Source organism: Polypterus senegalus, chromosome 6 (assembly GCF_016835505.1).
Source record: "Polypterus senegalus isolate Bchr_013 chromosome 6, ASM1683550v1, whole genome shotgun sequence".
NCBI lineage: Eukaryota > Metazoa > Chordata > Cladistia > Polypteriformes > Polypteridae > Polypterus > Polypterus senegalus.
In genome coordinates this window covers 98,203,993-98,780,708 of record NC_053159.1, presented here as the reverse complement: position 1 = coordinate 98,780,708, position 576,716 = coordinate 98,203,993, and the positions used below count along the sequence as shown (strand labels likewise).

The following is a 576,716-nucleotide window of genomic DNA, read 5'->3' as shown; positions in this document are numbered from 1 at the left end:
AATCTTATTTTTGGCTTTAATATATATTTAAAACCAGCTTCATATTTTCTCCTGATTGAATGCTCCATCATAGATAAGGGATGCTCTTACGATAAAGGTGTATGAGGGTGTGAGATACAAAAAACACAAAACAGTACAGACGTTATTTTGGAATAATTCGGGTATTGCCATGTGGTCACATAGGCACAATAGAGAGAGAGAGAGAGAGGTTAGGAGCATACGCTGATACATCGCATTGCCGCATCCACATAGAAAAAAAATGCAGTGTGCTCTGTGGTTACTCTCTCAGGTGGGCGTTAGCATATCATAATCTCTTGGACCAATAGCGTGAGTTTTCTGCATTCGACTTATACAACTGACATTATAAAATACCAGAAATTATACAGTAAAATCAAGTCCCGACTTATCTGTGGGAGAACTTATCCGCGAGTATATACGATAACTATATTTTATTTATTTTTTGGAGTCTATGTAAAATGTTTATTTCCCCCTGGCAACATATAAAGTTCTATCTATCTATCTGTCTATCTATCTATCTATTGTGAAATAATCAGCCTCGACGGACACAAAAAGTGTATATATCGTATATTAGCGTATATTATCCCTGGCTGCAAAAGGGCATGAATAGTCACACTGAAGTGTATTATTTGGAGACCAAGATTAAACTGAAGTATACTGATGGTGTCCGGTCTTTTAAAACAGGGAATAGGAAGTGATGTCATTGAGTTCCAGTATGGAAGCGAGGTTACTCTTGGGGTCGGAACTGGAAGTGACATTTTCTTTGGAGCCGGAACTGGAAGTGATGTCATTTTTGGGCCCAGAACCAGAAATGATATCATTCTTGGGGCTAGAACCGGAAGTAGTGTCATCAGGGTTGCCTCTGGCAGAATTTCCCATATTTGGTCTGCAGAAACAACAGATGAAGGCTTAGTGCACCCAACCACCCCCTGGCCTGGTGTGGAATTACCTTCATTTGGTCCATTCACCTTCCTCCTTTGCACACATGAGTGACACTATCTATCTATCTATCTATCTATCTATCTATCTATCTATCTATCTATCTATCTATCTATCTATCTATCTATCTATCTATCTATCTATCTATCTATAGGACAGATAACCCTGTAGGGTGGTTGGACCACTTTCCCACTAATTTATATCAATCCCAGAGCATTGTCCTGTGTTAAATCACTCACTTTATTTCTTTTTTCTGTCCTTTCTTCCTCCTGCCAGTTTTCGTCCACAATTATGTTCCATTTACAAGTTCTTTGGTCCTTTGGTTGATAAGGACTTTTCTTTTTGAGCCTACTGTCACTCTTATGTATGTCTATGTCGCAGGTAATTTCATGTCATCTCTTGAACATATTAACTCTTGGTTCTGTATGGTTTGGGCTCTGCCTAGCATCCTCAGCTCATTATTTACAGACGTTTACTGGTGAGAACACAGATTGTCTTTCCTCCGTTATGTCCTTGAGAGCTCCCACATGTTGCCCTTTAGTAGCCTGGGAACATCAATGCAATGAATAAAACTTTTTTTCTTCTTGGGTCTTGCTTTACCCAGGTATGTGCTGCTGATACCTTCTGCTGGTTATGACAGGCGTTACTGCTTCTGTTTATTTTTTGCACAGTCTAGAAGCAACATACATTTCAATCTTGCCTGTACTAAATAAGACTAAGCGCAAACACTGGTTGCTGGAGAATAGGAAAAAATTGTAGCTATATCTTGATATGATGAATCCTGGTTTGTGTTTATTCCTGTTGACAGGAGAAGTAAAATATAATGAAAATCTCATGAGTCCATCCTGCTGAGTGTTGAGAGTGTAGACTGGAGGTGTTGGTGAGTATTTTACAGCACACGTTGGCTCCTTTCAAATGGGTAGAGTGATGTTTGAATATCATAATGTAATTGGAAACTGCTGATGATTAGGTAGACCCTTTAAGGAAGTAGTGCATCCATCTCCAGACAAGTGTTTTCAGCAGGATAGTGTTCTATGACACAAAGTAGGAAGTTCTGGAATCATTCCTGGAAAGTAGCAGAGAATTCAGCTTAATGCAACTGTCCCCCCTGTTCTTAGACATGAAACCAATCTAGCATGTGCAGGATGAGATGGAATGAGCTATACAAGGCAGAGAGACCTGTAGACACTCCACAGAATGATAGGTAGAAAAATCTACTAATAATACCCTGACATAATGAGAATTCTATTACAAAATATTTGGAAGGCAGTTGAAAAACCATTAAGTAAAAGTGAAAAATGAAAGAACATTATCAAAAACAAAATTACAGAAAATGCAAGGAAAAATAATATACCAGAAATTTTACATAACATGAGAGCTTCTGCACACTCTCATAATCCCATGAAGAAAATCGTGAGTGCAATGGGCCATTGACGGGCTCACAGATTCATCTTGTGTAAAACCACAGACATTGAGGTCTAGTAAAGGCAGACGCTGTAGATATCCTAGGAGATGACTGGCTCAGATTCAAAAGAAAAGTGGAGAGAAACTGGAGAGTATAAGATATCGGTCTAAAGTATAGTATGGATATCTACATTTATTTTATTAATAATGAAAGGGCTTTTGTTGGAGCTGAATGGAAAAACTGATGTGAGCTCCATAAAGAGCTAGAGTAGACATCAGGAATAAAAGATTAATAGCAAAAAGTCTGCATGGATATAAAAGGACTCAGATTCTTTGAAGATGGGGACAAGGGCACTGCCTATTGTCAGCATTTTTCAGTCTATTATATACCAAGGATCTAAACAGAGAGCAAATAAAGGAATGAAGTAGAATAAAAAAAAAACTAGGACTGTAAAGTTCAGTCAAACCTTTCTGGCCTTCAGCTTAACGGCATTCTAAAACTGGCCAATAAATGCTGCATTGAAAGAGTAATAAGTGAAAATACATACAATGTATGAAAAGTAAATGATATACAGTATATACACAGTAACAAACTGAAACTGAACAAGCAAAAACAACGCATGTTAAAGAAGCCTGCACTTTGTGCATCTATGTAACAGAAAACCCAAAGAATTGTGTTTCCAAACCCACACCATCTAGCTTATGGTCAAGGGGCACTGTGACTCAGTTTGCAGCAGGAGTTTGGAGAATTTACACAGAATCAATACCTGGAAGTGACCGTGTTTTAAAAGGTAGTGTAGCCTGAGGTAGGCTGTAAGTTAGACAGAGAGAAAAGAAATTGATTATTAAATGCTAAAATGCAAACCACGAAAACAAGCAAGAAGTCCTAACACAAATCTTCTTGGAAGCACCACTTAGCTACCTCCAACACTAATTATGAAGTAGAAACAGGTATGAGAGTGAAATTAGGACAAAAACGTCATATCCATCTATTGGGGGGATCTAGACAATCCTGGCTGCATGGGCACAAAGCATAAAACAGACCACCATATAGTTCCCTTCTGTCACTAACAAGACACTAAAGCCCATAGAGGAGAATAGTCATGAAGAAAAAAACAGCCTTTCAAGCTTTAAGTAATTTCTTCAAAATGGTATGAGTGTTAGATATATAACATGGCATATGAGATTTCACGGATCGAAGAGATGGATCAGGAAAAGCTGGCTGGACCTCTTTGACAAACACTGTAGAGATGATGTCCGCTGCACAGAACAAATAAAGAAGGACAACAAATGATAGGAGAGAACAGATTAGAGTAGAAAAAGACAAGACCATTTTAGAAGCTGTGCATAAATGACTAACCAAGTGCATCCCTCGCACTAAAGGGCTTGTTGTCTTCTTTAATAGACAAACTGGACCTCTTTAGTCTTGAGCCAAGAAGGTGGTTTGAGGATATAATCCAAGTCTTTAAATGTTCAAAGATAAAAAGTTCATTCAGACAAAGCTGCCTCAATTAAACAGTGAATTAAATACTGGAGGACACTTACTTTATACAAGGGGTCAGGGAAATCTGAAGCAAACAACCAAGTCTTCTACTTGAAATGGAAACCCTGGCAACTATGAAAAAGTATTGCGATAAGATATTGGGACATTTTAGATATAAGCTACTGTAACTAAACAACCTCGATGCAGTTAATGGTCTCCTTTCATTTGTCAAACTCCTTATTAATGATTGATTGACACAGTACAGTAGCAATAAAGAAGAGCATGATGTTTAACATATGAAGAGATAAAGCAGGGGAGAGTGGTATTAATGGAGAATGAGACCTGACCCTGGACAAAGCTCTGGATTCATGTGAATGTGTACTGCTGCTAAATTTCTCTTGTTGTGTTTGTCGTGTGATGCCAATTAGAGTGAGATTTTATATTTCACCAACTACTTGCAACACAGACATTGTCTTAACTGTTACTCCAAACAGAATAATGTGGGCATGAAAATGAATGAATCAATGAATAAGAACAGGACCACTAGTCACTGCAGTGAGATAAACAGCTTCAAATGAATAATCAAACTCTGTAGTGCTTGAACTTTAAAGCTCATAGGCATACTAGTACTGTATTTGTGGGTGCCCTCTGGTGTAGCGCCTTCATTGATTATGCCATGAACATAACCATGTCATACATGTCAGCTGTCAGGAAGTTGAACGCCAACATGCCTAAGAGGAACAGCAGTAAAGAAAATCATGAGGTGCAGGTACTTACGTACTTACGTAGGTGTTATCAAAGGTAACGGAAAACAAGCTCCCAGCAAAAACCCACGCCATACACAAATGCATAAACAGCAAACAAAAGAAAATAAAAGCTGAGTTTTGTTCAGCTCCTTTACTGTCTGTGCTGCATTATCAATGTATTGATATTATATAAATAGATATAGAAATACTTTACAGAAGCTAAAGAGAATATATATATATATATATATACACATATTTATATACAGTATTTATATATATTAATTATAATAAACAAACAACAACCCCCAAACACACATAAGAGCTTCTGGCTTGTTTAATGAAGAGCCTGTGCTGTCAATAACAAGCTTGTAGGTGGCAGTAAGGTGGTGACCCCTGCACAGATGTACCACAGGGTTACATTTAAAGCCTTAACGTTTGAATGCAGCAGGTCTAGCTTGCTGTGTTCGTAAAAGTCCAAAGCTGCCTGGTTGATGGCACCAGCATTCAGAGTGGCTGAACTTTAGTGTGTTCACAAGGGAGTGAATCATTTGTGTTGCCAAGTTTAAAAACAGGCTTCAACAGGACTCCATATATTGATGAATGTCTTGTAATTAGATTGATTTTTCACTCAATCACTTGGATTAACAAACATGCCTAATAATTATTTTAAAACTGTCATAGTTGTGGAGTTCATTTCAGGGATAGTTTCTGACATACTCCATCTAAAATAAACTGCAACAATGTGGCTGAAAATGCCTGATTACAAAATGGATGGGATTGTCCTTCATAAGCCTGCTATACTATCCAGGGTTGATTTCCCACCTAGATGTCTAGAAAGGTTCCACCTTTCTGTGGAACCTCTAGTTCCATCTTAACATGGCCCATCCTGTGCTCCCTCTTATTAATGCATTATCTATATCGTCATTTTTTTTAAATTTACTGTTAATAATATCTGGCCATAAGCTAAATTGGAATGAGGTGACCTCACCTAGACAAAACAAAATAGGAACACAACTGAACTTTTACAAAAACAGTTGTGTCTTTAAAAAGTGAAACTTGTGCTGTACAGCCCACCCATGGCCACCATCTCATGCAACAGCATATTCTGATTTAATTCCCAATAAGGTCCTGTATAACACTCGGGGGTTTCCAACCAGAATCCCGAGCTGTTTTGTCGTGTGGTTAGTGCGACAACGCACTGTATCAGTGCATGCTCCCCAACCTGACTTGACCTGACAGCACCCGTTGGAAGCTTTCAAATATTGCTTTTTCATAACATTGAATCACAGTGGATTTAATTTGGCTTTTTTGAGATAGATCAAGAGAAACAAAAAGATGCTTTAATGCCAACGTGGAAACAGATCTCTAGAAAGTGGTGTAAATTAATTACACATATTAAACATAAAATAACTTATTACATCATCCTCTACAAGTCAGCACCTTTTGGAAGCCATGACAGTTTTGAATGTTTGTGCAGGTCTCTATTAGCTTTGTGATTCTGAACGCTGTCATTTTTCCCCTTTTGTCTTTGCAAAACTGCTCAAGTTCTGTCAAAATGAATAGGAGTCATTAGTAAACAGACACAAATTATTAACTGAACTGAGATATGTGCCCATATTTGTCAAGCATCTCAAAGTAGGTTTTAACTGGCTCAAAAATCTTAGAGTGATGTGAATTTGGTCCTTCACTTAGCAGTAAGAATAATAGCTCTTTATTGATATTCCTAATTTAGGAAATTACTCCTATCTTCACCGGGGTTTAGAAGAGCTTGTGAGCTGGACCTACCAGAAGATGGCATTCAGGCAGACATTGAGACACACATTCTGGCAAAGCAAAATATTTTGGAAATGCTGTACTTCAATGAACTCATATAAAGATACAGATTAGTCAGAGGTGGAATAATATTCCCAACAAATCTGGTGCGTCACATGATTATTTAGTCTACAATGGAGAAGCCGTGTGCTGTCTGCCAAAATGAAAGTGTTATTAACTTTATGTTTTTTTGGCCACAGGGAAAATGAAGAATTGCACTAACAATGAGCTGCTTTCATGTAAATTACTGTTTTTCCTGAAGATATTGATATGATTGACAGCACACACATTAAGCTCATTGGCCGAAGTTTGGATGAGCACACATATACATACAGTATGTATATATATATATATATATATATATATATATATATATATATATATATATATATATATATATATATATATAATTACAAGCGATATCACAGTGTCAACACACAATTCGTCATGGATATGAACTGTATTGTAGTAGTCAGCATCATACCCTGAAGACTGTCACTGCTGGATGGCTGATTAAATAAGTACATTGAGCTTTGCATTCCATGAACCCCTGTGAACTTCGTGTTGCACTTTACAAGCCCAGGAACGTTCAAGAAGGTTTGCAAAGACTCCCAAGGCACTGGATATATACAGCCTCACAGAAGATATGGAAAGAGGCATGGTATATAACTCTGGAAGATGATTGGGAACACTGGCAGAGTGTAAGCGACTTCAGAAATAGCATCAGAATAACCCTGGCTAGTTTCAGTGACTGTTACTTTATGAGGTGTTTCCCATAGAAATAAAAGTGAGAAGGTAATTCTTCTGAAAGCAAGTCTGGGAATCATTTATTGTTAAATAAACGTACCTGTGTTCAGGCTTTACTCTCATTCGATGTGTGTGTCTCAGTCTTTCCATCTCGATGCTCATTACAAAGCAGCAACAATTACATGCAGCTTAGAACAATATACTTCTTCTTCTTCTTATCATTATAACTTTTGCGCTGAAGCCTTAGCGTTAGTATCAAAAAAACTACAATGCATCATCATGATTTTCAAGGAAGCTACAAAATGCCTTGATGAGTGCCATTTTGCAGGTTGGGGTGCATTAAAATTGTGAGTTGATTTATTCTGAAATGATCACTCCTACTCCTCGCTGGGAGTAAGGTAGGAGGCTTCATAACTGCTTCTAATGCCCTATAATTCTAGAGTAGGACAAATTTACTGTAATTCCTAGGAGTTGCTTAATAAATATGGGCACTAGACTCTGGCTCAGCCTGTCCAGGACAGTGATTTTGTTATTTGTAAGACATTCTTATGCAGCTTTGGCATTATTTTAGGGGTTGTTGTCTTGCTAGAAAACAAATCTTCCACCAAGGTGCAGGTTTGCTGCAGACAGCATCAGGTTTTCCACCAGGATTTCCCTGTATTTGATGCATTCATGTTCCCTTGTAGTCTTGCAAGCCTGCCAGGGTCTGCTGCAGAAAAGAATTCCAATACCATGATTTTGCCACCACCATCCTTCACAGTAGGGGCAGTGTGTTGTTGATAGTGTGCAGCGTTCAAACAATATGTTTAGTATGATGGCCAAAAAAGCTCAGTTTTGGTCTCATCAGACCACAGAATCTTTTTCTGGCCGACTCCAGATTCATCCCCGTGCCTTCTGAAAAACTCTAGCCAAAAAGTCATGTACGTATTTTTTAACAGTGGCTTTTGCCACCCTCCCAGAAAGCTATGACTGGAGGCCCGCTCTAAGCCGTTTCAGACCTCTCCCATTCTCTTTCTGTTTCTTCATGATTGTTTCAACTGTACTCGAAGGGATATACAGTGACTTTTCTTGTCTCCATCCCCTGACTTGTGCTTTTCCATCACCTTTTCATGCAGTTGCTTGGCATGTTCTTTCATCTTCATTGCATAGGTTAGGTTGACTCACAACAAGCTGGATCTTCCAGATAAGGTGAATTTAGCCTGACTTCTAAAAACAATTGGCTGCACCAGTGATGCTTTAGAGATGTTTTATTCAAGGGGCAAATACTCATGAGGTCAATTATTTTGTGTAACAATTTTAGACTACTTTGCAGAGGTCTGTCTTCACTTAGACTTTAAAAATGTTTTTCTGTTGATCAACAAAAGACAAAGCCAAATTGTATCCACTGTGACTCAAAGTTGTATAACAATAAAATGTAAAAACTTCCAATGGAGGAATACTTTTTATAGATACTGTAATTTAAATTAGTGATGTATCCTGTTTACACAATAAAACATCAAGGACTCCATCCTTTTTCTGGCGAATAAGCTTTAATAATATGCCTTTGGTAGTTGAAAATAAGTAAACTGGAATTGTATCTAAATAGGCCTTAGTACATTAGAAATCAGAACAATTTAGACGTGAAAAGGTCATTCAGCCCAACAAAGCTTGCCAGTCCTAACCACTTAATTCTTCCAAAATAACATCAAGTCTGGTCTTTAAAGTCCTTAAAGCCCTACTGTCTACCACCAGGTCTTGTTGAGATTTAAAAAGAAAAATTACTTCAGTCTGTGAAAGAGTTGGCCTGTCTTTACCTCCTCATACTTGGGACAGGTGGACATGAATTAGCAATTGCTGACAAGTATCAATGGACACATTTCTTTTAATCTGTACTGTGTAATCACGTTTCCTGCTTATGACATAATGGTGAACTGGTCAAGGGTTCTCATATGCACAAAAAAATTTCTTTCTAATATTCTTCATTTATGTTATGTCAAGACAAACAGCTATTTTCATTGATTGAACTTAGTATCTTTTCTGGTGTCAGGCAAAATTTGAAATTTTGCCCAACTAAATGAACAGCGTCAGTGCATAAGAAATCTTACAATGGAAATACAACTGTAATCAAGGGGCCTTATGCAGTATTCATGCTGACACAACTTGGTCCCCCTTAACGTAGTCCTTACCCTCTGTCAAAATCCTACATTGGGCTGCTGCTGAGTGAAGAGGAAAATGAACACAGACGGCACCAACACCGAAATTAGGTGAGCCATACTCTGCCAAATTGTATAAGTAACGTTAATAATGAAAAAAATCAGCAATACCCCTCAAGTATCTGTCCATCAACTAGCATTCCTGAATCCACACTTTCAATTACCTGCACAAAAGCGGTTACATCTTTAGAACTTACAGTTGATTTTAATCTAGAGAGGGAAAGAGTCTGGTGCTCTCTTAATGTTACCCAGCATTTTCAACAAATGGAAGATCACTAAAGATTAAAAACAACATGCACACATTTAAAAAATAGGAAGGCTGCGTAGGAGTTTCTTTTCTTTTTCTTTATTTGTTTAAAAGCCAGTCGTGCACAAAGCTGAACAAAGCTATTGAAGAGATGCACGATACTCTGGCCTTGTCCTTTGCAGCGAAACAATGAACACATAGGCTCTCAAATTTAGTTCCTGCATCCCTTTACATTTACTGCAGGCGTCTCCTGGAGACAGAGAGCTAAAGACGGAAAGGCAACAAAAGGAGACCGTTAAAGCCTGCAATCCCAAAAACAGCAGATGAGTCTGATTGGCGGATCTTTTCTTAGTTCTTGTTTTCAGAAACTGCTTTCCCTTCAATACATGCAGAAAAAGCTGGGCCTGAGGAAGGGGATGATGTTTGAGAATGGGGTGGGTGGCTAGAGTTTAAGTATTTACTTTCCAAAGTTGGCAAAAAATGTATAAAAGAGTTTAGACTCAGCATGCGTCAAGTGGAGAAACCAGCTCCTGCAGTGCATCCTCATGTGAAACACAGCATTGTCTTTTTTGTTGCTTCTCTGGCAATTCTGCCCATAGTTTTCTCTTTGCTACTTGCTTCAGGACTTATTTGCTTCTTATATGTTATCTTTAAATGGAATCTGACATTCTCCCCGCTCTGAGAACTGACCAGTTCTATACACATACCATGCACCTAACAAGGTGGTTGTTGAAGTAAGTTCCTAGAAATTCTGAGAAACCTCAAGTATCATGTATACTGTCTTCTTGACATTAGTTATTTAAGTAGTGGACATAACATCATTTTACAAAACCCACTTGTGCACTTGAGGTGCCCCTGAACTGGAGAGCTGAATCTCCAATAGTATGGAGAAATATGCGAAGTAGAAAAGCCACCACTTTTTATGCAAGACTTTGTAGCTTACCCTTACCACCTTACCCCTACTGTGATTTTTTGGTTGACAAGTAGAATCATTCAATCAGTTTCTAAAATAAGGTTTTGTGGTCTTAAAGTCGTAGATCAGCAGTTCTCAAACTCAGTCTGGACAACTCCATGTAGCTGCAGGTTTTTATTACAATTAACCTCTGTCTTAAATTTGACTTCTAGCTTAGAACAGAAAGACTTAAGAAATCTGACAAACATTTAGTTAACTGATAGCTAAGCTGTACCATTATTTCATCCAGATACTTCTTAAAAGTTGTCAAGGTTTCTGCTTCACAACATAATTGTAGTTCAGATTGCCACAAGTCTTCAAGTAAAGAAATGCTTCCTGGCTTGATTCCTAAATGGAAGGCAGGTTTAGAAGGTGGTGCACTGTTCTCCTCTGCGGCAATACTTACATGGAAATGGCCACCATGAAAGAGCCACCAGAAGAAAACCTTACCTGCAATATCATCATAAAGAGTAGTGCTTTGGGCAGAGATGAAGTTAAAGTCAAACTCTTTGGCCACAGTCATGAAAGGTTTGTTTGGAGGGAAAGGGAGCAGAAAAGAATACTTTGCAAAATGGTGAGTATGGATCTATTATGTTCAGGGTTAGGTGGCAGCTAGTTGCACAAGCAAGGAAAAATAGATTTCAGTAAGCATCAACAAATCCCTAAAGAGAATGTCAGTCGCTCCGGAAACTGAAGGTGGACTCTACAACAAGACAACGATCCAAAAGAGATTTCAAAATCTACTCAAGAAGCACAAGGATGAAGGTTTTAGAATGGCCCTCGCAGTCTACAGACTTGAGCAGCATATCTGTGGGTGGATCTGAAATGTGCTGTGCACGCAAAACAGCCTAAGGATATCTCACAACTAGAACTGATCTGCAAGGAAGAGTGAGGAAAACCTTTCCAGATCAAAAATTCAAAGACTCACAACTGGCTACAAAAAACGTGATTTTTATCAAAGGGGGTTTTACTAAGGACTGACTTAACGTCTGAAAATGTCACATCTATTCCATAGTTTTAATTTGTTTTCTGTCGAAGTTGTATGAACTATTTTTACTTCAAATGTCAACAAAAATATAATTTGGCTAGGAGTACCCAAATTTTTGCATTGAACAGTATGTTACATGAGAATAATTTAGAGTTTTGTTAAACTTGGTTGTTAAGATTTTCATTGTTACATAGTGATTTTCATTTTACTTTTCAATGTGTTCTGGTTATTTGTTGCATTATTTATTAATAAGGTTTAATAAGTGTTTTACTGCCTTTTAGCATTCAGTTACTGTACAAACAGGCAAAATGACACCTTTTATTGGCTAACTAAAAAGATTACAATATGCAAGCTTTCTAGGCAACGCAGGCCCCTTCTTCACGCAAGATGTAATCATTAAAACATAACATAATCCAGTTCAGGTTCTTGGGGAGTCAGAGGATATCATGTCACAATAATAGCACAACAACAGCCCACTGTAAAACCCAGTATTCAAAATGCAAATCTATATTGGTAAATTTTATCTAAAATAAGCTCAGAAGTGTCCAAGCAGCTCATCAGTGTCCAGGTAAAACCATGTTCAAACTCAGACCTGAGACATTTTCCAACAGCTTTTAGAATATACTTGATGGTCACTAATTATAGGCAAAAAATGATGATGAATCTTTTATCGCAGACATTGAACTGTCCCTGACCAGGGGCCTCATGCATAACGGCATGCATAGAATTCACACTATAACAGGTAATGCGGACAAAAGTGGAAATGTGCTTACGCACAAAAAAATCCAGATGCATAAATCTGTGTGAACGCCAACTTCCACGTTCTTCCACTACATAAATCCCGGTCAGCGTGAAAAGAAACGCATTTGCACGCGCCTGCTGTCCCGCCCCAACTTCTCCCAGAATTACTCCTCTTTGAATACACAAATCAATATAAATAGCCCTTAAGCTCAGCCTTCTGTGAAAAGACAATGGCAAAAGCAATAGGGAAAATGGAAGAATTTCAGCAAATACCAAATGGAGGCAAAGAAAAACATACTATTTGTTGGTTTAAACAGTGGTATAAAGAACAAAAGAAAGTTGATCGAGTGACATAGCATGTCGGAGAAACTCGAAAGCTTAAGTTCACAAAGCCGTACAATGCCTGAAATAAAAAAGAAGTTGTCAGGTATCAAAGTCACTGTGAAAAGGCGAGTCGTAGCCCACCGTCTGAATGTCATATGAATATTTATTAGGGTACAGAGGAAAAAAAAATAGGCACACAGTGGGAAAAAGCACGAAATGTCAACTTTAATCTCGAAATTTCCACTTTAATCAAGTAGTTTATTTTGTCATTAAAGTAGAACATCATAAAATTCATCTTAAATTGTTTCATTTACTAGTTTCTCAAATCCCATCATAACTAAAGTACGTTAAATTCTTTGTTTTGTATTTGATCTTCTATGTGTTCTATGTGTGTGAATCACTACATGCTTCCGGGCTTTCTCTTCCTCCAACAGGACAAAGAATTCATTACATTCATGATATTACAGCTGTCTGAATAATTAAAATACTGAGATGGATACTTGATATAATTTTCATGATGATAGGAGTTAAAGCATGTTATTAAACATGGGAACATGGTGGCGCAGTGATTGTTCATGTCTCACACAAGATGCTTGCTGCACCATATGTGACCTTCGATGAAATACTTTATTGTAGCAGTACTGTCTCTCTCAAACATAGTAACCCCCAATTCCTGTTTTTATGTTTCTTTCTCCAAATACCCAATCGCCACACAATCAGCTCTGTAAGGCCATCTGTAAGCTTAGAACGCAGATTCTTCAAAACTTTTAAGGAACAATGAAATATCTTCGTATTACATGTTTAATTATTTTATCCATCTATCCTTCCAGTGTCACATCAGCATCAGCAAGAATACAGAGCAAGGTAGGAACAATCCGTGAACAGAGCGCCAGCAGCTTGCTAGCACTGTGGCACTGTGTCCTCACATGTTTAATTATTGACAATATACATTATTTAAATGAAGTTAAAGTTTTATCTGTATAATATAATAAACATATGTTGCCACATTTCATCTTAAAAATGATATCGTCATCATATATAAATACGTGTTTTATAAAGTGGCTCAGGTTGTGCAATATTATAACTGTAGTGCAAGTTTACAGTGAGGTGATTGCACTTATAAGTACAAACAGTTCTACAAGGAGCACTTGATCAACTGATTGAGTGCGTTTAGAATTCTTGGGATGAAACTGTTTCTGAACCGCGAGGTCTTTACAGGAAAGTCTCTGAAGCATTTGCCCTATGAGAGCAGTTCAATAGACAGCATGGCTGAGGCAGTGTGTGCTTGATGCTGTATACTGATAATTCTCTTTCCGATCAGCTGCTGTACAGCTGTGATTCACACTAAGCTAGATAGTACTATGAGTAGTGTAGTGGGAGTAATATGGAAAAAGATGATCAGCTGTGGCAACCCCTAATGGAAGCAGCTGAAAGAAGAAGAAGGTGGTGCAGTGAGAGTAACAACGCAAAAGCAGTTATGGTATTTGGAATAGTCTGACCATTCTGTGGACCATTAAATTGTTACAGGTTAATTACAATCAGATGAATTAAACCAATAAACAATATGCGGTTAGTTTCAGTGTACTTATAAAGCCACATTAGGGATGTGGATCTAAAAAAGAAAGGGTAACCACACAGGAACAGTAGCACTGCTTTGACGCTGGGTGCCACCTGTCTGCAAAACCGAGCGCAGAACTTGCGTACAACAGGGTATGAGCTACTGTGGAAATGTGCGTGGCTTTATGCCAAGTTTAGGTTTTATACATCGCAATTTGAATGTGGAAGCATTCTTATGTAACATTTTTGTGTGTACGCACCATTTATACATGAGGCCCCAGATCCTCATTGACAACAACCAAATTGGGCAAATTAAGCAGATAGCTAGCTTAACTAATGGAAGCTGATCTCAGGAAATAATTCCCAGTCTCAGACCATACCTGGAGTACCCAGCGTCCCCTCTGTAAAGTATTTCCGACAACAGCAGATATAATTTATACAGTTTTTAACTCGGTACACTTATTTGCAAAACAGATGAAACCGAAGAAGAGCTTATGCTTATTATCTCAGTGGCTAGAAGAAAATCAGATTGTGGAGGATCCCTGAAGAATGTTGGACAAGGATAATGAAAGTGCAAATGACTGAACAAGTTAATGTGTTCATTATTTTGGCTGTACACCCAGCATCATAACCAGAAGTTCTTGAAACAGATTGTAAAAATTAAGACAACAGCTGTCCAAAGAGCAAATCCAAATCATTCCTGCTGTGAAGAAAATGAGTGCTTGTGGAAATACAGTATGTGCTGTGCCGAACCTGCAAGATGACAGTGGACAGCCTCTTTCGTGGGCAGAGGTTTTTAACCATGTCACACCATAGCATGATCAATGATTGCATAGCCACTATTGCTGAAGGAGCTGGGGTACTCTTGAATGGCAAGTGTTGGGTTTAACTGTCAGTCTTCATGGTTCTTCCATTGTTTCACTATACTGTATCTATAACCAATCTATCCACACCCTTTTCAAAATCTCACTTCATTAATGTTGTATGAAATCCACACAAACCGATAAACTGATCCAGACACTCTGGGTGCAATGGGCTTGAGAGCTCAATATTTTTTTAGTTTGAAAGAAAAGTCTGCAAAATTAGTCATTCAGCAGGCAAAAGGCCAAACAAGAAGAAGTAACTCTAGCCACAAGCCAAAAAAAAATGTTCACTAATATCTTAGTTGAACAACAAGCAAATAAGTCCTGGCTAAACTTTTATTCTTTTGCTTAAAATTTGAAATTTGTTGTGAATGTATTCATAAACGTGAATGTGGAGCACAGAGCACCGCCATCTTAAGTATTGATCATACAATGATGTTCACGACATAATGACAGGGGACACAGGGTGGTAACCATTTTCAATGTCTTGTACTGGCTGCATGAGGTGGCAGAAGATGTGAGAGGAACTGGAATCAGGAGATGTTGCTAAGTCAAAACTGTCAAGCCAGATGTCAGAATCAGTAGGGCTAGTAGTTAAGTAAACAGTGCAGAGGACATGTTTCAAGAATTGTAGTCAGGAAAAGCGTAGTAACCTAAAAATAAAAAGGAGCATGTCATGGAAAAATGGGCATGAGGTCTTTAAAATAAGCCAAAAGTATGACTGAGAAGTTCAATTCAATTGGGAAGTAAATCAACAGTTTAATATGAGCCCTGTAGCCCTGAACTCTTGAATGTCAGACACACAAACCTATAGGCATAAACACTTCTATATTTCCTATTATGGTCCTGTGCTTCTCTTTGCTTTTCTGTCAGATGTTGCATTTTAGCTGTGTATTTGAAATTTGGCTTGGAATTTCCACTGAGAAAAGAAAACACTTCATTAACGTTCCCATCTGGCTGCTAAATTACAGTAACCTTCCACTTGGGTTTCCAGTGGGCGTTGGGCAACATGTAGTGTTGTGTAAACCTTATTTTTATCTCAGATTGACTCCCACACAGTATATTCTATGAAGCACCCTCCGGGTTCCTTCCTCCGCCTTGTTCTAATCACTCTGTACATTAGATACCCAGATGTGAGCAGATGTGCTCCATATGTTGTGATGTCCCCCATTCCCCCAAACCATCCTCACTTATTAATTCCATCCGTTATTACCATAAATTTAGTAGCAATCCAATCCTTCACATTACAGCTCCTAGGCAGTTTTGTACAACTCTTAAGCCGTCTCCATTTAAGGAGAGACGTGGTCAGGGAAGCCAATACTTAAAGAACTTTCAATTACTTCAGTTTCTGCTGTTTGCATGCACTTCTATTTTTTCTGTATTTTGTAGTCAAGACTGCTCCCCTCCTCAGGAGGTCAGGCAAGCCTGTCACTGGAGTTTGAAAGCCTGTCGGTCTGCGCAGAACCTTTCACCCGCCAACCGGGAGCTCATCTTGTGCACAGCAGGCACTTCAGTCGCAGAAGAAAAGGACACCTGTCAGTTTGATGGACGGCTCCTCACACAAACAACATTTTCCCCTTTGCTTCTGCTCGAGCGCAGTTTAGTTACACGGATGTTTAACGGAGGCCGCTTTCCAGCTTCAGTGTTGCTGTCAAGCGGCAGGTTGTCTTCACAAATGTACTGTGCAGGGGGCCGAGTGGGAAGTTATGAGCGTGCATTCACGCATGCTGGCGTATGAGTGGCACCTTGGCACACCTTCATTAGTCGCAGCAGACAACAAGTAAAAATCTTTTCTGGTATACTGTGTGCATTTTGGTGTAGCCTGCTATTTTAAAAATAACACATCCATTTTTGTAAAACTCATGCTGATCTCTTGGATATAGCCAGCTTTCTCTTATTTAAATTCCATCATTATTTGAGTATGTAACACTTCAGTTTCACCACAGATGCTGTATTTTTTATTCTTCTATCATTAAAACAGCTAGCCTTCAGGCTGATTTTTTTTCTTCCCTTACTTTGTTAATACTTCCTCAATGATATTTACTTTCAACATATTTTGTAGGGCCCAGTAGGTAATTTAATAAAGAGCAGGACAAGAGTCATGCCGGGCGATAGCCTGGTGAATTGTTCACTGACAAAGGTAACATTGCTGAATGTCGGTAGACCACCACCAACTGGGGCTTCTATGCCCTGAAGTAATGGATGGAGGCAAGGTTTTAAATACTCTTGGGTTAGGGAGTCTGAAAGTAGAATGACAAAAGTGCAAAGGAATAAAGAGAACCAACAAAAGGGTTTTGACAAATAAGTGGAAGAAAAATGCATGCAGAGAAAAATGAATGTAGCTAGTAAATGGTGACATACGGTGCAACTCATAACTTCGCAAATAAATCTTCCAAAACAAAATATATGGCACACAATTTTGTTTGTACTCTGGCCTGGTTGTTTAAGGGAGAATTGAGCTCTGGGATCCAATAGGAAGATCCTACTGCTCAAAGGCTGATCTTTGATGGCTCAAGAGACTTAATAGAGATTCTCATTAACGTTTCATTTAAGAATCCACTTTGTCACAGACGTTTCTCCTAAAATTCCATAGAAGTAGCTTTAGACAAAGGTAAAATGAGACAAAATTGGGAATTTGGTTTGAAAGTCATGTTATATTTTGTGAGAACTCTTTCTAGTCTTGTTTTAATCTTTTTCAAAACTTCATATTTTTATTGGACTAATGCCTTTACCTAAGGTGGCTTACAACATTTGAGATACAATCGGTTACATTTCTTTTGTTTTTTTAATTTGAGCGCAAGTAGATGAGGTGACTTTCTCATGGTCACACAGCGTCAGTAGTTGGATTTGAACCTTGAACATTTAACAGAAATTGAAGCCCAAAGTCTTAACCACTTTACCCCACTACCTGCGTTTTCTTCTAGAAGGAGCACAGTTTTGTAATTGTAGTAAAGTATTTTATTACCACAAGCAACTGTCCATACATCTCACCACATTTTACTGGGCACAATGCAAATACTTTCAAATTGCAAAAAAAAATGTCACAACACTACTTGGTAAATCTGAGCTCATTGTGTGACTTTGCTGAGATATCTGCTGAAACTCAGGAGGAGACATTTGTGAAAATACCAGTGTATTTTTTGTCAGGAGCAAATCTGAGAAGCATGAGACAAAGGAAAATGTCTGTATTTTATTTAATTTTGATCTCATTGTTGTCTAGGAGAAACCAAAATGATATTAAGGAGATGTCCTTTCTGACTTTTCATTCGTATGGGATTGCAGTGGCACCTGGTTCCACTAGGGGGGGATCTAAGAGGACAGTCCTAAGATTTCACTAGGCCCTTACTGACTAGAGAAGTGATCTCCAGGTTTTCTCTGGTAGTAGTGGTAGCATGGTGGTACAGGACTAAAGAGTGTTTTCTTTTGAATTCAGCATCGTAGGGTTTGAATCCTGCACCTGGCCATTACCTGTGTGAAGGTTACAGGATCTCCAAGTAGATAGATAGATAGATAGATAGATAGATAGATAGATAGATAGATAGATAGATAGATAGATAGATAGATAGATAGATAGATAGATAGATACTTTATTAATTCCAAAGGGGAAATTCACGTACACCAGCAGCAGCATACTGGTAAAAACAATAAAAACAATTATTAATTAAAGAAGTACTCTCTGAGCACTCTAGGTTTCCTCCATCTTCTCAAAAGTGTGGAGTTTACCTTATCTGGAAATTCTAAAATGGCCCAATGTGAGAGTATGCATAAGTGGACCTTGCAAACTGCTGATGGTCCATCCAAGGTTGGTTCCTTCCTTGCACCAAATGCTACTGGGGCCTCTCACAACCGTAAATTAAATTAACAAGTTTTAGAATGCTGTGTTGGAAATATTATAACCAGCAGGGCACGCAACTGAGCCCCAAACCTCAGACACAGTATTGCCCAACATGATTCTGGGTTTAAATAAAAGATCTTTATTAAACCAAAGCACCCTTATAATAATAACCCTTGCAAAGATCAGTCACAATACAATCAACTTAGTCAATTTCTTCCTCTTTCCATCCTCCAAGAATGTCAACCTCTGCCTCCTGACTCTGACTGCCCGAGGTGAGGCAGAAGGCTCCTTTTCCAGTGGAACCCGGGAATGCTTCTGGTGCCACAGAGTGTCCTCTTGGAAGCACTTCTGGCTCATATGAAAGGCATGGTGGTCCTCTCACAACTGGACACCCTCTACTGGCACCCAGTGACCCTGACAGGGTTGCACTTCCAGATTCCAACCCCCAAGCACCCCAGCAGGTGTCCAAACTGGGACACCATTAGAGGACTACTGTCACCTGCCATGTGGGCATGGGAACTGCGCCTGGCTACGCTAGTCCAACAATTATATTATTCTGACCAGGCATAAAATCTGTTCTTCCATCCTGGCCTCCCACCTGGGCCTGAAATTATCTTCCATTCAGGCTGGGATGCCCATCCATCCTCTTGGGCACTTACAATATATTAAGTTGTATTGTGATGAAATCCCAGGCCACCAACATGTTCCCAGAGGCAAGTTTACTAGCACCTTGGCACATGCCAAAAGAAAGTTACCTGAAGGGTTAGGACACCACAGCGTAAGCTCCATTTAATGACAAGTGGTGTCAGGTCAGGTGGGGGAGCATACACTGGTACAGCTCATTGCCGCAACCACCCCATGATAAAACAGTTCGGGATCCTGGTTAGAAACCCCCCAGACAGATCTGTGGTCCAGTCCCACCCTCCGGAAATGACCATCCATCTGTCACAGCCGGGTGTTACATGGGTATCCCCTTGGCCTGGTCCAACTGCTTAGGTCCTCAACAATGACCCTTGGGGAATCGTGCCACATGCAGGTAATGTGCTTCACTTGGGACTCCATGAGTAACCGCTCATTCAACACAAAGTGGTGCTCGAGGATTCTCCAAAGAGACACCATACCAAAGGAGTCCAGGCCTTGTTTCAGGTCACTGGATAGTGTTAGTGTCCATGTCTCAAAACCATTTAGCAAAACTGGGAGCACCAGGATTCTGTGTTATATGTAACATCATGTAATTTGTATTTATTTATTGTATTTTTGCCAACTCTTTTGAGGAAACATATAAGTAATAATTTCATTGTGCTGTGTACTTATTCCAATAGGGCGGTATGGTGGATCTGGGTGCTCCGGTTCCTTCCCATGGTCCAAAGACATGCAGGTTAGGTGCACTGATGATCCTAAATTGGTGTGTGGGCGTGTGTGTGTGTGTGTGTGTGTGCCCTGCGGTGGGCTGCCACCCTGCCCGGGGTTTGTTCCTGCCTTGTGCCCTGTGCTGGCTGGGATTGGCTCCAGCAGAACCCCGTGACCTTGTGTTAGGATATAGTGGGTTGGAAAATGACTGACTGACTTATTCCAGTATAACTTATTCCAGTCGCGCTTGACATGTTTCAGTTTCAGGACATACAGTGGATGTGGATGACGAATAATGGGGAATAAAGAATACAGCCTGGGATTTCTGAGTCATTAGCTGGCAGCAAGAATACCTCTTAAATAATGCATGTATAGAGGGCTGCTTGAAAGTGGTTAATCACTGTTTCACTTCTTTAATTTTTTTCTTTGAAATCTTTGTTTAATCAAAACAAGCCCTTAATTTTCTAAAATAGATAGTCCATATTCATGTTTTCAAGGTCCTGATTACAGGAATGAATGCTTGCAGTGGTAAAAAGTAGGTAGAACATTAGCTAGAGAAGCTTCTGTTATCAACTGTCTTGTTGATTAGAATTGGCCATTTTTTAAATTGTTAAGCCAGAAATAGCACAGCTAAAAATCACAGCATGCAAATGGCATACAGTCAATTAAACATCTTGAACAGAGCTTCCACTTAAGACTTACAGAAAGTTAAAACACACCGCAACTTTGCATGGTCAATAGGAAGTCTAATGAAAGACAGGAGTCAGTCTCTGATTAGATACTTTGTACTAGGGGATTTACAGTATGCAACCTGTTTTTTCTTGGTAGAGTGATATATTACTCTGCTTTATCCTTTTGTATTATTAAAATGTAGCCTTTGTCAGAATGCCTCAAATCTCACAGACTTATCACTGTTTATAAGGTATTGTACCATATAACTTCTCCCCACCTTCCCTTCTACATCTATAACCTCAGGCAATTAGGTGTATTAAAAGACAAGCAGGAGTTAAGTTACACTTTAAATAACAACAATATGCAAAGTACATTTGAATATTGGCAACCGTACAACCTGATAAATGTTGATGTGTAGTTTCAGTTGGCACACAGACTTGTTAGTTACTTAAAATGTCTCTAGTTAAGGCATCATTTATGGTCAGCTTTCTTCAGAACAGGCCGCATGCCTGCCTCAATATGGCTGCTGAGCTGTGCTCTTCATTGTGTTATCCTTTTCAGTTCATGATGTGCGAGATGGTCTTCCATCAGTATGGTAACAGAGAGAGCGTGAGGTAAAGCAAGCAAATTTATAGGTTTTCTGTCCAATCCCTAGAGCTAATAGGACGTAAAGGTACTTAAAGGCTTATGATACAAGCCAATTCCAAACAACCATACCTCAGACCAGTGGGGCAGAGAACACCTTCACACCTGCCCCCAAAACCATTTGTTGAGCTGAAGTTTGCCAGCTAGGCAGTCTCGCTTTCCTGTGGGGGTTGATTGAGAGAGCCCTGCAAAGAAACATTTGCCAAACTTATCTGAGGCACTTCCCCCAACCCTGTCGTAAAATTCACTATGCTTCTCACTAATGAAATACTAATAATACATTGCTTTGCCTAAGTTACAAATAAAGACATACAAAATAGTTATCAACTTGTATGCAAAATTTCACACCACAGCACAACCAGATTCTGATTTATTTGCAGATATGAACTGGATGGTATAATACACTGCACGTAAAGTGATATGTTTCGTATTTCTCTGAAAGGTAACTGGAAACGAAAACAGATTCTACTTGCTACGTATCTTTTAAATCCCTGTCCTCAGCTGCATGCAGACATTGTCCTGTACATCATTGCAGATTTCCTTAATGCTCAATATGTTTCCCATTTCTAATTTATTAATTTACTACTTTCAATAATGTCTGGGGTGGGCAAAGTTGTAAGCTCAGCACTGCTTCCTGGTATGACCCTTAACAAATGTACTCTAATTATATACATTGTGAAAGTAATCATTTTTGATGTGCTTTCAGATGGCATTCTTTAATAAAGATATTTGTATATATAAAACAGAAAAATGTCTGGTGTCCAGTGTGCATGCCTGGGTGTGATGTTGTCAGGCTTTCACACGATTGCTGCAAAGTTTGATGAATGAAACCAACAAGAAGCACAAAGAAAGATGGATATATGGGCTAAAATGAACAAAGGCAACAAGAAACATAAATAAAAGAGGGACGTAAGGGTCTAGTACTAGGGACGTTCAAGCATTTTCCTCATTTTTATATTTTCGTTGGAAAAGGTGAAAGTGGGAGTAGTAATTTGGCATTAAAAATTTGGTACGACGCTGGGAAAATTGCATCGCAAACGAAGGTGACTATGTAGAAAAGTGATGTAATCTGTTTTTAAAATTCTTAATAAATAGAGTTAAAGTGCAGAAACTTTTTGAAGTTACTTTACCATTGTACTGTTGTGCCTGTTTTACTAGACTGCCATTTTGCTGTATTAGTTACTGCATAAATATTTTCACTGACTAGCTTTCATTATTATACATTAAGTACTTTTATTTTATTCCTTGTTGTTGAATTCTTTTTCAGTTTTTTTTTTTTTTGTTTTTCACACCTTGCCACAGTAGCATGTTGTCCCTCTTAATACTGAACAATTAGAATTTGCATAAAAACCCACACAAATATACAGTATACCATATTGTGTTCCAGGATTCTTTTTGTGAATTAATCTAAAGAGCATTAAAATTCCAATTTAATTGCCCATCAATATGAATGAAAAGACACCTGGATTTCTGTCACAATGAACCCCTCCTTAGTCTTTATTCTACAGGGTGACAACTCACTTTCTTCTTTCATGTTCTTGACATTTATGGATAATGCTTTTCACACCAGCTAATCATTCTGTCTATCTTTTCTCTGTATGCCTTTTCTTTAGCACTAGAAAACGAGTCTTACTACTGATTAGAAGATCATTAAAGAAAGTGTCACCAACCAATTTAAAAGAATTGAACAGATTTGTGCTCCTCCTCTTTTGCAAACAAAAGTATATCCTTTGTTGGCCAGCACCATCAGCTTTTTAATTTAGTGCTTGACTTGCATCTCAACATTCCAGGCTGAAGCATGTAGATAGAACATTGTTGAAAAATATTATTGAAATAGTACTTTAATTGTTGAGTTACATTTCTCTATATCGATACAGCTACTAAGGATCCTGAATATGGATTTAATCTACACCCTGGATAAGGTGGGAGAAGAACAGGGAACTTCCTATATTGCTATCTAAAAGAAGTAGCCCCCTGTTTATCTTTAAGCCAAAGACACATGAATGACGGCTCAAATGTTAGCACTGACTGGCTAGCCCTGATAAAATCTAATAAAAAAGGGGTTTGCTTAGATACTATAAGCAGTGTGGCAAAAATAAAGCAGCAGACAAGAAAAAGGTTTGGGGATGGCCACCCCGTATACTGAAACAATCAGCAAAGCACATCTTTAAAGATCGGAGTTCACAACCAAACTGAACTAACAGGGTCAGTCTGTTCTATAAGTATGGTGGATAGGAGGAAGAGGTAGAGTCAGGGTGGCCAGAACAGGAACTGATGTGGCAGGAAGGTGAATTATGGGTATCGGAATTGATGTCATCAGGGTTGGCCAGAAGTGATGTTAGTGGGTGGACCGGTGGTGATGTCACTGAGAGGCATGGCCTTCAGCTGAACTGCAGAGGAATAAGAGGAAAGAGGATCAGATGAGAGCACCAACTCTCGGTCTGTATGATGAATAGCTCTATGTGAGCCTGTAAACTGTCCCCCATGAGCATGTGTGTGACAGCAACCTCCTTGGTTTATGTTTGACACTTGGCATCAATTTGAACAGATTTGAACTAAATGGTAGTAGTAGAACCTCTGGAGCAACTTCTGATTCCTATCTGGTGATATTAATGTATCAATGAATTAGCATTTGGGTGTGGAATAAATGGTCAATGAAACAGTGCAAGAACCTGTATGGATTGGGCAAGAATCTAGAAAATGTTAATTACTGTCTCACAATAATGTACACATTTTGTTAACCTCTGTTAAGCCTTTAACTCCATGATTGGAACGTCAAGCTTTGGGGAGCTCTTGGCAGCAGGGAGTGAGGAGAGATTCTGGCTACTTACAAAATTAAAGAGATAATTCAATGAGGGAAAGTCTTCGGACAGAAAAAGGCAGAAATCACTTCACAGTTGACCAGGACAGATGACACAATGCTATTCATGAAGTCCAGGACTTTCTCACTTCACATCAGTCTTCTCAAGTGTTGACTCTAAAAACAAACTATTAATATTGATTGAGCAGTGAAAAGGATCAGCTTTCACGGAATGAGGAATATCATACACATATACTGTAGAAACTATAATTAGTTTAAAGGCAAAATGCAAAACAAAGAACTGAATAAATACAACACAAAATGTAGGAGCACTAGCACAGTTCCTACAAATCATTTCAATTTGTTCAGTTCCTTTTATTATGATGATGACTTGTTATGCTGGTGAATAACAGCAGGACCACTGAGATTGTTAGTCCACATTTTGAAGCAGAAGTAGCAGTGGCCTATCATTCTGTAGCAGATGTGGCTCAACACAGATCACAGATCACTGACTCCCTTTCTCCACTGGAATGAATTTGCCTTGTGCTGTTTACCTTCTTCCGTATAACCATGCATCAAACCAGCAGATTGTGTTTTAAAATGAACACTTATTATATTGCGATAATCTGAATGGAAGACAGTTGCATTTCCTAAGATATTCATGATGCCAGTTGTGATTTCTGTAGTCGGTAATTGAATCACAGCTTCCCCCAACAGTTCCAGTTCTGATTGTCAGGGAACTGGGAAAGTGGGGACAACAACACAGTGCAAGACAATACATGATAGAGTAATTGTTAAGAACTTGATTAAACCATTATACATAACTTTTGATGCAAAAATTGTTTTTTATTTCTGTTGCTGTCCTCTATGGGTACGACCATGTTGTTAATTGCAACGGCCCCAACACTAGTCACCTGGCTTGTGACCTGTGATGTGAATGTACTGTCCCTGTGAAATAGAAATTAACCAGGAGAAATTAGAAACCACTTAAAGAGAAAGGAAAATTGACAGTCTGAGGACAGACGAGAAGGTGAGAACACCAGGGGCCTCATGTATAAAGCCATGCGTAGAACTCACACTATAACATGGCATAAGCACAAAAGCAGAGATGTTCGTACGCACAAAAAAATCCAGATGTATAAATCTGTACGAACGCCAACTTCCACGTTCTTCCGCTACATAAATCCCGGTCAGGGTGAAAAGTAACGCACATGCCTCTTTGAATATGCAAATCAATATAAATAGCAATTAAGCTCAGCCTTCTGTGAAAAGACAATGGCAAAAGCACGAGGGAAAAATAGAATTTCAGTGAATACCAAGTGGAGGCAAGGAAAAAGATACTATTTGTTGGTTTAAGCAGTGGTATAAACAACAAAAGGAAGTTGATCGAGTGACATAGCATGTCGGAGAAACTCGAAAGCTCAAGTTCACAAAGTCGCACAGTGCCCAAAATAAAAAAGTTGTCATATATCAAAGTTGCCGTGAAAAGGCAAGTCGTTAGCCCACCGTCTGAGTGTCATATGAAAGCTTATTAGGGTACAGAGAAAAAAAAGGCACACAGTGGGAAAAAAGCAAGAAATGTCAACTTTAATCTCAGAATTTTCAATGTAATCACGTAGTTTATTTTGTCATTAAAGTAGAACATCATAAACTTCATCTTAAAATCGTTTAATTTACTAGTTTCTCAAATCCCATCGTAACTAAAGCAGCACGTTACAAGCTTTGTTTTGTATTTGATCTTCTGTGTGCTCTATGTGTGTGAATCACTACGTGCTTCCGGGCTTTCTCTTCCCATGACAGGAAACAGAATCCATTACATTCATAATATTACAGCTCTCTAAATAATTAAAATACTGAGATATATGCGTGATATCATTTTCATGATGATAGGAGTTAAAGCATGTTATCAAACATTGGAACACGATGGCGCAGTGATTGTTCATGTCTCTTGCAAGATGCTTGCTGTGCAATGCCCGACCTTCGATGAAATACTTTATTGTAGCAGTACTGTCTCTCTCAAACATACTAACCCCCAATTCCTGTTCTTACTTTTCTTTCTCCAAATACCCTTTCGCCACACAATTAGCTCTGTAATAGATGTTAAGCCATCTTTAAGTTTAGAACGCTGATTCTTCAAAATGTTTAAGGAACATTGAAATATCTTCATAGTACATGTTTAATTATTCTATCCATCCAGTGTCGTGCTAGCACCAGCAAGAATACAGCGTGAGGCAGGAACAATCTTGCTAGCGCTGCGGCACCGTGTCCTCACATGTTTAATTATTAACAATACAGATTATTTAAATGGAAGTTAAAGTTTAATCTGTGTAATATAAAAAACATATTTTTCTGCATTTTATCTTAAAAATGATATAATCATCATATGTAAATACGCGCTTTATAAAGTGGTTCAGGTTGTGCAATATTATAACTGTAGTGCACGTTTACAGTGAGGTAATTGTACTTATAAGTACAAACAGTTCTACAAGGAGCACTTGTTGGACTGATTGAGTGCGTTTATACTTCTTGGGATGAAACTGTTTCTGAACTGCAAGGTCCATACAGGAAAGGCTCTGTCGTATGAGAGCAGTTCAGTAGACAACATGGCTGAGACAGCATGTGCTTGATGCTGTATACTGATAATTCTCTTTCCGATCAGCTTCTGTACAGCTGTGATTCCCCACTCAGATACAGTGATATAAATACTATGAGTGGTGCAGAAAGAGTAATATGGAAAAAGATGATCCACTGTGGCACGGGAGCAGCTGAAAGAAGAAGAAGAAGAAGAAGGTGCAGTGAGTGTAACAACACTAAAGCAGCTATGGTATCTAGAATAGTTTGACCATTCTGTGAAGCATTATATTGTTACAGGTTAATTACAATCAGATACATTAAACTAATAAACAATATCCGGTTAACTTCAGGGATGTGGATCTAACAAAGAAAGGGTAACCACACAGGAACAGTAGCACTGCTTTGATGCTGGGTGCCGCCAGTCTGCAAAATCGAGCGCAGAACTTGCATACACCAGGGTATGAGCTACCGTGGAAATGTGCGTGGCTTTATGCCAAGTTTAGGTTTTATACATTGCGATTTGAATGTGGAAACGTTCATACGCAACATTTTTATGCATACGCACCGTTTATACATGAGGCCCCAAGACACTGAGAGTATTAAAGCAACAGTTTAAAAACAAAGAAGATTTCGAGCTAAAAGTACTAATGCTATCTTGAGCTACTTTCCCCTAATTAACTCTGCTGCTAGGATACCAACTTCTGAAAGTCAACATCTTAAGAAGTGGCAATGTGATGACATCACAAGGTCAGGTATCATGTTCCTAGAAACAACATATGTGGTGCCCACAAAACAGCACACACAATGGAGGTCACCACAAGGCAAACCAAGCACAAAATGTCTCAACAATATTATAGTCAAAGAGGGAACATTTTATGAAGGACCAAGAAATGGAAAAGACAAACTCAAGAAGTCAAAGAACTGGAGGATCAAAACAAAGCCAAAACTACCAAGCTCAGTACATTAAATACAAGAAAATTCAAAATAAAACACAAGCATTTTATCCTTAAAATACAAAAACACACTTCTAGCTCCTTAACAGTTTTTAGCAGTGTGCTGCCACTTTAAATACTTCTGGGCAATGACATCATCAGATCAGGGTCACATGATCCAAAACAGAAGTTTGAGCCACAACTGAAAAGAACCGCCAAGGTTAAATGACGTGATCAAAATGGAATCATGAAATCGAATAGAATTTCAGTCAAACTTTATAAATAAAACAATTATTGTAAAAATAAATAAATAAATACATAAATAAAACCTGTACAGCTTTAAATTCTAGAATCATGGGGAAAATACATTTATAAAAATATTATAGGAACTATAAACTTATTTGATATCTGGATTTTATCGTTGTTTTGGCATTCTGGTTAAAACATTTGGTGTATGCTGACACTCTCTCTCTGACTATTCTAAATATCAACACTTTCAACTTCTCTCCTACTTGGAAATTGATATGAATAGCAATACAATACTGTGTCTATACATTACGATCAATTATAATAAACTGGAAATTATACATACAATGTTGTAGACAAAATACTTAACTGAAATTATATTGGTTGGGTGTTGCCCCCCGACTATGCAGCTCTGCTTTATGTGTGTGTTTTTGTCTATTTTGGGGTTTTCATCCTTGAGGATTCTCTGTCTATTATGATTTTCATTATTAAGTTAGTATTGACAAAGTTCATTTCAATTATTTTTTACTTTTATTTATTTATGCAACGTCATTCGGAATAGGTCATGTGACCAGTTTTATCACACACAGGATGTGACGCTGTAAAGGTGACGATCATGCATCACAGTAGCCCTCTGCAAATACAACATCTCCTTAAAAACCTGCAGTGGCTGTTAGTTTACATTCCAAGTAGGCCCTAGCGGTAGGATTGTGTATTTTTGGTTTTGTCTTCATTTTTGACTATAACCTATTATGGTTTAGCCAGGGTTGTAGCCCTAATTCATGTTTCTTCATTGTTTGCTTAATGGTTTTGTTGTTTTACAAATGTTATTTACCTTTTTATGTTTCTGATCATGGTAGTGGTTTTGATTTGTCTTTTTTTCAATTTATGTAATTTCATGATTTTTGTTGATTTATTGTGTTGTTTATTCATTCATTAGTGTTTGCCACTTGCATTGTGAAGAGTGGGGCTGAATGCACCCCATGGAGACGCAGTTGCTCCTCTGCATCTCTTAAACAGTGATACAGTACAATGGGAAACAAATTGGTTTTTTTTACCTCCTCTTTGCTTGATCGGCTGCTGCTGATGCTGCTGCTGCTTCCGTGCTGCATGATCTGCATCTTGTGCAGCGCTTCAAACATTTAAAAGCCTGTACAGCAGCTGTCCTACTCTTTGTGTTTTATTTCCGGCCCGGTGTGGTTTAATCTTTTGGAACAAAGTCCCGTCTTGCGAGACATGAGTTCTTGATATTTTTTAGTTTATAATTTAAAAACGAATAAGAATCTGAAAATCTAACAACATCACATTAAAGTTAGATAAATTCTGAAAAGAATGATACCAAACATACATATGTAGTTTGCTTACATTGCTGGTGTTTTGTGGGTGGGAACCCAAGAGGCGGGGCCACTCTTACATCACTCCTGAAAGCCCGCCCTTAGCCTTTATATTTCAGGTTGGGGAGTAGGTCCTTCAGTGGTTTCTTGACATTCAAAGAGTGCACATTTCTGAGTATTGTATTTTAGGTTTCTGAATCTCCTGTTTCCATTTTTGATTTGCAATTATTGGAGTTTGTCTTGGGATTTATTTGCTTTGGGTTTATTAATTAATACAGCCAGACAACCTCAAATAAACCTCAATGAATGACAGAATGGTTACCATGGTAACAATAAGCAGAGAGAGGTAGACATTATAAGAGCGGGATGTGTGACAGAGGACATGGAGAACAAGAAGCATGACTACTATGACCTTACTAATGTCACTCTCCAGTGTGAAAGCCATCTCTTTTGCATCTCAATTCCTCCAATTTGTGAATTTCAGACTTTTGAATATGAACCCTTACTCGAAAAATGCAAATTTGTATCCCTTGGGCGACATCAAGATATTTTGCAAGGCAATGTTGGTTTCAATGTGTGTACAGCTGGCTCTTGTGGTATGAAAGAGGAAAATGCTCAGTCCTTAAACAATAACTGTCACTTCTGCACCCAGCTGATAAATGGCATGGAGTTACCTGCCTGCCACCTCATAATTAGTGACATTTACCAGGGATGGCCATGAGCAGGATGAATGACGCTTGTTAGTTATGAATAAATCAGTTTATATGATTTTGGTTTGAATGACACTATAAAATATTACTGTAACTCCTGGTGTATTGTAATTAGGGAAATCATTAAAAATTGGTCAGTGCTACAACAGAATGACCTTGCCATAGGTGTAGTGTAGCATGAAAAAATGTATTTCCCAAACCAGAAAAAAATGAAAAACTACACGCTGCTATCCAACTGACCCACTTCACTGGTAGTTGTGATCATGTTTGTCAAGCAATATACAATTGACTGGGTGTGGGAAGGACATTTTGAAGTGCCTTTTACTGAAATGAATTATAAAAGAAATTGAGCTTTGAGAAATTCAGACATACCCACCAGGGCAGCTGGTAATATAAATGAGTGAACTGAACAATTGTGTAACTACAGGGGGTGCACCAGGGCCCATGGGGAAGAGGGGGCTCACAGTGACTGCATGGTCATTGTTTTGAAAATATTAATTATTAACATCAGTGTTATCCCTAAGGTCTTTTTGCTGGGCATAGTGCCCGGCTGTAGAGGCAGTGGTATATTTTAGTTTGAATGGGCACTCTTCATCCTGCTGAATGGACAGTTACTCTGTTCCACACCTCAGCCTGCACAGTATAAGACACACTCCTTATGTTAGATACTGTGATTATGTTAGGAAGAGACCAAGCAAGACATGTTCATTCCTAACATGCAGGTGTGGTTGGGATAAGAACATAACTGGGGAGTGCACTGGAGGTAGTGCTGGCTGGGGTGCTCTGATAAATTAAACAGTAACCTGTGGTCATTGAAGAAGGAATGTGTGAGCCTTAAGAAACAGGAATGAGGACTGCAAATTTAAAAATGAACTGCAAAAAAAAATAAGTGAGTGCTTCCCAGTTTAAGGAAAATTGCCTGTAGGTGAAAGAGTAGGGGAAACAGTTTAGAGACTACAGGGAGGGGGACCAGGGCTGCAAATTTAAAAGCACATTGCAACATTGTACAGAAATGTCTGCACAGAAAGGACTCATCAGGATTGTTAAATCAAAATGTTCCTGGTGAAAAAGGAAGAATAACAAAGAAGTTCAAAATAATTGCTGAAAATTACTGCTAGTGTGAGCAGAGAACTGCTGGGTATTTTTCAGTGATTCTTCTTCTTCTTCGACTGGCTTCTCTTAAAATTAATCTAGTCTAAATCATTGATTTGTTCATATTATAGATTGTATTATATTAAGGTATTGTGTTTTTATTTAAGTGTTCATGAAAGGCACTTTAGCCTCCAAAGGTTCTTTTTTATTTAGGGACAATTTAATATTGGTTTGTTTGTACACCCTGCAAATATTACCATTGGAATCCTTATTAAGGGCTGACTGCCTTTCTAAAGTATTGTACACTAAACCTCTGACATACAGTACCTTAAAAATAGTTCTCAGTTTCCCTGATTGCAAGGGCTGACCCTCTGCGTACACTAACAAAGGCCAGGAGTCTGCTGCTGCTAGGATCACAGAACACAGCCAGTTCACCATCTTTGAAAGCATTTTCAACAGATATGCCTTGCAGGGACCACTAAATACTCTCACTGTGGCCAGGAGCCGTCGCCTTCTGGTTTCAGTTATATTCTTCTGCTTGCAGTTTTGTGAGAGGATTTAACCTAAAGAGCACGGCATGTTACATTGTTTAGTAGAAAACAATGAAAAATACAACCAGAATTCTCTGAAGAGTAAAAATAGGCAAAAAGGAGTTGCCAATCCTAAGCAAATGTTTCCAAATCCACAATACAGAAGATGCAACTAGGGACAGAAGCAAAATAAATCAAGAAAACCAGAAAATCCACCAAATTAGCAAAGCTCCCAAAACGCCTTCACAAAAACAACAATGTTCGCCTGATTTGAGCTTACTCAGATCTGACCTTAAAGAGGCAGAAGGCTCAGAAGGAGTGATGTCATATTGGCCCCGCCTCCTAGGGCTCCATCATAACACAATGAATGTAAGCACAGTTAAATGGACACTACACAATTATGAATATAACACAAAAAAACATAAATTATGAAAAATAACAATTGAAAAACAGCAATAAAACACAAAATACACATAAACACAGACTCTTACAATACACTTTCTAGGCCAGTTGTGATTTCCTTTACAATACTTTTCAAATTTGTTCCTTTACAGAGTGCCTTGTTGGCTAATAGAAAGAATTACATGAACTAAATTGAACAACTCATAATTTCCAATGATTATGTTTCTTGTCACTGAAGTCATTTTTAGTTAAATATGAGAACATGCAAGTGTTCCAACCACCTGTTTCATCCTCTTTTACCATATACATACTGGTTAGTTTATTTGCACTTAAACATATAATAATATGTCATGCCACTTAATCCAGACCAGGGTTATAGTGGGACTGGAGCCTATCAACAACTAACGCAGGGCACAAAGCAGAGGGTACCAGTCCATTCCAGATTGAACACACACACACACACACACACACACACACCAAACAGGCACTAGCTGCAATTTAGCATGCATGTCTTTAGACAGTGAGAGCAAACCGGACCATCTGGAGGAAACACTTACTGGTATGGGGAGAACATGCAAACCCCACATAGGGAGGTCCCAGGACACAAACTCTCATCTTCTTACTGTGAGGCAGCAGCGCTACCAGTGTGCTATGCTTGCCACCCTTTATTTTAATAGTATACTTTAATTTATTTGCAATCATTCTAGAGTTCTCTTGTCTCTAGAAATACACAAACCTTTTTTCCAAAAGACACCTCTGTCTGTCAAACTTTCATTTCAATGCATACTATCAAAAATAATGTTAGCTTTACCATCTTATTTAAATAATCATATAATACTCTTAATATCCATGTCCTATTAAATATTATGAGTCTTATATAAAATTATAAAAAGCACAATTTATTTTTCTCTGATAATGCCATAATGAGTAATAAGTTTAGTCAGAAAATGACACAATTTAATTATTTTAAAATTTCTAAGCATAGTGGTGAACTTACCATATCTATGACAGAATTGGTTTCTAATGTAGACCCTGTGGAGGCAGGCCAGTGTAGTAAATTACTTTCTGCACAGTCACTTTCAAGACATTCATTTGAACACCGCTTCTCAGGTATCAGCAGGGAGTGGTTTAAAAAAATTTATTGGCTAGTGAAAGATAATGGAATGATGTGTGCTATGTGTATGAAATACTCAAAGAGACAACTTGGGCAACTGTGCCATGCAGGAGACTTCAAAACGAAGGTTTGGATGATCATGTACATATAAAAGTAGCAAGTATCGTATAGGCCAAATTGGAAAATCAATTTCATGTTTTTTATAACCTGCAAAGAAATGCTATTCTGGGGCTTCAGATCTGTGTATTATTTAACAAAAATAAGTTACCATGCACCTCAAAAGAATCAAAAAGAATCTCAGCAGCTTCACATGAGGGGGCTTAATTTATTTTTTTTGAGTCCATCAAATTCTAGTTACATCACTTGATTTAACCAACATATAAGGACTGATCAAAGGCACTTACAAGAAATAAAAAAATGTGTGACAAAAACAGAGTGCGAACACACAATGACTAAATCTAATAAACACAAGCTCTGCTGCATTAGTTACGTTCCTCTGCTGAGGACACTCAGGGTGCTGCTCCCATCTCTTGGTCATTATGTTCTTCAGTCTGAAGTGGTGGTTGTAGGAATTACAAGAATCAAGTTCTGCTGCTGTGTTAAACAAAGACTTGTGTAGTTAACAGCTGACCACACTGCTAGATGTGAAGGAGCTTATTGCACAACAGTGAGCTTCTTTGTCTTGCTCTTTCAAATTCGCTGAACACACACCTTTGCCTCTCTCCCTGAGCAAATCCAAATAATGGCAGAATTTGTTTCTGCCCCCACTCCCAGAAGCTATCCTCCCATGCAAACTCAGGATATTTGAGACTACAAAAAAGGTGCTTTACCATTGAGCTAATTATTCCATTTAAACAGCGGTTCACCTGGCTCCTGTCATGTGATGGAGCTTCTTGTGCAACAGAAATGATCTTTCTCGTTCTCACTGCTTGTGTGTGAGTGTGTGTGTGTGCCACTTGTTACTTTAGGTCTATACAAGGTGCAATCATTTATCTATTCCTCTGGTAGCAAACTATGCCAGCTTTCTACAAGTTCCATTATCCCACAAAGTAGAGCAATCCTGGTGTTTTGTCAGAGTTAGAACTTCAATTTACATGTAGTGCTTCATCAAGACTCAACTCTTAATTTATAATCCTGTTTCTGCATTATTCGATGTTGGATGACTTCTTACACCTCTGCCTATAGTTTGGGGGTGTCATGATTCCTGGATTTTTTCTTTATAGATTGTTATTTTTTATCTCATATTATTATTTACCCTGTCTCGATGTTGTGTTCTTATTTTGTTTGCTGGAGACACCATTTTGTGTAGTTGGCCATGAATACTGCCATTTTGTTTACAATTGCTATGGCCATCGGGTGATATGATGATGCATCTACAACAACAACAACAACATTTATTTATATAGCACATTTCAATACAAACAATATAGCTCAAAGTGCTTTACAAGACGACAAAAAGAACGGTTTATTAAACTAAAAACAAATAAAATTAGGCAATAATATTAAAGAATAAGTAATAAAGAAAAGGTAAGGTCAGTTGGCTGGGAGGACAGAAAAAACAAAACAAAAAACAACTCCACTTAGGTTGTAAAAAAAACAACAAAATCTGCAGGGTTTTCAAAGCCAAAAAGACTGAACAGCTCCGACTGGGCATTCTACCTAACATAAGTGGTGTTAAATCAGTCTTCTTTGTTTTCAGGCTTCACATGATAGGAACTGATGATGTTGATCTTGTGGACAGCTGGGACACTTACCTTCATTCCATCATCTCAGGGGGCTGCATAGTGCCTTGATAAAGTGGTAGTGGTGCAGAATGCCACCACAGAAGAAGCAGAAAAGACAGCAGAGAATGGTAGAGATTAGTACAGATTGCATTTCCCTGAAGAATGTAATAATTCTATGGCTATATTGCCTATCAGGAATACAATTAAAATATAGCTATGATAAAGCCATATTAAAATAATGGGATTTTTGCAGTTTTTTAAAAAGTTCCACAGTATTATGCTGGCGAATTTCTATTGGTAAACTATGCAGAACAGCAGAAGGCAGCCTCACCACTTCTTTTAAGTTTGGCTCTTAGAATTATAAGCAGACCTCGATTTGAAGATCTAAGGTTACGACTTGAAGTGTAAGGTGATAGGCATTCCAAAATATAGGACGGAGCGAGATTATTTAAGACTTTGTAAACCATAAGTAGCATTTTAAAGTCAATTCTGAATGATACAGTAAACCAATGTAATGACACTAAAACTGGTGAGATTTGCTCAAATTTTGTTATCCTAGTTAAGATTCCAGCTGCTGCATTCTCGTCTAACTCAACCTAATCAACTAAAAACAAAAGCATAAGGTAATTTTTCAATGTCTTGTAAAGTTATAAGAGTTCTAACCTTTGCTATATTCCTAAAGCGAAAAAATGCAGACCTAGTAATCTGGTTAATATGTGATTTAAAGTCAATAATTACCCCTAAATTATTTCTTATGTCTTGACTTTTAAACCTAAGAGATTAAGCATATTTCTAATACCCTTGTTATATCTATGAATGACGATCATTTAGATTTCAGTTTTCTCCTTATTTATTTTGAGAAGGTTACTACTCATCATATCAGATCAGTCTAGTATATTTTTCAAAAGAAGATGGCAGTGCCTAGGTTCCCGGTGTCCTTGTACTGACTGCAGTAAATGACAACATTTTGAAATGAGAATGGACTCTGCAGACAGGAGTTGGTAATATGAATTAGTCAAGGGAGTTTGAGAGTCAAAGAAACACATTCAGAACAAGGAACCATTAAGCAACAGAGTCAAAAGCCATTAATATACTTCATGAACAGAGCCAAGACATTAACCTGAAGGACAAAGTCAAAAGACACGAAAAGTTTGTAACCAGAAATCAATATAAAACACAAATAATTTCAAACAAGGATTTTTAATTATATCCAGAAATTTGGAAAATGAGGAAGTGCAAGACACTGACCTTTATATCTCCAACCATGTGATGATACGCCGCATTACTTACACTAACAATCACTAAGAGAAAGGTCTCAAAATGGAGGCACCCAAGTGAAAAACAAGATGGCATCACAGCATAACCTATTTAATTTTTGGAACATTAATGAAAACACATCTAAGCAAGAAATACACTTACTCACTGAATTACTTGCCCTCTAACCCTCCACCCAGGGCCATCTGAACAGCATTTTAGGCCCCCGGGCAAAGCAGTGCACTGGGGTCCCTACCTACACAACCACTCAGCAAGTAACAACATACATTGATTAGCATGGGGCCCCGATTCTCATTGGGCCCCCGGGCAACTGCCCAGCATTTCCATGTGTTAAGACGGTCATGCCCCAACCTTTAAATAATGTTTCAAATATTTTTAGAGTTCATCAAAAATTTTGAAAAATTAAAAGCAAAAAGGTAGGTCATGACAGTCCTAGTTTTGGCCTAAAACAATTGTTTTTTTTCTAGTAAAGTTAGAAGTAAGACATTTCGCTTCTCTGGTTCTCTGATTCCCGAGTCTCGACCTTGTCCTTTGACAATTAAAAAACATCTCCAAGATTTTCACAAGTATAACATCTTAAATGTTTAATTCTTTCTAACAATCTTGTCTGGGATGCAATTCACAAATTGCAATAAAAAGGTTGCACAGTATAGTTTTATTACCAGACATTTCTGGTCTATAGCTGCATGTCTTTGGAGACTCGGAGATCTCTCTGACTTCTGCCATTGTGAGTCCTCCAATTCCTGTGTGACTCCCCTTAGTCTCCATTGTGAATAGGGACTCCCCATTGTCTGCTCCACTGGCACAGGTGCATTGACCTTGATCAGCAGGATTCCCTGTCTGCCCAAAGAGAACTCACTCTACCTCTGCAGTTCTCTCCTTCTTCTGCAAAAATCAGATTCGCAAAATGCCCTTTGCAATTGTGTGGCTTACCCTTCAGGCAGTGGTAATAAAAGAAAAGTGTGTGTCTTTTTCCAGAGGTTCTTTGCTAACAAAAATATGTCTTTGATAATTCCAGCTACTGGTACTTTTCATGTCATCTGGGTATTTTTATGATTTACTGTATTCTGCACCAGGGACCAAAGAACTTCATGTTCTGCTGTCTGAGCTTATTAGTTATGAGCTGATTGTTGCTTAATGTTTAATTTGTGCACCAGTGGAGATTCTTATGTTTTAGATGAATATAAAAAAGAAGCATTTATTGCTATAACAATAACATTTCCCAGCATTAGGTTTTCAGTTGAATTATTAAAGCATGTAATTGTGATTTGTCAAGTGATGAAAAATGGCCTCTCTGCATTCCATTCCCATAACTCATGGTGGGCTTAAGTTAATTTGTGTCTGGGGGTGAGTTCTGGCACACCATTTTATCCATGTCATTCTATACGTCTAATCTATCACTAGTAATTTATTCACAAAATATCAACAAGTGTTGACAAGAAATTCCCGGGACAACAAGTCGGTTTTAAATTACTTGTCGGTAGGTGCACTACTGTTGAGAAGGACACCCTTTGATGTTGAATAAAGTACAAAAAATGCAAGAGTGACTGGACATCTGATGTCAGATGTTATCCTTGTTACGTACAGTATGTAATGGGGGGTCTCTAATATGGAACCAGATATACAAGTGTCTTTATAAAAATTAATGAGTAATCATTTTTTGAAAATTGAGGATTTTTGAAACTTGAAAAATAACTATGTCATGATTATGTACACACCTTGATATATTTTCTACAAAATCCTTGTTTCCTGGAACAGATTTTCTCACTGTTCTGGTAGTTTGAAGATACACTTATGGAACAATTCCCTTTCAGCCCCCTGAGGAAACTGATATACAGCTTGATGGATTGCCTCTGTGCCTTTGTAGTGTCAGCCTCACATCAGATCCTTTACTCTGGATGTGCAAACTACATTTGATCGTTTGGTTGATATGTTTTTAATTATGACACAATAAAACTGTCCAAAAATTTTATGTCCCATTTCCATAATTATTGCATTTTAACATAATTTATACATTGGATTGCATCTAATTTTGGCACAAATAATCTTCTGTACTTCACAATTTCAAAAAGATGGTAGTCAGAAAGTGTCAGATCAATATTGTAAGGAGAGTGTGGGGGTGAACTACCCATTTCACTCTCTTAATTTCTTCCAATGTAAAGGGATCAAAGTGGGGGTCAGGAATTGTCGTGGTACAGAATAATCTTCTTTCCAGGGTGTTTATAGTGTAAAACAAAGCCTCTTTAGTTTTTGGACATAAGGAGCAGCATTCATGGTTTCCTCAGGTTGTAGTGGTTCAATTCGAGGATGTCCTTGTGCATCCCATAGCCTTTGTAGTTAATAGCACTTAATTTTGTTGTTGTTGTTTTGTTTTTCTTGGTGAATTCAGATAATGCCATACTATGCTCTTACATTGTGTGTCCGGATAGACATTGGAAAACCAAGTTTCATCACCTGTCATGATGTTGAGGATACAATCTCCTTTTATTTCAATACCACTTAAGAAGCTGTGACATTGTGGCTTTTGTGGTGTTCAGTCAGTAAATGTGAGACCCAGCAGGCACAAATTTTCTTATGTCCAAAGCTTTAAATCCTTTCCTGAACCGCATTGTGTCTTATTTCTAGCTGTACATCTGTTTTTCTCACTGCCATGCGCCTGTCATCTCTAATGAGCACATTAACCCTTTTTTTGTTGGAGGTTGAAACTATGCTAAATGCTTCAATCACCTACTCACCACATTGGTACGCATCTCTGTATACAAGCTGAAGCCACAGGAATTTCCTCTTTAACAAGAAGTTCAGACATAGCACACTGATGGAACAATATGTCACTATTCGGCCATTTTGTCTAACATCTGTGTGGTCACGTGATTTGAGCTAATGACATCATTAGTCACTCAAAAGATGCCACTACCTGTCAAACAGTATTTATTCTTCTATTGGTAAAATGCATATGTTTAATGTAGCTTTGCTCATTAATTTTAGTATGACCCATGTACAAAGAGCAAATTACGCACTTACTTTCAATTGAGTTTATACGATTTATCAAGGCTGATGGCTTTTCTGCTACTGGAGTGTTATTTTAATTACAATTCAGTCTCAGGAAGTGTGCCATAGGGGTCTAGGTGTTAGTGCTAGTTCCTCTAATATCTAGGATGGTGGTCTCATATTCCACGCTGAGCACTGACTAGCTGCAGTTTGCACTTCTCCCTGGGTACTCTAGGTTTTCATCAGAAAGAAATGTGTTTTAGGTTTTTGGACGATTCTGAATAGGACCCTTTATGTAGCTACCTATTCTTTTAAAATTGCACCCCTACTGCATGTAATAAATCTCCTTCTATTCCCACACACCCAGCATAGTAATAATATAAGGCAGAGAAGAAAGGATTCACTTAACTTGTAAGATTGGATTTTACTGCCAAATAAAACAACTGAAGGGACAGGATGCAGGGTGGAAACAAGACTGATGGGGAGTCCCAGCTTCATCTATTTTTCTACTTTAGATGAGAGCAAAGGGCATTTTTCTGGGCACAGCATTATGCTGATCATGTGTTGTCCATTGATAAGTGACATGTACAAGTGATGAGCCTGCCATTTCATAAACTCAGGCCAAGCTCTCAGATCAACCAGTGAAACACAGACACATTATAGAAGCTGCCACTTGAGATAGGGACACTGCAAGGTGGTTGAAAGGGAAAGAAAAACAGAAACAATAACCAGGAAATTAAAGAACAAACAAGCAGGTATGCCATTGGTGACGTCAGAAATTGTAAAGCAGGAAGAGGACTGGAAATAACTAGATGGAGAAGCCGTTTTTAAATTTGAAAACTTTGAATGGACTGGAGGCGAGTGATCCTGGTCCCCCTTGAAGTTTAATACAGCTCGATTTATTCACAATCAATGTAAGGTTCAGAGTGTGGGTCATCTTGGAGGTTAACAGCTCAAATGATTGACAGCTGATGATTAACACAAATCATATTAAAGTATTTGATAAAGTGAAGCCCTGTAGCTTCACCTTGAGGTAAACTGTATTGTCAAGTATTAGGTAAAAACCGAGAATCAGAAAGAACTGACTAGAAGAGATTCCCAAAACAAAAAAACACATCTAATTCTATTTTAAGACAAAATAAGACGAGTTTCTTACTCCACTCCTTTTTAACTATTGTCACAGACGGCTGGGGTGCTTACCCGGTCGGGACGCCTAAAAGGATCGGAAGGGGGCAAGAATAGCTTCCGGGCCACGAGGGGGCAACTGCCCTGGAACAGGAAATGACCATGGGAAAAGAAAGAAAAGATTATAACTCGTTGGGAACCGTGGAAACCGCCAGAGGGCACCTTAAACCTCGTGGGACCTGGAAATAGTTACTTCCGCCACACTCTGCAAGATGGCGGAGGAACCTTCCAGGGACGCCCAGAGTGCGTCCGGTGCAAAGGGCAGCACTTCCGCCACACCAGGAAGTGCTGCCGGATAGACGTCAACAGCCACCTGGAGCACATCCGGGCAGGAATAAAAGGGGCCGTCTTCCAGCAATCGGGGAGCTAGAGTCGGGAGAGGGAGCAGGACAAAGCTCCCAGCAGGAGATTGGCGGCCAAGGACAGAGATTTAAAGTCGAATTCTGGTGATGATTGCTGTGTGCATTGTGTGGTGTTTTGGACTGTGTTTATTTAATGAATAATAAACGTGTGACTTTTATAAAGATGTGGTCTCCGACTGGTGGTGTCCGGGCAAGTCTCACACTATCAATAACATAAGTTTATTTATGTTTTAGGATTCAAAGGGAGCATGCCTAGATGTGAGAGCTGCCATCTTTTTTAGGTGGGTCAAGGTGATTTGATACAACATGTGACTGGTGGGTCATGTGACTGGTCACAGGCATGGTGACAATAAATGATATTGTTTTTCTAATGGGTTGTGTGATGCTTATGTTTTGTATCGAAGTTTTCACTCATATTGTGAACAAATTTCTGTGGAGTTTGCTATGGTTATGGTTTTCTGGGTTGCTGAATTAATTTTTGATGTTAGTTTTTTTGTTTTGGCTTAATTTTGACATAGTTCAAAGTTATTTGTGCCTTTTTGCACTGTTATGTTTTCTGATAGGTGTTGCCATTTTGTATCTTTTGTTATTTGTGGCTAAATTGGTTGCTTCACTGTGTGTCAGAAGTCATGAGGCATAACATATCAGCAGCTTCTCACATCCTGTGTCATTTGAGTGTATGGATAAACTAAAAGGACTTTCACAGTGCTAACCCTTAGTGTATTGTTTTTTTCGGCAGTGAAATGCAGCATTGTTTATAATGGCATTCAGTTTTGTTTTAATTCTCTCCCCCTCTACTACTACCTCAATGGGGTCTAGAATTCATCAAATAACTAAACTTACCCTTTTAATTAGCCTGTTGATTAGGTGGGCCTCTCTTGAAGAGATGTCACCAGCCGTCCAAACCACAGTGGAGAAAATCATACTATTCATCACAGACTTATAAAAGATGTGAAAGATGTCACTTCCCACATTAAAAAAACACAGTTTCCTAAGGAAAAAGAGCCTGCTCTGCCCTTTCTTGTATAGTTCATCTGTGTTACAAGTCTAGTCCAACCTGTCATTAATATGGATCCCCAAGCACTTGTAGGAATGGATCGCCTCTGCATCGACTCCCTGAATAGTGACAAAGCATAGAAACTCTTTGGTGCAGTGGAAATCAATAACGAGTTCCTTGGTTCTGCTGGTATTAAGCTATAGACAATCTTCTTTGCACCAAGAAATAAACTTTTCCACCTGCCTCCTACATTCTGTCTTATCCCATTTAACAATACTCGACATAAGTGCAGAATCATCTGAGAATTTCTGCATATGACATGACCTGGCATTATATTTATAGTCAGAAGTGTAGAGAGTGAAAAGAAAACAAGAGAGTATTGTTCCTTGTGGTGCTCCAGTGTTGCTCACATCCATATCAGAAACACAGTCATTGAATCTCACAAACTGTGGTCTGCCAGACAGATAGTCCATTAACCATTACACAAGAGGCTCATCCACCTGCATATTAAGAAGAAAACAACAAGCATATACAATGGCCTAAAATTTCCAAAATGTAACATCTAAGAGGCAACATTAAAGCAAACAAAATCCATTTTCTGAAAGATAAACAAAAGAAACCGACATCAGAGAAAAATATACAAAAGAAAAGTCCAAATTGAGAGTTTACAAACTTCACAAAGGAATCAACGAATCCCAGAAGTGGTTCATTGAGTTTGATGGAGATTTTATAAGCATCGTGTTCTTTGGATTTTCCATATTTTCTTGATATTTTCACTTCTGCTCTTGGAGTTTGCTCTTGTATCACTTGGTTGGTAAGACTCCCTTTTTAGGCAAGTCATTCTTTCCTAATTTTAGCCATTTTTCCATTTTTGTTGAATTCAAAATACATTTTTAATTTTATAGTGTGGAAGATCAGCCTCAACACAGACAGACAGACACCAATGTTCAAACACCACCACACGTTTATTTACAACTATGTACAAAGTATTCAGTCCCACACACAACCCAGTGCCCCTGCACCAAGCACCCTCAGTCCACACATCTCAACAGTCCTGTACTTTTTTCACCGCCTCCACTTCTCTCCTCTCCTCTCCTCCGAACTTCGCCCTCTTCCACCCGACTCCAGCAGTCGAATGGAGGGAGGTGGCCCCTTTTATGTCTATCCGGACGTGCTCCAGTTGCCTCTGATGAGCTTCCTGTGGCACTTCCTGGTGTGGCGGAAGTGCTGCATGAGCACCTGGAAGCACTCCGGGTGTCCCTAGTAATACCTCCGCCAGCACCTCCAGGTGTGGCGGAAGTGCTGACATCCAGGGCTTCAGAGTCTTCAGGGCACCCCCAGGCGGTGGCCATGGGCCCTTATAGGGTTGAGCTTCCATGCTCAGTTCCTATGGCCCCCACACAAACCAGGGCAGCTGCCCTCTCGTGGTCTGGAGGAGGCATAGTCTCTCTCCTGGTCCTTCTCGGTATCCCGGCTGGGCACAGCCCCCAGCCGCCCTCCACAATAGTGATCCATTGTTTATTCTTGTCTCATTTGGTGAGAGGTCATATGGTTCCTACATCTCGAGGGGCATTTTAGTATTAGTTTGTAATATTTAAAAGTATATTTTGGAGCTTTTGTGCAAGGTCCCTTTTTTAGGCCAGTGCAAGCAGAAGCCTGCCTGTGGTGGTTGGGGACTGTCTGTCTATGGTGAAACCTAACCTGAGCAGTTTGGTGAAAATTCTGGCCTACGTTGTTGGACTCTTAGGAGGCCTCTCATCTTTTGGCCATATTGGGAACTCTGTTATACAACAAACACAAGGAAGAGCTAATGCCTCAATGCTGAGACAACTTAGGCCTCTAAACAGGCCAAGGGCAGCGACAGGTGGCATGTCAGGGAGTATATCAATAACAAGAAAAATAGCAAACTAAATTAATATAGTTAATAACACAATACAAAACCAAAAACACTCTCTATTAAAATGTCAAATAGCAGGACATGATGTGAACATAGAAAAATAACTAAAATAACCAAAAAAAACAACAAAGTAAACAAACTTAATGAAAGAAAACAAAGGCCAGAATTTGAGCCGTGGTTAAACCAATACATGTGGTATAATGATTTGCCAAAAGCAAAAAATAAATAAATAAATAAAGATCAGGAGATTAATTCAAATAAAGCAGTAGACAGAAGTGAAGTCAAACACATGCAAAAGTATAAGAATATCAGTCAGAAGTCAAATTAATAATCATAAAAGCCTAATCCACAACAAGAAGAAACAAAGTCAGAAGGAATAAGTCAAAATAACTTTACACTTCCTGGTATTAGATATCCCTGATTACTGTTAAGAAAAATGATATTTTTATTTTAAGAAAGAACTTCCAAAACTAGGACACAAGGGCACTTTGAAAGCAAAAGTAAATGCCCTGAGGGTTTTACTAAGCATTTCAACCAGGAGATGAAAACACCAAGCTGGATTAAGCAAGATGTCAGTCACGGACCAAGCAAAGGTGAAAACATGGAGTACAACAGAGTTTACAAAAAGCTAATCCAAATTGCAAAACAAGAAACCTGGAGAAGAAAACAAAACAAAAGTCCCAATGATAAATCTTCTTAACTTCCTCCTAACACTAGAAAGAATGAATTAGAGAGTATTTGTAAAGGGTTGTTTTATTCAAAGAGATGAAGTTTAAAAATGCAAATTATGGAGACGTGACGACATCACCTACATGTCTGCATCAGATCACGGTGACCAGCAACCATGGAGGGTCACTACAGCCATCAAAAAACAATACAAAATGATGCTTGGATGACATCAAAGAGTATCTCTCTATTATAAAATGAAATCCTGGAAAGCAAAAGCAAGGCGATGATACATGATCTTCTTGGGAGTTCTCGAAAGACATTTAAAAGACCCGCGAGACAAAAGAGACTTGCCACGGATTGTCTCACTGGGACCGTAAACATGAGACTTGGTGCCAAGAGACTGTGCCAGGACCGCCTCTCAGGAACGTGGAACATGAGATTCTTGCAAGACACGCCCTACTTACAAAAGATATCATATAAGCGCAAAACCATCAAAAAACAGTCAGTCGTGTAAAAGCACGTAGTTCACACAGATCCTATGCTCTCAACACATATAAAGCGTATAAGGACAATACGGAGAATAGAGACCCAAAGGCATTGGAGAGAAAAAAAGATAGATAAGAGATTATGAAAGCAGTAAAATTCGAAAGTATTGCAGCATCCCAGCCAGGTAACGGCCTTTTTGGTTTTAAGTGACTGTTCGGTCCAATTCAGGGAGGGCGGAGTACAGCACGGAAGACTGATAGCAGAGTATTGATTGATGCGGTAAGGGGGGTGGAAGATGCGGGGGATGAAGGGTTGGAGAAGGTGCTAGAAAGTTGTGTTTGGGGTTACGAAGTCAGCGATTGTTCAAGTAAAACTTTTGTGACACTTTATCATGTCAGTCGCTACAATATCAAAGAAAAGATAGAAAAGATCACATTACCACAAAACAAACAGTGATTAATCATCAGAACCAGGTGTAATTGAAAAAAGAGCAGGACAAATCGAGGTCAGAAATAAAAGGCAAAGAGTGGACAACAAAGTCTTTTCGCATTCGCATCATTCAATGCACAAAACGTGGATTTACACAATAATAGACCATACGCTGTAAGAATCTGTGGTCCCGGAACAGTTAAAGCAACGATAAGTTGAATTTCAAAGAATACACAATTCAGTCAGGTGTATATTTATGATCTCGGAGAAGTGATGCAAATTTTAACAGGCAAAAAGAAAGGTAATGTATATACTGTATTCTGCGAATAACATTACACACCAAAGGAGATCGTGATATGCCATTCGTATTAAAATGTTTACAGTTTACTGTGAGAATAGCTTTTGCTATGAAAATCAATAAATCACAGGGACAAACATTAGAAAAAGTCAGATTATTTATTAGAGAAACAGAAACAATATTCACTCACGGGCAGTTATACGTTGCGTTGTCACAATGTGTCTCCAAAAATATTGTTTTTAATGAAGCTTTAAAATAAAAGTGCAAATAATGAAATTGAAACAATTCCAAAGAAAAAAACAACAACAATTAAAATTGTATATCCGATTAACCAAACACAGGGGTCGGCGAGCGAAGTGAGCAGGGGGCGATCATTAAAAATAATGATCTTCATAATAGCAAAAGGAAAATATCATGCTGTTATACCAAAGTCATTACATGCCAACAGGTTTTTTAATATATTTGGCTCCAAGATAAGATTATTATTTTATGGGACAATCGGGAGAAGAGTTAGAGGCCAATCTAAGGTCAGAAACAACGTGGTACATGAAAAATTCAAAGCCATAGTCAGAATCAAGAGTTAAGAAATAATAGCTAGTCTAAAAACCCTTTTACCAAAATAACTCAACATGTTGAAAATTGTTTGATTTTTAATGATCCACATGCTAGGATGGTGCTGTGCATTCCCACATTAGATAGGTTTTGTATGATGATTTCATATGTTTGTGATTACTTGACTGATGACATTATGATGCGCGAGTCACTGTTCTGTACCCGAGAGAAAATTCTGAGTCCAAAAGACTCCAAGAAAACCAACTTTTATTCCAATCAAAACAGGAACAGTCAGGATATTTATTCAAATTGGATCTACCACTTCAATACACACCGGCACAACAAACAAACAGGGATGGGGTCAGGCCACTGGCCAGGTTATAATGTTCCCTGCATCACCCATTGGATGACATGAGTGTTACTTGGGGAGGCCGTGAACTTGTAGTTGCCCCTGTAGTGCTGCAAATCTGTTATTTCATCAACGACAGACAAGCAACCCTCAACAGATGCGTCAAATGCAGCACCATTGGGGAGGATCTCAAACGAGTTAAAAAAATCTCACAATAGACTAAGCAAGTATAAACATTAATGCTGTTTCTTTAAGAAATTCACCAAACATTGTGATATCCATTGAAAAAATAGAAAGAAATGAGTATCAGAAAGGTTTGGGGTGACAAACGAAAATCCTCATTTTTAGCCATTTGGTTAAAACATGGCAGACGTACTGTAAACAAGTAAATGGGACATCGTAATAACTAGGATAGCAGTGAGAGTCAATTCTGTCAGTAGTCTTCAAATTATTATTATTTCCTGCTGTCATGTCATGGAAAAGGAGGAGTTAGAAGTAGAGATTCTGGTCGTCTTCAGGGTTCCGTTTTTCATGGATGTTGATAGAAAGGAAGATGAGGAAGTCACAGTGTCTCCCCCAGTGTTTGCCTGGTGTTCCTTTGAAAGTCTTCTCCATAAGAGACAGACTTAACCTACGTGATTGATGCCCATGAACCAAAAAATATCCAATATGACATCATAATAATATTATAGAATAACATTAAAAATAATAAATAGCATAAGTAAGTATGGAAGAAACTAATCATAACTTCATATGTGCAGTCACACTTGTGACACCAACATGTGGACTAAAGAATATTACAATTGGTAAAATACAATAGCCATGTCACATGTGATGTCACTTGTAATGATGTTAGTCATGTGGCTGCTGACAAGCTTCTATGCTAATAAACAAGAAGGCTTTGTTCATGTGTCCATTCTGCAAACTGGCAACTAAAATAAATTGTGAGATGACATTAGCATAATAGTAATAACAATAATTAGCTTGAAGAAAAAAAACTAAGCAACAATTGCCAAAATTGGAAAAAATAACTCATTGCAGCCAAAGACAGATTCATAACAGCTGGGATGAAAAGAAGTTAAAAAAGAGTGGATAACAAGAAACAGAAGTGTCAGCTAGTAAACTGAGGTAATGTAACTTACAATACGAGTTTAGAGCACAGACTTACAAGTAAAGTACAGACATGTGTATTTTGTTTATGGCAATTCTAAGTGTTAGTAGGCCTGGGACACCATTTAAAAAATGCTACACTGCTGTCATGTTCCATTAAGAGCCGCTGTGTCTGCTTACCAGTTAATAGCTACTTTGGATTTGGAAGCTGTAGTGGGGTTGGTTTAATTTAGATTTTTATTGTTTTGGCTCACTTTGAGGCAGCCACTTTATTAGCAATAAACCAATCTTGCTCATAATGTACATCGGCTATGCTTGTGTATTATTGCAGATTAACTCGCTTTTTGAAATCAGCAACTGTAATTTGAAGCTGTGATTTTATTATACTTACAGTAAGCAAAGAAAGTGTTTATATCTGAGCATTTACCAGTACAGAATAAAGGAGGTGCTGGGATTTATCATGCTGGTATTGGTTGACAATGTTAAAAGGTGTTTGCTGAACATTCCATTGCAAACAATTCAGGGGTAAAACAGGCATCAAAGCACATTCAGTACTGCTGTACCTGTATTCATGTCGTATTCTACCGCAAAATCAAAATGCATATTTATGAAGAAATCAGAATTTTTAGAACATTAGAACAATCTAGACAAGAACAGGATAACAAAGCTCACCATTCTTATCCACTTAATTCTTCCAAAATAACATCAAGTCTGGTTATGAAAGTTCTTAAAGTCTTACTGTCTACCACACTACTTGGTAGCTTATTCCAAGTGTCTATGGAAAAACTTCCTAATGTTTGTGCAAAGTTTACCCTTAACAAGTTTCCAACAGTGTCCCTATGTTCTTGATGATCTCATTTTAAAATAACAGTCTTGATCCACTCTACTAACTCGATTAATAATTTTGAACACTTCGATCATGTCTCCTCAATCTCCTTTTGCTTAAACTGAAAAGGCTCAGCTCTTTTAATATTTCCTCATAATTCATCCCTTGCAGCCCTGGAATCAGCCTGGTCACTCTTCTCCAGAATTTTTCCAACATTGCTATGTCAATTGCATTGACAAAAAATGTGTTTATTATTATATGAAATTTTGGATTATATCTGGACGTGACTTTTTAACGCACACCTTTTGCACAGTTAGTTCATCTGAGGCTTTATCGTTCAAGAATGAGCCATCCAATGTATTATTAAGCCTACTTAACCTAGTTCATAATCACGGGGGCCAGTATGCAGTCACTTATATCTAGAGTTACCAATGCAGACACAGGGAGAACATGCATACTCCTTATAGACAATGAACTGGTCAGGGGTTCAAATGTAGAATCCTGGACATGAATTAATGTTGCTCACGAAGGTCCAGTTGAAATTGGAAGGTTTTTCATAATGATGATCTCATCAACTATAAAACTTCTTTATGTCATCAACAAAGGAAGCCTGCGTGGACTTGACATTCGAGTTCATCTTATTGCAAGGTGTTTTCTTCATTGGGTTAGAAGACCTTGCCATTGGATCTCTGTAGAAAAGGACAATGTTAGAGTCTCAGATGTGATTAGACATTTTAGATATAAATGCATTGAGATTTAGGAAGTAGTTTAGTTCAAGCAATTGACGCAAAGCAATGAAGCCTAAAGAACACACAACCATTTACCAATAAGGACCAATGCATTTTCTCTGAATCCATTCACCCAGAACATTCCCTCTTATTTATATCTAGATACTTTGAAGGATCCTTATCCAAAGCTCTAACTGAGCCTAACAACGTTTGGAGCAGCCCTTAGTAGATTCTTTGGAGATTTTCCTATTCCTAATGAAGCCAGACAATAACAGCAAGGCAGCAATCAACCAATAACACAATGCCAATCCAGAGTGGTGTATTTGCACACACTTATACACTCACCAATTTATAGTCATCACTCTTTCCTTAGAAAGTGGTGAAAGAAGTAAAAACATAGACACACGGAAAAAGTGCAAACTTCACACAGTCAGTGACTAGACTGGCATTAAGCTCAGGTTCTTGACACTGTCTGGTAGCTCTATATGTTTTCTTGTTTTCCTGATGATTCATTTTCTTTTGATCTTTAGAGCATTTTTCAGCTTTATAGCTCAATTTTCCCTGCATCTGTGGGCCTTATTTGCCCTTCTACATTCAATATGTAATTTACTACTTGGCACAACTATCACTTTGTCTTGCTTTTGGATATTTATCTTGGGGTTTCATTTTAACCACGAGAATCAATAATTATATAATGTGTGACGAAATGGCAAAAGATGCTGTACTCTTGCTTTGCTTACATACAAAATTTTCTGTCTACGTTTACTTATACTTCACTACATTTTCATATGGAAATGGCTACTTTTACTCAGATGCAATTTTGTAAGACACATTTGTTATTGCAATATTACACTTGAAAACAAATAGGCTGTTGCCTCCAGTAGGGGGCACTTGCTCCCAGGGAATGAGTTTGTTAGTGATTATAGCATGTTATACTTAACATGAATCTATAAGGATATAACATAAAAGACAATATCCCTCCCTAGTGATACAGCGGTAATCAAGTAGGTAAAATACACTTATCTTTTGTTTAATGTTAGCTTACACTGCAAATAATTACTCGAAGGTAGCTGTTGACAAAACCCGGTACTGGAGTGGAAGCCCAAGAAATGGATTTCATCAATTTCGGCAATATGGAAGGCATTCTTAGAAACAGGCAGCGGTTGTCCATCCATCTGGAGATGAACTTCAAAGTTCAGGGCTTTTTTACACAGTTTCTACAGTTCAAAGGTCTCACACTGAGAAACATGTCATAACCAATGATGGAAACAATCTTTTTCTAGCAGAGCATAACTGAAATAGCACATCAAAAGATGAGCATGCAACCATTAAACATGGAAACAATCGTGAACTGAGCATGAATAAAAAATAGCACCCACTTGGTGTAAGACATAAAGTGACACCAGTTCTCCTTTAATAGCCTGCTCTAAAAATTCCCACTTGTCGTTTTTCATCTCTTTGTTAAGTTGCTTGTATGGCAGCGTCACTGTCTCTGTCTCTGTCAGCTGGCTTGCATAGTTTGGATGGTTTCTGCTATACCAGTGCATAGTTGTTAATTAGAGGAACATTGGGTTTTATGAGACACACTTCACAGTTCACAGTGACATATTTCAAACTTTTTTTGCTACAGCAAATACACATAATGATTTACTCAGTCAATTAGCTAAAACACAGAATAGACCCACTTTAGGAACAGCCGCTTTACAAAAATTCACATATATGAAAAATCTGGGATGATTTGCAAATGTATGCTGATGGTGCTTACACATAATCATTCCAAGTATGCCTCAGTACAGTCTATAGAACAGGATGGGGCTGGATGTTTGGGGCAGGGCTGGATGTTGGAGACACCCAATACCAGTCTCAATCATTTCCACAGCTGAAGCAGCTGTGTGATGCTGTCGTCATCTGCAGCGAGGTGCACTTGTGCATCAACATGCTGTAGGTCCTTCCTTGTCACATTGCTCATACGTCTTCTCATATTTTCCAGGGCATCACGGCTCCGAAGCAGATCCCAAAAAATTGGGAAAGGCCATACCTTTGAATGTGAAACTGCAAGTGCTAAAATCTAGGCAAGCAATTTCTTAAACATTATTTCATAAAGGGCAAAAGCCTTATTAAGTATTTCAGAGTTATTTGAACTAAAACGGAGTGCATTTATGTTGCCAAGTAACTCCTAAAATGTTTTCTATTTAAATTAATTGCAATTAGGTTAAGAAAGTTCACTTTTTGAAAGGGCTTTCAGGAATAGATTCACTATTTCCTAAAGCGGGGGAAGCCTGCACATCTTTCTTATTAACACCATGCCCAGTGAATTAGGATACAATCATTAAGATGTCCGCCCACACTGAACGTTACTGATTCAAGTTGCAGTTACTTTGGTTCATACTTTAGTGATTGCAATACGACTCACACATAAAAAAGGCAACCTGAATTATTATATATTTGTAAGAGCTTTTTTGACTTTTTTGAGAGCCTACGTTTACTTGTACTTTTGATAGCTATGTACACTTAATATCAAATACTTAAAAACTTATACATAAGTACATTTGTCACGGGCAAGTTTTACTTTACTTTCCAGAAATGCACCTCTACTTTTACTCAGGTTTAGTTCTTGCGTACTTTATTAAACACCGATGGAGAACTTTTCATAAGCAATCACTGAGAGTAGGATAAGAAAAAATATAGGTCATCAGAAACATCAGAGAGCAAGACGGGCTTGTGACAAAAATAGTAGCCAGGTACAAAGGTGTTTGGGTCTGTGAGACCTATTTCATTTTCAGCGTTAACTAAAAAAAAAAAAAAAAAAAAGATACAGCAAATTAATTTTTCAACCTGACAATGCAAGTGTGGAAACTGCTTATAAAACAACAATAAAGAAATTGTTCCAAATATCCAAAACCTAATCCTATCAGACCAATGAACACCTCCATCTGTTCCTCCATACCCATCCGACTTCCAACAATCCCTTTCCCTTTCACACACAATGCCTAATCCCATCAGACCAATCATTCCAGTTTCTTTTCAAAATGGAATTGGAGGGGGACATGGCAAATCAATATCTTGGTGTATGTGGCTTCTTTCCAAGAACAAACCAGGATGGCACAGAATTTAGAAAAGAGAAAAGCACTCATTTTGGAAGATGAAGAATTTTCAGAAAACGAGGATCATGTTTCTGTTGATTTGGAGTCTGACAATGAGTTTGCAGAAGAGCATAGGATTGACTCTAAGGCAGGAGTAGAAATATGGATGTCAGAAAGTTATGAAATTCTTGCCCGATGTAATAGAGAGGCAAACAGGTGCAATATGAATGGCAGTTACTCAGGTGGAAGACACCAGATCTCATTTTGAACTTTTTTATTCCAGTCTTTATCCAGAGAAACATTCTGGACTGCACTTATTTGAAGGGGAGGTGTGTTTTTAGATATATGTAGAAGGGAATTGACCAAACCAATTTACATGCATACACTTGCTGGTGTTTTCAGATGCAATGAGGAATCCACTGAATAATATTTCCACGATTAGTCACCAGAGAGACACCAGACACCCAGACCAGATTGACGATAGACAGGCAAGCTAGCTGCAATCAGGTCTATGTGGAACAAGTGGCTGGAACACCTTCTCATGTGCTACAACTCTGGGCCGAATGTTACTGTCAATGTAGAGCTTATGCTGTTCATGCTGTACATGCTGTCTAAACCAGCAAAATATGGAATGAAAATCTGGGCTGCCTGTGATGCTGCTTTATCATATGCATGTAATATGCAGAAACAGCTATATACTGGGAAGCCTGACAGAGGAACACCCTGAGAAAAACCATGTCATGACACAGAGACTCAGTCACAACATCACATGTGACAATTTTTTACTTGGTACAATTTGGGACAGGAATTCCTGAAGAGAAAGCTGACAATGGTTTGAACAATTAGAAAATAAACAAGCTAGAGCTCCCACCTCAACTGATGAGTACAAAGAACAGGCCTATCAATTCAAGAAAGTTTCTATTCAAGACCAAAACATCCCTGTTGAGTTACATCCCAAAAAAAGTGATAAATGTGCTACTCATGAGCAAGCTGTGTTGGGGAGCATCACAAACTGGAAATCACTATGGATTACAGAGCTACAAAGGGAGGAGAAAATAACTTGTATAAGCTGGTGAGCCACTCAAAATATTTTTCAATATCTTGGATGTCTCTGCTTACAAGGCATGTGTTATTTGGATAGCACTGAATCCAAATTAAAGCACAGGAAAGCAACAGCGGAGACAACTCTTTTTTTAAAGAGATGGGTAAAGATTTGGTGAGACCTCAATTCCAAAGGACACAACCCATCCCAACAACCCCTGCCTTTGCAAGCATCTTGAGGAGGATTCAGGAGGAGCATGCTGGAGCTATAGGACCACCAGCTCCAGAAGGAATTCCTCTCTGTGAGAAATAGAGACACTTAGAGATGCTTTAGTGGACTTTTAGAACTAACCCGCATTTTCATTATTGCAAGCTGCTACCAGTAGCAACAAGAGGAAGTGCTACAATGTCTGTGGACCCAGGAAGGAGAGGAAGACACAGTCTGTATGCACAAAATACATTTACAATGCACCCACAATAAAACTCGGTCCTTCATGTGATGTGAAGATACTATAAATTTGTATTCAACATGGCCCATTATATCATTTCAATGTAAAACTGTTTGTAAACTTTCCCCTTTTAATTTGTTCAGTTGAAAACAATAAACATCAATAGCTCTGGAAACCTTGCCTCATTTATATTTGCTCAAGATTAATATGTCTTAATTGTTATTGATTTACGCATAAAAAATCACATTTGATCATGAGACTCAAATTGCACTTTCATTGTTAAATGTGATCTTGCAGAGGTAAACAGTATATATTAAACATCTTTGCTGTCTAATGTTAATGAGATAAAGTCAACATCTGCTAAGTAGTATAACATAAGAATGTGTGTTTTTATTGTTTTAAAAGAACAGTAATGTTACGGGTCTACCAGAACCATAAACACCAGGTGAGTAACAAAAATATGAACAAACACCACACAAGGGTTAGAAACCCTCCAGAAAGTAATTACCTGGGAAGAGAGTGTCTCCTCACTAATAAAATGTCATTGTTAAGTGCCAACATGTTCTGAACATGTAAAGCACCCTTAAATATAATGGCTGCCGTGACGTCACATGCAGACATAAGACATAGCTGCGCCCCCTAGTGACTCACAGCATTTCAAAAGCAAAATGGTTGTACTTGACAACATTAAAAGCATTTGGCAAAAATATGCAAATCCTCAAAAATAAAAGAAAAGATAGAAATCTAAAACTTACTTTTAATTCCTGACACCAGCATTGTGGAATATTTTCGAACCAGTTTAGATCATGACTGAGAAGAGCTTTGACAATCCTATTGTCACGCCTCCTACTCACATGTCTGTTATGCTGCTCTGTACTTAAACCCTACACTGCATGTTCAGTTCATTATAATTTCCACTTAGTAAATGTATATTTATGAATTCATTTCTTTAACTTCACTGGACCATATTTATAGTTTAGTTGACGTTCTTCTCTTCAGGCTGAAAAAAAATCAATGTAGGCAAGTAGCCACCAAAGATGTATGTTTTCCATTCCACCTCCGCAGTGAGTTTTTAATTATTTGCTTGAAGAAAGCGAGACCAAACAAGCACTCTCCATTGCACCTTAATTAGAATACTTCACAGTACATAAGGCTTACACAATACCATTCGGCAAAACCAGCACACCCTGCTGCTTTTGAAACAACATTAGCTTGTCTAATCAGAGTAGGATTGTTCTGAAACTCGACAGTGATCTTTATGGGCAATCCAATAACACTTGGTAGAAATAACTGCCAGCTAAAAAGCAAGAATGGATTGATAGGCTTCATAATAAGAGGATCATTTCATTCCAATTGACTGTCATTCTGACAGCAGACATCAGTCAGTCTAAGCAAAGCTCAGCTTGCATCAGCTCACTCAGTCAACTGTTTACTTGCTAATGGGATAATTCTTCCTTTTTTCATTGCCCTTCTTTACATGTTGTATAGACTCGAGGTCACCAGCTCCCTTTGTAAATCTTTCAATTAACAGAACAGATTTAATTACTTGTCTTTTTGCACTCATATATTTTTTCTCACTCATTTGTGCTGTATACTGTGTTAGGCTAATTAGTTCCATTTCTTTTATGAATGTCTTTTGCTCTTCTTTTTAATGGTGTATATTGGAATTAATACAGCCTTCTTGTGCAAATAATGGTCTACTCATCTGGCCACTGGTGGTCATAAGGGGTTTAATGTTAGGTTGAAATGTCATTTTTGTCATTGGAGGTCTTAGGAGGTACAGCTTCAGGTTGAAATCCTGGCCACTATCTGTGTAGGATTTCTGCAGGTACTGCACTTTGTTCCAATATTCCAAAGTCTTCAGAATTCAGACAATTTGGCTCCCTGTGATTGAGTGTGTGAGAGTGTATCTCATTTCAAGTTAATACCCTCAGCTTTAAGTTAAAAGTTACTGACACCCAAGAGCTGGAAATCATCAGTTAGATTAAGTCAGCCTTTCAGAGAAGAATCAGCTGTTTAAATATAATAAGACAATGCTTAATAAATTTTTTGTTTAGTATCTCATGGTAACTTTAATTGTCATCAGAATCACACAGTACACAAAACAAAAATGCTATACTCCTCTCCCATTAAGATGACTCTAATATCTCCCATCCTTTTCAGATCTTCCAAAGTGCTAAGCAGGGATGCCCTCTTTCTCCTCTGTTTTTACTCTTGCTGTTGAACCCCTAGCTATTACTTTCCCTTTGTATAAGTTAATTTCTCTTATCTGGGTATAAAATCAACTGGAAAAAATCTGCCCTTTTATCATTAAAGGTTTGCTGCAAAAGTTGTGAATTTCCCCCTTTATCACTTTGAGCAGTTCCTTTAAGTATTTAGGTTTTGACGTTTTTCCTCTTTTCCACACTATATCCTTTAACTACTGTCACACTTTTAAAAGCATTAAGGAATTCCTGTTTTCCTGAAACTCCCCTTCCCCAACATTCCATACCAGATTGGCTATAATTAAATTGAAAATAGTTCCTAAAGTTCATTTCATTTCATAAGTGCCATGCTTCCTTTATGACCCCCATTAGTATTTGACTAATGCAAGATCTGCAATTTAAATGTTGCTTTGTAACAGTAAACAATCATTAAGTAAGCATTCTGTTCTGATACAAAATGGATTGGGGTGGTGGTGTCTATGCCAACTTCAAGTTATACTATTGGTTTTATATCTTAGGCCCAATCTGGTGATGATTTATCCCCTCTTTGAATCTCTTGATTTACTACTGAATCTAGTATTGTGGCTTCTCATTTGAGCCTTTCACTTCAGCGAAACTAAAATCCATCTCCTATAGCCCTTTGTTCTTTCATGCCTTGAATATTTGACATAAAGTTGAAAACCCCTTGGGTCTTGGTCTGTCATACTATAGATCTTTTAATAATGCCAATCTTTTAATATTCCTGCCTCATGCACCAATTGTATCCCTATTTCCTTGTCTCTTTGGTTTTCGTGAGACATTCTAACTCTTAGGGTATTTTTCAAAACCTGGGACCCCATGCACTTTTAATCTTTTAGAGAACCTTAAAGACTCTCATTAATTCAGTCTGTTTGACAAAATTAACTGTTTCCTACAAAAAAACTGATTTTTAAAACATTTGTGTCTCTTCCATGCCATAGATCTGAACTCAGGTTCAAACTATCATTACTGTCAGGCCTGGTACATTTTCTACCCCTTTTTTGGGAATGTGAACCAGTTTCTGTATTTTTTTCTTCTGTTTCCAGTTTTCTCTCGGCTGTCCTTTCTACCATTATCTATTTTTTCCCCAAACCTACCTTCTTTTGAAGCCCTCCTCTCTATCTCTTTTTCCCTTTCGCTCTCCCTCTACACCCTAGTGAAGTTGATTTTCCCTGGGCAAGTTGATTCCACCCTCTCTATCTGGAAATAAACTAATACAATTCTTCTTCTTCTTCCTTCATTTGGAAAGCATCTCTACTTAATCAAAACCTTCAGCCAGCAATTTGGATTGATGTGCATTAGTTCTAACATTGCTAAAAGGGGCTATATGTTGAAGTTAATCCAGGGATGGGTATCATGTGATCGTCCACGCTACTCTCATTCTGTCACAGAAAAATTGCGACAAGAACAGGCCATTCAACACAACACAAATTGCCAATCCTATGCACCTAAATAATCCAGAAAACATCAAGTCTAGTTTTGAAGGGCTCTAAAGACCTACTCTCTAACACACTACTTGTCAACTTAATACATGTGTCTATGGATCTTCTTATGAAGGAAACCTTACTAATGTTTGTGCAAAATTTACCCTTAATAAGTTTCCAACTATGTCCAGGTGTTCTTGTACTTATTTTCAAGTAACAGCCTAGATCCACTGTACTAATTTCTTGCAGAATTTCTAAAACTTCAGTCACATCACTCATTTACCTCCTCATCTCCTTCAGTCTCTCACAGCTCATATCTTTCAGTCCCAAAATCAGCCTATTTGCTCTCCACTAGACTTTCTCCATTGCTGCTATGTCTTTTTTTGTAAAACTGCATGCAATACTCCAAGCAAAGCCTTACTAGTTCAATATGTAACTTAAGCATAACCTTCTTGGTCTTGTACTCTACACATTCTACTACATAACCTAACATCATATCACCAATCTTAAGGCTTCTCCTTAATCTTCTCATATTTGGAGTTTGCTGTTTGGGTTGTACTGCTCTTTTTGGTATGTCTAGGATCCATTAGACTATTTATATTCTATGCCCACTTTCAGGGATGCCATAAGGGTGGGTTATACAGTTGGATGGGTAGGCACCTTTTATTTTTTGATAGTTTAATTAGTATAATTTTATATTAATTTCTGAAAATTGTGCATTTTTTGTTACTAAACTTCAACAAGTCAGGTTACAAAATAAAAAGGTCTACTTCTGTGCCAGTGTGCCTTTGTACACTGTATAGTTTTGTTTTTCTACTTTTAAAGATATGTGATTGGAGCAGGTATTTTTTTTTTAGATTTATAAATTAACATTCTCCAGCCTGCCTAATTGAATTCAGGGCAGTGTAGGGCTAGATCCCATGACACAAACATCAGGCACAGGGCTGGAATCGGTTCATTGCTGGCTCCACTAATGAACACACTCATACACTCATACAGGGTCAATTTCAAATTACCATTTACCCTAAGTACATATCTTTGAGGATGTGGGAAGAAAAATGGAGCATTTGGAAAAACATCCAAACAGACAAAGAAAGAGCAAATGCTACACTGACAAAGAGAAAACTGAGGAATCAAATAAAAGTCACAAAAATTGTGTGGCAGCTGCTGAATCAATGCTGGCTCTGTGAGGCAGCAATTCTAACCACTGCACCACCATGTATCCTTCTACAGCATACATATATAATTTCAAAAAGTCTTTTGATGAGCAGTTCTTATTTATGTATTTAGAGCTTTCTTTCTATATTTTTTCTAAATATCTGAACAGACATTCTCCATGTACACTGACTGGATTATCATTTTTATTCAGATCAGAAATAATTGATGCATTAGCTCAGAATTGTTAGTAGGCAGTGACATGCAGTTTTCTCTTTCTTCAGTAAGACCTAGTAGAGGAATTGTCGTAAATGTTTTGCTATGGCATGTGCTCCTGTAATAGGTAACTCCTCGCTATGTTGCATAGAACATCAATTCCCTTTTATGTATAGGCTTTGGTCACTTACATTATAATTTAAAGCAAGCCCATTCACATAGCCAGCCATCTGTAAAGATGTTCCCCTCTTCCATAAAAGATGCTTTTCCAATCTCAGCTGAGCACTACTCTGAGCGGTGTTTTTGATAATACTCTGTTCATATTAGTGAGGTCAGCACCCTCCATAGCAACCAGCATATTTTTCAGTTGTGGTCTTAGCTTTTAAATGAAAGCAGAAGATTCACACTTCTAGTCTGGGGTACCCTTGTTATTTTTCTAAATATGTTGTTGGCTCATTATTTAAAGGATTTACAAACTTAGGACACATTATACATTTTATATCATTTTCTTAATAGATGTAGCAAAGGAAAAACTGAATGCTTTGTTCTGGGTCACATGGTGCTTTAGAGGTCACAAAGGAGCCTGCAGACCTGTGCTTTAAGTCCCGTGCCTTAGCCTCTACGCTGTACTGTCTGATTACAGCCACAATGAACCGCTGATTGGACTGCTGATATTGCATTAAAGTCTGTTTTTTTTCTTCTTAAATAAGTATATCACTCATCACCAAACCCTATCGTATTCTGTTGTATCAGCATTCTACTGTTGCATTTTATATAACTGTTACCCTGACCAGACCACTACACAGCACTCCAAGGAATGAGACATCAATGTGGTTGGAAATCTTAGGCATCAAAAGTCCTTGACAGAGCACCATGAACATTATGGACTTCTTCAAAGTATAATATGACATGTTAGGATGGATGGATGCACCAGTCTTAAATTAATGCTTAAAAGTTAGGTTTCCACGCATACATATTTAAGGGCTGAAGTAACATAAATTAATTTTTAAGGCTTTTGCTTTATGCTGTCCTAGATTAGCTCAGCTCTGATTTTGTTTGTTTTAGAGCCCCGTTACCCTTTACAAAGGTTTATTTTCTCAAAGAAGGCTATGCGTTAGTTTTTTTGTTTTCTTCTCCTTTGCAGAAAACTGGCCAGATCTTTGTTCAGTTGCACTTACTGTTAGCATGACTACAGCTCAGCTCAGTTTACTTCATTCATGTACACAATCCAATGCATTCACAATCCTGTTGACTCCAATTCAGTGTCCTTGAGGCAGAGTCTATCCTGGAAGCAGTGGATGCAAGACAGGAACCAACCCAGGATAAGTTGTCTATTCTTAACAGTTAATTCAACTCAATTCAGTTTACACTTGTCAGAATAATGACCAAAAGACATCAGGAAGGTTTGGGGCAGCCACCTGTATAATATTCCCAGGCTGCAATATAGGTTTAAAGAATTGTGATATGTTCACAAGTCAGAGTCCAAAACAGAACTGAAGTCTTTGAGTTAAGGTGGCACCTTTAAAGGCCGGTTAAGGAAGTGGCATCATCTCTGGGGTCGGAACCGGAATTGATGTCATCTTCTGGGGTCAACACCAAAAGTGATGTCATCTCTGGGTGCAGAAGCTAATGGGCTTTCTTGAGAGTGGTCTGCAAGGAATCAAGAGAGACAGTCAGTGCACCCTGCCTCCCCCTGGTCTCTCATGGCATTACTATTACATAGGCCCTTTAGCTACCTCCTCCTATTCGCATGTGTGTGAGACACTCTTTATGAAGTGCTACTTCTACTGAAAAACCTGACATTCTATGAAATAACAATTCAATTACATTTTGACCAAAGCTGAGGAAGCCCTCTATTGCAGTTCTTTTAAATTCATGCTCACTAGTGATGAGTTAAATGATTCGCATAAAACTGAATTTGTGCAAACCTCAGTATTTTATAGAGCCCTAAACACACATAACACATAACTTTTAATTTCTCATGCGCAGAAGAAAGTTTTGCATGTTCACAAGAATGTTTCTCAAGTGCACTAGAATTTTTAAAATGCCATGAGCATCTGGAAGTTTTCTGTGTGAACACAAAAATACCTTGTGCACACGACAAATAAGAAGTGTTTGTTTTTTTTATTTATGTCACTTCACTGGCTCCGTAGTACTTTGCTTCGCAAAAAAATAAATTGTATTTCACTGTTTGCCATTTACTGTACAGAATAAAAAGCCATTTAGTTCCTGTGTGGTGGCATTTTTATGCATAAACTCCATTATGCAGGTCATTTGCCTGTCATTTAGTATTTAAATCAAGATCTGAAGTAAGTTAAAAAAATCACCCGAAGTATGCATGTCCTCAATGGTGGAAAAAAACCCAGTGATGTTCACAATAGTGTATTTTAGTGTGTCTTCATGTGAAAAATATAGCAGCATGTCACATTTTCATATAAAAGCACTGCATTCCTCTTTGATAATGTGAATGAGGAGCTGGGTTAGAACAGAACTTACCGGTGTGGCGCGGATTGCTTGCCTTATGCAACTGCAGAAAATTACACAGGCAAAAGCAGAAGGTGTGAACAAAACTTTAGGGAGTAGTATTTCTTATTTTCCATTACAAAAAAGCTCTATATGTTTGTTCCAGTGTGGTGCTGAGGTGTCACATGTCTCATGGCTGCTCTCGTGTCTCAATCTTGGTGGTTCGTCATGTAGTGAGTATGGAAAGGTGCTGTAATCAGCACACACTCCCAACCTCCTCCTCATTATGTTTTGCAATTGTGAAACCGCCTGCAAAAAATGAATTAACTTTAGTGTCAGTTTTTTGAAACTGTATGTGAATCAGAACTTGCCTGTTTTGCTCATCTCTAGTTTTCAGATTGCAAAAATGTTAAGGTTATCAATTTTAGTGCTGCTGTATTTTGTAAAAGATCTGAGCCTGTCCTTAGTGAACAGTATGAAATAAAATGAACTAAATTGACCCATCCTTTCATTTAAACATTTTCAGCTTTCTGTAGTTCAGCATAATAGGAAAATTGCATTTCATTGAAATTCATTTCTTTCTTTCTTCACACTTTTTTTTTTTTAAAGAAAGTCAAGCAGCCAAGGCCACTGTCATCTAATTATTCAGTTATTTAACTAAAGGCCTATTGCTAGCTGCTGCTCGGCATAGTTATGTTTGATGTTATCTAAGGTGTGGATTTTATTTCCATAGTTTCATTTGTTAATGAACTGGTATGGAACTGAACTGGTTATGGATTTGAAAAGGGATACCGCTGATAATTGCATGTCATCTTCAAAACAGTTTCCTCTTTATACTTTGTTTTCCACAGGAACTATTTTTACTGATACCTGAGCTCTCATTTGTACATTTTAATTTCCCCTAGAATGAACAGGGTCTGGAGCCCCATTCAGGGTAGGTTGCTGCCTTATGTTCAGTGCTGTTGAGATGGGTAGTGACTCTTGTGACCCTGAACTAGATTGATAATGGATCGCTGATTCTCTTTGATATAAAGTATTTCAATTTTCTTCTTTCTGTATTGTCACTGGAGAAGGATATTACATTCAGTGCTGCTATTCTTTGCTTTCTGAAATGTTTGCTTTAATTTGTGAATGACAGAAGGCACTGCCATATCAGCCTGAACTCTGAAGTGTAAACAAGGAGTGTTCCAAAGAGATGTGTTTATTAAGCAGATCAAACACATATGGGAAAGACAAACACGGGGGCAAGAAAAGGACAAATAAACAAAAGAAAATCAAACCCCAAATGACAAAGCTGCACATCTTCTCTCTGACACACAGTAATGAGTGCTTTTATCCAACAAGTGTTTCAAGAAATGCTACTGGGGCTCCTTCATATCTACAGCAATGCATCTTTATAACGCTTCACTGTGACTGCTCTCTTATCTTTAGCCAGGTCTGAATTTTGAGGGGGTATGTTGGTGTCTGTTTGTTATAATAATAATTCTTGAGTTTCTGAAAAAAATGCAGTATTATCTGTCTGTTTACTGCTTACTTGGGGTTATTTGAACATTCCCTGTCTATAAGGTGGGATAGCTTTCCCACCTGCCCTTCTAGGAGTACCAACACCATAACACTCTCTTTACCTTTGCTTTATCTCTCGCTCCTTCTTTTACCTGGGCTCTGTTTCTACTGCCTGCAAAGTGTCAAACTCCAGAGTCAATGAGCCTGCAGGTGCCTTTCTTCCCTTAATTCCAAGATCACTTCTGACAAGTCCTTGAAATTTCCAATAAGGACATCAGATTAGAGCTCTTTCCAGTGTCCTCTGGTATCCTTGCACCCCTGAGCCATCAGTTTGCTTAAGAGAGCCAAGTCTTTATGACAGCCTTCTCACTTTCCAAATTCACAGAAGGATTTCAGTATGTACTGCCCTCAGTTGTCATGGAAGTCCTTTAAGCCTTCCAAAGCCTTCTATGATCTCACTCTCTTTTTCTAAGACCAAAAGGACTATGTGGAACCATTGCCTATTTTCTCACTGGGTGCACTTGCCTCTTATCCTTTTGTCCTCTGGTGATTCATTTCTTCCTGCACTAGCATGCTGCCTGTTTTTCAAGGCCTTAATGGGCCCCATTCTTTCTTTTCTCAACATGTTCCTGTTTATAATCACCTGCTCCAGCAGGCCACCCATTACAAATGTTATGTAAAAGAACCAGGATCACTTTGATTTTTTAGCTTTTCATTTTCTGGTTTGTCTTAGCTCTGCAGGACCTGGTTTTGAAATACTTTTTAAAAATTCTTCTATCATTTGCTGCCTATCCATACTTACACAGCAGATGACCACCTGATGTGCATTTATCCATTCTTTGCAGCTGCAAATGTAACAATACATTATTACTCCTTTGCTTCTCTTGGGGTCTACACAGATTCAAAAGTGGATCCTTTAGACACTGCGTTAGATTTCCAATTAATAGTCAGTTGCTGATCTGATGGACAAGTTTGGCAGACATAGCCTCTCTAGGACCAATTCATTACAGAGCCTTGCTCGATGACTTTCCACGGGACAGATAATAGGCACCTGACAGCACTTGTGAAAGGGAAATCAAAGCTGTACAGAACAGCATCTGGCAGGTGATCTGAGGAGGTGTGCTGGAAGCGCAAAGCGTGAAGAGCCTTGTTAAGGAGGCCTGATCCATGTGAGAGCGGGCGGAAGGCGGCATGTCTTTGTTTAATGATGAACTCATTAGACACATCTGTGCCCTTTTCTTCTTTCCTACAGAAACTGCACATTTATTAGACAAGCAAACCATAGCAGAATACATTTCTTTCAAAGCAATTTAGAAGGCACCCAGACAGATAGGAGAATGTATTTTCTAGGTTGAGCCCATCACATCTTTTAATGGGCATCCAATGCAACCATCTCTGCAGTTGCGTCTTGCATTTCTGGTACAATGATTGGAAGTGGTAATTGCAAAAGTACTAAGTAGCTGTTTTCATAGTTGTCATTAAAAATCTTTGCCTGTATCAATATATATATAAAATCCAACGTCTGTCTGTATGACTGTCCGCTTTTCACGAGAGAAATGCTTAATGGATTTAGATCAGTTTTTTTTTTTAGAATTTGCTTGAATATTCCAGTTGATTTTCCAACTTCTCTCATTGCGCTTTGTATCAAAGTTTGCTTGCAGTAACTATTTATTTGCGCAAATCCGAGAGACATGCAGTGGGCTGAAGGTAGGAGGGTGAAGCCCTCCTCACTCATGTGCCAGCCTCAGGGCATTCTTGACCTTCGCTTCTCTCATCGCGCTAAGAAGCAAAGTTCGCTTGCAGGAGTGATATATTTGTGCTAATCCAAGACAAAGGCTGCGGCCCAAGGGAAGGGGGAAGCATGACGTCAGGAATAGGGAGTAGGGCAGGGTCTTCCTCGCTGTCCTTTTTCACTACTACACAGTAGAAGGCTAGTACTGTATAAACTGGTGTAAAGAAAGTTTGTGCATAATACTGTCATGTTTGTTGGAAGGGGACCCATGATATCTGTTTACAGATTTTTTTTATTGTATCTGTTAAGTTTTCATAACACTTGGTTTTATGTGACATCTACACAGGAGCTAAACTTGAATGTGTAAGAGATACTTTTTTATGAATTTATATTGTATAATTGAGCAACGCTTGGCAGCAAGAAGGAGAATGCGGAAGCATCTGAGTCAGCAGTAGAAGGTGAAACTGTGAGCTAATTACCTTAATTTAAATTCTCAAGAGTTACAATACAAGACAGAAGAAAATAAATTAGAGGAACTAGGCAAAGAAGATGATTGACATAGTCAAGCAGTTCAAACAGTTCAAGGCAGTGCAAGTGGCTTTCTGGGCTAGAAAGAGCCGAAAGTTTGGCCTAAAGGCAACAGGAAGAATTAATTTACATAGTTACCCATTGACAGGACTTTCAAAATATCCTTGCTCTAAAGACTTATATCCATGGCGAAGTGTAATTGAAGGGGGAAGCATTTATCTCCTTGACAAAGTTCAGTGAACTTCGCTCCATCTCCAGTTTACCTCTTTTATACTGTTGTGGGATAGTGTAACCAGAAGAGGTGCTCCTACTTCTCTTATGAGCTCCCTGGGTGCTGTCAATATGCAGCAAGACTCACATGGAACATGAGTGTTCTTGGCAATAATGAAACCTCTCATATGGTAATCAGGACTGGAGAGTACCAGTAGATCACCTCTGAAGAGTTCATTCAAGGTATAAAGGAGACTCAGTGAATATTCCTAAGACAATTCTAATAACATTAAGTTCCATACAATTGACTGCATGCCTAGTGCCCACGTAGGGGACATCCATAAATATGAAGATAAGCTCCTGGCCAGTTAATCCAATTATTTTTGTTCACTGTGGGTGAAATGATTTAGATGAAAGAATACTGTGCCGTTGCACAAGACACATTTAGAGAGTGAGGTGATAAGCATAGGAGTAGACCAGACAGATGGAAATAATGGTATAATATTGTAGGAAATGCTTTTTACACTAACATTAAACCTTAGGTTCTTCTAGTTGGTTGGGGCTACAGCCTCTAAGGTATATCCTTACCTCAGGTGCTGTTTCACCTAAGACTATACTATGCCCAGGCTATCTATTACAACAACAACATTTATTTATATAGCACATTTTCATACAAAAAATATAGCTCAAAGTGCTTTACAAAATGAAGAATAGAAAAATAAAAGACACAGTAAGAAAATAAAATAAGTCAACATTAAATAACATAGAATAAGTAAGGTCTGATGGCCAGGGTGGACAGAAAAAACAAAAAAAAAACTCCAGACGGCTGCAGAAAAAAAATAAAATCTGCAGGGATTCCAGACCGTGAGACCGCCAAGTCCCCTCTGGGCATTCTACCTAACATAAATGAAACAGTCCTGTTTGTAGTTAGGGTTCTCATGGAAGGATTTGATGATGATGGTCACGTAGACTTCTGGCTTTCAGTCCATCAATGTTGGAGCATCATGATGCTTTGAGTAGAAACTGGAAAAAGACACAGAACAGAGAGCAGGGGTCAGTACGGATTTTAGAGCCACTATGAATAGTTATTATGATGAATTGAACATGCAGAGTATCAGTATTCAGTTAAAGTGAAGTTATGAGAAGGCCATGTTAAAGTAAGGTGTTTTCAGCAGTTTTTTAAAGTGCTCTACCGTATTAGCCTGGCGAATTCCTATTGGCAGGCTATTCCAGATTTTAGGTGCATAACAGCAGAAGGCCGCCTCACCACTTCTTTTAAGTTTAGCTTTTGGAATTGTAAGGAGACATTCATTTGAGGATCTAAGGTTACGATTTGGAATATAGGGTGTCAGACATTCCGATATATAAGATGGGGTGAGATTATTTAAGGCTTTTTAAACCATAAGCAGTATTTTAAAGTCAATTCTGAATGACACTGGTAACCATTAAACCTGTGTCCTCATTTTTCTTCTTTCCAGACTCGAGGATTGTCAGGCATAGGGTTCCCACTATGTGGATGGGGTTTCAGCCACTAAGATATACCTTTGCTCACAGAACCTATAGAAAATGTCTTCTCTTATTCCTGGGGAAGAAACCTTAGGCAAAATAGCAGTGAAGTCAAACTGTTTGCATATTCAATCTAAATGTAATAACATAAGCAGAAGCGTAGGCAAAAGTACTACATAAAGGAAACAACCTGTAGCTGCAAGCACTTTTAAAATGGTCTTCATTTTCTGTTCAGGCTGCACATTTCTTAGTTACAGAGCCTCTCCAGAGGCAGACTCACAGCAGCTTATAACATTTTTAGATGGAAAAGAAGACTTTAGTCTGGTTTATATTTCATGTCTATTAGGTATGCCTGTCCTGCAAGTGCTGAGTAATGCCTCCCTGTCATGCCTAAATACAATTTTAAAAACACTTAATAAATAATTAATATTCAAATACACCATTTGGATGATCAAATGTTTTGTCAAATAGAAAAGCAAACAATCAATTGTTAAAGCATAGCCCAAACAAAGAAGGATGCTAGAGCAAAGACCACTGGTTAAATATTAACTAAGTTAAGCAAGTTAAGACAGTTCAGCATTTCAGTATACTGTATATAACAAAGTCCATGTAATCTCTTCTGTGGGCACACCTCCATCATCAAAATAGCACAGAAGAAATTTAAACATAATTTAGTTAATAAGTATGAACATTTTGAGAGTTCCAACATTTTCATCCACATAATCAAAAGGCAGACATGGAGGTTAATGAAAAAAACTTGGAAAAGTGGACGTGGGAGACCGACATGACCTCAGGCCATAGTTAACAGTTTATATAAAGCATTAGATAATATTGGAGATGTACAAAACTGTAAACCTGAAAATGAAATAAACTATAATTTAAAATTATACAAGCATAAAAACAATCATAGACTAAGATGCTACCCTCTCCACCACCAACTGTCACCTAAAACACCAAACTTCCAGTTTTTTGGTGCTTATCTCTGCAACTCAAAGATACATTTAAGTGTCTGGTCCGCTGAACAAAATTTTACAGCAGTCAGTCAGGTCTTGTGAATATCTCCAAAACTGCTTGGAGCCTTTGCTAAGGGGCAACTCCAACGTAAGACAGAGACCAATCTTGATTGAGAAGTCTGGATTCATTGAGGTTCATCAGGCTACAAGTGAATCCCCCTGGTATTTTTCAGCCTCTAATACAAGTCTCTAGCCCCCGAACCAACATAAAAGGTTATGTTACACATTCGAAAATGCAGTTTCCATTTCCAAGGTCTAGTATACCTGGTTCCATCCCACCCTTGTCTGCCACGCAAATGGCATTGCATTTGACCCTCAACCATCAATTTGGTTATACATTGCAGTAGGTAAAAATGTAAATGTGACAGAAAAACAAATTAAGTGACTCAGAGAGGTGATGAAAATACTGTAGGGAAGAGAGCCCTTTGGGTTTAAAGAATGTACAGGGGTCTATAATGAACAACAGGCAGCTAATTTTGGTTGAGCCCTCCAGGAATACATTGGTCTCCAGACCACCAGGAGCTTACCAGCAAATGCCACCTCTCAGCCTTGGCTCCAGTAGTAGGTCCCAGTATCACTACGTTGGGTTAGGATTTCTATTTAGTTTTAATTAGAGCATTCATTAAGTTCAGTTACAGATTTTGCTTTGGGTAATACTAACAACAGCACATACCTCCAGACTCCATAGATCTAAGGGTTACTAAGGTGCACAAGCCCCTCCATCATTCCAAGGTCACACTCCACTAACATTTTTTGCATCTGAACATCAGAATGTTCATGAATTCAATTCATTTGACAGAAACTAAACTGAACATAATATAAATAGGGAATACGGTCATTTTGACAGCAAATCAGCAATGGAAACATCTGAATAGCTGCAAAGTTTAGCTGTGTCTCATCATTCTAATTAGCCATTAAGATGTTGTTTGGCTTGTTGGATGAGTGTACTATTAATTTAGCTTTGTTAGAGAAAATGTAAACAAGCCACAGCACAATGAGTCACAGTGAATCTTCTCATCCGTGTCACTAGCAGAAGGAAACTGAAATTTAAATTGAGTTTTTTGAGAAATGCTTTTTCATCAGCATAAAGGTAACAGTGTTTATTCTGGTTAAGTGAAAATAAATTGCTCTGGCAACTTAAGCAAAGTGATGAATACACTCTTTTTCTGCTTAAATGTAGAAACTACTGGTATGCTATTATTGTACAAGAAATGTGAAGTATACACTCTTCTTCTGCTTAATTGTAGAAACTACTGGTATGCTATCATTGTGTAAGAAATTTCTGCCTCTAAACTTAAGTTTTTGTCACATTGTGCAAAGGCCAGACCTGAAGCAATGGCTGCTGAGATGAAGGTTGGCAGCTCACACAGATCAGGGAATGGCCTTTATTTACATTAAATTCCAGCTTTTTTCACTGCCTGTTGTTCACTATTGACCTGTACATTCTTTAAACCCAAAGGGCTCTCTTCTCTACAGTATTTTCATCACCTCTCTGAGTCACTTAATTTGTTTTTCTGTCACATTTACATTTTTACCTACTGCAATGTATAACCTGCATTTTATTCTACTCCTTTGCAAAATCAACTCATTTTCTTAAATTTGGTTGTGTGATATTGCTTTTAGTGGCTTTCTTGTAGATGTTATACTTATCCTCCTTTCTTCTAGCACCCCATCCTCCTACCCAAGGTCTGAGTTATTTTTTAACTTCAAATTGTTTGGTAGCATCTCCTCAATTTTTAATCAATTCACTTCTCTATTTAGATTGACCCAGGTGGGTGACTTGAACATTAGTGGGAGAATATACCAGGCATGAAGTGGCATACAAAAAACTCGATTGCAATATTTAATTTTCACATTCAACCAGATGACGTGGGCTCCTTTTCATTGAATTTAGTGATTCATTGACAAAGGGATTCACTTCTTATGAGACTGTTATGAGAGTGCCCAGGGGAGTGAGGACAATCAGCTGTCCTAGGTCATCAGAATCTGGACTTGATCTGCTCTAACAGGGACACTCAGAGACTTATTCTCTGCAGGAATTCTGTTAGCTGGCATTTGTGGTCCAGTCCTCCAATGACTAGCTAAACCTCAATAATAACATTAATGGCCTTTATATTGTCATATTTTTGCGTTGATGCTTATAACTAATTCTGTCTCACTGTGTGTTTAATATAATTTGTATGCTTATGCATATAAATGTTGCATGATGGAATGATATGCTTTTATTGCATTATACTTGTAAATCTAGTATGTACAGTATAAGCATCTGAACCTTTTACTTGTTGAAGAGCGCTATACAAAAACAGTATAAACTTAATGGTGAGTTGAATCCATTGGCAAATATTGGCAGAAGTAGAGACTCAAGATTGAAAATGGTGTTGATTTTAAAATCTGAGATCTGTGTTTGGCCTTTCTATTCAGACATATAGTGTGGTCTAATCAGATCGTTCCTATCCCTTACTAAAAGCATCAACCAGCTTTCGTTAAATGCAGTGTTGTGATGGAGCAACTGCCTGGGTGGAAGAAACGCATTGTAGTAGTAGTAGTAGTAGTAGTAGTAGTAGTAGTAGTAGTATTAGCATTGTCAAATGTGAGAAAGTACAGTCAAATTCTTACTTGCATGTCTAACCAGTCCCATTATAAACACAAATGTGTTAAAATACAGGTAGTCCCCAAGTTACGGACATCTGACATATGACTTACGAACGGGGCCGCAGCTGCTCCTTCATCTGTCTAGGGGACATGACGCAGGCTCCTTGGTAACTGCCACTCCATCATCTCCGGCCTGGGGACGCAGCAAGAAGTGGCTGGAGGGGGGCAATTTCGCTGCTCGCGCAGTGTAGTGTCCCTCAGGCGGCTCTGGTTGATGAATGGGGAAGTGGGGGCCGCACCCCATTCATTCTCAGTGGGTGGCTGGGTGCGCGGCAAGTGCTTGTGTGCAGAATGGAAGCTGGATTGTGCAGAGGGGAATGTTTCACTGCCCACCCACCAAACAGCCTTGCAGTGGCCCACGAAAAGGCTGCCCCATTCGTTCTCAGTGGGTGGCTGGTGATGCTGCAAGCGGTGACCCAGTTGTGGCTGAACAGAGGCCATTGAGGGTGAATGGGGCAGCGGTGGGCAGCATTGTAGTGTGCCTCAGGTGGCTGCCTGTTGAATGGGGGTGGTGGTGGGCAATTCACTACCCCCCTTTGGTCGCACCCTGTTCACTCTCTATGGGCTGAAGCTGCAGGCAGCATACTGTACTGTGTACTATGTGGTGGGTGAATGGTGAATTGCCCATCACCACCCCCATTCATTCTCAATAGAAAGCCTGCGTGTACTGTTGTACGTAGCAGGAAGTTGTCTCTTGTCAGTACATTAGACGTGTTGACGACGGGTGCCTTCCTGCTGTGATAGCATGTACAGTGTTGTGCAGAAGAGATCATCTTAACCTTTTGTCTTCTCCCTTGAAGAATGTCTCTGAAACACAAATCTGATGCAAATGATGGTGATACAGTAAAGAAGAGAAACACCATCACCATGGAAAATAAAGTAGAAATAATAAAAAAGTCAGAGAGAGGTGAAACTCCATCATTCATTGGCAGAACACTTGGTTACAGTCGGTCAACAATAGCATTTATTACAATAATGTACCTGTTCCAACTTACATACAAATTCAACTTAAGTACAAACCTACAGTCCCTATCTCGTATGTAACCCGGGGACTGCCTGTACAGAACTTAATTATGTTTAATAGAAAAGACAAATTGGCTCCTCTGATGTATTCCCTTACTTCTCTTTCCAAACAACTTCTCAAGCATTTATGTTGGCCTGTCATACTAATCGTCTTTACTTTATTATTTTTTTATGTTTCAGATACACTGCCTATAAAAAAGTATTCAGCAGCATGTAGGTTTTCACAAATTATTGTTAAGTAACATTGAATCCCAATGGATTTAATTTGGCTTTTTTGACACTAATCTAGAAAAAAAGACTCTTTAGTGGCAATGTTAAAACAGATCTCTGCAATGTGCTGTAAATGAAATACAAATACAAAACACAAAATAATTGATCAAATCAGTATTCACTCCTTGAATATGACACCCCTAAACCATCACTGGGGCAGCCAATTGGTTTTACAAATCACATAATTAGTTCAATGGCAATTATCCGTCTGGGGTTTTAGCTGATTGTAGTCTAAAGGCACCTTATCTGGAAGGTCCAACTTGTGGTGAATTAGTGTCATTACCTCACCTAAACAATTAAAGCACAAGTCACAGGATAGAGACAAAAAAAAATCCACATCACTGAATATCCCTTGAAGTTCAGTTAAATCAATCATTAAAGAGAGTATGGCAGATCTGTAAATCTGCCCAGAGCAGGCCATCCACAAAAACTATGTGATCATGAAAGGAGAATAGTGAGGGAGACCTGTGATAATTCTGAAGCTGTTACAAGTTACATTTGACAACATTGGACAGACTGTAAAACTGTTGCCTGGGTGCTTCACCAGTCGCAACTTTATGGAGGACTGAGAGAGAGAAAACAACTGTTAAAAAATGTACAGGACATCTTTGGCTAGAGTGTGCCAGAAGGTATATGGGAGATTCTGGAGTCATCTGGAAAATGGTTTTATGGTCTGCTGAGAACAAAATGGAGCTTTTAGGACATCATATGAAACACCATGTTTGGTGTAAGCCACACACTGCAATTATCAAAAACACACTATCCCTACGTAAGCATGTTAGTGGTAACATTAGGATGTGGAGATGCTTCTCTGCAGCAGACTCTTATGAGGCTTATTAGGGTAGAGGGAATGAATAAAGCAAAATACAGGGTGAATCCTAGAGGAAAACCCAATGCAGTCTGCAAGAAATCTGCACCTTGGGAGACGACTTGTTCTCCAGCAAGACAACAAACCAAAGCATAAAGCCAAATCTACAGAGGAATGGCTTAAAAATAACAATGTTAATGTCCTGGAGCGGCCAAACCAGAGTCCAGGTTTCAATCCAATTGAGAATTTGTTCCTGGATTTGAAAAAAGCTGTTCACTCCTGATCTCCAGGCAACCCAAGAAAGCTTGAGCTGTTTAACAAAGAAGAATGGGGGAAAAAGTACGGTGTCCAGATGTGCAAAGCATAAACAGAGCTGTGCACACAGACTCAAGACCGTCATGGTTGTCACATATGCATCTACTAAATACTGACTTGAATGGGGTGAACACTTAAAGCAATCAATTATTTTGCAGAGGTCTGTTTTCACTTTGATATTTAAGAGCCTTTTTCTGTTGATCAGTGTCAAAATAAAAATTATACCCAATGTGATTCAACATTGTATAATAACATCCAAGGGTGTAAAAACTTTTTATAGACATTGTGCTAGTCATAATGCTCCAATATAACAAGATGAATTGTTTTTAAAATAATGTGCTAAATAAGTCAGACATCAAAGGTGAAATTGTGGGTTTATAATGTGAATGAAATGAAACTGAGGTTTAAAGATGTGTGACTTGCTGGGATGTACTGCTATGGCAGGAGACTAACTAACTGAACTTAATTCCATTTTTAAAAGAGTCACTGGTGTTTCACCCTCATCTAATAAACTGTCCTACAGTTGCACTGTGTTCTAATGAAGTTACCACACTTCAAAGCCATGTGAGTGACCAAATTATCATGGATGAACATCTTTCTATATTTTCAGGCACATACTTCATTTTCTGCAAACAAAGGCATTTGCGCAGAGGAATGACACTTTCCATCCTATATACTCTCTTTGAAAGAGTTCAGAAAAACTGTGTAGGAGGAGAGTGAACAAAAAGGCCATAATGGCTTACAGCAGAAATCAGAGTTGAAATGAACTGAAAGAAACAAACAACAATGCCTTCTGTCCTTGAGCGGCATGCCTTCTAAACAGGCTATGCCATTTTCATCTAGCACAAATGAATTTTTCCATCAGTGATTTGCTTCCATGTGCTAATTTGGCCCCAGGACACAGCTCAATCACTTTGCCACATGCCTTTCTTATCGTTTGCGTTATCACCTCACTCTACAATCAAAACTGGTGGTAACCTGACCACAAGATGGTTGATGTAACCTGTTTCAATCTGTATATTGTTCTTACTTATTGGGAACTGGCATAGTGCATTTTCTTGAAAGCAAGCTACTCAACAATTGGAAGCAGGCACTGATACAGTGCATTGCCGCACCCATCACACACGACAGACAACCAGGATCCCCAATCTGTACATGAGTGCAGTCATGCAATGGGTGACACCTCAGCACCAAATTAATTTGAATAGAATGGATTTTTTTTGCAGTGGCTAGAATTCCAATCTTGCCACCAAACCCAGAGTTTTCTTAGCACGTTGGAGGACCTACTTGCAGGGCTGGATGCAGGTTAAAGATATCCCTAGGATGGAACAATTGCAGGTTAAGGGTCTTACTCAAGAGCCCCACAGAGTGTAATCACTTGGTTTGGAAAATGAATGAGTTCAGGTGCACTTTCTTTTTTTTAGGTCAATGTATGTTTAGTTTAGCATTCTTTAGGGACTGATTTCATCTATATATTAAGTATGCAGGCTTGAGGTACACTCTAACCTGACAGCATTACTTTATTTATATTTTATTTAATTTTTCAATTGTCCTGCATTGTTATCAATGCCTTCTGGAACACTCTAGCCAAAGATATCCTGGACAGTTTTTAACAGTTGTTTTCACTTTGCCAATCCCCCATAAAGTTGCGACTGGTCAAGCACCCAGGCAACAGTTGTTACAGTCTGTCCAATGTTATCAACTGTAACTTGTAACAGCTTCAGAATTATCACAGGTCTCTCTGTGAACAAAAGGCCATGATGGCTTACAGCAGAAAACAGAGTTGAAATGAACAGAAAGAAACAATCACATTTTAATGCTTTTGGTAAGGCTTCTTATGACTACTGAGCAGGTGTCAGCCTAAAAGCCTAACCCCAAGAGGGAAGCACCCAATAAAGAAATTAGTGGTCAGAATTGTTATTTTTAGTAAGCATTAGAGGAAAAAATACAGAAGGTGGAATGTACCAAAAGGGGAAAGGCAAGCTTGATGTATGAGAACAGGCAAGAAGTTAAAAACAACAGGAAATCTGAACAAAACCCAAGAATGCAAACAGCTGTAGACAAACTGAGTTTTCAAACCCGAGTACCAAATAATAACTTGGGCTATTTTCCTTGTAACTAGAGCTACTACACTGTATTACTACAATGTACAATACAATGTGCTACAATGTATTTGTTTTTATTTTAACAAGATTCCACTCTGTGATACGGACTACAGTGTGCCTCAATCTTATATGGGTGGAGCATAATGAGGTCATGCATCACATGACCAAATGGTCATATGGCTAGAAATGTGCACTGTTGTTATAAACAGTATGACCACATTCAGTAAACCCCAGAAACCCATCAAAAATGGCAGTGTGGTGACAGCACCATCATAATAATACAGAATAGTACAAATTAGTTACCCTATAAGTCATAACACAGAATTATTACAGCAGTTTGATCTCACCAATCAGAAGAACAAGTGGATCCTGGGAAGGGAACACAGGGCTTGAGATGCCTGTCACTAAAGTAGCAGAGGAAGTGTGGAATATTTTGATGTTTTCATATATGGTTTGGGTTTTGGGGCTTTTGTACAGGGAGATTTAAATTTTGACATTACTTTCATTACTAGCTAACAGTAATTCTAGTAATCACAATAACTCAAGCAAGTCATGCCAAGCTGTCAGCCTGATTTAACAACAGAAGCTCATCACCACACTTAATTACAAAATTGATTCTTCTTTCATCCTCACCCTCCAAACCAACTGGGTACAATATGACACACAATTATTATGCAAACGTTAAAAAATATTTAAAATTGGAAGGTTTGATAATCAGACTGAGACAGGAGACTAAGGGCATGATCAATTATATGAAGAATACAGAGCATTGAATGGCATCTAAGATGAACAAGATGGAGCATAAAGTGACATCTAAAACAAACATGATAATTGATCTGTTGGAAGATGAAAAACGTGTTAACATTTACCGATCAAAGAATTGGAAAAGACTACTTTAGACATAAAAAAGGCTATGTGAAATTGATTAACAGATTTTGAAAGTAGTGCTCTCCTGAAGAGCCTAAGAATAATCAGAAGAGATTGAAGTGGAAACCCCATTAAGTTCATGTTAGAGTTGTTTGCCAAAAAAAACGGCAGTAAGGAAAGATCGTAAACTGAAACAGAACAATGCTTACCTGGTTAACGTTTCCCAGGAGTATTAAATTTATGAAATTTAATGAAAAAAGAATGTGCTTTGCTGCAACAAAGGAAAGATGCATGTTTAATCAAAGACATTTGTATTTTTCCGTACTCTCAATTTAGAATAATGAACACATGTTGATAGCATTAAACATGAATCATGTAAGTCAAAAATGTGCTTTTGTCTTATATATTGCAATAAAAAAAACATCATTTGGAAGAAACATACAATATTACATTTTACAATATATCTCTCAATAGGGCAGAGTGGTGGCTCTGAAGCTAGGGATCTGCACTGGCAATCAGAGGGGTTGCCGGTTTGAATCCTGTAAAATGCCAAAAGGGACTCTGCTCTGTTGGGCCCTTGAGCAAGGCCCTTAACCTGCAATTGCTCAGTTATGGGTATGACATTAATCTGCCTCCAACCTGCATTGAAAACTTGGGGGTTGGTGGCAGAACTGGCACTACAGCCACCATAAAAAAAATCCTCACACTGTTCCACTCCATCTGAACTAATGTGGTGCTGAGGTATCACCCGTTGCATGGCTGCACTCAGGTCCTAATCTGGATCCTGAGTTGGTTTGTCATGTGGTGGGAGCGGCAGTGCACTGTATCAGTGTGTGCTCCTGACCTCTCTTTCTCTCAATATTGTGTAAGCTGTATCAATCCTACTTAAGCCAATCACTTGTTTGGCATGTCATCCCAATCCCCAATCTTTACCATACGGATGGTGAGCACTTTAATTATTCTTTAATTTAAGCACATTGATGAACATCACCATCTGGCCTTGCTCCTGGAATGAGTACTGATTCGGGGCAAGGTCTAACATTAAAAAGCTTTGATGGTGCAACTAACCAGTGAACATCCATATTTTGATGTAAGAAAGAAGTATAACATGCAGAAGTCATATCTACAAGTCCAACTAACTCTCAAGGGAAGATTGTGCACTTTTCCATCATGTATGATTCCCTTTTCATGCCAGTATCTACAATTTGCTGTCAGCAAACAGCAGACCTGTTGGTTCAGCTCTCATGCAAAAATCTTTAGCCATTTGGGGCTACCCAGGATTAAATTTGGGAACAGCTGCTATCCAATATCCTTCACAACAATACAAACCTACCTACTTTACTATGTTGGTAAAATAAGGTTCCATACTGGTTGTGGCAGTAGGGGGCAGTAGCGCACCCTTGAACCCTCAGGTACAACTCCGGAGACCAGGTAACAGTCCAAGACTCTTTATTGTTTCTTCCAGTGCACCAAGCACCTTCCACACTACTCACAAATCTCTACAAATAAACACAATAACCTCTCCTCCTCGCCCAGACACTTTGCTCCTCTCCCACCCAGCACAGCTCAGTGTCTGGACTGAGGCACCGTCCTTTTATAGCCCCTGACCCGGAGGTGTTCCTGTCCCAGCAGTCCACAGTTCCTTATTCCTTCCGGGTCAGGGCAATCAGTCTTTTACATCACCCCGGGAGCACGCCATTCCTTCCCGTCACGTGACTGTGATGTACTCCCGGGTCATAAGGCACAACAGAACCCAGAAGTCCCCCCACAGCGACTCCTGGTGGTCCCCAAGGTATCCAGCAGGGCTGTGTATAAACACTACAGAGTCCATAAGGCCCTGCTGGACCTTGGGGCACGATCCTGCTGTCGGGAGAGCTCCTCCTGTCGGCCTGGGGGTGCGGACCGGCCTGGGAAGCCGGCAGTCTTCCACATGGTATAATAACTTAAGAAAATTAACTTCAATCCCTGAAGATCAATTCAATTGTTTTTCAATATATCAATGCTGTCAGTATAGAACAAATAAAACTTAATTTTTGTTTTATAATTCTTTCACTATTTTCCCCATCAATTCCAGTGACATGATTGTGTTGCAATTTTTTACAATTGTGTGCATTAGGTTTGCATCAGCACTGCAACTACGTGTTTCTAGTGTCATCTTTTTGTGTGCTTGATTGGTAGGAATAAGGCACATGCCTCATGACCCATGACATTATACCTGAGCCATGCCAGGTTCTCAGTCTACATTTGCTCATGTGTGCATTTGTGCAGCCTGATCTTTTCAGTTCCGCCTGTGGGCTTGTTTAATAGAGCCTTTTGAAGTGACCCAATGATTGATTTCTTGTTACCCAATTTAAAGAACACATGAACTTCATCTCACTGTTTTGGTGTAGTTGTCATCATTATCATGATTCATGTTGATTTCTTATATCAAGAATGATTTTACCCTTTGACCACTGAACAAATATTCAAACATTTTCAGTATTAATTTATGTTTCTGATTTCAGTATTGTGTATTTGATGATGATACTGAAATACCGTTTAATACTGTCCTTTGGTGGTCATACTGTATGACAAAACAATATGTCGATAGATCATCTTTTTGTGTAATGTTTTTATAGCATTATTTGGATGAAATTTTATCCTTCCTGGTGCTGCTGGTAGCCTAATACATTATGAAATGCAGTGTCTCACCCATATGCAAACTGGAGGCCATCTCCTTCCTCAGCTGCTCTTTAATGCTTCTGCTGCCACTCAGATTTTCAACAGCTCTCTCCATGCTACTCTAATGATCTTTTTGCTGCCTAAACCACTGCCTGCACATTCACACTGATGGCTATGCCTGACAATGCACACTTTTCGTCAGAGGCAACATCATCTGAAACTCACTTTCCCCAACTCAATGAGCTGATCCAGATAAGGATCATTCTCAAGGTTCACCAGGAGGCATGTATCCAGGTTAAAGTATTTAAGCATTTGGGCAGGTCTTGTAAGTGTTGTTCTTTACTGTTTGTATTTGAACATCTCTCTCCCTCTCACTATCTGTCTCACACAAACACATACACTCACTTAACCTCACACTTGTACACCCTCTGCATGGTCTCCTTTAATAGCCAGATTGTCAGGATGGCTCTGTCCTTTCTGACCATATCTGTCTCCCAGCAATTTCATGCCAAAAACACCACTACCTGTGAGTAAATGTACCTATTTATATGCAGGTGTTTACGTATTAATCTATTGACTAAATATTTTTGGAGCTTGGGAAATGACTGGTTGTGTGGCTCATTCACATGCCAACTTAACTTCAGCAGCTACCTTGAACTTTATAGTTCAACCACTTAACCACTAGGGCACACTATCACATAACTGTTACACAGTTATCTAGAATAGTAATACCAAACCCACCACCATCCATCTAGGGCGTGATGAGTGTATTAAGTTTAACTACTATAATATTTATGAGGCACCATTTAGAAATGTTTATATAATTATTGTTTACATCCATCCATTCATCTGTTAAACCCACATACTCCAAATGAAGTGTGGCACGGAGCCAGAGCATACCCAGTACTTATACTGAAGCGCTCCTATAGGTATTGAATCGCAAAGAAGCATTGTGGTTTGATGGAAAATGCTTACATTTTTCAGTACAACACTATTGATTTCCTGACAAAGCTATTAGTTAAAGTGAGTTATGGTGTATCTTTATTGATCATCATTTATTTTAAATATCCCTTTGCTCATAATGTTATTTATTCCCTGGCATACAGCATACTGTATATTGCTTTTAGTCTTATTTCTCTTTGTTGGTTCATAGCTGTTTTGGTATGCAGGCATGGAACCTTGTTATTTATTTAAACAAGTTCAGTTCAATTTATTCCTGTTGTATTTTACAATGCTTATAATGTAAATAATTTGTTATTACTCTCCCTGATGCAGAAACACGCAGTGGAAATAAAATATGCACAATTTACTAAATAGAGCAATGAAACTTAAAATGAATAAACAAATATTAGACATAAACATACTGTACAAAATATATCATACAGAACAAGCAATAATAAGAAAATAAAAGAGAATCTCAATTGCTAACTGACTGTTAGTGCTGGTGGTTGCATAATTGCGTCTTGGTCACTAGCAGATGACTGCATGGGAGTAAACAGATTAATGGCAAAAGCAGGAACAGTTTGCAAGACTGCCTGTTTTTAAATTCTACAATATTCCATCTTGGTAGATGGCAGGTGCAAAAGGTTTCTGAGGAGAGTTGGGTTTGAGATAATGGAAAGTGCTGTCTTCAGGCATGTTTTCTAATAAATGTCCTACCTTGACGGAAGAGGCTCAAGTGATGAATTGGTCTGTTTTGACCACCTTCTGTTGGTCCTAGCAGTCTGCCACAGTGCAGTTGCCATATCAGATACAGCTCGTTGGTGTGCTCTGCACAGTGCATCAGTATTTATTAGTGAGGATTCTGGGATAGAGATAGATATTCTTTAGCATTTACAGAACTATAATGTTACTGAATCAGAAGCATATATTTAGCCTGTTCTTGGTTCTCTGACATTTTATCAATCCAGTTACAGACTTATTGCCTTCTTTGCATATGTATTGATTTATTCATAGCATTGTTGGACTACTATCAAATATATATGTTAACTTGTTTAAAATTCGCAATGTACTCCATGCACACATTACAATAGATTCATTATAAATATTAGGATTAGGGTGAACCTTCAGATGAAACAATGCATAATTTACTGACGCGCTTTGTTTAGTAATCTATTTCTTGTGTACTTTGTCATTTTATTGTCTCTGCCTTTATAAAGTATCTGTGCTGGGAACGAGCAACAAGTACTGTTTATCTAACTGTGTGGTATAAGGACAATAAATTAAATTGAACTAATATGATATATGTTGTAAAAAAAACACATAAAAGACAATGGAAGTTGGGGTTTCAAGTAGGAAAAATAAAATTAATAAAGGAAAATTGTAGAGAGAATGATTTACTCAAAGCTTAGTTTTCTGTATCCCTTCTTCATTAGTTCAATTGACAAAAATGCAGATGATAGTGCTGGAGACATTAACTACAGTATATTGGCCAAGGAGGACTCTGGGAAGGTCAAAAAATAGAACAAACTGTAAATGGGCAGAGTCATGAAAAACTGAAAAGTGCTGTAGTGGGTTCAAAGATCAATACTCAACAAACCAAAACATCAAATAAAAATCAAAGCTGAAATAAAGCAATCATATGGTCTTATATATCATATATTAACTATAACCTAGTTCCCTAACTGCTATTTTAATATTTAAATGGTTTATACGCTCTGACATAGCAAAGATTCTAAGGTTTAGGGTCAATGTGAAAAGAAAAGCATTTACATATTACAGTTCCTCTCTCCCTTTCTGTGTTTTTGAATTTAGATGTCTTGACCCCTTTTCTGTGAGGCTTGCTCCATCAGTTTGAGGTAACACTCACTTGGTCTCATTGGAGGGCTGAGGCTTAACTTTGGAGGTAATGCTTCATTTTGAAGCAATTCGTAACAAATATAAAAGCAGATTACAGTTAAGAAATTGAAAATGTGTAAGACAACACTCTCCATTTTCAAACATGGTTGATCCAGTTCAGATGTAGTAACCATTGCAACACAGTGTCATGCAGTGCAATAAGGTATATAACATTATTATCTGTAGGCAGAGACAGGATCAGAAGTAAACAATGACCACAAATCTGAAAACAGAGAAGACAGAATAAGTATCCAGGATAACAGGCAAAAAACATACAAAAAGAAAAAAAAATCCAAAACACTAAGACCGATGGTGTACAAACTCGGGTCCTGAGGACCAACTGTGGCTGCAGGTTTTTGTTTCAACAAGATTCACAATCAGTGATAGCAATTGATAATGATCTCATTTAATTAACTGGTGTTTTATCTCTTTTCTTATTCTCCATTCAGAAAAGCACAGCAGTATGATTTGTATACTTACAAGACATTTAGAAATATTTGCTTTTTCCGATATCTTTTAATCCATAGCTCTCTTTTGCCGTTTCATGTGTTTTGCCTTTTTCTGTGTAGTGTGTTTCCTTCATTGATTCCTAATAATGTCAATTAAAAAAACAGCAGAGCAGACACAGAGGCAAATAACACTGAATTATGAAAGCTTGTAACTACTTCAGCAGCAGACCTACTGTTTAGTAAATAATGGACTAAATAACCACAAGACATGGAAAAAAATAAAAATCAGCATGAAAATATTGGTAAAATGCAAGAAAAAACAACATTATCCCCATATAATTGTTTAGTACACTTAAAAACAAATTTACCAAATTTAGTTTTATAATTTCTACATTGACTTTAAAAAATTGAAACTGGGAAATAACAGCTCACTTAAGGCTAGGAGTCCAATTAAAAACAGAAGTTGGCAAAAACATGCAGCCACAATGGGTATCCAGGACCAGGTTTAGGAACCCCTGACTTTAACTAATAATATATAAACATAAGATAATAATAGGGCTGTATTACAGTAAAGCACGATGCTTGATCACATTATGACAGGCAGACTGCACTTTTACATTTCCTCATCTTCCTGTCATGGAATAACTGTCTGACATATGTTGACTAGCAATAGAAAAATATGGGCAGGGCATGTAGCAATTAAAAAGAGGAGCCATGGAAGATGCTCGGGACAGTAGCTGGCTACATATATTTATGATTGTCTACTTTTATAGTTTAAACAGATAGTTGCTGTAAAGAGACACTGGTAGAATACAGTTATTGACAGCACCTTGTTAGAATCAGCGGGTCTGGAATCCTTTGGACATTTGACATTTTGTCTAGATAAATATTATTGCATCTTCTCACAATTCCTTTAAAGGAATTCAAGTCATGCATTTCTAAAGTTTGGTATAGTGGCTGCCTAAAGTTCTAGTGGTCATAGCAAAAACAACCAAATGGGATTGCCATGAAAAATTTACATATTCAAACAGTAACATATTAGATGGCTCACTTTCTACAGTAAAGTAATTAAAAGTCAAGTCAGAACGACTTTATGTAATGTCACTGATGCCCATTAATGATTAGAAAAGCAATTGGATTCTATTGTAATAAGCTGTCAAAGTGCTGAGATGTAAACAAAAGAATCCTAAAAGTAATTGGTCCCACATGAAAAGAAAAGGAAATAAAACATGAGAGTCGGGATGCTCTCAGCCGTACTGGCCATGCTGATCACATTGATAGCTAGCTCCGGTCACTGTCACAGCCTCATCTCCCGCTGCCTTGGTTTCCATGGAAACGTTTTCATTGCATCTGGGTATGCAGTGGTTTGATATCCTGAGGCGTGGGGGGCTGGGAAAATGCACTCCTGGTTAAACAAGACCTGTATCATTACTGGTCAGCGATATCCAGGTAGCGATTAGGTGATGCACTCACTTCATTTCATCTCAAGTTAGGTCAAGTATATTACTTATCTAATGAACAGAATCTTCTGGGTGATGACACTTTATTATGCCCTGTATCATCTAGAGTTCTCCCAAACAGAAATCGAGTTCTCGAAATTTTTGTCTTCTGTCACCTGTATGGAGCTTCTGCCAGATGTTGTATCTCATTAACAAGTGAAGTTACAGCCATATCACTTTGACTTGAATGTCCCATATATATCGATTTCAATGTTACATGTTCGTGTCTAAAGTTAAAGGAACAAAATCTGAAAACCCCTCATTCATTGGTTTTACCAGCCCTTTCTACATCAGTAGTTTGTGAAACTGAACCAGTGAGTTGACCTTCTGCTTGTTATAACATCTCTAATATGCACAACTACAAGACATACTTTCCATCAGTCAATGTTTTTACTTAGTTTTCCGTAACTTGTAATGATTAATTGTACAGCACTTTCAGACCATACTCTGCAATGTTAGCCATGTTAGCCAACGGGTGAGTCATAACTGGGCAGGACTCCTAGCCAATGAATGAGGAGGGAGGTGAGTCTCCAATTTAAAATTTTGATCTTTTTTGAACACAATTTTCCCTATTGTATACAAGATCATTTTCCTTAAATAGTTTTCGGTATTTAACAATATTTTAGCCAAAATACATGTGTTTGGAATGTTGTGAGCATTCTACTGGATACCTTATATTTGGATTATGTGATACAAGTAATCTGAGATTTTTTTTAAGTATCTTTTGATATTATTTAGTGTTGTTCAATCTGATTCTCCATTGAAGTCCACTGTATGATAAATTTTGTGATCTTTTACTCTCCATGAAAGCAAGACAGTAAACGTTCTGCTGTCACTACAAATAACACGGGGTGGAGTATTTAACTGGATAAATGCTAACTGGCAGATCTCTTAGCATCCATTATAAAATGCTATTGTTTATGTCTTGAAATTGGGCTTTACGCTTCACAGTTTGATTTCTTACATTGTTGCTGAGGTTTTCACTCCATGTGAGCCTCTATCATAATAAGAGACTATGGTCTGATTTGAAATAACAAAATCCTTCACAGAGTATTATCAAAGAGTTTTAGCAATGTAAATCCTTGACAAGTTATGTGAGCCATCACTGACAATGTATGTGGCATTGGTATTTATTAACATTTCATTGTATTGTGAGGAAAATTTACTTTACAATTGAGGCCATAAACAGTTAATTGCCTAAAGAAATAAGTCTAGTGTTAGTGCATTGGAGACAACTCTATGTAAAAATGACTTTGGAACCATTATGAACAAGAGAGTCTATCAGTAAGAAAGAACACAATGTTTTTGTTAACCAATGATACTCAATTAAGGCACAGCATAATGATTCTTACAAAATACAGCCACGGCCAGGAAATGCCTCCAGACTAGTCTGAAGGTAAAATGGAATTTACTAAGAAAGATAAAAAAAAGACATACTGTATATCAATTTTAACATTGCCCAAATTGCTAAATCCACTTCCGGGCTGCAGAGTCCTGTTAGCACTGGGCACAATGCTAGAGCCATCCCTGGACAGGGTACTTGTTCAATTTGAGCACAGTCACGCACACAAAACCACTTGGCTATGTTGTAGTTGAATGCAAAATGAGTGATATCTAGCATATACAGTAAGTTGATAAATATTTTGTATATCTTTATTTGTAATGTTAATGAGTCAGAAAGCTGTGAAAACCAAATGTAACATTAGTGTTTCAGGAGGCATATTTTACTTTACTGATAAGAACAGCTGTGTTTTGATGTTTACCTCACCAACCTTAGACTTTTTAGGAGATCGTATTAAATACAAACTCCAGATGTGAAATTTATGGTGGGAGGTATGGGAGGTATGGGAGGAAGCATCAAACTGGTCTGGGCTTTGTTATCACTTTGTTTGGACATTACCTAAACCTAAAGCCATCCCCTAGAGGAAGGCCATAACCTGCCTAACAGGCTACAGCTAAACAAAGCAACCGGGAGATGTGTTGTACCTGAGCACTTTCATTGGCGAGGAAGGGACAAGTAGATTTATTATAGTGGCATGCCAAAATACGCTGTACCAGTATAAAACAAGGGTCACCCTCCCCTTCAGTCTCTTCTCTCTTCTCCTCTCTTTCTCTCACCATCTTACCATTTCTCCATTATAAAGACAGTGTTATCACGGCAGCCATACTGAGGTTGTTTCAGTACTCCATTCCTAGGCCATATGGCAGCAAAGACCAAGCTAGACTGAAGATAAGCTGATAGCCTAAGGATACGAGAGGCACTGATACCTGAGCTGTAATGGTATTTTTGTCACACCCATTTTATTTTGCTTTTTATTTAGGCGGATTACCTATAATACATGATTATTAAATGTGTACCTCTTTCTCTTGCCTGTTCCTTCACTCTATTTGCCTGAGGTTTTAGATAAAAAACGGAAGGAGAAGGAAGTGCCAAAGTACAGTACCTGAGTCCAGAGTTGAAAGTGTATGGGATTTAAGGCATTTTGGACTTGAGTTTTCATGGTCATTCTTATTTCTTTCCCCTGGGATTTCTGATCCTTGCAAGTTTTCTCACTTAAAGTATGTCTGCTATAATTCTTAACATTTAGTCCCCTGGACTTCCTACTCCTGTTTTCCCTTTGGGCACTCATTTATTTCCCTATGTTCATAACAAGAATCACCAATCCACCTAACAAGTCTTTGGGGAGATTGGTGGAAAATGCAGTGCAATGGGCATTGTTAATCAGTCCCCACAATAAACACATCACAGAGAAATAACTGTTTTAGTAGGCGAATGAAAAGGTTAGAAATCTCCATTCGCACAAAATGATAGGACAGTGATTGAATTTAGAAATTGAACTTTAGATTGTGTAGCACCTTCCATGACTTCTAATTGTGCCAATCTAAAAATAAAAAATAGTATTGTTAAATTAAAGTAACATGGAGTGCCACCTTCAATCACGTTTTTATACACGGAATATCGCTAAAACTATTTCCTCCTGTCTATTTTTTTTCAGTATTATAATATATATTTTTCAGTACTGTATTATATATATACTGTATATAATGCCTCGATAGCTTGCTTCGCTTGCTATTGGTCCACAGATATATTCCAACACGGTCAAAACTGTGGCCCTGAGATTTATTTCTAGTTATAGCAAATGCTAAAACTATTGAAAATTGTTGTCTCTGCAAGATGAATGGTAATCTACCTGCTGAGGTATCTCCAGTATCTAACTTAATACGCAGAAGGAATTCAACTTCTCCTGCATGATCAACAGTCATGATTTTGCTGGCAATTGAATGTTTATGCAGTTTTACAATATGTAAGCATGTGCCATTACATAGGCTTTATTTGTCAACTGCTAACATACAACTGAACTACTGCTGTTCTTAGCGGAGTGGATGTATGTAGGATATTTTGTTTGACATGAGAGTATCATTGTTGTATTCTCCTAATAAACACAAAAAGATGGTATGCTGTATAGATGTATACTATATGACATATTGTTTTAAAGAAAAATGAACATTGCACGAAGACATCACATTAAAACACAATTTCAAAAATCTCTTTATATATTATGTATATATATATAAAATTTTATAATATAAGATGTAAACGTTTGATGCTTCTGTCACAATTACAATATTCAAAACAAAAGCAAATTTGCCCCTCATTAAACTTAGCTCCATTAAAATGATATTTAACATCTTGATTTAGCGTCTTGACTAACAACTAGGCTTCATTAAGGGCCAGTCCTGCGAAAAGTAAATTTAAGTTACTTTGGTCCTTACCATCATAGTGAAGTTTTCAACCTCATTAAGCCACAATCTGAAGGAACCTGTCCACTGGCTGCTTGCGCACATGGGACTGCAATCCTCCTCTAGGAAGTCGAGATGCGTGCACGCTGGTAAACTCTACATCAGTAACAGTGTTTATCAGTGAATTCCACCAAAGAGCTATTTGCAGTGAAATTGTTGCGTTCTCCATTGTTCGTCGATTTATTTACAGATAATTTGTTCTGTTTAGGAGAATTTTTTTTTAACCAGCGCCCCATAATGCTTTGCGTGGCCAGAGCGACATCCCCCAAAGCTATACCAGCCAACATTGGATGGAACGGCCCCCAGGAACAGTATATCATGAAGATCATTTGCATTATAGACTGTGTGGGATGAGTTATTTGTGCTTGTAACTAAAAGTGCAGGTCAATCTTCAAGTTCCATGTTAACATAAGAGAAGGAGGCACGTGCCCTATGCATGCATGATAATTAGCCACGTTGTGCGGCAAGAATGAAAACAAACCTTCAAGGAGCCTGACATATTACCCCCAAACAAAGGAGACTCTATGAAATAATGATAACAAAAGATTTATTACTATTTACAAGTCGTTTTCATCTTTTTGAATGAAAAGTGCAAAGCATCAGCACAGACAGTTTGGAGAGCCTTCAGCGCAACTTCACAAAATAGAACGAGCCAGCAGCTTCAATTATGACACACCACTTTGAATTTTCTGCCTTTAAAAGACCTACATGTTTTTTATGACTTTTGACTATGATTTCGGCATTTTCACTTGTTTTGACAAAATATATGATTGCACCTCTGTGACTGCATTCTTTCTTTTCTGATCTCATGGAAGCACAGTGGTCATTTGGTTTGCAATGTTGACACACAGCTCAGGCCACCTTTTATGGCCACAAAAATAAGTCCAGTATACTTGGCAGACATTTCCCATGCCCTCAGAGACACTTTAAAGATGATTGCACCATTATAATCCAGTCAAATCTAGTTCAGTTAGTCCTTGCCCTTTGACTTTAATGCATTTCACTAAGTTCAGCGATATCCGTGTGAGAAATATTCTGTTATTTCTCCATACTTGAGGTGAAGTGAACACGGTGGAATTTGCTCATCACTAATCCGTATGTTGTTTCTGCTTAACGAAGTCTTCCCAGTAGCTTGACCATAAGAAAAGAGAAGCAGTGCATCAGCATTTCAGTACTCCAGATGCTTTAATTCGTAAAAGGTAAGTGATGTTTGTAACCGTTAAAATATAAAATATAAGCACAGAAAACTAAAAAAATCTAAATATGAATAAAGTGCCCTGTGATGTGTAAGCCGCTGTGCACAGAGCAAAAAACATTTACTCTGAATTTACCTTACACTAAGCCAATCTTAGCTCCATTATCTTCAGTTCATAATGACTCCCTATTTCACTGTCAGTATAAATTAGAGTGACTCTGTTGTCAGAGACATTGGTGATTTTAGGATATGAGTCTTGATAAATAATTAAAGAATATCAAAATGTCGTGGTTTTAACAGACTGTCCATTTGCTGACACAAGAATCCTCACAATATATTTAGAAGTGCGCATATGAAACAAAACACAAAACGAATAATACATGAATGAACACACAGTCAAAACTGAGACGGGGAAAGGTTCATTAAAACATGTTAAATTTGAACAGCATCATGAGGACTGCAAGAAGCAGACAAAAACAGACAAAACTGCCATTTATTTGCTTCCACTTCAAGCACTGTGCAGTATTCTATATGTTCATTTGTGAAAGTGTTTTTTTTTTTTCCGTGCCCATCTCCTTCCCTAATGATGATGAAATAAAGTAACCATTAAACAAACAAGGATCGGACTTTGGGTAGCTGTTTGATTTGCCATCAAAATTTACCCTATATACATAATGGTCCGTCGCTGTAATAATATTTGCTTGCCTTTCACTTCTGTTATTCCCTAACATTTCTCATAACTGAATAGCTTTGCTTCGTAAGTCTCATTTTATGAATATTTAAACGGCCAGACATGCTCAACCACAGAAGGAATTAATTAGAAACACTTTTTTTAAGGTTATGTTGCCATTTTTTATGTGCACGTGTGTGTGTGTGTGAGGTCAGGTCAGGGTGGTTCTTGTGATGGACTAGCAGTCCATTGAGGGCTATAGTTCTCAAATGCACTTGAATGTTATGCCATGCATACATTTTCTAACTTGTTACACTTGAAATGTACACTATGAATTTAAGTGCTTGAGACTTCATTGTAATTGTGTAGTTCTACCCTTGTACAGACTTCAAAGTTTATAATTAAATCAGGTGAAATGGAATCTTCAAAACCACTGGATTTCAAATGAATCTGTCAGTGACCTCACCATCCATTTGCTATTAAAATCTCAATTGACTGTATGACTTTTAGTTGGTGTTGCCACCAGTTTACTGAAGTTCTCCCTTGTGATGATGAAAAAGGACTTCAGGGCCTGGGTTGTCCATACTGTAGATGAGAAGCCCACTGATTAAGTCTTATCGCGGGAAGAGTTTTACATGAATGAAGTTTGCATTTTGGAGAACTTTTTAATGTGAACTGGTGATTTTTTTAAATAATACAGAAATAAAATGTTTTTAAAAATTATTTTTATACTTTTGCTATTTTAAAAACATTTAAGTCATTGTACTGTACTTTATGTTTACAGTATCTGCAAATTTCTATTTAGAGTAAGATAAGAGGGGAGGAATGTGAAAAGTGAATATATATAATTTATATATCGTTTGTCTCTTATGCAGTGTTAAAAGGGAACAACAAATGTACCATATTTATAATGAAGCAACATACTGTACAGTTTGATTATTTATCGTTTGGAAAATAATGAAAAACATGATTACGGTGAACTAAATATCACTAATTGTCCACTTAATTTATATTTTTGACCTAAATATCAAAGTGAATACAGTATAATGCTGCCAACAATGATTACAGTCTTATAAATGTTTACAGCTAGCAGATGACAGTTTAAATTTCACAGATTTCAATCCTAAACATATGAATGCAGTGTGTAACACAGAGAAATGAATACAGTGAATAGACAGTGTAACAAAAATGACCATAAGACATAGCGAAGGTTTGTGGAAGCCACCCGTATAATTTTTCTCGACTGCAAAACTGATTCAAAATGACAGACATGTTCACAAGTCTGAGTCCAAAACAGAACTGCTTTAGTATCAACAAGATGACGGCTTTAAAGGCCATTAGGGGAAGTGATGTCATCGGGACCAGTACTGGAAGTGACATCGTTGACTGCCCCAGAGCCAGGTGGGATTTCCCTAGAATGGTCTGCAAGAAATTGAGAGAGAGAATTAGTGCACTTCGCCACCCCTTGGTCAAGCGTGGAATTACATGTATTCAAGCCATTTAGTTGCCTCCTAAACACGCATGTGTGATAACAGATACAGAAATAAACACACATCAGAAACTCCAATTCGGACAAATCGTGTAAAGAAAATAGATTTTAAGGCTGATACAGATGTGTTCATTTATAACCATATTACTCCATTTATTTCTGTACTACATTTCGGCATGCAAGCACATGTGCTCTTTCCTCCACCATCGCTTAGCAAATTTTAGATATTTTTAGCATTTATTTATTAACTCCAGTTTTTATACAACACCAAGAATATGTTACTTGCTCAAGAGCAACCTCAAGAGTAAAAGTTAAAGTTCTTGATAAAGAAAAGCAAGTAAAACTAATTCTCTATTAAGACAAAGCGTTTACTCAAAATATAGTTTATGAAGAAGTATTTTCTGCTTAAATATGTTATTAAATTAAATAAAGTGCTACATAAGCATACAACAGCCATTTAAGCATGTCAGGCTATAATTTAAGCATGTTACTTGCTTCTGCATAGAAGCATCTAAGTGTATAAGTTATTTATCCATTTTCTAACCCTTCTAATACTTTTGCTTCTTACAGCTGTAAGACTTGTGCTACCATCCAATATTACAGCCTACAGCTAGTTTTAAAAATAAATGATAGTTAATGAATCTGTTAACATATGCACTCTCTCTCACAACATCACTGAGTACAGTAATCCCTCGCTATATCGTGCTTCGACTTTCGTGGCTTCACTCTATCGCGGATTTTATATGTAAGCATAACTAAATATATAACGCGGATTTTTCGCTGCTTCGCGGGTTCTGCGGACAATGGGTCTTTTTACTTTCTGTACATGCTTCCTCAGTTGGTTTGCCCAGTTGATTTCATACAAGGGACGCTATTGGCAGATGACTGAGAAGCTAACCAATCAGAGAACGCAGTTAAGTTCTCCTGACTGAGAAGCTAACCAATCAGAGCACGCAGTTAAGTTCCTGTGTGCTGAATGCACTGTTAACCAGGAAGTCTCATCTCGCTCATTCAGCATCAACGTGTTTCGCTGTGTAAAGAGTTAACTTTTGTGCTATTTTGTGTTTATCTTTGTGCATAGTCAAGCCCTTCATTATGGCTCTAAAACGATCTACTCCTGCTGCTGCTTCAAGGGTTATGCCCCAGCGCCAACGGAAGATGTTAACAATTGCTGCAAAGGTAAACTTTTTGGATATGTTGAAGGAAGGGAAAAGCTACACTGCTGTAGGACGCCATTACAGCATCAATGAGGCTACGATTCTTTTTATTTAAAAAGTAGGAAAGGAATATAAGATCTACAGCCGCAGTGTCCTTTTAACCAGGGTGCAAAACGAGTTGTAAGTGGATGTAATAAGGCATTAGTCTGGATGGAATCTGCTTTAGGGATTTGGATTGAAGACTGCCGGAAAAAGAACAACGGCGGTGCTACACAATCGCCTGAAGAGGCTCCTTTAGAAGGGCTGTAACAATCTCCTTTGTTGTGTAGTAAAATTAAATTCATTGTTATCGGACAAGTCATCGTGTCATTGTTGGTGAGTAACCATAATTAATTTTCTACTTACAGTACTTAGTACATGTATGTACGTTTAGTGTCACTGTACACACATTTACTGTATACTATTTTTCTTGTATTGTACGTATTTATTGCTGGTGGCCTGTCTATCGTAATGGCTGTAACATATGTGATATCGGAGACACTCGATATCTTTAAAATAATATTTAGCTTTTTCTGTATATAAACAGTGTGTTTATATACATAATTTCAATGAATCTTACCTAATATCTAAGAGAATACAAAGGGATTATGCTGTATAACTGTGCGGGGAATATTTATAAACAGTGTGAGAGAGTTTATAAGGGCTTAAAATATATAAAAATAACCTGTCAGGGATGCCAGGGGCAACGACCCGGCCAGGACGCTGTGAGGGACCAGAAGAGGGTCAAAGCCCACCCTGGATCACGTGGGGGCCGCCTTCCTGGTTGTTCTGGGGGCCACAGGTTGAGGGCATGGAAGCCCTACCCTGTAGGGGCCGGTGGTCACTGCCAGGAGGCGCCCCAATGCCTTGGGGACCTGTTGCCCCAGCACTTCCACCACACCAGGAAGTGCTGGGGGGAAGACTTTGGGAGACACCCAGGGAGCTGCCGGGAGGACAGCCGGCACTTCCGCCACGCTGGGGCGTGGCCAAGCGAGGAATGCCAGGAACACCTGGTGCTCATCCAGGGACTGTATAAAAGGGGCCGTCTCCATTCATTCAGCGCTGGAGTCGGGAGGAGGCAGGACAAAACACAGTGGAGGTGTGAAGGCGGCCCGAAGAGAGGCATTGTGGCCAGGACTGAGTGTATTGGGGTGTTTTGTGCACTATTGGGTCTTAGTGACCATTATTTGGGTCTGTGTGACCAGTGAACTTATTTGTAAATATTGAAAATAAACGTGTGGTGGTTGAGTAACAACATGTCCGCCTGTCTGTGTCCGGGTTGAGTCCACAAACCATACAAACATATGGTTTCTACTTCGCAGAAAAAAAAAACAGCCAGGCTCGCAAAGGCACTGGACAGGCAATGTACAGAATATGTGTGATGACTTTCTGAGTAGTGAGATTTTCCTGCAAAACTCCTGTCAATCATGAAGAATCCACTGCATCCACTGAACAGTGTCATCTCCAGGCAGAGGAGTAGCTTCAGTGACAGACTTTTGGATTAATAAAGTATCTATCCTATCCTATCCTATCCTATCCCATCCTATCCCATCCCATCCATCCATCCATCTATCTATCCAAAATCAAAGCCAATAGTACTAAACAGTAGTAAAATATCTAAAATCTAATTAGATGCAATGAGAAGTCAAGCAAAATGACACATTTTATTGGCTAACTAAAAAGATTACAATATGCAATGTTTTGAGGCAATTCAGGATATAAGGGACCTGAGTTGCCTCAAAAGGTTGCATACTGTAATCTTTTCAGTTAGCCAATAAAATGTATCATTTTGCTTGACTTCTCACCACATCCATAATGGCTAACATGGTACAACACCCTACTACTAAAAACTAATTAGATAAAAGGGGAACTCTAGATGGGCTGTTGCAAAGATATTAAATACAATTAGTGCTAATGTTTGGTACAGGTCTTAGTTGTTATCAATATGGTGCTACATCTACAGAGGAAGCAAATACCCAGTGCATGTAATATTATTCTTTCAAACCTCATGACAACCAAGTCAGAAAAATGTAGAAATCAAGTAAAATTAAATCTCACTGCTGTAGTGCAGAATAATCTGTCTCCTGCAGGTTATATCATTAAACTTGCTTTCTGATGCATGCAATTTCTTAGGTGCAAATATGATGCAAGAAGTGTGAATATTTAATTCATAGTTGCTATGGTTACTTTGTTTTAATTGCAGAGAGAGCAAAGATCTAGTTTGTTTAACTTTATTTCTTCAAACCTTCTGACCAGTCTAGTAGCTCCATGTATGATTCCTTCTGCCCAATTAAATTAGTAAAGTAAACATGGAAATGAGTAAAATAAGGGAAAATAATCATTAATTCATAATTACGGGGCACTTTGTAATGGTAGCATTCAATTCTAATGAGTGAATCTCATTTTATACTGCAAATGTATACTCCTTAGTTGCTATGGTTACAGAGAATTACAGAGATAACAATCCTGTTGAGTGCCTCAGTTTTTATCTTCTCCAGGTAGTCTTTTTCTCCTCATATCCTTCAAATACGCCTTTCACATTGTCTTGGCGTTTGTGAGTGCTGGTAAACTCTGCAAGACTAACATCCTATCCAAGTTTGGCTCATGTCTGTGCCTGAGGATGCTGTGATGGACTTCACTTCCATATGAATTTCTTTATGGACTAAGCCGGTTCAGAAATTGACAGGATGGATTAAAAGAAAAATTAACATTGCATGTGGGCTTATAAATACATTTTTTCAAAGCAAAGAAATTAGATTTATTAGAAAAAACTCAGGAAGGAAAATAGTTTTTATTTTAATATACACATCTTAAAATAAACATCAACAGCAAAAAATGACATAATATTGCTAGTCTCATTTTAATCATTGTTCTGACTTGCTATGCTTATCATAAAGTGATACACAAACTAATAAATCAGAACATCTAGAAAAATGAAAGAAAGAAATAATATTTTCTGTACTGCATAATACGAGAAAATTATCTTACAAATTTTTCAAATATAATCGGCTACATATACTGATCTATTAATGTGCATAAATTACATCTGTGAATTATATTAAAACTACATACCTTTGAGAATCATTGTGTTAACTGGTGCATTTTGTTGACTATATGAAATGAAGCAAATTAAAAACAGCATTAATTAACGTTTGTCTAGCCCACTCTAATCACATCTTCACAATCCCATTTAGATTGTTGAGAGATTTCTAGTTTGTCCAATTGATCGACAGTGCACTGTTCAATGCCAGGCACATATTATGTTTTACAAAATGCTTTTATGTATTTGCCGCTAGTGATGAGCAAAATGATTTGCACAAAATTGAACTTCACTTTGCAAAACAATTGGCATTTCACTTCAAGTGAATTTTTTTTCCATTAACACAAGAAGAAAAGTGTTCAGTTCCTGTCTGAAACCATTTTAATGCATTAATTTCATGTGTCTACCAGTCATCTTTATATATATAAAATCCAATGTCTGCCTGCCTGTCTGTCTGTCCGTTTTTCACAAGAGAACTGTTTAACCAATTTAGATTGGATTTTTTCTATAATATGCTTGAACATTCCGGTTGATTTTGCGACTTCCCTCATCTTGGTAAGTATCATAGTTTGTTTGCAGGAGCGATTTATTCATGCAAATCAGAGAGAGAGAGAGGGGAGGGGGATGTCAGGAGTAGGGAGCCGGGCAGGGCCCTCCTCATTCACATACCAGTCTCCGTTCGAGTTGGTCTACCTATGGCTATGTTTTGGAGCATAACTTGTTTCTGCTTAGCTAGCGATACCTGTACATCTTTTAATGGGCATCCAATGCAAGTCTCTCTGTAGTTGCATCTTACATTTCTGGCGCAATGATTGGAAGTGGTAGCTGCAAAAGTATTTAGTAGCTGTTTTCATAGTTGTCATCACAAATCGTTGGCCTCTCCCTCTCTCTCTCTCTATCTATCTATCTATATATATATATATATATATATATAAATAATCCACTGTCTGTATGTCTGTCCACTTTTCACGAGAGAACTACTTAACGGATTTAGATCAGGTTTTTTTCTAGAATTTGCTTGAACATTCCGGTTGATTTTGCAACTTCTCTCATTGCGCTATGTATTATAGTTTGCTTGCGGTACTGATTTATTTGTGCAAATCCGAGAGACACATGGTGGGCTGAAGGGAGGGAGGGCAAAGCCCCCCTGACTCATGTGCCACCCTCGGGGTGTTACTTCTGCTTCTCTCATCGCGATGAGTCATAGTTCACTTGCAGGAGCGTTATATTCGCACAAATCCGAAAGAGAAGGGATGGGGACATCAGGAGTAGGGAGCCAGGCAGGGCCTTACTCACTCACACACCAGTCTCCATTCGAGTTGGTCTACCTGTCGCCATGTTTTGGAGCATAACTTGTCTCCACTTAGCTAGCGATACCTATTTTTAAGGTTTGTCCTGTTTCACTACTACGGGACAGCTAGTTTAGTATATAAATACAAATCTTTAGTGAAAAAAATAAAAATCACTGGGCTTATTACCTGCCACTTGTAGACATTTTGTTGAGCCATCAGAGATGTGTCATTGTCGCTCTGTCAGAATGATTCCTACTTTGTTAATTATGATGAAAATCTTGATGACCACAATCCTACAGAAAATAAACTCCATGGTGCTTGGAATCTCCCCTGTATTGTGTCAGCAAGCTGACAAGACTTTAGGAGTGAACCAGGAAAAGAGTGAAAACTGAGAGATAAAATTTGCGGCCAAAAATTCATTAGTGCAAGTTTAGGTCCAGAGTAAAAAAAACCAGAATAGATTAAGCAGAGCATTGTTTTAAATAAAGGTTGTTTGAGCAGGAAATGCACCTTAGTGGACCCTTTAATCTGTCTTGTCAAATAACCTCAAGCTGCAACCTCTAAAGACTTCATGAAAACACTGGCAGTTATCTTAAAGATGGGACACAAACATAGCAGCCACTGCTATGGAAACTAAATGGCAGTCGAAACAGTGTAAAAAGTTAAACAACTTAAAATGTTTCAAGAAATTAAAAATAAACAAAAGAATCAAACTTATGACCTCAAAGAAAGCTCCATAAGAGTGCTTGATCATTGAAAATGCTAGAGAAAAACACATATAAAAGGATTTCATCATATCTACTAATGTATTTATCCCAAATTTCCAATGGATTTTCAAATTTGAAAAGAGTTGCACTGCTAGTATATTATTCTTTATAATTGCGTGTGGATTTCACAGTGCTAAACACCTGAGATGACATTTCCTTTTTTAAACAAACCCAATCACAGCTGAGAAGAGGGTATGAAAGCAGGATGGGGAAAGAGTGAGGTTTAGGCACTTAAGCTGTATATACAGTATAGCATCACTGGTTTACTAAAATATAAATCAAATACATCTAAATGATTATGGAACAATAGTCTCACTAGACTTTGCTCAGAGAATTTTTTGGTATTACTGGCATAAAAAAAAATTAGGGAAATTAATTTTGCAAAAAGACTGCTTGGGTACCCTGTGCTGTGTGGGTGTAAGAGCGCCAACTACATTTCAGAGTTAACATAGCTTATGGTGTTCCCCTGAACAAATGGAGTCATTTTGCACAATTGGGTGGAGCTAGGATAATTAAAGGGTGTGGATTTGCATACTGAAGAAGCAGAAGCAGGGGGATCCTACTGCTGCCAAGTGTGGGGGCTCCAACTAGCATTTGAAATTAAACATAGTGTACATAGTGGTCTTCTTTTGTACCGGTGGCGAATCTGTGCAAAACATGGCAGAGGTTGGTTCAGCAGGGTGTATATTGGACAAAAATGTACACACACTTACATGGCCACATTTTACATCCCTATAAATATTTCCCATTAAACGTTTTCATTTAGGTGATTTCTGTATTATGAGTATTTACAGTAGGTGACTAGAAAGTCCTAGCCTGCTTATAGTTATTTTTTCACTTTTAAAATAAGTTTATAATGTTCCTGCAACCTTGATCTTGAATTATGTGAATTCAATGAGGTGGACTGACTTTTTACATGAAGAAAGGAGAGTCAGTCAATATTTGGTATATCTAGACTGGCTTGGAATGTAAGCATGGGTTTGTTTCCTGGCACAGCCTTGTGTCCTAACCAGAGATTTTTCTTGTATTTTTCCCAAAGCTGTTGAAAGAGTGCCAGTTTTAACTAAGACACTGCCCACTCCCATTCCAAGCCATATTGGAGTATGTGGCTTCAAAGCGTGGATGGATAATTGAAGTATAGTACATTGAATTTTGATTGAATCAGTATAAAGACACAAATGAACAGACATGTCTTTGGGTTGTGGGAGGGAAACAGTAATAGACTGTGAGACAAAGGTAGAACGTGCTGGTTGTGACTGCATTGACATTTGAACCTAGTTTTTTGGACCAGTGAGTCTGCAGCATTGACAATTACTGCACCATTATTCACATTTATTATTGGCATTAATTCTAAAAAATATACTGCAATTTGGAGAAATGAAACATTTTCTATGTACATATCACTTCTAATTCTCTTCTAAATACATTTATCTGTTTATCGTCATAGTAAAACCAAAATGTCCATCTGTTTCCTTAACATGCAGTCAGAATGACAGGATCACTTTAAAATGTAAACTAAAAATAAACTGTAGGCAAGCTGGCTCTTTTTAGAACATAAATAATTTTGATTCACGAGCTGTCTAAAATAAATCAATTAATTGGTAAAGTTTATACAGATGCAGTAAATGATACAGTATAATGCAATTATTGGAAAAACATTATATTCTATAATGGTTTGTCTTTTTATGAGGTAGTTTCTCCTTCAGACAATTATTAATGTAAATAATACTTAAAGCTGCACCAATGATATCATACATACACCACATGTCATCTTCCCTCCACCCTGATTTGCTGATCGCATTGCTGGACCATGTCAGTTTAAATGGCAAGGATGTCTGCTTTACCAGTTGAGTGCTGATCTTCCTGAACAGTCATGCTCACCCCTTTTTTGTGACAGCCAAGAGTGTGCTGCCTGAAGGAACGGTCCTTGTTTGAAAGGTTATTAGCAAAAGGCAAGTTCACCACAAACTTGGCCATTTTTACTTTTTTCCATTCTGTCATGGTATACAAACCATGAGACATCAGACAGACAAGCTTATCTTCCATTTGCAAAGTCTAAAACATCCACGTTTCATTTCCTCATTCCTGCATTAGACCCATTGTACTTTTGGATGAGCATGTTTTTGGTTGTTGGCTGCCTCTATGACTAAATACGAAACCAAACCTGTTTAATTTTATCAAAGCAAGCCACAGACTAGTTGAAGTGAGTCACTGGGCATGTCAGTTTAAGTGACTGTCTTCAGGTGAGCGCACTGCCGACTAGCCTCCAACTGGCTAAGATTACGTAAATGAAGACTACGACTGAAAATCACAGTAATGTGACAAGGCCTTTAGACAGGTTATCCTGTTAGCCTCTGCTTTCATTAAGATTCAGAAAAACCTTTATCTGTAGTTGCCTTAAATTGTTATGATTATGGGTTATTATGTATTTTGGGCCATTTATTTCTTTACTTCACTGTTTTTAATATTTTTGCAAGAAATCTTACTGCATGGTTTATTTTGGATTTTCTGGTTTTCATTACATTTCCTCCTCTATTATTATGAATTTTGTTTATTGGATTTTGGGCTGGCTTCTTGTTCTGTGATACCTTTTTTTATGCACAGCTTTTTTGTTATTTTTGAAAATATATATTTTTTCTATGTAATAAATACATTGTTTTAAAGAGTCAGAATTTGTTGCTTTGTTTCTATTAATGTTTGGTATACTGAAGATTAGTTTAATGCTGATTTTTCCCCTTTATCATAGGCTTCTTAATGTCTGGGGAAAAGTTATATTCAACACTAGGCCTCAGTAAGCCTCAGCCTAGATTTGGGAGGCAAGACATCAGGTTTCAGTATGTTGTAGCAGTAATCGCAATAATGCTGCTCAGTGTGTATTTTATTTAGGAAAGAGGCATGAGCTCAGGTCCTACTTCTACATTGTGCTGAACAGAAGAATTAGCTATTGTAAAATTTGACCCCACGAATGTGTGAATGAGTGGACCCTGCAATGATTTGGTATTTTACCCAGTGATAGTGCTGCCAGAATGGGGTGTGTGACCCTGAATTAGACATTTAAAAAACTTGCCCTGTGGGTGACCTCTGTAAAAGAGCTGGTATTCTGCTTTGGTACTGATGTCACTAGGAGGTGCTTCACATCTGAATCAGATTAAATGAATTTGAGAATGCCATTTAGGGCTGTTTTGTCTTTCTAGAATGATATATTACTCTACTTTCCCCTTTTGTATTATTAATATGTAGCCTTTGTCAGAATGGCTCAAATCTCACAGACTTACCACTGTTTATAAGGTATTGTACCATATAACTTCTCCCCACTTTCCCTTTTACATTTATAACTTCAGGCAATTAGGTGTAGTAAAAGACAAGCAGAAGTTAAGTTACAATTTAAATAATGTATTATTGATAATATTCTTAAATAATAACAATAAGCAAAGTACATTGAATATTGGCAACCATACAACCTGATAAATGCTGATGTATAGTTTCAGGCGGCACACATACTTGTTAGTTACTTAAAATGTCTCTAGTTAAGTCCACATTTTTGGTCAGCTTTCTCCAGAACAGGCCGCATGCCTGTCTCAGTATGGCTACCGAGCTGTGCTCTTCATTGTGTTGTCCTTTCATGTTCCTTTTCAGTTCATGGTATGTGAGATGCTCTTTCATCAGATGTTTGTAAGAGAGAGAGGGAGGGATAAAGCAAGCAAATTTATAGATTGTCTGTCCAAACCCTACAGCCAATAGGGTGTCACAGTACTTCAAGCAACTTTAGACCAATGGGGCACAAAATAACTTTCACACCTGCCCCCAAAACCATTTGTTCAGCTGATGTTTTCCAGCTAGGCAGTCTGGCTTTCCTGTGGGAGTTGACTGAGAGACTTTAGCAGAGAAATATTGGCCAAACTGGTTTGAGGCACTTCCCCCAACCCTGTCATAAAATTACAAAGGACTGGTTCTTAACCATCAAACCATTGCTGTTCTTCGCAATGATAGGTATTAGTGTTATAAGTTACAAATAAACACATATAAAATATTTATCAACTTATATGCAGAACTTCACACCTCAGCAATGATCCAAAACAAAACATATCAAAACTGTAGCCAAACGTCCACCGATCTGATCTCACATATACACAAAATGTTTATATGGCAGGACATGGAACAAGAGGTTAAAACTGCATTACCAATGGAGCACAGCACCCACCATATATTCCTACAGGAATGTCTATAGCAGATTATCTCCGTTAGTGTTTATTAACTGTATCAGATCAGTACACCTTTGAATGCTCTTGCCATCTTTATTCTTATGGCAGTCATCAATCTATCCATTTTTAATGTATATATTGAGAACATGACTGTACACTTTTCACCAGTCCAAATTTTATATGAAGAGGAGGCAAAAATATCTTTGTTCGGTTGATGAGTTGTCTATGTGCCACATTTTTGTGCCCTGCAGCCAAATGCTAACAGAGTGTCGAGTTCTTTTTAATGTATTGAGAGCACAGCTGTCCCATTCGTAAATGAAACAAAACCCAGCACTTGGTATATCTGAGCTGAATTCCCAGTAGCAGTGCCAGCAATATTATAGCAACACATAATCCAGTTGCAGTTCTTGTACGAGTACTGTATATGTATACTTACTGCACAAGAGCAAATCACAAAAATAGACTATTGCGATAAAAACAACAACAACATTTATTTATATAGCACATTTTCATATAAATTATGCAGCTCAAAATGCTTTACATGATGAAGAAAGAGAAAAAAGACAAAATAAATAAAAATTAGAATAAGGGAACACTAATTAACAGAGAAAAAAAGTAAGGTCCGATTGGCCAGGGAGGACAGAAAAAACAAAAAAAAAACTCCAGACAGCTGGAGAGAAAAAATAAAATCTGCAGAGGTTCCAGGCCACGAGACCACTCAGCCCCCTCTAGGCATTCTACCTAACATAAATGACTTCAATCAGTCCTCATGGTATTCAGGGTTCTCATGGAAGAACTTAATGATGACGGTCATGTGGACTTCTGGTCTTTAATCCATCACAGTGCTTTGATCAGGTGGTGGTGGCGCAGGTCGCCAATCCAGAAAACCGGAAAAAGAACAGAAGAGAAAGTAGGGGTTAGTATGGATTTTGGAGCCACCATGAATAATCATGATAATTAATTGAATATACAGAGCATCAGGATTAAACTAAGATGAAGCTATGAGAAAGCCATGTTAAAGTAAAGTGTTTTTAACAGTGTTTTAAAGTGCTCCAATGTATTAGCTTGGCGAATTCCTATTGGCAAGCTATTCCAGATTTTAGGTGCATAACAGCAGAAGGCCACCTCATCACTTCTTTTAAGTTTAGCTCTTGGAATTCTAAGCAAACACTCATTTGAAGTTCTAAGGTTACGATTTGTAGTGTAAGGTGTAAGACATTCCAAAATATAAGATGGAGAGAGATTGTTTAAGGCTTTGTAAACTATAAGCAGGATTTTAAAGTCAATTCTAAATGACACAGGTAACCAAGGTAGTGACATCAAAACTGGAGAGATGTGCTCAGATTTTCTTTTCATAGTTAAGATTCTAGCAGCGGCATTCTGCACTAATTGCAATCGATTTATGTCTTTTTTGGGTAGTCCTGAGAGGAGAGCGTTACAGTAATCTAGTCGACTGAAAACAAAAGCATGGATGAATTTCTCAGCATCTTGCAATGTTATAAGGGGTCTAATTTTTGCTATATTTCTTAAGTGGAAAAATGCTGTCCTAGTAATCTGATTTATATGTGATTTAAAATTCCAGTGAGTCAATAGTTACCCCTAAATTCCTTACCTCTGTTTTGACTTTTAATCCTAATGCATCAAGTTTATTTCTAATAACCTCATTATATCCATTATTGCCAATCACAAAAAATTCTGTTTTCTCTTTATTTAGTTTGAGAAAATTACTACTCATTCATTCAGAAACACAAGTAAGACATTGTGTCAGTTGTGTGTCATCAGCATAGCTGTGGTAGCTCACGTTATGCCCCGAGATAATCTGACCTAACGGAAGCATGTAAATCGAAAGAGCAGCAGACCCAGGATAGAGCCTTGTGGAACACCATATTTGTTGGTATTGAGTCGAGGATGCAGGTGGAGGGTCTCAGTTGAGAAATGATTTTTTATAAATCATGTAAATCTATCCTGGTGAAAGAATTTAATTTGTTTAAAATTAAGTGGTTCAGTATTGTGAAGATGTACTATATCATTTCTAACATCATTAATTTTTTGATTAAAAAATACAACAAAACCCTCACAAGTTCAATCAATTAATAGAACAGCTACTTTCACAATAAAATCTAAAAAAAAATTACATTGTAATTCCCTACCATGCTAAGCAAGTTTCAAAAATTGTTTGAATCAATTAATTTATGCACGCCCCATGATTTTATTTAATCACAAAAACTGTGGTTAAAGAAAATTTTATTTTTTGCTTTTTAGTGCATGCAGATGCAGTTGTGTAAGGCGGGTTCAAGCACGGGTAGAATGCGTGCCGAAAGAAATCTCTCAGTCCAAAAGTTTGCTTTAAAATATTTAGTGAAGACTCAAAGCAAGTAATCCACACAAGTATAAAGAAAAAAGGTTGTTACATACATAGTATATGCATACAAAGGCAAAAAAAAAAATTAGAAAAAAATGCATCTTCTATAAACTTAGCTTTTCTTGTCAAACTTAATTTGTTTCTATACATAAAGATGCTTTACTTATTCTTCTGTACGCTTTAAACTTACTGTGTTGCACATTCAATAAAGCACATTGATTTTCTTGTTACTTGGCATGTAAGGCACGACTTAAAACTGCAATTTTCATATTGTTTGGTCCTCCTGCGTTAGATGGTTTATCTTGGTTATCTTAATAGAAGCACAGCAGCACTGAGCGTAAGAAGGGACAAGCCCTGCACAAAGTGCCTATCAGTGCAAGGTCCATTCACACATATGTGGAGAAAGAAAAACTGAAGATCACTGTTCTTTCATAAGAATGGAAATTTTGCAGGGTGCTGCCTAGAAGAGCCGCGCGTTTAGCAGGCCCCTTTCTTGTATAATTTGCCCTGCACTTCCCCATCTTCCTGTCTTATCATGAGCGTGCAGGCAACATGTAAATGGGATTTGACGGTTGGTAAATGCAAGCGTGCAGCGCTCACTAGCTTGTCAGGCCCATTCATTTCAAGCAACTTGCAATCAGAGAGGTGGCATCTTTGGATCGCATCTGTCAGCCAGGAATTCATTCATTTATTTACAGCAGGCACAGGGGAAGCACCGGGGGTTCAGCATGGCAGGGTTTTACGGTGGAGGCAAGTCTGAAGGCACAAAAATTCTTATGTGGCGCATTAAACTGAAAAATCGATGCCGTTTTTTTAAGATAAACAGAACAGAGCCCATTATACCTTTTTGCCTTAGCCTGCCTTGGGTCTGTCAGTAACTTGTTAGAAATGAGACCCCAAGTGATGTAAATGTCAGAAACAGGCTTCTTTTTCTTAAACACACCTCTTTTGTCACGAATAAAGCCACTTGATTGAACATAAAGATTAAAGGAATAGAAGGCCAATTTGATGGATTGTTCTCTAGAGCACTGAGACTAACTATTATATTTCCATTAACCTCATTACCTTTTAGTAAAAGTCCCTCATTAGCAGCTTTCAAGGGGAAACCAGTGTGATTTGTGTGCGCATCTGACAGAAAGAGCAGCCTCCAGAAGCCTACATAGGACACTCTAGCCTGACTGGTACACTTTAGAGGAGAGCTTAGTTCATTATCTGCAGATTTAATCTCACAAGGCGCATGCAGTCTTGTGTCTGAAAGTAGCACAGTTGACGGCTCTCTGCACTCAGACCTGCAATGGACATTTCATTATGTTGTACCTTTCACAATCTGTCTGCCCATCCATTCACTATACCCACTTAAGATCGTGGGGCGCCCCTTCATAAACCATCCTTCTATTTTCCACACCTGCTATGTCCTATTCATAGTTGTACTGGCAGGAAAACCAGTTATGGATGGGACCTTGGTCCCCTGTGGAGTTCTACAAAGGCACCAAAAATGTTTCAAACAAAAGCCTTCATTAGAAGAATGGAATATCCAGTGTTTGACTCTGTGTTGCTGGGCAAAGTATGCTACAGACTGTAACCCTCCTTCCACAAGAGAATAGAACACATTTTCATTGCTCATTAGTCGTCAGGAAAGCCCAGATGAACTGCCATGTCATTTTTATTTCAATTTGAAGAAGCCACCGTCTGGAATGCTGCCAGTGAGAAAAAAAAATCAGCAAGGGTGATAACACATTTGACAGACACCTGAATGAGCTTTGCAGTGATGACACTGAAGGTGCCAGCCAGGCTTTAAGGACTAATGGACTAACCTCTGGCCTAAGAAAGGGAGGAAATCAGACTCAGGCTAATTGGCGTATTCATAACCAGTATGTGCTCAAAATTGAGAGTCAGACAACACCTTGTAAAATTATGGCTGTAAATATTAGGACACCCAATCAGACCCTTTGATTTTCATCACATTACCTTCTTAGAGTTGTCAGCTGGTCAAGTTAGTTTTGCATTCATGTTACATCTTGTTACTCATCATTGTAATTTTTACAGAAAATAACCGACTTCTTGATTCAGCTGGATAATAAGAGAATATTCTGGAGCTTGCTGTTCGCAGACTAGATGGGCCCAATGTTGCACAGCTGGGTATGCCAGTGGACTGCGTCATGGTCAGTGCCCCCTTCTGGGCACCCAGAGCATTCTTGTCTTCAGTAGATTTCCTGCCACACAACCACTTTAAAGCACCCCATGCTCTCTGTTGGTTTGTTGTTTTCCGAGTAATAAATGGACGGCCGAAGATCTTGCCTGGATGGGACGCTCCTTTGAAGAGAAGGCCGGGGGAATGGACATACTACCAGCAGTACCTCCCCCGGAACATGAGAGGGCAGCCCCCTTGGTTTACATCGGGGCCACAGAATTGGAGCTCAGAAGCTCTACCCGGTGGGTGCCTGGAGAGCTCCAGAGTCTGAGCATGCAGCACTTCTGCCACACCCGGAAGTCCTGCCAGAAGTCAATAGGCAGAACCCTGGAGCACTTCCAGGTGCAGTATAAAGGAGGCCACCTCACTCCATTCGGGAGGCCAGAGTCAGGTGGAAGGTGGACGAAGCTTAGGAGGAAAGAAGTAGAGGCCACAGAAGAAAAGAAACTGAGTTAGTGTGGCTGTTTGGTGCACTGTGTTGTGTGCAGGAGTTAAAGACAAATAAACGTGTGTGCTTTTGGACATTCTGAGCCTGTGTCTGTCTGTTTGTGTCCGGGGCTAATTTTCTACAACTAGAATACTGAAATGTTGTGTTTTGTCAAAAGCGATCTTATGGGGTCAGACGTGATTCTCAAATTAGAATACTGTACATGTCTGGGGACGGCACGTTCAGAAGTGTTTAGTGAGTTGTGGTGAAATTCTGGGCTGCAAAGGCTACACCCACAGGGATTCTTCCTAAAACACTCACCAACCTCCATTTCCTCCAGTATGTGCATTTTAAACCACAACTGGGGTGTCAAAGTGAGAGCAAAAGATACTGAACAAAAGAGTTGACACTGAGAGAAAATACAAATTTAAAATCGCTGTTATCCATTCAGAAGCTCAGTAGCACAAGGAAACTGAAGATTAATAACTTATTTGCACATTGTACTGAAAACTGTGACAGTGGAGACAGACCAACAGACACAATCATAGACCACCCCGGCTACTGGGCTCCACATGTTTGAGAAGTGCCTCTGTCTGCTACGATATCTTTCTGTCATTTTAAATATTGCATCCCTATATGACATAACAGCAAACAGAGTTTGGATAAGCATTTTGGTCTATGAATATACTGTACATATTTAACCACTGCAGCTATTTTGTCATGGCATACTTGCATTTCCAATTAGACAGTAATATTACATTTCTTTAGTTCTTAGTTTAGATGTGAAGTGGATGGGTGTTGTGCAGCCTCATCTGGGTCTCTACTGGTGTTGTTAGGCAGATTTGTTGATTTGGTGTTTTGAGAACTGAAATCTGCATCTGCTGCAGATCTTCACTGTCAGTTCTTAATGACAGTCCTTAGAACAGGTTGTAACACACTGTCTGTTTCAAATGCATATATTGGTGTTCATATTTTCATGAACACCACTGCCAATTCTTTTAAGCTTACATAAACTCCTACACTATTGTTGTAATGCTGCATACACATCACCTGCGGCACACATATCATTTACTTTTACTATTCGTCCATTGATGCTGTTGAATGTCAATATACAATCTGATACTACAGAAAGGTTTTTCCATTGCATCAGATTATGTTTATTTTTAAAACAAGTTATGCTTATTTTTAAAATGTGCAATGTGCTTTCTGCACATGTGACATGCAATTGTATGTGTAAGAGAGTTTTTTAGGAGTCTGTTCGACTGTAGACGGTTCAGTGTAAACAGAAGCTTGCTATATATATGGTTAACAATTCAGGGAAATCTCCACCCCAAGTTTGGGCATCACAGTAATCAGGATTATTATTATTTGGACAGAGGACAACCCTGGGTAAGATGCCAGTTTACTGTAAAGCACACTCACTTACTCAGACTTGGCCAGTTAATCTAGCATTCATGTTATTGAGAACTACCTGGTGGAAAAGCATATAGACACAGGGAGAACATTTAAACTTTACACAGACAGTGATCTGGCTGAGATTTGAACCCAAGACTGTTGAGCTATGGGGCAGCAGAACTAATTGTTAGTCACCCAGCAAGAAAGTACAAATTTAAAAGTAAAATCAAGTTAAAGTTCTAACAAGAAGTAACATGTGTTTTATATGTGCTTAATGGAGGAATGCTATTTTGCAGAAAAAGCAGTAACAGCAGTCTTAGTCAGTGGATGTCTCTGATTTGAATGAAGTCTGTAAGCTATTCACAGTATTCTGATTGTTGAAATGACCTGCAGTGTTTGATGCAAGGAATCATTTTTCCTGGCATTATCCCTGTCTTCCATGTGAGCAGTCTGCATGCTCCCCTTGTATCTATGTACCCCAGATAGCTTGTACATGCATGATAGGTTTATTCTGCTAATTACACAGAGAATTATGAGTGTGAGTGAGCAAGTCCTTTAATGGACTGGCATCCTACCTAAGCCTGGATCCCACTTTGCATACTGCGGAACAAGGATATGTTTGGGACCCTGAATTGGATAAATAGATAGATGGGTGTAGTTTATGTAAATATATCCATCCTTCCATTTTATTATCCCACTCTTTCAACTCTACTGTAGAATCAGAAAAGTTTAACCCAAGGTTACCAGGCATATTTGAGGCCCTGAAGTGGCATGGCAATGGGGTAAAAAGTCTTCAAATTACCCCACTAACATGGTGGTCTGATGCCATGCACTGGATGATTTTAGAACACAGGCTTCTGGGAAACACTATGAGCATTCAACATTCAGGTCTCTTTCCCAGCCTATTTTGGGATATTCCTGTCTCATTCTTCCTCCTTCCATTTTCTATATTTAATTTATATTTCATAATTTCAAAAAAGAATTTATTCTGCTCAGCATTCATTTCAAATCATTTTCTGCCCATTTTTAAATGAAGCTAATCCGTTTATAGGGTGGCTGAATGATAAACGCTGTCTTTGCACAAGCCAAAAATCATCTATGACTAGGGTTCCAGTCCATCACTATTTTAATATAGTTAAAAAGTGTGCCTGAGTATGCCCCATGATGGACTGGCAGCCCATTCAGTGGTGGTTTCTACCTTGTAGTTACTTGTCAGTATGGGTACAGAATGAACAGGATAAGCAGGTTAGGAAATACACAGCTGGACTGATGGTAGAGCATAGATGCTATGGCTTAAATGGGGGAACTGGCCCATTATTGTTTTCTCTCCTTCTGTTTTTTTTTCTTTTCCTTTTACTTTAATCATTTTTGCTTTGCTTCTTCTTTTCTCTCTATTTGGCGAATCATTTCTTGCCAGTCCATATTCCTCATTCTATTTACTTTCTTTTCTGAACCAACTTGATGTCTGTCAGTCTCCCACTCATTCCTTCCGCCTTTTCCTTCAGCCTTTCTTCGCCTTATGACCTTCTCTATTTCTTTGACCTTTCTCTCTGATTGTCCTTTGTTCTCCACTCCCACTCTTTGATCTTTCTCTTAGCTACTCGCTATTTTTTTACTTATCATATCGCATTTGTTGTTCTAAAGCGGCTAATGTGGCTGACTCAGCCTAATCCTGCTTTCTGGAGGAGCCTGGCATGTCTGCCTTTGACATAAACCTGTAATCTGCAGTCAGGTCAGTGTGCCATCTGCTTCCTGCACAGGAGTGCAAAGACAGAGACAACTGGCCACTCGGCACCTCTGAATTGAGGACGTTCAGAGGCAAGAGACACACGTCTTCTACATCTTTTGTTTTCTGACAGCTTGGTCGAATACTATACAAATGTACTCGTCACAACAGAGAGATTCCGCTGGACTGTCTACTGTATTCTGGCTCCTTGGGCTGCCTGAAAAGCTCCTGAGTGAGTTGAGTGCCAACGATTTGACGGCATTCCACCTTGCAACGTGCAGCTGCTACTGATGAGCCCTCCTTTTTTATGGTAACACTGCCTAGTGCTGTTCTGTCATTTGCTGCACATTTGATAGTGGGCACTGATTGGTTTGGGTAGTTGAGGATTGAATAAATGACACTTGAAAGTGCCTGTAAGTGCTGGACAGTCAAAATGGCAAATCCCTCTGAATGTTGGGATAAAACCAGCTCCACCATGCCACACAGTGGCATCTATTTTATTTTTTGTGCTTTAAAATTATACAGCTATCAATCAGAGTTGGGCTATTTTTTTAAAGTGTTGCCCAAGTTAGTGATGATATAGGTCTTTCAATGTGGACATCAGCACCTTCATATTCTTAGATCTGCTGAAAGGTCAGTCCATCCACTTTTTAACTTTCTAAGAGCATAAGGAAGTGGCTGGTGACTTTCTCAAACCAAACAACCACTTTTATTTGTAGAGCCAAGTGGCCGCTACCATTAAAGATATTAGTAATATTTTCTTAGTCAATTTCTACTATTGGCCACACTCTGAATTTTACAAGCATTATTTCTGGCAGAAGGTTTAATTATTAGAGCTGCTACATCACACTTCCAGGTAGCTAGGCTTAATTGTGGGGTTTACATTTATTCTCAATATCCAAGTGGATTTTCTTACGCATATATATATATTTTTCTCTTTCCACATTCCAAAAGTGTAAAATTAAGCTATTGTGGAGCGAGCCCCGGACACAGACAGACGGACAACGGTTTTGCACCCAACACACTCATTTATTTACAACTATTTAGAATTATTTTAGTGCACAACCCAGTGCCTCCAGCACCGATCCCCCAAAGTCCAAGCCTCACAGTCTCTAGTGCCTTCTTTCTGGCCACCTCCATTCCTCTCTCTCTGAGCTCCGCCCTCTTCCACCCGACTCTTGCCCTCGAATGCAGGGAGGCAGCCCCTTATAAACCAGCCCGGATGGGCTCCAGCTGCTTCCTGGCAGTCCTCCGCGAATACACCCCTGTGTGGCAGAAGTGCCAGCTGCGCACCCGGAAGCCCTCCGGGTGTCCCCAGTCTACTTCCACCCCAGCACTTCCTGGTGTGGTGGAAGTGCTGAGGTCCAGGGCTCTTCAGGCACCGGTGCGCCCCCTGTCGGTGGCCACGGGCCCCTACAGGATTGGGCTCCAACACAACCAGGGTGGTCGCCCCCTCGTGGTCTGGAGGAGGCACAAGCCCTCCTCCGGTCTTCCTGGGCGTCCTGGCTGGGTACCACCCTCAGCCGCCCGCCACACTATACAGTAACTTTTTATAGATTTGGTATGCATGAGTGTTAAATTGTGCCCTGTGAATAACTGGCTTCCAGTCCAAGGATGTCTCCTCCCTTGAAAATGATTGTGACAGTCAAAGTCTATGTTACCCTCTGAGGCTAAGGACCTGCGCTGGTATCCCGAAGGTTGCCGGTTCGAATCCCCATCACTGCCAAAAGAGATCCAACTTGAGCAAGGGCCTTAACCTTCAATTGCTCCGGGGGCGCTGTACAATGGCTGACCCTGCGCTCTTACCCCAAGGGGTATGCAAAAACTAACAAATTCCTAATGCAAGAAATTGTGTAAGGCAAAATAAAGACCAAAAAATAACCCAATAACCTTTTATTTGAAGAAATTGATTCATGACTAGACCATACACAGATTACCGAATGTGTGAGCATGGGTGTGTGTATGAGTGTGCCCTGTGATATGCTGGTATTCCATCTATGCTTTTTCCCTGTCCTGCAACCTTTACTGCCAGGAAAGACTACACCTCCCAGGGCAATAAAGTATTGAATGAATGAACAGATGTTAGAGTGAATATTTCTTGGTTAGTGTGTGCCCTGTGATTGGCTGGTATCTCATTTAGAGTTGGATCATGCATTGCACCCAGTGCTGCCAGAACTAGTAATGGCTCTTTACTGGAAGTAGCATAAATGAATGACTGGATAGAGTATTGGTGTGTGGCTGTGTTTTGTGAAAGACTGGTACACTATCATGTGCACATGACACTTCCAGAACAGGCTAGAGCTACAGGTATCCTATATAGGAATAATGGGTGCAGATTAAGGATTGATGGGTGATTCAGTGGATGAATGAATGGATGTACAAATAAATGGATTGGTGAATATATAAAGAGATGCATGTAAGTGTGTGCATGAGTAGGCCTTATGCAGGACCAGCATCCCATTAAAGATAATTTCTTTGTCTTACATTTAGTACTTCCAGGACTGGTTACAGTTCCAAATGATCTATATTTGAATAATCAGTCACAGAAAGCGGATGGCTGGATGAGTGTGGCAGCAATGGATCATGAGATGAAGTGGCATTCCATCTACTGTTAGCTCATAACTTGCACCCAGTACTGCTGAAATAGGTGACAGCTTCCATATGAACCTGAATTGAAAAACAAAAAACAACTTCAAAAATGAATGAATGAAGGGTAGAGTTTGTGGCCAATGTTAAACAGCATTAAATATATACCTTCAGGTCTCCTTTTGAATGTCTGACAGACAAAATCTTCATCTTCTCTGCTGGTTTTCGTGTTCTGCCTCTTTCACTCACAGCCTTTCTCATTGGATTTTTTTACTTTATCTGCCTTCATGTCTGCCTTCTCCAATTTTGTCACATCAATTTTTATAACATCCAGGGCCTATTTCAGCAGCCTCTTGCTCAACTAAAGAACCAACCCTGCATGGAATGACAAAGCATTGCAAATCACCTTTTGCATACAATATGCATGGTCAATTTATATTTAAAATACAAATATACAGATATCCAAAAATCCATACCACATGACCACATTCACATGTACATTATTTAGGCGCCAGAGAATACAATGTACCCTTAGGGCGTATAGGTCTCTAATAGTCTCCCAGTGATTTGGTCCTTAGCTCTGTTTCCAGAGACATTTGTCTCTTCTTCACAAGATGCAAAATTACAATGAAAGGAAAGCAAAAACAAATCAATAGCTTTCAGATGAAATGTAGACACAAACTGGCCAGATGTCCAGAACCTTTTTGCAATTGGTAGGAATCCTAGAATATCCCTGACTGGTGGATTATTGACGTGTTTGAACGACCAAGGGTGCTGATGGAGAGAGGCCAGCTCCATTTCTGAATAACTTCAAAAATTAATGGAGCAGTGCACACTGCCATCAGACTTTTGAAGGTTCTGGCTGTGAATCGATTTCACACAGGAAGTGTTGAGTGAATGCCCCCGCTGGGCCACTAAATGGGTTGGCAAGAAGCTTGTCTCTTCAAATCTGTTTGTTTGTATGTGTTTTATTTCTTCTTTTCTTCAGGCTAAACAAAGCTATCCTCTAGAACGTGGTCAATGTAGCAAGTGTGCTTGGTGTCCTGGGGTTGCAGTATTGATGAGAACAGACCACATATCTTGTTGTCCTGTAAACTTCTTTCTTTCAATCCAAATTAAAAATGGACCAAGATAATTTATGTCTGGAGTCATATGAGTGGGTATACAGAGACTTGGAATATAATCTCCTAAACTCAACTACCACCTCAGCATAGGCTGTAGTTTATCTTTAACCTTCCTATTGGTGTATGTTGCCTACTGGAACCGTGAAAGCATTACACCAGGACAGAGTCCCTGTGCTTTGTGGGCTGACCACTTATGAGAGACATGAAAAGCTGCATGGACACTCCTGGAGGAGATCAGTTTCATCTTATTGATTGTTTTGTCACAATTGCATTTCCATTGAAGAGCAGGGAGGATTGATGTCAAGGATCTGCAGAGAGTCAAAATACCAAAAAAAGGCATCCATCTATCCAATATCACACCTCGTAATCTCATTCTTGGTAGCATATCTAAAGCAGTGGGAGAAAATAAATTTAAAGGTGCAGCAGAACATGGACTGGAAAAACAGATAGAAAGGGACTAAACCTGAGGAGGTCTGATGTAACTATTAACATACATGAAATGTAATGAATTATTATTATTATTATTATTATTAATTACATCTTCTTTGTTTACTTATTTTTTTACATCTTTGATGTAATTTTGCTTAGCAGTGTTTCCATTATTGCCTCCATTTTGTAGTCGTTTTTCATGGTTGTGGTCATATTGTTTCTGGTAATGATGCCCACTGCTAGTCACTTGGCTGGGTTAGGTGATGTGACCTGGGCATGGCCTGTGATGTCACTGACCCACCATTGGTAAACATGGTGACATACGGTGTAAGGCATTCAATAGTTAAGATAATTTAAATCAATCAATGATGGTGTGAATTTTTGTTATACGTACAATTCTGAAATAAGAATTTGGATGCTGGGTCATTTTGACTTTTTGGCACAGATGTATGCTGATCCTTTTGATTATTATTTTTCCTAAATCATTTGTGTTTTTGTCTGTTGGCCTTTGGTTCAAAATTTAGTATATCTGAACTGGCCTTTTTTCACACTTGGGTCACAACAGATGAAGAGACAAAATCAGAAGGCAACAACATAGTCAGTAAACAGTAGCAAAAGCCAAAACTAAATATGTGGTCAAATAAAAAGGACATAAGCAAAATTATTAGAGACTTAGCAGAGACCCAACTGAGATACAGGCAGCTTAATGGCTAAACAAGTAGAGCATTTTGAAATCTTGCTTAATTATTGAGTGATTTCTCAGTAATAACTGTAATTGAGAGGCATAGTGAAACACAAATAGCATCAAGAAGGTGTGGTCAAAGGCAAAAAAACACAGGAAGAGCATGGTCAAAGACAGTCAGCAGGGGCCTCATGCATAACGCCATGCGTAGAATTCACACTATAACATGGCGTACGGACAAAAGCGGAAATGTACTTATGCACAAAAAAATCCAGATGTATAAATCTGTGCGAACACCAACTTCCACATTCATAAACCCCGGTCAGCATGAAAGTAAAGCACGTGCACGTGCCTGCTGCCCCACCCCAACTCCTCCCAGAATTACACCTCTTTGAATATGCAAATCAACATAAATAGCCCTTAAGCTGTGAAAAGGCAATGGCAAAAGCACGGGGGGAAATAGAAGAATACCAAGTGGATGAAAGGAAAAACGTACTATTTGTTGGTTTAAACAGTGGTATAAACAACAAAAGGAAATTGATCGAGTGACATAGACTGTCGGAGAAACTCGAAAGCTCAAGTTCACAAAGTCGCACAGTGCCCGAAATAAAATAGAAGTTGTCACATATCAAAGTCGGCGTGAAAAACAAAGTCGTAGCCTACTGTCTGAGTGTCATATGAAAGCTTAATAGGGTACAGAGAAAAAAAATAGGCACACAGTGGGGAAAAAAGCACAAAATGTCAATTTTAATCTCGAAATTTCCACTTTAATCACGTAGTTTATTTTGTCATTAAAGTAGAACATCATAAACTTCATCTTTAAATCATTTAATTTACTAGTTTCTCAAATCCCATCGTAACTAAAGTAGCGCATTAAATGTTTTGTTTTGTATTTTATCTTCTATGTGCTCTATGTGTGAGAATCAGTACGTGCTTCTTAGACAGGCTTTCTCTTCCTCCAACAGGACACAGAATCCATTACATTCGTGATATTACAGCTCTCTGAATAATTAAAATACTGAGATGTATACTTGATATAATTTTCATTTATTAAACATGGGAACACGGTGGCGCAGTGATTGTTCATGCCTCACGCAAGATGCTTGCTTCGCCGTGCGCGACCTTAGTTGAAATAATTTATTGCAACAGTACTGTCTTTTTCAAACGTACTAACCCACAATTCCTGTCCTTACTTTTCTTTCTCCAAATACCCAATCGCCACATAATCAGGTCTGTAATAGACGTTAAGCCATCTGTAAGTTTAGAATTCCAATTCTTCAAAACTTTTAAGGAACATTGAAATATCTTCGTAGTACATGTTTAATTATTCTATCCATCTATCCTTCCAGTGTCACACCAGTCCCAGCAAGAATACAGCACGAGGCAGAAACAATCCTTGAATGGAGCACCAGCTCCTCACTAGCGGTGCAGCACCATGTCCTCACATGTTTAATTATTAACAATATAGATTATTTAAATGAAGTTAAAGTTTTATCTGTATAATGTAATAGACATATTTTGCTGCATTTCATGTTAAAAATATCGTCATCATATGTAAATACGCACTTTATAAAGTGTCTCAGGTTGTGCAATATTATAACTGTATCGCAAGTTTACAGTGAGGTGATTGTACTAATAAGTACAAACAGTTCTACAAGGAGCACTTGATGGACTGATTGATTGATTCCATTTATAGTTCTTGGGATGAAACTGTTTCTGAACTGCCAGGAAAGGCTCTGAAGCGTTTGCTGTTTGAGAGCAGTTCAATAGACAGCATGGCTGAGGCAGCGTGTGCTTGATGCTGTATACCGATAATTCTCTTTCCAGTCAGCTGCTGTAGAGCTCTGATTCCCCAATCAGATACAGTGATATAAATACTCTGAGTGGTGCAGTGACAGTAATATGGAAAAAGACGTTCTGCTGTGGCAACCTCTAACGGGAGCAGCTGAAAGAAGAAGGTGGTGCAGTGAGAGTAACAACGCTAAAGCAGCTATGGTATTTAGAATAGTTTGACCATTCTGTGGACCATTATATTGTTACAGGTTAATTACAATCAGACGCATTAAACTAATAAACAATATGCGGTTAATTCCAGTGTATTTATAAAGCCGTGTCAGGGATGTGGATCTAAAAAAGAGAGGGAAACCACACTGGAATAGTAGCACTGCTTTGACGCTGGGTGCCGCCAGTTTGCAAAACCAAGCAGAGAACTTGCATACTCCAGGGCTGGAGCTACAATGAAAATATGCATGGCTTTACGCCGTTTAGGTTTTATAAATCGCAATTTCAGTGTGGAAACGTTTGTACGCAACATTTTTGTGCTTACGCACCGTTTATACATCAGGCCCCAGGTGATTAGAATGGGTCAAAGGTGTCAAAAGGAGTGTACAATGAAGATCAGGTGATGGCAAAATTGAGTAGCATGAATGTTCAGCTTGTACGTTCTTTGCAGTTTTTATCACAGCTATTGATATCATAGTGGGTAAAGACCAGTACTCTCCATTTATTTAGAAACAGCATCCTGCATGTCTTATCAAGGGTGTGTGCATCCTGTCGTCAGAATGAATGGATGAGTTGATTCTATACATATTCTCTGTCTATGCATGTTGCAAAAACTGAAGTGTGAAGCATTCATTACAGGAAAATCTCTAGGGGTGGCATGGATTGCACTCTGTTGCTTGGGGAATGTGTGTGAACACTCCAGTCCTGTAGGTGGCACTAAGCTTAAAATCCATCAATAAGAACGGATGGGAATAATGATCAAACCTTGCTACTATTTCTATGACTGGTGACTTGTAGTAAACCTCCACACTCAGAATAAATGGGAAGGAGGTCCAAAACTACAAAAGTGGGGGGTTTATTAAAGAAACACATAAAGATAGGATGAACACATATAGAGCACAAGAGTATATTGTAAAAAAAAAAAAATTGAGCGGTTGCCCTTGGCCTAACTCGTCAAGAGTTTATCTCCGGGAGATGAGGCTTGGCTACTTTGATTAAACTGAATAAATTACAAGTACTGTGAAAGTAACCCCTTCGCTCACCTCCCATCTCTTTCTTTCTTTCTTTCTTTCTTTCTTTCTTTCTTTCTTTCTTTCTTTCTTTTCTTTTTTACCCAATTCTTGACTCAAAGGTGGAGCAGCAGTTTACAACCTCTTTCCTGAGTAGAGCATAATCTGATTTCAGTACAAGTCTATGAAATCCCAGGATCATCAATCCAAATGCTGTCTGGTGGCTCTTGAGATCATTGCAACTTTGTACATTCTATAGCCATTACAAAGCCAGAGGTCCCATTTATAAAACTTTACATGAATTGAAGCATTAAAGTGTGTATGCTGAGAAACAGGAAAATGCATCTGATAAAAAAATCTGATTTAATAATCCTGGCTTATACACATTTCTAGGCAATCTACCTTTTGTAAGTCACAATCATCTTGTAAATGTGCCTCAAACCCTGCCCAGTTGCCCCCCTGAAACAACCATATATGAATCATGCTAATCATCCTCATTCATATGCAGTCATGATGCTGCTCACTTTCATTGGCTGGTAGAGCAGCCTCCCACCTGACACATTGAAGTCCTGCCACTTACATCTGAGGAGTCCCATGGTACACCATACAAATGAGTGCACAGGGACATGTGCAGCATTATAGTGACTCTCCTCTGTATTCTGAGGATCAGGGAAATGAATAATGCATCAGCAGGTAGGACTACTGCTATCAGAATGAATAGTACAGTACCTTACCAACAACCCAGCCATCATGTGCAGCATCATCAGCAAATTGTCTGCCAAAGCTACTTTTCACAAAATAAACTAAGCATGGGTTGACCCTGGCCACCAAGCCATGGTGTTTGTCATTCTCATGTTGGCATCACAGATTACATTTGCATTAACAAAGTGTAACTGCTTACAGTTAACCAAAGCAGTCATTCTAACTAGGTACCCTGATTACTTTATGAATACTGGACACTGCTGCAAAATGCCTTTTTATGTTGACAAAGTCATGTTCTGTTTTATGTATGTACATCTATATCATATGGAAAATTAATATGGGTCCTTGTCATTTAGTTAATGGTGTCCAGCATAGCCATGACAGTGAAGTTTGTCTGAAAGTATTCCTGACCAGTCATCCAGTTTCCTGTGAAGTGACAACAAGTATAAACTGATGAAAAAACAAAACTGTTCTTCAGTGCAAATATGTAGCATTGGCCCTCCTCAAAGGGAACTAAAATACCATCTGTATATCATAATTATCACTTTAGAGGTTTAATATGTTTGACACATCATCACAAATTGTAATAACAGCTCGGTTATAAAAAAATATTGTGTGTGTGAGTCGTCATTTATCTGTTTTGGCCGCATTTCCCTTCTTGATCAAGGGTGTCATCATTTCCCAATTTCATGCAAAGTGTTGTGTGAAAAGTTGCGTACACACATTTTGGGCCTGTTTATGTGCATAAACAAGTTTTATAAATCTGACATCTGGTTTCTTAGGCTGGATTTAGCTAAATGATTACAGGATAATTAGTGATTACTTGCCAACACCTCACCTTTAAAAGAGCAGCATGTCCCTACTTCTAAAATGGATCAGTGGTGCTGTCCCTTGTTGGTCAGCAGACATTTGGCTTGCATACCAACATTGGGCCATCTGCCCTCTAGTATGTTCGGAGAATAATACAAGTTTCTAGTCAGGCCTCAACTATGACCTTTCCTCCCCACAAACCCCACTACCCCAAGGTGGCTCTGCTTATTATTGTTTTTGCAGCACAAATTACATTTTCAGGTTTTAACTGCCCTCTGGAGATTTTCTTTTCCTACTGGCATGGTGAGTCTCTTAGCAATAGGTCACATTTCAGAAAAAATTAAGCAATAAATAAAAACAAAAGAAATGTATTATATAGAGAACCTTTCTCGGCAGTCGCTGGCCAATTACAGAGAACGCTGTTTGGAGCCCACCAGTCCACTCATTTTTTGGCCTACCATATGTATTGTCACATTAATTTATTTTGCAGTAAGTTCAGGTGGCCTTCATGTGCACATCATTCCAAGCAGAACCTGCACACAAAATGGTTCATTATTTCCGCTTGGTGACGTCATTTGTCATTTGATACGAGCAGAGCAGCCATATAATGCTTTGACCACTGTGCTCTTAACTACGAGTAGTAGCGGCAGTACACCATGCCACTTCATCCATTTTCCTTATTTCCATTGCAGAGAGTTATAGTGCACAAGATAGGAACCAATCCTGGGAGAAATGCCTTTGTATCTAAGGGCAAGTACCAGGCAAATTTTGAGTTATCATATTTTTGGGATATTGGAGGAAGACACTGTACTGCTATAATACACACAACATAAAGAGAGTGTACAAACTCCATTTAGAAAGTGACCAGGCCTGGAATAGATCCTCCAGCTAAATTTTAAACAGTTCACTGCTATGATGCCCTGATCAATGTCCACTGGTTAAGCATTGTATGAAGCAGCGCTGGTGTACTGATTGGGAAAAAAAAATCCTTACCATGTAAGGAACTTAAAATAGAAATTGTGAGTGTGTGTGTGCATGTGCAGGAGATTCTAAGTTAGTCTGGTAGTGACAGGTTTACATTTCCATATTTAGTGGGGAAAAAAGATATTGTGATCTTCAAATACTGAGAGCTGTTCAACTGCATGTAAATAAACAGTCATTTAAAAATAAGCCTAGACACGTTTCAAAATTAATATATGGTTCCAGTTCTACTCTCAAGGAGTTAGGTGCTATGCATCAGAATTTTATAAAAAAAAAAAAAAACAATGAAGAATTTGCTTATTAGTTTAGCACTTGTTTGGGGATAAGGTTTGAAAAATGACTTCATCCAGTAATAATAAATGCTACCACAATGCCAGGAGGGAATGTTCCCCACTTTGTAAATTTGCTTTTAGAAAAGGTTCGTGGATTCAATATACTTGTTGCTGATTTTCTCTTTTTCTCAAAAGAAATCCAGAGTCACAGATCAACAAAAAGCCCTCTAAAATGTAGGAAACCAAAGAGTTTGTGTCTGTTCTCGGTTTATTTGTGCTTGAATGTTTGTCTTATATTAGTACCTTTGCTTTCCAGGATAGATCATTGTAGAGAGGACACTAAGTGGCTCCTAGTATTAAGAAGTTACTCCCACCCATCTGTCTCTAGCACCTAGACGATAATCTACACTTGAACATGTAGAGTGGGTTAATAGCTGTTATTCCATTCTCACCCCTCCTCAACCCCCCAATACACACGCATATGCTTGTCTCATCTCAAGTAGTCTCAGAGTGATGGATTGTACGTTCACACATCCACCAGCCCATGCTTCATTAAGCACTCATTCCTTCAGTTCCTGTTTACAGCTTGGTTGCTAAGCAGTGACATCACACCGTCTCCTCCCCTCTTCCTCACACATGTATACACACACACACTCTGCGCGCAAACGCTCATACTCCCTCATCAGGGCTCAGACACAGGAGCTGTTCAGAGCAGCCAGTGCTGAATGCAGGCAGACAGCATGCACAGAGTTTGCCAGGCAGACAGAGCATAGGACTGGCTTTCTCCATGTAGTCCTGCTTGGGCTAGGGGGATTTTTTTTTTTTGAATGGGGGGGTAAAACTTGATGCGCTGGCTGAAACTGGGTTTTTATTGCACTTGGTGAACAAGGAACAGGATAAAGTTTGATAACCACTCTGTGGTGTTGCAGTTGGCTGTATCTCTGGGATTTTTAACTCTTTTTTTTTTTGTTGTTTCTCCTTCCACTCCTCTGGGTTTGGGCTGTCAGACGAAGGGTGCATGCATGACACTCCGCAAAGGAGAAAAGACGACCATTAGCATCCAGGAGCACATGGCGATCGATGTCTGTCCCGGTCCCATTCAGCCAATCAAGCAGATCTCTGACTATTTTCCCCGCTTCCCGCGGGGTCTTCCCCCCACAGTGACCCCTGCCATCAGCCGCACCAGTTCGCTGCGCTCATCAGCCAGTCAACCTTCATCAACAGCCCCTTCGGATGCCTCCCGAGAGGATGAAGATGTGGACAAGGTGTTTGGAGCAGCAGCGGCAGCTGCCATGCCTGGGAAAAAGGAAGAAGAGCCAGAGGTTGAGGGCTACGACTCCGATGACTCCAGTGAGTATTGTGAGCTCCGTCAGAATGGGGGTGAATGGGATGGTGGGGGGCAGGCAGTTGTTTGTAGCAACTGTGGAACTGTCTCAAGTCTTCACACTCAAAGCCACAGTGTATAATAATTCAAAACTCTGCCACAGTCAAGTTTTCGATTATAGTTTCACTCCAAGGCACAACACGCAAATTATCACATAGTTATACATATATATATATATATATATATATATATATATATATATATATATATAAAAGAGAACTTCATTACATCTGCTGTACCACTTTGTACACTTTATACAATGTTTAGCAGCAACACTGCACACTGCTCACAGAATAATCAGCAGTGCTAAATCCCACCTTTAACTGCTACACAACTCCCTCTCACATTCATCAGCAATAAAGCTTTTCACTTCTCGCTAAGGCTTCAAAAATGCTTCTACATGCATTACACAGAGTACTTGGCATTACGGCGACTGATTGCTTACACAATTGTCAACACTACTGCTATGCTCCTCTCTTTCAAAACTCAGCCATGCTTCTTCATGTCTCTCGCTAAATATCCATGAATGTCTCTTCACACCTCAGCAATGTTCACACAGATGTTTGACACATAAGAATACTAACATGCTTCTGCACACAATAATCCACATGATGCTGCACACCTCTCACTGTAATGTTAATCTGGATGGGGTTGGCAATCATCTTTCAAACATTTCTCACTCTGTTTCAAACAATTGTTTCCATACACGTCTCACAGACTAGCAAATGGGAACACTTAACATCTATCAAAAAGCCTCGATAATAATAGGCAAAATATTCCACAGTCCTGCAAGAGTTCCTGTATGTGTTTGTGTTTTACGGCAATGCTGTGTAATGTGGCGACGGAATCGCACTCCAAGATGTCACTTGTCTCGTCTCTTTCCTGTCGTCTGCATACGCTTTGTTATTCCCCAGGTGGGGAAATGTGACTTTCTTCACGACAGGAGCTTTGATTTCACGCTCAGATTCTCGGGCTGCTTTTGTGAGCCTGTGGTAAGGCAGATGCTTACTGCAACACAACCTTTGTTATGCAGCAGAGCAGGGCACTGGACAGAAGCCTTGAGAGGCAGGGCACCTGAGAATACATGAATAGAGAATGCAGACAGCTGAATGGAAGTGCGCCTCCAGATTTTCAACTGTTGCATCAATAAACTTCATCCTTCACGGTCCTTTCACAGTACAGTAAATTTTAATAAACTGTTAGATTGTAATTCTATTCCAGCTCGCAATTCTGGTTGATGAGCCTGAGAGCTGGTGTATATTATGTTGTAAAATGGTGAGATTAAATAATAAAGTTAGCATTAATGGAGCTATAGTATGTTAGGGTACTTCCACACAACACAAAGCACCACCACAAAAAGAGGCTGCTACTGCCCACTGTGACACAACATCAACAGGCAAAAAGGGGCACAAATAAATAGCCACCTCTACATACTATATAGTACCACACACTTGAGAAAGTCCTTTCCACAAAGTGCTATACACTGTTCAGTATCTCTGCAAGTGTAGAGTGGTGGCACAGTGGTTAGTGCTGTTGCACAGTTCAGATCCCAGTATGACCATAGTCTGTGATGGGTTTGCCAAGGTTTTTCTAATACATGCACGTTTGAGTGATTGTGAGTGAGCCCTGTGAGAGACTGTTTCTCTAGTCAAGGTTGGTTCTCAACTACTAGTTGCTGGGGGATATTCACTGACGCACTGCAATCATGATATATTTAAGCAAGTTATAAGATGGGTTGATGTGTTCATTGTCTTTGTCAGGTCTTAAAATGCTGTGCTTATTTTGCAGCATCACAACATTCAACCATTGTAGCCTACCCATAATATCTTGATATTGATACCATTCTTACGAGTGCAAAGCACAAAGACTCTTTGTTCACATCCATTCATAATATGACAACAGCTACAATTTAGCTATCAAAGTGAAGTGCAGCAGTGGGTTACTGCATACAATGACTCTCATAGTATCAGCACAGTGTTGTCACTGCTGTCTACAAATGCTGCCACATGTCTTCCTATTAGTTATCAGCTGAAGTGTGCAGCTTAAGACCCTCTGAAAACTTGCATCCTCATCCATCAGCTCATTTGTGCAGGTTGATCAGAAAGTGTGTGAATGAGTGTTCCATGGGACAAAGCAACATGACTACTGTCGCGAATGGCTCAGTCACCCTTTGACATTGTATTGAAATAAGTGGGTTTAAATAGTCAATGAATGAATGAATGAATATATATATATTTTTTTTTTAATCAGCTGATGCTTTGCAGTCTGATGCTTTGAGACACATAGGTTGATGAGAGTTCTCAAAGTAAATTATCAGACAATATGTAGACCCTGAGTTGAATGGGATGTTTGGAGGGCAAATCAAGATTCACATCTATTGAGGTCATGTGTTGTCCCAGCTTTTTGTTGTGATGATCCCATGCTGGGAATTTTTAGTCTAATGGCAGCGTGATACTAAAGACCAAGGACTGTGAATTAAAGATTGCTGTCTACTGCTATATATTTCCATTTCTGAAATGTGTTACCACACAGGGGATTCCTTTTCAAGATTTAAATTTCAAATGATCCGATTCTGTGGAGGCTCCATATTATAAACTATTGACATTGCTACCCTCTGATTTTATTACAGATTCAGGGATTTGAAGTCTATGTTTTCATCTCCTAAATGGTTTCAGTAGAACACATTTATACTGAGCACCTAGTGATGTGTAAATTTTATTCATCTAGTTTTAAAAAGCATGGTTCTTATGGACTTAAAATCACTTCATAATACAGACCTATAGAGCACTACAGGAAGGAAAGCCAGTTAATGCGCCATCCATTTTTTGAAACCAGCACCTTCTTGCAATTGGTAGGGTAAGAATCACCCTGGGCAGTATACCAGTCCACCACAAGCCACGCATGTTTTCTTTTTCAGTATTTGAGGTATGCCCATGTCACCACAGTGGGAGCATGCAGATCATATCAGGGGTGCCAGGGCTTCAGTTTGGCAAGTCTACATACAACACTACTTAGTATCTCAGTACAAGTAGCCGTCACAGATAAATATAAGCTATGTAGCTCAACCTCAGGGCAGAGTAGAGTGGTTTTGAACTATCATCTGCATTTGTGGGATATGAGAGGTGAAGCAGTGAGAGGCAGCTCTTTGGCCATAATGGAAACTGAGTCTCAAAAGCAGGCATGTGATTGGCTTAACAGATCACCTTAACTACAGCATCCAGACTTAATTTGATAACAGGAGCAGAAAGGCATAATGACCCTTTGTTAATGTTAATAACACGCTTGGCACAGTTCCAAATGGGAAAACACTCGTTAGCGTCTCAACCACAGAGATAAAAAAAAGAACAACTTGATTAGTGTTCATCGCTTGATGAGGGCATGAACGGGTGTGATTTGTTTGCCACTTTAATACATTCTTTGATTAGCTTCCTTTTTCATTTTCCACTCATCTTGCTTTGGACAATGTGTATTTTATATATTGCAGAAGTATTGATGGTAAAAGTTGCTATATAAAGCCAAAGAGAAGTGATTATTTAGCATTTTCTAAATAATAAGATTTCTGGATCTTTTTTAGTTTGAAAGGCGCTGCACAGATTTGGTGTTATTAATAAAAAAAGGCACTACAGAAAAATCTGTTTAATCACATACTTGATAAAAGATAAAATCGTTCAACAAAATTCAGGAATTTCAAAAAATAATCTAAAGAAATATTAATCAGAATTAAAATTATCATGAATGGCAGATCTTGAGGGGTCTCCTTGCACACCCTGTTTAGATCTATAAGCAGTGAAGCTTGTGTTTCAAAAAAGAAACAATCCTCGGTGGAAGGCTAGCACTGCACCATGGGCTCCACGAAATTTTCATTTGGGACATAACAGTTATTTTGTTATCATTTTAAATGTGTCATTGATGTATAGTATTTTGGGTTGATTTTTGCTTGTTCTTTATGGAATCATCATCATACATCTAACTTAAATTACACACATTTGTGAATACCACCATTTCAAATTAAAATGTTTCTAACTATGGAAAAGCTTATGTAGACAATTCTAAGTGTTATAATATCCTCCATTGATCCACTATAATTCCATTTTCTGAAGCCACAATGGTTTCAAAGAGCCAAACCCAATCCTAGTACCATTGGGTGCCAGTCCATCAAGGTGTTTTCACATATCTAATGCAAATATCATTGTTACTGCATATGTTTTAAATTTACCTGTGTCCTTATCATTAACATGGTTACAGTTTAAATAGCACACCCACACCCCAAACACATACACCTTATGTTGAACGTTGTGCAGTGGTAGCGCTGCTGCCTTGCAAGAAAAAGACCAGGGTGCTGCTTGCGTGGAGTTTGCATGTTGACTGTGTGAGTTTCCACCCAAAGTCCAAAGACATGCAGGTTAGGTGGATAGGTGATGCTAAATTGGCAGCTGAAGTGTTGTGTGTGTGTGTGTGTGTGTGTGTGTGTTCACCCTGCAATAGATTGGCAGCCTTGTCAGGGATTGTTCCTGGATTGCATCCAATGCTTGATGGGATAGGCTTCAGTTTCCCCAATACCCTGCTCTAGATAGGCAGGTTTGGATAACAAATGGATGTATTAAATAAAGGAACACAAGAAACAAACTATTAAGAGACATAGCTGAAACAGAAACCTTGACTACTTCCAAACATTATCCAGATGTGATATCAAACCCGACCTCTTAGCTATTAGCTGACTAAACAAGCTTAATGAACAGAATGGTCTCCTCTTGCTTGTCAAATTTCTTATGTTTTAAGTGGACTTGATAATGGTTGGATAGATGAATTTTGCATTAAATTACAGCATTGGCTTTGTTGACTGAGTATGATATCCTGTCTGATTAGTAATAAAAAGCTTTGCAGGGACAGAGACTTTCAGAGGATCCATACACAGCCTTGTCTGATGATTGGATTTTCATGAGATATTGCATACTTGCTGTCACAAATTATTTTAGGAGAAAAATTCCAGAGGAATTGTCTTGAAAAGATACCATATGTAAGATACCAGCCACAGAAAAAAGAAATGTCTGTCTCCAGCCATTTGTCACAATATCATCACTTGTGTTTAAGAAAGTAGTGGGCTCAGAGTTATTGTTGATTTTTTTGTTACTTACTGACTATGTCAGTGCTTTCATATTTGTAGAGATACAAAAATGAATTTGTGATATAATTTAAGGCAGGAACCTGATTCTTTTTTACAGTTTAAACTGACTAGTGGTCCAAGCTGACAGCCAGAAACTACAAATATGTTCTTTATTGATTAAAGAAGTCATATGACAGATTTTTCAGTTGGTCACTCACTGATGCAGCAGAAAACTACAAATTACATAAAGATTTTTAATTATAACATAGCATGTTTAAATGGACTTAATCCAAATCAGAGTACCACCGGGCACAAAGCAGCAAGCAGTTCTGTCAGAATGGGGTCCACTCATAAACATGTCCAGATTACATAAAAGGCACATTGTTGGGGATGAGGGATCAGTCCCAAGTTCCAGGCCAAAATGACAATTGGGACACATGAAGAACTAGAGGGGGTGTGTTCTGATAAAATCCCAGATAATCCAAAAAGTAGCAGAGAGAGTGGGAAGAGCACAACATGATATTTGGGGAGGCATTTTCTGGCTAAATGCCTCCCTGGAGCAAAGCCTGTGTGGAAAGGAAACCAAGGTATACATGAGCACAGCATGCATATTCAACACAGACAATAACTGGGCATGGCATTCACACTCAAGACCTTCGATCCATGAGACAGCAGCACTAACCACAGTGCAGCTGTGGAGGGCCAGCTGCTTTGTAACTACTTCAGTTCACTTCCTCATTAAACCAATGCATCAGACCAAAATACAATACAGCTTCTAATTTGCTTAAATCAGTGCACCCAAAATACAAGATCTTACCCCGTCATATTTAGAGGTACTGCCAGGCTGTCATAACACTCATGAGGTGTTTTTGGGTATTGTTTCAGAAATTCTGACACAGGTGGCTACTCTCTGTTGCCAATGCATTTTGTATGATGATGGCAGACCCAAGCTGCCCAGTCTTTAATTAGGAAAAGAAACCAATGTGCTGGCAGGCTGAAGCCACTGAGGCACACTCAGTATTATACTGAATGTCAGCTGAACTGCCTCTGCCCATAATATAATAAGGACGGTTAATCGCAATAACCATCAGCTTATGCTAATAAAACCAGGATATCAATCAGCAACAGGCTATTTTCAATGCATTGGGCTTTCATTAAAAGCATCTAAACGAAGCACATCAAGTGTTTGTGTGGAGGTGCTGGCTGTTCTGAAGTAGGTTCAGAGACACTGATAGTCTGCCACAAGTCCCACATCCAACAAGTAAAGGTTCACATAAACAGCATCAAATGTTTAGCACAGATGAGAAGTTCCCCAATTTTGTTCAATTAACTTAGCTCAGTTGTGTCAAAATCTGCTGCCAAGCCGTCAAGGTTTTCATTTTGTTTATGTGACAGTTTCATGACAGTCTGTGTGAGGAAGAGCTTCCCGAGTTCCAACTTAAATGCACTTCTCATAGTACACACACAGTTTATCTGTCACACACTCCAGCACACATGGCTATCGCAGGAAATACACTCATTAAAGAGCAGAAGTCTCTTTCATGCATTAATATTCAGAAATGGCTCTGGGACACATATGCAGGTGTCAGGCTGTGTCACACACAAGAAAGCAGATGCATACAGGCACTGTCACAAGTCACAATATGTCTCCTAAAACTGCAAAATATTCAGCATACTTTGGAAAATATTACACTAAAGTTTCTGCTATTTTATCAATATGTTTACTTCCCTTTAAGCAGAGAGGTCTGACATCTGCTTATCCCAATGAAAATCCTTTCACACATGTAGCTTAATGGAGCCATTGCCTCTTAAAACACTATTAAAAAAATTGGGACAAGAACAGGCCATTCGGCCCAGCAAAGTCTGCCAATTCTATCCACCTAATTTCCGTAAAATAACATCAAGTTGACATATGAAGGTCCCTGAGATCCTGCTGTCTACCATACTACTTGTTAAATTATTCTATGTGTCTATATTTCTCTGTGTGAAGAAAAATGTTGTAATGTTTCTGTGAAATTTACCCTCATCAAGATTCCAATCATGTCCCCATTTTCTGGTTAACCTCATTCGAAATGAACAATCTTGATCCACATCTTAATGTCGATTTGTTTAAACTGAAAAATGTTTAATTCTTTAATTCTTTCCTAATAACTCATACCCCTTTGTCCCACAATCAGCCTAACCACACTTCTCTGGACATTTTCAGATATGTCTTCTTTCAATGTGGTGCTGAGGTGTCACCCACTGCAGTTGGGTCCCAATCCAGGTGGCTCAACATGTGGTGGGTGCAGCAACATGCTATCAGTGCCTGCTCCCTATATTGCATACAATATGATTCATTTTGAGTTGCTGTTTGGGAAACTATAATCCTTCTCTCACAGAGCTGCTCTCCTTGGTACTGAAAGTCACACCTAGAAGGACATGGACACAGAAGCAGTGATTGGTCTGCCTAAATGACAAGTGCATGATGTCAACATTATGGAAAGTAAGCAAATTCACTCATGAACCCGTGATCCTCCTTGCAAATAGCTAAAACACCTGGAAAGAAACCAAAATCAGTAGGCTGAACTGTTGAGTGAAGCTAAGACTGAATGTTTGTTTTGGAATGTTTTACTATCGCTTTGGTAATTAAGTGTTGTCTGTCTGTGAAAATGTTTATTTTGTATTAAGTAGAGCCTGATGCAGCCTATTATTTGTCATGTTATTCCAGCCTTGCCTGCACATTTAGCACATTGTTTCCATCCTACCAATAAGAAATACCGTGGATAAAACAGGAAAGTCTTGCAGTTTAGATGTTTTGTAGAATTCTATCTTGTAATCATGTACCCTGCAGGCACTCAGTTGTGGTCTGGAAAGAATCCCACAACACAGACATGCAAGAACACAGCTGGGGGGTGGGATATGTTTTGTAAATACTTCAGTTTAGACAATGGTTAGAAAATCTGATGTAACCGGTAGAGTAACAGCCAAAAGAAGTGCAAAGAAGGTCCATTGTCCTCTTGGTCCATTAAGTCTGTTCAGTGTCATTTTTTAAGACAACTGAGAACATAACTGTCATTGTGTGACCTCACAATCCTCTGAATATTTTAGCCACAAAATAGGCATGGGCATAAATGTGATCCTTATAATAGTACATTAACATGGCCATCTAGAAATAAAAGTACAGATAAACAGAGCTGCGAAGTTAATGCTTGAAAACCTTTTAGGTTAATCAGTAGACATTTGAAGGGCCCCCAAACCCCATTACAAACTGCTGCCATCAAGATCAATAATAACTCCGTTAATGGGGTATAACGGCTTATTTCCTAGCAACGTGTAAACACATTCATCTGTTTTTCTTTTTTTCCACAGATAGCAAAAGAGGTAAAATCCTTTATCATTCATCACATTTAATATCAGTGTGGATTGAGCTCCCAGTCCTCACATTGCGAAAAGCTGGATGCAATAAGATAAGGGGATAGCAAGTGGGGGAGAGATTATAAGTCATATATTTACAGAATTCTTATCTCAGGAAGATCCTTACTTTGTTCATTATTCATGCAATTAGAGTGCAGTGATGGACCTTGCATGTTCTCAAAACTGGGATCCAGCCAAGTGTGTGCAGCTTGACACAGTACATTAACTGAGTCTCCATTAATATGACTTACCCAAGCTTCTCTTCCAAGTATTAGATATCCACTGCTGATTCAGTGTGACTGCATAATGGTCTGTGGTGTCTGAATTTTATTAGGCAGAAATATGTGATGAAGTTATCGGAACAGGATACAAATTTATTCTGATAAGCTGATCAATGACTGAAACATCATTCCTCTTTTTTCTGAGCATTCTTTCTCTCTCTCTTTATATACATATATATCTATATATATATATGTGTATATATATACTTTGTATATATATATATATATATACATATACACAGTACAGTATATACATATAAGTATATACATTTGTTAGTATCATATTCCATTCCTTGATGATCATTCTACTAATCTTCCTTGCAAAAAGATTTTATAGATATAAGGAGCAAAAGGCTTTTTGCAAACTTCAAAATGCAGTTTTAGATTCTGAGAACACATAAAACCCTCTGTGGTATTGGTTATTCAGCAGATCCTCTCTGAACAGCATTATTACACCAGCATTACTTTATATATTCGTCAACTGGATCCCGTCAAAAACAGATTTACCAAATGACGTGCTACTTTCTTATGCTTGCCAGAAATATGAAGGATTATTCCTGGGGTGTGACAGTGGATACCATGTCTGATTCTTTAATATAAGCAACAGATGTAGAACAGATAACTGCTGAAGCACAGACACATATCACAGGGATGTGCCATAGGTTATGATATAACAGTTCTTCAGGTGCCTCCTTTCTTGTGATAGCACAAAAAGTTGAAAACCAAAGGTATGGCTCACTCCTTGGAAAATTAAGCTTGACAAGCCACTATGTATGGGGTCCATTGGGACTAGTCTAAAAAGTCGAGATGCACTGAATTTATTACTAAGTGGCAGAGATTTTAGGGATGTTAAATAAGAATAACTAATTAATTACATGTATTAATGAAGGAAAGTCAAATGTATCCAATGTTGAAACACAAAGATAATTGATCAACCTTTCAGTTTAAAGACAGATTACTAAATTGAAAATAGCTAACTAAACCAGTGTCATATCTAAGACTCCAAATCCAAAAGTGTGCACGAAAAATGTGTTTTTATCATTAAGCCATTCCATTATTTTGCAGCACATTTTACACATTCTGCAAGCTGCACAACTATTTTTTATAGCATGGCTACCACAACATCATATGTTTAGCAATATAAGTTGTAATAGCAACCATCCATCCATTGTCTAACCCTCTGAATCCGAACACAGGGTCACAGGGGTCTGCTGGAGCCAATCCCAGCCAACACAGGGCACAAGGCAGGAACCAATCCTGGGCAGGGTGCCAACCCACCGCAGGACACACACAAACACACCCACACACCAAGGCCAATTTAGAATCACCAATCCACCTAACCTGCATGTCTTTGGATCGTGGGAGGAAACCCATGCAGACACGGGGAGAACATGCAAACTCCACGCAGGGAGGACCCGGGAAGCGAACCCAGGTCTCCTAACTGCGAGGCAGCAGCGCTACCACTGCGCCACCGTGCCGTCCGTAATAGCAACCAATCTCACCCAAATGGTACTAACCATGAAAGATAAATGCACATATTGGTGCCACTTATTAAAACAAAAACATTCAAAATGGCAGCAATGGTGACTTTATGAATGAAACAGGAAAAATGTAATCAAACAAATACAACCAAAATAGAATATTATTTGGATAATTCTTAAACTACTGGGTACATTAGAGAATACACTTGCATGTGCATTGATGTGTGAGGGTGCGGGTCTGTTCCACCCTCCCACTTCTGTATTGGGAGCCTCTTGAACCCGACACCATCAATAACCAGATGAGCCAGGCAGATGAGGACACACACACAACACATTGCAAGGGGCAGGTGCAAAGGTGCTCAGTGCTTTCATTTTAAAACCAAAGCAAATCAACAATGCAGTGTCAGAAATGCAGTGCAAAATTCATAATAAATACATAATTCAATAAAATGAAAGGTGCTGGTGAAGGTTAAAATCCAAATGAATATTCCATTAAATTGAGGTTAACAACATGAAGCAAGAAAGTGTCCTTAAAAGTCAGAGACCTGGTGTCCCTTTATAACCAATGTCTCCTTGACTTGCCCTTTTCAGACCTTGTAGTCAACTTTTTGTCCCCAATGCCAATCCCGCTGTGTTCCACGGGTTGCCACTGAACCCTGCTTGCTCTGCACCAACCCCTACTGAATGGCTCCACCCAGCAAAAGCAAGCTGTCCTCCCACCGCTGCCAACTCAATGGCTCCTCCCGGCAAGAGCGCACTCTTGAGCATTCAAGGATTTAAGGGTGACTCCTCAGCCCCCTTCTGAGTGCTGCCCGCACACGCTCCTCTCTGGGGCTCCATTCCCATCTGCCTGCTTTTTTTCAACATGCACCGAGTCTCGCTCTCTTTATCTGTCACTCTCTTGCTCCTGCCTGCTCGCTCACTCGCTCAATTCCATCCCTTTAACCTCTGTTTCTCCATTCTTTTTTCTTTCTTTTCTTCCTTCCCATCTGTGTCATCTCACTTGTTCTTTTTTTCTAAGATTCTTCCCTTTTCTCGTGCCGGCTCTTTCTTATATGCCTCCATGGGCACAGCATCTCAGTTGCACACCGCAGGAAGCCAATGAAGCAATTGAGACAGACCGCCTCCTCACATGCAGGTGCGTCTTTCCCCAATTACTTTACCAACAGCCAACCCAAGCTGTGTGAGCACACACACCCATGGAGAATGAGACGGCCAATTAATTATTTATTTACTAAAACAGCCACCTTTTCTGAGCCATGGACCCGCTATACCACATGATACAATCAATAGATAGATAGATAGGTGTACACCCACCTGGTGGCATTCCGTTAACCAACTCACCTGGGGCACTTAAAGTAAAGAAAGGGACAGAGAGTGAGAGAAAGAATGAGAACAATACAACAAGTATACTAGGATGTGAAAAGCCAATCAACACAGTATGGACTAAGAGAATTTTTATTATTACTCAGACAGAGAAAGAGAAACCTGACCCAAGGAGAGATGCCTTGGAGACTTGACTTGAGATGATACAAGGTCCAGAGCTGCGAGGGTTCAAGGAACTACAGTATATCCCTTGCAGTCCTAATTAGACAAGAATGTCCCCTCTGACATCTGTCCTTCACACCTCTGAACCTGTGGTCCTTCTTTCCTTCTAGTCAGGACGGCATACACTTTAGCCTCACTCCCACTTACAAACAATACTGACTGAATTTAGGGAAACCCTCATAAACCACCCCTCGGAAACACTTCCAATGTCACCCCTATCAGTTAGTCCAATAGCTGTGTGAAGAGTGCCACAATCACATTTCTTAGGATCAATTATGGCCTCTAGGATTACCTGGGTGCTATTTTAAAAGTTTAGAAAGGCAGACAGGATACTAGAGGCCTAACCTTACTAGTGGAAAAAAAAAACAATGTAATCATTTACCATTACATACAGGCATTGCATTGAACCATGAGACGTGCATTGTTATTGTTATGGTAGTATGATACCTACTTTGCCAATCATAATTTCAGTCACGGAAAAAGCAATGCTAAATATGCTTTGGTGTCAGACAGGATAGTGTGCATTCTTCCATGGAGCTTGTGGCACACATGAGCTGATTTTCAGGAAGCAGTAAATATCCATTACTATAGAAATGGATGGGTTTGCTTTTAGTGTTGTGGATTTTCCTGCCTGAAGAAAATGCACTGATGCAAAAAATGTTATGCTTTCAATAGTGGTGTCATTATGGATCAAACCAGGTGACACCATCAGTGTGAGTAAAGCCTAAATGACTGTTTATACATTTTTTGTGCAGCATTTTGGGCTGATATACAAGATCGAGTCTCTGCATACCATTAATGGAAGGGATTACCACACTGTATTAAATGGCCAGTTTAAAGGATGACCAACTCTCGGATATACAGCTCTATTCATCAAGTCACCCGGGGTTTGTGGGGTTCTTAATCTGACCTTGGTTATCACACCAGGTGACACTAACTCTAGTGACGATGCTGGATTTCTGTGTGAGGAAGATAATCAGCGTGTCACTTTTTTAAAAAGACAGTCTGCTTCTCCAGAGAGATATGAGTGGGCTGATAATACTGGTTCTACTGGTGTGTTGTGGTTTACTTGTGGTGTGTAATACAGCTTCAAAAAATGCAGATTAGTGTAGAAGTGGGAATGAAGCGTTAAGGCTAATAAAAAGTCATGTCTTTCCTGGTTGCGTGTGTAATTAACATAAAGTCGCACTCTTGAATACTTATAAGGAGACAATTCCCAGAGCTGCGAGGGTAAAAAGAGGCCCTTTATTGGTTTAGCGAGACACCCTGCAACTGGGCTTTAATGAAGCTGATGTTAGGAAGATAGTTGGTCAAAAGTTAAGAGAAATCGGGGTCAAACTACAGAAAGAAAAAGAATGCTTACAATAGTTGGGGAGTGGGCAGGTTGTTTAGTCATCCCACTGCAAAGACAGACCATAGACCATAGAAGTAGCATAATTTTCTGTGCATGAACATTATTATTATAATTTAGTCAAAGAGAGAGTTTTTTTACCATTCGCCCTTTACTATTCTCTTCATCACATCAGCCTGTTCTAGTCAAGGACTGGCTAGTATAATACATCTTTTATTTTCTAGCAATCACCTTACCCACAATACACCAGCTCTTGGCTCACAATGAAATGTATTTATAACCCTTTCATGAGACCCATGCTTCCCAATGATTTGATACCTCACTCATTCTAAAATTTCATTGCCTTCATGAAAGGTCTGAATTTACAGATAAGAGAACTAATTGAGACAGATGTATTTATTCTGTAATAAAGTAAGTCACTAAAATTTCACACAGCCCACAGCCTCGGAGCTACTTTTGAGTAAGTGTGACTTTTTTGTCATTTAAATGCATACTGATAAGGTATCTTTGCCAAAGCAAATGGTGTGTATAGTTAAATAATCGAAATAAAAACCTAAAGATGTCAAACCTGCTTAATCCAGGTCATGGTGGTAGGAGGCTGGAGTATGTCAAACCAGTATTGGGTGCAAGGCAGGAAAAAGCCCTGGACGGAGCACCATTCCATCGCTGGGCCCACTTCCACATACACCCGCACTCATAGAGGGCCACTTAAGAATCATAGGGTCATTATTGTGACATGTACTGAGTACAGTGAAATTCTTAACTGACATGTGCTAAACAACGTGCAACATGTCCTCACTCACCAGTGCCACGAACATACCTTGAATCTCTTGTCTTCCTTCTAAGCACTAAACCTATTGTCATAAGAATGAGTCATAGACATCATAAACGTTTGGGGCAGCCACCCGTATATTTTTTTCCTGGCTGCAAAAGTTGACTTGAAATAAGCATGATGTGCACAGAACAGAGTCCAAAACAGAACTGAATGGCATTGAGACAAAATGGCCATTTCTAAGCAAGAGTAGGGGAAGTGACATCACTGGCGCCGGAAGTGGAAGTGACGTCAACATTGGCACAGGAACCGGAAGTGATGTCTTCATGACCGGAAATGGCATCATCGTTGACAGTGGAACTGTAAATGATGTCATCAGTGGTGCCGGAATCAAGTGAGATTTCCTGGGAATGGTGTGCAAGAGACAGAGAGACAGTTAGCACACTCTGCCACCCCCTGGTCTGACGTAGAATTTCTACTGTTTAGACTGTTTAGCTGTTTCCCATATGCATGTGTGTGATACTATAAAATGGTAAAATTATTTACCAATTAACATAGAAAATACATGTTTAGTGATGAGGGAGGGAAGCCCACACAGACACAGGAAAAACCTGCAAACTCTACACAGATGGTAACAAGGTGTGTGTAAAGCCAGGAAGCTGAATCTATACAACAGCAAAACTATCCACTGTTGTTACTATTCTACCTATAACTAAATATGTTTAGGGTTATATATTGATATTTCATAAATATTTCAACCATCATAATAACATCAGTGATTTGCTTCGGCATATACTGCAACATGTCGCTTGCCAGCAACTGAAAACTTGCCTTTATTCTCTCCTCAATCCTGCAGGCTGGTGAGATAAGTGGCCTACCCAGCCGAATTAATGAGTACTGCAGTCTGGCCAGTTTGGCTTGGCTGTGCCATCAATTCAGCATTAACAGGCTTGCTTTGCCAACACTGTTATTTTCTCTCCCACCCAAATTAACCATCCAAGGCAAATGGCATTTCTGCTTTTAACAGTATGGTCAATGAGATCAGCTTGTCACTTGGCATCTGTCACAGCTTGATTCTTCAGAGGGATTGAACTCTGGTACTCCCACTCTGTTAGCCCAGGCACTAAGCATTACAACAATATGGAGGTACAGTGCTGTCATGTAACTGTAGCTGACTGTTCAAAATGTATTTAATTTGAGTTTTAGTTTTGTAGAGCTGCTCAGTCTTAAAAAAATCAATGCATCATGTATAGTTGATTAATATGTGTATAATTTATTATTCAGTAAAATGTGAAATGTATGACAGCGTGATCGATAAGTTTGCAAAGCACTGTATGCACCTGTGTCCCCAAGTGCAGCTCATCTCCAATTTCAAGACCTGCAAAGAAACCCTTCAGCTCCTTTTGAGCCTTGAAACACAAGTAAGCAGTTCACAGAAAATAATCAATATCTTCCCACTAAAACAATATTACATAATTCAGATTCTTGCATCGTCTCCAGATGAGTTTGCTGGTAGAGTTTCGTGCCTGTAATAAATGAGACCTTTGACAGACCAATGGACTAGCATTTCTTGACTCTTATCACAGAGAGACTACATACAGCCTAGTATGCTGTTATGAATAATGTTAATGCTTCTTACAGGTTGGCAGAATCCAAAGTTCATTACCAAAAAATTTCATTTCCAGTTAAAATAAGGATTCTATTTCTGGATTAGAGGATACATATTAAAGCTTCTTGCCAACTTCACACATACAGTTTTAACAGAGAGAGGAACATGTCCAAGGAAGCATGTCCTCTTTCAGTTAAGTGCATTGGACTCCCATCCACTATTGATTAAATTTTTTAGGCTCATTTTTTTCTCATCCATTGCTCATTTTTATAAAATTGCAGCCATCTTTGTGCCAAGCTCACAAAATTCTAAACTAAATAACAAAATGCAGCATAACATTACATTTAAAAACTGTCATCTCATCCTCCCCACTGTCATTTAAACAAGCATTATTCTTAACACTTCAAAAAGGAAGCATTCCTGTTGCCAGGCATAAATCATCAAATAAATACGAAATTGCATACCATAATATAACAAAACCCAAATCATTCACTTCACAGTTGTGGAGGGCTACAGATTTTCCCAACAATGTTGGCAGGGATCACCCTGGATGAGATGCCAGTACATCACAGGTCCCATTCAAGCATACACCCACATGCACATTTTCAGCAGTACATGAAGAAAGAACCACAAGGACATGAAGGAGAACTTGTGAACTCCACCAAATCAGCAAGCAGGGACACTGCTTTTTACAGGATGCAGCACTAAACAGTTCGCCACCTCAGACAATGATAATAGTAGTCCTATGTTCTTGCTCCCCATGACTCTGATGACTTGTATTAATTGGATTTAGCACATCATGCCAAACTAATTACAAGATGAGCTTAAATGAGCTGCCAAGCCAGTGCCCACCACACTGCCATAAAGCCAAGGCTACACTGTAACGTATATCTTATGGTCTCAGACAGCTTTTTACCGTACGGCAGGATGCAGAGGATTTTCATATTACACTTCTTTGTACAGATTGACAAGACCTATCTGGTTTTTGTTCTCACACTGATTATTTGTGAAGGTTTTTGTAGGTTGCTAAGGTCTCCTTTTGTTTTATAGGCAAGTTTGCATCAGTGAAAGCTAAGATGTCATGTAATGCAGCGGCTAGTGCTCCTGTCTCAAGGATTCAGCATTAATATGCCAGCCTGATCACTGTCTGTATGGAAGTGCACATTTTTTCTGTATTTGTGTACATTTTTTCTCAGGTTCTCTTATCTTCTTCCTATATCCCTAAAACACGTGTGTCACAACAATTGGTGACTCTAAATGTACCCTGTGATGACCTGGTGCCCCACCCAGGGCTGCTTCTCTTATTGCACCCAATGCTGTCCAAATAGGCTTTGTAGCAATCCCCCCATCCAATCCTATAGTGGATTAAGTGGTTTTGAGGCTGTTATGTTATGTCGCTGGATTATTCCTAAACCCCAATTAGTATTCTTTACAAAAACATCTATTAACAAAAGGTAAGGCCAATGACGTCTGCTAAAAACAAGTTAGATATTTGCACTAAGCTTAACAATGAAGGCAATGGCCCAGTGGTAAGCACTGCCGCCTGTGTTCAAACCTCAGCCTGAGCAATGTGTGTGCAGAGTTTGCAAGTTTTCACTGAGTCTGTGTGTTTTCCTTCCCACATCACTAAAGCATCTGTAAACCAGTGTGTGTGTGTGAATAATGCATGGGCTTCTTGTCCATGGTTTGGCCCCTACCTTCCACCTGATGCTGCTAAGCTGGAGACCCCCATGACCCAGAAGGTACTTCATAATGGATGAATGGACAGCATTGTAGCAATGCAGGAAAAAAAACCAAATGGAAGACACACAGGATAGGTGATATCAATACAAGTTCAATGTACCTTTAGACAGACTAAATTAACTACAAATGTCCCATCTAACAGTAGTAACCAAGGATGACCCAACCGTAAATTACAACTATGCCTTCTGTTTTTGATTTCCATGGTCACTTGGATACAGAATGAAGGAAAAGATCTGCTGAGAAACAGAAACCAGTCAATAAGATGTATTCGCGAAATAAGCAATTTATATAAAAATGCTTAAAACCCTGGTTAGAAATCATTAGTTATTACACAAGAACATTGATTACTGTCATTAAGAAAAATGCATTTTAGGGGAAGCTGTAATCCAGGGATATGAAATAAAATATGCAGCTGTCACCACTCTATTGCCGTGGGCCTCTCGGAAAGCACATAAGTAATGCAGTTCAGCCTGGGCTATATTGTACTTTTTAGGGATGAAATCTGACATTTATGGCTTTTGAATGTATGCTGGGCCTCGTATGGTCTGACAATCTGTGTAGAGCTGGTTTTGAACTGCCTTGTGCTGAAAGTTGTTGGGACAGACTCCACCCCCCCATGACAATGGGATGAATTAAAGGTTTTTGATAATGGATTTATGCATTTATACTTCAATCCATAGGAGGCAGTCTTGAACAGTCTCCTTGCTAGAGCAATAATAGTATGAGATGAGATATTTATTCATGAAATAATAGGATAAGGTGGAAATATAGAAGCAGGGAAATACAAGAGGTTAATTATATACAACTATATCCCTTGCAGTCCTAATTAAACAAGAATGTCCCCTCTAAAATCTATCCTTCACACCGCTGAACCTGTGGTCCTTCTTTCCTTCTAGTCAGAACAGCTTACACTTTAGCCCCAACTTACAAACAACACTGAGTGAGTTTATGGAAATCCTCATACACCACCCCTCAGAAATACTTCCAATGTCACCACTATCAGTTTGTTCAATATCTGTGCTGCAATCACATTTCTTAGTATCAATTATGGGCTCCTGGATTACCTTGGAACTATTTTAAAAGTTTAGAAAGGCAGACAGGATACTAAAGGCCTCGCCTCACTAGTGGGAAAAAAAACCCAATGGAATCATTTCCCATTACATGCAGACATTATGTTGAACCATGAGATGTGCATTGCTCTTGTTATGGTAGTATGGTACCTGCTTTGCCAAATATGCTGTCTGTCATGGCAAAAGCAATGCTAAATATGCTTTGGAGGCAGACAGGATATAGTGTGCATTCTTCCATGGACCTTGTGGCATACATGAGCTTATTTGCAGGAAGCAATAAATAGGCATTGCTAGGGAAATGGAAGGGTTTACTTTTAGTTTTGTGGTTTTTCCTGCCTTATGAAAATGCACTCATGCAAAAAATCTTATATTTTCATAGTGGTGTCATTGGGGGTTGTGGATCAAACCGGGTGACACCATCAGTGTGAGTACAGCCTAAATGACTGTTTATAAAGTTTTTGTGCAGCATTTTGGGCTGATTTCCAAGATCAAGTCTCCGCAAGCCATTAATAGTGGGGATTACCACACTATATTAAATGCCCGGGGCCTCATGTATAAACAGCGCGTACGCACAAAAATGTTAAGTACGCCCATTTACACACTCACATCACGATGTATAAAAACTAAACTTGGCATAAAGCCACACACATTTTCACGCCAGGTCAAACCATAGCACACGGAAGATTTCGGCTTGGTTTTACAAACTGGTGGCACCCAACATCGAAGCAGTATTCCTGTTCCTGGGTGGGTTCCCTTTATTTTTTAGATTCACATCCCAGATGCGGCTTCATCAAATACGCTAACATTAACCACATATCGTTTTTTAGTTTAAGGCATCTGATTGTAATCAACCCGTAACCATATAATGGTGCACGGAATGGCCAAACTATTCCAAATACTATAGCTGATTTAGCATTGTTACTCTCAGTGCACCACTGAGTATTTTAAACCAACGTATCTGAGTGTGGAATCACAACTCTACAGCAGCTGATCAAAAAACTCTAACGTAGAGAATTCTCGGGGTTCAACATCTAGCACACGCTGCCTCAGCCATGCGCACAGTCTATTTGAACTGCACCCATTCGGAAAACGCTTCAGAGCCTTTCCTGCACGAACCTCGCAGTTCAGAAACAGTTTCATCCCAGAGCTATAAATGTACTCAATCAGTAAATCAAGTTCTCCCAGTAGAACTGTTTGTACTTATTAGTACAATTACTTCACTGTAAACTTGCATTACAGGTGTAATATTGTACAACCTAAGCCACTTATGCTTTCATATTGTATATTTTCATTGTTTTTTATTGTATTGTTATTATTATTTTTTTGTTGTTGTTATTTTACCATTTTATAGGAAAATAAGTTTATGGATATTTGCATATTGAATCTCAATAAAGGAATTCAATTCAATTAAATAAAAGAGTGCACTTATTTACACATGATGATGACTGGCTTATATTTTGATGTCGAGGAGCTATCTTCTTGGTGCTCTTGATATCATTTTTCAGATGTAATACAGTAAAGCATAGATACTAGATTATATAGATAAATGTTTAACTTCATTTAAATAATGTATACTGTTATTAAACGTGTGGACACGGTGGACAGTGGTAGCAATGAACTGGCGCCCTTTTCAGGGATTGTTCCTGCCTCGTACTGTATGCTTGCTGGGATGGCGCAACACTGGGTGGATAGATGGAGGAAATAATTAAACATGTACTGCGAAGATATTTGAAGAATCGATGTTCTAAGTTTACAGATGGCTTGACATTTATTAAAAAGCTGATTGTGTGGCGAATGCTTACTTGGAGAAAAAAAGGAAGGAAAGGAATTTGGGGTTAGTATGTCCAAAAGAGACAGTACTGCCACAATAAATTATTTCATCAAGGGTCATGCACGGCGGAGCAAACATCTTGCAGAAGGCAGGAACAATCTGAATGGGACGCCACCATTGCGCCACTGTGGCCCCATGTTTAATACATGCTTTAATTCATTTCATCATGAAAATTATATCAAGTATACATCTTAGTATTTAATTTGTTCAGAGAACTGTAATATCATGAATGTAATGTATTCTGTGTCCTGCCGGCGTAGGAGAAAGTCTGTTTAAGAAGCATGTAGTGATTCACACACATACTGTAGAGTACATATACAAACACATAAAATACAAAGCATTTAACATGCTACTTTAGCTATGATGGGATTTGAGAAACTAGTAAATTAAAAGAGTTTAAGATTAAGTTTATTACATTCTGCTTTAATGAGAAAATAAACTACATGATTAAAGTGGAGATTTCAAGATTAAAGTTGACATTTCAAGCTTTTTTCCACTGTGTCCCTATTTTTATATCTTTTCTTTGTACCCTAATAAGCTTATATATAACACTCAGACAGTGGCCTACGACTTACCTTTTTATGGCAACTTTGACATCTGACAAATTATTTTTTTATTTCGGACACTTTCTGAACTTGAACTTTCAATCAACCTCCTTTTATTCAACTACTTAAACCAACAAATAGTATGTTTTTCTTTGCCTCCACTTGGCATTCGCTAATATTCTTCTTTTTTCCCCATGCTTTTGCCGTTGTCTTTTCACAGAACGCTGAACTTAAGGGAATATTTATATTTATTTGCATATTCAAAGAGGTGTAATTCTGGGAGGAGTCTGGGAGGGGCAGCAGGAGAATACACGAGCATTACATTTCACGTAGACTGGGATTTATGTAGCGGAAGTGTGTGGAAGTTGACTTACACTCGGTTTTTTGTATCTGAATTTTTTTTGTGCATACACACATTTCGACTTTTGTCTGTATGGCATGTTTTAGTGTGAATTCTACATACGCCGTTATGCATGAGGCCCCAGGTGTTCATGCGCTGCATTGTTTAAAGAATGACCAACTCTCGGCTATGCAGCTCTATTCCTCCAGTCACCTGGGGTTTGTGGGGTTTTTAATCCGGCCTTAGTTATCATACCAGATAACACTAACTCTAGTGACGCCGCCGGATTTCTGTGTGAGGAAAATAATCAGCATGTCACTTTTTTAAAAACACAGTTTGCTTCTCCACAGGCATATGAGTTGATAATACTGGCTCTACTGGTGTGCTGTTGTTTACTTGTGTTGTGCAGTACAGCTGCAAAAATGCAGGTTAGTGCAGTAGTGGGAATGAAGTGTTAAGGCTAATAAAAAGTCATGTCTTTCCTGTTTGCATGTGTAATTAACATAAAGTCACACCCTTGAATGCATAAAAGGAGACAATTTCCATACATTGCCCTGAAAATGAAAGTGTAGTGTTGAATGGACATAGAGTAGTGTTGGATTGGAATAGATAAGACAAGCAAATTGATGATTTTTCCAAATTTTTGACAAACATTGATTTTCCCCTAACACTTTTTCTGTGTATGAGGGTCTGTGTGGTCTTTAGCAATTTGGAATATTTGGAAGCTTAGAAAAATTTCCCTAACGAAAAAGCTGTTGGAATTGGATTTTTCCATATAAATGTTGCTCCACCCAAATTTCTGTTATGTTTAATTGGTAAATGAGACTTCATCTTCTTAGGATGGCAAGTGGTCTTGTCCATCTGTGAGGACTTGTCACACTGCTTTCTGGAGTAATAGAAGAACATGCATTTAAATTCTGTGTATGCAACATTATAACTATGATTGAGACACCATTTTTGTTACACAGATGTGTAAAGTGTTATGCCTTCTCACAAATTCTTTATCTTTTCTTGTGGGTGGTTACAATATAACCTTTTTGATTTTAGAAGGTCAGTAGGTATTTAAGTTTGAAGCATTGCTTTAAATGTTTATTTGAATAAAATTAAACTGCTGCTGTTTTGTCAGAGACTTTTCATCACCTATTTAGATCTTATTTTTGCTTTGAATGAATGAGTATGCAAGTCAGCAGGATGTTAAATTGTTATAGATGTGTATAATCTTAAGGTGATGAGACCTCATGTCTGTTATAGATGAGATTCTTTGTAAGCCTGTAAAGTTTCACCTCTAGAACTGATGACACCCATTACAGACTCACATCTGTTATAGATTAAAGGTTTTGTCTGCCACTAGGATTTTTCCCACTACTATGGATCAAATTTGTCACTTGCTTTTTGGTTCTAATGTTAGTAATAGACGAAATTGCAGCACAGGTCTTGTTAAGTTAATGTGAGGCCACCTGATCACAAAGGCCGTAGAGAACTCTGCTCACCTCTGTCTGGTCGCTATGATAACCAATATTTGAATAACTATGGTACTTCAGGTAGACAGGCTACAGCGTCCTCTTACCTTCACTGCTCCACTCCTGATGACTCGCTGCAGGGTGCCAACTGACCATATTGCCTGAGCAATTAGAGTTTGAAAACGCTAAAGTGGACGGCCATGTTTCAGGGCATATAAAAATGTCCGTTAACTCCTTCAAAACAGTAGAACATTTATGTGAGGAATTTTCCAAGCCTGAATCTTAAGTTGCTACTTCATCCATCCCCTAACAATGAGGATGACAAACTGCAATCTCTGAAAAAGTGGAGCTATGAAAGTAAAACGAGCCACAAAGCAAAGGGAAACAGAATTGACACTCACAACAGTGCGAGCCTCCTACTTACATATTTCTACTTCCTTGCATTACTGTTTAGCATTTTCTCAAAGAAGATGCAGGGTTCTGTTTACCTTTGTGTTTTATTAATTATTCATTGTTTCTGTTATAACACTGAAACTAGCCTGTGGGAGATATACAGGTAAGAATTCAACTTTGTACTGTACATGTGGCAGTAAATTTGAACTTGAACACGTCTCATGCTGTTATTAAAATGATAAATGTAGAGGTATAATTTTAGCAGTATTATGATATCACTGGGACCTGTGAATAAAGATGCTAGATACCCAAGTTTCAGCTGTGCCATAAACCTGACACAAGTACTCCAACCAGCAGGCCATAAGAGCTGTGGTTTCACTCCAGACCAAATTTGGGCACTTAGGGCTACTGTGGTATCAAACACTTCATATTCAAAATATTCTTGCTCTCAGGGACTGACTCTGGATCACTGTTGCCCTAAGTCTGATATAGTAGTTCAAGGCTCGTTTCATTTTTCACAAGTCTTTTTATAAATATTTACTTTACAGGTATGGCAGATCCTGTTTTTTCAGTTAATCAAAAATTAGGTTAGCATCGGGGAAACAGTTAACTGCTAATTTGTACAGGACACATTGCAAAAATTGAGTATCAGCATCCATACAAAAGTTGATAGCTGTTTAACCAATAGGCACAAAGAAAGTGAAACTCTCATAGTGATCAATACCAATCAATGTGAGGTTTCCAACAGATCCAGTCAAGATCGGCATTTGGGGGTGGCAAGCGGGGCGACCACCCCATGCCCAGCGTCTAAGGGGGCCCCGCATTTGAGGTCCGTGTGTCCTGTTCAAGTGGATTTGTCAAGTTATATTCTCCAGCACAGATCAACCACGTCTCAAGACAGGCTTTGTGGTCTGGCGATCCTATCTATAGAAAAAGACATTCCATCCAGATTAGACTACAAAGATACCATCAACGACTTTTCCAATCGGAAGGTAAGAAAAGTGGATTTTCGTCTCTGAACCTGGAAACCGGTAAGAGATTGCATAATGATACCTTTACTTTAACTTCACACATCCTGTTGAAAAACGCTGAAACTCACATTATATTAGTAGATGATAAACGTGTCAGAATATTAATGCACAAATACATGTATCGCTAAAGATAACCGACTGACATAACATCAACGTGAGTTATGACTATGACATCCTGCATATCGAGACTCAGAGTATACTTGCAATTTGGGTACTTTTCACGAAGAGGCCCTGCTAATTTCCGCATGACATTGCATCGCATTTCGCACTTTTGTGGTATTGTCATAAATTATGAATTGCACTTTTTTAATAGATTATAGTATCTTTTATATTTTGATAAAGTCAGCGTGTTATCTTACAAAAATTTAGCTGAATACTGTAATGAGAAAAACCGGTGTATGTTAACATTATTTTTATTAAATTCACGCACAAGTTTATATAGTCCACACATACTGGTAGCAGCGTTTGGCGTCAGCCCTAGGCCCCGCACACCCCTAAGGCCACCTCTGGATCCAGCAGTTACATATTCTCCAGTCATTAAACAATATAAACTGCAGGTTTTGAAAGAAGGCTTTCCTGATTGGAACTAGTTCTCCCATAAATTAAAGGAAAGAGGCCCAAACAAACTAAAAATTGCAAACATTTATCAACCAAAAATAAAGATGACAGAAAATTCCAAGCCAACTCAAAGCATGATAATAAACCTGCTTCCCCTTCTCGACTTAACAAACAAGTCTAAAAGCTTGATGTCTCTGGTCAGGCTGACATGCCACTTATCTACTTCCTGTCTTTCGCTCTCTCTCTGTCTTTCTCCCACTCTTCTACAGTCTCACTTGGTCCCTTCAGCTATGGCCATGCAATAATTCTAAAACCCCATCCAGGCGTAACTTTGAGCCAAGCACTGGAGTCATTGTGTAAGGACAACAGGCTAAAATTCACTCTAGCTGCTTGTAAAGGGCCACGCCTCCAAGGCAACTTTCCAGTTGCCTGCTCTGTTAGATGGACATCACAGTGCCGTCCTCCAGCAGTCATCGGGTGCAGATACCTCTGGCATTTCCTCACTTTTTCCTTAGTCAGAGGTTAGGCATCTTTGCTCACTGCTGGATCATTCTGGGAAAGCATTGCGTTCTGTCACCCAGGCTGCTGTTCTCTGTTACATTGGTGCCCCTTTCAGGACACACAGTATATGCATAGCATACTGTCCTCTGTTTGGCCCTGTGCTTTCACTGTGGCATCTCTTCCTCCAATGTGGCCCTCTCCATCTCTCTCTTACCTGTAGGCTCTCTGCAATGACTTACACTGATGGTGCCCTTGTCTCAGCAGCCTTTTGCCAGCCAGCCACTCCTTTACAAGTTGCTGTGAATAATAGAACATATAGCAGCTTCACTTTTTAGTACATTTTCTTTATTTAATTAGTCATTTATTTATTTTATGTACTGTTTATCTACAATCAATTTGATTTATGTTTGCAGGGGCTTTAGATTCCATTAATTTCACAGAACAGTTGAGAGAAATGAAAAGCTATTTCTCTTTTCTTTCCACTATGATATTTCTTATTAGCTTTTATTACCCTACTTTCCATTTAAAATATTATATCTCATGTTTAAAATCATATTCTTGTGTCCCTTTGAGTCCTAGAGTTCCCTACTATTGGCATTACAGATTTTAAACTACAGACAGCACTTGATAGCACTGTTGATTCACTGCTCCAGGGGTCTGCGTTCAGAGTCTGGCTTGGTCACTCTGTCTGGAGTTTGCATAGTCTCTCTGTCTGCATTTGTTTTCTTCTGGAATGCCAGTTTACATCTCAAATGTGTGCTGGTTATGGTTTTGTGTCACTCTGGTCAGAGCGAGTGGAGACCTGCTTAGGATAGGTTACTGTCATGTACCTGATGCTGGTAATATAGGCTCTTCTTTCCTGTGATACAAACATTATAATAAAATAGGTATGTAAAATTTTCTAAAAAATATGTTTTCTAAAAAAATGTGAAATTTAAATGTATCAACTGGTAAATGATTGTTAGAGCTTAAATGGATAGATGGGTTTCCAACAGAGAGCAAATCACACTGTAAGTCACATTTGCATTTCTTAATTTATTGCTATCAAGGATGAAGTGCGGAGACTAGATTTAACCAAAAAAAAAAATCAAAGGGAAAAAATGAAATTTCTGAATTTTACTGTGAATAGCTTCCTGATTGCTGACTCTGCAATGACTTTCATTCACTGAAATCTTGCAGGTGCCTATTTGTATTGAAATATGAAAGTGTCACAGAGTATCTGTTAATGGCTTGAAACGCATAAAAAAAAACCATAAACATGCTTGGTGGCTGCTGCTGATGAAATTGCTCACTGTCTCACTAAAGGTTTTCATTAAAAAAAGTGTCCCCATGTCAAGAACACGAGATGTGCACATCTCACTTATGAAGCACAGCAGATTTTTTATTAAGTAAGCCTCTGTGCCGAGAGTCACGTTTATGCATTAAAACGTATTCAGGGATCGCGCAATTACTAACAGAATGAACCTTCATTAATATTCAAGCACTCGTGCCTGCAATGCACTTAACCATTGACACAAATGAAAAATTAGTTTTCTCTCTCTAAAACTGGTTTAATCAGTAAAATTAACTGTAACAAATAAAGCTAATTTGAGAGGAACCCTGATGCCAACTTTAAATCCTTATAATGCTCTTTAAAAAGTTATTAATGTGATTTCTGAGCAAAGTCACTACTAAAAGTTATTCTGAATGTCCGCCAGCATTGGGGAGGTATAGACAAGTAAAAAGGCCGGCATTTATCTAAATGGTTGACACTGCTGCCTCATAGTTTCAGAGTTCCAAGTTTAAATCCTGCCATGGCCACCATCCTTGTAGACACTGCATGTTCTCCCTTTCTATGTGTAGAATTAGGTAGGCGTTAGATAAATTGGTATGCAGGAGTGCTGAGTATTGCCTGAATAGATCCTGGTTAGACTTGGATGAAAAAAAAAACAGAAAATTTAAACTAAACTATATAGGAGGAACATTTGTGTGAATATAAGCCTGTTGGGGTGTGTGTACGTGCATGTGCTTAAGGTCAAGTGTCTACATGCGTCTGCATCTGCGACCCTGTGACAGCAGCTGACAAAGCTCCAAGCAGGCTTAAAGGCTGATTGAGGCTAATAGTATTATGAAGGAGCTGGATTTAGAACAGATGTGAAAATTAAACATTGTAAGGGATGGTCCAGTTTAACCCTATTGTCCTCAAACTCAGCTTCACCAGAGCACAATTACTGTAGCAGCTTACTATACATTTACAGTACCTACAAAATGCTTTCACAACACAAAACGAGAATTTTATAAAATGGATTAGTCCAAAGATATGTCATCTAAATTAATCTAAAGTGTTTCCTTTAAAGTTTGCTTCCCGCATTGCACCCAGTGTTGCTCCAGGTAAACTCTATAATGGATAAAACAGATTCAATTAGTAAAGGAGGATGCAGTTAGGTTTTTTTTTTTTTTACTTTTTAGAATATGCCATAATAGCAATTGCGCTGATACATCTATCAATGAAGCATAAGTTATTGTGCCGTATAAAAAAAAAAAATCCAATATGATTGAAATATCTTTTTTACCTAACAGGAATACATAAATAATTATCTGTCATTGTTATTCCATCTTGCTAGGTAATGGCTTTTTGCCCAAAGTCACACCGCTGTGTGATCGACTATAATTATAATTTGCATTAAAATGACATCCTGTCCAGGGCTGCTTCCCATCTATGCCAAGGCACTGTTTAGGGAACGGATACGGAGGTGGTGCACTGCTACAAGTACCTGGGGATCCACTTCAGTGAGAGACTGGACTGGTCTCATAACACAGAAGAATTATATTTTAAAGGGTAGAGCAGACAATTTTTTTAGAGGTGACTGTGGTCTTTTAATGTGTTAGTGACATCCTTTACATGTTCTACAACTCTGTGAGAGCCAGTGTGCTGTGCTAGATGGATAACCTCACATTGAGAGAAGCCCTCCAAAGTAACAAACTGATTAAGAGGACAGACTCATTTTTGGGACACACCTTCAACCCACTAGAGGTAAGGAGCAGATGAAAGTGCCGTTCATTTTCTGTCTTTGACACACTAGGTGAGCCACCCCTTCATTACCAGAGAACATGTACTATGCCTGGGGCCCGTTATCAGAGGACTGGTCGGGAGGAAGGGTGTTGGGAGTTCTTACACCTCCATGGATTCAGGTGCTCTGTTGTTTAGCCAATTAGCTTGCACATTTTTGTTGCTTGTTTTACTTGACCTGAGTCAGATACTGTAACTCCGCTTACGACCCTATTCTTAACCATAGCATAACCAGGCATATCATGTAACATTATTGACGTATAATTCAAAGCAACAAGCTCCTCAAAAGCTCTGGATGTCTGCAGCTAGACTCTATTGGGGTTATTGCTGTTTATTGTCAAATTAACATCATTTACCTGCTCTGGTAATTTTCCATTAACTAGTATAGCCATAGCTTCAAGTCAACACAAGTTAGCAGCACAGAATATAAAAAAGAAAAAACATGGAGCAGCAGCTTGTGCTGTATTTGTAGGTGTCAGTCATCGTCCAACCCGCTATATCCTAATGGGGTCATGGGGGTCTGCTGGAGCCAATCCCAGCCAGCACAGGGTGCAAGGCAGGAACAAATCCCGGGCAGGGCACACACACTGAACAATTTTAGGATCACCAATGCACCTAACATGCATGTCTTTGGACTGTGGGAGGAAACTGGAGCACCCAGAGGAAACCCACACGGACATGGGGAGAAGATGCAAGGGGATGCAGGGACGACTCAGGAAGCGAACCCAGGTCCCCTTACTGCGAGGCAGCAGCGCTACCACTGCGCCACTGTGCTGCCCCTTATTTGTAGGTGTGTTTAAAAATTTAAAGTTGTTTAACTTCCAGTAAGTCAGCTAACATTAAATCAATTGCCAATACACTAAAGCTAGTGGTTTAATGGAGTAAGAATGGTGTAACATTATGTGTAATAGTTTTGATATCAATTGTTTAAGAGATATTTTCTGAAGTTACAGTACCCAGCTGACACATGACTAAGGATTATTTATTACGACATAGAGACCTCAAGACCCATACACATTGTTAAAGGCTGCTAATGTTAGTCAACATATGAAGTGCTCTGAGTGTTGTTGCATTGAGGACATGTTTGTCACTTTCACCAACACACAGGCTCTCTAGCTTACTATCAAGTTATGGATGAATTGTGGAAAAGCGCCAAGCAAGCTAACTTCGACGTACAAAAAAAAATTACCTCAGATTAACTTCAATTGTTGTTTTTTTTTATTGCTAGCTAACATTAATGTGTCATTGCTATATATATGCTGTCACTGGAAGGACAAAATGAAGTTTAGATAAATTTATAAGTCTAGGTGATACATTCATAAGTTCATTTTTTAAATATCTAAATGTTCAACTTTACTTTGACCTTGTATTTACTGCATTAAGTAGGTTTATTAATCACATTCAGTTGTAGTATTAGTAGCTTTTATTTTATTATTATTAGTAGTAGTAGTATCTTATACTGTATATTAGTAATAGTTGTTGTCTTTTATATTATTATCTTTATTATCATTAGTAGTAGTAATAGTAGCATTTTTTTATCATTAGTACCAGTAATAGTATTTGTAGTAGTAGTAGTAGTAGAATTACAATTGTATTTGTTGTTGTTATATCACATCACAAGTGATATTTTTGGCTATAGCAAATAACAAAAAGGGTAATAGAACATTAACACCCTGTACCATTATTATCATTATTATAACTAATTAGGCCTTCATTTATAAAGGAAACAAGTCAATTGATTTATCATTGCCACTGAATACCATTGAAGTCCAAAGCTATGGGTTCCCCTCTGGATTTCAGCAAACCACCCAGTTTTTCAAAACTTAAGCTCATCAAGATATACGTAATTGGGGTCATCCATATCACAACAAATGAGCAGCTTGGCTATCATTAGGTTCAACTCAGACCTGGCACAGAAGAGGCCATATGGTGACCAAATAGTTGACTTTGCCTTCAGAATATGTACATGTGTGCTGTTGTGATATGTAACCAAGAGACAGTAGAAACACCTAATCATTTTCTTTCAAGTTTTGATTATTTTTAAAAAGTATTTATATTTTACATTAACAGTTAAGTTTCTGATGTGTGATTCTTTGTATATTTATTTATATATTTATTGTTCACATTAAAGCTGTTATAAGAAATGATAATGTAGTAGATACTGGGGGCATATAGGGGACACCAAGAAGATTCCACTCAGGGCCTTAGTTTGGTTAGAGGTGGCACTGCACACAAGCATCAAGTACTTTCATCTGATGAATTATTCAGCAGAAGTGTGTAAAGAAATGATACTGAATCAACTTTATTTCAACAGCAATACGGCTGTGTAATGCCTCACTGCCACTGTAACTGCTCTTTTTATTTTTGGCCAAGTCAGACATTTTCTTTTTTTTTTTTTTTTTTAGTAATTCTGGTGTGTGTTGTATAAATATCTATCTATCTATCTATCTATCTATCTATCTATCTATCTATCTATCTATCTATCTATCTATCTATCTATCTATCTTTATTTATTTATTTATTTATTTATTTATTTCATATAAAAAGGTACATTTTCCCCTTGGGACAAATAAAATGTTAATCTATTTATCTAGCCATCTGTGCCCACCCCAAGCTGTGTTAGGACACCATAGAATTCAATGGCTCACCCTTATAAGAACAAATAAGCACATTCCACAAAATTTCCTAATATGTTTACATCTGAGTGGTGTGTGGATCAAATTGGCTTCTGCCTCTTAACCAGAAATGAATATGATGACCCCTGCTTTATTAGTCTTTGTGTCTAATAGACACTCTAAAGTGCACTGAAATGCAGTCATGTATCTACTGAAGTCTAGATAAACAGGAGAGGAATATTCCGGCAGTCGACCCAACTTTTTGTTCTTGCACAGCTATCATTGAACAACGCATTTGTTTCAAAGGTTTTGCTTTGGTAATTATGATGAACAGCTTTGAGGAAAACAAAAATGTAATTTCAGATTGACTATATCACATAGAAATTTGGAGAAACATGACATTAACTTTTATTGAATTTAGCATGCTTAATTGCTTAATGATGCTGACACATTGCTTTAGTTCAATAGAGCTACAGATGTTTTGTGGCTGATTTTTGTTTGTACTTGACATCTGATGCTTCTCGTTTCAGTATCCAACAATAGTTGACCAACACTGAGGGATTCCACTTGCCCTGATATGCTTTGCTCCCAAACATTCTGTTAATAGTCAGCTATGTTATCCTTGTTGCCTCAGATGGTGATCTCTCACACTCACTGGAGCAGGTCACAGCTAAGTGTGAATAAGAATTAGCCCCTTCAAACGTGACATAATGGTCGCCTCTTGGAAAAGAGTGGCATGTTTCCAGCAGATAATGGATGAACAGCTGTCCCACATGAATGAGTACAAGTAATTTTGGGGTCTTGTTAACAAGTGAAAATCAAGGTGCAGGGGCAGTAGTTTGGTGACAGTTATTCTAGACTGTGGGATTGATTAAGGAGCTACGTCTTCAGATGAAGCTGGTAAGTCTATATTCCTGTCTTTACCTATTGTGACAAGCTATTAACAGTGACTGAAAGAATGAGATCAGAAGTACAAGTGGCCAAAATAAAGCTTCTGTGTAGGGTTGCTGGCCTCGCACTCCATGCCAGGGTGAGAAGCCCAGTAATACAGGAGGACCATGGAGTAGAACCGATGCTTCTTTAGATTATGAGAAGGCAGTTGAGTTACTTTGAAAATGTAGTTATGATGCAACTAACCCACCTCCAATAGGTGGTTTACAAGTCACAGTTCATTGGGAGAAGACCCAGGACACAGTGAAGAAATTATATCTGTCGACTGCTTCAGGATCATTTGGGAATTCATCTGAGTATCATCATCAGTGCAGCTTCCTCATCAGAATAAGAGGAGTGAAATGTTGTTTAAGCCTCTATTTGCAAACATTGAATGCATTGTACAGCATGTATTTAAGGGTAGTTAGAGAATTCAATGAAAACCGCCCATCCTTCCTAGTGTAAGGTTGGGTTGCATCAGGGTTCAATCCAGGGGATTGATGTGGAGCTAGTCCACCACAGGGCAACTCAATAATGATAACATCTTTAGAGAAAAATCAACATCTGCCAGTATACTTAATGCTGATTAGGTAAATGTAAAACCTTATAATCTATGCTAATAAGGAAAATCCATAAGAAATTAACATCTTTATTGGTTAATCACTTACATATAGTCCACCATATAAATCATAGCTGATAAATTTTGTGTAAACAATGGAATAACACAGCATCCCCAATCCCCCTACCATTCATTCATCCATTTATTTTACAACCCACATATCAAATTCATGGGTCATGAAAAGCTGGTGGTGATCCCAGCCGCTTTGGGCAGGTTACTAATCTATTATAGAGCACACTAACGTTGGCCTACCTTAACATAACATTCATCTGCCTGTGCTTTGTGTAGTGTACACCTTCATGTAAATATTGACGGTAGAGAGAACATTTAGCAATCCAGTGCAGTGTTATTATAAGTTTCAAATTGGAGCAACTGCCCACTCTGAATTTGCTCTAAAGGGTGTGTGTGGGGTGAGTGGTCTTGTAATGAACTTGCATCCCATCCAGGTTTCTGCTTTGCTCCCAGTGATGCCAGGTGTGATACAAACACTCCCATTACTCTGCACTGGATTTATCAGGCCTGAGAATGTTGTTTTATCAAGAGAATTACACTTTTGTTGGGTTGAAATGTTCCCTCTTGTTTCTTGTTAATGTTCTTGTTAAGGTGTGTTCCCTTTGCAGTGCTATTTTACAAGAAATATTCTGAAAGAAATAGGATCAAGCTAAGAGACAAACACAATTTGTGTGTAACATTTAATGAGAAATACTTTTTTCTTTGGCTTGTCCACAGGGACCTATTTTTAAATCCCTGCCTAATCAATAGCAGTGTAGAGTAAGGTTATTAGTCCTAAACTGGCCTCATGTAAATATTGGCAGCTATGTGTTTCAGTCTACTCTCTGAAAGTCTAGTACTTGACAGAATAAAACTCCAGCCCTCTCCAACCTTGGAATGTGAAATTCAGGTTAAAAACGCAACTGGATAGATGGATCTAAATTAAAAAGTGAAAAGTAAAAGTTATAGGACTAATTGATCAGGCTGAAAGCAAGTGTTGGTGATTACTATTGGCTCAAACTAAATATGTGTGGTTCAGGTTGAAAAAGTGTGGGATGGAAAGTATACAAGATGACAGGAAATAATCTTGCACAATTTTTGCTTTCCTTGCTTTTAGAAAACGGAACCATCCTGTACTCCTCTTGTGATTAGACATTTCGATCATCAGGCTATCATGAGGCACCATTCATTTTGCACCATTTAACTCATAAAACAGAATATCCACATTTGTTTAAAGTTCATTCGTTGGCAATTTATGTTGATTGAATGTTTCTAGGCAGAGCTGTAATTTATAGAAACCTCAGGATAAGTTTGCATATATTTTTGAAGGGCTTTATCGTGACAGATTGGTTTTGTTGGCATCCTCCTAATTTGTTATTCTGTGGATGCTTTACATGTTTTTCAATGCAATTACTACACGTTTATAGAGCTGATTAAATTAAAGTGTTTGCGCTGACCTTCACCACTCACTACTGGCTCACGGCTTTGTGCTTAATGCAGTGTAACTAACAAGGTTTAACCAGCTAAAGGAATTTTTCAGAGAGTTCAACCAGTCCAAATAAAGGTAGCTTAACCATTTAGACAGAGCACTGTGTGGGGGGGATCATATTTGAGACTACTTCTAAGCACAAAGTAATGGCTGGCCTCTTTTGGTGGAGGTGTCCTTAAAATTAGGAACATCCAAATCTGTAACTGGTTTTTGTTGCTTCTTTGGTGATTGAACCCTAAAACTAAGCCATTAAAACTTTAAGATCATTTCCATTTTGAACCCTGCTTTTAACTCTCTGACTGCATACAGTGAGGTAATAGTGCTTTACCTTTGCAGGGGGTCTGAGCCGTCATCCTTACCATTTGGTGTTGCTCACTCAAAGGACCGACTCGAGGGTATATGGCACCCTTGGGCAGTGGTAGGTGGATGTTCCCCCTTTGAGATCAGAGCCTCTTCATATTTGTATACTGTACGACTTAAAAGAGCAGGTCCCCCTATGAGATTGAAGCATGTTCCTATTTGTATTTTACACCACCCTTGTAGATCTGAGCACATTCATATTTGTAAATGAAAATGAAGAATGGGGTGGAGATTCCTCCATGGAGATCGGAGCGCACTGATAATTTATACATGACTTTAATGGGGGAGCGTCTTCCTCTGAGATCAGAGCCCTTTCCTTTTTGTAAATAAAATCCATTCTGGAGATTGGAGTGTGTTTGTTTTTGTAAATAATATCAAAGAGTGGAATCCACTCGGAGATAGGAAGATCAGACCATGTTCATATTTCAAAAGGAAATTAAAGACCAGAGGTGGGGCAGTGGGGATGGGAGAGGGGCACATTCATGTTACTACTCAGCCTTAGACTACAGCCGGCACCCAGAAGAGGAGGATATTAGGTTATCATCCTGCCTTGCTGTGTGCTCTTCATGTTTTCATTTGGGTAAGTGTTTCAGTCTCTCATAGCCAAGGCTAAATCAAAACTATGGACTGGTCTACACTGAATTCAACTGCCGTGCTCACCTGGCAGGCATGTGTGTTACAGAAATAGGCAGCCCTTCAGAGGCCTTGTGTTTGCAAGCTTCAGGATACACATGTACTGTGCATTTACGTGGAGGCAGTAGGTAAAGTGGTGAATAAAACTTCAATCAGCTTAGGTTATTGGTTTCTGTCATAGCTCAGCCATAGGTTTCAGCTGAATTTTTTTACATATTGTTTGCACTTATTTTTGATTTTATATTTGTTTCCATTTTTATGTCATATGCTTTCATTATTATTTAGTATATTGACAATTTTGATCTTATTGACAGTTATGAATAATGCTAGTTTTATTGAGTTATGAAAGATGTTAGTTTCATTGAGCCTTGTCCTTCTAATTGTGTTACTTGCCCTTATTTGTAGGGCTTGTACAGGTAGTAGGCCTGCCATTTGAGTTTAGGGCCAGGCAACCTAGATTGGTAAAGCCTACTCTTTTGAGGTCAGCCATGAGGGTTATACAAGTCTATCTTTTGTTTTTTGCAATCTATAACCTTTTGAGAGTCCCTATGTCAGGATTCATAACAGTTTCTGACAGCACAGACAGGATAGATAGATAGTCATTAGGCCAACTTGAGTCACGAATAAAAGTCAAGATGCAAAGCTATGTTGCTGCCAAACTGAACCTTATTTTTCTTGTTGTTTTCTAACTTTTTTCTGTTTTCCATCTTTTACAATTTGAATTTTAACATTTCAAAATTTGCATGTGAGATGATGCATGCCATTGTCTGCTACATCAACATTGCTATCAGTTTGCAATGGTAGCTGCTGGTGACAACAGCATAATGGTGCCCATTACACAATACAAGAAGAATGTTAAAAAATGATCATTAAAAAATGGCAAACAAATCCAGAAGTTAAATACAATAAATCAAGTTCTCTCAAAACTTGTAACGGTGAATTACAACTAATAACAGCAATATCAATGCAGAAAAAATAATGAATCCGATTTTAACAAAGTTAATGAGTGAGGAGAAGTCAAATGTCAGTTCACACCAAAGCAGTTTTGAAGCAGAGCAGGGGAACAGTCAGCAGTAGTGAAGAAAAAACAAAGAAGTTTTGATCCTAATAAAATTTCATGAAACGTACAGTAAAATTAGTTTGGAAGGCAAATTCATAATTGCATAATTGGGGGGTTTAAAGGCTTTTAGGGTTGGAAAACAAGGATTATTGCTCCCTAAAGCCTTGTTCTTTACCATACCTGTGAAATGCACTACACTAAAATGAAATTTATTAATGCCACTCATTCATTTCACCACAGAGGAGTGCATTGATTTTCTTAAAAATGTGACCTGCTGCATACTTTCTACACAAAAACACCCCAAAACTCCTTATTGTGCACATTACTGTTTTTTTAATCGAAAATTCGCTACACAGGAAGCTGCTGTTACCTAGCAACTGACATTTCCTGTTTCTTGATGCCTGCAGAAGAAGTTGATGACATGTAATCTGGAACCATCATGGTTCCTTGTGTTTTTTTTCTGTCTCCGTTCCATCCTTAGCATTACAATCACCACGATTGCCAGCACATTTGGCCAAGCGGGGATCATACTGCCAGAACAACAGCAACACCCACATGAGTGCTAAACAAAATGTCTACATTTAACAGGAAATGTTTTTAGTGACTTTTTTTCCATTATTTAACTATTAAATGACAGGTAGATGTATGCAGAATTAACGTATGTAAACACTTCGAAAACGGTACAAAATGGCTTCCTTCTTTTGTCAATGGCATAGATTTCGCTGGAAGCAAAATTCCATTTGTTTTGCAAATATTTGTGTATTTCTATGCAAATTAAGTTTTGCATGAATCACTTTGGTCATCACTAGTGAACAGAATTCGGTGTCATCCTTTCATATACTAACTGTGCAAAGTTACACACTGTTGATCATGTCTGGAAGCATTGAGTAGCACTGTTTAGCCTTTCTAGGTGAACCAGACAGTGTGATCTCTGTTTGTTCACAAAGGGACAGAATTAATAATACAACCAATGTAATTACCAGGACAAAAAACACCAAAGAATAGCTAGAAACATAAAATGTCAACATTAATCTTGCCTGCTTAATGTGTTTTGGACTTTTTAATTCCATTTTGACAACCTCATCCATTTTGAATGTTCTGGCTGCAATCTGTGCTTGACTTTATGGATAGGCTGGACTGTGTTCTGGCCTGCTACTGTGGTTCTTGATCATGCGTGTTCAATTTATCAACCTCATTATATCTCTATGTGACCCAGATTTTGTCTCTTATTACTGAATGTATATTTAAACCACCTCCACCTCTACGAATCAGTGATCATTTCATACTTGATAACTCCACACCATCGTTCTATGCCAGCCCATTCAATAAACAGCAAATGACAGGATGAGTTCTGTTGCTTCAGAAGAGGTCTGCTCTACCTTGTGCACTTTGAGCTACACTTTTTTGTATGAAAATGTGCTATATAAATAAATGTTGTTGTTGTTGTGTGTGACTTAAAGAATATGGGTCCCTATTTTTCTATGCACTCTTGAACCCTTCAAACTCGAGTCATCTTCTTTAATCCAAGAGGCAATCATGCACATATCATAGTTATTTGGGTACAGCTTAACTGCCGAAAAAGACAAGCCAAAAGAGTGCAGCACGGCATGCTGCTTTCTAAAGTAGAGCTGGCAGCACAAACCTAGGATACAGACTTGGACAAACGCCATAGTAGACAGTTAAAACCGAAGTACAAGACAGAATTCAAAACACAACAAGGCAAGCACACAGATCAATAAAAAGTATCAAAAGTGCTAGACATGGCAGACTATAAATAAGAAAAAGGTCAAGATCAGCCAAAACATTTAATAAAAAATAAAAAAGAGTAAGGGAAAATAAGTACAATGCTAGAGCAAAGACCTCTAGTTAAGCATCCTCTGTTATTTGCCTGGCTTGCCATCAATTAATACTGCACTTCAGACACTGATAGGAGGAGGCAGGTGCAAATGGGGGCTAAAAGGAGATCAGAGCAGAAGCCACTTCTGACATAACTGTACTCAAGTCCAGTACCTGTAAGAAGTGTAGGGTGATCAATACGTCTTCACTTCATACTGAAAAGCTTTCTGAAGGAACTTTATAACATTAGCATAGTGCCGAAGCTCTATGAGGTTTTTATCATAAGTGTCATGATTTAGTAGAAAATGTTAATGTTTACTTGGCCTTATATTTATTACTTTAGAATTTTGTTTGGCATGATGCTGGTGGCACCGTGGTAGCGCTGCTGCCTCGCAGTAAGGATACCTGGGTTCGCTTCCTGGGTACTCCTTGCATGGAGTTTGCATGTTCTCCCTGTGTCTACTCCGGTTTCCTTCCACAGTCCAAAGATATTCAGGTCAGGTGCATTGACGATCCTAAATTGTCCCTAGTGTGTGCGTGTGCCCTGCAGTGGGCTGGCACCCTGCCCGGGGTTTGTTCCTGCCTTGTGCCCTGTGTTGGCTGGGATTGACTCCAACAGACCCCTGTGATCCTGTGTTAGGATATAGCGGGTTGAATACTGACTGATGCTGCTGTTCTGGCAAACAATTGAGACTTCAACATTTTATAAAGATCTGGAGATAGAACTCAAAAGTCAAAAAGCATGTAAATGTCACAAAACCACGGAGGCAACACAAATCACACACATAGCAAACACATTAATCAAACGACAGAAAGTCTGTTATGCTAAGGATCTTTGAAACATGCTGAACCTTGCTAGGAAGTTGTGTAAATGAAACCCAATCTTGGACATGAGTAATCTCATGGTGTCAGTATATAAATCATTGCATTAATGACTTAATGACATACAACTACAGAGACACAACACCAACAAGAGGTGATAGAGCAACAATATGGTGCCAGAAACCAAAATGATCTCATGGAGATATTCAGAAAATATTACATGAAGTAAGATAAAACACCTTCAAAGCTAAACATAAAATACAAATGAGAATTCCATGAGATTTTTGACATTAAAAAACTTACAGATGGTAAAAGGGAAATCAAAGAAAAATGTAAGCAGTCCAAGGAAAAATCAACAATGATTAACAAATAGTAACAATGCCACATTTCTGTAGAGAGCGCATCTTATGTGCATGTGACATCATGCAGTATGGCAACATGAGATTGATGGCCATCTTATGTATTGATGAGCAATGGTTTGTATTGTCTGAACTTTGTTTCATTGTTTTTTTTTGCCTTGTGGGTTTAACTGTTATTTGTTTGGACTCTGAATTTTTCTGATTTCTATTGCTACCCTGCTCTTCTTGATTTGCCCATAAATCACCTCTGCCACACTGTAGAAACTACACTTACATTTTAAATCTATTTTAATGAATTGTTGTATCCGTTTCAACAATAGTGACAATTTCTTATTGTTGTTTTAAATATTTTGCTAGCTGTTTCTTTGTAATGTTTAATTGTTAAAAAACATGTTTTGCATATTATACAAAATGCACTATACAGCCAAGTGCCATTGAAATTAAACCAAGGCAATAACTCTCTTGTTTAATTCAAAAAGCTGTCATAAAAGATATCATCTGATGGACATTTAAATGCATATTCAAGGTTTATACAATGTCTTGTGCTTTTACATATTTTAATTATTTCTAAAAAATTGTAAAGTGTTTATTTAACTCGAAAAGCACTATGTGTGCTGACAGACATGAAGTAGGCTTGCAAATGTAGGGGCTACATATACAGTATATTCAGCAGCACACCTAGTCATAATACAGCAGCAGTTTGTCTTTTTGCCTTTTTATTTACACAACATACAAGAAAAGAAGGCATAATTGCTAGGTAAGAACCACCAGTCACATTTCATATTCTGAGGTGCGTGTTGGCTTGTACTGTTAATCACAAATTAGCCATGTCTGTCATATTCCAAGGTAACAATGAAAAGGTTCATTCTAAATTAAAGACACGCGGCTTGTTAACGGCTGTGGCCAATTACAGAGAAAGAGCCCGCAGTCTGCATCCTAGAGCAAGAAGGTCAGGATTTGATTGTTTCTAAGTCACCTCATTACTCCGTTGATCAAGTTATACAGTAGGCTGTTTAAATGCAATTTAAGTGAAACAATAACGAATGTAGAAAAACCATTGCAGTAGTTTTCACACAAAATGGATTAGTTGCAATGTGCCATCACAAAAATCCTACTTCACCACATGTAAATATATACATGTGTGTAGGTCTGTTACCACTGGTCTGTTATTCTGCACCTCTCTATCTCCGAATGGATACAGATGTGACAAATATTAAAATATTTCACCATTTATTCTCTGTCCAAGTGTGCAATGCCATGTATATATAAAAGCATGGAACAGAATAGAAATATATATATATATATATATATATATATACTAATAAAAGGCAAAGCCCTCACTCACTCACTCACTCACTCACTGACTCATCACTAATTCTCCAACTTCCCGTGTGGGTGGAAGGCTGAAATTTGGCAGGTTCATTCCTTACAGCTTCCTTACAAAAGTTGGGCAGGTTTTATATCGAAATTCTACGCGTAATGGTCATAACTGGAAGCTGTTTTCTCCATTTACTGTAATGGAGATGAGCTTGAACGCCGGGGCGGAGTTTCGTGTGACATCATCACGCCTCCCACGTAATCACGCAGTACATAGAAAACCAGGAAGACCTCCAAAAGCGCTGAAGAAAACATGCATTATATAATTGAGAAGGCAGCGAAACAATAAGAAGCGGCGAGTGACATATACAACCATATTCATGAGTTCTGCTACTTGAAACAAAGCACGATGTAAACCTACACTTTAAATTAAGTTCATAGACAGGCTGCGCTGGCGTTTGTAATTTAGTGCCTGCCCATATAAGGCCGTCCGTCAGCGGCAATCCAATAGCAAACTCCCACTAAATATTCACGGGTGAAGGACTGTGCTTATGGAGAGGAAGATGAGATGGTCAGGGTGGTGTTTGACACAAACTCAGCGAAACTGCGAGAGAAAGTTTTAAGTGCCAGGACTAAGGTAACATTAAATACAGCCATGGACATAGCACAGATGGCACCAGCACAGCTGGGAACCTTCATGCATGTACACCGAGCGGCTCACGTGAACTGACGCAGTGCACAGATAAAAGCAACAGTTCCAAAGAGCTGAACAAAACCGAATTACACAATTGAAAAGGCAGCAAAAAATATGAAGCGTCTGATAAGCATATTCATAAATCCAGCTACTGCGGAAACAAAGCACACGGTGGAAAAAGTCAATGTCCCGCTAAAGGAAGACAGTGTAAAAAAACCGTGCATGCAGTGTGTCAGGTCTCAGATAAAGAAGAAGACGAGCTGTTTATTGATGCAGTAAGAAACGAATCGATGAATGAAACCTGTCATCTTTACAACGATTGACAAACACGGAATGTAACTTGAACACAACACATCCTACAAATACGAACCTGATTGAAAGAAATAATGATAATCAAATCCTTGATGACAGCAACACTCAGTAACACTCACAAAACAAATACTGTATATTGACAGTCATGTTACGCTATTTTTAAAATGTTCCCTTTTCTTTTCTAGCTTTTTTAACACACTACTTCTCCGCTGCGATACGCGGGTATATATATATATGTATATATATATCCCGATCTACATACTCGAATAATGGATACTTTATTCGCCATCAATGATTGTTTTGGTAAAGCCATACTCAGTGTATTCATTAGATGAACGGTAAAAAGTAAGAGCGAGGGGAGGATGACTTATTGAGGCATGCAGGCTGTAGTGCGCGTCAACTCTATCTGAATTGCGCGATCACATTTGAAAAATATATCTTTTCAAGTTCTATTTAGTCCATATGTGTCAAACTCAAGGGCCACGGGCCACATCCGCCCGCGTGTAATTATATCCGCCCCGAGATCATTTTATATACTGTATTATTGTTAATAATGGCCCAGGTATATGAAGCGCTGGTAACACAATAAACTACAGATCCCATAATGCAGCGCTTCAGCTGCCTTGCCAACACTTACGCGTTAATCAAGTCTAGCTTATGATGCTGCAAGTTATTGCGAAGCTAGCTCACACGATGCTGAGAGAAAAGTTGATTCTGAAAATAGAGCCTTTAAAACCGATGGGAGGCTGAGTATATGTTTACTGAACCCGTGTGTCTCATTTGTGGAGCTAATGTGGCTGTAATTACAGAATTTAATCTAAGACGGCACTATGAGACAAAACATCAGGGTAACCTGAATGCAATGCAGAAGATACAGAAAGCAGAAGAATTAAATAAGAATCTGACACTTCAGCGGACGTTTTACCGTGCACAATCACAAAGTGATTTCAAGTGAAGCTGCTTTTATGGGAGACACAAATGCACCAGTGCAATTTGCCCCACTTTCCCTGTTGCCAAGTAATGTTAAACCAAGTCGTCACTACGGTGTTCCCAAATACGCACTTTGCTGATAAACTGAGCGCACTGAGTTTGCACGGCGCTTTGGTGACTTTGAAGAACAAAAAAAGTCCGTCTACATGCGGCTCGAACCTTGTGCATGTTTGGTAGCACATATCTGTGTGAGAAGCTCTTCTCAGTGATAAAGACTAACAAAACAGCACACAGGAGTCGCCTCACTGATGAGCACCTGCAATCCATCCTGAGAATCTCCACAACACAGAACCTCACACCAAACAGAAACGAACCTGTGCCAAAAAGATGCCAGGCGTCCAGCTCTAAAATGACATATGAGCAAAGACAACTGAATGATTTGATTTGTTATTGCTGAAAGGAACACATTTTATTTATATTTCCAGGTTTTGTTATGCAGCATGTTCATATTTGAATTTGTATAATTTTGACAGGATATATTTTTATGGAGAGCAAAATCTTTTGGGATATTTAAAATCTAAGTTTATTTTTATATAAAATTACATAAGAGTAAAGAAATTTGAATGTTTGTTCTTTTAACGTTTACTTTATTTCTAACTTGTATAATTTTGACAGGATATATTTTTATGGAGAGCAAAATATTATAAGTTGTTTAAGGTTTGAGTTGATTTATTCAGGAATAATATTCCTGTCTGTTTTACCATTCCTACCAAAGATATTTCTGTCGACTAAATAAAAATTCCTTCTATTTAAAATTTAAATAGAACTTGAACAAATACGATAGTTCATAATATCCACGCAGACTTGCACGTAAGAGCGGAGTTATCCGTTTTAACAAGCAGCGTATTGCACTGATCTGAAATAGCTGTGTGTGTATATATGTAGATATGTATGTATATGTATATATATGTTTATATATGTGTGTGTGTATGTATATATATATATGTATTTGTGTGTATATATGTGTGTGTATGTGTGTATGTATATGTATGTGTATATATGTAGATATATATATATATATATATATATATATATATATATATATACAGTGGTGTGAAAAACTATTTGCCCCTTCCTGATTTCTTATTCTTTTGCATGTTTGTCACACAAAATGTTTCTGATCATCAAACACATTTAACCATTAGTCAAATATAACACAAGTAAACACAAAATGCAGTTTTTAAATGATGGTTTTATTATTTAGGGAGAAAAAACCAAACCTACATGGCCCTGTGTGAAAAGTAATTGCCCCTTGTTAAAAAATAACCTAACTGTGGTGTATCACACCTGAGTTCAATTTCCGTAGCCACCCCAGGCCTGATTACTGCCACACCTGTTTCAATCAAGAAATCACTTAAATAGGAGCTGCCTGACACAGAGAAGTAGACCAAAAGCACCTCAAAAGCTAGACATCATGCCAAGATCCAAAGAAATTCAGGAACAAATGAGAACAGAAGTAATTGAGATCTATCAGTCTGGTAAAGGTTATAAAGCCATTTCTAAAGCTTTGGGACTCCAGCGAACCACAGTGAGAGCCATTATCCACAAATGGCAAAAACATGGAACAGTGGTGAACCTTCCCAGGAGTGGCCGGCCGACCAAAATGACCCCAAGAGCGCAGAGACGACTCATCCGAGAGGTCACAAAGACCCCAGGACAACGTCTAAAGAACTGCAGGCCTCACTTGCCTCAATTAAGGTCAGTGTTCACGACTCCACCATAAGAAAGAGACTGGGCAAAACGGCCTGCATGGCAGATTTCCAAGACGCAAACCACTGTTAAGCAAAAGAACATTAGGGCTCGTGTCAATTTTGCTAAGAAACATCTCAATGATTGCCAAGACTTTTGGGAAAATACCTTGTGGACTGATGAGACAAAAGTTGAACTTTTGGAAGGCAAATGTCCCGTTACATCTGGCGTAAAAGGAACACAGCATTTCAGAAAAAGAACATCATACCAACAGTAAAATATGGTGGTGGTAGTGTGATGGTCTGGGGTTGTTTTGCTGCTTCAGGACCTGGAAGGCTTGCTGTGATAGATGGAACCATGAATTCTACTGTCTACCAAAAATCCTGAAGGAGAATGTCCGCCATCTGTTCGTCAACTCAAGCTGAAGCGATCTTGGGTGCTGCAACAGGACAATGACCAAAAACACACCAGCAAATCCACCTCTGAATGGCTGAAGAAAAACAAAATGAAGACTTTGGAGTGGCCTAGTCAAAGTCCTGACCTGAATCCAATTGAGATGCTATGGCATGACCTTAAAAAGGTGGTTCATGCTAGAAAACCCTCAGATAAAGCTGAATTACAACAATTCTGCAAAGATGAGTGGGCCAAAATTCCTCCAGAGCGCTGTAAAAGACTCATTGCAAGTTATCGCAAACGCTTGATTGCAGTTATTGCTGCTAAGGGTGGCCCAACCAGTTATTAGGTTCAGGGGGCAATTACTTTTTCACACAGGGCCATGTAGGTTTGGATTTTTCTCCCTAAATAATAAAAACATCATTTAAAACTGCATTTTGTGTTAACTTGTGTTATATTTGACTAATGGTTAAATGTGTTTGATGATCAGAAACATTTTGTGTGACAAACATGCAAAAGAATAAGAAATCAGGAAGGGGGCAAATAGTTTTTCACACCACTGTATATATATATATATGACAACAACACTCATCACTCACAACAGTGACAAAACAATTACATTGACAATCATGTTACGTTATTTTCAAAATGTTTCCTTTTCTTTTTCATTGCTTCTTTAACACACTACTTCTCCGCTGCGAAGCGCAGGTATTTTGCTAGTATATATATATATATATATACACAGTAGAGAGAGAGAGAGAGACACTTGAGGAAGACTTATGTTGGCCTAAGCTGAGCCTAAGCTATGTCTGTTATTGCACAGTATAGTGGCAGAAGGAGTTGGAACAAATAATACTAAAAGGACCTGAAGATGGATGAGACAATAATTATTGTCAGAAATAATGCAGAGGTCATAACTGAAACTACCAATGCACCAAGTAATTACAGCCCAATATCTAAATCATATTCAAAAATGGAGCACTAATTTCTTTAACCATTCATCACAACCAACACCTTAAACGTTTTGAAGATTCGGCGCTCTAAGCTTACAGATAGCTTAACGTCTATTACAGAGCTGATTGTGTGGCGATCGGATACTTGGAGAAAGAAAAGCAAGGACTGCAGGGGCGGCTACGCCAATATATATTGAATATAAAACAGAAAGAGACAATAACAACACAGCTAAAAACACAGCAACAAATTTCGACAAAAGTTAAATGCTTGTGTCATGAGCACGAGGCGGCTATGCAGTGTCCGCAACGGATGTGGCCATCCACCGTGCATAAACTACCTTACTGACATTGGCGGGTGATTATTCCTCTGCCCAGGGCCGCCACAAGCCTAGAGCCGCCCCTGAGTACTGCTGCAATAAATTATTTCATCGAAGGTCGCACACAATCACTGCGCTGTGAAACCTATGTTTAATAACATGCTTTAACGCCTATCATCATGAAAATGATATCACGTATACATCTCAGTATTTTAGTTATTCAGAGAGCTGTAATATCACGAATGTAATGGATTCTGTGTCCAGTTGGAGGAAGAGAGCCGGTTTAAGAAGCAAGTAGTGATTCACACACATAGAGCACATAGAAGATCACATACAAAACAAAGCATTTAATGTGCTACTTTAATTACGATGTGATTTGAGAAACTAGTTAATTAAACGATTTTAAGATGAAGTTTATGATGTTCTACTTTAATGGCAAAATAAACTACGTGATTAAAGTGGAAATGTCGAGATTGAAGTTGACATTTCGTGCTTTTTCCCCACTGTGTGCCTTTTTTTCTCTGTACCCTAATAAGCTTTCATATGACACTCAGACAGTGGGCTACGACTTGCCTTTTCACTGCGACTTTGATATGTGACTTCTTTTTTATTTCCGGCACTGTGCGATTTTGTGAACGTGAGCTTTCAAGTTTCTCCAACACGCTATGTCACTCGATCAACTTCCTTTTGTTGATTATACCACGGTTTAATTAAACAAATATTATGCTTTTTCTTTGCCTCCACTTGGTATTCGCTGAAATTCTAATATTTTCCCCTGTGCTTTTTTCATTGTTTTTTCACAGAAGGCTGAGCTTAAGGGCGATTTATATTCATTTGTATATTCAAAGAGGCGTAATTCTGGGAGGATTTGGGGCGTTACATAAAGCGCGTGCATGAGCGTTAGTTTTCACGCTGATCGGGATTTATGTAGCGGAAAAACGTGGAAGTTGGAGTACGCACAGATTCCTGCATCTGGATTTTTCTGTGCGTAAGCACATTTCGGCTTTTGTGCTTACGCCATGTTATAGTGCCAATTCTACTCACGGCGTTATACATGAGGCCCCAAGAGAAGAGAACGGTAAAGACTGGAGAGTGAAAGAGCAGAATTGGGGTAGTGCAAAAGAATGGACAAGCCAGCAGGCTGAGAAAAAGGAAGATTAGTGCAGTCAGGGTTCCCGGATAGAGTGAGTGATAGGCGCTCAAGGGGACAGATCATGCCCATTGAATGGGAGAGTGGGTACGATCGAGGAGGAGTCCACCCTAGGGATCTGAGGAACGACCATGTGTGCGAGAAGGAAGACAGGAGGACAACCAAACCCAAGCAGTCTAGCAGACAGCAATGGAGGCAGCTAAGATGGGGGTCGGTAGAGAGAGGACCATGGTGGCTGAAGTCTTGTTGGCTGAGCAAACCTTAGGAGAACTGAAAAGGCTGGGAAGGAGCTGTGTCTGGCTGGTGTAGCCCCAAAGATTGCTGCTGTTTTAGCCTTGTTTTAACCATTTGGATTTTTTTACCTATTTATGGATTATTTATTTAATGAACATTTGACTGCACCAATTTATTTGAACACTTTTGCTTTTTGGTTTTAATAAAAAGCACTTTGCACTTTTTGAACCATCCCCTTGCTTTGTTGTTTCTTCACTGTCCAGCTCATCTGGTGACATTACCGACGGTGTCGGGGTTGAGAGTTCCCCAGAATCCAGATGGGAGCCTGGAGCAGAACCCGCATCATCACATTGGTATCTGCTACTGTTCACAGGTTATAAAAGAATAAATACAATTTGAGGCATCTGTATGTCTTCCCTTCCCAAACTGTAAACCAATTTAGTCCTAGATGCAACAGATGTACTACTGTATGTTTAATAATACAATTCAGGAAAACAGGACACTTTGTTAAAACTGCCCATGCAAGTGTCCTGTATTTAAATCCATCTTGTTTGACATGAGCATAATATAATGGAAATATAAACACAAAAGTGCAGATTTTGCACACCAGAACAGTGACTCGCGTGCACGCATAGGTGGGGAGGATTTGGTAAAGGGACATGAATTCGACAAAACACCTTTGTAAGTTTTTTTCTCACATATACCAGGGTATGCATACAGGCCACCACGATGGTAGATCCATCCATGAGTTACACAGAGACAATTATGATCTGCTCATGTTTACCTTTGGCTGTCATTATTTTCTACATACTTTCTGTAGATTTCAATGCCTTTTCAGACACTCAAAGTAAATAATGTTTACAAAAAAGACACCACTCATTTCTTCATGATATAGTTAACAATTGCAATTATTGTTATTAAGTTTACATAGGACATACTTGTTGCCTGTGCTCTGTCCCTTTAAATCAAGAGGAATGTGTTGCTGCAAGACTTTAATTGAGAGAGTCTAGATGTTAACTAACAGACTATCAGAAGACCAGCTGAGCAAACCAAAGAGAAACATAAAACAAAAACAAAACTAGCTGTGCATTCTTGTTCTGTCACTGCAGCAGCACTTAGACCTGAGGATTGTCTTCTCTTAGTACCGTACTACATAGTTTGGTCTTAATTTGCAGCTAACATGATACCACCCTAGATACACTGCAACTGATCTTCTAACTTTAATGCCTGTGTGACCTTGCACTATTTCCAGTTTATGAATTCAGGCTCTGATGTTTTACTACAATGTAAGATTCAGATTTTGGCTCTGGTTACGTGTGTGGTTATTAGTTTTCAAATTCTAGCAACCCTATATCTGTCACACATATTGAGTCTTGGTTATTTGTTTTTTAACTGGTTACAATGTACTACTTGTTTCTTTAGTTATGATTCATCTCACGATTCCTTTTGTAACTAAATTCTGTTGTTGTCCTCTGCATTCAGCCCATTGATGATTACAGGGAGTGCAGAATTATTAGGCAAGTTGTATTTTTGAGGATTAATTTTAATATGGAACAAACACAGTGCTATCAGTTAATAAACCTGAAACCTGAATGTTTCACAACGGAAATGTGAGTGTGAACATCATCAGGGGAATACATATGTGCGCACAATTATTAGGCAACTATTAGTGTGCAGATTTATTATGCAACTAAAGGAAAAATGAAAATTTTCCCATTTCACTTGTTTATTTTCATCTGTTATAGTGAGAATAATAAACAAACACCTCAAAATTTACAAATAAACATCTCTGACATTTCAAAAAAAATAAATCAATCAATGAATGACCAATATAGCCACCCTTCTTTCCAATAACAGTCATAAGCCTTTCCATTCATGGAGTCTGTCAGTTTCTTGATCTGTTGACGATCAGCTTTTTGTGGAGCAGTGACTACAGCCTCCCAGACACTCTTCAGAGAGGTGTATTGTTTTTCTCCCCCGTAAATCTAGCGTTTAAGAAGTGCCCACAAGTTCTCGATAGGGTTTAGGTCAGATGAGGAAGGGGGGCCATGTCATTATTCCTTCATCTTTAAGGCCTTTACTGGCTGGCCACGCAGTGGAGAACTTCGATGCAAGTGATGGAGCATTGGCCTGCATAAAAATCATGGTCTTTTTCCTGTATCACTGTTTGAAGAAAGTGTCTTCGAAAAACTGGCAGTAGGTTTGGGAGTTGATTTTGAGTTCATCTTCAATGCAAAAAGGTCCAACTAGCTCATCTTTAAAAATACCAGCTCATACCAGTACCCCACCTCCACGTTGGAGTGGAGCTCTGTGCCCATTACTGATCCACAGGTCCATCCATCTGGTCCATCAAGAGTCACTCTCATCTCATCGGTCCATAAAACCTTTGAAAAAAATCTGTCTTCAGATATTTCTTGGCCCAGTTTTGACGTTTCAACTTATGTTTCTTGTTCAGTGGTGGTTGGGTTTCAGCCCTCCTTACCTTGGCCATGTCTTTGAGCACTGAACTCCTTGTACTTCTGGGCACTCCAGGTAGGTTGCAGCTCTGGAATATGAAAGTACTGGAGGATAATGGGTTCCTGGTAGCTTCACGTTTGATTCTTCTCAAATCTTTGGCAGCTAATTTGCGTCTTTTGTTCTCAACACGTTTCTTGCGACCCTGTTGACTATTTGCAACAAAATGTTTGATGGTTCTGTGATCACACACCAATATCTTAGCAATTTCAAAAGTGCTGCATCCCTCTGAAAGACTTTTTACAATTTTTGACTTTTCAGAGTCAGTTAAATCTCTTTTTTGGCCTATTTGCCTGAGGAAAACTAGCTGCCTAATAATTCTGCACACCTTGATATAGGGTGTTGATCTCCTTAGGCCACACCCTCCCTCATTACACAAATACACATCACCTGACGTGCTTAAATCCAATAAGCATTCAAGTTAATACAGCTTGGAGTTGGAGTATACGCATTAAAAATGATGATATGATCAAAATACTCACTTGCCTAATAATTGTGCACACAGTGTAGAGAGAAATTTATGAAAGCAGAAAAAAAATAACAAAGTATTACCAGTCACATCAAAGAACGTCTAGTGAAGGGACAGGCTTTGTATTGCACTGTTGTAGGAACTTAAATTAGGTGAGGTTAGCGCATAGAACAATGTGAAAATCACAGGAGCCAGGATGTACACAGCCGTTCCTGTTAAGACACAAGCTCTCTGGAAAGGGTTTGTCTGTATCACAATTTAATTGATCAATTTTTAATATTTTATTTTTATTAACTTAATTTTAAAAAGAAGAATATATTATAAACTGACATATTTTTGTCACAAAGTTTTGTTTTAGGTTTTCTTTATATTTCTTATGCTATGCTACACAGTAGCTGCTTTTTCAGAAACAGGAATACACTTTGGTTCTAAGATTTACAGGCAAAAATCACACAGACTTATAAGTCAGATCTGGTCAAGTGATTTGGTAATAACATGCATGACAGGACAAACAGAAGGTCCCAGGAGTGTAGTCAGGGGCTTATGATACAGGGTAATTGTTATTATTCTTTCATCATGTTGAAGTGATTACACCAGAATCAAAACCACAAAGCAAACCAAGCCAGTAATTCTTTTTCTTTACGATTTATTTTTTTCGGCTGCTTAAGTGTTCATTCTCTCATTAAGGTCTTACTGTACCTTTATTTGACTCAAACCTTGGATGCCTTGCTATGGGTTCCAACTTCCTTTAAAATGAAATTGTGGTAACATGTTGCCAGGAATCTGTGTTAACTACTGTAAATGGGAACATTCATAGAAAAACTTGAGGAAAAATAAAAAAATGAAAGCAAGACTAAAATATTTTCTCCAGGTTTTCCTTTGAAACAAAAGTAACAATAATACATTGCTGACAGATTCAAATAAATATCACTTGTGGCATTAATATTTCCCTCATATCTTCCAAACAACATTAATACTAAAAGGAAAACACAAAGGCTTGTATTCTAATTTTGGTTTTACAAAACAAACTAAAGTAGCAATCTCTCTGGCACTGTTAACATTGCTCCAGTTAAAATGATGACAGAGGTGTGAAACTTCCAAAAAGCACCACAGACTAGCCCAGACCTTCACAGCAATGGCTTGACCCCAGGTTGCCAGTCTCCCAACATCTACCGGCAGGCTTTAACCTGTCCAGGCCCACAATGTACAGCTGGTTTTAAAGTCCAAAAAATAACTTAAAATTTCAGAAAACTACAAGAATGCCTTTCAAGGGAGAGAGTAATTATAAATCTCTGGCTTACTGAGACAACTCAAAACAAAGTATCCTTATAAATTGAAAATGTATTGAATAAATCAAAAAAGAAACAAAAAGAACAAAGTGAATTTTTCATAAACGGCAGTCCAAAGTGAAGAAGTCCTAGAGCAGAATCCAAAAACACTAGCAATAATAAAAAAAAAAAATTACACATTAAATATCAAAAGACACAGTTATTCACAGTTAACTTCCTAATACACTGCATTCAATATAAAGGTGAAGCAAAGGCCGTGCAGCAGTGATGTCAGTATGGCCCAGCCTCCTGGGGCTTCATGTATAAACAGTGCGTACGCACAGAAATGTTGCGTAAGAACTTTTCCACGTTCAAATCGCGATGTATAAAACCTACACTTGGTGTAAAGCCACGCACTTTTCCACGGTACCTCATACCCTGGCGTTCACAAGTTCTCCGGTCGGTTTTGCAGACTGGCGGCACCCAGTGTCAAAGCAGTGCTACTGTTCCTGTGTGGTTACTCCTTATTTTCCTGACGCAGCTTTATAAATACACTGAAACTAAACGCATATTGTTTATTAGTGTAATGCATCTGATTGTAATTAACTTGTAACAATATAATGGTCCAGGGAATAGCCATAGTATTCCAAATACCATAACTGCTTTAACGTTGTTACTCTCACTGCACCTTCTTCTTCTTCTTTCAGCTGCTCCCATTAGGAGTTGCCACAGCGAATCATCTTTTTCCATATTTCTCTCACTGCACCACTCGGAGTATTTATATCACTATATCTGAGTGTGAATCACAGCAGCAGCTGATTGGAAAGAGAATTATCAGCATACAGCTTCAAGCACACGCTACCTCAGCCACAGCAAAACGTTTCAAAGCCTTTCCTGTACAGATCTCACGGTTCATAATCAGTTTCACCCCAAGAACTTTAAACGCACTCAATCAAGTGCTCCTTGTAGAACTGTTTGTACTTATAAGTACAATCACCTCACTCTAAACTTGCACTACAGTTATAATATTGCACAACCTGCGCCACTTTATAAAGCGCGCATTTACATATGACGATATTTTTAAAATGAAATGCAGAAAAATATGTTGATTATATTATACAGATAAAACTAACTTCATTTAAATAATCTATATTCTTCACTGGGACTAACGTGAAGGATAGAATAATTAAACATGTACTACGAAGATATTTCAATGTTCCTTAAACATTTTGAAGAATCGGCGCTCTAAGCTTACAGATGGCTTAACGTCTATTACAGAGCTGATTGTGTGGCGATCAGTTACTTGGAGAAAGAAAAGCAAGGACTGCAGGGGTGGCCACGCCAATATATATTGAATATAAAACAGAAAGAGAAAATAACGACACAGCTAAAAACGCAGCGGCAAATTTCGACAAAAGTTAAACGCTTGTGTCATGAGCACGAGGTGGCTATGCAGTGTCCGTAACGGACGCAGCCATCCACCGTGCATAAGATACCATATTGACATTGGCGGGCGAAGGGGCCACCGATTCTTTCTCTGCCCAGGGCTGCCACAAGCCTAGAGCCGCCCATGAGTACTGCTGCAATAAATAATTTCATCGAAGTTCGCGCACAATCACTGCGCCGTGAAACCCATGTTTGATAACGTGCTTTAACTCCTATCATCATGAAAATGATATTATGTATACATCTCAGTATGTATATATATAATTTACTAAGGCAAGACAACCATGGAAAGCATGCCGGAAGGGGCATGGATTCACTAAGCCGACGACAAGTGAGACACCTATGGAGCATGCAGGAAGGAGCCACGCCCACCAACTCCAAGACCATTGGATTCGACGACAATTCGCAGGGCCACGCCCACCAACTCGGACGCGGCAACACAGAAAAAATGGCGTCTTTTATATTCGTCTGTTGTAGAGGCCACATGCAGTGCAGGTCAGGTTTATGTTATGCACCTCCGAGCTACGTTGACTGTTCATAGAGGCATGTTTCTCGCGAAGGTGAATCGCCATATGCTGCGTGTGAAACGGTTTGCGAGGGGTATCCCATTGGAATCTTAAAACAATCCTTTACAACTGAGGTTAAAGCACAATGAAGTAAGCAGTCTTTAAAAACCGACTTTTCGGTTACAACGCACGACCGCGTGCATCATAGCAAACTGTTTTACATGCTACACACAGTTAATTGCATCAGCGACAAACATGCGTCTTCTTAGATGCTCCTGCAGGAACACGGAAGACGTTTTCCTGCCCACCAACACTCCTTTTTCACCAGCCGGCATCTACCCTCGCTCTCTAGGTATTCACACTGCCTGCCCATTTGCCCGGACGCAAAGACTCACCGACCACCCAGTTAGTCCCTTTCGTCTGTGGTAAGAGTCCACATGCACGTCTGAGCCACGCGGCGTTTGTTATGCCACAGATTCACTATTGTGTTGTATTTTGCTCTCTCCAGAGTTCCATCTTTTCATTCACTTACTGTTGTATTCTCACACCAAGCCGTTTTAGACATCCGTGTCTTTCCAGAAGTGAGAACACCTTCTGTTATGCGGTTTAAAAGTACAACAGATTGCAGATCTATATGGTGTGTCGGAGAAGACGATCACAAGGCGAATGAGCCAGTTTGATATATGGTAAGCTGCAACGGCTGTATTAGTTTAGGTACTTTGACATGGAATGCCCAAAGCAGCTCTAACTAATATTTTGAACTGAGTATTTGACCCTTGTTTTACGAGTATAAAGTCAGGTGCATATTCGCAGCTACTTTTTCAAACAACTTTGCCACTGATCAGAGCTGTAGAGTTGTTTGAAAAAGAAGCTGTGAATATGCACCTGACTTTATACTCGTAAAACAAGGGTCAAATACTCAGTTCAAAATATTATTTAGAGCTGCTTTGGGCATTCCATGTCAAAGTACCTAAACTAATACATCAAACTGGCTCATTCGCTCATCCGATACACCATATACATCTGCAGTTTGTCGTACTTTTAAACCGCATAACAGAAGGTGTTCTATTGACTCAGCTGGAATGTCAAAGGATGGACGTCCAGAGCAGGGAACTGTGTCACCTGAACTGGAGTATAGTAGAGGCCGTTCCACCTGTTCTCCGATCTACATCGGAGTCTAAAAGGGCAGCCAACATTGTAATTTCTTCCAATAAATCTTCAATTCTCTCTCTGAAATACGTAATATCTTTGGCAGAATTCATTGAATCGGCAGTAGTAAGCATTTTTCTAATTAATTCTTTTGCTATCGATTCACCAATCAGTAACTACAGGGCGTGTTAGAGCCCACCCTCTCAACTTTGACAAATGAAAGTGACAGTTTTATTTCAAGTCGTATTTCATGACGGTTTGCAGGAATGTTACGGACAAAATGAAATAAATAAATAAGCAAAAAAAAACATATTTCGTGACACATTTATTTATTTATGCTCTCATTTCATGACATATTTATTTATTTAGGCTCTCATTTCATGACACATTTATTTATTTATGCTCACATTTCACAGTACTTTTATTTATTTATGCATTTATTTATTTATTTATTTATTTCATTTTGTCCAAAATATTCCTCCATATCCGTCTGGCAGGAGAAGGCACGAGGACGGTCCGCCAGTTTTCAGTCACAGACGATTGTGTGTTGGTTCGTTCTGTAGATTGTTACAATGTTGCTTTTCTTGCTGATTTATTATATTACCGATTTTTCAAATGTTAATTTTCTCCCTGTGCTTAAAAATCATTAAAAAACCGGCCTGATTATGCGGCGTATGGTACGCCGCGGGTTGGCTAGTTTTAGTTATTCAGAGAGCTGTAATATCATGAATGTAATGGATTCTGTGTCCTGTCGGAGGAAGAGAGCCGGTTTAAGAAGCAAGTAGTGATTCACACACATAGAGCACATAGAAGATCACATACAAAACAAAGCATTTAACGTGCTACTTTAATTACGATGTGACTTGAGAAACTGGTTATTTAAATGACTTTAAGATGAAGATGATGTTCTACTTTAATGACAAAATAAACTATGTAATTAAAGTGGAAATTTCGAGATTGAAGTTGACATTTCGTGCTTTTTCCTTACTGTGTGCCTTTTTTTTCTCTGTACCCTAATAAGCTTTCATATGACACTCAGACAGTGAGCTACAACTCGCCTTTTCATGGCGACTTTGATATGTGATTTCTTTTTTATTTCCGGTACTGTGCAAACTTTGTGAACGTGAGCTTTCAAGTTTTTCCAACACGCTATGTCACTCGATCAACTTCCTTTTGTTGATTATACCACGGTTTAATTAAGCAAATAGTATGTTTTTCCTTTGCCTCCACTTGGTATTCGCTGAAATTCTTATATTTTCCACCGTGGTTTTCCCATTGTCTTTTCACAGAAGGCTGAGCTTAAGGGTGATTTATATTGATTTGCATATTCAAAGAGGCGTAATTCTGGGAGGAGATGGGGCGTTACATGAAGCGCGTGCACGAGTATTACTTTTTACGCTGACCGGGGTTTATGTAGCGGAAGAACATGGAAGTTGGAGTACGCACAGATTCCTGCATCTGGATTTTTCTGTGCGTAAGCACATTTCGGCTTTTGTGCTTACGCCATGTTATAGTGTGAGTTCTACGCACGGCGTTATACATGAGGCCGCTGGAGTGCCACCCACAAAACACAAGGAATGATGGAACATTTAAAAACACAAGAGGTGGGGAACATTTAAAGTACAAGTACAACAATACTAACTAATAAACAAACCTAACATAAATTATACAAAAACCTAAAAAATAATTCAAAAATAACAAGTACTACAAGAAAATAGAAAATTCACATAAGCTGGGAAATAAACCTTCACTGAAACATAGCAGCTAGCCGACCATTTTTTAGGAGCCCATAAACTGCCAGCTGAGCCTGCCTACACAAAACACATCTACAGACTGAGTTAAAACCACAGAGGAGTAGGCTAATGCAACTGTGAACCCAGATAACCAGGATATTTTACAAGCAAGAACAGGGGAAAGGACATAAGATACTCTCATTGCTTTTCATTAAGATGATCCACAAAGAGTCCATGGCTCGACTAAAATTCAGCTCTTTTCCATCTGGAAGGAGACTGAGTTTGAATCCCAACCCATTCTCTGAATTTCTGGAGGCTGCAAGAAGTTTTCCTCAGGTTCTCCAAAATCCTCTCACATTCAAAAGGCATGCAAGTCTAATAAGTGACTCTAAGTTGACTTGGTGTGACAGATGATATTTGTATGTTGTCAAATGATGCGAAGGACACCACAAAAAGGTTGGGTGTAACCACCCATATACATGAAGGCTTGATTTGAAATCAAAGAAAAAACTAACAGCATCTCTTTACACAGCTGAGTCCACAGCTGAACTGCCTTGTAACAAACAAAATTGTGCCAAATAGAGGAAGTGATGTCATCAGGCCTGAAACTGGAAGTGATGTCGTCACTGCCAGAAACTTAAATGACATCATTGGGTACAGAACCAGAAGTGATGCCATCTGGCCTATGCGGAATTCCCCATAGTTGGTCTGCAGAAGAAGGAGAGAACGGGTCAGTGCACTCTGCCACCCCCTGCTCTGGCATGGAGTGATTCTCTTTCAAGCCCTTTAGCGGCCTCCCTTGCACACGTGTGTGACAATATATTATAATGGACTCTCCTCCTCTCCACCTCACTACCTGTTCACAGTTGATTCTGCCTTTCACTTAGGTTTGCTCCCCATAACCATGAAAATGAATTGGGTAATTTTGAAAAAAAAATACTGTATGTGGTACATACACAATTCATTCTGCGTGTATTCATTTACGTCATTTTCTAAGTACCTTCACAATCATGGTGTTTATGAGGCAGATAAACCTTTCTAAACTAGATGCAAGTGACCTGCACTCCAGATACAGCTCTGACCTTCTTGTCTTGTTTTCAATCAGTTTATTAATCAGAGCCCCACTGTTTGATTCCATTTCTAGTTTTGCTCTTAAACTAAATATGATGTTTCTCATAGCTGTGCAAGAAAATAGCCCATTTATATTTTCTTTGAATAATGTATTTTGCTATGAATTAATTTTTACACCTTGCATTCATTGTTCAAAAAATAAATTATTGCGGTTTTCTTGAAATACAAGGTCCTGGTCAAGTTGCACCCAACTTTCTTCATGCATATTTCTGGAGTTAACAGAAGGAAAACTAGTGAGCAAGGATTTCAAAGGGCTAAGCTGTTCTCTGTGAAGTGACATAGACGCAACTCACATTATTAATCCACATTAAATTTCTATCAACTGTGAGAAATCAATCTCCATGAAATCCTCTTTTGTAGTCCAGCAGGTTTCTCCTGTTCCCCTATCTTCAACAGCATGTTCAGAAGAGCTCCAAATCCATCCCAAACTCCCACTGCAATGCGTCTCTTAGCAACAGTCAGATCAAGTCTTCCCTTACAAATCCATATACAATTTGTAGCTGGTTTACAGACGTCTAATGCCCATCTCCTGATCGATATTTAACTGGGAGCTGTTGGAGATCAGATAGTCTTCTTAATATGAAGGTTTCTGAGTGCCCCCTCCCCAAGGCAAGGCTGCTTAGCCACCTCTGAATGGACTGGAGGACGAGGAACTTGAAGGGGCCTTTCAAAGTAAGTAGCTATGCTACTGAAGCCATGCCAGGATTCAATTTTTGATATTTTGCTCTGTCAGCCGTGGCAATTACAAATTAAATATAGACTTTTTTTAAGTTAACGAACAAACATAAGATTGCACTGATGAGAGATTTGTCAGTAAAAAAAAAAGCCTTTGATCTTTGTAATTGACACATCTAACTGTCATCTCAGATTTGCCAAATCCCTCAGACTTTATAATTGCCTATGAGATACCATGTTGGCTGAAAGCCTATAATGTTAGGCCTGAAGGGAAAGTTTATTTTGTAACAGTCGTAATACATTCGGTACAAGGGGATGTGTCCCATGTGGAAGCAGGAATGAAAAACGGACAATGCATTAAATCCTTTAGCATCAGAGCAAATAAAGTTTGATATTAAACAATTGTGTTCAGTAGTATAGGTTAAAATTAATTGACTGTACATAAGCTTAGTAGTAATCAAATGCCCATTTGTAAAACAGTGTGCATGACAACATTAACCCCACCTTCTCATAAATACCACTGAGATTATTCAAGAGTAGAATCTACAAATATCATGGCCATCCCAATTTGTACTCTGAAACGTCAAAGGATACCCCATCTGATAAAAAACATTTGATATAAAGTTTCAAGAGAGTATTGCTTCTCTCTGAGGCATGAACACATGAGGCAAATTAAATCTGTTATATACAAACAGAAATATGAACACATATGTAGAGGGGCATCAGCTAAAGAGTAAATACTGTGGCAACTTATTTGTGCCGTTAGCATTCCGATTTACCACAATTCCAAGTTAATGTCTGTTGTCTTGGTACACAGAACAATGAAAAGCTTAACTTGTATGTCTCTTGAGATGCCAGCAGGAATGACCATTGGAAGTACAAATCCTATGCTGCCCCATGGGTGTGCACATTGGGCAAACATGTTACCCCAGGACACAGTCTCCTTTCACCCTTCCATTCTAAAGATCTCCGTTCTGGGTAAGGATGTCAGCATGCCAGCAAACCCATGTCTCTATGATTATATAAATAATATACAGTATTTTCTGCATATGTGTATATATAAGTGCTTCCGAACATAGACAGTACTCTCGATGCCAACTTACGGATCTGCACATGCGAGGGTGGCAGGTAAGCATGTACGTCTGGCACACCAACTTTGTTGTATTTTACCTTCAGAATAGAATCTGATTGCAGTTCAATCAAATCCATTTGGATACTCTCAGGCGCATTCTCATCGTTGTAAGAATATGGTGACGTAATCAGCACAAAGTCCTGTTCGTGTGAACTGAAATCACGAAAACGCTCACTGAATTTTACTTTACTAAGTTTACTTCAAAGTTTATATTGTAAAATAAGCCGATCTGCAAAAAGCCCCCTGACCTACACTTTTACAAACTCAAAATCACAAAAATTTGTTAATAAACAACTGACCAATTTCTCGTGCCCACTTTAGATCGTCAGCTGTTGTCTGCACTAACTGTTCGTTACAATACTAGCACAAAATTAAATAAAACTAGAGCAAAAAAAGTGAAAATATCCATCCATCCATCCATCCGCTTATCCGAGATTGGGTCGCGGGGGCAGCAGCTTGAGCAGAGATGCCCAGACTTCCCTCTCCCTGGCCACTTCTACTAGCTCTTCCGGGGGAATCCTGAGACGTTCCCAGACCAGCTGAGTCCCTCCAGCGTGTCCTGGTTCTTCCCCGGGGCCTCCTCCCGGTTAGACGTGCCTGGAACACCTCACCAGTGAGGCGTCCAGGAGGCATCCTGATCACATGCCCGAGCCACCTCATCTAATTTCTCTCGATGTGGAGGAGCAGTGGCCCTACTCTGAGTTCCTCCTGGATGACTGAGCTTCTCACCCTATCTTTAAGGGAAAGCCCATACACCCTGCGAAGAAACTCATTTTAGCTGTCTATATTCGTGATCTCATTTTTTCGGCCACTACCCACAGCTCACGACCATAGGCGAGGGTAGGAACGTAGATATACCGGTAAATTGAGAGCTTTGCCTTACGGCTCAGCTCCTTTTTCACCAGACAGACCGATGCAGAGCCCCAAGGAGCTGACGCCGCAGCTGCAACTATACTAGCAGATGACGTTTCCGGTACCATAATGCCATGGGAAAACATGCTTTTGTAAGAAGGCAGGAAGTAAGAAAAGTCAATAAGTAACAGCGAAGATGCAGAATGATTAAATCACAAACGATAGTAATCATTTTGTACAAGTTTAGTGCTAACTAGGATCTGTCACGTGGGCCACCTGGTATACTGTATATGTTAGCAAGTATTTGTTTATATATACAGTATATATATATATATATTTATGTGTGTGTGTGTGAGTGTGTTTATATATAAATTAATGTATATACATTTGTATTAATTCATATGATTTTGCTTTTCCATAACCATATGACTAGTGAACAGAAGCTGTTCCTGAATCAACCCACTTACAGAGACGGGCAGAGAGTGTTGCTTGCCATACATGATATCCATATGAGGGTTGCATCCTGCAGAATTGTCCCACATTATATTGGTTCATATGTAATCTAGAGACGTGTAGGTAATATGTTTTACAGTCTAGCATTAGCTGCCCATTTCAAGATTTGTTCAATGTTCCATGAGTCCAGGCTAAAACCTGACAGTCACAATCTTTATTGTGTTCATAAGGGTGCTCCATCTTCGGTCTTGGTGGATGCGTCCGATGAGTATGAAGTTCATTCAGTTCTTGATTCATGCCAACATGGGGCTGGGTCAGAATATCCTATTCGCTGAAAGGAAAATGGCGTCCTCTTCATGCTCACATTCTTTATGAGCCTGATGAATCCTTTTGGAGCCCATGCCCTAGATAAGGTGCCCTATTATGAAGAGTTTTATTCACTAATTTATTATGAGTTTTCTGCATCTTGTGGGAATAAAGTATACATCTTTTTGGGTTTTTTTTTCTTTTTCTTTTTTTACCTCATGGAATCCATTTCTTAGGTTCATTTTATGTTTAAAGCCTCCTAGGAAAAGTTATATTTTTGTATTGCTATTTCGCTATGCATATTGGGTGCTGCCATTTTCTGCAGTTTGCTTGGGGATATTACCCAGAAGATATTTGAAGATGTGCAGCATGTGCCGTCACGAGAATGATCATGTAAACGCCTGTATCCCCTTAATTATCCAAGACCTGGATATTGAGAGTTTTCAGTACAAAGTTCTTTTGTTGTAACTCTGATGATAAAAGTTTTAGCTTTGTTTAGGGATTCTAACTTTTGGATCAGTGTTTAGGATATTTATTTGAAAGACTGTTTTGACTTTTCACTTATGAACTTTGCACTTTTTCTTAACATGATTATTCTCCTGGTACTCATCATTAAAAATAAACTCTGTTTCTCCTGCAGAGAGAGCAATGATACAACATGTGGTGCTGTTCAATGCACGAGTGTATCTAGAAATCATGAAGCATCATAGCTATCATTACTACAAGAAGTCAAGTCACTGATCTCATCAATTATATGAAATATAAGAAAAAAACTTGAGCTTGAACTTTATACCAGGCAAAATATAGAGAAGAAAACATTACGATATAAAATACATAACACCATCACAACATTTTACACAGTAAACTCATCTTGTCTAAGTGTGGAAGTGTGTGTCTGTCTGTCTGTCTGTCCCAAATGTGAGAGGTGGAGTCAGACTAAGGGCTCCACCTCCGAGGATACACAAGCGACGCCAACATGTCAGCAAAACAAAACCTCCGAAGAAAGAGTCACTTGCTTAGCAGCTAATAAAGAAGTGAGGAGAGCATATCGGCAAAACAGTATCCCTTTTACTTTTCCTCCTGTCCCTAATACACAAGCGAGGTGAGCATATCAGCAAAATGAAACTTTTGAAGAAAGACAGTTGCTCAGCCACTAATGCACAAACGATGTGAGCACTTCGGCAAAACAAATCATCCTAGGAGAGAGACGCCGATAGTAGTTCCTTTCAATTACCTGACATCTCTACATTTCACTTTTTTTTCTGACGATTTCTTTAGTTTATAGTTCCCTGTGCTTTTTACACCATGGGCTTACATAGCTACTATAAATATATTGTAATATACCTCCAAATGTGGCACAAACATAAACATAGGTCTTCCTCTTCACAATACTTTCCTTCTTCCTACTGTACTACCCTCCTCCACTCAAGAATTGCTCCACTACTTCCCAGCTCCGACTCGCATGGATAAGTGAGTATGGTCCCTTTTATTACAGACCCGGGAGTACGTCCGGTGCCAGGGTGATTGCCCGATGAAAGCACTTCCAGGTCGCATGGAAGTCCATTACAATAGGGAGCTTGTTTCCCTGCAGAGCCCTCTTGTGGCAACTAGTGACCTCAGCATACCTGCTTAGCCAAACTACATCTCCCAGCATGCTCTGCTGGTTTCATACTGTGCATCGACATCCAAGGCTGCTGCCATCTAGTGTGCTGGGGGAATTAAAAACCTCCAGTGATGTCTTTCTTTTCCAATGGGCTGTCCAACCATCCCTTTTTGTTCTTCCTTCCGGGTCTGATCCCTTCTTTCTCCCCGGAGCATCCCTTATGGGTAAGGAACTATTCCCTCTTCTGGCCGGGATGCCCATGCGGCATCTACAATACAGTATATACCGTTTTACTTGTGTACCACGCACCCTCGTGTAAGACGTGCACCCTAATTTTTTCAAAGAAAATCGTGAAAATCGTTTTGCCCCGTGTACGACGCGCATTGTAATTGTATAGGAAGTGTTTAGAGAGAGAGAGAGAGCGCGAGCAAGAGAGAGAGCGCAAGAGCGCGAGCAAGCGAGTGAGAGAGAAAGCGCGAGCAAGCGAGAGTCCAAGCAGAAGAAGTAATCATTACAGAATTACATTTCCTCATGTATGACGCGCACCTGATTTTCTAATGCTAATTTTCGGGGGAAAATGTGCACATGGTACACGTGTAAATACGGTATATATGTATATATATATATATATATGTTAAACAATATAACAGTAATATATTAGGTAATAAAATGGAGGAAAGTAGAAATCATTATGCTTATATTTCCGTACTTGTTTTCCAGGCCATTGATGCATGAAGGACCTCAGCAGGGTCCAGTTTCAGTTCTATAATCTTTTCTGTTGTCTGAATTACATGCTGCAGTTTATGTTTGAAGTGGATAGATGCATAGCCATACCAAACAATTATCATAAAAGTGAAGATGCTTTTAATGATGGCTTTATGAAACTGTACAAGCGCTAATTATGACAGTTTAAATTTTTTAAGTTGATAGGAAGAAACATTTGCTGCTGAGCTTTTTTTAGAAGACCAGTTATGTTTTCAAGAAATGTAAACGATTATACCCTACTGAAATAGATTAAAAAGATGACAAAATATTACAAAATTAAATTGAAATCCTCATATAAATGATAGAAATTCTTTTTCATTATACAATAACACTCTTGATGTTATTAATAAATAAGTGAACATTCAATGAATGAAGTTCAGTTGAGCTACTAGTGCAGAGCTTGTCCTTACTTAATAAGACCTCTGTGCCTGACAGAGGTCATCTGTTGATGTTTGATAATGATGACTGTATCTCCAGCAAAAGCTGCAGTGAAAAGAAAAACTAATTCATTGTTGCCAAGCATTTAAAGAACAAAACCTAGGGAAACAAAAAATTATAGCTGACACCTGATCAAATAATAACAACACAAACAAGATTTTTGTTGCACCCAACAAAGATTACTGGGAAAAATGGCTTTATGAACTGAAGCTGTTCAATGCTGAGCTACAGACACAGGGTAAGTGAAAATAGAAAAGTCTGATAGGCTATTTTGTGTTTTGAAATCATTACCGTTTTATTGGACAGTCATTTGTAAGGGTTCTCTCAACCCTTTCCTAGTATTTCCTAGTATTAACCAGTTAGTCAACCAACTACTGAAAACTGCAAAAGAAGTGACTGGTGACTAAAATACCACTGTACAATGTAATTTTTAACACTGCAATGGTCTGTCCCTCCTGGTTACATTCAGATATCATTAACTTCTGGCCACAAGGTGTCACGTTAATGTGACAGCCTGCTTGGAGCCTGTGCTTCCCCCTGCGACCCACTCACAAATAAATGTCAGTTCAGCACAGTTCCTATCCTCGCAGGAGTCCCAAGGGAGACGTGTCCAGAAGCCTGCTTTCCTTATTAAGTTTGCTTTTCCTCTGGTGATAAACAGCTTCAATATATATCAAGTGTCGAGCAAGTCTTAACAGTGATTGATTCTGGAGGAGAGAGAGAAGGAGAGATAGAGGGACAGATAGAGAGAAAGAAATAGAGAAAGAGAGCGATACCTCACAGATAAGGTGCAGCCTACTACCAAGATGTGTTGCTAAGATAACAGAAATGTGTGCACATCTGGTCAAGTCAGGGACTGCTCTTGACAGAATATCATTTTGTAGTAATCACTTCCTCTTCCCTTCTACATTTATAATTTCAGACAATTAGACAGAGGAAAGGAACAGGCAGGGGTTAAGTTGCACATTTAAATATGCATTATTGATAAAATGCCCAAAATATTAAGGAAGTAGAATACTGTATGAATATTGGCAAACCATACCCTTACAGCCTAAGTTGCAGTGCATCTTTTGTCCATAGGTGGCACTCGGCTTATCTTCAGTCGAATTTGCTTTGCTACTACATGGGCTTTGAATGGAGTACTGAAATAGGCCACATGCCTGTTTCAATATGGCAGCAACTGTAGAGTTGTATTCATCATGGTCTTCTCTTGTTCATGGCCAGATGGTGAGAGAGAGGAGTAAATGCAAGGTGACCAACTTTATAACATTCTTCGCACAAATCACAAACTAATGCCATGCCAAGCTGGTCTGATATATACTCTATCCCCATCACCATAAATTTCACATCCTGAATCAGTCCCAAAGATTGTGGGGTTGGTTAGGTAAACATCAAAGCACTGCTGTTCTCATCAATGAAGTAAAACATGCTTTGTGAAACACTATCTAATATAACATTTGCTTTGTTTAGCTTACAGATAAAGACATACAAAATATATATTAACTTATATGCTGGAAATCACTCCATCACAACTTTTATGGCGTGGGTTGGAGTGGAGTGGTGGCTCTGAGGCTAAGGATCTGCTCTGGTATCTGAAAGGTTACCGGTTCAAATTCCCGTTACGGCCAAAAGAGATCCTACACTGCTGGGCCCTTGAACAAGGCCCTTAACCTACAATTGCTCCTAGGGTGTCATACAATGGCTGATCCTGCACTCTGACCCTGAGGGGTATGCAAAAACTAACAAATTCCTAATACAAGAAATTGTATAAGGAGAACAAAAAAAAAAATCTTCATCTTTGGCATAACTTCAGACTGAGGATGAGGTGGTTAGTTACCCATGACTGGACCTGAAGAATAGTTTGGGTGTGACATCCTTTAAATCCTGTCTTTTGCAACTCATACACTGTAAGTGGTGGCATTGCAGTGGAGCTGCTTTACCCTAATTGACTACTAAGGATGCCAAAATAATTCAGTGTATCGTTTATCAGTGCAATAAATCAATTTGATATAAGACGATATAAAATTGTACACATGATCTTGCTTGTACTGGCTTGAAGCTATAATTTCCTCATTTTTTTGCTTAAACATTCCGGTTGATTTTGTGCTTCTCTCATTATGCTAAGTATCATAGCTCGTTTGCGGTAAAATGTATTTGCGTGAATCTAAGAGAGAAGCAGCGGGCCGAGGGGAGGGGGGTGTGTCCCTCTTCACTCATGCGCCGGCCTCGGGGCATATCTCACATCCGCATCGCTAGCGAACGACAGAACTACTTAACAGATTTAGTTTGGATTTTTTCCTAGAATTTGCTTGAACATTCCGGTTGATTTTCTCTCATCACGCTAAGAACCATAGTTTGCTAACCTGAGATAGAGGCTGTGGGCCGAGGGGAGGGAGAAGCGTGACATCAGGAGTGGGGATTCGGTCTACCTATGCATGTTGGAGCTTAACTTGCCACAAACTAGCAATACCTTTTTGTTTATTGATTTTTAAAGATTGTCCTGTTTCACTACTACTCAGGCAAAGCTGCGGGGGGGCAGCTAGTATATATATAAAAATGTAACGTCTGTCTGTCTGTATGTCCACTTTTGATGAGAGAACTGCTGAACGGATTTAGATCAGGTTTTTTTCTATAATTTGCTTGAAGATTCCGGTAGATTTTGCGACTTCTCTCATCACGCTAAGTATCATAGTCTGCTTGCAGTACTGATTTATTTACACAAATCTGACACAGCGGCTGCGGGTGGAGTGGTGGGGGGTTGGGCCCTCCTCACTCACACACCAACCTCCGTTCAAGTTGCTCTACCTTTCGCCACATGTTGGAGTGCACCTTGCCTCCAATTAGCTGGCGATGCCTGTTTGTTCAACAGACATTATCATCTACAGATTGTTCAAGAGTAACGTTTGACGTTTTTGAGAGAGAGATCAGAGCTACGTTTGTTTTAGAGGGTAGCTGCTGGTTGCCAGACACATCACGGCCATGTGCTTTCCTCCCCACACGGGGGATGCTCTTCCGTCAGACCTGAACATGATCAGATACAGTGCCAACGTTTGACATTGGTGCATACCTACCTTCCACTTGGCCAGAATTACATTTTTTTTTTTTAAAGTCCCATTTCACTACTATGTGAGCAGAGCTGCAGGGGACAGCTAGTATTTAATAAACAGGAGTTAATTTTTATATACTGTATATATATACAGTATATCACTAATTTGGAGACTTACAAAATCAGTACTGTATACTGTAAAATCCCTTTCTTGGTTCAGACTCAAAATTCTGATTACCTCTCATATGTGTAGATACAATATAGTGCTTTTATGCTGAAGACATCTAAAGGTAAGACATGAAATGAGATACATTTTTTGTATGATATTGTTTTTAGTAAGCCTATTTAAATGGCCATTTGCGGAATTTTAATATAAGATTTCAGTATATATTCTTAAAGCATATTCTTAAGTATAAATAAAAAATAAAATTTAGTGTGCACAAGCATAGTGAGGCTCACTTTCAATAAGTGACCTATAAAAGTAGAGACACCCTGTTTTGTCATAGAGGGTTTCAGAGATGACTCCTCCTTGCTTTAGGACCCTATTCTAGGTAGACCTGAATATCCCAAACTGCTTGACACTAGTTTTTGCATATGAACTTATTAGCCTGACATGGAGACAATTTTACTTTTTTAATTTTAATTTTCAAAGTAAGCCAAGGATCAAATTCAAACTTTTATTTACTTGTGACATTATATAGATTTCAGTTCTAAATGTGCCGAGAGCAAAAGCAAAGTGAGGTGGGCATGGTAAACACCCCATACAACCTGGATGGATAGCAGCTCTTCTTTCTTGAAGCCCAGGTACCCAATGGGCCTAGATATTGTCATGAACTGGGAGTTCCTTAACACAATTAGTCCTAAAAATGTCTTTAAAAAATCACTGAAGGGGGGAACCTTCAAACACCATCTAGTTACAAAAAGGGCGAACATAGAATCTTCATAAATAAAAAGATTTATTTTTACAAAAATGTTCAGGAGGAGCACAAAGGCAAAGGCTATTCAGAGGCAAACAACAAAGTGCAGACAAAAATCCAAGCCAAAGAGCAGATAAATACAGATCACTGTGGTAAAAGAAATCCAATAATTCACACAAGCACAAAAAATAAAAATCACAAAGAAATATCAACACCAGTGCATTCAGTGAACTGCAAAGGACTGTGGGCTTTCCTCAGCCTTTATAGTGCTGAGGGCAGTCCCTTAACAGAGAGGGGTAGGTGGCCCCACCTCTTGGAGAACCACCCACAAAACACACAAAAACAGAACAAGCATAGACACATAGAAATTAAATAATACACAAAAATTAATAGAAAACATAGAATAATAGAAACAACAACAAGTGACACTATTAACATAAAAAGAAGCAAAAACAGACCGAACATAAAGAAGGAATCACAAGACCAGCCAGGGTGGGAATTCTAGCTGCAATGTAACGGATATCAGGTGACTCTTTCTAACTCGCAATGTGCTTCTGAGCTGACAGGTTTTTCATCTGGCACAGTCTCTGGATGGACTTGATGGAAGGAGGAAGAGAAACCCTGAGGTGCTAGTGTACCCTATATTTATGTTGGTCTTGTGTTTTCTTACTAAACCACTATATCATTGGGCAATCTTTGTTTAGGAGCCAACACCTTTTTGCCATTTGTAGGCCTCTTGCCTTTGAGCCAGTCCTAATAATGTACAACCTATGTTCTTGAGCCTGCTACTAACCACTGCCAGGGGCTACAGCAAAATGTGTGTTTTGGCCTTTCCAAACATTATTATGGTGAAATCCCCATGGAGCAATTTATGAGTTCTATTTTGTTTTGGATAGTTGCCACCATTTTGTGACTGTCTTTGCATGGCCATGTGGATCACATGAGATGGAAGTTTGTTTATATATTGAAATGTTGTAGACTTATATCTGCTGTAATTATATACAACCTCCTAGACAGAAAATCTGGTAAATGGTGCCAAATATAAAAAAGTGGTAACCTCAATGTCCTACTGTTTAAACCAAATTACAATCAAAAGAGAGCATATTAGTAGTAGTAGTAGTAGTAGTAGTAATAGTAGTAATATTAATATTGTTGTGTGTACAGAGTAGACTGTTTGATGGTTACGTCTGATAAATATGAGTTGATGGCCGTGTTCTTTCTTGATGAGTTTTAATGTTTACGTTGCAGTCTCTCTGTAAAACCTGCTGACAAACCAAATTTCCCTCTTCAGATGGTGAAATTGAATTGAAATGAATTGAACGCAAAAACAACAAGGAACAGCACATTTGGAGTACAGCTGCTAGTGACAGAGTCACGGTGGCTTATGGTATCGCAATGTCCGATATGACTGTTTTCTAATTTACGGCTTCTGACATGTAGAAAGTGCTTGTGGCATGTTGCACTGGCTGGCCGTGTAGACCATGCCCTTGATTATATAGAATCTGTTAGGGAATTAACTTGGCATGTGTCTGAAAAAGCATCAAAACATATGCAGCTTGCATGTTTAATTAAACTGAGACGTGGCTCGTTTAGCCCCTGGCCAATTGTTTCTTGAGAAAAAGTACAGTGGCTTTCTTTTCTCTTCTTTTGTTTTTAACTTTTGCCTGCTCCCAGTCATTATGATTTCTAATGGCCCCTTTATTTTTGATGACCTCACTGAATTTCTGACCTAGTCTGTCTGACTACTCTTTTGGATTGCCCTAATAATTCAGTGCTCCAAGTGTTTGCATAAGCTCATCATACGTTCGACTGCACAAGTGTGACAGCTGGTATGCAATGTTTCCAGGCAAACATCCATTAGGGTGTAGAAAGTAAAATGAGTCAAACCAAAGTCCTGTTGACTAAACAGGTGGGGCAACTGATATGCTGGCCTAATATGTAACATTTAAAGAACATGTTTGAAGTGATTGGTTGTTTTATTTTTAGTCTTGCTTTAATGGCTCAGTGGAAAAAATATACATTTATATATATTGTTGCAGATGGCTAGGATGCTTACCTAGCCAGGATGTTTTTATAGTGGAAGGACTGGGGGAGAGAGCATGCACAGGGCTTTATCTCCCTCTGTGTTATTCCCCAAGGGGTTGCTACACTGCCACCAATTCAAACAGGGCTTCATGGGAGTTTGAGACAGTCCTGTTGAGGTTCCAGGGATGCTACCAGGAGGTACTGCAGGTGCTGCTTTTTTGGGCTTCCCCCTTACCTGGAAGTGCTACCAGACCACACTGTTGGGACACCAGAAATACTCTCAGGCGTCTGAATAAAAGGAGTCAGCTGCCACTACTTCAGGAGAGCCAGAATCGGGAGGGAGAGAGAGGAGGAGTGGAGGACAAGAGAGAAAGAGAAAAGAGAAGAAAAAGAAAGAAAGAAAGTATTGTGTTTTGTACTGTGCTGCTATGTGGAGCGAGCGAGAGCGCCTCCCCACGAAATAAATGTGTGTAGTGTGCTGAACTTGTGCCTGGTGTCTAGATACATATACATATATAAGCATATTTAACAATATATAAACAAAAGACCTGTATTTCACCTGTAGGTGGAGGCCTTGACGGACGGGAACCCAGACACACAAACTGACTTTTGGAATGTGGAATGTCACTTTTCTTGGAGGGATGGAGCCAGAGTTGGTGTGTGAGGCGGAGAGCTACCAGCTAGATAGAGTTGGGCTTACATTTATCTATTCAATTGGTTCTGGAACCAAATCCCTTGAAAGAGGCTGGGCTCTCCTTTACTCTGGAGTTGCCTGAGGGAAAGGCAGCAAGCGGGAGTGGGCTTCTTATTGAATCCCTGCCTGGTCGATAACATGTTGGAGTTTGTCCTGTAGCTGAAGGTCATGAAGGGGAGGACTCTGACTGCAATGTGTGCCTATGCACCAAATGTCAGTTCAGAGTATCAGGCCTTCTTGGAGTCAGTAGAAGGGGAATCCTGGAAGGGGTCCCAGCTGGGGACTAAATAGTTGTGCTGGGAGACTTTAATGCCCTCATGGGTAATGATGGGGACACCTGGAGAGATGTGATTGTGAGTACAGCTTCCCTGATCTAAATCCGAGCAGTGTTATGTTATTGGACTTCTGTGCTAGGCATAGTTTGGCCATAACAAACACCATGTTTGAACATATGGTGTCTCATAAGTGTACTTGGTACCAGAGCACCTTAGGCCAAAGATTTATGATCGATTTCATAATTGTATCATTAGATTTGCAGCCGTATATTCTGGACACTTGGATGAAGAGAGGGACAGAACTGTCAGCTGATCACCACCTGGTGGTGAGTTGGGTCACAGGGTGGGGGAAGTGCCTGAACAGACACAGACAGTGAGTAGTGAGGGTTGACTGGGAACATCTGGGGGAGGCCCCCGATCAAAAGACTTTCAACTCCAACATCCAAAAGAACTTTTCCCACATTCCGAGGGAAGCTGGGATCAGGCTCAAAGAGGTTCTGGCAAACCATTAGACAACTCAGAAAGGGAAGACAGGGATTCTCCTAGGCTTTTCTCAGCAAGGGCGAAAAAGTGCTGACCTGGACTGATGTTGTCTGGAGGTGGAAGTAACACTTTGAGGAGCTCCTGAATCTGATGGACATGCCCTATGTGGAAGAGGCAGCAACAGAAGTTAATGGGTGATCAATGCACTTTTCCCTGAGGGAGGTCACTGAGGTAGTTAAGCAACTCCACAATGGCAAGGCCGCAGGGGTAGAGGAGATTAACTCAGAAATGCTGAAGGCTCTGGAAATTGTTAGGCTGTCATGGCTGACACATCTTTTCAATGCTGAGTGGTCATCTCGAGCAGTGCTGCTGGAGTGGCAGACCGGGGTAGTGGTCCCCATTTTTAAACAAAGGGGGACAGGAAGGTGTGCTTTCCAGCTAGCCTGGAAAAGCTTATGCCAGGGTACTAGAAAGGAGCCTCTGCCCAGTAGTGGAATATCAGATCCAGGAAGAGCAATGTGGATTCCATTCAGACTGTGGAATGGTGGACCAGCTCTTTACCCAGTGAGGATTTTGGAGGGAGCATGGGAGTACACCCAATCGGTCTACATGTGTATTGTGGACTTAGAGATGGCATATGACCATGTTCATCGAAGGGATTCTGTGAGGTGTTTCTGGAAGAGTATGTGGTTCCGAGGGTCCTAATTGGGCTATTTAGTCCCAGTATATTGACTGTGAGAGTTGTGCCCACATATTCAGAAAAAACATCAGCAGTGTTTCTATTGGGTGTGGGAGTCGGCCCGGGCAGTGCTTTGTCTGTTATCCAGTTTGTGATTTTCATGGACAGGATATCAAGGCATACTGAGGGAGGGAAGAGGATCCTGTTTGGTGGCCTTAGAATCACTTCACTGCTTTTTGAAGATGACATGGTCCTGTTGGCTTTATCAGGCTGCAAACTCCAACACACTTTGGGATGGTTTGCGACTGAGTATGAAGCTGCAAGGATGAGGATCAAAACCTCCAAATCTGAGGCCATGGTCCTCAGTAAGAAAAAGGTGGACTGTCCTCTCTGAGTGAGAGGTGAGTTACTTCCTCAGTAGAAGGACTTTAAGTACCCCAGTGTCTTGCTCACAAGTGAGGGGCAAAGGGATGTTGATGTCAAGAGATGTATTTCAGTGGTGAGCACAACTATGCAGTCGCTATATTGATCTGTAGTAGTGACGAGGGAGAGAGTCAGAAGGCGAAGCTCTCGATTCACCAGTCAATCTACATCCCTACCCTTAGCTATGGTCATGAGCTTTGGGTAATTACCGAAAGAATGAGATCATGGGTACAAGTGGCTGAAATGAGCTTTCTCCGCAGGGTCGTTGGGTTCTCCCTTGGACACAGGGTGAGAAACAGACATACCGGGAGAGGCTTGGAGTAGAGTCGCTGACCCTCCGCATTGAGAGGAGACAATTGAGGTGGTTTGGGCATCTGATACGGGTGCCTCCTGGACATCTCCCTTTGGGAGCTCCAGCTGGGAGTAGACCCAGAGGGAAGACCCAGCACTCATGGCCTGGAAACACCTTAGGATCCCACAGTATGAGTTGGCAAGTGTGGCTGGGGAAAAGGACGTTTGAGCCTCACTGTTAAGACTGTTGCCCCCGTGATCTGCCTTCGGATAAGTGGTGAAAAATGAATGAACGAATGAATAAAACACAGGAAGTCAGAATTATACTGCACTTTTAGATTTAAACATTTTTATAACTCTTTTTATTAACGTGAATGTTTCTTTAATTAGTATTATTCATATAACCCCTATTACTGTAGTTCTGTATGTAAAATTAAGTTACATGCTAGACTAGGTCACTAAGCAGGTGTATTCCTAAGAAGTCATATTGTATTTGTATTTGTTAGATAACACCACTTAGCAATGCACAATTTGGAAATCAATTCCAAGAGTTCAAGTGGTGTAATGGGACATTCTTCTTATTTGCAGTGACATGGAGTGTGTGTATCGTGGGATCAATTAAAAAAAAAAGTAAGGAGGCAATATTTTAGCAAACCAATGTGTGTAAAGATGTTGTCATCTTGCATTTCCATTAATGCTTTAAAACTCCACTCCAGCAAACAAAATTTCTGATTTGATAAATGGAATCTGTCACTTCTCTTGGGTAAAGTGCCCCCACTGCTATAAAAGAGACATTTGTCTGTAGTCATTTTGAGTGACTCCACATGTTCAAAGTCTCAGACAAGCAGACACAATGGCACAAATCTACTGCAAAAACCTTCACCCCTAAACTTGACGGTCATGGGGTGTGTGGGTGATTTAAAGGATTCATTTGGTATTTGTCAAATCTTTTCACAATTATGGTGCACATTAATTTGTCATGAGATGATGTGAGTTAGGGGCAAATAAATCTAGTTTGCGTGAGAGCCTTTGCAATGTTATTTTGACTTACACAAACAATTGGTTCACTCTGTCTCTCATATGGTATTCTGACATTTGCCTGCTTTAGACTAAGATTTGTGTCTGCTCCAAATTGCTTCATATATGGTGATTCCCTCTTTCCCTTTCCCACAAGACACTTTACTTTTGCAAAATGACCATATTGGTGGCTCTGTTCTGGTCTGGGGTGCTTTTTTTGGTCAGTGGTGCATGGATCTTCTTAAAGTTGATGGAATAATGAATGCTGAGAAATAAATAGATTCTCATTGATCATCCCGTTCCTTTAAGAAAACCACTTACTGGCAAAAACATCATCGTTCTGTACGAAAATGACTCCAAACAAACTGCAAACACAATTAAGATCTACTTGGAATGGATATTTAGAGACTAACAGTATTATACTGACCATGTCACAGCCCCAATCTCCACATAACTGAAGCAGTGTGGGGTCACCCAGAGAGACAAAACAACAAAAAGCAGGCAAAGTCAAAAGAATATTTCTATAAATCCTGCAAGACACTTGGAAGTTTTTACCACAGCACTACTTGAAAAAATCATTTTTATTCTTTTCATTCTCAGGGAAGCCATACAAAATAAAGACTTGTTTCATAAACACAAAAATTCTTATCATTATTTTTATTTTATCCATGTTAATTTCTACTTACCCTAACATCATTAGCGCTTTTGCAGTCAAATACTGCCCAGATAACTAACTTTAAAAATAATTTCCATGGATGGTATAAGACTTTGGCACAGTACTGTACTTCTAGCCCACTGCTACTGTGATGAGCTTTCTGTTTCCGACATTTAATATATGAGGATGACATTAAACCACCTTTCACGATTAACACTGGCAAATGACAGATGCTGCCTTACAATTCATGAAGACAAATGACTGACTTTGTTGAACTGTGCCTAACTTTTCAGGTTCTCTTGACCTTCATTTAAATATGGAAGCCATTCTTAATGTTTTTATCTTTGCTTCTCTGCTGGCCCCATTTAAAATGACAGCACACAGTTGTTGTCACATCATTCAGTTGTCACTTCTACACTTCATTATGTTCAGAGCAGAAGTGTCATGGCTGTGTTTTTCATTCTGATAGAGTTAATGGACCCACTACTTCTCCTATACTGACTTATTTTGATCACAATGGTCCCTTTGAGGCATAAGACGTAATACAGTGAGCTCTCATTTCATGATTATAGAATAGAATTCAGAAACCTGTTTATTGAGTTCCACTTAACTGACCAAACTAATTGGAGAGAGGGCAAGACTGGCATGAGCCTTGTCTAGTACCCAGTGAAATATAGGGTGGTCCAAATCTAATTATGCAATTGTCATTACACTATAACTTACTAAGCTTATTACATAGAAAATCACCCAAAAAATCCCGGACCATCGAGAACTGTGCAAACTGACGACATGAAGAATTGTCTTTGCGTCGAACCGGAATCGTCCCCACATAAATCAAAGTCATCCAGACAATTTCGATCTGCATAATTAGATCTGGAACACCCTGTAGCTACCTTGTACGTGAAGTTCTCACAGCTTCCTCCATTGAGTTTGATATTATTTAAAGCTGAGCTTCTCACCAGGATGGGCATAAATAACAGCTGATCTGTGCTAAGGATCAGTTTTTTGCAGCACCTCTCTGCACTGATGTGAATCATCAGGAGGACAAAGTTTATCTCCTGCTCTCTTGTTTTCAACACTCACAGTTGTTACAAGAGCTTACATAAGCATTTCCTTGTGAGGCTCTGTCTTCAGCAATATAATCAGTAGGTCATGAAAGATCCTACTGATGCACCAACTTATGCTTAGTCTTAACAATTAATTCTCATGTTAGATGTCCTGCATATGGAAACCATAGTGTTGTGCACAGCAGCTTAAGACAGCCTATGGTATGCATAGTTCATTATGGCACTGACAAGCTAAAATAATGGAGGTTTGGTATTCACTGCCACATAGAGGATTTAAGGCATGACTGTAACCCTGAACCTACACATCACCATACTGTCCTTCAGCCATTGTTTTGTTTTTATACCTACAGCAGCACATTATGTGCTGTGCAGTATGCAACAGTTCTATTAAGAAGCATTACACATGTTATTTGTCTATTCTAGGATTTTAACAAATCAGAAATTCATGTCTGGTACTGCTTTCATGTTTTGCCTTGAAGTTTAAAAGTTGATTTTTGTTAATCTCTTTGTTTTCTTTAATTACCCAACGCGGTTTTGTAGCCTCTTATTGTCACGCAGATGATCTAGCAGAAGTTACACTATAAATATAGCAGCATATTGAAATATGAATTATCCCTCGGCAGATGCAAAATTCCTGACCTTCAGAGCAATAGTTAGCTTTATTCCAACAAGGCTCTTGTGGTACGATTTTGTGTTTTAGTTATGAACCTTTTCTGAATCTGTTGTTCTATTTTGTCTTTCACCTTTGAATTCTAGCTACTTGTTTTTGCTTTGGCTCCTCTGGTAGTTTGCCCTTCCTCATCTGTTTTTTTGGTGCTCACAATACAATACAATACAATTTATTTTTGCATAGCCCAAAATCACACAAGAAGTGCCGCTATGGGCTTTAACAGGCCCTGACTTTTGACAGCCCCACAGCCTAAGACTCTCTAAGAAGCAGTGGCGTAGCGAGGGGGGTGCCGAGGGGGCCATGGCCCCGGGCGGCGTATCAAAAGGCGGCGGCAATCACCATGATATTTAAATTTAAAAAATATAGGCATATTTGAAACTGCAAATTCCCGCCCGCCCTGATTCAAGCCAAGCAGACAGCGGTGCGGAAAGGGTGGCAGGTGAAGCAGGTGGTGCAATAGAAATTTTCTCAGACGTTTTTACAGCGCATTGTAGAGTCAATCTACGACAGTATCTAGTGACGATAAAACCTACCTAAGTGAATTTTCAATAGACAGAGTATCTGCTGAAATTCGAGAAAGATTCCAACAGTTGCAAAATCTAGCGCAAAAATATGATTTTTTAAGACCTGAAGTGATATTGAGCAGGGACGAGCTTAACTTAGACCAAGCTGCTCAAGACATTAATAAAGAAGAATTTCTACTTGAGCGCGTACGTCTACAAGCTTTTGTAGCTGCAACAGACCCAGACTGTAAAAAAGAACTCATTAGGTCCGGCTCTCTGAGTTTATTAAAATATATTATTGAGTCCAAACTTGAAGATGGTTTACCAAACATTGTCATAATGTTGAGAATTTTTTTAACATCTGCCATCAGTAATGCTAGTTGCGAGAGAAGCTTCTCTAAGCTCAAATTAATCAAAATTATCTCAGATCAACTATGTCCACGTTAAGGCTAACAAATTTAGCTATTCTGGCAATTGAACATGACATACATATTGATATTGACAATTGTATAAAAGATTTTGCTATTAAAAAAATACGAAAAGTAAATTTTTAATCAATAAAAAAATTTAATGCAGCTTTTTTATTTTGTCTATTTTTTAAGAATAACTAAATAGAGGGGCGGCAAATTTCCGGTCGGCCCCAGGCGACGAAAGCCCACGCTACGCCACTGCTAAGAAGACAAGGAAAAACAAGTAGGGAAAAAAATGGAAGAAACCTTGGGAAAGACAGTTCAAAGAGAGACCCCTTTCCAGGAAGGCTGGGCATGCAGTGGGTGACAAAAAGAAGGGGGTCTATACAATACAATACACAAAACAAGCACAAGTTATCCTCACTACAGTATAATAGTAAAATAAAAATATTACAAGTATAGAGCAGAATTTAACAGTAGATGATATCACATAATATGATTTGGATTTGTTTAAAGTCCTGGAGACCTCAGCCATCAAGCTGCTTCCCTCAATTGGTCATTCCACAGCTGAGACAGCTGACAATACTCCTGAAGCACTCTGCGTGTCCACGACAGCTTCAACTCCATACACTTTTTGGTGGTTTCATGTGACATGCAGATATAATAACCTGAGAACGTCATTGTCAATGACTTTTTTTAACTACTCACTGGGGTTTCACAGCTTTGACAGCAGATAATGACTCCAAGGTCACCTTATCTGCTCATCAACCTTGCTCTAGAGAGGAGGTATCAAACATCTTAGAACAGTCTTCTAGAATCTCAAGGCCAAGGTGCTTAGCAGTTTTAATTGTACAGTAATAAATGATCTCAGGGTTAGCCAATGAAATTACCTCTAAATTATGGAACAGTCCAGCATTTATTACTAACAACTTCAGTTCAAAAAATGATCATTTGAAAACTGGAATTGGTCTCACATAAACTGTGCTCCCATATAGCAGGGCTGTCAAACTCAAAGCTAGCAGAGGCCCTCAAAACTTATCAGAGCTGCCCTCTTCTTCCATATTATAAACGTGTTACATATAGCATGCAATGACCATTAGCTTCTCTGAAGACTCCTATATTGATCCCTTTATTGAGTTATATTTGATATTCAGATCCCTTTATCAAATTAGAAGCTTGGAGGTAGGTTTGACAATGGGTGTACAAATCTCCAATTTTATTAATAAAGAGTAAATGTGAAACTACAAAACAGAGAAACAAATAATACTCAGCTCATACAGTAAATCAACAGCATATGAAAGTATGCTGTATATAAACTATAGTCGCAACAACAGCTGAGTGGTAAGTCAACATCAACACACAAATACTTTAAGATAGCTGAATAACTGATGTCAAACTACAAGTAACACTACAGAGTGGTAAATAACTCTCACATATATAACTTAGCAACTGTGCTACCAAAAGCATAAGTAGACAGGATGGGCCTGCTTGTTTAAAGTACATATGTGACTCTAGCAGACATGGTTTCCTAATGCTAAATTACATTGGGAATGTTCCTCTGTAAGGCAGCTCAAGATTGGCAAACATCACGAGTCACACATATTTTCAGAAGTGATTTTGACGGGAAAATTAAACATATATTTAAAGCACTGAATAAAATGGTATACTAAAGAATAATACAAAAGTGAACATTTTAAAATATATTTTGTCCATCTTTGCAAACATGGCAACCCCTTTAACATGTATTTCATATATAGCTTGTACTTGTATATAATTTAGCCAGATTACATTTACACCTGACATTAAAATACAAAACCAGTGTCTGGTCATCCTTATATGTGAAGTACGGCGCTCCACAGCTACTAACTTGTGGTTAGAATGGAAACTGGCTGCTTGTAATGACTGACAAGAAAAAGTGCGAAGAACCTGACACACCACCTTATCATAAAGAAGTTTAGTGTGTGGTAAAAAAATAAGGCAGCAGACAAGAAAAAGGTTTGGGGATGGCCACTCCTTATACTGAAACAATCAGCACAACAAAAGAAATACGTCTTTAAAGTTCACAACTGAACTGGACTAGGAAGGTGAGTATGTTCTATAAATATGGTGGATAGGAGGAAGAGGTGGAATCAGGGCAGCTGAAACAGGAACTGATCTGGCAGGAAAGTGAATTCTGGGTACCAGAAGTGATGTCATCAGGGTTGGCAGGAAGTGATATAAGTGGGTGGACTGGTGGAAGGCAGGGCATTCAGTTGTACTTCAGAGGAACAAGAAGAGAGAGGATCAGGTGAGAAAAAGAAAGAAAGAATCATCAAAAAAACAAAATTTAAAATGTCAAAAATTCAATAATTCACAAAAGAAAGTGTAGCAAAAACACAGAAGCTTACAAAAAAAGTTCCCCAGCACATTCAAAACGAACCACAAGGAACTATGGCAGATCCTCTAGATTTATATGGTGGAGAGCAATTCTTGCCTGTGATTGGAAGGTGACCCCGCCTCTTGGGGAACCACCCACAGAACATAATCCAGACATTTTACTTACATAGGCAAAATCTAAAAGAATAATGCAGGTAATCAAAAAAATTAATATTAACATATATAATAGAATCAAAATTGAACAGAACAGACCTAAACCATGAATTTGAATCCCATCTAGGAGGGGGACCCAGACTGAAACACAATAGTTGATCTTTGTCGGCCCATGCTGTGTATGTAAAGTGTTATTTTTGCCCGTCAATAAGCTTGAGTTTCACACCCCTGCCATATCTATCTATCTATCTATCTATCTATCTATCTATCTATCTATCTATCTATCTATCTATCTATCGTATGCCCAATAGCCAAGTGAACTAAATTCATATTCCACAAGCAATAATGAAAGACTTGCGACAAATACAACAGTAGGAACTTCTCGACATCAAAATGATGGGCTGGATCAGAGTAAGACAAACACATCTCAGACTGTGCCCCTTCATTTCAGGGCCTAATTTAATTTAGATATAAACCTGGCACAGCTACATATAGTTGGAGGATGCCAGCAGGCCAGACTTTTCATGTTGCATTACTATTATCAGTTTTAAAAAAATGCCTTCACTATTCTCCTTCAAGCGTTTGAAACATAAGAACCTCCAACCACCTGCTGTTATTACAGTAACAGTATGTCAGCCAATGAGAGTTTGCTCATGCTCAGCCCACTTCTAAGTCTTCCTGACACCTTTCCATATTTAAAGTTTCCCTAGGGGGTTGGTGGGATGGCTGGTGAACTAAAGGAGTGGGATGTTGTGTTATGATATGTTTGTTAACGCCAAGCTGGCAGCTTCTCCAGAGTTCTGAAACAGACTACAATATTCCACTCTAACTGCAAGAGTTCAAGTGAGGTGTTGAGGAATTTTTTAGCTTTTCAGTGTGTAATAGGATTATTAAGAAACAAGGAAGGAGAATTCTCCAGCCTTTTAATGAAACCTTTTACTTAATATGTATGTGACACCCCATGTAGTGGGAAAGATAGCACCGAACTACACACTGGGCTTCTTGTAATTTGGTACTGATCAGGATCAGAATTGAGAGATGTCACACAGGAAGGCACAGACACAGAAAGATGGTATAGCAAAACAAAAGTGGGTTTTTATTTACAGGAACATGCAAAAATAGTATCAGGTGGGCTTTTTCACACAGTCTTCCCCATAACTGGCACACAAAACACAGAAGCAGCGTCCAAAAAAATTTTGAAATGGTACAATATTCACAACATGAACTGCAAGTTTCCAAATGAAAAAGAAAGAAAAACAATAAATGTATATGCACAAAAAAATGTGGAAGTCTTACTTAATAAAAATGCCGTCAGGAAAATACTACACCAAAAAATGCAGTCCTTCCAATAATGCGATCCACAAAAAATATTTACAAAGAAAAAAAATCAGTGTGTATACAAAAGGTATAAAAACAAAAAGTGCACCACAAACCCTATTCATATAAATACCTCCACCAAAACTATACTATATTTAGGAGATACTTAAACCTCTATGTACAAAAATAAAATATATACTAAATAATGCAGAAACCACTATGTTTAATGTACTTTTTAAGATTAAGCTACACCAAGACACTTACTCACCATCACAATTAGGCCAAAAGATGACCCCTGCAGGCAAGGTGTGCCTTTTATACTGGGGAGTATTACTTGCAACCAATCCTGCGTCACGCGGCTCCCCTCCTCCAGTTGTGGCTTTGCAAGGCCTGCATTAAATCACACGATGGCCTCACGTGCGCAGTCGAGCGTACCCACGACATACTTCAGCTGGACAAGCCACTTCATTCCCCAGACTTGCTATAGTAAGTTGCTTTCTTGTAACTTTGTTTTGGGATCCTCTTCACTAAAAAAATCCATGCATTAAACCACCGCCCACACTTCTTACTTTGCCAGCGGCATGTGGCTATGAAGACGGTTGACCAGGAATACATGAAGTTCAGTAGGCCTTTCCTGAACCCATGTATGCCCAGTCGTCGGCATCACACGGGATGATCCTGCAGGCATAAAATTAAAATATTTGTGAAGGTACGTTCTTGCACTTCGATTGTTTAAAAAGGTAAGTGTCTTTATTGTTCTGAGTATAAACTGTTTAAAACTACCCTTAGAATTTTGTTCCTTTAAATTGGTAGTGCCTGTCAGGCACATTACGACCATGTAATAGTTTTCTCCTCACCTAAGGTGACAGAATTATCTTAAATTCTTATATTGTGGCCAACTAATGGATGCTCATTTGATCACAGTTATCTGCTAAAACCCAACTCAATTATCACCATTACTACTTTGAAAATTGTACTGCCTTTTGCGCCATAAAGTTCTGCAGGCCTCTTTGAAATGGTTCAGCACACCTTTCCTACAGTCAACCTGATGTATCCATCCAAGTGCCACTTATACTCTAACACAATTATAAGCCAATGAGTGTCACCCAATTTTCTGGTTTAGTGCAACACATAGTAAGTAAAATTCCACAGCTGCAAGACAAATGTATTCATTGCTATAGTATCTACTAGATCTGCAAAGTATAAAATGTTACTAAAGCTGTAATGAGTGAGCCATAAAAATGATTAAACACATGTGACATACCAACTTTGTACTGCCACCAGCTCCAGTGTTCATGGAACATTGTTAAATTTTAGCCAAGGTTTATTCCTTAATTTATATGTATTTCTTGTTTTATTGTTTTAGTTAATTGTGAATTATTTTTCTTTTTTATGTAATTTGGTTTTGTTTATCATTTATTTTTTGTGTCCTTTGTTTTTAAATGTTCAGCCATTATTTGAGTTTTGTTGGTGGCCCAGAAGGCAGGGTCACCCTGACATCACTGCTGCTTGGTCCTCCCTTTGCCTTTATATTCAAGTCAGAGAACACACAACACAGCAGTGGATCATTGAGTCTTTTATTGGAGGTCTTTTTAAGTATTGTTTTTCGTTATGTTTCACTGATTTATTGGATTTAAGTTTGTGGTCCTCGCATTCCACTCTTTGGATTAAATTTGTTTGCCTCAGATTGCTCTTTTAGTCACATCCCTTTTTGTGCCTTTTCTGTTATTTTTCTTTTTTGTTAATAAGTCCTCAATTTATAAAGATTCATGTTTGGATAGTCTTTACAAAGCCTGCAGGTAGTAGCTGGGAACTAGCTACTTATGGGCAAAGCTACCTTTTGGACAGGCCAGCGAAGGCCCTGGCCTGCTTTGTGGCTCTTTTTGAAGGCCTCGTGACCCCTTTCACCATATTCATATCCAGTGTTACAATCAGTTGGTTTTATAAACTTTTTGCAGCTTTACCTCTATTATTTAACACACTCCATATGTTTTATAAGGGGTTTTGGCAACCTGAGAATTATGAATACAGTATAATGTTAGTTTTTGCATTTCAAGTAAGTTGGTAAAGTTGAATATTTTTTAGCATCTTGCCATGCCATCATCTTTATTTCCTGGGTGCATTGCAATTTTGTGAACCTATAGTCATGATGCAGGTCCTGGGTGTAAAGGGTGTGTTCACAAGATTCACGATGTCTTTCATCAATTACGTGAAGTAGTTAAATGGATGCCTCTGGAGGCTGTTTCCTGTCTAAGTTTGCAGATTAAAACCTTTCTTTTGTAATTTTCTAAAAGCCTTTTACTTATTGACTTCCCAGTATTGAATTTCTTGCTCTGTTTCCTTTTTGGCTCTGGCAAAACATCTGATTGACTCAAAGTTTGTTTGTATCTTTTTTGTCTAACGTGTATTTCTTTGTCCTTTCCATTTTTCTTTACTGTCTCTTACAAGTCAATAAATCCCAGATGCTTTCATTCTTCTGATTTCCGGTTCTTTCTGTTTTTTTCAATTGATAGGAAGAAGCATTGTTAAATGCAAACTACAAGATTGCTTTAAAAATCTGTTTGTATCCTCTGATTCTTCAACCCACACCCTGCTGGTCCAGGCCCTCTTTCTATGTACTGCTGACATCAATATTCTGTAATTTGGTCTCCTTACTGAGTCCCCTAAGGTGCAACACAAATGTTATAGGTGGACATTGCCAAGCCATTCAGATCCAGTGTGTGAATGAGACCTAACCATCCTCTCTGCTGTCAACAACGAGATGATAATCCCATCAGTCCTCCACCTGTCCTCTCTCTCTGTTTTCTGATCTCATTGGCAATGAAATAAAAATCTGAAGACAGATTATCTGGGGTCGGTAATACTAATAAGCATGGGGACTGGAATTTCCCAGACTGCTGTTTAATTAGGTCTTGCCCATCGTGGCATTGCTAAAGACCAGTAACTCACTTCTCAATGCAATTAAATCTAAATCCCTGCTTTTTTATTAAATGTGCGCCTGTTACAGATGTATCTATGGTCTTTGAGAAAGATTTCTATACAAGTATTATTTTTGTCTGAATGGCTTTGTGGAAGAACATCTGCTGTTTTGCATCTGGACAGGAGCCACCTGTTTATCATCAGTAGGCTTTCAGGAGAAATTAATAGACCCTTCATGTAGTCACAGAAATCGGCTCCATGGGAAGTGAGAACAGAAGCTCAGCTTCTCCTTTTGACTGGCCATGGCATATTCAGCACCATCCCTACAGGAGAGATGGGATCTGGCTTGACATTTTATATCATATTATCTGTAACTCCTGGCACACTCATTTGGAGAAAATGTCTGCTTATGAGTTGGCAGCATAGTGAAAAGCACCACTATTTAGATTCCAGGTCTGCTTGTTATCTATGTGGATGTTGTATATTATCTTCATGTTAGTATAGGTTTTCCTTCAGTACTTCCACAGTTTCCTTTGGTTTTCTCCTATAGTCTCAAATATGTACAAGTTAGGTTAATCTGTGACTCTTAATTGGTTCTGTGTGAGTGCCTGCATGATAATGGATTGAAGCCCAACCATGACTGATTCCTACCTTGTGCCAGACACTCCCAGGATAGGATGTTATACAAGGGACATTCAAAACTTTTTCACACTTTTTTTTAACTCTGTTTATTAAGAATTTCAAAAACAGATTACAGTAATCCCTCCTCGATAGATGAAAATCTGCGAAGTAGAAACCATATGTTTGTATGGTTATTTTTATATATTTTAAGCCCTTATAAACTCTCCCACACTGTTAACATTATTAGAGCCCTCTAGACATGAAATAACACCCTTTAGTCAAAAGTTTAAACTGTGCTCCATGACAAGACAGAGACGACAGTTCTTTCTCACAATTAAAAGAATGCAAATTTATCTTCTCTTCATAGGAATGCGTGTCAGGAGCAGAGAATGTCAGAGAGAGAGAGAGAGAGCGTGCGAGAGAAAAGCAAACAATCAAAAAATCAATACGTGCTTTTGGGCTTTTAATTATGCCTAAGCACCGCGATAAAGCAGCATTTTTTAGAGGAGCGTCCGTATCCTCTAGGCAAACAGCTTCTGTGCAAACAGCCCCTCTGCTCACACCCCCTCCGTCAGGCGCAGAGAATATCAGAGAGAGTGAGAGAGACAGAGAAAAGCAAACAATCAAGCACCGCGCGGGAAGCATATCGTATATCATTGAGGAGTTTTAGTTAATACATAATACATGCTCTGATTGGGTAGCTTCTAAGCCAACCGCCAATAGCGTCCCTTGTATGAAATCAACTGGGCAAACAAACTGAGGAAGCATGTACCATAAATTAAAAGATACATTGTCCGCAGAAATCCGTGAACCAGTGAAAAATCCGTGATATATATTTAGATATGCTTACATTTAAAAGCTCTGAAAGTTGAAGCGCAATATAGCGAGGGATCACTGTACATCACTTTTCTATATCGTAATTTTCCTTTGCGATGCAATTTTCCCAGGATTGTAACAACCTCTTAATGACAAATTACTTCTCCTCCTGCCTTCACTGTTTACAACGAAAATACGAATGTACGAAAACATTTTGAACGTCCCTCATATTATACAATTGTGATGTGTTGCTAGGCACAGAACCAAGTTAGGACCCAGTAAGAAAGAAGAAAGTATGACCTGGGTGGAATCGGACAATATTCCTTCAATGTTCCTCCAGGATGTTAGGAGGCAGGTGACCTAGTAACTGCTTGGAAAGACGTAAAAACTGAGAAAGAGGAATTAAAGGATCAGCAAGAAGATGGCATATATAGTGCAAAATATGATTGTAGGAAGTGTAAAATAGAACTTTGTTGTGCTTTGATTGATGTATTACAGAGTTTTGTCTGATGTTTGGTTATATCTATTCCTGTTAATATTCCACTTTTTTAATGTGTCAGGCTATGTTTATGTGTATATTCTGTTTTATTGTTGTTTTTTAATTATTACTTTTGGTATTTTATCAAATTTCAATATCAAATGTTTGTTATGATGTACTGTTGTGATGTTTCTTGTATTTTGTGGGTTGAACCCCAAGAGGCAGGGCCACCCTGACATCACTGCTGTTTGGTCCTTCGTATGTCCTTATATTCAGGTCAGAGTGAAGGACCCAACCCTATAACATTGAATTTTTTTTTAAGTATTGCTTTTCATTTGTTTTCTCAGATATATTGGATTTATGCTTGTGGTTCTTAGATACTGCTCTTTAGATTGAACTTGTTTGCCTCAGATTGCCTTTTTAGAAACATCTTTTTTCCCTTTCTGTGCCTTGAGCGTTGTTGTTCTTGATGTTCTGGTTTACTGGATTTCTTTTGTTTCTGTCTTAGATTTTTGCTATCACATTTTGGATTGGAACTAGTTTATCTTGTATTGCCTTTCTAGACAAATTCTTTTTGCCATAAGTTTGCCCTATTCCTATTTCTAATCTGTTTTTGATTTATTTTAATAAAGATTCAAGTTCTTAGTTGTCTCCACAAGCCAGAGTTTTTTTGGTTTCTGTCTCTCTTCCTTGTGAGACATTTCGATATATTTTGGGACTTTGTTCATATTGTCTTCTAATACCAGCCATTCCTTTTCAGTTCACAGCTCAGCTTAAAGCCTGTAGGTGGTAGTTGGAGGCTGGCTATCTTGGAATAAGGTTATATCTAGGCAGGTTAGCAAGGGTCCTGACCTACTTTGTGGGTCTTTAGGATGCCTCACAGCCCTTTTGTTTGAGGCTTTATTTCACAACGGTATGTTTGAGTAATTTTTTAGTTATGTTTTGGTTACGTTGATGTTATTTTGTGGGGCAATTTCATTGTCGGGCAGCACGGTGGTGCATTGGGTAGTGCTGCTGTCTCACAGTTAGGAGACCCAGGTTCGCTTTCTAGGTCTTCCCTGCGTGGAGTTTGCATGTTCTCCCCGTGTCTGCGTGGATTTCCTCCGGGTACTCTGGTTTCCTCCCACAGTCCAAAGACATGCAGGTTAGGTGCATTGGCGATCCTAAATTGTCCCTAGTGTGTTCTTGGTGTGTGGGGGTGTGTGTGTGTGGGTGTGCACACCCTCTGGTGGGCTGGCGCCCTGCCCGGGGTTTATTTCCTGCCTTGCGCCCTGTGTTGCCTGGGATTGGTTCCAGCAGACCCCGTGACCCTGTAGTTAGGATACAGCGGGTTGGATAATGGATGGATTCCATTGTCATTGCCATGTTGTTTTTGGGTATGGCTCCTGTTTTTGGTCACATGGGTTGTCGTGTTATGATTGGCATTTTTATTACAATATTTATGTGATTTCCTGTACTTTTTTGACAAAGTATGTGTTTAATACTGGAGATTTTTAGGCGAAGCAATTCAATTCTGTCATTTGTTTTTTTTGTAGATGTCTCAAAAAACATGAAATATTTTAGCATGTTGCAATGATGGTTTTATGACAGTCTAACAGTCACATTGATAAATTTCCATGATAGTCTTTCCACAGAGATGCCTTGATGTGCGCAGGGTGTGACATCATTGGAGTGACTGTATAAAGGTTTAGCGTGTTTACTTCCGCATTAGCCAAGATCAGGATAATTCTCCCTACTGGTGAACTATTCTTTAACATATATTACAGGGGTATTTGACGACTTCTTCTGATTGTTGGTTAGTGCTATGAACTTGATATAAGATAGATTAGACTTCTGGTAATGAATTTTGCAAGTTATTAGACTATAAATCATCTCCTGGTCCTCTTACAAACTCAGTCTCACTCAGAATCAGTACACAGTACTGGCATGCTTGATGTTATCACTGAAAACATATTTAAGATAGAGGCAAGGATATTTTGTTGTCCTACCTTTGGGATAAATAGAAGAAAATTAATCTTATGTCTAGTGATTTTTTCGTGTTTTGTTTGTAAAAAGTAAAAGCATGTATACTGCCAGAAAATGGAAAATACTGTAGGCCACATGGGCAACAAATGCAGAGACCAGTGAAGTCAAAAAGCAAGCTAAAAAATTGTATTCAGGAGATCAAATAATACTGAGCACTATAACCTAAACGGCAGACCAAATTTGTAGTCTACAAGCATTTGCCCTGAATTCAGTAACAAGAAAATCAAACATGAAAAGCACATACAGAGAGCTGAAAGTCTGTCATAATCTAGGAGAACCTCAAAGTGCACAATGATGACCTTTATTTATTCTGTTGCAATGATGGCATCACGTATCACACACTTCCAGTTGTCCAAGCATAGCAATGCCATTGCAACCCTAGACAAAGGTCTTATAATGGTAGTGCCCAAGACAACAAAATGGCATTGTGGGAATAATCTGAAAACATATGAAATTGTTCAAAGCAAACTCTAAAGTAAAAAAAAAAATCAGATCAGAATCAGATTTTTCATAACAAATAAAAAACAAGCAACATTAGGAAATGCACAAAAGGAAACTCATAAAATATTTAAAACAGCGCACTATAGTAACAGTATTTCATCTCTTTTTTTGCCATGAGCGTTTTCTGTTTCCAACAAAAAAAGGCATTAAAGCATGTCAGCCTTTCAAATCAGGCAGACTGAAAGCTGCATTAAAGATTATTATGCCCTTTTTGGGGCATAAAAGGCTCAGGGGAGCAGTGGTCTCATGAGCTGTAGGAGAACACTGTGACTGACCCCCATATTCCTGAAGTGATTTCCCCCAATTAAATTAGCTGGCTAGATGAAGAGAGACCAGGGTCCGAGAGAGAGAAATGGTGTGGCAGGAGAACAAAAATGGAGTGTTGTCTGTGGTATGTTAAGATGAGCAAGTGGTCAACTGACCTAGCCATCAGCCTTTGCTTGATCTTTATTTTTTTTAACATTTTCATACTTTGCCTTCCCTTTTTCATCCAAATTTAAGTGGGCACAGAGGCCAGTAAGAAGACAAGCAAAGGAAAAAGTCATTAGGCATGCTATTTACAGTGGAGATAGCTCTGGGCACATATATTGTACGTGGGAGGACATGGACACATTGTTATATAGCGGGCGATCAATAAAAGTACCAGGGAGCAGGTCAAAAAATGTAATCAAGAATTAGACCATGAGTTGAACCTCAAACCATACCAATGCTCAAGGGGAGAAAAAAGAGAAAATCCAAAATGGAGAAAAGTCATTACCACAAATAACATCAACGCTCAATGCACAAGTAAAATAAAGCAAAGAATGTCATGAATCAGTAATTTTTTTTTTTTGATTTTTGTATTGTTTTAATTTTGATTTTTCTTTATTGATTTGTTTGTCACATTTAGGAATGGGTTGCCATTTAGGGATGGGTTTGCAGTGATGCTAGGGGGCATGACCTGTCTTGATTTAGAGTTCCAAACACGGTAAAAAGACTCTTCCAGCAGCTAGAATCACTGACCTACCCAGAATGCCCTCACTCCAAACCTGCCATCCCCTAACTGCTACCTGTAGGTTTCAGCCTAGGCATGTTTATAATGGGGGACGGACTTTAAACATTCTAAATATAAAGTAAGTCTCAAGAAATATCAGAAAGCCTCACAAGAGAGACCATGCAAACTTTGACATCTAGAGGCAAGTCCTACAATATTCCTGATAATTAATGGAAATTAATTTCAATAATTGTAAAAAGCGCAACAATTCTGAAAATAACAAAAAAGCAATATGCCTACAAGGCAATCTGACCAAGTACAAACACAGAAATCCAAAGGTAAATCCAATAAACAAGCATGAGGATCCATAAACCAGAAAAATCGAGAAAAAGCAAAACAGAACACTTCTAACCACACTCAATGAACCATTGAAGGATCTGCTCTCATGTCACACTATAAAGGCTGAGGGGGATCCTTCAGTAGTGACAGCAGGGTGGCCCCACCCCATTTGGGTCCACCCACAAATGACAAGACACCATAATAGAACAAGATAATATGCATAGAAACGCAATACTTACAAGTTAAATAATTAAAGAAAACACAATCAATGTAAAACATGACCTTGCACAAAGGGAAACCAAAAGATGAAATAACGAAAGATGGAAATATAATTAACAGCAACAAAAATAAATGTTATAGAAATAAACTAAAACCAAGACAAATCCCCTGGCTTTAGCATACAAGGTGGAGTCATGAACATGGCAGCCATGAGCTGTGTGATCAGAAAGGGTCTGCACTGACATCTAAACATTTTAGATCTTTCCACTAGGTTGTTGTACCGTGTTAGCCATTATGAATGTAGAGAAAAGCCAAGCAAAATGACACCTTTTATTGGCTAACTAAAAAGATTACAATATGCAAGCTTTCGAGGCAACTCAGGACCCTTCTTACATCTTGCCTGAAGAAGGGGCCTGAGTTGCCTCAAAAGCTTGCATATTGTAATCTTTTTAGTTAGCCAATAAAAGGTGTCATTTTGCTTGGCTTTTCTCTAGATCTTTAAATAAAAGAATCATCTTATTGGTTTTTGTTGGCAGCACCGCTGGATATATTTGGCACCATGAAAGGATATCATATTTGGCCCCCAACCTAGACCAAACCAAGCAGGATGGTTTTACGCTAAGTGAGTTCCATACTTCCAGGGCTGTCCAATTAGCTAAAAGATAAGGTTTGAATATTCAAATTAAAAAAGTAAATATTCAAAAATATTTGAACTTAGGTTAACAATTCTGTTACTTTTTTATATATGTTTTTTTAATATTTTTATAGTACCAATGGTAACATCAAGAACAAAAGCCACTAGAAAAAAAAATTGTGTTATTTGGACAACTGTTATATTTAAATATAAGAGCCATCAAAATCCTGTGCTGGTACACTATATAAAATAGAAGCATATCTGCACAGCCATCTTGTCTTCAGTCTAGAACTGACAGCTTGCAGGGAGAGCAAAAACTTGTTCAGACAGCAAGCCATTATAAATCAGGCACAAAAATGACCAGATCAAACATTTCTTTTTGGCAAACATTGTGGGAGACACTCTTTATGATTTTCCAGTTAAATGACAATTGATAATGTTAGCTATCTACAAAAACAGATCTGGAAAATCACAGCCCCCTTTAATAGTTTGCAGCACCCATGCCCTTCCTCACCTGAGTGGGCCTGCTCTCAACTACTTTTCATCAGCTCTGCTGTCTTACCATGGATGAGGTGTAGTTTGCAAACCTTGACCTTGTGTTCAACCCAGCAGTACTTTTGGACAGAACGTTACAACCAGTACCCTTTCATCCTGTTGAACCAAACAACAAACAGTTGTTTCTATCAAGAATGGGAGAGTGTTGCAGTCTGCCACTGAAATGAAGAGAGGGGCCGGGGGGACCCCAGACCCTTTAACTTACCCCACCAACTGAGTGACTTCCAGCAACCCAACCAAAGCTTCCTGTAGATTATTATTGACCCCCATCACCTCTGTAAAGTCCATTGCACTGAACATCTGTCTACCCATAGGGCACAGCTGCCATTTACAAATGCTGACACCACGCTTCACTACATTTATTAATAATATATTGACTCTTTTTACTAAGTGTGCGTCTACAAAGAATGAAGCACTTATGACACTGAATGTTGAGTGCATGCTGCAGTCTTCAAATTAAAGGGGAACTTGAAAACACTTTTCTTTTTGTGTACTTCATGGTGGTGATCAAAAAGAAGTAGGTGCACATTTACATTACTGCCTTTAATACATATGTCAAAAAAGCTAAATGCAGTCTTTATTTTATTTTTCCACGTTTAAGTGGCATTTTGCTTCTTGAGGCCATAAGATATATATAAATTGAGGCACTGTGATTCAATTGACTGTGATGATGCCTACATTTGTGTCTCGCAAATGAAGCAACTCATTTTACTAAATGTTGCGCTGTAATGATCTGCAAACGTTTAGTCTTCCTTGTAAGTTTTATTTAGCTGAGATTTTCAAAGAAACTTAAATTGTGTTAAATATGTTTGAATGTGTACCAGAAAACTATAAGTAAGCAAACAATACAAACCAAAATTTAGAAGTAAACTACAAAAAGTGTACGATGTGGTTTTCTATAAGTTTTACTAATGAAGATAATAACCTAACCATTCAAAATCATAAAAAAGGCTAATTGTGGAAGTGACATGCAAAAACAGATCAGTAAAATATCATAACATTGAACAGCATATCTGGAATAACACATTGTCGAAATTAATGTGGGTATAACAAACAACTTTTTTTATAAACTTAAACTTTTTCATTAAAGTCCTTTTTCAAATAAATTTGAATTGTATTTGAATAGTGGCATTCGATCTGACAGCCCTTCTTACTATCAAATATAAGGGCAGAATCACCGGGGCAGAACTGATTTAGTGAAGTGCATGAACAGTGTTAGCTCACTGATACTCTTATTAAAAAGCAGCCTTGTATTAAAGTCATTAGCAAAATAAATGTTGTTTTCTGTTTACTGTGATACAGCATTTCCTTGTGAATTACTTAATAATAAGCTTATGCTTTCCCTGCTTATTCATATTGTCCTCTGGTTAAAATTCTTTTGATCTTTTGGTTCCTGGGATCTATTGACCAATCCTGTAAACTGGTTCATTTGTGCCACGTATGGAGAATTGACTAACACTAATAAATTGACCTTTCCTTGGGAAGAAATTGGGTGACCAACTGTTTCACTCTTTATTCTCTTTCAAGCTTTCCTTGGCATTCTTTGCTTTTCTGGAACCAGGAATGTGGCTTTGATTAAGTAAAATGAAGACACATCTAACGTTGGCTAGCAAGTGCGTGAATTGCCACTTTTATTCAAGCTTATGAGAACTGGCCTGAAACTATTCTTGCTAAAATCAAAGGCTGAAATATGAGTGTGTATTGTTGCTTCAGGCAAAAAAAACCCATTAATTTCTATTAAAAAATAACTGTTAAAATAATGATAATGTTCCAATATTTTTGAGGGCTCCTGTCAGGCAGGTGCCCTTGGAATAGTTCTATACAGTGCCTTTGATTCTTAAGAGTGACCAAGGATAAGAGAACTTGTTAAAGGCAAAAATAAACAGACTGTTAGCAAAAGGGCTATTTGTAATTAAGGACACACGCTGGCATAAGAAACTTGGATTTTTGAGCAATTTCCATATCGGGGTTTTTTGATTGTTTTTTTTTGGTTTGACTTCAAATGCCATCTAGCCATTTTTGATTTAGTGAATAAAAATAGTTCTTTTGAAAATGATCCTTGCCTGGCCCAGACTATTCACTGTCTGTGCTTTCAAGAAGTTTATTCTGCCTCACTCACTCTTAACAAGATCTGAGAAGAGATTTCTTTTATGAGAAGATCTAAACAGTCATGGCACTTACAAGTCAGTTCAGGGGATTGTTTGAACAGTAGTAGCAATGAGCTCTAGTAAGATTCAAGATAAAGACAAAGGTGAGGTGTGACAAACCTAATAACAAATGCATTTGTTATTGACCATTATAAAATACTGATATGACTTTTCCTTATTAATCTTGTTTTATTTTCCCACTGTATATTAATTGTATTGATTGTTTTTCTTGACATTGATATGTATTTCTTTCAGTTTAAACATTCCTTATTTAGTTTTTCATGTGACGAATGCACTCATTTCCGATTCATTACAAGACAATTGGGAAGCAGTATGAGGTTGAAGGCAGGATCTGAATTCTTAAAAATAAAGTTTCCAAAATGGTTCTTCAGAGTGATGTCTTAAGGAACCATTTTTTCTTCCAAAAAGAACCATCCATTTCTTTCCAGAAAGAACCTTAGTCTATTTAGATTATAACAGGCTCCATAAGTAACCATGAATAGATGATAATGGATTTCTGAAAAACCAAAGGGTTTTGTATTTTAAAAGAATTGTTACTGTATATAATTACACAGGCTAATTTCAGATTTTGTTAATGTCCTATTAGATACCTTACTTTACACTGAAGAGTTTAGTTTTGTCCCCTTATTTGGAGCTGGTAGCACTTTAGTTTAGGTACTGCAAAATCTATCAATTATTCATTTACTCTTATGTAACAATACTGTAATAAAGGCTTCTTTTGATCTTCATAACACTTACAAAACAAAAGTAGATGATTTGTAAGTGATATAAAAATCCAAAGAAGTTTATGTTTGCTACATTACAGTTAATGAGAAATAGACACATTTTTGCAGTACCTAACTAAAGTGTTACCTAGGAACCTTTTCAATATCTGAAAAAATCATTTCATATACAAAGAATCCTTCTTAGAATTAAATAGTTCTTCGTCAAGCAGTGTTTATACAATAAATCACAAAACTCAGCAAAGTGCCATTAAGGAACTAATTTTTTTTTAACACCGTGCCTCTGTATGGGATAGCAGCCAGCTATGGGGCACACGTACTTACAGTCACTCGAGCTGCCAGTCAGACTAACCTTACTGTCTTTGAGATGTGGGAAGAAACTGAGTTGAACAGCAGAATGTGCCGCCTTCAAACAAATGGATACCAAGTTGGGATTTAAACTAAGACTCTGGCTCTTGTGCACAAATACTAATGTACTTGACATCATGTGATGTGGAAAATCAAGTGGAACTTTGCCAAACATAATGATACAAAGAACAAACAAAGGATATGTCTCCACTACCTACAAAATGGAACAGAGAAGGAGAATTAATACCTAACAAAATCACATATTGACCGTTTCACATGTCAGGTTGTACATCAACGTATACGTAGTCCATCATTAACTTAGCTTGGCTTCTAGGCAAAAAAAGTGTATTGCTGAAATTATTAAATGGTAAAAAGGGCAGAATCACTTAAACTGAAAGCCAACCCCAAAAAAGTAATTGCAATGAGCCTTAAATAAGTTTTCAGGGCAGTCCTTTCAAAATGATCCTTCTTTGAATTATTATCATTGCTCTCATTAGAAAATCAGTTTACTACACATGTGTGCCTTCAAAATGTCAATGATGATTTAAGTGCACGGAACGACATTATTAAAATCAAATGACAGCTGCCAGTGAAAGAATGAGTCGCTGCTCTCGGTTGTTGTTGAGCCCTTGCCCACCCCAGTGTATTGCTGAATACCAGAGATACGCTCCAGAAAGAAAACAGAGGAGCGCCCTGCTGTCCATGCTGCCGTGGAAACCGCAAATCTGCTGCTTGGACCTGTTGTTTAATTTGCATAAATACCCGCAGAAAATTTGCATTTTAACAAAAGTCACAGACGATGTTGGTATTAATAGAGAAAAGGATGGAGTCAAAAATTCAAGATGGTTTTCATTATATTTCACAATTCATAATAAACCAAAGGAGCCATTCATAGTGTACCCATTTTCACATTCTGCATACACATATGTGGACTGAGCAGGCTTATAGTGAACTGAAGTATCCTGATATGCTATATTTAAAAGATTAAACACATTCCTGTTCTCTTGTGCTGAACGTTTAATTGAATCCGGAAAATAGCACACTGTGTTGCTTTTATAGTTGCTTTGTTTTCTAGTGTATTTGAATGTTAACCTGTTGGACGGTGCATCAGTGGAACATACTACACCGTGTTCCAAATTATTATGCACATGATATTTTTCTCTGATTTTCTTAAATAGTCGATCCAAGTGGCAGTCAGCATAATTTTGAGTCATCAACCATTAAAGTATAATTTGAATGTTACTGAACAAACCTCCTAATGATAACCGTATGTTTTTCTAAAATAAAAAACTTAAAATGCACTGATCCAAATTATTACTCACAACAGTTTCAAAACATTTTATAGGTTGTAAAGAACTGAAAATAGTCATTTGTTGAATTTGCAGCATTAGGAGGTCATATTTACAGTCCACTACAGAAATGTGTACAGAAGTATTGCTGGTCAAGGCTGGTCCATTATACTGTCAGATTGTAATTACTGATGTGGAGACTGGCCCTGACACAGACAGGCAGACACCGAAGGTTCAACCACCATTACACGTTTATTCATATTTACAAGTTCACACAACCCAGTACCCCATACCAAACACCCTCAGTCCAGGCTTCTCTAAATGCCTTTCTCTCTCTTCCTGACCTTCGCCACTCCTCTCCTCCAAGCTCCGTCCTCTTCCACCCGACTCCAGCCACTGAATGGAGAGGCGGCTCGCCACACTGCCCCACCACAAGCTGAGACCCATAGGGGCCAGTGGCCCGTCCCGTGAGGGCAGGTCTCCCACGAAACGGGTCCTACTTTTGCATATCCTGGGTCTGGTCCTGCAAAACAGCAAGCAGAAACAGGGGTGGAGCCGCTGCCTGGACACCACCAGCTGGTGTCCATCTATGTCACACCCAGGCAACGCTCCCCCCTTTTACCGGCACCCTGGTCTTTGCCACTTCGGCAACCCATCCGAGGTTTCCGTGTCCCTCTAGTTGGGACCTCTGACGGGACCGCACCAGTGATGATGTCACCAACAGAATCTGTAATCTCCCCCCTCACCACGCGATCGGACACCGACGTCGCATCCACTGTCCGAGCCCCCGCTACTTGAATCCGGTCTGGAACATCACGGTTCTTTTTTCTGGTGTATCGTTTTTCATTTACAGTGCCAGTATTACTTACCTGCACCGCTGCACCACTCTGGCTGAAGATTCCAGCGTCGCACCATTCCGCCCACTTTCTCAGCATCTTCATGGACGCGGCCACCTTCCCCTCCAGCTCTTTCAATCCATTATGAAGAGCGCACATCACCTGAAAGAGCGACTCTGCGGGTTGAAGGCACCAGAGCCACCAGAAGGCACAGACAGTCAGCCGTGGCCCCAATCGGGTCCTTCCCCGGCTCAGGACGGACATTTGTTGGTCCCGTTTTGGCCAATCATCGGCGAGCACACAACACACACCGTACAGTGCCTTGCCTGCCTCGGGGAGGGACTTTTGGTCCTCAGCCATCTTGCTTCCCATGCACCTGGTGTGTTGACGAGCCTCCGGGCAGCTCCTCAGCTGCCGCAGTCTTTTGAGGTGCAGCAGCTCCTCCTCGTTAGCCCCACGGACCGGAATGCGTCTGCCACCAACGTGGATCCTGGCAGTCCCTGCCTGCAACACAAAACTCAAGTCCGGCCCCCTAGGGCCGACTGTCGTTGGGCAGGGAACTTACCTCCCAGGTCCTGCCTGTTCGAGATGACTTCCTCGGCATTGCCTTAGTAGACGCAATGCCATCCCAGGTGTCCTCAGCGCTGGCGCGCTTGTAAGACCCCGCTGCATTCCAGCTAGGCCCTTTGTTGTCTTCCCGCACTCCCGTGGTGCATGTATGGGCTCACATGCTGCGCCAGGCCGTGCACAAAATAATTTTTAATGATGGGTCCCCGCCTTGTATCAGGAGGAGAGTCCCATCTGGGATGCCATTGTGGAGACTGACCCAGACGTGCTCCAGGTGCCTCACGATGATCTTCCACTGGCACTTCCTGGTGTGGCGGAAGTGCTGATGTCCAGGGCTTCACAGGCTTCCGGGCACCCCCTGGTGGTGACCATGGGCCCCTATAGGGTTGAGCTTCCATGCTCTTTTCCCGTGGTCCCCATACCAACCAGGACGGCTGCCCCCTCGAGGTCCAGAGGAGGCTTAATCCCTCTACTGGTCCTTCTGGGCGTCCCGGCTGGGTACCACCCTCAGCCGCTTGCCACACTGAACAACTGCTTTATGAAACTTTTTCTAAAACTTTTGAAACATTTTCTAAATCATCTAATGGACTTTTTGTTTTACAAATCACAATGAAGTTGAATTTTCATGGTTTGAACAACTTGAGTTTCTAACAGGAAGCACTAGCACTATCACTGGATCATCCTTACAGTTATTCCAAATCTACAAAACAGAGCAGTGGTAAATGTTTGGCCATGGAGGGATGTGTGACACAAACATACTTACAAAATCTGCACAAGCATGAATGCACTCTAATAACATGTGGCATCACAGCAGCAGATGCATAAAATTGCACAAGTGATGACGTCACCAACAGAATCTGTAATAACAGAAAAAATAAGCAAATGATTCTAGCTAGCTTTTTAGCCCAGCTAGTTGGGACATATGCCAGTCAAACACTTGAGTCCCATTTAAAGTTGCAAATTAAGTTAATATGCACATGTTTAGGACAGATTGTGCGTGCCCCAAACAATTTCTGGAGAAAGTGCAAAATCTGCACCATGATGACCTGTCTTGGAATCAGATTTACCAGATCTTTCAGCATTTGAACTGATTGGCAGAATATGCAAGTACAATATAAAGGGGAACCATATTTTTAGTCAAATATGTATGAAGAAATTCAATCAATTCATTGGACTGCATAATAATGCTTTTTACAGAGCATTTGGATATTGACATAATTCCTAATACATTTTATAATGATGGTGCAAGTCAAGAAGGGTGACCTTCTCCTCATTGAACCTATTGACCTCTGATTGTATTGTATGTGTATATTAGGCATGTAAATGACTCATTGATTAATTGATAAGCAGCTGTGAGCATCTGTGTCAGCTGGAGAATCAAGCAATTGAAAATCAGACCCTTCTTCTTCTTCCTCTTGTGTGTATTTTTCATTTAATCAATGACAAAGTAAACATAGCTTCCATTTTTCAAATTCACTGTGAATTAGTACAAACAAGAATTCAAATAGACAAATTAAAACTTGTCCAGTCCATCAGTGTTCATGTTCCTTAGACCCCTGCAAGAAGACCTTTTTGTTTCTTGATGGGAGGAATAGAACTCTTGAGTTGTGGAATGGCTACAAAACCAAATGTGTATCACTGACATCTGTATTTCAGTAGGCCTGTTGCTGCCTTGTCTTATGCCTATTCTCATATGGTTTTGCTGTTTAGCTGTGTAAACACCATGACATCTTTAGCCACAACTCCTCAAGTCATTTCTACCCATTTCTGTTTACATCCCCAGGTCCACTCTAAACTGAATGTTTTCTTGACCAGTGGACCATTGTTAGTATGCTTCTCTTCATTTCATGCTTTGGACACGAGCGGCTTTGATCTTTCTGGTAAGCTTACACTTGTATAACTGGTGACCACTAACATACTTCATTTAATAGCATTTTTATTTGTGTCTATAAACCCACTGTTTACACAAAGCATGTCCGATGATTATTATGATGAAGCAAAAGAGACCAGGGGCCTCATGTATAACGCCGTGCGTAGAACTCGCACTATAACATGGCGTAAGCACAAAAGCCGAAATGTGCTTACACACAGAAAAATCCAGATGCAGGAATCTGTGCGTACTCCAACTTCCACGTTCTTCTGCTACATAAATCCCGATCAGCGTGAAAAGTAACGCTCGTGCACACGCTTTATGTAACGCCCCAACTCCCCCTCCCAGAATTACGCCTCTTTGAATATGCAAATCAATATAAATAGACCTTAAGGTCCATTTTCTGTGAGAAGGCAATGGGAAAAGCAAAAGGAAAAATAGAAGAATTTCAGCGAATACCAAGTGGAGGCAAAGAAAAACGTACTATTTGGTTTATACAGTGGAATAAACAAGAAAAGGAAGTTGATCAAGTGACATAGTGTGTCGGGAGAAACAAGTTCAAGTTCACAATGTTGCACAGTGCCCGACAAAAAAAGAAGCTGACAGATATCAAAGTCGCCGTGAAAAGGCGAGACGTGACCCACCTGAGTGTCATATGGAAGCTTATTAGGGTACAGTGTGAAAAAAATGCAGAGTAGGAAAAAAGCACGAAATGTTAACTTTAATCTCGAAATATCCCCTTTAATCACATAGTTTATTTAGAACATCATAAACTTCATCTTAAATTCATTTAATTTGCTAGTTTCTCAAATCTCATCGTAACTAATGTAGCACGTTAAATGCCTTGTTTTGTATTTGATCTTCTATGTGGTCTGTGTGTGAATCACTATGTGCTTCTTAAACGGGCTTTCTCTTTCTCTGATAGGACACAGAATCCATTAAATTCGTGATATTACAGCTCTCTGAATAATTAAAATACTGAGATGTATACGTGATATCATTTTCATGATGATTGGAATGAAAGCATGTTATTAAGAACACGATGGCGCACTGATTGTTCATGTCTCATGCAAGATGTTGCTGCGCCATGTGCGACCTTCGATGAAATGCTTTACTGTAGCAGTCCTGTCTCATTCAAACATACTAACCTCTAATTCCTGTCCTTACTTTTTTTTCCCCAAATACCCAATCACCATACATACAAAACTTTTAAGGAACATTGAAATATCTTCATAGTGCGTGTTTAATTATTCTATCCGTCTATCCTTACAGTGTCGCGCCAGTCTAATAATACAGATTATTTAAATTAAGTTAAAGTTTTGTCTGTATAATATAATAAACATTTTGTTGCATTTCATCTGACAAATGATATCGACATCATATATAAATGCGCACTTTATAAAGTGGCTCAGGTTGTGCACTATTATAACTCTAGTGCAAGTTTACAGTGGGGTAATTGTACTTATAAGTACAAACAGTTCTACAAGGAGCACTTGATTGAGTGCGTTTATAGTTCTTGGGATGAAACTGTTTCTGAATCGCCAAGTCCGTACAGGAAAGGCTCTGAAGCATTTTGCCGTGGCTTTGGCAGCTTGGGTTTGATGCTGTAATACCGATAATTCTCTTTCTGATCAGCTGCTGCTGTGATTCCCCACTCAGATACAGTGATATAAATACTCCGACTGGTGCAGTGAGAGTAATATGGAAAAAGATGATTCGCTGTGGCAACTCCTAACGGGAGCAGCTGAAAGAAGAAGAAGGTGCAATGAGAGTAACAACGCTAAAGCAGTTATGGTATTTGGAATACTATGGCTATTCCCTGGATCATTATATTGTTACAAGTTAATTACAATCAGATGCGTTACACTAATAAACAATATGCGGTTAGTTTCAGTGTATTTATAAAGCAGGAAAATAAAAGAGTAACCACACAGGAACAGTAGCATTGCTTTGACGCTGGGTGCCGCCAGTCTGCAAAACCGAGCGGAGAACTTGCGTACAACAAGGTATAAGGTACCGTGGAAAAGTGCGTGGCTTTACGCCAAGTGTAGGTTTTATACATCGCGATTTGAACGTGGAAAAGTTCTTACGCAACATTTCTGTGCGTACGCATCATTTATACATGAGGCCCCAGGAGATGGCTAGTCATAAAGGGAAACACAGTCAGACAAGGCAAGGGGTCAAAAATCATAAAATCCAAATAAAGTTAAGAACCAAAAGAAAGGGGTAAGACATGAACCGGAAGTCAGGAAATAAAAAAAGGTTAAAACAAAAAGAAAAAAACCTACCACTAGGGCTTTCTTGAATTAATAGGATAACTATGATATTGAAGAATTTGACAGAAATTGTATGTACTGAGGGATATGTTAGGAAGTGATCTCCATCACATCATTAGTGCGACTATTATGATGTGCTACTTTAACAATGTCAAATAACATTTTTAACACATACAGTAATATCAGTATCTAATCTGTTAGCTAGGTGGAAGGGGCAGTAGTAGTCAATCTTCCAGATGGTATGAATGAAAAATAATTCAGTGCCGCCTTCCCCACAACTGTCGTAAAAATATAACCTCTTTATTTTCATAATAGTATAGCCTGCCCAACCTGGCTGACAAAAAGAGATCTCAAAGCGTGTAGATAACAAGAGATTTAATAGTTTGGCATGCAAAGGTCCACTTAAATCTGTCAGCATCTTACCTTAGATGATAATGTAGAACATTCCTTATACGACTTACACTGCCAAGACAGAAAAAGACTGGTTTCCAGATACATCTCCAGGTATTTAATGATTTAGGTTTTCACTAAACTAACGTGGCTCTCTTGAGAATCTTTATAGTGAAAAACTGAACTCTGCAAATGAAACATTTTTGGTGTTGCCTGTTGTACTTAAGTAAATTATTCAGGAGTAATACATTAAGTGCAGATTATAACAATTATTGCCTCTCCTCTGAGAATTTCAGTAATCAATTCTCCAGCTTAATTCGTATGTATTTTCTAAAAATCAAACCCTAAAAACTAGTCCCATTAAGGATTTATGTAAATAATTAAGAAAACACAGAACTTACTTGGGTAAGAAGAGGAGATAGATAGATAGATAGATAGATAGATAGATAGATAGATAGATAGATAGATAGATAGATAGATAGATAGATAGATAGATAGATAGATAGATAGATAGATAGATCTGTGTACAAATTGCAGTGTTAAAGCAGTCCAAACATATTAACAACAGTTACATACAAAAAGACTAAACAAAAAATACCTAAAGTCTAAATAGTAATGTTATTGTTAATGAGGAGGAGTACAGGAAGCTAATCAAAGACTATGTTAAATGGTGCGACTCAAACCACTTACACCTGAACACCAGCATGACTAAGGAACTGGTGGTGGATTTTAGGAGGCCCAGGCCCCTCGTGGACCCCGTGATCATCAGAGGAGACTGTGTGCTGAGGGTACAGACCTATAAATACCTGGGAGTGCAGCTGGAAGACAAATTGGACTGGACTGCCAATACTGATACTCTGTGTAAGAAAGGTCAGAGCTGACAATACTTTCTTAGAAGGTTGGCGTCCTTCAACATCTGCAGTAAGATGCTGCAGATGTTCTACCAGACGGTTGTGGCGAGTGCCCTCTTCTACGTGGTGGTGTGCTGGAGAGGCAGCTTAAAGATGGACACCTCCTGCCTGGACAAACTTGTTAAGAAGGCATTCTCTATTGTAGGAGTAAAGTTTTTTGTTTAGTCTTTTTGTATGTAACTGTTGTTAATATGTTTGGACTGCTTTAACACTGCAATTTGTACACAGAACTAACTATCTATCTATCTATCTATCTATCTATCTATCTATCTATCTATCTATCTATCTATCTATCTATCTATCTATCTATCTATTATACTAGTTTAGCTTTTACCTTACACTAATCCAAATGTTATCAGAAACTATTTGAAACATTTTAAAGAATAAGGTCAATACTTGAAGTTGAAGTTATTTCTTCGCATTCAGGCTACATACTAATTTGTCACATAAAACTATGTTCTAAAGTACAGCTATTTTTATAAATTTTATATTTAGCCCGTTTTTGAGATTGAAAAATTGAGATTGAGATGGGGTCCAAATGTGAAAACAAAAGTCTTCAAACATACTAAATATGTATCCACTTTGAAGCAGTAAAGATTATGATTTAAGAAAATGTGCCTTCCTTGTTTCAGAGTCATGTTTGTGACAGCAAAAATGAAGGGAAGTATTACATTTTATCACAGATTCTTGGTACCGTTTTCCTGGAGGAAAGAGTACATTTACTGTTTGCTCTTCTGCTTTTCCTTAGCTTTATTTTACATATTATCTTACTTTTGTCTCTGTAGTTCTGTTACTTCAAGGGTTAAATTCTGCCATGGATTGTAACTAATGATGCTCTACACAAAAGTTCACCGGTTTAACTATGCATCTGCCATGAGTCAGAATTTGCACCAGCAGCAAATGTTTGCACAAATTATATTTTTTTTCTTATACCATGTGTACTCATACTGTATTTTCATAGGTAATGCTAGCACACATACTGAGTCACATACAGACACAGTTATTCAACAACAAATATGCATATGATTTTTTTTAACTAAATGGCACCTACTTTTCATCTGTTCCAGCCTGTGTGTTATTTCACATAACCTTTGAAGTGTGATTCATGCTAAGTAGCAGCATGTTGGTGAAGCATGAACATAAGAGTTTTATTACACATACTGTAAAATTAATCTGAACTGTACTGATTACAATGCCTTTGCATTTGTACCAAACATTTTTTGAAATAGCCAAGGTCACCAGCACATTGTTACTAAGTTCACAGGACCATTCAACACTCAGTATTATATATTTTTATTATGTACTTTCTTTTGTATGTCATATGCACGTACAATAAAAATACAAGTAGAATGGAAAATGCACATAATGCAATAGAGCTAAGCCACGAGAAAACAGAATGAATCTCCACAAACCAATTATCAAATTTTATGGAGCTTGCTGAGTCGCTTTTGCTCAGGATGTGGTAATAAAAAGCAGAGGATGTTTTGTGTGAGTAAACATAATTAGAAAGTTTCACTGTTTCTTTCAGGTAGACATTTAGTCATGGCCATAATATGATGAAGTAGTGCTGAGTTGTGATTCATAGCAATTTTAAATCAACTATTATTTTTTCTAATCACACCTCACAAGAAGCTGTAAGTGGTCATACAAGTGACACTTTTTTAGTGATTATTGTCTAGCTGTCTACAGAAAAGAGCCAACAATTCACAGCTGGGCATCAGCATTCAATAGCGTCAATAACAGCACTTAAAGATGATTTTTTAAAATGAAATCACATATCTAAGACCGAAAAGTTATTTTTGAGACAATCAGCTAATTCTCAGCAAAAAAATGTATTTTTTCTTCCCAAAAACACATGAACATTCAGTTTTGCAATATGTATGAAATCGCAGGAGTCACATCAATACTTGATAACACTCTTGGCTTGAAAAATTTACATATTCTGTAAGTTTTAAGCCTTTTGTTTTCACATTTGGACCCCAACCCTATTATCTCCATTTTAAAATACAACAACAGACTAGGTATTTTTAAGATTTATAAATAGTACTTCACTATTATTCATTATTTCAAATGGTAAATAACTATATACCATAATTATAAACAAACTAGCTGTGTAAGCCCATGCTGTAAAAAGCCCGGGCTCATAGAAACTATTGTTATCGTCAGAAAAAAATTCAAAATGCAGAGTCGGCGGTTTCATTTTGCAGATGTGCTCGTCCCCCCTTGTCTATCAGTGGCTAAGCAAGTTTCTCTCTCGTTTGTCCTTCTTCAGAGGTTTCACTTCGGCATCAGAGTCGCTTTCTTTCAGCTTCATGCTGTAGCCTCGTACTTCTTTCTTCTTCCGACTCGTTAACTTGGGGTCGCCTTGCCAGCTCTTTGAGCTTCATGCTATAGCCTCTCACTTTCAGACCGGACAGACAGACACACACTCTTCCGCATGTAGACGTGTACATAAAGGATAACTTTGGCTTGAAAAGTAACAATTTTATACCTTAAGGGAATAAGCGTTAACTTTTTAATATTAAATGTTATAGCATAACATTTTTAAACCCATTTAATCCAATTCCAGGTTGCTAGGGCCAGACCCTAAACTATCAACAATAAGAGCAAGTCAGAAACCACTAGCAGTTCATTGTGTGTTCACTCTTACACACATACACACCTGCACGAGGCCGGCTTCAATTCACCAAATAACCTAACATTGACATCTTTGAGATATGGAGAGGGAAATTCATGCATTCACAGAGAGGATTTATGAACTCCACAAGGACATTAGAAAATTTTGACGCAGGGTCTTAGCTCCATGAGGCAGCAGCAGAACTAATCACTGTGCCATAAAGTTGCAGTTGTAAACATACAGTACATTAAAGAAAAAGTTGAATGTTTCTGATTGTAAAGAACAGCGATCGCATACTTGGCACTCTTTTTGGTTTATATTTCTTTCCTACAGAAAACAGTGTGCTTTACTTACTCAGTGTTGTCTAATTCAGGAGTTCTTGTGCTCTAGATAGTGGAGCATTAATAAGACAATGCATTTCAAATTGGATCCACAGTGTTTACCATCCAAAGTGATACTTGGCTAAACAACTGCACAATGAAGCCTCATTATTGTGATCTAATTTGTCATTCTAAATAAGCATATATTTAAGAAAACATTTAAACACCTGCTAAGTCAGAGTAGTGTACTGTGCATGTTATAATAATAGGATTAAACTGTCCTTCATAACGTGCAGTATAACACTATGAATCTGACCCTGTTTGATGCACAGAATGCCTACATCTGAAGTATTGGTGTGTAAGCAGGTGCAGAAACCAATATCTTCAGGGTTCTGGTGATTTGCTTTGTAAAGGTATCACTGGAGTGTTTACTCTGTTCTGTGTTCAAGCATCCCTAATATTTTTGACCTGACTGTAAACCCCACCCTCAGCAGATGCCGCTAATTTTTTCAGGTATGTGCATGTGTGTGTACACACTTGTGTGCTCAGTAGGCCTCGGTAAAAATATAGATTTTCCGATTAATTGTTATTTTTCATATAAAAGATTCAATATCAATTCTTAAAGTCTCAGGATCAATCACATGAATTTCTTTCCTGCTCTATTACTATATTTAGATTTTTGCCATTTGATCTAGTAGTTGTCACTAATGTGTCTGATCATTTATGTTAGGTAGCATGCCTAGAGGGGGCTGGGTGGTCTCATGGCCTGGAACCCCTGCAGATTTTATATTTCCTCCAGCTGTCTGGAGTTTTTTTTTTGTTTTGCTTTTTCTGTCTTCCCTGGCCATCGGACCTTACTTTTATTCTATTTTAATTAGTGTTCTCTGATTTTAATTCTTACTTTGTCTTTTTTCTCTTTCTTCATCATGTAAAGCACTTTGAGCTACATTATTTGTATGAAAATGTGCTATATAAATAAATGTTGGTGTTGTTGTTAAGGCTTTCTATGGAAAAAGCAATTTACTACATCGCACAAAACAGTGTGTCCTCCTCAACTGAAATCAGCGCCTTCGACACTTAAATTTAAATTTATGTGAATTTCCCTTTGGGATTAATAAAGTATCTATCTATCTATCTATCTATAGTGCAAGAACAACTGGATAAAAAAGTAATTTATAAGCTGTGAAACTCAGAAGTTAAGTATTGTGGTAACGCAATAAAATCATTTATCCTGACGTCACCCAGAAACATTATCTCAGTTGACATCCAAATGAGTAGAACCTAAACAATCTACACTGGAGACAGCTTTTAGCTTCAATCTTCCATTTAATTCACCTCATCCCCAAAAACTAACAGAATCAATAGCAGCTTTTATTTGTAAAGATTTGAGCCTACACCGTTGTTAAAAATGAGGGCTTTTGACAAATGATACAGATTTTGGAACTGCAGTATGCTTTACCGGCCAGAATGCAAATGAGTGAAGTTACTGTACACATACTTTATGAAGTTCTTAAGCAAAGCATTGCCACATCTCCCAACCCTAGCTTGCGACAGCCATGGGCGCCGGCAGGGGGGTGCAAGTAGGTGCACGTGTACCCCCCTAGCTTTTGAAAAAAAAGGAAATGGAGAAAAAAAATAAATCTTTCAATAATAAGAAAAAACGCGAAAAAATAGTTTTATTTTAAATTTTTAAATTACAATTAGACGTTTACATTTTACAACTATACATAAACAATCATTCACTTTGTTTCTAAAAGAGCATCTCAAGCCTTCTTTTTTGTTGTCCAAACTTGTCTACAACTTTGTCGATAAATTTTGGACAATTATTTATTCTTTTTTTGTGTACACTAAGCATACATAATCCACTTAATCTATCGTCACTCATTGTAGATCAGTTCCAAGTTTTGACGCGCCGTAATGTGCTAAAAGATCTTTCAATACTGCAGGTTGTTGCAGGAAGTGTCATGCCAATCTTGAGTGCCTCGGAAACAGCCGGATAAAACTTCGTAGCCTCTTATAGTGTACAGCTAGATCTCTTTTCACGCCGGTGTATAGTTCCGATTTATGGGAGAACAGTACGCTTTAGAGAAAAATATTTATCATAAAAGTTGTAGAACTTATCAATGTCTACAATTTTTATTTGAAATATTTTCTCTAAAGTGTACTGTTCTCCCAGAAATCGGAACTATTAACCGCGTAAAAGGTCTAGCTGTATGTAAGTCTTACAAAATTACATTAAAAACTTAAGGAAAAAGCACTACCTATGCCACTGAATACATCAATAACATTTTAACTATATTCCAGTGATCATATGATAACAAAAAAGTCGATGATTTTTGTCAGAAAATTAAAAATTAGGTCATGCCTTAAGTGGTTAATCTATCTATGCAAAAACTGACTGCTCTGTACTATTCAGAGATAGCGACTGTATTGGCAGGGATTTTAATGGGCACATACATATACAAAAAAAGTTTTTGTTGCGGGGGGGAGCGTAGAAAGAAAAAAATCTCTTTATGCACCCCCCTGAATTAAATCCTGGCGGCGGTAATGGCGACAGCTGAACATCCAGGACAGAAGATTCCTACGTGACAATTAGGGCTGTTCGATATAACGATATATATCGGATGACAATATGAAAACGGCTATCGCTGCACATTACGCTATCGTTTGTTTCGTGGTGTCGCAAAATAAACTGTTTACGGCAATATTTTTTTCATTTTTTGATGGCCACCACGTGGATGCAGACACACTAGCATGGCTGATGAAGGCGAGGCAACACCAGGTAGCTCCACACAGATGGACCTTGTTCCTAAACGAGGGCTACCTCTGTAGTATGGAGATGGTTTGGATTTGAAGAGTCTGACACGGACCAGAAAAGCGGTACTGTGCAAATTATGCTGCAAACCGATCGCTACCACAGACTCCAACACGACAAACCTCTTCTACCACCTCCGCAAAAAGCACGTGAGCGAGCATGCAGAGAGTTTACAACTGAGAGGCAGGCCACGTAGGATATTACAGTTGTAAAGGTACTATTTAAACGAGCATGTTAAAAGCTTGGAAGATTAATTGCTACCAAAACAATTTGCTTAAGGCATAATTTTCCCTGCAGCGTTTGCTGTCAGCGTTAATCTTGTTAAAATTACTGTAGCGTCTTCCAGGCGTAATGACGATCGAGACGGTCACTTGGTTAGTTCCCTCTTTATTAAACATAAACAAAAAAAAAATGGTTGCTGTTGGCCACAACCACGCCGAACAGACAGCAATCCAAAAACAAACTCTCTTAGCTAGGGGCGACAAGATCGTCGTCCACTCCTCCTTTTCACAGCGCTCCACCCCGCCTCGCTCCACCCCCATCCCTCCGGAACCTCCTTTACCTTCCACTCTATTACAGTCCATCAGAAATAACAGGGACAACTGAATAAATAACTGAGAGGGATGTAAATCACAGAACACAAACTGCAGAACAGAACTCTACAATAAAGAACAGAACGCTACATTACGTTTACGCCACAACTGCATTAACGGCAATTCTCCGTTAACGAGTTACGCGGATCGCCCGTGCTTGGGGCTGGGCGGCATCAACACGTTAGCGCCGTCCAGTCCCACGCGCGGCGATCAGCTGTAACTCATTAACGGAGATTTGCCACACTACGATGTGCAAATTAACATTTTACTAGAATGTAGCCTAAAAATATTATATTTAATATTATATATTTAATATATTTTTGTCGTAAGCCTTATTGCTGCTACAGTTTGAAGTACAATGTTTACATTTGGTTTTGACAGTTAATGTTAGACTTGTATTTATTTTGTTTAAAGGGTTTATTGGCCTTATATAGTTTAGTTGTTAGTGCTTTGATCCTTTTATATTTAATATATGTTGTGAGAGTTATTGCTGCTACAGTTCACATTTTGTTTATGTCAGGCATTTTATATAGCAGTATTTTATATTGGGCCTTTAGTAATTTGTTTTTGAAAAGTGTTTTATATTTGATACATTAACATTTTATGTTTACATTCTAAGTCAAACATTTGCTCAAATGTTCTAAATAAAAGAACAGAAATAATTACAAGTTGAGTACTTCTCATTTTTGATTTTTTTAATTTAAATGAAAAAAAAGGAGTGGTGATTATATAAACTATTCACTGAATACAAAGAAAATGTACTATATCGTGATATCGGGATATGAAATGAAATATCGGGATATAAGATTTTGGTCATATCGCACAGCTCTAGTGACAATCACATGTCACTACATTAAAAGTGACTGAGGACCTGTGGTGGTTATGTTGCAGACAAGAGCACTGCATGCCAATCACACCAGGGCAACCTCGCTGCCTGTATGCAAAGCTGCTGAGATGGGTGGCTGTTGTTCCAAAAATCTTTCTAGCATCTCCAACGCACTGTTCCATCGTGTGATTAAATCAGTCACAAGTTTGTCTGTTGGCAAGTCCAAATAACTTTGCTTCTGTTTAAGCATTTGGCTTGCTGTACTGCTACTGTGGAAGAAGTTTGCAACGTGCCTCACTGAGGCAAGCTAGCAGGCAATTGTTGGAATTTTCAGATACCAAATTGAGCAAGTCCTCAATGCAGCCGATGTGAAGTTGCTCCATAAACTGTACCACATTAATGCCATTGTTAGTCCCGATGGCTGGTTCTTTGTCTTTTATGTTCCATTCATCCAATGCCAATTTCAACAAGCATCAGCTCTAGATCCTTATTTTAAAATGCTTGCTTTTTGTCTGGGGTGGAACTGTGAGGATACATTTTCAAAACTGAAGAACGTGACTGCTACACTTGATCAACTGAAGATATGTGTAACTTACGGAATCATAGAAAGACACAAGTGTTCCCGCTGTATTTTTAATTTCATTTAATTCAAGATTAGTTTAAATGACCAATAGGGGAATAAATTTGACTAACAGTTTAGTTGAAGGATGTCTACATGGAGATTCATTACACATGAATAGATAACTGAATAACATTTATTTTTTTAAGAAGCAATATTTGATTATTTTATAACAACTGCGCATTACCAATCAAGTATTTCTTCTTAGATGTCATTCCATGCTTATTCATATGTTATGCAGTCACTATATAGACACTCTACAAATAAAATGTTACTGAAATTTGTCACATTCCTTTATTGTTCTCTATGCATGGTTAAGTAATCTTTAAAGAAGCTAGCACTTCAAATATATCGATGCATGCTGATTAAATTAAGATAAAACTGATATTGAATCAAATCGGAACACTGTGAATCAAAATCAAATCAGGACATCAATGCTAATACCCAGCCGTACTGCTAAGTGGTAAAGACATGCGCAGATAAAGTTTCTGCCTGGCTACTTGTGAGTAACATGTGGCATGTCTGAGATTCTAAGAACTGGATGATTTAAAGGGCCTCAGGTGTGCATCTAAACAAAAAGGAGCCTTCCCACATTTGCTCCTTCTAATACAAAAACTCATTTTGCCTGAAATACACTATCTTATCAGTGTTTGTCAAAGACTGTGAAAAACCAAATGTTCTGTATTAATTTCTGGCTAATGACTTGGTGCTGCATATTTTATTACAGTTGCAGCAATCCATGTTTTGAGAAATAGAAAAAGACTAAAGAAATTTAGGCTGTGGTAGTACTCCTACTACTATTACTAAAGCCCTAAGATGTTTTCATTGATCAGTAAACAGCTCTTCACTATGACAGCTTTCTTGCTCTCTTTTACTTTCCATTTCTCCTGCTTCATCACCATTGCTCCTGTCATGAAGTGTCCCTTTACATATGCAGATATTCCCAGAAAATGACCAGATCAAAGTCATCTGTGAATGAAAGTTGGAATGAACATCCCCGGAAAATCAACTTGTCAATTTCTCAGGTCAAGACCTTGTATGATTTCAGTGAAGTTGACGCCTCGACTTTGAGTGTGAACAAAGCTTTAAAATTATCAGGTCAAGGACACTAAATGTCACAACAGCACTGTTAAAGACACATTAATGTTCATGCAAGAAAGCCAATTATAGGAGACTCAAGCTGTAAAATATGCAAGTCGGTGACTAGCTAGAAATAGTAAAAGGAAAGAAAGAGTTTAAAAATATGTTTGTTTTACAAACGTTGCTATCTGACTAATGTCCAAATTTTGGATACACTCTGAAAACGGAGATACGATTCATCCAATCCAAGAAAAACACAAAATGTGGTAGGTCTGTCCTAGCTGCAGAACTACCAGTATACATAACTTCCCTCAACTTGTGAGCGTTTCACCTTCAAAGTGTACTTTTTGTGCTAATTTAATTTTTAAAGCTGAATGTGTGTTTATGTGTGTTTGTCACATATGCACCATTGAACCTGCCTCCTCTAAATTTTGCACAGAAATTTAAAGAAAGAAATTTCTTTCCATAATTTAGTCGGTGTTCCCACCCTGGGCAGTTCCAGGTACCCCTCTTGCATTTGTCAGATGTAGAAATTCATGCCATTGAACCTCTCTCCACCAAATTAGGCACAAATTCCCCATTTGTATAGGGGAACACCACAGGCTATGTTTTGTTCTGAAATGTATTTGGTGTTCCTAATCTACCAGCATGGGATACCCCTGCTAACAGACTTATAAAAGAGAATCCTAAATTCTTAAGACGTCCCTTCTGGGTTCTAAGTGTGAAAGAACAACAGGCAGTCCAGTGTTGATCTAGTATTTAGAATAAAATAGCAAATACCAAAGGCTGGGATGACAGCAGAGTAAAAGACCTTTTAAAGGAATTATAGAAAGGCCAATGCAAGCGATGAAAAAGAGAAAGAAAAAGGCAGGGTTGGGATGGTCTCTGACTGAAACCGACAAATGGCCATTAAATGAGAGATACTTCTAGCAAAAGAGGCATATCATCAATAATGCTTAGAAGATGTCGTTCACTTTAGAATTTACGAAATAAAGGGATAAGTAATTTTTTTTTGTTGCCAATGCACACAGGCCTCTTTAAATAGCTGAAAACAAATCAATTTAAATGGACACATCAGGGACATTTAAGTGTTATGTTATGACATTTTAGGGCGGCACGGTGGTGCAGTGGGTAGCACTGCTGCCTCACAGTTAGGGGACCCGGGAAGCGTGGAGTTTGCATGTAATCCCCATGTTTGCATGGGTTTCCTCCAGGTGCTCCAGTTTCCTCCCACAGTCCAAAGACATGCAGGTTAGGTGTATTGGCGATTCTAAATCCTAGTGTGTGCTTGGTGTGTGTGTGTGTGTGTGTGTGCCCTGTGGTGGGCTGGCGTCCTGCTCGGGGTTTGTTTCCTGCCTTGTGCCTTGTGTTGGCTGGGATTGGCTCCAGCAGACCCTGTGACCCTGTAGTTAGGATATAGCAAGTTGGATAAGGGATGGATGGCTGCTATGACATTTTTATTAGAATGTGAAAAAGCTCTGTATTCACAGCAGAGAAGGAATCATGAAAGCTTCAAATTCCATTTTGTATATAGAATATAAGACTGTTAAATATGCAAACAGTAAAAATCTATACTTTAAATAATAATATAGGAATTATACATAAACATATTACTTAAATTGTTACTGTTAAAAGCCTTACTATTGTAAAAAAGACACTGACGCAGGGCTGTAAATTACTGCACTGTTCAGCACTTCCTAGTGACAGGCTTGCTTTTTTCAAGGGGTGCTCTGGACCACCCGCTAGTCTCCCGCTAACACGTTTTGCCTGAAAGTTTGTACTTTTTTAATTAAAGTGTTGTAATTCCCATTAATGAAAACAAAAGGAAATTTCTTCTGACACTTAAATTCAAGAAAACCTCAAATGGACATGCAGTGCACCAACCAATACTGTAGACACCCAGGCATTACTGCTCTTTGTTGCTTTCTTTTATTTATTCATTAAAGTCTTTTGTGACTTGACATTTGCTTTTGGGTGTAACAAAAATAATTTATATGTGTAAAAATCGATGTCAGACAGGAAAGATTAAAAGAAAAAGAAATCTAGAATTGACTTTGGTGTGTAAGTAACATAATACCTCTTACTGAAATGGCATTAAGGCTAATAATTTTGGTCATGGGCATTTCTTATTCTGGTCTACATCTTTTCACTTTGGGGTTATTGTGTGTTCACAATAGTTTAAAAATAGATAGACACTGATATCCTTTGGTATTATTTTATGCATATCATGACAAGTAAAGGAAAAATAAAGAATAGCAAGATGAATGCTTTGATTAATTTTTTCCTGCCAGCCCTTCCCGCTGTTTCAGCCACATGAGATGCCAGTAAATTAGAAAAGACACATCCACTTTTGACCTGCTCTTGTCTCTTCTCTCAGTCTCTACATTTTCATCATTCTCCGTCGTGCTTCTTCTCCTTTTCAAGCCTCTTGTTTTTTTGACAAACTTTCCACTCAAGACCAAAGACTGCGCACCACACAATTGTTTTATCCATCTATGGCTGTCAAGTTTTCACAGATCGCTGATGATTAGTCTCTGTGCCTAGTTGTTACATCATAATATAATACTGCATATTGCATTAAGGCCCTCATATAGCATGTGACCTGCTCAGATCAATAGTTATGCACAGCTTTTTATCTCATGCTTGGAATCTCAGTATATTGTTGGAAGCCATATATGTTGTAACAGGGATCATCTCTTCAACCCAGTTTTGACTTGAATGCAACAATAATGCTTGGGAACATAAGATTGTCACAAGCCGTCTACTAAAGCAGATGGCCTGCTAGTAGTTTGGGACCAACCAGGACTGAGGGAGTAACAAGAGAGGCACGAGAGAGGCAGATGTTCAAAACAGAAGGTAATTTATTTATTCCAAGATGGAGTAAAAAAAATTATAGTTATTGATGTAAAAAGAACAAAAAAAAAAAAAAGGATAGACAAAAACGTATAAATAATCCAGTGACAAGACAAAATCAAATTATGAAGAAAAAAAAGACAAAAAATAGAAATTGGGAAACACCAAGGCTCTTACCCTAATATAATCAATTCCCGTCCATGAAAGGTCCAGGGCAGCCTTAAAATAATACAAAACTGGACTCTGTTTCAGTCCAGATCACCAGTACAACTCCTCCAAAAAAAAATCTCAGGAGTCTTTTTTTGGTCCTCAGGAGCTTAACGCACTCCTTTACAGCAACCAACAGCTCAGCCACTAGGCACCTCTTAGGCTGGCGTGCCTCGCACTACCTACTCCTCTTAATTCTCTCCAAGCGATCCTTTCTTTCTCCCTTTTCTTTTTCTTACCTTTCTTGCGGCCACAACAGTACTTATAAAGCCTCTTCCATTGCCAGGATCAGCTTACCTAATCATAGGGAGAAACCATTTAAGTCCTGCCGGGGAAATCGTACACTGCAAGTACAAATCAAAATAGCCGACAACAACGTATACATAATAAAATAAACAACAAAACAACAAAACATTTATACCTAACCTCGAGGTTACTAATAAACAAACTTAAACATTACGATACACATACACTACTAATGCAACTTGGACTCCCCCTATAGATGTCGTTTGATCTTCCCAGGCACCTGTGACTGCATTTAGCGTCTGTGCCCTTGTTAAATGAGAAATACTGTAGTATATTACACGTGAAACATCTAGAAAATAAACTAAACAACTGGAGGGTAAGACCAAAAATCTTAAAAGAAAAAAAAAATCTTTTTTTTCACCCCGTGGTAAACTTGCTGATATATTGTTCACCGTGGTTCACACTTAAAACTTAGATAGTCCTGCCCCATATCCATCTAAACCACCCTGTATCAGCATTATGGTGAGGCTATAGCGTCACAGAGATCACACACAACTAGGCACCTAGCCATGATTATCTACTGAGGTGCTTTCTGTGTGTGGTTGAAGGGATAGCTAGCCTGCTTTTCTTGTATTAAATTCAAATCATTTACCATCCTAAATACAGTATATTTCTAAACTTCTCTTGATTCCCTGCCCAAATCTTGGAAAGGCTGGCTATTTTAACTCACTTAGTGTTCGCTTTCAGGTCATCTTGCCAAAGTGATGTAACCACAAAGAAGCTATTCTATTTGGTACCCACATTTTATCCTGCAACCTTCAGCCCTACTACTATTCTGTTTAAAGGAACATGCAGTAAACATCAAGGCCCAGTAGTCTCCTCTTGGAAGCATCTGCCTTCTAGATACTGTGTGAACATGAAAATTACTTGGTTTTAGCATCATGCCCATAGATTTGAAGAACCTCTGAAAGCCCTTAGCTTTGAGGTATTTACTATAAACAATTGCACCATCACTTCCTAGTGGGGTTCCCATCTGATTGATATTTTCTAGCTTTAGGCTAAACAAACAACAAGGGTGTCATTTTTGACTCCTTAACTAGAAATCTCCATTTATCTGCTGTTCTAGATAAGAAACACAACTCTTAGGTGACAGTTGTCTAAGTTCCCCAGGAAGGTCACTTCCCAAAAACATGCTTGGCACCATTACTTGGAAATGGAAAAGTCGGAGTAAGTTGTTATTATTGGATCCAGCATCATGGTTAGTTGTTATATTGTTTTATAGCAATAAACATAGTAGTATGCTGAAGACATGCCGCCTGACAAAAAGGGGAGCATTTCTGTAAGATGAACAGCTGTTGCCCCTATGCTGATTTGTCTTCTGTTAATGGTTTGAGGCGCTCCATTAATCAGTGATTACAGCATGGTAAAGGGTGTTGATTATGCTGTTTCTGAATTTTCCTTCTCTCAAAATCCAGCCAAGATGTCATGCATGATGGCTTTCTCTTTGCCACTCTCACATGAAACACCCAGACAACAATATATGTATGCACAATATATTTAATATCACCTACTGTAGCTTGGTTACTTCTTCAGAGTCCACATAGGTCTCTTAGTGGCCTGCTTCACTAGTCTTCTTCTTGCATGATCACGCAGTTGTTGTGGGCAGCCTACTCTAGGTAGATTTACAACCGTGCCATACTCTTTCCATTTCTTAATGACTGATTTAACTGGACTCCAAAGTTTATTTAGTGACTTGAATTGAATATTCAAATACCTTTTCATGAAGTTGCCTGTAGTGTTCATTGTGTAATTTAGCCCATGATACTGACTGAACACAAATTGGACCTTCCACATGCAGGTCCATTTATACTACTAACAGTTGAAACCCTTTGACTACAGGGGGTGATGATGATGATGAAATTTCTGAAACTGACTGGCTGCAGCAGTGATGATTTAGGTGTGTCATATTAAAGGGTGAGAATACTTATGAGGTCAATTATTTAGTATTTTATATCTATAATTAGTTTAAACCTGCTTTCATTTTGACATTAATTCATTTTTGTTTTGTCGATTAATGTCAAAAAAGCCAAATTAAATCCACTGTGATTCAATGTTGTATAACGGTAAAATAGGAAAACTTCCAAGGGGTTGGATACTTTTTATAGACATTGTGTGATGGAAACCGGGGGTCAGCAAGCCCCAAACCCCTGAATACGAACACACAGTGAGTCCCGGGTTCAAATAACAGAAGGTTTATTAAATTCACGTCCACAAAGTTACAAATGCACAAAGACAGGTTGTCGCTCTCCACAAACACAATACCTCATCCCAATTCCTGTCCTCCTCCAGTTGAGTGTTGCTTACATCCTCCCAGCTCCGACTCATGTGGACAAGGGATTGCAGTCCCTTTTATTAAGGACCCGGGAGTACTTCCAGTGTCAGGGCCACTGCTTGATTGAAATATTTCCAGGTTATACCGAAGCCCCATTTTAGGGCACACAATCTCCCAACAGTACCCCCTTGTGGCACCCATGGTCCCCAGCAGGGCTGTATTGCTGGACTATATCACCCAACATTCCCTACTGGTTCCCAAATGGGTGCCGATATGGAGGGCTGCTGCCATATCCTGTTCTGGGGGAATAAAAAGACACCAGCAATATCTTCCACTTCTGGTGGGTTGTCCGTCCATCACCTCAGGCCATCACTTCCAGGTCTGGCTTCTTCCTTCTCTTGGTCGGGATGCCCATTTGCCTCACGTCCAGGTAAGGAACCATCTCCTTCTCTAGTTGGGATGCCATCCAGCCTGTGTGGCATTCACACTAGGCATTCTAGTGACCAGTTGCACAAGTGATTGGCTATGCAAATGTCTAAAATTCCAAATCTGTCTGCCTATCTGATTAAGTGAACACCCACTCCTAGTTTAAAATAAATTCTTCAGTGAGAACATGGGGCCACTTAAGGGCAGATTTTGCATAAATGTTAGAAATCTATCTATCTATCTATCTATCTATCTATCTATCTATCTATCTATCTATCTATCTATCTATCTATCTATCTATCTATCTTAGGTGCTGAACTTTGTCTTGTGGTATTTAATAAATGTCTTGTCAAAGAAAACCTTCCAAAGATTCCTTATGGCAAACCCTCACAAAATCTCCAGTTTTCAGTGTTCTTCCAGATTTCCTGTCAGGCTGTTATAGAAGTAAACATTCAGGGCTGCCACAAGTCCAGGAGATTTGTGCTGTGGCAGCAAGCAGGTGCTTGCTGACAAATAAAGTGCACATCTCTTGTGTCCCTGCATCCCAGTGAAATATTGCATTTAAAAAAAAAATGAAATTGATGCTAATCTCTTTTCGCACAGTGTTTTTAATCTAAAGAGGCTGATTTGTAGCTCAGAACAGACAGGAGAGCAATTTAATCAGTGTGACAGGGCTGGAGACGAATCCCATTGAAATGAGACAAAAAGGCACACAATCTCTCTCTCCCACTCTCACACACACACCATCCCATGGATTCGCATCTATAGCTGTATAGAAATGGCTTCGGGCTGAAATTGAAAATCCTCTGGAAAACAGCCCTCCACCATGGCATTTAATACGAAAAAAATTCAATTCTGTTTGTTTTGCTGTGCTCTTCTCATGTTATCTTGTGTTTTGCGGTCTTGCCTTCTTTCCTATTTTATGTAAGCTGGTTTTAAGACACATCATAGATTGGAAGGGGTTGGACTGGGACTAAAGCGTCCTGCTCAGGCTAATTTATGTGAAAAGCTCTCACTCTGCCTGCCAAACTCAATTAAATAAAAATGTTTTGTTTTCAGTTGCTTTTAAAATTCTCATCTGTTAAGCACATTGTTCATACATGGAGTTGGCATCTGCTTAGTATTCTGTATGCTTGCACAAAAACAAATGTTTAGCAGTATGACATATCATTCTCAAACCCACATAATCTGATATTAAAATGTGAGAATGGAGCTTATTATGGCAACATCGGGTGCAAGGCATGAGCCAACACCAGACAGGGTGTCAGTCCATTGTACGTCCCTCTTGTGTACACATAGGCAATTAAGAACTCCCAGCCAACTTTGCACTTGTATTTGGGATGTGGACAGAAGACCGGAGTACCCCATCTATGACCTTAGAAGGTTTCATATTTTACTATTGTACAGTGTAGACCTCTTTTAATTCAACATGCCACCTATTGATGTTAGAAGTCTTGAGAGATCACCTGTGTGTAGTCAGGGAGTGTCACTTGAATGTAGTCTAAATGGAGGTCCCATTTGTGCTGAGTTAGTTTTGTGGCCTAACCTAAACAATAAAGAACAAAAGAACAGTCCAAGCAACTCTGTGAAAAGTTGATTGAAAAGAGAAAAGATTTAAATCTGACTAGAGAATGTAGTCCATAAAATCTGGGTAATCACATAAGAAGAAATAATAAGCCATAGAGTTACCATATGTCCAGATTTCCCTCTTTTTAGGCACTGGTCCAGGCAGATTTTGCAAAACCTCTTGTCCAGGTTTTTCACACTGGGGCCCATCATTCCCAGCCAGGCTTACTTTTTTTCAATTCACATCTTTTTACCTTTTTACCTTTCAGATTATTCTTAACAAACATCAGGTAAACCGCAATGGTCATGCTGTAGGTGAGTGGTTCTGCGCACATTATGGTTCCATGAGTTGTGCACATTTTAGAAGTAATTAAAAATGCTCACACCCATTCTTATATGAAGAAAATTTTCAAAGGGGACACACCCTGCACTTACATGGAGAAAATCTCCAAGGGTGAGCAGTCTGTGAAGTCTGTTTAGTGTTGACACCAGATGTCTGTGGAAATCACACACTGACCCCAAAAGCTGGACAAGAGACATTCAGGTGGCATTTTAGGTACCGCATCATATTAAGTCCACCAAAAACAGACTGGCAGCATGCAGCCATCCTGTGGGCTGCTCTCCCATTCACTAAAGGCAAATGCACCATGTCACATTGCTGTTGCTTTCAGCAACACCAAAATAGCAAAAAATGATGAACAGGATTCAAAATAAACAAAAGGCAGACCAGGGCTCCACTAGACCTGGGCATCAGAATTAGGCCTCACCCTACATAGCCTAGATCCAAATGCAAATGACATGCTTTCCAACCTTCACAGGCCTAGAGTGGGATTCAAACTTTTAAAGTTTAGTAATTTCAGATTAATTAAAAACTGTCCTTCAGGACAACATATAACCGTAAACCTCTGACCTTTTAGTTCATATTTCAATAATTTATTAAATAAAAAGGGAAGAGCAAAGTAGCAAGGCATGGAAAAGGAGGCACAAAATAATCGAAGTCAAACAAGTCTAGTCTGTCATCCAAATGCAAAATCTAGAAACAGAGCAAAAATAACTAAAAAAATCAAATAATACATAGAAATCTATACATTTTCTTAATCTGCTTATACAGGGCGGGGTCAAAGGGCCAAAAAACATACTAAGGCCAATTTAACAACACCAGTTCAACTAACCTGCAAGTCTTTAGACTATGGGAGGAAACCAGACCACCCAGAGGAAATGCACACAGGCAACATGCAAGCTCCACGAAGGGAGCACCCAAGACATGAAACCCAGTCTTCTGGTTGTGAGGCAGCAGTGCTAACACCCTGCCACCCCTACTTAGAAATCCTAAATTCCAACCGATTCTGAAGGACCCAATGCTGCATTCCATTTGAAGTGGGAAGTCGAAATATCCGAGTTTCTAGTCATAATTTTCAACTTGTCTTCAGATCTTGACATCACTCCAAAAAGACAATGTACACTGCACACTTTAGTGAAGGCTATTCATACTGTTTATTAGCACTTCTGTATATTTATGTCTCATTAATTCAGGTGCACAGCAGTACTGTCCAGTTTCTATCTGTGGACATGCTGCTATAGTGTTTGGATCTGCAGAATAACACACAATGTGTTGTTACCAACTGCTATTTATTCTAATGGAACAAGCAAAACTAAGGTTATCCTGGATGTGTCCATATTGGTTTTCCAAATGTTTTACTGGAAGGCAGTCAACTCGGGTGTGACATCATTCCCAGTTCTGACATCTAATTTCCGAGGTAAATGGAATGCAACACAAGGCCTTAGCCAGAAAAAATAGGTGGAGAGAGGTCCTTCAGTAATGAATTCATGGTGGACACCCACAGAATGCAAAGGATATAGTTAGGAATCATATACTGTATGTATTTCGAAGACATAGATTTTTTAACTTTCCTTTTTTATACATTTTCCTTGATGTTATTAAATTGCGAGCCCTATCAATCATGTAGAAAAAAGATTTGCTTTTTGAGTAGCTACGGATTTAAATAGCAAAGGATGTGCTGAAAAAGCAATTACTCTGCGGAAATGGCTTTAAGTTTCTACATCTTAATATAGCCTCAGACAGCCCTTTATCCTTAGACTTGTGTCCCACCTGCATTTCTTTGTTTGAACCATTGCTGTGGATGACCAAAAAGCATGAAGAGTGTTATTAAAAAGAAGAAGATGCTGGGCAGGGGTATCAGGGAGGATCAGGATGTGGCTTACATGTACATGGAGACTCCTTTCTCCCACACCCATCCATCAATTTTGATAACTCCTTTAGAGTTGCTTTACTTTTCCACTGACCATACTATTATACAGACAAGGGCTCAGACAGTAAACTTGGGAGGCATTTGTACCTGTCATCAGGGTAGCAGTATCCTGCTGCTTATCTTCTAGCCCATACTGCACCACAGTCCCTCATTATCATCTATATACAGTACTTCATCCATCCATTATCCAACCCGCTATATCCTAACTACAGGGTCACAGTGTTCTGCTGGAGTCAATCCCAGCCAACAAAGGGTGCAAGGCAGGAAACAAACCCCAGGCAGGGCGACACACCAAGCACATACTAGGAACAATTTAGGATCGGCAATGCACATAAACTGCATGTCTTTGGACTGTGGGAGGAAACCGGAGCACCCGGAGGAAACCCACGCAGACACGGGGAGAACATGCAAACTCCACGCAGAGAGGACCCAGGAAGCGAACCTCCTAACTGCAAGACAGCAGCACCATCCACTGCACCACCGTGCCAGCCTATATACAGTACTTCACCCAGATAATCTATCTGTATTCTATAATTCTATATAGTGTCTTTGATAGTGTGTACTATGGCAAACCTAATTAGATGCTTCCTACTACTTCACTGGCAATACTAACATATATGACTACAGACAGACACAGGGTCAAGTGGTGTGTCCAGCAAGACATTAAGCAAGCATCTGGGCCCCTTCGGATCTGTCATATCAATGACACTATGAAGGATATCAGAGATGAACATTTGAACCTAAAACCTTGTGACTTTAAAGTCCATCAGCCATGTTGTTAATGCAGATTGCACCATTGTGTCCAGGCTCACGGGTACATGAACACCCCTAGGCTATGGTGGGTCGATACTCCACTTTGCAGATTGGAGCATATTCACAGTAATATACAAAATTGAAAAGTTCCCTCTTGGAGATTGGAGCATGTTCATGAAGTTTGAAGAGTGGGGTTTTCAGGTCCTCTTGTATCTTCATAGGGCATGCTATTGTGGCATTTGTTAGAGGATCTGGGGTTTACTTGGATATGCCTTGACCACCCAGCCATGGTATCCATAGGCCAATGCCTAGCTTGTCTGTCTCCATTTCTACAATGTGGCCAAGGTTCTACAATGAACTGTTTTTTTATTTGTGCTAATTAGTTTCTACTTTGTTTTTGATGTACACTAATAAATCTGTCTCCACCTGTGTGATAGTTTTCTTTTTAGTGAGTGGTATAATCTATTTTTGCATTTTGCTTTGAGAGTTGTCTTGGTGTTCTGTGCCTATACTTGGTGAGGAGTGCAGTACTAAAAAAAAGTAGTTTGTACTATATTATTGTATTCCTGAGGTGGCAATGATAGATTGGCTATCTAGCTTTGTGAAGGGATTGCTTGTGTTCTATTTTATGCATTGTAGTTAACTCATTTTTGAACACCCAGTGCATACCCATCCTATATGGAAGGGTGTCTCTCTCTGAATTGCCTTCCTAAGATTTCTTCCATTTTTTTTTCCTACAAAGTTTTTGGGAGCTTTTTTTCTTGTCTTCTTAGAAAGTCAAGGCTGGGGACTGTCAATAATCAGGCCTGGTAAAACCCATTAAGACATTCCCTGTGTGATTTTGAGCTATACAAGAACTACATTGTTGCTGTTGTTGTTATTGTATTTTACTGTATGATTTAATAACTAGTCAAAGCCCACCGTAGCATACGGCGGTGTAAGAATATGAATGGAAAACGGTGAGAAAGGAATTCAGAAATCAAGAAGAAATAAATACTTCTTGAAAGACACAGTTGTGAATAGGTGTTTTGGTGGCGACAACAGATAATGAGTCGAAAGATCTAACCCTAGAAAAAGCCACGTACAACTGACCGTGGCTGAAGACTGGTTGTTAAAATTATTGTGAAGAGTAAACAGCATGTGGGTATGAGGAAGGCCATGCTTCTGATATTCAATTACGTAAATATAATCAATAACAACCTCAAAAAGATGTTGTTGTAGAATGTCTCTAAGTAATTCCTGCAGCTTAATCCAAAAGACTCGTACTACAATATCAGGTCTATGCTCCAGTCTTTGGGTATCCAACAGTGCATGTAGAATTTCCGGCCAAGCAGGATTACATGTGAAAGTGATAAATAAATGAGGCTGTCCAAATTTATGTACTATGGCCATGGCATCCTGATAGTTTTGTTGCATGTATCTTGGACTTCCTGGAAATGTGGATGGTAATATGATCATTTTGCCTACACGTACGTTGTTATTTTCAGCGTTTGCTTGCAGTGCGTCTAACAGTCCTTTGTATTGTTCCATGTGCAGATCTTGTTGATGTAATCTGAGATAGTTGAGACACGCACCCTCTGTTTTAACATACACATCTACAATGTACTATTTGAATAGTTCGCTGCTGGAGTGCAAAATACTACATGTATTCCTCATTGCTAATCTGTACGCAATAAATTGGCATTGAGTAAGCCTTATTCGCTTGCCGGTTCTTTTATCGGGAACATGTTGTAAATCTTTGTGCCAGCCAATGTCTCCATAAGGGAATAAAAGTGGGTAAACCATAGGATCGGAATTCATATTCAGTGTGGAAATCTGTTTACAGGAGTTGCCTATGGGACAGATGCAAATGTCCCTTTTGGCAGGCGGTTCGCCATCTTCTCAGACGAAAATCGCTGCAACATTGGTGTGACATGTCGGGGCATTGTATTGTCGTAAATCCTGCCTTGGGTTTTCCTCGAAAAGCATTCGTACAGATGCTGTTGGATTGGACTGAGCGATTTCATACATGTGTTTGTATGATTTAGCGAAGGTTTTGATGGTTCTGAGCGTGGAATCTAGCTGGAGAAGTAAATTTTCGCTGCATTCAGAGTTTGCTTTATTTTATAAGCGTACTTCAGAAGCTTGGCGAGAAATGCCATGTTGGCTGCGTGTGGGCGGAGCTGGTTTTGAAGAGGAGCCGCTGGCAGCATGGGGAGGGGTTTTGAAGAGGACGAATAGGAATTGAGAAATGCCATGTCGGCTGTGTGTGGGCAGGACCGGGTTGGAGGTGGAAGCAGGACGAACCAGAAAAGAAATATATATAAGAGATATATACAGTATCTCACAAAAGTGAGTACACCCTCACATTTTTGTAAATATTTTATTATATCTTTTCATGGGACAACACTGAAGATATGAAACTTTGACACAATGTAAAGTAGTCCGTGTACAGCTTGTATAACATTGAAAGAACTCAACACACAGCCACAATCCCACAGATTATCTCACTGCTGATTTCCTTGAGCTACTGGATTCTCTCAATCTACAACAACATGTTGATGTCCCCACACATTCCAGGGGTCACACACTTGACCTGCTCATTTCAAATTCTGCCTTAATCAGTAACCTACAGGTATATGATCTTGGTATTTCAGACCACAAAGTAGTGTCAATGGAGCTACCTTTTCTTTCCCCCCATACCAAACTAAAATGACAGATCCATTTCAGAAATCTGAAGAACATCAATGTGGATGCCTTGGCCCTGGACCTTAAACTTCTCTCCTCTGACCCTACCAGCTCCCTCTCTGTTGCTGACCTTGTGGACTTTTACAACCAGTCCCTGAGCAGTCTCCTGGACTTCCACACCCCCATAACATCCAGGTCCATCTCATTCTCGTGCTCAGCACCTTTGTACACCTACGAACTGCGAAAAATGAAGACGGCTGGGCATGTCCTTGTGCGGCAGTTCAAGGCCTCTGGGCTAACTGTCCACAAACAGGCTTACAGGGAACACAAGAGGGTGTATGCAGAAGCTCTGAAGGTTGTACGGTCCAGGTTCTATTCCACCATCATCAGCAACAGTTCCAGGAACCCCAAAAAACTTTTTTCAACTATATATCACCTTTTCAAACCTCCTTCACCTGCCCACTCTGAGGCCACCGATGAGAGGTGCAATATGCACATCAATTTCTTCAAACAAAAAGTTTATAACATCCGCTTACACCTCTCCACCACGGATATCCTGCCCCCACCAACTGTCGACCTACTGTCTGAGACTGTCCAGCCCCTTTGCTCCTTCTCTGTTGCCACATGGGAAGAGGTGGAGGACGTCATCAGGAAAATGAAACTGTCTACCAGTTCCCTGGACCCTTTTCCCTCAGCTTTGCTGAGGGCCAACATCTCTGCCGTCTCTCCACTTATCACCAGGATCATAAACCAGTCCCTTTTGGCTGGCCATATTCCTTCTTCACTAAAAACTGCTGTCATCAAACACCTTCTGAAAAACCCACCCTGGATTCTGAAGTTTTCTCCAATTATAGGCCCATCTCCAATTTTCCATTTCTCTCTAAAGGTCTGGAAAAAATAGTTGCAACACAACTTCATGATCACCTCAAACTGAATAATCAGTTTGGAAAGTTTCAGTCTGGTTTCCAACCTGGCCATAGCACCAAAACAGCCCTGGTCAGGGTCACCAATGATCTTCTGATAACAGCAGATACTGGTTCCCCTTCTTCACTCATCCTCCTTGACCTGACAGCTGCTTTTGACACAATAGACCACAACATTCTCCTTCACCGCCTGAAATACACCATTGGACTCTCTGGAAATGTTCACAATTGGTTCACATCTTACCTGACCAGTAGAACTGAGCATGTCGCCCTGGGCAGCGCAAAATCTCATACCCACAACGTCACCTGTGGTGTCCCACAGGGCTCTGTGCTAGGCCCCATCCTTTTTACCATCTACATGCTCCCCCTTGGAAATGTCATTAGCAGACATGGTTTATCTTTTCACTGCTATGCTGATGACACTCAGCTTTACCTCAGGACTACCCCCACCTCCTCTACTGCTCCCCTGCCAATATCTACATTGACTACCTGCCTGGAGGAGATAGAGGCATGGATGAGGCTCAGTTTTCTTCAGATAAACAGATCCAAAACAGAAGCCATCTTAGTTGGTACATCACACCATCTCTGCTCTTCTACCATCACCAGTATCACTTTCACTGGCCAAAACATTCCCTTTCCACATCTGTCACCAATTTGGGTGTTGAAATGGACCCTGAACTCACCTTGGACGCCCACATCAAACACCTCTGTAAGTCTTCCTTCTACCACCTCAAGAATATCGCTAAACTCCGACCAACTCTCACCCTGGAAGATGCAGAGAAGCTCGTCCATGCCTTTGTCTCCTCCAGGCTGGATTACTGTAATGCGCTCCTCATTGAGATTCCTGACAAGAGTATTCAGAGACTCCAGTATATTCAGAATTGCGCTGCCAGGATCCTGATGAAGGTGCGAAAGCATGACCATATCACCCCAATCCTGAAAACCCTTCACTGGCTCCCTGTTCCAATCAGAATTGAGTTCAAGGTCGTTCTCCTCACCTATCAGTGCATCTATGGACATGCCCCACTTTACTTACAGGAACTCCTTACCCCTCATACCTCCTCAAGCACTCTCCGCTCTGTACACACTAACACTTTCCAAGTCCCTAGAACCAAGCTTCGCAGTATGGGTGATAGGGCTTTTCATCTGTGGCGCCGAGACTGTGGAACGCCCTCCCTGACTACCTGAGAGCCCCACAGTCGACTGATGTTTTTAAACAGAATCTAAAATCTCCCTCCCCGGTGTCATGTGACTTGTTAGTGTTACAAGGTCTCAGGTGTGAATGGGGAGCAGGTGTGTTAAATTTGCTGTTATCGCTCAAACACTCTCTTATACTGGTCACTGGAAGTTCAACATCTTTATATATACATCATTTATACACTCTCTGAGGATCTGAAAACAAGAATTGTTGCTCTACATAAAGATGGGCCTAGGCTATAAGAAGATTGCCAACACCCTGAAACTGAGCTGCAGCACGGTGGCCAAGACCATACAGTGGTTTAACAGGACAGGTTCCACTCAGAACAGGCCTCGCTATAGTTGACCAAAGAAGTTGAGTGCACGTGCTCAGCATCATATCCAGAGGTTGTCTTTTGAAAATAGACATATGAGTGCTGCCAGCATTGCTGCAGAGGTTGAAGGGGTGGGGGGTCACCCTGTCAGTGCTCAGACCATATGCCGCACACTGCATCACATTGGTCTGCATGGCTATCGTCCCAGAAGGAAGCCTCTTCTAAACATGATGCACAAGAAAGCCCACAAACAGTTTGCTGAAGACAAGCAGACTAAGGGCTTGGATTACTGGAACCATGTCATGTGGTCTGATGAGAACAAGATAAACTTATTTGGTTCAGATGGTGTCAAGCGAGTGTGGCGGCAACCAGGTGAGGAGAACAAAGACAAGTGTGTCTTGCTTTACAGTCAAGCATGGTGGTGGGAGTGTCACAGTTTGGGGCTGCATGAGTGCTGCCAGCACTGGGGGGCTACAGTTCATTGAAGGAACCATGAATGCCAACATGTACTGTGACATACTGAAGCAGAGCATGATCCCCTCCCTTCGGAAACTGGGCAGCAGGGCCGTATTCCAACATAACGACCCCAAACACACCTCCAAGACAACCACTGCCTTGGTAAAGAAACTGAGGGTAAAGGTGCTGGACTGGCCAAGCATGTCTCCAGACCTAAACCCTATTGAGCATCTGTGGGGCATCCTCAAACGGAAAGTGGAGGAGCAAAAGGTCTCTAACATCCTCCAGCTTTGTGATGTTGTCATGGAGGAGTGGAAGAGGATTCCAGTGGCAACCTGTGAACCTCTAGTGAACTCCATGCCCAAGAGAGTTAAGGCCGTGCTGGAAAATAATGACACTTTAGACACAATTTGGACATTTTTCACTTAGGAGTGTACTCACTTTTGTTGCCAGCGGTTTAGACATTAATGGCTGTGTGTTGAGTTATTTTGAGGGGGCAGCAAATTTACACTGTTATACAAGCTGTACACGAACTACTTTACATTGTATCAAAGTGTCATATCTTCAGTGTTGTCCCATGAAAAGATATAATACAATATTTACAAAAATGTGAGTGGTGTACTCACTTTTGTGAGATATTGTATGCATGATATGTTAGTCCAAAGCACTTCATTTTAATATAATGCCCAATGCCAGTATTGTGAAGTATAATTTGAAAAGGCTTGTACAAATAAAACATCAATATTAACCTACAACATGACGGCACCAGTTAGAATCTTTCTCCAACAGCCCATTAATAGCCAGTTTAACACAATCATGCTTAGGCATACTGTATCCATCAGGTTAGTGTAGAAGACCCCCACGATCAAGATAAGTTCATATGTGTATGAAAGAGAAAGGCATCTGCACAGTAGACCATCTGGACAGCACTGTAAAGAACCACAAAGCAATTCTAGGTTGTATCAGTAGATGATATGAAGCAATGGAGGAAAACTTAACACACCATAACTCCTTATAGAAGGAGTGAACTGCTTGACACAGGATGGCTACGTTTGAATCTCTACACTTTGTAGCTTCAGGTCTAACATCTTAGCCAACAGGTAATGCCTCTGTAAGAAAAAAATGAAATATCCTTCGCAGCTGTTTCAGTGAAATTATTTCCCAATGGCAGCACTTGATCCTTGCACCTAATGTTGACAAGTAGTTTTTTGAAAAGGTCGTCCTCTGCAGCTTTCCATTAATAAAACATGCCTGCCTTGGATGCCTACAATTAATAAGCTGTCACTCTGACAGCTGGATGGCAAAAAAGAGTATCGCTAACATGCTAAAAACATATCACTTTGAAGCAGCCGCCACCATTTGTGGAGTTATAAAGCATTTTTTATGCTGAACCTTGAGTTTTCACGTGTGAGAGTGGTTTCAATTTCATTTGGCCTATCAAAGTACATACATTCTTAAACCTGTTTAATCCAATTTGGGGGTTTTGGGGGGGGTTGCAAAACCTGAAATGACAAGGTGGGAAATAACACTGGATAGGACATAAGTACATTACAGGGCGATAACCCATACCTGGTCAGATCTGAAGTCACCATTTCACCTAATACACGTACTGTATGTTTTCAGGATGTGAAAGAATAACAAAAACAGGAAAACCAAGTGAACCGGAGGACAGGCTGACTCAGCAGCCCTGCGACTTGAACCCAGGACACTGGATCTGTTAAGCAGCACTGCTAATTGCTTTGGTTCCTTTATGTAGCCAATGTAAAACACCACAAAGTGAGCTGTCTGCCTGCATGGTATTCTCAGTGTGTTCGATTAGCGAGATTAAGGTTGAGCAAAGCAAAAAAGCTGCATACATTTGACACTGATTGCTTGGAGACAACATACTGTGTGTGGTGAGCACGCTTTAAACATGTCTGCATAAATTTCCGGTTTGGCACTCCAGTTCTAGGGTTAGAGATTAGACATGTCCGTGCACTGCAACGACCTGACACCCTATCTAAAGATGTGCCTTCCCTTTTGCCGGGTACCCTGTGACCCTGAATTAGATAAAGTGTAATCCAAAAATGGATGGAAACCATAGCAGGGATGCCTGGAAAAGTGATAGATAGATAGATAGATAGATAGATAGATAGATAGATAGATAGATAGATAGATAGATAGATAGATAGATAGATAGATAGATAGATAGATAGATAGATAGATACTTTATTAAACCCAAGGGGAAATTAACATAAGAAAAGTAGGTCAGGATCCTTCCTTTTCCACTGTTAGATGTGTTTGTATGTGCAGTGTGCAGTGTGCAAAATATCCTGTGGTAATCCATGGGTTATATTGACTGAAAACTGAAATCTTACTCTGTTACTATGGAGAATGTTGTCAGTTAGAATATGCATATTTAACTTCCAGGACGTCTGCACCAAGTTATGTCAGACTAGAGCGAGAAAACTGTCATTGATTTTAGCCATTCCAACAATGACCTCTTTCCTATACTGTGGTCGGCCAAAAGTTACCACTGTCTAAAGTCCAACTCAGAGAAAGTGAAGAGGAGCTTTTTCCACAACCCACATGCATCTTGAATAAGGATTACATATTGTTAATTCTCTTACATCAAATTATTAAGTTATTAATTTATTTATTTATATTTATGACATATTTAAAATTCTATTAATGATTTTGGGTGTTTAAGAAGTCATGTGTAAGAACCATTTGCCAGTTATTTAGGTCATGATAAGTTAATAGAAGTGTTTTCTTAGTTATGTTAAATGTTTGCCTATAAGTTAGTGCATAGTATTCTATATGGGAGGTTCTTAGAACCCCCACAAGCTGAATTCAAATGGAATATCCTATTTCTTGTCCCTTTAATTGCAGATTAGTCTCAGTTAGTGACCTGCCCAGCCAGGTGTAAGGCATGGAGGGTACATGGTTTCAAACTGTGCCTTAACCTGCTCAGTTGTATATGCAGAGCCATACATTTAGAACGTACTGAATGTGAAGTAAAGCATAGAAAAATAACTCAACCTTAATTATAGAGACAATTGAAGTTTAACAAGAAGAAACATTTTTCTCTTTTTGCCATTTATTGTATGCATGTAACAACCTTTCTCTATTCTTATGTGGACTGTTTGCTTTGAAATTTCACTAAACCTTTTTAAAATGAACCTTTTCTGGACTGAGCTCATGCTTGATCCTGCCTTAGTCACCAGCAGCTACATCCTGTATTATTGTTACTGTTCTTTTATATTTTTTTAAAGGCGCAGTCATTGCAATTGAGCAACTAAGCATTTCAGTAAATATTATATTGTATGTATAATTTATATGTGACAAATAGAATTTGATTTGATTTAATTTAATTTGATTTGATCTTAAGTAGACTAATTGCATTATACATGAATACGCATTCTCAAGCAAAATCCACATGAGCATCTTAGAGGAAAAACACTTTTTATGACACATTCACACTTAGAAACCATCTATCAAAGACAATAGTGGCTGCATTCAAACCATTTTCTTCTAAACACCAGTTCCGATAGAAGTACACCAGTACAGATAGATAGATAGATAGATAGATAGATAGATAGATAGATAGATAGATAGATAGATAGATAGATAGATAGATAGATAGATAGATAGATAGATAGATATTTTGCCTAAGCTAAATCATTAAGAAAAAAAAGTCAGGTAATCAGGTAATTCTGTATGTGCAGGCATAAATTTAAGACAGACAGACAGACAGACAGACAGACGAATATTGTATGTTGGACACAGCTTGCTGGTCATGTTTTGACTCATTTTGTATCTCATTATTGTTTGACTGCTAATTAAGGAAGAAGAAACAATTAAGGGGTCAGAGTCTTCAAGAGCAAGTCAATTAAAATGAATTCAAAAGACGTTAGGGAGGAGCAAAAACAGGGCACTAATTAAGAAAAGGGTTAGAATGAAAACCTGCAGCCAATGGGGCCCTCCAGGACCAGAGTTGTGGAACCCTGGTCCAGACACTGGTTTTGTTTACTGTCGGACCCAACTCACTCTGAAACCTTAAGCAGGTCACTTTGCCTTTTAGTAGCTAAATGGTTGGTGATAATTAGGAGGACTTTTGCTCACAGTTAGGACTAGATAGATAGATAGATAGATAGATAGATAGATAGATAGATAGATAGATAGATAGATAGATAGATAGATAGATACAAAATATACAAACTGCACTGGTTAAATGTACAAATTGCACTGGTTGACTTTAGGTCTATATTGTATATTGGGAGAATGCTATGGAGCAGTTTTATTTTGAGTTCAGGGCCATGATTGCTTTTGGATAAAAACTGTTTTTAAAGCGGTTTGTCCTGGTTTTCATTGCTCTGTATCTCTTGCCCGATGGCAAAAGCTGGAAGAGACAATGACCAGGATGTGATGAATCATGTGAAATGTCTATTGCTTTTTTGCGGCATCAGGAGGTGTAGATTTGTTCCAGAGTGGGGAGGGTACAACCACCTCCTTGCCCGAGATGGACTATCCCACACAAACAAAGATATCTGAAAACACTGACAATTACAACAGATGTCTGAAAAAGGTGGCTTCATGGGATGGATGAAAGTGGAAGCTTTTTTGTAATAAGCAGACCTCAGACTTTGACCCACAGTTTTCAAACAAGGCATATGTGAGGTATTAAGTGCATCATGGAGAAAACATTCAAACTTCAAACATGCAGTAGCCAGGCCAGAATTCAAACCGAGTCTGGTGCTGTAAGGCAGCAGAACTAACTGCTCTGCCACCATGTTGTACCCCCAGAAATTACTTTCCAATATGAAAATGGACAATAAGTAATTTTTCTAAGCTTATCTTGGGAATTCAGTGAATGAGTAATGAGTGGCAGAGCACTGGATTGTCAAAGGCGCTTTAAGCCTTTGGCATTAGCCATTGACAGTTAGAAGGATTAGATGAACGTGCGAAATTGGCACCTGCCTGCTTAGTAATTTGGAGATTACAAACGTGTCAATAAAATAAACCGATTTGTAAATAAATAAATAAGTATATAAACATAAAGACAAAAATCAAAAGAACTCTGCAAATATTTTCTGAGATCTCTTTAATGGAGCACCACAATTTGGGCCTGGTAATTGGATCCGTGTGGAATAGCAAGATAATGAAATACAATGAAATGAAGATGAATTGATCTCAGGGACAGGCTCATTACAAAGCACCGCTAAGATAAATAGGAGGGCCGCATCCTCATTGAAAAGGTCAAGTTGCCTCTTCAGCGCGCCGCTAATATCTGAACATAACATGTTTCACATGTAACCATTGAATCGCTCCCACAACAAAGCCCCTGAAAAAAAGTGAAGCTAAGAGCATTGAACCCTTACTTGATCCCTCTGTGTTAACTTTGGGATATCGGGGGAATTTTAACTGGGGACAGTGGGTTTCATTGTAGAGGGTGAGCCTGTTGTTTCAGCATTCCAGTGCATTCTGCCATGTCTCTTCCATTAGGATTTGGCTTTCTAATAGTAATGGCAAGTGTGAAGGGCAGCCATATTCTGCTCACTGTATAGGGTTAAAGGGCAGACATTAAACAGTCTATGCTGCCCACTATGGAATGTAAGCTTACGGTTAGTACAGTACGTTTTTTCACCGCTATGGCTTAAAGTGTCTTTCTTAGTGAACTCTTTGGAAATTTACAAAGAAATATCAGTTGCTCATCTGGCATGGTTCCACACTGTTCTGGTAAGGCCTTCTGCATTTCTGAGTGACTTAAGTCAGATGTTGGCATAGTCTGTTGGGTAATTCAGAGCCGTACCTCTGGAGAGAACTAGAGGCTTTAGGTTAAAGAAATGGACCACTGCTTCTGAATGCTTCTATTCTTTGTCACAAACTGAGTTGTTTGCAACTTCTGTAACTTAGCATAAAGTGATGTTTAGTTTTGCAAAGCAGCATGCTCTGTTGTCTAAGGTTTTGAGCTTGAACCTGTAAAGGGGTAGTCTCAATTCCCACCTCAATGGCTCAACGAGTAACCTTGAGCAATCGCTTCACCCATCTGTGAAATGAAAGAATCAAGGCTTTGATTGAGCTCAGACCCTGGAACTCATTATTAACTTGGCTCTCGTGCTGAGTTAGCAGAGGTGGTCTGAACTTGGCATACAGATGGCTTTGAGTCAGTACAAGTGTGACCAGGTTGGCATGCTGGGTCTATGACTTTCATTTGCTTAAATTGTTTTTGAGGTCGGTGTGGAGATCAAGAAGAGGCAGATGCCTGGAGATTTGTTTCACTTAGTCAGAGCTTTAACCCTTGCCTCCCTCCTGATCCAAAGTCGGACAGGTTTACCCAAGCTCCTTAAGTAAAAACCTTGTCGACTGTTTCCCTCATCCTCAGTCAACCGTTGGATCTCTTCAACTGCTCTCAGCAGTGCACTACTGGACTTATTGATTTTCTCTTAGCTCCCTGGGATGAGACCTCCTCTGTTTGCGGGAAAACATGTGCATACATTGTTTTTTTTATTTTCATTTTCCCCCTTCTGGCCTTTAAATACAGGATTATCTTCAATCTGATAGGATTCCCCTTGTAAATGCAATCTTTCTGACCTCCTGCTGTTAGCTAACACCCTGTAAGATGTGCTGCTACCAGCATGAAGGCAATGGTGTGTTTCCATTTCAATGAAGCCCAACTGTTTCTCCCTTGTTATAACAATCAAGAAAAAATAAATGCAGAGTCACTTGATTACAGATGTGCTATAGTATTTGGAGTTACAGTATGTATGTTTAGTACAATGAGATGGACTAGGGTCCTGTCCAAGGGTAGTATTCCCTGTTTTTCATTAACAGGTTAGAAAATGGAAGGACAGATAGATGGATAATGTGAAGCCATTCGATGACTAGGAGATTTAAGCATTGAGGAAATATCAATAAAATAAATTAATTTGTAATAAATATTATCAACATTAAGGTGAAGATCTAAAAACGTCTAAAATATCCCAGGTACCAGAAAAATCCAAACCTGGTCAAACTCTGTGTTTTTTTCTAGCTTTTTTGCTGCCCTAGGCAAAAGTGAAAATGTTGCACCCAAAACACAGGGTCTTTAACTTTACAAGTAATTTGGATATAACTTCAAAAGCATTATAATATTCACAACCGTGACAACAAAAATGGTTGTCCATAATTGCAGATTATGTTTAAGTAACAGGCAAATTATTACTCCCCCCAATATTATGCATATATTTTAGAAATTGAAATATTAGAACATTAGAATAATTTAGACGAGAAGAGGCCATTCAGCCCAACAAAGCTCGCCAGCCCTACCCACTTACAGTAATTCTTCCAAAATAAAATCAAGTCTAGTTTTGAAAGTCCCTAAAAGTCCTACTGTCTACTACACTACTTGGTAGCTTATTCCAAGTTTCTATGGTCCTCTGTGTAAAGAAAAACTTTCTAATGTTTGTGCAAAATTTACCCTCAACAAGTTTCCAACTGTGTCCCCGTGTTCTTGATGAGCTCATTTTAAAATACAAGTCTCGATCCACTGTAATATTTCCCTTCATAATTTTAAACACTTCAGCCATGTCACCTCTTAATCTTCTTTTGCTTAAACTGAAAAGGCTCAGCTCTTTTAATCTCTCCTCATAATTCATCCCCTCTATCCCTAGGAATCAGCCTTGTCGCTCTTTTCTGGACTTTTTCTAGTTCTGCTATTCCCTTTTTGTAGCCGCCTGGAGACCAAAACTGCACACAGATGAGGCTTCACCAGTGCATTATAAAGGTTGAGCCAAACCTTCATTTGACTTGTACTCCACACATCGTGCTATATAACTAAATTCTGTTATCCTTCTTAATGGCTTGTGAACACTGTTGATAGCGTAGAGTCCACTACAACTCCTAAATAACAACAACAACAACAACATTTATTTATATAGCACATTTTCATACAAACAGTAGGTCAAAGTGCTTTACATATTAAAGAATAGAAAAATGAAAGACACAATTATAAAACAAAATAAATCAACATTAACATCGAATAAGAGTAAGGTTCAATGGCCGGGGGGACAGAAAAAAAAACTCCAGACGGCTGGAGAAAAAAATAAATAAATAAATAAATAAAATCTGTAGGGAAATCCTTCCCATAAGGTGTACTCTCGATTTTCAGACGTCCCATTATGTATTCAAACACAATATGTTTTCTTTTCCTTATATAGCACATCTTTAGATGACTAAAGAGCAAATAAAAGAATACCCATGTAATACCAAATGCAATTTATTTTCATCTTAAAGAGCAAGAGTTCTCATGATAGCACATCAAATCAAAGATTTTTTCTGTTCCCCTAAAAATGTTGATGGTGGACATCATCTGCCATCTGGTACTGATTTCTTTTGTATATCACCATTCTCTCTTGTGCATTAGATTCTCAGCAGGAAAAAGTACAGTTTTTTATGATCCATAGCCTGTGTCTTTACCCATGTATAAAATGCAAAATGAGTTACACATTTCTTCTAATAAAAAGAAATGTAAAACATTAAATACTCATAAACTAATTTTCACTTATTAGAAAACAAAGGTTTATGTGTGTTATGTTAGCCTATTTAATTTAAACTAGATTCAACACATTTTTCTTTGTGACTTTTTGGGGTTACCTCCTATTTTTGGCTCTCTAGATCTGAAAACCTCTCATTTTTTACTGTTATTGGACCATATTTTGCGCAGGAAATGACACCCTTGTGATAAAAATTAAACCAATTGGTGTCTCCAGCAAAAATGATCAGAAGAACTTGAAGTTGTCCATTTCACACCAACCAACCCCAGGTGTTCACCTCCTAATAGGATATGTGGGGGCAAGTCATGTAGGCACTTCACGTTCCAGTCCCATTTTCAAGGGGTCCAAACAGGTAATACTATGATAAATAAATGAGGTGATAAATCAGGTGATAACTGACAAATAAATATGCTGCACTGCAACTGTCACTCCTGAAAATGGCAATTGTACCAATGAGGGCAAAAAGGAGAGCGGCTTGAGCCACGGTGGGCATCTCACTCTGTGCAACCCTTGTTCCCACCATCATCTCCAGTTATGAGCTCTGAATAGTCAGTTAAAGAAGAGGATTACAGATACAAGAGGCCAAAGAGTGTTTCCACTACTGGGTTGCCAGGATCACTACCAATGACAGAGGGAGAAACTAAGGAAGTTGGGACTAGAGCTACTGCTGCTCCAGATCAAGAAGAGTCAGTTTTCAATGAAGGTAACCTACAGGAGCACATGTAGACCTGTAAGCTCTAATTAACAATGACAGTTAGAGATCAGGAGGCATGGTGGCAGCTAAGCTACACCCTGAGCCACCTCGTGTGAGAGGGGGCCGGGAGAAAGACCCAGAACACACTGCAGGTATCAAATCTCATATTGCTGACCTGAGAGTGGATTGATGACCATTACTAGAGCAAGAGAAGCCTGGTCTGACTTGCTCAATTTCTTTTCATCATGACCATTGCCAACACAAGAGGATACAGAACAAAAGATGAGATAAAGTGAATTATCCGGTTAGTTGGAAACTGGAAAGAAACAAAATACGTTTACCAGAATTAGGAGTCAAATGCATCATTCCTGATACATTTGGTTTTTTGTAATGTGTTTACGTGAACAAAGTTATGACTTTATTTTTTTCAGCTATTGAATGTTGGCAAAGCATATTTCGGAAGATATCTCTTTTCCATATATATATCTATTCCCTCAATTCTAATACAGAGTCAATGTCAGCAGCACTGGGAGGAATGCAGCAACCTACCATGCGCTGAATGCCAGATGTACTTCCCAATAACTCATTTTGTGTAAATTATGATTTGCTTTAGGCATCTGCTAAATGATATTATTAATAATAATAATAGGACCAAATCTTTCACACATATATAATATGCTAATTTAGTGCCTCTTCTTTGTGAGGAGACTGGCGTTGCCAACGAAAGTGCATGTGCACACAGGGAGAACATGCATATTTAAATTAGGAGTCAAACACGAAGCAATGAGGCAGCATTTATAAACACTGACCTATCATATCTTCCCTGGAGTCCTCCAGATAACTGATCATTTGATGGAAAACTTTAGCATGAAGTGTAGCTACAATTATTGGGAGGCATTTCATCATGAAATAACAGAGCACCAGTTTTCTTTAGCATGTCATTTTATACATTTACATTTACATGTACAGTTACATTTACATTTATTGTCAAGGCAGACACTTTTATCCAAAGTGGCTTACAAAAGAGGTAAACATAATGGAGTAACATTAGGCTAGTTTGTTCAGAAAGTGTAATAGGACAGCTAAAAAAGAAATGTAATAACTAATAATTTACAATAGTAGATTACAGTCAATACCGCAATTAAACTTAAACAACAAATTAACCGACAATATAAAATATCGCAGTTTTTTTTTTCTCTTTCCAATTCAACAGATATTCACAGAACAGATGGATCTTCAATTACTTCACAGTTCAGGTGGAGGTGGGCAGCTTGTTTCACCGACTAGGAACGACACAGGGAAAGAGTCTGGACTAAACGCTGCTCCCTGGCAGACCTGAGTGGACGAGCAGGTGGATAGCACTTCACCAGTGTCTCCATATGCTCAGATTCTGACCTATTAACTAGCATCAGAGGCAAGCATCAGAGATTTGAACTTAATGCGTACTGCTACAGGGATCCAATGTAGAGACCTGAAGAGAGGGGTGACATGCCCTTCTCAGTTAGTTAAGCAAAAGATGGGCCTCTGCAGATGATCCAGAATCAATTTGGTCTTGATAGCACATGCAGGTACTCCTGCCAGGAGCCAGTTGCAGAAGTCCAGACATGACAAGACCAAAGCCTGGACCAGAAGTTGTTGCATGCTCTGTCAGATAAGGTCTGATCTTACAGATGTTGTACAACATGTACTTGCATGAATGAGAAATGGTAGAAATGTGGTCAGAAAAAGATAGCTGCTCATCGATCATCACACCTTGGCTGCGTACTGATCTAGCAGGTGTTAGTGACAGTGAGCCAGGCTGTACAGAGGTGGCTAGTTGAACAGAGTGGCTGGCTGGGATCACAAGAAGTTCTGTTTTTGTCGGGTTGAGTTATTGATGGTGGTCCTTCATTTAGGTTGAGATATCAGTAAGAAAAACAGAGACTTTAGCCAATACCGTGCTGTCCTCCAGTGGGAACGACAGTTATAGTTGTACATCGTTGGCATAGCACTTATAAGACAACCCATAGGATTGGATGATGGAAGCCAATCAGGTGGTGTACAGAGAAAAAAGTAGAGGACTCAGCACAGATCTTTGGGGCACCCCGTGCATGTATAATGCGCTCATAACAACTCACCTCACCAGGACATACTTTAGGATCTTCCCAAGATGTAGGGCTCAAACCCACTTCCAGTTGTAGAGAGGGTGGCAATAATAATGTCATGGTTGACCATGCCAAAGGCAGAAGAGAGATCTAGCAGAATCAGGACTGATGACATGTTGGTAGCTATAGAAAGCAATAGCTGGTCAACCACAGTCAGTAGAGCCGCCTCAGTCAAGTGGTTCCTCTTGAAGCAAGACTGATTGTTATTGTTGTTAACATTTTCTCTGTTAAGGGAAGAGACCTGGTTTGAAACCACACGATGAAGTGTTTTGGAGAGAAAGGAAGAAGAGACAGGAGACAAAAGAGTGTTAACTTGGGATGGGTCAAGTGTTGGCTTTTTAAGAAGTGGGGTTATAAGAGCATGTTTGAAGATGGTAGGAAATGTGCCTGAGCTGAGTGAGGTGTTAATGATGTATGTAATTGCAAGAATAAGTGAGGGGGAGATGGCCTGAAGGAGATGTGAGGGGATAGGGTCAAGTGGACAGGTAGTGGGGTGATAGGAGAGGAGGTTGGAAACATCAGTGGCAGAGAGTGGCGGGAATGTGGAGAAGGTTGGGTGATGCTTGGAAAGAGACATAATGGGTGAGGGTGAGAACTGCCAAAGTCATCAGCAGACAAGGGGAAGAGATGGAGGAAGGTTAAGAAGGGAAGTGAAAGCAGAAAACAAAGAGCATGTGTTGGTAGTGCAGTTAATTCTAGACCTGATAGAACTTTACCTTCATGTTGATGGTGGCAGAAGGAAAGGATGCGAAAAGAGATTGATACTTGGCCAGGTCTGTCAGAGCCTATGACTTCCCCCATTTCCTTTGGACTGCCCTGAGGTCAGACTGTTTGGAAACTCTTCTACATTTTTGTGTAGGCCTGCAAGAGGAAGGACAGACATTGTCAAAAAAAGGATGACAGAGTTGAGCATAAGGTGTCTGTGGAGGTATTATTGTCAAGAGAGGAGAAGAGATCAGGAGGGGGAAGAGCAGAGGGGATCATGGAAGAGAAATGGGTGGGAGAGTGTTTGTGGAAGGATACAGTGGGTGGAGTAGAAGAGTGAGGAAAAGAAAACTGAATGAAAAAGTGGTCAGAAGTGTGTAGAGTTAGAGTGTACAGTTGCATTTATTTATTATCAGTGTATCACCAGTTTGAACCCCTTGACAATGGGACCGGAACATGAAGTGGCTACTTGACTTGCTACCAACTTTAACACATGTGTTTCTGATGGCACACAAAAACTCAACTAAGTGTTAAAAAAATTGGAGAGGAGATGTAAAAAAATGCCCATTAGACGTTGTGCATTCATGACAGCTAAGACCAACTACAAATCCTGTTTCTGTGAATGTTGTGATAATTGATAATTGAGTTGTACTTAATCCTTTTCCACCATGAAAGTGTTAAAAAAGTTAAAAAAAAAAATAATGTTATGAAATTTTAAAAGAATAGACCCCCCGTGACCCTGTAGTTAGGATATAGCAGGTTGGATGATGGATGGATGGAAAAATATTTAACTAATTTTCTTTATTGCAACTTTAAAATACCTGCAGTAAACTGTCATTTTAAGTTAAGTGATGGCACTGGTAAGATAGTGAATTTGCTCCTCCTTGAGTTCATCAGAAACCTGGGAAATGTTCAGGAAATTCATTGAACTCTGTGAAATGCATTGAAGTCAATGGGGAAGGAGAAACTGAAGTAGTTTTGAGTGAATTATAACAGTGTTTTGGTCTTTTTAGTGCACCTTGGGCTAGGGAAGTGTCTGCCAACTATGCTGGATTGATTATTGTAGCCAAATATGTGACCTGAGCTGTGAGGCAGTGGTGCTAACTACTACACCACTGTTTGCCTTTAGGTAAAACCATACTATTGGTCCTTTATCATTCTCTGTGTTTCCTGGGCTTCTATCATGGCAACTAGTTAACAACACCCATAGAGCATGTGATGCAAGGGATCGGCCTTATTTCCTTAGGGACTGTCCCTGTCACTATTGGATCTGTGCTATATAGCAATAACATGTTTAATCCAGCAGTGAAAACCCAGATATACTGTACAATGAATATATGCAGAACAACAAATTACATGGAAATACTGTTAATTTTTTTTTAATGCATCTTGAGTGCAAGTCCAGCTGGAGTACCAATTGGATTGTGGCAATGCACATATGTATACGCCATAAACTATTCATTTTCAAGCATAAGGTGGCGTATGCTTACAGTACAGATGCATGAAAGTTCTGTACATGTGTGACACAAATCAGTTAGGTAGTGACATTCCCATCAAACATGGATGCTGCAATTCTGTGATATCACCCTGGTCACACAAAGCATCATGGGGTGCTGGGAAAAGAAAGTTTGTCTTAGCCAGCTGCACAGCAATATTTTAGGGAAAACCTCTGGAAACAAGCTCATCAGCAAACCCAGCAAATTTTCTGCAAAAAACACTTCTTCCTATTTCCCCGATCAACACTAATGGGTTCCATTTAAGCAACAAATCTGTGGTTGGGTTGATCTTCCTGCTCCGTTGAAATAAACTAATTTGATATGCTGTTACGTAATGAAAAATATGTTCTGAAATTTTTTTAGGTACAGAAGACAGAAGTTTTGAGATAAAGTAGTAATACTCATTAATCATAGCATTGGAGAGTGGAGATGTGTTGCATGCTGAACAACATTTAACTTTATTCTGTTCACATAATAATAATGACTCTACAAAGTAATTTAACCAATAGGCTGAAGATCAATGGCATAACTAGAAGCTGATGATCCCTAGTGTTAAAAAATAAAGTAATCCCCCCGCATGTAAAAATTAAATTAAATCCATCTAAAAAATTATTACCGTCAGGCATAAAAGGCAAATAAATGGTCAGTAGTCATAATTCAGCTTTAAGGAGTTGTAGGAGTGATCATACTTTTAACCTTTGAATTCAAGTGTTAAATAGACAAGCATATAAATAAAATAAAATTTTTAAAAACCTGCGAAACAACAATCATCAAGTCACCATGGGGCACCAGCACTATGGGCCCCGTTGCAACCACTGTGTCTGCACTGCACTGTAGTTACGCCACTGCTGCAAACATGTTTTGTCTTATCCTTGAACAACTTGAAGTTTATGTGCTATACAGTATATATTGATTTATTTTGTTTCTGAACTTTTTTCCGAACTCAATTATGATTACGATATAGGGCCGTGGGGCATATATTTTCAGTTCATTGAATTTTTATTCACTTTAGTTTTCTGAGTAATGTATAAAAAATGGAAATAAGTAAAAGGAAATAAATTTAGAAAGGAGATTGCAGGTCTACCAGCAGGAGATTTAAAAAAGTAATATATCATATAGCTGTGTACAAAAATGTACACAAAATCAATTTCCCTTTTGCAGCATGTGTCCACTAAACTTTATCATTATTATATTTTCATGAACACACACAACTTGTATTTTCTTTGTTTTCTGAACTTGTCATCAAGTAATTTTTGAGGCTGAATTAAAAATTAATAAGTCAGAGGAAGTGAGAAATCTTTGCATGTATTTTTGTTTAGGGGCTTGTAGATCTGTGTTGCTGACAATTTAGTCTACACCAGGGGTCCTCAACTCCGGTCCTATAGAGCTGCAGTGGCTGTAGGTTTTCATTCTTACCATTTTCTTAATTGGTGACCTTTTCTTTGCTACTAATTAATTTCCTTTGAATTTATTTTAATTGACTTGTTTTTTTAAGATTTGTTCCCCTGATTTTCTTCATCATTCCTCTGAATTGCTTAATTTCTGTCCTTAAACAGAAATAAAATATGAAGTGAATGAGCCAACAGAGGACCAGCTAAGTCAGGGCCTCAAACTCCTAACAATTTCACTCCATCCCGTTGCTTAATTAGGAGCCAATTCTTGTTGTTAATTAAAGCTGTTCTTTAATTCCATGGCTTGTTGCTGCTCTCATTGTGCAATAGCAGACATTTCCGAAATTGTTGATTTTCTCTTTTCTAAGAGCACTGTTAAAATGTTTTGGGGATCTGAGCAGATGAGCATTCCTGAGACCTTCATCTTTTTTTATTTTCAGATATTGTATGATGGACACAGTTTGCTGGTCATGTTTTGACTCATTTTGTATCTCATTATTATTTGACTGCTAATTAAGGAAAAAGAAACAATTATGGGGTCAGAGTCTTCAAGGGCAAGTCAAATAAAATGAATTCAAAAGACGTTAATTAGGAGCAACACAGGCCACTAATTAAGAAAAGGGTTAGAATGAAAAACTACAGCCAATGGGGCCCTCCAGGACCGGAGTTGGGAACCCGTGGTCTAGACACTGGTTTTGTTTACTATAGATACAAGCTCGGACCCAACTCTCTCTGAAACCTTAAGCAGGTCACTTTGCCTTTCAGTAGCTAAATGGTTGGTGATAATCAGGAGCACTTTTGCTTACAGTTAGGACTAGGAGATAGATAGATAGATAGATAGATAGATAGATAGATAGATAGATAGATAGATAGATAGATAGATAGATAGATAGATAGATTGTTTAGTGTCCACCATCACATATACAGTATCTGTAAATGATGTCCTTCAAACAAAACCACAAAGAGACTGATGTAATCCCCATTTAATGTCTGGGAAAAAGAGTTGAGAAAATGAAAAGGTTTTATTTGATGTTAATTCTGACCAAAAAAAACTGTCTTGTTTGAGCTCCTGGTTTTGAATGGCGACCTTCTTCTGATTTAGGAGGAGGTTTTTTAAAAACAGAAGGGGCACGATGATGGGCAGAAATTACATCAGCATCAATTAAATTAGTCCTGTTCCACTCTAGGTCAAACAGGAATTGAGTTAGAGCAGGTGTTACAGTTAAATTCTTTCCTGTATTTTTGACCAATCCCATACCCATAAAGCACACTCTAAGCCTGGGTGTCTGATATATCATATCATATCATATCATATCATATCATGTCATATCATATCATGTCATATCATATATACAGTATCTTGAAAGATTCATTTCAGATGGTAATACTACATTTAGTATTTCAAGGGCTTTTGTTACGTTGTGGTATAGCTCTAAATACATCCCAAATTACACAATACTGCTCTTGTTTTTTTATAATAGTGATCAAAGCAAAACTGCCAATTGGTTCACTAAAGATTGCATGACAAAACAAAATTCTGTTCATCTTATAAATGTATTAACTTTCTCTTAGTTTCTGCTCTAGGAAAGTTCAAAACACACATCTATTATTTATGTTCTTCCTCTGGTGGACAAAGTGGTTAGCACTATTCCAGGGTACTTGAGTCCACTTCACTGACCTACCCACCATATCTGTGTGGTGTTTGTGTGTCCTTTCCTCACTTTCAAGTTTCCGCTGGGTTTATACCCACCACGTAGATGAGGGCCATTGTGGACACTACCTCGAGCCAATGTAAGTTCAGTCCTCCCTGAGAAATGTCTTTCTGCTTCTAGCCACAGCTTAAAGCCATACTCTCCACCACACTGATGAAAGAGCACTGGAGCATTAGAGATTGCATTTAGCTTAAACTTGATGCTGATGTAACTCCTGAAGAGCAAACAGAAGAGTGTAGCTCATCATCATCATCATCATTTTAGAACTATCCATTTTTTTGGCTTCATAAACTCTTCAGATTAGCAGTGTCCATATTCCTCTCAAAATGTTCTTACTGCTTACAAACAGACTTTACATTTTCCTTCCCTCCTTTCCTGCTTCTTTGGTTCGTTTTAGAACATCCTAGCAGGGATAATGTTTTGAATCCACCCTTGGTCCTTATCTCGTGTCCCCTTTCCTCTTTTATCTCTCTCTCTCCTTCAGTTTAAACTCTTCTTTTTTGTTTCAAAGAGCAGACAGACAGCTTAACAGAATTCATTTCAAATTTGCCTGAATACTGAAAAAGTCCATACCATCTACTCATTTTCCAAACCTGTTTATCTTGGGAAAGATCATGAGAAAACTGGTGCCTATCTCAGCAAGCATCAGGCACAAGGTAGAAATAATCTCTGAATTCACACCCATGTGGCCAATTTAGAAATGCCAATCCACGTAAACTGTATAAGCTGGGACTGTGGGAGGAAACCACAGCACCCACAGGAAACCTGCACAAACACGAGGAGGACATGCCGACTCCAAGCAGGACACATCTAGGGCTTCAACCCTAATCCTTGTGAGGCAGCAGTGCTACCACTGCACTCCCTTGCTGCTTATTTTCTACTCTTATGTGGTAATGGTAGGCCTGTGGTTGTGGTTTGCTTGTATACCAGTGTGAAACCCTCAATAAAGATCTCTAAGACTCACTAACACTTTAGGCACATTTTGCAATAATAGGACATCCCCTACAGAATTTTTGCCTTCTGGATCAGGCTGTCTCTCTAAAGCACTGAAGTCACCAGGTTACAGTGCATCTGCCTGTACCAATGAGCCCTGAGAGTCCCATAAAGGGATAGGCCCCCATATCTCTAACCACTAGACAGCTGCTTTCTTGTAGAGGCTGCAAGGGTGTTATAGTCTAGTCTCCATGGAGGTTCCAGTGTGTGTCCATTGCTCAATACCTATTAAGCCTTAGACCCAGGACTACTGACTATAGATGTTCTCCTAGTTTTAATTCATTTTAATGGCAATGGTAACTTTTTGTGATGTGAGGTGGCCAGAGTTAGAGTGATTCTGCTCTTCCATTTGGACCATTTGCTATATGTTTACATTTCCTAGCTTGATTTCTCCTTCTCTCAGAAAACTCATCACAATGTGGGGCATTTTCACCCTCTCCCAATTGTTTTCTCATCCTGCTTGACAGGATACTGTGTAGACAACTATGTGTGTGTTCCCACTTTTGTGACTTCTGGGACTCTTTTGTTTGTCAGTTCCATCCACTGCCAGCATTCTGTGGGGAAGTAAACTTTCCATGTTTATCCAATAAAAATTCATAAGCCAAGTATGGGCAGAAGCAATTTGATTAGTGTAAGGTACTGTCTGCCTTGTTGTGGTTTCTGTCTTATTTGTTTTGTTCATTGAATGCAGATTGGCTCAGAGGCCACTGGGCAGAGTATATTGCGGGAATATCTCTGCTTTTACTTGAGTATAACATTTTCTGTCTACTTTCACTTCAATTTCAATACATTTTCAAACACAAAAGGTTACTTTTACTCATTCATTACTGCAAAGCTAAACCAGAAAATAAATGGTTTATACATAGTGTTTTACTCTGTCAGTTATCAAAAATACAGGCTTCTCACACTTTAGGAACAACAGCTTTAGGAAAATTCACATTTAAGAAGAATCTGGGATGATTTTCAAATGTGTGCTGTTGGCATCAACACCTCGTAGTCATACCGTTAATTAAATGTGTCATGAAATATGTTTTTGTTGCCCTTTTATATACATAATTCACTATTTATTCATTTATTTGATTCAGTGGCACAGCACAGCAATATAAAATACACCTCAAAATAAAAACTGTTATCTTCACCGTTCAAAGAGGATGGGCTCTAGTGAGTACTGTGTTTTGATTGGTGAATCACTGGTAATGCGCATGCTCTAAGGCAGTGTTTCTCAACCACTGGGCGGACCAGTTGCTGTTGTTTTTAATGATATTGGGTCGCAGTGAGTCCTGCAGTAGCATCTTGTGACTCCAACATTCGCACTCAATGATCATGCTCAATTCACTTAGGGGGACAAACCCTTCATGGGTCGTAAAGATACTTATATGGGAAAAAATGGATTATGACACCAAAAAGGTTGAGAAACACTGCTCTGAGTTGTGTATGTGGCGAATATGAGTGCAAGAAAAAGTTACCCAGAATTACTTCACAAAGCAGCTACTTTAATTCAGTAAGTCTGCATCTGAGGTGTCTGATGTAAATGTGCCCTTGACTTTGGCAGTATTGACATACACTCAGTATACAATTCCCAAATCAAAAAAACAGTACTCATTAGAGACCACCCTCTCAACAGTGACAAGAGAAAGTGACAGTTTTCATTTCAAGGGATATTTCATGTTGTATGCGGTGCCACCGAAATAAATGAAAAAATAAGTAAAAAAATACGTAATGAATTAAGCAACAAAAGCTTATTCCATTACACATTTAATTATTTATGCTTTTTATTTCATTTTGTCTACGGTGGGTTGGCGCCCTGCCCGGGGTTTGTTTCCTGCCTTGTGCCCTGTGTTGGCTGGGATTGGCTCCAGCAGACCCCCATGACCCTATAGTTGTGATATAGCAGGTTGGATAATGGATGGATGGATTTCATTATGTTATTATTTATTTATTGTCATATTTTACAATGCATTTAATAATTTATTTCCAAAGTATTCCTCCATAATTAGTGTTCATCTCACTGAATTAAGATACAAACATTAAAATGTCCACTCATGCCGAATGTCAGTGCTTGACTCACACTTTAGTGACTGTAATATAACTCACATGCAAAAAGAAGGCAACCTGAACTATCTTTGGTATGTAAGAACATTTTTTGACTAAATATATAAAACAGAGAGAAAATCTACATTTACTTGTAGTTTTGATAAAATTTAAGTACATAAAATATCAGATACTCTAAATTACTCATTTATAAATGTTACGTTTACTTGAGTCACTTTTCAGATAGGTATCTTTGCTTTTTCTGAAGTACAGCTCTTGGGTACTTTACACAGCACTGCTATATCGTTGGATTAGACTAAAACAGTGCAAGTGGAGTGTAGGCTTGTTTTAACCATTCTAAGGGCAACTGACATGCATGTTCATGAGCCATCAAGATGTTATCAGAATTCTAATAGTGTCTTTCTTAATATCTCTTTGTCACAGCCACCCTGGGGACACTGGATTTCAGCCTGCTGTATGACCAGGAAAACAACGCACTCCACTGCAGCATTAATAAGGCTAAGGTATGCCCGGTGTGTTCGTCTGTTGGGTCATCCTGTACTCCTCTTGCTTGGATGGCCTGATTGTCATAACTTTTTGTATTTGTTCTGATTTATTGTGTATGTTTTTTATTTCTAAAATACTTTTTTATTTTCTTGCTGTCATTATGGCTAAATTATTTGAAGTGGGCAACACCATTTTGTGAAGTTTTTGCCATGGTCACCATGGTTTACCCAATCATTGGATATTTTACAAAAACATATTAACTACTGATAGTTAAAGGTAAAACAAACCATTTAGTACAAGGACTTTGTCCCTTTGCTTATTTTGACTTTTTTTTTAGTTTTGTTTTGTGTTTTAGGTTTTGATCATTGTTTTTGATTAGCTCCCTATGTTTTCCTGACCCAGCCTATTTAAGGCCCACTTTTATTTCCTGGTCATGTTTCTTTTTGGCCATTGTTATACAACTATGAACACCTTGCCTTGCTAGGTGTTCACAACTCCTGCTGCCTCATGACTTCATTAATATGACATGAAACATCATGATTCTCACAGTTTTGGGGGTAGACTAGCAGCTTAGCACACAGAACAACAACAACGAGGAAAACTAATAATGGAAGTACACTTCTAGTGCAGATTGTGATTCAAAATATCCTGAATGCTTTAAAAAAGGCCTACATATTCTTCCTATGACATAAAATCTAAAAAAAGGGGGCAGGGAACCACCAAAACCCTTGGCTCAAAAAACCTAAATCTTTACATTTAGTCTATTAAAGTTAATAAAGAAAAATATAACAACAATCAAAAAAGGATACAAATTACAAACCAGAAAATGAATTAAAAAATACAAAATTGCAAAACTGAATACTAAAAAGCTATAAAGCCATCCAAATCACAAAACTAAAAATCAAAACCAGAACTCAAGAGGCAAAAATATCAAAATCAGAATGTCCAAAATGAAAATTGCCAAAAACCAACAAACATATTAAAAGGGAAGCACAATAAGAAGCTAAACAACCTAATGCCTCAACAATGAACTAAGACAATCAAATGAAATATCTGACAAAATTAGAGATTATACAAAGACTTTAACTGGGGTTAAACAGGGAGGAGGGTAAAATGATAAATATAAAATATAAAAAGTATAATAAAACAAAAAACAATCTTAATATTGATACGTTCTCTTGACAACATTTCTTGCCTTTTATTTTAGGTTGCTCTTGTTTTGCACTTACTGATTTTTCAATAACAAACCCTTTGATTACATCTATTCTTTTGTCTAGCCCTCTTAACCTTCAGTCTCCCAGTCCATTACTGCTTTTAGACTGCATGTTTGCTACTAGTGCAGTCCAACAACTCCAATAAAAATATGTGATGTGAAAAAATGAAAAGCCTATTCAGGGGTGCTTTAATGAATAGTTGTCTATTGTCCCATGTAGAGTGACTTAATTTTTAGAAGAAGATGAGTATAATCTATGTTCCTTTTTTTAGGAAGATAGAAAAAAGATAAGGGGTGCCATGTCATTATAAAACAAAATTTGAATGCATGTCGTAGATGTGATTGTATCACTAGGGTCAAGGGACCATAAATATAACACATTTCACAGTGTTTTGGCAGAGCGCAGATGCAAAGACTAGAACTGTTCATCCATCCATTATCCAACCCGCTTAACACAACCATTTGAAAGGATATTATGAATATAATAAGTAGTTTAGATTGAAATATTGTAGGAAAGGCGAACGATGACTCAAAGAAATGCAGTATTTTAGTAGTAAAAGAAAAGTCAAGGAGGAAGTGAAGAGTATCACATACACTAAAGGATAATTAAAATATGTAGACAGTGAAAAAGGTCTTCACTTTTGTGGAAGTGGATAACCTCTCAGTAGTAATACGGACTACTAAGGAAGTACAGAATGAATTGGAAAGTGTAGAGGGAGAAGTACTGCTTAGATTAAATAAGCTGAAATCTAACTAATCAGACAACCATATGCTCGAGTAGCTAAGCAGGATAAAGAGTTTATATATAAACCATTGAAGCATATTTTTTGGAAGTCATTCTGCATAGAGGAAATTCCTAAGGACTGGAAAATAACAAATATTACATTGTTATATAAAAAGTGTGTTTAGCCTGATCCAAGCAATTATAGGCCAATAAGTAAATTAATTGAAAATTATTAAGTATAATATTTAGCAGCACATGGCAAGAACAGCAGTGTTAGCTAATACTCAGCATGGATGCAGAGGTGGAGATCATGTTTCACTAATATTCTGGAATTCTGTGAGGAAGCAACACAAGCATTTCATAAAGGAGGTTTATATGGTATTCCTCACCTTAATTTTTATAAGGCTTTTGGTAAGATCCTACATGAAAGGTTCACCCAAACTAAAAGAAGTGGGAGTTCAGGACATAGCTTGTAAATGAATGCAAAATTGACTAAAACACAGGAAGCAAAAAGTTATGCTGCGAGGAACATTGTCAGAATTAGATGATGTTAAGAGTGGTGTCCCTCAGCTGCTGTTTTTAATACATACATACATACACATACGTGTATATATATATATATATATATATATATATATATATATATATATATATATATATATATATATATATATATATATATATATATACATATATATATATATATATATGGTCTGAATGGGAATATAAATAACAAGCTAGTTAAGTCTACAGTTAATACCAAGTTAGGTGGGATGGAAAATAATCTAGAGTATGTTGAATCATTACAGGGGGACTAAGACAGAATAAAGGCCTGAGCAGATTTATGGCAGATAAAATTTCAATTAAATAAATACAGTATAATGTATTACATGTAGGAATTAAAAATTCTAGGTTTTAATATACAACGTGATGTCTGAAACTTGAATGTACCCTGTGGCACCCGGCTGGGGCAGGAGGGCTTGTACCTCCTCCAGACTGTGAGGAGGCATTCGTCCTGGTTACGCTGGTGGCCTCGGGTAGAGGGCATGGAAGCCCAGCCCTGTAGGGGCCCGTGGCCACCGCCAGGCGGTGCCCCACTTCCAGACCATCATCTGCCACATCCGGCCGAGGCAGGAGCCCACCCTGGACGCCCAGGAAACTTGAATGTACCCTGTGGCACCCGGCCGGGGCAGGAGGGCCTGTACCTCCGCCAGACCACGAGGGGGTGTCCGCCCTGGTTATGTTGGTGGCCTCAGGTAAGGGGCATGGAAGCCCAGCCCTGTAGGGGCCCTTGGCCACCGCCAGGCGGCGCCCCAGTGCCTGAACAGCCCTGGAGCCCAGCACTTCCGCCACACCAGGAAGTGCTGGGGGGAAGACTTTGGGAGACACCCGGAGAGCTGCCGAGAGGACAGCCGGCACTTCTGCCACGCTGGGGTGTGGCCAAGGAAGGAATGCCGGGAACACCTGGTGCTCACCTGGGAGCTGTATATAAGGGGCCGCCTCCCTCCAGTCATTGGTGGATGTCGGGTGGAAGTGGACAGAGCTGGAGAGAGGACTGGAGGCGGCCAGGAAAGAAAGGCACAGGAACTGTGAGCCCTGGACTTTGGGGAATCGGTACAGAAGGCACTGGGGTTTGTGGTGCACATGATCCTTGTATATATTGTAAATAAACGGTGTGTTGGGTGAAACAAAGATGTCCGTCTGTCTGTGTCCGGGTCCAAGTTCACAACCCCTAATAAGAAGGATCTAGGACTAATAGTTCCATATAGTGAACTAAACCTATTAGGAATGCTAATAGAATGTTAAGTTATGTAGAACGATGTATGAAATACAAGTCAGAGGAGGTTATATGCTTAAGCTTTAAAATGTACTGGTGTGTCCTCCCTGGAGTTCTGCATGCAGTTTTGGTCTCTGGACTAAAAAAGAGACATAGCATCTCTAGAAATAATCCAGAGAAGAGTGACTAGGCTGATTCCAGGGCACAAGTTTTTATAGAAAGATTAAGAGTTCAACCTTTTCAGGTTAAGCAAACAGAGATTAAGATGTTGCATGATTGAGGTTTTTAAAATCATGAAAGTAATTAGTACAGTGGATACAGGCCATTACTTGAAATGAGTTCAACAAAAACAATTAGACACAGATGGAAGCTTGTTAACTTTTGTAGGGTGGATGTCAACCTTTGTTGACAGCAGGGGTTGAGGTTGGATGTTGACTTTAGTTGATATCCAGGGTCAGAGTGTAATAATCAGTGGCATATGTCGACAAAACTCACCATCACGTTATGGGTAGACCCTTTTTGCTAGGAGAACCGTTAGACTCATTGACTTGACATCAAATCCCTGTGTGTGTGTGAGGAGCGTAGTGTAATCAATGTCTTGAATGGCATCAACATCGGACTAATGTGCCAAGCAAAATACTCTGGGTGCATTATTACTACTGAATCAGACTCTAACTTATCAAATTCCGATTTTGATGCGAGTGATCTGGAAATCAAAAACAAAAGGCAGGTAACTGTTGTTTTTTTCCAGAAGGTGCCTTTCAGAAACTTTCAGAGACTTCTGCAGGCAGTTTTGTAATAAGTATGTAAGTAAGTAGTGTTGCAGCCGATCTTAGAAAACGTTTAATGTTAAATGCATATAGTGTTTGCTTTGTATGCTTTTTAGAAAACTGTGTTTTTGAGAAAAAATATTCAGACCTGGGAGAAAATGGAAAAAAATAATTAGCTCTGAAAGAGTTAAGGGTAAATTCTTCATAATCATTAAAAAGTTTTTCGGTACACAAATAACCATAGACACATGGAATAAATTACCAAGTAGTGTGGTAGAGAGTAAGACTTTAGGGACCTTCGAAACTTGACCTGATGTTATTTTGAAGAACTTAAATGGATAAGCTGGATAGGCTTTGTTAACCTGAATGGTCTGTACTCGTCAACATATTCAGAATGTTCTAAAGCTATGACAGGGCTACATTGTCCCACCATCACTCTTATGCCAGAAGAGTCAGGGAATGGGCAAAGTACAAAACCAGCTATATTTAAGCAGTGTGGCATAGTTGGTAAGGCACTGAAATGTAAACTACAAGTATGTAGGTTCAAATCTACACTTGACTCAATGTGTGATCCTCAGCAAGTCACCCCACTTGCCTGTGCTCCACATTTAAGAAATACATGCAAACAATAGTGTTATGGCTCTGTACTTGTAAAGTGCTTTGGGCATGGAAAGGTGGTTTATTATTAAAATGTCTTATTAAAGTCTTCAATGGCTTTTAAATGCAAATAATATAATCAACTTTGAGCCCCAAGCCACAATTAAATTAAAAGAATATGCTTTGGCATCCTCTGCTTTGCATCCGCACCCGTATTTTTATTTTTCTTAATGCATGAACACTAGTGCTTGATCTCAATTTCTACCTCTCCACATTTTATCATCCCTCACTAATTACCCTAATTAGGTATTCCACTTTTGTGCTAAGATGCTAAGTGCTGGTAGAGCACTCATGTCACACAAATATCACACACATGTTCTGTTCAAAGGGGAAATTCCCACCAGGTTACTGATCAGGCCCCTAACTGACCCTGTTTATAAGTTCACCAGTTACTTAGCTGCCTGGAGACATCTTTTTGCTTATTTTTTTATTGTTCTACTTTACTAACAAATTTAAACATGCACATTTAATATTTAAGTGAAAAAAAATAATTTAACTTCATAAATGATTCAGCTAGAGAAGAAAATTTCATCTGCTACGATTGAACGTGCAGACAGGGAAGGAATGAACACAGGGAGGGACCTTTGCTTGAAGTTTTTTAATTTAGATTTTTATTGAAATTTGTTTCTAAATATTACATTCATGCTTGAGCTCTATTTCACAGTTTTCTGATAATCTTTATTCCTTGGGACTGTGTAGTATACTACTTTCTAGCTCCCTACATGAATGGTCCAATGGCAAAGATAAACTAAAATGGTTTCCAAGAGGAAAGGAGAAACACCAACTCACAGGAAGGAAAAATGCGTGGGCCTCATATAAAATATATTTGTGTGACTACTGATGTATTGCACAAACCTTCAACCAACTAAAACTCACACCCTCAAAAACACATTCAGTTCAAACTGTTTTGTTGCGTTAGGGCAGGGGTGCCCAAACTTTTTCGGCTTGCGAGCTACTTCTAAAATGACCAGGTCGAAATGATCTACCTACATTAAAAATTTATATATATATACTCGTACAGTATATATATATATATATATATATATATATATTGTCACACATGTGCGATTAGGAGGCAGTCAAAGAGCCTAAAGGTGAGTGAAACATCGCGAGATAGAGGGTTGTCACGTGGTACTTACCTGAATCTCTTTTGCCCGACAGAAAACTGGAAGAAAAATAACTCCTCCACTTCCGGATTCCAAAATGGCCGCGACGACGTCACTTCCGGTCCACCACGATGACGTCAGTTCCGGCTCCATCAATTCACATCACCTCCGTCCCATCCTGATGACGTTGTTTCCGGTTCCTGTTTTCAAACGTCACTTACTGCCAACCATTTCCTGTCCCATAATCCTTCCCTCTATAAAGTCGCCATTTTGTCTCAGGAAGATTGTTCATTGTTTTATTTTTAAGACTTTGAATCGTGTTTTCTTTGATTGTCTGGACGACAATATATGGGGACGGTCCCCAAAACTTTTTCTTTGTTTGAGTATCATTCTTTTGAAGAAGAAACCTTATCACAATGTATATATATAAAAATATGTATATATATATATATACAGTATATATACGCATATATATATCCAGTATATACAGAATATACTTTATACATAAAGTGTATGTTGTCGTACCTTGCATAACTGAATAACCTTTATGGCACAATAACAATTCGATACATTTATGGTCACTACTGCATTTGGATTTAATAATCGTCTTGTGGGAAAAGGCTGATGCATAAATAAGTAGAGCTGAATAATGCAGTCAAGGAGCTTTTGAATTCATTTGAGTGAAAAATGACGGCTGTCCGATTAACTGCGATTTTAGTTCCCTCTCCTTTCTCTTTCTCAGATCGCTTTTTGGAAGGACATCAGTTTTGTAGTTTATATGAACAGTTCGAAAGTGCCTTTTCACATTTTCCTTCTTTGGAATAGCAATGATAGATTGACAGATCAGACAAACGCACTTCGATTGTGACATTATGAGAATAAATTCCTCTTCTAATTCCACATCCAGCCCATACTCTCCCCAAACAATTTTTTTTTAAAATCCCTCCTTTAGTCAATATAAATTGGAAGGCTAACTAGATCACAGCTGGAGTTTTGCAGTAGCTTGCACGTTTGATCGTGCGTGCAGGATGACCAGTGTGTTGAAAGAGAAGAGTTCTCAGACTGGCCGCCCTGTATGTCAATCAAGTGGCAAATGCCATAGGGAGGATATATGATAGACTAATGTTTAAAAAAATGTTTTTTTAATGCAATGCAATCTACCTGCACTACCTTTGTGATCTACCGGTCGATCACGATCGACGCATTGGGCACCCCTGCGTTAGGGTCCTAGGATGACCCTATTCCTTTTTATATTTTTTATTATGTAAACCTTAACAAAGTGCGCCAAATCCCATAATCTTATCACACTCTCAGGATGAACTGCTGCTGTAATTCAATACTTCCCCTTCCATTTACAACTGGATAGACATGACAATATATCCATCGTATTATAGATAAGATGTTTTATTATTTAAAGTTTATAACTAGTGCCATAAACAAAAGCAAATAAAATGTGTTTTTGCAAAACATACTGCCTGATAGTGCTACAGTGTAGTTTCAGGCAGCATTTACATTTGTAGTTCCACTTGATTCTGTCTGGTCAGCTCATCTCTTGCCAGCTCTCTTTGGGTCATCATCTGAACTGCTCTCCTCTTAACCAGCTCATCATTATTGTCAAACATTATACAACTTTCTTCTTAAGGGGCCTATTCTAATTATATTTACTGGACTCACAAATTAGTTTAAACCCTTTTATCCTCCAAGCTGTCTTTCTGGAGGGATAAGGAATACTTAAAACAATGCATCTGACATGTCTGCACAAAGTTATAGCGAAACACCCTTGTAAAACTGGTTCCAAATAGACTGATGAATACCTCCAATTTCTCGCCAGTCCAGTCGCTCTTCTTATCATTAATCACATTCTTAAAACTCCGGGAGGAGGAAATTACAATGGCTTACTTCTAGAAAGCTGCATCTTTCTTTGTCACCAATTAATTCTTTAATGATAATTTGCAACTATTATCAAAATATTAAAAACCAGTAACGGCATACTTCACAATAACATGCAGTGAATAAACTTGACTTATAGTTTTCATACTTTTTCTCTGTACGTTTAGGATTCATTTGTTCGGAGGTTGATGCACTTGCTGCTTCGTGGGAAGCTCTTGTTTTCTCCACCCTAACGGCCCGCTTCTTTTCTTCTTCCGTCGGCATCTTTTTGTGTAAAAAACTGGTTAAGTCAGTTTTTTTGTTGCAATTATTTAGTCTGTTTTTCTTAATTTTTCACTTAAGCTGGCACTTAAGTCTTCACTCTGCCTTAAGAATGATTTAAAATATGAAGAGGACGAGAAAGTGACAGTGAAGGTGGTAGGGATGAAAAAGGCACCCTTGTGCATGTGCCTCACAGCTGCCCTGCTGGCCACTGCCGAGGGTTGATTCTACAATAAAATAAAATAAAAATAAAAAGAGTAATAAAAATCATCACCCCGAAAGTGGACAGTAGAGGTCACGTAGTATATGTGTACCAAATTTCAGGTCAATAGATCAAACGGTTTGCAAGCTGCAGGTGATTTAAAATCCTGGACAGACAAATGGACAGCCACGGTAGCTTATTATATAAGAAGATGGCTCTACATTACACAAATTTGCTTGCCTATCCACTGAAGTCAGAAACTATTCAAATAAACATTTTTTGTAGATGAAATTAAATTAAACCCACGCTGTGCTTGGGTAATGTGCCATAATTTGGGGGAAAACAAAGAAGTGTAATGGCCTGCAGATTGCCCCGAAGATGAGCAGAGCTTGATGCTTGGTTGATAGCAAGTTGTCACACAGTTATATCAATGTAAGGTTTACACTGCATTCTGACAGTCTGGGAAGATCCAAGCATGCAGCAGAAGCTTTTAGCAGACATGATAAATAGGGGCCCTGTGTAATACAGTGGCTAGTCTGTGGCGGATCTCATAGAGACAGCATGACAGTAAAGGATGATTGGACATCCTGGCTGTGCTAAGTGCTGTGGGGACAGCGTGAGGGTAGCTGTGTCGAGAATGTGTTTGTTATTTTATGAGGTGTGTCCTGCAGTCCTAAATAGCAGGAAGTTGTGTCTAGTGATATTAAGCTTCATGAATTATGGAGGAACAGTTTGTCAAAGTTAAATAAAATGATCCAGTTATTTGACTGAAAAGTGATGGCATGTGCAAATCTTTTCCATAAGAATGTTCATTACAATGATAATGATAAACAGTTTTGAGGCTCCATTGTTATTACTTACTTACTTTGGTATAAATGCTGTATATTGTTGTTTGTACCTGGTCTGGGGCTGGCAGGCACTTGGCACTTCCTTATCGAAAGCTCTTGTTTGCCATCTTTCTTTTCCAGTCCAGTTAAAACAGTTAAAACAGAGATGTTATGTTTAGTACTTTGGCAATGCCATTGTGAGCCTGTTGCTACATTACATGTTTCTGAGAACTGCTCAGATATTTGAGGAATTCTTTGTTGTGTACTGAGGGAGGGAAAGGCTGCAGAGATCTCTGGTATCCAGGGTGAACTTCTCCACGCTGGTGGTAAGGCTGTCCTCTTGGCATTGCAAGCAATCTTTGCTTCCATTTGGGAGACTGGCATCATCCCAACTGACTGGAAAACGGGACTTGTCATCCCTATCTGGAAAGGGAAGGGTGAGCACCTGGATTGCAGCAACTACAGAGGGATAACACTGCTCTCGGTGCCAGGTAAGGTCCTTGCTAGGGTCATCCTCAATAGGATCCGTGATCACTTGCTGACCTACCAGCGACCAGAACAGTCTGGTTTTACACCTAAGAAGTCTACCATCGACCGCATCCTGGCACTGAGGGTTCTCATGGAGCGCAAACACGAATATTGGCAGTTTCTTTGCAGCCTTTGTCGATTTTCGCAAAGCATTTGACTTAGTTGATCGAGCTGCCCTGTGGGACATCCTGAGGGTTCGTGGGATCCCCTCGAGGTTGCTGGATATCATGGCCGGCCTGTACACTGGTACTGTGAGTGCTGTGCAAAGTGGAGGCAGGACCTATGCATTTTCCCAGTCGATTCTGGGGTTCATCGGGGTGTGTTCTTGCTCCTACTCTGTTCAATGCTTGTATGGACTGGGTGTTGGGCAAGGTCGTGGAGTCCAGCGGCTGTGGGGCATCTGTTGGTGAAGAAAGATTCACAGATCTTGACTTTGCTGACGATGCTGTGATCTTTGCGGAGTCAATGGAGGCTCTGATCGGGGCCCTCGAGAGACTGAGCGAGGAGTCTGAATGTCTGGGCTTGCGAGTGTCCTGGATAAAAACCAAGATTCAGGACTTTAATGACCTCTTGGGCACAACTATCAGCAGTGTGTTTGCGGAGAGAATGTTGACCTTGTTGAGATGTTTACTTAGCTTGGCAGTGACATTCATGTCTCTGGTGACTCTTCCTATGAAGTCAATACATGGATTAGGAGAGCATGGGGGGTCATGGGGTCGCGGGAAAGGGGTGTGTGGCGCTCTCGATGTCTATGCAAAAGGACGAAGGTCCAAGTCTTTAGAGTCCTGGGGCCTCATATATAAATGGTGTGTATGCACAGAAATGTTGTGTAAGAACGTTTCCACGTTCAAATCGCGATGTATAAAACCTAAGCTTGGCGTAAAGCCAAGCACATTTCCACGGTACCTCATACCCTGTCGTACGCAAGTTCTCTGCTCAGTTTTGCAGACTGGCGGCACCCAGCGTCATAGTAGTGCTACTGTTCCTGTGTGGTTATCCTTTCTTTTCCTGACGCGGCTTTATAAATACACTGAAATGAACCGCATATTGTTTATTAGTTTAATGCATCTGATTGTTATTAACCAGTAACAATATAATGGTCCACGGAATGGTCAAATTATTCCAAAAACCATAGCTGCTTTAACGTTGTTACTGCACCTTATTTTACTTCTTTCAGCTGTTCCCGCTAGGGGTTGCCACAGCGGATCATCTTTTTCACTGCACCACTTGGAGCAGCTGATTGGAAAGAGAATTATCGGTATACAGCATCAAGCACACGCTGCCTCAGCCATGCATCCTATTTGAACTGTTTCTCACATGGCAAACGCTTCAAACCTTTCCTGTACGGACCTTGCAGTTCAGAAAGAGTTTCATCCCAAGAGCTCTAAACTCACTCAATCAAGGGTACCTTGTAGAACTATCTGAACTCTTCAATTCCACCCAGGGGAGTAAATGCTAACATTAATTTTATTTTATTTTTATTTTAATTTTTTTCATTTTTATTACTATTTAATTTAATATTGTTTCTTTGTATCAGTATACTGCTGCTGGATTATGTGAATTTCCCCTTGGGATTAATAAAGTATCTATCTATCTATCTATCTATCTATCTATCTATCTATCTATCTATCTATCTATCTATCTATCTATCTGTACTTATAAGTAGACTTACCTCACTGTAAACTTGCACTACAGTTATAATATTGCACAACCTGAGCCACTTTATAAAACGCATATTTACATATGATGACGATATCATTTTTAAGATGAAATGCAGCAAAATATGTTTATTATATTATACAGATAAAACTTTAACTTCATTTAAATAATCTATATTGTTAATAATTAAAGGTTGCTCCTGCCTCGCACTGTATGCTTCACTAGGACTGGCGTGAAGGATAGAATAATTAAACATGTACAACGTAGATATTTCAATATTCCTTAAAAGTTTTGAAGAATCGGCGCTCTAAGCTTACAGATGGCTTAACGTCTATTACAGACCTGATTGTGTGGCGATTGGTTACTTGGAGAAAGAAAACGAAGGAGAGGAATTGGAGGTTAGTACGTTTGAAAGAGACAGTACTACAGGACCTCCAAATCCCAGGGGCCGCCACGCCAATATATATTGAATATAAAACAGAAAGAGAAAATAGCGACACAGCTAAAAATGCAGCGGCAAATTTCGATAAAAGTTAAACGCTTGTGTCATGAGCACAAGGCGGCTATGCAATGTCCACAATGGACGTGGCCATCCGCCATGCATAAGATACCATATTGACATTGGCAGGCGAAGGGGCCACTGATTCTTTCTCTGCCCAAGGGCCGCCACAAGCCTAGAGCTGCCCCTGAGTACTGCTACAATAAATTATTTAATCGAATGTTGTGCACAATTAATGTGCCACCGTGTTTCCATGTTTAATAACATGCTTTAACTCCTATCATCATGAAAATGATATCACGTATAGATCTCAGTATTTTAGTTATTCAGAGAGCTGTAATATCACGAATGTAATGGATTCTGTGTCCTGTCGGAGGTAGAGAAATCCAGTTTAAGAAGCACGTAGTGATTCACACACATAGAGCACATACAGCATTTAATGTGCTACTTTAGTTACGATGGGATTTGAGAAACTAGTAGATTAAACAATTTTAAGATGAAGTTTATGATGTTCTACTTTAATCATAAAATAAACTACGTGATTAAGTGGAAATTTCGAGATTGAAGTTGACATTTTGTACTTTTTCCCCACTGTGTGCCTTTTATTTTTCTTTGTACCCTAATAAGCTTTCATATGACACTCAGATGGTGGGCTACGACTCACCTTTTCACAGCGACTTTGATATGTGACAACTTCTTTTTTATTTCGGGCACTGTGCAACTTTGTGAACTTGAGCTTTCAAGTTTCTCTGACACGCTATGTCACTCGATCAGCTTCCTTTTGTTGTTTATACCACTGTTTAAACCAACAAATAGTATGTTTTTCCTTCCCTCCACTTGGTATTCGCTGAAATTCTTCCATTTTCCCTCTTGCTTTTCCCATTGTCTTTTCACAGAATGCTGAGCTTAAGGGCTATATTGATTTGCATATTCAAAGAGGCATAATTCTTGGAGGAGTTGGGGCGGGACAGCAGGCGCATGCACAAGCGTTACTTTTCACGCTGACCGGGATTTATGTAGCCCAAGAACATGGAAGATGGCAACTGCACAGATTCCTGCATCTGGATTTTTCTGTGTGTAAGCACATTTCGGCTTTTATGCTTACGTCATGTTATAGTGCGAATTCTATGCACGGCGTTATGCAAGAAGTCCCTGGTGCTTCATGTCTTGCTATATGGTTGTGAGACATGGACGCTATCCAGTGACCTGAGACGAAGACTGGACTCCTTTGGTGCTGTATCTCTCCGGAAAATCCTTGGGTACCGTTGGTGTGACTTTGTATCAAATGAGCGGTTGCTCATTGAGTCCCGAATGAGGCACATTACCTGAATTGTGAGGGAGCGTCAGTTATGGCACTACAGCCATGTGGCGCGTTTCCCAGAGGGTGATCCAGCTCATAAGATCCTCATTGTTGGGGATCCAAGTGGCTGGACTAGGCCAATGGGTCGTCCACGTAACACCTGGCCTTGGCAGACAGAGGGACATTTCCGGAGGGTGGGACTGGACCGCGTGTCTGCCTGGGGGGTTGCAAACTGGGATCCCGAGTTGTTTCATTATGATTTGGGTGCGGCAACACACTGTACCAGTGCATGCTCCCCAACTTGACTTGATTTGTACTAGCAAACGTATGCTAATTTCAGGTATTATTGCACCAACCTGTCTGTTGTCTTTGACATCATGCAATGCGACACACCAGTTCAATTAGTGTACAAATGTACACAATTTAATTTGTGTTTTCAAAAATGAATTAAGTATTTTTATGGCTGGCTTAAGGAGACCTTATGGGAATTGCTTTGCATGTGGAGGCCCACTCTACCTTTACAGGGCATCTACTATGCCAGTGTGTGTGACTGTATTCTAGCATGTGTGATCATATGTGTGAATTTATCTGTGTTTCTTATGTGTTTTTGATAGTACTTTGTGTACATATACGTTTTACTTGAATTTCATTTCTGTAGTTTGGTACAACTGTATATTAATGTAGCCATGAAATCAATGAAGAACCACAACCTAATACTCTTAACCCCATACTCCTAACTTCAGGGGATATGTGTATCTTGTTGCTCCTCATATTTCCTAATTTTTATGTTTGTATTTTTCTTTCTAACCATACTGGATTTGTTTGTCTCTCTTTTAACCTCTCTTTCTGCTTTGCAGCTGCCTTCTAACATATATATAACGTTTGCCTGTTTTACAAGGACCTCAATGCATGCACGTGTAGTTCTTAGCTAAGCCCAGAGAGCCAAACACCCATGGCCTCTAGATTCACCCGTTATGTAGCAAGTCGGCCAAAGAAGAGATGGATCACTAGGCTGAGTAAACCCAAGCAAACGCATAAGAGTTCTGTCTGTGTAGCATATGGGAGACTTGAGATAGGATGGGGAAACTGAAGCTAAAACTCCCCCAAAAGGAGTGGGGTGCCAAAATCATCATTTGTGAAAGAAAATTACTATCTTTTAGGTCATAATAAAATCCATCCTCTCCTAAGCAGCTCTCTTTTTCATGTTGTCTATTCTTAAAACAACACAGACATATTTTATATGACTATAATTACAGATTAATTACTGTTACCAATTTAGAATGAGAATGGTTATTTCAACTTGTATTTTTTATATACAGTATTCTTCTCTTTCACACATCTGTCCTGTCAACAACTGTGTCCTCAGTAAGTCATTACAAGTGGCACAGTGATCTCGGAAACCTCTACCACCATTATGTTTTAGTTCAGCTCTCTTTGCTTGAAGGAAAGTTAGTTTTGTTGGTTTGACCAAGATTCCCTTCACTCGCATGAGTAGCAAAAAGCAAACAATGGCAAAAATTACATCAACATCTGCCAAGGGATTGAAGCGAATGTACAAAGCAAAATAATCTATAGACGTTTTGCACATTATCTCAGGATTGGACTCTGACTTGTCAGACTCCAATTTTGATGCAAGTAATCGAAAACGAACCTGAGGTACCAGCATCAGCTGATCAGTCCCCATCTGATCAATCCCCAGCCGATGGTGTAGCTGACGGGCCTACGGCATTGTTCGCCTGAAAAGACTGCCATTTACAATGAAAATGAGGTACAAACCAGATTGCTTTGCACCGTGAAAGCTGTTGCCTCCCCCTCCCTGCGAAGAAAGCCTGGTAGCCAGCCTGCCGTGCATTTCTGCCTACCTTCATGTCACCTTTGAGCAATTTGAGCCGCAAGGGACTGCAAACTGGAGGCCACAGTACACAGCAACAGGTGTTTTATCTTGATTTATGTGTGAAACAATTGCTTTGTGTGCTTTTCCGAAAACTGTGTTTTTTGGAAAAAATATTCAGCCCTCAAAAATGTTAATGATTATGATCATCACACCAACAAAGTCAAAAAAATCAATAACAGCAAAGAATAGTAACATAGTGAAAATCAAATCAAACAATAACAAAAGGGTTCACAAAGAAAATTCCTGCATTTCACTTGGCCAGAGGGAAACGTCGTCTTGGGAGAGCAACTTATCCTGGTTGACAGAGGAGTCAAACATACGGGCCGTCATATTAGAAATGAAAGAATGAAGGATTGGGATACAACAACAGAAGATAAATCCCAAAATAATTAAAACAACAATCACAGCAATTCTACTGTGAAAAAGATATGTACACTGTTGTGGCAGAAACACGCTGCTCAAAGAAAGCACGCAGAGTTTCAGGAAGGCAGAATCAAGTTTTATAGCGTGATGCATACACGGACCCAAATCAAGTGAAATGAGCAATTAGCAAATTCAGCAAGCTTACATTTATTACAATTCTTATCACTTATGCAAAATACTCTCCTCCTTCTGGCTCTTCCCAACATTACCTAATGTTCAAACCCACTATTACCTAATGTCCATCACTTAACCAGTACTTCCATCATTACTTCATACCCTGTGCAGGTGTCTGAAACATATCTATCAATCGATTCCCATCAGTAAGTTGGAATAAGATGGACCCACACATAAGATATTGGGCTAGAGGTTGGGGCAGCTGCGCCCCTGAAACAATAATGCTGTTTCTTATAAACTACATTTTTCTTGACTTGTCATCCATCACCTGTCCAGGCAGACAGGGAGGCAGAGGCCCGGCCACTGCAAGTGGAAGAAAATGGCCTATCTGGTTTTCTCTCATGGCCAAAGCCTTAATGACTGCATTTCTTAAAACAATGGCCCGTTTACCCCTCTAAAAGTACACAGTGTCCTTGACTGAAGTCTTTAAGCTTAGCAGCAAGTTATTGGTGGTTTGCAGCTGCAAAGAGAAAATGAATAAAATAGACAAGTGAGGGATTTTTATGGTTTAACCCTTACTATGCTTATGTGCATCAGAATATATAATACTTGTTCTCATACATGTTTTATGATTCTCTTTAGATACAGTATATGCAAATCATCAACTTTAAGAATATTCTACAACCCCAATCACCAAACCAATTTTTTAACCACTCTGTCCATTGCCATGGAATAACACCTGAGTTTCACTTGAGTTCATGACACATTCCTTCCAACTTTTTGAGAGTCTGTGTGAATGAACCATTTGGGGCAGTGTTAATTGAAATGGACATACAGCAGGCTTCTTTAAACATAACACAAACACATCTTTGCTGAGCTAAAAGCATATCTAAAGCAATTTCATTTTGCCAAGTAATTTCATTAGTAGCATGAGCCAAGAGCTTTAAAGGCATCTTTACTATGGTTAATAAAACATTGTTGATTGAAATAAATATAATTGATCCACTCCGAGTTCTTATTTGGGGTTATCCAAAGAGAAATAGATTCCAATCCTCCTTTAATCTCATCTGTAAATTTATATTCATTTGGAATGCCTCTAGGTTGGCCAATGCGATCTATATATACACCAGGGTAGGAAGGATCAAAGTCAGAAACATCAGAAGCAGAACGTTTGGAGCATGAAAATCAGAATATTATGTCCTAACAGAACACTAGCACCGAGACCGGTCCAGTTAAACAGGAGGGTAGGATGTAAATGCTACTGGTTTGTTTGTTAATCAGGCCCGCACAACCACCATGTCTGCTAACAAATTGTCCGGTTTCAAGAAAAGGTCAGGAAATAAGATAAGCGTGGGAGCAAAAACAACTATAGAATCAATCCTATAAATTACAGAGCAATTTCCAGCAAAATTCCCAAAAGACATATTACCATGTCTTAAATAACACACATGAGACATTTTTGAAAACACCATCAAAAGACCTTGCAAAGCAGATTGTGACATTTGGGGTCATGGCTTTGTGTAATTACAAGCTTTATAAGTATAATTCCTAAACAAAGATGTGCTCCTATAAAACAATAGGGACACATGGGAGTGGTGTCAAGAATACAGGCTAAATGAAGAGCACACAGGAAATTGTCATGAGAAAAGGTACAAGGGGTGCTTTTCTAATTCTTAGGGCAAGAAGAATTCAAATACCTGTCTAACAACCGTGACATATCATCATAAAATTTCTTATAAGTTGACAGGTCGTAGGGTAAATCGGGGCAGTCAAAGTACGCTTTCCAGAAGAACATGTATAACAAGATTCAGTCCAATGTTGAGTAACAGTATAGTTCATTAATTCCCACCAGGTATTATCAGTCCATGTTCTTGTCAGAAGTCAGGCTATGTCTTGGTCTTGATGTTGCAAAGTCTTCATTGCAAGGGGGGGGAAAGAAAAAATAGTCCCAGGAGTGTAATTGCTATCAAGGAGCAAAATCCGGCCTTGAATATGGTTAAAGTGAAATGACAGTTTTTCGACAATGAGAAAGATGAATCCAAGACTCAATACCTTTAACCTTTACTGCATGATGTGTTGCCAACAAGACTTGGTATGGTCCTCTCCATCGGGGTTGGTGCCAGTGCTGCCGTTGAATGTCTCAAACCAGGATCCAGTCACTATGGCGATGTTCGCAGTAGGAGGATTAGAGGTAGGCTCCAGTAGGAGGATTAGAGGTAGGCTCAGCTCTTTAGTGTTCCTTCACCTGCTGATGGACCAGGTTCAAAGTCCTTCAGACACCAGAAAGATAACGAAGCAGATAAGCATCAATCATTTCCAAATTCACCCTTCTCCCCAGCATAGGAATTGCCACTGGTCTACCAGTTAAAACCCCAAAAGGGGACAAACCTACCTAAAGGGAGAGCACCTGGCCAAGGAAGGTCAATCTCCTCACAAACTTTTGCCATCTTCATTTTCAAAGACTAGCTCATTCAATCATTCCACCACTTTGGAGGTGGTATGCGCAGTAGCGCTTAAGATCACTTTGTAGCCACTCTGCTAAGTGATGTATTACAGCATTTCCAAAACGTGAGTCATTATTGGAGTGCAACTTTCTAGGAACGCTCCACCTAGGAATTATCTCTTTAACCAGGCCACTGAGGGGAAGGCTTCCATCCACCTAGAAAACACATCAACTACCACTAGACAACGTTGGTAACCCTTAGAAGGTGTTAATTCAGTGAAATCCATTTGGAGGTGGTCAAAAGGACTGTCAGGCTTAGGAATAACAGACGTTTCCACCTTATTTCTTTTTCCTGTGTTGTGTTTCATACAAAAATTTACTGCAAAATGAGTGAATCCAGGGGCCTTTCAGAACCTTTCCACTAGGGCCACCATAGCCTCCTTTGAAGCATGGTCCAATCCGTGCAATGCTTGTTATAATACCTGAAAAAACAGACCTAGGAAGATAAAGCCTGTAAGTCAGGGAATGCCTTCACACACCCTTAGGGTCAGGGGTGCCTCCATTCTCTTTCCAAGTTTGGTGTGATGTGTCAGTAGCACGTATTTCAAGAGCAACATGTCATCAGTTTTGCTTAGACAATTGGCCAAGGTTTGTAGCGGCATTAAGAGATAAGTTAGCATGTCAGGCTGTCCAGTGGCTTCCTTTAACCAATAATCAGCAATTGTGTTTCCTTTAATTATAGGGTCTGTGTGAGCTTTACACTTAACCACTGCTATGCGAGCAGATAAAATGATGGCATTTAGCAGATTTTCAACTAGGCTGTAATGCTGGATAGGCTTTCCCATACTAGTTCTGAACCTTATCATTTTCTGCAATGATCTGTGATTGTGACATACTCCAAAGGCATAGCGCATGTCAGTATAGATAGCAACTTCCTTTACCTCATGCAACTGACCAAAACAAAGATTTCTGCTGCTTGCACCAACCAGCTAGGAGGTAGCTTGGTGCCTTCCAGCAGTCTCCCATCCCACACAACAGCATAATTTACAGCATGAGCGCCATTCTCCTATTGCAACAAACTTCTGTCCACAAACACCACACTCCAAAAGTTCACAGAAACTTCTTCTAAATCTGGTCTGTGTTTTTGTCACCATTTGCATAACTTCTTCACAATCGTGTGGCTGACTGTCAGTGTCCACTGGCAATACTGTCACAGGATTTAAAGTGCCAATGTGAATAGAACATTCTGATAGTGAGTGAGGCAAGCACTTGTTAATTGTGAAGTCCTGGCTTGCACAAGAATAGAATGCATATCATGTTGACCGTGAACAATAAGAGAACACAACATTCACACAGGAGAGAATTGCTTCTGTAACAGCCTCTACAACTCTCAAGCAGGCAGGCAGGGCAGCTGGCACTGCATCCACTCTTTTTGAATAGTACACAACAGGTCTTTTTTTTCCCCCGTGGTCTTGTGTCATGACTGCAGTCATTAAACCATGTCTCTCTTCCACTACAAATAGAACGTTTTCCTATAGTCAGGTATACCAAAAACAGGAGTCGTCATCAAACCTTGTTTGAGATCAGTCAGAGCCTTTTTAGCCTCCTCTATCCAAGTGAGTTTATCATTCAAGGCTAGCCCTTTTCCATGAGCCAAATCCTGGAGTGACTGTGCTGTTTCTGCAAAATTGTGAATCCATTGCCTGCAATAGCCAGTCGTTCCTAACAGTGAGAGCAGCTGCTGCTTTGTCTCTGGCTTAGGCATTTTCTGAATAGCTTCCCTCTTTTGTCCGAGAGAGATCTCTCCCCAGGTGTTAACACATGGCCCTTTTGTTTAACCAGCTGCATCTTGGATCTGGACACATTGTGTCCATTTTTGGCCAAAACTTCAAGAAGTTTTTTTTAATGTCTTTTTTGCACCTCCATTTTGTATCCAAACAAAGCAGCAAATCATCCACATATTGAATGAGCACAATCCCTTTACCCACAGGCAAGTGGCTGTCAAAGTTGCAAGCTACTTCCTGACCATACACACTAGGTGACTCAGTGTAACCTTGTGGCATAACCGTCCATGTCCAGCATTTACCCCGAAAAGCAAAAGCAAATCAATCAGGTTTGAGAATCAGGATGAACAGGAACAGAAAATAAACTGTTAGCCAGATCAATGACAGAAAACTATCTTGCAGTTGAAGGAATGGTGGAAAGAATAGTTGTGGAATTGAGAACAATGGGAGCCCTTAGATGAGCAGCAGCATTCACCCCTCCTTAAGTCCTGTACAAACCGCCAGGAGTGCAAAATAGAGGAATTTACCAGAGAGTGAGAAATCTTTGGCAACCAATTCCAAATGTACCTTGGTAATGCCACCCTCTGTCTCTCTAGAAAGTGGTTAAAGTGCCTTGTAAGGTCTGTAATGGTGGACAATGAGAGGCTCAACTCCCTTTATCTTTTTTCCCTTGTGCACATAGGGAATGTGGAATGCAGTTTAACTATGAAAATTCTGACTGATTGTGGTGTGTAAAAGTAGAGTCTGTCTTAAGCAATCTTCGAACTACCCCCACTTGCAAGAATATGTCCAGCTTCCTCGTACCATCATTCAACTTCAATTCTCCAATCTGTCACTTGCTGCCAGTCTGACTAGTTTTCCTGTTGTATAACTCATGGACCCACATCTTCCCATTTTATGTGAGGTGTTTTACCAAGAGAGAAGCATATGGAACAGACCTACCACAGTACCAGATGTTTTGAGTGTCCAACAATTGAACCACTTCTGTTGCCATCTGATCCCCAATACACAGCTGAGAAAGAAGGATGCTCTTCACATAAGTGCCAACTTTTTTGAAATCATTCTCCCACTCATAGTCCACGTCTGAGCTGAAGAATCTACAGTAAAGTGAAGGTGGGATACCGATTTAAAAGTTTCAGGAACATAACTGTGAAGAATAGTATTGTTTTTTAACAACCATGCAGCATACTTATCAACACAATGTTTCTGCACAAAGAGTCCAAACATTTCAGATGTCACTTCAAGGCCTGTAGCAGTGCCAGAAATAAACAGTTTTCCCATTAATTCTCGTCCTAAAACGTTCACTGGACAAGAGTCAATCAAAAGAAAGCAGTGATGTAGAGGTGAATTAGCAACTGGTGAATGGACAGTGGTACAGTCACTTTCAAAAAATGTGGACCTTTAGCCGCACCAATTACTTTAACAGTCTTTTCAGTGTTGGGGATTACCAGAATCTTTGGGATTTGAGGGTTGATTTGTTGTCCCTGTATCAACAAGGAAGCCTAATTACTTACATTACCCCATCAAAGTTAACATCAGTTCAGCTTCAGGTTGCCAAGTTAGGGCAGTGTACTGACCCATGGCACTTACCCATCCTCGCATTTTCTTATGCTGAAAATTGGTAACCTGCGGCACCCTTTGGCAGATGGGGGAGCAGGCCTGGCACTGACTCCTGGCTGATATATATAAACTATATACAGTATATTAATATATATATATAAACTATATACAGTATATTAATATATATATCTATAATAATAAAAGGCAAAGCCCTCACTGACTGACTGACTCACTCACTGACTCATCACTAATTCTCCAACTTCCCACTTAGGTAGAAAGCTGAAATTTGGAAAGCTTATTCCTTACAGCATACTTACAAAAGTTAAGCAGGTTTCATTTCGAAATTCTACACATAACGGTCGACAATGTCCGCCATGTTGAACTTTCTTATTTATGGCCCCATCTTCACGAAATTTGGTAGGCGGCTTCCCTGTGCTAACCGAAACCACTGTACTTACTTATTTCGATGGTATGACGCCACTGTCGGCCGCCATATTGAACTTTCCAACGTCACCAATTTTCAAACTTCCCGTGTAGGTAGAAGGCTGACCCCATCTTCACGAAATTTGGTAGGCGGCTTCCCTGCGCTAACCAAAACCAATGTACGTACTTATTTCGGTGGTTTTCCAAACGTCAATAATTCTCCAACTTCCTGTGTAGGTAGAAGGCTGAAATTTTCAGGCCCATTCCTTACAGCTTACTTACAAAAGTTAAGCAGGTTTCATTTTGAAATTCTACGCGTAACGGTCATAACGGTCAACAACGTCCGCCATATTGAACTTTCTTATTCATGGCCCCAACTTCACGAAATTTGGTAGGCGGCTTCCCTGCGCTAACCGAAACCAATGTACATACTTATTTCGGTGGTATGACGCCACTGTCAGCCGCCATATTGAACTTTCCAACGTCACTAATTCTCCAACTTCCCGTGTAGGTAGAAGGCTGAAATTTGGCAGGCTCATTCCTTACAGCTTACTTACAACACTTAAGCAGGTTTCATTTCGAAATTCTATGCGTAATGGTCATAACGGTCAACAACGTCCACCATGTTGAACTTTCTTATTTACGGCCCCATCTTCACGAAATTTGGTAAGTGGCTTCCCTGAGCTAACCGAAACCAATGTATGTACTTATTTCGGTGGTATGACGCCACTGTCAGCCGCCATATTGAACTTTCCAACATCACTAATTCTCCAACTTCCCGTGTAGGTAGAAGGCTGAAATTTGGCAGGCTCATTCCTTACACTTTACTTACAAAAGTTTAGCAGGTTTCATTTTGAAATTCTACGCGTAACGGTCAACAACATACACCATGTTGAACTTTCTTATTTATGGCCCCATCTTCTCGAAATTTGGTAGGCGGCTTCCCTGAGCTAACCGAAACCAATGTACGTACTTATTTCGGTGGTATGATGCCACTGTCGGCCGCTATATTGAACTTTTCAACAGTCTTTGTTACTTATGAGCCCATCTTCAAGAAATTTGGTACACGGGTTCCCAACGCTAACTGAATCCTACTTACATACATATATATACGTCCATAGCCTGCAGCTCGGTCGCCGTGTGCGGCGGCGTTGGGTCCCCCATCCCAACGCCTCCCACGTTGTTGGCTGCCTGCCTATATAAGGCCGGCCGTCGCTCCGGTCTCTACATTCCCTTCCTTGCTTCGCCACGGGATTCACGTCTCCCTACTGATAACTACAGCCTTTTTGTTTAATCCACGGCTTCTCCGCTGTTTTATTGTTTGTTTATTACAATTATAGTTATTGTGTAGGTATTTTACACTTACTTTACATTGCTCAGGTACCCATTTCCTTTATCATTCTAACCCCCATTACCATGTCTATCGAGATGATAATATTGCATGGCCATATCAGGCTCACTCTTTTTTTTTTTATTTATTAATTTTATTACAATCAATACATAGCAATCAAGTTTTTACAAAAAAAAAAAGAATTATGCTAAGAACAGATCGATCCCCACCCTTGAGAGAGAGAGCAAGCCAAACGGTGTAAAATTTAAGGCTTTTAAAAATACCTAAATCAACAAATTCTCTGTGCTTTATAAAATCATTTCAAAATATTACTGATTAGATCCTGCCATGTTTTGAAAAAAGTCTGCACAGATCCTCTAACTGAGTATTTGATTTTTTCCAATTTTAAATAATATAACACATCAGTTTCCCACTGACTTAAAGAGGAGAGTTTGGGTTCTTCCAGTTTATCAGAATAAGTCTGCGTGCCAACAGTGTAGTGAATGCAATCACAGTTTGTTTGTCTTTCTCCACTTTAAGACCCTCTGGAAGAACCCCAAACACAGCTGTTAATGGGTTAGGAGGGATTGTGAGTCCAAGACTGTCTGAGAGGTAATTAAAAATTTTTGTCCAAAATAATGTTAATTTGGAGCAGGCCCAGAACATGTGACCTAGTGAGGCTGGGGCTTGGTTGCAACGTTCGCAGGTTGGATCATGCCCTGGAAACATTTTGAGAGTTTTAGTCGAGACAGATGTGCTCGATATATAATTTTGAGTTGTATAATTGTATGCTTTGCATATGGAGCTTGAGTGAATTCTCTGCATTGCTACTTTCCACTCCTTTTCTGATATATTAATTGAGAGGTAATTTTCCCAGTGTCCTCTTGGATCTTTGAAAGGAAGGGATTGTAAAAGGATTTTATATATTGTAGAGATGGAGTCTAACTCCTTGAAATTGAGCAATAATTTTTCCAGCGTGGATGAGGGTGCAAGATGAGGAAAATCTGGAAGGTTCTGTTTAACAAAGTTCCTGATTTGAAGATAGTGAAAGAAATTTGTAGCTGGAATGTTAAATTTGGAACGTAATTGTTCATAGGATGCAAAGACGTTGTCTATATAAAGGTCTCTAAGCAAGTTAATTCCAAATTTTTCCAGATATTAAAACTGCATATGTTTGTGAGGGTTGAAAGAGGTGGTTCTTTGCAGGTGCCACAGAAAGAAGCTTCTCCGTCTTAAAATGCTTTCTACATTGGTTCCAGATTCTAAGTGAGTGGAGCACAATTGTTATTAGTGTATTGCCGATAACGTGTGTTTATTGGAGCACAAAGCAAGGAATACAAAGAAGTACTGCAGGATTTTACTTCTATTGCGGTCCATGCCTGTGTATGTTCTTCTATTTGTGTCCAGGTTCTTATCGACTGTATATTTGCCGCCCAGTAATAAAACTGGAAGTTAGGTAGAGCCATGCCGCCTTCTGCCTTTTGTCTTTGTAGGGTCGCTCTTTTGATGCGTGGATGTTTAGAATTCCAAATAAATGAGGTTATTGTTGAATCTAATTGCTTAAAGAACGATTTATTAATGTATATTGGTATGTTTTGAAATAAAAAAAGGAGCTTAGGAAGAATATTCATCTTAACAGTGTTAATTCTTCCAGCTAGTGTGAGATGAAGGGTTGACCATCTATGCAAGTCTTGTTTAATTTTTTCCATACAGACGACAAAATTTTTTTGATAAAGAGCTTTATGTTTACTTGTGATGTTTACCCCGAGGTATTTAAACTGTTCTGCAATGATAAAAGGAAGGGTGTCTAATCTAATATTATATGCTTGCGAATTCACCGGAAAGAGTACACTTTTATTCAGATTAATTCTGAGACCAGAGAGCTTTTGAAATTCTGTGAGTGCTGCTAAGACTGCAGGCACAGAATTTTCTGGGTCCGATATATACAGTACCATGTCATCTGCATATAATGAGATTTTCTGTTCCAGTCCTTCTCTGCTAATCCCCTTTATCTGATCAGTATTTCGACAATGTATTGCCAGTGGTTCAATGGCAATTGCAAACAGCAGTGGTGACAAAGGGCATCCTTGTCTTGTGCCACGTTCTAGTTTAAAGTAGTCTGAGCAAATGTTATTGATGCAAACTGAAGCTTCTGGGTTAGTATACAGTAATTTAATCCATGCACAAATGTTCGGGCCAAACCCAAACTTCTCCAAAATAGTAAAAAGGTATTTCCATTCAATCATGTCGAATGCTTTTTCTGCATCCAATGATAATAATATTTCTGGGGTGTTTGATTTAGTTGGTGAGTATATTACATTAAACAGGCGTCGAAGATTTGAAGATAAGTGTCGGCCCCTAATAAATCCAGTTTGGTCTTGTGATATTATTGAGGGGAGCACTTTCTCCATCCTTCTAGCTATGATTTTAGAGAGTATTTTAACGTCGTTATTCGACGCTATATCAGGCTCACTCTTGATATCCGGAGGAACATTGTGTCTTATGTATTGAATGACTGGGTCAGGTTCAAGGTGTGGACTGATGACGGTACAGGAGATAATTATACTACACAGGAGCACTAGAAGAGTGAAATGCTTAAGCCCTTCACCTATGGTTCTGCATGTGAGTTGATGGCTGCCACTGAATTGTTCAGTTGTTGCTTTCAAGTGTACCGAAATGGCCAAATATTTTACACCTTTCGACAACCGCCAATGCCTCTTAAACATCTTAGATTCACAGGTGATGATTTCAGTAGTGCACACTTTGATGTTTATGAATGTTTAAACTCTCAAAAACTGGGTGTGATTTTATCGATGAAACTGGTTGTGTGCTTACAACGCTTGACAGATGCCGAATGTCACTTCAACACAACAAATCCTGCAAATACTGTCGTAATTGAAACAAACCATGAAACTCAAACCGATTATGACAGCAGCAATCCAAGCTGAGAGATTTGAGACAAGATAACTGTTCACATGGCCAACTGTACGTTGCATTCTCAAGAGTAAGCTCAGCGCAAAGCTTGGTCATGTTACAACCGGAAGGCCGAACTGACAACGTGGCACACAAAGAGATCCTTAACAAATAATTATTGGCATATTTTCCCTCAGTTTAAAAAGGTTTACTTTTCTGCTTAATAAAAATTTTAATGCAGTACTTCGCCCATGCAAAGCGCGGGTATTTTGCTAGTAATATTTATCAGTTTGGTTTTATCCGTTGCGAGAGATAGACATCTGAGACGGTGCTCCACTAGCAATGGTGTTATTTAGCTTTTTTATTTTTTTTATCTATCCGAGATATCCTGTATTTACTCAACCCATGAGGATTTTAACAAGTGCATTAAAAGCATAAGCAGGAGACCGAGGGCTCAGAAAGAGAGCCGCCAGGAGGCGCCCCAATGCCTCGTGGACCTGTTACCTCAGCACTTCCGCCACACCAGGAAGTGCCGGGGGGAAGATTAAGGAGGACACCCGGTGAGCTGCCGGGAGAACAGCCGGCACTTCCACTACGCTGAGGCGTGGCCAACGGGGGAGTGTCGGAAACCACCTGGAGCTCATCCGGGAGCGTATAAAAGGGGCCGTCTCCCTTCATTCAGGGCTGGAGTCGGGTGGAAGAAGGACAAGGCACGAGAGAAGTGTGGAGGCGGCCCGAAGAAAATCATTTGTGTGGCCAGGAATGTGTGTTGGGGTATTTGTGCACTAAATGGACTGAGTCTGTGTGACTTTATTGTGTAAATAGTTGTGTAAATAAACGTGTGGTGGTGAGTAACAACATGTCCGCCTGTCTGTGTCTGGGTCGGCTCCACAGTATATATATATATATATATATATATATATATATATATATATATATATACTAGTAAAAGGCAAAGCCCTCACTCACTCACTGACTCATCACTAGTTCTCCAACTTCCCGTGTGGGTGGAAGGCTGAATTTTGGCAGGTTCATTCCTTACAGCTTCCTTACAAAAGTTGGGCAGGTTTTATATCGAAATTCTACGCGTAATGGTCATAACTGGAAGCTGTTTTTCTCCATTTACTGTAATGGAGATGAGCTTGAACGCCGTGGGGGCGGAGTTTCATGTGACATCATCACGCCTCCCACGTAATCACGCAGTACATAGAAAACCAGGAAGACCTCCAAAAAGCGCTGAAGAAAACATGCATTATATAATTGAGAAGGCAGCGAAACAATAAGAAGCGAGCGAATGACATATACAACCATATTCATGAGTTCTGCTACTCGAAACAAAGCACGATGTAAACCTACACTTTAAATTAAGTTCATAGACAGGCTACGCTGGCGCTTGTAATTTAGTGCCTGCCCATATAAGGCCGTCCGTCAGCGCAATCCAATAGCAAACTGCCATGGGTAAATATTCACGGGTGAAGGACTGTGCTTATGGAGAGGAAGATGAGATGGTCAGGGTGGTGTTTGACACAAACTCAGCTAAACTGAGAGAAAGTTTTAAGTGCCAGGACTAAGGTAACATTAAATACAGCCATGGACATAGCACGAGATGGCACCAGCACAGCTGGGAACCTTCGATGCATGTACACCGAGTGGCTCACGTGAACTGACGCGAGTGCACAGATAAAAGCAACAGTTCCAAAGAGCTGAACAAAACCAATTACACAATTGAAAAGGCAGCAAAAATATGAAGTGTCTGATAAGCATATTCATAAATCCAGCTACTGCGGAAACAAAGCACACGGTGGAAAAAGTCAATGTCCCGCTAAAGGAAGACAGTGTAAAAAACCGTGCATGCAGTGTGTCAGGTCTCAGATAAAGAAGAAGACGAGCTGTTTATTGATGCAGTAAGAAACGAATCGATGAATGAAACCTGTCATCTTTACAACGATTAACAAACACGGAATGTAACTTGAACACAACACATCCTACAAATACGAACCTGATTGAAAGAAATAATGATAATCAAATCCTTGATGACAGCAACACTCAGTAACACTCACAAAACAAATACTGTATATTGACAGTCATGTTACGCTATTTTTAAAATGTTCCCTTTTCTTTTCTAGCTTTTTAACACACTACTTCTCCGCTGATACGCTGGTATATATATATGTATATATATATATATATCCCGATCTACATACTAATAATGGATACTTTATTCGCCATCAATGATTGTTTTGGTAAAGCCATACTCAGTGTATTCATTAGATGAACGGTAAAAAGTAAGAGCGAGGGAGGATGACTTATTGAGGCATGCAGGCTGTAGCGCCAACTCTATCTGAATTGCGCTGATCACATTTGAAAAAATATATCTTTTCAAGTTCTATTTAGTCCATATGTGTCAAACTCAAGGGCACGGGCCACATCCGCCCGGCGTAATTATATCCGCCCGCGAGATCATTTTATATACTGTATTATTGTTATTAATGGCCCGGTATATGAAGCGCTGGTAACACAATAAACTACAGATCCCATAATGCAGCGCTTCAGCTGCCTTGTAACACTTACCGTTAATCAAGTCTAGCTTATGATGCTGCAAGTTATTGCGAAGCTAGCTCACACGATGCTGAAGAGAAAAGTTCATTCTGAAAATAGAGCCTTTAAAAACGATGGGAGGCTGAGTATATGTTTACTGAACCCGTGTGTCTCATTTGTGGAGCTAATGTGGCTGTAATTACAGAATTTAATCTAAGACGGCACTATGAGACAAAACATCAAGGTAACCTGAATGCAATGCAGAAGATACAGAAAGCAGAAGAATTAAATAAGAATCTGACACTTCAGCGGACGTTTTACCCGTGCACAATCACAAAGTGATTTCAAGTGAAGCTGCTTTTATGGGAGACACAAATGCACCAGTGCAACTTGCCCCACTTTCCCTGTTGCCAAGTAATGTTAAACCAAGTCGTCACTACGGTGTTCCCAAATACGCACTTTGCTGATAAACTGAGCGCACTGAGTTTGCACGGCGCTTTGGTGACTTTGAAGAACAAAAAGTCCGCCTACATGCGCTCGAACCTTGTGCATGTTTGGTAGCACATATCTGTGTGAGAAGCTCTTCTCAGTGATAAAGACTAACAAAACAGCACACAGGAGTCGCCTCACTGATGAGCACCTGCAATCCATCCTGAGAATCTCCACAACACAGAACCTCACACCAAACAGAAACGAACCTGTGCCAAAAAGATGCCAGGCGCCCAGCTCTAAAATGACATATGAGCAAAGACAACTGAATGATTTGATTTGTTATTGCTGAAAGGAACACATTTTATTTATATTTCCAGGTTTTGTTATGCAGCATGTTCATATTTGAATTTGTATAATTTTGACAGGATATATTTTTATGGAGAGCAAAATCTTTTGGGATATTTAAAATCTAAGTTTATTTTTATATAAAATTACATAAGAGTAAAGAAATTTGAATGTTTGTTCTTTTAACGCTTACTTTATTTCTAACTTGTATAATTTTGACAGGATATATTTTTATGGAGAGCAAAATATTATAAGTTGTTTAAGGTTTGAGTTGATTTATTCAGGAATAATATTCCTGTCTGTTTTTACCATTCCTACCAAAGATATTTCTGTCGACTAAATAAAAATTCCTTCTATTTAAAATTTAAATAGAACTTGAACAAATACGATAGTTCATAATATCCACGCAGACTTGCACGTAAGAGCGGGAGTTATCCGTTTTAACAAGCAGCGTATTGCACTGATACGAAATAGCTGTGTGTGTATATATGTAGATATGTATGTATATGTATATATATGTTTATATATGTGTGTGTGTATGTATATATATATGTATTTGTGTGTATATATGTGTGTGTATGTATGTATGTGTGTATGTATATGTATGTGTATATATGTAGATATATATATGTATGTATATATGTGTATATGTATAGATATGTATATATATATGTTTATGTGTGCGTGTGTAAATATATATATATGACAACAACACTCATCACTCACAACAGTGACAAAACAATTACATTGACAATCATGTTACGTTATTTTCAAAATGTTTCCTTTTCTTTTTCATTGCTTCTTTAACACACTACTTCTCCGCTGCGAAGCGCGGGTATTTTGCTAGTATATATATAATATACAGACAGTGGAACCTCGGATCACAAACGTTTCAGACCACGTACAAATCGGGTTAGGACCAAAAAGTTTGCCAAACTTTTGCATTTGTTCACAACCACACACTCGGGTGATGAACAAGTCAGTTTCCCTTCCAGTTCGTACGCGCTGATGATTTCCGCACGTGTTGAGTCTCTCCCTGTGCAGCGAGCGAGTGAGTGAATGAGAGAGCGCGAGAGAGCGAGCAAGCGAGACAGCACGAGAGAGAGAGAGCGTGTGAGAAAGCAGTTAAAGAAGGTAGTAAGGCAGAGAAGGCAGTTAAAGAATGTAATGGGGCTTGTTTTTAAAGAGACTGCTTTAAGCATTGTTTTAATGTCGTTGTATTTAATGAAGACTTTTTTCTATTGGATTTTAACCTCCACTTCACTTCTGTTTTTATTTATTAAAGAATTCTGAAAGCACTGCACTTTATTTAATTTGGACTTTGTTTTTGATTGTTGTTCACTTCTCTTAGCACATGCATGAAACAAAAGGCTGCTTAATGTGGTGTTCCTGTTTTTATTTAAAAGAACTAAAGTTTAAATCTTAGAAAAGGAAATGCAGAATTATTTTTAAATTACTGTAATGGCATGAACAGTCCTCATCTTCACACTGCTCTCCACAGACTTCAAATATTCCACAAGCTCACCCCTAGATTGTAGAGTATCCAATATTCTGAGCTTCTATTAAATGATCATTTTTATGTAAACCTCAAATCTGTATAGAAATCTTATTTTTTTCAGGCATAAGAAAGGGGTATTAATTCAAGGGGCTGGCAGTGTGGCATCTTCTGACGGTAGTCATACAACATATATAGCACTGGAGCAGAGCAGGCAGAACTATCTTTTCCAGGGGCTTGGACCCAAGTTTAACTGCCACTTACAATGTCTTTTGTTTGGCTACTATGTATTTTTCTTGTGCTTGCATTAATTTCCTTTGAGTATTTGGATATTTCACGCAACATAAAAAAAACACGTTGGGCTGATTGGCAGATCTAACCTATCCTTATGTGGGAGTTTACGAAGATGTGTGCAAATATTCATTCACTGTTGTCATTTAGGTAAGCCTATCTGCACACTGAAGTGATCTTTACATAAAGCTGATCTTCATCATTCTGAATGAAAGGGCTGATTAATGAGTGTAATGAAAAGAGCAGGATCAGCATAAAATACAACAAAAGGAAATAGAGAGCATCTGAAAGAGAGGGAGACGTGAGTGAATTAAGATAGAAGACATAAAGAAAAGGTCTGCTTGTTAAAGCAGAAGAGTGGAGAGTGTTGATCGAGATGAGCCAGTCTGGATAAGAAAGAACAAAAAAATATTTTTAGGTTTTAGCTGACAGGATTGGACATAGTATTATGATCAATAGACAAGCCGGGAAATTTGTATATGCAGATAGCGTTTCTTCTTCGAAGTACCAGATCTTACTGTAAGGAGCAAACAAAGGACAAGCACCAAAATCTTTTATGAGGCATGCCAGGATCAGAATCAGGAGAATCAGGGCATTTTAATGTATCTGGGGAACCACTGTCTCCATAAGAAACAACAGGGGTTCAAACCAAAATTCTAAGCATTTTTCTATGCCATTGCCTGAATTTTCCTGCAGGCTGTATTGACCACTTCGAGCCATTTCAATGAAGCTTTAGGCAGGAAGAAGAGGCCAGTTGTTTTGGACATTTATGGAATGGACCAGACAAGCAGCAAAACAAGACTTGTGAGTAGCAACAGCCAGCCTATAGCCTTATGGAAAACAGCTTAAACTGAAAAGAAGAATGACGGTGTCATAAAGGTGTCTCAGACAAATTGACACATATTAGCAAAATCACTAGAGATACAGGAAAGCTGCTTGATTGTCTCAACAGGGCTAGGGTGTCATCATTAAAAACATGTGGCATCAGTGTAGTTGAATGGGTGCCATTCAGCAAAATGTGAATTGCCTCCAGGAAAGAAAAACGCAGACATGCTGCTGACATTGCAGAACACATTATGTCAGTCTGAGTAGGACAAGAACCAAACAGCTGCCATTTAGTAAGAGACTGACAAGAGAACAAAAAGGAAACCCACAGAAAAAAACTAATAGTTATTACTCACTTTGGGTCTGTAGGACCCTAAAAATAGAATATCCTTTCCCTGCCACTATGGTTAGAGTCAGAACTAATCTGATGGTGTCAGTGACGTCACATGGATGCAAACTCAAACAATCACTTAGCAGGAACACACAGTGTATCTGTTGCAACAATAATTATATTACCAATAGATACAAAAGCATAAAAAGATCAGAACTCAAACCAAAATCCCACAGATTAAAAAAGAAAAATTGGCAGAAATATTATGTAATTGTGCCAAGAATCCTAAAATATTAAAAGATCTTATAAATTTAAGGAGAACAAATGAATGATCCTTTCTTTTTCTAAATTGAAAGAATTGATCAGCCTGATATTAGTACTGTACTTTCCCAAGCTCTTCAGGATGAGATCATTACTTAAGCAGTTGCCTATTACTGCTGCAGGTAAACAATAGAATTGTCACTGTTGTTGTTCAATATAAGCAGGGGTCCTGAAATTTTGAAGTTTATTAATGTTCCGAAACCAAGAGCCTCTTTACTTGGACTGCATCTCTCTGAGCCGTCCATTACCCTAATGCAGCACTCACATCAGTTACAGTACCTAATGTATAGAATACCAGCTTCAGTCCTTTCCTGAGGCCAAAGGCAACAAAAGGCTCTGTTTCTCATATTCTGAATTGCTAGAGCTGCTTTGGGCATTGTTTTTAGAAGATGTTGGAATTGGCTGTGGGTCCCTGCATTTCTGAAATAGATTAAGCTAGTTTGGGTATATGGTTACATTCCTTCATTCACTGACATTGTATTTGGATCTACAGTGTCTCTTGTGTAAACTACATTTCAGATAAATGAGCGGCTCTTCTCAATCTGAATAGATACATCAGTCATTTCTAAGCATTTCACATTTTGGCTTTGCTTTTACTAACTTCAGGTTTATTATTTCTCTAAGAACGTTTCCCTGAGCCCTATTTCTGTCTATTGTCCTGAAACTTATAATGCTTAAACTAATGGATCAACAAAGACCTCTGACTTGTAGTGGCCAGAACTTTTGTTGCTCACAACAACTGATAATTTGATGACCTAGGAGATGTTTTTCTTTAACAATACCCCATAAAGACAGTCTTCTTTTTCTTCTTCTTTCGGCTGCTCCCATTTGGGGTTGCCACGGCGTACTGAAAAATCTACAATGTTATTCATGTTTACGAATCACTGGAATTTGTTTTCAAAACAATATTACATGATTCACCCATTTTGATGTTGTTTCTGACTAAACATGTATTTCAAGGGTATGGGACCATCACTGCCTACGTTTGTGGGCAAACTGCAATTAATTATTTAGTGTGTTAAAGACTTCTCAGTCTCATTACCATGAACCCCTCTGCTACGATTTTTAATTAAAGTTTAGGTTTGGTCACTTTGGATAGTTTGATCTTTTGACTTCTGACTCGGGCACAACTTTAAACTTGATGTTCATGCATCTTTTGGTCACCTTCACAACTAAACGGTGGTCAGTTCTTAAGGACATACATTAAATATTTTACTTTTTTACCAAAAGTATTTCTGTTTTCTGAAAAAAAACAGATATACGAGGTGTGATCAAAAAGTACGTTGAATGTTGATTCAGAGCCCCATCCAAGAGCAACGCAAGCAATTCAGTGCAGGTTCTGAAATGTCCATCCTAGAGCCTAATTTGTGATAAGTTTTAACTTGTTTGATACTGTCAGTCGTTTGTGAATCACTGTTGAGTTCAAGTGTGTTTTTTAAGTTTGTCGTTAATAATGGATATAGAGCAACATATTAACATGAAATTTTGTTTCAAATTGCAAAAAGCTCAGAAAATCCATCAGATTTGTGGTGATACTGCATCGACAATTAAGACTGTTTACAAGTGGTTTGATCGATTTTATAATGGATCTGACTCGGTTGAAGACGAGAAAAGATCAGAAGTCCTTCAACATCAATAACTGAGGAAAATGTTGAAACAGTTTCATTCTTCATCATGACAATGCTCCTTGTCACGCATCCCTTTTAGTACGACAATTTCTGTCGAATAAAAACATTATGCTGTGTCTGCATCCACCTTATTCACCGGATATGGCACCATGCGACTTCTGGCTGTTCCCTAAATTGAAAACGACCATGAAAGGCAAACAATTTCAATCCATTGAGGACATCCAGGCAGCCATGACAGCCCAACTAAAGACATTCTCGAAAGAAAACTTCCAGAACTGCTTCGCAAAGTGGCAGGAGCGTTGGGATAAGTGGAGGAGAGTATTTTGAGAGTCACTAGTAGTTGTAAATCTTTTACTGAAATAAACGTTTCTTTTTTAAAACATTCACCGTATTTTTTGATCATACCTCGTAACTGAGTTTAACTTGTAGTTCATTTACTTTTCTGAAATAAAAATAAAGTCGCTGGGAGGGTTCCACACATCTCTCTGGCACTGAGCTATTGTTGGCTGAGAATTAAAGGTGCAGTAGAAAACCATCAGATTACTCCCAAAACATTGAAAATGATCAGTTTTTTGTTCATTTAATACAGTGGGAAAGTTTGGGCAACCTTATTAATAGTCATTATTTTCCTGTATAAATCGTTGGTTGTTATGATAAAAAATGTCAGTTAAATATATCATATAGGAGACACACACAGTGATATTTGAGAAGTGAAATGAAGTTTATTGGATTTACAGAAAGTGTGCAATAATTGTTCAAAAATCAGGCAGGTGCATAAATTGGAGCACCACAAAAAAGAAATGAAATCAATATTTAGTAGATCCGCCTTTTGCAGAAATTACAACCTCTAAACGCTTCCTGTAGGTTCCAATGAGAGTCTGGATTGTGGTTGAAGGTATTTTGGACCATTCCTCTTTACAAAACATCTCTAGTTCATTCAGGTCTGATGGCTTCCGAGCATGGACAGCTCTCTTTAACTCACACCACAGATTTTCAATTATATTCAGGTCTGGGGACTGAGATAGCCATTCCAGAATGTTGTACTTGTTCCTCTGCATGAATGCCTTAGTGGATTTTGAGCAGTTTTTTGGGTCATTGTCTTGTTGAAAGATCCAGCCCCGGCGCAGCTTCAGCTTTGTCACTGATTCCTGGACATTGGTCTCCAGAATCTGCTGATACTGAGTGGAATCCATGCATCCCTCAACTTTGACAAGATTCCCAGTCCCTGCACTGGCCACACGGCCCCACAGCATGATGGAACCACCACCATATTTTACTGTAGGTAGCAGGTGTTTTTTCTTGGAAGGCTGTGTTCTTTTTCCTCCATGCATAACGCCCCTTGTTATGCCCAAATAACTCAATTTTAGTTTGATCAGTCCACAGCACCTTATTCCAAAATGAAGCTGGCTTGTCCAAATGTGCTTGAGCATACCTCAAGCGGCTCTGTTTGTGCTGTGGGCGGAGAAAAGGCTTCTTCTGCATCACTCGCATACAGCATCTCCTTGTGTAAAGTGCGCCGAATGGTTGAACGATGCACAGTGACTCCATCTGCTGCAAGATGATGTTGTAGGTCTTTGGTGCTGGTCTGTGGGTTGACTCTGACTGTTCTCACCATTCGTCGCTTCTGTCTATCCGAAATCTTTCTTGGTCTGCCACTTCGAGCCTTAACTTGAACTGAGCCTGTGGTCTTCCATTTCCTCAATATGTTCCTAACTGTGGAAACAGACAGCTTAAATCTCTGGGACAGCTTTCTGTATCCTTCCCCTAAACCATGATGGTGAACAATCTTTGTCTTCAGGTCATTTGAGAGTTGTTTTGTGACCCCCATGCTACTCTTCAGAGAAAATTAAAGGAGGAGGGAAACTTACAATTGACCCCCTTAAACACTCTTTCTTATTATAGGATTCACCTGTGTATGTAGGTCAGGGATCACTGAGCTTACCAAGCCAATTTGAGTTCCAATAATTAGTTCTAAACGTTTTGGAATCAATAAATGATGCACCTGCCTGATTTTGTTTGAACAATTATTGCACACTTTCTGTAAATCCAATAAACTTCATTTCACTTCTCAAATATCACTGTGTGTGTCTCCTATATGATATTGTAGTGACTCGGCAGCCAGCGCTGGCGGCGTGATGCATTGTGGGTAATTTATGTAAAAGCATTGTGGGTAATTTATGTAAAAGCTTATTGTTGTGTTAAATTAACAAGGTAATCGAATTGTTTGTCCTGATGTAATTGTTGTATGTGTTTGTGCTCAACTGGTGGGGTGGGTTTGGGTTATTGCCGTCCGGGGTGGTTAAATTGTAAATAGTTACCGTCAATGAGAAAGATGGCTTCGTTAATGACCTTGGCAATGGCTATGCAATGAGTTTGAGCTTTGTTTTCTGACTATCTGCTCTAATAAAGAGATACAACAGGACAGAGCTGTGTATTGCTAAGATTTCATCTAAGCAATTATTGCCGAGACACTCGGAGTCATGCGGTGTATGGGACACGAGTGCTCGCTACTTAAAGAGCTGGGTACAGCTGCGTGCATAACGCTGACAGTCCGCTAGCCGACAGCTTGGGAGAAGTGCACGGCAGAATTCGGCTCTAAAACTTTAAGACTCAACCACGGGTCGCTACATTGGTGTCAGAAGTGGGAGACCAGGCTGTTTAGAAGACGGCGTTATGGAACAGAGTCTTGAAGAATTAGAGCGTGCCATCTTAGAGAACAGCGTTACGATAGAGCGCCTGATCAGCGGAACTGTGCGGAGAAAAGAGGCAAACTGGCCTGATGGTGCCAGTATTCCCCGGACAGTGTTACGATCTTCTAGGCACGGCCAGAATGAACCTTCAACTACTGCAACGATACCCCAGGTTACCAGTCGGCCGGTCCTCTTCTCACGGTCACCTGCTAAGCTGCCGCGATACAGCGGATTGACGCCCTTAGAGCCATACCTTGCACAAGTAGATCTGGCCGCCCTACACAATGGATGGAGCTGGGAGGAAGCTGCGACACACTTGGCCCTTGCCTTGGAGGGTCCCGCACTTCAGGTACTCATTGATCTGCCATCGGAGGAGTGTCGTGATCTTCAGGCTCTCACCGCTGCTCTCACCCGTCGCTTTGGACAAAGAACCTCAGCAGAATGCAGCAGAGAGAAGCTGACTAGCCGACGTCGGCGTGAAGGTGAGAGTGTAGGAGCCTTTGCCGCTGACATCAGGGTCTATACACGAAAAGGTTACCCTACTTTCTCGACAGCAGCGAAGGAGGAACTCAGTCTTCATGCTTTTCTGCGGGGCCTCACACCAGAACGTCTCCGCCAGCATGTCTGTCTGTTGTCACCCTGAGATTTGAGCGAGGCACTGCGAGAGGCTGAGCGGGCTGAAGAGGTGCTACAAGCTGAGTCACCGACAAGTCGAACGCCACGCCCAAGTCGACTAACGCGAGCAGTTGAACGAAGGGCGGAAGGGGACCCGTCTGAGGTAGTGGAGGTCAGTCGCGCCCAAACAACATCAACTCCCCGACAGAGACAACGAGTAGACCGCTGTTTCCAATGCGGAGAACCAGGGCACTTTGCCAGGGATTGCCCTGCTCCAAGTCCCTTGCCTCGTACAACATCACCGCCGGGAAACGACCTCGGGGTGAGGCCGTGAGGGGACCCTCGCTCCGTTTTTCAGCACCCCTCCACGATGACTGCCTTAAAGTGGGCGCTGTGGGTTTTCCACTGGACTGTACCTAGACTGCATTATTGACGAGCGGCCATGCAGTGCTTTAGTGGACACGGGGTCCACTATTTGTTTGCTACAAAAGGAGTGTTGCCCAAACCGCTGGTATTCTTCCAAAGGACTGGACCCCCACAAATAGCAAACTACGCACTGTTACGGGTGAACGGACAGTAATGCCCGGAAAGAAACTGTTATCTGTGTTGGTAGGGACGAGCCAGACCAGCCACGAATTCTGGCTTGCTGACATTAAAGACAAGTGCATCATTGGGTTGGACTTGTTGGCCCACTGGGGAGCACGTGTTGATGTGTCAAGGGCCGTCCTTTGTTTTGGTAATGAGACTGTGCCGCCCGTCGGGCTGGAACCGCCCTGGAAAGACTGCCAGCGTGGATTCACCTGGACACCACTGCTCACCGCTCCCAACCATTGTTTGGAGGTTGCAGGGATTCAAGAGAACCCCCAGGAGAGTATTGCAGTACAGACAAATGTTTCCAAATTGTTTTCATCGCACGATCCCCCATCAGCTGAGACAGTTGCCGCTGTAGAGGAATTGGGCCGTCGAAGTGGTGAACATCTGAGCACGCCACAGCAGGAGCAACTCCAGCATCTACTAAAGGACTTTGTGGACATTTTTGCGGCGCGAGAGGAGGACTGCACCAGAACCTCTTTAGTAAAACACCACATTGACACTGGCCACGCCGCTCCAATTAGTTTGCGCCCCCACCAATTGCCTCTTGAAACGCCAAGCTGCCGAAGAATTGATTTGCGAGATGGTAGCTAACGACATTATTGAGCCTTCGGACAGTCCCTGGGCCGCACCCATGGTCATGGTGCGGAAGAAAACGGGGGGTTGGCGCCCTTGTGTGGACTTTCGTAAATTAAATGCAGTCACTCGCAAAGACTCTTACCCACTGCCACGCATCGATGATGCATTGGACTATGTGGCTGGATCCTGTTGGTTCAGCACCTTGGACTTACGCAGTGGATATTGGCAAGTAGAACTGGCATCAGAGGACCGGCCCAAAACTGCATTCACCATCGGACAAGGGCTGTGGCAGTTTAAGGTAATGCCGTTTGGACTTTGTAACGCACCGGCCACCTTTGAAAGACTAATGGAGCGGGTTCTAAAAGACATTCCCCGAAACCGTTGTGTGGTCTATTTGGATGATCTGTTGATTCATGCCAGAGACTTTGATCAGGCTGTGCACAATTTAAGGGAGGACCTGACCGCCATTCGTAGCGCCGGGTTTCGGTTGAACCCCGCAAAGTGTAATCTTCTCGCCCGAGAGACCCAGTTTCTAGGACACGTCATCAGCGAGTGGGGTGGCTACCGACCCAGCAAAGGTGGCTGCCGTGAGCAACTGGCCCCCACCAGCCAACATCACCGAACTGCGGAGCTTCCTGGGTTTAGCCTCGTACTACAGGAGGTTTGTAAAAAACTTTGCAACCATTGCCAGCCCCTTGCACCGACTGACGAGTAAGGGCCAACAGTTTGTGTGGACGGAGGACTGTGCAGCCGCTTTCCAACAACTAAAAGCTGTCCTCATCAGCGCGCCTGTCCTGGCTTACCCTGACCCCAACCAACCTTTTGTCGTGGACACTGACGCTAGCAATGTGGGGATTGGGGCCGTACTCTCACAGAAGGGGGAGACTGGAGAGAGAGTGGTAGCTTATTACAGCTGCAGCCTCAGTCGACCGGAGAGAAATTACTGCGTCACTCGGTGGGAGCTGTTGGCCGTGATCCTAGCAGCGGCCCTACCTATTGGGCACTAGGTTCACGCTTCGGACTGACCATGCTAGCCTCACCTGGATGTTAAATTTCCGGCAACCTGAGGGCCAGGTGGCAAGGTGGATGGAGATCCTCCAGGAATACGATTTCGAGGTACAGCACCGACCGGGATGGCAGCATGCCAACGCTGATGCCCTCTCCAGGCATCCATGCCTCATCAACGAGTGTCGATATTGCCATCGACAGGAAGAAAGAGGTCTGGGGCCATCGTCAGCATCAGCAGGGCTAGATGACACTGATGGAGCAGGGGAGCCGTTCACCACTGACCAATTGAGGCAACTGCAAGCGAACGACCAAGTGCTAGAGAAGGTAAAGAGCTGGCTGGAGACCCAAGAATGTCCCGACTGGCAAACCGTGTCTTCACAGGGGCCTGAACTCAAGCTACTACACTCCCAGTGGGGCAACTTGGAGTTGCACGATGGCGTGATCTACAGACGGTGGCAAGCACCAAGGGGGGGAATTGACCGATTACCTTCTGGTTCCCCAGGCTTTGCGTGCCGAGGTCCTCCGGTGGGTCCATGGAGCAGCTGGATCCGTACACTACGGAAATGCTAAGACAGTGCGTCGGCTGCGCAGCGGTTCTATTGGCCCGGGTGTCGGCAAGATGCAGAGCTGCACATCCACTGCTGTGACATCTGTACTGCGCAGAAAGGACCTGGTCAACGTTCTCATGCGCCATTGCAGCAGTACCTTGTCGGGGCACCCATGGAGAGAATTGGAGTGGATGTACTGGGTCCTTTTCCTGTCACCGAAGCCGGAAATCGTTTTGTTTTGGTCGCGATGGATTATTTCACCAAATGGCCAGAGGCGTATGCAGTTCCGGATCAGAGTGCCTCCACAGCAGCTCAAAGATTAGTGGATGAAATGTTCACTCGATTTGGAGTTCCGAACGAACTTCACAGTGATCAAGGGCGGAACTTCGAGAGCCATTTGTTCAAGAAGGTGTGTCAGCGACTGGGGGTGAGAAAGACCAGAACCACCCCCCTTCACCCTCAAAGTGATGGACTGGTCGAGCGTTTTAATCGCACCCTGGCCACTCAACTTGCAATCCTGACCAGTCAACACCAGCGAGACTGGGACTAACACTTGCCTATGGTCCTGTGGGCATATAGGACAGCCGTACAAGAGTCAAGCCAATGCACACCAGCGGGGCTGATGTTTGGGAGAGAACTTCGCACGCCAGTGGATTTGGTGTTTGGCTCGCCCCCTGAGCCTGAGATTGTTGGTGGGCCCGAACTGGATTATTTTAGACAGTTGAAAGAGCGTCTGGACACCGTTCATCAACTGGCCAGGGAGGCCTTAGAGGGAGCTGGAGCTCGCCAGAAACGGGCATATGACACCCGGGCTCATGGTCCGACGCTGAGACAAGGGGACAAAGTGTGGGTGTTTTGCCCACAAAGGAAACGGGGACTGTCTCCTAAATTGACTCACCGTTGGCAAGGACCTGGAGAGATTTTGGACAAAATTTCGGAGGTAGTTTTCCGAGTCCGAATGCCTGGACGGGGCAGACGGGTGGTGCTGCATAAGGACCGGTTGGCACCATACCACCCACTGGCCCCAGTACAAGAAAGACCTGAGAATCAAAGCGGCTCTCCAACCTCCTCCCCCGGCGCCGAGACAGACATTGACAGTCTCAGGACTGAGCCTGACACGAGTGATGGTACATCAGGCAGGCCAAAGCGTGTCCGTCGCCGGCCAGGACATTTGTTCGATTTTTACTGGGGGGGGGACACTAACCCTCTTGGGGGGGGGCTGTGTAGTGACCCGGCAGCCAGCGCTGGCGGCGTGATGCATTGTGGGTAATTTATGTAAAAGCATTGTGGGTAATTTATGTAAAAGCTTATTGTTGTGTTAAATTAACAAGGTAATCGAATTGTTTGTCCTGATGTAATTGTTGTATGTGTTTGTGCTCAACTGGTGGGGTGGGTTTGGGTTATTGCCGTCCGGGGTGGTTAAATTGTAAATAGTTACCATCAATGAGAAAGATGGCTTCGTTAATGACCTTGGCAATGGCTATGCAATGAGTTTGAGCTTTGTTTTCTGACTGTCTGCTCTAATAAAGAGATACAACAGGACAGAGCTGTGTATTGCTAAGATTTCATCTACGCAATTATTGCCGAGACACTCGGAGTCGTGCGGTGTATGGGACACGAGTGCTCGCTACTTAAAGAGCTGGGTACAGCTGCGTGCATAACGCTGGCAGTCCGCTAGCCGACAGCTTGGGAGAAGTGCACGGCAGAATTCGGCTCTAAAAACTTTAAGACTCAACCACGGGTCGCTACAATATATTTAACTGACATTTTTTATCGTAAAAACCAACGATTTATACAGGAAAATAATGACTATTAACAAGGTTGCCCAAACTTTTGCATCCCACTGTAACAGTAGAAGCTTTGACATATTGACGGACAGGTAGCCAGTGGTGAAAATTACACCTTACTTTCCAGTGCTTTTGCCAATATTCTCTTCTGGTAGAAGTCTCTCAGATCTTATGGTCTGGCTAAGTGACTAAATACCAGCCAGTTCACACAGGCACCACTGGGAACTCTCACAGATTTCAGCACAGAAGACATTAACTAATTAAGGAATTTGAGATAATACAGCTAAATTTAGCACAATTATCTGTTGAGTGTCTCGGCTCCTTAGTTCTAAAATATGTTGCAGGAAAAAATAGCAAAACTACAGCTAAATCAGGCAGTGTGAGGCCTTAAGCATCATTATGTTTTTTGTCCATGAACACTCTTGACCCAGCTTTAGGTCTAAAATGAGAAAGTGGCTTGTGATCAGAAATATCATTTGTAAGAAAGAAAGAAAGAAAGAACATATATGACATTGACATGTAAATATTATTTTTAAAGAGCTTTCCAAATGCTTCCCTTCCATTACTTTTATCTATACTGATAGAAATGCAGAAACTACATTCATTTAATGATTAATGTCAAAGTCACAAATACGTTCCAACTGGACTAATGAGTCTTTGGGTCTACAGGAGAAACTGGAAAATCAGAAGAGCACATCAAGCTAAACGACACCAGGCCACATATGAACCATGAAGGGGCAATACTGACAAATGTATCACTCGGCCTTCTTAGTATACTGTACATATGTAAATTCATTATGAGCAAGTTAAAAAGTAATAATTAACAGTAGCACCAAGGCTGACACCACACTGACTTTATGAGGTGACAATGTCCCGAAAGCAATTCTACATCTTTAATCACATACCGTTGTTGGTTATGAACAGTTTGATTCATTATGTTGGATCAGAAAACCATCAACATACAGTTGCAAGAAGAGAGAATGGCTCTTGAAAATCTAAATCAACTCATAAGCCAGTCATCATCATGGGAAACAAAAAATCTGACCAGTCCCTAAAAGCTTGTTCCCTTTGTGTATGGATATGGATGCATAGTCTTCAAGCAGCGACAAGCAAGCCACTTTGTGTCAAACCATTAGGCTGTTAATAGGCTGTAGGATATGAGATTTCTGTTTTTATCGCACTTTGGTTTCCTGAGAAGTGACAACAGGTAGGCTATATAAGCATTACATCATATTGAACACTTTTGCGGGTTAATATGTTTGTCATGTCAACACTATTTATAATAATGGCTCAGTGATATGAACTGTTTTATAAGTGAGTTGTCATTTAGCTAGTTTGGCTGTATTGACCTACTTCTCAAGAGTGTCTTCATTTCACATTTTCTCTAAGATGTTCTGTACAGATGGGTCATAGTCGCCATAAATTTACGCAACTGACCAAATCTAGCTTTCATTTTTAAATCCTGAGTTTTTGTGGAAAACTGCGTACACACATTACAAGCCTCCATTTGTGCGTACTCAACTTTTATAAAGCGGACCCCAGGAAGATGAAAAGCAATTTGATGTCAAAACTAGAAAGTCAGATAATTTCACGAAAAAGTCTAACGTGCTAGTCAAAAATATGTGAACACTAGCTTATACACAGCGTTTTTTTTTAAATTATCCATACCAAGTAGGACAAACTAAAACCCCAGGATCATAACAGGATTATTTCTAATGGAGAACAAAGGTTTCCTCTGAGGTGTCCTTCCATGAATGACATTCTTGGTCAATATTTTTCTTATAGTGGACACATAAGCGGAGAATTTGGCCAGTTCAGAAGATTTCTGCTGGTCATTTGCTGGTACCCCAGTTTTCTTACTCACCTCCTTCAGCACTAGACATTGTGCACTTGCCAGAAAGCCTCATAACTGCGTCAATTCTGCGCATGTTCCCTAGTGGTGATTAATATGAGAAAAAAAATGAGTGAGGATCAGAAAGAGGACATGTTTAGAACAGACTGGTTTACCTGGCATGACAGCTGAAACACTACAAAATCTAAAGATAAAACACATTACTGTATATGAAGAGGCCAGCCAGGCCTGTGCAGCAGCACCTACAATGTGCCTTCCAGCCTTGTTACTGAAATGGGTCCCTGCTAAGCAAAGTTCCATAAACTGTTTGATGTTCTATTACAGTGTATGAGCAGACAAGCAGCAGGTAAAAGGGATAACAGCTGCAACAGCTTACTATATTGCAAAACACACTTTCACCTACTTGCGCACTAAAAGTTCTCTGTGCTAAAATGCTATACATGGCAATAAAAATACAAGCCTTTGTAGTTTTCTTTTGTGTGAATTACTCAATGTTGTATCAGTTATGAGGTAAACTGCAGTACTAGCCATTTTATGTTCATTTTAAATTTGTTTTTATGTTTAGCAGGTAAACTGAGCTTCCTGATTATAATCATGTATATTTAACTCTAGCAAAATACCCGCGCTTCGCAGCGGAGAAGTAGTGTGTTAAAGAAGCAATGAAAAAGAAAAGGAAACATTTTGAAAATAACGTAACATGATTGTCAATGTTATTATTTTGTCACTGTTGTGAGTGATGAGTGTTGCTGTCATATATATATATATATATATATAAATATATATATATATATACACACACACATATATACATACATATATATCTACATATATACACATACATATACATACACACATACATACATACACACACATATATACACACAAATACATATATATATATATACATACACACATACATACATACACACACACATATATAAACATATATATACATATACGTACATATCTACATATATACACACACCGCTATTTCATATCAGTGCAATACGCTGCTTGTTAAAACGGATAACTCCCGCTCTTACGTGCAAGTCTGCGTGGATATTATGAACTATCGTATTTGTTCAAGTTCTATTTAAATTTTAAATAGAAGGAATTTTTATTTAGTCGACAGAAATATCTTTGGTAGGAATGGTAAAAACAGACAGGAATATTATTCCTGAATAAATCAACTCAAACCTTAAACAACTTATAATATTTTGCTCTCCATAAAAATATATCCTGTCTAAATTATACAAGTTAGAAATAAAGTAAACGTTAAAAGAACAAACATTCAAATTTCTTTACTCTTATGTAATTTTATATAAAAAATAAACTTAGATTTTAAATATCCCAAAAGATTTTGCTCTCCATAAAAATATATCCTATCAAAATTATACAAATTCAAATATGAACATGCTGCATAACAAAACCTGGAAATATAAATAAAATGTGTTCCTTTCAGCAATAACAAATCAAATCATTCAGTTGTCTTTGCTCATATGTCATTTTAGAGCTGGACGCCTGGCATCTTTTTTTGGCCACAGGTTCGTTTCTGTTTGGTGTGAGGTTCTGTGTTGTGGAGATTCTCAGGATGGATTGCAGGTGCTCATCAGTGAGGCGACTCCTGTGTGCTGTTTTGTTAGTCTTTATCACTGAGAAGAGCTTCTCACACAGATATGTGCTACCAAACATGCACAAGGTTCGAGCCGCATGTAGACGGACTTTTTGTTCTTCAAAGTCACCAAAGCGCCGTGCAAACTCAGTGCGCTCAGTTTATCAGCAAAGTGCGTATTTGGGAACACCGTAGTGACGACTTGGTTCAACATTACTTGGCAACAGGGAAAGTGGGGCAAGTTGCACTGGTGCATTTGTGTCTCCCATAAAAGCAGCTTCACTTGAAATCACTTTGTGATTGTGCACGGGTAAAAACGTCCGCTGAAGTGTCAGATTCTTATTTAATTCTTCTGCTTTCTGTATCTTCTGCATTGCATTCAGGTTACCCTGATGTTTTGTCTCATAGTGCCGTCTTAGATTAAATTCTGTAATTACAGCCACATTAGCTCCACAAATGAGACACACGGGTTCAGTAAACATATACTCAGCCTCCCATTGGTTTTTAAAGGCTCTATTTTCAGAATCAACTTTTCTCTTCAGCATCATGTGAGCTAGCTTCGCAATAACTTGCAGCATCATAAGCTAGACTTGATTAACGTGGTAAGTGTTCAACAAGGCAGCTGAAGCACTGCATTATGGGATCTGTAGTTTATTGTGTTACCAGCGCTTCATATACCCGGGCCATAACAATAATACAGTATATAAAATGATCTCGCGGGCCGGATATAATTACGCCGGGCCGGATGTGGCCCTGCCCTTGAGTTTGACACATATGGACTAAATAGAACTTGAAAAGATATATTTTTTCAAATGTGATCGCAATTCAGATAGAGTTGACGCACTACAGCCTGCATGCCTCAATAAGTCATCCTCCCTCGCTCTTACTTTTTACCGTTCATCTAATGAATACACTGAGTATGGCTTTACCAAAACAATCATTGATGGCGAATAAAGTATCCGTTATTCGAGTATGTAGATCGGGATATATATATACATATATATATATATACCCGCGTATCGCAGCGGAGAAGTAGTGTGTTAAAAAAGCTATGAAAAAGAAAAGGGAACATTTTAAAAATAACATAACATGACTGTCAATATACAGTATTTGTTTTGTGAGTGTTACTGAGTGTTGCTGTCATCAAGGATTTGATTATCATTATTTCTTTCAATCAGGTTCGTATTTGTAGGATGTGTTGTGTTCAAGTTACATTCCGTGTTTGTCAATCGTTGTAAAGATGACAGGTTTCATTCATCGATTCGTTTCTTACTGCATCAATAAACAGCTCGTCTTCTTCTTTATCTGAGACCTGACACACTGCATGCACGGGTTTTTTACACTGTCTTCCTTTAGCGGGACATTGACTTTTTCCACCGTGTGCTTTGTTTCCGCAGTAGCTGGATTTATGAATATGCTTGTATGTATCAGACGCTTCATATTTTTGCTGCCTTTTCAATTGTGTAATTCGGTTTTGTTCAGCTCTTTGGAACTGTTGCTTTTATCTGTGCACGCGCCAGTTCACGTGAGCCGCTCGGTGTACATGCATCCAAGGTTCCCAGCTGTGCTGGTGCCATCTCGTGCTATGTCCATGGCTGTATTTAATGTTACCTTAGTCCTGGCACTTAAAACTTTCTCTCGCAGTTTCGCTGAGTTTGTGTCAAACACCACCCTGACCATCTCATCTTCCTCTGCATAAGCACAGTCCTTCACCCGTGAATATTTAGTGGGAGTTTGCTATTGGATTGCCGCTGACGGACAGCCTTATATGGGCAGGCACTAAATTACAAACGCCAGCGGCAGCCTGTCTATGAACTTAATTTAAAGTGTAGGTTTACATCGTGCTTTGTTTCCGAAATAGCAGAACTCATGAATATGGTTGTATATGTCACTCGCTCGCTTCTTATTGTTTCGCTGCCTTCTCAATTATATAATGCATGTTTTCTTCAGCGCTTTTTGGAGGTCTTCCTGGTTTTCTATGTACTGCGTGATTACGTGGACGGCGTGATGATGTCACACGAAACTCCGCCCCCACGGCGTTCAAGCTCATCTCCATTACAGTAAATGGAGAAAAACAGCTTCCAGTTATGACCATTACGCGTAGAATTTCGAAATGAAACCTGCCCAACTTTTGTAAGGAAGCTGTAAGGAATGAACCTGCCAAATTTCAGCCTTCCACCCACACGGGAAGTTGGAGAATTAGTGATGAGTCAGTCAGTCAGTGAGTCAGTGAGTGAGTGAGTGAGTGAGTGAGTGAGTGAGTGAGTGAGTGAGTAAGGGCTTTGCCTTTTATTAGTATAGATATAATGTATTCATTTGCAATAACAATTATAAATATGTTGTTCTGGTGATCAATGAATCTGCTTAGATCAGGGTTTTCCAACCTGTTTTCTGTGGTGATACACTTTTTGTAACCAAAAACATTCCAAGGCACACCACTGTTCTACTAATTACAAAGACATCATATCTCCTATGCGATCTCAACTGTCCGAAGGGGCGGCACTACCGGGGACGCCAGTAAAAAAAGCAGCTCCGAAATCAGTTTTCACAGGCACGGCACTTAGTGAGCAATTGCTGGCATCTCCCAGCTGCTTCGTCCCATTGCCTGCCCCTCTGTGCCTCGTATGCCCACTATCCACCAGCCCCATGAGACTCACTGACGATCACACACACCCATGCAGATGGCCTCTAGCAGCCAGGAGACATGTCTGAAGTGCTCCAAGTGCTGTGTCTGCAACATAGCGAGCTTATGCAAGCTTCTCCAGGTAGACATGTCCTCTTTAGACAGGTCTTGACCACCCGAGGAGCTTGTCCTTCTCAGCTTCAGACCCACATGTGCTACACTATTATTTCTACGGCACACCTGGGTAGCTCTCATTGCACGCTGGTTGAAAAAACACTGACTTTGATTAGTCAAATATACAATCATATTACTTTGTAAGCAGAGGTTAGTAAAAGGATAATAAATGATCATTTAATTAAATAAAAATCTCAGTAATTATATAATGTCAAAATTTAATAGCAATATGGTACTTGACTGTTTATTGGGATTTAGTGAGAAGTCAAGCAAAATGACACCTTTTATTGGCTAAGTAAAAAGATTACAATTTGCAAGCTTTCAAGGCAACTCAGGCCCCTTCTTCAGGCAAGATGTAAGTGAAAAGTAAATTTGAGCTGGGTAGCTGAATCGGCCTGGTTTCCAATGAACTAATAATACATAATAATAACTAAAAATTTAAGAGCTTTCTCATTCCTTGTAGAAAACAGTCAATGAAGAGAGAGACAGAGAGAACAATATTCACTTACTAGCAGACACAGATGCCAGCAAGACAGAAAAATTAATGAAAGCTGTATATACAATGGAAGCTCAAATAAAAGCAGAAGAGATATAAAAGAGAAAAAGACTTTAAAAACGTGTTACTTGAGCTATGCATGAAATTGTTAAATTCTGAAAAGTTTCCTTCAGTTAGACTTCATTTTGTACTGTAATGTATATAAAAATACCAAGTTTTGTATAGAATGTGTGTGATTGTGTACACACTGATCTTCAGTGTTTAAGGTGTTCTGAGAACATATCAGGATCTATCGAATATCACACTTTGGGTCAAAATAATCACACTGTCAATTTAAGTCCATATCGCCCATTCCTGGTTCACAAGTGTCTTCTTGTAACTCTACAGTACCCAAGTCTTCTACAGTAAAATGTGACACTGCCAAACAGGGCTAGCACACTGCAAGAAGAAAGAATATTCAGCACCCAAAGTGAATCTACAGTTTGGATTGGGCCGTAGACAGGTGGTAGTGCTTGTGATATAGGGGAGGAAAGACTACTATTATTAATAAAAAATACCAATAATAATAATAATAATTATATACAAGGATGTACATGCAATATGCCTTTTAGACTCTTTGACATTTCTCTCTCTCTCTATTATAAAACAACATAAAATGGATTTCCTGCTTTAGTAGCATGTTGTTCCTTCTTCAGAGGCCACTGAAATCATCAGCTGCTTGTTTCTCATCTCCTCTAATTTCAATCCAATCCAGGATGGTGCAAGACTGGGACTGTGCCTGTTTCTATATTTGTGTACACTTTGCTCTAAGCCTTATCTTGTTTCTAGGGTTATCCGTCCATCCGGCAGGCCTTGCTGCACCTCCTAGCATTACCACCTAGTAACTGTTGGGTCACCCTGTTTGCACATTGGGAGCCATTGGTGTTCAAGGCCTAGAACTTTGTCCTGTTTGTGCCAAAGCCATAGCTTCAGTGCTTTGAATACCACTGTGGTTTCACTCATATTTTCTTATTTTTTCTTTTTCAATTATTTTCTGCTCCCACTTTGATTTCCCTCCTTCCCCACCCTGCATGCACTAACTTATATCTGTGTGGAAGCTACCCAAGTTGACTTACAGGAAGGTAAGATATCTGAGGAGTTCCTCTCCTCTCCTAAACTTACAGTCTCCTCTTTATTATTACCCTTGTGTCTTTTGGAACACTTAATGAAGAAAATACTCAACTATCCCTTCACTTACCCTTGCTGATCTTTATTTTATTACTTGCTTTTTTTCCTGGAAATGTTTTATTGTCTAACCTCCTAGTTTCCTAGTATGCTGTATTTGTCATGTGTCTTTAGTATTAGAATTATCATAAGTAAAGACTTAGTAGAGTCCTGTGTAAAAAGTCAGATGGCATAATACAAATTATACACATAAACGTAATCATCATAACTTCATGAAGAAACAGGGCTTGCCCATGAAAGCACATGCCCAGACTTAAGGCACAAACATATAAAACACATTAGAAGGGCAATTCCAAAAACATAGGGGAGTTGAGTGATGGCACATAGACAGGGACCAAGAACCTCACAGAGACACACACTTGTAAATTTCACTGATTTTTTTGTTCATGTTATACTTTATCACTATGTAGTCATTATTATATTTTAATAACACTGCACACTGGAAAGTGCAAATTGTGCTATTTTGTCATTTGGTCAAAACCCAAGAAACATTTCAAGGTTGCCCTTTCTTCATTTTGTGACTTTAAACTCTCTCGTTTAATATTTAACAAAGTCGCTTTGTAAGCAGTTCCTAGAGAAAACATTGAAGTAGCAAAGTCGCCCAAAGCTTAAAATGTAAATGAACTTACTGCAGCAGACGTAATTTTTTAAAATTTATTTATCCATCTGTATTCTAAACCCACTAATTTAAATTGCAGGATTGCTGCAAGGCAAGGCCTTTCCCAACTGCCTGAGGCACAGTGTACGAACTACTGGCCTGGAGGAGGCACATCTCAATTGAGGGGTAGAGTCAACCCCCCCCACCCCTCAGAAGCCGTCAACTTAGATCCAAAAAACACACCTTTAGGGTGATTAAGAAGGGCTGGACAGCCTAGAGAAAACTAACATAGACATTTGGAGAACATGAAAACTCCATGCAGGCAGTGATCAGTCTGGTGTCTGCCCTAACCACCACACAATGAACTCTTTATTGTCTATCATGACTTAAACATTCATTTCTAGGCCAAAAATACTATAATCTGTGAGGCTCAAACATTGAAATGTTAAACCCCTTCTACATTTCCATTGTACTTTATTCCATAATTACCAGTGAGTGTCAATCCATTCCTTTTCTTTTATTCCTTTTATTTTATTGTTACTACTCTCTTTCTGCCAAATGCACGGCTTTACACTATCAAGAGCCAATAATTCATAACTGTGAGTACTGCACATACAAGCTGCCTGCTGTAATCAAGGATCAAGAGCTGATAACCAAAATATTTTTTAAATCTATTAATTGTCAAATAAGTGGAATCCAATTCAGGCTAGGTGGGTGAAACAAAAAAGTCCACCAATGTAAAAATCTCATGCATTGTGCGGCTTGATACCACCAGTAGATAGTGTGGCCAAGTGGTAATGGCACACGGTTTTTAAATCAAAGGTTTGCTAGTCAAACTACCAACTGTGACTCACTGTGTGACCTGAAGTAAGGCACTTAATCTAATTAAATTTGCTAAATATACAGTATGTGAGCAATGATTTTTGTAAAGGGCCCTGTGTTGTTATTCATAATGGAAAGAATCAATATAATAAAAATATTTAAAACATCATCTTCAACATTCACAAATTGGTGTATCACAGTTAATCAGAAATTGAAACTCCCTCGGAAGATTTCATATTTTATAGTTATATAATATTGTATCACAGTGGATTTGTCGTTTTTGACACTGATTAACAGAAGACAACTTTTTAATGTCAAAGCCAACCAGGTTTCTGCAAAGTACGTTAAATTAATCACAAATATAAGGCACAAAATAATTGACCACATAAGTATTCACCTCTTGTAATATAGCACACCTAAATGATCACTGGAGCAGCCAATTTATGTTAGTAGTCATAACACAGATCGCCTGTCTAGGGTTTCCATTTCTTGTAGTATAAATGCACCTTATCTACAAGGTTCACTTTTAGTGTATCACTATTATGGCCTAACCTACACAGTAAAGACAAAAGAAAACCCCAAGCAACTCTGTGAAAAGGTGACTGAAAAGCACAAGTCAGAGGATGGAAACATTGAATATCCTTTGGAGTTCAGTTAAACCGATCATTAAGAAATGAAGAGTATTGAACAGCTATAAATCTGCTGAGAGCACAAAAACTGAGTGATCATCCAAGAAGAAGGCTAGTGAGGGATGCCACCAAGAGACCTATGAGGAGTTACAAGCTGCAGTGTTTAAGATTGGAGAGACTGGGCAGACAGCAACTGTTGCCCAAGTGCTTTACCACTCCCAACTTTATGGGAAAGTAGGAAAGAGAAAGTTGTAGCAGTGCTACCATCAGAAGAAATCCATTTCCCAACAGCCCAACGGGGATTACCCACATAGGATGACTGTGTTTTTGTATATCCTGTCCAACGTGTCATCTAAAAAGTCAATTGTGCCCTGGATCGTTTTCCGTGTCCATGAATGGACTGTCTCGTGCCTGTCATGTGTATACTGGTGGATTAATCGTCATGTGTCATAAAAGGAGCATTCCTGCAAATCTCACCCCTCGCCACTCAGGACTACTGGTAGAACTGTTTCACTCATTTACTACAGAAGCAGTTCTCAGGATTGTCATCTTCACTCCCAACTATTTCATCCGCTTTTGCTGTATTGGACTGTATAAGAACATTGTTGTGAGTGTTTATTATTGTGGTTCATTGTTATGTTACAACTTAGTCACCGTAGGGGAAAGGAGAGGTTTTTCTGATTGTTGTTGCTGTGTATTGGGTTTTCATTTAATATTTTATTTATTCGTTCCTTGGTTTTATGTCTCTGCTTGTGAGTGTGTGTGGGTCGGGGCAAGGCTGGGTGCGTCCCTGGAATCTCCACCAAAAAAATAAAAATAAAACACCGTCTCATCAACAGTGTGAATCTTAGTGGCACTGGACCACTACAAAGTCGCTGTGAAAAAATGCACATAACATCTTGGTGGCAGGCACAAGGGCGACTCTGAAGTCAGCTGAGAGAAGGTTCAGTGATCTAATGAGACCAAAATGTAGTTTTTGCCCATTAGACTATAATGCACATTATCAAAAACACACCATTCCCACCATCAAGCATGGCAGTGGTAGCATTATTCTGCTGATGGTGCTTCTCTGCAGCAGGCTCTGGAATGGTTATGAGTGTAAAATGAATGCAGCAAAATACAGAGAAGTTCTGGAGGAAAACCTGATGCATCCTGCATGAAACCTGCTGGGTGGGAGAAGATTTATTTTCTAGCAAGACAACAACCGCAAGCACAAAGTCAAAATTACACAGAAATGACTTAAATAATAAAATAAACACGTAACTGTCCTGTAGTGGCAAGACTGAATCCAGATTTCAATCCAGTTCTCGTGGCTAGACTTGAAAAGGGCTGTTCAGCAAAGAAAAATTGTGAAAAACTGCAGCATCCAGAGACCTGCGCAAACAAGAGTCAAGGCTGTCATGGCTGCCACAGGTCACAAGGGGCTAAATGCTTATGCGATCAGTTATTTTGAGCTTTTATATTTGTAATTAATCTGGACCACTTTGGACAGACCAGCATTCACTTTGACATTATAGAATCTTTTTCTACTGGTCAATGTCAAAAAACCAAATTAAATCTACTGTTGCTCAATGTTGAATAACAATAAAATGTGACTTCAAAGTGGATGAGTACTTTTTATTGGCACTGTATAAAAATACATTTTTAAGTTCTCATTGTGCAGCTAAACCCCCATCAATGCAGTGGGTAAGCAGATTGAAATTCTAAAAGATTAATATTATTGCTTACCAGTGACTGATAGCAATAACCTTTAAATGAATAATTGCGCAACTTTTCTTACAATGCATTAAATTACACAAAAGACAAGTACTAATGATATAGAAATATCAACCAAAGTTCTCGAATGCGTGTGATTAGACAGCTCGTTATAATTAATGTACTTTTAATTCCTAATTTTAATCAAGACTCACAACAAGCTATTATCAAACGTTATTATGTGATAAACCTTTGCTTTACTAAAGTGGACAGGTATTTTAGGTGCGTTCTTCATAGCTATCTTATGAATTCATCTCATCCAGTATAGGAGATTTTGCTTGTCTTGGCAGCAAATGTTGCAAGCAAAGACCTAACCTTGGTGTGATGCAAGTCTATCAAAGGGCACATTGAAGCCCCAGAGAGTAGCACAATGCACGGAATGTAACTAATGTGCCTTGTAACCGAACATTGGTGAAGCTCAATTATGTTATTAGGCAGGCTTAGGATAAATCATCTTTTCCTGATTAATCATGGCTAAAAAATGTACAGGATTATTTGGTTTGTGTAGACTCTACATTCCAAATTCTTCACAGAAGGCAGATATTGACAGTACTTTCACATTCATTCATCTGCATTCTGAATTCACTGTTTTCACTACACGTTATTGAAAAGTTCAGACTAATTCTGGCAAGCTGATGCCAAAACAAACTGAACGACTTTTATATACACATGAATGGCAGCATTCAAATCAAGAGTTGAATCCACACACTTGGAGCTGTGTGGTAGGAGCTGTATTCACTGCACCACTGCACCATCCAAGTTAACACCCATATCATACAAAAAAGTTGGTTAAAATGTCCTAAAGACCCTTGGTTTTTCCTTTCTTGTGGATGGAGACTTTTGAAAACTCTCTTCTGTCTGTTTCAGGGCCTCAGGCCAATGGACCACAATGGGCTAGCAGACCCCTATGTCAAGCTGCACCTGCTCCCTGGAGCCAGCAAGGTGAGCCGCCTTTCATTTATTGTTCTCCAGCTTTGCAGACTCCACCCAAGATAGATGTCTCTATTTCTTGTTATTATTACAAAATCAGGGACAACTAGTATAAAGGTATTGAGAATGAAACACAATAAAATTAAAAAAAGAAAGAAACATAAAGAGAAGTTATGAGTAGACTGGGGCGAATCAAGCAGGGGAAGATGGAGACATAGCAGTTGCTGGCTTAAAGACCAAGTTCTGTTTGCAAGTCCAGGTTAGCTGCTTTACCTTCGAGTCACTTCTTCAATTCTTTTTCCAATATTCCCCTCTTTTATACTGTGATTCCTTCTACTGTTTTGCATCTCTTCCTTCTATCTGCTGCTATTTTATTATCTTATAATAATCCATTTTTCAGTCTTGAAAAAGTACTGCTCCCAATTGAAAGAAAAATAATTGAATGTTATTTGTACACTAACTATGGAGAAGATGTGGAAGCCTGAATAAACAGTTGCATAAATAATCTATGGGGTGATCATCAAACAGAATTTATAATTTCATTTTCCAAATGGGTCAACAAGTAGTGCAATGTGTAGGAGGACTGAGTCGCAATTCCATTAGATGGGGCCCAAATCCCATGTGGAATTTGTACAGTTGTTGTGTGGGCTTTTTATGAAGTACCCACTTCCCAAAGACGTGCTGTTGAGTACTCAGTAATGGACTGGTGCCCCATTCAGAGTTAGTACCAGCTCTTTGTCAAGTGCTGCCAGGGTAAGCTCCAGCCACCTTGACCGTGGACTTTGAAAAAGGCCGGAAGGGCAATCTAGTCTAGCTCTGCTAGTTAGCAAAAACAAATACAAAAGTTGTTAATTAGGAAAATTTAACTTTGTTAACTAAAATAATACAAAAATTAAAAAATGTCTTAAAACTAGAAAAAATGAAAACAATAATTAATAAACAAAAATGTGAATGAAACAGATCAGTTCTAAATCATTAACATGCCACCCTTGGCATGTTACATGATGCAGACTGATACCTTGTTTTAATTATTGTTGTTAATTTAACACTTCCGTGTTTCATCATCTTCATCAGCCTTTTGTGTGACCTCTGACTCAATATGGCCACTTGTTCATTTGTTGCATGCTTCTACAGTTAGGTCCATAAATATTTGGAGAGAGACAACTTTTTTCTAATTTTGGTTCTGTTCATTACCACAATGAATTTCAAATGAAAAACTCAGATGCAGTTGAAGTGCACTTTCAGCTTTAATTCAGTGGGTTGAACAAAACGATTGCATAAAAATGTGAGGCAACTAAAGCATTTTTTTAACACAATCCCTTCATTTCAGGGGCTCAAAAGTAATTGGACAATTGACTCAAAGGCTATTTAATGGGCAGGTGTGGGAAGTCTGTCATTATGTCATATCAATTAAGCAGATAAAAGGCCTGCAGTTGATTTGAGGTGTGGAGCTTGCATGTGGAAGATTTTGCTGTGAACAGACAACATGCGGTCAAAGGAGCTCTCCATGCAGGTGAAAGAAGCCATCCTTAAGCTGCGAAAACAGAAAAAACCCATCCGAGAAATTGCTACAATATTACGAGTTGCAAAATCTACAGTTTGGTACATCCTGAGAAAGAAAGCAAGCACTGGTGAACTCAGCAACGCAAAAAGACGCAAAAAGACCTGGACGTCCATGGAGGACAACAGTGGTGGATGATCGCAGAATCATTTCCATGGTGAAGAGAAACCACTTCACAACAGCCAACCAAGTGAACAACACTCTCCAGGGGGTAGGCATATCGATATCCAAGTCTACCATAATGAGAAGACGGCATGAAAGTAAATACAGAGGGTGCCCTGAAAGGTGCAAGCCACTCATCTGCCTTAAGAATAGAAAGGCTAGATTGGACTTTGCTAAAGAACATTGTGGTCCCGGAGGAGGAGAGGAGGGCTTGTGCCTCCTCCAGACCGCGAGGGGGCGTCCGTCCTGGTTATATAGGGGACCACGGGTACAGGGCTTGAAAGCCCAGCCCTGTAGGGACCCGTGGTCACCGCCAGGTGGCGCCCCGATGCCGGTTTACCCTGTGTGGTCTTTGGCCGGGGATGGAGCCCGGCCGGGACGCCTTGGAAGATCGGAGGAGGGCGTGTACCTCCTCCAGACTGAGTGGGGGCGTCCGTCCTGGTTAGGCAGGGGGCCTCGGGTACAGGGCTTGGAAGCCCAGCCCTGTAGGGACCCGTGGCCACCGCCAGGCGGCGCCCCAGTGCCTAATTATCCCGGGAGCCCGGCACTTCCGCCACACCAGGAAGTGCCGGGGGAAGACTTTGTGTGGCGCCCGGAGAGCCGCCAGGAAAGCAGCCGACACTTCCGCCACGCTGGGGCGTGGCTCAGGAGAAGAGGCCGGAAACACCTGGGGCTCATCCGGGGGCATTATTTAAGGGGCCGCCTCCCTCCAGTCATTGGTGGAAGTCGGGAGGCAGAAGACGGAGCTGGAGAGAGGACAGGAGGCGGCCAGAGGAAAGGCACAGTGACTGTGGGCCCTGGACTTTTGGGGGATTCGGTGCTGAAGGCACTGGGGTTTCGTGAGTGCACGAATTTATAACTTGTATATATTGTAAATAAACAGTGTGTGGTGAAAAATATGTCGTCCGTCTGTCTGTGCTGGGGCCAGCGTTTACAACATCTAAAAAAGCCAGCACAGTTCTGGAAAAACATTCTTTGGACAGATGAAACCAAGATCAACATCTACAAGAATGATGGCAAGAAAAAAGTATGGAGAAGGCGTGGAACAGCTCATTAACCAAAGCATACCACATCATCTGTAAAACACAGTGGAGGCAGTGTGATGGCTTGGGCTAAATGCAGTCAAATTGATTGGGCGGCGTTTCATGATACAGATGGACAATGACCCAAAACATACAGCCAAAGCAACCCAGTAGTTTATTAAAGCAAAGAAGTGGAAAATTCTTGAATGGCCAAGTCAGTCACCTGATCTTAACTCAATTGAGCAGGCATTTCACTTGTTGAAGAACAAACTTCGGACAGAAAGGCCCACAAACAAACAGCAACTGAAAGCCGCTGCAGTAAAGGAGTTCAAGACTTCAGGCTGTCATTGCCAGCAAAGGGTTTTCAACCAAGTATTAGAAATGAACATTTTATTTCAAGTTATTTAATTTGTCCAATTACTTTTGAGCCCCTGAAATGAAGGGATTGTGTTATAAAAAAGCTTTAGTTGCCTCACATTTTTATGCAATCTTTTTGTTCACCCCACTGAATTAAAGCTGAAAGTCTGCACTTCAGCTGCATCTGAGTTGTTTCATTTGAAATTCATTGTGGTAATGTAAAGAACCAAAATTAGAAAAAAGTTGTCTCTGTCCAAATATTTATGGACCTAACTGTATGCTGCTGGCAAGGGAAAGTAAAATACAAGCACGCTGTGGTGGTTGTGTTAAATCATATAAATATTTCCAATTTAGGGTTGCCTTTCCCAGGAGCCTTGGGCCATTTTCTGCAATATTGATTTCACAAAATTTGTCTGTCAGCATAAAGTGCGTGTGAGAGTGCATAGTTTCAGTATATACATTAAAATTTTGCAGCTTTGCTAAGAAAATTGAGTTGTGCGTGGCCCAACTACCATTTGTGTTTAAACTGAGCCCCTCCATCAATTAATGTGTAACAACCGGCACCAGGTCACTGACACATCACTCCAGGTTAATTCCACTGAGGTTGCTGTATTGTTCCTCACCATAAGCCAATGTCGCTGGGACTCTTTTCCTGATGGGTATGCCACATTCTTTTTTTTTTAATTGTTTTTAGCATACTTGGTTCCTGTGCGGGTGTTCTGTTCTGAGAATAACTTGGCAGAGGAAGCCCGCAACTACCACCCTTTGGCCATGTTGTGCTTGGAGTGAATGACTTGCATTTACGATGCTCATATTAGCCTGTGTCACCACCACTGCACGTACAGCAGTCGTATTCCTAATTGGAACTGTGTATGCATTGTGCATTCCATAGTGGACATTTGAGTTTGCACCAAAAACATTCAGTTAGCCTGTGCATTGTGCTTTACTGTCAGCACTATGTGCACACACAGCCGTTGTATTCCTGGTAGTTGTGGTGTATGGCCGCACCTCTTGCTTGCCATGAGAAGGACCTGAAGCCCAATTACGTGGATAAGGAAGCATGTACCTCCAATTGTGAGGTTGTGTTACATGTGTCACGTCATAAACTCTCGATTAAGGCCAAGACTGAGAGTCAAGGCCCAGTGGTTCATGAGTTTTTGCGTGACACATGGGCAGCCTTTTGCATTTTATTTATACAGATTCACTATAAACTGTCAAAAACTGAAACATCAACATGTGCAGTTTAGAGTTACAGGATTTTCACATGACCAAGAATAACATGCAAGCATATGTAAATAGATTATTTTTAGTGTAATGCTATTGCTCACAAAAGGAATCCAAAAAATGGAAATTAAAGTGCTTTTGAAATAAATAGCTATATTCTTAAATGTATTTCCCGTTAATGTAACAAGTGGCAGCAGGACATACCAGTCAATTGATTCTTGCATTTTTTTCATTACACAGGGAGCCATGAACTATCTCATTATCATGAGAAAACTGTCCTCTGTCACAGACAGTAAAAGTGCATTTTTCATGTATTAAGTTGACCGGTGTGCAAGATGTATGTTACACAATTTGACAACTACTAAGAAAGCTGTGCTTTTAGACTTGCAAAATAGTGTCTGTGGGGAATCTGTCAATTATACAAACAACACATAATTTTTCAAACAGTGCCGTTTTTAGAGTGAATATGACTGTATTCAGGTGTCAGGTCTAGCGCTAGTCATAAAGTTTTGTTAATAATTTTTCTGTTTCACAATTAATTAATCAGATCTCTTTCCTTGCAAGACATGTATACAAATAGATGGGATTAATTCAATTCACTTTCAGACAGAAAAATGATAAGTCATTTACTTTAATGGATGGCTTTCAGACGTGTGTGCTTTCTGGTTTTGGAAGAAACTTCAGCTTCCTCAGAATCCTTAGATAATCTAGACTTAGAACTGATGAATAGGTGAAGTACTATGTTATGATGAACTAAATTGTACTAAATGTTGTCCCCACACCTTTTTTCACATTTCTTTTAAACGGTTGACTTATTTATAAATATTCGGGAAAAGGATTTTCCAATTAGTAAACCCCTTTAGTCCAAGTTTAGGGTTATGAAGTTTGCATCCTGTTTCAGTAGTACTTGGTGCAACATAACGCACTTCTACACTCACACATGTAGTACAGGTGAAGGATGAGGAAACTCCACACAGACACTGTCCAGTTCTAGGATCTGCTGTGAAATAACAATGCTACCCACAGCACAACTATGCCACTGATCTAAGTTTTGATTATTCAGAAAAATAAATCAGTGACCAAATGAATGAATAAATAATAAGGAAAAATTATTAACCTTTTATCTCAAATTATTAGAAAATAACAAAATCACGTAATCACATACGGTTTGCTGGTGCTGGTCATCTGTTCTATTCCTAAAATATCAGCATGTTTTCCTGATTTGTGCAAATTCTTCTTTAACAGAAATCTGCTCTGCCCCTGATTTGCAGGTAGCTCATACATTATACCAGGAATATGGCCTGAGAGTTCATAGGGTGTTGTTTCAGCACCATGGACAGTAGAAATCCAGTTGCCTAAGATGTAGAAAATAGATGGTTTGCTATATTTTCTGTACATGCCAGTCAAGATTACATATATGCCTTTTAATTATTTATTTTCTCTTTAAGGCAAATAAACTACGGACAAAAACTCTTCGAAACACTCTGCACCCAGTATGGAATGAAACACTTACATATTATGGTATCACAGATGAGGATATGGTCCGCAAAACCCTCAGGTATGTTAGCCTCTTGGATTCTTCTCATATTCACTGTTGAAATCAGGTCATAACTCAAAAAACATTCGCAGAATACAGAGTAATTCTTTCTCCTGTATTGCCAGAGGCTATTGATTTGCAATTAACTGTCAAGCCAAACTCAAAATCAGTCCAGTCATCACTGGCAAACATCCAAGCTGCTATCGTGGAACAGAGCAAAAGCACTGCATGCAAATGATCAGTTAATGAGGCAAAAGAAGAGGACAACCCCACTTAAGGAAAGGGACACAGTGTAACGGAAATGACTCGAGGGCACTGTCTCTTTTTCTGCCTTCCAGGTGTGGATCAAAAAATTTTGCTAAAGAGTGTGATAAGATGTATTAATTAAAACTGAAAAACCTAAAGAGCTTGGTACCCTTGAAATAAGATGCCAAAACAATTAATGACACTTTGGTCTCCAGCTAGGCAAATATGAATAAAATATTTTAGATTTTATCATTTTTTTCTAACCTGACTGCAATGGTTGAGTGAACAGAGGAGAAACAAAAAAACAAATGCTTACAAGCCACATTTTCACTAGTTGTGGCAGACGGCCAGGAATCCCGAAAGGACAGGGAGTGGGGAAATACCTCCCCCTAGACGTAAAAAGGGAAGCCCCCCTGGATTCCATCAGGACTACGGGGCTGGGAAGCTCAGCCCTGTGGGGGTTCGTGGTCACCACCAGGGTGCGCCTATATGGTTCCAGAGCCAAAGACAAAAGCACTTCCGCTACACCAGGAACAATGTATGCCCGGAGTGCTTCCGGGTGCAAGGGCAGCACTTCCGCCACACTAGGAAGGGCTGCCGGTAGACCATCACAGAGCACCTGGAACACAGCCGGGACGAGATTAAAGGGTTAGGGTTAGGGTCCATTTGAGAAGCCGGAGTCAGGAGGGAGAAGATGGAGCTTGCAAGAGAGGAGTGGAGGCGGTTGAAGAGAAGCACAAAGGACTGAGACTTATGATTTGTGCACGGTATTGTGTGAACAGTATTTTAAATAAATAGAGCGTGTTTTTGGGATATGTGGAGTCCATGTCTGTCTGTTGCCGGGCTGATCTTTCACACTGTGTAAAGATTAATTGCGCCTTCACTAAAAATAGTTAATGAATTGTGCTAGTAAAGTACCTTGGGTTAACGCTCACATATACGTAAACCAATGTGCTTATATTATATCTTTATAAAGTCAGTGTCACTATTTATACAGTAACTGACAAAACTTGCTTTGTGTTTCCAATCAGGCCTCATTAATAAGAGTATTGGTTTCCTTAACTAAGCAGCATCTCACAGTCCTCTTAGTGAAGTTTCTGAAGAGCATACATAACCCAAGCATCACCAGCTCTTACTTACCAGAGCTTCTTCCTGTTAGGATTCAACCTCATGGATACCTTTTTACATGCAATGAGATTCCATTCATTTATAAATTCTGCCATTGTAACAATCTCCTCAGTCTGTCAGTGGAGCTCTATTTATCTATCTATTGAGGTCCCCGGCCGGGGCTGGAGCTCGGCCGGGACACCCAGGAGGACCAGAGGAGGGCTTGTGCCTCCCCTAGACCGAGAGAGGGCGTCCGTCCTGGTTATGCTGGAGGCCTCAGGTAGAGGGCTTGAAAGCCCAGCCCTGTAGGGATCCGTGGCCACCGCCAGGCGGCGCCCCAGTGCTTGATTATCCCGGGAGCCCGGCACTTCCGCCACACCAGGAAGTGCCGGGGGGAAGACGACAGGGGACACCCGGACGGCTTCCGGGTGCACAGCCGGCACTTCCGCCACATGGGGGTGTGTCCGCGGGAGATTGCCGGGAAGCAGCTGGAGCCCATCCGGGTTCCTATAAAAGGGGCCGCCTCCCTCCAGTCATTAGTGGATGTCGGGTGGAAGTGGACAGAGCTGGAGAGAGGACGGGAGGCGGTCAAGAGAGAAAGGCACAAAGGACTGTGTGGCCTGGACAGTGGGGGAATCGGTGCAAGAGGCACTGGGGTTTGTGGTGAACGTGACTTTCATTTTGTACATGTAAATAAACAAGTGTGTGGTGGAACTATGTTGTCTGTCTGCCTGTGTCCGGGTCCCAGTTCATCTATTATGTTCCCATGAAGCTTAGGAGGATCATGGAGGACCTGCTGTCAACACAATTTTGGTTTAGTACAAACTAAACAGAAAAAGTGTAAACTGTTTTACAGCTTGCTGCACTCATTAACTCTTTAATTGCTTGTGCATAAGGTAAGACCTCCACTCAGCACAACTGGAATTGACTTTTCTTTTGCTGCCTCTCTTCTAGACCTCACTCCTACCTTTTCATATTCCTATTTAAAAGTTTCTTTTCTTTTTAATGGGCTTTCCTTATACCTTCATTGTTTACCTTTAGCTCTCAATTTCTTTTCAAACTAGAACAAAGTCGTTAGTAGTTCAGGTTTTTGTTCCAATCTAATTTCCTAATCAGAAGACAATTATTGCAATTGAAGCTCTTATTGCTCAAGCAAAATTTTTAGGTTTCACTTTAGTTCTCTCACTTGTTAAGATTCCTCATCCTAAATTGCTTGTTTTAGTTTTTAAAATGCAGTCACAGTTTTTATTTGTTCTTCACTAGCAAAAAGATACAAATTTCAAAGAAACCAGCAGTTCCTCATCTAACTAGTCTCCATTTACACCTGTGTGTGTTAAACTTGAACTATCTGGTTAATAAAATATTTGGAAGGGTAACAGAAGAAATAAAAAGTGAAGGACTGAGAAGTAATAATCTGCTTTAGCCCACAAATCATTTAGATAATATCCTTGGAAAGGAAAAATATCTCCAGAATGGGAATAACCTGACATGGCTAAATATAACACTAACAAGCCATAATATTAAATCAGATCTATTATTGGTAAGGATTTGTTTCCAATTAGGCAATTGAGTTGGAACAAATATCTGTGGTAACTACGGTCCTGTAGAACTGACTTTGCAGACCCTCCTTCTAGAAGTATCTCCATTCTAATTGGCTCCCCCTTTTCCTACCATTGAGTTCCATGGCAGGGTCTTTCTGCTTGTTTTTTATTTGTGCTCCTTGTTATTTGTTTACAATCTGCAAGTTTTAGCTTTCAAAGCAAAATGTGCTGAGGTACATAATGAAATGCATGCACTCCATTTGCACCAAAATGGTTAAGCTGACCCATGCAGACAGGTTCACAGCAATCAACTGGCGAAAGCAAACTTCAATCAAGAACACTGTGTTATTTTAATCTCCTTTTCCCCACAGTTCGATTGCTCTGCATTATTCAAATTAAAATTACGTGACATTACACAGAGTAATTTTATTCCTTCTGTCAAACCAAGTCTTTTAAGTGCAAAATATGCTCACATTCCCATTTTGTTAGGAGAAAACAAAAAAGTTTGTGATACTTATCACTTGAAATGTTGATATATTCTTCTTGTTGGTTATTAGTTTTGCCATTTAAATGAAAAAAAAAATTTCATGCTTTCACATTAAAATTTAAATTTCTATAACTATCAGCCAGGCTGGGTCATGTTGTACGGGCATTTTAAATTATGAGTTCATACTGATCTTGTTTAATTTCCCTTTTAATATCTTTTTTTCCTGAGAAGGCAAAGAATTTTTTTTTTGAGATTGCAATGAATGGTAAACGTTTTGATCATGGAGCTAAATAAAAGCAGTCCAGCGTTTATGCCTAATGCTGTCACTCACTTTTGACGTATTCAGACATCAAGTGCTGTTGTTCATTGTGGTCCCAGCCTAGTTAGATAACCCAACATTCACCACATGGAACCCTAAATGGGTTATAAGCAGTGGTGGTGTTAAATGAGGAAGGTGACTGGCTTCTAAAAAGGCAAATCACAACAGCAAGCAGCCTGAATGTCTCAAAGTGAACACAAGAAAAATGGAGACCCTGATCTTCCACCTCATCAACTCAGACAGTACAGTACAGTACAGTAAGAGGCAAAGTATAAATGGTACCAATTAGGAAAGAAGAAAAATAGAGAAATACGAGGGATGTTCAAAAAGTTTCCACACTTTTTTAACTCTGTTTATTAAGAATTTCAAAAACAAATCACATCACTTTTCTACATAGACACCTTCCATTGCAATGCAATTTTCCCAGTCACATGACACTCTCAGACATGACCAATTACTACTCTTCCCGCCTTCATTGGCTTTCCAATGAAAATATAAAAGTGCACAGGCTTTGAGGTATTTGAAAAATTGGAGACAAAAGAGGGAAAGGGAATGATTTTAGAATAGTAAAGACTAAAACAATGGCTGGTAAGAATTGTAGTCAGATAAAGCAGATGAAAGAGGAGCAAAGTGTGATCTTAAATGAGCATAGCGCTGATGTCACACACACAATGAAAATTTGGGAAAGGGTTGTAGATAATAGACTCAGGGAAGAGACCACCATAGGGGAGGAGCAATCTGGTTTTATGCCACGAAGAGGAAAAACTGATGCAGTCTTTTCATTGGGGCAGCTCATGAAGAAGCATGGAGAAAAACAGAAATGATTGCATATGGTTTTATTGATTTGGAAAAGGCTTATGACAGAGTACCACGTCAAGAAGTCTGGAGATGCATGAGAGTCCGTACCCCTTTGTTCTGGTTATGGATATGCTGAGTCATGGGATAAAAGACCAGTCCTCCTGGTGAATGCTTTTTGCTGATGATATTGAATTGTACAGCACCAGAAAAGAGGAACTGGAGAGGAAGTTGAAAGAATGGAGAAGAACTTTGGAAGATAGAGGACTGAAGATAAATAGGAAGAAGACAGAATGTATAAGGTTTAATGATGATCAGGATTCAGAAGTTAGCCTGCAAGGAGAGCTGTTGAAATGAATGGATAAATTTACATATCCAGGATCAGTGGAGGCCTGAGATGGAAAACTAGATGCAGAGATAAGCCATAAAGTGCAGTGTGTATGAAACAATTGGAAGAAGGTATCCGGAGTATTGTGTGATTGAAGAATTACAGCCAAGGTTCAAGGTAAGGTTTTTAAGATAGTTGTAAGACCAGCATTAATGTATGGAGACTGAGACATGGCCAGTAAATGGAGCACAAGAGAAGTTAGATGTATCAGAAATAAGAATGTTAAGATGGACGTGTGGAGTTACCAAAAAGGACAGAATAAAACAGGTACAACAAAAGTGGGAGATATATCTAAGGAAGTACAGGAAAGTAGTTTGAAGTGGTATGGACAAGTAATTAGATGAGACAATGAATATGTTGTCAAAACAGTGTGTTAATGGAAGAACAGAGAAAGAGAAAGCAAGAGAGGCCAAAGTGGAGATGGATGGATAAAGTTAAAGAAGATCTGAAGGAAGAGGGTCTGTCTGGGGAGGAGGTGCAGGACCGAGCTCTTTGGAGATGGTTGATCAAGCACATCAACCCCACATAGAAATGGGAGAAGATGAAGAGGAAAAAGCAGGCTATTCTGTGTTTCTTTCCATATCCCAAAAGACTACCATGGTAAATTAATTGCCAACTCTAAACTGGTCCAATTATAAGTGTAAATGTGGGTGAATGCTTTCAAGTGCTTTGTGATGGACTGGCGCACAGTCCCAGGTTGTTTCCCATATTGTGTCCAGTGTTGCTGAGATTTGCTGTTGTATTCTCCCGCAACCCTGGATTGGATTAAACAGTTTTGAGAGTATTATTATTAGTACTGTAGTATTATTATTATGCATTATGTTGACATTTTCTTTGCATTTCCCTGAGTCTTACCTTCCTTCTGTCCATTCCTACAAGGTTCACAAAACTGGTGACGGAACATTTAGTGTTGCTAGTCCAAAACTGTGCAATGTACGCCTTTTAGCTTGTGACCATCTATTTCTTTAATCTCTTTTAAGATACAGCTAAAAAGGTATCTTTTAGGTAAGCTTCCTTTTGTTATTAAACACATTATGTACAAATTCTATTTGTATTTGTAAATATTTCAACGTGTGTGTGTGTTTTATCTATTACTTTTTTTTCCTTAGTCTATTATCTTTATTTTGCTGTGTTTCATTTTAATCCCTTTTAATACAGCATCCTTGGGTACCTTGAAAGTTGCTTTTAAAGAAAATGTTTTATTATTTTTATTATTAAATTATTGTTATTGTAGGACTATAATGAACTGACAAGCAATCTGGTTCTTTTCAGGAGGAGATAAAGCTACAAAATCTGAAACAAAAAATTGTTCCTTTGAGACAGAATGCAAGTGGCCAATGCACCCCACGGCTGATAATGATAATCTCTCAGTGTGTACCGCTGTCACATTTGCAGACACTCTCCTTCTGTTCCATTGGACTTGAACATTGTTGGAATCTCTTTAAATGGCATTTTAATTGTCAGCTGTGTTTTGCTCCTCTGAAACTATAAATGTTAATTCTGAAATGTTATTAAAAGCACAGTGTCTGCTCTTGCTGGAAGTAATTGCTTCATGACTTCTTACTTTTTCATTTTGAAAAAAAAAAAATAATCATGTTTCGATACAGCTATTGGTTTGGAGAATTTGAGTGTTACTGTTTATATTGCAACTAAAAACAAAACAATCAAATGGCATCCTAACCATCTTAAAGCAGCTTTTAATCATAAAATGAATATACATGAGCAAAAATATGGGAGCAAAAAAAAAGGAGTGAGCTTAAGGGGTAGAAACGACAGGAAGAGACAAAAAAGTTCACAATCAAGCTGGAGAAGGTAAAGAATAGGGCCAAAATGAGAGACAAGGAGCCATGTTTTAGGCCGTGGTGGTGTGACCCAGATTAACTCTACTCGCATAAAGAATCTTTTTTATCATCTTCTCACAGGATCTCTGTTTGTGATGAGGACAAGTTCCGTCACAACGAATTCATTGGAGAGACCCGAATCCCCCTGAAGAAGCTGAAACCCAACCAGACCAAAAATTTCAACATCTGCCTGGAGAAACAATTGCCGGTGAGAAATTGTTTTTATCATTTTAGTATATATTACAGTGATAACATTTGAACTCTGACACTAATGTCTCTGAAACGTAGCTATTAGTTTTTTCTTGTTTTTTTTTCATATGTTCTGTTTTGGCTATTTGATTTTTCCTCCAAGAAGAAGATATTTGAGAAGTGGAGGCATTATTAAGGCAATATACAAGGCACACTTCCAACAATGGCCTTAAACAGTTTGAATATAAAAACATAATTCCCTATTTGCCTAACCCCTTTCAAAACTTTTTTTGAAAGTCCCCAATTACTACTCACTAATATGCAGTGGGAATCTAACATTTATGGTTAAGACTGGGAGGCTGTTATTCTGTTACATTTTTAAAGTACCACAGTGGCCAGTGAGGGGATCATAATCATTTGAGGGAATAGTTTTTCATGTCAGTATGCTCGGCAACTAGTCTGCTCAAGATGCCACACTAACTCATTTAACACAGTCAGAGGCCTCCTATAGAGAGCTTGATAAGCAGGAGTTGTAGTCAGGCCCAGGGCTTAATTTGTAAATCATTGGGTACTGCAGCTCATAGTGGCTGTCTAGATGAGGAAAGGGAATGCACTGACAATGGCAGTTTGGGGACCAGAGTGCAGCACAGATAATATTGAATTATGTCTAGTAAATACATGAAATTCATGTTATTTACACATATATCTGCACACATAAAGCAGTTTTTCACTTGGATATCTTACTATTTTAAAATTGTCCACATTATGTGCAGCAGACACATGTTGGAGTTTCCTTTCTCCTCAGCCTCATTTGAGGCAACTTTGTCCCCCGTTGTCTCTTAACCTCCTTGTCACCATCCATTCCCACTGCACTAGAAGCAGGTGTGTGTTTGTTGTATTCAACTACAGTACACTGGCCTCACAGTTTATTCCTATTTGTGTGGCTTTCTGTGTTTTTACTAAACACTTTTTGTCTTTTTCAAATTAGCCAGTCGATAGGCGAAAACATAAATGTAGCTACTTTTTTAAAGTTTAAATAAAGTATGTGTAATAAAATTTGTTTATTTAAAAATGATAAAAAAAATTGAAAAATGTTTTTTGTACTGTGGTGGGCTGGCACCCTGCCCGGGGTTTGTTTCCTGCCTTGCACCTTGTGTTGGCTGGGATTGGCTACAGTAGACCCCTGTGACCCTGTAGTTAGGATATAGTGGGTTGGGTAATGGATGGATGGATGTTTTTTGTAGCTTTTGGGGTCCCATGGTGCAGAGGGCTCAAAATCATATTATCAGGAGCTGAACTCTGAAACACATTAAGTGCTGCTGAGACCTAAAGAATTTGTAGGATGAACAGGACTCATCATGAGTATGAGAAGACCCAGATTAAAGTCCACATCACTCTACATGACTTTTTGCCATGATTTTCAGTCAAAGCCTTCATTTTCATAATCATGGGGAGTTGTGGACAGTAGTGGAGTGTGACATCCTCAATGATTCAGTCAGTGCACTGTAACAATATACAATAACACAAAACAGGGAAGTTGTTGTGGTGGGATCTAGTGTGTGTAAGAGTTGACAACCAATGAACAAGAAGTACAGTCAAACAAAAGAGCCAATTACATCTTGTAACAAAATAAAAAGACAGAAAGCACAGATAGAGGGTTGGGGGAATTCCCCATATAATGCAGGACGGTCCAAGTAGTCTGTTCAAACTGATACCACAGTCAAAAATGCAATAAATTGACATTTGACAAACAAACAAGGTTCCACAGGATTTATATGGATGCATGGCAGGAAATGAAGTAAGCAGAGGAAATGGGAAAGAGGGGACGGAGATGACGACATAATCAGGTGCCAGAAATGAGGTCATCAGATTAGGACGGAAGCGACACCAGTTCAAAAGGGACCTGCAAATGAAGTCGTCCACAAGAGCCAGAATGTAAATTATCCTGGTGGACCTTCAAAAGGTGCGTTCTTTAATCCTCTGTTTTTCTGCTGAAGAAGAGATAAAGGCAGTATGTTCATTTGAGCTCTGTCGGTCCTGTTGGCTGCCCCCTATTTGCGCGTGTGTGACAATCTGTACAAAAAAACCAACTGAGAAGATGAGAAAAATGAGCCAGCAAAAATATTTATTTCACATTTTGACTTTGATGTTCCATGTCAGAGAAAAGAAAGAAAAAAAGTTTTTTGGATACCTAAACGTGTCCAACTTACACTACATTTGCAGCATTATATAAAATTTGAGACTGTGCTAGGAAGTCTTTAGGGAGTCATGAAATCCATCATTTCGTTCAATTCCTAGTAATGCAATCTGACATCCTCAGGGTAAAGAAATCCAGAACTGTATTTGTCAATACTCAAAGTCATGTAATGTAACGTCAGCCTAATGGGGTAGAACATTGCCGTGAGATGCTATGGTGAGATGGTAAGTCGAGATAAGAAGTATCAGTGGTACTGACCAGCAAATACAATTTCAAATTCCATTTACTTTTGTGTAGAGCTCTGTGACAACTTCTTAGGTAAAATGCAACTGTAAATTTTACAAATTACTAATTGCAGAATTAGTACACAAAGATGCAGATTTGTTAAAACACATAGAAAACAAAATAAAAACTGATTAACATAAATGGAAGTCAACAATATCTGTATATTAATTAATCGTAAAACCATGGCCAGTTGACATGACAACAGAGGAGAGGAATACAAAAACTTCAGTCGGCATTATCCTCGGAGAAAAGAAACTCTTTTTCCATAATCAGTTGTAAGAGAGATAGTTAAAGATCAGAATCCTGGAGACCTCAGCCAACTAGCTGCCCACTCTTCCTGGGCATTCTACAGTAGAGACTGTGAAGGGCCATTCAGTCTGACAAAAGAATCTTTCCATCCGATGATTCCAAAGCTCCCAGTATCTAAGATGACTTTTCCAAGGACATACTCAGGGGACAGCTGTGTTATAAAAATGGGAACTGTTTGGGGATAATCCCCATCTGTGAGACACCCTCTGTATTCTACCTAGTATACTTGCCCTAGTAGTACTTGGAGAAAGAGGGCATTGGTAGTCAATATTCATGGATTTAATTCTCTGTCACAGTTTTGTAGGCTGAGGTTCTAGTCTGCCTATCACATAATGCCTGTTTGCCTCATTATTGTGCTATTATACTCATTTATTGCAAGGTAAGCATGTGAATACACATTAATATCTGCAAATGTAGGCTTTGTAATCACCAGGCATCTTGCATGAGGCTTGTGAGTGGCAATTTCTCCCTGATTAGATTTGAGATACACAAAGAAAGTTAATAGATTCTCTCTCTTCTCTTTGGATGCCTTGGTGGCTTTATAATCAATGAAGAGTTTCTTAATTCATGTGCAATCAGTGCCACGTGGCCCTTGTCTGCCTTTGTCTCACAGTATCCCCGACACAGGGGTCTAAGTCAATTGCAGGTGAGTGTAGCTCTCTTTATTTTGCTCACTCTTTATATATATGTGTGTTACGTTCTTTCTCGCTCGCTCTCTCTCATCTATGCTTGTGGAATACAAGCTGTGCAGCAATCAAAGCCTGCCAAAGCCAGCAGACATTTAAAAGCAAACTAATTGAGTTGCTCAGATGTTCACTGCTTGTGTGTTGAAGAGGTAATTGCATTTTGCAAAGGTCTCTAAGGGGGATGGCCACCAACATGCGGGTCAGTTCTTTCGTTTTGTGTGCCACAATCAGTGATAATAATAGGCGTGATAATAAAGAGACACTGGACTGTGAAGCACCTTCCCTCCAACATTTTATTCATTAAAGTTTTTGAACCTGAGGAAAAGAGACCAAACAGAGGAGCACAAACAAAATTGTTCCAGATTAGGTCACTTCAATGCCTTGAGGTACTTGCCTGAAAGCAGTGTACTGTGAATTTCATTTAATTTCAAGACATAATCGCTGGATTGCATGTAGTGGTCCAGTGCATGAACAAGAGTAACAGTTCACTACTGCCATGTACTAAAAGCTATCCTTTGTTTCTGTACACTGTATGGAGGATGTTGTCAGATGCTTTATGCATGGCTGCACCTCAGTGTTCCTTTAATTGTTCATAAGGTTAATGCCGAAGGCATTCGGAAGCAGCAGGGAGTCTCCTTATTTCAAAATGTTTGCTTGCTCACAAACGTCCTCAAAGTTCCAATGACTGGTCTTTAGGGAGTGATGAACACTGAGCTCATTTCTTAGTGATATAGGGAAATTTGTGAGAAAAAAATTACCAAATTAATTTAATTTGTATTTTATACAAATAGGCTTTGGAGATAATAATTTACATTATATGAGTGTATGCCAAACTATTTCAAAAAGCAAAGACAATTAGACAGTTCCCCTACACCTTCCGTGCTTCACTGTGGGAACCACATCTCACTGTACTTCTATCCCTATAGATCCAATAAGATTGATTTTGGTCTCATCGGACCCTGAAGTCCTCTCATTTGCTAATGTGAGGCTTGGCAAAGGCTTAACAATACTTCTTGTGCTTTATCTTTAGTACCAAGGGCATTGCCTAAATAAGAAAAATCTAAATTGCAATGAAAAATGGCTTTTTATTTTCAAATGAAAATGAAAAACACACTTTGAAATTGGATTCTGCACAAATAAAAACCCTCAGTAATTCAAAAATACATGCATTTCTATACTACAGTAGGTCACACGCAAACAAAAAATAACCAAATCAATAATTTTTCTCTTATGCCTGATAGGTTCTTGTTATTTTCTAAATGACAGAATACCTAACAATAGACTAAATTGTATTCCAAAAAAAGCAGATAGTGTCATAATTGTTATTTGTGAATAATGCTGCATGAGGCTGCAGGCTGCAAAAGAAAACAGCCACCAATTTGGATAAATGTGCAAACAACAAAATAACAAATAAAGGATGCCGCACAGAGCAAAACACCACCTCCACCACCTAGCAAGTTACTAAAGCTGCTGTCACATTACCTGACTTTTCTTACAATTTGCAGTCACAGCCTTCATTTACATAATCTTAAGAAATTCACAGTGAGTTTTATACAGTCACAACAAACACCCGTTGCTGCCAGTGGTGTAATGTGACACCCCCCAACAACTCACTCATGACCAGCCCCAACAGGCTCTTTTTCCTCAATAAATAAATGACCAAGTATAATATTTGCAACTGGCTCTGACATCTCATAGTGAGTCACTAGTTTATGGGTGGGCTCTTGTGTCTGTGAGAATTAAAAGTCATTGTTTGCTCATCCTCAATTACAATGCGGACAATACTCACAAGCAATGAAGGACCACAGTGGCAGCAAAAAAAGCAAGTATTTTTGAATGCCCAAATGAAGGAGAGGCTTGCTAAATTTTGGGACTAGCACAGATGTCTTTTCAGTGTTTTGTGTTATTCATAAAGGGATGCTTCACATTCATTGAGGCAATCTTGTGGGGTTTTTACAGCTCAGTATAAGATATGGAAGTAGTGATGAGAGTAAACCCACATAAACAGTAAACCCCTGTAATTCCTACTCATTTTGTCTTACACACTTTAAGTCAAAAACTGCATGTTATAATGTGCAGCTTCAAACATGGGGACAAGGGCACGTGAGGCCTCCAAAACACTCATAAAACAGGCTGGGACTTTACTGATCTGCTCCAAAGAGGCTTACCTTTAATTAACCAGTCCCCTAATATTACCTGCTGGCTTTGGCCTACACAGAGGAGCTGGCTTAAAAAGTTAAAAATATAGAGCAAGTCGGAAATATATAACTCTGAGATGTCTCACTGTATAGCCCTGGCTTCAGAGAGACACATTCCACAATGACTCTTTATAAAAGAAGACATTTATTGGAATAAATCAAACACAGAATAAAAGTGCTGAAAAGAGCAGAAATAAAGCAAAAAATGATTTGCCTAAAAGGTAATCCACAGTAACGAAGTCCTAAAACAAAGGCAAAACCCATGAAAGATGGTAATACATCATAGAAAACCAGAAAATTCAACAAATTAGCAATAATTACAGTTGTGCTTGAAGTTTGTGAACCCTTTAGAATTTTCTATATTTCTGCATAAAAATGACCTAAAACATCATCAAATTTTCAATCAAGTCCTAAAAGTAGATAAAGAGAAACTGGCTAAACAAATGAGACAAAAATATTATACTTGGTCATTTATTTATTGAGGAAAATGATCAAATATTACATATTTGTGAGTGGCAAAAGTATGTGAACCTCAATGATTAGCAGTTAGTTTGAAGGTGACATTAGAGTCAGGTGTTTTCAATCAATGGGATGACAATCAGGTGTGAGTGGGCACCCTGTGTTATTTAAAGAGCAGGGATCTATCAAAGTCTGCTCTTCACAACACATGTTTGTGGAAGTGTATCATGGCACGAACAAAGGAGATTTCTGAGGACCTCAGAAAAAGAGTTGTTGATGCTCATTAGGCTGGAAAAGGTTACAACACCATCTCTAAAGAGTTTGGACTCCACCAATTCACAGTCAGACAGATTGCGTACAAATGGAGGAAATTCAAGACCATTGTTACCTTCCCCAGGAGGTCTGTGAAGTCACAAAGGACCCCAGGTTAACTTCTAAGTAACTGAAGGCCTCTCTCACATTGGCTAATGTTCATGTTCATGAGTTCACCATCAGGAGAACACTGAACAACAATGGTGTGCATGGCAGGGATGCAAGGAGAAAGCCACTGCTCTCCAAAAAAAACATTGCTGCTCATCTGCAGTTTGCTAAAGATCACGTGGACAAACCAGAAGGCTATTGCAAGAATGTTTTGAGGACAAATGAGACCAAAATAGAACTTTTTGGTTTAAATGAAAAGCGTTATGTTTGGAGAAAGGAAAACACTGCATTCCAGCATAAGAACCTTATCCCATATGTGAAACATGGTGGTGGTAGTATCATGGTTTGGGCTTGTTTTGCTGAATCTGGGCCAGGACGGTTTGCCTTCATTGATGGAACAATGAATTCTGAATTAAATCAGAGAATTCTAAAGGAAAATGTCAGGACATCCGTCCATGAACTGAATCTCAAGAGAAGGTGGGTCATGCAGCAAGGCAACGACCCTAAGCACACAAGTCATTCTACCAAAGAATGGTTAAAGAAGAAAAAAGTTAATGTTTTGGAATGGCCAAGTCAAAGTCCTGACATTAATCCAGTCGAAATGCTGTGGAAGGACCTGAAGTGAGCAGTTAATGTGAGGAAACCCACCAACATCCCAGAGTTAAAGTTGTTCTGTATGGAGGAATAGGCTAAAATACCTCCAAGCCGGTGTGCAGGAATGATCAAAAGTTACCGGAAATGTTTAGTTGCAGTTATTGCTGCAAAGTGGGGTCACACCAGATACTGAAAGCAAAGGTTCACATACTTTGCCACTAACAAATATGTAATATTCGATCATTTTTCTTAATAAATAAATGACCAAGTATAATATTTTTGTCTCATTTGTTTAACTGGTTTCTCTTTTTCTACTTCTAGGACTTGAGTGAAAATCTGCTGATGTTTTAGGTCATATTTATGCAGAAATATAGAAAATTCTAAAGGGTTCACAAACTTTCAAGCAGAACTGTACTGTACAACTCCAAAATCAAACTCAATGTACAACTGCTCAGTCCTTTTTTCTGATCAAATTTTGCAGCTTACAGATGGCTTACCCTCTGGGGGGGTTCTATCAACAAAACATAAGGAATGGCTGCAATTTTAAACATAAAGTAAAATAAATTCTAGACAGAAATAATAGAAATCACATACAAATATGAAAAATTATAATACAAAATTAACAGAAATAAATAGAAAACAAGAAATAAATACAAGCCGGGGAAAAACCCTGTTTATAACACTGCATTGCAACATCTTTCTGACTCTAAGTTCTATTGAGTTCTGGCATTTAAAGTTTGCATAAGCCAAAAAAGAGCAATAGGTCAACAATTTCAGTGAATCGTTAAGCACAAGCAAAACAAAAGAACTTACCACTCTGAAGTTTATTCTCAATGAACTACCGGGAACTGTGGAATACCCTCCAATTTTATAGAGTGGGAGGGAGTTCCTGGCAATGATTGGTAGGTGGTACTGCCTCTTGGGGGACCTCCCACAAAACACCTGAAACATAGTAAAGGCTAAAACTGATATACAAAGTCAAAGTCAAAGTGAACTTTATTGTCATCTCAACCATATACAGTGGAACCTCGGTTTACGAGTAACTTGGTTTACGAGTGTTTTGAAAGACTAGCAAAATTTTTAAATAAATTTTGACTTGATAAACGAGCGATGTCTTGCAATACGAGTAGTATGGATACACTTTGTCTGCTGAGCATCATGTGATCACAACTGAGCTGATGGTTCTTGTCTCTCTCGCGAGTACGTCTCTCTCTCTCTCTCTTTTCTTGAGGGCAATCGTCTCCTATTCTCCGTCTGATTCTGTGTGGCTCACTCATATAGTCAACATCCGTACGAGCATATACTGTTTACTACAGCATTGTGACTGTGTGTGCGGGCACGCACGTGTGCGCTGTGAAGTGCGAGTCCCCATTTTGTGCCCCAAAACATAAAGCTGAGTCTCAGTACTTTAATAACACCAGCTTTATTCCACTTGAAACAGCAACAGCGTTGTTATTTATTGTAGCGGGATCTTTATAATGTTCCTTGTATCACCCATCGACGGCAGGTGCTTATAGCATGTCTGCGATCTTTTTGGATGCGCTTATACGGCAAACTGCTACAGCGCTGGGAGACTGTGATTGCTTTGGGACACTCTTCCGCATGTCGTCCCGTTGGGTGGAATCCCACATGAGTTTAGAAACTCACTCACACCAGCCATGATTCTTTTTAAAGGTAAAGTGCAGGTTAATTTGTTTTATGTATTTTTACTTTATATTTAGTATTAATCATTTTTATATGAATAGTTTTGGGTTGTGGAACGAAACATCTGAGTTTCCATTATTTCTTATGGGGAAATTCACTTTGATATATGAGTGCTTTGGCTTGTGAGCATGTTTCCGGAACAAATTATGTTCGCGAACTGAGGTTCCACTGTACAAGTATACAGATAGATGAAATTGCGAAGCTCAGGGTCCACAGTGTAACAACATGATGTGCAAATAATAAATTAAAAATAGAATTAAAATTTGAAAATTTTACCAATTAAAAATTAAAACACAAACAAGGTATTGTGCAAAGATAGGACAAAGAATTAGCAGCAATATTGATGTGTAAGATATGTAATATAATAAATAATAGATATAGATAATACAGAAATTATCAGTGTATGATAATAGTTGTTTAAGACATGTGTAAACAATAACAGGTCAGAATGTTTCACAGCAGAAGGATAAAGAGTGACAAAATCCTTAAAGGTCAGTATGAGATTTTCAGTTCTTTTCTACATGCACACTCATCTTTGCAGGGCAGTGGTTTTCATGTATAAAAGTTCAGTTTTTAGAGGTGGTTGAGGCTGTGTGGAAGGTCCCTGGGGCAGCCTGGTGTTAAGGAGTCTAACAGCTTGGGGGTAAAAACTCTCCTGCAGCCTGGCAGATTTGGCTTTGATGCTGCAATATCTTCTCTTGGATGGAAGAAGTGTGAAAAGTCCATGTGAGGGGTGTAAGGGGTCCTGCACAATGCTGCAGGCCTTGCGGACACTGCATTTGTAAAATATGTCCTGTAGTGAAGGGAGAGGCACCCCAATGATGTTCTCTGCTGTCTTCACTATCCTTTGCAGGTACTTGCGGTCGGATATGTTGCAGTTGCCATACCAGACAGTGATGCAGCTGGTCAGACCACTCTCAATGGTGCCTCTGTAGAACATGGTGAGGATGGAAGGGGGAAGATGTGCTCGCTTCAGCCGCCTCAGGAAGTGTAGTCTCTGCTGGGCTTTCTTGATTAGTGATGAGGTATTATGTGTCCACGTAAGTTCCTCAGTTATGTGCACACAGAGGAACTTGGTACTCCTAACAATCTCCACATCTAAACCGTTGATGCCGAGTGGGATGTGGGCAGGACGTGATTTTCTGAAGTCCACAATTATCTCTTTTGTCTTGTCGACATTGAGAGATAGATTGTTGTCTTCACACCATGCAGACAGCCGTTTCACCTCATCTCTGTATGCTCTTTCATCATCCCTGCTTATCAGTCCCAGCACCGTCGTATCATCCGCAAACTTGATGATGTGGTTGGTGTTGTGCATGGCTGTGCAGTTGTGAAGAGCAGTGAACTAAGCACACAGCCCTGCGGTGCTCCAGTCCTCAGTGTGATGTTGCTGGAAGTGTTGTAGCCCATCCGAACTGACTGGGGCCTCTCTGTCAAGAAGTCCAGGATCCAATTGCAGAGGGTGGTGTTCAGGCCCAACCTGTTCAGTTTTACAACCAGCTTTGGAGGGATGATTGTGTTGAAGGCAGAGCTAAAGTCTATGAATAGCATCCTGACATATGTGTCTTTTTTTATCCAGATGTGTCAGGGAGAGGTGAAGGGCAGAGCATATGGCATCCTCAGTTGACTTGTTTGAGCGTTATGCAAACTGAAGAGGGTCAAGGGAGGCAGGGAGATTAGTCTTTATGTGTGACATGACTAACCTTTTGAAGCACTTCATTATGATTGGTGTGAGTGCAACTGGTCGGTAGTCATTCAGGCATGTCACTGATGACTTCTTCAGCTTGGTATGATGGTGGTCGACTTGAAGCATGCTGGGACTGACGACTGGCTCAGAGATGTGTTGAAGATGTCTGTGAGGACACCAGCCAGTTGACTGGCACATTCTTTGAGTACACGACCAGGTATGTTGTCAGGTCCTGCAGCCTTGCGTGGATTGACTCTTAATAGAGTCCTCCTCACATCTGTTATGGAGAGACAGAGTGCTTGGTCATTGGAGGGAGGTGTTGCTTTTCTCGCAGGCTCTTTGTTCTGTGCCTCAAACCGTGCAAAGAAGTTGCTGTATGGGATGGGCTTGCAGTTTTTAATTGTCTGAACGCCATGCCACATACGACGTGTGTCTCTGGTGCTGCTGAATTGTTTGTTGATCTTCTGCGCATATGCTCACTTAGCTCTCCTTATAGCATGAGACAGGTTGGCTCTGGTCACCCTTGTCTCCAGATTTGAAGGCAGCATTTCTGATCTTGAGCAGCTTGTGCACTTCTCTTGTCATCCAGGGCTTTTGGTTGGCTCTTGTGGTAACATCCTTGGTAACAGTAACATCCTCTATGCATTTGGAGATGTAGCCAGTCACAGAGTCTGTGTACTCCTCCAGATTGATGGAGTCACCATCCATAGCAGCCTCTCTGAAAATGTACAAGTCTGTCAATTCAAAGCAGTTTTGCAGAGCTGAAACTGCACCAACCTGCCACACTCTGATTCTCTGTGGACTGGTTTAGTGCGCTTCAGCAGGGACTTGTATGCGGGGACCATAAAAACGCTGATATGTTTTGAACAGCCCAGGTGAGTGTGGGGTAGGGCCTTGTAGGCGTCAGGAGCGCTCGTGTAAACATTGTCCAAACAGCTTTCCCCTCTAGTAGCAAAGTTCACATTCTGGGAGAAACTACTTCAAGTTGGCATGATTGAAGTCTCCAGCAATAATGAAAAATGCCTCGGGGTGCGTCGTTGGCAGTTTGCTGATGATCTTGTAGAGTTCCGCTAGCGCCTGGTTAGCATTTGCCCTAGGCATGACGTAGACGCCAACCACCAGCACGCAACTGTATTCTCTTGGCAGGTAGAAAGGCCGACACCTTACTGATAAAACCTCTATCAGGGGAGAACAGTGTCGCGCAACTGAGGCAGCGTTCGTACACCACTCTCTGTTCACATAAACACACAGTCCGCCCCCGCGGGTCTTACCGGACAAAGAGGTGTCTCTGTCTGCTCGGAAGATGGTCAGTCCGTCTAGCTGGATGGCCGAGTTCTGCAATGTTCTGCTTCCAATCGCTGCGCTTGGGTTTTCGCCAACTCAGCCTCTCAGGCTGGCGAAGTAAGCAAAGGCTGCGGAGCGTCTCTGTCACCTCACTGGATATTTCGGCGCAGTTTCTTTGGAAATCAAGCAGGATTTACCGCTCGTAAATGTATGTCTGCATACTACTATCACTTAAATCTACTTTTTTACTTATACTAGTTGACACAGACAAAGAAAAATTAACACTAAACACTGCGGACTTGGGAGCTCTGTAAGCCGCAGCCTGCATGGGCGCCGCCATGATATACATAAAACCAAAAATAAAGACTGATGTACTCAATCAACATAATTAAAAGAATAACAAAATGAGTAAAAGAGACATTACACATGAATTTGAAACCCAGCCAGGGGACAAAACATGACACAGAAGACCACTTAACTACAGCAGCTCATGATAACTGAACCACCGCTACTAACTAACGGAAGTGGAGCCAAAGAGAAAAGAAGACTAGAACATAAATACTCTAAAAGGAAAGAAACTACACACAAAACAGACTTCACACACTACAGAGGAGACAGAAGAAAAAGGCTACCACTTGACAAGATGGTCAGCTGAACAGTAACCAAAAAAAAAAGGAAAACCAAATCCAAAGCCCTAAACTTGTGTTCCAGAATCTGTACTCAGTCCAGGGTTTCAGTCACTTTACTAATAAAATAAGAATAGATGGCCTTCATTTGAAGCAAACAAAGCTACAAACAAAAACGACTTGCTCCAGGGATCAAAACAAAAGTGGTATTTCATTTCATTTATACTAAACCAAAAGGTTTTGTTTAGTTCTTCTAAAGCTTAGCAAAAGGCAGAAGTAAAAAAATAAAAATGAATACATTTGTTAAAGAAAAATAGGACGAGCCCCAACATCTGTTGTATTCAAACAAAGTATTTCTATCCAGTCATGTGGCTTTATTTCAAAAAAGCTGACTGTAAATGTGTCATATCACCCTCACTACCCACTTCCCAATAAAATTATGATGACCACTCCCATTATCTGATATCAATCAGAAACTATAATATAAAACCAAAACAAAGAAAAAACAACATAAAATTATTGGAAATGGAGCATAGAATCAGCTCATACAACTCTCTGTGACTTGCTATAGCAATATAAACCTGGTTTGGTTTTCTCGTACTAAGTCACTAGGTGCAGTTTGTGGACTCTTATGTCTGCAAGCATTAAAAGCCAGTGAACACTCATTGGAAATTGAGCAAAAATGCACCCAGCATTCCAAAATCCCCGATATAAGAAACAATCAATCATTCATCTATAATCGTTTGTTTAGAACTGTCAAGTATTGGGTGGAGGTTGAATTTTGTTTTGCTTTTTTTACTACTTTGTATTCAATTTGCAGTAAATCATTTATCTGTTAATGTATTGTTATTGGTTTAAATGTATAGTATGTCATTGTAATGTTCTGGGTTTTGAAAATAAAATTAAATTAAAAAAGAAAAAAACAACTATGAACTAACCTTAAATGTTTATGCCTGGATAGACGAACACACGACAATACCCCCACCCAAAATGTGTGCAGGCATTGGGAAAATATTTAGTGTGTGGTCCATGAGTCTCCAGGGGCTTGGAAGTAAAAGCACTAACCATGGAGCCACCATAATTGTTAACAAATATAACCAACTGCCATTAGTATATTTTGGCTGTAATGTTGATCTGCCCATACAAATTCAATTATTTATGCAGAAAAATGATCTCTTTGCCCATAATATGTCTGCTTATGTTACTTTCTTTTAGCAGTTTCACTTCTAACCCTTTGTAGCTTACTCAGAAACATTTTCACACAGTGGGATTCTGCATTAGCTAAACATAATTTTGTTTATCTTAGCTGGTTGAACAAGTTCATCAAAGCAGGAGATGCACCATAAAATTGTTAAGGTATTTCCCCTGTGAAGCAGCAGTGATGTGGGTGCCTGTCATCTTGGCAGCTCCATCACAGTCAGTGTACAGCATATGCTAATGGCTCTCCTTTTAATAGGATTTTAATATACTGAGCAGCAGAATAATGGACAACATCCAAACCTGTCAGCATTGCCAGGGGACCGGAATTGCATTTTGCTTAAACCTTGAAGAGAGTGTGCAGGGATTTTACGTAAAGTCTCCAGTAATTCAGGAAAGACAAAGCTGCATATCAAGGTTGTGTTGATTCACACTAATGATAACTTACTTGTCACCCCTATCTGGCTTTTTGGAGTTTTCTTTTTTTTTCTTTCTCTCTTCATATCCATAGTTTTTATTTACCAGTTCACTGGGAATGGGCAGTGTCATTTGGAGAGTAGCTGTTGGAGCTCTGCATTGGCATATGTATCCGGCGTAGAATGTGTACAAATGTGAGGTGGATGTGTGATTGTCACCAGCTTCATGTCAGTCCTAAGTGCAATTGATAGTTGCAGGTAGCTGGAGACTTGCAAGACTGGTGGCACTGTCAATGGTGTGTGAACAGACGAGTGTGCATGCGTGTGATAGTGCTATTTGTTTTCAAGTCAAGGTGATCCAGGAAAAATTAGCTTCACACCAGACTCAGCTGACAACTCTTGGTAGGTTTAAAAGATGTCAGCACGCTCCTCAAGGTGATCCATAACCGGAAGTGAGATTGTTAGAATATCCATTAACATGTCATAATCTGGCTGGCTAATTTATTTATTTTTTTTACATTTTTCAGAACATCATTTCCAGAGTTTGGAAGACCAAGGAATCCATTATTATCTTCTTTTATTTCAAAGTCTTTATAATAATGTTAAAGATGAATTACTTTCTCTTGTTGCACCATATCATTTTCCTATTAACGCCACCATTTTTGCTAATGGTTGCTATGCAATTACCAGGCATAGCCTTCTCTTCTACACCTCTTTCCCCAAGTCCACTCTCGCCTCCAAGCTCTCCTGGTTCTGGATAAGAGAACCTTTATAACCCACCATTCAGACTTACTTTTAGTGTCAACCTAATCTATCTTTGAATACTTTCAAGTTATTTTTAAACTGAGAAACTGCAGAAACTACCTTTCCCAAACACCATTGAGGTCCAGGAATTAGCTTAGTATCATATAGCTACTGGCCCTAGCAGGCTGGGAAACTCATTCTCTCACTTAATATCCTTAGTATTCTTCCCATATTTTGGCATTCCTGTTGGTTAAGGTTTTACTTTCTATCCCATATATATTTCAGTAGATTGTACCTCTATTTGTCATCTCGACTTCCTTTACCCAGTAAATAAGATCCAGAAATCAGTGAATCTCACCAAATTGTTACCTGTAAAAGATGTGCAACACTAAGAGCATGAGTGAAAGTAAGAAAGAAATGTTCTTAGTAATGGATTAGCTTTACCTCAAGCCAGCATCACTCAACTCTGCAATGTTGCTCATCACTGTATGAGTCGTACTTAGCCTTTTTATCAGTGCCAGAATGAGAGTGCTAAGTTAGCTGTGCCACCACTGGTTAAATGTAATGGGCCACTAACACTGTTTTCATTGCGTGCTGCATGTTTATCTCTCTTTAGTTATTAGTTTTCATCTGCATCTGTTGCATTGTTTTTTGTGTTATTTGCATAGTCACTTTCTACATCAGATGAACTGTTTCTCTTTGTTCTTCATGCTTTTGGGCTTTAGTTTATGGCTGGCTTGAAGCAAATAAGTTTGAAAGCAGGATCAAAGTTGAAGTACATAGAGCTCTTTCTTGCTGTTTTACTCTCTCCATCCCGCTTGACATGTGCTTACCTATTTTCTAGCAGTATAGCATGGGGGGAATAGACTTGTAGTGGTGTGATGCGCTTACACAGTCAACTTGTGCCACTTTTTAGCTTTCAAAACCGCTACCTGTAATCTATACTAATAAAAGGCAAAGCCCTCACTGACTAACTGACTGACTGACTCACTGAGTGACTCACTGACTGACTGACTCACAGAATGACTGATTCATCACTAATTCTCCAACTTCCTGTGTAGGTAGAAGGCTGAAATTGGCAGGCTCATTCCTTACAGCTTACCTACAAAAGTTAGGCAGGTTTCATTTTGAAATTCTACGCGTAACCGTCATAACTGAAACCTACTTATGTACATATATACGGCCGTCCGTCAGCAGCTATCCAATAGACACGCTGCCGTGAAATATTCACGGGTGAAGGACTGTGCTTATGCAAACGAAGATGATATGGTCAGGGATAGACTAGTGTTTGGCACAAACTCAGCGAAAGTGAGAGAGAAACTTTTAAGTGCCAGGTCTTAGCTAACATTAAATAAAGCCGTGGACATCGCAAGATCGCGGCTCACGTGAACTGACTTTGCAGGACTGAGAAAGGTAAACCTGTGCATGCAGTGTGTGATGTCTCAGATAAAGAGGAAAACGAGCTGCTTATTGATGCAGTAAGAAAGGAACAACCCTCTGACGCTGAACAAGCCTTTGTACACATATCAATAGGAAAGCAAGGTGTAAAGCTTAAATTTAAATTACGTTCATAGACACGCAGGCAAATCCACAACTTAATACCAGGAATGCCTGTTAAACCTTTAAGTTCCAGGTCTGAGCTAACATTAAATAAAGCCATGGACATCGCGAGATTGCACGAGGTAGCACAAGCACAGCTGAGAAGTTGCTATGCATGTACTCCGAGTGGTTCACGTGAACTGACTTTGCAGGACTGGGAAAGGTAAACCCATGCATGCAGTGTGTGATGTCTCAGACAAAGAGGAAGACAAGCTGTTTATTGATGCAGTAAGAAAGGATCAACCCTCTGAATCTGAACAAGCCTTTGTAGACATATCAATAGGAAAGCAAGGTGTAAAGCTTAAGTTTAAATTAAGTTCATAGACACACTACCGCTAAATATTCACAGGCAAATCCACAACTTAATACCGAGAATGTCTGTTAAACATCTTAGATTCACGAGTACCGATTTGGGTAGTGATCACTTCAATGAATGAAACCTATTATCTTTACAACGGTTAACAAACACAGAATATAACTTGAAAACAACACATCCTCCAAATACAAACCTGATTGAAAGAAATAATGATAATCAAATCCTTGAAGACATTCATAACAGTGACAAAACAATTACATTGACAATCATGTTATGTTATTTTTAAAATGTTTCCTTTTCTTTTTCATAACTTCTTTAACACACTACTTCTCCGCTGCAAAGCGCGGGTATTTTGTTAGTCTATACTAATAAAAGGCAAAGCCCTCACTGACTGACTCACTGACTCACTCACTCATCACTAATTCTCCAACTTATTTCGGTGGTATGACGTCACTGTTGGCCGCCATATTGAACTTTCCAATGTCACTAATTCTCCAATTTCCCGTGTAGGTAGAAGGCTGAAATTTGGCAGGCTCATTCCTTACAGCGTACTTACAAAAGTTAAGCAGGTTTCGTAACGGTCATAACGGTCGACGACATTCGCAATGTTGAACTTTCTTATTTATGGCCCCATCTTCACGAAATTTGGTAGGTGGCTTCCCTGCGGTAACCGAAAACCAATGTACGTACTTATTTCGGTGGTATGACGCCACTGTCGGCCGCCATATTGAACTTTCCAACAGTCTTTGTTACTTATGGGCCCATCTTCAAGAAATTTGGTACGTGGGTTCCTAACACTAACTGAGTCCTACTTGCATACATATATACGTCCATAGCCTGCAGCTCGGTCACCGTGTGAGGCGGCTTTGGGTCCCCCATCCCAACGCCTCCCACGTTGTTGGCTGCCTGCCTATATGAGGCCGTCCATCACTCCGGTCTCTACATTCCCTTTCTTGCTTCGTCACGGGATTCACGTCTCCCTGCTGATAACTACAGCCTTTTTATTTAATCCACGGCTTCTCCGCTGTTTTATTGTTCGTTTATTTTACTTTACATTGTTCAGGTGCCCATTTCCTTTACCATTCCAACTGTACACCCATTAACAAGTCTATCGAGGTGATCACCATCGATCAAAGAACTGTCACTTACCGAGTGGTTTCCATGCCTGGAGATGGCACCTGCCTTTTCTATTTTCTTTGTTACATATTGCACGGCCATATCAGGCTCGTTCTTGATATCCAGAGGAATATTGTGTCTTATGTATTGAATGACTGGGACAGGTTCAAGGTGTGGACTGATGACGGTACAGGAGATAATTATACTACACAGGAGCACTATAAGAGTGAAATGCTTAAGCCCTTCACCTATGGTTCTGCATGTGAGCTGATGGCTGCCGCTGAATTGCTTGGTTGTCACTTTCAAGTGTACCGTAATGGCCAAATATTTTACACCTTTTGACAACCGCCAATGACTCTTAAACATCTTAGATTCACATGGTGACGATTTCAGTAGTGGACACTTTGATGTTTATGAATGTTTAAACTCTCAAAAGCTGGATGCGAAGTTATCGATGAAACCGGTTGTATGCTTAGAACACTTGACAGATGCCGAATGTCACTTCAACACAAGTCCTGCAAATACTGTCGTAATTGAAACAAACCCTGAAACTCAAACCGATTATGACAGCAGCAATCCAAGCTGTGAGATTTGAAACAAGATTACTGTTCACATGGCCAACTATATATTGCATGCTCAAGAATAAGCTCAGCACACAGCTTGGTCATATTACAACCGGAGGGCCGAACTCACAATGTGGTATACAAAGAGATCCTTAACAAATAATTATTGGTATATTTTCTCTCAGTTTAAAAAGGTTTAATTTTCTTCTTAATAAAAATTTTAAGGCAGTACTTCGCCCCTGCAAAGCGCGGGTATTTTGCTAGTAATATTTATCAGTTTGGTTTTATCCGTTGCGAGAGATAGACATCTGAGACGGTACTCCACTAGCAGTGGTGTTATTTAGCTTTTTTATTTTTTTTATCTATCCGAGATATCCTGTATTTACTCAACCCATGAGGATTTTAACAAGTGCATTAAAAGCATGAGCAGGAGACTGAGGGCTCAGAAAGAGAAGTAAAAGGTAGCTGAAGGTACATCAATGTCTAAGCCAGTTTCAAGTTCATGTTACAGCCTGCCACATAGAATTGGAAGAGACAGGAGAAGGGATGGATAAGCCAGGACCTCATGCTGTAGCAACTGCTCCAGGTAACAGCAATTGTGAAGACAAAACTGCAAGTGAGGTGGGCAATGATAATTTGTTGATCTCAGGCGGGATATTGGAAACGAGTTTGGCCTCTTTATCCTTTCTCTCAACTACTACCAACATCCTCTGTGAATCAACACAATCAGCTCCAACAGGATAACTCTGCTTTCAGATCACGGAGAAAATTGAAATGAGGTATCCATGCTGAAGGAGGTGTTTACCACACTCGGTTGGGGCGGGAGCTTTGGGAGATAAAGATATATACATTTCCTTTGACCCTACACTTACCCAGATCTTTTTAGGCATGGAACACACAAGGAAAGCATGTATTCCAAATTATGACATACTGTATTATTTACCCTATACAACTCCAGGAACCTCACATGCAGATAACGAGCCTTGGCTTGAGCTGGGAGAGTTGTGCTCCGTCAAGGCGGGAGATGGGATGGCAGACTGCTTGCTACTTGTGCTGATCGATACATTTATTAAACAAAAGACACTGATGGTAGAGGTGCGAAAGGATTTAAGGTGGGCTGGGATTACAAGTTTTTTCATAGGCTTCAGGAATGCTAGTGCTAAGCAAGTCTTTACGACTCGTATTGAAGAAGCAGAACAATTGACATACTCCACTGACAGAAAGGAAACTATTGCAGAATCCGAATGCAGAGCGCTTGGTGATAAACTGTGTTGGAAGATAGCTATAGCAGGAACAACATCAGAATCAAATTTCTCTCTGAAAACTGTGAAAGCCAAAACCCAGTGAAATTGATAGCTGAATAATTTTCTAAAATAATCGGTGAGGATATTAAATTATACACTGAGATCTCAGCAGCTTAACACATACATGGCTAGAATGCCTCAAAACCCAGAAGCTTGATTGTCTGATTCAACAAACCATGGGTTAAAAAAAACTTTTTGTTGATTCTTAGACAGAAAGAGGAGATTATATTTGAAAATAAACATGTTTGCATTTTTCCAGATTTCTCCCTTTGAACAGCTGCCAAATGTGCTGCATTCTACAGCATTAAACAGTGCTTACGCAAAGCCGAAGTCAGATATAGCCTCTTCTTTCCAGCCAACTTGAATGTGATTACTGACGTCCCATTGTACAATTTTAGGTCTCTTAAAGAAGCAGAAAAAGAGCTAAAAAGACTGATCCCGCCATCGTCCAAAATCTGAAAATGAGTCATACTGTGTCCTGGTAATACACAGAAGATTATTTTTGCAACTTGAACTATCTGTAATGCAACATTTGCTGTAAATATACGTTCTATTTTCTTTTTGCCCATTTTTTTCACTTTCTAAATTGAACTTTAGTCTATTAAATATACTGTATGTTTATTGTGGATAACCATTAAGTACTTATTTCCTAAGGGAAGTGCTTAACATTATACCCTATATGTTTATTGCATCTGGACTGTACTATTATAAGATATAGCATTTTGTTTTTCTTTTATCTTTCCTAAGATCACTATTTAACAACATTCCCTAGGTGTATTATATTTGGACAGTATTATCATAAGATATCTCAATTTTTAATCCTTCTACACCGCTGCCTGGGATTTTTTTTTTTGGATGTGCTCTGCCTTTAGGCATGTCAGAGAACTGGGACTTCATGGAGTGTGGTCTAGCCTCAGTTGAGGAGGCAAATTTGGGGAGGGTTGGTGCAGAAAGAGAGCAAGTTACTTCTTCTTTATTTTCTTTACAACAACAGTAATCACCAACATAATACTAGAACCCTTAGCCATAATATCTTGCTGTTATATGATACACAAGGTTAAAGCTACTGTATGAAACAATAACATTACAAAATGTTCTCAGAAATTCAGAAGTAGTGTATTTCTGACCAAACAGTGGATTTTGTGAACTGTAATGTTAAAGGTCTCAATCATGAACCAAAGAGAAAAAATGTATTTTCTCATTTAACAGGCTTAAATGCCAAGACAGTATTTTAACAGGAGGCTCACTTAATAAGGAAGGTTGCAAAGTGGTTGGATTGGCCAAATCTTTAATTCCAGCTGTACTAAGAAAACTAGAGATGTGGGAATCTTAATGCATAAAACAATCACATTTGTACTATCAGACATAATACCTGATCCTGAAGGGCAATATGTCAAGGTGATGAGTAATTTATTTAAATCTAAAGCAATTTTTATAAATATCTACTCAACTAATGTGAATGATAGAGAATTCATCTAAATGTATATGCATCTCTTCCAAATATGAACACTCATAAAATTATAATGGATGAAGACTTTAATTGCATTTTAAATCCAGACTTGGATATGTCTTGAACTACAATGGTGATAAAGTCTAATACTGCAAAAATAATCTCATTTATCGAACCCTTGAAGATTTTTAAATGCAACTCAAGAGCATATTTCTTCTTCTCATCAGTACATCCTAGTCACTCAAGAATTGACTATTTCTTTATAAATAATAATTTATTGCCTACTATCAAATCTTGCAAGTGCAGCACTATTGTTACCTCTGACCACACCCCTTTGATCAAGCACCTTAAATCACTGTGTTCTTCGCACTCATTTTGTATCTGGCTTCTTAACTCTATGACATTAGCTGATGAGAAGTGTACATCACGAATCTCTAAGTAAACTGATTGTTTTTTAGAGACAAAAGCATCTTCAGAAATCTCTGCAGGAATATTCTGCGAAACTCTGCAGGATTTTTTAAGAGGACAGATTATTTCATATCTTTCCCACAAAAATAAATTGGAAACGAAAAAGGTGACAGAGTTCAGTGAAATTACCAGAATAGATCAAGAGTACGCCAGGTCTCCAAATGAGGCACTTTATAGGGAAAGACAGGTTTTTCAATCAGAATTTAACCTCTTGACAAAAAAAGAAATGAAACAGGTCATCTTTAAATCGCAACTTTATTACTATGAACACAGAGAGAAGGCTAATAAGATCTTTGCTCAACAAATCTACAAGCAGCGAGTTCACCACATAATAACAGAAATTACCAACACAGATGGAGATAAAATCATTGACTGTAAAAATATAACCTACACATTTAGAGAGTACTATACAGTAAGTCCTTATATTCAACTCAATTTAAAGAAGACAAGACTCAATCTAATAGTTTTTTGATGCATTACAAATGCCACATCTAGATACTCTTAGTGCAGAGGAACTGAACAAACCTCTAACACTTTGAGAATTATTAGATGCTACAGATTCACTCTATACTGGGAAAGCAGCAGGTCCTGATAGCTACCCAGTGGAATTTTATAAAAAGTTTCAAATAAGTTAGTTCCACTATTATTAGCAACATTTATAGAAGCTAGAGACAACAAAATTCTACCTCAAACTTATCATCCAAGCATTGATTACCATCTATCCATAGAAAAATAAGGATCCATTACAATGTGTCACAGACCTATTTCACTGCTGGATAGTGATATTAAGATACTCTCCAAAGTTCTAGCTACACGGATTGAGAAAGTGCTTCCTCTGTAATATCACAAGACCAAACCAGATTTTTTAAATGCAGACACTTAGCTTCTTATCTTCAGTGTTTATTTTATGTTATATATTCACCCATAAAATCTACCCCACAGGAGACCTATCTTTGGATGCAGAAAAAGCATTTGACATGGTTAAATGGGACTATCAGTTCACCACATTGCCCAAATTGTATATGTGCATTGATAAAACAACTTTATACTAATGTCAATGTCAGTTAATTTATGGAGCACATTAAAAACAACATCAGTAATGCTGTAGCAAAAGTACTTTACAATAAAATATATAATAAACATAAACAAAGTAAATAGAATAAAATATAATAAAAACAATAGAAACCAGTAGTAAATTGAAACAAACAAATGACTGTGAGGAATGAACCATTAGTATCACTGAAGGTCACAGAAAGGAAGAATAAAAATGTTTATTGTTTTATTGAAGGTAACTCCTTAATGTAATTTGGTAATGAATTCCACAGCTGAAGTGCAGCAGCTGCAAAAGCCCTATCCCCCTTAGTTTTGCACTTAGTATGAGGAACAAGAGACAACTGACTGGTAGGTCTAAGCTCTCTGGATGGCTTGTGTATAACACACAATTCAGAAAAATAAGTGGGACCATACTCATGTATTGATTTAAAAACCAGCAGCAAAATTTTTAAATCAGTTCTGAAGCTAAAAGGTAGCCAGTTTAAAGAGGCTAAAATTAGAGAAACAGAATAAAACTTTCTTGCTCCAACATAAAATGCCAGAAGCATTCTGGACCAAATGCAACCTGTGTATCGCTGATTTGCTATCACAGAATATATCGAGTTGCAGTAATCAAGCTGAGAAAAGATAAAAGCATTAGTAATTTTTTGAAGATAAAAATGGCTTAAACTTGGCTATAAGACAAAGATGAAAAAAACAACTCTTGACTACAGAATTTATCTGTTTCTCCAAAGTGTGGTTGCTATCAAAAATAACCCCAAGATTCTGAAAGTGTGGTTTGCAAAATTCCGCAAGAGATATTAAATACTTTCAGAAGGGCAGTCTCAATACTATGAAAATACCTAAAGCCAGATTGATAGATCTCAAATAAATATCTGAGTTAAGATGATCAACCAACTGATTATAAATAATTCTTTCTAATATTTTAACCAAAATTGGCAATTGGGAAATTGGGTGAAAATCAGTTAACACACCAGGATCTAATTCTGAATGTTTAAAAAATGAGGGCACAACCCCCTCACTAATATAACCACTTATAATAGTTAACAATGCTGGACACCAGATATCAAAAGCTTCCAGTAAGAGGTGTGGTGGAACAATATCAAGAGGGCAAAAAGTAGGTCTAAGTGTGTCAATAGTACTTTTAGCTGTGAAAGTGAAACCATATCAAAGGATTCCAAAACTATGCCATTAACAACAGGAAATACATAATCTGTTGGAACAATGTCATAGTGGATAGTATCGATTTCACTGACAAAGAATGAAAGAAACTGCTCACGTGAATGAACAGTATTGTTTAATCCCATGTATGAATGGGAATAAATAGCCACATCAACTACATTAAATAAGACCCTGGGTTTCTTAAAATGAGAGGATACCAAATCTGAGAATTAATCATTATCACACACATGCGCATGGGAGGCAGCTAAAGGGCTTGAATAGTGACAATTCCATGTCGGACCAGGGGATGCTGAGGTGCACTGACTTTTTCTCTCAATCCTCTGCAGACCATTCACGGGAAATTCCACAGGGTTCCTGTGCCCGTGATGACGTCACTTCCTGTCTAGACCTTTAAAGCCGTTGTCTTTGCCACATGTCATCAGTAGCCAGGGCACAATACGGGTGGCTGCCCCAAACCTTTCATGTCTCCTGTCAGTTATTGTGAAATCATGTTTACATTTCTTAACTGCCTCCTGGAAGTTCAACAGAGAAGTCCTAAAAATCGGTTTTGATACAGTCAGCCTGTTCTTCTTCCAGTACCATGCTGCAGGCATGGCACAGCTGCCATGTGGTGTCATTAAACCATAGAGCAGGTCTTCCCTTTTTTACAATATATTTTGAAGGGGGCAATAGAGTCTAAAACAATTATACATGATGAATGTAAAGTTAAGGCAGAATCATTAATACTATCACACCAGTCCAGAAGCCTCTGTATTAACAATATTATTTCAAACTACTTTAAACTACAGTAGAATGTGGTACTCGAAAGGGATGCCCCCTTTCACCACTACTATTTGCAATTGCCATTGAGCCATTGGCAGTTCACTTTTGAAATGTTTCTGAAATAAAGGCGATTACCAGAGAAGGACTTGAAAAGAAAATATCACTTAATGCAAATTATTTGGATACCGTATACTTTATTTTTGCCACAGAGTTCCATACCAGTAGTCCATAATGCAAAGCAGAATTTTAAAACACTAAGGGACTTTGCCCACTGCTCGCTTCGCTTGCCAACCCCTGTGTTTGGTTTTCTAAATACACACTTTTAAGATTTGTTTTTCTTTGAACTTCTGTAAAAACAATATTTGCGTATCTTGCAAGTCCCAATATGCTGAATCTTTTTAATGAGGTCAGTGAGACATGTGTTTAATGACTTTGTACCATAATTCAAGATAAGTTTCTCTGTTTGGAATTTCAGCACAGACAAAACGATCTACATCATCAGCAGTTAATGTTTTTGTTACAAAGTAACTAATAAATGCATGTGCGCTAAACTCCGTTTTTGAAATTCTCAAGATTCTTTATTTGTCACATGCATAGTTATACAAGACAACACGCTGTGAAATACATCCTGATCCGCTTATCAAAAACTGTGCAAAGTTACAAGAATATCAGTTAGATTAACAAAAAGTCATATATTGAAAGATAACAGTATAGTGGAATATAATAAATAAGTAAAATTATATGAATAAAGTAGAATTAAGTGTAAGGTGCAATAGCATAGTGATTATTGTGCAAAACCAAAGTTAGACTGGTGCATAGTTAAATGAGGCACTTTGTTTGTTTGCGCTACTGTGATCTTTACTTTCTTTTATTTATATTTTCTAATTTTCCTACTTTCATATCCTTTAACTTTCTGCACATGTATATAGCGCCATTTTTTTTTTTTTTTGAGCCTTTCTAATTTTACTGCTTTCATAATTTCTAACCTACTCTGCATGTGTTTAGCTCCAACATTTGTAAACGTCTTTATGAAGTTCTACTTTGTCTTTTACTCTTTGTCTGAGCCGGATTGGACGTGCTTTTTTTTTCCAATTCCACTTGTTCCGGGCTGATAATTACTTTCCTTATTTTCTGAATTTGCGCCTCGATTATTCTTTTTTGCACTTTTTTCTCTCCCAACGCTTTTGAGTCTCTTTTCTCTGCGCTGCTTTCTTCTTCGCTTAGATGTTGAAATTTCATTTATAACGTACTGTCCTTATACGCTTTATATGCACAGAGCCCTGAATCTGTGTGTGTTCAAATCCTTTAGACGACTGAATGTTTTGCTACCTCTTGGCTTATTTGATATTGATTGTAAGTAGGGCGTGTCTTGCAAGAATCTCATGTTCCACTTCATCACGAGACGGTCCTGGCACAAAGTCTCATGTTTAAGGTCCACGGCGAGACGCTCTGTGGCCATGGGTCACTTTTCTCCGCACTTTTCTTTTTTCTTCATTTAGTCGTCGACGTTTCATTTCTACCCAATTCATTTCTACCGTATTGACCTTATACACTTTATATGCACTGAGAGCCTTGGAGCTGTGTGTGCTGCGTGACTGCTGTTACACTACTGATTTGTTTTTTCTGCCCGTGGTCTTATTTGTTAAAATTGCTTGTAAGTAGGGCGTGTCTTGCAAGAATCTCATTCTATGTTCCCATGAGACGCACCGTGGCAAGTCTCTTTCGTCTCACGGGTCTTTTAAATGTCTTCTGAGAAGATCACGTATTGTAGCCTTGCTTTTTTTTTCCAGGACAGGATTTCTTTTTATAATAGAGAGATATCTGAACTCAACATTAAATAAAAGTATGCTTTTTCCAGTGAACTCTCTAGTACACAATATCAGACTGGACAAATTAAACAGAATGTGAACAAATGCTCTATTCTCCATCTCACATTAGCAGGAAGAATCCAAACTGTCAAGATGAGCATGCTTCCCAAGCTTCTTTATCTATTTCAGAGCATCCCCATATACATTAACAAATTGTTGTTTAGGAAATTAGACTCAATTATAACCTCATGGCAACAACATGGCACTACCTAACTTTCAGTTTTAGTGCTGGGCTGAAAATAGATAATAAAAGATAAAGTCTTGGGGCCTCAAGCATAACGGCGTGCGTAGAATTCACACTAAAGCATGGCGAACGGACAAAAGTGGAAAGATGCATATGCACAAAAAAATCCAGATGCATAAATCTGTGTGTACGCCAACTTACCGGTACATGTTCTTCCACTACATAAATCATGGTCAACATGAAAAGTAACGCACGTGCACATGCCTGCTGCCAAAACCAGACTTCTCCCAGAATTACACCTCTTTGAATATGCAAATCAATATAAATAGCCCCTTATGTTTCACGTTCTGTGAAAAGACAATGGCAAAAGCACAGGGGAAAAAAGAAGAATTTCAGCGAATACCAAGTAGAGGCAAGGAAACGCATACTATTTGTTGGTTTAAGCAGTAATATAAACAACAAAAGGAAGTTGATCAAGTAACAGAATGGCAGAGAAACTTGAAAGTTCAAGTTCAGAAAGTCGCAAAGTGCCCAAAATAAATAAGAAGTAGTCAGATATCAAAGTCTCAGTGAAAAGGCGAGTTGTAGCCCACCATCTGAGTGTCATATGGAAGAGTATTAGGGTACAGAGAAAAGAAAAACAAAATAGGAACACAGTTGAAAAAAATGTCCAAATGTCAACTTTAATCTCGAAATTTCCACTTTAATCACATAGTTTATTTTGTCATTAAAGTGAACGTCATAAACTTCATCTTAAATCATTTAATTTAATAGTTTCTCAGATCCTATCGTAACTAAAGTAGCATGTTAAATGCTGTGTATTCTATGTGTTCTTTTATGTACTCTATGCGTGTGAATCACTATATGCTTCTTAAATGTTGTAAACTGTCTCTCATTCGGATGTGTGTGACCATAGAAAATTTCATACTTCACCAAAGTCCCTTAGATGATCTGAATCTTAAAACTTTCTATGAATTTTTTTTCACATTTTGGATGCTTAACCGCTTTATATTTAACTGTACACTCAGTACTGAATCCTCGTGAGATTATTGCGTGAGTGTTGTTCATGGCAGAAAGACTGGCACAGATTATACATCAAAGTAATGTACATGTTGTAATCTGTGCTATAACATTATTTTTTATTGTTTCTCTCTAGATGATCCTTTTTCTTTTGTTTTTCTTCAGTTGCATATCTGCCTCAGGTACATCCTGGCCTTCCAAGTTATATCATTCAAATCCATCTATGGAATCCTGAGAAGAGAAGCACATGTTGGCTCTGTAAAATCTGCATCATGTCTTTTCAATATGCGGTGTATTGGCTAGGGCACTGAGCCTTAAAATCCAAGGGTTTTAGTTCAATTCCTGCCTTTGCACTAATATATGGTGCTAAGCAAGTCACCTAACTTGCCTGATCTGCTATAATAAAGATGAATTTAAGCAGTTGTAATGCATTGTAAACTTGTGGGTCACCTTGGATAAAATCACTAGCCAAATATGTAATCATAATAAAAGCCTTTGTTGTTTCAGCATTTGAATTAATGCAGCAAATTGAACGCTTGTTTCAAAGTTGTATCTTTTTTTTATTTTTTCTGAAGGGTTTCTTCTTGTTTTTTTTGTCTTTGTGACATACATACAGTAACGTTCAATTATATAGAAAACTGAGTGCTGCCTCATTAAAGATTTAGGTGGTCTCACTCAGTGGTCCCATGACGTCAACAATGGTGTTATCTTTTTAAAAGAGATGCTGAGACAATGGTGGAGGGTGACCTGTATGCAGATTCATAATTCAAAATTAATGGATCCACAGATTGTATTTTTGTATGTTTGGCAGAAGTTTGTTGAGAAAAATGCAATGAAGTGTCTGCTTAAATTCAAGATATATAAATTACTTGACAGACCCTGCCCTGGTCTATAAGAAATCAAAAACAAAGGTGCATGTGTTGAGCATCATCATAGCCTTTACCTACTGTGGCGACAGGGCAATTGGAAGGGCAAGTCATCACCATTGAGACTGTTCTGATTTTTATCCCTTTGGAAGTGAACGTTTATCTTTGTTTGGCTGGTTTGAGCTTGATGATTTTCTGTTTTTTCAGTCTGAATTTATTGAATCTGCACTAACAAACTTGTGGGTGTGTTCAGTGTTACTTTGTAAAGTATAGTGGGGAGCTGGTACAAGGCTACCAAACACACTATCAGGAATTGGGTTTTACGAAGGGCTTCCTGGATTACCACCTACTTATTACCAGGAAGAGGCCAAAGTATGACTCCAGACATTGATTCAAAAACTCTGCCACTTCACCCTGAATTTGGCTTATGAGATTTTGTGTTTAAAATGGTGTTCTGGAATATCTGATGATGAAATTTTGCATTGCAGTCTGGGGCAGTGTAACTCGAAATTGACCTGTGCACCGTAAGGGGTTCTAAGATTACTTGATTGTCTGGTTAATTGGCTTCTGTGGCGGCTATTAACAACAGATTGCTTGAAAGAATACAGTTAAAACAGTAGTGTAACCTGTCCAGCCCTTAAACCAAAGCCAATCCAATGACAATCTCACAACAGTGCACTTCAAGTTAAGCCTTTTGGTGTTAACACTCAAACAGAGTGTTAAGAGGTGAAATGGTCATGGATACCTAGCAGAACATTCACCCTGATGTGCTTTGGTTTGTGTCTAAAAGTAGCACCTGCAGATATAAAATGAACCGGTGCACTTCTGTCAATTTCTTCTTCGTATCTAGTTCAGGTATCTATCTCCTACCATTTCCAGCAGACTAACTGGAAAACAAAGACTCATACCCTGGATGATATGCACATTGACATGACTTTCCAAATAGGTATTGTTTTGCCTCACATATACAATTGCACTGTGCAGGAGGGTGAAGGTGTGTGCTGGCCTATACTGTACATCAGTTCCTTTGGCAATACAGGAAGACAAGTATAGCCTAACTGAAAGCACCATTTGAGAAAAGCCTGTTGTGGTGAATCCCTGCTGCATAGGCAGCCATTAGTGGCCAATGGCTTACAGAGTAACACATAACATCTACTGTATACGACCAACAAGTTGCCTATATGGTATTGAGCATACAACAGATGTAATCACATGATATTACTCTTATGAAGCAGGAGATTTCCATGTTGGTCCTGGCTGTCGTACTTAAGCCTTTATCATCGTCTTGGGAATTACCTGTCATGTTCGTTCGCACATATTCTGTGTGGGCTATCTAGGTTTCAGCACAGAGGTGCAGAAGGCTGCCTACCATGTATTCTGGTACATGACATTTTTTAGTCTCTTCATGATGTGAGGATCTTTTCTCCATAGGTCCTCCCCTCAGAATATTGGCATGTGCTAATGGAACAAGGCAGTGTGCAATAGTTGGCATTACTGACTATGGATGGTCTGTTTTAGTTCTGTATTATGCTCTTTGGTCTTGTCAGTGCCAGGGTTACATCTCAGTGACACTCTGATGAAGTAACATTGGGTTTTCATAACAGACTGAGCATTGGGTTTTCATAACAGACTAAGCATAGCTTTGGGACCCAAGCTCAACTCTCCACTAGTGAGAAAGAATGTGCGGCAGTACTGTGGACCACGAAAAAGGTCAGAGTCACAAAGCTGTGACCTGGGTCTTTTAAAGCTCAGCAACATCTCCTTTGGCCCACCAGGTGGGCGCTGCTGCATTCATTTTCTTTTCAGGTGTTTCACTGGAAGGACTGCAGAATCATGTCTCTAGGTGTGTTGAGACTGTTGAGGCTACAATTAAAATGCTCATTCCTGTTTGGGATGAGTTCAATTTTTGATCAGGACAGCATTTTCCACAAGTAGTTTATTTAACAATATTTGAGTAAAAATGCATGTGTTTTAGATGCTGTGAGCATAGAAGTAGTTTATGTGGCAGGCACATAATTTTTTTTTTGTGTGATTTTTGCCAATGCAAGAAATAAATTGTTGCTGTTGTTTTTGTTGTCCAGCATTGGTCTCCATAGATGCCTATCTATCAGGAACTTTTTATATCTGTCTGCATGAAAGCATGAATAAAAAAGTCTTCTCGATTATCAATACAAGCTACATGGGGAAAACATTTTAAAAAATGCTATTTTGAGTGGATTATTCCTTTAACAGAAGAAAGTTATTTGTCATTGGCAAATAATTGCAGTTCAGTTTCTGTTTTGAATGTCCCCCTATCTAATCCTTTGTTTGAGTTTGTTTGTCCTACTGAGCATAATCTAATTTTGAGGGTTGGGACACCAATTATGTTACTGAAAACTTTACAACCACCGAGACTTTGTAATGGCACGAGACTTCAGGTCACGTGTCTGCGAAAGAACCTAATTGAGGCAACTCAATTTTACTGGCAGTTGCTCAGGGGAGAGAGTTTGTATTCCTCGCATCCCCGTTATACCCTCTGGTCTCCCATTTCAATTCAAATGCCTCCAATTTCCAGTAAGGCTCTGCTTCACGATGACAATTAATAAGTCTCAGGGACAGACCCTACAAAAGGTTGCCATTGATTTGAGGCAAGATTGCTTTTCTCTTGGACAATTATACGTTGCATGCTCAAGAGTAAGCTCGCACAGCTTGGTCATATTACAACTGGAGTGCTGAACTGACAACGTGGTATACAAAGAGATCCTTAACAAATAATTATTGGTATATTTTCCCTCAGTTTAAAAAGGTTTACTTTTCTTCTTAATAAAAATTTAAAGTATGTATATGTATGTGTATATGTATATATGTGTATGTATGTGTGTATATGTATGTGTATATATATATCTATACTAATAAAAGGCAAAGCCCTCACTGACTCACTCACTCACTCACTGACTCACTTATCACTAATTCACCAACTTCCCATGTAGGTAGAAGGCTGAAATTTGGCAGGCTCATTCCTTACAGCTTACTTACAAAAGTTGGGCAGGTTTCATTTCGAAAATCTACACGTAACAGTCATGACGGTCGACAACGTCCGCCATGTTGAACTTTCTTATTTATGGCCCCATCTTCACGAAATTTAGTAGCGGCTTCCCTGCGTTAACCGAAACCGATGTACGTACTTATTTTGATTGTATGACGCCACTGTCGGCCGCCATATTGAACTTTCCAACATTACTAATTTTCCAACTTCCTGTGTAGGTAGAAGGCTGACCCCATCTTCACGAAATTTGGTAGGTGGCTTCCCTTCGCTAACCAAAACCGATGTACGTACTTATTTCGGTGGTATGACGCCACTGTCGGCCGTCATATTGAACTTTCCAACGTCACTAATTCTCCAACTTCCCATGTAGGTAGAAGGCTGAAATTTGGCAGGCTCATTCCTTACAGCGTACTTACAAAAGTTAAGCAGGTTTCTTTTCAAGGTTCTACGCGTAACGGTCATAACGGTTGACAACGTTCGCCATGTTGAACTTTCTAATTTATGGCCCCATCTTCACGAAATTTGGTAGGTGGCTTCCCTGTGCTAACCAAAACCGATGTACGTACTAATTTCAGTGGTATGATGCCACTGTCAGCCGCCATATTGAAGTTTCCAATGTCACTAATTCTCCAACTTCCCGTGTAGGTAGAAGGCTGAAATTTGGCAGGCTCATTCCTTACAGCATACTTACAAAAGTTAAGCAGGTTTCATTTTGAAATTCTACGCGTAACGGTCATAACGGTCAACAACGTCCGCCATGTTGAACTTTCTTTTTCATGGCCCCATCTTCACGAAATTTAGTAGGCGGCTTCCCTGCGCTAACCGAAACCAATGTACGTACTTATTTCGGTGGTATGACGCCACTGTCAGCCGCCATATTGAACTTTCCAACGTCACTAATTCTCCAACTTCCCGTGTAGGTAGAAGGCTGAAATTTGGTACTTATTTCGGTGGTATGATGCCACTGTCGGCTGCCATATTGAACTTTTCAACGATCTTTGTTACTTATGGGCCCATCTTCAAGAAATTTGGTACGCGGGTTCCCAACACTAACTGAATCCTACTTACATACATATATACGTCCATAGCCTGCAGCTCGGTCGCCGTGTGAGGCGGCGGGTCCCCATCCCAACGCCTCCCACGTTGTTGGCTGCCTGCCTATATAAGGCCATCCGTCGCTCCAATCTCTACATTCCCTTCCTTGCTTCGCCACGGGATTCACGTCTCCCTACTGATAACTACAGCCTTTTTATTTAATCCACGGCTTCTCCGCTCTTTTATTGTTTGTTTATTACGATTATAGTTATTGTGTAGGTATTTTAGACTTACTTTACATTGTTCAGGTACCCATTTCCTTTATCATTCCAACCGTACCCCCATTAATATGTCTATTGAGGTGATCACCATCGATCAAAGAACTGTCACTTACCGAGTGGTTTCCATGCCCGGAGATGGCACCTACCTTTTCCATTCTCTTTGTTACATATTGCACGGCCATATCAGGCTCAATCTTGATATCCAGAGGAACATTGTGTCTTATGTATTGAATGACTGGGACAGGTTCAAGGTGTGGACTGATGACGGTACAGGAGATAATTACTCTACACAGGAGCACTAGAAGAGTGAAATGCTTAAGCCCTTCACCTATGCATCTGCATGTGAGTTGATGGCTGCCGGTGAATTGTTCGGTTGTCGCTTTCAAGTGTACCGAAATCGCCAAATATTTTACACCTTTCGACAACCGCCAATGCCTCTTAAACATTTTAGATTGACAGGTGACGATTTCAGTAGTGAACACTTTGATGTTTATGAATGTTTAAACTCTCAAGAGCTGGATGTGAAGTTATCGATGAAACCGGTTGTATACTTACAACGCTTGACAGATGCCAAATGTCTCTTCAACACAAGTCCCACAAATACTGTCGTAATTGAAACAAACCATGAAACTCAAACCGATTATGACAGCAGCAATCCAAGCTGTGAGATTTGAAACAAGATTACTGTTCACATGGCCAACTGTACCTTGCATGCTCAAGAGTAAGCTCAGCGCACAGCTTGGTCATATTACAACCGGAGGGCCGAACTGACAACGTGGCATACAAAGAGATCCTTAACAAATAATTATTGGTATATTTTCCCTCAGTTTAAAAAGGTTCAATTTTCTTCTTAATAAAAATTTTAATGCAGTACTTTGCTGCTGCAAAGCGCAGGTATTTTGCTAATATATATCTATACTAATAAAAGGCAAAGCCCTCACTCACTCACTCACTCACTCACTCATCACTAATTCTCCAATTTCCTGTGTAGGTAGAAGGCTGAAATTTGGCAGGCTCATTCCTTACAGCTTACTTACAAAGGTTGGGCAGGTTTCATTTCGAAATTCTACGCCTAATGGCCATAACTGGAAGGTATTTTTCTCCATTAACTGTAATAGAGTTGAGCTGAAAAGACGTGGGGGGGCGGAGTTTCGTGTGACATCATCACGCCTCCCACGTAATCACATGAACTGACTGTCAACGCAGTGCGTAGAAAACCAGGAAGACCTCCAAAAAGCGCTTAAGAAAACATGCATTATATAATTGAGAAGGCAGCGAAACAATAAGAAGCGAGCGAGTGACATATACTACCATATTCATGAGTGCTGCTACCTCGGAAAGAAAGCAAGGTGTAAACCTAAACTTTAAATTAAGTTCATAGACAGGCTACCGCTGGCGTTTCACATGCCCACAGGTAATGCGGGATACAAGTTTAATGAGAGGACGCAGGATATAAACGAGAGTTTTGATCACTTTGTAACTAAGTTAAAATTGTAGGTGAAGGGGTGTGCTTATGCAAATTCTGAGAGACTGTGTTTGTGGGGGATTGACAGTTAAGGCGGGTGGGGGAGTCGCGTCATCATTTCCCCTCCCATTCATCTCATTTCGCTCTGAGCTGAACTCCGCAACTAACGCCGTCTTCCGAAGCAACTTCGTCAGACTGCCACCAAATACTCACAGAAAAATCCACAAGTTAATACACACGCTGTCTCTAGAGTTTCTCCACACTGAATCCTCCAGGCACTACTTACAAAAGGTCACATTGACAATCGTGTTACGTTATTTTTAAAATCTTTCCTTTTCTTAGCACAAGCACAGCTGAGAAGCTTCGATGCATGTGCTCCATAACGCGTTAAAAAATGATGCATTTAATCACACTTTGCATTACAAGCAAAGGGGAGCTTTTCTCAATGCATGATTTTCTGGTACACCGATTACATTGATCAGCGCATCCCGATTCATTTTACCCTCGCACCACCTTAGTTTGAGAAGAAGTATGAAAAAATATGAGGTTAACACAGAAAAACAGATCACCAATTCAAGCTTTATGAATAATCGATTCGCCATCAATAATTGTTTTGGTAAAGCCATCCTCCTTCCATTTTATAATTTTTCCGCCACTAGCCATGATTAAATGAATGGTAAAAAAGTAAGAGCAAAGCGAGGGTGACTTATTTAGGCAGGCATATATATGACAGCAACACTCATGACAATGTCAATCATGTTACGTTATTATTAAAATGTCTCCTGCCAAGCAAAAGTCGAGCAGCCAGCGCGCGTGCATAGCTGTGCCGGCCTTTGAGACGCTGACTGCGCTTCTGCCTTAAGTCAAAGTGAGCACTTTTAATTTTTTTCATCCTCCCCCTGCGCTATAGCCCAGACAAATGCAAACACGGGACCCCTTTTCTACACCACGGCAAAATAATATTAAGGCGATTCACACTTTCTTTTGCACGTATACGATTATGAGGTCCTCAGCTCGGATTATGAAGACACACACACGAGTGGAGGACTGACAGTGCCATCACAGCCGATTAATGGAGGGAAGTCTCACCAGTCTACACAAGACCCACTGCGACTGTCCCCAAAAGGCGATCATAACGTCAGTGAACACATCTCTATACTATATAAAAGAAAAGGCAACTTTCCTTTCTTTACACCTTTTTTCCTTTTATCCCAAACCAAAGCCTTTCTCTCTTAACACTGCAGAGGACACAAAACTAATTTTCTTTAAATGCCGGTAAGGCACATTACCAGAGGCACAAATTTGAACGTTCACATAGAAAATGTAATTTCAATGTACCTGTACTTCTTAAAACGTTAATGTTTTACTGTTTAATAACTTATAGACTATAATTTATTATTTTTCCCTTGCACTCAGTGACCAAACCTATACACACACATATTGACACATACAAACATACACACAAGTATATGTATGTGTATATATACACACACACACACACATACATACATACATACATACATATATACATACATACACACATTTATATAATTTGTGTGTGTGTATGTATGTATGTGTGTGTATATATGATGTAGATAGGTATGTATATATATATATGTGTATATGTAGATATGTATATAGATATGTAGATATGAAGATATGTATGTGTATATATATGTATATATGTATGTATGTATGGGTTGGCACCCTGCCCAGGATTGGTTCCTGCCTTGTGCCCTGTGTTGGCTGGGATTGGCTCCGGCAGACCCCGTGACCCTGTATTCGGATTCAGCGGGTTAGAAAATGGATGGATGTATGTATGTATGTATGTATGTGTGTGTGTGTGTGTGTGTGTGTGTGTGTGTATATATGACAGCAGCAATTCAAGCTGTGAGAAAACAGTAAAAAAGAGGCATGTCAGACGTCGTGGTACATTTTCTGATGCAGCTAGACGAAAACAACTTTGTGACGCTGCCGCCAAATACACAAAACAATTACTTTGACAATCATGTTACATTATTTTTAAAATGTTTCCTTTTCTTTTTCATAACTTCTTTAACACATGACATCGCTAAGCTGGTATTTTGCTATATATATATATATCACAGCGACACTCATAACAGTGACAAAACAATTTCATTGACAATCATGTTACGTTATTTTCAAAATATTTCCTTTTCTTTCTCTTTCTTTCTTTAACACACTACTTCTCCGCTGCCAAGCGCGGGCATATATATATATAGATAGATAGAGATATATATATATAGATAGATATGAGAACAACATATATATATATATTTATAGATAGATATATATATATATAGATAGATATGAGAACAACATATATATATATATATAGATAGATAGATAGAGATATATATATATATATATATATAGATAGATAGATATGATAACAACACTCATATCAATGACAAAACAATTACATTAACAACCATGTTACGTTATTTTTAAAAATTTTTCCTTTTCTTTTTCATACCTTCTTTAACACACTACTTCTCCGCTGCGAAGCACGGGTATTCTGCTAGTATATGTATATATATATATATATATATGTATATGTGTTTGTTTGTGTATATATATGTGTATAAATTTATATATACTCAGCAAAAAACAAAACGTCCTCTGACTTTCAACTGTTTTTACTTTCAGTAAACTTAATGTGTAAATATTTGTATGAACACTAAAAGAGTCAACACCATAAGACATAAACTAAAAATGTTTCACAATGTGTCCCTGAATGAAGGGAGGCTAAAATTCAAAAGTACCAGTCAGTATCTGGTGTGGCCACCAGCTGCTTGAAGTACTGCAGTGCATCTCCTCCTCATGGACTGGACCAGATTTGTCAGTTCTTGCTGTGAGATGTTACCCCACTCTTCCACCAAGGCACCTGCAAGTTTCTGGACATTTCTGGGGGGAATGGTCCTAGCCATCGATCCAAATCGATCCCGCTCCAGGGTACAGGCCTCGGTGTAACGCTCATTCCTTCGACAATAAACACGAATCCGTCCATCACCCCTGGTGAGACAAAACCGTGACTCATCAGTGAAGAGCACTTTTTGCCACTCCTGTCTGGTCCAGCGAAGGTGGGTTTGTGCCCATGGGTGGCGTTGTTGCTGGTGATGTCTGGTAAGAACCTGCCTTACAACAGGCCTACAAGCCTTCAGTCCAGACTCTCTCAGCCTATTGCGGACAGTCTGAGCACTGATGGAGGGATTGTGTGTTCCTGGTGTGACTCGGGCAGTTGTTGTGGCCATCCTGTACCTGTCACGCAGGTGTGATATTCGGATGTACCGATCCTGTGCAGGTGTTGTTACACGTGGTCTTCCACTGCGAGGATAATCAGCTGTCCTTCCTTTCCCCCTGTAGCGCTGTCTTAGGCGTCTCACAGTGTGGACATGGCAATTTATTGCCCTAGCCACATCAGCAGTCCTCATGCCTCCCTGCAGCATGCCTAATGCACGTTCACGCAGATGAGCAGGGACCCTGGGCATCTTTCTTTGGGTGTTTTTCACAGTCGGTAGACAAGTCTCTTTAGTGTCCTGCGTTTTTAGAACTGTGACTTTAAATGCCTACTTTCTGTAAGCTGTTAAGGTCTTAACGACCATTCCACAGGTGCATGTTGATTAATTGATTATGGTTAATTGAACATGCATGGAAAACATTGTTTAAACCCTTTATAGTGAAGATCTGTAACGTTATTCGGATTTTTAAAACATTATTGTTGAAATACACAGTCCTGAAAAAGGGACGTTTCTTTTTTTGCTGAGTATATATGTTTATATGTGTGTGTGTGTGTGTGTATATATATATATATATATGACAGCAACACTCATAACGGTGACAAAACAGTTACATTGACAATCATGTTACGTTATTTTCAAAATGTTTCCTTTTCTTTTTCATATTTTCTTTAACACACTACTTCTCCACTGCGAAGCGCGGGTATTTTGCTAGTTCTTTAATATAATACAGTATATTCCACTACAGTATTTAAGTCTTCTAAGGTTCTTCATCTTTATAGACACAGAAAAAAGATTTGGATAAAGTCAAATGCTTTTTTACTTATTAAAATGGGTTTGATCTACAATATATCTCCATGGATTAAAATATTGTACTCTAATCCAGAACCTTTGGTTCATATACATAAATTCTGACTATTTTGAATTGGAACCCCCTAATAAGATAGAAATTCCTGTTTTCCACAATGCCTTTTTTGTAATTGTTATTTGAAACCCTAGCTATTCATGTTTGTATGATACCCAATTAAAACAGGGATCATAGGGGACAGGCAGGGGCAGAAAATGTATCTTTATCCTAATCATGTGTCTGTGTCTCTGAGTCAAACAGTACTGACATTCATAACAAATCTGTTGGGTGAATTTCATAGTCTCTTGGTGTACAATCAACTTGAACAAAAGAGTTCTCGTCCCAGTGAAGGATCTTGCACCCCAGGTTAAACACAATTCATTTTCATTGATGATGACAGAATTTGTTTAAATATGAATTCAAGTGTAACTGTTACGAGGAAAACGGTTAAAGATTTGTTAAAACCTAATCAAAACAATTTGGTAGAAAGTATTAAAAAAAGACATTAGTAGGTGGTCTGCTGTGGGCTGGCGCCCTGCCCAGGGTTTGTTTCCTGCCTTGCACCCTGTGTTGGCTGGGATTGGCTCCAGCAGACCCTCGTGACCCTGTAGTTAGGATATAGCGGGTTGGATAATGGATGGATGGATTAGTATGTGGTTATTCCTTCTAGGGAGTTATTCATTCCACTTCCGCTATTCCAGGCAGGAGCATTAACATTTTCAAAATGAAGACTTATCTTAGGCTGCTTTACTTCTTTCAGACCATACCAGTTAATATCAGCAGATCTTTTTGTTCATTCACTTGGAATTCAGAAGAACTGCACATTAAAAAAAAGGTGTCATGGTGCTGTCCACCTTTCTGTTCTCTTACTGGATTGCAAGTATATGTACAATGACATTTTGGAAGGTGGCAGGCTCTCTTAGTTTAAAGAACCTCCTTATATTCTGATTTTAAGAGAATCTCTGTTATTCAGATTATGAATAAATTGTGTTATTTAGATTGCAGTTCTTTTAGGATAGTTCTAAATAGGACGACACTCTGTATCCTTTTCAAGATGCCTCAGAGTCATAAGCACATCTCTGTATTATGGTATCTTTAATCTATGCACATTAAAATTGTTTGCTGTATGTCAAGCATATTTTTTGACATACTTAGGGTTGCCAGACGTTCCTTATATACGGGACATGTCCCATATTTGTCCCCTGTCCCGTACTGACTTTTCAGGGACACCCAAATGTCCTGTATTTGGTTCATTTTCAAATTTTGTAATAAATGTATATTTTTACTACCTTCTTATGGTACTTAGTTGTAACTTTATAAGTAATTATACTTTCTTTTCTCAGATTCTCTTGATGAAAATAACCCAAATGTAACGAGGAAACGAGTGTTTGCTGCCTGTTTGCAACTTGTTCAATTGCTGTGGTTGGCTGAGAACAGCGACACTGTTACTGTTTTGCTGTCCAGCCATGCTGCTGTGCAGTTCTGCTTAACACTAGAATTACCAGAGCCTACGAAAAAACTCGTAATTCCGTCCCACCTTAAACTGCTTCTTAAATCCCTTCACACCTCTCCGCCAGCGTCCTTTGTTCTCTAAATGTGCTGATAAAGAGAAGCTAGGAGCAGCCGGCTATTCCATCCCCCACCAATTTAGAACGTGCACGAACTTCTCTCAGCTCATGCCTTGATTGAGTATCAGGGAGTGAAGTGGAGTTTTAGAGTGGAAATAATAGATCGTTGTTTGGAACACACGCATTTCATGTCTGTTCCGTTTCTACAGTAATCTGTGTCAACACATTGTTAAAACAGAAACTTTTTATATTCTAGTAGTAGATGACAAAATGTAGGCATAAACTATATAATGTATGAAGCCTGAAGTCCAAATAGCAAAGAAACATTTTCACAAGAATAACACAATTGCACTTTTATTCAAACATATAACTGCAGAAAGAAAAAGCCGCCTTAACATGCGACATTGACACCAGTTTACTATAACTGACTCCGTGGTTCAATAGATACAGCCCCGCTTGGAATCAAGGGTCACGGGTTCGATCCTGCGCCCCTCCCTTTTGAGAAGTAAACTGTTCTTAGTCTTACTGTTTTAGAATAAAAACATACATTTGATTTCAGTCTGTAACAGCCGGTGCAATTTATGATCTTTGTAAAGGTTAGCTTTTTTTTTATTCACTTTTCACTCTCTCAGTCGCGTTCAGAATCAATCCATACAACCCCATCTGACACGGCTGTTTTCACTAAAGACGCTATAGCTCTGCAGTGTACTACGATGCATACTAACGCACAATCACCCCCCGGTTCTGACACACAAACGCTGGCGAAGCTGCCTTCTTCGTATCTCACCGTCACTTGCTTTTCTTTTTATTCAGTTTTATTGAGTGTTCCTGCCAGTCTCCGCATGTTGCTGTATGCTTTTTCTTTTGCACCCAGGACATGCAGAAGAAAGAATGGTAAAGACCAACTTCGGCGCTATATGCAATCATCAGACACTCCCCATCTGCCCCGTCGTTCAAACACAGGAACATATATTGGTGTAAAAGTATAACAAAAGTGCACTTTTATTCAAGTGCACTTTTTCCATCGCCTTTTCCTGTAAGAAGCAGTGTACACACTTCTCTCTATGCTGTGGTTTCTATTACACACCTGAAAGAAAGACAATATATGTGAAAATATAATCGCACTAATGCAATATTATTTGAAAACGAACAGCGTCAGATCGGGCGTGAATTTATGCAGGAACTGGAAATTCTCTGATGCGGACCTTCCCCCAGGGAAGAAAGTACAGTGTCAGGTGCTCATTCAGTGTAATAGAAACCATAGCACAGAGAGGTGTGTACACGGCAACAAGTACACGTGTCGTAAATGTAGGAAGGACGGTCCTTGGGTGTGTGGGAACTGTTAATATTTGAATGTGATGATTTTATATAGCACGGAATGAAAATCTGCACTTCTTAGCATTGCACCATGCAAGATGTCGTATCAATCGCCTACTGTATCTTGCTTTCTTTTTTCTTCGGTTATACAGGTAGTTTTGAATAAAAGTGCACTTGTTTTGTTTGCGAAATGAAGTGTCTGCGTGCACTTTTCGTGGCATTACACGTGTATTTTTGAGCATGCCCGTTTGAGCAGTATAAAAGTATTGAAAAGTATAACAAAACAACGGGCAGATGGAGAGTGTCTGATGATTGCATATAGCGCCGAACTTACTGCTCTTTACTATTCTCTCCTCTGCGTGCCCTGGAGTACAAAAGAAACAGAATACAGACGCGCTATAGCTCTGTTCTGTACCACGATGCATACTAACGCCCCGGTTCTGACACACAGACGCTGGCGAAGCTGTCTTCTTCGTATCTCACCGTCACTTGATTTTCTTTTTATTCAGTTTTATTGAGTGTTCCTGCCAGTCCCCGCATGTTGCTGTATGCTGGATATGTTCATATGTATTGTCTCTTTCTTTCAGGTGTGTAATAGAAACCACAGCATAGAGAGAAGTGTGTACACTGCTTCTTACAGGAAAAGGCGATGGAAAAAGTGCACTTGAATAAAAGTGCACTTTTGTTATACTTTTACACCAATATATGTTCCTGTGTTTGAACGACACGGGCAGATGGGGAGTGTCTGATGATTGCATATAGCGCCGAAGTTGGTCTTTACCATTCTTTCTTCTGCATGTCCTGGGGTGCAAAAGAAAAAGCATACAGCAGGAACACTCAATAAAACTGAATAAAAAGAAAAGCAAGTGACGGTGAGATAAGAAGAAGGCAGCTTCGCCAGCGTTTGTGTGTCATAACCTTGGGGGGCGTTAGTATGCATCGTGGTACACTGCAGAGCTATAGCGCGTCTTTAGTGAAAACAGCCGTGTCAGATGGGGTTGTATGGATTGATTCTGAACGCGAAGTGCAATTGTGTTATTCTTGTGAAAATGTTTCTTTGCTATTTGGACTTCAGGCTTCATACATTATATAGTTTATGCCTACATTTTGTCATCTACTACTAGAATATAAAAAAAGTTTCTGTTTTAACAATGTGTTGACACAGATTACTGTAGAAACGGAACAGACATGAAATGCGTGTGTTCCAAACAACGATCTATTATTTCACTCTAAAACTCCACTTCACTCCCAGATACTCAATCAAGGCATGAGCTGAGAGAAGTTCGTGCACGTTCTAAATTGGTGGGGGGATGGAATAGCCGGCTTCTCTTTATCAGCACATTTAGAAGACAAAGGGCGCTGGCGGAGAGGTGTGAAGGGATTTAAGAAGCAGTTTAAGGTGGGACGGAATTACGAGTTTTTTCGTAGGCTCTGGTAATTCTAGTGTTAATGGCACAGTGTCAATAAAGTGTGTTGTTACTACCTGCCACGGCCCACTTTTTTTCTAACTGCCTGTATTAAATATTAATAATATTTCTCTGTTGTCTGTAATAAATAAGTATTTTCAAATGATTTCACTTTAACAGAATTGTTTAGCTTGTATTAAAAAATTTTCAAATGATTTTACTTTGTTTTCCGAATAACCCATTAAAATCCTTGCTTTATGTTTTTAACTTATGTCTCTACTTTTATATAAAATATTGATCTGGGTGTGTAGGTGGCATGTAGAAATTTATATATATAGTAATATAGAGAGAGATTTTAAGAGTGTCCTTTATTTCTAATTTTCTAATCTGGCAAGCCTAAACATACTGCTAAACACGTTAGGAAGTTAAGTGATTTACTAGAAATCACATGGAGAGTCAAAGGAAATTATGTGGGTTTATGGACCAAAGCCTTAACCATCAGACAATATTGCCATTTAATGAACTGAAAGAAAATGCTTGTTGATAACTTAAATACGAGTATGCAAAAATGAGTGCATAAATTAACTTCGTTAAAATACATTTGAATGCATTTAGTAAGTGAACAACTTAACTAAAGGAATGAGTTGATTACATTACATAATGAATTGATGGATGGAATTATTATATTAACTCAAAGACCTTAATTAATGAAATAAGTTTGGGCTCCTAGACAAATTAAATGAGGCATGGTGGGGTTTAGGGTAAGTGTTAGTGAAGTTAGGTTACAGAAACTAAAGTGATTAGCTCTGATTGTGGCTTGTTGTTTGACTATATTTTAATTGGTGGATCACATACTATAAATACACAACCCTCATTGTGACTAAATGACAAATTCCCATTGATAACAATGAATTGTAGGCAAAATGGGTGGCATAACTGTTTGTCACCATTACAGCTTTATCGCCCTCATTCTAATATGTTCTTTGTTAAGTAAATGAATGGGGAGGTGTAGCCCCATGGATGCTGATTTGTGGCATATTGCAGATAGCACATTCACATCTTAAAGTGTGTTGCCGTTTAACCTTGAGCAAGACATTTGATCTGATTCAGCTTGGCACCACATGCTGCTACCAATTAGATGTGCATGTGCATTTGATTTTATTTTCCATAAAGCTCATGGGCATTAGAACCAATATTATAATTGCTTCTTAAGACAACCTCTACCATAAATCATACATCATATGATTTTCAGTGAGGTCATCACCAATCTTTTGAGGTGTGCCATTTATCTTGAGTCTGAATGTCACATGCTCTTTGTGTCTGTGATCTGTCCCAGGTTGACAAAACAGAGGACAAGTCTTTGGAAGAGCGAGGACGGATCATGATCTCCTTGAAGTACAGCTCCCAGAAGTCAGGGTTGATTGTTGGAATCCTGCGCTGTGCACACCTGGCAGCTATGGATGCTAATGGCTTCTCTGATCCATATGTCAAAACGTAAGCTGTCAACAACCAGCTGTCATCAGCTTCTTTAGTTCTTATTTAATTTCTGGCACTTATGTGCCCTCATCAAATTATCCTTTGAAAAAAATTTCCAGTGCCAGTCAAATGGACTAGAAAATAGAAATCAAGCATGAAATCCATTGTTCTGTGCTGCCAATGGGAAGTGTGTGTCTTCTGACCTTTAGGTGGCTAATTCTTGACTGTATAATAAAATTCAATATTCATGTCCAGATCATTTCTAATGATGGAATACCACACAACATTTTGTTATGGTGCATTAGAGTCACTTCTATCTAAATAATGGCACTTTGTCTATTTTAACTTGGTAGTTAGTGACGGCTATTGTTTTAATAAGACTGAATACATAAAAATAAGGTTGATTTTTAATCATTTGTTTCATTCTTTTTTCTGAGTTGTGACAGCCTTCAGCATGTCGCACATGCTTTTCAGTCCAAGACCTCACATAACCATCTATTTTCAAGGTTTATTCAATGTTAGCGTCAGAGCAAGACAAATCCTATTTTGGTAGTGTTAGGTAGGTATCAGACTTAAACTAACCCTGAATGGGTTCACTAAATGGCATGATTACACACACATGCACTGGGCTGATTGTAAGCCACTAATTAAGTTAATAAACTTTGAGATGCAGAAAGAAAACCAACACAGCCATATGAAGAATGTGCAGACCCTAAGCCGACAGTGACTAGACCAGAACGCTGTCTCAGTCTTCTGGCCCTTGTCATGTTTAATGTTATTTCAGATCACCTCATAATAATTGTGTTCTTCTGTTAAGGCTTTTTTTTAGATGTCAAAGGTACAGACTGTAACTCCAATGTAAAAATGGTTGTCAGTTTAGCTCTTTCTTGTACCAAAGCCTAGAAGATGAAGAAAAGGGAGGTCCAGAGTTCACAAACTGGGATGAGAAAATCAGTAATTCAACAGTAACCCTTATTTATTATTTATATGGTCAAATTCAAAGACATTTGTCTGGGAACCACAACTTAAATATATTATTTTACAAGCTAGTGGCCTTTACCATCACTTCTTGTAGTCACACATGAATGGTCTTTCACACTCACTCCATCAAACCTATGCAGCATCCCCATTACACAATTGCCTCTTTGGAAATAATACCACTAAATCCTAAACCACAAAGAGACTAGTCACTACTATAATTAATAAAAAAATTACCAAGTGATAGAAAAAAAGAACATGTAAAACTAAAATAAAAGGAAATGTAAAAACCTCTGAATACTCCCACATAAAACCACAAAAAAGAAATTGAACGACATATCGGATTCTGCCAGATGCTGTCTGCTAGTTTTCCTTTTTTGCTGAATTTTAAGCCTCTGATCTTATTCCCATGAGCACTAAGCATGAAAAGTGCATTATAAATAACATCATTTTTATTACTATTCTCACAAGAGTTCAGCAGGTAGTATTAGACGGTAAAAAAACCAGATGGACATGAATGAGCGGCTGCATTCTGGGCTGGTAATAGGAGTATTTAATAAGCAGTTAGGGATGACCAAAACAAAAACATGTAACACAACTAACACTCTATAATTCTCTTAATACAGTTAAGTGTTCCTGTGGACCAGAGTATATCCAGGCAGATCCAGGTACAAGCCAAGACCAGCCCTGGCAACAATCCATCATGTGGCCCACAGATGCACACACCTTCAAAGCCTCATTGCTTTGCGGAAAAATATGGGAAATGTCCAAACAAAGGTTGAGACTAAACGCTACCAAAGGTACAAGTCCAGTTCAGTGTATGCTCACAAACACCCATATTCACTGAGGTCCAATAAGAGACACCAGCCAACCTAAACAAATGGCCTGCTTGACAATGCTACCCTCACACCTACTGGAGAAGGCCAATTTATGATCATCTTGGTGATTCTTTTTATGACATTTCTCTAGTCAACTTTTTTTTCCCCCCAAGTACTTGGGTTTAAAACCTGATGTGTCAGCCTGGCATTAAGTAAGTTTGGCTGAAGACCAATTATCATGAATTGGCCCATGACTTAGAAGTCTCTTAAGGCATACTTGCAGAAGGCACATTGTTTAAGAAGAAAAAAAAGAAAGAAAAAGAGTACATAAACTGGCTGAAATAAACTGAGGTTCAAAGTTTATTCTGACAGCATCAAGGCAGGAACCAACCTTGGTCTTTATGGCAATCCAGCACAGGCCTCACTCATATTCATGCAGGGCCAATTTAGATGCCAGTTACCTTTTTGAGATATGGCGGGGAAAACATATTAATTTAAAAGAGGTGTACTTTAAATACTACTAATGCCAAATATTTTGTTTCCTGTTTTTAATATTGCTTTTCCATCTCCACTCACAGTTACAGATTTTTTTTAATATAATGTGCTTCTTTGTGTTCTCTTTAATTAATTCTGAGAGCCTTCACTTTTAATCCAACTTTAGATTAAACGTAAAGCAAAACATTAACTTTAGCAAGTATTAGATAAGCAGTAATGGAATAGACAGAATCTAATAGAATTAAGGTTTTTCAATAATGTAATTAACATTACAACAAAGAAATATAATAAGAAGTAACTGGTTAGAATTTATTTCGATTTTCCTTCCACTAATATTAATATACGTAAGATAGAAAGCCTGAATGGTATGTACAGTAACGTTGTCAACTATAGCAGCTCAACCTGATGCCAACAACTGCACGCTGACACACTCCATTACTTAGTACTTGGAAATAATTTAATGAAAAGGTAAATAATTCACTCATTAATGTGAAAAGCTAATAATCTTTGATTTCATGTGTTAAGAGTCTGCACAATGTCCTTCCTGGCAGCTTAGGAGAACTAGATGTCTTTCAATTGTAATTCCTAATTCTTAAAATCTTAAAACGACTCTTAGTTGCAGTTAATAATCAAATGATTGTCAAATATGCTGCTTATTTATCAGAACCAGCCTTGCCTATTCCAAAACGTATCATTCAGCTTTAAGAGTCCTTGTTATTTTGCAGGAAATCAAAGAAAACTGTATTCTAGAAGTAAAATCTTTTACTAACGGCTTGCACAAAGTCACAAAAATTCACATTGAACATCCATCCATATGTTCAGTTCAGAGCTAAGAGGATTGGCCTAGTCCTTTAGATGTAAAGCAGGAGCCAGCCTTTGATGGAGTGTTAGCCCATAATGGTGTCCAATCACACATACAAACTTTCTCTCAAAATGGGCCAAGTCTGAGCTGGCAATGAACTTACTGAAGACCAACTTATATAGACATGAATAGAAAGTGTAAACCCCACACAGACAGGGGCCTAGCTGGAATTTAAAACCAGGACTCTGAATGCTGGAAGAAAACCCTACAAACACAAGGCTAACCACCACAGGCACTGAGCCATCCTCGCACAAAAATGTACAACACACAATTAGCAAATCACAAAACAGAAAGCAAGTGTCATATGAATGTGTGGTTCTGCATTTTGGTGGCATTATAAAAAAAAGATTTTCCATATTAAATTTTGCTAGCTTTCACTTTTGTGTGAATTGATTAAAATTATAACTTACTGTTTTATGAGAAAAGTCCCATTTTGAGACTGTGCATTGCCATACTGAATACCTCCTCTGCCCAAGTCTTTCTCAGAAGTTTTAACTGTCTCTTCCAGTCATCTTTGCCTTTCAGAGTTGCAATCTTGTCACTTGACAAGTCAGCTCTTCATTATAGGTGTAACCAAATCTCTGAAGTGTCTTTCAAACATCATTTGGTTAATTTTCATTATAGAAGCAATAGGCTATATGCACACTCTTTTCTGGATTCCACATCAGCCAGCTGCTTCACTTCCGGCACTCATATCAAAACAGACTAGTTATGACATTTCTCACCAAACCTCTTTAAGGCATACCCAGAATTACGGTAAACAAAAAGTTTAAAAAAGACAAAAACAGCAAAATGTACTGGGTGTTAACATTTCAAAAATAAACAATCTAGACCAGGACTTCAGTGAATCTGCCTTCCAAAATTAAGCTTCACCTCAGACAGCCACACCCAAAAACTCAAGAGGCAGGCTTTCAGGCCTGGCCAGGCTCAAAATGGAACGTCAGATATAAAAGTTTAAGAATACTTTAAATATTAATTTATATATATATATATATATACAGTATATATATATATATATATATATATATATATAGTAACAAAGGTACTATATAGGCTGGGTACTGTGCCGGGCCGTTACACAAATTTTTATGCAAGTCCCAGTCCAAATGGATGGGCCGGAATCCTGCTGACTACGCCAGTGTAACAAAGGCGCTATATAGGCACCTGACCCGACACAGAAAGACACAGAGGCATGTATAAAAAGTACAAATCTTCATCTTCCCCGTACCACACAGCCCAAACACAGTCCCAAAGCACCAACACTAAATCACAACACAGCACACTCCTTCCTCTATCACCACTCCTCCACAAGCGTAGTCCTCCTCCTCCCGACCCTGGCTCCTCAAGTGGTGGTGGCCCTTTTTATAACCCACCCAGAAGTGTTCCAGGTGCTTGACCACCTGGTCCTAATTTCACCTCCGGGTGGGGCTGAAGATTTGTCCAGCCAGGCTGCTGAGTCCATGCAGCTCCCCCTAGCGCCCATTCAAGCCCCCAACCAGGTTGTGGAGGACTCCATCTCCCATGGAGCCCTGCGGGTGGTTGGGGAATCACCGTCAGTCATGGAGGCTGCCACCAAGCGTCCCGGGGGAGGTACTGGAGTGCCCATGGTGGCTCTCCCGGAACATAAGCAGCAGGGGCATCCCAGCCGGGCATGGGACCCGGCTGTCCTTCACTATATATATATATATACACTAGCCATAGAATAATTTAAAAACATTTGCTGTCTCTTGCCCTACGTGCACTTTCAGCTTCTTTTCTTGATATATCGTTTGTGGATATTTCATCACCAGCGCTCCCTCTCTCAAGTACAGTATGTTCCCATTGTAAACTTTCTAGTTAGCCAATAGTGCTTAACTTCTCACTACATCCATAATGGCTAACATGGTTAAACACCGTAATATTACAAGTATGTTCCCATAAAGCATGCTTTTCCGACTTTGCCGTTATTTTTGAGTGTGCTTTCTCGCATCATGTCTGCATTTATACTTGCTGTCTTTGAAGGCGACTTTCTATATGCATCCCATGCCATTTCTCCTCCTCTCATTTCATTTTTAATCACATCACCACAGCCAAACTGACCAGTCACACAAAAGTTAAACTGACCCATCATATATATAGATTGGCTAGTTGAGTTCACTGAATTGCACCAAGTTAAAATCAAATTGTTTTTTATTACAAACAGTTCCTTTTTACAGTCTCTTATAATAACTACACACAATACCATCTGTCCTTCCCTCTTCCTTCATTCCTTTCTTTACTCCTCCAGCAAGGGGTGTCTTCTTCCACCTGTACTCCGTCCTCCTGACTGAGGTAAGGTAGCTTCTTTTATACTTGATTCAGGAGTGTTTTGGTGCCATAAAATTACAATCAGTAAGCACTTCCAGGCCAGGCTAAAGATCCATGGAGCAGTGAAGTCCTCTTCCAGCAGCTCTGCCTGATGGCCACTGAGTAACTTGACAGGGATGCATTTCTGAATTAATTCTGTCATGTAACCCAGTAGGAGTACAAACAGGAAGTAGCCCTGGAGATCACTGACACCTAACGTACAGGGGTAATGACTGTTTTTTGTATGCCGTGTCCCCAGATCCATTCACGATTTTCTCTCCCCAGTAGATAGAGGGAACAGGAACTATCTTTGCAAGCATGCTCCTCCATCCAAAGTGTCCTTCCTTCATCCCAGTCCTGATGCCAGTTCATCCACTATGGCATTCATAATAAATACAGTATAGTGGCAAAGATGCTATGTAGGCGTCAACTCAACACAGACTGACAACGGAGGCACATGTAGAAATAAAAAGGTTTTTAATTTTTCTTCACTTGTGGGGCATGTGTTCCCCGTTATCCCCACAGGCACAACTCAGTCACAAACAACACCCAAAATAAAACACACCCCAAACCACATTCTTCCTCCACTACTCCTCCCAGGCAGCTTCGTCCTTCTCCTCCTGACTCTGGCACCTTGAGTAGTGGCTGCAGGCTCCTGTTGTAGTCCTCCCGGAAGTGGTCCAGGTGGTAATTGGCCTAATTAGGCTGCACTTCCGGGTGTGACTGCATTCCAGCCCACAGAGGCTCATTACGCCGTGCAGCTCCTCCGGGTGGTGGCCACGGAGCCCTGAAGTCCCACACCTGTGGCCCCGATGTAACCCAGGAGGTGTGCCACCACACATTCCGGGAGACATAGAATGCATCCCATGGTTGCTCCCTCCAGATCCAGTGTTGAAGGGGTGTCCCAGCCATCCCTCACAATATATATAGTCAAAAATATACTGAAAAATGTCCATGAAACGCGCAGATTAAATGGCTTGACTGGGATGAGAAAGTTAAAAAATAATCTTTGGAAATTAATAATTAATTTGTATAAACAAAGGCAGCACTTAAAATGGCAAAAACAAGAAAATATAGGACCAATCTGCAAGGCAAAACAAAACATTCTACATAAATTAAATTAGCATAACAAGAACACAAAAAGAAATAAATTATTGAAACACTGGAAAATACTTAATGAAAAACAGAAAAAAAAATATCAGAAATGTTTTTAGTAACAATACAGTAAAATCATTTCCAAAATGCAACTAAAAAAATCAAACACAAGCAAAAAGAAACTAAAGCCATGGATGAAGTCTCAGCAATGCCATAACACCCTCACCCAGTAGACAACGAAATGTACTGTAGAGCTTCTCCAAACCAGTCCTGGGACGCCCCCTTTGGCTGAAGGTTTTCATCCTAAACAATTACATTTTTTTTGATTGGCCTCCTGCCTTAATTAAGCTATTTCCTCATTTTGATGCTTTTTTAATATCAATCCAAAAATTGCAAACTGGCTATGCTACATTTTTATTGAATAATCAAGTATTTGTGTGTTAATGAGTAAGAATTCATTGGTTTTGCTTTTTAGTATTTTGCTCTTTTTGACTGTTCTGGCGATGTAAGCCATAATTTACTAATAAGCACTCACACTGAAAGAGCTACGCTTAAGCACTCAGTGTTGTTTGCACTGGTGTCTGCTTTGCTTGTCTTTAATTATCACTATTTGGATACAATTAAGACGGCAAACTCCACAAGGGAAGTGAATTAGAAAGGAAATGACAAAACAGAGCATTTAGGGCCATGGCAAAAAAATACAAATACTGTATTTCTTAATTTCTTATAAACGTCAGTCACACAATGCCTCACTTTTCCAAATGCAAGATAAAAATAATGAGAAAAGATTAGCTAAACAAAAAATGAGATCAACCTGAGGTAAAAAAAAAAGACTCACTGATTGTGAAACTGGTTGAAACAACAACCTGCAGCCACAATGGGGACCCAAGGTCTAAAGCTGAGAGCTGCCATTCAAATTCACAGCCATGTTTCGCCCATCTTACATGACTTGATGCTGCCACCTGCTGGTTATATCCCTAAACATAACAGATGAGGCCAGCAAATTTTTCTTCAAAATCTAAAACCAATTAATGCATTGTTTATTCATAGTAAAGATTTTTTTTATTGCTATACAGATTTCTATCCTTTCAGTGGCTGACACCATATTTAAAATAATACCTTGCTTTGTTTCATGGATCTGAAAAGCAGAAGCACCTCTTGCATGTACTGGTCCATGTTCATGTTATTTGTTGTAAAAAATAAATATATAAATATGAAAAATAAAATGTCAAATGACACACATGATCTTCCCTAATGATCTCTAATACTGTGTAGCTTACATGGCACAAAGAGCCAAATTAACTGAGCAGTTCAGGAGTTACTTTTCTGCTTCTGCTCCCAATGGCCAGCACAATGTTAATGTCCAGTTAATTGTCCTTAGACAAACAAAACGCAACCAGAGACAATAACACAGACAATTCCTTGCTTTTGCTGTAGGTATCTGAAACCAGATGTGGAGAAGAAGTCAAAGCACAAAACAGCCGTGAAGAAGAAGACCCTGAATCCAGAATTTAATGAGGTGACCCCAGCCTCCTGCCTTGTTTCACTAATGTTTTCATGTGTGTAACATCCTGAAGAGCGTGCATGTCATTTTGTGAGCATACGCCCAATATGTGTGTGACCCATTTATGTTTTTCTTAGGAGTTCTTCTATGAAATCAAACATGCTGACCTCACCAAGAAGACTCTTGAAGTAACTGTATGGGATTATGACATTGGGAAGTCTAATGACTTTATAGGTAAAAACCTCTCTCTGTATTTTATGGAGGCTGTGGTGTGGCACAGACAAACTGGGAAATATGAGATAAAGCACAAAAAAGTAAGTTATTTCCAAAAACAGGAAAGCAGAAGTGTCTTCCTTTATTAACTGAAAGGGAAAGGGTACTTTGCAGGCTATTGCTATCATGAATGTGGCCACTAGATGGTGAAAATGCATGAAAGAGAGAGAGAGAGGTTAGGAGCATGCACTGATACAGTGCATTGCCGCACCCACCATATAACAAACCAACTCAGGATCCCAGATTGAGACCCAAGTGTAGCCATGCAACAGGTGACACCTCAGCACCACACAAGTTCAGATGGAATAGAACCAGTGTAAGGTTTTTTGCAGTGGCTGGAGTGCCAGTTCTGCCACTAACCCCCAAGTTTTCCCTGCAGTTTGGGGGCCTACTTGCGCAATTGCAGGTTAAGGGCCTTGCTCAAGGGCCCAACAGAGTAGAGTCACTTTTGGTGTTTACGGGATTCGAACTGGCAACCTTCCGATTACCAGTGCATGAAAGCAGGAAGAATATTACAGGAACAGTACTAAAATATTGGAATGATTTTGACAAAAACACGAGGATTATATCTGTTGAAATATTGGAAAGGTAGCTTTGAGTAAGTGAGGGAAAAAATGTTATTTACATTTTCTATAAAAAGTATTTACCCCTTTAGATGTTTTCACATTTTATTCTTATGCAACAATGTATTTCTTATATAGCCCACAATCACACAAGGCATGCTTCAAAGGGCTTTATTGACAACAGCCTAGATTTGACTCTCTACGACGACAAGAAAAAACTCCTAAAAAAACCCTGTAAAAAATGGAAGCTATCTTTGGAATGGGAATTCAGAGAAAATCCCTCTTCTAGATAGGTTGGGCATGCAATGGGTGTTAAAAATGGAGTGAATAGAACACACAAAACCGAATACAAGTAATCTTCATCACAGAGCTACATGGCCAATCTATCACTGCCACTTCAGAAATACAATATAATAGTATAAAATACTTTGTTCTGGAAAAGTGCTTCTCACCAAGTGCAGGCACAGAGAGCTGTTACAATTCTCGATGCAATAGATTATACCACTCACTAAATACAGAGGTCAGGAGCACGTGCTGATACAGCACATTGCTGCACCCACCACATGACAAACAAACTCAGGATCCCAGATTAGGACCCGAGTGCAGTCTCAGCACCACACCAGTTCAGATGGAATGGAACCAGTGCAAGGCCCTTTCATGGTGACTGGAGTGCCAATTCTGCCACCATCCCCCAGGTTTTTCCCTGCAGGCTGGAGGGCCTACATGCAAGGCTGGATGCAGATTAATGTCATACCCAGGACGGAGCAATTGCAGGTTAGGTTGAGGACCTAATGAAGTAGGGTCACTTTTGGCATTTACGGGATTCAAACCGGAAAACTTCCGATTGCCAGTGCAAATCCCTAGCCTCAGAGCCACCACTCCACCCATACAGAATTATCACATTAAAGAATACAGATTTATTCAAATACATCAAAAATAAAGTCGAAACTTATTAACATAAATGAAAAACAACATTATCTGTTCATTAGTTATTTGTAGAAATTCAGCCAGATTTCTTGAAAGGAGTGAGACAAGCCAGAGTCTGGAGATCTCGGCCAACTAGTTGCCTCCCCCTAATGGCCATTCTACAGCTGAGTCAGTGCTGATGAAAGGCCCCTTCTACTCAATGATTTCAGTGTTCCTTTATCAGAGATGACTTTTCCATAGGCAGGCAAACAACTTGGCAGTACGGCAACAACACCAAGTGCCTCATGAGGATACCGAGAAGAGAAACAGAAGAGGGGAGCATTAGTAACTGTTTATAAATATTGTCTTAGTTATATGCTACTCCTGGATTTAATTTGACTTTATTGAAATTGATCAACAGAAAAAGACTCTTTGATGTCTAAGTGAAAACAGATTTCTACAAAGTAGTAGTAAATAACAAATATAAAACACTAAATTATCAATTGCAGTATTTACCCCCTTTATTACGACACACCTAAATATCACCAGTGCGGGCAATTGGTTTAAGAAGTCACCTCATTAATTCAGTGGAGATCACCTGGCTGGGATTTCAGTTGATAGTAGTCTAAATGGACATTATCTGGAAGGTCCACCTTGTGGGGAGTCAGTATGGTGGTTTAATCTACACAATAAAGACTAAGGAACACACCAAGTAACTCTGTGAAAAGGTGATGGAAATATCCAAGTAATAATAATATTTATTTATATAGCACATTTTCATACAAATGATATAACTCAAAGTGCTTTACAGGATGAAGAAAGAGAAAAAAGACAAAATATAAAAGTAAAATTAGGCAATACTAATTAACATAGAATAAAAGTAAGGTTCGATGGCCAGGGAGGTTATAAAAAAAAAACTCCATATGGCTGGAGAAAAAAGCAAAATCTGCAGGGGTTCCAAGGCCACGAGACCGCTAAGCCCCCTCTAGGCATTCTACCTAATATAAATGATCTAAATTAGTCCTCATGGTATTCAGGCTTCACATGGAAGAACTTGGTGATGATGGTCATGTCTGAATATCTCTTTCAGTCCAGTTAAATTAATCATTAAGAAATGGTGTATGGAGCTGGGAACCTGCCCAGAGCAGATAATCCATGAAAACTGAGTGATTGTACAAGACAAAAACTAATGAGGGAGGCCACCAAGGCACCTATGAGAACTCTGAAAATGTTCCAAACTACAGTGGCTTATAGTGGAGAGTCTCTGCACACAATAACCATTTTCATGGTGCTTCACCAGTCACAACTTTATGGGAGAGTGTCAAAGAGAAAGCCAAAACAAAGTTAAAAAACAAAATGCACATGACATGTCAGCCAGAAGGTTCTGCTGTTGAGACCAAAATTGTGCCTTTTGGACATCAGACTAACTGCCTTGTTTGAAAACAGCACATTATGAAAAAGACCCCATTGTGGTGGCAACATCATGCTACTGGGGGTGCTTCTCTGCAGAAGGCTTTGAAAAGGTTGTGAAGATACTGGGTAAAATGAATGAAACACATTACAGGGAAATCCTGGAGGAAACCTTGATGCATTTTGCAATTCTCCTACACACTGGGAGATTAGATTTCCAGCATGGCAAAGACTCCAAGCATAAAGCCTAGGCTACACAGGAATGACTTAAAAATAAAGTTAATGCCCTAAAGTGGCCAAGTCAGAGTCCAGATCTCAATTCAATCAAGAATTTGTGGCTCGACTTGAAAAAGGCTGTTCACTCACAGTCACCATTCAACCTGAACAAACCTAAATAGTTTTGCAAAGAAGAATGAGGAAAAATCACAGTGTCCAGATGTGCAAAGCTAATAGACACTTGTGCACATAGACTCAAGGCAGCCATGACTGCTAAAAGATATTCTCTTTCAATATGAACTTGAAGGATGTAAATACTTACATGAACGATTAAATTGTGTTTTATATTTATATTTAATTTAGAGTACTTTGCAGAAATCTGTTTTCACTTTGACATTTTTCTTTGGATCAATGTCAAAAAATATACAAATTAAATCTATGATAAAACAGTCTTGTACAAGAACAAAATGTGAATACATACAAGGGGTAAGTACTTTTTATAGGCACTGCACAGTTTTTGATTAGTTTTGAGAGCTTATCAATACTATCTTTATTGCTGGCATGAAAAAAGTAAAATGTAAAAAAGTCCCTCTAGCAGAAGCTGACATTTGAAAGAGACTCAAATTAGAAATAAAGGCTGCATATTTGCAAAAAGAACGTCCAGGCATGGAGGTTATGTTTTATATTTAAACTGTACTCTGGTATTAATTGCATTTGACTTCAAACAGGAGGGAGCAGCCAACTGGAAAATAAGTTTCAGGTCCAAAAAAAAAAAGAATACATTAAATTGCAGATGACAGCACTGGTTTAATAAGCACAGCTGTTCCAAATGTAAAATAAAACAATCTTGGTTAGTGTCAGATATTATAAATGTCCTATAGCAGAGCTTAGGCATAAACTGTGCTCACCTCTATTGTATCGCAGTAACACCCAAACCAGAAGATTCAAACATGTATGTTACATTCAAGTTAGACATGTCAGAAGTAGCTGGAACACTCTGGTGGTCTTGGTACTGGCTGATATCACCTGGTCTGTCAAATATTGCTTACTTTTAAACATTACTGAATGTTGTGCCGCTTGCTAAACTTTATATTGATTTTAATCTTGTATGGTTGCAATGCCCTTATCTTATGTCATCTTCTCACATTGCTTTTCCTGCTGAGAATCGCGGTGGCAGCAGGCCAGGCAGGTTGGCCAGACTTCTCTATTCCCAGCTACAGATTCCAATGAATCTGCTTCAGGGTCTCCACCCAGTGGAATATGCTTGAAGAAGCTCCAGGGGGGACCACCCGAGGGGCATCCTTACAACATGACCAATCCACTTCAACTGGCTTCTCTCGATCCAGAGAAGCAGATTCTATTCTGAGGCTCTCTTGTATTGCTGAGGTTCTTACCCTTTTACAGCTCTTTGCAATAATTTATACAACTTGTATTCACGATCTTGTTCTTTCAGCCATTACCCACAGCTCATGACCATAGATGAGCCAGAATTTTGATGGTAAACCAAGAGTTTTGTTCTTAGACTCAGCTCCTACTTTCCCACCATGGACCGGTCCAGTGCCAGCAGAAACACTTCTGCTCCTCCAATCCAATTGTTAATCTGATGTGCCCTTCTTCCATCACTTGTGAACAATATTCTTAGCTACATGAGCTCCTCCACTAACAGCAGTTGCCACACACTAACCCTCGCCCTTCTGTTCCCCCTCCAGGATAAAGCAATCCTCTGTTTTCCAAGAGAGACCCATGGCCTCAGACTTGTAGGCACTGACGCTTCACACTTAGCAGCAAATCGCTCAAGCACATGTCAAATGTCACGTTCAGATAAGGCAAAGAGGACAACATCATCTGCATAAAGCAACAATATTAGCCCAGCCTCCCCAACTAGACACCTTCACAATCTCGTTTTATAATCTTTCCATGAAAACCACAAACAGGAGTAGTGACTAGACAAAGCCTTGATAGAGCCCGACACCCAAAGTGAATAAATTTGACCTAACATCAGCTCTCACTGCATTCATATGGGGAATGAATAGCACGTAAGAGCGGTTCTGTTACACAATATACCTGCAGCACCTCTGATTCTGTCAGACTTTGGTCTCATATAACTTTCATTGCATTATGGTGTAACAATCCTTAACCGAATCTGTCTTCTGTTGTAATATCTCAGAACTGAGTCCTGTACCTTTTCAGTATCCTACAAGCCAGTTTTCAGAGGCCAGTTTTTGTCTAAATCTGATATAATGTAAGCTTTTTTTCCTGGAGTATTCGCAAATCTTGGTGTCATGAAGGTTTAAATTATTTAAATTTAAGAAATGTTTTATCTCCTGGAGGCTGATTTTAGCACATGGCAGGCTCCTGCATCTTTAGCTTCCCTGGAGTTTATCCAGATGTTTTTCAAACCTCATAAGCATCTGGAATTTTTGACCTTTACACTGCTCAAAACGTATTCTTATCACATTTAGTTTATCTACATTTATGAATACGGACAATTTCCTTGAACAACACCACTTTGCAAAATGAGGCCCAATATTTCACATCCTTTGGTATTTTTCCCGTACTAATGTGAATATTGCCATGATACTTCTCTAAACATTTAGTATTATCTGTAAAACCTGTAAGTGGCATGTCATGAAGGCCAATTCACTAGGCTTCTTTCTGGGCAGGAACTCTTTCCGTGTGTTTGTTGGTCTTTGCCTTTTGTGCTTCCTGCACTTTACTTATTATGCATCCAGCCCATCAGCACTCCTGATAGTAGATTTATCTTTTGGTCAGCCTTTCTCTGTACGTTTTTATTATTGGTTTAGTTTGGTGAGGGTTCCTAAAGTACACTATTGGATGTGTGTTTAGAGATGGGTTACCCTTGGCCTTGATGATTTTTCATCAATCATTATTTTACTAATTTTTACAACACATTCAAGGAGCAGAAAACCTCTTTGATTAAAGAGATTGCAAAGCTTGAACCTAGTGTTTAATTGAGCAGGCAGTTTTGAGTAAATTAGGGTTACGTTTTTTACAAGGCCTAAAAAATATTCACCCCTTTGAAAGTTTTTGCATTTTATTATTAAACAACATTGCATCACAGGCAATTTATTGGGCGTTTTGACATTAACATTGAACTTTTCTTAATTTACATGTGCTATTATTACTTAAAAACATGAAGTACAACATTGTACATCCAGACAGGGATGTCCTGTGATCATTGTTGCAATCAATATGAAAATAATAATACACTTCCTGGATCATGAGGTGTGATTTAGTCTGATGTAACATAAATGAAGTCCACGCACTGTCTTCCTGGTCTCCTGCACTAATGGCATGACAGATTCTCCATTTTGTATCCACACTTTTTAAGTGGTGTTGAGGTTCCTTGGCTGTCCTCTACCCAGTGGTTTTAAATTGGCCGTGCATTATTTCACTTCTGCAGTTACTAACTTGGATTGTAGACAAGAGTGGAGTGAGCACTTCCTAGTTTTTGCTTTGTTATCGACATGTCATTTTAAATCAAACGATCATAAATTCTCTTCTGATTTGCCAAATAAAGACATTCAGTTACAGAATGAATTTCAGTTGAAACAAGATCATTCTAACTCCATAATTTCTCTAAAGCCTTCCTTGACTTGCCTGATTTGTTAGAGATCCATCATTTTAGAGTGTCATATTTGCTTGTTCATCTCTAAAACAGATCATCTCTATTGATCAAACATTCTGGCACTGCAGCCATTTTTTACTCATCCAATTTCTGAGCCTATAGTAGCATCATCTTGACATTAAAATTTCATACCTCAAGTTTTCCCCTTTTCTTAATCAATGCCATTTAAAACTTTTCTATCTGTGGAAAGACCAGTCTTACAATTGTGAGTGCCTTTTATAGGCAACAAAATGCTGGCAGGAGAAAAGCGTCAATCTTTATTATCTAAGTCTTGCAAGAGGTAACCCTAACAGGAGCACAAGCACCTTATTAATAAGCGTTACGAAGGAGGGTCTTTTATACACTTCATTGGTTAGACCACAGTTCCAAGGAATTCAGTACATACTTGGAAAACTTTTAACATGATTGGTTCCATCCATTTGCTAATGATACAACAAACGCTGATACCTTAAACAACCACAATTAACCCGGTCTATTAGGAAGATTGACAGTCCTGTCAGCTTAGGAGTACATGACTTTAAGATGTTAAAAGTAAATGTGCCGCTCTACATCCATTCCATTCTGAACCAGATGTTTCCTTCTTGGTTCATCAACAGGAAACTTAGCCTGAGCATAATAATAGAGCAGCCAGCACACTTTAAAAGATAACTTTTTTCTTATACCAAGGCTTGTTTTGCTTTTATAGCTATAAAGTTACTTACGATGCCTTTTCCTTATAACTCAAGCCTTTATAGTAGCAAATGTTAAAATAACACCTTCAGCCTTTAAGCATACGCTCAGAAGAAGAATGTAAAACTCAAGCACAAACCCAGCAGATAATAAAGCACATCGATCCAGAGTTCAGATTCAACTTCTGCACAATGCTAATGATTTGCATTTCAGGAGCAAGGATTTAACCTGAATTAATATACAAAACCCTTAGTCAGAAATAGGTAGGACCAGAAAATGAACGTACTAGATAGCAATAGTCGAGTCTCAAAGAAGAAAGATTTGAAACACAAAATCAGAAGATCATACATCATTTTTGAATACTGTTTTCTTAAGAAAAATACCTTTCACAACTATTTATCATTTTCCTGTTGAAAGAAAGCCCACAAAATTTAAACTTACAGAGGTTATGCTTTAATAAATTGTCATCTGTGTCATTTACATCCAAGAATCAGTAGCAACTAAGTGCATAGTCCAGCGATGACTTCACTACACAATGCTCAGCATGCAAATCATGAAGAAGATGGGGAGATTAATTGCTTACTGATTGAATAACCATAAAAATAGTGCACAGATGCAGAAAAGAATGGTCAGAACCTGACCATCGGGCTTCTTAAGTATACATTCTTCAATTTTTTTAGATCAACTTATTATTTTTATTGGACTTATGTAATATTAGCGACTTTTATATGTGTGTTTTTTCCTGATTTGAGGTTTTCATAGATGAGGATTTCATTTGTGATGTAAGTTTCGCATCTGCTTTTGAAATAATAAACCTGTTTTTCAGTACTGTTATATTTTCTTTGTTTATGTGATGTCATCTTGGTTCTTTTCATGTGAACACAATCTTCACCAACAATGATTTCGTCAGATCTGACACTATTAATATGGCAGCAAACGCATGCTGCTTTATCCCTAGGGGAATTCAACTAACAGAATCCTAAGGGTAGGGCCTGCGTAGAAATAAAATTAATAATCACTAAGGTTTTGTGTTTTGGTGATGACTTATTTCTCACTTAGACCTTCCTATTTTAGTTTCAGTTTCTGGTTGCTTGGTTTTGATTGTCCTTCTGGTTTTGACTTATTGCACTTCCCTGATGGTGTTCTTATGCTGTATTATTTTTTCCTGGTTTTCTTGCACTCACAGTAATTGTCAAGCACACTGGTGTCCATAACAACTCCACTGTGGGGATTTTGGTCCTTGTGACCCTTTTTGTCAGCATTAATGATCAATCTCATCCTTACACAAGCTTATTTTTCTTGCCGAGTCATCAGACCAGTTTTAAACTGCTCAAAGACTTTTACTCATTGTCCTTTTGTGAATAATTTGTTAATTCTGTCCTGGACTAATGGAACTTTTAATGATGAAACAAACTGGTTGTTATCGTCATGTCCTCCTCTTAGTTTTGTGTCTCATACTGCAGTATACATTATTTTCCATGAACACATTAATATCACGTCACTTCCTGCAATCCCTTTTTTACTCTTTCAAAGGATTTCCAAGACTCTATAATGAGTATGATATGGAGAGCCTCAATGCTCAGAGCTGATTAAATTGTGATATCTCCTATTTATAGTAATGTTTGCCTTTTCTTCTTCCAAACCAGTTCTCATTGTCCTTCTCTCTAGTGAAACCCTCTTCCTGCTTGTACACTACAGAGATTTTCACATTTGCTTTGGTCCACCTTCTTTGGATTTGTTTTAAATTTACTATAATTTTGTGTTTGTTTCCTTGTTGTCTGAGCAAGTCATTTAGAATTTCTGTAAGGTACATTTTGAAATTCATTTGGACCACTTTGCAGAGATCTGCTTTTACTTGGACATTAAAGTCTTTTTCTGTTGATCACTGTCAAAAAATCCAAATGAAATCAATTGGGATGCAATGCTGTACAATAATAAAATGTGAAAACTTCCAAGAGGGTGAATACTTTTTACAGGCACTTTACTGTAATTTCTTCTTTTTTTTCCTTATTGTCTGAACTAGTAATGTAGAATTTCTATAAGGTATAGGCCACGTTTTACACACTTTGTTTATTGAGCTGGGCCTACTTTATAATGTTTGCAAATCGACATCTATCTGAATATCCCATTCAATTTCTCAGATCACACTTTAATTCATTCATTTCAAAGTAATTCCCCACGGCTAGAGATAAACCTATTGTTCTGGAAATCCTAAATGAACAGGATAATGGAAAGTCTTAGAATCTTGATGACTGCGGTAAAATACGAAGATTCTGCATAGCTTACTTTGGAGCCCATTATGTTTGATCTCAATATCTTTCATTGTGTCCTTGGCTGTGTTGATTTCTACTTCTTGAAATCTTCTACTTGTATACCCTCTATTTTAGTCGACTTTATGCTATCTCTTTAAGCCTTGATCCTGCCATTTTGCCCTTTAATACTGTTAATCACTGGCAATGATATCGATAAAAATCATTAAAACTGAATAATTAATGTTAAAACTGAATAATAAATTTAGAACTAATATCATATTATTTTGGTTTAAATAGATTTTAGGTTTACAAGAGCATTTTCAGACATCAATGCTTTTGTCTTTATATAGCAGATCTATATACAGTAATCCCTCCTCAATCGCGGGGGTTGCGTTCCAGACCCCCCTCGATAGGTGAAAATCCGCAAAGTAGAAACCATATGTTTGTATGATTATTTTTATATATTTTAAGCCCTTATAAACTCTCCCACATTGTTTATAAATATTCCCTTCACAGTTAAACAGCATAATCCCTTTGTATTCTCTTAGATATTAGGTAAGATTCATTGAAATTATGTATGTAAACACACTGTTTATATACAGTAAAACCTAAATATTATTTTAAAGATATCGAGTGTATCCAATATCACATATGTTACAGCCATTACGATAGACAGGCCACCAGCAATAAATACGTACAATGCAAGAAAAATTGTATACAGTAAATGTGTGTACAGTGACACTAAATGTATGTACATATACTAAGTACTGTAAGTAGAAAATTAATTATGGTTACTCACCAACAATGACACGATGACTTGTCCGATAACAATGAGTTTAATTTTACTGCACAACAAAGGAGAGCGTTACAGCCCTTCTAAAGGAGCCACTTCAGGCAACTCTGTAGCACCGCTGTTATTCTTCTTCAATCCAAATCCCTAAAGCAGATTCCATCCAGACTACTGCCTTATTACATCCACTTACAACTCATTTTGGACCCTGGTTAAAAGGACTCTGCGGCCGTAGATCTTATATTCCTTTCCTACTTTTTAAATAAAAAGAATCGTAGCCTCACTGATGCTGTAATGGCATCCTACAGCGGTGTAGCTTTTCCCTTCCTTCAACAAATCCAAGACGTTTACCTTTTCGGCATTCGTTAGCATCTTTCGTTTGCTCATGGGCACAGACCCTGAAGCAGTAGCAGGAGCAGATCGTTTTGGAGCCATAATGAAGGGCTTGACTATGCACAAAGATAAACACAAAAGAGCACAAAAGTTAACTCTTTACACAGCGAAACACGTTGATGCTGAATGAGCAAGACGAGACTTCCTGGTTAACACCGCATTCAGCACACAGGAACTTAACTGCGTGCTCTGATTGGTTAGCTTCTCAGCCATCCGCCAATAGCATCCCTTGTATGAAATCAACTGGGCAAACCAACTGAGGAAGCATGTACAGGAAGTAAAAAGACCCATTATCCGCAGAACCCGCGAAGCAGCGAAAAATCCGCATTATATATTTAGTTATGCTTACATATAAAATCCGCGATAGAGTGAAGCTGCGATAGAGTGAAGCCGCGAAAGTCGAAGTGCGATATAGCGAGGGATTACTGTATATCGTATAGTAATGGTATTACATGTTGTTTCAGTTGGTAGACATTCCAAAATTACCTTACCAAACCTGCACTATGCTGCCACTTGCCACTTCTCTGGTTTCCCTTTGACCTAGTAGGCTATTCTACCCCTGTGATGATTTCACATGTTTGATTCACACCATTGCCCTCCATCTCCATGATCTTCTGCATTGTCTCTTGCAGGTGGAGTGACCCTGGGGATCAACGCCAAGGGTGAGCGGCTGAAGCACTGGTTTGACTGCCTCAAAAATAAGGACAAAAAAATTGAGCGGTGGCACACCCTGACTAACGAACTTCCAGGGTCGGCTTTCAGTGACTGAGGCTCTGCCCCCTCACCTGCAAGGGAAACCCTTGGGTAGAAGGGGGCCTGACTGACACCAGCACCCTGCCACATTTACGCAGGAGACACATTTTGTTTGAATTTCTTACAATTAATGTTTACAGACAAAAGCAAAAGTTTTACAAGAAATTCTTATGGATCTGGCTTCTGGTATAGCCTCCCATCAGGTATCACAATAACCAGAGTAGGGTGTGTTAGCTTCACTGACAAGGGCCTGGCCGCAAACAGTTAAAGATTGTCATACTTGGCATGCTAACTCAGACTACTGTGGTCCAGCCTAAACACCACAGAGTAGAGTTTTTGACTAAGGAGAGATTCATAGAGTTCATAATTGTACACATTCATAGACAAACTCACAAAATAGGAGAAATGCCCATGCTGTCTTGTTCAGGAACTGTAGCAATCAAATGGAATGTTTCATTAATTTTTCTGAGCTTCTGACCCAGCATGGCCAGGCTACATTTGTACCTACAAACACACTTACACTGTAAAGTGCATCACGTGGGCAACTAACAAGCAGATTTACACAACTGAGAAAATAAAACTTGCTGTCTGCCATCTCATTAGAGTGCATGTTAATATTACTCCTGAGATGACACTGAAGGAGAAAATATGCAATTTTAATTATAAGTAAAGCCCTCAAAATTCTGGGCATACTATTAACTGAGTATTCAGCATGCTTTATCAATATACATCCATTAGGTTTATGACCTCCGAGACTATCTCAAAAGTAGTTCACAGGCATAGTCACAGACAGACTCAGGATCAGTCACTGATTAACCTGTCATACATGAGTTTAGGATGTGGGAGAAAAAACAAAGTACCCTGAGAAAACCGAATGTGCAGACTCTACAAAGAAGATTTACCAGATATGGAGTGGGGTGGCAGAGGTACTAACCATTTTGTTACCAAATGTTGGTGTATTTCAGGTTGGCCAAGAGAAGTAAATATCTACTGGAATTATCACCTACAATATGGGACTTGTTAGAATATTCTATGAATGAAGTCAAAACAATTGTGGAGACTATAGCACGGAAACAATGTTTGCAATCCCATTACTTATTAAGATGCAACAATAAAGAGAATTTCATTTCATTTTTTTATCATGTGTGCCTGGCTGCCAGCTTGTCATGGAGCTGGAATTCTCTTTTTCTGCATCTTTTAACACAATAAACCCATAAGTCACAGAGAATCAGTTATGACAGGCACGTATAGTTTAATTTCATTTCTAGTGTAGCAGCACAAAGTCCTGTCAGGATGTCTAGCGCCCCTGATTGGGATGGGTGATGGGAAAACAGAAATGACCTCTGGGTAGGCTTGGTGTCAGTCAGGCCAAAGGGGCAGCTCTGCCAGCCCTGCACTATTTCTACACTTTGTGATCGGTTTGCCTTTGTACCTGATTTGTACTGTATATACATATAATGAAACGCATGTTGGTGTGTCAGTGTGTTATGCACTGTTTGATACAAACAAAAGCACTCCAGTCCTCTCGCGACACTTTCACTTTTGTATGTCTGAATGCTGTCAAGTCCGTTTGGCTATCAACTGGACTCCAAGTGCGCTGCCCTTCCTTCTCCAGCTTCCTTCCCTCACCTGTTCTTGGCTCAGTGCTCATCAGCAGCATATTGAATGGCTAGGTTTGATTTTCTTTTTTTTTTGTGTTCAATGTAGCCTTTATCTTTTTGATTGTTCATTCCTCCTTTTTTGTTGCCTGTTCTGTGTTGTGTTCCTCCCCGTTTTGCTCGGAGGGCAAGCAGCCAACAGGTGTGGTGGTCCATGTGGCATTTCAGACTTTGAGTTGAGGAGCCCTGCTAACCCCATACTTCATGTCACATAGGTAAGAAGGACTGTTTTCTTCATGGAACAAATGATTTTAAATGTCGATAGTTAAGAGGAAGGAAATAATCTTTATGTTTCTTGAATGGAAGTCAACAAACTTTGCTGATGTGGTTACAGACCAGTCTGAATCTGTAAATAAATAAAAAAAACCCAATCCCATTATCAGTACAACAAGGAGGAATCATAATGAGCAAAGAATATTAAACACAATCTCAAATGCTACAGGGTTTGGTTTTTTTCTGTCTCTTTAAAAAAGAGCATGCGATCCCTTCAGACTAGTGAGCCTACGACTTGACTAATGCTGTGGAGCTACATAGCCTGACAAAAGGAGCGGCCATCTTAATTCATTGTAAGATATAAGCATACAGAACCCTTCAAGTGAGTTAGACTCAGAATTGTCCCTCAATCTGGCTCATCTTCAAATTTAGGAATAAATTGTCAAGACTTATTTAAAACTTGGACTGATGTTAGACACTCTAAAAAATGATCAGCCATGCAAGCAGACTGACACTACGTAGAGAAGACTTGCAGATTAATTACAGAAGGGCATTTGGATTCCACCTAATGACCTTACACTCCAATTTCACCACTGACAGATTTTTCAGAAAGACAGTATAAAGGTGTACTGTAAAGTTACTGTTTGAGTGAGCAGGTGTGAGGAAGTTTTCATTCTTTTTTTATTTTCTGTCTCCTCAAATAATTGTACATTAATATATAATTATACAGGGGTGGATTGCTGATCACTGTTTAGTTGCCTTTGTATTACCAACCTGACGCCATGGGCAGTCCCACAGCTGTCTTTGGTTGCACTGCCTGCTGGATTCCATTAGGTTGGTCATCTCACACCACTGTATTTACAGAAGACAGTAATTTAGACCTGTAGCAGCATTGCCATCTACTGGTGTTCTGTGGTAATGCTAAATTCCTCCCAGAATGCCGGCAATGGTTTAAGAGTTTAGAAAGTGAGAGGCACATATCAGTCATTTTTAAGAAGTGCAATCAGTAGTCAGTACTTGTCAGACATTTACTGGTTTTATCTTTTACAGTTTTACTTAATTATTAGCTCCATTAGCTTTAATGAACTGCATACACAGTATTGTAAACATATACTGTATAGTCCACCCACTAAAATCAATTTAAAGTTATTTATCCAGGTAGTAAGTGTTTACTTACTATATAGCATTAGACAAAAACACAAAGAAGCATTAATACAATAAAAAGTAACAAAAATATCTTGTGTTATTAAAGCAAGTGAATATTTTGTGCCCACTCTTGCAATGGAAAGCTCAACTTATTCACTTTGGTACAGTACTATATAATTTTTTCAAGTTGTCCTGTGGTAAATGCACAAGCATCTTGTAGGATTTCCATAATGCTTCTTCTTGTTCCTTTATTAGTCCAAATGATCCCACACAGCTTAAATTACAGTGGTGTGAAAAACTATTTGCCCCCTTCCTGATTTCTTATTCTTTTGCATGTTTGTCACACAAAATGTTTCTGATCATCAAACACATTTAACCATTAGTCAAATATAACACAAGTAAACACAAAATGCAGTTTTTAAATGATGGTTTTTATTATTTAGGGAGAAAATAAATCCAAACCAACATGGCCCTGTGTGAAAAAGTAATTGCCCCCTTGTTAAAAAATAACCTAACTGTGGTGTATCACACCTGAGTTCAATTTCCGTAGCCACCCCCAGGCCTGATTACTGCCACACCTGTTTCAATCAAGAAATCACTTAAATAGGAGCTGCCTGACACAGAGAAGTAGACCAAAAGCACCTCAAACGCTAGACATCATGCCAAGATCCAAAGAAATTCAGGAACAAATGAGAACAGAAGTAATTGAGATCTATCAGTCTGGTAAAGGTTATAAAGCCATTTCTAAAGCTTTGGGACTCCAGCGAACCACAGTGAGAGCCATTATCCACAAATGGCAAAAACATGGAACAGTGGTGAACCTTCCCAGGAGTGGTCGGCCGACCAAAATGACCCCAAGAGCGCAGAGACGACTCATCCGAGAGGTCACAAAAGACCCCAGGACAACGTCTAAAGAACTGCAGGCCTCACTTGCCTCAATTAAGGTCAGTGTTCACGACTCCACCATAAGAAAGAGACTGGGCAAAAACGGCCTGCATGGCAGATTTCCAAGACGCAAACCACTGTTAAGCAAAAAGAACATTAGGGCTCGTCTCAATTTTGCTAAGAAACATCTCAATGATTGCCAAGACTTTTGGGGAAATACCTTGTGGACTGATGAGACAAAAGTTGAACTTTTTGAAAGGCAAATGTCCGTTACATCTGGTGTAAAAGGAACACAGCATTTCAGAAAAAGAACATCATACCAACAGTAAAATATGGTGGTGGTAGTCTGATGGTCTGGGGTTGTTTTGCTGCTTCAGGACCTGGAAGGCTTGCTGTGATAGATGGAACCATGAATTCTACTGTCTACCAAAAAATCCTGAAGGAGAATGTCCGGCCATCTGTTCGTCAACTCAAGCTGAAGCGATCTTGGGTGCTGCAACAGGACAATGACCCAAAACACACCAGCAAATCCACCTCTGAATGGCTGAAGATAAACAAAATGAAGACTTTGGTGTGGCCTAGTCAAAGTCCTGACCTGAATCCAATTGAGATGCTATGGCATGACCTTAAAAAGGCGGTTCATGCTAGAAAACCCTCAAATAAAGCTGAATTACAACAATTCTGCAAAGATGAGTGGGCCAAAATTCCTCCAGAGCGCTGTAAAAGACTCATTGCAAGTTATCGCAAACGCTTGATTTCAGTTATTGCTGCTAAAGGTGGCCCAACCAGTTATTAGGTTCAGGGGGCAATTACTTTTTCACACAGGGCCATGTAGGTTTGAATTTTTTCTCCCTAAATAATAAAAACCATCATTTAAAAACTGCATTTTGTGTTTACTTGTGTTATATTTGACTAATGGTTAAATGTGTTTGATGATCAGAAACATTTTGTGTGACAAACATGCAAAAGAATAAGAAATCAGGAAGGGGGCAAATAGTTTTTCACACCACTGTATACTGATTTCGGAGCTCTGGTAAGCAATCTGCTTTTAATGTGCATTGCGTTCCATCTGCAGACTACACTTCAAGTGGGTCTTAACTGTGTTTGCAGTTTGCTTGCAATCATTCAAGTAAGTTTCCTCAAAGGTACATCATGATAAATCAGAATTTGTTTATATTTCTCAGCAGCCATCACTCTAATCAGTTTTAACCAGATCCCCTATACCATTGACTGAAATGCATTCCCAGACCGTGACAGAGCTGCCACTCAGCTTTACAAAAGGATATAGAGTCAAATATCAATATATTGACAAACTGGCCTTTCTGTAAATGACAATTTTCAAATTTGAACTCATCAACCTATAAGGGGTGTCACTCAGTGTTTTTATGGTTTTCTCTGTCCTGCAGTATCTTCTGATTTTTACCTTTCCACAGAGGTTTGTTAGCTCCAACAAGCTCATTAAGAACATTGCTTTTAGGACTTCTTGAATCATGTAAAGTATTTCGATGCCTAACTGTTTACCATATAATGAACATTGTTTCCTTCTGTCCCTTAAGAAAGTGATCATATGCTGATAGAATTTTGGATATCCTGCTGCATTGTATTCCCATTTTCTTCAATTTGTTTTAATTACAGCTTAAACATCACATCCTGAAAGTCCCATTTTCAAGATGTGGTGTTCTATTTTTCCTTGGTAGGCTGTTGACTTTAGCCATGTTGATCAGTGGCATTACAATGATGCCACCCTGGAGTAGACATTTAGATGTGTTGAGAGGGAAACTAAATACCAAAAAACTTTGTTACTGATTTTTGATGTGGTGGGTAGATGACCCTTTTGGGTGTACTCTACTCAACTGTAGCCATGTCCCTGTTGTTGATACAAAAGTGTGATTTTATGCCAGTCAAACTTCTCCTTGAGGTGCCCCAGTATTTTGGCTACCATCTCATACACCTACTGCATTTATGTGTTAAACCACACCACTAGCACACCTCATGTCTACCTCATACATTTGAATCAGGTGTGCTTTTGGTAGAATTTATCAAATAACTGCTATGGCTCAGAGAGGTTTGGAAACCAATCCCATGTTACTCTTTACCATCTGACAAGATATCAATGCATTTTTGGAAAATGCAAGAAATTCTTGTTAGTTGTAGTGTATCGATGGTTATTTGTATTTATTCAGATATTACAGTATATAGTGTTTTCATGAGCAAATACACACTGCCCAGGTACCTTTTGTACCACTATCACATTAAGTGACCTTCAGTTGATGATTTGATGCAGCCTAATGAAAAACCCTTCAAAGCATTAAGTGTTAGGTATTACTGCCATTTCAAACAAAAACATTAATGTGTCAAAATTCTCTTAATGTGTCAAACAAATACAGAATATCATGTAATATGAAAAGCACCTACTGATGTTGTCATGTCATTTTCATCTGTCTGTCTGCACTAAACAACTTAGCTCCCAGTGGACTGATTTTGAAAAATTTTAGCATGCTTATTCCTCAAACATATTTCTCAGGAAAGTTCAGTTGTGTTGTGATATGCCAAATAGAACGCACTGTACATATTTTTAAAATTTTAAAAACTCCACAGCTGTCAGTCTTAAAATATAGAAACATTCTGTGTGACTTTAGTTATTGATTAATTTAGTGTTTCACCTTTACCTTGAGAGAGGATATATTTCAGCTGGTATATGTTGCAAATGTACCTCTTTTATTCATCTGATAGCTGCTCTTGATCTTAAATTGTGAGAGAATTGTATGTGCAGTGGTGGTGCCAACTTGACCAAACCTCTGTCACACCATCCCACTTCTCCTTTTTTGGATATTATTAATTTACATATGCTAGAGAAAGGACATCCTCTTCAAATACCAAAATCTTCATCCAAAGGTTTTGTCAAAACACAAAATGTAACTTATATTTGTTGTCATAATAATTAGAGCTTCTTCTTCTTCTTCTTTCGGGAGCTCCCGTTAGGGGCTGCCACAGCAGATTACCTTCTTCCATATCTGTCTGTCCTCTGCATCTTGTTCTGTTACACCCTGTGATAATAATTAGAGCAATGGTTCAAAATTATATGAATTTACAACAAATCACATACCAAATGAGTCTTTTGTTTTCAGTCTAATCACAGATAACTCAGAGATCCTTAGAGAAGTGACCTTTATGTGGTCATATCAATGAAAAAACGCATTATGCTGCCCGAACAGAATTACATTCTATTATCAGTATTATTTTTGGACATACCGTATCTCATCACTACAAAAATATTTTAATAACCAAAAATATCACAACCGTTTTTTTGAAGTATATTAAACACACTTTAACCTCCATGGCACTTGGAGTGTGTGAATCTGTGGCAGTCAGCAAACAGGAAGAGGTGGTTGCTACATCCCGTTGGGGTGATGTAGTGGTCTTCCATGTAGTGAGTTCTTTTCAGTGGAGAAAACAAAAAGTGTGTGAACAAAGTTTTAGAGAGAAACGTTCCTTCTTTTCCAACACAAAGAAAACTCCACGAAAATGTTTTAGTGAGTTTTGCATTTCATACTTGCTAAATGGACTGAAAATGAATTTTAGTTCAGTTTCGCAGAATTAGATTAGAATCAAAACTTGCCTGCTTCACTCATCACTAGAAATTTCCCAATCAGTGAGTCATTTCATCTACACTTTGCACAGCAGACGAAACTGGTGGATGTGTACATTTAGACAAATTGCGAACTTAACTCCTGCCCAAGGGAGAACTTGCATACTGTTCATCAATCAGATAAGAGTGAGAACTTTGCCAACTAATAATTTTAATTGTTTGTTGCCATATGGTTATAACAGATTGATGGCAACAAGGAGGAGGGTCAGAGGAAGAGTTGTGTGGTATAGCCTGGAATGGAAGAAGAAGATATGTGAGAATTAAATTTAGCAGCTAAACATCCCATAGAAATTCAACTGTGAACATTTGTGCACTTGTTTTCTGAACTTGGTTTGTCAGCTACAGGATGGTGAGGAGTCAAAGTGTATTCTGACAGAATTAGACACATGGCTGGACAGAACCTTGGATGTCTAAAGTACACACATGCACATACTGATGCTGGGGCTATCTATTGTCTCCACTTAGTCCATGGGAGGTATCCACAGAATGCCTATAAAGACACGAAAAGAACATGAAAACTCCACATACATGAAGTGATCAGGTTGATAATCACAACCATATCCTTGGAGGCACTATTGCTAACCACTGCACCCCTCCTTAAAATAACAGAAAAAATAACAAGCTTATCAGAAAAGCACTCTAGTTTATATATGTATTTTAACCAATAAAAACTGCAGTGAGAGAAATTTCTGAAAGCCATTGCATAATCTACCATCTCAATTATTCTGAAATAGTGTGGCCCAATATGCATTCGTCCTGTCTGGTATGTCATGAGCACCTCATGTGGAGGAGGTGTTGATAAGTAATAGAGAGCAAAAGGAACTGAAGAGGAGATGGAGGGCATAAAAGGAAATGAAAAAATCATACAGGCTGGGGTCAGAATACCAAAAGAAACTATTCGAATTAAATGTCAAAGCTGGAACACTGAACCCGACATTGTAGTCAAAATATCAAAGCAAATAAGTTCATGCTAACCTGTATCATGAACCTCTAACTAACACTAAATAAGCAATGGAGCTTTAGAAGAAATCCAAAAGCTTGGATACAAGAACCTATGCACTGCCATCTTTTATAGTGAAGACGTGAGGACACAATATGCCACATGACTGGGAATAGTCATAGCAAACATACATTATATGGTTGCTGCCATGCAAATGGTGGTGACCATCCAAATAAAAACATAACTGGCACTTCCAATCTTATGATTAAAGCTATCAACAACCCTAAAAGCAAATGTAAATGATGCTAAATGACACAGAATGTATCCGAGGATGCCACCCTTCAGATACTTTAAATAAAGAAGTGAAACGCCCAAAAAAATAAAAAATGTAAAAATTTAACAAACAATTTATGATGAAAATTGGTTACATGAAAAAGTGACTAACATGTGATGCTCCTGCAGTCCATTCACTCCAGTATTCTAACATACAGGTTTTGTAGGTCTGTCCAGCTCCTGCTGAGGCCACTGAGGTGGTCTAGACCAAGTTAGTGCAAGGATACCTGGAACATGAGCTCTGGAGCTCTGATAATGACTGAAGTCAAGCTTCAAGGAGTTTTGGGTTACATATGTCCTATGTAACCCAAAAAGATAAAAATCAGAAACCACAAGCAGGGTATTAGTGGGGCCTACTGAGCACCAAAGCAACTTGCAGTGTTTGTGATGTGCCAGAAGAGATAAAAAACTGAAAAACAATTAATAGAAGGCAAGGTAGCCTACCTCAAATTTCAGACATACAGACAAGGGCATCTAGGGTTTAGTGAGCAGGTAGTTATGTCCACTAAATGATAATGAGTTCTGGATGATTGTACAACTATGAAGGTGATAAAGAAAGGCAGGTGCTCTGTGTTTTGCGAGGTTGTCTGCCTAAGGCTTAGTTGCTAGAATGAGTCCCTTGCAAATATCTCTTTTAGGTCTAAGTACATGCCATAAAGCACGCCTACAAGCCATCAGAACTTACTGTGTAGGGTTCCCTTCTCTGTTGTTGCAAATGAAGGATTCCTATCGGCAAAATACACAGCAGGAAGTATTAGAAGAAAGTCATTTTGGTCTGTAACTGTTTCAATTGTGTCATCTGCAGCCCCCAGGCTGTGGGAGCACTGACTGTAACGCCAGCAGAGATCCATTTAGTCTCCTGAGCACCTTTGGATGTCAGGATCAAGACAGCAAACCATTGTTTCATAAAACCAGCAAATTCCTGACCCTCACATCTGTGACAGAAATGTTAATTATTTTGTTTTGGCTTAGGTGGCACGCTTGATTGCTTTGTGTGTCATCTGCCCTCCTCATGCCCTGGCTGCTCACCCTGCTTGAGCCTCTCATTGTTTGTATTAGTTATCCCCACTGCCCCCCCCCCATCCCCAATATTTCCCTATTTGTTTTAGCTTAAATATTGAAGGATGGTGGCCGTCAGTCAGCATGTATTATATCTGACTATATTTGATGGTCTTCCTTTTTGTTGATGTTATTTTTCTCAATAAAATTGCATAAAAAAGAACACTTGTCTTTGTTTTATATTGTACCAGCACCGGGAGGAAGTGGCAGAAATGGCTAAAAGACTCGATTTTGGACCACTGACATTACAATATGCCTTGAAATGGACTGGCACCTACAGTATTTGTGGCGATTTTCTGCGATCTGTCTGGTGCATCAAGGAAAAGCTCATCACTGGTTTGAGGATGTACGTATTTATATATGGTATACACTAATCAGCCGCAATGTTAAAACTACTGACAGATGAAGTGAATAACATTGATTTTCTTATTACAATGGCACCTGTCACAGGGTGGGTTATATTAGGCAGCAAATGAACAGTTATTAAAGGTGATGTGTTGAGAGCAGGAAAAATGAGAAACTGCAAGGATCTCAGTGACTTTGACCAGGGCCAAATTGTGACAGCTGGACGAACGGGTGCGTGCATCTCCAAAACAGCAGGTCTTGTGGGGTGTTACTGGTATGCAGTGGTCAGTAGCTACCAAAAGTGCTCAAAGGAAGGTTGACCGAAAACAGGGTTGTGGGCGCCCAAGGGGCAGTGATGCATATGGTAAGCAAAGACTACCATATCTACTGTAGCAGAAATTGCTGAACACACAGTGCATCACTGCTTGCTTCGTACGGGGCTGCATAGCCATAGCCTGGTCAGAGTGCTCATGCTGAACACTGTCCATTGCTGAAAGTACCTAAAATGGGCATGTGAGTGCCAGAACTGGACCACTGAATGATGGAAGAAGCTAGCTTGGTCTGATGAATCTTTTTTTTTTTTGATCATGTGGATGGCCGGGTGCGTGTATGTCATTTACCTAGTTAAGCAATAGCAGCAGGATGCACAAAGGGAAGAAGACAAGCCATCTGAGGCAGTGTGATACTCTTGGGTCCTGGCATTTATGCGGATATTAGTTTGACACATACCACATACCTAAAGATTGTTGCAGGCCACATACATCTTTTCATGGCAACTGTATTCCTTGATGGCAATGGCCTCTTTTAGCAGGATAATGAACTCTGTCACATGAGAAAAATTGTTCAGCAATAGTTTGACGAACATGACAAAGGGTTCAAGGTATTGACTTGGCCTCCAGATTGCCCAGATCTCAATCTGATCAAAGCATCTGTGAGATGTGCTGGAAGAACAAACCTGATCCATGGAGGTTCCACCTCGCAACTTACAGGACCTAAAGGATCTGCTGTTAATGTCATGTTGCCAGATGAACACAGGACATCTTAAGAGGTCTTGAGGTGTCCATGCCTAAATGGGTCAGAGCTGTTTTGGTGACTAGTATAGGGGGACCTACACAATATTACACAGGTGGTTTTAGTGTTGTGGTGAATAGTTTACTTTTGAGCTGGGGTGTCAAACTCCGATCTGGGAGGACTTTAGCAGCAGCAGGTGCTTCCTCAGTTGGCAGGCAATAGTGATGAGCAAAACAGCACAGCCTTACACCATTGCCTTTACATTAAATTTGTAGATAACCCATTTCACAAAACTCATTAAAATGAAATGTTATGGGTTTTTAGGGATGTAAACAAAGGAATTTAACTCCCTAAGGGTTACCACTGCCTGTTTCCTCAACCGTCCACCTTTGGCTCCTTTCATTGCAGCTCCATGTGTTCTTGTTTGCTTTGTTCACTGCCAGCCAGCAAATTTATGCCACCAGTTCTATCCCCTCACAACACTCTTTTGGGATCAGAAGTAACACTATGAATAATACCATCTGCACTCACTTTTCCCATCTATTTAAACTGACTGAAGACAAGACCCTTCCAGGGACTTGCTGACCGCCATATACCAAGGCCATTGGATTTTAGCTGCTTGCAAATATTTGCTTCCCAGCCACACTGTCCTTTCCATGGTCTGCTCATGAATACATTTAGCCATGTTTTTGCACATGGGGTAAAAAAAGGTTGCAGATGAGATGAAAGTAAACTGTATGTACTAATGATGCCAATTTTGCTAATGAACAAATGCAATTTCTTTCATAGATCATTTCACACAACACTAGTAACAAAGTTTTTTGTTGTCAATGAAGCATACTTCTTTTGCCTTCATCTTGATTGTCTTGCTTTTAAAGATTCCAAATCTTTTATTATCCTTTTCCTTGTTAAACAGCAGCCAAACAAAATAAGATGTAAAGCAAGCCAACAATTGACCAATCAACTTATGTCAAAGGCACAAATCCTGTAGCGTGAATTCGTTTAATTTAATTCACCAACCTGTTCATTCCATTAAAAGGCCACAGTAGAGTGCTGTGCCATTTGAACTGAATTTGACTTTGGAGATCAGAGAGAGACAGAAGAATGCCTCCAGAGGGATCAGCTACGTGGAAGTGGACCCGTGGAAATTAGAATGAGTGCATGTAATATGACGAGCATTCCCATGACGAGATCACTAATGATTACAACTTACACATAACAGCTAAATCTGGCAGAAATAAGTTATACTGGTGAACTCCCATGCTCTCTCCATTGAATTTTTGAACTGATCTAAGATAAAATTTGTGTTGGAAAAGTAGGCTGGAGCAGTGAGAGAATGCTACTAAGAAGCAGATTTCTACTGTTCGATATGGAGTGAAGAAAAGCACTGATACACACACACACACTCCTAACTTCTAGAATGGCAATGACAAAATCATTAGTGAGAAAATACCACATGAGCTGATATGTCCCCACATAAGATGGCTGCTGGATGTAGGAGGTATACATGCAAACAGCACAGTTAATCATGTAACAGTAGCTTGAAAATAAAAACAGGAGTTTCTTCCATCTAGTATAACAGGAAAGTATGCCCAAAAATTAATATGAGGGAAAATACTATATAGTGCTAGACTGGTCCTTAGGGCAGTCTGATCAGCTTGTATGTTATGCACATCATCACAGATCCTCCTGTGGCAATGTTCAGGAGAGGAGATGCTGAACAAGCCCCTCAGGTAAATACGAAATGGACTGTCTTGAGATAAAGAAAGAAATGCTAAGGAAAAACAATCTACATATCAATGGCAATCACCCAGACAGATCATGCAGGCAAGTCAGAACAGCCGTAATGCTCACCAGCATCACATATGCTGTACATTCACAGCTGATGTATTAGAATGAGGGTTGCAGAAGAAAAAGATCTTTGGTAGGAGAGGACCAAAGTGTGGAAGACATGAGACTGACCTTCTAACACGCTGTCATGCCAAAAAGGGTAGAAGTGCTTGAAAACAAATATCCAAATAAAATCCAGAAAAGTGCAAAGAGCTATAACAATTATACTACCAGTTATATAAACAAGAGGTCAAGAGAGCAACAAGTAGTTACAGACTACAACAGATCAAACATGGACTCGGGTAGTTTAAAAGAGGAAAAAGACACCACAACATCTCATCAGAAAGGATGATTAAACTAACCAACAGGTTTACCTTGCTTTAAAAGTCTGAGAAATTCTGCCTTTGAGCCAAGAGAAGTAAGGGCAGAAAAGGGAAGCAGACACTTTTTGGAGATTCAGTCACCCAAAATACTGCAAACTCGATATGCCGTAGAGATCAGGAGTCAATCACAGTATTCTTACCAGGAGCAAGTGTTTCCCACATAGCCCAAAGAATGGACTAGTTACTGGTGAGGATGGATGAAGAACACATTAAGGGAATTTGGAGAGAAGCTAAAGGCCAAATCAAAATCAGTCATTTTCTCCAAAATCTTTCCAGGACCAGGAAAAAGACTACACAAACAGAATTTAATATTTAACCCATAATGCATGGGTGAAGGCATGGTGTGAACAAGAAGGTTTTTCTTTTCTCCACCACTGGAAATACTGTAGAAAACAACAAACATTCTAGGAGTGACAATCCTCTGGGAAGTTCACAGACATTTAAACTACATGATGTGCAACTGAGGAAGATGCAAACAGTCAACCCTACCTGAAGAAACTCGACCAAAAACACAAAAAGTAGCCTTCCTCATTTAAAATGTTTACACCTTAATGCTAGAAATTTTAAAAATACAGGTGTAAACTACGGGCAACAGTATTAACTTGGGACTATGATATTGTAGGAATTACTGAGTCATGGCTTAATGAGAGTGATGGAGAAGAATATGATATTAGTGGCTACACATGCTTCAGAAGAGACAGGTAAGGAAGGAAAGGAGCAGGAGTGGTGTTTTATAGGAAAAATAACACTCAGGCCCACATCTTCAAGATGGGAGAAGAAAAACACATTAGAATCACTGTGGGTTAGGCTAGAAAGGCAGAGATCTGGTTATTGGAGTTTGTTACAGGCTGGCAAACTCTGATATGTTACATAATAGCATATTATTTAATCAATGCTATATATGTGCAATAAAGAGGCAAAGTGGTCATGGGTGATTTTAACTTTCCAAACATGATTGGGAAGCCCCTATCAGGAATACAAAAGAGGAGACTGAAATGGTGCAGTGAGTAAATGTCTGTTTTTTCATCCGGTTTGTCTTAAGCCAAGCATGTGGTGATGCCTGTCAAGATGTCATCTTTTCAAACAATAAAAACAGCAGACATCGATACCTTAAGCAACAGTGATCAGTGATACATTTTGAGATTATCCTTGAAAACACACAAATGAACACTAATCAAAGACTTACAGTGGTGTGAAAAGCTATTTGCCCCCTTCCTGATTTCTTATTCTTTTGCATGTTTGTCACACAAAATGTTTCTCATCATCAAACACATTTAACCATTAGTCAAATATAACACAAGTAAACACAAAATGCAGTTTTTAAATGATGGTTTTATTATTTAAGGAGAAAAAAAATCCAAACCTACATGGCCCTGTGTGAAAAAGTAATTGCCCCCTGAACCTAATAACTGGTTGGGCCACCCTTAGCAGCAATAACTGCAATCAAACGTTTGCGATAACTTGCAATGAATCTTTTACAGTGCTCTGGAGGAATTTTGGCCCACTCATCTTTGCAGAATTGTTGTAATTCAGCTTTATTTGAGGGTTTTCTAGCATGAACCGCCTTTTTAAGGTCATGCCATAGCATCTCAATTGGATTCAGGTCAGGACTTTGACTAGGCCACACCAAAGTCTTCATTTTGTTTTTCTTCAGCCATTCAAAGGTGGACTTGCTGGTGTGTTTTGGGTCATTGTCCTGTTGCAGCACCCAAGATCGCTTCAGCTTGAGTTGACGAACAGATGGCCGGACATTCTCCTTCAGGATTTTTTGGTAGACAGTAGAATTCATGGTTCCATCTATCACAGCAAGCCTTCCAGGTCCTGAAGCAGCAAAACAACCCCAGACCATCACACTACCACCACCATATTTCACTGTTGGTATGATGTTTCTTTTTCTGAAATGCTGTGTTCCTTTTACGCCAGATGTAACGGGACATTTGCCTTTCAAAAAGTTCAACTTTTGTCTCATCAGTCCACAAGGTATTTTCCCAAAAGTCTTGGCAATCATTGAGATGTTTCTTAGCAAAATTGAGATGAGCCCTAATGTTCTTTTTGCTTAACAGTGGTTTGCGTCTTGGAAATCTGCCAAGCAGGCCGTTTTTGCCCAGTCTCTTTCTTATGGTGGAGTTGTGAACACTGACCTTAATTGAGGCAAGTGAGGCCTGCAGTTCTTTAGACGTTGTCCTGGGGTCTTTTGTGACCTCTCGGATGAGTCGTCTCTGCGTCTTGGGGTAATTTTGGTCGGCCGGCCACTCCTGGGAAGGTTCACCACTGTTCCATGTTTTTGCCATTTGTGGATAATGGCTCTCACTGTGGTTTGCTGGAGTCCCAAAGCTTTAGAAATGGCTTTATAACCTTTACCAGACTGATAGATCTCAATTACTTCTGTTCTCATTTGTTCTTGAATTTCTTTGGATCTTGGCATGATGTCTAGCTTTTGAGGTGCTTTTGGTCTACTTCTCTGTGTCAAGCAGCTCCTATTTAAGTGATTTCTTGTTTGAAACAGGTGTGGCAGTAATCAGGCCTGGGGGTGGCTACGGAAATTGAACTCAGGTGTGATACACCACAGTTAGGTTATTTTTAACAAGGGGCAATTACTTTTTCACACAGGGCCATGTAGGTTTGGATTTTTTTTTCTCCCTAAATAATAAAAACCATCATTTAAAAACTGCATTTTGTGTTTACTTGTGTTATATTTGACTACTGGTTAAATGTGTTTGATGATCAGAAACATTTTGTGTGACAAACATGCAAAAGAATAAGAAATCAGGAAGGGGGCAAATAGTTTTTCACACCACTGTATAACTAGTATCTACAAAACATAGAGTGGAAAAGCAAAACTCAAAAACTATAAATTATAGTTGGTGTCACTTCAGAGATCTTCTGATCCAGGCTCAAAATAAGCTTATTCTGAAAACCAACAAAACAAAAAGATGAAAAAAATCAGCTGGAATGGATAAATAGCAGCATTATAAAAAGAGAAATTGAAATAAAAATTGCTAGTGAAGGCAACACAAACAGCAGTTTTTTTCCAGTACTACTCCAGTAAAAAGCCAATAAAAGATAATTTAAGAAACCTTTGAGACACTAATGGAGAAATTATTGAAAATTAGAGGGAACAAGCAAATGGACTGAACAAATACAAAATGTTATAAACAGAATCCCTCTAAAAGCTGGCCCCAGTGTTGCAAAGCATGAACTTTAATTCTGAAAAAAGACAAGTAAACATCTTTGGATGCAAACTAAAAGCTACAAAAATGTTATTATAGGGACAAGTCAAATATCTGGATCTGTCTTTTTGATCTGGATCACAAGCAGGTTAGTAAGATGGCCAACTGGATTCTGTCAGACAGAAGCCGTCTTTAAAGTTTCTAATACTGCCATTAATCTGTAGACTCACACTACCTATTGTTGTAGCAACTCTGAAAATGTCTACATGATTGCAGTTGTGGACATATCTGTAGAAATGCAAGGTGTGTGTTTGATTATAATAACAGACATTTCATAGCATATTTTAATTTATCTGAGGCATAGTCTTGATGTTTATGCATTTCTTCTGCAAGTGTACATCTGGGACAATATTTCAACATAATATAACAATGAAGTTTTATTCACATAGATACTCTATTGGTCTCATCCATTGTGATAGATGGACATCTACGACAGAGATCCATTAGCAGCAGTGTTAATTTACCTTTTTATTAACTATCATTCCAAGGTATCCTGTATTTATTCCAAAAGGATTTCATTACATTATATGCAGTTATACATAAGCATGAGCAGCAAACAAAGGGCTCAGAAAGAAAAGGAAAAGGATAAGGCAGCTAAAGGTTTATCTAGTCTAAACCGGCCTTTACCCAATGTAGATGATTATTTATTTGAAATGGACTCCTGATTCTTAAACTGTGGACCTGCCCTTCCACAGGGAGAAAAAGAAACCAATGCTATTTGTTATTTATCCTTTCTAACCCAATAACCGTAAATGCCAACATAACAGTAGGTTCCATAGCCATAACACCAGGCTGTAATATGAGTATTAACTTAAGACTATATAATGTAAACAAGTTCAGAAGCAGTGTCTCTATGACAAAACAGTGAACTGTGTGAGCTGGAATGTCAAAGGTCTCAATCATGAATTAAAGAGGAAAAAAGTATTCTCTTACCTAACAGGTCTAAATGGCAAGATAGTATATTTACAGGAGACTCTATTTATAAGTAAGGACAATTTTCATTTGTAAAGAAGTTAGATTGGCCAAATTGTTCACTCCAGCTATAGAAAGAAAAATAGAGGTATGGGAAGCTTAATACACAGAACAATTCTATTTGTAGTATCAGATGTAGTATCTTATCCTGATGGGTGATATAGCATGGTGATGGGTAATTTATTTAATACTAAATTGATTTTGATTAATATTTATGCACCTAATGTGGGTGATAGAGATTTCATCCAAAATGTATTTGCATCTGTTTCTAATATGAACACTCATAAAATTATATTGGCTGAAGACTTTAATTATGTTTTAAATCCAGACCTAGCTACAGCGATAACATCTAATACAGCAAAATTAATCACACAGTTTGTAAAGGATCAAAACTTAATAGGCCCATGGAGATTTTCAAATCCAAATTTAAGAGCATATTCCTTCTTCTTGCCAATACCTGGTACTGAAGAATTGATTATTTCTTCATAGACAATAATTTTTTGCCCACCATCAGATCTTACAAGTACGAAGCTATTGTCATTTCCAACCAGGCCCCTTTGATCATGGAGCTTAAATCACTGTGCCCTACACACTGATCTCTTAGCTGGAATAATGATGTTAAGATACTCTCCAAAGTTCTATCTAGAACACAGGTGTTGAACTTTGGTCCTGGAAGGCCACAGTGGCTGCAGGTTTTCATTCTAACCATCTTCCTTATTAGTGACCAGTTTTTGCTTCTAATTAACTTCATTTGCCTTAATTTTAATTAACTTGACTTGGCTCCCTTTGTTGTTGCTTTTTCCTTAATTAGCAGCCAAGTAATAGTGAGACACAAAACAAGGTGCCACATGACCAGTTTACCTGTGCCCATCACACAATATCTGAAAATAAAGAAAAGTGAAGGTCTCAGTAAGGCTGATCTCTCAGCTCACCAAAACATTCTGACAGTGCTGTGGCAGAATGAGAGCAGCAACAAGCCATGGAATTAAATAACAAGTGTAATTAACAGCAAGAATCAGCTTCTCATTAAGAAAGTGATTGGTGAGAAATTGGTTGGGGTTTGCAGCCCTATTTTACCTGCTCACCTGTTGGCTTGTTTCATGTCTCATGTCTGTTTGGCTGTCATTTAATAAAGAAAAGAATCAATTGAGAGAGAACTGAATCCTTAAAAACAGAGCTATTAAAATGAAGCGAAAAATAAGTTAATTAGCAGTGAAAACTGGTCACTGATTAGCAAAAGAGTTAGAATGAAAACCTGCAGCCACTGCGGCCCTCCAGGCCCGGAGTTCGACAACCCTGATCTAGAAGGATGGAAAAAGTGCATTCTTCTGTAAAATAACAAGACGAAAACGGATTTATCAAAGTCACACTCTTAGCTTCTAAAATTTGATGTTTGTTTAATGTTATATTTCGCCTATTAAATCTAATATCTTAGAGATCATATTATCTTTGGACTCAGAAAAAGCATTTGGTATGGTTTAATGGGAATGCCTATTCACCACACTGCACAAATTTGGGTTCGGCCCAAAGATACGTGCCTGGATCAAACTACTTTATACCAGTCCAGAAGCTTCAGTTTGTATTAACAATATTATTTCAGACTACTTCAAACTAGAACATGGTTCTCGACAAGGAAGTCCCCTATCACCATTGCTCTTTGCAATTGCCATTGAGACATTGGCTGTTCATTTTCGAAATGCATCAGAGATAAAGGGGATCACCAGAGAAGGACTTCAACAGGAAATATTACTTAATGCAGATGATATGGTACAAAATTCTGTACCAGCAATCCTAAAAGCACTAGTAGAATTTCAAAAGATATTGGGACTCAAAATTTATTTGAATTAAAGTGTGATTTTTCTAGTGAACCCTGTAGCACACAATGTTAGACTGGACACTTTATTATTTGTTTTAGCAAATCAGTATAAATACCTAGGGGTAAACATCACAATTAAATATAAAGCTCTTTTTCAACAAAGTTTGCTGTTTGCAAGGAAAAAATTAAACAAGACGTGAATAGATGGTCTACCTTCCATCTCACATTGCCAGAGAGAATCAACACTGTCATGATGAACATCATTCCTAAGCTTTTTTTTTCTATTTCAGAGCATCCCCATATACTGTACATTAACTAATCATTTTGAAAGAAACTACATTCAATCATAACTTCATTTATTTGGAATTCAAAACATCCGAGCATCCAAAGGGCGACTCTACAACAACCTGAAGCAGAATATGGATCTAATCAATAACATTTTACGATGAGCTTCTATTTTAGAGAAAAGGATATTCTTCCTTCTTTGCTGCATTTAAACTTTTGCTCTGGTTATTGGCCCTTCTCTCTTTTTCTTTTTGGTTTGTTAAGTTTGACTTGATTATATGGATACATAAAAATATACAGTATTTTATAATCAGATAAAGGTTCAAAACACTTAAGCAAATCTAGGAAATGTGAGGCATCAGAAGAAGCAATACCTAAATAGAGTATAATTTTGCGTGCATATAAGGTGAACAAGTGGATAGAGTTATGGAATGTGTAAATACAAGGATCCACCCCGTATAATATTGCAGTGAAACAGAGTAGTCACAAGAGACTGTGTTCAAAATGGGACTGAGACAAAAGGGTAGAGGCTGGGTTTTTATAGGCGGTGGAAAGGAAGAGGTGAGTCCAAGAGGGAAGTGGCAGAAGTAAGCTCAGGAGGAGGGAATGGTCTATAGAGAAATGAGGAAGCAAATTAGGGCTTAGGTCATTTTGTCTTCTTGTGATCTGCAGACGAAGGTGAAAAGGAGTAAGTGCACAACGTCAACCCCTAACTCTCCGTTTTATGCCCAGTTAAGCCTATTGACTGCCTCCCAAGTGCACGTGTGTGACAACTGTAATGGGAGATCCTGCACCTTTATAATAATTATGTCTCTGGCACTACCCTGTTTTGTGAACACGAGTTACTTGTGAAAAGTATTGAGTCAGTGCTAATTAATGTTGCAGATGAATTGGCACATGTACCATTATTGGTTTGCTCTTGTGGCCATGATTTGTTAGTAACAAGGTATTTTGATAAAATTTGTACTTGAAAATTTGAAACAGGTCTCTATGGTGACCTACAATGTCCAAGAATATAAAGCAATAACAAAAGTTGAACATGGCTTAACACAACCCACATATTGAGACTAAATGACGTACTCTTAGACAAAAGCTATAACCCAACAAGACAAAGAATTTGTTATCCAAATTAGTTTAGAAGAAATTAGTGTACCTTAGATTAGTGCACCTACCCACTTTGGCTAGTATGATTATATTTGTATAGATTAAAGGACCTGTCACTTATGGGTCAGCTTTCTAAGCTTCAAGTGCTTGTGCTGCTAAGAAATGTACCAGTTCTTTTGCCAGACGTCACATCTACATCCATTATATTAGGCTGTTCTTTATTCGTCTCAAGATTCTGGAAGGCTTTTTCTTTTATACAGTGTGAATTGCAATGGGCAGACTGGCGAGATTAATCTGGACTTGAAACATTCATCACACAAACTATCCTGCTGTTATGTAGGTCATAGCAAAATTGCCTCCATGTTGGCCATGTGTTGCCAAATTCTTTGGGGATTTTCCTTGTGAGTTTTGCTTTGCTCTTCATTCTTATATTCAATCTATGAATGGTCATTCTGAAAAGCAAGATGAACACTAGAAGTGAATCACAGTATATTCTGTCAATGAATATGAAGATTTCACAAACTACACCTGTGCATCAATTCAAATTTTCTCATTAATTGTAAAAATGTTCTTTACGTATCACATATCTGACAGCTATAATTATCCATCCATCCATCCATCCTCTTCCGCTTATCCGAGGTCGGGTTGCGGGGGCAGCAGCTTAAGCAGAGAGGCCCAGACTTCCCTCTCCCGCCACTTCTTCCAGCTCTTCCGGGAGAATCCCAAGGCGTTCCCAGGCCAGCCGGAAGACATAGTCCCTCCAGCGTGTCCTGGGTCTTCCCCGGGGCCTCCTCCCGGTTGGACGTGCCGGAACACCTCACCAGGGAGGCGTCCAGGAGGCATCCTGATCAGATGCCCGAGCCACCTCATCTGACTCCTCTCGGAGGAGCAGTGGCTCTACTCTGAGCCCCTCCCGGATGACTGAGCTTCTCACCCTATCTTTAAGGGAAAGCCCAGACACCCTGCGGAGGAAACTCATTTCAGCCGCTTATATTCGCGATCTCGTTCTTTCGGTCACTACCCATAGCTCATGACCATAGGTGAGGGTAGGAACGTAGATCGACTGGTAAATTGAGAGCTTTGCCTTACGGCTCAGCTCCTTTTTCACCACGACAGACTGATGCAGAGCCCGCATCACTGCGGATGCCGCACCGATCCGCCTGTGGATCTCACGCTCCATTCTTCCCTCACTCGTGAACAAGACCCCGAGATACTTGAACTCCTCCACTTGGGGCAGGATCTCTTCCCCAACCCTGAGAGGGCACTCCACCCTTTTCCGGCTGAGGACCATGCTCTTGGATTTGGAGGTGCTGATTCTCATCCCAGCCGCTTCACATTCAGCTGCGAACCGATCCAGAGAGAGCTGAAGATCACGGCCTGATGAAGCAAACAGGACAACATCATCTGCAAAAAGCAGTGACCCAATCCTGAGTCCACCAAACCGGACCCCTTCAACACCCTGGCTGCGCCTAGAAATTCTGTCCATAAAAGTTATGAACAGAATCGGTGACAAAGGGGAGCCCTGGCGGAGTCCAACTCTCACTGGAAATGGGCTCGACTTACTGCCGGCAATGCGGACCAAGCTCTGACACCGGTTGTACAGAGACCGAACAGCTCTTATCAGGGGGTCCGGTACCCCATACTCCCGGAGCACCCCCCACAGGATTCCCCGAGGGACACGGTCGATTAATTAATTATGTTAATCTAAAATTCACCATACAGGAGGCTACAGTTTAAAAAAGAATGAAATAAAAGAATAAACATCCTGCTAACCCTGAAGCTTCCTACCTTTTTTTTGCATATGCAGGACCTTTTTATATAAGGCAGACTGTGCGGTCCATGGATCAGTCAGAAAGCACATCGAGGTTGCCAACTGTGGGATGCTGCCTATGATGTATCCATGCTCTTTATAGCCTGTGATCACTGCTGCTGCTCAGCGGAGGGATGGGAAGGAGCGACTTGGCTAGTGAGAACTTTTTGCTGGATGTGGGGGGACTGAGGCTTAGATCCTGGTCACTCATTTCTGAGGTAATGATTCTACCAATGTGCTGTTTGACGTCCCTCACCTTGCACTATACAAACATGTACTTTGAGCAAAATTTCATGCCGTCACTGCCATGGAAACAGAAAAAAGAAATTGCTGCTGTTATAATAGTTGGAGACGAATGACACAAACACATTCAGAATTTATTCTAAAAGTTCAAGGTACCACAGCTTCCTGCCACTTTTAGTCTTGAACACAAGTACACAGGTCATAATCGCTGCACCACCTAAGGAGGTTGTTTGAATGTGCTGTCATTCTCTGGGACGAATTTTATATTTGTCATGCATGCATGATTAAGGAACTTGCAAAGTGCTAAACAACATCACCCCTGATCAAGAGGGGGTACTGCCACTAACTGTATCTCTGGTTTCCTCCACAGTGTCTACCTATCACCTGGATGTAACACCTAGCCCCATATAACTGCTTAGTACACTTCAATAAACATTTACCATGCTAAGTTGTGTAATTTGTATGTTGACCCCAAAACACAGAAACTGGGAAATAACTGCCAGCTTAATTAGGCTAGGAGTCCAATTAAAAACAGAAGTTGGTAAACAAAAACCTGCAGCCACAGTGGGATGCCAGGATCGACTTTAAGAACCGCTGCTCTCGGTTACACTGATCAACAACCATTTTGCTACTGGGAGTCTTTCACCTTTACTTTAACAGGTTTCACTTGCTAACTCCAAATCTGAAAACTATTTTCGTACAGCACGCCCCGTTTTTTAGTTATAATGTTCCAGGTCTAGGACATCTAGGGTGACCAAACAGTAAAGGCGGATAACCATTTGATAAATAACGGTAATTCCACTAGGGATGCCATTGAGATAAAAGAATTCGCCACACGTTACTAAAAGCTGTGAGTTATTTATCCATCCATCCACTTTCCAACCCGCTGAATCCGAACACATAAAGATTATTAATTTTTAATTTAAGAAATAAGTTTGGTCTTGAGAAAAGTGAAGCCAAAATTAAGGAAGCTGTTTTTGTTGTTCCTGAAATCTGTGAACTGATGCTTGACGATGAGTTCAAAAGGAAACTGAAGTCCACTGAATCAACAGCATGGGAAGCATTTGTGCAGGTTGTCCAGAATTTTCTTGGCAGTCACAGAGCAGAGAATAATGCTGAGCTTGTGGAGAACCTGCTGAAAGCGTATCAACTTATTGGAGCCAGAATGTCACTGAAGATGCAATTTTTACATTCTTATTTCAACTTTTTTCCACGAAATCGGGTGATGTCAGCGATGAGTATATGGAAAGATTTCATCAAGATATAAAGGTGATAGAAAACTGATATCGGGGAAAATTCACTCTGCATGCATGATCGGTGATCACTGTTTTCTTGCAAAGAGAGACGGATGTGCAATACAAGTGCAAAAGTGAGTGCCTCCAACATTTTTGGGCATGCTGACCTCACTTTTGTATTGAGGTAAATTGACATAAATATCAATCAATCAATCAATCAACATTTATTTATATAGCACATTTTCATACAAAAAAATGTAGCTCAAAGTGCTTTACAAATTGATTAGAAAAATAGAAGACACAATAAAAAATAAACATAAGTCAACATTAATTAACATAGAATAAGTAAGGTCCGATGGCCAGGGTGGACAGAAAAAACAAAAAAAAAACTCCAAAGGCTGGAGAAAAAAAATAAAATCTGTAGGGGTTCCAGACCACGAGACCACCCAGTCCCCTCTGGGCAATCTACCTAACATAAATCAAACAGTCCTCTTTGTATTTAGGGTTCTCACGGAAGGACCTGATGATGATGGTCACGTAGACTTCTGGCTTTCAGTCCATCAATGTTGGTGCATCATGATGCTTTGAGTAGGTGGTGGTGGCCACCAAATATGCCTTAACGTGTCTCTGGTATCGGCTTCTTGTTTGTTTTCAGAATAAAAACATCAAAACAATTTTGGTGGGACATAGTCCAAACTCCAGATATCGTGTTGATATATTATATTGATATTCAAAAGTGTCAAAATGTCAATGATGTGTATTTCACAAACCTAATGTTCTATCTTAATTCTGGTTTCATATATGAAATCAGTGTAAAAACTGATAAAGAGCTGCTCTGAAGTTCCCAGGAGGAAACAAAAATATTTTTTTGTAGACCAAATATTATTGCAGTGCCTTTGGACCCCATATGATTATTTTCTCCAACATTCCACCATCTGGAGTTTTCATTCTCCTGTCCACCCCGGTTTGTTATTAAGATGGACATTAAGATTCTCTGTTGTAATAAGTAATTTTTCTTTTGTTTTTTTTTAAAATGCTCTTTGATCAGGATTTCATTAACTGACCCAGGACACTGATAGAAAGGCATTAAAATTATTTGAAGCAGGACCATTTAAGTAGGAGAAACAGACAAGTATTAGGTTCATGAGATCTTTAAGGAACTGCAGTTTAGTCAAACATGGAAATTTGAAGCCAAGTCCCACGGCTGGAAGCAAAGCACCTTAATCGTTGCAACCAGCACAGGACGTCCAAGCTGGTGCAGGCTTTTTTTACCTTGCCGATGTTCGGTAATGCACAGCATGGTGTTATTTTACGACAGTTGTTTTTTTTTTTTTTCTTTCTTGTTTTAGTTTTACTATTCTCATATCATACAAAGGAGTAATCGTGGCTCACCAAAATGACCAAGACCAGGCCCAAAGTTACCTCACAGTATCACCACTATTCATTGTAAGGTTTTCTTTGTATTTCACGTTCAGAAAAATACCTCTTTACATGTCAACATTTTCAGTCTGTTATTGACAATGAATTCTTCTTCAGGGTACAGTTTGCAATCGTCTGAAAGAAAAAGTAATTATCTATATCATGAAATTAATTGTATTTAATGTATGTTTCAGAAAAAAAATATATACGGTACATATACAGTATATATATATATATATATATATATATATATATATATAGTTAATTCAAAAGTATTGTTTCATTGTGAATGTTAGGAAGACAAAGAATTAAAGGAAGTAGGAATATGAAGTGTTTTTTGGTTTATATATCATTCCTTTGGATGCAATACAGTAGGTAGGTGCTCCATTATTGTGTCCTTCAACAAGCTTTAACTCTATAATGGCAGGTTAGACTAAGTCAGGGGACTTGGCTTTGGTCCTGTAGGTCCACAGTAACTGCATGTTTCTGCTTGAACTATATTTTTAATTATAACCTATTTATTTACTGATAAAACATTGTTTTTGGGGGGCTCAGTTTTAGTTAACTCATTTATTACGATTCAGAGCCCTTAATTCCCTATTTTAGTTTTAAAACAGCTGCATTAAGGTTTTACTTGTTGCCTGTTATCACCCATCAGTTAATAATGAGGTGTAAATGACAAAGGAACCTCCAGCTCTCCCGCTAAAGTGTCTCCATTTAAACCTGTATATATATTATGAAGCATCTGTGTTAATACAATATTTTGAAATAAATGACAGAGTAGGGAAGAACCAAGAGGTCTAATTCTGTTCTGAACCAGAGGATATATGAGAAGGTAAGCACTAACAAGACATATAATTGAACACCAAGTTTCATTATCTGCTAGGTCTGGCTCATAATTACAAAACTGGTTAGAATGAAAACCTGCACTCTCTGTGGACCTCCTGAACCAGAGGTGAGTACAGCTGGACTAGGTTATTACTGTTGAGCGGGACGTGGACCAACATTAAGAAAGGTTGTCAGGTTAGTGTAAGTTGTAACGTAACTTTGGTTTAATATGTTAATTATATTTGGTATTTTGTTAAAGTCATGTATATACCATAGACATTGTGGTGATCTTGTTAGGTTCGTAGTCTAATCGTTACACAGGATTGGAAGATATTATAACTTTTTAATAGACAGACTTTAGAGACATTACTTTTACTACTGGTTCTTTAGTCCATCCCCATTCTCTAACTTGCATCCGCATTCACAGGCATTATTAATCATATTGTAAGTATTCCTTAACAGACCTTACTAATCAACTATCATTACATCTTCCTCTCTTAAAGAGAAGTAAGGCAGTACTTTTGAGCTTAGTAATGTTATACATTTCAAATGCTACTTTGATAAACTTAATCACTTCAAACAACTGAACTATCCAGAACATTTCAGGCATACACCCAACATTCAAACTATGTATAAAAAGCACAACTGTTAAAGGAATTCAGCATTTCTTAATTGATAATGTTCCTTTAATACTCAAAATGTCTCAATGAGCTGTTCTGGTGGTTTTACTTGACGTGTTGATCTTCTGGTTAATTGTGTTTGCAGTTGAGATGTTCTTTCCTGATTTATATTTGTTTTCTCGTTAATATTTGTTTCACTGGTGTTAGTGTTCTGATTAGAGGTTATTGGTCTCGATGTCTCGATGGTTTCTTCTTAGAACAGTTCCTTCATCTGTCTGTATATTGTATGATCTAGGCTGTGTCTGTTCTAATACAGTTCCTGTTTGTATCCATGTGCTGTATTTATCCTTGCACTTTACAATATCACAGGGTTGGAGTTCAGGCAATTCACGAGTAGCTCTGTCAAAGTAGAACTTTTGTTTTTGTTTTTGTTGTTCCTTGTACGTCTTCACTTTCTCCCCTTCTTTTGTTCTTAACAGGTTCTCATCAATGGGTAAACTTGTTCTTAATCTCCTGCCCATGAGTAGCTGTGCTGGAGAATAACCACAAACTAGGGGTGTTGCACGATATGCAAGAAGACTCTTGTAGAAATCACATCCACTATCTTTGGCCTTCTGCATCAGCCACTTCACTATTTGCACTGACTTCTCAACCAGTCCATTTGACTGAGGGAAATGTGGGCTTGAAGTATTATGAATAATATCCCAATCTTTTCATTAGCAAACTGTGGTCCATTATCATTAAACACCTCATTTGGTATGCCATGTCTTGAGAATATGGACTTCATGCATGTTATCACAGTATCTGCAGTGGTACAGCTCAGTTTGCATACTTCAAGGTAAAGAGAATAATAGTCTGACACAATTAGATAATCTACTCCATTACATGTAAAAAGATCAACTCCTACTTTCTGATATGTTCTTGCTGGTGTACCATGTTGTTTCAGTGGTTCTGCTGGGTTACGTACTTGATACTTCTGACACGTGTCACAAGTGAATACCTCTTCCATCACATCATGATTAATTCTGGGCCAATACATCACATTGGTTATTGAGAAATGTAAAAAGAGAGCACGCAGATGTCCTTCGTGAGCCTTTTCTCACACTCTTTAGTATAACTATTTGACTTCCTTTAAAGATTATATCATCAACTACTCTTAATTCAGCTCTGTAGCTCCAATACTCTGTTATGTCTGGTGAACAGTTCTGTTTCTCATATGGCCTTCAATTCAGTATTTTCTGTTTCAATTTGTTTAAGGTTACATTTTAATTCATCTCAGTTCGTATGACGTCCATCTTTGCATCTGAAACTGGTACTGATTCTGTGATCATATCAATATATGCTTTAACATCTACTTTTGTTTTAGAGCTCAAAGATACCTTTGGGTCAACTGCTCGGGAAAGAGTGTCGGCTGTGTACATCATTTTCCCTGGTGTATATGTCACCTTCAGAGTATAGCGTTGCAGCTTAATCATCATTCTTTGAATTCTCAGAGGACAGTCTTGGAGTGGCTTTTGGAATAATGAAAGTAATGGTTTATCTGTCTCTACAACAATTTCCTGTCTTGACACAAACTGATGAAATCTGTTGCAAGCATAGGATATGCTTAGCAACTCTTTTTCAATTTGTGCATAACGTATTTCAGGGTCTGTCATGGATCTAGATGCATATGCCACCGGTTGCCAATTATCACCATATTTTTGCAAAAGGACTGCCCCAAGTCCACTCTGTGATGCATCTGATGAGATCTTAATTTGCCTTAAGGGATCATAAAACTTAAGTACTGGTTCTTCTGTTAGTTGCTTTTTTAGTTGATTCCACACATTCTTTTGTTCATGATTACATTCCCATTCTGTGTTTTTTTCTGTTAATCTTCAGAGTGGAGCTATCTTCTCTGACAGGTTAGGTATGAACTTGCCCGCATAATTTACCATTCCATTAAACATCTTTTTTACACTGTGGCCTGGGCATATTTACTATAGCTGAAATTTTTTTTAGGTCAGGCTTAATGCCTTCACTGCTAATGATGTCTCCAACAAATATAAATTCACTTACTCCAATTTGGCATTTCTCTTTGTTCAATTTCAAATTTGCTTTTCTTGTTGCTTCTAAAACCTTTCTCAGTCTGCAACCATGTTCTTTCTTTGAGTTTTCCCATATAATTATGTCATCCAGCGATGTGTCTACACCAGGGGCCTCATGTATAACACCGTGCGTAGAACTCAGACTATAACATGGCGTAAGCACAAAAGCCGTAATGTGTTTACGCACAGAAAAATCCAGATGCAGGAATCTGTGCGTACTCCAACTTCCACGTTCTTCCGCTACATAAATCCCGATCAGCGTGAAAACTAACGCTCGTGCACACGCATTATGTAACGCCCCAAATCCTCCCAGAATTACGCCTATTTGAATATGCAAATCAATATAAATCGCCCTTAAGCGCAGCCTTCTGTGAAAAGACAATGGGAAAAGCACGGGGGGAAACATAAGAATTTCAGCGAATACCAAGTGGAGGCAAAGGAAAAACATACTATTTGTTCAAATAAACCGTGGTATAATCAACAAAAGGAAGTTGATCGAGTGGCATAGCGTGTTGGAGAAACTTGAAAGCTCACATCCACAAAATCGCACAGTGCCGGAAATAAAAAAGAAGTCACATATCAAAGTCGCCGTGGAAAGCCGAGTTGTAAGCCCACTGTCTGAGTGTCATATGAAAGTTTATTAGGGTACAGAGAAAAAAGCCACACGGTGGGGAAAAAGCACGAAATGTCAACTTCAATCTCGACATTTCCACTTTAATCACGTAGTTTATTTTGTCATTAAAGTAGAACATCATAAAATTCATCTTAAAATTGTTTAATTAACCAGTTTCTAAAATCACATCGTAATTCAAGTAGCACGTTAAATGCTTTGTTTTGTATTTGATTTTCTATGTGCTCTATGTGTGTGAATCACTACTTGCTTCTTAAACCGGCTCTCTTCCTCCAACTGGACACAGAGTCCATTACATTCGTGATATTACAGCTCTCTGAATAACTAAAATACTGAGATGTATACGTGATATCATTTTCATGATGATAGGAGTTAAAGCACGTTATTAAACATGTTTCACTTCGATGAAATAATTTATTGCAGCAGTACTCAGGGCGGCTCTAAGCTTGTGGTGGCACTGGGCAGAGGAAGAATCGGTGGCTCCTTCGCCGCCAATGTCATGCACGGTGGATGGCCACGTATGTTGCAGACACTAGCCGCCTCGTGCTCATGACACAAGCATTTAACTTTTGCCGAAATTTGTCGCTGTGTTTTTAGCTGTGTTGTTATTTTATCTTTCTGTTTTATATTCAATATATATTGGCGTAGCTGTCACTGCAGTCAGTGCTTTTCTTTCCCCAAGTAACCGATCGCCATACAATCAGCTCTGTAATAGACGTTAAGCCATCTGTAAGCTTAGCGCCGATTCTTCAAAACGTTTAAAGAACATTGAAATATCTTCGTAGTACATGTTTAATTATTCTATCCTTCACGACACTCCCAGTGAAGAATATAGATTATTTAAATGAAGTTAAAGTTTTATCTGTATAATTTAACAAACATATTTTGCTGCATTTCACCTTAAAAACGATATTGTCATCATATGTAAATACGCGCTTTATAAAGTGGCTCAGGTTGTGCGATATTATAACTGTAGTGCAAGTTTACAGTGGGGTGATTGTACTTATAAGTACAAACAGTTCTACAAGGAGCACTTGATTGGCTGCATTTAAAGTTCTTGGGATTAAACTGTTTTGAACCGCGAGGTCTGTACAGGAAAGGCTTTAAACGTTTTGCGTGGCAGAGACAGCGTGTGCTTAATGCTGTATACCGATAATTCTCTTTCCGATCAGCTGCTGCTGTGATTCACACTCAGATACAGTGATATAAATACTCCGAGTGGTGCAGTGAGAGAAATATGGAAAAAGATGATCCGCTGTGGCAACTCCTAACGGGAGGAGCTAAAAGAAGAAGAAGAAGAAGAAGAAGAAGGAGAAGTGAGAGTAACAACGCTAAAGCAGTTATGGCATTTGGAATACTATGGCTGTTCCCTGGACCATTATATTGTTACGAGTTAATTACAATCAGATGCATTACACTAATAAACAATATGCGGTTAGTTTCTGTGTCTTTATAAAGCCGCATCATGAAAATAATGAGTAATCACACAAGAACAGTACCATTGCTTTGACGCTGGGTGCCGCCAGTTTGCAAAACCGAGCGGAGAACTTGCGTACGACAAGGCATGAGGTACCGTGGAAAAGTGCGTGGCTTTACGCCAAGTGTAGGTTTTATACATCGCGATTTGAACGTGGAAAAGTTCTTACGCAACATTTCTGTGCGTACGCACCGTTTATACATGAGGCCCCAGGGGTCCTCAATCCCAGTCCTGGAGAGCCGCAGTGGCTGCAGGTTTTTGTTCTGACCTGGTTGCTTAATTAGAAAGCAATTCTTGCCAATAAAGCACTAACAAGCTATGAAATTAAATTAACTCTGCTATGTCAGGTCATTCTCATATCCTAGATTTTCTTTCCCTTTCTATCATGCAAATGATTTGAAGGCTAAAATGGACGAGTAATTCTAAGTCCTTCACTTTTTTCTCTTCATTTTTCTTCCAAGTATTTAATTAAACCCAATAGTGCAGATAAATACACACAGGTGTAAATGTAAATAAGCTAAATGGAGAAATGCTGCTCTCTCTTGTCATTTGCATGTTATTGATAATAAGGAGCAATTAAAATAGCTGTTTAAGACAAAATTAAGCAATAAGGGCTCAAAATCACTAAAGTGAAGCAGAAGTGTTACTTTAGCAATAAGTGCTTTTTATTAAGCAACTGGGTTGGAGCAAAAACCTGCAGCCACTGCGGCTCTCCAGGACCGTGATTGAGGACCCCTGGTCTACACCATCCAGGTGCTCATAAATCATGTGTACTGTTTTATGGTACACTACAGGTGCTGAGGCAACGCCAAATAGCAATCTGAGGAATCTGTATCTACGATAGGTGGTGTTAAATGTACACAATTTTGAACTTGGTTCATCCAATTTCAACTGCCAGAATCCAGAGGATGCATCCAGCGTGCTGAAGTATTTAGCATTTGTGAACTGTGACATTATTTCTTCTCATGAGGGTAACTTGAAGTGCTCCCTTTTTATTGCTCGATTCAAGTCTCTTGGGTCTAGGCATATCCTCAGGTTTCCATAATTTTTGTCCACAATAACTAAAGAATTCACCCACTCAGTTGGTTCATCTGTCTTCTTTATTACATTCAGTTTTTCCGTTCTGTCCAACTCTGCTTTCAGTTGATTCTGGAGAGCAAATGGCACTTTTCTACATGGATGAACAACTGGTGACATGCTTTTATCAATCTGTATTGTGTGTTCTCCTGGCAAACAACCTAGTCCTTGGAACAAGTCACTATATTCTTCCATCAGCTCTTTATAGTCTGTTTCTTCTCGATCTCCTATAGCCAAAACACGTTTAACTAGGTTCAGTCCTTCACATGCTGACAAGCCCAAAATTTCCTTCAAATCTTTTTGCACCACCATAAAGGATAGAGTGTACTCTCTATTTTTGTATGTCACTTTAGCTCTGCACTTTCCTTTCACTGGTATGTCTGCACCTCCATATGCTGTCACTTTCACTTTTGTTAGAAACAGCTTTGGTTTGGGGTGCAGGCTTTAGAAATCCGACTCAGAAATAATATTTATTTGTGCACCTGTATCTAGTTTAAATTTTATACATTTCTTACTCACTTTCAATAGGAGTGTCTGTTCACTTTTCTGTTGTTTTCCCTAATAGTGCATCAACATAAAATTCTGCCTCCTTGTTTTCTTGGACTGTATCAACTTTTCTGTGTGGATTGCTTTGACTCTTACATCACCGCGCAAAATGATTGTTTTTGTTGTATTTGTTGCAAGTCTTTCCATATGCTGGGCATTTTCTTGGCAGATGTTGCATACCATATTGTCTGCATGATTGTTTCTGATCACTTCATAACTCATTGTTATTGTTAATTGCGTCTTTGTCTTTTTTCACATGTGTGCTCTTTTTCTTTGATTCATTGATTTAAGTGCCTTCAACGTGGGAAAGGCGCTATATAAAGGAAATGTATTTTTATTATTATGTGCGTCTCGCTTTTTTAATGCATCCACGGAGCAGGTACCATCACTAACAAGTTTTTTAGCTTGTGTTTTAACCTTCTCTGCTGCTCGACACAATGCTATGGCTTTATCCAGGTCAAAATCTTGCTCTCATAGCAGTCTCTTTTTGAAAGCATTATCTGGGATCCCACACACAATCTGATCTTTTATCAGCGAGTCTGTTAGCCCTGCGAATTCACAAGTCTTGCTCCTATTGCGCAATTCCGTCACATACTGGTCTATTGTTTCGCCGCTTTTCTGAAAACGTAAAAAACTTGTAACGCTCAAACGTCACATTGCGCTTTGGGTTGCAATACGCTTCAAATTTTTCAACTATTTTGTTCAATTTCATATTGTCTCTTTCTTCTTCAAACTGAAAATTGTTATACACCTCTAGCGGCTCTTCGCCAATTACATGTAGAAGCATGGACGCTTTCATTTTTCCTATCTGCTTCAATCGCAGCAAGATACAACTCGAATCTCTGTTTAAATCTTTTCCAATTTTCAGCTACATTTCCTGTTAGCTGGAGGTTTGGTGGGGGCTATAATCCTTCCATTTTTTTATGCTCTTTAGAACGTCTCAGCGTTTTCTGAACATGTTTGTGGGTTACTCACGGACACGAGACTCGTTCAAATGCTGAACCTCTTCTTCACATTCCTCTTTTAATCCACCACTTCTGACACCATGTGGTGATCTTGTTAGGTTCGTAGTTTAATCATTACACAGGGTTGAAAGATATAATAACTTTTTAATAGACAGACTTTAGAGACATTACGTTTACTACTGGTTCTTTAGTCCACGCCTATTCTTTAATATCCGCATTCACAGGCATTACTAATCATATTGTAAGTATTCCTTAATAGACCTTACTAATCAACTATCATTACAGTCATATTGTTGTGTTTCAGCCATAAGTTCCCATCATAGTTGTGGTTCAAATTCATGTTTTAGGTCTGTTTTGATCATTTGTGATTCTTTTATTTATGTTAATGTTACTTTTGTTGAGTATTTGTATTTGATTGTGTCTGTTTGTAAGCTGCCTGGGTTGTGTACCGTAAAAGGTGGGGCCACCTGCCAATCACCACCAGGAACTACTCTCAGCCCTCTTCCATAGTTCCTGGTTGTTCATTTTGAATGTACTCTGGTAGTTTGTTGAATCCTTTGTTTTGCCTGTACTTTGTACCCTTTTGATTTCTCTGGATTTTTCACTTCTGTGCTCTGTTTTTCAACTTTACTTTGGGATTTCTGTATTGGAACTGTGTTCACCTTGCATTACCCGGTGTTTTTATACAACTCCATTTTAACATTGTGCTATATGGAGCTTCTCCGTGTGGAGATCATTTTTGTCAAGAATTAAACCTTATTATTTTATGAGGTTTCAGTTTTTGCCTGTTTATCTAGCTGGAATTTGGTGGTACAGTCAACTCTGTTTACGGGTATGGCCTTTGGACAAGATTACCACGTGTGCTCAAGTGGACCGTGCGCTTAATAGGAGTGCAACATGTCAGTCCTGAAAGTTGACCATTCAGTTACCCCACCAACTAGCCTAGTTAAACACAATAAAACATTCCTTAAAATAGACTACGGTGAAGAATATAGTGGATACATGTACTGTATAATACATACATACACATTAACTGTTTGGATATAAACGTACTGTACCTGTACATCTTCAGCCGTCCCTATTCTTTTTCCTTTTCTGTCCAGATTGCTGCTGTTCTGCCAGTCTTGTAAAATCGATTCCTTATTCTTGTAAATCCGAAAATCTGTCTAGGATGAACGCTGTAATGTTTCTCAACAGAGACCTGACTCTCCTTGTTTTTCAAGTCTGTTTCGACACTTTCAGCCAGAAACAACAATTTGTGCACATGGGACGACGAAGTCAACGCCATAGTCAAAAGTCACAACAGTTAACTTATCACAGTTGAGTTGTAAGGCTAATCCGTAATGTCATTCATTGCTAACAGACTTTTGTTGAACACTTGGCAGTTCTGAGACGACATTTACATGTATATAAGAACATGCTGCTAAACTAACTACAGTGTACATCTAGTAAGTGCACTGTAAACTGTTAGGGCTCAGTACAATAGCGGGATTGGACATCAGCACCTGAACGATCCACCTTCAGCTCATCACAAGAGCTGGGTTACTTACATCATCGCACGCTGATTACGTTATTTGAGGGTGTCAATCAATATTGTTTTTTGACTAGTGGATATAAACAGACCGTGCAGTTAACCGGAGTGAATTTGGCTTGAGAGAATAGTGATTGGTTTGGATCAGTAATGTACGTGCACTTATTATTACTGCGCTTATCCAAAGTTTTTGCCCATTTACTTGGCTTTATACAAATAGGGATTGTTCAAGTCATGTGCAGCTAAGCAGAGCACGTGCTTAACCAATGAGCACTTAAGTGCTTTTTAGGACTTAAGAGTTTTAACACTCCTATTCATAATACATACTGTATAGTATATGACCATACAATAAATCATATAGTATAATTGTTTAATCAAATTTGCTGCCTGGTATTCTGGTCTTTTGGTGAAGAGGGGGCAGACTTGTCAACTGATAACCACCTGGTGGTGATTTGGGTTAGATGGTGCAGGAAATGCCTGGCCTGGACTGGGAAGGTCTGGTGGAGATTTTTGAAACACAGGAGACGTTTGAAGTAGCAAAGTGGTACGAACAGGTTATGGTGGTCAGGCAAGCAAAAACTTGGGTGTGTAAAAAGTTCGTACAGACCATAGAAAGTGAGTATCGATCAGGCCCAAAGAGGTTCTGGCAAACCATCAAAGCAGTGGCTCCTCAGTGGCAAGGCCCGAGGGGCAGATAAGAACCACCCAGAAATTCTGAAGGCTCTGGATATTGTTGGGCTGCCATTGCTGACACTCCTTTTCAATGTTGTGTGGTCACTGGGTGCTGTGCCCGTCAAGTGGCAGACTGGAGTTGTGGTCCCCATTTTTAAAAAGAGGAAACGGAGGGTGTTGTCCATATATCAGGGCAACACACTCCTCAGTCTCCCTGAGAAAGCTTATGCCAGCTTACTTGAAAGAAGATTCTGCCCAGTTGTGGAACCTGAAAGCCAACAGGAGCAATGTGGATTCCACCCAGACCATGGAACAGTGGACCTGTTCTTTACCTTCATGAGAATTCTGAAGGGGGTTTGGGATCATGCACAATTTGTCCACTTCTGTTTTATGGACTTGGAGAAGGTGTATGACCGTGTTCCTCAAGGGAGGCTGTGGGAGGAGTGCTGGGAGAGTATTTGATTCTGGGCCCTTAATAAAGTCTATTAGGTCCATGTGTAATTACAGTGAGAGCTGTGGGGTGTGAGATTTTGTAAGGCTATGATTTGTCTCCTATTTTGTTTGTGATTTTCATAGACAAGATTTTTAAGACACAGCTAGGGAGGGGTGGTTGTCCAGGTTGCTGGCCTTAGAATTGCATCATTGCTTTTTACAGATGATGTGGTCCTATTAGCCTCATCTAGCTGTGAACTCCAACACACATTGGGACAGTCTGCGAGTGAGTGTGAAGCAGTAGGAATGAGTATCGGCATCACCATTATGGTCCACAGTAGAAAAAAGGTGGATTGTCCTCTCCAAGTGGGAGGTGAATTACTATCCCAAGTGGAGGAGTTTATCTTAGGGTATTGTTCACAAGTGAGGAGAAAAGGGATGGTGAGATCGACAGACAGATCAGGGCAGCAAGCACAGTTATGCAGTCGCTATACCAATCCATAGTGGTGAAGGAGCTGAGTCAAAAGGCAAAGCTCTCGATTTACCAGTCAATCTTTGTCCCTACTTTCATCTATGACCATTAGCTTTGGGCAATGACCAAAAGGATAAGATCATAGGTACAAGCAGCTGAAATGAGCTTTCTGTGTAGGATGTCTGGGCTGTTGCTTAGACATAAGGTGAGAAGCAAAGATACCAGGCAGAGTTTCAGAGTAGAGCTGCTGATCCCCAGCATCGATAGGAACCAAATGAAGTGGCATCTGATATCTCCTGGATGCCTACCAGCGGAAGATTTATAGGCATCTGGGAAGAGACCAGAGGAATACCCAGGGTATGCCTGGGAATGCCTTTGGAGCTCACAGAGTGAGTTGGCTAGTTTGGCTGGGGAAAGAGATGGGTCTCACTGCTAAGACTGTTGTCCCCATGACCCAGTCTCAGATAAGTGGTGGAAAATGAATGAATGTTTAAGTCATGTAATAAAGTTCTTTAAGTTCTCTGTTTTCGCCTTTCACCCACACTACCCGAGTGATTATAACAACCAGAAACAGAGACTTTTGAAAATGCCTTCTAGAGCCATATATTTCTGAAAACACCAGCTCAGTGTTGTAGCATGGATGGGTGAAAATGGAGAGTTTTAAAAACTCAGATTCTAATCACACTGTGATTGGTTCAGGCTTATTACATGGCCCTTCCCTGTTTGGATCCTGCTCATTATACAATGTCTAAGACACATGATATTCTATATGGTGTTCCACAAGGCTCTATCCTGGGTCCGATGCTCTTTTCGATCTACATGCTTCTGTTAGGTCAGATTATCTCGGGGCATAACATGAACTACCACAGCTATGCTGATGGCACACAACTGTATTTATCAAAAGCACTTGATGACCCAGACTCTGTTGTTTCACTAAAACAATGTCTTACTTGTATTTCTGAGTGGATGAGTAGTAACTTTCTCAAGCTAAATAAAGAAAAAACTGAAATTGTAGTGATTGGCAATAATGGATATAATGAGGTTATTAGAAATAAACTTGATGCTTTAGGATTAAATGTCAAGACGGAGGTAAAGAATTTAGGGGTAACTGTTGACTGTGACCTGAATTTTAAATCACATATTAATCAGATCACTAGTACAGCATTTTGTTAAGAAATATAGCAAAAGTTAGACCTCTTATAGAAATTAGTTCACACTTTTGTTTTCAGTCGACTAGATTACTGTAATGCACTTCTTTCAGGGCTACTCAAAAAAGACATAAATCGACTGCAACTAGTGCAGAATGTAGCTGCTAGAATCCTAACTAGGAAAAGAAAATCCAAGCACATTTCTCTAGTTTTGATGTCACTACACTGGTTACCTGTGTCATTCAGAATTGACTTTAAAATACTGCTTATGGTTTACAAAGCCTTAAATAATCTCGCTCCATCTTATATATTGGAGTGTCTGACATCTTATATTCCAAATCATAACCTTAGATTTTCAAATGAGTGTCTGCTTAGAATTCCAAGAACTAAACTTAAAAGAAGTGGTGAGGCGGCCTTCTGCTGTTATGCACCTAAAATCTGGAATAGCCTGCCAATAGGAATTCGTCAGGATGATACGGAGGAGCACTTTAAAAAAAACTGCTAAAAACACATTACTTTAACATGGCTTTCTCATAACTTCATTTTAATTTAATCCTGATGCTCTGCATATTCAATCAGGTATCATTGCTATTCATGGTAACTCCAAAATCAGTACTAACCCCTACTCTCTCTTCTGTTCTTTTTCCGGTTTTCTGTGGTGGTGATCTGCGCCACCACCACCACCTAATCAAAGCACCATGATATTCCTACATTGATGGATTAAAGGCCAGAAGTCCACGTCACTGTCATCATCAAGTCCCTTCCATGAGAACCCTGAATACAATGAGGACTGATCATTTGTTAGATAGAATGCCTAGAGGGGGCTGCAGATTTTATTTTTTCTCTCCAGCCATCTGGAGTTTTTTTGTTTTTTCTGTCCTCCCTGGCCATCAGACCATACTTTTATTCTGTGTTAATTAGTGTTCTCTTATTTTAATGCTTACTTTGTCTTTTTTCTCTTTCTTCATCATGTAAAGCACTTTGAGCTACATTATTTGTATGAAAATGTGGTACTGTATATAAATAAATGTTGTTGTTATCTAATTTCCTAACTGGTCACCATTCACACATGAAAACAAAATTGCAAGACGGCAGACATTTATATTCACGCATTACGTTCAATAATAATTCCACCCCATCGTCAGTTCAAACAAAACAGTTTTTTTTTGTGTGTTTCATTCTTGCTTTTGCTGTTCTCCATGTGTAACTATCCATCCATCCATTATCCAATCCGCTATATCCTAACTACAGGGTCACGGGGGTCTGCTGGAGCCAATCCCAGCCAATACATGGCGCAAAGCAGGTAACAAACCCCGGGCAGGGCGCCAGCCCACCACAGCATATGTAACTACAAGCTGCAAATTAATATTTAGCATGGAAGACACTTCCTCTTCCCATTTCTGGCGATGCACTCATGCTCAGTATAGGAGATGTGAAAACAGCAGTGTGGAGAGAGATCATTTTCGTTTAAAATCGCCATTTTTAAATGAGGACATAGTAGCATGTGTATTGCCTTAGTATTTAACATAGTTCAATCATGTTGGAAGCATTAGAAATGAGCAGGGTTAAAATGTCATGATATCACCAATTCAAAATGCGGTGTAATATGCAGGCTCACAGGTCATGAGCCATTGTGTCTGGTCCTACCTTTTGAACTCTCACCTAAGATGCCATTGCAGTTATCACTCTAAGGCAGTCTTTACTGACATTATCGTTACAACATCTTAAGAAATGAGCAGGGACAAGAATTCAGAGAAATTGAATCATTTTTAGTCAAAATTTCTAAACAATTATGTAGTTTTTATAAATGACAGAATAATCCGATCAATTAGATCCTTAACCTCTGCTCCCAGAAACAATTGAAATCGACTCCAAAAGTATTTTTGCTTTACATTTGTGTTTGACTACTTCTTTTGTATCAATATTTAATTCACGGGGCAGTTTCATCGCATTTGAAACATATAAATTGAAATGTACACCTCTCAACACTCTCATATCAGGGCTTCAGGTTTTTGTCTATGCAATGAAGGTCACAAAGCAAAAGGAATTCTAATGGCAGGAAAGGCTGTATGGGGCTAGCAGAGCCCATGGGAGACCTCTGAGGTGTCTCATAGCTTGGTATGTATGCTCTCGAGGGTCAGCCTTCATCCAACTGGCAGGCCTGGTCAATCACATGGATAGCTTCTCTTATGTTTTAGCAAGGGTTACATGTCTGGCTCTAGTATCTTCTTTGCTTATTTAATCTTTTTGTTGTTCTTCTCAAGTATTATTTTCTGGGTTCTGTTAATTCTGTTTTGTTTTATGAAATGTTATATATTGTTGGGTTTATTGTTTCTTTTATTCTGCTGTTTATTATTGTTTCTTGTTATTTGCCCTGTCTCCTGTAGGCAGAGCTCGGTTAGGCAGGACCACGTGATCATGCAGCAAGGGGTACTGATGTCTGCAAACATTTAAAGGGGAGCTACAGTGTAGCATTCCTGTTTACAATTACTGATATCTATTTATGATTCTTGCTTTGATTATTATATTTTGTGTTATGAAATTTTGTATTTTGAGACATGTTTTTGAAGGTGCTCTTTTCTTTTTTTTAATTTATTGGATTTGTTTGTTTTTGGGGTTTTTTTTTTTGTCTTGTCTTGATTTTTTGTACTCTTTTTAATTCTGTAAATAAATACTTTAATTCTCAAAGAACTTTGTTAGTTTATATTGGGACTAGAGGTTTTACTGTTTTTCTCTCCTCCTTGTTATGGTGCAGTGGCCAAGGTTGTTGCCCTGGTTAAAGTTGATGTCTTGTTTACTTAATCTTTTTGTTTTTTAACTTTTCTTTGTTTTAGTGTTCACTACTTCATTACACTCGTGCTATCAGGCACAGTATGTCTGAATCCTCATGTGACAAGTAGGGGCCTGTGCTGGCCCCCGCATCACTTGGATACACGTGCCAGTGTCTTGTCAGCTATCTGTCACTGTCAGAAAAAGGAGCAGAGCACCTTTAGAGAAAACAAGTCAACTTATTTTAGTTTATAGTAAGCACAATCATTTGAATTGAATCTCGTGACCCAAGAGTTATTAAACAGTAACCCTCAGCTGTAAGAAGTGTATGGGGTTTGATCACAATAAGTAAAGAGTCAACATACTTGAGCTCTGTATGCTGCTCGCCACTTGTAGGTTTTTACACTCGTGTGGGAGAATGATCAGTTAACAAGGGATTTTTCTGGGCATGTTGTGGAACACGGGGTGAACAGGCCTGTGCCTACCTCGATAGGTGAATAGAGGTCAGAGATCAGCTGGCTGACCTTGATGCCAATATAAAAGGAGTTTCTGGCCAACAGGGCTTGTCATTTGACCACAAGAGCTAAGATAAGGAGCTTTTCACTGCTGAGCATTTGTGTGAGCAGTAGAAATTTTGCTTGTATAAATATATTTCTTTGAATTTATCTCTTTGTTCTTAAAAGAATTAAATCTTTACTCTTGCTAAACGGTCTGAAGCGGCGGGAATATCAGAGATGCCAACAAAAAGCATGGAGGTTAGCGTTCACAGACACAGCACATGGTGACCACTTTGGACACATTTCCCAGCTGTTTTGTCCCTTTGCCCATTCATCTCATTACGCACCAGTTGAAAAACATTTATGTAAAGTATAATTATAAAGTTGTTCGTGGTGATGAACAATTGAGGATAACGTTTGCGGAGTTTTAATGTATGCCCATTAAAGAGATGCTTATGATTTCAATTAAGTCACTCTTTAGCAGTTGTGGACTATGGCCGGCAGCTTATCCCAGCCAATACCCCCAAGCTGTCAGATGGAGCCCTCCCTGCAACGTGGAGATGCCCTGAATTCCAGCAGGGCATCATGGACCTTGGAGTTTTCCTTCACAGCCCTGCTGGATACCGTGGGGGCCACCAGAGGACACTGCAGGGAGGCTCAAGGACTCGCATGTTCTTTATAGCCCGGAAGTACTTCACAGTCATGAGAACGGAAGAAATAAAGTACTTCCGGGCTGAAGAAAAAGAGGAGTTTTCACCTGACCCAGAAGTGCTGGGGAATCACATGGACTGGGGGATCAGAATCAATCAATCAATCAGTCAACATTTATTTATATAGCACATATTCATACAAAAAAATGTAGCTCAAAGTGCTTTACAAAATGAATAGAAAAATAGAAGACACAATAAAAAATAAACATAAGTCAACATTAATTAACATAGAATAAGTAAGGTCCGATGGCCAGGGTGGACAGAAAAAACAAAAAAAACTCCAAAGGCTGGAGAAAAAAATAAGCACTTCCGGGTCAAGGACTATAAAGGACTATGGGAAACCCCAGCGAGTTGAGCTGAGTTGGGAGGAAGGGTGACAACGTGTCTAGGAGTGGAGGATTTGATTATTGTGATTTATTGATTGTTTATTGAGTATAGTGGAGGTGCTTTGTGCACTGTATTATTGTAAAAATAAATTTCTTTGGACTTTTATCTGGTGTCTGGCGTCTGGTCCGAGGGTTCAAAGGGATGACAGTGCCCCCTATCTGTCACACGGTACATTGAAAGTCAACAGTTGTTTTGATTGTTCATTTTTACTTTGACACGTCTCTGTCTCATATGCTATGCCAATTTGAGAATTAATACTTTGGCCTCATTTTCTTATTGTGTTCTTTTACTTGCCTTTTAGTGAGGCATTCAAATTCAGGTTGTACTTGCTCAAGTAGTATTTTGTTAAAAGTTCAGGTTTCAGGTCATTGCTTAAGTGCAAACTATGCCATTAATTAATCTTTAGACATTCCTTTGTTTTGACTCTACATTTAATTGTGTGATTCAGTGATTTATGCATGCATTTTATGATTGCATGTTTTTAATGTTAGTCGCGATTAATCGTGATTAATTCCACACAATTATGCAATTAAGTAGTTAATTTTTTTTTAAATCACCTATCCATTATTATCCAACCCGCTATATCTTAACTACATGGTCATGGGGGGTCTGCTGGAGCCAATCCCAGCCAACACAGGGCGCAAGGCAGGAAATCAACCCCGCGCGGGGTGCCAGCCCAACACAGTTTTTTTTTTAAATCATTTCCCTGATATACATGCACACTTATTTTGTCTTGTAAATATTTTTCCCTTCATTTTTCTTTAACAATCTTCCGGGACTCTGTATGGAGGAGGAAGACTGCCTTTGTTTTTGTGTGTGTATTAAATTTTGAGAGAACTGTAAATAAATATTCACTATTTTCTTTTGTCTTTTTCTATTTTTGTTTTTTGAGGGTAATTGTGAAGGACAGTGTGAACAACTGTGTTTGTTGTACAACACTCTAGAAATAAATTGCATGTTTGTTTTGCCCAACATTTTGTCTGCTTCTCAGCTGGAATGCTATATTCCACAATAGTGCCTTGTATATGATCAAATCAGTTTGAAACAAGGTGTAACAACATTTTAAAACGTTCTAAAGGGTCATGATGGCTTTTTTTAAAAATGATGAAAATATCATAAAGTAGTTAGTGTTTGAAAATGTAAATTAATTTGTTTTCAGAACTCTCAGCTATGGAGTTCATCCAATGTCTTGCATTTAGCTTTTCTAAAACACAATAAAGTGTCACAGGTTGTAACAGCAGACCCATTTATTTACTTTAACCACCTAACATTGTTTCAGGGCTAGAGGAAGCCTGACTTGTTAATGGCTGCATCAGACACAAAAGGAAAACAAATCACTTTTACGGTTTACAGTTTCTACACAAACCCCTAGAATTGTTCACTACATATTCATTAACCTAACAGTTAACATCATCCTAGTGGTGGAGTACGTGCAGAAGAAATACCATAAATATCCTCGCTTCGCAGACAGCGTTGGACCTGGGGAATCCACTCATGTCCGTGGAGATTTCAGGCAGAGGCATTAACAAGTGTGTTACTGTGGATCGCAGACTGAGCTTTATTATGTACATTATTGTGTACTTGTTTGATTCAACTCATGCAACACACTGCCTACCAGAAAAAAGAGCAAATACTGGCTTGGTGAATTCCCTAAATCGTTAACAAAATTAAACAATCAGCATAAAACTCAATGAACAGTAGTATTTATTTAAACAGTAGTAATTGTTGTATTTTATAATAATTAATGACAGACAGACAGTACAGGTGTTTATTCTAAAACGGATGGAAATGTTAACAAAAATGAAACACAGGCGTGAGTGGAGTTTTAACATTATCCCCACTAGGTGGCACCAAAACTCTAAAATTTAAAACACTCTGGAAATGTTTGCTTGAAAACTGAAAGTACTTTTGAAATAGACAATGCACTCCATTGGCATTCCCACTTGACCCAGTTCAGAGTTGCAGGGGGCTGGAGTCTACAGCATTGGTGCCACAAGAAAGGGGTCTGCCCTGCGCATGGTCCACTCATGCAGACAGCCTCATTGAGCCAGTTTACAATCACCAGTCAACATCCTAATTCACCTCTTAAGTTAGTGGATAACAGATGTTGTATATTATCTGAAATTGGAAAAAATCAAATCCTTACTTAGAGGATCTGTACAAAACTTCTTCAAAACCTGGCAGAATTTAATCAATAATATTTTAGAATAAGCATTTAAATTGAGAAAGCGGATTCTCTTCCCTTTTTTATTCAATTTATTTATTACTTACTTATTTTTACTAGTTTAAAGTTTTACTCTGCTGGCCTAGCTCACATTCTCATGGGTGGGGGATGATTTGTTTCAAACCTAGTTTTGTAAAACTTGACTTGCTTATATGGAATGTTATTTGATTTTAATAAATTTCATTAAATAAAAAAAAAACACACACCAGTCAACCTAAGATGCACATATCTTTATGGGAAAGGGCATGTAAACCAGAGTAATTCCCATGCAGACTTTGGAAAATCTCCACACACCCAACAACTGAATACAAGATTTAAAATAAACACACCGGATCCGTGAGGCAGTAACTCGAATCCCTGTACTACCATGTGCCCAGGTTTAAAAATAAATGGACATTAATAAATCATTTATGTTATGATCTATTCCAATACAAATATTCTTTTCACTTAATTATTGAAATTCATGATCTTAATACCTGGTAAAAAAAAATAGAATGGTGTAAAAAGGACAGTAACTCAGCAGGTTTAGCTGCTGGCAAAGCACCATTTTAAGGCTGTGAAATCTGAAACTGCATTGATTTGGCTTTGTTGTACTTCCTTTAATTTATCATTTTTTTACATACAGGAAGTCCATAGAACATGTTTTAAAACATTAGAGCTCATTAACAGCTAAATAAACTGCAGTATTTAATGAGTGTAACACGTTTCAAACATAAAAGATGTTATTCTGTCAGTTATCTTCATTCAGTTAGCTAGTGGTTAAGTCATCCATCTTAACATCCACAGACATTCCTAAAGAATTTAGGCTCCCTGATTGTGTTTCATGTTGTTGTTTGTTCATTTACTTGACAGTTTCAGTGAAGCAGTGCTGTCTGCCTTCCATCTTGAACGTTCTTCCATTTTGATGACCATTTTGAGTTTGATGACTCCCTCCGGTCCTCCTGGGCATTCCAGACGGGTCACCACCCCAGCCATCTCTGACTATATATATATATTCCCCTACAGGGAAAGGCTTCCATGCCCTTGACCCGTGGCCCCCAAAGCAACCCGGAAGGCGAACCCCACGTGATCCAGGCAGGGCTCTGACCCTCTTCCGGTCCCTCCTGGCGTCCCGGCCGGGTCATGGCCCCTGGCATCCCTGACAACATACAGGGCGGCCAGTCTGAGATCTCTTTTCTTCTAACACACTGGCCATTCCGCACACACGATCAAATGCGTGAGCTAATGCAAAACTCCGGCTATCTAAGTGATCTAGTTAGCCTTCCAATTTATATCGACTAAAGAAGGGATTTAAAAAAAAATTTGTTGCTTATGGGCTGGATGTGGAATTGGAAGAGGATTTTTTCACAATTGAAGTGTGCTTGTCTGATCTGTCAATCTATCATTGCTATTCCAAAGAAGGAAAATGTGGAAAGGCACTTTCGAACTGTTCATAAAAACTATGAAACTGACTTCCTTCCGAAAAGCGATCTGAGAAAGAGAAAGGAGAGGGAACTAAAATCGCAGTTAATCAGAAAGCCGTCATGTTTCACTCGGCTGAATTCAAAAGCAAAAGCTGACACACCGAAGTATCGTTTCGGGTGAGTTACTCGATCATTAAGCATAAGAAGTCCTTCCAAGATGGAGAGATGATAAAAGATGCCTTTGTTATGGCAGATGGCTAGGGAGAAATTCCTGCTGACATTTCAAGACCCCTGGTTGGAGAAAAATCAGTTTCTCCTTGTCATTAAACATGCAGAATAAAAGCAACTTAATAACGATCAATGGCCGCTAGACTTGGCATTTTTTTTCCAATCTGACCAACATGTTGAATGGTCTTAATTTACAGCAGCAAGGAAAATAGAAAACCATGGTCAATATGATTAACTCAGTTAATGCTTTCAAACGAAAAATGCAGCATCTCTCCTCAAAGCTGCAGCACCTTGATTTGGGGAACATCCAAAACCTCACATCAGAGCTGGAGACGCAATGGAAGGAGCAACTTGAGAGCATACGCTACACAGAGCAGATTGAAAATTGTCTGTCAAACTTTATCTAATGGAAAAAAAGTAATGATTCAAGTGTTGTAACAGAGTAAGGGTAGCGTTTCTTCTTCACAAGTGTACTCAAGTAAAAGTAAAAAGTATGGTGCACTTTTAAAAAGTTACTCAAGTAAATGTAACGGAGTAAATGTAACTCGTTACTACCCACCTCTGATACTCAGTATATATATATATATATATATATATATATATATATATATATATATATATATATATATATATATATATATATATATATATATATATATATATAGGTAGATCATTTTGACCTGGTCATTTTAAAAGTACCTCGCAAGCTGAAAAAGTGTGGGCACCCCTGAGCTAGACAGAGGGACCGAGCTGGGAAAGATGTGCAGCAGGTTGGGGTAATAAAGGATTAAGTTGGAAACATGCTCACAAGTGAGGAGAGTGTATTGAGCAGATGGAAAGAGTACTTTGAGAGGCTGATGAATGAAGAGAACAAGAAAGAGAAGAGGTTGGATAATGTGGAGATAGTGAATCAGGAAGTGCAACGGATTAGCAAGGAGGAAGTAAGGACAGCTATGAAGAGGATGAAAAAGGGAAAGGCCGTTGGTCCAGATGATATACCTGTGGAAGCATGGAGATGTTTAGGAGAGATGGCAGTGGAGTTTTTAACCAGATTGTTTAATGGAATCTTGGAAAGTGAGAGGATGCCTGAGGAGTGGAGAAGCCGCATACTGGTGCCGATATTTAAGAATAAGGAGGATGTGCAGGACTGAAGTAACTACAGGGGGATAAAATTGATGAGCCACAGCATGAAGCTATGGGAAACAGGAGTGGAAACTAGGTTAAGAAGGGAGGTGATGATTAGTGAGAAGCAGTATGGTTTCATGCCAGAGAAAGCGCACCATAGTTGCAATGTTTGCTCTAAGGGTGTTGATGGAGAAGTATAGAGAAGGCCAGAAGGAGTTTCATTGCGTCTTTGTGGACCTGGAGAAAGCATATGACAGGGTGCCTCGAGACGAGTTGTGGTATTGTAGGAGGAAGTCGAGAGTGGCAGAGAAATATGTAAAAATTGTACAGGATATGTATGAGGGAAGTGTGACAGTGGTGAGGTGCGGTAGGAGTGACAGATGTATTCAATATGAAGGTGGAATTACATCAGGGATCGGCTCTGAGCCCTGTCTTATTTGCAATGGTGATAGACAGGTTGACAGACCAGATAAGACAGGAGTCCCCGTGGTCTATGATGTTTGCTGATGACACTGGGATCTGTAGCGATAGTAGGGAGCAGGTTGAGGAAACCCTGGAGAGGTGGAGATATACTCTAGAGAGGAGAGGAATGATGGTCAGTAGGAGCAAGACAGAATACATGTGTGTAAATGAGAGGGAGGTCAGGGGAATGGTGAGGATGCAAGGAGTAGAGTTGACGAAAGTGGATCAGTTTCTGTGACAGACGAGTATCAGCAAGAGTGAAAGGGAAGGTCTACAGGACGGTAGTGAGACTATCTATGTTATATGGGTTGGAGGCAGTAGCACTGACCAGAAAGCAGGAGACAGAGCTGAAAGTAGCAGAGTTAAAGATGCAAAGATTTGCATTGGGTGTGACAAGGATGTACAGGATTAGAAATGAGAACATTAGAGGGTCAGCTCAAGTTGGACGTTTGGGAGACAAAGTCAGAGAGGCGAGATTGTGTTGGTTTGGACATTAGCAGAGGAGAGATGCTGAGTATATTGGGAGAAGGATGCTAAGGACAGAGCTGCTAGGGAAGAGAAAAAGAGGAAGTCCTAAGAGAAGGTTTATGGATTTGGTGAGAGAGGACATGCAGGTGATGGATGTAACAGAACAAGAAGCAGAGGACAGAAGGATATGGAAGAAGATGATCCGCTGTGGCTACCCCTAACAGAAGCAGCCGAAAGAAGAAGACGATAAACACATAATAAAAACAAATACAGTATTATTTGTGTAAAAATTACACATTTATTTTCCACTAATGTCCTTGAGTAATTCCACTGGACCAAGGTTACTAGTGAGTAAAATGTTTCATGTTTTCAGCAATATCCAGATGCATCTCTGTGTTATGAATAAGATGAAAATAAATGTTTTCCTGCTCTGTATAAAGTTTGTTTCAAGTTCATGTGACATTTTGGAAGGAGTCATCTAATATGGTTATTTTTGTAAGTTGTTTTCTGTAGGCATAAGCTGATTATTGTTACCATTACAGTTACTGTTATTGTTGTTTTATTACAATGCCATTTCAGTCTCATATAGGAGCCGCCATATTATATAGATGTTGCTAAAACGCATGTCCTGGTTTTTAGACTATGTAACCCAATAGTCATCTCATGTGACCTCATCGATACAAGCGCTGCATGCTCATTGACATTTGAGATTGCTGCTGGTTACTTTACAGTGCATTTGTCTTTTCTTTTGGTGTTTTTCAATTTAAGAATTATAGCAAACATTTTAACTACAAGGTTGCCTAACATTTTTGCTTTGATATTTAACTTCCTTGATCTGGTTTTTGGCTTTCTTACGTTTAAGGTTTCTGTTCATATCGTGGTCCCTTTTTGCATGTATCACGCATGTGCAGTGCACGAGTGTGTTAAGAGCCCAAATAGGAAACCGTAATGGGGTCAGGTTATTTTGAAGCACATGTTCTGACCTCTCTTCCCCTTACAGCTCGAGAGCACCCTGAAGAACGTTAATAACCCTGACCCTCAGGAAGTCCCAATCCTTCCAGCCCTATATAACCAATGTAACAGCCAGATGTGTGCATTCATTCTTGGCCTGTGACTGCCGAGAACCAGAACCTGGAACAATACCTTGAATTCCATTGCTATTATACTATTTCCTTTTTGGTTTTTTTTCTTATTAGTATTTCTGCTAATAAACAGGGATCTCCAGGAGATCCCAACATATTATTCTGCCTTGTCCCATTCCACCCCACGCCAATTTATTTTTGCAGCAGGGAAGTTTTGGTTTACAAACCATGCAAGCTTTCCTTATGCTGCAACCTAACTTAATGGGTAACCTTCCCATCTAGTATTTTATAAGGAGCAGTTTTTTTCCTGTGCCTTTTTTCCCCTGTCAGAACACTGTGGGGTTTTCTTTTAGGTGCAGTTGTCTCTGACACTCTTACTGTATGTGTGTCTTTTGCTCTGCAGCAGTAATCCCACTGCAGTCACATGGAGGAAGGCATGAGGAAAATTAAGCAAGGATCAGTTTCGGTTGCAAAGAAATTGGACTGGCCAAATATTCCACTCCAACAATACAAAGAAAGTTAGTGGTGTGGGAATTTTAAATACATTGAACAATTTAATTTGTAGTATCAGATGTAGTATCTCATTCTGAAGGGCAATATGTGATTGTTATGGGTAATTTTACTTTAAATTAAATTACTTAACAGATTTGTACAAAGTGTCACACACATGCGCATGGGAGGCAGCAAAAGGGCTTGAGTAAGGGCAGTTCTGAGACATACCGGGATGTGGTAGAGTGCACTGACTCTTTTTCTCCCTTGCCTGCAGACCATTCATGAGAGATTCCACCTGGTCCTCTTGACATCACTTCCAGGACCGAGCCTATGGAAGGAGACCTTGACAGCTCTGCCCCTGTGATGTCATGTCTGGGCTGGAACCAATGACTGAAGATCTTTATGAGCCTGACCCCTTTGACTTCACTTCTTGTCTTCCCCTTTAAAAGCCTCCACCTTTTCCCTATTCCCTCAGTTCTGTTTTGGACTCGGCTTTGTGCACATCAGTGCTGTATCAATTTAAGCAACTTTGCAGAAAGGAAACTAATTATACGGGTGGCTGCCCCAATCCTTTGTATGACTCTATGTCGAGTTTGTGACAAAAGATAATGTCCCTGCATCCTACAAACAATTACACTCCAAATTTAGCTTCCCATCAACACAATTTTTCAACTATTTCCAAATTAGAAACGTTTGCTATACAAAATCTGCCCGATTTTCCTCACCACTCACCTACTGCCATTCTGGAAAAAATATTGATCAGTCTTGAGGACTCAAACAGCATTTCTAAATATATTTAAACATTTTAAAGTTCCTTCCATTTAAAGATCCAAGAGTACAATGGGAAAAGGATCTCTTACTCAACGTTTCAGAAAAGGAATGGAAGGCAGCCGTTGTTGCACAAAATTGTTGAGATTGTTTCCAGGGCAAGATCCAATTTGCAAACTTGCCTCACAATTACTCTTTATCCATTAACAGGTGATTGGTGTACTCCCAGATAGGCTTAAAGTGGAGAAGGACAAACTGTAATTGCCTTTACTTCACTATTAGCCCGTAGACTAATCTTGCTTAAATGGAAGAATTCTAGCCCATCTCTTTTAAGCCATTGGATAACTGATGTTATATACTTTTTGATATTGAAAAAAATCAAATTCTCACTTGGAGGATCTGTTCAAAACGTTTTAATAATCTGGCAGGATCTAAATCAAAGACATTTTAGAATAAGCTTTTATATTGCTTTTCCATCTCTTCTATTCTAGTTTTACTCTGGTTGTTGGCCTTTCTCTGTTTCTCTTGGGTTGGGGTTCAATTGAGTTTAGTTTTGTTTAGTTTGACTTGTTTATATGGAATGTTCCTTGCTTTTAATAAATTCAATAAAAATGAAAATAACTTAAAACAAACGGGCTAATTGCCTAAAGAAAGGAGAAGTAATTAGAAACAGAGAGTGCAGCCATTTAAACTGCAGCCACTGTAGCACTGATGTAAGCACCACTACTATAGAGGAATAACATATGGAGGACCTGATCATATGCTATACCAGTGCCTGGATCAATGCTTGCTACCATCAGTAGGGATGTAACTCACTCTGTAGGTTTCTGAATATTGCCTTAGCCCAAGGGTGGATGACTTCAAAAGGCAGAACACTATTCAAAACATTTGTTATAAGCTCTGCTGCAACTGGAAACATGTGAGATGTGGGTAACTGGTATCGCATCATCTTCAATGAGAAATCTCCCTTAGGTTTCTTAATCTGAACACAGAGATGATGTAGACATCTTTGAGGCCTGGGTAACTTTTGTGTCCTACACACTGAACAGTGTGTGTTATGCTGTAGGATACCACCATCCACAACATCTGGTCGTCTCTGTTAATTGTTATGATCAGACTGACTGCATGATGATCTGGTCAACCTGTCATACATCTTATTGTTATGTACTAGGATACTCAAGGCACATATTTCCCAAGCAGTTCCAATGATGCCCACTAGGAGGGGATACTATTGTTAAACACCAGCTAGTAATAACGGCAAACGCAGCATCATTAAAAAATATAAGGTTCATTTCAAAAAAGCTATATTACAATGTAAAGCTCAGAAGAGCACAACAAATGCCAGCAATAGGCAATTCCAAAAGCAACCAATCCCAATACAGAACCCAAAGAATGATCAGAAAACAGAGAAAAAACATTAGAAATCCAGAACAAAAATCACAAGAAAACATAAAAACACAGTAGAACACTCACCAACTCCATAGAACTTATGAAATGAACCACCAGGAAAAGTGGGAGACACTCCTGATTGATAGGGTAGAGGGCTGTTCCTGGCAGTAATTGGCAGGTAGCACCACTTATTGGGGAACCACCCACAAAACACTTAGAACATAACACAAGCATTCTACATACACAAGCAAAATCAAAGAATAATGCAAATCATCAACAAAGTACCTTTACAATACACAAAAGATTCAATAATTAACAAAACAGACATAAAATATGAATATGAAACCAAGTCAGGGGGCAGTCCTGGATGAAATATAACATGTGCAGGCCTGTGGTCAAGGGTCTTCATTGTGCCATTTGTTAACAGAACAAATGAGTGCTGTTATGAATCTGTGAGGCTCCACCAACTTAAGACCAAGGCTTATCTGAAAACTACAGGCCTCAAGGATCCAGTGAGGCCTAGCAATAAGGTAAGCCTTATTCCTGTTATTGCACAGCTAGGGTTGTTGCCCTGGCTCAAGTTTATTTCTTGTTTATTTATTCTTTTTGTTGTTATCTGAATTTCAAATTTTGTTATTAATTCCCTTGTGATTAGCATTTTTATTTAATGTTTCCTGTATCTTCTTGTGCTTATACATAAACATTTTATATCATTTCTTACATCATTTTTAAATAATTTCCTGGGTTTTGTTAGTTTGAACTAATATTGTGCTTTCTTTTAGATTCCTGTTTTTGTGATTTTTTTTTTTGTATTTAGATTGTATCTTCTGGCTTTTGAAAAAAAATAGAACTGAAGAAGGGAACTGTGCAAAACCCTTGTGTTGAGAAGTAGGATTTCCAAAGCAAGTAAGTCCCAAAAGTTACAAAAGAACTTCCAATAAAACCGTCAAAAATAACTGTATAGACACAAAAAAGGCAGAAGAATCTTAAAAAATGTATTTTTGACAAAAATGTTCTGAAAAAAAATGTGAAGCTCTGAGGGGCACGAAGGGAACACAATATCTATCAAGGCAATTCCACAAGCAAACAAAGTCCAAATAGATAATCAAAAATTGAGCAAAGGTTTAGAAATCCAGAAATCACAAAAAAAGGTTAAGATGCCGCAAAAATGACTCTCACTCACTAACTCCAGAACGCATTCACAATGAACCACCAGGAACTGCAGGATATCCTCTGGATTAAAGATGGAAGTAATCAAAAATAAATGGGATCAAAACCAGAAAATCAAGAAAGCCAGTAATAAACTGGTGTGAAGTACTAAGTAACAATTGTGCTCCATGGCCTCCCAAACCGATATGCTGGTTATATTTAAAATCCAAGAAACGACTGCTAAAAGATTAAAAATGCAAATCATATTAAGTCAACCCCATTCAGCCCACCTACATTACGATACCATAATACATAGCATTGACACTTTTATTACCAGCAGTGAGTGTTTTACCAGTAGAACCCTCATGTTCTCAAATTCTCAACCATTTAATTATTCTTTCACCCTGATATTTTTAATACTTTCTTCGTGTGTTGCTTATTCTTTATACCGGGTTTCAAACTGGCCCACAGTTTGTGGGTTCAGCTATCTTTTTAAACTGCTTTACAGTGAGGGTGTAACAGTGATGCAATAGGAAGCACTGCTGCCTAACAGGTCCAGCCAGAGTCCTGGGTCAAGTGTCTGTGTGCAGTTAGCGCGTCTTCCCACGTCTTGCATGCTTTTTTCCCAGGTACTCCGATTTTCTTCCAAAAGACATCTCTGTTTGCTCTGTTTGTCATTAAATGGTCCAGGGTTGCTTTCCTGGCTATCGCCCAATACTTCCCACCACAGTATAATTTAATGAAACTGATTTCAAACCGAATAGACATATTTTAATAAAGAATTGCATTCTTCAATGGAAACTGTGGAGTCACCTAGAGAGAAGTGTTCAGGGCATCAAGTCCTGCTGTACTATGGTGCTATCTCAAAAGGGTTCTTGCCACTTTAAGTTTACTGACTTTCGAAACTGCAAGTGTTACTGACATTTGAGGCCAAATTTTGCAGAGCGTACTGTTGCACAGCTGTAGCATCTGTTTAATTCCTTAATCCAAAGGCAGTTAATGATCTCCATGCTGCGGGGGAAGAATGCACTTCCTGATTTGGCTTGTCCTCCCCAGGGACCCTCTTCCATCCCCTCCCCATCTCTTGAACAAAATATCTCACTGTTCTCTCTCTGGAGAGAACGACAGGAAACCACAAGCATTTTAGGGGTCTGAGAAGAGAAAGATATGTTTTCACTTTCCCTCCCACCAGACGCGGGGGCAGAGCTGACCAAATGAAAAGCCAAAGCAGCAAACGTGATACATTTACTGCATGAAGAAATTAAAATTTGGTGACAGCTGCCCTGCGCCTGTCATTGTCTGTAAGATGTACAGAATATAAGATACCTGAAATTCTTTAAAAAATGTCAGTAGCTTCACTAATTACTCAGCCATTCTGGCCTGGCTATTTAATACGTATAATATATTAAATTTTCCATCTTTGCGCTATATAATTTAAACCAAGCCATATACATTTTCTACTTAAGTACAGCTTTGCACCCAGTGCTCCTGGGATATGTGCCGGCTCTTCACAATAAGCAGGATGGATGGAAGAGTTGGTATTCTTTAAAGGTCTACAGTCTTTATAACAGTCTACATAAATAACAACAACATTTATTTATATAGCACATTTTCATACAAAAAGTAACACAAAGTGCTTTACATAATGAAGAAAAGAAAAATAAAAGACAAAACAAGAAATTAAAATAAGACATCAGTTAACATAGAAAAGGCGTAATGTCCGATGGCCAGGGTGGACAGAAACACCCTGAATGGGTGTTCATAAACAAACATGAATGGTCACATTTGTGATATCATCCACCCATTTTCGAATAACTAATTTTCCCAGCAGGACTTTGTGCAAGGTGAGAGCCAAACCATCACAAAGCCCTATGTATTTATATAATCAAAAAGTCTATTTAGAGGGTTGGTCAGATTTTTCTTGCTGGCAGTGATTTTAAAAGTACTCCCTGAGCTACGAAACGTGTCTGAATTGCTGACAAGGCTTTAGTTTCCATTATCCTATGCTTTAACATACTGCAGCAACTCTGTCTGCTTTTTTATGTTCCTGCTTTGTCTGCTTTACTCAGTGATTGTCAATTACTCCTCATTTTAGGAAGACAGCACCATTGCAGACTGGTTAGCACAGCTGCCTCAAGGACACTGCCTCTTGGATTCAAATGCCATGCCTGGTTGTTTTCTGCATGGAGTTTGCATTTTCTACCCGTGTAGATTTTTCTTTGGGTTACTCCTACATCCCTTAAAATCTAATATTGGGTGCATGTGGAGCAAATGTCCTGTCCAGGGCTGGCTCCTGCCTTGCACCCAGTGCTGCTGTTATGGGCTTCAACATCCCTGATCCTGAATTAAGCAGATTTGAAGCCTTAATCTTAAAGTGTCCAACTTGAATACATGATGTTCCACTTAGGATTTTTTAATGTTTGGTAGTGGTGAAATCACACTGAATGAAGTAATGAATCTTGTTAACGGATAAAATCATTTTTTTAATCTTTAACAAAATGTTTAGACTATTTCCCTTATGATAAATGAGAGCCTCTTAGAGAGCTCCATGTTCTTTAAACAAAGGGTACTTATTTGTGAAACACTTTTTTTTAGTCAATTAATCTCAATTTTATACATTACATTTCACAAAGAATATCTTCAAAAAGAACATAAGACTACAATTGAAAGCAGCGGGATTGCAAAGTGCAATGCAAGATAACTGACAAACACGATAAATCACAGAGAAATAAACACTGAGGAATAAAGAAGTGAAGGCACAATAGAGTCAGTATCAGTACAGAAGGATCCAAAGAGTATGACCTAGTCAGAAAATAAAAATCAAAAAATAAAAACAATATAAGTTGTCAAAGATATCAAATGGGAAAGCTAGGTATTCAGGAGTGATTTAAAAATGATCACTCACAGGAACTTTAGTCATTCATTCATTCATTTTAAAAACCTGCTTATTCTACTGTACCATCACATGGAGATCAACAACTGGCAATGGATGGGATGCCAGTCCTTCACAGGTCACACTCAGTCACACACTCCAGGACAATGCAGAGTCTCACTTAGCTAAACTGAAAACCACTTCAAAGTCACAATACTGAAAACAGCATGCATACAATTACTGTATAGCAATTAGCAACATTTTACAGATTTTCAATTAAACAATGTTTTGGTTCTTAAGGAAACCAAAACTGCACACAGTGCCTATAAAAACTATTAACAACAACGTCAGTATCCTGGAGTGGACAAGTCAAGGTTTAGATCTCAGCCCAATGGACAATGTGTGGCTGGATTTGAAAATAGCTTTTCATTCGTGATCCTCATGTGGGTTGACAGTGCTGTAGCAGTATTTTGCAAAGAAGAATGACAAAAAATTGCAATATCCAAATATGCAAAGGCTGTCATGGCTGCCAAAGGTGCTTTACCAAATAATAACCCGATGGGGGTGAATACTTATTCAATCAGTTATTTTGCATTTTATATTAATAAGTAATTTAGTCCATTTGGTAGAGATCTGTTTTCATTTGGACTTTAAAGAGTCTTTTTCTGTTCATCACTTGATCATATATATGGTGTTATTTGTATCCTTAAAGACACTGAACTCTGTGATCTTTTAATGTGATCTGCAGGATTCTTTTGTCAACATCATGGATAATGAGGGGTCTAATTCAGGTAACACTGCTAAAACTTCATCTACATACCAGATCCTGTATCTTGGCCTGTATGTTCTCAGCCTTAAAAACTCCTTATGTTTGCGAAAAGCACCACTAGTGTGACTTAGATGCTTGTGTATTTCCATTTATGTGATCAGTTTTGCTGATGAGAAGACTGGCAAGACATGGAAAGTGACGTACCACACTCCAAGTATAAGTATACTGTCTGAGTCAGTGTGGGCTGTTAAGTGGTGCCTGAAGAAGGATTTGTGTCTTGTTGATGTTCAGGTTCAGGTCAAAAATATGCTACAAGTGCATTATTGCCTGCATACTGAAACACTGCGATGGACTTTCTAAAGATCTTATTCTTTGTCTGCTTTAGCCTTTAAAGTCTGAAAGGCTTGTCATTAGAAAAATTGGATAGCTGGACAGCAGTAAAACACTGTGAGAAAAAGTGCCCAACCCAATTTGCAACCTTAAGACACTGGCATTCATTACTACTATTACAGAACACTATTGCAGTTCAAATACTTTGATATACATTATTCATTAAGGAAGTGAATTCTTAATGGAATGAATGATTATTTCCCTTATGTGAAGTTTTTGCAAGTTGTAAAAAGACTAAGAGTTCTCTTTATTTCACTTCTAAGTGGCATGCTGTGGAGATTATGTCTGTTGAGCTTCTGGCTCAGAAGAACAGAACATCTTGAAGTAAAGATTGGAGTATGACGGAGAGAATGCATGTCCCTAAATGACCATCAATGGACAGAAGTAAAATGCCGACATAGTATAATAAGTTCTGCTTAGTTATTTACATATGTACTGTAGGTGGACTTTGGAGTCCAATAGAAATCTCTTAGTTTCAAAGTTTGAAACAAATGCACAAGGGTTAAACCCACCTTGTTTAATGCTATAAGCTGATATGTTATATACTGTTTCTCAATTTCAAAATGGTATTGATCTTCTTCTGAGGGCTTAAAGGGCCTGTCTAGTCTAGCTTTATTGGCCATTGTATCCAACAGGGTCACACACTTCCTGCAAATGTGTTCCTTCAGGATTGCAGCTCATAATTTGAATCTAAACATATTCCATCCCAGGATCCACAGCAGAGATATTAAGGCAAGAGAAATATGGTACAGAATATATTTAACTTACTTAAAATGTATCTGTCACTTCTACTTTGCATTACAGTTTATAATATAATATATGAATACATATAACCAAAGAACAGCCATGGAACAATACAATTTTCTTACAGTTCTTCAGTGGGATCTTTGATGATTTTGTGTCCATCTTCAAAGGAGTCAGAGACTTTTCTCTTAGTACTGACTTGCTGGGATGATGACCATCTCTGCAAGTGGCTCCCAGCTCAATGATGCTCCTGACAGGCCTTACAGTATGTATTCTCAGGACACTCCCTGGTCCAAAAGTAATTATACACACTTACCACTGATTGATACTACATACAAATATTTCCCTATTCTACCAGCTTAGAACAATCAGTGAGCTGCTAGCATGTTCTACTGACCGAGACTGTATACTGGATTAGGCTCCTCTTACCTCAAATATAGCACAATCCATGATATCTCCCACTACATGCTATAACCTCCTTCATTAACAATGGAACAGCGAAACTGTTATAATCACTGACATTTTACAGCCCACACATTCCAGACACATTCCCACGACAAGAACTTTGTATTCAGAAACCAATGAGTTCCTGTACAATGTAGGCCCTGGGCCACTAGTGGTCCCTGGCCACTTTTGTGTTTTGTATTCCCACCACTATAACCTTTGTGCAAAATGTATGACATGCAAAGAACAGGAAGAGTGATGCAGTGCAAAATGAGGAGCCTTAAGGTGTACGGGGACCAATTTTTACTATGGAGTTTTCTGGACTTTATGAGGGACCACCTATTGCTTCAATGTGGTGAATTGTGTGGCATACCAGTTAGATAGGGATGAAAAGCGATGCGGTGTAAAGTGTGGCGCAGCTGAGAGTTCACATGGAACCTTCCCCACACTCCCAAACTTATTACTTCAAAGCAATTGCAACATTATGGGGGAGATTATTGCTTCAATGAGTAGCATATCGCAGCACAGCAGAGAGGTGGCTATGATGAGTAATGCAGGGCAAAGTGCAGCTCTTCACCTTTGCTGATAACTAAGTCGAACCAGCAAATTTGTAGGATAGCGCCAGTAATTAAGGTCAGCCAATCAGCACAATTCACCACATGAGCCCAGCCCACGATAGTTCCAGGCTGAATGAAAAATGCATACCCTGGAGTAGGAGCTGAAAAAAGTACCAGAAGCTACCTACCAGAAATTACAAATGGTTCGAGTTCTGCACTGAGAATGTTACAAAACGTTTCTAAAAGCTCTGGGTTCCTGAAAAAAGTTTATGTAGTGGGAAAGTGCCTATTGTCATAGCTAAAGGGAGAAAGTCCTTAACTTTTAGCAAGTCTTATACAGTATACTGCAATAATGTATGCATGCTAACTGTAAGTATATCATGCTTACAGTTCATGGTTTTGCATTGATAATTAGCGCTTTCTGAAGTTTGGTATAGCATGAAGAATCACTGTACATTAGTTAAGGATTTTTTATTTCTTTTATCTTATTTTATCAGTTGATTTGGCCTTTCAGACGCCTTTGTGCTTCTTTGACATCAGAAAAGTTCCAGGATTGATTTTTTCAGCCTAGCTCCTGTTGGCTCCTGTTGCCCCCTAAGCAATCCAGTCACATTGTTAAAACATATGGGTACTCAATGTGTATTGCTGTTTGGAATCGAGTTCATTATGAAAGGTTCAGTGTGTAAAATAAACTGTATTTGGTGCAGGATCTCCCATGATTATTCAGATGTCAAGATTCCTTACTGCTGTACACGTTTCCTCTCATATGTAATATCTTAACTCAACATACATCCTCAAGTCTATTGGAGGTTTGAACTGATCCCATTCTGAATGGTAATGGTCACATTCAATAATCTACCATCTTATCGATACCTAGACTCAAACATCTCTACAAAATGATTTGATAAAGCAAGGCATATGCAATGTTAATCTCTCTCAGCAAAGTTACCATGTAAAACTGTGCTGCTAATACATCACCGAACTATTCACCATCATTAAAGCATTTAGCATGGACCCTGGAGTCTCCGGGATACACTGTTCACTCATCTTTCTGTTATTCCATATTTATTACTTATGGTTAAGATGTCTCCCCATTTTTATAGCAGTAAATCACTCTGTGCACCGTTATGTTCTACAATCCAAGAATTTATCCCTGAGTCTACCTCTTGACCACCATATGATCTATCAATGAGAAGAGCATGGCCACAGTCTTCTTTTATTATCCCTTCTATGTAGCAAACCTCAGGTTTCTAATTTTGAAGTAAATCACCATTCACAAATGAAACAGTCATAATCATCTAGAATCTTTGTGGATGTCACTTAGACTTAGTAATTTGGGAGGCTGTGTCTCTCTGCAGACATTTATAATACATCACGCTTTTAATTCATCAGTCAATATTTTATATAGAGCCTTTCATAATGACACCAAGGGCAAAGCACTTTGCAATAATAAATAATGCAACACTATGAATCAATGAGAACTGAACAGTGTGTACTCATCAGAGAACTAGCAGACCATTTACTTGTAGTTTGGTAGCTTGATGTTTGTGAAGAGTTCTGAAAACTGCCATCACTAATGCACACAGGTAGAAAGCTTAGCAGGTATGTCATATGTGATCAACGTTTTTGTGTTTTATATTTGCAGTTATTCTGGACCACTTTGCACAGGTTTTCACTATGACATTAAAGTATTTTTCTGCTGATCAGTGTAAAGAAAGCCCACTGCAATTCAAAATTGTCTCTCTATTATAAAAAAAAATCTTGCAACGATATGAGACATTTTTCCTGAGACGAGACGTGATCTTTGGAAGAGAGATCTTCTGAAAAGAGATAGAGAGACACTTTCACATCCCATGAGATGGACAATTCACATCATACTTTGAACCTTTCGAAGCAAGTCCCGTGATACACATGCAGAGCAGGTTAGAGATAATGGAAGTAGTGAGTGCTGATATCTCACAGCTCAAGGACCCCAATGGTGAGTCCCAGCACTGTCAAAGCCTGCAGAGCTGACTTATTCTCTCTCTGTCTGCATGAAAGTGGTGACGTCTTTCATGTTTCTTCTTACAGACAAATTTGTTGTTTCATATATAATTCTGTTGCTTATGAAGGCAATTAACATGATTATTACTTGTGACTGACAAAACATTTTGAACATGAGAGACAATTAATAGAATATGACTTTTAGTCAATTAAATACAGAGCTACTGCCAACACAACCAGCATGGCTCAATTGAGACTAACTGGACAAAAGGAGCAAGAAACTTGGGACAAGGGGAGGCTTCACAGTGAGACTGCTTCTGAAATTTACAGGCCAATGTGCAGTAGCTGGATAATAAACCTGATGACATACGGGCAAGATTAGCTACATGAGGAAAATTGAGAAACTGCTGTTGTTTTTCTTTTTTGATTAGGTCAGATTATTTATTTATAAAAGCACATTTAAAACAACAGAGGTTGTGCCAAAGTGCTGTACAAAGAAGCATTAAAATAAACACAATTAAAACAATCATGCAGAATATTTATGAAACATGGCTAAGTGCTGAGACACCAGACCTTACAATGCAGCTGGATCACTTATCTGTCTTTTGGGGTTCTGACTGAACTGTCAGACAAACACAAAAAAGATGTGTGTGTTTTTGGTTAACAAAGCTTGGTACCTAAAAACATGTTCAGCCAATCTGGAATATTTAATGATCGAATGACTTCAGTTTCATCTTTTAGCTTGCATTTCTCCATTTATTGTCATAAACCTCTAACAGGACCACATTTGAGTCCACTGGCTACACCACATCCTGGTATGACACATGCTCAACTCTGGATGGTAAAACAAAGAAGAGAGTGGTGAAGGCAGAACAAGATATTACTAGCTCCCAACTACCTTCTATTCAGGACGTGATTTTCTCACTGTTTCCATTTGGCAAACCTCACAGGCAGATTGGTGCTCACACCAGAAGAATGAAGGAGTTTCTATCCATATGTTGCAAGGATACTGAACAACCAACCATAATAATAAACATTTTAACAGATATTGTAAAGTAAAGACAACAAATTGACATATAGTAAGTGGAGACAGGATGATTCATGCCACATTCTGGACAAAATTCTGAAGATCTGCCCAGGAGAGGGTTTGGAGCACTTCATAGACAGAATACACGTCTAAATAAGACCTGGGGGATTTGAATTCAACATCCACTGATCCTCCATATAAAGAGATAGCAACAGCAAGTTGTAGGGTTACTTGGCAGTTGCAGCTCTGGCAGACACTCCTGCTGGAAGTATTTCTAGGGGCTTTTGAAGGGAGCCCCCAGGATTCCTTCTCTGTATTTTCCTGGGCCATTGGCTGATTATGAAGAGCTTGTTAGAAACATCAGTTAAACACTGGAAGCATTCTTGGGTCTAACTTTGGGAGGGCCTCTAGTCCTCAGCCCAAATAAGCCTGGAGTCAGGAGTGAAATGAGGAGAAGGGCTCACCTACCAGAATGGAGAAGTTGGAGAAAATGCCAGAGTATTAACAAGAGGGGTGGAAGCTAGGAAGGAGGCAATAATGGGAACAAATTATTAAGTGCTATTTTGGGTACAACTGAGGAAACAAGGGACCAGAGGGGCATCTTGTGAAGCACTTTAAGGAACATCCGGTGTATGATTATGTGCTATAGAAATTTTATGCTTACCCTGATTTAGATCCTTCTGTTGTACCCTTCTTTAGTTGGTCTCGCAGTAAACGTTTTGTTAAGGATTTTGATTTGTTTAGTTGCATTTTGGATTTTGGGCTGCTCTTTTATTACTCTATGTATACTTTTAGTTCTATGTGTGACTTTGTTGGTATTGCATTATCGTCATTAGAATTTCATTATACAATGACAAAAAAAAAAAAAAAACAGAACTTGAATCTGAGGTTTTCTCCAGGTACTTTGGTTTTACTTCAACATCAAAAAGGCAAGTAGGTTTGGTTAAGTGAATCAGTGTGGTTGGCCTTCTGAATGGCTGCCATTTCATTCACACTGAGCTCCTGCAATAAAAAAGGTAGATTTTATGCATTTTGGAGACAAAATGATTTTGTTCCAAATAAATATGGAGAAAGTGTAATGCATTTTAAAACTTTTGTTCTCTAAATATTTTGAACAAAGAAAGTAAATTACTTCACTTGCAAATGCATTTTCAGTTAACATAAAGATTAATGTTAAGTGTTTTAAGTCTTCATTATTTTTCCATCCTGTTTTCAAAATGGTCTTTGATTAGATTGCACTCCTTCTTTCGTAAGAATTCAACATTTTACAGCTGTTCATTTCTGGAAACCTGAACTAAAAATAAAATAACTATACAGTATGCATGCATAATTAAGTTCGGTTATGAAATAAGTCAAACATTACCCAGACATTAAGGGCGTTCTTGTCAAATGACCTCAACTGCGCCGCTCTCATTATCATAATGAACAAAAGAGCGCCTTGGTTACATCGCTGCCCCCTCGCAGTTCCCAAAATGAACAGGGCGTGTACGCACGGTCTAAAACTGCGCAGAACTGGGCAGCTCTTAAATCGGATTGGCAGGCATGAATCAAATTATAATAGTGGACTGCCCCAACCACTGCGCTACAAGAACACGTGTGTTCACACATTTCATAGGGACCGCTGGGGGCAGCGCCGAGCCCCAGCACCCACCGACCCAAACCACCAGCTATTGGCGCGATTTAATAGCCTGACGACCTCGGTTTGGCTGCTTTGTGTCCAACTGTTTTCACGTCAAAAACAACGAGCAGCCGCCCTTGACTGAGGCATGCGACTATCCCACAAGTTATATGTGTTTTCACGTACTATTGACCCACCCGCACATGTAAACGCGTCGCGTTTTCGCTTTTAATTTTGGCAGTCAGGCGTTTATAACCGAAACAGCTGGTTCGATGTTTCTCCTCCTCCATCTCCCCTTCCCGCCCCCCTTTCGCCCGTCCCCCTTTGTCTGGCAAACCGGGAGACGGAGGGAAACGAGGTGAAGAACAGGGACACGAAATAAACAAAACGAAAACTAACCTGCCTGAAAAATAGAGCGGTATTAGCAACGCGAAAAGAGCACGAAACTAAACCTCCGCACCCGATAGGAGAGACTGGCGAGGGAGGGGGGCGATTAGACCACAACCTCTCGCGCGCGTCCCTCGCTCGCTCCCGCCGCTCGCCGGGGTGCTGATGCTGCACAGCCTGCGCCGCGATGGCATCATAACCCTTGCCGCAAGAGAGCAGCATGCAACCCGGGATCGCTCTACACGTTCTGCGATCTTTTTCCGGAGGAAGGTGCGAGACACTGTGATGCCATTCACCGCCTGTACCTCGGTCCTGAGGCTTTCCAAGCGGAGCATCTCTCTGTGATCGCGGTAGGGAGTGGCTCATTGTTAACCAACAGATTCCGAGGCGCTACTGGGATTTTTCCTGTTTGCTCCTCGCGGAACACTTTTAGGATTCTCTTCCTCAATCCAATGTGGAACCTTTTCACGTAATCCTCTTTAAAACTAATCATCTGGAGGTAGCTACGAGGACTGCTCAAGAGCCCCACTCCCTTTCTGGAGCCATTTGCTAGACACCCCTCTAGCGCTGTCACCTGGAACTCCAACGGACTTGGAACGGATGCTAAAGGTAGGGACACCCATTCTTAAACAATACCGACACGCGGAGACGCCGGTATTTTTTCTTGTCTTTGCCTACTGTTGACCGTCGAATGCCTCTTGAATTTGGGCAGTTTTACTGTGACTTTCCAGTTTGCGTCGTGGCTGGCGAGCGCTATGAAGTGTGACCCAAGTGGGCCAAAGTCCGGTGGGAAGCTGAAAATACCTTCAAGATGCATGGATTTCAGCCGGAACCGGGGTGGAGGGTGACAAGCAGCGTGAAAACAAAAGACTAGCGGTCGGGGTGCATTGTGCTGCTTTTCGGGGGCTAGGTCTCATACCCCTGCGCTCTGCCCACAATTATCCACCAACAGCCCTCTGCTGGGCTCATTTGGAGCTGTATATGCAGAATGACACGACTTTGGCCATTTTCTTAACAAAATAGAAAGGGGTGGCACCCGTTTTCCCAGCATGCACCATACAATTATCGCTATAAAAGAAATGCCTAAACCAGTCATTGAGTCTTGCGGTTAGTGTTTTTATCCTTAGGCGTTGCTTTTGTTTGGAAGCAGATATAAAGCCAAGGAAAAGACTGTCTGCACTTGCTAGTGAGGAAGGAGTGAAAAGAGAGCCCGCAGCATGACTGGCAAGTGCCAGCACTCAGTGACACCGGCAGAGCTTGTAAGGTGGCAGTATTGAACTCCTCTTCAAGGGTGTGCATCTTTCCATCACTCTTCCATGATTACTTTCTGAAGGATTTTGAAATGTGCATCTTAGCCTTAAAATTGTGTCTGGAGCCCCAACACTTCCTGATTGTTATCGCTGTCTATTATTAACACTTTGAAGTGCACTTTGCCATGCTGGCTGTGCTTTGCTACAGTCCCCCATGGTCAGATGAGTTGCTGGTTTTCACCATGGGTTATTATTTAAGATGAGGGTTCTTAAGCTTCCTCAGGTGTTTGCCTGTGCCACATTATTTCTGCTTATTTCGTTAGGCTGATTTTCATTTTGCAATCTTGTTTGCCACTATTATCCATCCATCCATTTTCTAACCCGCTGAATCCGAATACAGGGTCACGGGGGTCTGCTGGAGCCAATCCCAGCCAACACAGGGCACAAGGCAGGAACCAATCCCGGGCAGGGTGCCAACCCACCGCAGGACACACACAAACACACCCACACACCAAGCACACACTAGGGACAATTTAGAATCACCAATCCACCTAACCTGCATGTCTTTGGATTGTGGGAGGAAACCGGAGTGCCCGGAGGAAACCCACGCAGACACGGGGAGAACATGCAAACTCCACGCAGGGAGGACCCGGGAAGCGAACCCGGGTCTCCTAACTGCGAGGCGGCAGCGCTACCACTGCGCCACCGTGCCGCCCTGCCACTATTATTGCACATGTTAATGGCACTTTTGATAAGAAAGTGATTTGTGTATATAAAGTTATAGCTTTTAGTCCCACCTTGCTTTGCTGTATGTATAGCCCTTTGACTGGATTTGTACTTTTGTAAGTATATTTCTAACTCTGCAAGGCAGGAAAGACAAAAACATGAACTGTCGATTAATTTACTAATATAACTCAATTATTATTGCAATGAACTGGCACCCCATCCAGAACTGGTTCCTGTCTTGTTCCTGGTCCTGCTGGTGGGATTAGCCTTGTCAATCTGTGACCAGTCTGCTTTGAGGATGCCATGTTTTAACTCATCTTCATGAGTCTATTAATACAGGTTAATCAGATGACTTTGATTTTCTTTAGTAGTTTTCCCAAGGCCAAAAGTCTTTACAGTTGAAGCCCAGGTGGGCACATTGACTTACTGATGGTCAGTCATCAATAAATTAGCCTCTGGGGTGGAAATGTCAACTTTGTACTTTAATATCCATGGTCAGTAACACAACCCCTTATTTACACATAATCAGTTCATAGCATCTTTAAGCACTGGAGCATAAACTGACATCACAAGCAGATCAAAGCAGTGATGAATGTTTTCAAGGCTAAAATAACAGCTGAGTTTGGTATTAATCAAATGAAGAATTTGTTAAAATGTAGCAAGACATTAAAAGTGTGCTTCAGTAGGTTTAGTTTTTTTAATATTTAAAATATTCCTTTGCAAGGATAAGTAAACTACTCTGCAGACAATTTTGGAAATTTTAATATTACTGAGAAACATCAAATTCCTTATGTAGTTAATTTAATGCAAATTTGTGTGTGAAGAGGGAAGGCATTAAGTAATTCACTCAGTCCAGCTGTAATTTTTTGGGCCCTTTTTAAAATATAAAGCAAAGGTACTGTGGCGTATCACAGTAGAATAAGGCACAAGGCATGAACCAAGTCTGAGGAGACAGCAGACAGACACTCTAACACACTTACTCATTCACTGTGCTGGGCCTCTTTAGAATTGCTGATTGATATAACATGCTTATCTAAGGGGCACAAGAGGAGGCTGGAGTACTTCAGAAAACTCACAGACACAAAAAGTGTGAATCGGGTGAGCAGTACAAGCCACTTCTACACTGTGCCACCTACATGGGAAACACTGGTTTGTGACTGTTAACCACCGAAGGCGACTTCCACTCTCTTTAAAATAAGGAGGTACTGGGCAGTGTTTATAGTGTAGTGGCAGTGGCTCAAGTTTTGAGTTCATTTCAAACTATTCCTTTATGTCATTGGTTTTCCTTCCAAGTTATTCACTTTATCATTTGGAATATTAATTTCAATTTGTTTTTGTTTAATGCCCCTCAATGAGTTCAAACTTTGAGTTTGTGTACAAATCCACAACCACCACACAGTAAGTTAGTCAGTCTTTTTCTAACCCTTTTAATCTTGAACAGGGGAGGGGGGAGGGGTGGGAGGATTCTGGAGCCTATCCTAGCTAGCACTGGGAACAAGTCAGGAACAAACCCTGGACAGGGTGCCACAGCTACAATACATTAACAGCAGAGTGCTAATCTGTACAACTTTCTCCTAAGTGAAAACACAAACTACATTAAAAACACAGTAAAACAGGGCAGTTTCAATTTAACTAATGTAAATTATGACAAACTCCATTCAAAATAAGATATGGGATGTGGCCAGTTGACAACAGAACAGTGGAAAACAAAAATTCCTGCCAACTCCATCATTGGAGAAAACAGTTTAAACAGACAAAGTCAACTGGCAGCTCCCGCCCTCTTGGGCATTGAGCAGTAAATCAGTGAGTCAGCCTTATGATGCTAATATACATGTGCTTCTCAGTGTAGTCTTTTAATACAAATTCTCCTTTTGTGATGCATCAGTTTTAGTTGATCAGGGTTTTAATTTCACTAAAAAGTAAATATGAAAGGTGCCAAGAAAAATTTGACTGCTTGGATGTAAAAAGTTGAAGGATGCAAAGAATGATTTAATTGAGAATCCATTTCTCTGTTTCTTTAGTGGTGAATGTCAAGTGCTTCTAGTGCAAATAAGTTAGTCCCCTCATGTCCTGCACATGTAGACATGAGGGAGAATGATACAAGAAGTTGTTCCTTGATGATGCAAATGTACAGCATAACTCTGCATGTTTAAGTGCTGAGGAAGGAGAGAGAGAAGTATCCTTATATGTAATTTGTTTACTAGGTTTAGTCAAATTTCTAGTTTTAAGTTTAGGTGTACTCTCATATGTACGTGGTAAGATGAAGTTCTTACTTTTATGTCTCCCACAGCTTAATGGGAAGCATAAGAATGTGAAGACTCTTTTACCTCGTCAGTAGTTGGCTCCTTATTTATCAACCAATTTTCAAAATCCTTTTGCCCACACCAAGGATGCAAGGAGCTAGAATTTAATCCTTCATTATTTGGTGTAACAAATAATTTAATGTTGAGCTTAAAAAAAAGGAAAAGCTACATTTAGATAATCAAGTCCAGTCCACAGTTGGCCAGGACACATTTAGCTGTCAATAAATAATACAGAATTGGTGTCCGTAACCATCTATCTATCTATCTATCTATCTATCTATCTATCTATCTATCTATCTATCTATCTATCTATCTATCTATCTATCTATCTATCTATCTATTTTGTTATGAATGTCTAGCTCCCTCAAATGAAAGATCATATTATTTAGCTTTTTATGGCCTCAGAGTAAAAGAGAACTCTTAATGTGTCAAAATGTTCGGTTCCATTTCAGGTTGTGTCTGTACGTCTCCAAAGTTTAGTAGTTCACAGTTTATGACTCACTATCTTTTACCTTGTGCTTTGCTTTTCGGTAATTATTGTTATTACAACTTTTGAAGGAAAATATAAGATCATATAATACCATCAAAGTTAGATGATGTTGTAAAAATGTAAATCTTCATTTTATAAAAGTCAAGTGCAGGATGTTGTATAACAGAGGAAAAACTAAACAAGTGAGCTAGTACTTTGTGGCCTTGGCCTTTTTGCCCCCTTTTAGATAGATATATGCATAGAACTTTATTGATCCCCCAAAAGGAAATTGATGCGCTCCATCAGCAATAAAAGGACCTAAACTCACATGCAAATCAGTAAAAAACAAATTAAACACCATTCCATAAGTGCAAAACAATACTATACACCAAGATTAATGCAAATGATTTAATAACATAAAGAAATATTTTTCTTGTGCCACTTTGTCTGTTATGAGTGTCTAGGATGATGACGGACAGGCAGGATGCATAGAGTCATTATGGGGTCTGATGGCTGTGGGAAAAAAAAGAGTCCCAACAGTGTCCCTTAACACACAGTGATGGAATGAGCCTGTGGCTAAAGAGATTATGGACAACATGTCATGGAGAGGATATGCTGCATTTGTCATAAAGATCTTTAATTTTACCAACTTCCTGTTTTCTGCCATTGCCTCCTGAAGAAGCTGTTCACAACATTTTGCGTCTGTTATTCCATCACTACCAGATTTTCATTATTTAAGTTGACTGAACAGTCCATTAGACTGTAACGTATGTTGTGATCACGTACTGTATCGGGAGCAGGTAGTACCTCTCTGAGAAAGCCATAGTACTAGCTAGCTTCTTCTTTAGCTTAGCCATTAACTGCTTAAAATTACAAAAATTGTCTTGAGTTTAAAAAAAGACCTGCACATTAACCAAATAAAACACCTGCTACATTACAAGAATTAAGACATTTGCCCAAAAGCATGGTCCCAGCTGTTTTATTATTTTATGTTAGGCTAGGTGTTGGGAAGACCCTCATTCTACCTGTTCAGGTCAGAATAGATTACATAGCTCATAAGAAACATTGTTATATTTTGAGCAGTGTTCAGCAACCCTGACACTGTATGACAGTTGATCCCACTGAGGGCACAACTGGAAATGAAGAGGAAGTGCTTTTAAGATGGAAATCAAGAAGCACATATACATAAAAAAGAGCTGTGGACATCCAGAAAAATGATTGAGTTGTGTTGGTGAAGAAGAAACCTTTTTTGACAACTTTTAAGTCTATGAGTGGGATATTGGGATAACCAAGCTCTAAGCTAACCGAAAAAGATGTTGAATGAACAGCCTCCTGCCATTTGTCAAACTTAATATGTTCTTATGATGTCCTAAATGACCTCAGACATTTGTTAAATTGCTTCTTAAAAATTTCAAGAAGGTCCAAAAATATCAGAATGAATCAGGAGATTGTACTGCATGAACGTCAATTTTTCTATTGTTGCCAGGGATATCTCAGATTTACTACAGGCATGAAGTTCAGCCCAAGGAAAATAGATATAGGCTTTATGGGGTGAGACTCATGCATCTTCATCTTATTGTGTTATTCTACTTTTAAGAGGTAAATACAAATGAAAACTAGCACTTCTGCAGGTCTACAAAGTTAGACAGCCTCCTCATGCATTGTTAACAGAGACAGCAACTCACCTGCATGCAGTGCTTTCCAAAGTATACTACGGAAATAGTCAAACAGAGCAATTCCATCTATCCATTTTTTTAAAACCTATGTAATCATCCAGCAGTATTGGGAAATAATCTTTGATAAGGCAGCAACCCATTACAGGGAACATTAGTGCACATCCCTAGCTGGATTCATTTTTTGGATGGTCAGCTAACCTAACAAGCATCCCTTTGGAATGTGATAGGAAAAACAAAGTACCTTGCCGAAGTGTTCAGTCCCCTTGCAAGTCATCAGCATTCTCGAGTTCCTAACTACAGTGTCATAGAGGTCTGCTGGAGCCAATCCCAGCCAGCACAGGGCGTAAGGCAGGAAACAAACCCCGGGCAGGGCGCCAGTCCACAGCTGGGCATGCACACACACACACCAAGCACACACTAGGGACAATTTAGAATCGCCAATGCACCTAACCTGCATGTCTTTGGACTGTGGGAGGAAACCAGAGCGCCCGGAGGAAACCCACACAGACACGGGGAGAACATGCAAACTCCACGCAGGGAGGACCCGGAAAGCGAACCCGGGTCTCCTTACTGTGAGACAGCAGCGCTACCACATGAATATTACATACAATTAAAAAGAGATTCAAATGCAATGACTACTGAAAGGTGTGCAACATTACTGTATGTATAATAATATCTATAATACTTATGTATACAGTATTTACTAAAAAGCAGCATGTTTGACAGTTAGCAATGAGCATGAGGTAATGCCCAGAACTAATATAATAAATAAACAGTATTTATTAACATAGCTTTGTTTTGTCAGTAATAATGTACATATGCAGGCAATATTTTTCCAGTTTGTATTTGTTACAAATGTACTTTTCACAGATTATTTGCCTGGGTTTAAAAATAGGCTGTTAGAACAATTTGGCTGTCAATAAATATATTAATGGGAGGAATATCTTTTGAAATCAGGAGGCTGATGATGACTTTCAAGAGGACTGTATGTAGAGAGCTTGCAAAATGCTCATGGTGAGTGAACAGGGGGGATTTATCGTGGAGCTGGCAGACAGCAGTTTAATATACTGCAGATACTCCACATAACAGCAAAATTCTACAGGTGTTGTTATTGTGTACAAAATATTCTAATCTAAAAATTGATTTAATACATTAAGTATATGAGGAAGATGCAGTCACTAAATGACTGAAAAGCATAATTTCTGTAGTTATTTGAGTCCCAAACTCCAGACACAGTTATACCAGACTCAGTCACAGGTTTAACTAAAGGTTGTTTATTTGCACACAACCTTCATTAAACAGATCATCACAGCCCAAAGTGTAATCACCACAACTGATTAAAGTTTCTTTCCTCTCCTTTCACTCCTCTGATGAATTTTCTCCACTCTCCTCCTGACTCTGACTCACATAAGTTTTTTTACGTTAGACCTGGGAGTACTTCCAATGTCATAACATAGCACGGCGGAAGCACTTTCGGGTCATGCAGAATTTACCCAAAGTAGGGAGACTTCCCACAACACACTTAGTGTGGGACCCTGGGATCCTACCAGGGGTGCCCTTCCAAACTACATGTCCCATAAAACCCTGTGTGAGTCCAAATTGTGACTGTAGCACTTCCTCTTTTTGCCCTGAGGGATAAACTGTCTCCTATAACCAGTCTTCCCCATCCATCCATTATATGGGATAGGATCCTAGAGCCATCCCAGTGGGTTGCACCTCCGCTTACATAAACTATCCATTATGGCCTACTGGCCGGGTAAGGCATTACTGTCCGTCTCAGTCTTGATTCCAGTTCTGCATTTATACTGGATTATACTGTATATAATAACAGAGCATTTCCCTCTGTTGCTTCCCTGGCATCTGTACCCCTAAAGCATATACAAGAGTTAGTAAACCCTAGCCCAGAAGAGCCACATTAGCTACAGGTTTCCATTCCAACCATTTTATTATTTAGAGGTCAGCCTATGCTGTTACTGAACCTGTCATTTTATTAAATATGGCAGTGAGGTTTGTAGTGGACTGTACAATTCCTGCAATTAAATCACTATTTTTACTTGGATGTACAACCAACATGCAGTATGTTACCCTTCTCAGGTGTCAACATAAACAACATTACAAGTTAAGGGACACAAAAATAACTCAGAAAAGAAAAAAAAAACTGTGGTGTCTATTTAAAGTGTTACAGTGAACTCAGCTACTGAAAAACACTTAATTAGAGCCAGCCATGATTTGAAAGGTATTGAAGCGCTCTCTTTTAAAGAAAGGATTACTGATTTCTATGGCAAAATCAGCAATCTATGTATCAGGAGGAGGATAACTTTCCCCAGAAGAGTGATACGGATTAAAAAAATCAGAGTCAGAGGACCCTGGCAGACTGAGACAAATGACATTTTTATGCATAGGAGTTCCATGTCATAATGTTTTACTTACATATTTATCTGTGAACTGCTACTACTCCTAGTACTACTTTAACTAAGTGACCCCATTGAGGTCACTTGACACATTAATGTTGCAATTACTGCATTCTAATTTTTTTAACTAATTTTGGATTGAGATCTCAGTCAAGTATAGGATAGTAATAATCAGCTTGCCCTAGCTGTATTCTCAGAAAATAAAAAATATTTGGATTTTACATCTCTTTTAAATTTATTAAGAGGCATTTTGCAGTCACAGGTTTTTAGTGCACAAGAGTGGATTTACCCCATACCTTTTGCTTTATTTTTACTCAGTAGATATTTAAGTAATACATTTTTAATTGTTTTTTTTATTTTTTTTCTTAATCATGTTTTTTCCACTCAGTTACACAAAACATTTTGTTGACTTCTTCAGAACAGTGAAGTATACACTAGTAGAAATTTCCTTTGCAGCAGGAAGAAGCTACCTAATGTGCTCCATGACTTTGAAGTATTTGGCTCAAGTGTGCAGTCAGGCTAGAGCTTTAGGGTCTGGCTAGCATCTTGGTAAATGTGCAGCTCTGAATCTTTTTCTGTGTAATTTATGTCTCCCAAATTTGTTTAAATTCCGTATTAACGCTATACATTATAATAGAAGTATGTTGTTTAGCCAGTATCAGTTTTGAAATGAAAGCTTACATTTATTTGAGCATTACAAATAAGGGATTATCTTATTTCATTATCAGATAAAATTCAGACATTTTTTTTCCCACATTTTTTCGGTGTCAGTGCTGATGGTGTAAAAAAAACTTTACTGCAGTAGGTGACACACATCCACAGATGTGAAGAGGTCCTGTTTACTACTCTACTTGTTATGCTAGCTTTAATCAACTAAAATTAGTAGTTGGCGTGATTATCTTTTTTACTGCAATCTGGCTAGGGTTGCGTGCTCAGCATGCTCCAAGATAAATGGCGTGCAAATGAACTTCACCATGGTCAGGCTGATTTTCATTGCTGCCATTGTCTGTGTCATATCTTTATCATTTTTTGACTGTTATACAGTACAGTACAACAGATCATGAAGTATCAATGAACTGATCTCTGTGAAACACAGGCACACAGACCTTTTGCTCAAGTAGAATACTGCAGCCAACACTTCAGATCTGTGTGCTTTTCACATGTTTATGATGTACAGCCTTCTAGTTGTGATCAGGTCATGTGGATAGTCGTTTCCACGCGTAGAAGATTCTTAAGTCAAGACTGACTTGGCATTTCACCTGTTTTGGTAAAATACAAGTCCATTAAGGAGCCACAGTAGCTCCAGTTGACAAGGACTTTTTTGGTTGTTTCAAATGTCATTTTAGATATCTTGCAATCTTTGTACTGTGAATAAATCAAATTTGCATAAAAATAATTGTGTATAAGAAGGGTAAATTAATGTTTATTTTTTTTTTATTTCAAGCTTGCAGTTCAATAGGAGCGTTGCATGATTAATTTTCAGCTGGGAAAGGGTATTTTCTGAAAAACATCAAATTTGTTAAATTACCAACACTGCTGTCTCACTCATCCAGAGTCTTGGGTTTGAATCCTACACCCTGTCATTGTTTATGTGGAGTTTGCATGATCTCTCATGCCCATTTGTATTTTCCTCAAACATCCTAAGAACACATTCTAATTAAATTAATTGGTGACTCTTAGCCCCATGCGTGTGGGTGTGCAAGTGGACTTGGTAATAGACTGGCCCACAGTCTAGAGCTGATTCCAGTCTTGCACTAAAGGTTGCTGGGATTGACTCTGCCCCCCAACACTCTTTAAACGGGGTTGAGAATGTTATGTTAATTAGCTGTGTGTGAGAATAAACTGTTAATACTGGCAGGGCAGTGTAAAGGGTGGCACTGATGACACTGGTGCTTATCGTCTTTTGATAACTGAGTGTATTCAGATGTTACAAGTTACAGAAGATATAGTATCTGATCAAGACTTCAGATTTACCAGAACAGTCTGCTGATGATGAATGCTCAGTGGGACAGCAGTAAGTAAGTTGTCATGTTTTGAATAAGCACATGCACAAGTGTATCTAGGGTGGCATAGTGGTGCAGTGGTAGCACTGCTGTCTTGCAGTAAGGAGACTGAGGTTTAGATCCTGGGTCTTCCCTGCGTGGAGTTTGCATGTTCTCCCCATGCCTAAAATGGTGATCCAGTTTCCTCCCACAGTCCAAAGAGATGCAGGTTAGGTGAAATGGCGTTACTAAATTGGCCCTAGTGTGTGTTTGGTGTGTGGATGTATTCACCCTACAATGGACTGGTGCCCTGTCTGGGGTTTGTTCCTACCTTGGGATAGGCTCCAGAAGCCCCCCAAAGACCCTGGTCTGGTTTAAACATGTTAGAAAATGACATAACATTTGTATTTGCTTGATATAAATAATGAGCAGCTTTAGAATGCTCAAGAATGAAAAGATATTTCATATATAAAACACAACCGTTGTCCTTTTGAATTTTATAAAATTTGCAAACGTGGAGGATTTCCTCCATTTTAATGTAAAAGATTAATCTCCTCCTAAGTAATACTGCTGTGCCACTCCAGTGCCTTTAAATGATCAACTATTCAGAACTAAAATGTTATGAGGTTGATGATTTGCTGATGGTATGAGTTTATAAAGCACCATTCAACTTTAAACCTATTAAAAAGTCAAACCAAGTGGGCCTCTCCAGGAAACCGAATTTTAAAGAGAAACCCTCTTGTATACAACCACTGCTAGTCTTTAAAATAAAATAAATTGGACAATCTCTTTAAATATATCAATATTTGAAAGAAAACAGAGATCTTCTACTCAACACACTTAAGTGAAATACAACAATTTGAACAGGGTGCCCATATTATCACTATGGCCTTACAGCTCCAGTAGCTTTGGTTCACTTCCTAGTCTGACAACTATGCTTGTCAGTGCCTGCATACATTTTCTAAAGCTACTCAAAATTCCTTTTACATCCAAAAATGTGTGTGTCAATTTGATTGCCAGCTCTAAATCTGCCCAATGTATGGGTGCCCTGAAACAACAACCTGTTCGTTAATAGTTCCTGCCATGGGCCCTATACTGTTAGGATAAATCTTCACTTAATAGAAATGTGTGTTAAGAAAATGAATGGATGTTGTAAATCTTTTAATGTGTTGGTACAAGAAGACTTAGAGATGGCTGGTTACAGGTGTATGGCATAAGTTACAGTGACTGCCTCCTAGCCATTTGTGAAAAAGAGTTGTCATTTGTTTTCTTGAGTGGCTACCTAATGTAATTTTGTAGTTTCATTTTGGATTATTCTGCCCTCATCATTATTTTCAATGCAGTGCAGCCTGTAATGAAAGCATTGAATTCAATGCAGGAGCCAGCTACAGTATATGATCACATAATATAATATTCTCAAATCCATTTAGTCTAATTCTGGTTTACAAGGGGCCAAAGTCTATTCCAGCAGCTTTAGGCACAATGCAGGAACTAACTATGCATAAGGTACCAGGTAAATCATGCACAGACAGTGCTGGATTATAAATGTAAGTTAACTTAGCTTGGAAATTTTGGGGGAAGCAACACCTTCACAGACATTGGAAGAAAATGCAGACTCCACACAAGCAATGACCAGGATTTCAATCCAGGATGCTTGATCCATGAGGAGATAGGACCAACCACTGCTGCAGGTTGCCCATAAGCAGTCATCTAGCCTTTATGAAATACACTGAGAATGTCTCTTTCTGATTCTTCTCTACTATATGTATTATTTTTTTTTTGTTTTTCACTGTTTATCGGTGGTGCTGAGCTGACACAGTCAGGCTGCCATGTCTGTCCTCTGGAAGACAAATGATACTTCACCGAGGCGCTCTGTGACAATTAAATATGGCCTTGTAATGACTGTAATTTTGCTCTGAGTCACAGCTGTGCTAAGGCGTCACTAAATGGAAAGCCCTAAAAAAACTGTCTGGGTTTTTGAGGAGATATTTTGAGAATGCGCTGTCAGTGATGCAGCTTTTCCTTTTCATCTTCAAGCTTTCCTGAGAAAACTGGTTTTACTGCATGTCTAAATTTCCAGTAGTAAACAGGAAATTGTCATATGAGAGTAATGGCAACCTTTTTATTGGAACCCGATCAAACACATAGTATGCCAACAGGGTATCCTGGGAGAGGACATTTTTAATTTTCTATAGGGATTAGAAGTGACTAGACTTTAGAAATGATTAATCAGCTTCTGTTTTCTAAGAAGACCTTAAACTGTGAAACATCTTGCATTTGTAAAAATAGGAATGTTCTGGGAATGTTAATGACTCATTTCCGACTGGTGAAGGGTTAATGAGGACAAATGTTGGATAGTTATGGTAAGTCCAAAATGTTTTAATTCTATTTTACCTTTTGAATTAAACATTTAAAGGTTTAGGCAGCATGTAGCTCCATAGTTAGCACTGCCGCCTCATAAGTCCAGAGTTCTGAGGTCACATCCTTTGTAAATGCTCTGGTTTTCCAACATGTTCAGGTTAGTTGAATGGGTTTTGATTATTTAGCCATTTATGAGTTGCCAAGGATGAGTGTGAGTGTATCCCATGATGCTCCAGTGGACGGTTCCTGTGAAGCTTGTATCAAATGGGTGAAAAATGAAATCCCTTGTGGACTTTTTAACTCTTTTTATCTCTCTATGCAAAGTGTTTGATCAGTTCTAGATGTCCAGGTTTGTTTAAAGCTAACTGCAATGTTATTCAATGTATAAATGTATCTTGCGATCTTGAAAGGTTTATTACATTCTATCTCAAAGCTAGCAATGTTGTGTTTTTGGCTTTTTACTATGGTAAAAGTGAAAGCTATGCTCTATTGTTTTTATCTGGATAAAACCTGAAAGTTGATTCCAAATCAGGTGTGGTTCTGTAAGTAGATGCTCAGTCTACTATTTCACACCTCCTGCACAATTTATAGCATTGCCAAGCTTTAGCATGATAATTACAGTGTCAGATTACCAGCACTATTATTATACTGCAAGTTTAAAATTAAGTTTATTTAAAAAAAAGTGTTTACAACAGGAAACTGCAAGTTAGCTCTAAACAATGCACTTTTCAATCTGCAGCAAAGAACTTAAAAAATCCTGCAATTAACTGGACAGTTGTAGTTACTCAGAACATCTGCCTCAGTTATTAAAGTAGTAGTTAGGTGTTATTTTAGCAAATACTAGCACATGGAAAGATAAAGACCAGAAAAAGAGACACAGTCATACAGCAAAGCTAGGGTTGTAACCGTGAGAACTAAAAGAGTCAAATTAACAAAACTTAATGTTCGGAAAGTACCAAAACCAGGCAGATATTTTAGAAGGCGACATGTTACCCTTAATCTCGGATGAGGAAACGGAAAATTACACTAATTGTCAAACGTTTAGCCCATTGTGTTGTAACGTAAAGATCTTGACCTCCGGGGACACACCATCTAGAAACAGAGAACTGCTTCCTAGTGACAAGTTCACAAAATGATGGTACCCAAAATAAAAACAATACAATGTCAAATAGGTACAAAATAAATTGGGAAAAACAACTGAAGTCATAATTATAATCCTTGACCTTGAAAACTCTCATTTTAAAGTACAAAACAATTAATCAAAATTACTCTAACGAGGCTGCAAAAACAAAATCAGAATAAGATCATAGCATCAGGTTGGTAGTGGTGGGAAGTGAGAAGAGCTGAGACTGAAGTCAAGGTTAATTTGTCTAAAAGTTTGATTACTGGGACCAGAACTCTCTTAGTGTACTGTACATGTTGGTCTCAGCAAAAAACTATAAAGGCTGGTGGCCATAATAACCTGGAAGTAGTGAAGCTCTTTAAGCTTTACAATAATTTAGTTGTACTTCTTTTTGGGTATTTCAGTTCACTTTACTGATATGATTCTTTTGAACTACTCATTTGAGTGAATCAATTTATTTGATTTATTTGATTCATCAACAGATGCTAATAATTTTTGTTTGAAAGCACAAAGAATGACAATATTGTTAAAATGAATAATTAAAATGAGACAATACATTAGAGAATGGGTGGCATGGTGGTGCAGTGGTAGCACTGCTGCCTTGCAGTTCGGAGACCTGGGTTCACTTCCCGGGTCCTCCCTGCATGGAGTTTGCATGTTCTCCGGTTTCCTCCCACAGTCCAAAAACATGCAGGTTAGGTGAATTGGCGATTCTAAATTGTCCCTAGTGTATGCTGTGTGTGTGCGTGTGTGTGTGTGTGTGTGTGTGTGTGTGCCCTGTGGTGGGCTGGGATTGGCTCCAGCAGACCCCTATGACACTGTAGTTAGGATATAGCGGGTTGGATAATGGCTGGATTATCAGAATGAGAATTGTGGGTAATGAGTTAGTTTGTGAATCAAAAGAACAATAATCATGTGATTCACTTCCAAAGTAATGATTCAGTTCGAAAATCAAAATAACAAGAATCTTGTGCCTTGTAATAGTTCAGTTTGAGTAATGAATTAGAATTGTAAGACTCGTTCACGGGTAATGTTTCAGTTTGAACTCAAAAGAATAAGTGAGTGATAAATGCACTGGTGCAGTCAATGAGGCATACAAAAATTGTATCAAAGATAAAAGCAAATAATTATTAGAAATTAAAATTAGATTTAATTTTGTGTGACTAATTTTTTGCATGTACATAGGGAAATAAATGTATATTATAATGTACCAGTAACGGCACACTGCACGATAATGTGCAGTGAATACACTTGACTTATAGTTTTCTTTCACTGTACATTTAGCATTCGTTTGCTCAGAGGTTGATGCGCTTGCAGCTTCCTGAGCAGCTCTTCTTTTCTCCACCCTAGCGGCCTGCTTCTTCTCTTTTTTTCAGCATCTTTTTGTGTTAAAACTGATTCAGTCAGTGTTTGTGTTACAATTACCTTTCTTTAATTTTTCACTTAAGCTGGCACTTAAGTCTTCAATCTGCCTCAAGAATGATTTAAGATATGAAGAGGAAGGGGAAGTGACAGCGAAGGTGGTAGGGATGAGATGCTGGCCGCTGGCAAGAGTCAATTCTATAATAAAATAAAAAAGGAATAACCTTGGAGGTCAATCATCACCCCGAAAGCGGATAGTAGATGTCACGTAGTATATGTGTAACAAATTTCAGGTCAATAGGTTAAACGGTTTGGGAGCTACAGGTGATTTAAAATCCTGAACAGACAAACGAACAGCCACGGTAGTGTATTATATAAGAAGATAATATATTTATGTTTAAAACAAGTCCAATAGGAAATTGTACAAAACAAACAATACACTCTAATATAAATGTTACTTGTATGATAAACGAGTGCCAGTGCTTTGTGCTTCAAACATCTACATATGAAACAAAAGACACTGACAACATCAGGTGCATGCTACAGCACTCCTGCTGAGCTCTGCAGAACCCATTAGTTTGTGCTTGTGAATTCATATGACGTATTGAAAAGAATCATTTAAAAGAGCAAATAGTTCACAATTATCCCATCACTAGCTCCTTTGCACAAAGTATTACGGTACCTGAGGAATACTTCATGTAGGTCTATACCCAGAAATTCCTTTAAAGAGAGAGCAGGCAGGCTGACTTTTGAATAGAGAGAAAACCTTAATATCATCTTTTGCATTAAAGAAATTGAGTAATAAACTAAGAAAAAGAAGAATGAGGAGTCATCCTATATATGGATATATACTATATGTTGTCCAGATGAAATTGGAAGGGAAGAAAAGAGGGGCACATCTTTGGCAGAAATTAAAAGAGATTTCTGCTTTAATGAGTTCAGACCTTTCCATTTTAATTAAAATGGACACTCTATCCTTGTCTGTGTGTGGACACTAAATAGGTTTGTGTTTAGTACAGCAGGTGACATTTTTGCTTACAAACACAATAAATGAAGAAGAATTTGCCCTTGCTGTTTAGTAAGCAATATGCTTTATAACTTAAGAGCCAAATGTGTCTATTTTATGTGTATTGTTAAGCATGTTAGTCTTGATAAACATGAAGATTTTGTTAGACGTTTATAATTAAATGAATACATTATATATAACGTGTATTATGGATCAATGTTATCTACATATACAATAAATATTTTATTAATAGAAAAAAAGTATATGTTTTAGAATACCAAAATTAACACTTTAATGTAGAATATAAGGCTTCTATGTGTCTGTGTGATGGTCCGGGTTGGCTTTAGCTGCCACAACATCCTTGAACCTGGAACCATCAGTAACAGGACCAAAATGGACAGTCCAATGAAGATGCATAACACCACAAGAGTATAGTGCAAAAGTGCCAGTGCTTTTATTTACATGCAAAGTTAAATAAATGAATAAGTCAATAAATATCTAAATAACAACAGGCTTAGCTGCCATTCCAACTACAGTGGGTTCCTGCCTTATGCCCAGTTTTGCTGATATAAAGCCCATCTCTCACCAACCCAGGAAGAGAAACAATTGCTCAGACAATGGATTAATGTATGGAAAATTTGATTTAAAAGAGAATATACATATTTTTTTAATCCCCAATGCACCATACTATAACAACGACAACAACATTTATTTATTTACATGTTAAAGTAAAGTGTTTTCAGCAGTTTTTTAAAGTCCTCCACTGTATTAGCCTGTCGAATTCCTATTGGCAGGCTATTCCAGATTTTAGGTGCATAACAGCAGAAGGCCGCCTCACCACTTTTAAGTTTTGTTCTTGGAATTCTAAGGAGACACTCATTTGAGGATCTGAGGTTACGATTTGGAATATAACGTGTCAGGCATTCCGATATATAAGATGGGGCGAGATTATTTAAGGTGTGAACCTCGCCCCGGACACAGACAGGCAGACACGTCAATGTCACCCACAAACACTGGTTTATTTTTCATTATTCTTTTATATAACTCTGCTCACCAACCCCAATACTCCTTAGTCCAGGCCACTCCAATGCCTTCTCTTTTCTTCTTCTCTTTTCTTTCACTTTCTCTTTTCTTCCCACCGCCTCCTTCCTCCTCCAGACGTTGCCACTCTTCCACCCGACTCTTGTCAACGACTGGAGGGAGGCGGCCCCTTTTATAGAAACCCGGATGGGCTCCAGCTGCTCCCCGGCAATCTCCCGCGGACACACCCCCATGTGGCGGAAATGCCGGCTGCGCACCCGGAAGCCGTCCGGTGTCCCTGTCGCCTTCCCCGGCACTTCCTGGTGTGGCGGAAGTGCCGGGCTCCCTGAATAAACAGGCACTGGGCGCCGCCTGGCGGTGGCCACGGGTCCCTACAGGGCTGGGCTTCCAAGCCCTGTACCCGAGGCCCCCTGCATAACCAGGACGGACGCCCCCACTCGGTCTGGAGGCGGCACAAGCCCTCCTCACGTCCTGAGCCCGGCCGGGGACCACAAAGGCTTTATAAACCATAAGCAGAATTTTAAAGTCAATCCTAAATGACACAGGCAGCCAGTGTAGAAACATCAAAACTGGAGAAATGTGCTCAGATTTTCTTATTCTAGTTAGGATTCTAGCAGCTGCATTCTGCACTAGTTGCAAACGATTTGTCTTTTTTTGGGTAGTCCTGAGAGGAGTGCATTACAGTAATCTAGTCGACTGAAAACAAACGCGTGAACTAATTTCTCAGCATCTTTCAGTGATATAAGAGGTCTAACTTTACTTATGTTTCTTAAGTGAAAAAATGCTGTCCTAGTGATCTGATTAATATGCAATTTAAAATTCAGATTACAGTCAACAATTACCCCTAAGCTTTTTACCTCTGTCTCGACATTAATCCTAATGTATCCAGTTTATTTCTAATACCCTTATTGTATCCATTATTGTCAATCACTAAGATTTCAGTTTTCTCTTTATTTAACTTGAGAAAGTTACTATTCATCCATTCTAAGATACAAGTCAGACATTGTGTTAGTGAATCAAGAGAATCAGGGTTATCAGGTGCTATTGATAAGTACAGCTGTGTGTCATCAGCATAGCTGTGGTAGCTCACGTTGTAACCTGAGATAATCTGACCTAACGGAAGCATGTAGATTGAGAATAGCAGCGCACCCAGGATAGAGCCTTGTGGAACACCATATCGGATATCATGTGTCTTCGAGTTGTAATTACCACAACTAACAAAGAATTTTCTACCTGCCAGGTAGGATTCAAACCAATTTAAGACACTACCACAGAGGCCCACCCATTGACTAAGGCGATTTCTAAGAATATTATGATCAACGGTGTCAAATATGGCACTCAGATCTAAGAGGATGAGAACAGATAAATGGCCTCTGTCTGTATTTATCCGCAAATCATTTACTACTTTAACGAGTGCAGTTTCTGTGCTGTGATTTGATTTAAAACCCGACTGTGATTTATCAAGAATAGCATGTTTATTTAGGTGGTCATTTAACTGCATAATGAATGCCTTCTCCAGAGTTTTACTTAAGAAAGGCAGGTTAGAGATGGGTCTAAAATTTTCAAGAGCAGAGGGTTTGAGATTATGTTTCTTAAGTAGGGGTTTAACTACAGCAGTCTTAAGACAGTCTGGGAAGACCCGCATAAATTCTAATGATGAATTTACTTTGTCAAGAACATTATCAATTAGCACGCCCGATACTTCTTTGAAAAAATGTGTTGGTATTGGGTCAAGGACGCAGGTGGAGGGTTTCAGTTGAGAAGTTATTTTATGTAAATCAGGTAAATCTGTCCTAGTGAAAGAGTTTAATTTGTTTATTACGGAATGCTGGGGTTTAGAAGGATCCTTAGTGTTGGGGAGATATACTATGTTATTTCTAATATCATTAATTTTTTGGTTGAAAAATACAGCAATAGCCTCACAGGTTTTACTGGAAGTACTTAGGAGGCATTCCTTTGAGTTACCTGGGTTTAGCAGACGATCAATCGTAGAGAATAAGACTCTGGGATTACTAGCATTGTTATTTATAATCTTAGAGAAATAGCAGCGCCTCTCAAGGCGGACTGTGTTATTGTATTCTGTTATTTTAACTTTTAATATTTCATAGTGGATAGTTAGTTTAGTCTTCCTCCATTTACGCCCGGTTCTACGACATGTTCTTTTTAAATCAGACACTCTTTGGGTCTTCCATGGTATAACAATGCTAGAAGATTTTTTAGCTGTCTTTTCAGGTGCAACTATGTCAACAGCAGCTCTCACTTTAGTATTAAATCTTTCCACCTTACTATTTACATTATCCTCGCTATTATAGTTGGCACTATAAACGGACTGATTGCTTAGAATGTTTGTAAGTTTTAAAGTTGCTGCTGAGTCAAAGAAGCGTTTTTTAACAATATGCTTCTCATGGGTGTTTTCTATCATTATTTCTATATTAAAAAGTAGAATAAAATGGTCCAATAGACCCGTATCAATGACCTGCTTTATATCAACTTTTAGTCCTTTAGTAATCACTAAGTCTAACGTATGACCTGCTATAGACACCCACATGTTTTAACATCGACTCATGTTTGATTCCTGTCCTGTAAAGTTACTGATTATCTTTGACCCTCTAGAAGTCTGGAAAAAGAAAATAATTGGATGGATGTATCAAATCTTTAACTATTTCTTTCCAAGACTAATTCCTCCACATCTCAGAGTAATTAGGCCCTTACAGCTAGTATGGCTGTTCCGCTAAATTGCTTAGCTGAGATCATGTGTGAATGAAGGCTGGAGTGGATACCTCCAGAGCATCAATAAGCACCTTTTGAAGTGAAGATCTAACAGCTTTTGAGCTTACACTTGCGCAAGCATATAACATTACTATATCAAGTGCTCAAAAAATGCACAAGCATTATGTTATTTTCTTAATAAAAAATGAACAAGTAACATCAGTGGTCTGTAGTTTAATTGTCATAATACCATGTCATAATAGATTAACACTTTAATGTAGAATATAATGAAATGTAATGTAAAATATAACCAAAAATAAAAAAATAAGAATCAGACAGTTCTAGTAACATGAAATTGGCAATTGGTATCAGCCGTAAAAAATCCCGATGTGAGCATTCCTGCCTAAAAGTATGTGCCTGTGAGTGCCACATGAGAATACTGTCAATTCAATGTGCTCAGTACTTCAGTTTTCAGACAAGATGACATTGATGTGACTAAGTCAGTCATACAGTAAAAGACTCAAATGGTGAAAAGTGTTTGTGCAATTCTTGTACTAGCTAAAGAGAACTTCTGAGATTGTTAGCTCTGCAAGGTCAGTGTTGTGAAGCAGCAGCACAAGATGGCGAAACAGGCCAGACCAGGGCCATTTTGTCCAACACATGTTTAGAATGCACACTAAAACTGGAAATGTGCATACACACAAAAAAATCCAGATGCATAAAACTGTGGATACACCAAGTTCTATACACTTTCCCTTTATAAATCCCAGTAAATGCGAAATTTAATACACATGCACGCTCCTACTTCCCCACCCTGACTCCTCCCATAATTTTGCATATTTGAATATGCAAATCATTTTAAATAGCCTCTGTCTAGTCAGTATTTTGTTAAAAGACAATGGCATTAGCACATGGAAAAAAGAAGAATTTCAGCGAATGCAAAGTGGAGGCAATGAAAAACTTATTATTTGTATGCTTAAGAAGTGGTATAAGCAAAAAAGAAAATTGATGTAGTGATAGAGCATGGCAGAGACACTCAAAAGTTCAAGTTCACAAAGTCGCACAGTGCCCAAAATAAAAAAGAAGTGGTCAGATATCAAAGTCGATGTGAAAAACGAATCACAGCCCACTATCTGTTTATTCAGACAATATATCAGTATGCTGCTGCTGGAGTATGTGAATTTCCCCTTGGGATTAATAAAGTATCTATCTATCTATATATCTATCTTTCCCCTTACTGTTTACCATATAATAGCACCTGCCACTGGCAGCAGCAAGGACTTTCTCATAATACACAGTGTGAGAAGGCCAGTTCTGCATATGTATAATGAGACCAGATGTTCTACATTTCCTCACTAGCTGATTACAATGCCAGGGGCTGCAACAGTTCTTTCTGATTACTCTGTTTCTAACTGGAGAAACAATGTCTGTGATAACAGACAGAAGTTTCATGTAAGACCTCTACATTCAGTAAAGGTATCTCAGTGTGAAGACATTAGGACATTAGGACTATACAAAGAATAGTCAGCTTGGTTCCTGGGTTGCCTCTAAAGGCCCTGTCAAATTGTATGAATTTTTCTAGCGATTTTCTGTTGCAGAATTCATTTACGTAATCTTAGTTTGTCAAGAGCAGTCATGGTGACTTCGAGACATGTAGCTTGACATTCCTAGTGACTCAGTTAAACCAGTCTGTATGTCACCTTGATAAAAATCAAACACTTGTAGGGGTGCCACAGTGTATGTGAGAGGTAGCAACCAACGACTGCTCACCCAGAACTGCAATGCATGTAGTGCAATCACAAGGAAACAGGGAAACAGAATATTATGGACCTTTCAAACAGAAGAGAGGTTCACCTGTGTGATTTTTTATTTTACTTACCATAACACAATAGTTAAAAAAGGCCAGAGATTGCAGCTGAACTTACAGTACATGGAAAGTGTTTGTACTGCACTTGTGCAGTCAGGTAGCCTGTGATTGGCTGTCAGAAAAAGGAGCAAGCTGGCATTGCTTTGGAGAAGTGAAACTGGGCTAGAAAGTCATCACAGAGTCATATAGTTTGTCAACCCTGCGATTTCTAGTTGTATAATCTGACGTCCTCAGATGACAAGATCCATAACTGCATTCGTCAAGTTTTAAAATCCTCCCCAGCTAGAAGTGATGTAATGTGATGCTGGCTTTAGGCTAACCCAGGATGCACAGTATACTGTATGTCTTCCTCTTGTCTGTGGTATGTAAGTCTACAGTCTTGGTGGTATGGAATCAAGAGGGTGAGAATAGGAGGAAAGTGTAAGGCAGTTTGGCTTGTTATTTGTTATTATTTAAGGTAACATTAAAACCTTCCTACTTATTATCTTTTTAGATAGGTTCTATGGGCAGAGAGCTGTGTTTACAGTATGTATTTATGTATTTATTTTTACTTTGTATGCTCACATTATTTGCCTGTTCTGTCTTTGATGACATTATTTTTAAAGATTCTGAAGTAGTGGTCAAGTTTTACTTCATCATAGTTGAAAATGTTCATTAATTTCTCTAGGCATGGAAAGAACTACCTCTTCAAAGGGCCAAGGCCTGACTGAGTGACTGCTGGCATCCTGAAGATATCCCAAGAAAAAGAAACCAAAACCAGTAACAGTAAGGATGCTGAAGCCTAGTGGCCTAAAGATCCCCAGCAAGGGCCCCAAGCACTCCAGTCCAGTGGGAAGGTCGTCTACTGGGTCCACATCCAGCACAACTGCTCAGAAAGAGGGTAAGGATTCATCATGGCTTTAACTATGTTACAGTGACAATGTATATTCACAATGATAATATACTGTATGCTTTCTCACTTTCTGCAATTTTGTTCTGTTCTTAGTTACTATTCTTAGATGCATTTAAACTTAGTAGGCATTTGACTCCACAATTGGGTGCAAAGAGCACTGAAACTGAACTTGGAATATGAAATGGGGACTTTAACTTGACTCATCTTAGCTACCAGTAAGAGACTTTAGACATTTGTAGAAATGTTCGCTTATTGTACATCTGGTCTTAGGACACTTGCCCATAGGTATCCTACTCAGACATATTGTAATACAATTCACATAAAACCAGACTCTGGAGGCATTTATAAAAACTTTCACTGTGCAAGAGACTGAAAGCATCGTCGATGACATGCAGGCTAAGAAACAACATTATTTCACTAGCCTTAGCTGAGTGATTTCAGTTGGAATTAAGACAGAGGCTTGACAACATATCTAAACTGAATACACTTACTTTATACAGCCCTGTGAAGCTTGCTGTGAAGCCAGCCTGCATGAAAGCTAAGCAAAATATATAAAAATACAGCATCTCATGTAAAACTATTAAATTACCTTTACTCAGAGACTTTCACAGCTAGCCCTGCAAGTTGGGACTAATTCTTCATGAGATTTCCTTACTTTGTAAATGCTTTGTTTTTTTATACTGGTTAGCTCATTCCTGTAGTGCAGTACTGCTAGTAAATGTCCTTCCACTGCTCCTCCTCACAAGCAATGTCTGCTTACAAACACATGTTTTCTAGACTGGTTTCAAGTTAGTGACCTGTTTTGACTTCTTCATTTTGATGTGCTTTTTTCATCCTTTTCAAGAAGTTTTAGCAAAAACTGAAGAGCAATCTTCTGCAGAAAAATTCTTCTGGGGTGGCTACAGGAAATTAATGTGAAATCTTGAGGCCACTTCATGCTCCATTCTGCCACACAGTGTTGCAGTGATATACATTAATCTTCTTCAATAAAAATGCAATACAGGTTTTTCCTTCACGAGAAACTGCAGGAGCTGTCATGAGATAGAAGTCTACCATTGGTCCCTTTATTACTGATGAATGTGCAAATATAAGTGAGGTTGAATGTGCACTTGCTTAAACGCTGATTCACCTCTACAGCCTGACCTAAGCCAACAGTAATGTGCTTCCATAAATGGACATTAAATCTAATTTTCTCTCAATGAACAAATGACAAGTGAGCATGCTGATGTTCGAAACAATGCTGGCAGTAAGTGAAACAAACAAAAGTCTCAAGGTCCTTGCCTGATATAAATAATGTTCCCTGCAGCCTCCACAGTGAGATAACACATTATAGTCAGGGAATAGAGTGGTAAAAAGTCTAATCTGTAAAAAGAAGTCTTTTTTGTGATGAATAGCAAATTACTAACTCAGCTTCTTCTACCACAACTTTGGTACGTTAGAATTTCTACTTCTAACCCAGGTATCTTGACAGGAAATTTGTGTAGACCAAGTACAATAAGATATTCTTCCTGCATATCTACATACCATTACAAATTCACAAAATCATTTGGTAATAATGACTAATGAAAGCGACGATCCTATGGTGTGTTTCTACATGGATTTTCAGGTAGTCTGACTAAAGTAAGCATCAGATTAAGCCAATTTAGAAAAAAAATGGTAATTTATTTTTTTCTGTAACCAGCTGGAAAAAAAAAGACTCTGCTGTCTACTTCACAGAGCATTTACTGGAGTTACCATTTTTGAATCACGCTTTTCTTTACCCACTCTCGCTGTTCTTCAGTGACATCAACCTGTCTTTTATTTATTTGAGTGCAAATGATTACTTTACTAACAGAAACTAAAAAGGCATTTGTTTCTATGTACCTCTCGTGCTTCTTAGACTTTACCTTGACAAGGATCACCTATAATGCACATTCGTCTCTTGCCCCAGTGAATGCACATTTGATTTCTTGAGTTCTTATTTAGAAATGCTTGTTAGAAAACTCACTTGTGGTGCTGGATACAAGGTGTAGACTGGAAAAACCCATGGTGTGTCATTGCTGCTAGCATCGCAGTAGTAAAATTACTTCGTACAAGGCCTAATTTGAAAAAGGATGGAAGGATGGATAGGTCTTACACTGTTCTTATCCAGAATAAAGAGTTTAAATGTTTTTGTAAAAATGTATGTTCATTAGCAGTGGTTGCTGTGAAAGATTAAGCTTACTTGCAGCTTAATTATCTATGCAAATGAGTGCTCATTTTACTTTTGGTTAACATTAGAGTGGTTCAGAATTAGAATTGGCTTAAACTTGGGTCCGTGTTAAACATGGGGCAGCATTTTGACACAGTGGCTAGTGTTGCGGCTTCACCACTTTTAAGGATTTACAGTATGTTAAAAATCTCAGGACTGCTTACTGCCTGGGCATTTTCATGTTTTCTCCATGTCTGTGTGGGTTTTGCCAGGGTATTCTGGTTCACTCCTGAAAAGATGTGTGCATTAAATTGAGTGTGAGCGATTGTGCCCTGTGATGAACTGGTGTCCTGTCCAGAGGTGGCCCTTGATCCACCACTCAGTGCTGCAGAGATGCTTATGACATTGATAGACGCCAGCTTGGAAAATTAAAGAATGAGCGATTATTCAATTTAAATATGGCACATACATCTGTAAGAGCCTAATGTGCTAATTATCAAAAAAGGCATTGTAATGCTGATTGAATGGGGAACGTTTCATATTCTTCAAGCAAAAATTTTGATGAAAAACATCTGGTGATGAATATTTCAATTTTAGGATTATCAGTTATCATCACTTACCAGCATGTACACGTTACCTGAATTTGCAGAGGCCTGCACTAAATGTATGCAGCTGCATTCAGTTTTGATATGACACATTGCCATTGAGCCAGTGCATTTTTATATGAAGTTTCATCACAGTGAATAAACACATTACAAAATAAGACTTGCAACATCCAGGCCTAAATTAGTTAAGAAAGTTGTTAGGAATATTTAACTACACAATGCTCTACCTGTAACCGAGTTTCTTTCCTTGCATATTGTACTACAGGAAACAATTAGTTTCTTTATCTATGTGTATTTTTTACTTAAAATACTGTCCACATTTAATTTAATATAAAACTCACACACTAACTCACTCACTTATTCATCAACAAAAACACTACTTCACATTTAGCTAAAAAACTGAAATTTGGCAGGATGGTATATCTAGGGCAGTAGGTATTCACTAGAAAAAATCATTATGATATGACAATATTCAGGGTTAAAGACCCCCAACAGAAAAATTAAATACCCCAACATCTCAAAACTGCTTTGACGAATTTGATTGAAATTTAGAGGCAATGCACTGAAAAAAGTAATCTAAGCAAGTGGAAAGACATTAAATCCCATTTTCCTTATTTTAGTTTTGCTGACTTATGAAGAAATGTGTATTTTAGATTGTTTGACTTATGTTAAGAAATTTTGTCAAATTGCTGACAGATTTTTTTGGTAAATAAAATCAAACTCACATTTTAAGTTTTATTTTGTAGATTTTGCATATGCATTTTTGCAGTGTGTAGAAAAAAGAAAATTAGCTGACACAATTTTTGTATTTGTTGTTAATAATGCTGCAGCAAGCGTGTCTCCAATCACAACAGACCGTCTGCTTAAGCAAAATGAAAGAAGCAAAGCTTGAAGAACACGTGTTCAGCAAATGCTATGAAGGTCAATTGTTTTCCAAGTGCTGTGACTGTAAGCATAGTCAATTTCGTGCAGCAGATCCAGTAGGAAAGTTAGTTAATATATATTACCCCCTCTATCCTCCTTCTTATCTGCAACCTTATAGAAAACTCCATTGTGGTGACTACAAGTCCCATAAGCCAGTGGGATGCTCCACAGGATTTCATCAGCACTCACAAAGTTTAAATAATAGCATCAATAAAAGCAACATGTTGTCAAAGGTAGCCAGTGCTTTGATTTTTTTTTCCAACCACTTTGGGAAGACAATTTCATTGTGTCACTGGATTACATCGTTTATCTTAGAGAACTGTCTTTTTTTCTTGTCTTGAATTATGTTTAGACTTGTTGCATTTACAAAAGGCCTGCACCCTTTTCTAAGAAATGTGTTGTCAAAACCAGTGTATGCAGTGTTGCCAAACCCTTAAAGAGCTTTCTTCCTTTCTTTTATTAAAACCTCCCAAACCCAAACACCTGCTTTTAGTAAGTTTCATTATTGTAACGTATTCAAAAAGAATCTCTCTCATTTTGATTATCATTAACTATTGTAATATTTATATTTGACATAATCATGTATCCAGAAAGTGTGGGCATGTACTTCATTTTACTCTGTCCACCATATATGACAATGAATATAAAAATTACATTACATTTTTTATCATTAAGTTTGCAATATTAATAAAGGTCACTGTTATTTAAAGTTAAAAAGCAAAGAGAAAGTTTAAAAAAGGAAGAAACAAAAAACATGGCCTACTGGAGCCAAGTCACGATTGAAGAGAATGAGGCGCAATTTGTTTGTACAGCTGATGGAGGTTTTTTTTTTCAGAATGTGATAAGAAGAGAATAGAACAGTGGTTCTGAGTGAATAAAGTTATTTAATAACTTTCTTTTTGGTAGATATTTATTCAAATCCATTGTATACCGAGATAGTACTAATGTTAGGCTTTGATGCTAATGGAGAGTCGAAATTTTTAGCAGTTTGTAGTTTTGAATAAATAAACGTTTAATCAGTTTTTCAATATTAATGAATACCGGAATTTGGTTGATGCCCTTTAATACAGAGTTCTGCTGCAATCTCTTTCACACCAGTGCCATCAAGGACTGTGTGTAGCATGTTTAACAGTAAATAGCTCAAGTAAACTGCTGATATTAGTCCCTGGCAAAAAAAAAAAAAATACAAATATTGTATGTAGAAGAGTACTGAGTTACTTAAGCACTTCTGATATATCAGCTTAGCCAACAGCGCTATAACTGAGGCCCACTGACTTTTTCAGGTGAAAAATTTCCCAGGTGACGCCAGGTAACACAGCTAGTATTTTATAAATGGCGTTCCTCAGTGGAAACTATACTAAAGCAAGTAATGATAGAATAAATAGCCACGGAAGATCAAACAGATGACAGGATAATTCTATTGCAGAATGTTTTAGGCTTTATCTTTAATGTGGGACTGTGCAGTTTATGAAATTATCCACCCATTCATACATTTTCAGAGCCAAAGTCTTTGTTGGTAACATCAGACATAAGGAAAGAACCAGTAGTGTCATTATTGAAGTGCTTTAGCCCCTGATTTTAAGCGTCCAGACCCTGATCTCTGAGAGCCTTCACTCCAACCTTTCTAATAGACTTAGGCTTTCAGCCTCTGATTTTTATGCCCATCCCAAGAAGTTCATGAGGACACCGAACAATTAACCCCCCCACCATTTAATTGACAGCATGAAAACTCCATGAAGGGGACAAACTGCTGTTCCACCAGACACGTATTTTAAATTAATTATCAGCGACAGTTGGGGGGTAAACCCCTATAAAGTGTTGAAGCCAGTGATGTCCCTGGAAAGAAGCAGCAGTGGACGGGATACCAGAAAACTGTCAGGGTTTCTTTATTAGATTCAAACAACAGCAAAAGTGTAAATAAATTATTGCTTTAAATTACCATATATTAATATGATTTGAGTTACTGATTAATGTTAATGGCATTAGTGAACTAAATGTTGACAAGGGTAATGATTGCATTTTTGTTCATAAAATGAAACATCTTCTACTTTTGTTTTTATAACTTTTCAAAGTTTCAAGCCCTCTATCTCTGTTGAAACCTTTGTGTAATCAAATATGCAGTACATTGTGAAAATTCTCTTCGAAGGCACAATGCTGTTGTTAGCACGTGTGTCCGATGACCCTGGAATCCTGGTGCTGATTTCTATCTTAGTTACTTGTTGTGGATGTGTTTGTACATTCTCCCTTTGTCTGCATCTTAGAATATTATACCTTTTATTCATTTACGTTTACCCTTTTTTATAGAACATACATTAGTTAGCCCTTCGGCCTCACAGCTCCAGGATACTTGGTACAAATCTTAGCTCAGTCACTGTCTGTGTAGAATTTGCATGTTTTCATATATAAAACTAGTCTTTAATATGGATTTGAAGATGTAATTAGCATAATACAAGTGAAAATTTATTATGGATTGGTTATACAGTATTTTATGTAAATGGTATACTTCTTAGTGGATAAAGATGTTTTAATTGCTAAATTTTTGCTTGTTCTTATGAGCATTCTCCTCAAACCTATATATTTGTTTCACCAGATACTTACGTTTTGTATCTTTTTATTCTTTTTTTGTATTTTAAATTTTGTTTCTTTTTATTCTTTTTTTTGTATTTTAGATATTTGATAGAATGACCAGTGGGGCCTGGGCAGCCTTTTGGTCTCAGAGGTTATTTTTTGTTTTTTTTTTCCTTACTGGCCATCACACCCTTCATATTGTTTATTTGATTACTGTTTTTATTCTTTGTTTCCACTTACTGCCATTTGCAAAGCATTATGAGTTATTCTCTGTATTGGAAGACACAACTGTATATAAATAATGGTTGTTTCCTCTCATATGTCACACCTCCAAAAAATCATGCTGTTATCTCAAGGTGAGTGAATGTAGGTGTGCACGCATGAATAATCACTGTGATAATGTAGCATTGCTTATCTGTGATGTTCCATTTGATGTTTGTTTTAGTTTAGTCACCTATTGACTGAAATGCAGTTTCACTTAAGACCACACCAGTATGCGTGCATAGTGATATAGTAGCTACCCGCATAATAAATCCATTCAATTCTGTCTCTTTTTCCAGTGGACATCTGTGAATCTTTCATTTAAAATTATTTGTAATTATATTGTGACTAGCTGAGATTAAAATCACATACTGTATATATTTAACATGGTTAAATTAATGTAATTTTTGGTACTCAAAATGCAGTTTTAATGAGACAAAATGTAATTGACCACATCCGAAATGTTTTCAATTTTAACTAGTCAAAATTAAATTACAAATATGTCACTCTTATTTTTACTAGCTATATATAGTTTGCAGATACAGGCTGTTTTTGCATAGTTAAAATGTAATTTAGAACTTTCAGCCTTTTAATTATGACTAATCAAAAGAAGTCATTCAATACTAAAACACTTGCCATTCACACAAGTGTTATGTTCTTTAAAGGAGAAGCAGTACATGAGAGAAAATATAAGTGTCTCAGTTTACAAGCAAACCCACCCACTGCAAGAGAAAGCTGCTGCATTTGCATTTTAATTCAGTGACTGAATCTTTTAAAGTTTGTGTGATAGGCAGTACTGAAAAAGAGTGACTCATAATATATTTAAACATTCATTAACTACTTGTTGCCTATATACCTCTACATTTCCTTGACATTGTGTGACTTTAAGGAGAGAAATCAGTCATCCTGAAGCTCAAGAGTAGATTACAGCATCTTCACCTCAGCACCATTAAAACAAAACCTCATGAATGCGAAGTTAAAAAAAGAGTATTTATAGAAAAGGAAGGGATAATAATGACTATTATCCAGGCACTAACAAACCATAAGCCTCATCCACTGTCTTAAACACTTTATCTTGCGTGCTTTTCAACTGTTCCATTGATTTGCCCCCTCAAAGGTGAATTCCATCAATGGTCCATAGTAATAATGTCACATCTTTTCTTGAAAACCTTTCAGTGAAAAATTTTAGTACATTAATACTGCCTGATTACTAGTCTGACAATTCCTTGGACTAGCGGACTGCCAGCAATCCATTGAACCTTGGTGGAAGCAGATAGAGTTGATTCCACCATATATTACAGGTTATTACATTACTGTTATCTGTAATAGAAAAAATTTAAAATGTTGCAAAACTAATTTGTAAACGACACACATTGTAAAGGCAAATTAACGACTGGAACCAGCAGAAAAAGACGACTTTTAGGGCCGCAAACAGTAGAGCAGGTCCTAGAAACACAATCAAAAAGTAATCTTAATACAGTATTTATCTTCACAGACACTCAAAACAGTATGTGCCAAAGCATTACACTCCTAAAATGTACAGGCCAATCCCAGGAATCTATTTATGGAATGTGTAGTGTAAAAAACTAAATGATACCACAACAGCTTCTCTCATCCTGTCTGACATGAAACCTAAAGCAACAGAAACTTTGTGTCATGACAGATTGGTCCAAGGAGAGCATACTACATGCTTTTATTTTTATATTTTTGCTCCCTCTTAACATTTTAACAGACAGCCATTAGTTTTGCTAAATAGTGAAAAGCTGCAGATTCAGTTCTCACCACTGAGTAAAAATGCTTCGCCAAGCATGTAACACAACCTGCCTGTGAATATTTGTAGCCACTACTGCTGGGAATGTACAGCACTTTTGGATGCTGACTCCATTCAAGACAACCATAAGAATTAAGAAATTAGAGTAAATACCATAGCCATTATTTTGTTACCAGATTTACTAGTCTTACAAAAGCACTGTTAGTTTGACTTACAGTGAACGTAATTCTACTACTGGCGCTCCCCAGAGAAGAGTATTCAGAAAAGCAAATAGCTCATCAGAATGCTATGGCTGACAGGATTCAGGACTTTAAGTCCTGAACATTTGCTGAGACTTGATAAACTTGACAAGTGATCCTTGTCATACCTTACCATGGCTGACAGTAACAGCAGTTCTGTCAGGTATAAACTGTAAAGCTCTATTCAAGTGGATTATAGCAGCTTAAAGCACAGCATTGCTCATATCGTGCAGGTTGATTATTGACAATTTTTCCCTTTGGACTAGCTGGGCAGACTTAATATATTTTCTGACTCCCATTGAAGTTTAGACTCCAATAATGATATGGAATGAACATAGGCATTTAAATGAAAAATGGCTACATTAAGAAGCACATGCCTAAAGTAATAAACAGCAGACATCCAGCCACATATCAATTTTTTGTCCTCTCTTTCTTTATGGAAGAATTGTCATAGACAGGATGCCAATCCACTGGTGATCTCACTCCCACAAACACCTACACTTCCTTACACTAGCTCAATTTAGAATTGACAATTACCATAAAAGCATGTCTTTAAACAAAGAAGGAAAGAAGAATTGCCAGTAGAATCTCTGAAATGATATAGTAGTTAATTATATATTTTTAATATATAAAGAAAACATCAGGATAAAATATATACTTTGGATATCTGATTGTAAGTTTTTCACTCAACATAATGAAGTGTTGCGATGAGCATGGGATAAAGGAACAGAGTCAGCATCGGACAGGTCAGGATACCAGTACATAGCACAACCCACTCATACTTACTCACTCAAGGTCAGCTAAGATCCACTAAGTATTGTAATGTAGACATCTTTAGAATATGGGAGAAAACTGGGCTTCTTAGAGAAACCCCTACAGACACACTGAGAACATTCAGGAAACAGGCCCTGAATTCAACCAAGATTTATAAAGTTGTGAAACAGTGGTGCAACCACTGTGTTACCAAGTGTGACCATAAAATATAAATTGATTATTTCTGTCTTTTGATGTTTCATATTGCTTATGCTCTGATGTTTATTTCATTTTCTGCATACTTTAATATGCAAAATGCAAGCAGAGCAACATTTTCACCCAGCATGGAAACAGTAACTTTTGCATATTTTGTCACTAATACAAGATGATGATTTCCCTTTGGAGCATATTTTTTATCATGGTTTAGATGTGAGCCAATGTCTACTATCAGCTGATAAAATGCTAATCATGGTTTGAATATTTCATTAGTTTTTAATAAGCAAGGCTTTCAGAGTAAATTTGGGACTACATAAATCAATGGGAGGAACTGGTAGCTGTAGAATCAAATATATCTTTGTGTGATTTTCTCCTAATGTGTATAGCAATTCTTTAGATTAACATAATGTTGGCAATATATAGCACTTGGGGTATGAGGGCTTTTACAGGTACACATGATACATGAAAATCCATCCATTTATCCCTCTGGCCCACTTAACCTAAGCATGGTTGCAGGGAAGCTGGAGTCTTTCCCAGCAAGCAATGGGCAAAAAGAAGGAACGATCACCGGACAGGGTGCTGCTAGTCCGTTATAGAGTGATCACACACACAAGCACACACATTAGGAACAATTTAACAGTGCTAGTTTAGCCGTCCTGCAAAGTGGGAGGAAACTGGAGCACCTGGAAGACTCCCATACAAACATTGAGAGAGAATGCCAACTCCACATAGGGTGCACCTGGGAGTTGAACCCCAGTGTGCTTATTGTGCTGCAGCTACGCTACCACAGCACAACTGTGCCTCCCACAATACTCTTTGTAATTGCAAATATTGCATTTTATTTAGTGGTTTTCACAAATATAATAACCCTAAAAAAGTCACTGTGCACATGAATAAGGGATGAGGCCACTTTATTAGGTAAAGGCTTGAGCAGTCATATTTTGAAATGACATAAAACTACCATACAATACATCATACTGTTGTAAATGTCAGTAGAGATTATGACTTCATGAATATTGTCACTGATGTTTATATGAGGAGTAACATCAGACAGTGTCTTCTTTGTGCAGAGATCCAATAATAATTTGTTCAGGCTCTCCAATGTATATCTTATATAACTAAGTATAAGCAGGAGTCAGTATTATCAGTAACAAAAGTACATAATGAATAATAAAATTAAAGTAAACTAATACATATGTAAAATAGAAATGTAAAAATAATATATTTAAAGACAAATACATTAAAAGAACAGAAAGAATATAATATTCAAAGGAAGATACAATCATATAATTTGAATGCAGAAGTGATAAACAAGTATACACCAATCAGCCACAACATTAAAATCACTGACAGGTGAATAATACTGCTTATCTTGTTACAATGGTACCTGTCAAAGTGTGGGATATATTGGGCAGCAAGTAAACAGTCAGGTCTTGAATGTAATGTGTTGGAAGCAGGCAAAAAAGGCAAGCATAAGGATCTGAGTGACTTTGACAAGGGCCAAATTGTGATGGCTAAATATCTGGATCAGAGCATCTCCAAAAGCAGATCTTGTGGGGTATTCCCAGTCTGCAGTGGTTAGTACCTACCAAAAGTGGTTCAAGGAAGGATAAACAGTAAAACTGCAACAGGGTCATTGGCGCCCAAGGCTCATTGATGCATATGGAGAGCAAAGGTTAGTGTGTCTGGTCCAGTCCCTCTGTCGAGTTAATGTAGCACAAGTTGCTGAGAACATTGTCAGAACACAGAGTGTATCATATGGGGCCATGTAGCCACAGACCTGTCAGAGGGCCCATGCTGACACTTGTCCACCTCCAAAAACACCTACAATGTAAGCATCACATTTGGTCCATGGAGCAATGCAAAAAAGAGACCTGGTCTGATGAATCACATTTTTTTTTTATAGTGTTGCTTGAAAGTTTATGAACCCTTTAGAATTTTCTATATTTCTGCATAAATATGACCTAAAACATCATCAGATTTTCACTCAAGTCCTAAAAGTAGATAAAGAGAAACCAGTTAAACAAATGAGACAAAAATATTATACTTGGTCATTTATTTATTAAGGAAAATGATCGAATATTACATATTTGTGAGTGGCAAAAGTATGTGAACCTTTGCTTTCAGTATCTGGTGTGACCCCCCTTTGCAGTAATAACTGCAACTAAACGTTTCTGGTAACTTTTGATCATTCCTGCACACCGGCTTGGAGGAATTTTATCCCATTCCTCCGTACAGGATAGCTTCAACTCTGGGATGTTGGTGGGTTTCCTCACATTAACTGCTCGCTTCAGGTCCTTCCACATCATTTCGATTGGATTAAGGTCAGGACTTTGACTTGTCCATTCCAAAACATTAACTTTATTCTTCTTTAACCATTCTTTGGTTTGGGAAGAAGGCAAGCCAGCAGAGTTAGTGTGATGATGTTGTGGACAATTTTCTGCTAGAAAACCTTGTGTCCTAGCATTCATGTGGATGTTACATTGACACATACCACCTACCAAAAGTTAGTTGTAGACCACATACACTACAGATATTAATAGCCTCTTTCTGCTGGATAATGCACCCTGTCATACTGAAAAAAATTGTTCAGGAATAGTTTAAGAAACATAATAAAGAGTTCAAGGTGTTGACTTAGCCTCCAAATTCCGCAGATCTCAATCTGATGTTATCTTTGGAATGTGCTGGAAAAACAAGTCCGATTCAAGGAGACCCACCCACCTTATAACCTACAGGACTTAAAAGATATGCTGCTGACGTCTTGGGGCCAGATACCACAGGATGCCTTCAGAGTTCTTGTGGAGTCCATGCTTTGAAGGGTCAGAGCTGTTTTTGGTAGTTGTGGCTGATATCCATCCATCTTTTATGCAACCCGCTATTTTCTAACTACAGGGTCACAGGGATCTGCTGGAGCCAATCCCAGCCAACATAGGGCACAAGGCAGGAAACAAACCATGGGCAGGGCGGCAGCCCACCGCAGAGCACACACACCCACACCCACACACACACTAGGGACAATTTAGAATCGCCAATGCACCTAACATGCATGTCTTTGGACTGTGGGAGGAAACCCATGCAGACACGGGGAGAACATGCAAACTCCACACAGGGAGGACCCGGGAAGTGAACTCAGGTCTCCTTACTACAAGGCAGCAGCGCTACCCACCGTGCCACCATGCTGCCTGTGGCTGATATATGGTATATACGGTAACATACTGTACTTATATATACAATTAAAAGCTGACTGAATCACTCACTCACTCACTCACTCAACAAAAACACTATTTCCTGATTAGTAAAAAGCTGAAATTGGGTACAATAGTATATCTTGGGAAATAGGTATCTGCTGAGAAAGGAAATTAAGATATATCACTATATAGGGGTAAACACACGACCCCCACAATGAGGTTGGTTTGGGGGTTTGACTCGTGGAACTGCAGATGAATTACCAAAAGGTGAAAGGAAGGATAACAGCTGCTTGGCAGTTTAAAAATGCTGCGAAGCACACAGAGAAAGGGTGCACAGCTGTAGCTTAGAGGGAACATAGCTGATTACCCGTTTCAGTTCAAAAGAATACACTTTCCTGTAAAATTGTGTTTTGCAGTGATCATCAACTAAATACAAGTCCCTATGAAAAGGCAGGAATTGATCTAATACAGGAATGTTTTACTCATGGACAATTGTGTACAGCCTGTTCCAGAGTAAGCAGCTCCAGTGACCTACTAATATTATTATTATTATTATTATTACTTGACTGATGCCTCTATCGAAGGTGATTTACAACATAGGAGATACAATTGGTTACATTTCCTTTGTTTCTCCAATTGGAACACAGGCAGGTGAAGTGACTTGTACTTGGTCACACTTTTTTAGTAGTGGGATTTGAACTTGTAGCCTTAATGTTTAAAGTCCTTGGTCCAAAGCCTTAACCACACTGCCTGCTGATAATATTAGCCCTTGGTAAAAAAAAGTGTTATATACAAAAAACAGTTAGTTATATAGTACTTCTGATATATCTGATTAACCAACAGCGCTATAACAGATAGCCGTCTCTTAGGAAATTTCCTGAAGTACCACAGATAGTTTATACAGTATACAGTATATGTACAGTATGTATGTGTGCGTGGCCCAGACACAGACAGGCAGACACGTCAATGTCACCCACAACACGTTTATTACGAAGTGCCATATTTACAAAAGTGCCACACAGACCCCAAAGTTCCCAAAAGTCCTGGCCACAACACAGTGCCTCACTTCTTCAGAGTCAACACGCTGCCTACAAAACACAAAACGCGCTCGGCCCCCCAGGGCCGGCCTCCAGCAAGCAGGCAACTTACCTCCCAAGTCCTGTCTGTCCGAGGCAGCTGCCTCGGCGTGGCCTCTCTTGACACCGCACCGTCCCAGGCGCTCATGGGAGACCACTGCACTCCGGTAAGGTTTGTCGATGTTCCTCCGCACCAGGAGAGCACGTTCTGTAAAACAAAGTCTATAGGACAGTGAAAATAAGAAAGAAAATTATTACATTGGATAATCCAACATAAGCACTCTTAAGCCTATTTCACAATGCAACTGACGCAGGACAGTTTGAATATGTATTTACTGCTTGATGTTTATTTTTTATATTTTAATATTTCTTTCATTATATTCCACTTTCATAGTGAGTCGTTTGTTAATGTATACATGACATTTCTATTATTACATCAAACACTACATTTTGTCAATCTTTGTTTTAAGGTAAAAATTTATTTGATTTAGATGAAAGAATTGTGTTATTTGCATTATTACAAAAGCTTGTAAAATAAACCGAATTGAAAAAAAGAAATCTCTTAAGCCAAGTGCTATAAACTACAATGCACATCCCTTATAAATATAAAGAGCAAGTAGGAAGGTAAAATGACAAATCCTCAGATAATGTAAAACAAAATTCTTTGTGCAGTGGTCTGTAATTTCCCTTTTCTTTACGCATTACACTAGTCACAAAGCAGGTGATAATTATGGCCAAAAAAGGCTGTTGTTTTTGTCGTGGTAATGAGCGCTCTGAGCAGGATTCTTTGGTCCTGATTCTGTCAACCACACAGTAACTGGATTATGGGACTGGCTACGTGGGTGACGTGCACCCGCAAAAACATTCTTTGGTAATAAAACATTTGTGTGGCCCAGGTATGTTTTGGACAGTGTCAATTTGTGAAGACATGCTTGCATACATGTGTTTGATCTGATAGTTTGGCTAAAATATGCATGCACAGCAATGATTCTCTGACTTTTGTTTAGTGTACTGTACTTGCCCATTTTTAGAGTCTAGGACAGTCTCAGGCCCAATTAATGTGAGGCAATTTGGGTCCTGTGCTACACAATGCTTTCTGACTAGTATTCTTTCTGACTTTAGGTAACTGGTATTACAGTAGCAGGTATCGGATTATCTGATGTGTTTTTTTTTTTTAATGTAGGCCATTTCATAGTGGCTGAAAACAGCAATGTTTACAACTATTTTTATGCAATGGCTTCATTACAAAATGCCAACCATAGTAAGATGTTTCTTGCAGTTTGTAAAAATCCTTTTTTTCAATTTGCTGGATTGTAGAGATCTAGTCTTCAGAGTACTGGGCGCAACAGACTTGAGAGAAAGGGATTGAACAGTTACATTCTTGAAAGTTATCGTCTCTTTCTTCTGAGGTTTCATTTTGCCGACGTGCTCACCTCACTTGTGTATTAGCGGCTGGAGGAAAATTAAAAGGGATACCGTTTTGGCCAATGTGCTCATCTCGCTTGTGTATTAGCGGCTAAGCGAATTTCTGTCTTTTCTCAGCAGTTTCACTTTCTTTGAGCTTCATGCTGTAGCCTCACACTTTCAGGCCAGACAGACAGACACACACACTTTCATGCGTAGACGTTTATATATAAGACACAAAGCAGTAACTAATCCTGCACAGGATGTCAGATAATAATTAATTGTGCATACACACCATTGGGATGTGTGAGCGCAAGACATAGGGCAGTAAAAGCACAATCCAAAATTCAAACCCAGGTCTTCTGAAGGGTGAGATGACAACACAAACCACTGAGCTGCTTTTTCTGGAAGTTAATGATACAAGATTTACTAGTCATTGAAATGAAAAGGTCACAGTCCATCCAGAGTAGCAACAATTAAAAATTCATCTGTGTTGTTAATTCCCTGCTGTATTTTCATAATGGCTGTCTTTATATCTCTCATGCAGTTAGTACAACAAGGCTCTTTTGCACCTTTGAAATCAGTAGGGGGCTGTCAGGCATGCTGTATCTTCACAATTCTTTTGCTGGATTCTCTCTGCCAGCTTTGAAGAGTGGTAAAATCATTTCCTGTTCCACTAAGCCAAGAGACTAGGAAAGGGATAATTTCAGCTTCTTGTGACCAGACAATCCAGCTTACTTTTGTTTGTAGACAATATTTCTAATTCTTCTTCTGTGTTTTTGAAATGCAGCAAACCTACACGTGACAGGCAGTATTGCTCTGTGAAGAAAGTTAAACAGATATCAGAAGGTTGAGGCCAAATTAGCTGCACCATAGCCTTTTTGGACCCTTGTTCTGTGTGTTTGAGGTGTGAATTATAGCTTTATAGGGTCATTATTGTCACACGTACGGAGTGCAGTGAAATTCTTACTTGCATGTTTGTTACCTTTTCTTTCTTATACTTTGCCGTAAAAGTATTAAACATAATTTAGAATGAAACCTGTATGTGATACATGGGTACCCTTTTCCTAAAATAGTAACAGCCTAGTAAAAAAATAGTATTTGTTAAATAAGTTAATATTGTTGTCTTTTAAAGTTAAACTTTATGCTTGCATTGTAGCTGTTTCTCACTTGGATGTGTGATTCTGTGTGAAGGATGCCATGGTGCAGCTCTGTTCTGCGTGCCCCTGGTGACACGTGGCGGTCTCCACCAAGCATCTCCAAGAGCCAGATGAACGTCTCCTTTGTTGGGGAACATTGGAATTCAGAGCTTGCGACCCCAATGGGAGCGTTCAGGGCACAAAAGGAAAATGAAGCCTGTGTTCTCCTTTCTCGTATTTTATTAGCACCCTCCATCGTCATGGCAACACAGTGGCGCCTGTAACACCAAGCAAAGAATTCAATTCACACCCTTGTCGTATGCCCAAAAAGCCAACAATGAAACGCACAGTGACATAAAGAGAATGGAAGATCAGATATTAATACAATCTAGTCTGTTTGCCTCAGAAATGTTCTGGCAGCAGGACACTTAGATGGTTACAAGACTGTTTAGACATGCTGTAAAGTGTAATATATAAAAAATTACAAGTTACCTCACACATTTTCAGGAATAGGGAACTGAGATTTGAATGCCACTGTTTTCAAATACTTGATAATCTTTTTCCTTTAGTAAGGTGACCCTGTTTCCTTCCTACAACTTATTACTAGAGACAGTGAGTTTTGAAGGGGTCCATCCAGTTGTTACTGAAGCGGCGCAGTTCAGAGACATATGGCAGTTGGAGCCTATCCTAGCAGCTCTGGTCGCAGAGCACAAACCATCTTTGAACACGATGCCAGACTGTAATAGGACATGCTCAGTCACACTCCAGCACTCACACACTCTGGGTCAGGTAATCTAACAAGTTTGCTATTGTGTGTGGAAGGAAAGGAATAAAGGAACAGGGATAAAGTAGAAATTCCACCTAAACAGCAACCAGTCAGTCAGTCATTGTCCAACCCGCTATATCCTAACACAGGGTCACAGGGACAGGTCTGCCAATCCCAGCCAGCACAGGGCACAAGGCAAGAACGAACCCCGGGCAGGGCACTAGCCCACCGCAGATACAGCAACCAGGTCTTATACAAAACCCAATCTCCTAGTGTTATGATTTGGTTCTTTTTTAATTTGTTTTAGCTGTCATCTGAATGTACAAATTTACTTATTGACCTAAATACATGTTTTGGAATATGGAAATTTGAAATGTTCATGTAAAAATACAGAAAAAAATTTCTTTAAGGTTTTGGAAGTTATTTCTGTACCTTTTGCTTTGCCATTTTGTCTTCCATATGGGCTACACCATTTTGTGAGCCATAACACAGGGTCCTGGTTGCTGGGGTGTGTGGTCATGCGGTTCCCTGGTGTCAGTGGTCCGTGGTCATGTGGCTTGCAGTGTCTGATGTTAATGACATGATGGCTTTTAGTTGCTGTTTCTGAGTTTGGAGAATGCCATGAGCATTTGTTGTTTATAATGTCTCCGATTCTAGACATTTTTTGCTATGCAAGATCTTTGGTTTTGGTAATAGTGCAATCCGTTTTTATGTCACAAACCTTGTGCAATTTTTGACCGTGTCTCATCCTACTGGTTCTCCACACCAAACTACTGTCTCACCTTTTAAGTCAGTTAATATACCTGGAGCAGTGAAGCAGCAACACCAACCATTGTGCCACTGCGCTGCGTGTATTTTAAACAAATTTTTTAGCACATTTCACTGATATGCACTGCTGTGTCTTCAGAATGGTGTGATGGATGATTAAGAATCTCCATATTGTATTTGCAGACTCAAAGTAACTGTCAGAGAATAATTATGTTTGAGGCAGATGTGGTGCTTATGAAGGTGATTAAATGATTTAATAAGTTATAAAGTTGTTTGCCTTACTTTTCATTCTGTTTCATACTAGTCTTAGCACAGGCTCTTAGTTTGCCTGTCCTAAATCTTGATATGCAACTTTCATATACTGTACAGGTGTAAGATATGGCTTGTGGCATCTCTCCACGTCTTGAATAAAGGGACGTAAAAATAAGGAACTCGATGCATCAAAAAAGATAAACACATCCAATCCTAACTGCCCCCAGGGTCTAACTACACAGAGTTGGATCCTTGAGTTTCTGGTCCGGTACTTTTAATGTACAACCAAATACTGCTTTTCTCACCTCCCACTTTTTTTCTGTCGTAATCCTAACCTATTACTCCTGCCATTAGCTTTGCCCAAACTGTCCTCCTACACTCAAGAAGGCCTTGAAGTAAATTTAAACTAGGCTGCGGAATACAGGACGCTCTTACTGTTATATTAAAACATTGTTTTAAGTGTATTTTTGTGTATTTTATGGTTGTCCACCTGTGTTTTTTTTCATTTTGATTTAATTTGACAGAGTTTATCTTTGCCCATGTCTTGTTTTGTTTATTTACACAATTCAAACAAATGGAATGACCAGAGAGAAGTCACTTAAACAGGCAAGGGAACATAACTAGAAGACTAAGAGTGACAACATTAAAACTAATTGAATCTAAGAACCATAACTGAAAAAGAAAATCAACAAGTCAGGCAAATAAGGAAAATGTGAAAACACACTCACCACGTGTTTTATTGGAATCCGTCAGACTCCAATAAATACAGTTCCATCTGGCATATTTATACTGACTCGACAGCATGATGGTTGACAGGAAATGTGTATCATATTTCCTGGCATCCATAGTTGCAAAATGGCTATCACAAGACAAAATAGTGGAGGCTGGAAATAAAAAAACTGCCAGTGAGTCTTTTAAAAATAATTTAAAAACTTATGTACACTGATTCAAAAAAAATATTCACAAGAACAAAACATGTGACAAGTCAAAAACCAGACATGTTTTGGAGGTGTCACGTGACCACAATCATTGTACTGATGACATCATGGATGTGACAGTGTATATATGACATGACACAATGGTCACAGTATGCATCATCTATAGGTGGGTACAATTCAAAATCAACTTTCCTTTAGTGTAGTTTTAGTAATTTCTATTTTCAAGTAGGCTCTAATGCTAGGTTTGTGGGTCTGACTTTAGCTTTGTTTAGCTTTGCATTTCGTCTCCTCAATTTGTTCTTGGTTTCTGACCAGTTTTATTGTCTGACTGCTTCTCAGTTGTAGTTGATCATCCCCTGGTTTACTATTTTCTCACTATAATACCCAGACATAACTTATGTTCCTACACTCAGGGGGTTTGCAGTCCCCAGTCCTCAGGTACGTCTCCTTTCTGAAATGACTGCTGAAATATGCCTAATGGGGGTTTATAGATAACATGTTTCATTTCTTTCAATACAATTGGTAAGATCCCATCAGGGCCAGGGGTTTTATTTGTCTTCAGGGTATTATCTATTTTAAAATCTATGAACTCAGAGTTTTTTTATTCCACTTGTTTCTACATTTATCAGTTATTGGTTTTTTTTTTAAAAAAAACAAGTCCATTATTGGGAGTATTGGGAAAGGTACTACAAAAAGAACTTAATTTCCCAGCAGTTAGCAGTAGTGTGCAGGAGCTGCCAGGAGAAGGCCTTGTTTGACTGGTGCACATTTTACAACAGCAGCTGTAGTGGCTGTTCTGTTTGATGTTGATCAGCAGTACAAAGGCACATGGCTTTTCTTTGCAGATAGCATATCCTAGTATGATGTGCTTCATCTGCTTAAGATAAACATATCTTAAGAATAGCATTTATTGTATATTCCATAGTATCATAGTAAGATTTCTAAGTTCACCCAACAAAGGAACATTAACAAAATCCTCTTGCTGGATTCACTTCTTAGGTTAGAGGCAGCCCAAGGCACACCAGACTAGAATTCCTTGTTGTATTTAAATGGAAGAGTCTCTATGGCAGCCTAAATGCTGTTTTTTTCCTTTATTGAGCAGCAGAGTCCCCACTCTCTCAGCTTTGAGCTGTTCACTACCATCTCTCAGCCTAAAACTATCGTGGCCACTTACAAGATCTCCATGGCTCCTCTGTCATTCTGAATAGAGGGACAGGCATTCCTGTGAACTGTTAAATTGCCCACCTGTTAACATCCTGTTATCTGCTCAGACACTACCTTGGTCATTGCTCTCTCAGTTGTACTGGTACACCTCCCTGTTGCAATTCCAGAACTTCATTCAAAATAGAGTCTACCGACTCTTAGTGGTCACTCTCTTTCCACACCTTCAAGTTGCTATCTCCCCTGATAGTTGTGGGTCTTACCTTCTAATAGAAGTTTATTCTATAGAAGTAGTACTTCTCTGTATCTTTTGCCATATTAATGCTGCATTGTCTCTGGCAACCTCCTACCATCTGGGAAGCACTTCAGACATGGTTTCGATATAAAATTAATCACAGGCATATAGAGAAACACAAAGAAGCATCTGCAAATGTAACAGTTAGATGAATGTGCCTAGGAGTAAACAATAAGAGTTGATAAACAAGACATATGAGTGAATTTCAGTGTGGTATTTATGGAAGAGCCTGTAAAACCAAAACCTTGAAATGTAAGAGGGAAATGTTCATGGATTTTCTTGACAGACTTGAGAAAAAGTTACATGGATTAGCATTTACTAAGAATACCTGAGAATACTAGGGTCTAAAGAGCTCAGATGTTTGTCATGTTGATACAAGGAAAGCTATGATCACAGGCAGGCTAGGTTTTAAGGATAATTGACATGACAGGTCAACAATTTGATCTAAGTAATAACTGTGATAGCAGAAAAAAAAAAACACGAAAGAAGATTTACAGTAATCCAGCCTAAAAATAATGAAGACTTGCAGTATTGCAACAGAGAACAAGTGGTAGGATTGGACAATGTCAATGTTCTGACTACAGCTGAAAAAATACATATTTTATATTAATATACTAATGACATTTATAAATCACACCATCATGTTATTATTAATGTTAATCTGCAAATTTCACTTTACCATTTTTACAGCAAATAAGATGTGCTCATTGGTGATCTTGTTGACCAAATATTTTTCTGGAATTTCGCCATGTGCCCAGTGCCTCATAATATTTTGCGTGGCTAGTGTTACATCACAGAGCTGTACCAACTATGCCAGTGGTTCTGAACCTGTGGGGTGGGCCCCCGTAGGGGTCGCAAAGATGTGAAAAAAAGAAAACAAGAATCAAAAATAGGAAAAAAGCATCTGTTGAAACCAAAACAAATTAACTTAAACTACATTCTGATACTAGAACAATAAATATAGAGTTAGATAAATGTCGATAAAAGTTAAGTAAGTATAATAAAATATGCATCTACATTTCAAAAAAATGTTAGGCGGGGTGTGATTAAAACTGTTATGAAAACTCGGGTCGCAAATACTTAAAGGTTGAGACACGCTGAACTATGCACAGAACTTTCTGTAGTGTACTGTCACCTCACATTTTACACTGCTGCCCAATCTGCTTTGTGCATGTGTAATGCCACAACCCAATCTGTACTCCAGCTAGATTTGCTTCTCACATGCATTAAAAAAAAAACAAAAAACTTGCAGTTCTCTGTTTTCTTTTGATGGGTACTTTAGATGACCATAATAAGAATATTATGAGTAATACCACCAAATATGTAACACTTATCACCGTGCGCTCACTCACATGTCACGTAGTTAAACTTGTGTCCTGGTCGAATGCATGCATAATTAGCCATATAGCACAGCCATAAAGGAGTGCTCGTCCTTCTTCTTCTTCCCAAGTCAGAAAACACATGAGACCCTGTGAAATAATAATTACGTATAAATCAAGATATTTTACTATTTACAAGGCCTTTTTTTCTTCTTGATTAAAAAAAAAAGTTAGAAGCAGATAGATCTGAAACAAAAAGGAAGTTCTAGCTGTGGATCCATAACTTCAAACAATACAGTAAGTCTGGCCAACAGCAGCACTTCATGGCATGGCAAATGTGTACTTTGAAAATTGGAACTCTGTGGCTGCTGTTTTATATATATAAATATACTGTATATTTATTTATTTATTTAACTTATTGCTAGTGTGTAGCCATTTGTTGTATGTCTGCATCTTTTTCTTTTTAAGACACAGTGGTGTATTGGTAAGCACTGCTGTCTCACACCTCAGGTCACATTTTTGTCCCCAGTAATTGTTGGCAGACATTTCCCTAGCCCTCAGGGAGCCTTAAAAGACCTTTGCATCATTATAATTTAGCTCCTCCTTCTCCATTGGCTTCATGGCATTTTGCTGAGTTTGGCAAAGTTCCTGAATATTTCTCAATTTCATCGAACTAACTCATCAGTTATAAATGCTATATGCAATATTCAGAACTCATAATGCTGTCTACTATCACACCCTTGAGCTGTGAATGTTGTAAATTGGGCTTTTTGCTGCTTAGAGTTTATTTTACACATTTGACATTTCTTGTTTATAATGTTATATGTTTATTAATGAATGCGGTCATTGTTGTTATGTGTACAGAATACAGTAAAACTCCTACTTGTCCTGGTCAACATGACACCACTCTGTCACCATGATTAGTGCATGTAACTACCTTACCTCAAAATTTCTGTCTTCTTTAACTGAAAAATCTGAGAGCATGTTTTTCATAGAAATATTTTAATAATAACGATGTCTAACATTTAGAGTTAGATACATATGATTTATTTTTATCCTTGTTAAGATGACCTCCTCATGCCTCCATTTTGAAAAGTTTGAATTTATCAAGGTCAAACCCATCTTGCACTACACTAGACTGGGTGTAGCCTATTTGTTTTTTAGAAATGGCTCCATTGCTGGTCAAGTGGCCTGTCTGATTAGGTGTGACATCACCAGTTATGTTCAGCAAAGCAACATTATTTAAGGCAGCGTTTCCCAACCTCGGTCCTGGGGGCACACTGTGGCTGCAGGTTTTTGTTCCAACCAAATTCCTAATCAGTGACAACACCTAATAGCACTGATCTCATTTAATTAGCTAGTATTCTTTTTCTTTTATTCTACATTCAGAAAAGCATAGCAGCATGATTTTTACATTTATAAGACATTTAGAAATATTTTTGCTTTTGCTATAGATTTAAATGCTTAACTCTCTTTTGTTGATTTCATTATATTTTGCCCTTTCTCTGTGCAGTTTTTCTCCTTCTTTGTATCTTATTAATGACAATTAAAATGAGCCGAGCAGACATTCTGGCAAACAACACTGAATAATCAAAGGCTGCAAGTACTTTAGCATCAGACCCACTAATTAGTAAATAATGGATTAATTAAACAATTAGAACACCTAGAAAAGTAGAATGAAAATCAAGATGAAAATATTGTTAAAAAGAAAAAAATACATTATTCCCATATAACTGCTTGGTACATTTTAATATATATATTGTAAGAAGATGCTATATAGCGCCAGACCCAACACAAATTGGACACGGAGGCACGTTTAAAAATAAACCAAACATTTATTTTCTTCAGCTGGAGGTCACGACTTCCTCGTAATCCCTCAAACCACAACATAGTCCCAAGCACAGTAACCACCACAAAACACTCTCTTCTCTCACCACCACTCCTCTTCTTCAGCAAGCTTTGTCCTCCTCCTCCCGACTCTGGCCGCTGAGAGGTGGTCGCTGGCTCCCCATTATTGGGTACCCGGAAGTGCTCCAGGTGCTTCCGGGTAAGGTGAAACCAGCAGCACCCCCTGGCGGCGCCTGCAGAACCCCACACAGCTGCACAGAACTCCATGCAGCCTGGGGAAGTCTGAGGCACTGCTGCAACCCAGGGAGGCTGGCATCTAGCATCCAGGGGGAGATTCAGGGCTTCCCACCCTTGTCCCCCTGGCAGATGTGGTTAAGGGGCATCACGGCCACATATATGTTTTTTTTACCAAACTTAGTTTTCTAATTTCTATATTGTTCCCAAAACACAGAACTTGGGAAATAACACATCACTTAATTAGCCCAGGAGTCCAATTAAAAACAGAAGGTGGTTGGAACAAAAACCTGCAGGCACAGTGTGCCCCTGGACCGAGGTTGGGAAACACTGCTTTAAGGTGGTGGCACAAAATATATGGTATCCTAGTTGCAGGTTTTAGACATGAAAATGATCATTCTCTGCCTAGTGATCTTTTAATTTTTTTGGAGTGTTTTTGATTTCCAAGCTCCTTTCTTAATTGTTCAACAAAGATTTTTGTCTAATATTAATCGGATTGACAATCAATATTTCTAATCTTTTCCTGGTATTGTGAATTTGTTTTTCTCCCCCAACTTTCCTTTTGCCTTTTCTTGCTTCTAGGCTTTTGCTTTTTTTGGCGTTAAGTACATGTTACTTAGAGTAAAAAAATCTATATATTTTGGATTCTTTTCATTCCGTTCTAGCATCAAGCCTTTGTCCAAGTTTTTTGGTTCATTGCGTGTGTTGTCCTACACAGACTAAACTTTAGAGTTAGTTCTTTCTGTTAGTGTTATATAGAGTTGAACCAAAGTTCAGTTTTAGTTTTAGCTCTAAGGAGTTTACATTTTCAGGGAGGCTTTAGGAAAACAAACTATTAAAAACTTGGCTGAAAGTTTATCTTGGCATAGGTAAATATTGCTAAAAGGGCAACAATAAACTAAATATAGTGTGCATCGTTTTCAAATAATGTGCTGAATTTTCTTATTTTAAGGGAAATGGTCTAGTTAGCATGGTTGAATCAACATTTGAAAAATTCTGCAACACTGTCTTCATTTTTGTAAAGATGCCTGACCCGGCTTACTGATTAAACATTTTTCTGTGTCAGCGAGTGCATTTGTCTTCGTTTAATCATTTTCTTTCTGCTGCTTATCTTCAATACCTATTCAGATAAAGTGACAGTGAAAACTGCCAAAATATATTCTGTACATATTGATTTTAGTCAGTCAGTCATTTTGGATAAACGTGTTTACTAAATAAAGCCAAACAACAATGATGATAATCTGTGGAAGTGGCTCTCTGATCCTGACATGACATACTGACTCCACTGGAGCATTTTAGCTCAAGTCTGTTGTGCTTTCTGTGCAGCAGCTGTTGTGAGTATCCATTCAGCATCATTTGCTTTAGAAACAACTAGATTCCAGCAGTTTTAATGGCATTAAGATTATCTATCTGAAAATGTGTAAAGTAGTGAAATAAATGTGTGCTATAAAAAAGAAAATAAATTTCATTAATATCAGAAGAGGGCGGCACGGTGGCGCAGTGGTAGCGCTGCTGCCTCGCAGTTAGGAGACCCGGGTTCACTTCCCGGGTCCTCCCTGCGTGGAGTTTGCATGTTCTCCCCGTGTCTGCGTGGGTTTCCTCCGGGCGCTCCGGTTTCCTCCCACCATCCAAAGACATGCAGGTTAGGTGGATTGGCAATTCTAAATTGGCCCTAGTGTGTGCTTGGTGTGTGGGTGTGTTTGTGTGTGTCCTGCGGTGGGTTGGCACCCTGCCCTGGATTGGTTCCTGCCTTGTGCCCTGTGTTGGCTGGGATTGGCTCCAGCAGACCCCTGTGACCCTGTATTTGGATTCAGCGGGTTAGAAAATGGATGGCTGGATGGAATATCAGAAGAGAATTAACATATCTGGTGTCATTACCAGACTGCCATATAAAACGTAAACTTTCAGAAGGCACATATAATATGATCTGAATTGTTGGTGTAACAGAAATATTTTCCAAATATATCACATTCTGTAAAGCATTAGTACAGTGCCTTGGAAGTTTCCACATTATATTGTTATATAACATTAAATCACTGGGGATTTAATTTAGGTTTTTTGACATTGATCAACAGCATTAAAGACTCTTTAATGTCAAAGTGAAAATAGATTTCTGCAAAGTGGTCTAAATTAATTACAAATATAAAACACAAAATTATTTATTGCATAAGTATAATATGACACACCTAAATCATCGCTGGAGCAGCAGGTGGTTTTAGAAGTTACACAGTTCAGTGGTGATATCCTGTGTGGGGTTTCAATTGCACTATAAATACATCTTATCAGGAAGGCCACACTTGTGGTCAGTCAGTATGATGGCCTAATCTAAATAATGAAGACAAAAAGAACACCCCAAGCAACTCTGAACAGGTGATGGAAAAGCGCAAGCTGTGGATGGAGACAAGAAAATATCCAAGTCACTGAATATCCCTGGGGATAATTTTAAATAAACTAGTACAAAATGGAAAGAGTATGGCACAGCTAGAGCAAGCCATCTACAAAAACTGATTGAAAACTCTGAAGAAGTTTATAAGTTACTGTGGCTATGGTTGGAGAGACTGTGCAGACAACAACTGTTGCCCGAGTACTTCACCAGTCACAACATTATGTGAGAGTGGCAAAGACAAAAAATACACATGACGTCATGGCTAGAGTTTTCCTGAGGGTATATGGGAGTCTTTGAAGTCAGCTGGAAGAAGGTTTTATGGCCTGATGAAAGATTTTAGGACATTTGTTTTATAAATGGACACTAAATTAAATTCCTTGAGTCTCTTTATGTTCATTTTCAAAATATCTGAGAAAATGTTTGATAATCTTGTACTTTTTAAAGTTTAGTTTTAACTCTGAATGTCTTCCTTACTTCTCACCTTGAGTATTTCGCTTCTGTTTTTATTACCAGGGTTTGAGGCAAAATTTCATTTGAAATAAAAAAAAAGAAATAACAAAGCAAAGTGCTCATTGACATATTTTAAAACCAATTGTGTGTTGACTGTAGTGTTGTCGGGTCTTGGCAATGTCCTAGATTTCTTACCCCATGATACAAAAAATGTAATTCTATGCTGTTTTTTAAGTCTACTTTATTTATACCCTTGACATAATACATTTTCTTCCTGATAATTACAAAAAATATTGCTATATTTCATTGAAGTACTGAAGCACCTCACCAGATTTTGAAGACATGTCATAAAATAAAAAATAAAACCAAAGTGAAAGAGCAGATGAAATGTGAAAAAAACAGGTGAAAGTACTGTACAGAAAAGTCTAAGAAACTTCATCACAGTAGTAATACAAGAAACTTCTGTTTCATGCAATAAAATAGAGTACATAATAGAATAAGACAAATCTCAAAAAGATAAAGTCTAGTTAACCACAAACATTAGTGAATACATTAAAGTCTGGATTTAAAGTCATAAATCTGTATAAATGGCTGATGCTGGGAAAGAACTGCAAGGGAAGAGGCATGGGCAAATTTAACAGTACATTCAACCAATTGACTTATGCTTCTTCAACTTTCAATTTGTTTTGTAGTACTAGGGTGTTGTACCGTGTTAGCCATTATGAATGTAGAGAAAAGCCAAGCAAAATGACACCTTTTATTGGCTAACTAATTTGCCATATGGATGATCAACCCTGAGGCGAGAAGCTATTTCTATTAGAAAAATGGACTGTAAGCTATTAATGGAAAGGACACAAAAAGTAAGAGGAGAGAGTGGGAAATCATCATTTGCTTCACTTAAGGATCTGTAATAGGATGGTTACTTTTGTCCAGTTTGTATTTCAATTCCCAGATGATAATAAAGCTGGAGAGATACCAAATACTGTTGAAGCAGTCAAAACAAAGTCAAAAGATCTGGACTTCAAACCTGAGCAAGAAAATAGAGTTTAATGTGGGTTGTTGCAGCGAACTACCTTATTTTAAATACAAGATGAGAGACAATGAACTGAAAGTGACTTGTGGTTCATATTGATATACTGTCTGCCAGACCAGTGGTCATCAAGGTTAGTCCTTGGGGCATCCAATAGCTAAGGATTTTTGTTCCAAACGGTTTCACACTCAGTGAGTCATTTTTATCTCTACTTGGTCTCATTGTTTAATTAGCTTACCGTTTTTTTGCATTTAGCCCCCTAGACAGGGGTCCAATTAAAACAAGAAGTTAGTTGGGACAAAAAGCTGCAGCCACAGGTTGGGGCACCAGGATTGAACTTGAGAACTCCTTTTCTAGACTGAGGATTCCTCAAGTTCAGTCCTCTGACACTATGATGCAGATTTTTGTTTAAATCAGTTTCAGAATGTGGGAGTCATTTCATTTGTAACTGATCTCATTTTTAATTAGCTGGCCTTTTTTCTCGTATTTTGCATTTAGAAAATTGATCTAGTGGGCTGCACGGTGGCACAGTGGTAGCGCTGCTGCCTCGCAGTTGTGAGACCCTGATTCGCTTCCCTGGTCCTCCCTGCGTGGAGTTTGCATGTTCTCCCCGTGTCTGCGTGGGTTTCCTCTGGGCGCTCCGGTTTCCTCTCACAGTCCAAAGACATGCAGGTTAGGTGGATTGGTGATTCTAAATTGGCCCTAGTGTGTGCTTGGTGTTGTTTGTGTGTGTCCTGCGGTGGGTTGGCACCCTGCCCGGGATTGGTTCCTGCCTTGTGCCCTGTGTTGGCTGGGATTGGCTCCAGCTACCCCTGTGACCCTATTCGGATTCAGCGGGTTGGAAAATGGATGGATGGATGAAAATTGATCTAGTATGATATTTACATTTAGAAGAAATTCAGAAGTAACGCTTGCTTTTTTTACTATTTCCTATTTAAATTGTCTTTTTCTCTGGAGATTGCTTTCTTAATTATATCCAAACGATTAGCAATGAGCACGCCAGACATAGGGGTGAATGACACTGAATGCGAGAGGGGATCCTACTTCAGTGTCTTGTTCATTTGTATAAGAATTAGTCAGCAGGAAGATTTAGAACAAGTATGAGTAGTAATGGAAGTATAGCGGTTAACCCTCAGAGTATAGCATTTCAGTACTTACTGTAATTCTTCCCAAGAGTTAGTGTTTCCACATCAGTGATGACAGGAATTGAGCTGTGATTCAGTCATCAAATGTAGATCTTTCATTTAAAAATGTATTTTTATGATAGAAGATTATTATGAAAAAGTAGACATCCATCTATTTCTAAAATTTCTTTTTACATTATAAATTTGCTTGGGCCAAAGTTTATCCCAGCAGCATCAGGTTCGAAGCATTAACCAATTTGGAGCTGAACAGACAGCATTAACTCACACTGGGACAACTTGCAACTATTCACCAAACATGAAGCCAGCTATCTCCAGTTAGGTCTGCCCATATTGACCTTGAAATTATCAAGTATTACTTGGCAATGTTTTCTAAACCTTAAAAGCTGTTAGAGATGATGCTATAAATAGATTAATTAAGCAACCTTTGGTTTGTGCTGATTGACATTCCAAAATACTTTAGCGCACCAGGAAAGGATATTGAAACCTCTGGTTTAATGAGCTACACAGCAGGACAAAATCAGAGAAGGTTACATTGGATTTCTTTAGAACTTTGTGACCATTAACATAGATGAGTACTTAAAAATTGTAACGGTACAATCTTAAATAGCATAAAAAATAAAAGCTGACCAGTGCTGCAATATTACTTTGCAATGCCCACAAGTGTATTTTAACACAATTCCCTTTTTTTTCAACTTGGTGTATGCAGAGTGCCTTGTTCTCAAACTTGTATGTTAATTGACAATACAGAATACAAGTTTTTCTGGTAGAATATGGTATGTGGCCTTCTTATAGTTTGTGCCTATAAAATGCTATTCTGAGGTACTGTATGTACTTATAAAGTTTATGATATAGGATTTAAATACTGTTTACTTACTGAAAAAAGATGAATCTGTATGCAAAGAATTGTTAATCCTTTAAAGTCATCCCCATTGTTTTGGACCCACTGGTAAGACAAAACAATGATGCAAATAAAAAAAAAACTTCTTAAAATCATTAGTTTCCTCATTGCTATAATTAAATTTCAGTGTTTTGCAGTTAAAGTGCCATATTGTTTAATTTGATACCAGGTTTTTCTTTGTTTCCTGAAAGATGGCCAAATTGTATCACAGCAACACCTAAACCCTACCTCCCTCAATGGCTTTCTTAAATGTCCTGATTCAAATGTGTACAATTTGTTGGACAGACTATTATCTACTAAAAGGGGGTGTTTCAACTTTTAAATGACACCACAATCCACTTTATATATTGCAGATTTTTTTTGTAAAGATGTTTTTGAATCTTGCAACTATTGGTGTTGTAATTTGGATACACAGTGTAATTTCTGTACCAACTGTATAAACTCTGACAGTTAGATCTGCCTTTTAAAGTTATACAGTGCCAGGGGTCATGAATGTGTATGCTATGGAAACCTTTTTCAAAACACTAAAAATGGAGAACAAAATTGTGTTTTTTGTACTGCTTCAAAACAGTAAAACTAGACATATTACTTGTAGATATTTCATAACAGTTTTTTTCTGGATATTCCTGATACAATCACTGATACTTTTATAGTGATTGGAAGCTTATTCCAATATCAGTGGAAATAAGAAAAACATTCAAAGTGCATTTTTGGTAAAATGTTACTGAATTTTGCAACTTACTCTCCTGCAACATATGTGCACAACATGCCTAATAGAATAATTCTGACAGAGAAACATCTGACCTTTATTTTTAGTAGTAGAACATGAATGTTGAATGAAGGATGATAAAAAAGTTATAACCAGTTAAATCAAAGTAGCAGAGAATGGACAAAAATGAAGCTGAGTTTAAAGGGTTAAAGCTTGATGTCTTAATCGCTAAAGGTCAAAATGTGAATTTTGAAGAAAAAAAATTATCTTTTTCCTACAAGTGTTTGTATTTCCTCAAGTTCATTAGCATCACTTTTGTTATTAATTATATAATTTATTTATTTTTAATACATTTTTAATACTGATTAAAATTTGTTTATGTTTGGGGACCTGCATCCTAAGAACATATGTTTTACAGAGAAGAACAAATATCAGTAAAAACACTTCTTTCAACACATTGCTTATTTCTACATAAGCCTGAATGAAGTATTCCATATATTTCTTTTTTTAGTAAATACTTGCGCAAAATATTTCTTTAGTTTATTTGTAATTTCTTGCATATTCTATTTTCTTTGTGACTTTTTATACTATTTTTTCCTTTTTTATTGAATTACCACAGAAAAAAATGATTGGTCTTGGTTTATCATCCACCGATCGTCCAACCCACTATATCCTAACACAGGGTCACAAGGGTCTGCTGGAGCCAATCCCAGCCAACACAGGGCACAAGGCAGGAACAAATCCCTGGGCAGGGCGACAGCCCAATGCAGGGCACACCAAGCACACACTAGGGACAATTTAGGATCACCAATGCACCTAACCTGCATGCGTTTGGACTTTGGGAGGAAACTGGAGCACCCGGAGGAAACCCATGCAGACACGGGGAGAACATGCAAACTCCACACAGGGAGGACCCGGGAAGTGAACTCAGGTCTCCTAACTGCGAGGCAGCAGCGCTACTACTGTGCCACCGTGCCGCCTGGTCTTTGTTTTACAGGTCAAAAATCCTTTTTTTCCAGTTCCTTATTGAAACTTTGCAAAGCTTTTTCTCTGGTTACAGGTTGCAGTATTCCTCTTTTGCCATGTTTTTTGCTCATTTTAATCTTCCTGTAGAGTGATCTGTTTAGTCGTATTCCCTTTTTTTTGGTCTAGTCTAAATATGTCTTTGTATACTCATTTAGACTGTTTATTTTGCTTTTCCATTTTATTTGTTTTGGAATATATTTATTCTTTTACCTGGATGAAAATGCTAAGTGCAATAACACAGGAGACTTACAGGTCCAGTGGTCTTGGTTGAACTGGTTGTTGTTTGTGAAGAATTCTAGTTGTCCTTTTACATATTTAAACACATGTAGGTTAGGTTGCCCCACTTGACTATGAATGTTAGTGGCACCCTGTCCAAAGCGGGTTCATGGCTTGTACTCAGTTTCACAGGGGACTGGTTGCAAACCGCTAGGACCTTGAATATAATTAAACAAATGGAGAATGTTATGTTATGTGGGACTGTCTTTGAAGAGACACCACATTTTATTTTTAGCACCAGTGTTTTTGTTTTGCCATTGTGTGTTTCCAAGTAGTTCCTCAACCCCAGAAGTGTGTAAATGATGTATTTTTGTAAATTGTAAGTTAAATTAAACAGTATGAGTACTGAAAGCATATGGAAACAGTCGTTTTGAATATAGATGATATCAGGTAATGGATTGTAAAAAAATAGCCATCCAAGGCCAACACTGGAAAGAAATTATTTAGTAAGCACAGCCCAGGATGAGAGACAAATATCATAAGTAGATAATCACAGCAGGCTTGCCAGAAACCAGAATAGTGAAAAAAGCCAAAAAACATTAGATGTAAATCTTAATTGGGTGCAGCAGAGAGTTCAAAATCCAGAAATTCTTTAAAACAATCAAACAATGAAGGTAAGTATAAGGTTGTGTCTACAAACTTGAACAATGAGCTCTGCCTGCTGCTGGCTTATAAGTCATCCTGCTGATTTTGTCATTCGGCGCAACTTCTTCCAGAAATCAACTACCACCTGTAAACACATCCCCAACTACAGGAGATCAAAATAGTGGCACCCATAACAAAAAGAAGATGGTGCAACAGGAGAATATATTTAATTATCAGCACCATTAAAAATGCGTCTGATTCAAAACTCAAGTGAGGGCCAGATTCCTTGAGTTCCAAAACCCCTAAAATCAAGTCTTAAGAGGGAACTATAAAAAATTAAAAGTAAATGCCAGATCATGACTATATCTGCATTTTAATATAGTCATAATTGATGTCAAATTTAACTGTGTTTTGATCGTTGCTGCTTAAACAATCTATTTTCTTTTTTTTTTAATCTTTCTTTATTAGAAAAGGTGAGATCCAGAAAGACCTTAATTTGTTGTGGGCTTGAGACAAATGCAGTAAGGAGATAACACTTGTCATGTGCATCATTAACAATTGATAACATAAAGAGTATTATTTATGCAATGAATCTGTAAATTTAAAAACACATATATTTAGAGTCTAGACAAAGCACCAGGACACACAAGTAGATGAGGCTAAATACTCCTTGTTTTTCTAGATGTTTTGACAATATATGAAGTGAAGCAAATAATGCAAAACTGAAAGTGCCTTTTATAAGAAATCCTTCAGTCTCATGAGTGTATCTGTCTCTTTTTTTTTTAGCTTCTGGCTCACCCCTTCCAAAACAGCAGTCCTTGACATCAGCTGCTTCCACAGATAAAGCTGGCTCCAAGCAAACAGAGGTTGGGGATGATGTTTTGGGAGATTTTGTACTGAGGGAACGCGTTTGGGTGAATGGAGTGAAACCCGGTTGCATCCATTATCTTGGTGAGACTCAGTTTGCCCCTGGACAGTGGGCAGGAGTGGTTCTGGATGACCCAGTGGGCAAAAATGATGGCTCAGTGGGAGGTGTCCGATATTTTGAGTGCTCTCCCATGCAAGGTATCTTCACCCGGCCCTCCAAACTGACCCGACAGCCTGTTGGTGATGGCACCGAGGCCCATACTGCTGACTCTCTCACAGCTCAGAATGTCAACTTACATGGTGGCACTGGAAACAACTCTGTCACCTCTGGTCAACGTGTCATTATGCCTTTGAGAGAAAATGTTCTCAACAGCTCTGTGAAAACTGGGAATGAGTCTGGATCAAATCTCTCCGATAGTGGTTCAGTGAAGAAGGGAGACAAAGACTTCCGAGTTGGAGATAGAGTGCTGGTGAGTACATTTGAACATATGTGAATATGGTGGGGTCATATGAATGGTACAAGGTGGGGAGGGAACCATTTGAGCTATTTAGTTTGAATCAGAGTGACATATCCAAGGAACATGCCGATACTCAATGTATAGAGTAAGCAGAAAAGGATGTTTCTTATGGAGAAAAGTAGCCTGTGTCCTGGCTACCTCTTCAAGGGAATAGTGACAGTGCTCAAAACAAGGGGACTGGTGAAGACATTACATGTTGGACATATTTGATAGAAGTTAGAGATCTTTTCCATGACATATATTTTGCTAGTTGTGTTCTGGAAGCACTAAGGTGTTAAATAGATATGAATTATAAAGTGAAAGCGTCTGACATTATACTACACCAGTAATGGCACACTGCACGATAACATGCAGTGAATACACTTGACCTGAGCATTCATCATTTTCATACTCTTTCTCTGTACGTTTAGCATTCCTTGGCTCAGAGCTTGATGCGCTTGCTGCTTCCTGAGCAGCACTTCCTTGCTCCACCATAGCAGCCCGCTTCTTATCTTCTTTCGTCGGCATCTTTTCACATTAAAAGTGATTAAATCAGTGTTTGTGTTGCAATTACTTAGTACTTTTTCCTTAATTTTTCACTTAAGCTGGGACATAAGTCTTCAATCTGCCACAAGAATGATTTAAGATATGAAGAGGTAGGGGAAGTGATGGCAAAGGTGGTAGGGAATGAGAATGACGCTCGTATGTATGTGCTGTACGGCTGCCCTGCCGGCCACTGCCAAGAGTTGATTCTACAATAAAATAAAAATAAAAAGAGGAATAACCTTGGAGGTCAATCATCAGCCCAGAAGCAGATAGTAGATGTCATGTAGTATATGTGTACCAAATTTCAGGTTAATAGGTCAAACGGTTTGCGAGCTACAGGTGATTTAAAATCCTGGACAGACAAACGAACAGCCACGGTAGCATATTATATAAGAAGATATGGTTTACTAAAAAAACCATAGACACTAGGAATAAATTAGTAGCAAGTAGTTTGGTTACCAAGGAGGACTTTAGAGACCTTCAAATCTCAAATCAATGGTATTTTGAAGGATAGTAGAACAAGAGGTACTGGAAAACATTTTTCTAAAATGTCTGCACACTGCTGTATCTTATCCAACTTGTGTGCCCTTGGGTTTATTAGAGAAAAACACAGTTAGAGAAAAACACAGCAGAGGAGACACAACAATAAATGTGACATCAAGGTTTTTAATTAAGTTTTTATTTGTTTCAACACTTTTATCCCAGAACTGTTGTGTAAGGAAAAAAGAAATCAAGGTCGTTCTGCATCCTATTATTCCCATTTATAAACCTTTTCCTCCACTTAAAAGCCTTTTCCAAATGCAGATCAGCAAAGGAAAATTGCCTTGTGTGGGTGTCTGTGGGATGGGTAGGTCTGCCCTATGGCAGTAACATAGGAATGTGTTTCATTCCATCAATCAGATCTTCTAAAAGCCTGTTCTGCATTCAATCAATATGATCTTGTCAAGATATATTAATGTCCTGCATTTTATTTTGCGGCTAATTGGAGGACAGTATAATAAACCAGAGGGCTCTGGGGGAGGGAGTAGTGCGGCAGATGCAGGGTTTGGTCAGGTTACATACTTCTTACTAAAGTATTATTTCCACTTTCTAGCTATCTGTCTGCACTAGCACCAAGTGCATTTAATTCCCATTTGCTAGTTTTGTGGAATATCCCGAGGGGATTATGCAGTAGCTCAATTCTGCACATCAAATGTTATGGGATTTGGCTAATGATTGGCAGTCTGGCCCATCCCCCAGGTTCTAATAAAACTTTGCATGTAAATAACTTTCTGTTATATGTGGAAAAAATGTAGAACCAAGCCATGCAGCCAGAGTGCTGACTTCCAATACGTGGAATATGGAAAATTCAGATATTTATTGTAGATGTCTATTATCCTTGCCAGTACAGAACTAGGTGATTCAGGGTTGATTTGGTCACTGTGTCTACACAGATTAGACAGGTAGGTTAGAAAATTAGGAAAGGCAAGGATGGGATAGGAATCAGCCAAGTATTCAGTGCTGCAATGTGATTTTAAACACAATGAACTTTGCAGCTGCTCTTGAATTAGTTACATTTACGCAAATGAGCTAGAAATACATATTTATAATATCCATCCATCCGTCCATTTTCCAACCCACTGAATCCGAACACAGGGTCACGGGAGTCTGCTGGAGCCAATCCCAGCCAATACAGGGCACAAGGCAGGAACCAATCCTGGGCAGGGTGCCAACCAACCGCAGTATTTATAATATTATCCCTGAATTAAAATACAGCTTCAACTTGAATATCGGTTGAATAATTAAATAAGCTTGAGATGATGGCTATATGCATTAAGGCTCAGATTCTGCTGAGTTGTTCTCCCTGGTTACACAGACAGGAAAGCAGACAGCCTGGCCCTCAGTTATTCTGCAACAGCAGAAAAGGAGATGCAGGCTGGGGTGTAGGATGAATCAAAACTTCTTCTCCCATTGGACAAATGACTGGATACCATAGATAATGCAGTTGTTTTTCGTTCATTTTTTTTTTAAACTGCTTATGTCCTCAAGGGATGCCTTGGGGGAAGGTCGCTCAGCTACAATGCTACTTTTCATTGTCTGCTGACATTTGCTTGTTTCATAGCAGGCTTTTTCTTGGCCTTATAATAGATGCCCATGTTTCTAATGAGGAATGAAATGCAGACAAGCTTCTCAGTAATGAGACTGGGAGGTCCCAATAGGCTGGGTTTGAACTGGCTACTTGGAAATCCTGCATTAGCTTCTTGTGTATGAGATACGACAGAATGAATGGGAAATGCAAGATGAATTATTGCAGTTGTCTCTGGGTGGAATCTTTGTGCAGTTTGGTCTTCTCCTGTGCTTCTAAACAGCTTACTGTAATTCACCTGGAACCGTCACTGACACCAAATCTGTAAAAACCAATGAAGATCTAGAGTTCCCTTTTTTTTCGCATAGAGGTGATATGCCATCATGACATTTTAATTACAGAATATTGTAGCACTTAGAGAAGTACAAGAACTGCTGAAATTTGGCAGCAATATGAAATGAGATTAAAATGCTGGGACAGTAAAGGAATCATGTGGATTTTGTATTTTGTAGCAAATCATTCTTTTATGTCTATTGCAGCTCACAGTAGTAAAAGAGACTCCAAGACACTGTTGATTTTCTATTTAGTGCTGACTTTTTTTTCCAGTAATGATCTTGGCTGCATGTTAGCACAGTACTATAAGAGCAAGTCCATGTATTGTAATGCCATTCTACTGTTAATAATTATTAATCTTTTATATTGCATATCACAGCAAACATTATCAAGGTATGTTTTACAAACAAAACAAGAATACAGTAGAGTGCAGAAAAATATAACAAGATAGAGTATAAGATAATTCAACCAAAAGTGAACTATTGATATACAGGAAGAGAGCGTTCAAATGTACTGGAATCAAGATATACTAATACTATAAATAATCAACTGATCACACATCAGAATGGTTAAAAACAGAATTAGTGAAGAGTGCAGACGAGCCAGCATCAAAATTGATTGAATAGTCCTTTTAAAACAACTAAATACAAGGATAACAAATCTAAGCCATTACAATACTTGTAAATTATTATAGGTATACTAATGTTCCCCTTTGATATTATCAGGTTACAGTTATTCGCAAGATTCCATGCTGTATTCAGTAAATTTGACTCTGAATATGTGGAGACCGTGCAGTAAGTCTGCAGTTTGTGTTGGCAACCCTTCAGAAGAGAAAACTCTTGCTACAATTTTTACTTTGTCCAAAATGTTCAAAGACCAGATTTTGTTAATAGACTTGATGTGAAAATAGACGTTTCAGTTGTTCATGTCTTTGGAACTGTGTAACTTTAACTTATATAAAGACAATCAAATTCTAATGAGTATGTCATATGCCACATATATTTTTATTTGAATAAGGTGTAACATAGTGTGAAAAATATTTTCCTTAATGTTTGAAGTGATTTTAATTTGAATTATTTACATCTAATTTATTTTTCTAGTTATAAGACTATTAAAAGCAATAATTCTTCTATAAACATAAATGGGTGGCGCATTGGTAGCTCTGCTGCCTTACAGTAAGGAGACCTGGGTTCGCTTCCCGGGTCCTCCCTGCGTGGAGTTTGCATGTTCAACCCGTGTCTATGTGGGTTTCCTCCGGGTGCTCCGGTTTCCTCCCACAGTTTAAAGAAATGCAGGTTAGGTGTATTGGCGATTATAAATTGTTCAAAGCGTGTGTGCCCTGCGGTGGGCTGGCACCCTGCCCGGGGTTTGTTCCTGCCTTGGGCCCTAAGTTGGCTAGGATTGGCTCCAGCAGACCCCCGTGACCCTGTGTTAGGATGTAATGGGTTGGACGATGACTGACTGAACATAAATGATTCATAAATCAGTTTTACTGTTTGAACTTTGGCCTTTAATTGTAGAAACTGATTTTTAACATTTAGTTGGACAAAATACATTTTAAGAATTTTTTCTTTGTATGAAGCCATTTCAATAGCTAGTCCTCAAAATAATTAAAGATCAAACTTGTGTATGTGATAGAAAGCATGCACCGAAAAGCTGAGGATGGTCAAATGGAGAGAGAAATGAAGAGAGATTTGTTTTTTTATGGAGTACACAAGAGAACAGTCAGAAAACTGCACAGGGTTAAAATACTGAAAGGGATCCCTCAGTACAAAATGGAAGGCAGAATCCATGGTCAAGAAACAACGCTGTAATCAAGTTCCAGCCTCACTGGGTCACATGTTTTGGGCCTGCATCAAGTGAACATCATCCTGGACAAAAATTGCCTTTTAGACAGCCTTGGTGTCACAATCCCTCCTAACCCATTAACAGCTGTGTTTGGTGTACTTCCAGATAGGCTTAAAGTGGAGAAAGACAAACAAACTGTGATTGTGTTTACTACACTATTGTCACATAGACTTATTTTGCTAAACTGGAAGAATCCTAACTTTCCTCTTTTAAGTCAGTGAATAACTGATGTTTTATATTATTTGAAATTGGAAAAAATCAAATACTCATTAAGATGATCTGTGCAGAACTTTTTCAAAACCTGGCAGGATCTAATCAATAATATTTTAGAATAAGCTCATAAAGCACTGAGGAAGCAGATTTCTTTTTCTTCTCCATTTATCTTTATCCGCTTATTAAACTCATCAATTTATTTATTTTTACTAGCTTTAAGTATTACTCTGTTGGCCATGCTCTCTTTCTCATGGGTGGGGGTTGATTTGTTTTCAATCCTGTTTTTGTAATAATTGATCTATTTGTATGGAATGATTACAATAAAATCAATACAATTAAAAAAAAAGAAAAAAGAAACAAAGCTAGAATCAGAAACCTGTAAGTCATTTTAATAAGTCAATAAATGAGAGGAAACTCTTGCAGGATCCAAAAAGCTTGGACACTGATATTATCTTGATGCCATCTATTAGAACATGAAGTTGCAAACGTAGTTTGTCATTGGAACATTAGTCATTTGATATAGCTACCAATGATTTGGTTTAATTTCTATTTTTGTGGTACTAACTAGACCTTTTCAGAGTTATTTTAGGTTTTGGACCATAGAGATTCTATTATGACAGCTAGGTTTTGGAAAAAATAAAGAGAGGACGAGGAAGCGAGGTGAAAGGGATAACCAGACGAACTGCAGGGAAACCAAAAGAAACCAAAACCAAAGGGAAAAGACTAAACATATTAGAAAAACATGCAGAATTCAGGGCAACTCACAAACTTTCTTTTAGTATTTCCACACTGCTGGAGAGTGCTTTATTCAAAATGGTAATCTTAATGAGTAGATGCTCAGTTTGTGACTGTATAGTTTTGATGTTCTAACAAAAAAGTACATAATTTAACAAGAAAAGTTTGAGAAAAATACCAATCAGCAGTGAGAGATATAAATTATTGTTTCAAATTATAATTATTTGTTGCATTTGTGAGCATTTTAGTCAAAGTCAGTGGGACCTCGAATTGTTCCACCTATTGATATTTAAGATCAATAAATTCAAATCTGCTCATTCACAAATTTGGATACCATCCTACAGGTTGGAGGAACCAAGACAGGAGTTGTGAGATATGTTGGAGAGACCGACTTTGCCAAGGGGGAGTGGTGTGGGGTGGAATTGGATGAACCACTTGGAAAGAATGATGGAGCTGTGGCTGGGACCAGGTATCGTGTTACTGTTATTTTAAAACCATGATAATCTGCTTGAGTAACCTTTCTTTTCCATCACATTTGCTTTCTCATCTAAAAATCCTCCACATCAGCAGCACTCAATGAAAGTAACCCCTCTCAGTGTTCCCTTTCTTTCCATGTACATGTATTGTGTTATACCTTTTCAATTCCCACCTATTGTAATGGAGCAGCACAGAAAATAGAAAAATGGTGTGAGGCCACTAAAAGACCCACAAAACCAGGTCAGGGTCTTACTTAGCCTATCATCAGGCTTTTGGCCTGTCAAGGCCCCAAAAATGGGGAAGTTCAAACAACTTTCAGTGTCTCAAAATATATCGAAATGCCTGTCAAGGGAAAGGAAACCATAAAAAAAAAACTTTGGCTTGAGAATTAAGTCTGCTCCTACTTCTTTGCATCTTCTGTACTGGATGGTGAGGCAGAAATGGCAAATGCAGATTTTGTTACCCAGATCTGTTTTGAATAAAAATGGAATTATCAAGCTATATGACCCAGTTTTAACTCCCAGAATCTCTCCCACTCCAGATCCTTTCATATTACCCATTATTTTCATAAACATTTTTGCTCATTCTGTCACTGAAGGAGCTGCTCTTAGCTTCAGAATATATAGGGTGAGGGTGGTGCTTTAGGAGTGCCATCAGAGTGACTCCGCCTCTTGATGTTCCACCCATAAAACACAAACAACATAACAGAACTAGCACAATACATAGATACTAAATAATAAACAAAAGTGCATAATTAAAATAGACACATGAAAAATAATAATTTAAGATAAACAAAGAACTCACAAAAAGAGAAAATAAACCCTGGCTCTATCTAACATTACACCGCCATCCTTTGCTATATTGTACATTTCCCTTCCTTATTAATAATTCCTTGTCATCAATAGAAAATGCATTATATTTAATGAATGTTTCTACTGTAAAAGTTAGCTAACAAGTTTATCAAGAACCTAAAGGAAGGAGCATCAAGGTCTGTATCTGTCTATTGCTTGCAGGTATTTTCAGTGCCCTCCGAAGTTTGGCCTCTTTGCTCCCATTCACAAGGTGATCCGAATTGGGTTCCCATCCACCAGCCCAGCCAAGGCAAAGAAAAGCAAACGCATGGCAATGGGCGTCTCATCTCTGGCTCATAGCCCCAGCAGTTCATCGATCAGCTCCGTCAGCTCTGTTGCATCATCAGTTGGCGGCCGTCCTAGCCGCAGTGGTCTGGTGAGTGTTCTCAACACACAGGCAGGAAGGTCATTATTTCTTAAAACACAATTTTTTTTTTAATTTAGTGACAGAGTAGATGTAACATATGGGCATCAACAAATCCATTAGATTAAGTGTTGTATTTCTATAAGAATCTTAATCATCCAAGCTTACCAGATAGAAAAAAATGTTAATACCTGTTCATACTTACAGTATAGTTGTTACATTCATTGTTTAAAAAAAGATAAGCACCTTGATAAATGAGTGCAGGCCTAATGGATTACTAAAACTTTTAAGCCTTAAAAATGAATGGAATCACTTCACCTTTCAGTAAATGACATTAGATGAGAGAACATATGGAGATAAGATGTAACAGTATGTATACTGTGTGTATCAAAATATGCACATTTCAGATATGTAGTCAGTGTTTCATTCAGGATAAAACTTTTCACACAACTGCTTTGCTGTTTATGGTTGCAGCTGACAGAAACATCCTCCCGGTATGCACGTAAGATCTCAGGTACGACTGCCCTACAGGAGGCCCTTAAGGAGAAGCAGCAACATATTGAGCAGCTTCTGGCTGAGCGTGACCTTGAGAGAGCAGAAGTCGCCAAAGCCACCAGCCACATCTGCGAAGTGGAAAAAGAGCTAAGCGTGCTCAAGACTCAGCATGAGCAGGTAATGGTGGGACACATAGTGCCTCACTTCAAACCTCTACTTTCTGATTTTGTAATGAGCTACTGAAAGAGCAGCATATTCTCTTTTAATTACAGTATGTCTCAGAAACAGAGTCCAACCTGCAGCAAGTGCGCACTCTGCTGTCTAGTGTGCAGAAGGACAAGCTAGAGCTGCTAAATCAACTAGAAGAAGAGAAAAGGTAAACAAAAAATGACCTTTATGTCATTGTCTGGGTTTTCATTTCTACTGTGAAAAATGAAGGCTATGGCACAGTTTGTTTTGTTACTGTCACTCTGCAGAGCCTCCTAAAAAGGAAACTGTAATGCAAATTAAGAAGCAAACTATAAAATGCGCACTTTAATAACTACCTTCAAATCCTTTATTAACTTGTCCATACAGTCCTTTTGCATGACTCAAGGAGGTGGGCTGATTTGGCTCAGTGTATCAGTAGCTGAGCTGAATTTTCAGCTGGCGGTACCATTATCTCAAATTCTTTCAAAGAGTCAGCCATTTTTAAAACCATGTGACCTCGGTCTTTCATTTCTATACAACCTTCTGGAAGAAGCAAGCTGTTCATTAACTGTTTTTGACAGTTTGCTCTGTTCATTCATTCCTTACCATCTGGCCATAGCTATTGTTCAAAAATAAATGAATGAATCTGTCACATCATTGTGTGACAGATAAATATATAATGGATTTAGCAGATTTTCAGTTTCCCTGTGTATTTTATTTACTTACTTTATTTTTGGATGTTTTTTATAATTATTATTAAGTCGATTGGTATTGTACTTTTTTTGTAAAGCACATTAAGCTGCATTTAATATAGTATATCTTATATAAATAAATATTATTATAATTTTTATTATTGTTATTTATAGAAAATGCATGGTGGAATTATATTAGTTTTAATTATTCTTTATTAATATTTGTTACTGATACAATTCAAGATGATCTTTGCAGTGTGCCATTTCCCTAAAAAAATCACTGCCTGCTGACCTCATGTGGTTTTTGACTGTTATTGCAGGAAAGTTGAAGATCTCCAGTTTAGAGTAGAAGAGGAGTCAATTACTAAAGGAGACCTTGAGGTAAAGAGTTATATTTTAATTTGTCACATTCTTCCTTGCTTAGATATTGCTGGATAAGAGCCTATTTCATTCAGATTTTATAAAATCTGCTATTTTTTATCAATTTGTGTTACCAATATTTATTTTTAACAATTTTCCATTATTTCAGAAATACCTGTTCTGCAATTTGCACTAATCTTCAATGAGATGCCATCATCTATTCGTAATAAAAATTATGCAGATAAAGCATATGTCTACTGACACCAAATATAGACATTCAGGCTGTTACAGCTGTTCTTGAATGCAGCTAATGTGAGCTTTATTCAGTGACATGCCTCTTTTTTTGTAAAATATGAACCATTTAGTGAATCATATGTATTTTATGTACTTTTGTACTTTACTCTGTTTTAAGGTACATTTGCTTTTTAATAATTTCTATCCAATGTATCACTAGATTTAACCTCCCCATAAATGGATGTTGTATTTTGTGTTATACTAACCTTGATCTGTTATACTTCCCAGCTTTATTTACTGTAGCAAAAAGCTAATGAAAAGTGTGTCTTTTCATTTTGGTACAAAAAAAAAAAATCATATATAATTTACAACTAAAATCTTGTTTCCCAGCTATACTATTATGCATGGCAGCTCAGCTGTACAGAATGTATTCTATGGCAAAGCCTATCTGCAAATGGCCATTTCTCTTAGCTACTCTGGTACAATTCAAATTGTCTCTTGATAGTTACTCTACATGTCATAACTATTCAATGACTGTATAGTATATATTAGAGTATATATTTTCTTTAGAATGTACGTGTACTTTGTGATGTGACCCAGGCCTCTTACCTATTATATTCTCTCCTCCAGTCTGTGTTTGTGCACTCCTGATGCTGTCTTCCAGTTTGTCTCTCCATGTACCTTTTCCTTGTTTCTCTCCTTCTTTGTTTCTCTCTTCTCAGACTCAAACGAAGTTGGAGCATGCCCGCATTCGGCAGCTCGAGCAAAGCCTTCTGTTTGAAAAATCAAAAATGGAAAAACTTCAAAAAGAGTTAGAGGACAACAGGGTAATCGATAGAAAAGCAGCCTAAGCAATGCTTTGTGGGGTGTGATTGAGTGTTCATGCACTGAGTTTGCTTTCTTCTGGGTTGCACAAAGCCCACGGTCTCCAGCATTGACTTGCAGAATCACACATTTCCTTATGGATGTCTTTGATATGTGGAAACTGGCCCTTGTGCTCCAGTGTGGCAAAGATGGCACATTGAAATAATTTGAAAAGAATGTGAAAATGTCCCTGCTCAGCTACAACAATCGAGAGGGTTTTGTTCACTATATTTAGCTTCTGTCTTTATATTTCCATTTGAGGCTGATGAATGGGGAAGTACAGCCAAAACCAATATCATAATATTGGATCTGCACCATACTTAACAGTGTAGACTCTCATGACTCCAAGTTGGGCCTGTCTTCATAAATCATTAATGATTTGCAGTGAAACTACATATAAAATTAAAAAACAGATGCAATTTGTGCTGTAGCAGTGATATACTCCCACTAGGTCAAATATCTTTGTATTAGTCAGTCTGTGTAATGGCGACATCATCCTTTGTTATTGAAATATTTCCAGTTTGATATTTTTTTCTTTCATGTATAGTACTATGGCCATGCAACCCATGCACTATGGGCATATAGCCAAAGGAAACCAAAGCAATGAATGCTTTTAGTTTTGGTAAGGGAGCATATAAAATTTCCCTGTCTCTGTGTGCAGTCCCTCGTTAATAGAAAGTTTACATTTAATCAGTTATTAATTAATCTCATTACATTTATCAGTTGTTGCTTAATCGAAAGTTGGAAGTATGTCAACTCTAGACTTATGATATCACAAGGTTGGAGGGACCTTAGCCTTATCATAGTGTTTAAGGAATACCAGAAGTCCTAAGGTGCAGAAATGTGATTCCACATTTGTTTCATTAAGCACAGATGCATTTCTTCACAAATTCAATTAAAAGAATGTAAAGTTTTCCTTCCCGTATCCAAGGATGTCCCTTGCGTTTATTTACGTGGTATAGGATGGCACGCTTAAACATTGTAGCTTTCCTAAAGTCAGACAAGCAAATGCATGGAGCAGTAACATGCAAAAGTTATTTATTCACTTTGCTAGTTGAAGTAAACATGCAAGCTGATGTTTAGTAATTTCTAAAATCAAGCATAAGAAAGTAAGCTACAACATGATCATGTTAGACAAGGCTCAAGTGTCATGATCTGGGGTTTGAGTTAAATTTTTCCAGCCTTTCCTTGGTCTTTAAAAATTATTTCACTATAGCTTCTTGTTTTGAAGGGCAAATAATCCATCTGGTAATATTTATTTTGTGTTCACATTTGTGTTTTTAATGTTGCTTATAATAACTGCCAGTGCTATCTTATTTTGCATATGGGTGCCGCCATTTTTGACAGTTTTTTTGAGAGTTGCTAGGTTGTTCTAGGCTAGGCAACTTGGAGTGTGCAATGCATGATATCATTACTGCAGTAGTTTAAAGGTCAGTGTGAAGCATTTCCTGATCTTCCAAAATTGGATTCACTTTAGAGTGACTTCTTATTATTAGTTTTAAATTTACTATTTGACAATTTTTCGGCCCTCTGACTATAAATCACATATTTAATGTGAACCAGTCCAGCCATCTTCTGATTTCTTTCTCAAAACTGCTGTTGCCTTCTGCGGCAATGCATCAAAGCAAAGCAGTGCTTCATGTAAATGTATCTTGCTTTATCAAGTGTGTCCAGAGGTTGTTATCTGAGAGCATCATTCACTGATTATGTCAGCACAGCAACATGTGCCTCTTATTTCTAAATCAGAAGCAGAAGAGAAAAGTAGGAAGCTTCTGTTGCTCTTCCTCTTAGTTATGTGTACAGTCTACTGTAACAAATTAACACATTGGCAAAAATATGACTGAGAAGAAGCAATTTGCAACTGATCAGTACTTAAGTTAAAACAATCAAGGAAATGAAATGCTTTGCACAAACTAACCCTCACATTTTCCACACTGCACCATTATGGACACATCTTTCGTAACTATGAAGTGCATAAAAAGCAACATTAGCCTCTTTCCATATACTTATTTTCCTGTTCAGTTGAGAAAGCTGTCATTGTGTTTCTTCCTGCAACATTTCAGTAATGTATGCGTTTAGCAAGCAATTTACTCCTCAACATTTGGCACAGTTTGATACTCCTAATGAAAATAAAGGCAACAGAATATCATTAGCACATCACAATGTCAATAGCTTCATGGAAAGATTCTCATACATTTTCAAGTGCTGAAGGCAAACTGGAATCTTAGATATTTATAAAAAACATGTTTTATTTTTTGCTGATATCACCTGAAATGGGCACAATTAGCCAAACTACACCAAGAGAACTTCATTTATAATGACTTTACTACCATAGCTGAAAATTAACACAGAAAAAGAATTCAGCTTGTACATTCTGGGACAAGTCAATTTATAGTGCATTAGAATACAGAACATTGGTTAATGGGTTATTAAATGGCTATCAGATTCTAGGGTGAATGGCCACTTACTCAGATGTGAATGATTTAAGTATTTACGTTAGAAAATTAGAAGAATTGTAATGAGAATAGGCTATTCACCTCAAAAAACTCATCCATGCTATTCACCTAGATTGTCTAAATTAACATAAAGTCCTGTTTTGAAGGTCCCAAAAGTCCTAATCTATACCACACTACTTGGTAGTTTATCCCATGTGTCTGTGGTTCCCTGTGTGAAGAAGAACTTTATATAATTTGTGTGAAATTTCCAGCTGTGTTCCTGTGTTGTTGATAATGTATTTTTAAGTAACATCTGGGATCCATTGTACTAATATACTTCATAATTGTAAACTCTTCAGCCGTGTCACCTCTTAATTTCTATTTGCATAAATACTTAGAATATCCTCATAAATACTGAACCTCATGCCTCTCCGTCCTTGAATCACTTAAGTTGCTCTTCTCTGTATTTCCTCTACCACTGTCCTATCTTTTTTGTAGTATGGAGACTAACACTATACATGGAACTCCAGATGAGGCCCTCATAAGCATAACATCTGTTAACTTGTACTCCACTCATGGTGATTGTATATTAATGTATTCCCCCTTCCACCTATTTTGGAATCATTGGCAAATTTGACCAGCTTATTGGTTATATTCTTATCTTGATCAATTAAATATATTGAAAAGAGCATTGGACTGAGTGCTGACCCCGAGGAACACTACTTTTACCACCACCTAATTCTGAAAAAAGAAAGAAAGAAATTTTGCACCCACCTATACATTGATCCTTTAATTCCCTCTTCGTTTAGTTTGTTCACCTTAAGTGGTACATTATGAAATGCCCTTTGAAAATAAATATAAGATCATATGCACATCTTTTACCATATGTTTTTGTTGCCTCCTCATAGAATTCCAGTGTATTACACAAACTTCCACCTAATGAAGCCATGCTGATGAATTGTTAATACAACTGTTGTAGACAAGTGCTGCTTCATTTTGTTCATAACAATTGCCTCCATTAATTTACATGTGACACACATTACAATAGGCTCTCGGATCAGCTGGTCACGTTTATTATACAACAGAATAATGATGTTTCTGTGCAGGGAACACCAAACCACATCATAGATGAGCTGCCAATGATCATTTGTGATAAGATTTAAAATATCACTGATCCCGCGTTAACAAAATTTAGGAAAAGCAAAATATGAGTCCTAACAAGGGCAGGAGATTCCCTACACAAACCAGCTGATGTAGTCAGAGGGCATTTGAAAGCCCGAATAACAGTCATATATCCTTGCATTTGACCCATGTATCTAAAATTGATTCTCGTTCTGTTCTTTACAAGAAAAAAACAGTTTCAGGCAATGCTAGAACCTAAATTTCATTCATTTCAGCAAATAAACAGAAATTTATTTGGTTGATTTCTGTTGTACAGTGTTCTTAAATAACAAACAGCAAAAAAAACAGAACATTCAAATAATATTGATGGCTAAATACTTATTATCCAGTACTGTTGGGAGTGACCCAGTGAAGTCTGTTGTATTTGGCCCAATGTTACTCTCTTTTAGATATCTCTAATTGTGGCTAAACTTATTACTGTAAGAATGTTAGTTATCATTGCTGGGCAAGATTCCTTGATGCAGTCTGAGCAGCCTCCTCCAGTGCCATATTATTAAAATGTACATACTGATTGACATGGAGCTAAGATAAGAATTAGCTGTTAAGGTTATAAATTTATAACCTTTGTATACGGTATGTGAAAAAGCTAAATCACTAAAATGAAGAGTGGGTTAATTTACCTTATATTGGTAGATACAATGCCAACATGATTCAAAGTTTGAGTGACCCACCATGTCAGCCTCAGTCATGTCCAAATCTAAAGATGCCAAGAGCTTGAGACCCGTCCACATCCTGCAATGCTGGAGACTGACCTACTTGGACCCTTTGTTTTGGCTGGATGATTGTGCACATGTGTATTTTATCAGTGCTGCTGCTTATTGCATATGGCCTATAACTGCATCATAATTTGCTGACCTGTAAAGTTTTTAACATTTTTTTCCATTTCCATTTTTTTATTTTTGCAAATAAATTCATTGTCAAAATTTGAAGAATGTATTTTGCTATAATCACAATTTCATAATGGCGCATGTTCACAAATTCAAGCCATTATCATTTTTTGGGTTGTGATGTCCACTACTAATATGTAATTAGTAATAAATGGTAGAGTGTTCTCTTAGGCCTCTCTTTAGAGCAACATTATGTTAAACAATTCTGTCAGTTTGGGAGACCATTCTTCTTTGACCACAGACAGCCTGATTAATTTGAGATTTATGAGACAACAAAGCAGTCACTGGATGTGGGTGCATAAAAAGTAAGAGTGTAGGCTGTATTTTGTTGTGCTTTAACTTTAATGAATTATATTACAATGTAGTCGTTAAGACTTTGGATTTCACACACTGATGTTGTGGGTTCAAATCCCGTTGCCAATACTGTGTGACCATGAGCAATTCACTTTACCTTCCTGTGCTCCAATTAGAAAAAAAAAGAAATGTAACCAATTGTATCTCAGATGTTGTTAGCAGCCTTGGATAAAGGCATTAGCCAAATAAGAAAATGATAATAATAATATAGAAAGATTCTACTAATCAGCTTAACACAGTTTTCAACTCAGACACAAAAATCTTTTACATTGCTTTTGAAGTAAATATTCTCATGATTACTGAAATACACATAGTACTGCCTCACTTCAGTTACGACAAACCTAAATCACATATTTTACCACACCAAACTGTACCCTCTACCCTGCAAAATAAGTCCTCCATATAACTGAAATTGAGTCTGTTTTCAAATTATTAGTGTTTCATAGAGTAATCTGATCTGTCTGATCATCTTTTATTTCACATTACTGACAAACATGAACAGTAAAGTCCTTACATTTGATTGCAGCAATTTAAAGTGCCTGTAAAAATGATTTTCCCCTTGAAGGTTTTTACATTTTATTGTTATACCATATTGTTGTGTTTTATATTTGTAAATACTTTAGATCACTTTGCAGAGATCTGTTTTCATTTTTTTCTGCTGATTAGTTTTAAAAAAACAAATTAAATCCACAATGGATTCGATGTTGTATGATAATGAAATGTGAAAATGTCACAGGTGTGCCTACTTTTTATAGGCACTGAACTGTCCTTTTGCTCATTTAAATACAATAGGAACTCTGAGCAGATCCATTACAGCACTGGAATTGTACATGTCTTTAACTGGTTACCACTCCTGTGGTAGTTTGTAAAAGTCTTTGTAAAGTCAATCCTAACACAAGAAAAAGGCTATTTTTACACAGGGTACTAAATTATTAGAACTAGTCAGAATATCTCACTAAAGATACACAATGTATCTGTGAGAATCTTATAATAGTTTTAGCTATTTTCAAGCAGAAATCAGTCAGCCCGTGAACACTTTGCAATCTGGTGTGTTGCTTGTTCTGTAATGTTTCATTTAGTTTTTATTGATCTTTATTTATTTTAGCGTCCTGATTTTAGATTCACACTTGACTATGTGACTTGCAGAGGATTTAAAGTGAAATTCAAATTTTTACCTAAAAGAATTATTTTCAATCAGCGAATTGGTGCAAATGTTACCTCCGTTGCCTCACAACTTCAGAAATACAGTATACTAGATATGTTCAAATTTTAATATATGTGTAGTCAGCACATTTTCACACTGTCTGTATGACTTTTCTCTTGGGTGCTTCAGTTTTCTCCCACATCCTAAATCATTTATGTTATTATAAATGTGTGAGCATAAGATTTATAGTATCAATAGATTTATACAAATGAAAATGGGTATTGGCATGAGTCTGTTGTGGAATGTTCTTGTGCCCCATTTTGAATTGGCATTGATTCTCCAGAACCCTGCAGTGGAATAAACAGGGAGTAAAATATGCTGATCTGTTTATCAGAATACTATGTACTCCTCACTTCAGCTCAGCATGCATCTACAACCCAAATTACAGTCTATTACTAATTGATAATAACAGATGTTCTTTTCATTACATTAGAACAATTGCTATAAGAACAAGCCATTCAGCCCATCAAGCCCATTCTTTTCATTTAGATTATCCAAAAGGACATCACGTCAAGATTCCAAAAGTCCCTAAAGTCCTGGGACCTCATGTATAAACGGTGCCTACACACAGAAATGTTGCGTAAGAAAGTTTCCACGTTCAAATCGCGATGTATAAAACCTACACTTGGTGTAAAGCCACACACTTTTCCACGGTACCTTGTACCCTGTCATATGCAAGTTTTCTGCTCGGTTTTGCAGACTGGCAGCACCCAGCGTCAAAGCAGTGCTACTGTTCCTATGTGGTTACCCTTTATTTCTTAGAACCACATTCCTGACGCGGCTTAATAAATACACTGAAACTAACCGCATATTGTTTATTAGTGCAATGCATCTGATTGTAATTAACCTGTAACAATATAATGGTCCAGGGAACAGCCATAGTATTCCAAATACCATAACTGCTTTAGGGCGGCACGGTGGCACAGTGGTAGCGCTGCTGCCTCGCAGTTAGGAGACCTGGGTTCGCTTCCTGGGTCCTCGCTGCGTGGAGTTTGCATGTTCTCCCCGTGTCTGCGTGGGTTTCCTCCGGGCGCTCGGTTTCCTCCCACAATCCAAAGACATGCAGGTTAGGTGGATTGGCGATTCTAAATTGGCCCTAGTGTGTGCTTGGTGTGTGGGTGTGTTTGTGTGTGTCCTGCGGTGGGTTGGCACCCTGCCCAGGATTGGTTCCTGCCTTGTGCCCTGTGTTGGTTGGGATTGGCTCCAGCAGACCCCCATGACCCTGTATTTGGATTCAGCGGGTTAGAAAATGGATGGATGGATAACTGCTTTAGCGTTGTAAATCTCACTGCACCTTTTTTTTCTTTCTTTCAGCTGCTTCCGTTAAGGGTTGCCACAACAGATCATCTTTTTCCATATTACTCTCACTGCACCACTCGGAGTATTTATATCACTGTATCTGAGTGGGGAATCACAGCAGCAGCTGATCGGAAAGAGAATTATCGGTATACAGCATCAAGCTCACTCTGCCTCAGCCACGGCAAAACGTTTCAAAGTCTTTCCTGTATGGACCTTGCGGTTCAGAAACAGTTTCATCCCAAGAACTATAAACACACTCAATCAAGTGCTCCTTGTAGAACTGTTTGTACTTATAAGTACAATACCCCACTGTAAACTTCCACTACAGTTATAATATTGCACAACCTGCGCCACTTTATAAAGCACTTATTTACATATGATGACAATATCATTTTTAAGATGAAATGCAGCAAAATATGTTGATTATATTATACAGATATAACTTTAACTTCATTTAAATAATCTGTATTGTTAATAATTAAACATGTGAGGACATGGTGCCGCAGCACTAGCAAGCTCACGGATTGTTCCTGCTTTGCGCTGTATATTTGCTGAGGATGGCGCGACAGTGGAAGGATAGACGGATAGAATAATTAAACATGTACTATGAAGATATTTCAATGTTCCTTAAAAGTTTTGAAGGATCGTCGTTGTAAGCTTACAGATGGCTTAATTTCTATTACAGAGCTGATTGTGTGGCGATTGGGTATTTGGAGAAAGAAAAGTAAGGACAGGTATTGGAGGATAGTATGTTTGAAAGAGACAGTACTGCTACAATAATTTCATCGAAGGTCGCACACAATCACGCACCGTGTTCCCCTGTTTAATAACATGTTTTAACTCCTATCATCATGAAAAAGATATCACGTATACATCTCAGTATTTTAATTATTCTGAGAGCTGTAATATCACGAAAGTAATGGATTCTGTGTCCTGTCGGAGAAAGAGAAAGAACGGAAGCACGTAGTGATTCACACACATAGAGCACATTGAAGATCAAATACAAAACAAAGCATTTAACAGGCTACTTTAGTTACGATGGGATTTGAGAAACTAGTAAATTAAATGATTTTAAGATGAAGTTTATGTTCTACTTTAATGACAAAATAAACTACGTGATTAAAGTGGATATTTCGAGATTGAAGTTAACATTTCATGCTTTTTTCCTACTCTGTGCCTTTTTTTCTCACTGTACTCTAATAAGCTTCCATACAACACTCAGACGGTGGGCTACGTCTCGCCTTTTCACGGCGACTTTGATATGTGACAACTTCTTTTTTATGTCGGACACTGTGCGACTTTGTGAACTTGAGCTTGTTTCTCCAACACGCTATGTCACTTGATCAACTTCCTTTTGTTGATTATACCACTGTATAAACCAACAAATAATACGTTCTTCTTTGCCTCCACTTGGTATTCGCTGAAATTCTTATATTTTCCCTCTTGCTTTTGTTATTGCCTTTTCACAGAATGGGAAGCTTAAGGTCTATTTATATTGATTTGCATATTCAAAGAGGCGTAATTCTGGGAGGAGACGGGGCGGGACAAGAAGGCGCGTGCACGTACGTTAGTTTTCACGCTGATCGGGATTTATGTAGCGGAAGAACACGGAGGTTGGAGTACGCACAGATTCCTGCATCTGGAATTTTCTGTACGTAAGCACATTTCGGCTTTTGTGCTTACGTCATGTTATAGTGCGAATTCTGCGCACGGCATTATGCATGAGGCCCCTGCTCTTTACTTGTGTCTATGGTTCTTTGTATGAAGCAAAACCTTGTAATATTTAGGTAAAATATGTCCTTAACAAGTTTCCAGCAGTGTTCCCTTGTGTTTTGATGCATAATTGATTCTCAAATAACAGCTGGCATCCACTTTACTAATTCTTTTCATGAGTTTAAACTCTTTGATCGTGTCACCTCTTAATCTCTGTTTACTTCAATTCTATGTTGGCAAAATCCATGGAGAAAAAAGATAAATGTACTGAAAGTGACAACGTAAAAAAAAAAATATATATATAAAAATAAGATAATCACATCAATACAAACATACAGTATAAGCATTACAGCAACCACCAACAGCCTCCAAGGAACTAATTCAACAAAAACTCAGTTGCACACATTCAGCAGAGCAAGGTTTTAGGTTGATACATCAACTTTTAATTAGTGCAACATATAAGATGAAGACTACATCTTTTAACGGCTACTGTAAACAAAGTTAGAATAGCCAGAATTTGTATAGTTCAGGTGGCATAACTGGGTATAGCTGACAACTAATAGTGTGTATTCAGTCTTTCACTCTCTCTGAGGATTTATTTCATTCCCACAGTCCCCATGTCTGTCTGAATGATTTAATAATCATGCCAGTGCTTTTTATGTTTAATATATATTATGGTTTGTTTTTTTTTTTTGTTTGTTTTTGCATGAGGCATAGTTTGCCTGACTTCTTATATGCATTGCAGCTTCATGATGGGATTAGTGTACTTTTCATAATGTGCAGCATCCAAACATGGAATTTATTCACATGACCAAAAAGCTCAATTTTGGTCTCATTAGACCATTGAACCTTTTTTCTGGCCAACTTTAGAGTCTGTCATATGCTTTCTGGCAAACTATTGTCGACTTGCTATGTGTGCTTTTTCTCTTTGCCACTCCCCCATAAAGCTGTGACTGGCAAAGCACACAGGTACCAGTTGTTGTATACACAGTCTCAGCCACTGTGGCTTATAATTCCTTTAGAGTTCTCATATTTTAATAGCCTCCCACACTAGTCTTCGTTTTGCATGATCACTCAGTTTCTGTGGACAGCCTGCTTTAGGCCGATTTCCAGCTGTGCCATGCTCTCTCCATTTCATAATTACTGATTTAACTGATTCGGTGATTTGGATAGTTTCTTGTCTCCATCCCCTGACTTGTACTTTTCAGTCACCTTTTGACAGAGTTGCTTGGTGTGTTCTTCTGGCTTCATTGCGTGGGTTAAACCCTGATACTGACTCAACACAAATTGGTCCTTCCACATAAAAAGGAAAACTGTACAAATTGTAAAGAAAAACAGGTTTTACTGAAAACAGGAAGCTTGTATTTATTTTCTGTATTGTGGATGCCGTCATTTCTAAAGATTTTGGTCTACTCTGGTACTTGTCTTTCTTAACTAAAGGTTTTATGGCTCCTTTCCCTACAATGCCACTTTTGTGGATTTTGTAGAGTGTGGAAAATATCCACATTGTGGGCCTGAAAACAGGCTGAAGCCTTCCTATAGAGCTGGGTGGTCAGATTGCCTGGAAAGAGGCTAATTCTAGGCTGGCTGAGAAGGCCTGGCCTGAATTGACTTGTGAATCCTCTAAAAGGGCTCACACTCCCTTTTCACTATAGGAGTACACTTGAATCAAGATAGTATAGATTCTATATTCACTCATTATATTTTTAAACATTACTTAATATGCCAAAAGCAGATGTAAAGTAAATGAGTGAGAAAATTATACCATAAAACCTGGATGTTTAGCTAGTCTCTTAGACAGTATTGACCTATGCACCCAATATACATTGGTGTTCAGGTGGTTCTCAGCTCTTGTGGTTATGCTTCTGTAGCTCAGGTGTCTGATGGCATAAAGGTTACTTGTTGGCTGTGTGTTTCTTGTTATTGTCAGTTCTTTGCGTGACCTTAAAAAGCTGGTCTAAGGTGTGTTTCTGCTCCAGAGATGGTGCACTTGTCTCCTTTCATTGTGTTATTTATGAGCTGTTTGGATCCAAAGTGTGCTTCTGACATGAGGCTTCGCTAGCTAATTGTTAAGCATTACCTTGATTAACATTTTGTCCACTACAGTTCATGTGTAAATACCCAACGCTGATTTCTGTACTTTTTTGGTCAGGAGAGATGGTGATTTAAGAAACAGACTGGAGGTAACATCAATATTTACAATGTATATTGCAGAGATCAAAGATCATGGCATTGCAGTTACAACTCTCACCTGCTTGTCATCTTCATGCCTCACTGTTGCATGATTCGTGGGAATCTTTGTATTATTGGCTTGATTTAAATTACATTTCGACTGCACAGTTATAGTGGAAAAATTTGGCAAGCACAGTATACCCTTTAGGAAAAACTGTGAACTGACAGACTTCAATTTACTTTCAGCAAACCACAGTGGAGGAGAAAAGCAGGATCATGCAGTTGGAAGAAGAACTAACCTTGAGGAGGGCAGAAATTACTGACTTACAGCAGAGGCTTCAGAGTCCTAATCCTTCTGAGGCAGGTGTTTTCAGCCCAGGGCTCAATACAGAGACGTTTTTGCTACGGGAGCAGCTGCTGGCAGCAGACCGTGAGCATCATAAGGTGAGCAGCCAACTGAAGGAGAAATACGAGACTGCCCTGAGTAGTCAACAGCAGGACATTGACAAATTTAAGGCGATAACAGAGAAGCAAGCGCAAGAAATTCAGGATCTGAAGCAAAAGTTGCAGCAAGCCACCAAAGAAAACATGGAGATGATGGACAACTGGAAGTCCAAGCTGGACAGCCTTGTAACAGACCACCAGAAGTCTTTGGAAGATCTAAAGCTCTCCCTAACCTCTGATGGCACAGGATCCCAGCACAAAGAGGTTGTGGAGCTCAAGGCATCCTTGGAAAGCTTGAAAATGGAACACCAGTTGGAGCTGGAAAACCTAAAGGCCAAGCACGAAATTGAGATGGCAGTTCACATTAAGGAGAAGGAAGATCACAAAGCGAAGTGTCTGGAAGCCAGGGAGGAAGTAGCTGAGCTTAATGAGAACTGGAAAAAGCAACTGGAAGCCAAGACAAGCCAGCATTTGCTGGAAGTAAAAGACCTTACTGAAAAACTGCAGAAATCAGAGCTAAAGCTTACCGATTTGGAGAAGTTGCATTCAGAGTGCAAAGATCAGTCTGAAGCCATCGGTTTCTTAAAGGAGCAGATTGCTCTAGCCGAAAAAAAAATGGTTGACTATGAGGCCCTACAGAGTGCAGAGGAACAAAGTAAACAAGAGATCAGAACTCTCCAGGAGAAGCTGCGGGTAGCAGACAACAGGCTACAGGCTTCGGAGGCTAATCATGTTCCAAAAGATGCAAATGTAAGTTTTACAGGTTGATTTATTCGATAATACAAAAAGAAAATGATCTGAAATGTTTTGTAAAATTAAAGTTGTCTGATTAGTCAATATTTTCAGTCAATTATAAAAATTAAATTTAACTTTAGCGTAGATTATTTCCTTCTACCAGATGGAACCGTTCTGAAAATTCAGGCCACAAGAAATAAATAAGCCTGTCTAGTTACACAGAGAAATCTAATGTATTTTTGTCTTGCAGGTAATTGAAAATAATGATATCTCTGAAGAGAAGATTAAAATGAAACAGAATGTTGAAGGTAAATCTGCATAATAGCCCTGCACACGCTTAGACTTGCTTAACAGTGTACATGGCATAGGAAAATGAAAAAATTATTCATATGAACTTGAGAGTCTGATTTGTTGCAGAGCCATAATAACTTGAGTCTTGCACTGCATTATTCCTAGTTTTAAGTAATAAAAGACTGAGGATATGGTATGTTCATACAGTAATTCACTTTGTATCATCTCATCCCATTTGTATGATTATATTTTTTTTGGATCAGACATTCTAATTTAATACTGAAAGTATCGGGTCATGATTACAGGGGAAAAACTAGTTTTGCTTAATTTCTGTGCATTTTTTTAGAAAAAACTATAGTATAGTACTGCACATCTAGACAAAGATTTCCCGTCATAACTTTTACAATCAATATAAAACCAATATGAACTTCTGGTGATCTGGATGGCCTAGCTTGATTTTGGCTCCTTGTTCATATTTCATTGAAGCCACCAAAGTCCATTGACTGCCTGCTTGCTATAACTACATGTTGTCTCACTGTGTTGAGGAACTATAAGTTCAGTTTTAAGAACCCTTCTTAGCTTTATTAACTTAAGTGGGGACTCTAATGTCCACGACACGACACAAGGTAGCAATGCCGATTTCAAACAGACACTTCAAGGAAAAAAAGACCATGTTCATTTTTACTTCAGCTCCCAAAATGCGTGATTCAGCTCAATGGCATTTCAAAAGCAACATAACAGATTTCAAAAGAGATTTCATCAGTAATTTTAGAGTGTGTTAAAGTGTCATCCTGTCTATAATCAAAATGCTTTTCTTTACTTAGAAGGTATTTTGGTCTTCTATTTTTTTTATTGTTGCATCATTCACACCAAAAATAAGAATCATCAGACATTTCTAGCTATGATATATACTTCTGTCCAAAGTATTATTTTAGGTAACATAGATTTTCATTTAGGGGAAAACATATCCAAAGGGCCTAAGTCAAGACTGGATTTTTCTCAATTGGTAATCAGGAAAAACATACAAAATATGGTGTCAAAATGTAGTAAGCAGACATCAAAATCTAGAAAATTAAAAAACAAATCCGTGCCTAATATCAAGCAATATAAAGTAGAACCAACACATTTACTGTAAAAGCTGGAGATTGCCAAGATGGTTACTGTCACCACATGATATTATTTGCATTTTGCCATCTGGATGTGCTTGAGATATGCTAAACCTATACCATAGGTTTACACCAAAAATTGTTGAAAATGTTACCATAGCATAATAATTATAATAAGCTAAAATAATAAGAACACATCCTGCAGTTTGTAGAAAGAAGGCTGCAATAGTGGACTTTTAGCTGTAAGAGCAAAAAATGGATTACAAAATAGACAAAGAACACTTGCATGCTTATGTAATTTGTTTGCTTAAATGCTTCTTTTATACACACTTGTATACTTAGCGTAACTTTAAACTAAATAACATTGTGTTCATAAGAATGCTTTGAAATGACTTTTTTTTTTTTGTCCAGTACCTTTTGATTCATTGGCATAAGAAAACCCCCACATATTATATACCGTTTGACTCGTCTAGTTATGCAAAATGTCAAGGCTTTTAGGGTTCTCCCCCGTTTTTGGCCCTCTAGACCCAAAACCCCCTCATTTTTAGGCCACTTTCAAACCATATTTTGTGCAGGAAAATACACCCTTATAATAAATAATTAACCAATAGTTGTCTCCAACAAGAATGATCAGAAGGACTTGAAGCTGTGCATGCTACTTCAAACGACTGTAGGGATTCACCCCCGATTTTGATACAAGGGATTAAAGTTACCATTTTTCACAAAAGTTTGAACAAATAGGGATCAGTAATATAGGCATGTGGAGTGTCGTTTTATGCTATTTCAAGGTTTCTGATCACAAATAACATAATATTTTTGATATCTGATTTTTTACCAGTGGTCATAGCCCTCTAAGACCCACTCCCAACAGGTTAGAAGTGACAAAAGCATGTGGGGGGTCATTTTAGACTATTTAAAGGTCAATACACTGTAATTAGAAATATGGTGTTATTTTTGATTTTTGATCCTTTAGGAAGGATCTAGCCATCTATGGACCTCTATCAGGCAATGAAAAATGACAAATGTCTATTACAATCAAGAATATTTACACGTTAAACATTTTAGCTGAAGTACACATTTTAATATTTCAGATATTTGACACACCTTTAATTGTTTATTATTTACTTCTACTTCTTATGAACATCCCGAATTAGGGCAGCTCACGTTAATTCAGACTTTTATAAGCAGAAAATACTTCTTTGTACACAATATTTTGAGTAAACATTTAGTTGTCAGTGAGATTTTATTTTCATTGCTTTTCTGTTTCAAGAACTTTTACTTTAGCTTTTTGCTCTCAAGGTTTCTCTAGACCAAATAACATATGCCTGGTTATGAGCTAGCATTTCCTTCTTCTTCATCATCACTTGGCAAGCTTTAGATATTTTTGGTATTTATTTATCTTTGCCAGTTTTGGCACATAGATAGATAGATAGATAGATAGATAGATAGATAGATAGATAGATAGATAGATAGATAGATAGATAGATAGATAGATAGATAGATAGATACTTTATTATGTGAATTTCCCCTTGGGATTAATAAAGTATCTATCTATCTATCTATCTATCTATCTATCTATCTATCTATCTATCTATGTGCCAAAACTGGCAAAGATAAATAAATACCAAAAATATCTAAAGCTTGCCAAGCGATGATGAAGAAGAAGGAAATGCTAGCTCACTGAAATGTAGTATGAAATTAATTCAGTAATATCATTATAATCACACAGATCTGCGTCAGCATGTGTTCTTTATGTAACCTGTACCGGCAAGGGCTTTTATAGAAAGCATATATAGTATTTCTTACTCTTTGCAACCTCTGTTGGCTTGCTTTACATATCGTTGTGGTTTAGTTGCTAGTTAATGAAAACAAGGGTACTGAATCTTAATAAATATGTAAATATATAAATACCAGTAACTATGCACTGCACAATAATGTGCAGTGAATACACTTGACTTGAGCATTCATAGTTTTCATACTATTTCTCTGTACGTTTAGCATTTGTTTGCTCAGAGGTTGATGCGCTTGCTGCTTCCTGAGCAGCTCTTCTTTCCTCCATCCTAGCGGCCTGCTTCTTCTCTTCTTTTATCGGCATCTTTTCGCATTAAAACTGATTAAGTCAGTGTTTGTGTTGCAATTACTTAGTACGTTTTCCTTAATTTTTTACTTAAGCTGGCACTCAAGTCTTCAATCTTCCTCAAGAATAATTTAAGATATGAAGAGGTAGGAGAAGTGATTGTGAAGGTGGTAGGGATGAGAACGGCACCTGTACAGTTGATTCTACAATAAAATAAAAAGAGGAATAACCTTGGAGGTCAATCATCACCCCAAAGGCGGACAGTAGACGTCACATAGTATATGTGTACCAAATTTCAGGTCAATAGGTGAAACAGTTTGCTAGCTACAGGTGATTTAAAATCCTGGACAGACAAACGAACAGCCGTGTTAGCATATTATATATAAAGATATGGAGTGAAAACCTAGAGCCACTGTGGCCTTCAAGAATCTGAGTAACACTCCTGATATAGTCTTCCTTGCCCTTTGTTGCCCCTTACCGAAGCTGTAACAAAGTGTAAATAAAAGTTGCTTGTAGTGTTTTAAGTTGCTTTAATGTTTATGCTAATTCAGTATCAAGCAGATATGAAAATATTTAAGTTAGAAATGAATGGAAATAAGTAGTAGCATGGTTTAAATAACCTTAAACCAGTGAAAATATTGAGGTTCCTGAATATTTTCATTATTCCTTATTACAGTAAGCCTTGAATCCTTTGTTAGAGTGCCCTTAACATAAATAATAATAATCAAAATAATAATATTGTTATATAAATAAACATATTGTTATCTTTCCACAGATCTTATGGAAAAGCTTTTGAAAAAAGAAAAAGAAGTCTCATCAATGTCTTCACTGATTGATGTTCTGAAGTCTCAAGTGACTTGTAAGTTCTGGAGGTGTGGAGGGACATTCTCTTTGCTGCCTGTTGTTTCCGTTTATCTGTTCTTCTCAAGTGGATTTTCATTTTAATTTAGGATGCTGCAGCTCTGTTACTTTATGAAGTGAATCATGTTTAGGTCTAGAAGCCAAACAGTTGCTGTGTTGCTTTTAGATTAACCATGACTATATATTTATGCAAATTGTTTTTAATCACTGAATCACTGACCAAACAAATGCTTGTTTGTGGCTTTGAAGTGGGTTTATTTATCTGCATGTTTGATGAGCCAAGACAGTGATCAGCTTTTGAGGTAGCTAAAGTATGATGTTACAGTCTGATCATGTAAAATATCAACTGAAATTTTAATATTAAGTCATCCTCAAATTGTTGCATTTTTGTTGTTTATCTCCTGCAAATCTCCACAGATTAAAATTGCACTCTCACCTGATGAATCTTAGAGGCTCTCCACTTCTTTGAAAATTGTATGGTTTTGTGTTGTCTTTTGGCTGTCTTACATTTTAGCTGATAAGATCTGTTTAAGTATGCTATTTAAAGTTGCCAGGAAGTTTGGTTAATTGTGTAACAATGTAACAAGCATTTATGTATGTTACATAATTAAATTGTATTTTTTTTTAAATTAGTTAATTAGAACACTCTAGAATAGAATAGGCCATTCGGCCCAACAAAGTTCGCCAGTCCTATTCACTTATTTCTTCCAAAACAACATCAAGTTTTGAAAGTCCTTAAAGTCTTACTGTGTACCACACTACTTGGTAGCTTATTCCAAGTGTCTATCGTTCTTTGTGTAAAGAAAAACTTCCTAATGTTTGTGCGAAATTTACCCTTAACAAGTTTCCAACTGTGCCCCCGTATTCTTGATGAGCTCATTTTAAAATAACCGTCTCAATTCACTGTACTAATTCCCTTCATAATTTTAAACACTTCAGCCATGTCACATCATGTCACATTGTCTTTTTAAACTGTAAAGGCTCAGCTCTTTTAATCTTTCCTTATAATTTAGCCCCTGTAGCCCTGGAATCAGCCTAGTCGCTCTTCTCTGGAGTTTTTCTAGCGCTGCTATGTCTTTTTGTAGCCTGGAGACCAAAATGGCACACAGTACTCCAGATGAGGCCTCACCAGTGCGTTATAAAGCTTGAGCAGAACCTCCTCGGACTTGTAACTCACACATCGTGCTATATAACCTAACCTTCTGCTAGCCTTCTTAATAGCTTTTGAACACTGTCGGGAACTCGATAGCTTAGAGTCAACTATGACTCCTAAATCCCTCTAATAAGGTGTACTCTCGATTTTCTGACTGCCCATTGTGTATTCAAACCTAACATTTTTACTTCCTATGTGTAATACTTTACATTTACTGACATTAAATTTCATCTGCCACAAATCTGCCCAAGCCTGTATGCTATCCAAGTCCTTCTATAATGATATAACGGGTTCCAAATTTCCTGCTAATCCACCTATCTTAGTATCATCTGCAAACTTTACCAGTTTGTTACTTATATTCCTATCTAAATCATTTATATATATTAAAAATAGCAGCGGCCCTAGCACGGACCCCTGTGGAACACCACTCTTAACATCGGCCAGTTCTGATGAGGTTCCTCGCACCATCACCCTCTGCTTCCTGTGTCTGAGCCAATTCTGCACCCATCTAAAAACATCACCCTGAACTCCCACTTCTTTTAACTTGATGGCCAACCTCTCATGTGGCACCTTATCAAATGCTTTCTGAAAGTCAAGATAAACAATATCATAAACTCCACTTTGATCGTATCCTTTTGTTGCCTCCTCATAGAATTCCAGCATGTTAGTAAAACACGACCTCCCTCTTCTGAACCCATGCTGACTGTTCAGAATAACTCCTGTCCTTGCCAGGTGTTCCTCAATCTTATCCTTAATAATTCCTTCCATTGATTTTCCTGTGGTGCATGTTAAGTTTACTGGCCTATAGTTGCTTGTATCTGCCCAGTCACCCTTTTTATATAATGGGATGATATTTGCCATTTTCCAGTCCTTTAGAATCTCCCCAGTGCAAAGTGACTTCCTAAAAATATGTGTCAAGGGTTTATATACAGTATGTACTCACTAGCCTCCTTAAAAAAGTTTGTAAGGCTTTTATCATCATCATGATTTTCATTTTGCTTTTTGACAACATTTCTGGTTATTTAATTTAATGATTACTAATGAGCACATTAGTGGCTCTGGTGCTGGACTAGCTGCACCCTTTCAGCATTCAGTACTGTTTGTCCAGGTGTCTGCTCTGCTTATTGTTAAATGTCATTATTATGATACAATTAGGAGAGACAACTACACAAAAACTGCAGTGAGCTGGTGCCCTGCCCGGGGTTTGTGTCCTGCCTTGCGCCTTGTGTTGGCTGTTATTGGCTCCAGCAGACCCCCGTGACCCAGTAGTTAGGATATAGCAGGTTGGATAATGGATGGATGAACTACACAAAAAATGGCACATTAATAGGAAAACAACTTGGATGTTTAAACTTATAGCAAAATACATATTTATGAATGTCTTAAAATGTAAAATACACACTTTACTGTTTTTACATGCAAAAATAAGGGACAATTTTAAATTAGCTAATTAATGGGATCAATTAGAGGTAAAATGACTGACTGATTGTGAAGTTAATTAGAAGAAAAATGTATCGCCACATGGAGTCTCTGGGACTGAGCTTTAGAACCACTGGCCTAAAATATAGAAAAACAAAACCTTTATTTAAAAAGAACTGCACCCGCTTAATTATTCTTAATGTACAGTATGTGTGTTCAAACCTAACTCCATTTGATATTTATTTTATATTTTTTGAACGGAGGTGCAGTATTTAGTACTCCAGATAATCTCTGTATTTGTTGAGTTTATTTGCTCTACCTGTATCTGTGTGGGTTTATTTTAGATAGTTCAGATTTCTCCTACATTCTACAGACGGGCATGTTATATCTTAGTTTATAAACCTGGTCTGATAATACTGTATGTGACTGTATGTGCTTTTTTCTCAGAGGCATTTTGATATTGTCTGCTCATTTTCAACATTGTAATTGAAAAACAAGATGTAAATGTTGATGAATATTTAGGTTGAGACCACCTCTTGTGTAACTCTTAACTGTCAAAGTTAATTTTTTTACCAATCAAAAACAAAAACTGAAATATTAACAAAAAAAAACAAGCACACAATACACAATAAAAAACTGTGTAACCTACCGGTCCTGTATGGGCCATCCTTAGCTTTCCAGTTTTCCTATTCAATATCATTATTGGCTACACACTATGACTTACTTATAGTCACCACCAACATAATTTTCTCACACCTTCATCCTTCTCTACTCTGTGGAAAGGATGAACACTTTTCTACCCTTTTAGAGAGCTGTTTTCCTCCTTTTCAAATCTTTTATTCTGAAGCAGGGTTAGTCATTTAAACATCACCTAGTGTTTACTTCAGGACACCCACTTGGTTAGAAGTGGTAGACCTTGATGTCCTGAGACAGCTGAATCCTAAATACATCTTAAACAGCCAGGTACTCAGGCCAGCAAGTACCCTGCAGGTCTCCTAAAATGTACTTTCAAGATGCTCTGTTACCATCTCATGTGCCACCTAGCAGGGCCCTAACTGCTTCATGTTAAGCTGTAGAGGCCCTCAAAATGTGCCTAACCTCATTTTCATTTCAATATCTGCAAGAAACTAAAATTGTCATACACCTCCTGACCTCTTAATATTTAAGACACAGTTTTTTTTTCAGAGCCATATACCCACTCTTTAGATTCTGCTCCCCCTTGATAGCCACAGTTATGAACATCAACAGGCTGTAAAAAGCTAGAGGTGCAGGAAAGGCCATGGGTTTGTTAAAGAGAATGGCTCTCTAATTTTGACTGTCTTAGAACTGCCTTCCACACTTCACCTCTGCATACTCATTTTCCTCCCTCATTCCCAATGTCCCAAACTGGAGGAAGTCTCAGTTTTCCACATCAGTTTTGTAGCAGTAAAAATACATATAAGTGCATAGTATGGTTAAATTCCTACTTGCATGTCTGATTAATATGTAAGATGTCTCCACATTCCAGGGCCATGATAAGAATGTACTAAATTTCATAACTTCATGTGTTTTAATATAAAACCATTGCTTCTTCCAGTTTCAACATGGAGTACCAACACCTTTCCGTAGCACCATGACACATTTTTGCAAGTCTTAAGGGGGAACATACTGAAATCTTTGATCAACTAATGATTTGTCCTGGTGCTTTAAGCTTTACAAATCAGCCCAGTTTTTGAATGACTGTCACTGTATCGCTGTTTTAAACAATTCATCATTTACACTTTGACTGTGTTGATGTGTCCTGGCAATCAAAGCTTCATAAGGGACTTTTCTTAAGTCCCCCCACCCTCCAAACACTATGATTGGATGTCACTGTATCGCCATAAAAACAGTACCACAATTAATTTCATGCATCTTCGAGCACTGTATAACACAGAAATCAGCTTAGGTTTCCATTACCACTTGTAATGTGTAGTAAAGGAAGCTATCAGATGTATTGATGGAAATGATTGCTGGGACAGTTTAAAATAGCAAGGATGCCCTTCCTATTTATATTATTAGCCTCTTCTGTCTGTTCCTAAAATGGGCAATAGTATAGTGCCTTTCTTGGTTAGGTGATCAGATCAAAACATTTTTTTTCAGTGTTATCTAACTGATTTTTTAAATTAAAAAAAATCTTTAAGCAACTCTTCAGTATGCCTGATTGGAGATTCTAGTGACTCTACATACCCTCGGTAGATTTAAATTTGACATTAAAAGAACAAGTAACAGCTTTCTTGATTTTTACCAGTATGAACGACGTTCTTAGGTTACACAAATTATATTACAGTTTTCTCAGTACATGTGACAATAATGAGCCTATAAACCTGGAAAGCATTAGAGTCCCGGGAAAGTCGACTGTGCGTGCGATTTCCGTCATGTGTGGCAGGATCAGTTTTGTCGTTTCTCGGTACCCATAGTTTCCCAGCTGAACTTACTCTGATCTCATAATTGAGGGCAGTGTCCTTCATAATAGTGCTGAGCAGTACTGAGCGCATATTCACTAGTGTAGTGTTGTTGCTGTAGTTTTTTTTTTTTAAGGTGTGGCAGAAAAGTAATGAGACTGGCAACACTGCAAGCGATCTGGCAACGCTGTGCTGTTGTCCTTGATAGAGCACGTGTATCAGTACCCTCCCATAGCTCAGTGCGAGTTTCAACTCCTTCCGTTAACTACGTGATTTTGTGACTGCTATTAGCGAAGTTGTGTTTTTGGTTGTGCGTCACGCAAAATGGATCAGCGGAATTTGGAGCAACGTTGTGCCATTAAATTTTGTGTTAAGCTTGGAGAATCGGCAAGTGTGACGTTTGAAAAGTTAAAACAGGCCTATGGGGAACATTCTTTATCCCAAGCTCAAGTTTTTCGCTGGCACAAATCATTTTTGGAAGGCAGAAAACACGTTGAAGATGAACCCCGTTCAGGGAGGCCTTCAACTTCGAAAACCAATGAAAACATCGAACGTGTGAACACTCTTGTGAGATCAGACCGTCGTTTAACATTAAGAATGTTGAGTGAACAATTAAATTTGAACAGATTTACCGTTCATCAAATTTTGACTGAACATTTGCACATGCGAAAGGTCTGTCCCAAAATGGTGCCGAAAAACCTCACAATTGAGCAGAAGGACATTTGAAAAAACAAGTGTCTTGATCTTCTTGACAGAATCGCTAATGAGCAAGATTTCTTTAGTCGTGTGATCACAGGTGATGAATCATGGATTTTTGAATCGTACGATCCTGAGACCAAGAGGCAAAGTCAGGAGTGGCACACTGCAAACTCTCCTCGACCAAAGAAAGCTCGAATGAGCAAATCGAAGATCAAATCAATGCTGATTTGTTTTTTTGACAAAAGGGGAATCGTCCACAAAGAATTTGTTCCTCCAGGACAAACTGCCAACCAAGTTTTTTATAAAGACGTCCTTGAAAGGCTCAGACAAAGGGTCATTCGCGTGAGACCAGACATTGCAGACAAATGGATGCTCCATCATGACAACGCCCCATGTCACACTGCCCTCTCCATAACAGAATGTTTGACCTCAAAAGGCATTCCTGTGGTTCCCCAGCCCCCTTATTCACCTGACCTCAGTCTGTGTGACTTTTTCCTTTTTCCTAAACTGAAAAATGTCCTCAAAGGACGTCATTTCGGGACTTTAGAAAACATCCAAAAGAGTGTAACGGACATGCTGAATACCATACTGGTTGAAGACTTCCAGCGCTGCTACCAACAGTGGGAACAACGTCTCCATCGGTGTGTAGCTGCCCAAGGGAACTACTTTGAAGGGGATAACATTGATGTTTGAAAAAAATAAAAACTTTGGTAAATAAAAAATCAGTCTCATTACTTTGCTGCCACACCTCGTAGGTCGGTTACAAAACCACAGTGGGGCGCGCTGCTTGTAACATTTGTGTTGTCGACCCGTGCTGTGAAAATCTCTGCTTGGTGCATTTCTGAACTCCGTTGTTTCAATAAATATGTTTACAGTCAGAGAAGTAGACAGTTATAAAACAGAATGTGGCAAGGAATTATGGTTTATAATTATACAGCCTTATGGTTTGAACGATCACTGCTTTACATACTAGTTTGCAGTTTATACCTTTTGTTAATTCGAAGCTGTTGCAAGTGACTGCATCAGGTCTGGCGAACCAAAAACGTGAAAAATAGCTGTGCGTAGTGTTTTTTTTTTTTTTCTTTATTAGCAGAAGACTCCCAATCCCACATACAATATGCAACATAACATATTATATTTGTGCCTTACGTATTATGCACTTTTTTTTGAATTTCACAAATTGTCTTTTCCTCAACGGTTTTGTTTTTTCTTGTTATTTGGGTGAGTAAATTCTTAATATACCAATAACAGTTCACTATTTTTGCTTAAAGTTCATTACAGTACTTGCAGATTACTTTTTTATACTGTATACTTTAAGTTGTTCATGCTTGTCTAATAGGAGAGTAAAAATGCATATTAGCGTTGCTGCATTGCAACTCCTTTGACTTGGGTTCAAAGCATTTGCTGGACAGGGTAATTTATGTAGATCAGGGGTGCCCAATGCGTCGATCGCGATCGACCGGTAGATCACAAAGGTAGTGCAGGTAGATCGCGTTGCATTAAAAAAACATTTTTAAAACGTTAGTCTACCCTGTATCCACCCTATGGCATTTGCCACTTGATTGACATACAGGCCGGCCAGTCTGAGATCTCTTCTCTTCTAACACACTGGTCATCCCGCACGCGCGATCAAACACGCGAGCTACTGTAAAACTCTAGTTAGCCTTCCAATTTACATCGACTAAAGAAGGGATTTAAAAAAAAATGTTTGGGGAGGGTATGGGCTGGATGTGGAGTTGGAAGAGGAATTTATTCTCACAATGTAACCATTTTAAGTGCGTTTGTCTGATCTGTCAGTCGATCGTTGCTATTCCAAAGAGGGCAAATTCTAGTATAACTGGGTCCCACACGGCAAAGTTCATAGCAGATTACGCAAAACTAAAAGTGCTTCTTTGGTATGTGGTCATACCTCTCGTAGAGCGAGAGGTGGCATGGTCACTGAACTTGTTCTTCCTAAACAGTGATCCAGTAACACTAACTCCTGTATGCGCTTACATGTTATTCAGAATCTGTAACTCAAATTGATTAGTATTTGGTGGCTTTATCTTTCATTTCTATCTTTTGGGTTTATTTGTAGTAAATTAATTTCTATAAAATAGTATATTTTCTTAAGAACCATTACTTCCACTGAAATCTGTAAATGGGACATTTTGACATTTTAATAGCTCTACTGGATTATGGCCCTAGTTGACTAAAGCATAGCAGATGCATTCAACAAAGTAATTTGTAGCAGTACAGCAGGGTTTTTGTGTGGGAAGCTATAGCAGGAGCACACTAGCCTTATTTAATTAAATTTAGTTTATCCTTTAATAGTTTTTTTTTTTTTACTGAATTTAGGTTTAAAGTTCTGACAGAACATTTACATATACAATGTTGCAAAAGTAAATTTCATAACCTTATAAAATATACATACATAAAATATATTCAAAAATAACAATAATGCAAGTATACAATACAATAATACAAATGTCTTTGATATACAATACAGTATAAATACATTTATATAAATACTTTATATATACAGATTACAGATTATTAGTTATAGGCACCATGAAGCCATCTGCAGTTCACTAGCCATCTTATGACAAAGATCATATTGCCTTCACTGATTTGCTTTCCTGACCTTATCTTCTCTTACCAGACCTCACACTCAGTCTGCGGTGATGGTACTCCATTCCAATCCCGTCATTTAAGGTGAAGAGAACAGTGTGCTGACTGTCCGCTTCCCTATCGCTATTAAGCCACATAGGTTTGTAGGTTCAGAATTGTCACATGCACAGTGAACAATGAAATTCTTATGGGCATGTGGTAATCAACATGCAACTTGCTGCCATTCTCCAGCACCGTGATTAGTAAGTACAGTAACCTTACCTCAATACTTCTGTTTTAGTTATCTGAACTAACTTTGAACATAGAATCACATCCTGACAAAAGGTTAAAGTTATGATAAGCATTACATTAGACTAATCAGAATTGATGACTGAGATATCCATATTCAAGTTAAGACAGAACATACATTTATTTTGAGTCTTCATGTTAAGTTCTAAATATACCTTACTTACAAGTATCTCCCCTCTTTCGTGGTTGAAAAAATGTTTGTTTGACTTCATGTCATTTGATTACAGTTTCACATACAAAATTGTTCAATGAAATTTCAAATACAGGACATTATTGTCAGATATTGTATTCTTGTGAACAGTACTGCCAGTGTTGTGATCCTTTCCTGCCTTGAACTGGGACATTCCATATGCCATTTCTGTAGTGCTGTCTCACTTACAGATTCTGAGAAGACCTTCTGCTGCAAAGTTCCCTGTAGGAGTCTTTGGATAACATGGCAGCTTGTGGCTTCAAATGGGATCCTTTAGCCTCTAATCATTTGAATTGGCACATTTCACATGGCTGAAATTCCTGGATTTACAGTATTAGTGAGAGCAATGGAAAGAGTTGGACATTTTTCTTATAAATACAACCTTTGGTTAGATAGATAGATAGATAGATAGATAGATAGATAGATAGATAGATAGATAGATAGATAGATACTTTATTAATCCCAAGGGGAAATTCACAGGTTATTGTGAAAAGTGATAAACTATTTAAAATTTTACAGCCATTAAACAATTAATGAAAAAAATATATAAAATGGAACAAAAGAGCAGACCAGTTATGTTACTGTCATAATTCAGGTAGCCACATTGATATTAAACTCTGCTAAGTTGTGTTGCAATTACCAAAGAGAAGCCCTTCTGAGGCACTCTGACAACTCTGTGAATTATGAGACAGCACAGCATAGTGAATCACATGCCATCTAGTGGTTGAAAGGAGATTTACATCATTACAGTCAAACCAACAAAGTGGCTGCAAGGAGCTCTGTTGTAATGGAAAATCGAGTATTTGGAAGCATCTTTAGGATTTTGTCATCCTTTTGGAATGGCCAATAAATAATAATACCTTTCAAAGATGTGTTTGAACATAGAAGTCTAATAATGTGTTAAAAGTTTACAGCTATCCTGGTATTGTGCAGACGAGTCATCCTGAGCAAACTGTCAGTTTGTTAACCAGTGTTTTCCAATACAGGGTCATAGAAATGTCAGAATCTGTGCTTGCAGCTGGAGCTAAACCTGGATAGGATGCACATTCACCATTTAATATATACAGACAATCATTTGGCCAATTTAGCATTACCAAGTTGCTGAAACTGCTTGTTTTAGGGATGTGGCAGGAAACATGTATCCACACAAATCCCAGACAATTTTGTGGAAATAATTCAAACTCCATAGAGAAAGTGACTTGACCTGTGAGGCAGCAGTGCTAGCCAGTTTTATTATATTTATATAATAAATATATATATAATATATTTATATTATATTTATTATTTAATATATTATTTTATTCTATTCCACACCTGAGATGATAAGGGGCCCTCCTTTTTTACATTACATTTGCTTTAAGCTATGGTAAATCTCGGTCGTATTTAATTTTCTTTAAATGAATATTCAGTTATTACAAGAAATATGTTTTCATATTTACTCAGTTCTACATCCTCAGGTATGCTATTAATAAAATAGCCTTTGCAACTTACATCTTTATATTGATGATTTTCTGATTTTGCCTTAATAATGATTTGACATAAAATGCCAAATGTGATGCAATATGTGGGACTCCGTTATTAGTAAGCCATGGTATTGAGCTAAGCATCCTACACTCTACCAAATATACAAGCCTTTTTCCTTATTCTTTCTAATCTTGCACAAGGGTCTGCTGATTCATTGGGTCAAATCCAATTTGCTTAGCTTACTTTCTGTTTTACCTTATTAATTAATTCCTAGTACGTAGTGACGTCTACAACACCCTCCACACAGACTGACTTTTATTATAGTAATTTTATGAATTTACATTCAAACAGAATTTTTGGAACCTTTGATGTTGTGTGTTATCAACTTATTATAGTAACCTTCTGTATTGTAATCAGTGCGTTAACATAATATTAGGATTATGCTGTATTTTGATTTTTTCTTTCTTTTTACCCTCTTCATAGCCCTGGAGAGCAAATATCGTTCTGCTGATAAGAAGGCAGAGGCAACTCAAAAAGAGAAACTTCGACTGGAAGCCGAACTAGAGTCCTTGGCAAAAAAGTCCCATGATGCTTCAGGCCAGCTAGTTGTCATCAGCCAGGAGCTTCTGAGGAAGGAGAAGTGAGAGGTTTCCTTGAAATTGTTTGTCTTAGTTGGCTGAACATTTTTTTTAATAGTATAAAGGAAAAATGTCTCTCTCTATATATTTATATACATTTTTTGCATTCTATTGCATTCTAGATTGAACTCCTTATTGACACAATTTAAACTTTTTTTGAAATTCTTGATAATATAATAAATTTGTAGCAGTAGTTTTATTGAAATTCTGCTTATGTGATCTTCTAATCTACTGTAAATTACTTAAAGCATAAAATATGGTACTGTATATATTTGCTTTGGTAGTGATGTGTCAGGAAGGATAACAGAACTGACTTTCACAAAAACAGTATTAATAAAGTTAATATAGATCTCATTCAGTTGAATAGTATAAGTTCAACAGGGCAGGGCAGTGTTTTTGAGAAATACATTAATAGATTGCTACATTCACATTACTACTTCTAGTAATTGTAGTATAAATGAGAATGGTTATTCTGAGTCTTAAGAGAAGTAGTCCTGTCAAATACTTCATAATGAATTCTGTTTGGGAAAGCAGTTTTTCATGGAAGAGTCAGCCTCACAGTTTCTATTGAAATTGTAATTGAATAACCAAGCTAAACCAAGTCACAGAAAACAGTTTTATAGCACTAAACTCTCTTTAGCAGTTAATTTCAATTTTAGTCATGTTTACAAGTAGGATATGAAAGAGCAGCTCTCAGCAGATGTTTTATATTAATAGGAAATTGACATATCTTGTGACACTTTCATTTCTGTTTCAAGATGGGAATAGTATGCTATAGAGATGACATTTGGCATAGTTTATTTAGACAATTTCACAGCCATTTAAATTCTTCTTACATGTATATTATGAATATGATTTGGTCCTAATTTTTTATGGCAGAAGATAGCAGTATCGTGCCTTATTCATACTACAAGTTGTTTCCTTCTTGACTGAAACCAGCAGACTCAGGCTGACTAGCCCAGCCTCAAATCAGAAAAACAAATCCCTAGTATTTGACTGCCCTAATTTATGAGCAGCACTTTGACTTTTATTGCAGTAGTATTCGTATACAATTGTAACCCATTTGAGAAGATGAATTGCTCCCCCTTAGAAGGTCTGCTTATTCTCTGCTTAGTAAATTTACCATTATGAGTAATCAGTATCTCAATTTTTACAGAAGCAATACACCTCAATAGAAATACTAGAGGGTCTTTGTAAAAATTAATAAAGTAATTTCTACAGTAGAATGACTGGAAAATGGGACTTGTCGTCCCTGTCTGGAAAGGGAAGGATAATCACCTAGATTGCAGCAACTACAGGGGGATAACACTGCTCCCAGTGCCAGGTAAGGTCCTTGTCAGGTCATCCTCAATCGGATCCATGATCGCTCGCTCACCTACCAGCGATTGGAGCACTCTGGTTTTATGCCTAAGAAGCCTACCATCGACCAGATCACTGAAGGTTCTCATGGAGCGCAAATGCGAATATCAGCAGAGTTTCTTTGTAGTCTTTATTGATTTTCGTAAAGTTTTTGACTCAGTTGATGAAGCTGCCCTGTGGCACTCAAAAGACTTGCGTTCAAAACGCATGTACTATAGATAGATAGATAGATAGATAGATAGATAGATAGATAGATAGATAGATAGATAGATAGATAGATAGATAGATAGATAGATAGATAGATAGATAGATAGATACTTTATTAATCCCAAGGGGAAATTCACATAATCCAGCAGCAGTATACTGATACAAAAAAACAATATTAAATTAAAGAGTAATAAAAATGCATGTAAAAGCAGACAATAAATTTGAGTAATGTTACCATTTACTCCCCCGGGTGGAATTGAAGAGTCGCATAGTGTGGGGGAGGAAAGATCTCCTCAGTCTGTCAATGGAGCAAAACAGTGACAAAAGTCTGTCACTGAAGCTACTCCTCTGCCTGGAGAGGACACTGTTAAGTGGATGCAGTGGAGTCTTCATGATCGACAGGAGCCTGCTCAGCGCCCGTCGCTCTGCCACATATGTTAAACTGTCCAGCTTCATTCCTACAATAGAGCCTGCCTTCCTCACAAGTTTGTCCAGGTGTGAGGCATCCTTCTTCTTTATGCTGCCTTACCAGCATATCACCGCATAGAAGAGGGCAATCGACATAACCATCTGGTAGAACATCTGCAGCATCTTATTGCAGATGTTGAAGGATGGCAACCTTCTAAGGAAGTATAGTCGGCTCTGTCCTTTCTTACACAGAGCATCAGTATTGGCAGTCCAGTCCAATTTATCATCCAGCTGCACTCCCAGGTATTTATAAGTCTGCATCTTGTATTCTGTAATTTTCCACCCTGTGTTACAATTCTAACCTGGATACTGCTCCTAATTTTAGTCTAAAACCAGTCTCTGCATCAAGTTTAGTTTGATTATTGTGGTTAAGAGGAATAAGTCCTGGAATAATTAGGGAATCAGTGATTGTTTCATTAGAACTAATGAAGAATATTATGGAGTTTTCCATTGTTTATGCATTTGCTGTAGTTGTAGTGCTTTTAAAACTGCAATATTTACCTTCCCTTGTGAGCAAGATATAACAGCTGGACAGTAAACTTTTCCTGCTGTTTAGGCCATTTCTCTGTAGATATTATTTTCATAGCTAGTGATACCAGATAGACACTTCATGACAATACCATCCAGATAAACTAATAAACTGTATACTGTATCTAATTCTAGTCAAATTCAAAAACTTAACATTATAATTTTAAATTATAATTTATAAAATTGAAACTCTTTTCAAAAACACAGAATCACTTTTTATTCTTTGTTTAATCCTTGTTTGCTTTTTTTTTTTTCCCCAGGAGCTTAAACGAGCTGCGTGTGCTGTTACTAGACTCTCCACGACACTCTCCTGGTCTGGACCGTGATTTGAGCCGTGAAGTACACAAGGCAGAGTGGAGGCTAAAAGAGCAAAAACTTCAGGATGATATCAAACGACTTCGGGAAAAGTTGCATCAGCTGGTGAGATACTGTAAACACTTTTAGGAATGAGAGCTACTTTAAGGCAGTGAGATGGTTATATAGAGCTTGTGCATGTTTTGTTTTTTAATATATTTTCCTGAATTCATCAGAATCTCTGTTCATTTTGACCCTAGACAATTATATTTAACAATTATGTTTCTTTACCTCAATCTCATTTTATTTGAGCTTTACTCTCAATATTTCACAACTTGTTTGTCAATAACTTGACTTATGGTGATAAGTACATGTGTGCCACATTTCAAGCCTGTGGCTTGGAAAACAAAACAGTGCATAAATAACAATCACACACACACATTGTGTATTATAGATACAAAGGCACAAATCCACATGTAAAAAAAGGCCTTACTAAATATATCATCTTCAGAGTGCCAAAGTACAGTGCCCTCAGTTTAAGGAAAATATCCATTTTATGTTTTAAAGATAACAATATTAAACTGGAAGTAATTTGTTTTAATGTATATTTTAACTGGAAGAATACTTACTTTCCTCCCTGTGTACCATGCCCTGCATAGATGGTGTTTTCATGTAAACCACAATACACATAAAGGATGCAAACTGGAACCATATTCTTCCAACCCTGGAGTATTATGGTTGGAAGCTGCCATTGATCCAGAAAGAAAACAAGTGGTTAGTTATAATAAAAATAACAATTCTTTACATTTATATAGCACTTTTCTTACTACTCAAAGTGCTTCAGTAAGTGGGAAGCCACTACACATTAGCCACACTAATGTGTAGAAGCCACCTGGATTATGCGATGGCAGACAGTATGCTCACCACACATTAGCTGTTAGGTGGTGAAGCAGTGGGAGAAATAGCCAATTAGAGGCAGGGGATTATTAACGAGCCAGAATTACTAGGCCATGATGAACAATTTAGTTAGTGTTGCTGCTTCACAATCTCACATCTAGATGTGGCAAATGTGCACATTTTCCCTGTGTCTACATGGGTTTTCCTCCAACAATAACAACAATGTGCAGGGTAGGTTAATTTGCAATTCCAAACTGGCCTCTTGTGAGTGTGAATGTAGGTGTATAAGTGTTAAAGGAGGTTTTGAATTCTTGTATTCAATGTAAACAAAGGTTTTGTTTGTGGACAACTGGATACAATTTTTCCCATGGATATTAAGCTTATACTTACCCTTACAAAATGTGGTAAAGGGTTTTGTTAGTCATTTGGTGGCATCTGCTTTGTAATTCTAAATACACATTTGAAAACAGGGCTGCAAGTACCATTTTTTGAAAAATGCCTTTTTATTTATGGTTAAGTAGTTATTGTGTGATTTGAAAGATTTACCATATCATCCTCATACCCCTTTCTGAAAAACATATTTGTGACTATTTTTTTAAACTGTGCTCTAAAACCATAATTAAGGGGAAAAGAATCATAGAAGTAGAAAAACAGTAATGCGAACACATCAATGTATTCCAAAAATGGTAGAATTTGACAAAAATGTAATCTTTCTAAAAACACATTATGCAAATATTTTTGTGTGAAATTTTAAGACTTTATTCAATATGTATGAACACTCCAAACAAAGTGGATATCTTCATTAAGTTTTAAGAATTGATATTCATAAGTAGACTGTGTACTCCATTAGCTTGCATTGCAAATCATTCGAGAAGTTGCCGTTTTGTATAAAATTACTAAATGAGTGTCAGGGTTAAGTGATTTTTATAAGATCCTAATAATTTAATGTGAAGTAAGTCTTCCTAATTTTTACTTCTCACTGCACTCCAGGACAGAGAGAAATCGGTTCCAGACCATAGACGGTACTCTATGATTGATTCAGCAGCATCTGAAACAGAAGTTTTGAGACTTAAGCAACGGCTTCTTAGCACAGAGGATGCACTCTGGAATGCCTTGGACCATAACCAACAGGTGGATAAGTTGGTAGAAGCTATGCGAAACCATAATCCTGACAAAATGCAGGTAAGATTATATAGGCAAATTGTGAGTAATGGGTATGAGTATCAAATGATGTATTTTTAAGTAAGCCTTTCAAGGTATAAACATCTGCAGCAATTTTCAAAAGAACATTCTCATATAGTAAGGAAGATCGGAGAAGTTCGGCAAAATAAAAGCCATAACAAACAGATGGAACAATGGAAAATACAGTGCTTAAGGACTGTAGATCCTTTTCCCATATTACATTTGTCCTCTGTTTTAAGAAAATTATGGTAATGCAACTTTCGAAGAATGCAAGCTTCAAACCAATAATACAATTGAATCACCATAATGCATTAATAGTCATACAAGAGTGAAGAAAACATTAACTGTTATAAAATAACCAGTTTAGAAATTGAATTAGAATCCTATGATCCTGAAAATTTGCTGTACTCATGCATGGAATCTTTGTTTCTAATGCACATTGACTGTTACAGCATGATCAGTTTAATTAAAAAAAAACAAATTTTAATCCTGGGACAGAGAAATCGTGGAAATTGATGAACTATTACAAAACATAAAAATACAATATGCTGTAGCTGTCCTTTTCTGCTCATTACCTAGTAATAGGTAATCCATCCATTGTCTTAACCTGCTTACTCAGGGAAGCACCTCAGGAGTCATTTCCCAACAATCACAGGGTGCAATGCAGGAGCGGCTCTTGGAATTGGCACCAGCCTAACACCGTGTGAATAAACACACACACCTGGGCCAGTTTAACAATACCAGTTCACTTAACCTGTGTGTCTTTGGACTTTTTTAGGAAACCCATGTGGACACAGAGAGAACAAACAAACTCCATGCAGGTAGCAGTTGGGGCAAGACCCATGGTCTCCTTGTTGCAAACGACTGTGCCAGCCTGCCATAAGTAATCTTCCCAAGAAATATATGTTTCATTACTAGAATACTTATCTCTGGAGTACTACAGTTTTCTTTTCAACGATTTTTCATAATTAAAAGCTTTTTTTCCTATAAATAAATCCTGCTATTGTATTATTTACTTATTTATACTGTCATATTTCTGATATTATAGTAGATATTTGATGATGAACAGGAGCCAAGTTATCTGGTTGTTATTTGTTATTGTTAATTAGTAGTTTCTTAAAAAACATGTGAAAACAGCCTTTTAAGATTAAAAAAGCAATTCAATTTAGTGGCCTTTATCAAGTCAGTTCACTAAAATTGAGCTCAAAATGATACTGGCAGTTGATCACAAAGTGAACACGCACACACACCCAGGCCAGTTTACCAGCACCAGGAAATGGCTAGGAAATTTGTTTGGCAAATTTAGAGCTGTGAGGGAGTGGAGCTGCTGCCTTGCGGACCCACTGTCTTGGGTTCATATCCCTCTCTTGATCCAAGTGGAGTTTGTATTTTCTTTTTGTATCTGCATAGATTATCCTCAAGGTATTCCAGGTTCCTCTTACATCCCTAGCAATTTACAGAATAGGTTGACTGGTAATTCTAAAGTGTGAGTGAAGATGAGTACTATGATGGACTGGCATCCAGTTCAGGGCTTTTTCCTGCTCTGTTAGCTGTGTTGTCAGGATAGGCTGTGGTGCCTATCACCATGAATTGACTTTGTGAAACAGGAGAATGTTATATTATAAAAATAAAAAGGTCCGTAGTCATTGTTGCCCTGCAAGTCTGTAATTGAGAATCCCTGCTCTAAGCGTTTTAAGATCAGTTTGTGAACTAGAGTAGTTCATTATTATGATGCATTTTTTTAATTGTGCTTGAGTATATATATGTGATTTTTTTTATTTTATTTTTGATAAAGGCTATAGGAAACCCTACTTCAGCCAATGGGATTCACCAACAGGAGAAAACCTTTATACAGGAGGTTAGTTTTTGACACTATTTGTTATAGTAAAATTAGTGAAACTATCCCTTGAATATTCACAATATACTATCTTGAGCGGAACTTCTTTTCTGTTAGACATATCTAAGGGGATTACATGTAAGCCAGAATAAATAAGCCTGTGCTGGCTTATTTTTGTCATTACAGAAAATGGAGCTTATTATTTAACTTAGACTGTTTTTGTGTACTTTATTACCTAAACCTTGTAAGAATTAGTTCAAGTTACTGGGTATACTACTAGTTGGTATACTTTGCTATTCAATCTCAATAGAGTGCATGGCAGTGCTATGTAGCACTTTCACCATTTGGGACTTGGATGCTGGTTTGATTCATGGCTGATGCGCTTTCTGTATGGAGTATGTTTGTGTTCTCCCATGGATTAGTTTGACATCCTTCTTGGGATGTCAGATGTATCTCATTGTCCAAAGACATACTGTCGTGCACTTTAGCCAACTGTAAGCTGAATCAGTGTAAGTGGTGATGAGTGAGTATGAATGTGCCATGCTATAGGATGGAATCTTGTCCAGTTTTGCTTCATTTCGTCATAATGTTATAACTTGTAGTTCTGCGTGATTATATGTTTAAAAACCTTATGTGAGGAAAGTGAATAGATCAATGGATAGGACTCTTCAAACTATTGTTTTAAATATAATATACTGTAAATTAAAGTGAATTATTTAAAGACAACTGGCCTCATATTTGTGAGTATACTTTTTAATGCTAAAATTAATCATATATTTATTACTTTAGCTGTTGTATAGTACTCTTAACTTGCTAGTGTGAACCCAGCAAGAGTTTCCTTCAGTATCAAAATGCCTGTGGTCATGTTTCACACAAAAACATCAAAAATACAGCCGGAGAAAGCATCTCAAAGTGCAGTGCAGGAAAGTATTTGGCACTGGTTGTGCTAGTTAGGAATTCATTTATCTGAGAGAATAAAATTGAAAATGAATGAACTTGTGACAAATATTGAAAGCAAATGAAAATCAAAAACAATTTTATTTGGTGTAGTCTTGTTTGTTTTCTTTCAGTTTTCTTTATAAAAGTACATAGGTCTTCAATTGGGGAAAACCACAGAGAGAGCATATAAGTTCACAAACATACTAGCAGTACAAAAACTGTACAAAACATAATACCTGTCCCGTTAAAATCATACACTGGTTGAGATAAACCAGCAGCTGCAGGAAACCTCAAGAACTGAACTTTCAGAGCTATTGATTTAGTCATCTCCATCACTCACGAACAAGCATCCTGAGCTACCTTTGGCAACTACGAGTTTTTCCTCATCAACAGATGAAAGTAATTCAGTTTATTACAGGAGACAACAGTGCCTCTTATCTGGAGTATGCGATTTTCACTCCAGCTGCTTCACAACTTGCAACAAACTACTAAAATAAACAATGGCAAATGATGGTTGTGTGAGTCATTTGAATTGATGAAGCAATTAAATTCTTAGCTCAATAGATGTTAATGACAACAACAACCTTACTTACAGTAACTGAATAAAGCCCACTAGAAGTTCCAAATATTCCCTTCTAAAAGATGCATAAGATTAGGCAGATCCTGAGCTCATACCCTCAAGCAGTCTCTACAGTAGTTGTGTTTTCATCACTCAGAGTTTTAAATGAGGTCCCACCAGCCCCTCCTGAACAACCTTGCAACCAAAGATCACTAGCCAAAATTTCTGCAACCCTGTTACCAAATGTTTTTGGTTGCAGAATTCTTGACCTGATGCCACCACATATGCCTAGAAGATAACATTCAGCCAAAAGTCTTTCCTAATTTTTGGTCTCCTCCTTGGTTATCACGCTATGATAAGTAACACCTTCTCAACATAACTGCATCCTCATCATAACATTCTTAACATTTCCATTTTTTGAACACATACAGTATGCCAGCCAGGCTTATAACTTCATTGTAGTTGTTTGGCAAATTTGCTGCACTACTTCTGGAAAGCTATTCCTTGGCAAATAAGGTGGAGATGATGACACAACATGAAGATCCAAATCTTGCACTGTAATGGTTCTAAAGTACAAACATATAATTTAAGAATTCAGTCTGGATATAGGATACCAGGACCTGGAGCAGGGCATGGGTGACAAAACATCCACATAACCTAAGTATTGTCACCCTGAAATGACAGAATGGAGCATCCCAAGACCCTTGTTATCTGTAAGGTGAAGTGGTCTGTTCAGGGGCCTCATGTATAACGCCGTGCGTAGAACTCGCACTATAACATGGCATAAGCACAAAAGCCGAAATGTGCTTACGCACAGAAAAATCCAGATGCAGGAATCTGTGCGTACTCCAACTTCCACGTTCTTCCGCTACATAAATCCCGATCAGCGTGAAAAGTAACGCTCGTGCACGTGCTTTATGTAACGCCCCAACTCCTCCCAGAATTACGCCTCTTTGAATATGCAAATGAATATAAATCGCCCTTAAGCTCAGCCTTCTGTGAAAAGACAATGGGAAAAGCACGGGGGAAAATATAAGAATTTCAGCGAATACCAAGTGGAGGCAAAGGAAAAACATACTATTTGTTCAAATAAACCATGGTATAAGCAACAAAAGGAAGTTGATCGAGTGACATAGCGTGTTGGAGAAACTTGAAAGCTCACGTTCACAAAATCACACAGTGCCAGAAATAAAAAAGAAGTCACATATCAAAGTTGCCGTGAAAAGGGGAGTTGTAGCCCTCTGTCTGAGTGTCATATGAAAGCTTATTAGGGTACAGAGAAAAAAAGGCACACAGTGGGGAAAAAGCACGAAATGTCAACTTCAATCTCAACATTTCCACTTTAATCACGTAGTTTATTTTGTCATTAAAGTAGAACATCATAAACTTCATCTTAAAATCGTTTAATTAACCAGTTTCTCAAATCACATCGTAATTAAAGTAGCGTTAAATGCTTTGTTTTGTATTTGATCTTCTATGTGCTCTATGTGTGTGAATTACTACTTGCTTCTTAAACCGGCTCTCTTCCTCCAACTGGACACAGAATCAATTACATTCATGATATTACAGCTCTCTGAATAACTAAAATACTGAGATGTATACGTGATATCATTTTTATGATGATAGGCGTTAAAGCACGTTATTAATCATGGCTTTCACGGCGCAGTGATTGTGTACGACCTTCGATGAAATAATTTATTGCAGCAGTACTCAGGGGCGGCTCTAGGCTTGTGGTGGCACTGGGCAGAGGAAGAATCGGTGGCCCCTTCGCCGCCAATGTCAGTAAGGTAGGTTATGCACGGTGGATGGCCACGTCCGTTGCAGACACTGCATAGCCGCCTCGTGCTCGTGACACAAGCATTTAACTTTTGCCAAAATTTGTCGCTGAGTTTTTAGCCGTGTTGTTATTATCTCTTTCTGTTTTATATTCAATATATATTGGCGTAGCTGCCACTGCAGTCCTTGCTTTTCTTTCCCCAAATACCCAATAAGAATTGAGGAGCACCGATTCTTCAAAACATTTAAGTAACATTGTAATATCTTCGTAGTACATGTTTAATTATTCTATCCTTCACGACACTCCCAGTGAAGAATATAGATTATTTAAATGAAGTTAAAGTTTTATCTGTATAATATAATAAACATATTTTGCTGCATTTCACCTTAAAAATTATATCGTCATCATATGTAAATACATTATAATTATAACTATAGTGCAAGTTTACAGTGGGGTGATTGTACTTCTAAGTACAAACAGTTCTACAAGGAGTGCGTTTATAGTTCTTGGGATGAAACTGTTTCTGAACCGCAGGGTCCGTACAAGAAAGTCTTTGAAACGTTTTGCCGTGGCTGAGACAGCATGTACTTGAAGCTGTATACCGATAATTCTCTTTCTGATCAGCTACTGCTGTGATTCACACTCAGATACAGTGATATAAATACTCCGAGTGGTGCAGTGAGAGTAATATGGAAAAAGATGATCCTCTGTGGCAACTCCTAACGGGAGCGGCTGAAAGAAGAAGGAGCAGTTAGAGTAACAATGCTAAAACAGTTATGGTATTTGGAATACTATGGCTATTCCCTGGACCATTATATTGTTACAAGTTAATTACAATCAGATGCGTTACACTAATAAACAATATGCGATTAGTTTCAGTGTATTTATAAAGCCGCTTCAGGAAAATAAGGTGTAACCACACAGGAACAGTAGCACTGCTTTGACGCTGGGTGCCGCCAGTCTGCAAAACCGAGAGGAGAACTTGCGTACGACAAGGTATGAGGTACCGTGGAAAAGTGTGTGGCTTTACGCCAAGTGTAGGTTTTATACATCGCGATTTGAACGTGAAAAAAGTTCTTACGCAGCATTTCTGTGCGTACGCACCGTTTATACATGAGGCCCCAGGTGTAGTACCAGAGTGGCAGAAGACATAAGTAGGCTGGGTTAGGATACCTTTCAGAATTGAGACTGACTGCATAGTGTAATGAAAAGTACCACCAAGCATATTCTGAACTCCAGAAGCCAACTTCTCTTTTAGTGTGTACAGTCTTTGTCCTTTTCTGTTATTTGTCCTTCATAAGAAGTTCCAGTTTTGTATGATACAAATTCCAGTCAATGGTCTTTACAAGTACAGTTTTGTCTTTATATTAAAGAGTTGCTTCGTGGCAAATGCGCGTTTGTTGTATGGTTTTATGCACTGAGCATTCAGATTGGAGGAAGGAGTGCTGGAAATTATATCATATACTGTTTCTGTTTTATTCCTATAGGACATTAATGCTAACATTGGGAATAACAAAAATACCTAGAGGCCTAGTGAACTGTTGTTGGATATCTGTGTAAATCATGGATCATCCATAACAGATATCATGCTCAAATACAAGCAAATTTAGTAATACTAGCCGAAGCCCAGTGTAAGAATAGGAACGAAAAACGGTGAGAAAGGAATTCAGAAATCAAGAAGAAATAAATACTTCTTGAAAGACACAGTTGTGAATAGGTGTTTTGATGGTGACGACAGACAATGAGTCGAAAGATATAACCCAAGAAAAAGCCACGTACAACTGACCGTGGCTGAAGACTGGTTGTTAGAATTATTGTGAAGAGTAAACAGCATGCGGGTATGAGGAAGGCCACGCTTCTGAAATTCAATTATGTAAATATAATCAATAACAGCCTCAAAAAGATGTTGTTGTAGAATGTCTCTAAGTAATTCCTGCAGCTTAATCCAAAAGACTTGCGCTGCAATATTAGGTCTGTGCTCCAGTCTTTGGGTATCCGACAGTGCATGTAGAATTTCCGGCCAAGCAGGATTACATGATTACATAGTCCCAATTTACATACTATGGCCATGGCATCCTGATAGTTTTGTTGCATGTATCTTGGACTTCCTGGAAATGTGGACGGTAATATGATCATTTTGTCTACACGTACGTTGTTATTTTCAGCGTTTGCTTGCAGTGCGTCTGACAGTCCTTTGTATTGTTCCACGCGCAAATCTTGTTGATCTAATCTGAGATAGTTGAGACGCGCATCCTCTGTTTTAACATACGCATGTACGACGTACTGTTGGAATAGTTCGCCGCTGGAGTGCAAAATACTAAATGTATTCCTCATTGCTAATCTGTATGCGTAAAATTGCCATTGAGTAAGCCTTCCCTTCTTCTTTTATCGGGAATATGTTGTAAATCTTTGTGCCAGCCAATGTCTCCGTAAGGGAATAAAAGTGGGTAAACAATAGGATCGCAATTCATATTGAGCGTGGAAATCTGTTTACAGGAGTTGCCTATGGGACAGATGCAAATGTCCCTTTTGGCAGGCGGTTCGCCATCTTCTCCGACAAAAATTGTTGCAACATTGGTGTGATATGTCGGAGCATTGTATTGTCGTAAATCCTGCCTAGGGTTTTCCACGAAAAGCATTTGTACAGATGCTGTTGGATGGACTGAGCGATTTCATGCATGTGTTTGTATGATTTAGCAAAGGGTTTGATGGTTCTGAGCATGGAATCTAGCTGGAGGAGTAAATTTTCGCTGCATGTAGAGTTTGCATTATTTTGTAAGTGTACTTGAGAAGCTTGGCGAGAAATGCCGTGTTGGCTGCGTGTGGGTGGGACCAGTTTTGAAGAGGAGCCGCTGGCAGCATGGGGAGGGGTTTGGAAGAGGACAAATAGGAATCGAGAAATGCCATGTCGGCTGCGTGTGGGCAGGACCGGTTTTGAGGTGGAAGCAGGACAATGGTCCTAGCTTCCTAGCTCTAATGGTATGAATCAGGGTTTTGTAGACAAAGGTTTTTCCTGTTCTTGCAGGACCATCTAAGAATAAGCATGTTTGTCGCGGATGGGAATCGCTGTATGCAGCGTGTAAACATGTGTTTGGTGAGGTGTTGGGGGCGGGCACATGAGCAGGCAGTGTGCATGCCTCGAGAGCCAGGGTGGACGCGGGAGGAGAGTTAGAGTTGGCGAGCGGGGCTCTGTTGTGCGTACCCCATGGTCGGGTGACTAGGTCAATTATATATATAGAAAAGCAGTCGGAACCGAAAAGAACAATGAAAAGTCAACGTGGCTCAGAGGTGCATGTGGACTGTAGCAGAGACAAAAGCGACTGAGGCTGTGTTTGGTGAGGTGTTGCGTGCGGGCAAATGAGCAGGCAGTGTGCATGCCTTGAGAGCGAGGGTGGACGCGGGAGGAGGGTTAGAGTTGGTGGGCGGGGCTCTGTCGTGCGTATCCCATGGTCGGGTGACTTAGTCAATTATATATACAGTATAGATACTTGGTACCAGTGAAGCTGGGCTGCAGATTCATGAAATTGTAAGATCCAAGGCCATATGTTCTCAATTTCTAATTGAATTTCAGTTTCAATTCCAAGTCATTCCAAGTACACGTCACTGCAGCCTGATGAATGGTGCAGGGCAGGATGTTTGGGGTGGAGTTGGACATTGGTGACTCGCAGTCCCAGTCTCAGTTGTTTGCCCAGCTGATAGTGCTAAATTCAGACACAGTGTGACTCAATGTGGCCTGCCGAATGAGCCGGAGTTTGATCTGCAGGCTGCATAACAGTGTACTTGTGCATTCACATGCTTTGGTTCATTCACCTTGTCACGTGTATTGCTCACATGTCTTGTCACAATATCCGGGCTACAACCGCTTCAAGACAGATTGTCAAGTAGTTGGGAAAGCCCAAGAGAAACTGAAAGACCATTCCCATGAATGTCAAAGAAAAAGTAAAGTTTAGGTAAAGACCTTTATTAAACATTATTTAAACATTAAATAATTTGACATTATTTACTTAAACATTATTGACAGGCAATGCCTTATTAGGGTTTGTTTTGTTTTACTGTTATTAAATTGATTTTAAACCAATTCTATCAATTTTTGTGTAGTTCAGTGTTATTCAAACAAAAATTTGGGAGGCATTTTTGAAGCCAGAGAACACTTAGAAATGTTTTCCATTTAAGATACAATCATCAGGATGTCCACTCTCCCTGAATATCACTGCTTCAGGTTGTAGTGACTGGCTTATACCTTAGTGATTGTAACATTAAAGTGCAATTATTGAATTATTTTCAATTTGTAAGAACCCTTTTTTATTAAACCGGGGAGAGGTCCTACATTAAGCTATACTTTTGATACTTAAATACACTTAAAATCAGATACTTTAGTAGTTTTCTTGTGGGCAAATTTTACTTTTAAGTCTCTTTCCAGGAAGGTGTTTGTACTTTTACTCAAGTTTGGCTGTTTGGTACCTTATACAACACTAGGGTGGTTCATCTTCATTAGTGCCAACTTTACCAACTGACATATTTTGGAATTTTTATAACATAGTGTATTTCTTCCCATGATCATTAGACCTCTGTTCTTTAGTGGTCAACTGGTGATTTGTGAACCTCAATTACTAAATTTGCAATACCTGCTGATACTTTGTACAGTATAACAGCATTTACATGTACATGTAGAGGCATATTGTTGTCACTACATCAAAATGTGAGTATAAATGAAAAGTTGTACCTTGTAATCATTCATTGTGGTCTGTGTATGCTAAACTAAATTTAAAGCTTGATACTTATTTTCTTTTTCCAGGATAAACACTGAAACCGAACAAAGATCAAAAGCAGGGAGTGTGATACAAAGAAAGAAAAGGAGAAATCTGGCCTTGATGAGCTTGAACATCTGGAGCAGTCCAAGATTCTGGAGAAAAATATCTGGAACAGAAAGAGCCATTTAATATCAAACTTCATGAAGACAGACATAGCCAGCATGATTTTCAATCTCTATTTGAAAAATGTCCTCAGTATCACAAATCACACAAATGCTTGCCTGTGGTTGCTGTTTAAGATAAATAGGAGGCCTTCGTATTGTTACAGCTGTCTGCCTTTAACAGAGACATTTACTCGCAATCTGACTATGTGTTCCACCCAGCAGCTCCACCCTGTACCACTTTCTGCAGATGTGATAGCAGGCTTCTCTTCTTTATCTATATATAAATGGTACTTTCCTACTGCTCGGTTTTGTACATCTGTAGACAGACAGTTGGTTCATTGTGTGAAGCACAAAAAAACACAATGAAATCTTTCAGACAATATATGTTATATTTATGTTTCCACAGAGGAGACTAGTAGGAGCGAGTGGCTCAAAGGAAATGCAACTCACTCACGTCACCAACACAACGCTCAAATGTGTATCATGAGCTGCTTTATTATGAACTGAATTGGGCGTTTCTGCTGGTTCTGGACTTTCTCAAAAGATTGTGTTTATTTTGATTAAAGCACCTGAAACTGGGAAACATAGAATAAATAGTATGGGAGAAGCATTCAGTTTTCAAAATGATCACCAAAAGACAGTGGGATATCCATGTGCATAGCAGAGAATTTTCTGGACCACAGGTCTTACTCTTTTTGTTGCTGTCCGGTATCTTCATGTCTGAGCAAATGAGTAACAAGGATTTTACATTTTATTTCAGTTTTCTTAATGAGAGCACTTGCTCATGTTTAAGGGCCATAACCTGACTGTTGATCTACAGTATTTCCTCATGCATTAGATATAGTCATTTGGTTCCACAGACAGTATATGAAGTTAAGAAGAAAGAGAAGCATTACACAATATCCCTTTTAATTAATAGTCCCAAAGTAGTATTTTTTACCTAAACCCGGCCATTTATTTGATGATAATGCAGTATTTAGATGGTGGTTGAAATGTACTGTAACACTGTATATGAAATATAATAGACAATTGTTAAATGTGAAGAACAGTGAAAAAGATTATCGAAATTCTAACACTAAACAATCACTTTTATAAACTTTATATTAAGTGTTTGGATACTCCTTTACCAAACATACAGCCTTCGTCCATCATGAGAGAGAAAACTCATTTTAATAAAACGGTTTTCTACAGTCTGCGAATGTGAATGAATTTCTCCTTCCGTTTCCAGAAAGAAGAAATTCTACACTGGCATGAACAAACTGGAGCCTACTGCAGCTGGGACTTCTTCACACTACTGTTGTGCACAATAGGAAACGTGGCAAAGAAAGGAAGGGGCTCACCGAGCTCATTCACACCTCACCTTATATTTCAGCATTGCAGGCCTTTGGATTGTTTGACTTACAATTAGGTGAACACAGCAGTGGAAAGCCGGATAAATGGACTGCTCTATAGGCTGTGACGGTAAAGAGGTACAGTACAGTATAGAGAGTGTATTATGAGATTAACTTGCATATACAGAATGCCAGCTCACTCTTTTAGTCCTATGCATTGAGTGTTTAGGGAACAAGCAGGAATAATGTTTTCCAGTTTGTATGGTAACAGAAACTATTTCAAATTCATTTTAAACCAATGCAGAGGGGACAAAATTCCAAAGTGCATGGTGATTTCTAACGGGTTCAAGTCCAATAATACTCCATGGCATGGTGTCAGATGAAGCTGAGCGCTGAGTAAAGTCACCTGTTACTGTCTTCATTATTCTTCTGCATTAGTTCTAATCAAACATTTATTCCTGCTACTTCAGATATTTCTGTGTCTAAAAGAAACAAAGTAAAACTAACTTTAATGGTAATTTTGGCTAAAATTGTGACATTTGTTCAAAGTGAAGTGAGATATTTTAACTGACATGCTGTATTTTTGGGATATTATAAAGTACACAAGTGGCACACCATGCAGAATTTACAGAGCAGAAAAAGTGATTTGATTTTTCTTAAAGTTTAAAGAAAGGCTTGTCTCAATGTGAAATCTCACAATCATCAGGCACGCAGATCATCGATATCCTGGAGACTTAAACGTCTCCAGCAGTCCACCTCAGGTTGTATCCAACGAGCGCATCATTCCATAAGGATGGGTACCACCATTATTGCACATGGTACTTGGTGCATGTCACTTTCGATTGCGAAACATTGTGTTTTCCTTCACTTTACAACTTCCTTAGAAGGGTAGCTGCTATTATTTACAGCTTGGACTGCATTGATGATTTTTTTTTTTTAAATAAAAGGTTTTATGAGTCTTAGTTTTGAAGATCTGCTGCAGTTGCACAGATGGCTCTTCCTTAATATACTAGGAGCTTGGAGAATGTTTTGCAGCATTAGAAAGACCCCTCACACATTCCCTCCAAACACGTAGATGGTTACTTGATGTTAATATATAGTATTCAGTCTTCATTGTAGCCAAATGTACCAAAATAAAATGCACATGTGGCTGTCAGTACTCTTTACTTATAGATATTACTTATTTATTTAGGCCATTGCATTTTGGAAATTAAAGCCTTGTTCCTTACTAAAAAAACTAAAATGTGCAGGTAGATCTTCAGTGCCTGATATAGACTAAAATCCTAGTATGTATCCAATCAGATGAACAAAGTCATCACAATCTAATCTGATTATGCAGTTGCCAGTACTTGTCCTGCTCGTTCCAGCACCTCCTCATGTGCTGCTGGCCTTTTGCAGACCTGCTGTCTGTGAATATGCTGTAACTTCGACTTCAAATGTTAAGGCTTCTCCAGAAAAGTATTGAAATAAAAAAGTTTTTGGGTTCACTGAATCCTGGATTTTCAGTTCTATTTAATTGTTTTCATATGCTATCAGTGTTGCAAAGCTGGCCTATTCACACCTAAACAAATCCAAGAAACAAGCGCTCTCTGAGATGCTGAAAATTCATCAGGCACATACTGACACCTTTATACTCAGTCTGACTGCTTCACTCGTGTGTCCAACACAGTGGTGCTCAGTCTCAAAATGCTGCGTTCA

The 576,716-nt window shown here is 38.8% G+C and overlaps 2 protein-coding genes across 3 annotated transcripts; both read left to right on the top strand.

The window, feature by feature from the left end:
• The first annotated feature begins 120,200 nt into the window (after nt 1-120,200).
• LOC120531332 (double C2-like domain-containing protein beta) lies at nt 120,201-403,223 on the top strand. Its single transcript, XM_039756634.1, has 9 exons — nt 120,201-120,856; nt 267,818-267,897; nt 322,854-322,928; nt 328,691-328,800; nt 335,585-335,711; nt 379,790-379,947; nt 387,940-388,021; nt 388,144-388,240; nt 399,760-403,223. Exons 1-9 carry the CDS (start codon nt 120,529-120,531, stop codon nt 399,894-399,896), a joined length of 1,194 nt encoding a protein of 397 aa, XP_039612568.1. The 5' UTR covers nt 120,201-120,528; the 3' UTR covers nt 399,897-403,223.
• A 60,354-nt stretch (nt 403,224-463,577) lies between these two features.
• clip2 (CAP-GLY domain containing linker protein 2) lies at nt 463,578-576,510 on the top strand. 2 transcript variants are annotated; one of them, XM_039756632.1, is made up of 17 exons: nt 463,579-464,482; nt 486,827-487,039; nt 520,238-520,788; nt 526,900-527,024; nt 528,046-528,259; nt 528,722-528,919; nt 529,015-529,118; nt 529,944-530,004; nt 530,940-531,044; nt 542,574-543,521; nt 543,757-543,814; nt 547,756-547,839; nt 558,571-558,727; nt 561,548-561,707; nt 563,469-563,660; nt 565,456-565,518; nt 573,568-576,510. In XM_039756632.1, the coding sequence occupies exons 2-17, from the start codon at nt 486,931-486,933 to the stop codon at nt 573,577-573,579; spliced, it is 3,141 nt and encodes a 1,046-aa protein (XP_039612566.1). In that variant the 5' UTR covers nt 463,579-464,482; nt 486,827-486,930; the 3' UTR covers nt 573,580-576,510. The 2 variants fall into 2 exon arrangements, with proteins under 2 accessions (XP_039612567.1, XP_039612566.1); XM_039756633.1 differs by lacking the exon at nt 530,940-531,044 and having other exon boundaries at nt 463,578-464,482.
• The last annotated feature ends 206 nt before the right edge of the window (nt 576,511-576,716 follow it).

Excerpts from the sequence above, each read along its gene's own strand:
- LOC120531332 (XM_039756634.1), top strand. The coding sequence starts at position 120,529 with ATGACACTCCGCAAAGGAGAAAAGACGACCATTAGCATCCAGGAGCAC. Across the intron at positions 379,948-387,939 it reads TCTGATCCATATGTCAAAAC|GTATCTGAAACCAGATGTGG; the intron begins GTAAGCTGTCAA and ends CTTTTGCTGTAG. Across the intron at positions 388,241-399,759 it reads GAAGTCTAATGACTTTATAG|GTGGAGTGACCCTGGGGATC; the intron begins GTAAAAACCTCT and ends TGTCTCTTGCAG.
- clip2 (XM_039756632.1), top strand. The coding sequence starts at position 486,931 with ATGCTGAAGCCTAGTGGCCTAAAGATCCCCAGCAAGGGCCCCAAGCAC. Across the intron at positions 529,119-529,943 it reads CAACTAGAAGAAGAGAAAAG|GAAAGTTGAAGATCTCCAGT; the intron begins GTAAACAAAAAA and ends CTGTTATTGCAG. Across the intron at positions 531,045-542,573 it reads AAGAGTTAGAGGACAACAGG|CAAACCACAGTGGAGGAGAA; the intron begins GTAATCGATAGA and ends ATTTACTTTCAG.